Source organism: Amblyomma maculatum, chromosome 2 (assembly GCF_055883805.1).
Source record: "Amblyomma maculatum isolate TAMU_Amacu chromosome 2, ASM5588380v1, whole genome shotgun sequence".
In the NCBI taxonomy this organism is placed as follows: Eukaryota; Metazoa; Arthropoda; class Arachnida; order Ixodida; family Ixodidae; genus Amblyomma; species Amblyomma maculatum.
The window spans coordinates 90,018,419-90,437,890 of record NC_139345.1 but is presented as its reverse complement, the minus strand read 5'-3'; the positions used below and the strand labels follow the sequence as shown (position 1 = coordinate 90,437,890).

The 419,472-nt window shown below is 45.7% G+C and overlaps 10 protein-coding genes and 1 pseudogene across 14 annotated transcripts; 4 read left to right on the top strand and 7 right to left on the bottom strand.

Annotated features, from left to right (window-relative positions):
- Nucleotides 1-20,399: 20,399 nt before the first annotated feature.
- LOC146199233 (protein disulfide-isomerase A4-like) lies at nucleotides 20,400-42,461 on the bottom strand. The gene is made up of 11 exons (XM_084592079.1): nucleotides 42,434-42,461; nucleotides 41,298-41,368; nucleotides 33,655-33,971; nucleotides 33,039-33,244; nucleotides 31,331-31,469; nucleotides 25,697-26,052; nucleotides 23,904-24,052; nucleotides 23,246-23,402; nucleotides 21,471-21,710; nucleotides 20,951-21,219; nucleotides 20,400-20,791 (listed from the first exon to the last, which is right to left on the bottom strand). The coding sequence occupies exons 1-11, from the start codon at nucleotides 42,459-42,461 to the stop codon at nucleotides 20,525-20,527; spliced, it is 2,199 nt and encodes a 732-aa protein (XP_084448205.1). The 3' UTR covers nucleotides 20,400-20,524.
- Nucleotides 42,462-42,621: 160 nt separating this feature from the next.
- Nucleotides 42,622-52,383, bottom strand: LOC146199232 (uncharacterized). Its single transcript, XM_084592078.1, has 4 exons — nucleotides 52,252-52,383; nucleotides 51,806-52,195; nucleotides 43,284-43,338; nucleotides 42,622-42,980 (listed from the first exon to the last, which is right to left on the bottom strand). The coding sequence occupies exons 1-4, from the start codon at nucleotides 52,381-52,383 to the stop codon at nucleotides 42,622-42,624; spliced, it is 936 nt and encodes a 311-aa protein (XP_084448204.1).
- Nucleotides 52,384-60,111: 7,728 nt separating this feature from the next.
- LOC146199231 (uncharacterized) lies at nucleotides 60,112-77,583 on the top strand. The gene is made up of 7 exons (XM_084594709.1): nucleotides 60,112-60,404; nucleotides 64,995-65,029; nucleotides 65,134-65,153; nucleotides 66,544-66,583; nucleotides 66,680-66,721; nucleotides 69,331-69,448; nucleotides 70,168-77,583. Exons 1-7 carry the CDS (start codon nucleotides 60,242-60,244, stop codon nucleotides 70,212-70,214), a joined length of 465 nt encoding a protein of 154 aa, XP_084450835.1. The 5' UTR covers nucleotides 60,112-60,241; the 3' UTR covers nucleotides 70,215-77,583.
- Nucleotides 77,584-81,291: 3,708 nt separating this feature from the next.
- LOC146199230 (cytochrome P450 20A1-like) lies at nucleotides 81,292-93,141 on the bottom strand. The gene is made up of 11 exons (XM_084594707.1): nucleotides 92,973-93,141; nucleotides 92,726-92,775; nucleotides 92,425-92,594; nucleotides 91,979-92,124; nucleotides 91,418-91,585; nucleotides 89,852-89,930; nucleotides 88,932-89,096; nucleotides 88,185-88,308; nucleotides 86,389-86,500; nucleotides 83,042-83,106; nucleotides 81,292-82,366 (listed from the first exon to the last, which is right to left on the bottom strand). The coding sequence occupies exons 1-11, from the start codon at nucleotides 93,042-93,044 to the stop codon at nucleotides 82,117-82,119; spliced, it is 1,401 nt and encodes a 466-aa protein (XP_084450833.1). The 5' UTR covers nucleotides 93,045-93,141; the 3' UTR covers nucleotides 81,292-82,116.
- Nucleotides 93,142-102,112: 8,971 nt separating this feature from the next.
- On the top strand, nucleotides 102,113-220,529 carry LOC146199229 (E3 SUMO-protein ligase RanBP2-like). 2 transcript variants are annotated; one of them, XM_084594706.1, is made up of 38 exons: nucleotides 102,113-102,552; nucleotides 104,421-104,488; nucleotides 106,575-106,688; nucleotides 109,961-110,004; nucleotides 110,073-110,119; nucleotides 110,314-110,373; nucleotides 112,354-112,422; nucleotides 116,595-116,768; nucleotides 118,102-118,301; nucleotides 122,420-122,552; nucleotides 127,605-127,782; nucleotides 128,502-128,584; nucleotides 128,780-128,909; nucleotides 130,441-130,547; nucleotides 130,636-130,889; nucleotides 132,525-132,645; nucleotides 132,858-133,169; nucleotides 137,227-137,413; nucleotides 140,981-141,156; nucleotides 142,045-142,278; nucleotides 152,515-152,943; nucleotides 159,941-160,438; nucleotides 163,289-163,447; nucleotides 164,653-164,781; nucleotides 173,356-175,515; nucleotides 179,490-179,843; nucleotides 182,235-182,414; nucleotides 183,254-183,418; nucleotides 189,295-189,510; nucleotides 192,671-192,878; nucleotides 193,126-193,272; nucleotides 196,412-196,714; nucleotides 202,463-202,669; nucleotides 204,690-204,865; nucleotides 207,720-207,798; nucleotides 209,102-209,298; nucleotides 211,313-211,564; nucleotides 220,212-220,529. In XM_084594706.1, exons 1-38 carry the CDS (start codon nucleotides 102,481-102,483, stop codon nucleotides 220,278-220,280), a joined length of 8,691 nt encoding a protein of 2,896 aa, XP_084450832.1. In that variant the 5' UTR covers nucleotides 102,113-102,480; the 3' UTR covers nucleotides 220,281-220,529. The 2 variants fall into 2 exon arrangements, with proteins under 2 accessions (XP_084450832.1, XP_084450831.1); XM_084594705.1 differs by having other exon boundaries at nucleotides 102,114-102,552; nucleotides 209,099-209,298.
- A 3,273-nt stretch (nucleotides 220,530-223,802) lies between these two features.
- On the bottom strand, nucleotides 223,803-229,242 carry vnc (GNAT family N-acetyltransferase vnc). The gene is made up of 7 exons (XM_084594704.1): nucleotides 229,090-229,242; nucleotides 228,068-228,166; nucleotides 227,934-227,992; nucleotides 225,049-225,094; nucleotides 224,822-224,982; nucleotides 224,487-224,571; nucleotides 223,803-223,973 (listed from the first exon to the last, which is right to left on the bottom strand). The coding sequence occupies exons 1-7, from the start codon at nucleotides 229,108-229,110 to the stop codon at nucleotides 223,881-223,883; spliced, it is 564 nt and encodes a 187-aa protein (XP_084450830.1). The 5' UTR covers nucleotides 229,111-229,242; the 3' UTR covers nucleotides 223,803-223,880.
- A 1,086-nt stretch (nucleotides 229,243-230,328) lies between these two features.
- Nucleotides 230,329-322,617, top strand: LOC146199226 (uncharacterized). Its single transcript, XM_084594703.1, has 22 exons — nucleotides 230,329-230,523; nucleotides 231,111-231,199; nucleotides 243,009-243,098; nucleotides 247,159-247,277; nucleotides 250,732-250,845; nucleotides 257,495-257,579; nucleotides 259,742-259,809; nucleotides 260,648-260,707; nucleotides 262,467-262,603; nucleotides 266,624-266,753; nucleotides 269,616-269,732; nucleotides 276,173-276,298; nucleotides 277,771-277,936; nucleotides 279,097-279,197; nucleotides 290,672-290,700; nucleotides 292,570-292,660; nucleotides 296,486-298,753; nucleotides 299,589-299,674; nucleotides 308,569-308,690; nucleotides 310,523-310,814; nucleotides 319,810-319,904; nucleotides 321,518-322,617. The coding sequence occupies exons 1-22, from the start codon at nucleotides 230,477-230,479 to the stop codon at nucleotides 321,592-321,594; spliced, it is 4,509 nt and encodes a 1,502-aa protein (XP_084450829.1). The 5' UTR covers nucleotides 230,329-230,476; the 3' UTR covers nucleotides 321,595-322,617.
- Nucleotides 270,310-272,696, bottom strand: LOC146199227 (uncharacterized; annotated as a pseudogene).
- Nucleotides 322,618-338,512: 15,895 nt separating the features above from the next.
- LOC146199225 (uncharacterized) lies at nucleotides 338,513-347,947 on the bottom strand. Its single transcript, XM_084592077.1, has 3 exons — nucleotides 347,910-347,947; nucleotides 347,023-347,065; nucleotides 338,513-338,896 (listed from the first exon to the last, which is right to left on the bottom strand). The coding sequence occupies exons 1-3, from the start codon at nucleotides 347,945-347,947 to the stop codon at nucleotides 338,513-338,515; spliced, it is 465 nt and encodes a 154-aa protein (XP_084448203.1).
- A 10,992-nt stretch (nucleotides 347,948-358,939) lies between these two features.
- On the top strand, nucleotides 358,940-378,675 carry Atg4a (Autophagy-related 4a). Of its 4 annotated transcripts, none has more exons than XM_084594698.1 (13): nucleotides 358,940-359,032; nucleotides 360,070-360,168; nucleotides 360,485-360,556; nucleotides 362,578-362,676; nucleotides 363,067-363,165; nucleotides 364,737-364,809; nucleotides 364,930-365,009; nucleotides 368,583-368,752; nucleotides 369,886-369,964; nucleotides 370,655-370,794; nucleotides 374,191-374,247; nucleotides 375,959-376,073; nucleotides 378,456-378,675. In XM_084594698.1, exons 1-13 carry the CDS (start codon nucleotides 359,014-359,016, stop codon nucleotides 378,518-378,520), a joined length of 1,167 nt encoding a protein of 388 aa, XP_084450824.1. In that variant the 5' UTR covers nucleotides 358,940-359,013; the 3' UTR covers nucleotides 378,521-378,675. The 4 variants fall into 4 exon arrangements, with proteins under 4 accessions (XP_084450824.1, XP_084450825.1, XP_084450827.1 ...); XM_084594701.1 differs by having other exon boundaries at nucleotides 358,985-359,108; XM_084594702.1 differs by lacking the exon at nucleotides 358,940-359,032 and adding an exon at nucleotides 359,412-359,630.
- A 10,260-nt stretch (nucleotides 378,676-388,935) lies between these two features.
- LOC146199223 (acid-sensing ion channel 3-like) lies at nucleotides 388,936-398,597 on the bottom strand. The gene is made up of 6 exons (XM_084592736.1): nucleotides 398,486-398,597; nucleotides 397,817-397,895; nucleotides 394,865-394,916; nucleotides 393,217-393,263; nucleotides 390,535-390,607; nucleotides 388,936-389,425 (listed from the first exon to the last, which is right to left on the bottom strand). Exons 1-6 carry the CDS (start codon nucleotides 398,538-398,540, stop codon nucleotides 389,135-389,137), a joined length of 597 nt encoding a protein of 198 aa, XP_084448862.1. The 5' UTR covers nucleotides 398,541-398,597; the 3' UTR covers nucleotides 388,936-389,134.
- Nucleotides 398,598-419,472: the final 20,875 nt, after the last annotated feature.

Here is a 419,472-nt window from a genome sequence, read left to right as displayed (position 1 = left end):
ACGGGAAGAACGCTCGTGCACAGGCGGGGCAAACCAGTGGCTTCCACCACATGTCCGGAAGACTGAAGTGTGACCCGCCATCGCAGAGATGGATTTCGCGTCGTCGACAATGAAGAAGCACCGATTAGATGGCGATGTTTACGCGAGATGTCCAACGAGCGACCCACCGAGAACGCCAGCTCCTCGTCCTCATTTTATCCCCAAAATAATCCAGACTGAAAGCCATTGATTCTGTGATTGGTGCAAAGTTAATCAGCGCTAACAATCAAAACTTCACTTTTACGCGCTTCGCACGTGGGCGCAGAACCATCACCGATGTGACGGCGGCCGTCTGAACGCTAGTAAGCCTTTGTACGATGCTGCACGCACTTTCTACAACTTTTGTGCCCTTCACATTCGTTAAACATCGCAGATTGAGCTAGTGCGCTTACCTGCACAAGACATCTGCACTGATGTTTTTGCCGTTTGATCCTATTCCGACAGCATCTTCGTGCGGTCGCACTCATTTAGTCGTATCTTCGGTATCTTGAAGAAACCAAGGTCATTCCTGTTGCTTTTCAGCTTCTGTTCCTTGATCTGACTCCGGCTATTGCAGCCGACAATAACGCAGTGTACTATAGCTGGCGGCGAAGTGCAGAACGGCAGCAAAACAACAGACAGCTTCGCCCGTTCGGCTCGAACTGAACACAAAGATGGCGCATTGCCCCACAATGCACCGCACTAGACGCGTCAGCGAGCACTCCCTATTCCATTGATGGCTTCCCTCACTGCTGCCTGAACGCTGGCTTGCAGGATTTCTGGCACGTTGACCGCTGGCAGGGGTATCCGACGTTAGTTGCCGCTGTTACCGTGTCGTCTTAGAGTGCGCCTTGACCCGAGTCGTCGTTCCCGCCATCGTTGCCCGGTGTCTGCCATCTTCGTTGGTCGTATCCGTTGAAGATGCTCCGTTGTGGGTGACTGGCATGGTTGGGCTTGACGGTTACTTCGTAAGTTCTGGCGTACGTTACCTATCCCACTTCTGAACTTTTAGCAGTAAACATATTAAACTGGGTTTATTAAACTTATTATAAAATTAGGTTAGCATGGCCACAGCGATCTTGTCTCGTTCGTATCCAACACCCCGTCTGCTCTTTTGTCTGGAGCCGCGCGCGTCCTGCTCACTATATCTCTCTTCATCGTTATCTGCGCCTACAGACGGTTTTATAAATGGAAGCCAACGCAGATACCATCCGCACCAAGCTCCCTGGACGCCATCGCCGCGTGCAGCTATGGCTGCTACCGCATGCTCCGAAAACTGCGAAGCTACTAAGATTATAGAAGCTCAAGTCCAAGCACAGAAGATAGTTGCTGCCTCAGAGAGACCCCCAGCCTCTGAGGGTTTCCATACACCACCACAGCGCTCAGCAAGCCCCGTGAACCTCAACCTTCGGGATTATGAAACGCCAGACCCGACACCTCTTCATAGGCGGTTTGATGCCTCCTGGGTTGCCTCACCCTCCCCTGACGAGCAAGCCAATCGCTAAAGCTTGTCCGGCGTAACGCTGAGCATTGCTCACGAGGACAACAAGCTTGCTCAAGCGAGGCAATCAAATCCTCCCCAAACATCCCAGTCTGGGGATTCCCCACAGCACGGAGCTCTCCATGAAGCCCCAGCTATTGAAGATGCCTTCACTGAGGCAGACTACCAAATCGAGCCAAACTGGGCCGACGTCCAGCAGACATTCTGGTCCGGTGAAGCAAACATTCGCAACCAGCCCCTTTCATCCGAGGCTGCTGATGCCAGGCAGGATGAGTTTCCCCTCACACCCGAGGACACGGTCACTCGCAACTCTCCCCTGACCTCTGGGGCCTCGTCTGCCCTCAAGAACCCCATTCTTGCTGCCCCTCCCCGGCAACAACAACCACTTATAAGCAAGCTCACGCGTAAAGACACAATTAACCGGGCACCTCAAGCCAAGCTCAGCAAACAGAGGAGTCGCCGCGCGGACCGACAGCGCTCCAAGAGAAGCCCTCCGTCGGTATTCCTGGCACTACCTCTAATGCCTCCACCCGGGTAGGACCAGCGGCACGCTTCTCAGCGCCACTCAACGACAACTCGGAAGCCGTTACCCCATCAACAACCCTCTTTTATCCTGCTGGCAAAAAAGATAACTTCCTGTCTCCGAGCAGGAACTCCATTGCGGAGTTTCTGGCCGCCTTGTCTGGAGTTAAGACGGTTAGAGTCAACCAGCGCCGCAACGTCTGTGCTGTGGATACCTACCCTTCGGCTGACCTTGATCCTCTCCTGACCGTCAATGACATTTGCGGTGTCAAATTTCAAGCCAAGCAGGCAGGGGGCAAGACTACTGGACTCATTTTCTCAGTTGGCCCCAGTCTCTCTGAGGATGAGATCCTCAATGGTTTCGAAAGCAACGTCTCTATCCTGGGATGTTGGCGCAGCGGCAGATCTCGTAGTCCGCTTCGCAGGAACCGAGCCACCACAACAAGTAGCCCTCTGCAAGCTCCGGCGCTCCGTATGCACTCGCCGCCCATGCCCTCTTCAATGCCACAAATGTGGAGCTTATGGACATGCCACTGCGGCCTGCACCTCCCCCCCCCCTCGCCGTCTTCGCTGCGGTGCTCAACACCCAACGTGTGTCAACTGCAAGGGGAAAAACATGCTGCTACAGAGCCCAGCATGAGAGGCAGGTCGCCATTACTCTGGCCTCAGCGAAAACTCGCATTACACGACAAGAGGCCATTAAACTAGTGAGGAAGGACCAAGCTGGGTATGCTAGCACAAATACTGGCAAAGCAGAAGAGTCAACTAACACCGTCCAACCCCCACAAGACTACTCAGCAATCAGACCTGATCTACGCAACTCCACATCGTCTCACGATCCTAATTCGTACTGTGGTATTGCGAGTTCACCTCCACGCCCAGCCCCTGCACCACGCCCTGCGCACACTGACCAGCGCGAAGCCGTCACGGCTGCACCAGCCGCGGCCGTGGCAGCACTCATTGGACACCTCCCTGCTGACTCACCTGCGCGACAACTGTGCGCGGCGGCTCTCGCCGCTCACGAGGCTCTCCACCATCATGGCTAACGACAACAGGTACATCGGCCGCGAGTGGTTCAGTGGAACTGTTCATCCCTCCGCCGCCGTCAACCAGAGCTCGCAGCCATCCTGCTGCTTAAGCAATGGGATATCCTGGCTCTCCAGGAGACCCACACTCGCGCAGATGTCCCCCTACATGGCTGCGTGAGATATAGTGGTGTGACATGTGCTTCATCCCTGTGTAAGTGCTAATCCGTGTTGCGATCCCTTCCATCCTCCCGGCATACCTCGTACAGCTATTTATGTGCGCGCCTCACTGCCTCACTCTGTTGTGGCGGTGGATGACCTCACAGCGGGACCCATCGAGTGTGTTGCCATCGGGGTCCGTGGGGAAAAACGGACACCACGGTCGCATCCGTCTACGTTCGCTCTGGCCACCACTGGGACGCTCGTTTCATAGAGCATCTAACTGCTCGCCTTGAGGGTCATACGCTCATATGCGCTGATTTCAACTCACGTACTGAGTGGGGCTCACGGAGCACTACCAAACAAGGCCGCGAAGTCCTCGATGCCACTTAGCAGCGGGACTTAACATTTTGAATACTGGTTCCCCTACCTTCGTACGAGCTCAGACAGCCCCTTCGGCAATTGACCTCACGCTCGCCTTTCCCACCTGCGGCTACAGGCGGAAAACTTCGGGGGATACAGCTGGGTCGGACCATCTTCCCATCGAAATCACTCCGGCCAACGACCCGTCCCCTGAGAAGAACATCTACCATGTCGTGCGATGGAATCTATTCCGGGAATTGTGTAGTGGTCAATGTGCCGACCCAGATTTCTTTCGACACATCGCTGCTTGCGCTACTTCAGCCACAACACGCTGTGCTGTGAGTCCTGGATCCTCCGTCCCGGATGTGAAACTACTTAATTTGCACGCCGCCCGACGCAGAGCACAGCGCAAATTGGGTCCTGTACTGCTGTCAATGTTTTGCTTTTGGTTGAGAGGCGGCGGCGCAACAGGTGTCTTGAACACCATGTCTCATAATCTCAGCGTTCGGCCCATCCCATTCCCACTGAAGAGGCTTGAGAGGCCTTCCTCTTCTGGTGCTCGTCGATCGGGGCCCAAAATGCCCTGGCCCGCCATGCTCGCGAGGCAGCTGGCACTTGGGGCGGCCCGGACTGGGGCTGCTGACCAACTGAGGCCGGCGTTCACTATTTTCGCTGGCTCGCGTCCTCTCATAAAGGAAATAAAACGTTTCACAAGCAAGCGCGCTGTTGCGCGCAGTTTATCCCACTGCATGGTGAGCAGCTGATGAAGCTTCCTGCGGAGTGCAGCGAGCGATGGAGGAAGAGGAGGAGTAGGAAACTTTATTGAGGAGAAATTGGAGTATTCTTTCTTCTTGAGAGGATGCTTCTCTTCAAGCCGCCCAAGGGGTGGTCGTCGCTCGATGGCGCTCGGCGACCTCCTTGGCCCAGGCCGTGATGGCGTGTTGCCAGCCAGCATCAGAGCTGAGCAATACGGCCTTCCACTGTTCCGAATTGGTAATCTGCAGGCCCTCCGGCGGTTGCATGATTTCACATTTAAACGTGAATTGCTTTAGATGAGCCTTGGGAAAGGGGGGGGAGGGGGGGGCGGAAACCTTTGCGCAGTTCGTGGTACCTGAAAAAGAGCGGCAGTGCACATGGGCCGTTACCATGGCAGCCAGCTATGCCGTTCCACAAGTGTTCCGCTGATGCGCTCGCTACAGACAGGACCATGGTTGCAGCATCTCAGTAAATGCTTGAGCCAGCGTGGAAAGGAGAAGTGTAGTTTCCGCATGGCGAATGCGAGCGCCGCCGCGGAGAGCTGACCGAGTGGAGCAGGAGAGCGTCTGTCGGCATCGCATGTGCAGGACATGAAAGTGGATTCTGTCTAGAACGCCGGTGAACTTTTATGCGTTGTGTTCGACGCAACACTCGGTCGCCCGCAGCGAAAGTTCTCGCTCCACATTCGGTTCAGCAGCGTTGAACCCCTATAATTTTTCTGACATCTTCAGTCGCCCCGCCGATCGAAAGCTGCGCGCCGAGCAGCACCTGCGATCCAGAACCTAGCTGCAAGGTCAATCCTTCACACGTTATATAGATTTTGTGAGCCTGTGCACCTAGACGCGTCTAAGCCGGGGGCGGATCGCATCAAACACGTTTTGAAAGGCATTGAGGCAGGCGTATTCCAGATGCTTGTCGCCCGGAACCCCACCACGGTAGCCGAGATCTTTATGCTTTGCCAGCGCTACAATGAGCTCTGCAAACAGCGCATTCTATAGTGCAACCGCCATCCATGCAACTTGATATTTCACTCTCTAGCCTGGCTGTGACGGCGACCAGCAGCTCGCTGCTTGACCAGAGTTAGTGCGCAAGGAGGTCGCACGGTGACTTTCTCTTCTTCACAGCGTTCAGGATACTCCATCTAACCTGGCCCTCAGGCTACGATTCAAAAACAAGTGGCTGAGGTGCTACTAACCGTTCCTCAGCAGGCCTCTGTCGCAGCGCCGCCCACGTACGCCGACGTCCTCGGGGAAATCTAGAGGTCCATGTGGGTTAATTAAGCAAAAAAGTCAAGTAAATCAGACGCCGAAATAGCCGGGAGGGGCAATGTCGAAGTCCAAAAGGGGTCACGAGGTACTCAACTTTCGGTGACGTAGGCCGAACTTCTGGTGGCGGGAAATTCGAAATGTTTGAACGTGAACTAGTAGGAAATGGCGGGATTTGCGTGCACAAATAGTGGGAATGGGTAGAAACTGTGTAAAGAGAGGTAATCGACCAACTGCAGTCTGAAACATTTCGACAGCACTACAGAATCTGCAGTGCAGAAATGCGAAAGCCTTAGCGTTGCTGCAGCACACGGTACATCGCGTGCCCCTTGTAGAACACAACGAACGTTCCGTCGAACGCATCAAACTTTCACCGGCGCATGAGTCGTCGTTAGCGCCTACGCATTTATTGTGATTTGATCATTTGTGACGCTTTGTGCCGACGTCATGCGAGGTTGAGCTGCCCCCATTTATGTAGATAATTTAGAGCATAGCGGCTCCTGATAGGCTATGCACATCACGTCCATCCCATTTTTGACGTAATCGTAAGATTTTACAATCGGATTTCTTCTTTTTTTTTCTATTTTGAAATGTGTTTCATTTTGAGCTAGCATTTGCTTCCAATGCAATTGTCTTGCCATTCTGGCTCAAATTTTCTAGACAACAATATTTTAGGTCGTATAAAGATTGAAATCTGAAGTTATTTATTGGCGCCTTGCGTGTTGAAGGTAACAAATACTTTCCACCGAAGCAACGTTCGTCTCTTATCTGAGAACGTCGCACCGAAGTGGTGTCTTTTTGCGCCTGATATCGCAAGCACATGGAAGAAGAGAAAAACAAATTAATTATTGCCCTTGCTACGCGCATTTGTCTGGCTGCATGCATGTACAAATATTTTTTCTTCAACCTAGATTATTTTTTTCTACCACATTCCCACCTTATAAACCGGTGCGTGCGCCCTCCACAGTCCCCCCCCCCCCCCCCAATTTATTTTAGCACCTTGAACAAACGTTTCTCCACACAAGCCCCCATCTTCGCAGAAAACGAAGCAGAAGTACATGAGCCACACGACATTGCGAAGAAGAGAAAAAAGAACCTCGGCGGGCATTGAGATCGTCCTACGTATATAGCCTCATCTGTTAGCCGTGTCCATCGCTAAAGTATTGGTAGTAAGTTTTCTAACAGTGTGTAAAATGTCCATGAGAAATGAGCGGAACTTTCTGGCTGATGTTCCACGCAGTCCCTCGTGTTCAACGCAAACGGCTTCCAGCATCTCCAGCGGCATGCGTTCTGAGTCGGAAATGTTCAACGAGGGCAGCCTGCTTCGGAATCCTGGTGAGCGAAGGCCATCGACCGGCCCGAGACGTTCAGGCGCTGATACAGCATCATTCTTAGGTCAAGAAGCTATCTCGTCATCAGCCAGAAGAGGGAAGCATCGCTTGAATGACAGGGGAAAACTTGAGAAGATACTTAAGCAAAGGCAACACAGTCTGCCATGTACAACGCCTCAGAGTGAAACAGGGTGGCAGAGGAGTGCCCCACCTATACTCAACCTATCATCCTGCAAAAGTATTGTTCCTTTAGAAAATAGGTCGTTGTGTGCTACAGGACCGTCCGAAATTGTGACGTGTAAAGCTTCTGAGGTCATGGTGCGAGCAGAGGACACACCGGGTGCACCCTGCAAGAAGCCGGAAGAAAACTTGCAAACAGATATGCCGAAATCAGCTTCAGCAGTAGTCCTTGGTAAAACCACTCACAATAAAACCAAGCTGAGGGCATCTTCTGCTGTCGAAATAACGCCCGGTGATCAAATTACAAAGAAACACACCGATGTGTGCTCTTCAGAAGAGGCACCTGCACGTCAAAAGTCCTATAGCTTCGAAACATCTGTCACAAGAGAAGAGCGAATCAAGTCGAGCTCGGAACTTACTAAACAAGAGAATGTATCCTTTACCATGAAGAAATGTGAAGGGTTATCTCGAGAGCCACATCGACGTGGTCTAGGGGTAGAAAGAGATGCTGCTGACATAAGCGACGCCGCTTCGGCCTTGGTTTCTGTGCATAAGCAGTCAGCGGCATCGGCTCGTAGCCCATCTTACGCTAGCCATTATTCGACTTCTCCGCATCAGCTTAGCACAAGAAGGGCGGTATTTACTCCTGGATACGAACGCTCTCTCAGAACCATCAGTGACGTCCAGGCGTGCAGCAAAGATCCCACAAGCCAGGCCGGATCAGACAGCTTGCGCAGAAAAACTCCTCCGAGACCCTTTGAGCGTGAGGATGTTGTTTTTTCTCGCTATGTTACTTCGACAAGCGGAGAGTCAACCGGTGTGGATGACAGTTCATCTCTATGGAGCGTAACGACAGAGAGCCCGGGGTCCTCACATGCCGCGATCAAGACCCCGGCATTGCAGGTGAACCCCCGCCATTTAGAAAAGACGAAAAGAAACGAATTTGTCTCGAGCACGTCAGCAGGGCCTTCAGCCTCTGCGTCCACTATACTGACAGCCCGCTCCGATCAGACAGCGCATCCTGGCAGTCATGAGCTAAAGAGTAATTTGCTTTTTAGCAGCCTTAAAAGTCGATCAAGGCTTGATGATTCATGGGAAAAGGCGGTATTGGACAAGAAGAGAGGCTCTCCGAAGGAACAAGGCCCACCGTACACCGGCAGGAGAAGCACTCCCGAAACAAAAACTGCCACGCCTCCGTCTTTACAAGATCAAGCCCACGTTGTTATTCGCAGTGGACAACAAAACCATGCAGCCGACAGCGATGCGCGAATCAGCAAGGAGCACGGTCTCTATCCTTTTGCCGTATGTCTTTCCTTTGCTCTCGCGCTGGGACTCTGCTATATGTTCTGGCCCTCGCTGTCGCCCCTCGCTCTGCCCATAAACCTTGCTGAGAAGAAGCGATCCGTCGTGCCATGTGCTACAGTGAATTGTCTTCGAAATTCTAGATACCTGAGTGACCTTCTCTCCTGGAGTGACGTCACACCATGCGACGATTTCTACGCCTTTACCTGCAGGCGTTGGTCAAACCGATTCGTCTCTGCTGTCAGTCATTATCCAACGTCAGCGGACGATGATTTCGTCAGCTTTCTCGAGGAAAAAATTCACAGCTTCTTACAGGATGCACATCAAAGTCCTGGAATAATTGAACCGCTGAAGATTCTTCACGACGAGTGCATGAACGTTAGGCGCGTTGACTATGAAGGCTTGCACGCTCTCAGGGATCTTATGGGTCGCTTCTCTCTGGACGGGTTCCCTTTCAGCAGATCTTTGGAAAATATGTCCGTTTGGACGACGGCTGCTCAACTCGTGCGTGCTACTGGCACTGCGGCGTTGCTCAGTGTCAGTGTTGCATCTCATCCACTGAGGGTGAACACAGATGTCATGTCAATCGGGCCTCCCGAGTTCCTCTCCTCTAACGGTCACCTCGATAGCAGCGAAGTTACCCGCCTTTATACGGAAGCGACATTTTTGTGCGTTCGAATAATGAAGAAGGCATCCGTACCACCTGCAGACGTTCTTTCGGCAACCATATTCGCCAGCGACGTAGAGAAGCTTGCGGAAGGGACGCATGAAAAAAGCCCTGCTCAAATAATTCCTCTTGACTCACGCTTGGATGTTAAAAACTTTATCAGCGAGATACTTCGAGGACAAGAAGCGTACATTTCCAACGACGCTATGCAAGACGTCTTAATCTGGCCGGCGAAAACCACGCGCGGCATTTTAGACCTCGTCGCCGAAACAAATTCCCACACAGTGCTGAATTACCTCGTCGTTCGGCTCATGATTCAAGTTTCTCCGTTCATGCCATATTCCAAACTGCTAGACTTACTAACTCTCTTGATTTATGGCAAGACTAGGAAGACGCTGTCTCGATGGCGACTTTGCGTTCGGGTGGCCGAGAAAGCCCTCTCTCCCCTCGCTTACGCCTCCTTATTCTCCCAACCCTCTCTTCATACATCTATGCCGAGCCTCGTCGATTTCGTCAACGAAGTTGTCAAGGAGTTCAGACTAGAAATTCAGCGGTCAAAACTGCTCGATCAGCAGTCGAAGAAACTCATTGGAAACGCGATTGCGGCGAGTGCTATCAGACTGATCGGTCCAAGCTGGACCAATGGCGCCGCGTCAGTAAACAAGTACGCCGACAAGCTTCCAGATGTCACTGCAGCGCGATGGGGTCTCGGAACCTACATGGCGTACCACGAGTACACCTTCTTCTACACACTGTCCCTTGGCTCCCACGCGCGCTGGGGCCGACCCGTGTTCACCACAGACTGCTGGTACGAACCGAACCCAGGGGCTGTGTACGTCCCTTTGCTCGCCTTTAACGCGACACAGGTACTTAGCGAAGACAACGTGGACGCATTGCAGTTGTCGCGACTGGGACCTCGGCTGAGTCGTTGCCTATTCGATATGCTACTAGACGAGGCCAACACAACTAAAGGTACCACGCGCTGGCTTACCGATGCCACTTGGAGCAGGTTTATCGCAGCCGAGGCATGCCTGGGCGGCAGACGAGATTACGTCCGGTTCGGGAGGCTCCGAGACGTTCTCGCTGCGCGCGTCGCCTTAAGAGCCTTCCAGAGGAATGTTGGAGCCGAAGAAGAGATGACACTTCGGCTTGGAAATGGTCGCATCATGACCAGCACGCAAGTTTTCTTCGCGTACTTGATGTTGCAGAGCTGCGAGAGCGGGGACGGCCTTGGCCATTGGATGCGCACGGCGACCGGCAACGACTGGTGGGCAGCTCTGCTCAATAGCGAAGATTTTCGCCTTGCGTACAATTGTTCGGCAGTACCTGGATTGAACTCGCCACAAGAGTGTGCTATGTGAATAACATTTACTTTTTTCTTACTTGCATTTAAAATTTTCTTTGATTTATCGGAAGGAGCTCTGTGAATAAGAGGAACATTAAACCTTGCCTCCTTGAAGCAAGTGAGGTCGCTGAAATTTGTAGTTTTGCAAGAAGGATTTCTTGCTGCCTTATTGGTACAGAAGCATTTCACGCGAAGCTGCTTTAAGTTGCTTAATCTTTTCTGTCATGACGGCTAGGAATTGGGGAAAATAATTCTGCCAGACAAGAGGTCCTTGCACTAGCGAAAGAAACTATATGCGTTCTTTCGTTTTTCTTTCGTTATATGCGTTTTTCGTTATATGCGTTTTTCTTCTATATGCGACTGGCAGGTCGTGTACGGTATCGTTGGTCACGTGATTTCGTTAAATTGAAAGGATTAACACCGTCAACCGTTTCCTGAAGCAGCGAATACATTCCAGCGCTTCTGTGTCGGATATGTTCTGAGTAGCGTCAAAAAAAAAGCAGTACCCTAATATATTTACATTTCCTACTTCACCGCTTGATGCGACAAATTACAATAGGGAGAAACGTTTCCACGCGTGCACTGTTGTGATAGAAAACAAAAGGGCGTATATGTACTGGTATCAGTAAGAAAATATGAACATAACCACAGGAATTCATAACTAGGCTGTGTCACCAGAAACTTAGGTGCTGCCCTTAAGCAATAAAATAAACAATTTGCTATAAAACGTACTCATAATTGATACAGTCGCTGAAGCACACGGTGCGCAGAATATTTTACCCCACATTTGTTTATGGCATCATGAAAACTGAGACAACTTTTCTGACATCGAAAACTGCGGTAAAAAAAGATGTGACTCGCTGGGACTGGGCTATTTGTCTCTCAGGCAGAACGCCGTTTCTTTCCCAAATGCTCGGTATACCGAAAGCACTCCTAGCCTTTATGAAGTTCTTTTTATGTTCTTTCTGGGTAGCACCACCTTTTGCTTATGCGCAATAAGCACGGGTACAGTAAAACGCATGGTTTTTAAGACGAAAGCCTTTTAAGGCTCACGAGTGAGAACAGGATTTATGCATCCGCGGAGGGTGTAACACCGCCACAGTTGGGAAATTAAATAATTGATGAGCAAAATAATGATTTTATAAGGTAGAGGGTAAAACAATGTGTCTAAGCCGTGCACTTTGGTGTGTCAGCTGCACAATATTATTTCAGACGTTCAGTCACATAAATACCTTGAAGTTATTTGCTAAATTTCGTTGACATGGAATATTTCTTAAATTGAATCCAAAAACGTCAATTCGACATCAAAATATCTAAGGACGCCGATACAATGTGTAGACACCAAAACAGCCATGGACGTCGAAATTGTGCAAAATACTTCAAAATTGCGCTAAAGAACGTGCAAAAACTTTGCAAAGCGTTAATGTCAGGCCTCGTCTTTGCGTTACAAAATCAAATACAGTCAACAGTAAAAGAGGAAATAGGACAATAAAAACGAGAAAACAGTAAAAACAGTAAAAGAGAAAAAGAAAGAGAAAAGTTGAAGCAGTAAAAAGGAAAAAGGAAGATAAAAATGATCAAAAAGAGCAAAAATAGAAAATAAGAGAAAAAAGAAGGAAATGAGCGAAAAAGCGCCAACTGAGTGCAAAGACTCGCAGGAAAGGCTATCGCTTTAACGCACTGAAGAGAGATCTAATTGCCTGTTCAATCAATACCTTGGTTTGATCATGTTGGTTAATTTCTCATGAGGTGTGCAAAAAAGACAGAACAAAACGAAGAAACGCATAAGACATGTACAGAGCACGTTTATTTCTTTGTTTTCTTCCATCTCCTTCACGCCAGAACTTCACGCACCTTATCAAAAGGGGTGTTATTTTTATTTATTTATTTTTTTACTGCCCTCTGTGACTATGACTATCGTTCTACGAAGGATGATATCTGGTTCAGATTCCTATCAATCATTTAATAAAGTCTTTATTGTGCAAAAAAGTACACAGAATACGGACAGCAGGCCTGCCAAAGCCTCAGAAGGCTTGACTGGCAGTGCCAGGCAGTTAGGTTGCAGAAAACTGCACGAAGCTATTAACAAAAAAAAAAAAAAAGTAAAACAAGAATTAATTTAAACATCTGAAGCTGTGATTGCTTGCTTGATCTCACGTCTTGCGTTGGCATCTATGACGGATGCTGGTAGTTTGTTAGATATAGCAGGAACATAATATCGGCGCGTTCTTTTCCCATATTTGGTGGATGTTTAAAGATCATATATGGTTGTTTGAGTCTTAAGCAGCGGGCTCTCATCTTAAACTCATTCCAAGAGTGCTTTATTACAATAGTTTCGACCATCAGGAAGTTGAATTTCAGTGAATTCACCAGCTTAAAAACATCTATATCTTTATTTACACGCAAATCATATGCCGCTGTTGACAATGGAAATTCAAAGTTGAATTAATTCTAGAAATGTCCATAAACAGACAACCCGTAGCGCAGCACACTGTAAGCTAAAGCCTGGACAATAAGTTTTCGCACGGAGATTGGCATATGAGATATCGCAAATTCTACAATGCATAGGAAACCACGCGCATCTTTTTACATAAGTGAGACAAATGCGAGTTCCACAGAAGGTCGCTGTTAAAAAGTAGCCGCAGGTACTTCACTTATATATGATGCATATTTAATTTAATGGCAAGTGCATTTATCGCAATCTGATGTGCGAAGGAACAAGGATTGCAATGGGAGAATTTTTTAATCGGGCTATGAAAACATACCAGACTTGTTTTATTAGGACTGATGTGGATTGAGTTAAAAGCGAACCAGTCCATAGCTTTAATTGACTTGTTTTGCAAGCAACAGATTGCATCAGAGTAATTACTTGCACATGGTACAATAGCCGTATCGTCGGCGTATTGATATAAATAACTGTCTACTGCATCGCTTAAATCGTTCACGTAGATGTTAAAAAGCAAGGGGATTAATATTGAGCCTTGCAGAACTCCTATTCAATAGACGAAGTACACTTAATCTGTTACCAACCTTTACACATTGTCACCTAACCTGGAGAAAGTAAGTTAGCAGACTCAGCAAAGGCCCATGAAATCCTAATCGAGACAGTTTCTGTAATAGACTGAGGGTAAACAGCGCAAAAAAAAAAAGACGAGGACGAACGAAGTACACAAACGACCCTCAATGGATTACCAACTTGCCCAAGCGTCTGTTGTAATAGACTGACACTGTCAAACGCCTTAGAGGCATCCAGAAAGAGAGTACATGCTACCCGACTGCGATAATTTAACAGATCAGAAGAATCTTCTAACAGTGTTTGCGTACCTTTCCCTTGTACAAATCCGTACAGGTATGATGATATCACACTATGGCTCAGCCGTAGTGGTAAAGTTGTTAGGGCGCTCGACTATACTGTGCCCAGGGATGCGGGATCGAATCCCGGCCGCGGCGACCGCCTTTCGATGGAGGCGGAACGCAAGGCGCCCGTGTTACGGTGAACTAGAATATATACCTAGTTCACTGTACCCGTGTGCTGTTTTACGGCTTCTGTTGTGCCGGTGGGGTTATCACACAGTAGCCCACCGTCAACAGGGTTGTGCCAAGGAGTTGGTAACGCAGCGCTCGTCACCCGTTTCGTGAACGAGGGCTGTCAGCTCCCTGGGCGGTAGCGATGAATCCGAGTCGGCGTTGGTGAGATGAAGAAAAGGCTTTATACACTATTTACAGGTATTTACACAACAAGATCGGCTCTGGGGCCGAAAGCTAACATAGCCATACGCGACTGTTCTCGCGCAGCGACGGCCGGGGAGATTCCGCCGCGTCCGCACTGTCAGGGGGCGAACTGCTCCCGATGGACGCTCGTGACGAACTCACACTCGGAGTCTCGAACGGAAGCACTTGAGACTCCGTCGCCGAGAACCGTTGACGCTCAAAATGGTCCAATCCGACGGCAGCACTCTCGCGGGGCGAACTGCTCCCGATGGACGCTCGGCTCATGTTGAAACACGTCGCCTCTCTCCCTTTGGTACGGCTCGCCTCCAGTGCATTGGTGCTTTGCAGAGAAGTATCCGGACTTTGTGAAGGAGGCGTTAGCCGAAGAAGTTTGACGTCCGGCTGAATTTCTCGGCGGCTTTGGCCAGGCACAACACTTCCCAAAGCTGCATTGGGAGACGGCACAACGACCGGGTTGGATTCGGCTTGTTCGTGTGTTCGTCGCGAAAAGGAAGCTTCAGCTACGTTCTTCTTTTTTTCTTTTTTACCCACATCATGCTGTAGACGTACGCGCTTGCTGAAGTCTTAAAATGCGCAAGAAAGATATTTCTTGGTATCTGCCGTGCATGCTGCACATACATGACGTTGGATAACGGCGCCGTATCTTCGTTCATTGCATGTGTGTAGCAGTGTATGCTGCTTATTTTATTTTACGTTTACCTCTGCAGCGAAGATGGCACGGATTGGGTGTGGATATGCAGCAGCCATTTTGTGGGAAAACTCAACATCTAGCGAAAGAGTACACCCGTCCTACGACGCAAGTATTTTTCCCGCCTGGAACGCTTGTCTGCGCAACGCACCAGGCTGTTACTTGACCTCATCATATATATTATCTATTTCATGTAGCCATATGGCCTGCTTCAAAAAGCTTCGTACCTTGTTTGATGTTTGCGCCTAGAAAGAATTTTTCAGCCCCATTAACAGTCCAATTCCCGCCTCTACAATCAGCGGCACACAGCTAGCAGAGGCCACCCTAGCGGAGATGCGGAAAGAGCCTTCCAGTCGTGCGGGACGCGTGGCGGCGCCTAGCGGATGCAGGGTGCCTATAGTATGACCGAACGGACTACAGTACAAGCCATTATAGGCTTTCGCCTTAAAAATTCCGAGAACATGCACTGCACAATATGCAGTGGAGAAATGCGAAAGCCTGAGCGTTGCTGTTGCACACCGCGTCGAACACTTCTTGTTGAACACAAGCAGCATTCCATTGAACGCATCAAAGTTCACCGGCGTTCTATAGTTGGTTTACAGGTTGTTGTTGTTGTGGCTGTAGGAAGGAAGGAAAAGAAAATGCACGGGCCTGCTACTGGCTCTGTAGCTGAGCCACCTCCGCTGCCTCGTGCGGACAGAAGAGAAACTGATTTATTTATAGGAAGGGAAAGGCGCTGTAACTGTCTCACTTGTTTTTCTGTGGACACCGCAACCGCGCCGTAAGGGAAGGGAGAAAGGTGGGAGTGAAAGTGGAAAGAGACAAAGAGGAGCCGTAGTGGAGGGCTACGGAGTAATTTCGACCACCTGGGGATCTTTAACGTGCGCTGACATCGCACAGCACGGACAGAAGAGAAAATAGAGGAGTAAGAAAGGGAAGAGGGAGAGAAAGACGCGCGCCGCAACAACAGCCGTCGTCCACCACCGAAGCGGTGGCAATGACGGTCCTACCTGTCCCAGCCCCATCAGGGGAGTACCTGCACTGTCATCCATGTTTCCGAAACTTGGCTTTAAGGCCTAAGGTCACTTCTCCCTTCGTTATGCATTAAATTTCGGATGCATATCTTTAGGAAGCGGGCGGACTACCAAGGCGTTCCTTATCTCCATCTGTATGTCCACTTTCTTTCTCAATCCTTTCTCCAGGTTTATTCCTACTTTCGCAAGAATTACCCTGCCCTATTCGGCGCGCTAAGTCTCTCTATCTGAGATACTTGAACCGCCTCCGCTAACTACCTCCACGTATTATGTACTCCTAAAGCGAGCAGTCGTTCCGTTGGAGTACACATATGCAGCCATATATTGTTCTCTTGCGCTCCGCTGATGTGCGTTTCACTATCCCGGGCGTGGCGCAGTTGTGTTAAAGCGCTCTGCTGGGGATCCGAGGATGGTGGCTCGATTCATAGTGGAGACAGAATTTTTTAAGACGAAAGGCTTAAATGTATCATGCTCTCAACCACGATCGTATCCGTCCATTCGTAACACTTTATTTTAATGACGTCATCAGTGGTGTAGTCTGTCTTACCTTAAATGATGACGTCATCAGTGGTGTAGTATATCGTGTCATGAAATAAATGATGGCGTCACCAGTGGTGTAGTATGGGACACGTGATCCTCCCACAGCCGTCACCAGTGAAGTGGGTAAAGACTGCGTGACGGTCGCGGCTTTCCGAGAACTTCACGGATTCCTCTTGCCTGCCTTGTTCGAAGTTCTTTGAGCGCGGCGACGATGAAGGATCCGTTGGGTAAATACCCTGGTGAAGAAAAGGCTATGGGGGAGCGATTGAGAGACAGCGGAGAAGAACGGACTAAGGCGCCATGCCAACAGACAGCAAGCACCCTGACGGATGTGTTACATCGGGTGGAGAAAAGAAAAAGTTTAGAAGACCGAGGAGAGGAGCAGTTCCGAGAGCACTGCAGAATCTGCACTGGAGAAATGCGAAAGCCTGAGCGTTGCTGCTTCAGAAGGGACTCGTGACGCACAGTGGAAATTTACTTCGTTAGCGCGTGTTCGTTGCAGTGTTCATGCAAGTGTAGTATTGGCGGTATGGCGTCGCTCCTGTCACGTGGCGCTCTCTTAGTCACAGGACATTCTCATACAATTTGACTGTCAAAGTCACGTGATACTCTCATAGCCACGTGACATCACTCTAACCTACTACGTTTACGGGATTCGAACCCACGACCTTTACGGAACTAGAACCCATAAACTTTACGGGAGTCGAAACCACGAACCCCACAGGACTCGAACCCACTTAACACTAATCCCTTATGACTAACACTATTACTACTAATCTTATGACTAATCCCTATCACTAATTCCATTAGCACTATAATCTTATCATTAATCTATTGTCACTAATCTCATTATCACTAACCATCAGTCAGTCACTCCGTCACTAACCACCAACCACTAAAAATCAATTATTAACCCCTTATCACTACACTGCATCAGATTATACGGCTTGGTTTGTGGGGTTTAACGTCCGAAAGCGAATCAGGCTGTGAGAGGCGCCCGTAGTGAAGGACTAAATTTCGACCAGGTCTATTTAACGTGCACTGACGTCGCAGAGCACACAGGTGCCTTGCTTTTCGCCTCCATCGAAAAGAGGCCGCATATATCACATACTGACTTCATTTTTGAATGATTGGTTCACAGGAAAGAAAAGGAAAGTACCAGTCGCATTTCCGTGGATACCTGCACCGCGCCGTAAGGGAAGGGAGGGAGGTGGGAGTGAAAGAGAGAGAGAAAGTGGAGCCGTAGTGAAGGGCTGCGTAGTAATTTCAACCACTTGGGGATTTTTAACATGCACTGACATGACATGAAGGCATGTAAGGTCGATGGCTGCTCCTGACCCTATGCATGGGGCTGGGACTGGTAGGTCCTCGCCGTTTGGTCCGGCGGCTAGCCTGCCACCGGTAGTTTTACCTGTTGTAGCCGTCATTGCACCCGCCACCACTTTGGTGGCGGACGACGGTTGTTGCGACGCGCGTCCTCTCTCCCCCTCTTTCTTTCTCCTCTGTCCGCGCGAGGCAGCGAGGTGGCTCAGCTACAGAGCCAGTAGCAGGCCCGCGCATTTTCTTTTCCGTCTTCCTGCAGTCGCAACAACAACAACACTGACATCGCACAGCACACGGGCGCCTGATTCATTTCGCCTCCATCGAAACGCAACCGCCGGAAGCCGGGTACACCGGCCCAGTAGTGGGGCAACTTAACCACTGCAGCACCGCAACGGGGCGGCTTTAGGTTTTGTATGTCCATTTTGTACGCACGTTTGGGCACATCAACATAGCCTCTTAAAGTTCAGCGAAATCAACGAACGTGTGTGTTCCGTTTTGCAAGGGAGCCTGGTGTTCCTTTCTACACATTCCTTCATGGATAGAATTGCTGAGGACGCGTAAGCTGAATGATGTGGCGCACTACTCTGAAACAGTTTTCTTTTAGATTTCCTTTTACTGACTAGTGAGTGCGATGCGCAGCACCTAGTTGCGCTGTAGAGACGCCAGTGTAAATAAATTACTGCAGCGCCCATAAGTCGCGCATATGACGAATAATTCAAATTCACCAGGACGCGCTTCTTCACGACGCACTGAACATTTGAATTCCGCTCTACATGAAAGCGATGTCAGCGATTTCAGGAATTTTGAATAACAACACAGTGTTAAATTTTCTTTTAGAATACTGCAGCTGCTTTGATCTTCATCAGAAAACTGGCCACGCAGTTTGGCAAAGAGCAACTTTTCTTCAAAGCGAGGCAAAATTTTTAGCAACCCTTTGAAACCTGTGTTACTCCTCTGGTGCAATAAACTAGGAAATGAATGTTCGTGTACAATTTCTAGAAGTTAATTTAAAAGTAATTGCTATCAGTATAATTGGTAGTGTAATTGAATTACATTTGAGTGCGTTTTGGAAAGTAATTATAGTAACATAAATTTTCCAAAGTAATTTTGCCATGTACGCTTGAATTCGGTTGGGTTCCCTTCTGGGGGCCCGAGATAAAAAGCTCGAACCCCTGTTTCTTTTGGAGAGATGTGCTCAGTGTCTTTGCTTAGGACTGCCTAAAGCAGTGGCTAATTAATGCTTTGCTGCCTTTAGGGCGCGGATGCCAATTCCACGGTTGCAGCTCCTCACTGTGCACACAGGTTTAAGGTTTTTGGAGCATGTTCCTGAATTGGCTAACCCCGTACTTAGGCTACATCAAATAAAACTAGTTACTATGGTAATATTTCGCCTACGTATAAGCTACCTCATATTATGTTCGCTAATTCCCTGCTGTCAAAATTCAGTTTTAATTCATTCAGTAGTACAGGTAATACAAGGCAAAACTTATAATTTTAATTAACTTATATTAATAATTTATAGAAAATTGCAATATGTAATTGAAGCGCTTTTCTTTTTCCTAATGAGTAGAATCAACCTTGGCAGAAACCAAGCAAAACGCGAAAGTATTTTATCCGCAGCAACACATAAGAAGCTTTAGCGTGACATGCTTTAAAATGCTAGGTATTTTGGTCCATTTACTTTTGGTACCTTTTTAAAGGAAAGATCTCTGGGCAAACTTACAACTACAGCTGAACTTATTTGCTCATTTCGGCAAAAAACAAAACGTTTCGACTAAAATACATTATTAATTACAACTCCCAGAAAGTAATGGCATTACATAACAGCTCTGGAGAGTTTACTTTCCGGTTTTCATTCATGCAAAAACTAATTAAGCCTAGCAAACAAAAAACTGCACACGCGTGGTCAGCTACATGCAGAAACTGCAACCCGGACGCCCAGTGGTGAAACATGTGGGACTGCATTGGTTACCATGACAGACGAAAATACCTTCCAGGTCATATCACATTGTGTTTGGATTACGTATATTCCATCATATTCCGTCCCATGCAACCCTTCCCTCCTTCCCACAGCACGGGCTATATTATAAGGATAAGCCGACGCAACAGAGAGCACTACTGCACGCTCCTAACTAGTTTCGACCTCCGACCGTCTTGCACAGCTGTCCCTTCGGTGGCGCCCCTGATGCCTTACAGCGTGGAGAATGGTTGCGACTAAGATATCCGCAGTGAAGTGACCCGGTGCCACAGGACACAGCAGGTCTACTGGTTCTGACTGCCGATCCATTACGTACGCTGCTCTAGGCTTGCCGTGCGTTGTTTTCGCGGCCCCGTAAGCAGCGATGGTAATTCCGAAAGAAATTGCAAGGCCAGTAAAGTTCATTACATTACAAATTACCCGGAAAGGCAAATGACACTAGTTCAACTACTGCCATGTCTCCCCAATATTCACTGATGGCTAGGTACCTTAGTGAGAAAGACACGGGACTGTGAGTATAGTCCGATGTGTTCATAGGTGTCTTGTATAAAGACTAAAATATCGCACTGGGGTTTCCTTTTCTGTAACGAAACATTTATTGCACTTGTTTGAGTGAATCTTCAACGGTCATGACTGTGGAACAACATGCTTATGGAGGTGCAGTGCTAACGGTGGGGTGCGCGATTATGGAATGGGTGGAGATGTATGTGGCAAAAAAAAAAAATAGTGCTCCCGATGTCGTATGAAAGTAAGAACAAGAATGAAGGGGTAGGTGGCAAAAAAAAAAACTGTGGGCTACAGTTCCTCCTTGGCCTTCTTGGTATCATCCTTGGCCGTTTTGTCGTCTTTGGCCTTTTTATCTTCCTTGGCTTTGTCATCCTTCGGTGGCTTGGGTCGCTTGAAGGCCGGGAAGACACTGAAGTCCGAGCGGTCAGGGATGTCATAGGAGAAGTTCTCCTTGACAAACTTGATCAGGCCGAAAGCCTTACGGATCCCCTGGAACAGCTTGGGGTGCATCTTGTCCTTCGCCGACACGAAGTAGATAGTCGGGAAGTCGTCCACCTGCGGAGAATTATGCACGCTTAAAGGCTTGCGGTATACGTCATCGCATCTTTTGCGAGAGAACTCCGCGAGTGATAATTTGCTTTGTTTGTTTGTCATCCACCTCGCTGACTGCTTTTCCCCCTTCCACTGGGTTCACTTTTATTTCTATAGCGTTACCTTAAAGATTCCCGGGAAGTCGTTCTGCGTGGCATCAATGATGGCCGACTGGAAGCGGTCGGGTGCCTGGTAGTCGATGCGGTTGTAGCAGAGCTCAAGCTCTTCGACAAGCTCGTCGCACATCTGGCAGTCGGGACCACGGAACATGATGAGCGTGTCCTTGTCAGTTGCCATCACCAGCTCTTCGAACGTGCTGCCGACCACAGTGAGGACGTCCCGTGTCTGCTCGCGCGGCGCCGTCTGGGATCGCACGTACTGCTTCAGTGTACCTGCACCATATGGCCAGCGCGTATACATATGTTTCTTATATTGATTTATATATAAGTCAATGTATCCTAGCTTCACGCCGCTTCAGTGCGATATGGGACAGGCATTAATTTGTCCGTCGCACATCGGAATTTGGTTCCCGCTGTCGTGAAAGGCTTTTGCGTTGAGCTAGCTGACTAAAAAGGCGTACGCGTCACTGTGCAGATAAAAAGCATGCAATCCCGTTCATACACGCCTAAACGCACGCACTTACCTTGCAGCACGGACTCGACGAAGTTTCGCAAGTTAGCGCTCTTGAAGTCGTCAGTGGGAGCCATGCGGTAGCGCTCGCGCTCGGACATCCACAGACCGGCGTTGACCTCCGCGCCGCTGTCCTCGAGGCCGAGGCTCTTCAGGTCGTCCTCGAAGTCCGTCTCGTGCGACACGGCAAACAGCACCCGGCCTTTGTACTGCTGCGCGACCTTCAGGACCTTGTGCCGGATACGCTGCGTCTCTGCGGGCGCACGCGACCATCATTTACGTTCGGATCGGCGCTGTTCCGAATCCGCATTGTCTATTTTCTTTTTTAAGTTGGGTTGTAGCTTCGTGCGCATCTTCGAAACAGGGAGGGATTCTACGACCTTTGAATTTATTTTACAAACCCTTCATTTCGGTATTGTGATTTCCTACCACTGCGACACTATGTACGCAATTTCGCAAAAGCTTTAGAAAAGCTTCAACCGCTTCTTTGCGTCGGAAAAACCAGTTGGTTCGCTAGGACCTTAATGTACTGTTTAAAAAAAAAAAAAACTCGTTTTTACGCTTAAACAGCTTAAGCGCAACAGTTCATCGTGAAACTTTTATTTTATGCTAAAACAGACAGAAAATTTCAAGGTTCTTAATTTCCGCATGCCTTGCAATGTAGTAGGACTCGTATGCATATACTTGGAATCTCCTCTGTCCTTATATGCCCGTAGTTACGCCGCGCCTCGGCGATTTGATGCAATAGCTCCAGGGAAACTATGGAAGATGAGGCGTCGATGTTGGGTCGTGATTAAAAACTGGACGTCGTGGACACTATACCTACTACCGCTGTTTTAATGCGTAAGCATTAGGAGCTATGTTTGAGGAGTGACACCAGAACTCCATCGGCAAGATTGCGTCGGAGGGGCGATAGGAATAGATAATGGTTGTAGTCAACAGAGGAAAAAAAAAGAAAAAAGAAACAGTTTAACTCAGTTATTCACGGAATAGCGTTACGTCACACCAGCTGCGTTGTGTACAAAACTCCACATGCACGAGGGAATGTCTGGAATGAAATTAACTGAAAAGAAGACTTTTAGTGTGAATTAAGGTCGTTGCGCGTCTTAACCGACTTAACGATACAAAATAATTCTGGTTTTATGTATAGAAAATTTTCTATACACTTTAGCGGGAGGTTAACTACGGAGCTTCTGTAGCACCAGACAGGCAAGCTACCGACTAGGTCAAATTGTTTTTGTAACCAAAAAACAAAAAAAAAACTTTATTATTTACAAACATGTACATGACTAGTTTTTGAAAATGTGCTTGAGCATCATACCAATAACACGGTTAAACGGGGTATGAAAATTCGCAGTATAAACTGCGCGTCTTTGTCGATTTCGCAGTGCGGAATTTCTAATTATTTTCTAACTTTCTAATTATTTTCAGTGCTTTGCCGGACGCGTATAGTGGAGCCTGGTGCAACCAGCAGATCTACTAAAATATTGTAGAAATGACTTCTTCGATCTACAAACCAACACATGGATCTGGAGCATAGGTGGTATATCACCTGTCTAAGTTCCAGCCGTCCTGATGTGCAGTCAGTGCCGCCGCGCTGCCGCGCTCCTACTGCCTTTTTTTCTTTGTTATGACTATTATGTTCGGAACGAAGCCAGTACGGCATACTCGTTTACACAAGGCAAATGCACATTCATCCACAAATTGGATGTCCCAGTCATATCTCTTCCCTGGCTGCTTGTTCTAATTCACAACCGCCTCGAGCGGGCGGCTGCACTGGCGGCGTACCTTCTTTGTTGTCATAGCTGAAGTCGACGTCGTAGAAGACGACCACCAGAGGATACTTGTTGTGGTACTTCCAGAGGTTTGCCACGTCTCGGAAGCCGACCAGAGGAAACATGTGGTCTTCCATGAACCGTTCCATGTGCACCTGGGTTGCGTCAGGCTGCGACAAGTAAAGAGACGAAGCCCTGGTGAACTGGTGAGCTCACCATGGTGAGAAGCGGTGAGCTTACTGTGTATGAGCAGAACGTTTCATAACAGCCAGACGACGTCACTATTATTTTGGGAACACTGCGGCGTTTCTAAGTATTTCACTTGAAAAGAAATGCAAGTACCAGCCCGGTGGCTGCTGCCACATGAGAGCTGTTTCAAGAGCCGCAATAAGTCCAGACGCGATGCTCGAGCAAGTGCCTGCCACAAAATCTGTACACAAGTTGCCATCGTCAATAAGGGCAGATACACCATTTTTTATTTCCTTTTAGCAACTTGCGCCAGGCAGTGTTCCTCTAAAACGAATTATAGGTCAATCTCATCACACGCTTGGTAAAGGCAAGTTCGAATTAAAAGTGCCGCATATGTGCTGCATGTCAACCCGTTCATCAAGAGCGAAAATTGAATTAAAAAAAAAAAACAAAATAAGGATAGGCGTGCAGCGTATACACACCCTGCTGAAGGTGAAGTAGGGCTCCTCGTACTGGGAGCGCACGATCTCGGGATGTATGAGCACGAGTGAGTTCTCGGTGACCTTGTAGTTCTTGGCCAGCTCCATGGAGTAGGTGTGGTAGAACGTGTGCCGGCCACGCAGGTTGTTCGCTGCACGTTGCAGGCGTGCGCGTATTACACACTGGCTCTTGTTGTTTTTCAAACTCGATCGTACAATGCGGATATATATATATATATATATATATATATATATATATATATATATATATATATATATATATATATATATATATATGTATGTATGTGTGTGTGTGTGTTAAGGATATGTGAGATATTCTTAAAGTCGCACATCTTGCAAGTGCTGTATCCGCAACTACAAGGAAAGTTCAACTTCTCCTAATGGGTGCTCGATTTCAACCACCGCGTAGGAGGAAATCATGTAGCGGCCCCTTTCTCTGCCCTCCAGATATTATCTCGTTTGAGGTCCTCTCCATCATTCATTCCATCCAACGTTTACATTTTCTCCCACCTGTGCCTCATTATATCATATACACTGACGCCCAGGATGCTATCCGTCCTATTTAATCTAAGTCTAACACATCTGTTCACGAAGCTCGAGGCTGCACTTGTTGCGCTGCAGCCCTGCCCCGACTTCCTCCGATGGATCCCTGGACACTCGGGGATTAACGGCAATCAGCTGGCGAACCAACTCGCCCGTGAAACTCGTACCCGGGCACCGTTCATTCCCTGGCCAAAATCCTTAAAGGGCGGGTCGAGACTGTCTCTTCGCGCCGCCATCAGCGAATATTACAATGCTACTCACTTAGACCGCTAGCTCTACCCCGACCCTCATCCTAATCTCTCCGCTCGGGGAGCCCATGTCCTACGGCAGATACAGCTGAATACACTCATAACCCCTGCACGGCTATATCTCTACAAATTCCGTCGTGGTCCATCATGCCCCAACTGCCCTTCCCGTTATACCAACCTTTCCCACTGCCTATTTTCATGCCCGGTTGCATTGCAATCGGGATTCTTTCCCACCTCCTCCCATACTATCTGGACTGGGTGGACTGGCTTGGTGCTGAGGGTGAAGAACTGCTCGTCCAGCAGGCCATCGATGTATTAGGCCCCTAAGTGTTGCGCCTCAATAAAGTCTTCTACTACTACTACTACTCGAGGAACATTTGATACTCAGCGATACGCAAGGCAATATGAAAAATAGGCTGCGTGTGCGTAGTAAACTGTTGTTGTGGCTGTAGAAAGAAGGAAACGAAAATGCACGGGCCTGCTACTGGCTCTGTAGCTGAGCCACCTCCGCTGCCTCGTGCAGACAGGAGAGAATAGAGAAGAAAGAAAAGGAAGAGGTAGATAAGACGCGCGCCGCAACAACAGTCGTCGTCCACCACCGAAACGGTGGCGGGTGCAATGACGGCCTACAACAGATAAAAATTATGTGGCAGGCTAGCCGCCGCCGCAAGCGGCGGTGATCCACCTGTCCCAGCCGCATCAGGAGTCCGTGCAGGAGGGTTGGTATTAAATATATGCGCTCATCGATCACGTGTGGGCCAGATGTTTATGCTGCATGCGTAGTAGGCGTGCCAAATGCTCACGCTTAGTTCTCTTGGCGCTGCAGGGACACCCTCTGGCGCAGCTCTTTGAAATTATAGCTACGGTTTTGCACGAACTCTCAAGTTAATCCTGGCACATTTCAAGGTGAGCTGCTCGGTTCGGCATTTTCTAGGTGCCTGCCAATGAGTGGCGAAAATAGAGCAGTTATAGGGAGAGACATGCCTGCGGCCTCAAACTCCTTGTAGAATGGGCCCCGGGACTTGCTGAAGACAGCGAGCACGGTGATGGTGATGGGGTGGATGGACTTCTTGAACTGCTTGAGCGAGCTCACTTCCTTGCTGGGGTACTGGGACAGGTTGAGCATGTGGTTCACGATGCCCGACTCCTCGCGGGGCCCGTTGTACTCGAAGCGGCGGCCCCGACGATACAGCAGCAGTGTCGGGTAGCTGCGCACCTCGTTCACCTCGGCCAGGCTCTTCTCCTTGGTGGCGTCCACCTTGCCCAGCGGGATGCCGTACTCCTTGAGGCGCCGCGCCGCCCGCTCGAACTCCGGGGACATGCGGCGGCAGTGGCCGCACCTGCGTTCGCATTTAAAGGCGAGAGATTGGCCTCCTACTACTGAAGCTCTCTTCTTTAGTGCTGCAGAACTCCTATACCCGCATTCTCGCAAAGACCCGATGTCTTAGGCCGATTTGTCATTTGACCTTTGCGAGGGACTTCAGGGTCCGTATTCTGAATTTGCGTCGTTCTCGAAAGTGTCGCTATCTCTCTGACCTCTATTGATCTGATTGGTGGAAATGCCGCAGCCGGATGTAGAAGGTTGCTTGCCACCAATTGCAGTTCCAACGTTTCCACCAATCATATCATTCTAGGTCAGGGAGATAGCGACACTTTCGATAACGATGCAAACTTGGAATAGCCCCGTCGTAGCGGCGCAGTGGTTAGGACGCTCGGCTACTGCGCCCAATTATGCGGTATCTAATTCCGGCCTCGGCGGCCGCTTTTCGATGGAAGCGAAAAGCAAGGCGCCCGTCCCCACAAACCCCACAAACCAACCAGCTAAACTTGGAATACAGACTCAGGTGTCCACAGAAACAGGTGTGACAGATACAGCGCATCTCCTTTTCCGTAAACGAACTACACAACGCCGGTGAACTTATACGAGCTCGACACGGAAGTCAAGGAGAGATTAGGTCTTGCCGAACGGCGCAGATTAGATTGGAAAACATTTATTTCGTCAAAATGCAGATGCAGACGGGCTCTAGATGGCCTCCAGTCCATGGCTGGAGGCGACCTTAGTGGCTCACTCGGTGGTCAAGAGAAGGAATTTGTACTAGATCTTCCGGTGCAGGTTCTTCTTTACATTGCCATAGTACGTGATCATACGTGGCTGTTTCGCCACAGAACCTGCACGCGGAGTTAGTCATCCGGGTACAGTTTTGCTAATAGGTAAGGGCTAAGAAAGGATTTCGTCTGGAGTCTCCTCCAAGCGGTCTCCTGTGCCTTATCCAAAGTTTTGTCATGTGGTGGAAATTTGTGCCGTTACAATCTGTAATGACTTGTGATACAGTGAAAAGATGCCAGCCCCTCCTTGGAGTGACCCATGGATAAGTACCCACCAACTTGGTTGACGAAACCTCGAGCCATGTTGTGGGCCGCCTCATATCCCGGATTCGCCGAGTGAGCCGGCACCCATATCACCTCAATTTCTCTGTATGGTTGCCTGGACAGTTTCGGTATTTTCTGCGCTGCAGTTGAGATTCCGCCCTCCGCAAAGGTACACGGACAGCAAATTTAGAATCGGAGAAGACTGTATCCGCGTCGATGCTAGCTATGGCTAGTGCCACAGCTGCCTCTTCCGCGGTTTCCGAAGATTTTGTCACAACCGACCCTGATGCCTGCAGCCGCCCGTGCACGTCCACCACCGCCAGTGCGAACGCTTCTTTTGTTGCGTATTCTGCCGCGTCAACATAGACGGCTCCGCTCGTTGCGTATTTTTCGTGTAGAGCTATTGCCCTAGCCTTCCTCCTTCCTTCGTGGTAAGAAGGGTGCATATTCTTTGGTAGTGGTTTGATCGTCAGTCGCTTGCGAAGGAGTTTGGATAGCTGTGTTTTCGTGTCCTCGGGTGGAAGTTCTACGCCTATACCTAGGCGCTCCAGTATGGCTCTGCCTTCCTTGGTACGCTAAAGCCGTTCTTTTTGCATTTTGAGGTGAGTCTCCAAGAGCTCCTCTAGTGCATTCCCAGTCCCATGAGTCTCTGTCGATGTGTAGTTCGGCAGACCCAGGGCTGCTTTGTATGCTTGCCTAATTATTGTCTCAGCTTTGCTTTTCTCCGCAGCATCTAGTTTTAGGTATGGTAGCGCATACATCATCCTGTTCAGGACAAATGCCTGCACTATCCTACAGAGGTCTTTTTTTTTTACTCCTCTCCTACGGTTAGCAATTCTTCTGATTAGCCTAATTGACATATTAACTGATGTTTTCAGCTTTTGCAGGGTTTCTTTGTTTTTCCTGTTAGCTTGTAGATACAGCCCTGAGAACCTTATTGACTGCCCCTTCTTGATTGGAAGTCCCCCCACGCACACGTTAAGCGAGGTTGGGGGCGCTTGGCTCCTGAAACCGGGACCCCTGGGTTTGAGTCTGATGACCAGTAGCTCTGATTTTGGGAGTGAGCATGATGGGCCTGAATGACCTGCGAGCTCTGATAGTGTCTACCGCGCGTTGCAACCCTCTATCTGACTGTCATTACCATTGGTGGTCCAGAATGTGATGTCATCTGCGTAGAATGTATGTCTCAGCCCAGGAATGGCTTCTAGTCGGGGTGGAAGCTTTATGAGGGAGAGAGAGATTGAAGAGAAATGGTGACAGTACTGATCCTTGCGGTGTCCCTCTACCCCCTAGCCGAAAAGGTATAATGACTCTATTTCGCCTATTTTAATTATCGCGGACCTATGGCTGAGAAATGAGCGAATGTATCGGAAGGTTTTTTTCTCCTGGGTTAATGTCTGAGAGGTTCTTGGGAATGGCTTCGTGTGCCACGTTATCGAAGGCCTTGGTGAGGTCTAGCCCTAGCACTGCTTTGGTGCCCGTGTATTTCCCAGTGTCTATGACGTCTTCTTGGAGCTGAATCATGACATCCTGTGTAGATAAATTAGCTCTGAAGCCTAGCATAGTTGTTGGCAAGATCTCTTTGTCCTCTGCGTACTCCTGCAGTCTGTTTAGGATCACATGCTCCATGAGTTTGCCTACGCAGGAAGTGAGCGATACTTGGCGCAAATTGGCTATATCTAGTTTCTTGCCTGGTTTGGGAATAAAAGTAATCATTGCATGCCTCCAGGCTTGAGGGATTTCACCATCGTTCCAGTACTTATTCATGAGCCCCGTGATTGCCTCTACTGATTTTGCGTCTAAATTCCTTAATGCTTTGTTTGTGACCCCGTCCGGGCCTGCCGCGGACGTGGTGCGGAGCTATATCCCATGGCTAAGCGAACCTCTTCCTCCGTGATTTCTGAATCTAGCTCTGGATTTGCGAGTCCTCGTTAGTCAGGTAGTGACTACCTCTGATCCCGAGGTAGTCACTGCTTCTCGCTACGTATATCCAGGCATAGCAGAGCTAAGCCATCTTTCTTTTCCTTTTTCCTGACGATGTCATCAGGGTAATTGACAAGTCGCATCAGCGCACAGATCCGATTCACAGATCTCGCGCACAACTCTCGCGCACGAGATTTCATTCCATGAGCCTAGAAAGGCTTTCGCCTTAACGTTTAATAATTAAGGCACAGCAGACAACCGTCCGAATTTTTGTTTCTTTCGAAGTAGTAGTGATAGTAGTATTTGGGGTTTAATGTCGCATCAGCAACTCACGAGCACGAAGTATAGTTAGTGCAGTTGAACTGAAATTCTGAAGACTCAAATTAGCAAGATATGATGAGATTAGAGATATGATAAGATCAAAGAGTAAGATAAAATTGTTAAGAATTTTTAAACTAGAACTGGAAGTGTTTCAAGAACCCAAAATATTTGAAGAATTAACTGCAGTTTTTTTCAGGTCCCGGGTTCTGGCCCCGGGCGATTTTTATTCTGAGAAAGTTGCGTGGGTTTTGTTTGTAGCCTAATGGTACAACTTAGCTGGATACCGAATATTTATTATGTCCTTTACTTAATATTTTTTGTTATATTAATTTGACATATATCAGACGCAGGGTGTATCTGGCGACGAACACTGCTTTTGAAGAGAATACGGCCGTCGCCATTTTACATTTAGCTTTGAAGAGCGGCAAGCATGAATGGTTTTGTTTTCCTCATAACGTTGGGTAGTGAAGTACAGCAACAACTGAATAACTGTATTGTGCAACCGCGAACGACCGCTTTTTCATGCTCCCCTCACCTACACTCATGGACTTCGGCCCTCCTTCTGAATTAGCTCATCATTCATATACCGAAGGTCCCGAAAAAGTCGCTTGACTTTAGAACCATCGAACTGCATCCCAATTTCTGCGCATTTACCCAACATGCACTTAAAAATTACTTTTTTAAAATTTCCTTCTTTTGCTTCGCCGCTTGCCAACTGTAGGTCGGTAATTGAACAGTTTTGAGAGCGATGGAAGAAAAAGAGAAAGAACGACGACGAGATAGGAAATGGCTGTCTTTCTTTGCACTCAGTGGTGAAGCAAAAGAAAGGCGTTATGTCAGAGCAAGCAATTCGCTTCCTGCGCGTCTAATAATAATAATAATAATAATAATAATAATAATAATAATAATAATAATAATAATAATAATAATAATAATAATAATAACAATAATAATAATAATAATGATGATGATGACGACGATGATGATGATAATAATAATAATAATAATAATAATAATAATAATAATAATAATAATAATAATAATAATAATAATAATAATAATAATAATAATAATAATAATAATAATAATAATAATAATAATTGGTCCATAGGAAGGGAAATGCACTGTATCTGTCACACGTTTCTGTGGACACCTGAACCACAGTAAGGGAAGGTAGGAAGTAGAAAGTGAAAGTGGAAAGAAAGAAAGAAAGAGGAGCCGTAGTGGAGGGCTGCGGAGTAATTTCGACCACCTAGGGATATTTAACGTGCGCTGACATCGCACAGCACACGGACGCCTCTTTGTTTCGCCTCCATCGAAACGCAACCGCTGGCGGTTGAGATCGAATGCGCTCAGTTTTTTTTTTTTTTGTGTGGAAAAAGGCGCCGGATTTCCTTTCTTCTTAGCTCCACAAACTGACACGGCATTGTCAGCTTCGAACTCCACGTTGGTACTAACTATCCACCAAATTGTGTTGATTTAGGCTGCAATATAATAATTTTCAAAGTAAGTTGTATACGCCGCGTCTGTGAGTGTGTTCCTGAAAGCTTCCTCTACTTCGAAGAGCCTATATATGAAAAAATCCCGAAAGCGTTCGCTGAAAGACCCGGTGTTGCATGGGCGTTTGAGTGCGCACAGGCAACTGCAGGGACCCTGCGTGTTGACTGCGGCACTGAAGTTGCAACAGACCATAACTGGGCAAGCGTACGTTACAAGTACCATGTATGTTATGGTTTCCGAGAGACGACATCGCATGCACGTTAACCCTAAGAAGATGTGACGAAATGCCAAGTGTTCTTGCCATGGAGCGTAGAAGTAGACCAGCATGATCTTGGCGTTGGTGACGGTGAGCGTGCCCTGCATGTTGACTGCGGCACTGAAGTTGCAACAGACCATAACTGGGCAAGCGTACGTTACAAGTACCATGTATGTTATGGTTTCCGAGAGACGACATCGCATGCACGTTAACCCTAAGAGATGTGACGAAATGCCAAGTGTTCTTGCCATGGAGCGTAGAAGTAGACCAGCATGATCTTGGCGTTGGTGACGGTGAGCGTGAAGTTCACGGCAGTCAGCTCGAGCGATGCTTCCGCGGGTGGCTCAAACATCGGGTCCGTCTTCTCCGCCATCGCATCGATTATTCCTGCGAAGTTATTCGCGGAGCATGAAGAGGTAAAACGTTGCACGAAGATCGATCAACGGAGGGCTGCTGGTGATTCTGCACGTTCGCAGCAGCTCCGAAAAGCCGAATACTCTCTTCTCTATCAATAGATTTTGGAAATCAGTTTTTAGGAATTGCACAATAGCCTGCATTTGTGCCTCCCTTTTTCTGTATATTGTTTCGCACCAAATAACGGCCGTGCTGGCCGTTCGTGCATAACAGCAAACAACCTCGACATGTGATGCTCATGCATCAGATACAAGCGCCAAATGTTTTTTCTGTCCACGTTGTGCGCGATAAACTACAGCCCTCGAAACCTTTGGCCAATCAGCGCGCGACTTCTCTAACTATTACTTGCCGAAACAGTTCCGCTCCAGTTCAGAGCCATTAAAGCACAAAAAATAAAGGAGAAGCACGCAAGGAAGAAAAAAAATCGCGTTAAAAACAAAGAAACACGTTAAAAATACAGAAGTATAGGGAATGCAATTAAAGAAAGGAAAGATTAAAGATAATCAAATACTGGCAGCAGCTGTATAGCGACCAAGATAGATGCTATTAGCTTCATCAGGCTGCTTCACCTCTATAAGTATGAAATCACTCTTCGGCCATGGCAAACCAGAGGACAAACTGAGGGAAAATGACGGACTTCGCTTTGAAATAAATAAAGAGGAAGCCAGCAGCTAATGACACAAAGAAAGGGAAGCTTAAGGGATATCTTTTATTTGCCTCTGTAAAGTCATAATTGCGCGTGGAGATAACCAGAAAGTAGAAGAAAAAACGCCTGCCGCCGGTGGAATCCGAAACCTCCCGAGGCGCACGTAATGGTGATTGTCGCCACCCCAATTTTTCATCATTTCCACAGAGCGAGGTATCGAGACGCTATAAGAATCTCATGTCCCGAGCTCTCTGAATCACGTCCCAGTCGGAGAATCGCACATAAACATATTTTAGCCAAATAATATAGCGTGTCTAGAGCGCGCTCGCCTATTGTACGCCTCACAGTCTAATTAGACCCGCAGGTAACCACTCATACAATCATAGACTGCATCTGTAGTCTCCTTCCATTACTTATCGGGAGAGTTAAAATAGAATACACAGCCACTCGACAAAGCACGCGATAGCGCGCTGGACGTGCTGTATATATGGTACGAAAATAATCGTGCTGTTCGTGTGTTGCACGTTGTATTAATTTGATTCTAGCAGCAGCTTTAAGACTTGCGCAGGCTTCGTAGCTCGTAAACCGTGACAAATAGGCGGTATTTTGTATATAGTGTAATATAAAATTGAAGAAAAGGACGCTTCCTAAGGTGCCTTTAGTAGGGTAGGATAGCTTTCGAAGCGCGGACACGTGGGTCATGCAGAATGGTTACAGCGCATTATAAGGTGCCCGAATTCACTGTGTCGCAGCGCACAGATGCCTGTACACACTGTGGACGAAGGTTGCACGTAGCTGTACGTAACGCGTAACGGCTAGTCACCAAATGGACATGACTTCGGTGACCGGGCCTGGAAATGGTTAATATTGAAGTATTGAAGTGCGAGGGCACCGACCTTCGGCCGAAAAGGTGTTCTCGTATTCGGTCAGGTTGCCCCGGTGCGAGAAGAAGAGCGTGGGGTACTTGTTGACGCCAAAGCGGTTGGCCAGCTTCTGTTCGACCGTGGTGTCCACCTTGGCCAGTAGCACTTGCGGGTCCCGCCTTCGCAACGTGGTGGCCGCACGAGCGTACTCCGGCTCCAGCTTCACGCAGTGCTCACACCTGCACGTTCATGCGTATATCATCTCGTCGTGCAGCAAACAAACAAAGAAAAAGAGCTGCAGAACTATTATGTCAGTCATTCACGTTACGCCTAAGTCAGCACGTGAGAAATGGCACTGCCTTATCGCGCTGCCTCTCAGATCGTTGCGAGCCTCTGCGTACAACGCATATATACTTCGTCCACAATGGTATCACAGTCATTGCACATATAAACTTCTCAGTACTCGAGACCACTGTGCTCAAAACCAAAGGGTGCGACATTCCTTCAATGTCAATCAGAGCGCACGCAGTAATTTTTTTTTTTTTTTTTTTTTGCCCAGAGGAGGCACCACGCTCCATATTGTTACACTCGCCTCAGGAAGACGCGACTACGTAGGGCTCACAATAAAAACAGAGATGAATCTGCTCACCATGGCGCGTAGAAGTTGATGAGCATGTAGCGCGTGTTGTTAACCACTTGGTCGAAGTTGGACTGATTAAGCTTGAAAACGTTCAGCTGGACTAAGACACCCATGGCCTCAATGTCCACCTCTGTTAGCGTGGGCGCCGTGTCCGGCTCGAACTTTGGCTTCTTAGGCTTGTCCTCGTCCTCCTCTTCACCCTCCTTGCTCGATGAGGAGTCCTCATCCTCGGTCTCCACTTTCACGGACTCGTCTCCCTGGTCACCCTCACCACTGCTGCCCTCTGCGGCCTTGGTCTCGTCTTTGGTCTCGTCCTTAGTCTCGTCCTTGGTGTCACCCTGAACGCCTTCAGTTTTCTGTATTGGGCGCAGTACACGTGACCTAATTCAGTCGCTTTCTTTACGCCTCACAAACGATGGATGGGTGAACTAAGGCTACTCTCATGTGCCACGGAACAGATGAGCATCTACATTATCAGCATTTAAATTCATGTACGTACAGTTGCGAAAGAGTCTGACTCTATACGCTTGATTTATTTATTTATTTGATACTGTCAAACCCGTCAGGGATCGTAATAGGGAGGACATTCAAAACTACAAGACACAAAATACATCAATGATAATTAATCCAAGTACATATCAAAATATGACACCAAATTCTACATCAGAAAATACGTATAGCCAGAATGAGGAGCGTGTGACAAGAATTACACGGATAAATAGTTATATCACGAGTGAAGCACAAAAAGAAAAATTCATAATTACATAACACTATAATTATTGATATGTAAGTAGTTGATTTTCCACATGTGTGCTAAAAGCCTTTAACTCACACAATCTCACGCAATTCACATAGCAAATCACATGCAACGCATATAATTGTAAAGGTCTCATAGTTTCTTATACATTATGATAAATTATGTACGATATTTTATGATAACGATGTGCGCCGTATGAGAGCTTATGCGATTAGATGAACTTTTATGAGGTTATTGCCCCGTAGAACTTTTGGTTTTTCAGTAGGGTAACAATGGATGTGTTCAAGATGATAGCCCAGGGAAAGTAAGAATATTTGAAAGAGTCAGTACAGAATGAAAACTCGCTCAGTGTGTGTATGTGATATTAAGTATTTGTTGCGTTTGTGATTTTGATATTGTAATAGGGCGTTTATTGAAGCTCAGATGGAGAGCTGTGAGGACAGGACCTTGCAACGGCGAGCCCAGCGTACTTCGTCTTCGTCGCACAACGCACAGGTGCATGTCGATGGCGATGACTATCACAGTACATTTTCCCCCCGGGTAAAAAAAGGAGCCATCCTGGTGACTTATGGCGCGGAAAGCACAGCGGGGTCATAGAATGGCTTCAATCGGTTCACGTGAACTGTTTCACGACCACGGCGACGCAAGTCCGCAGAGGGCGTGACGGGCTCAACTACGTAGTTGACTGCAGATGTTTGCTGGAGGACCCTATATGGCCCGTGGTAGCGAGCAAGAAACTTCTTTGAAAGGCCAGGGGTTGTGGAGGGCACCCAGAGCCACACCAGAGAGTTCGGGAGATATGACGAAGATTCGCCGGTATCACGGAGGTATTTTTGTTGCCACTGATTTTCTGTTGTGAGAGAGCGGGCGAGCTGACGGCATTCTTCTGCGTACGTGACGGCATCGGATAGCGGTGAAGATTCGGAAACGTCAGGGCGGTAGGGAAAAAGTGTGTCCATAGTACAGGGTGGCTCGCGCCCGTAAAGGAGAAAGAATGGAGAGAATCCAGTAGTGGCCTGTGTCGCGGTGTTATATGCGTAAGTAACAAACGGTAGAACTTGGTCCCAATTGGAATGGTCGGTGTTCACGTACATAGCCAGCATGTCACCGAGAGTGCGGTTAAAACGTTCTGTCAGTCCATTCGTCTGAGGGTGGTACGAGGTAGCGGTGCGGTGTATGATGCGGCATTCTTTCAGGAGAGCCTCAAGAGCGTCTGATAAGAAAACGCGTCCGCGGTCACTGAGCAGTTCGCGAGGGGCACCATGGCGAAGAACCAGGTTTTTCAGAATAAAGGCAGCCACGTCGCGTGCGGAAGCAGAGGGCAATGATGATGTCTCAGTGTAGCGGGTTAGATGATCCACTGCCACGATAATCCAGCGGTTGCCAGCTGAAGTTGTAGGAAGGGGACCGTATAGATCTATGCCGACACGATCAAACGGACGGGCAGGACAGGGCAACGGCTGCAACGAAGCAGAGGACTTGAGAGGAGTTTTTCGGCGTTGGCAAGACTGGCAGGAGCGGACAAAATGGCGGACAAAGCGGTACATTCCACGCCAGAAGAAGCGTAGACGCAAGCGCGTGTAGGTTTTCAACACTCCGCCGTGGGCGCACTGGGGATCAGTATGGAAAGCAGCACAAATTTCGGCGCGGAGATGACGGGGGATGACTAAAAGCCACTTCCTTCCGTCGTGAAGATAATTGCGGCGATAGAGCAGCCCGTCACGAATTGAAAAATGGTGAGCTTGGCGGGCAAGCGCCCGAGACAGACGACCTGGAGAGTGACTTGAAAGAAAGTCCAGAAGTGTAGATATCCACGGGTCGCGCCGCTGTTCCGTGGCCATGTCAATAGTGGCAAGCGAAGACAAATCGTAGGCGCAGATCTCATCAGGCAACGAAGAGGGAGGCAGCGGTGAGCGCGAAAGAGCGTCCGCGTCAGTATGCTTGAGGCCTGAGCGATATATGACACGAATGTCATACTCTTGGAGGCGAAGAGCCCAGCGAGCAAGGCGGCCGGACGGGTCCTTGAGGGACGCCAGCCAGCACAGAGCGTGATGATCAGTGACCACATAAAATGGTCGGCCATAGACATACGGACGGAATTTGCCGATGGCCCAAATAATGGCCAAGCATTCTCTTTCCGTAACAGAATAATTGGACTCTGCCTTGGTCAAGGTGCGGCTTGCGTACGCCACCACATAGTCTCGGATACCAGGTTTGCGTTGGGTGAGAACGGCGCCTATCCCAATACCGCTAGCGTCAGTGTGAATCTCAGTTGGCGCATTCGGGTCGAAGTGGCGGAGGATGGGAGGCGAAACCAAAAGACGGCGTAAAGTGTTGAAGGCGTCATCACAAGCAGGTGTCCATGCGGAGAGGTCGGAGCTACCGGAGAGGAGCTGGATGAGAGGAGCAATAATAGAGGCGAAATTTAAGATGAAGCGGCGAAAGTAGGAGCATAGGCCAATGAAACTTCGTAGCTGCTTCAGTGATTTTGGGCGTGGGAATTCGGCAACTGCACGAAGTTTGGTGGGATCGGGAAGAATGCCATCCTTAGAAACGACATGACCTAGAATTGTTAGTCGGCGAGCAGCAAAGCGGCACTTCTTCAGATTCAGTTGGAGGCCGGCGGTAGCGAGACAAGTGAGAACGTCCTTCAGTCGGAGCAGGTGGGATTGAAAATCGGTAGAAAAGACTACGATATCATCGAGATAGCAAAGACAGGTTCGCCACTTGAATCCACGAAGCACAGTGTCCATGAGGCGTTCAAATGTGGCCGGGGCGTTGCAAAGCCCAAAGGGCATGACGTTGAATTCATATAATCCATCTGGTGTGATGAAGGCAGTTTTAGAGCGGTCAGCGTCAGCCATTGGCACCTGCCAGTAGCCAGATCGTAAATCCAACGAGGAGAAAAACTCGGCGCCCTGCAAGCAGTCTAGTGCGTCATCGATGCGTGGCAGAGGATAGACGTCCTTGCGCGTGATCTTGTTGAGCCGGCGGTAGTCGACACAAAACCGGAAGGAGCCATCTTTCTTAGGTACCAACACAACTGGAGACGCCCAGGGACTGTGGGATGGCCGAATGACACCCCGACGGAGCATGTCGTCCACATGATCAGCAATTACTTGGCGCTCCGAAGCCGACACGCGATAGGGACGCTGGCGCAAAGGTGCAGTTTTACCGGTGTCGATGGTGTGCTCTACGACAGACGTGCGGCCCAAGTCAGTTTGAGGAAAGTCGAATGAAGAAGCGAAGTTCTGCAAGAGGGCGACAAGTTGATCACGTTGCGCAAGTGGAAGATCAGCATCAATAGCATGTTGGAAAACGTCGGAGGGCGTCGAAGCGGTCGCAACATCGCAAGAGCACAGACTAACGTCGAAGGAGGGGGTTGAGTCAGCAAGAGTGGTGATATGACTGGGATCAAGCTCTTCAAGACGTCCAATGCATTCGCCACGGAGCAGGACTGCTGGGCAAGAAAATGGGTTCGAGGCGTAAAGTGCACTCTTGCCGTCTTGAATTTCGAGAACAGCGAACGGAAAAAGGAGGCAGGGATGACGGGAGGTGGCTTCGGAAGGTGTAAAAATCGCAGTCAAAGGTGTTACCCACTCACAAGACAGTGGTACGAGGGCAGCAGAGAACGGAGGAATGTCGGTGTCATGGGCGACGAGAAGTTTTGCAGTGCGGGGAGGGGTATCACAGAAGGGGGCATCACAGAGGGGGGCGAAGGCAATTTCTGCACGAGCACAGTCAATAACGGCTTGATGAGTCGATAGAAAATCGTATCCGAGGATGATATCATGCGAGCAGTTCGGCAGAACAATAAACTCGATGGGGTACAAGACGTCTTGAATGAGCACACGGGCTGTGCAAGATGCGGAGGGGTGAATGTGCTGTGATGAGGCGGTGCGGAGCGAAAAGTCGGAAATCGGAGTGGTCACTTTGCGAATTCGACGGCAGAGCGCTTCACTGATGACGGAGACGGCTGCACCGGTATCGACGAGAGCGAGAACTGTGGCGCCTTCTACAGAAACTTTGATAACATTAGCGGGACGGCATGGAGGACTTGAGGAATTCGAAACAAGCGCAGTTCTTGCCCCCGGAACTGCGACTGTTAGTTTCCCTCAACGGTGCTGGTAGAACGTCGCAGCATTGGAGAAAGCGATCGGCGCCGAGGAGAATGTGATCGACGAGTGGTATAGGTTTGGCGATCTTGTGGGACAAATTGAGAACCGGGCGGAATCATTTGCGAGCGTGAGTCGGTATCGTACGGGTAAAATCGAATGTCAGGCTGTGAAGGTTGGAGGCGCTGGCGACAAAGGCGCGCAACATGGCCCGGCCGACCGCAGGCATAGCAAATCGGAAGGTTGTCCGTAGTACGCCAAGGTTTCATAGGATGTGGGCGGAACCTTGAGGGTGGGGCTTGAAACGAAGGCTCAGCATGCGGCGGTGAACGGTAGGCAGGGACCTGCACATAGGAGCCAGACGTGGGCGAAGGTGGTGGCCTAGCCGTTACTTGGGCATACGTGAGAGGTGCCGTCACAGGCGGCACCACGGGGTTGGACGGCAAGGCATCAGCGACGTGTTCTTGCACGACACGGCGTATAGCAGGGGCCAAAGATGGAGCCAGTTCAGGAACGAGGCGGCCCGAGTCTTGAAAATGGGGAAGGAGTGAGATTTGACGTGCGACCTCTTCACGAATAAAATCTTTGATCTTTTGATTCAGCGGGCTCCCTTCAGAAGTTGGCGAACCACCCAGGGCTAATGCGGATACGCCTTCGTCGCACACACTGGAGCGGCGCCTAGAAGCGCGCCGCTTGCGGAGCTCGTCGTAGCTCTGGCAAAGCTTCACGAGTTCACTAACGGTGGTGGGATCTTTCGCTACCAGCATCTGGAAGGCGTCCTCAGAAATGCCCTCGAGGATGTAGCGGATTTTGTTTGCTTCCGGCATGGCCGGGTCGACTCGTTTGCAGAGATCAACGACGTCTTCTATGTAGCTGGTAAAGGTCTCATCAGCGCGCTGAACACGATCGTGTAAACGTTGTTCGGCACGAAGCTTACGCACTGCCGGGCGGCCGAACACTTCCGCGAAATTCTTTTTAAATGTCGACCAAGATGACAGGTCAGCCTCATGGTTGCGAAACCAGAGGTTCGCCACGTCCGTCAGATAGAATATGACGTTACTGAGCTTGTATGAGTCATCCCACTTGTTGTAGGTGCTTACTCTTTCATAGGATGACAGCCAGTCGTCGACATCTTGATCGGCCGTGCCGCTGAACAGGCAAGGGTCACGCTGGCGCACGACGCCAGCACACATGATCGTGGGTGGAACGGCCGGCAGCGTCGAAGTGTCTTGCATGGCGGTCGTAGAGGGTAGTGTACGGCTTCGCAGTTCCAGTTTGGGTGGGATCGTTTCCGGCACCTCCGCCAATTGTAATAGGGCGTTTATTGAAGCTCAGATGGAGAGCTGTGAGGACAGGACCTTGCAACGGCGAGCCCAGCGTACTTCGTCTTCGTCGCACAACGCACAGGTGCATGTCGATGGCGATGACTATCACAGTACAATATGTATATTGAAGTGTCGACTTTTAATTGGTTGTGTATAAGTTGGTACATTATTTTAAGGCGCGCTAGTTTTGCTCTGTTTTGAAGGGTTAGTAGTCCCGCGTGTTTGGGTAGTTCTGTTGGTGACTGTCAACCCATGTTTGTTAAATACACATCTGACTGCCTTCCTCTGCACAGCTGCTTCTATGTGTTTAATAAGGTTGTTAGTGAAAGAATTCCTTTCACTAACAACCTTATTAAACAAATAGAAGCAGCTGTGCAGAGGAAGGCAGTCAGATGTGTATTTAACAAACATAGGTTACCAAACAACACTGGCATATTCTAAAACTGGCCTGACAAACGTTTTTATACGCAAGCAATTTTGTTCCCGATGGTGCTAGTTTTAGGCGTCTGTTATGAAAAAAAAAACGGTTTTATGGCGGTTTATGTGACATTGTTAAAACATGAGAATCCAGTGTGAGGTCAGAGGTGAGCGTTGTGCCTAAATATTTGTATGCGGAGACCGATGCAAGAGGAATATTTTTTAATGTGCACTGAAAACTTTATCGATGTTTCTTTCTGGTTACGGATAAAATAACCGATTTTTTAACATTAATAGTAATCTGCCGTTCTTCGCACCACTTGGTCACTGCTGTTAAAGCGTTATTTAAAGCTATATTGTCATTGACAGAGTTAATTTCATGGTAAAGTACACAGTCATCGGCAAAAAGTTTAATATTGCGAGAAATACTCGTAGGTGAGTTGTTTTATAAAAAAAATTAAAAATAATACTGGGGCTAGAACACTTCCTTGTGGTACACCGGATGGTACATTGGCCGTTTCGGACTTCTTTTTATTTTCGACAAATTGAGTACGGTCAGTCAGGTAGTCAACAATACAATCTACAATAGAGTCACCTCCAAGTTGCATTGTGTTTCATAATAAGTTTAGAGTGTAATACGCAGTCAAAAATGAGGTCGATTTGTTTCTGTTGGTCAAGAGTGAAAGATATGCTAGTTGTGTTAGTTATGTGACTGTAGAAACTCCTTTGCGAAAGCCGTGCTAAAAAGGTGTTAAAATCTGGTTTTCTTCTAAGTATAGGCTGTTATGAGCTTTAAGATAATGTGCCCGAGTAGCTTGCATACTGTGCTCGTTACTGAAATTGGTCTGGAAGGATCTGATTTGCTTCCTGTTTTGTGTATTGGTATCACTGTAGTTATTTTTCGTTCTTTAGGAAGGGTGTGCGATGACAAGGACTTGTTAAAGAGTATTACTAAAAATTTTGCTACCCATTCGCAAGGCACCAAGGCACACCTACGCAAGAAAATGATGTTATCAGGCCCTGATCCTTCTCACATACCGTGGGCTCCTGCAGCTCAGGCGCCAGCTTGGACTTGTCCACATCTAGGGTTGGCTCTTTCATCCCGGCACCTGTAATGATTGCGAAAAATGGAAACTTGTGGGCACGTCCGTTTTTTACAAGCTTAGTTTTCTGTTTGAACAAAAAAAGATAAAAGGAACAAGATACGTTCGCAGAATTCAATTTTTGAACTCCGGTTTCAACAGGGAAAGACAAGTACCCATGTCACAGATATTGGCAACAAGAGCACGAATTACGGCAGAAGCACGCCGGACGCCTCTGCTATCTCGCGAAAGCGCGTCCACTGTGATACAGCCCTCACACCACAAACTGTTATCGATTTCCCAGGTATATCCCTCGGTGAACGTGACTACTTTTAGCCGCACGGCGGTTTTAAGGAGGGGGGATGTGGGGATTCACAATCCCCTTTATCCATGATAACGCCCGCGCGTAATTAACACGCGTGATTACGCGCGCTGGCAGAGAGGTTGGCGAAGGAGAGGGCATGCTGGCCACCCCCCGCCGCCTCCCGGGCCTGCGGCGACGCTGCCGCGGGCTTCCCTCTTTCCTGCCGGCGTAACCGGGAGACCTCCTCTCCCGTTCCGTGTCGAGGAGCGCGACTGTAGCAACTCGGTCGGGGTTCTTCGGCGAATGAGCGCGCACGCGCGCGGTTCTTGATTTCCGCCGAGGAGACCACCGCCGTCACCGAGAATCGCCCATTGACCGTATAAGCACTTACCGCAAAGGGATGTGAGCGAGAAGCCGTGTCAGGTGAGAAGACTCTTCCTCTCACCTACTTGACGCGCTTCCCTTTCAGGTGGTTTTTATTTCACCCCCGTACGCGGCGTTCGCTCGCTACACGGTGGTTGTTCTTGATTGCTATTCCTTTGCCGTGTACTCGAGCACAATAAACTATGTTCGAGTACGTAACTCGGTGTTTGTCCCCTCTGGCTCGAACCCGCCGCAGTGGCGATTTCTCGCACCGCGGGTTGGGGGTCACAGCTCTGTCTGCTAGGGCTGGCACGTCGGGGCTAGAAGGTGACTGTAGCGTCTAGCCCCCCCCCCGTGGCGCATTCTTGCGAGATTAACCCCCGTATCTTTTTAATCTCGGCCCCTAAGGGCCGGTCCAACCGTACCTCCATAGGCACACTCCTTCCGAGTCATCAAAAGTCACCACCACCATCCTAAAGATTCTACCCTACCCTGTCGGTTCAGCGACCCTCTAAATTGTAACATCATATGGGAGGAGGAGGAGAAAAAAACATTTAAACCCAATAACTAGGCACTGGTGATTAGGTGGTCGTGTTCATTTCAGGCGGCCTCCTCAGTCCAGGATGCCGGCAGCTGCTGCTATCCCGCGCGCCCGCTCGATCAGCCGTTGCTGATCTTGCAGGTGTGAGCTAGACAGAGCAGCTTCCCAAGAGGAGATGGTGGGGTGGGGAATGGGCGGGAAGCCTTGCGACTTTGGACACGCCCATATGGAGCGGTATAGTGTTGGTTTGGTGCTGGCGCATGATTGGCAGATCGAAGGGTACCGCGAGGGAAAGAAAAGGTGTTTGTGGTAGAGGTTCAGGAATGTGTGCGTTTGAAGTTGTCGCCAGGTAGTGGCATCTGCTGTGGAGAGAGATTTGTGCGGTGCGGAAAGTGTTCTTCGTTGTTGGTCTGCAGGCAGTTGCCCTGTACCTGTGGACACCATATTTTGGCAAGTGTTCACCCCTTTTAGGGGTTTTTTCACGGTTTGTACTCGACCACGGTGCAGCAAATCAGGCCTAATCATTAGGCCGAGCCGACGACTGCGGCACCGGGCTCCGGGGCTGTGACTTGTGGTTGTGGACCTTTGCGAGGCTGAAGACAATGGAGTACTCCGTTGAGGGAGAATCTATAACGCCCGAAGTGTTCGAGGCGGGAGAATGGACCTGGGTTTTGAAATGCGCAAGATCGATTCAAGAAGTCTGTGTACGGGGATCACTCCGAGAGTAGGCCTACCGAGAAACAGGCGGGCAGCGACGGGCGGCCGGTGTAGAAGAAACGGGGACCGTTTCTGAAGATGCCAGCCAAGGATTTCAAGGTTATGTGCCGGCCCAAGAATTGGGACTTGAGTATAGTGACGCCGAGGGAGCTCGGATGTGCCTTGAGAGCGGCAGCGGAGCTGACGAACGCGACTGCGGTGGAAGAAGACCTGGTGCGGGTCAATGAGACAAACAACACGATGACGGTGAGCACGCCGTCTATGAATCGTAGTGGGGCATATGCGAATGTAAAGACGCTCAAGCTGGGCGGTCGTGACCTTGAGGTTTCGGGGTACGTGGCGGCGCCGGAGAACTCCGTGCGCGGAGTAATTTACAATGCGTACAAGGGATGCCGATTGGCAGAAGTTCGCGCAGGATTCTTGAAGAAGAACGAAGACATGGACATTTTGGATGCCAGACCTTTGGGCAAGTCAAAGGCGATTCAGATCACTTTCGGCGGGAAGCGCGTTCCCCGGCAAGCTATTTATTGGAACTGTCTGTACGCTGTGATCCCGTATAGAGAGTTAGTCGAGACCTGCTATAACTGCAGACGAGTGGGACATCGGGCGGACGTTTGCTATCGTCCGAAGACTAATCTGTGTCGCCGTTGCGGGAAGGAACATCCTGCACCACCGGACGGAGAGTCGCTGACCTGCACGCCGGACTGCATCGTGTGCCATGGGGCGCACTGCACGGGAAGCCGCAACTGCAAGTTTCGTCTAGCCCGTCAGCAGCCGACGGGTCTGCAGCACAGCAACGAAGACAAGAGCCAAACTGGCAAGGAAGAGCGGCGTTCGAGACCCAGGAAGCGGTCATCTAGCGGTGCGAGAGGCGATAGCAAGAGACGGGACCGGTCAGCTTCCTTCCCGTCACTGCCCGGACCCGAGCCTGGCAGAGGAGGGCAAGGTTCCGGTCATGGAAGAAGTCCAAGTGCCACAAGGATAAAGGTGAGCTGGCCAAACGCGGGCTCCCAAAATGAGACTGCTCGAGAGAAGGAGCTACAAAGGCAGGTGTTGCAGCAAGCCGAAACTATCAAAAAGATGGAAGCTAGGATGGCAGAGATGGAACGCGCGCTTAAAACCGGCAGAGTAGAAAGGGTACAGACGCCGCTGGCCCAGGCCCCACAGAAAGCGGCGCAGGCGAACGCTTCTAGCGTGGACGATAACTGTACAGCTATGGAAGTGGAGAATCGGGGGACGGTCAAAAGGCCGCCGCCGGCAGATGAGGGAGCTCATGCAAAGAGAATAGCAGAAACTTCGGCGGCGGACACGCCGCAGCCAGTAGTTAAAGTCACTATAGTCTTAGGAGGGACATGCTTACCCTTGCGGAGAGAGTGGGAAAACTGGAAGAAAGACAGGGTAGGTTGGAAGTTCGGGTCGACAAGATCGAAGCCAGACTAGGCAAGATTGAGGAGCGTCTTGACGCCTTCACCAATGATTTAAGGGGTTTCCAGACCCAAGTAATGGGTATGTTTAAACACCTAAATGCTATGCTAGAGGCTAGATTGCCTCCCGTAGTCGGCCAGGAGCCAATGTTAGTGAACCTAGTGCCTCACCATGGCCCCTCGCCAGCAAATTGAGGTTTGGCAGTGGAACTGCAGGGGCTTCCGTCGCAAGCGGGGGAACCTGCAGTTGCACATACAAAATCTAGATAGTAAGCCGGACATTATAGCTTTGCAGGAGGCTAGCGGCTCGGGTAAATTACCGGGATTTAAGACATTTACACCACCAGAGATTGATCGAGGGGGCGTATCGAGCGTCTTTACGGCCATGTTAGTCCATCGTAACACCACAGTGATTCAGCATACCATAGATATCAGCAGGGAGGACTACGTCCTGCTGGAGATTTTACCCAAAAGAAAAGGCGATAAGAGTCTATTTGCTCTTAATGTATACTCTTCTCCAAAAGATAAGGGGGTGGGCTTGCCAGACCTCCTGATAAAGACGCAACGGCTAGCGGCTAGGTCTCAACTCATCGTGGTGGGGGATTTCAATGCGCCTCATCCGGAGTGGGGCTACAGCCGAGCCAGCCCGAAGGGAAATAAACTTTGGCAGGTTGCCCAGGACCTGCGATGGACGATCTTGAACAACCCGCTAGATCATACGAGGATAGGCAACAGCGTGAGCATAGACACCTCTACAGACCTCACATCTGTGAATGGTATTAGGGATGCAAAGTGGGTAAACAGGGACAGCCACTGGGAAGTGATCACTATATCCTTTCCACGATATTTAGTGCTGCTAAGCACAAAGACAAGGTGAAAGGAACTCGAGTGACGGACTGGGACCGATTTCGGGAAGTCAGGAATGACACAGTGACCGGGGAAATCGAGGACTCAGGAGCCTGGGTTGAGGCACTCAAGCCGGCCGTGAAGAGTACCACAAAAGAGGTTCCAGCGGAGTCTCCTTCGGAGGTGGAGGAAACAAAGGCATAATGGTGTGCTCCGTAGAAAGATGGCCAGGTTAGAACGAGAGATGGAAACTTACACATTGGAGTTGCAGTGCAAACAGTGGGAGCAGATTTGTGACCGGATGAATGGGCAATTCGGATGCAAAAAAACATGGCAGTTGTTGAGGCACCTTTTAGACCCGACGGCAACCAAATCTGCGCAGAAGGGGCGAATGGCTAGGTTAGTGCATCGGTATCAAGGCACGACTGGGGAGTTTATACATGAACTCCGAAGACGTTACATAAACGCAGAGGCGGGCGGTTGCTTGCCGGATTACTCGGGAGAGGAAAACCTTGAATTAGATGCAGACTTTACGGTGGCGGAGGTGGAGTTTGCAATGGGTCAGCTTCGTACCACGTGTGGGGATTCACAATCCCCTTCCTCCATTATAACGCCCGCGCGTAATTAACACGCGTGATTACGCGCGCTGGCAGAGAGGTTGGCGGAGGAGAGGGCACGCTGGCCACCCCCCGCCGCCTCCCGGGACTGCGGCGACGCTGCCGCGGGCTTCCCTCTTTCCTGCCGGCGTAACCGGGAGACCTCCTCTCCCGTTCCGTGTCGAGGAGCGCGACTGCAGCAACTCGCTCGGGTTCTTCGGCGAATGGGCGCGCACGCGCGCGGTTCATGATTTCTGCCGAGGAGACCACCGCCGTCACCGAGAATCGCACACTGACCGTAGGCACCGCAACGGGATGTGAGCGAGAAGCTGTGTCAGGTGAGCAGACACTTCCTCTCACCTACTTGACGCGCTTCCCTATTAGGTGGTTGTTATTTCACCCCCGTACGCGGCTTTCGCTCGCTACACGGTGGTTGTTCTTAATTGCTGTTCCTTTGCCGTGTACTCGAGCAGTGCAATAAACTCTTGTTCGAGTACGCAACTCGGTGTTTGTCCCCTCTGGCCCGAACCCGCCGCAGTGGCGATTTCTCGCACCGCGGGTTGGGGGTCACAGCTCTGTCTGCTAGGGCTGGCACGTCGGGGCTAGAAGGCGACCGTAGTGTCTAGTCCCCTCGTGGCGCATTCTCTCTCTTACGAGAATTAACACCCCCATATTATGGCGCCCGAACGTGGGGCCAGAGGTGTGACAAATCGAGTGTCTGTGTGTGTGCGACGCCGACACATAGACTAGCCATGGCAGTGAGCAGGACTATCCTTTCAGTCTCTTCTAATACTGCAGTGGTGATTGCACAACGGCAAGCAAGCAAAACCACCTTAACTATTGCGAGAGATCAGGAGCTGACGCTAGCCACTGTGATCTTGTAATTTTCTGCGAGAGCAGGATCTCACACGACTCCACCGCTCTGTAGCAGGGTGACGCGCGGATACTGGTGTGATGGGCATTCTCTCGTAGTGTTTTGACTTACCATGCTCTACGTGAGGACGGTCAGCGTTGTAGCGTATGTACTTTTGCACGCGCACGTTGATGGCATGAAAAGTGTTATTACTATCCTTTCTGCCGCGCCTGTTACCCAGTTCGTCGCGATAGCTCGCAGCCTCAGAGAAGGGGCGGCCTACCCGGCTTCTCTGAGTGGTGACCGTTTTAATTCCATCAGTGCAGTGGGGAGCCTAGTCAGCCTTAAGGGAGCTTTAGGAAAGCGGTAGGATCCTGTTTATTTTATTCTGTCGACCAGTGTTCGACGGGCTCTGGGAGCCGAGCGGCGCGGCCGCGGCGCACATAAGGGCACGCTGGTATTGCTGCCTGTGCGGGCGCTACACAGCTTGTATTGCTGTGAGCGCGTTGGATCCCTGCCGTCAGTACTACAGCACCTTGCGCAATCCTTTCCCCACGCGAAGGATACACTGAGTCCTTCGAGGTTGGTCACACTGAGACGAGCTATATCGCACGATGTGTGCATCGCTGAGCATGCGAACGGCCCTAAGACTTTTCTTCAAGTTGTGTCATTTCGCTGCCTAGTGATGTGCATGGTGACGTTGTCGAATGGGTAGAACTTCCTCTATAAGTTCGCAACAACGCCACGGTTGCCGCGTTGGGCACACGCCGACGCGCGACAGAACTGCAAGCAAAGATGGCGGAGCTAGACTTTCACAAAGCGCACCGCAATCCGAGCCCCGCTGCGTGGCCCGAGGAGGACGCACTCCCCCACCAGTAGGCAGCTGCAGCGAGAGGCAAGGCTTGGGATTTCGAGCATCGCGCCTCGTTACGACTTGTGCCTACGGCAGACGTAACTCTGACCAATGCGCAGGGAGTAATTTCTTGTTCTGAATATAGATGGGACGCTCTGTTAATATTCAGTGGATTTTACTTCCAGAGCAAGCACGCGCTTTCTCTTGGAAAAGATCGAGCGGGGGTAGATTTGAAAAAGAAAAAAATGTAACTAGGGAAAAGACAGCATTGCAGCCAGCAAGGAGGGGAGGCGGCGGAGGCCACGACGACCGTTGCAGCATCGAGGAGCAGGCCGTCCAAGGAGTGGCGTTCCCGCACCCAGAGCCTGCTGTCACCGTCAACCGGGCCAAGACGAACGGTTTCCGGTCGGCTACGGAGCGAGCCAGACGGAGTTCGTGGAACGGGCCCCTGCGTCCAGCACGACGAAAGCTGCAGCAAAGAGCCCGCCTTGGCGCCGTTCGGTGCTCGCGGCCGTGACTTCACCAGCGGGAGCAGCTTGGCGCCCCGCTGCCCTCGCCATCGGCGGCGTCAACGACGGAGGGAAAAGAGGCCGGCCGGGAGCGAGCGGACGACCCGATGAGGGGGGCCTGCAACACGCTACGCAACGCGAAGACGCAGTTCCTGCCCGTCCCCCGGCAGGCTTCCCTGGCTGACCGACGATGAATGCAGCACCACGCCTGCAGCCATCGACACTTCCAAGGCTGGCCCGGTGACGGTGAAGAAGCGGGACCTGCGGCCGCCGCACGTGTGTCCCCAGCTCCAAGGTCGTCTCCTGTGGTCGTCGGCCTTGCCTCCCCCTCCGACACCCGTGGCTGTGAGCTGTCTGCAACTTTTTATATATTGGCACTTTTCTTTGGGTTTAAACGGTTTTCTCTGGGTTTAAAAGTTAAACGGCGTTTAGCCGTCCCCCTCGGTATATCCCTCGGTGAACGTGACTACTTTTAGCCGTACGGCGGTTTTAAGGAGGGGGGGATGTGGGGATTCACAATCCCCTTCCTCCATTATAACGCCCGCGCGTAATTAACACGCGTGATTACGCGCGCTGGCAGAGAGGTTGGCGAAGGAGAGGGCACGCTGGCCACCCCCCGCCGCCTCCCGGGACTGCGGCGACGCTGCCGCGGGCTTCCCTCTTTCCTGCCGGCGTAACCGGGAGACCTCCTCTCCCGTTCCGTGTCGAGGAGCGCGACTGCAGCAACTCGCTCGGGTTCTTCGGCGAATGGGCGCGCACGCGCGCGGTTCATGATTTCTGCCGAGGAGACCACCGCCGTCACCGAGAATCGCACACTGACCGTAGGCACCGCAACGGGATGTGAGCGAGAAGCTGTGTCAGGTGAGCAGACACTTCCTCTCACCTACTTGACGCGCTTCCCTATTAGGTGGTTGTTATTTCACCCCCGTACGCGGCTTTCGCTCGCTACACGGTGGTTGTTCTTAATTGCTGTTCCTTTGCCGTGTACTCGAGCAGTGCAATAAACTCTTGTTCGAGTACGCAACTCGGTGTTTGTCCCCTCTGGCCCGAACCCGCCGCAGTGGCGATTTCTCGCACCGCGGGTTGGGGGTCACAGCTCTGTCTGCTAGGGCTGGCACGTCGGGGCTAGAAGGCGACCGTAGCGTCTAGTCCCCTCGTGGCGCATTCTCTCTCTTACGAGAATTAACACCCCCATACACGTCAGCAGCGGGTCCGGACGGGGTTACTAATAAGATGCTGAGGAACCTGGATTTCAAGTCAGTAGGGGCACTCACGAATTTGATGAATAAATTTTGGGTGGCCGGATTCCGCCAGAGTGGAAGCATGCTAGGATTACATTTATTCCTAAAGCAAGGAAGAAGCTCGTGCATTGAGAATCTGCGTCCCATCTCGCTAACGTCGTGTTTAGCCAAATTGATGGAGCATGTGGTCCTGAACAGGCTTCAGGGTTATGTAGAGGACAAGGAGTTGATACCTGAAACAATGATTGGTTTCAGGGCTAATTTATCAACGCAAGACGTCATGATACAGCTAAAAAAAGACGTGGTTGATCCTGGGTACGGCACGGGCACCAAGGCTATCTTGGGGCTCGACCTAACAAAGGCCTTTGACAATATTACCCATGAGGCAATATTGAGGAACCTATCGGACATAAGACCGGGGGGGGGGGGGGGGGGGGGGGGCAGGACCTTCCGGTACATAAGATCGTTTCTGGATGGTAGGACTGCGGAGATTACAGTCGGAGAAATGAAATCGGATCCCTTCCCATTGGGGGGCAGGGGGACACCGCAAGGGTCGGTATTATCGCCGTTCCTATTTAATCTCGCCTTGATCAAGATACCACCTAGGCTGAAAGGGATATCGGGACTTAAACATACATTTTATGCAGATGACATTACTCTTTGGGTAACAAGAGGCAGTGACGCACATTTGGAAGAAACTCTACAGCACGCGGTGGATATTGTTGAGGAGCTAGCAGGGGAAGCAGGACTCTCGTGCTCTCAGCCCAAGTCCGAGCTTTTTGTGCTGAGGGACAAACCAAGAGGGATACATGCGAGGCACTATGTGCCGCCACCGCCTTTAGAGGTCAAAGTGGGGGGCGTACCGGTCGCTGAGGTCCAAACGATCAGGATCCTGGGTATGTATCTGCAGACTAACTGGAAGAATAGCGAGTCCTTGAAAAGGCTTAAAAATACGGTCAATGCTACCGTGAGGCTAATCAGGAGAATCGCCAGTCGTAAGAGAGGTGTTAAGGAAAAGGACTTGTGTAAGCTGGTGCAGGCGTTTGTGCTCAGTAGAATAGTGTATGCGACGCCTTATTTGAAGTTGGACGCGACGGAAAAAGCAAGGTGGAGGATAATTAGGCAGGCATATAAAGCGGCCCTTGGGTTGCCTCACAATGCGTCTACCGAAAGGATGCTTGGATTAGGGGTGCACAACACCCTAGAAGAACTACGGGAGGCGCAATTGGTGATGCAGCTCGGTAGGCTTTCAAAAACAAAAGCAGGAAGGTACATATTGGAAAGGATCGGCATTGGAGTTGACGCTCCAGCTGATGACACTAAAATTCAGATTAGGCGGGAAATGCACAAGGGCTTGTACATAAAACCTTTGCCCAAGAACATGCATCCAATACATCACGAGGACCGCAGGAAGGCAAGAGCCAAAGCTTTACATGTTAAGTACGGGAAGTACAACGGGGCAGTCTATGTAGATGTCGCCGAGTATAGGGACAAGGACGCATTTGCAATTGCGGTGGTGGACGGGCGGGGACACTTGATCGCCTCCGGATCAGTCAAAACCCGCTCCCCAGAAACTGCAGAGGAAGCGGCGATAGCACTAGCTTTTACTAGTAGTAATGCTGACTTGATCTTCAGCGATTCCAAAACAGCCATCCGAAATTTGGCGAGGGGCAGAATATCTGTCACAGCGGCGCGATTGCTGAATCGGGCCACGGGGCGAGGGACTACGGAGGCGGAAATTGTCTGGGTACCAGCACACTCTGGGAATCCTGGGAACGAGACGGCTCACATGAATGCTCGAGGTTTCGTCAGCCGAGTAGGTGAGCCGGACGTTCCGGGAAGGTCCACGAGAGATGGGCTGGTAGACTAGATGTTTCTTCAGCCCATACGTGTTGAGCAGAATATACCCGGACATTCAGCCGGAGTGCAAATGGTGTCAGGAATTGGCAACCTATGACCACATATTATGGAGCTGTAGCATAGCACCGCCACAGGCGGATATGCGTAATCCTTCCCTCGAGCAGTGGGAGGCCGTGTTGGCCAGCTCAGACCCGGTCGTCCAGACCAGGGCCGTGGAGTGGGCCACCCAGGTCGCCGTCAGCCATGGGTTGATGGCCATCTAACACGGAATCATCCATACATGCTCTCTGACGAAAATAAAGTTTTTCCATCCACCCATTCTTCGTTGTTGTCTAGTATTCGAGGGTAAGTGTGTACGTGAGTGGTTCTGTGGTGGTTGATAGCTGAGCTTGATGATGGCCTCGGAGCATCTTCCTCTACGGTTTCCGTATTAGCTGGTAATCGGCCGTCATCAGTCTTCCCTCCTGGTGCCCGGCAAGTTAGTTCGCGGGCGAGCGCGTGGGCGCGCTCGTTGCCAGAAAGAAATGCGTGATCTGGTGCCCAAAGTATTCGAATAAGCGGCGTGTTTGTCTTTTCTTTGCACTGACGAAGGATTTGGTGGGTTTTTGGAGACAGCAGACCGGTTGGGAAGGCTCGGCATGCTGCCTGTGAGTCTGTGACAATAGTGCAGGTTTTCAAGTGTTTGTCCAGGGGGTTGGATAAGATGTATCGGATGGCGAGGGCTATATGGCTATCTCTTCCGCCGTTCTGATCGACGTCGTGAGGATGGAGTCTGTTACTTGTACATGATCATCATTCATTACGGCCAGGCTCGCGGCAGGTTTGCCGGTGTAGCTTGTTGCGTCGGTGTATAAAACGAATCCATTATTACTTAATGTACGTTGAAGTGCCCGTACTCGGGCCTGCCGTCGGCCCGCGTTAAGGTCTGGATGCATGTTTTTCGGGATTGGGCTCCTGGCCATCAGGGACTCCAGGCCAAAGAGCCGATCAGGCGGCCAGCGTGCTCTCTCCCCGGGCACTCACACTTGCTCTGGAAACCTACTCCGAGCTCACCCAATCTCTAATTGCACTGTTGTTGTTACGACTGCAGGAAGAAGGAAAATAAAATGCATGATCCTGTCAAATGGCTCCAGCTGACGATGAGAGAAAAAGAAAAGCGGCGCGTGTCGCAACTGCCGTCGTTACGTCCAATAATGGTATGCACAACTGATAAACGTACACCGGTGGCAAGGATCCTCCGCCGCAAAGGGCGAATGCCCCGATAGGTTTCCCCAGAGGTCCTAGAGGGCCGGCAGCAGGCACCTCCACATTCCAAAATCACTACATATTATAAGGACAGTCATCGTCGCCTTCTGGAGCCTTGTAAGGGTCTCCAGAGAGCGGAAGAACGGCTCCTTTTTTATATGTGCAGTGTTGTGCGCTACAGTATTGAATTAACTCCGAATTTTGGTGGCTGCAGCCTGCTGGAACGACGTTCTCGGATGCTTTCCACGTGGTCTGGGCCCAATCCGAAACCCTTCTCAACCCTTTATCTCCCACCCTTCTAGAGAGGCGTATGAGGCGGCGCTGCTACAGTGGCTAGCGCTGCTTAGCTGCCAAAGGACCTTGATCACCTTGCTCGTCAGGGCACGAGCGGCGTTAGACGCAACTGAGGCTCCGGGATGGAGCTCCATTTAGATGTGTGGCCCAAACATCTCTTTTTGTACGAAACAAATTGCTTCACAGGAAAGAAAATGCGCAGTATCTGTCACACTTGTTCTGTGGACACCTGAACCGCGCCGTAAGGGAAGGGAGGAAGGTGGGAGTGAAAGCGGAAAGAGAAAGGAGTGCCGTAGTGGAGGCCTCCGGAGTAATTCGACCACCTGAGCACCCGTGCGCTGACCGCATAGCACACGGACGACGCCACTTCTATTCGCCTCCCAAGAGGCAGACCGGAAGGAAACGGGACCGTTACCCATGTTGTGGGCGCATAAAATTCTGAGTAAGCCTCTGCCTCGAAACATGAGGCCGGGTCTTGACGGCCGCAGAACGGCTCGCATAGCGGCCTTGACGGATAAATAATTGGTTCACAGGAAGGGAAAGGCGCAGTATCTGTCACACTTGCTATGTGGACACCTGAACCGAGCCGTAGGGGAAGGGATGAAGGTGGGGCTGAAAGTGGAAGGAGAGAAGGGGAGCCGTAGTGGTGGGCTACGGAGTAATTTTGACCCCCTGGGGATCTTTAACGTGCGCTGACATCTCACAGCAGACGGACGCCACTTCGTTTCGCCTCCATCGAAACGCAGCCGCCGTGGTCGGGTTCGAACCCGGGAACTCCGGACAGTAGTAGGGTGTCTTACCACTGCACCACCCCGGCGGGGCACCTTGACGGATACATTAGAGAAAATAGAAGAGGAACAGGGTGCCACTCTCTTCACAGACGCTTCGTTACCCATGTTTTCATCGAAAGCCACGCTGGCAGTTACGACGCGGAATATGCTCGTAACCTGCGCCTCTGTTGAGACGTCTTTTCCAGAGGTGGCAGAAAAGGCCGCGATAGCGCTTGCACTCGCGCAGCCCAATGTGGGAAGAATTGTCACCGACTCGCAAAAGGCGTATAACAATTACAGAAAGGGATGGGTGTCTCTTGCGGCACTAAGAATTCTCAAAAGTAAACGCGACTTTCCTGAAAGGAAAGTTGAGTTGATATGAACACCGGCTCACTGTGGGCTGGGGGGCAATGCTTGCCCACCAGTTCGCCCGAGAGATATGGAACACCAGGCAGAGGAAGGTGAGCCACAGTCCATTACTAGTTATAAGGAAATTACGAACTATTACAAGACGGAGAGGCGGCGTTACCCCGACCCTCACAAATCGCTTACCAGAGAACAGCAAGCGATCTACAGGCAGATACAGGCAGGTGCCTTCCCGCACCCTTACCTTCAACACAACATGTACCCGGAAAGGTACCAGAAGGAATCTGATTTCTGCAAGACTGAGATAGGCACGCTCCAACATGTCACTGGAGTATGCAACTTTATCAAGGAAATCCCCCCACCTCTTGCCTGCCCCACTACCCCACCACCCCATCCCTCATCCTCCCTTACCGAGCGATGGGAAACCTTGTTAACCAGCCCCGCCGTAAAAGACCCGCTCGTCCTGATCTCCAGGGGCCAGGCGGCCAGGGATGCATATGGGTCCCGTGAAGAGGGAACCACTCCTATCGACGGCGTCTAAGCAGACGTCGTATTTAGCTCAAGCAAATAAAGTTGTCTCTCTCTCTCTCTCTCTCTCTCATCGAAACGCAGCCATTGGCGGTCGAGATCGAGCCCGGGTACTCCGGCACAGTAGTCGGGCATCTCACCACTGCACTACCGCGGCGAGGATAAAAATGTTTATCATCAAAACCTCAACTCTCTCCCTTTCATTTCTACTGCACGGTTTGAGTGCCCACATTGAGTAACTGTTACAGCGCCTTCTCTTCATCGCAACTTATCAGTATTATTGACCAGCAAGAGCCCCGGGGCATGTGTTTAGAGCTAGTCAATGTCCAGGTTTGGTTTATGTGAACTTAGGCTATGAGAGACGCCGTAGTGGAGGGCTCAAGAAAATTTCGACCACCTGGGCGACGACGAGGCAACACCTCGACGTCCCCACGTGGGGAACATAAGGCCCCGTCGGCGAAAGCTCTGCAGGACTATAAATAAAGTTATTACCAACCAACCTGGAGCTCTTTACAACGAACAGCACATTGACGCCTCTTCGTTTCGTCTCCATCGAACGGCTACGTTTCGATTATAGTGAACTAGAATATTCTATGGAGGCGAAACTATAGTTCCTAGGCACTATAGCGAAACGGAGAGGCGTCTGTCTGCCATGCGATGTCAGTGTACAGTCTCGGCCACTGCTCTTTTCATTTCCTCAAAAAAAAAAAATGAAAGATGGCCTAGCTCTGCGAAAAGCAGTGACTACCTCTGGATCAGAAGAAGTTTTCTCCAGTCTTCTGCGCCGTTAGCTAGCAGCTAAACTCTCCTTGGCTTCCATGTCGAGCGCGTCACCGGCGTTCTGTAATTCGTTTACAGGAAAGGAAAGGCGTAGCATCCACGCGGAAGGCAAGAAGCGCCGCCCGGCGGCGTTGGAGCGCACTTGTTCCCACTTGGTCCTCATAGCTGACGGCAGATGGGTGAGGTCACATCCTTGACGTCACCCTAATTGAGTGACAACTATTTTTAGTTGTCACTCAATTAGGGTCACTCAATTTCTATATTTTTTCTATGGTGCGGCGTTCGAGGAAGCGCCGAATGGAAGGCGCCTCACGGACACAGGGATGGAACGCCCGGCGGGGTCAGCTTCGTATATGCATTGGTTGGTTGGTTGCGCAACATTTATTTCCATCAGGAACGCCGGAGTGGTGCAGTGGTAAGACGCCCGACTACTGTGCCGGAGTACCCGGGTTCGAACCCGACCTCGGCGGCTGCGTTTCGATGGAGGCGAAACGAAGAGGCGTCCGTGTGCTGTGCGATGTCAGCGCACGTTAAAAGATCCCCAGGTGGTCGAAATTATTCCGTAGCCCTCCACTACGGCTCCTCTTTCTCTCTTTCCACTTTCACTCCCATCTTTCTCCCTTCCCTTACGGTGTGGTTGCAGTGTCCACAGAAAACAAGAGAGGCAGTTACCACGCCTTTCCCTTCCTATAAATAAATCAGTTTTTATTTTCATCGGAAATGGGCGTCCTCTTCCCCGCCGGGGAAGATGAGGAGTCGTACGCCCGCGGATTAGAGGCTGGCAGGTAGCCCTTGGCTTGTTGCGGCCTCTTCCGCCAGATGGACGGTGCAGTGCTGCGCGATTCTCCCGGTGACGTCACCATCAGTCATAATTAACGTCATGAAGTCATGACTGAATGTGACGTCATTATCACTTCCGGTTATTATTCATGACCAGATCACGGCCGACAGCGTCACCATGAGACGGCTATGGACGTCTCGAAACGTCTAACCATTACTATTGGTTAGTGATAGTTAACCATGACTTGCACTTTCTGAGTACTGGTTAATGTTTGATTAACTGTAAGTGATGGTTAATGATAGTTACGATGACCTCCAAATGCATGGGTTCCTATGGAAATCTGCAACGCCGGCGGAGCTTGGTGAGGGGGCTACGCAGCTGGCCTTGGCTGTAACGTCACTCGGTCGCGGCATACCGCATACGACATACAGCATACGCGAAGCTCAACTCTGACCCCACATGCTCGCCCGCCCCTCGCTACCTCGGGGTGCTGCGGACGCCTCCACAACATCTAAAACCAAAGAATGTATAGGTACCTCTAGGGATGTAACCGACAACTTGAAGAAAGACCGGAGGATATATCCGCCACCGGTTAGATCCCTGAGTAAAAAGGAATCGTACGACTGGAGAAGACTCCAAGCTCGAAATTTCTTTTCGCCCCTGTGGAGGAGTTGGACGGGTGCCAGAGGGCGGAAGAGGGACGGTGCAGAAACCGAAATTTGTAAATTTTGCGGCCACGTGGCAACATTAGATCATATAATATGGAGATGCGTTCGTGCCCCAGGGCGCAACGCGATTAAAACTAGCGATGAATGGGAGACCACGCTAAGAAGCTCCGACGAAAAAACAGCGATTCGCCGTCCGCCTGGCGGCCGAGGCTGAAGACCTCTTCTCCTAGACGAGGCCGGGTGTCCTCTGGCCGCGGTGTGACAGACTGCCTCCCCGGACGCCTGCGTGCGGACACGTAGGTGGCTGCTGCACCATATTCGGCGGAAATAAATGTTCTTCCTCCTCCTCCTCGTAGTGAAGCTTTTCGCTTCAAAAATGGCAGTGGCCACTCCACTATGCCAGGATATAGGAAGCGTTAGGCTACTACGCAACGAAGGCGCACAGCTGGGCACGCGCCGGCACCAGTGCGTCTGACGTCACTGCTCCAAAATGCGCAGACCGGCGAGGCTCGCCAGCTAGCGTGCCATGTGACGTCACTGCTCCTCGCGCTTGTGCATCACGGCTCTCCGAGCCACGCGAAACTGTTGTTGTGGCTGTCGGAAGAAGGAAAAGAAAATGCACTGGCCTGCTACTGGCTCTGTAGCTGAGCCACCTCCGCTGCCTCGTGCAGACAGAAGAGAAAATAGAAAAGAGGGAAAGAAAGACGCGCGCCGCAACAACAGCCGTCGTCCACCACCGAAGAGGTGGCGGGTGCAATGACGGCCTACAACAGGTAAAAATTCGGACAGGCTAGCCGCCGCCGTAAGCGGCAGTGACCTACCAGTCCCAGCCCCGTGTAGCTAACCCTGCAAAAAGCAACACATATGGACCGCGCAGATATCGCACATTAGACGGAATGTTTTGCATTTGACCTTTATAAGAAATTACCCTGGTTTTAACTCCGCTTAAGCCAAATAGGACTTGCGAAAGCAGTTGGCATGCTTTGGCATGGTTTTGCTTTGCGGTTTAGCATTGAGAGGCTGGCACAGTTTGTCAAAGTCTGGTTTGGCGGGAGAAAGAAAGGAGCACTACTTATTTCATTCATCTTTGGACATGTACACTTACAATTAGCGACAAACAATTGAAGGTAAGTACATATGTGATCGGTTCGAATCCTTGCCGCAAATTATCCTCCAACTTGACTAGTAGAGGGATGCTGCATAAAGAATGGTTGCGCAACAATTTTGATACGAAAGCGCGTTATATTTTGCTGCCACTTGTAATAATAATAATAATAATAATATTATTATTATTATTATTATTATTATTATTATTATTATTATTATTATTATTATTATTATTATTATTATTATTATTATTATTATTATATAGGGTTTAACGTCCCAAAGCAGCTAAGGCTGAGAGACACCGTAGTGGAGGACTCCGGAAATTTCGACATCCTGGTGTTCTTTAACATATTTTCACTGACATCGCATAGCACACGATGCCTTGGTTTTCGCCTTCATCGAAAAGCAGCAGCCGCGATCAGGATTCGATCCTGCATCCTTGGGTACAGCAGTCTAGTGCCCTAACCACTGCGCTACCGCGGCGTGTATGAATTGCAAATTGTTTGTAGGAAAGAAATGCACAGTGTCTGTAACACTTCTGGTACACACCTGGCTGCAGTGAGGAAAGAAAGTAGGAGAAAGAGCTAGGAAAGAGGAGCCGCAGTGGAGGGCTCCAGAATAATTTCGACTACCAAGGAATCTAACACGCACTGACATAGCACAGTACGTGGACATCTTTGCGTTTCGCCTCCATGGAAACTCAGCCGCCGCAGTTGGATTCGAACCGAGGTACTACGTCTCAGTAGGGAAGTGTTTTAACCACTGAATCACCGCAGCGGGTGACGCCTGGCCACACTTGTTCAGGCTACTCATGAGCAATAAAGTATTTGTCTTAAAATGCGGCCACCGCGGCCGAAATATATGATGCGAGCTCTAAACATAAAGGTACCACTGTGGGCCCCATCATCGAAACTCTTTCTCTTAAACCTTTACTCGCCTCTCCAGCGCTGGTTTAAGATGTTAATTCCTTTAGCGATTTGTTCGAAGAAGTGAAAGTCCCCACTGTAAGAACTTGCCCTGAGGTCTGAGCTAAAGGGTACGTGGGACGTCGACCGTGCTCAGACCGCAGCGCACATCAGCAAAGTGTCATGCTGCGCTTACGTTTGAGGACAGCACTCACCTCCATCAAGCGCCTGATCCATCTCGCCGCATGAGACCCCTGTAACCACGAGGGCGAAGACCAGAACCGCGATCTCAGCCTTCATCATGGGTCCTCGATTCGTTCGACACTTCGCTCAACAGACACCTCTGCCCACGACCAGACAAAGATTTCGCCGGGTAGATCACAGGTCCACGTAAGCAATCCTTATTGGTCGAACGCTCTCGGCGCGAGAGGATGGTGTTTTAAGCTCATTCACTACACACTCAAGCACGCGTTCAATCACGCGCTGCTTATGTCACAGGCGAGGCGCGGGATGTATGGTTGCGTTTATCGTTTTATGAATCGAATGCATCGCGGAATTTATTTCCTTGAGATACTATTGGAGTCACGCCCAACTTGATTCTTTTGAGCTTTGAAACAGACAATAGAAAAGTAGCTCTCTCTTTTCCTCTTGGTTCTGATAGAGGACTACTCGTTCAGCAAAATTCAATGTCATGACCACGTTGATGCATGTGCAGTATTGAGTTTGATAAGACCATTATCTAATTTAGCTATCACAAAAAAAAAATATCAGTTGATAGCTGGTCAGTTAATCTATAGTTAAGCTTTGTTTAGCTGTGGAACGAGATCTGGGGCGGTATTACCGAACTGCGTTCGGTTGGCGTTCAGTTTCGGAACGCTCTGTGATTGGTTGGAAGCGCTTGTGCTGAACGCTTTTACCAATGTTACTAGACTGTAACATTGGCTTTTACTGCTTTTACGTCACGGCAGGTTCTGAGAGGCTTTGAGCGGAAGTGCTTCCAACCAATCACTGAGCGTTCCCAACCACGGCACGGTGTTCCCAACTGAACGCGAACTGAACGCAGTTTTTATTGTTCGTGTGCGGGCTGTTCTGCAAACGTAAACCATTCATTTTATACATGAAATAAGACATTTATTGTGCTACAGTACTAAATATGCAACAACACAAAACAAGTTATTTAAAATATCTGTTGGGCTAGAACGAAGGCCAGGTGGCGCGCGCCATTTTTCTCCTTCAAGGCGCACAGCGTGCATGCAAAGCACGTATGTCCACGCGTGTAAAAAAGAACTATGAGCCGATGAAAAGTGAAAACATTTTCGCGGAGAGCAATCCCATCTGATTCGGAAGTGATGGCGACAGCCAGTGGCAGTGGAATAAGGCACGGTTCTTCTTGGGTACAGAGGAAGATCAACCTTAGGCCGCAACATCGGGGTGGTCATCTGATAACGGACGAGGTTGTGAAACAAGTGCCAGAGATTTCCCAGTTCGCCGTCGGCCTCTTTCACATACAGAGTAAGTAACCAACCTGGTCGCCTTGTAACTACCTATCTCCCTCATGTTTTAAGTCGTGAGGCTAGGTTGACGGTGGTAATTGTAGCATTTTTCACCAGTCAGACGGTTTTTCTTGACACAAAGTAGCGGTACATAAACGCTGCGCCGAAATTGGTCTCCCCTCTGTACCGATAGTGAAACCACGAGCACCAAGAACACCCACACGTTTGTCCTTGAAGATTGCTTGAATTATTTCTTATTGTACATGGGATCTTACTCTCATTCTTTGCCAGTCCTCTCCCTAAAGCTAACCTGGCTGCCTGCCGATTTAAAAAAGAAACCTCGTGTGGACGACATATTGCGGCAGTCTGCGTGTTGTTTGGCGGCAGTTTAGCTTGTTGCCACAGCACTTTCAGTCAATTTATCTAATTATTTTTTGTAATTTCAGACGCGACTATTGTACAGTTAAAATGCGCGTGTAGTGTGGTCACAACCAATTGATTCTCATTCTACTCGCAGTTTACGTTATCGTCCCTCTCTGTTTATGGTGATTCCGGCTGCACGCTCTCCTCAGCACTTCAGCTGTTCCTTATCTAGGTTGTTTAGTTCAGACCTGCTTTAGCGACGTTACGATCCTGGCCAAACAAACCTCCTTTGCTCTCCTTCAGTGTACTTTTAGTCTTCAAAGTTCAGTGCACCATAGGCGCACATGAACTCTGCATGTCCCTCTAAAAACTATGCGGGAAGGTCACCGTTTAGAAATGCATGCGTATAGGAACCTGGTGCAAAACTAATGAAAAAAAAAAAAAAAAGAAGAAGAAGAAGATAAGCGAAAGTAAACCGAAATACATTAGGAATCCAGCAGCTTCCCAGCCTTTTGAAAGGCGAAAGCAGGTGGTCTATAACCTAGTACTCAAGAAATTACACAAATTAACAATGAAACGAGAACTTGTATGAGTCAGCGTTGTTGCACGATTTACTCAATTGCTACTACTTAGAAAATTGTTATGCGCATTCCAAATATAATGCCCACTGTTGACAGTGCTCATCCAAGAATGTGTTTTTGTGTAAAAACACCCTGGCCATTATGGAACACTCCACTTTCAAACAACTTTTCATTCAAAGGTAGAGGTGTGAGCTAGTTGATTGTTCATACCTGTCTAAAACAGCACAAGGAACGTGGACGGACACAGAAGAGCACTGCATGGGTCCTCCTATGTCTCTGTCCACTTTTCTTGCGCAGTTTTAAACAAGCTTTTATTAGTTGTAATGGTGTATGATATGAAGCTATAGCTGTTTGAGAATCTGTGTATACACATTGGGCAGAAGCGCTTTAAGGGGCAAGTTAACGTTGGTATATTTCAACTGCGTGGATGCCATGTTCATGGGTTTGCTACATAGTTGGACACAGGGCGAATTAACCTGTGTCACCATATGATGCTGTGATGTTATGCATTTCTTTATTGTTTTTGTTGTTGTTGTTTTTTGTTTTTTTTGTATATGTAAGTGCTATATCATGTTTAATGTTTAATGAAGTGAAACGTAGGATCCCGAAATGATCAGCTATGGGTTTTGTGCAGTGCTTAATTGTTGATAATAGAAGACAGAGTGAGCTGGTGACTTCGGGAATGATTACCACTTGCAAACACCCGAACACTCCTTTGGTTTAAATTCCAGGGAGAAAGAACCGTAGATTGAATACAACTCGAGACAAAAGCAGCAGATGCCCCTTGAAGGAGGCCCTTCAGTCAGTGGTGTCAACTTATTCTTATGGTGCCGCAGTTATTCTGTTTGTGGTTCATCCCCTTTTATCAGGCGCACCTTGTGATGTCACGCTAGCATGTCCAAGGAGTTAATTGTGACAATATAAGAATCGCTCAGCACCATTGGCTTTGGAGACTCTTTTGAGGGGCATTTGCCGCTTCGGCCTTGGATGACGTCTGACTATAGTTAGTTCTTTAATGTTGATCACAAGGTTTATTGTAACACTCATTAAGTGCCACATTGAAAGCATGCATATATTCTGCTTGTGTTGTTATAACCTGTTTGTCTTGTCCCATGTTTTCTTTTCCTTGAGGTCCTTTGCTGTATAGCAACCTAGCATGCTCCCTATTGTTCAACAAAATTTGAATAAGACTGCATCAGTAAATCCTAATAACAAAGATACCACTTTCACTGAGTTGTCATAACTAGAAAAGGCCAAGAAATGAAAGAGAGGTATGGCTATCTGTGGCCGATTTTTACATGTAGACTGCACTGCGTAGCACAGCATTTTTGGAGCAGGTTTTTGGAGAAGGCTGAACTAGGTCATCATCTACTTTGTAACTCCAATCACAGTAATTTTCTGTGTAGGCATCATGAGTTAAGACCTAGTGGTTGGAAAATATTTGAATGCAGTTGTCCTCATTCTAGCTACCTCTTTTTCTGTCGGACATACATCAGTATGCCTAGCAAGAGACTTAGGAGAAAATTCCATTGAGATGTTCTCAATGTCCTTTGAACAGTGTGATTTGTGAGCGAAGTGCTGCATTGTCAAGAAATGCATCTTCTTAGAGCATGTGTTAACCACTGAAGCAAATCACATGAGATAAGTAGGAGAGTTCGAATGGGTGGTATGCATTTGGCATGCACTCTTAGGTAATGAATAGTACCAGTATCCGTCCGTAAGGAACCATATTGCTGCAAGATATTACTAGTACTAACCTAAGGGGCATAAAAATGAAGGTTAATGAAAAGGCTTGCAATTAAGTTGAGGATAGGACAGCCAGCTATAGAAAGAAAAATGGTAGGTGAGGTTAGAGTCCCATGCGTGCACGGTCATTGGACATTGTTGGGGTTTATGTGTCCCTCCTGCTTAAGATAGAAAAGAACTTGTTATTGAGAAAAATATACCTACTTTTTAATGGTATGTGTTTTTAACAGAAGTTGTCACTGGCATTAGTGGAGTGAGCAAAAATTTGCCCGCATAAAACAGTTTTTTAGATCAACTTGCCTGTTTGCATTACACTTTTAGTTCGTGGCAGTTTTCACTTCTTTTTTTACTTTTCTTTAACAATGGTTATTCTGTTCCACTGTAAATTCGCATGAGGATAGTAGGCTTTTTATTGCGTAAGCAATACTGCGCCAGGTTTGGTGCCCTCGGGTATCCCTGGTGGGCGCCAAGGCCGCAGCTGCTCGACACTTGATTCCCTCCATAAGGGAAGTGAGGAGTGCTCACGCACGTTCACACACAGTTTTCAAGCCAGTTTTCAAGCGTCTGCTCTCTGTGCTGAGTCTTCGCAATCGTGCGCCGGAGGTTCCCCAGATCGCACTCTGATGCGAGCAAGGTCCGATGTTTCATGCGCGGCGCTTCGAAATCCAGGCCGCAGTGGTCGGAACAGAAGGCACCACTCGGGGTGGGTCCATGGGGGCCGTCAGGCCGCAGTGGTGGAACAGAACGCACCACTTGGGGTCCAAGGGGCAGATGGCCCGGTCCAGGGTAAGGAATTGGGCATTAACAAGGAGAAGCATCTGCGATGGATGCCCAGAAGCCAGAAAATGTCAAACGGGCTCAAGAGACTGCTGAAGAACATGAACAACACAACAGCCAGCGCTTTGTGCACCTCTAGACACTTAAACTTGCCATGTTTAACCAGAGCTAAACTACTGCAACTTTTTTTAAAGAAAAACTGAAAAGTCAAAGGTGGCGTGTACCAATAGACTATGGCATATATAGATAGAGGCCTCTCCCTTGGAAAATGGAGGTTTACCAAGCTAGGAAAGAACAAAAATGTGTGAGTGTTTCCATCGCTGGCAGATTTCGCTAGTAAACTGCCTTCATCAGACCACCAAATTTCCAGTGCAGATCCAAGAGCTGTGCTACACTGCTGTTCACTTCAAAAGGGCAGCAGCCAGTCCCTGGTGTTGGCATCACGAGCTTGAGAGTATTGGCAGGAAAATTTTTCAGTTCAGTTGTCTTGGCAGTTTTTTCCTGCTGGACCAAAATTAACACACTCCGAAAAAGCCAAAGTTGGTTGGTTGGTTGGTTGGTTTGTAGGGTTTAACGTCCCAAAGCAACTAAGGCTATGAGAGACACTGTAGTGGAGGACTCCGGAAATTTCGACCACCAGGGGTTCTTTACCCTAGGGCTGGCACATCGGGGCTAGAAAGCGACTGTAGCGTCTAGCCCCCCCGTGGCGCATTTTCTTACGAGAATGAACCCCCATAACGTGCACTGACATCGCACAGCACACGGGTGCCTTGCTTTTCGCCTCCATCGAAAAGCGGCCGCCGAGGTCGGGATTCGATCCCGCATCCTTGGGAACAGTAGTGGAGCGCGTGGCGGAAGTATCAATTTGTACTAAGGCGATAGAGTTTTCCTCACTCAGTGTCCCTTTAATACTTCAATAATTTGATCTGGTGGGGAATTTTATAGACCAGTAATGATAATGATTCAACCCTACTGGTGCTTTTTGGTGTAATTGTCAGATGGTAAAGGGCATTTTTTGGCTGGCCATTTATGCTGCTCTAAGTCGTTCGCTAATATACTAAACCTTCCCATTGATTTCAGTGCATGTTGTTTTATTTATATATATATATTTTTTTTTTTTTTTTTTTTTTTTTTTTTTGCAGTTATGCACACTTCTGCAAGTTTGGCATTGAACGAGGTGAGCATCTTTGTCATGACCTTGGGATCACTTGGCTGTGGATGGCAACTTTTCTCTTTCTAACGTCTCTTTCTTTCTTTCTTCCTGTATGTTTTCCTTACTAGAACTGGGATCCGGATGTTAGGTGAGCTCACTGTCCATCATTATGCCTTCTTCACTGTACCGTGCATGCACACATAATGACAAGCCATATACAGCTTTTGTCGGAAATACACAGGCTTCTAGGATAGCTTCAGAGCTATGCAATTCATTCTTTTTTAATTGCATTTTTTTAAGTGGGAGGAACACTTGTCCTCTATCACATCTGTGAAGCATAAGAGGGGCAGGGATGCAACAAAAGTCATGTTATGTAACCCACAAGTGAATCTACTGGACAGTGTATTTCTGTAACGCGATGTCTGTAAGAAGATATAGCATAGCGTGATTTGCAAACTGCTACCATGATTTGTTACTACCTGCTGCAAGTGCACACATGTCAATTGGTCCCAGCGCGTCAGTAATGCACATGCGCACAGTGGAGGTTGTGGTAACAGATAAATAAGGGTCACGGATCATGATTGTAATGGATCGCAGATCACGCCATACTATAAATCTCTAATACCACTTTCTTACTAGAAGCAGTTGATTGCCAGTCAGCTAATATCGAACTCTGTGCAGACCTGACCTAGCCACAGGTCTGATTTGAGTTGAATGTGAACACAGTCCTTACTAGCTCAATACCAAGCTGCCTCTCAAAAGTGTGGTTGAGACCTGCAGTCTGGATTAGAAAGCTGCTTCCATTACAATGTGGTCAACGTCAGACAGCAGTAGAATGTTCCTTACATGAATCTCATAGAATTAATAAAAAAAAACTAATTTGTCTGCTGCAGCATATACTAAGATGTGTGCAATGCCATCTCGCAGGCTGACTTATTGACCTGGATTGAGTGGCAATGTGTTGCAAAATGGCATGTCGATTGAATTTGATAAGAAGGGCCCATCAAGTCGCTCTATAAGGGATACTTTGCTGACAGAACTTTAGTTACAGAATACAGGGGCTTGCATTACTAGAAAAAGCTTTTTTCAATAGCCGGTGGTCACCGAAACGTCTGCTCTTAACCCTTGACTGAGACTATTACTAGTAAGTTCTGAAGCTTGTTCAACACAGTTAGCATTGAATAAATGGATGAAAACCAGAATAACGACTTGGCTTGAAAAGAGGAGGAGCCAAGTGGCTATGTTAATTATGGTCTGCTGTACTTGTATGAAATATATGAAGTTCATAAAAGAAGTAGACATTAATAAGCAAGAAGGGCATTAATAAATTTGCTAATCTGACATATTTGATTTCCTTGTCTAATAAGGCAGTCGAAGAAATGCTAATGTGATCTACTTTTTTTTCTTAATTTTTCCAGTGCCCTCGAATTTGTGTTATCATAATATGTTTAGTTGACCAACTTTGCTTGTGCTTTGAGTAGCATGTTGCTGCTGCATGAGTTGTATGTTTTTTTTAATTGACGATTGCCCACTTTCAGAGATGATGTAGAGAACTTCATGAATAAGTTAGTGCCAGAGGTGAGTGCTGTGAAGCTGCGATTACTTTTTAGAATTATATTTATTACAACTCGATGTGCGCGTCTTCAATTGAATTGTCTGCTAAATTATTTTCAGAACTTACCATACCAGCACTCTTGTGAAGGTCCTGATGACATGGTAAGATACCTTTTAGTATTCACACAATTGTCCACTGCTAAAGTGAATACGAATTTGCCACGTGTTGGATACTTGTGAACTGAGAAGTAGGGGCAGGGTTGCTTTCTGGATTCTTACGCTTTTTACTCATACGTAGTAATGTGGACATCACTTTCCTGTGCTACATTCTGTGCAACTGTACTTCAACTCCATCAGGTACCCCCGTGTTCACTTTAGTATTGGATGACAGAGTAGGTTCGAGAGCAGAAGGGGAGTTTGTCACTCGTACTTTGGTTAGACTTCATTGCCATGCCACTTTCTGAAAGTGCCCACAGTCAGTACAGGTGGGAGCTTTACTTTTTGAATCTGAAGGCATGCCAATGCATACATTTGCGAGCCTCGCGAAAGCACTGGGAGCCGCTGTAAGAGCAGTGAGCAATGTAACAAAGAAGAGTTCACACTACTTTTGACTGTGCACTGCCGTTTATAGTGCACCTTGGGCTCCGTCACCTGACCACTTTTGAAGAGCTCCTGGGTTTCCCCCCTTTATCCATTGTTTCTCTTAGTTGACATCTGAGTGAGCTGAAAGATGTTACTGTGCAAAGCTTCAGTTTGTAGTGTGAAGAACGGATTGCAGAATGCCAGATGAGAAACTTGATAAGGTGTAGCCACTGGTCCCATGAGTATATTTCCCTTCTTATACGTCATCTCCTTCGCAGTGTATTTTCTGAGCAGTGTTGAAACAAGCATATCTATCATTGGTGTAGCATTCATAGGGCACAAAGGTTGTTAGTTTAGGCCTGTTTTCACTCCCTTACCAGAGCCACGTTGTTCATTGCTGCAGTTATTTTTTTTTCTCTGTTTCTGATGTACTAACTGTTGCCTTGGCATACAGATGCAGCACTTTAGTGAGCTTGCTATATGCTTGTGCAGTATTCGGATCAGTGGGGCTTCAAGACTGTACCTCGACAGTTGTGCCTCTTGACCGTTTGGCTTCGTCACTCTGAATATGCCCACTGCAGGATAAATGCCTCTTCCATGTCCCTCCAGTTAACCCTGTCCCGTGCCGGCCGCGCCCACCTTATCCCTGCCAACTTCCAAATCTCATCTGACTGCCCACTTGACATTGCCGGCCCCTGCTACATTTTGCTATTGCTCCTAATTAACTGCGGTACCCTGAGGGACTGTTGTTTGTCGTCTTCTTGTATTTCAGGTCTTGCCCACAGCCACTTCTTAATTTTGACTAGGACCTTGAGGGATGTGCAAATATTCAAAATTTCCAAATAGCAAATTGGATGTCTTCTTAGTTGAGTTGCCAAACAAATGAAATAGTGGAGGTTCACGATTATTGGAGACTATTCAAACATTTTCTCATGTTTTTGAATAGTTTTTGTTTCTGTCAACAATTCACCTAACACTACACACTGCATAGTGTGGTGCTACGATGGGTCTGTGTTGAAAGAGGTTCAGCGCATTGACACGGTTCATTCTGGTGGTGACAAACGTAATGCTCGTACACGACCTCTAAGACTGAGCGACACGGAGGGGTTTAATTATGTTGCAAGACCTTGCTGCTATACCCAATCATGGAGGCCATGACTCGCAGCTCGCATTCCTCTCATATAATGAAATGTTGTGCTCTTTTATTTATAAGTAGCAAAAGTTAATTCTTCCATGCAGCTGCCATGGTGGTGTTTCATAGCCCTAAAGGTGATCGGTGTTACCTCCTTGTTTGGTTGTAGCTTTAGCTCCATCAGTTGTAGCACTGTACTACAGTGGAGCTGCTAGTGCTTTGCAGTGTTTGCTTGCTTGCCACTAGTAGCTAATGCCCCCGCGAATACTTGATTCATAATTCATTTGGTTCTTGTTCAGTTCAGGAGCAATTTGGCAGCAGTAGCTGTTCACCAGCTGTTAGCAGTTACAACCGTGGCAGCAGTTTGGCAACAGTAGCGATTTGTAGTGATTTGGTGCCTTATTTGATTCATTAAAACTTGTATCCAGTTTGATTTTGAGCAACTACTATTTCTAAACTCCTTGTTTAATTTTTTGTTTCGAACAGTTTGCAAATGCTTGCCAACTTGTCCATCACACAGTTCTTCTTCTGGACAGTGCAGTAGTTTCAACCCTTTACTACAATCATTGTTGGGCCTCACCTGGCATTAGACAGGGCCCACTGAGCACTTCTATCCTCGCTCAATCTCTAGATATTGAACTATTTCATGCTTTCGTCAATGGACATGTCAAATAAAACAGCTATAGAGTGGTCACCCAGCACATTTCTAGTTTTATCGTTCCTTCTCTTAATGGAAGCTCTGGTACCGTAAATCACAAAATTTGGACTATTTGTGTTTTTCGACGTAAGCGTCTGCGTGCCCAGCAACAATGCAGGTGGCTTATTGTGGGAGCAAGTGTACTACAACGATTTTCTCTCAGACTGGAAAATTGATGTGATGGCAGCAGACATTTTCTTTGATGTTATACGTGTTGGAATAGGTGGTATAAGGCCTGCAGATGCTCGTGCATTTGGACCCTTCTGTATGATGTAATGTTCAGCTGTACTGCAGTGTGACGTTGCTGCTGCTTTTGTTGACTTTTCTTGCCTTTTCCTCCCCACTTGGTGTTTGCTGCAGCCTGCCCATATCAAGGCTATCCTGTTCGGGTCGAGCCTGTCCATTCCGATCACGGATGGCAAGCTCAACCTGGGCACCTGGCAGGGCATTTGGCTCTGCGAGCATAGAAACAGGGCAGGTGAGTGGCTTTCTTCACTTTGTGTGCATTCTTTCAATTTTCTGTCCTTGCTAACTGACGCAGCAGTGCAGCGACTAAGTTTTACACATTCGAGACCAAAGAAGTGCTTTGCTGTTGAGTCACATACCCGTTTGTCTTGAAGCTTGTGTCAATGCAGACTAATTTTCGAGAAAGAAAGTAATAAACCAAAATTCTTATATACAATCTTTTCCTGTTGGATTAGTTGACTTTGCTTGAATTGATATTGGAGAAACTGGGCCCAGTTTCTAGTCTCCAAGTTCTGCACGGCTATCTATAAGTCAGAGCACAGTCTGTGAATGAAGTGCTACTGGCTGTCTTAGCTCTGTAAAGTTTAAGCAAATTTTAATATGAAACACAAAGAGAAACAATACAAGTAACATTGCAGTTGCTACTTAACTGGACTTGACTCCTGTGGCCTTTGCTTCTAAGTGAAGATTTTTGTTTTGGCCGCTATTCAACATCGTGAAAAAGAGCAACTATCTTTAGGTGCATGCATTCTTCTTCTGCTGTTTTTTCTAGAGGTAAGCAGCCTAGATAGACATGAATCAAGCTTTATTATGTGGCTTGTAAATGTTGAGCACTGTTTTGCTGCTTGTATTTCATTGGCAGTTCTCTTAGTGCAATGCATGAGACCACAATGTTTCCGTGTCTTTGTGCATGAAGTTCAGGAATGCAGTTTCTTTTTATTTTTTCTTCAGGGTCCAGGAAAGTGGTGGTGACAATCAACGGCTCTCTGAAAGACTGAAGGGTAGGGTGAAGTGACGACTACGCAGACTATGCCCAGAAGCAGCCGTGAAACATTCTTTGGCATGATTGCAGTGACTGGGGGTGAGGTGGTGCAGCAGCCGTGCTGGTGTAGTGTATGAAGCAAGGGAGCTTTCTGCCCTTGTAGTGTAGCCGTTCACCTCCAGCATCGCGACAAGAGCGACCACTGCCATGACATCGATGACAAAAGGCGGCAGGTGTCGTCGCCTCGAGGTTGCTTTCCCGCAGGCACAGAGGAAAAGACATTTCCCTCTATCTTTTGTCATCCCATTTCCACTGTTGTATTCTACTGGGGCTCCGAGTTGCTGCCTTTTGTGTTGCTTTCTGCGCTGCTACTTTTAGCTGAGCCATTGATGCTCAGTGCTATAGCAATGTATCCCTTTTCTTTTGCTGCTGTAATGACTGCGTTGCATTCGTGTTAGGCAGTGACACTAATATACATTTAGTTATCTTGCTGTTGCTATTTCAGTTGTCAGGTTGCTATTATTTGTGCTATGCCGGTTTTAGCATGATTTCTATATTTGGCACCCAGCTGTGGCTCATTGAAATGGGAAGGGATGATTTCTTTTTCTTTTTGTTCAACAGGTGTTATTGCGACTACAGTCTCTCATTGTAAGGTTTTTGCAGGCTGTATGTGCGCTGCTATGGTAGGATCAGTATTGAATTGTCCACTGTTTTCAATACTCTCGCGCTCCACATTGCTTCGAGTGGCTGGTGCACGAAAGTGCAATGTGGGAATCGACAGATGTTTCTTTCAGTGACCTGCGCACCTTTGTGACAGCAGTACTACACACAATGGTGTTTATCATCATTTCATTTCACAAGGCCCTCATTTTAAACATTCCGCCTTGAAGCTGCGGCTCCTTGTTATCCCACTGCAGCATTCAGGAGCCGCTGAACTTAACATACCTTCCAACACAGACATCATCTTCATGTTTGCTTAATTTAACTGGGCTAACTCTGTACATAACTTCAGGTAGCACGGTCACTAATTTCCTAAGGTCGGTAGAGTGCGCCGTTCGGGTTGTGGAAGTGACATGCCATGGTTGTTACTTGCCGTTACTAGTCTCTCACTCTCTCGCTCTTTCCTTCTTTCATTTTGTACCACTGTAGTTCTGAGAGTTGTGAAACACAGGCAGTAGTGCGTGCCATTGCCGTGAATGGAGTTTTTATGGCGGTGCAGCTAGCAACCTGTGGCCTTCCTTGGCTGAGAAACATAGTGCATTTCTGAAAAGAGAACCTGCTGAGTGTATACAGTGGAATGTTTGGGCATACTGCCCTTCGTTGTGGGACTTGTGCAGCTCTGACGCATTTGGTTGTGCTGGGCAGATGATGAAACAAAAAAAAGAAAGGAGAGAGGACTGCCCAATTGTGTCTTGAGGTGTCTGCAAAGTCCTGCCATTACTTTTCTACTCCGCTTTCTAGCGCCTTTGGGCTAAATAAGTTGCTTGTACATATTACGGTGTAGTCACTCTGCACAAGATCGGCATGTTTCTTTTGGATGAAGTTCATTAGGGGGGCATTGAAGCATCCAAGTTCAGCTTTGGTTGATTTCAGTGCCAAAGCTTGGTCCGTTGAGTTGGTTTAAAAAAAATGATTCTGACAGTCAGTCTTTCTTGAAAGCTGTGTGGGGAGCTAGAATGACTGCAATTCACATCCTTGAATGGTCTGAGGCTCAAGGCAGTGCGCAGTAGTTGTAATTTTATGAACCCAGCTCATTGACTTTCTTCACGAGTTGCATATGAATCGTGTAAAAAGTTAATGTGCCTCTCAAATTTTGTTTGTCTTTCTTTTTTTTAACACTGTTAGTTTGGTAGCAACGCATGAAATCGTATTGATGAGTGGATGGGGCATTACTGCTTGCCACTGTTCCTTAAGACTATGGTTTTGCATTTGTTCCTGTTTGTTTTGCACCAAGTAACATATAGCTAGAACAAAACCTCTGTAACATGAGATTTCAGCCATTTGCTGGTTGAATTTCCATTCACTTGAAGGGGGGCCAAAAAAGGGTCTTAATTAATGAAGGGAAGTTTTCACTAGATGGACACCAGCCAGGACAAGGGCTGATGTGCTGTATTTTGCCGGCACCTGCACTAAAGGTGCATCAGCATATGTTTGGCCTCTCTCCACTTGACCTCCAAGGTGCACTGACACCATTCTGATGCTGCTTAACTACCGAAATAAGCTTGCTCTCTGCTGTCATTGATGCAGTGGAATAAAAAAATAAAAGCAGTGACTTGCCAAGATAAAAGCTTCACACGAGTGAGGCCTCACATAATTTTCATTTTCAAGTACAAAGCATGTCATGGTTAAAACTAATCAGCCATGCATATCTTAAGATTTTTATTTTTTGCACAATTTAACAATGCTTACATAATGGTCACGGGCAGTATTGGCACGCTGTGAGTAGTTCTGATAAGTTGCTGTGGCTAACTTGGCTGTTGGTGTGCCTAAAAGCAAGATTCTGTGCTGTCTTGCTTCACTGACCAAGGTGAATAAGCTGCTCGGCCTGTTTAACAACACTGTCGCTCTTGCCGATAGCGCTGGTGTTGTTCCAGCTGATGCATTGGAACTGCCGACTGTTTTCTTTCCTTGATAGCACTGCAGCCAAAGCATCACTATAAGGAAACTAGGTTCGAACCGACAAGCTCCGCACATTATTATTGTTTGCGACCTGCTGTTCTTCAGAAGTTCACTACAAGGAAACTAGGTTCGAACCGACAAGCTCCGCACATTATTATTGTTTGCGACCTGCTGTTCTTCAGAAGTTGCCAATGATTGAGAAACGTCATGTTGCCATGCTCTGAATCTGTTTGTTTTTATCCAAAATATGCTTGTTTTCTGGAGATGAAAACTTGTGAAGCTAACTTGAAGCAGAAGGGAAAGATGCAGTCAAGTAAATCATGTTTCTACTTAGTGCACTCTTTGAAAATGGTACAAAACTTGTGATTGAAGTGTACATACTAAGTATTGTAGCTTGAAGAGCACTGTCATTAACAGCTGATTTATTTGGGAAAGACTTCCACAATGCATGTGTGTACACCTAAGACAATGCACGTGTGTACACCTAAGATGGTGCACATTATTTTAAACATTATAGAAATGTTTTGACCTGTAGCTATAGTGTCCGCAGCCATTTTAGTGGCTAAACTTGTTGCGTTATTCACATTATGTTGTTACGTTTGTTGCTTTTTGTAAGTTACCCAATTAAACGCAACGTCCTTTAGATGGTGAACAATTAGCTGATGAAAATATTTCTGCCATGCGTAGATGACTTGTTTTGATTTTTGTAAATAGAGTAAACTCCTGCTGAATCAATAAGCACCAGGCTTAAAAACCTGTAAACTTCCACCTGTTTTCATGTGACACTGGCAACAGAGGCTGGATGTTTAGGCAATAAAAACACACACCTAGAACATGTGCATATACCTCTATTGTGTCGCTGCACATAGGCTCATTGGTACAGGTTTTCTCATAAGGAAAATTAGCTCAAAATTTTATCTTCAGTTTATAGGATTTAATTTCCCAAAGGAACTGAAGCTATAAGAAGCTCCGTACTGGAAGGCTCCAGAAATTTCGACCGCCTACGGTTTTTTTACGTGCCGACATCGCACATTACAGGGGTTCCTTGCTTTTCGCTTTCATCAAAAAGCCGCAGTAGAGATCGAACCCGCATCCTTGGATATTTAGTGAACGCTCCTAAAGTGAAAGGATGGGAACTGTATTCTCTTTTATGAATCAATTTTTGTTCATTTCCAGTGCAGAGCAGCCTTGCAGTGTCACCTAATATCCATCAGAGGAACTTTCATGAGAACAGGCACATCGCAGTTAAAAAAGGTGATTGTTTTTTTTGGTTCTGTGGCACAGTTGAGTAACGCTTCATTTTTTAATGCATACGACAGCATTTCAAATTTCCCTCCTAGAAGTGAACTTTTTTTGTCTTTAAGAACCTAGAATTACAGTAAACAAGTCGGTTATAATTTGCCCTGGGTATGTCTCGCCAATTGTGTTTCCCTTTGAGACGCTTTTGAAGTCAAAATGATATCATGTGATTGTACTTCTATGCAACGTCTGTGGCTATGTGCAATGGCTATGGCTCTGAAATTTAGGACCCACAGTTTGGATGTTAAGAACAGGTGCTACAATGGTTGTCAGAAATGTTTTGAAAAATGCTCTTTAGCGTAAAAATCAATTTTGTTGTGATTAGGGTTAGAGACTGTTGGTCCACGAGCAAAGAAGCATTAGCATCAGTTGGCTACAAGCAAAAGTTAAAATAATTTCAAACTAATTACGTCTACCAATACGTAGTCACAGCTGAGGCCTGGGCTTTACCATAGAACATCACCTCACTCGAATGCCGGTTAGAAATTATTTCTTATTTAACTTTACGATATCCTGAGTTTTAAATTTGAAAGCAACATCTTTTCAACTGTGATTTGTAGGCAACCAGTACATGTTATTGACACCGTTAGTTCAATTATTGGTTGTTCTAGTAGTAATCTCAGAATTAATTTATTTTGTTGTGCAGCAGCCCGAAAGCAAACTATCAAATATTAGTGATGGACACTTTCTATTTGACCAAAAAACAAGACTACTTCTAATGGAGCGGCTTGGTTGTCACAGTGGGCATTTTGAGGCAGGAAGCATCTTGCTTGCATTATCAGTCGAAGTGTTTGCATGTATCGCTTCTCGTGCATACAAGGAAAAACGGTTTCCTTGCACACGACCCTCAGCATCCAGCCTCTAGCTACTGCGGTAAAATTCCAAATTGTCTTGGAATTTTTATTTGTGAATGTCATTTGGGGAAAAAAAATGAAGTATTTCTTTTTTTAGTACTATGCCATTGCTGACGTGCAGCAAAGGCCTGCACAGCGTCACATTGTCACGTGACTGCTGAGGCAAATTTTGATGCTCTTCAGTGCATGGGGCACATGCGAACGGATATCGAACGACGCGAAATGTAGGCAACCCTTCAACTCCATAGTTCTTTATTGCAGTAGGTGGCCACCTGCTGCAAGAAACTTGTGACTGCTGCCCAAGAAGCTTCGTTACTGGAAAGTGCAATTCTATGCTGCATCATTCTTTCAGCAAGTTGCTGTTCGTGTAAGGATCTCGCAAGACATTTGCACTAATGCCTAGCTGCAGATGTTCACAGCGTGTGGAAACCAGGAAAAAGAAAGTAAATTTTCTCTTTGCCTCTTGACACAGCCTAGAAATATGCTCTGTGGTGTTTGCATATACAAATGCAGAGTGTATTTTTCGTTTTCATCACAACTTCGAAGTTTTTCGGGACGTTGCAGTTGTTGGCCGATGCGAGTGCTTACAGCTCCTCACACTTGCCACTAATGTATGGCTTACGCAGTTGTGGCCATGTGTCCTGTCGACTGTACTTGTTTAATCCCACCACAAGAAGGCCATTTGTAGGCCTCGTTTATTCACACTACCTTCAAAGAGGAATGGTTGGTCCACTATATTTTTATGAGCCACGCACTGTGTGGCCAGGAGGAACATACTTCAAGGTTGTCGATCCACTTCTCACGTTCGGTGAAATGCACTCCTTGTACAGCCTTCTATCACAAAAGAAAACCCACAACAGAAAGTTTAAAGATTTAAGTGCATTTCTGCGTTTCTGTTATATTATTGAACTGTATCACCAGGCAACTGCCATTATGCAACATGTAGGGTATGTGGAACTTGAAAAGCCTCTTACTCTAGTTGTGCCTATAACAAAGACTTGTATAATTTGCTTAGCTGCTCTGGCCTTTTACTGAGGCTGTTGTAAATCATTACAAAACACCTTCAGAAAAAAACTGGTTAAGGTAGTACCAACTCATTTAGGACAATAATGAAAAGGGGAGAAAAAAAGCTATGTTTAGTTTGTTATGCTCATATTTTACTGTGTTGTGGTGCCTACCCAAGAGGAAACCCTTGCAGCTACAGTGCAATTTAGTGAACCACAGCCGTTTTTTTTTTTTTGTTTGTTTGTTTTTTGTTTTTTTAATCTGCATCTCCTTTGCAAGTTTCGACGTGTGGTGTGTTGCACACCATAATTGCTCTTAGGTTATTGATAAGACCGGCAGTTAGTTTTAGTTCAGGTTTCTGGTGAAAAGGTCAGATATTTCTGGTAAAACTATGCTTTCAGTCTAAGAATGAACTGCCCGGTTATTTAAGAATTGCAGCATATGCGGCTCCCATCTTGATATGGTTTTCAAAAGGTAATGAACTGCTTCCATATTAGTGGGTGATTAAGTTGAAAGACATTGCAACGTCCACAGTGTTGCATTGTTGCTGCCTTGTTATCCTTGAGAACGCACATTTTGTCTGTGTTTAATTTGTGCAGGCTGTTTTTAAGTTGCGAGTGCCTCCAGTTTGCTTGTTGGAATGTAGTATTTTCGAAGCAGCCGCTCAGTCAACAGTGACATTTACGCACTTCCAAGGCTCTGTTACCTGTCGAGAGGTGCATTCACAATTGCAAGCAGTTTTGTAGGGAGAACGTTCTCCTTTTACCAGACGAGAACAAAACAACATATCATTTGAAAGATGTGTTTCTGAAAATTGCTGTTACAGACATGCTTATTTCTGCATAAGAGCACCATTTGGGGGACATGTATAGAGAAGGTCATGTACGATACTTGGGCACATGTTGCTATGTGTGTGTGTGTGTATGCAGGATGTAAACTGTCTCTCCTCCCATTGTCTTCAGTGTAGTGCTTCAAAAGGTGAAAGAGTCTATTGGAAGGTCGTTGTTCGCGAGAGGGGAGACCATGCAAGAATGGGAATCCCAACTGTGCCAATGGTCAATGCTCTGAGGCCACCAGGCAAATGAAGAGATGTTTGTGACACTTGTTCCTACCATTCCCTCCTCTTTTTTGGCTTCTTTTCTGTTTTTCTGCGCTGGTTCCTCTCGCTGCTGATATAATAACACTTTTTGCTCAAGACCTGAAAGACGTGGAGTTGTCTTCATCCATTTAAAACAGGCAAAAAAAAGGTCTACCCAGTCTTCCTTCAAGACCTCTTGCTGTTATTCTTGGGATCTCTTTTTGTTAATAAAGGCTCACAGGCGTGATTCTCGAATGTTGGCCAAGTGTTCTGCGCAAAGATATGTGATTTGCAGCCAAGCAATGCTGGTATGCTAAGGGAATGTGTGTGACAAGTGGAGAATCATTAAAGGGTGCATAAAACAATTTGGAGGTCACTCCAAAAGTACCTTACGCTTCCATTATCCCAGTTTCACTTGATGTTGGCAAATGTTGCGAGCAAAGCAGCTCAAGCTGTCTTACTAAAAAACGCACATCATGAACAAGGAGGATGATTCAGATGCATCTGGATGGATCACAGGCACTACAGAACACACTCCTTTGTTTGCCTTTTATGTTTTTGTTGTGCATACTTGGGTGATATGGCCTTTGCTATACATCTGTGGCCTGTCAAGACTTTTCCAGATTCTGCTTTTTTCTGTTTATATGCTGTGCATTTTTAAATATTTCGCTATACCAAGTAGCCTGGTTGTCTCTGCTGTTGAGGTTTTGCTGTATGATTGCCAGTTCTCCTCATTACCACGGCATTTACTGCTCCATAAGGCTACTTCTTATGCAATAATAAAGTGTGATTTATTGGTCTAAAACATTGACCACACTCTCTGATTGCATCTGTTCAGTGGGAGCTGTGCAGTTAAAAAGAAATGCATCTGTTTTATGCTCAGTATTTCACGGCGGGAATATTTTAGTGCTGTCACGAAATGGGAAGATTTACATTATTTACGGCAACCAAGGCTAGTAGAAAATGCTGTATAATTAAATTTTTTAAAGCGTGGACTGCGCTGTATAAGAATCCTTAGTGATGTAGCCATATTCATTTTTGTAGTGGTATTAACATCTAAAAATTGCCAGCAGGACTCTCGGAATGCTTCAGTTGGAGGAGGGGAGGGGGGGGGGGGGGGGGGGGGGGGGCTTTATAACTATGGTAAAATCAATCAGCCAGACTGTATGCACTGCTGGGCAAAGACCTCTCCTCAATTTTCTCCCATTAACCTGGTCCTGTGCTAGCTGCATCCGCTTCACCCCTGCTAACTTCTTAACCTCATCTGCTCACCTAATTTTCTGCTGCCCTGTGCTATGCTTGCCTTCCCTTTGAATCAAATTCCTTACCCTTAGCGACCATCAGTTATCTTCTCCTCGCATTACATGCCCTGCCCATGCCCATTTCTTGTCCTTGATTTTGACTAGAATGTCATTAACTTGAGTTCCCCGACCTACTCTGCACGCTTCCTTTCTCTTAACATTGCACCTACCATTTCCCATTCCATAGCTCTCTGCGTAGTCAACTTAAGCAGAACGCTTTTCGTTGGTCTCCACATTTCTGCCCCAAGGCGAGTACTAGTAAGTACCACCCTCCACTATTGTGGCAGATGTGGAACATCGTGCGATACCGTGAGTGTCATGTAAGATGTGGTCTAACGGGGAGAATGGGAATCGTGTGATAACCCTCTTATGCTACCTATGACGTAAAGGCCTCCAGATTCGAATCCCTCGTTAAGGTAATCTAATCAGCTTAACGAGGGCCAGGACACTGGTGAACTCTTTCAAGGATAGATTACATGCAACCTAAGAAAGCGGACATTTAAATGCTCGTTGCCAGTGCTCACTGGTAGAGCACCTGACTCAAAAGGGTTCGGACACCGCCATCACCATGTGGTGGTTCTACTTTTTAATCAATTTATCTCTATGATTGATTATTGCGTCACATTCTTAAACACACAAAAAAAGTCCTCTATGGTTTCGTTTGTGTCGGTGGGTGTTTGCCCCTTTCTTATGAGGACTTGGTTGCAAACTTGTGCTCTAAAATTTCATTGGCAAAGTAATTCAGGAAAAGTGTAATCTGTGTTCTGTTTGTATTTTTCCCAACCCACCGTGTAAGTAAGCTTTGCAGTGCTGAAAAAGCATCTGCCAGGTGTAAAAGTTTATATTGTGGGAAGCCTGCTGTTGCTGTAAAAATCGGACCACTAGAACATGGCCAACAGTTTGATTTGATGCACTCCTTGGTCTAAACATAAGACCAATGAGTCCGAGCATCTTTTGTGGGTTCTTTATGACCAAACACATCTTTGATCACTCCTGCGAGCAAGAGCATTTGATGAAATTACTCCCTCTGCATTGAGTCACATTCTGCGCTGCTTCAAGAAAAGTTGAGAGTGTGAGACCAAATGGTGTGGAAAGAACTACTTATGTTAATATTGCACAGTAAAAGGAAAAAAACAAATGCATGATAAGCACTTTTCCTTGTAGCAGCCTTAAACGTGTAGGAGAGATGAGAGAAGAAACAGAATGAAGCGTGTAACCTCTAGTTGCCGATGGAATTGAGCCAGAAATGGAACCAAATCAATGAATACTGCCCTTGTGGTGCAAACAAATGCAGCCTGTTAAAAAACTCGAAGGTTGTTGAATGCAACAAAAGGTACCACGAACAAGTAGCAGCTAAACAATGCAAAGTTATGCTTTAACTATCCGACCTACATACAAGACCACACAGCAAATTGTGAGTACTCTTTGATGTAATCAACCATTCATTAACAACCGCCTTAGCGGTCATACAACTACAAAGGAAAGGAAGCTATGCAGCTTTCTCGGAAACTTGGTAGTTGAAAAAAAATCTTCTGGTGTGGGGCTCCAACCCATGACCACTGCCTGCCCAGTGCAGTCACTCTATTAGGCTACTCAGAATGGCCCGCAAATGGTACAGTAGGGCTACACTGACTAACTCAGAGCGGGGGTGACGATATTCACCACTCTAAAGGAACAAAATATAAAATATGGTGTAATCTTTCAATAACCACTCTATTAGGAAGCACCTAGTAGGTGCATTTGTTTTCCTTTATGCTTTTTGAGGGCGGTGCAACTGTGGAGCTTGAGCGTGCCGACGGCGATTTCTAATGCACGGTTATTCGTGTGCAATTCCATTTCATTTATTTGGTTTTTGTGCAAGTAGATCGTAAAAGTATGTTTTCACGAAATAAAAATTTCAGGGGAGCACTCAAGTCACCTTACGTGCAGCAGGGCGAAAGAATTTTAAGCACTCTGCTGCGGTCCTCGGAAAACCAGATTCCTCGAGAAACAGAAAAAGATAGAGACAGGACGAGTCTCTCTCTCTAAAGAAAGACAGGGAGAGACTCTCTCCCTCTAGAAAGGTAGAGATAGAGGGGAGGGAAATAGGATGAGGAGAGAGGGAGTCTCTGTGAGAGAGAGCCCTCCTTCTCTCTAGAGTAGAGAAAGGGGCTTTCCCTCTCTCTCATCACTGACTATCATTATAACTAACAACTATCACTCGCTATATACCAGAACCCCACCAATATCCCATGGAATCTTGCATACACATTTGTACACAGTTTCTGCGCACACTTTCTGCGGACGCCACTCATGAGCTGTTAAAGGCTTTTCACCTTAACATTTTTAGCTCCGTGTTCAGCGCTATTTATGTGCCGCTCTTTGGCCAACCCTGTTCCATTGCGTTGCACTTAAAAGCAGTGAACCATTCTATGTTTTCCACCGTGACCACGGCACTTACATTCAAATGACAGCAAGCATAACTCTCTCAGTAAAGGTCCGCAAGGAAGGAAACACCAACTTCGTGTATGTGTTTCTTCTGCTTTGCAAAAGCAGTGGTATTCAAGAAGCATTCAGAATGTATGCACACAACTACATACAAGGCTTCTCATTCAAACAACATGGTACGACTTGTATCTGTGAGAATTGTGACAGCATGGTGCTTGCCAATTATTCTGACAACTGCTGTATCTTGCGTTGTTCCAAAAGTTTTTGGCTCATCCTACACCTCTACTGGCTTTTCTTCTTCAAGGCACTACATTTGCAAGCCGAGTTTTATCAAAAATTCTTGTGTCCATCTTGATGCGAGTGTAACAGTGAAACTATTATTTACTGGCCAATCAAAGAATCAAAGCAAGCCAGTGCAAATGGCACGAGTCACATTCAAGGATGCTACTCATGTATTTTCTGCGAAATGTTACTGCTCTAGCAGCAGATCAAGCTAGACATAGTGAAAGCTTTTTTTCAGAATGCATTCTTTATTAATAAAATGATTAAACCAACATCCTGTGTGGCAAATGTTCTTTCATGATGGTCAGCAAAATGTTTTTTTACAGGTTGCACACAAACATACCACTGCAAGACAGGGATATATAGGAAGAATACAAGACTAAGAAGAGTTAGTTTTTTTCCTCCTAGTTGTCAATGACGCCACCTTATGTGTTGAACACTGCTAAGGCTGCAGATACTGGGTGCATCCCACACCCATTGATGTGCGCAACAAGCCCAAGACTGAACAAATACACTAGGGAGCTCATCATCATGAACAAACCACTTTGTAGGACATTCACGCTCTGCTAAGTCTGTTCACAGCACACAAACAGTGAAAAAATTGTGCCATATATCTTGTATACCTCCACTAGCCTTGCCACGACTAACTTCTCACCCTGCAGTTAAAGGAAGCAGTCACACCTCAATGCAAGTCACTGCCGCAGATGATCAAACATAGATGATCAAAAATAGAGCAAAAAATGAGAATGAGCCCTACTAACATAACTCCTGACCTACAGAAGATCATCTACAGCGTGCTCCTTCCCTTCATTTTAGCCCCCGCCTTCAACCACTCTTCTCCAGGCACGTCATGGAAGCAGAAACACAGAGCAGCAGCGAGTATGGGGGTTCTACCCCTATAAGCAGTGAAACAAAGACCCTGCCACCACCATCACCAATTGCACAGCCAACGAGCCAGCTGCTTTCCTGCCTCGCGCATCAGTTCTGACAGTTCACTTTTGCCGTGCCAGGCACCATAGCTCCCCTCCTCGTGGTTTACAAAAATCGGCCACGCTAGCTTGAAGGCCTCTTTTTCAGCGTGACCCAGACTTCGTCTTGCGGCCGAGTTATCACTGCTGACGTTGGAGTGACGACTTGGTCTGCCACCAGCTGCAGCTTCAGCCTGGGGCACAGTGTGGCCAGGAACACGCCCATCACCAGGAGAGCCAGGTCCTGGCCCGGGCACTGCCGCTTGCCAGCAAAGCCAAAGGGGCAAAAGGCCAGCTGGTCCGGTGGTGCATCCTCAAAGCGAGAGGCATCAAACCTGAAAGGTACAAGCACTGGATTAAATGCATGATGACGGACACCGAGATGAAACGAACGGTAGACTGCAACTTTTTTAGATTTGTCCACAAAAAAAAAAAAAAACCTTCACACATATCAACCTGAAATTGCCTGTTTTCCTGTGATAAGCAGAAAGTTAGTCACCGCCACAGTTGTCTTGACATGAAAGCAATAGACAACCAAGTTACATGAAGGGCTGTACAATGTAGAAGCTACCCAGCAGACTGAGTTTCCGCATGAACTTCACTGTCCGACGGATGCTGCGGATGATTACAGAAGCCTTTAAGCACATACCGAAAGGTGAAAGATGTGAATACTTTAATGGCTCATGTTACCATGGTACCTTTGTTTATGGTGATATTTTTTCTTAAGAAACTAGAAGATGACACCGGAATAAGGTAGGTTTGGAGACTTTTTACCTTGCCTAGCCACAGTGAAATAAACAGCATCTGCGATTAATTATGACTTATCTTTAAAATGCCACATCTCCAAACCTTTGAGAGCATGTGCAACAGCAACGATAGTCCACCACCTGTGGATTCTGGTTACACTGGATCGCTCTCTGAACACTGCTGGAGACCTGATTACATCGACACAGCACTGAAAGGCATGCGAGTGATTGGCAGCAAAAGTAAAGAATAATTTCTTGCTGTACCTGTGCGGCACCTTCCACCTTTCTTCTTCATGTAAGACTACTCCCAGAGCTTGTATCACAGGAGTCTGTGAAGTAAACGATGACATCATCAGCATTTTATGCAAAGGCAGAGCCTGCACTGTGCATTTATAAAAAGAAAGAAATAGTGACAAGGGTACTTTGATATAACGAAAATGGATATTATTATTTATTAGCTATATCGAACTTCCCACGCACATTTTTAACACAAACATACAATTTTTCTATACCGAACGCGATTGTCCATAAAACAGACACATCGAGCTCCCCAGCACTAATTACTGCCTGCTCAAAATACAGGTAGCAAGATTAACCACGATACACAAGTGAATCGTGATGCATTCATACCCAGAGTGGCGTGAATGCTCATTATATTTCGTTATATACATCATTTTTCCAACGACACGGTTTTAATGTGGATAAACCACCAAAGTTGGCACGGCCTGCCACCGCTGTATGCTGGCGGTACGGCGCGGAAAAACCAACCTAACTGGCATTCAATTTCTCACAGCATCTGGAATAGTTGCAAGCCGCCTAAAACAACACTTGAACCCGAGAAAACGTCCCCTCATTTCTGTCGCAATGATGGCTCGAGTTGCTATTCCCTTGCTAACTAAACAGCACTGCTCGCATCGTATGTGCATTTTTGATGAAATATTACTAAAGGCTACCAGAAAGGCAGTCAAGAAAGTGGCTATCAAATGTTCGTATGGCTTGGTTAAAGCGGAGCATTTTATCTATGTCGGGTGAGGGCTTACGACCGGTAGCTGGATATCTTGGTATCTGAGGATAGTATGTATACTAATGTCACAAGATTGTGCGATCACTTAGTACAAAGAGCCAGCCGAGCACATCAGATCGTAAAGCTCGCAATGCTGCTAAATGTCTGCGTCACCAACTAATGATGGAATCGGGGCAGCAGGTATAGCTCATAGACGAAATGATTAGGCGAAGGAACGACAGCGAAAGCAAGCCAATAGAGACATAGAAACACCAGAATAACGAGAAACATGGCTCAAAATTAACTAACAAATGTGCGCGAAGCATGCTGTAGATGCCGTCGCTCAAGCCAGCGCCCAAGCATCTGATGTCATCAACACGTAAAAAACCTATAGCATAACCACTGAGAGCTATCATTTAACTTTCGGTTTAACCACTGCTAATATTTTTTTTGTTCTCCTGACTCAGGCCAATGAAGAAGTTGAGAGGAAAAATGCCAAGGCAGTATTTTATTGCCAATATCTCTAGCGCTAATATTTAATTGCTAATATCTCTAGTGCCAATATCTATAGTGCTGGATTGAAAATTTCTGTGGGAAAATAATAGGAAATTCAATATGAAGGTCATTGGCTCTTCTCTTACCCTTGGTGAGCCCCCTTTCGGTGCCCCATAAGAATTCCAGCTATACTTACTATTCTACAATATTTTACCCGCTTGCTACTACAGTGCTCTAATACACACTCAGTCTGATTACACAGAGATATCCTCTATTTTCATTCTTTACTTACATTAGCCTTACACTGTCATAATGCGAGAACTATAACAGTCAGAAATAAAGGGTCCACAGTCAACAGCTGTCACCAAACAAAAGTGTGATGCATATAAAAAAAGGAGTGAGTATGAATGCGATAGTGTATGTACAGCACCCGAACCTTTAACTGGCGCGTGTGATGACCGCATTTTCTATGCTCCTGCGCCTTAAGGCGGAAAACACTTGCAAGGCCTGGTGAGCCTTTGCTTATACTACCTGGGCTTTTAGCAGGTTAACTCCTCTGTAGCGCTCAGGATCACAGAAAATGTGGGTCATGCACGCCAGCTAAAAGGTTTGGGCGGCTGTACATATGATAATGCATATGGAGGTTAATGTCCCTGAGCGACCTCGGCTGTGAGAGACGCCGTAGTTCAGAGCTCCGATAATTTTGATAACCTAGGGTTCTGCAATGTGCGCTGACGATGCACAGCATATGGGCACCTTGCATTCCACCTCTATCAAAACATAGCTACTATGGCTGAGACAGAACCCGCGTGCTCTGGCTCAGAAGTTGAGCACTCTAACCAATGAGCGACCACAGTGGGGCAATCTGGTGACAATAGTCGCATCTGTTCCAATAGTGGCAACTAGTAGAAGTGCTTCCTATATGGTTTCCGACTGCACCTAGTTTAATATACTGTTGAACTTGAGAGCCCTCTCGCACCGAGCACCTCATGGTGCAGCAGAGCAGCTTTAACATGTAAGATAAGGACACGATGCATAAATGCACGTTGAAGCGAGTAAAGGGCAGTATGTATCTTGACAATCCGCACCGCTGCGGTACAATGAACTACTAAACTGCTTAGCATATGACAAAGGCACAAACGCACCCGTAGACATTTGACCTTAATTTGTGACCAGTGCTAAGTGGGCTAAATTTGTGAGACAGTTTTATATGTACGTATAGATCTCAACAGTGGTTTTAACGGTGGGCCACAATCGATGGAAGTTTACATATTTGGTACAACAGCACCAAAGAAAGAGAGAAAAAAAGAATAAGGTCTGGAGCAGATAGCGCTGTCCACTGGGAACATGCTGTCTGACTGGTGGTGTAAGTCAATGAAATGAATTATTAGGTAGTAACCAAACTTTCTGTCAATATCACTCAGCCATTGCACTAAATTCTTCTTGTCACCTAACAACTTCTTATAATGCGACAAGAGCCAGAACAGTGCTTCCGGAAGCGGGACGCCCACAAACCAGAAAAGGAAAAAGCAAAAGCATGTCGTTGAGTGACCCCGTTCAGTTTACAATTTTACAATTAGAGATGACCTGAACAAATTGAAGGGACCAGAAAATTTATTTGCCTTACTAGAAGCTCATCTTGCAAGAAGTAACCCTTAAATGGTATGTGAGGATGCTAGATGTGTCCAAATATATGTTACATAAAAGCAATGTACAAAATAGCCTTCCCGAGAGAAAATAACAGCAAATAGAGCACTTATTGCACTATGCATAATTTGAGCTAAAGACTGACAAAGGAAAAAAGCTAAATAATGTAACATGCGATGGGTTCCTTTTTCACTGTCTCATCTTTCCAACTGTATCCCAACCTGGCTGTTACTTTTGTCTTTTTCTTTCAGATTTTTGCTTTACACCCTGCTCCAAGCGCTTCAGAGGTGCACAGCAGTGTCTCTCTCATCTCGCTACACCTGAAAAATAGATGCAGCCCACTCAACGAACATGCATACCATGCGTCTTTCAGCACAACAGAGTCTATACACACAGCGCCAATATCTGGCCATCTCTGCACCACAATAACACATACACAAGAAATGTGGCTACCTCAGTAGCTTACCTTTTTGGGAATGATGTGCCCAGCTATTTCGATGTCGACGTCCTGACAACGAGCAGCCCACGGCTCAATGGCGGCAGTACGCAGTGTCTCCTTAATGGCATTTCGCAGTGACCTGCAAGTGTGCAATTGAACGTGTCAGTTCTCATGCAAAGATTAGAAGAAAAGCTGAAAATGCTTTCTTTCAACCTGCCACCCATCCAAAGACCATCTCGCTGATTTGGCTGGCAACTTTTGACATAACGAGTACTGGTCAACTAGTCAAGAAAAAAGAAAAGGTAAATGTTAAGCCATACTGGCATGACTTCGACTTTGAATCTTAAATCTCATAAATCTCTGGCCTATTCAACAAGTCACGTGCAACATATACACACGTCTTTCCATAAAACACATACAGATATATGCCCCATGCACCGTCCACAGGGGTGCCACTGAAAGTCACCTAGCAGTCATTTCCAAAAGTCCTTCCGGGATACGAGTTGCTCGGATTTACTCTGAACTCCGCCATCAGCGGCGTGGCCATCGCTTTGCACGGGGCGTATAGGCATTTAGAATTCGTGCACAGGAGAGCTGCCTAAAGCAGCAGAGATATTTTCACATGGACATAAGACAAACATATAAGCCAGTTATATAAATAAAAAGCAATAATGCCGAATTCAACAGCTAGCACCTTGAGCTGTAACACTTTAATGCAACTGCAAGAGCACAGAAGCTAAATATGTGCATTCTGCTATTCGCTTCTGCCTATGCCAGCTTTGTTTGCTTACATACCCTTTCATGGTGTGCGTTCCTTCCTTGTAATTTGCAGTGCGCAGAATAAACTTTCAGTTGCCAATCAGGAATTTTGTTTGTCCCATTCTCATTCATGGTGTTACGGTTCTTTTTATGAGCCTACAAGCTTGCCTTGGTGTTCTTCGAAATATCTACCCTCGGTACAAAGGTATCGGGTGAAAGACGCCTCCCAAAGAGCAGAATGCATTGTTCACAAGTGTGCCTGAATTTACAAACTATTTACTAGACCTGTCCTTCATTCTGCTTTTTGACTCATTATCCTCTCGATAAATAGCGCATCTGTTGAGGACAAACAAGTCACAAAGTAGGTGCAGAAAAAAAAAAAAAGCTTGTGAGGCAATGATGTGCACGGCATATAGGAGCGAAAGGAGTGCTGCTATTGCACAATCATCACAGAAGTGGGTCACTGCATTCATAAAGTTTCTGATGTATGAATACCAAAGCCGTGCAGGAATGAATGCAGCATTTGTGCTCACTTCTTTATTTCAGCTTTCGACAACACAAGGGCCCACTGTGACTATGTTTTGGTTTGGTTTATTAGGTTTAACACCTCAAAGTGACTAAGGCCATGAGAGAGGCTGTAGTAGAGGGCTCCACAAGTTTCGACCACTTTAACACGCACTGACAACACACAACACACGGGCGCGTTGCTTTTCGCCTCCATTGAAAAGCGGCCACCACAGCTGGGATTCAATCCCACAGTGCACGGCAGTCGAGCGCGCTAACCACTGCATTACTGCGGCTGGTACATTGTGACTATGATCACTATAGCAGTTGTCAATGACTTTGACAACTGTACCACGAACAGCTGTTGCCTTAAAAAAAAATTCTAATAGCAATGAAAGCACGAGGTATCAAGGGCAGTCTCACGGCAGCAAAGGAGCGTTAAAAATGTGCGCAGAGCCCCATGGTACATATAGCATTTTTATGAAAATGCAACTAAAAAATACAATCACCACTGCACCAGGTGCTGGAACAGAGACTTCAGGCAGATGCAGGAAACTCACTTCACACTTGAAATGCGCTCACGGGTCAGACCATCTGTTTTGTCCAAGGTCTGTTTTACCTCCTCAGCAATGGTGTCCTGGAGTTCGGGATGCGTTGCAAGGAAATACAGCAACCACGTCATCGCTAGAAGCACAAAGCATTTTCTCAATGTACAAACTTGCATTTAGTCCTAGCTAAAAAAAAAAAAAAGCCTCACAACTGAAAGATTATATGCTAAATGTAAGAATGCACTATCGAAACAGCGCGAAGCAGAACCAAATAAAAGTGGAACTCTTGAGACCTTTTCCTGCCCCATAACGTTTATCTCTACCTTTTAGTAATGAAGCATATTTATCATGCAACCCCTCAAAGAATGTTTTTTAAGTGCCAATATAAGTTTGGTAGAAGTTTTTGTTCTGAGACTTGGGCTTTAGCAGAAAATGAAATGAAGCTGGGCCCCATGAAAGCTGTGGGTTTATGCTGGGATTTCGAAGGGCACTTTGAACAGAATCTGTGTACGACACCCAATTGCCTGCCAACTCGGCCACATCATGTACGAGACGTCACAGAGTCACGTAGCCTCTCTCGACCAATCAAGGAATTTTGTTCCAGAGAATGTAGTCTGTGGTGCGACAAGCGCAAAATAAAATAAGCAATGCCCACACTGAGAATTCAAACCAACAAAAGTAACAGACAATTCGCTTAACTTCTATGAGCGAGCACAGCAATTTGAATACTACCAATAAATTGGTTGTCTACCAACGTACCTGACACAAGAGAGTAGCCCTTGATGGCGAATGTGACGCAGTCATCCACGGCCTGCTCCTTGGACACGGAGCAGTCATTCAGCACACTTGCCAACACTGTCCCCTCCCCTCCTTCCTTGCACTTGGCTAAGGCCTTAGACAGCAGGACCCTCATCTCCTTTATAGCTGCATATAAAATGGCCACAGCTTCCGCAACCTGAGCCAGAAATCTAGATCAACGATTAGAGAGAATATGCAGTTTCATCGGATTAGGACTTGATTTGCAAATACACTATGGTAATGTTAGTCCAGCTGAGCATGAAGTTATCAGCAGTAGAATGTAGACAAGCCAATGATACAAACACTGATCAGACCTCATGTAGGTTGCATACTGCAAACCAAGTTTCAAATTCCTTTCATAAGAATATTCCTGCTACCTGTGTTTTCATTCAAAGAGGACATTAAAATTTGGTTTGGTTTGGGGGGTTTGACGTCTCAAAGCGATTCAGGCTATGAGAGACGTAGTGAAGGACTCCGGAAATTTTGGCCATCTGGGGTTCTTTAATGTGCACTGACATCGCACAGCACACGGACACCTTGCTTTTCGCCTCGACTGAAAAGCGGCCACCGCAGCTGCGATTCGAGGACCTTCAAGCGGAATTGGTTTTAGGAGCACTCGCTGCACTCAACACATTCTTCAGATCCAAACATGCAGCACAAAATTAGGACTACTGTTCCTCAATTTCTTTAGCACACCCTGGCAGCTGTAAACGGAATGTAGAGGCTACAGTAATGTGCAGCACAAGCTTTTACTAAATTGCTTAAACACGCAACCACTTCAGCACATTGTATGGTTCAAAGTTCTTTTACAACTGCATTTCGACACAAGCCGAGCTCATAATCGTTGCTTATATGAACAAACCCATTTAGCACACGCTTACATTCTTCATATTTTTTGGTTCTCGGGCTGTTAGAGTCGGGCACCATGCCGCCAGCCACCTCCTCCAGTTCTTTTATGCACTGCAGAAGGTGAAACAAAGCACAGAAATGCCTGAACAGAAGGAACGACAAATTGGCAAGACGTTGCAGTAAAATATAGACAAGCCAACGAAACAAACACTCATCAGACCTCATATTGTTTTGAAGGCCAAATCACCATGGTCGACTGAGCAAGCATGGTGTTCTTTTTTTGAAAAGCTAATTACAGCCACTGCTAGAAAGACACATATCTAAACAAAACAACCGTCATCACGTAGTGACTGCCTGTGCAGTGGCACACGCAGTGGCTCACTGCCTGAAATACTTTCCATACATTGACACAGATGTCATTCCTTTGATTCTCTACTGCCAAATGGGGCATGTCTCGCAACATTCTTACTAGTCATATATCAATGCACTTGGTTCCACTTTTGAGTAGGCACAGCATGTTTCAAGCATACCATATAAACTCACTACGCAATGAACATCTCAGCCAAATAATTCACTCTATTGAGCGTTCCACAATTTTATACCCCCTGTAGCTCGAATTTGCATAGAATTAGCATTCGGCCGACAATTTTGTTTTAAATCACATTTGTTTGGGATGCTTGCGTCATTCATCAGAAGAATTATCTGAATCGTCTGCAGTGATGGCGAAGCAAAACAAGCCATTTTTTTCCGGAATGAAAGCTACAGATTCAAGCCCTCCATATGAGCAACATACAAAGTGTATGAGCGTCAGCCAGCTGAACCATAAATGCACAAGGCCAAGAGAGATAGACAGCGAGGCTTTTAACACAACCGTGTTAAGGCTCCCATTCACCGGAGGAGCTGGCGCCAGCATGCTGAGAAAATTAGGATTGACTGCAAAGGTTTGAAATCATGCATAGAATGCCGAAATTGAAAAGTAAATGATTCGTGCTGAAAAGAGCATTCCCGAAGGGTGGGATGTGAACTGAAACTGGTACCCTCTGATGTAGACTCAGACATGCTACCATAAGGCCACGCAGGCCCACTTGTTCGGCTTGGTTATAGTGGGGCTTTATATACAGTATGTGTCATGTAGCCTTTCAAATAACGCGGTATGTTAAGATTTTGAGGCTGTATGCTAATGTGTTTTGCGGGGTTTAACGTCCCAAAGAGACTCAGGCTATAAGAGATGCCTGTATGCTAATGTGTATGCGAGTTTACAGAAGCAATAATTAAGGCCTTAAGTGCAATTTTTCAACCATGCACCAAAACATTAAACTGTTGGAGATTTGGTGCGCTTGGAAGCAGGACGCAAAATGCATGCTGGTGAGTTTACGCGAAAGAGGATACGCATGAGGAGCCATTATAGCTATCACATCAAACCCTTAGAGGCGGTGCTTAAATGTCTCTCAAAGTTTTTTTCCACAGTGATTAGAGTATTTAACCGAATAACCACAAGCAAGACTATGAAGTGAAGTGGTTGAAAATTGTGCCATATGCAAATGGTTCCATAAAGTGAATCCGGGTACTGATGCAGGCAGTGAGAATAGACTTCTCACCATTTCGAAGTTCCTGCTAAATTTGAGCACTTCCATGTCATTGAAGAAGTACTCTCCAAACAGCAGGCGGGTGATGATTTTCATGCAGAGGGCATACATGTACTGGTACACTGGCACATGTTCATCCTCTGGCGTGCCGCACAGGTGGGAGACCACTTCACTGCAGAGCTGTGAATTGAAACAAGCGAATTCAGCCACACTGAAACAAACAACAAACAATATATAGAAACAGCATCAAAGCACACAAACACCTCATCATGCATAACATATGGGGTATCCGCATTATTTTAACATGAAGCTCCATTTATGGTTTAACATAGAAAATCATTTTCCTTTAATGTGCACAATTGCACAGTGATTCGTTACATGAAATTTTAAAACAGTAAAAAAACAAAACAATAATAAACTGTAGATAAGCACTGTTCAAACACCTAATTTTAAATGCTAATGCTGGTGGTTCAACCTTTGAATGGAAAGCGTTCAAGTAGTAGTTGCACATTGGGAATGTATAAGTTGGTAGTAATTATCAACCGGTTGATTTCAGTGCAAAAAAAGTCTTGCCTTTTCTACGGGCAGTGTGAATTTTTCGAGACGTTGTCCTGACAGCACCTCATCGATAAGCCTGCGTCTTTTCCGTGCCTCTGCTCCATTCGCAAAGAAGATGCTGCCTGTGCCCATCACTTCACGATACAGCATGAACAAGTCAGCTGCAAAGAAAAAGAGCAAGTCACGATGAAGGCGGCACGCAGCATAAAGTAAGAAGAATGTAAGGGCAAAGAAGTATTCTAAAAACAATAGACATAAGAAAATAAATTACTCGATTTCACAATAATTTCTACCTTGATCTTAGCGCATATGTTTATTCCTAATCAGAAGAGACCTTGATAATAGCATAATGGAGGCGAGCTGGGGCTACAAAGAAATTCTTAAGGTACTGGTCCATTAGTAGAGAAATGACACTGTGAAACAATTCAAGCGCGTACATTATATTGATAAGCGAACCTTACCTGGCTTGTCAAAAACATGCGACTGTGTTTTGAACAACTCTGTTTGGCCGATACTGACAGCCAGTTTTGTGCCGATCCAGAAAGACGCAATAGGACCATGTTCTTTGTGCAAGGAGATGAGAAAATTCTGCAGTCCTCCGGCTTGGACGATGTCGCCAACATTGCCTTCTCTGCAAATAAGACGAGGATAGAAATATGTTCACGTTATAGTTTACGCAGACAGTTGTTAATGCGCCAACATGCAAAATCGGAATAAAGGTTCGAGGTTTGTAGCAGATCGCAATGACAGCGGGTACTTTACTTTGCATCCGACGGACCAAGCCCGGGAATGGTCGTCTGTTTCGTGGAACTCTGAAAACGTAGTTTCGATTAGAGCACATCACTTAATCTCGTGCACACCTTCAGAGCTCTTTCACAGTCATCAATATAAACTGGTGCTAAACCGCTCAATTCGGCACGGTTAATCAAAACAAACATACGGGCATACACTTTTGACATGCAACCACGTAATCGGCGCACTGAAGATAGACGCGAAACATTCCACTCACAGGGTAAAGGTACACCACAAGAGCCAGGAGGAATACGACGAAAAAAACTGCGAATATTGCAAAATCTAGCATTTCGATTGCATGCGCTGATTCGCGCACTAATCGTGTGTACTACTCGCCAGAAAACGGCAAAAGCCGGCTCCGCCGCGCTGTAACGAAAGTAAGCAGTGAGTTTCGTAAAAGCAGGCATACATGCTTATTTTTTGTGAGTAAACACTGAACAGCTCACTATGAATAACATAATTTGCCAGTATTTTTAATACAAGCAAGTCACTTTCATAACTTAGTAGTATCTCCATGGTATAATTAGTATTCCGGTGCCGCCGTTACGTAAACAGTTGCACGGTTGCACCTTGGTTGCTGGTTGCACTTTCTAGGCGTTAACGCGCTATATTCAAATCTCTTGATTGGCGAGACGTTCCTCGTAGCTGTCGTAACTCTTTTCAGTGCTTGTCTTTAGCTTGACCGGCATGTGTCTTAGCGATATCGCATTACTGAAACGACGGGTAATAAAATGTTGTCTATTCTGTTTCAACTATTAGGTGCACCCCACAACGACACAACGGATTTACTGATTGCCATTTACAATCTAGCTACTTTTTGTTCTGGTGGTGTCGAAGACCTTATTTCTACACAGGTTTGAACGGGTAGATTGATGGCATCAGGCAGATGAGCACCCTTGGGCCCCGGTGGTCTTCGCACTGTTCTCAGCCCCAACTGCATGTCACTATATGCTTGTCTGATGAGTTGCTTTAGTTGGTTTAACGGGGCTACATCCCAAAGCGAGGATATGAGAGGCGCCTTAGCGAAGGGCTGCAGAACTTTCGCCCAGCAGGAGGTCATCCGCACTATGCATCCCTTGCTTTTCGCGTTCATCAAAAAACAGCAGCCGCAGTTCAGGATCCAACATGCGTTCACGGGATTGTCACGTCTTAACCAATGAGCCACGTGGCGCGCGGGACGTTCCCGACACATATCCAAGCTGCACATCAGTGCTTCCCGTGCACTGCTCTATATTTTTTAGTGATCTGTCTTATTGGAAGATATTTGAGCGGCCCCACATCATGTATATACATGAGGTTGACTGGCTGGGCTAAATTTACTTGTACCGCGTGCACTTGCATGTCTGGGTAAACGTGCGAGTGAATTGCGATGTACTTGTATGTAATCGATGTCAGGTGTGTTCTTTAGTTAGGGGGTGAGTCTTGCGTTAGTTCCTGGTATGTGGTTAGTACATGTATCCTTCTATAAGTTACTGCATGCCGTCTGTCTTCTTCCTTTACTTGGAACAGGTATCTTGAATTATCAGCTGCATTTGCAGCCCATATTTAGTTCGACACAACTAATTCGCCCTAGCGTACTCCCGCCTCCATTTCCACACGCAAAAAATAATGCAGTTCAGAACAACAGCCAGATAATATCTTCTATATTCTCGTCTCGAGCTTGCCAAACTTCTGGACTTCTGATTGACGTACGCTCTTGACTCACGCGGGTTTATAGGTGTACATTTTTAACATATATCTTCTATAGAACGATGGGTGTTCGCAAAGTCATTTAAATGTTGGATTTGGACAGTATAAATAATGAGACTTAATTGTTCATGGGCACTGTATGTTAGTGTTGACGCAAAATTTTTGACTGGCGTGCGTCATCGTCATCGCGATATACCTATAATAGTAGACGTGTAGCACCAAGTTCAAAAATAATGGCACTGAAGCACTTTAAGCATTTATATCCTTGGGGAAATCACTGACGAAAGCGAATGACAATGAACACAACACCTGTGTTCTTTCTTTTTTTCACGTTAGTGATTTTAATGATGTTTCCCGCCAACGACCTTCGTGCACTACTATCCCGCCAGAATATCCTATCGCAGGTGAGCCACTCCTAGATCTGGTGGATGTTTCCGCGGCATACACGTATACCGAACTTACTTTCAGCCTCTGGGCGAAAAGGGGAATTTATAAAGCAAACATCGATCGTAAAGATATATATATATATGCTAGGCAGTCGAGTTGACACATCGCGTAAACGAGCTTAAGCCTCGCTTACAAAAATACCAATATAGTGGGAAAGCATAGGAGGAATCACTGATGTAGAGTAAATGAAAAAAAAAAAAAAGAAGAAGAAAACGTGTCTTTTCGACTCCGCACTTATATCTGAATAGTTCGTTATATCCATCTTTCGTCATACCCGAGCCTTTACGTATTTTTATTCAAGCCTCGTTACAGTGTCCGAGTATTCAGTTTAGTCACCTGGTCAAGGGTCCCTCCTCCTCACTCGACCGTTCCGCAGCAGTCCTTATGATCGCCATGGAGCATGCACGCAAAGCAGGAAAGTAAAGCGAAAAAAAAAAAAGAAAAAAAAACAGGTGCGCGCAATATACGCGTAGTCGGGACAATGAACTTGCAGCGCTAATATGCGAGAGAATTCGCCCTAGATGAAGACAGCCCACAGTAGTGCGAAAGAAATTAGAATATAATGAAGCTCAGATCTCATTTTCTCACTCATATCGCGTGCGTGCGCCATGCTGGCGCACATTCCTTGACGCTTATTGCTTTTGGATGTAATGATGCGCTGGACTCTCGATCCGGGATTCTGCGACAAGGGACACGGAGCGGCGACTAATTTCTAACTTGTCACTCTGCTTGGCGGGGACTGCTCGAAAAGGCTTTTGTTCCGCGGAGACAGAGATCGCAAGCGTAACCCTTCGTGGTCATCCCGCAGAAAGGCAAGTAGTGCAGGCGCAACACTCCGCAGAGGGGATGGTTTTCACTTCCTCCCACCGAAGTCGAGAAGAGGAATTCGCGGTGTTTTAAGAATTCGTTGCATCACGAGTTCTGCCGAATACAGCTCATCTATAGAACGATAGCATTCCTGAGGCACGGATCAACGAGTGTATGGATTGCCGGAAACACGCCTTGATTTTTTTTTCTTCCTCAGCAGCTGAAGATGAAGTTGAAAGTTTATTTTTGCATCAAAAAACACGGTACAATAATATACAGCGAGAGGTCTCATGGTACAAGACCGCCGGTACAAGATTTTGATAGGCAACATAAAGAATAATATTACTGTAAGAAAATTTATGAAGCAACACTGAAAATAAATAACGAAATATACAGGGTGTTTCATCTAAGATTTTACCTATTTTTTAAAAATAGGAAAATTAAGTTTTATTGTCGATTTTTTTTAGCTGTTGTATACGAGTAGAGAAAAATCAGGAGGCTTTAATGGTACTAATTAGCTTAAAAATTAACTAAGATTAACTAATTAACTTTTTCTTTATACCAGCTAGAAGCTACTTTTAAATTGCAACAGTGAGCCACCGGTGTGAGAATGCCAAATGGTATTTTAAACGACAAGAAACGTGCATTTCTTAAGGACTGCAGCACTGGCAATTCTGGCCACTTTCGACGCACGAAAACGAAACCTAGCAGACGAAGAGCGGAATTGTACGCGCCCACGAGTGACGCAGTCGTGACGTCGCCGGGCGAATCAAGCCGTCTGAAGGCGGCTGCTGCCGCTCGTGAAATACTCGTCTGGCGCCGCGTCATCCTGTCACAGCCGCGATTCATCGGCTATCTGACTGTGCCTAATCGAAGGCTGCCGTCGGGGTATTTTACTTGTTGGCATAGAGTTTTTACTTTCTTTTGGTTTGCGTTGCATGAACTGCTGTTTGTAGCTCGCTGAGAAGTTTGTTCGAGCTCTGGTGCCCAATATTTCGGACAGGATATCAATTCTTTCTGGAAACACATTCGAGAGCAAGACTTTTCCTTCGAGTTCTAGGATACTGTGGTTATTTTTTCTTCGCGATGAAATTAGTTGCTGTTTGTGTTTAACAAGAGTTAGAGTGGAGCCTTTTGATCACTGCGCACAACTTTGCTCTTAATATGCCACCCAGTTTAGATGACAACTGAATATGAGTATCGGAACGGTTTTGAAAGAGAGGCTTTGAAAAGTTTTGAGAGGTTTTGAAAGAACGTTTATTGCTAGGTTATGTATCTTAAGGCCGACCACACAGAAACAGACACTCAGAAACAGTGCATATCATTCCTCAGAGTACATGTTCGAACTCACTTCCTTGCACTGCAATACATGTCATCAAGCGATCTTTCACGGAATTCACCGCTCGCATGATCATTGCTTGAGGAACATTTTCTAGTGACGTTTTGATCCTTTGTTTTAGGTCGTCAAGGCTCGCCGGTTCGGTTTCATACACCCTGCTCTTTAAGTAACCCCACAAAAAAAAAAATCGAGTGGGGTCAAGTCTGGCGAACGCGGTGGCCACGCAATTGGTCCGCCGCGCCCAATCCACTGTTCGGGGAAGGAGCTGTTTAGAAACTGCACAGCCTGTGTCGCCGAATGTGGAGGTGCTCCATCATGCTGAAACCACATTGACCTAAGAGCATTTAGTGGCAACTCGCAAACAAAAGTAGAGACACAGTTATTTAAAATCTCAGCAACATAACCCTTGCCAGTAAGATTCCCATTAATAAAATAAGGCCCAACAATGCGACCTCGGAAAATACCGCACCATACATTTGCCGACCACCGAACCTGATGGTGATGTGGGCGCACCCAATGTGGGTTCGTCTGGGACCAGTAGTGGGCATTATGTACATTGATCACCCCGTTCCGGCTGAATTGGGCCTCGTCAGTCCACAAGATATTCTGCAAGAAGTCAGGGTTCTGATCACATTGGATTAGACACCAGTTGCAAAAGTCTAGCCTTTTTTGGTAGTCATTCGCCATCAATTCCTGATGCAGACACATATGATAAGGATGGTATTTGTGCGCTGACAGCAGCCGCCAAACAGTGGAAATACTGGCACCGGTCGCTTGGGCGATTTCTCGCACGCTGGCTTCTGGCTTCGCGGCGACGTACGACATCACAGCAGTCTCATGTGATTCGGCTGCTGGTGCTTTCCGCTTCCTTCTTTGAGGCTGCACAGATCCAGTCGTACGGAATCGGTTGAAGATGGTCTTGAAAGTTGGTTGCGCAGGCACACGAGAATCTGGATGCTTGGCCTTGTACATCTGTGCTGCCAACTTGCTGTTTTCATTTGCACTGATGTAGGCAATAACAATGTCTACCTTTTCAGCGGTCGAAAAGTTGCACTGCACTGCCGAAGCCATTCTGCAATTAATGTTGTGGCGTCAACAGAAGACGCATCCAAAAGCATGAGCGAAAGAGCACAATTGAAAGGTCAAAAGTGCAACTCGTTACCGAGTAAAAAAAGAAAATTTGAAACAACCAGTGGTGCGATATCTGTGCATGTACTGCTTTTCTTTTTATTTCACCCTCTGGGAGCCAAAGCTAGTAGTCACGAGGGAGGGCTGATTTGCCCATACCATCCGCGCTACGCCCGCACCATGACAAGCTTCGCCCGCAATGCGTTGGTGATATCTCAAGATCCGATCAGATCATGACGCAGCTCCAGGCGCGTATTTCGCGGGCGGCAGCGGCCGCCTCAGACGGCTGGTTTCTCTCGGCGACGTCACGGCTGCGTCACTCATGGGCGTGCATAAGTGCGCGCCTCGCTTGCTAGGTTTCGTTTTCGTGCGTCGAAAGCGGCCAGAATTGCCAGGGCTGCAGTCCTTAAGAAATGCGCGTTTCTTGTCGTTTAAAATACTATTTGGCATTGTCACACCGGTAGCTCACTGTTGCAATTTGAAAGCAGCTTCTAGCTGCTATAAAGAAAAAGTTAATTAGTTAATCTTAATTAATCATTAAGCTAATTAGTACGCTTTAGTGCTCCTGATTTTTCTCTACTCTTAATATAACAGCTAAAAGAAGAATCGATGATAAAACTTAAATTTCCTATTTTTAAAAAATAGGTAAAATCTTAGATGAAACACCCTGTACAGTAAAGAGTGCATTGCCAACAGATTTAGATACAAAAACAGAATACAGAAAAAAGTACAAAAACACTTATTAATTCCGCGACACAAAAGGTAAATAAAGAAATCACAAATTAAGAAGAACATTTTTTAATTTCAACTTGAACAAAGAAAGTGTATTATTAGTTTGCTTAATGTCGAAATTCAAAGAATTCCAGAATGATATGGACGAAAATTGAAGGCCTTGTTTCCCGTAGTTAGTACTGACCTCAGGTAGTAGAAAATTATTATGTAGAGCGAACCGTGTAGAGCTGCCCATGTAGAGCGTGTAAAAATGCTGCTAACGTTGGATGTTCCTTTTTCTTCTTGTGTTTTGGAGTAATACTCAAACTGAAAAAAAAAAATAAATAAATAAATAATAATAATAGTAAGGAAGAGGGGGGGGGGGGATTATTGACTATCATGGAGGAGGGAAAAAATCTGTTTCCTTCCTCCAAGTTGACTATGAATGAACTGCACGCCGTCGCGGTGGGCACAAGGGAATGTCCCCCTCGCGTTTACTAGCGTGGATGCCAGCATGAAGATGCCCCTGTATAGTGCGGAATTCACAATGCGGACTAATCATGCAGCTCTAGCATGCTCGGGCACTGCAGAGAAGAGTGGTTCTTGCCGAGAAAAAAAACGATGAAGATAAGAATGATAGCGTATACAGTCGTCGGAGCTTCGGAGATATGGCGTAGAGAGGAATCTGATCTGGCTATATATGCGTCCTAAGGAAAGTATGCAACAGAGAGAGACTTATTATCGCACCGAACTTGAAACTCTAGGCTTATTTGTGTTGCGGATCCAGTCGGATGTCGAATCGGACTTCAAATCGCCCCGAGAGAATTTGGAAACAAAATATTACCGATAACGTCGTGCGGCGAATCAACTTCTGGGACATAAGCAGCGAAAGCGTGGTGGGCGAGCAACGATGCTTTCTAGCTTTCTATATAGTTTCCTTGTTCTTAAATAACGAATAAAAACGGAAAGGTGCTCGCATTTTGTTATTTTCGAGCCTTTATTTATATAGGCACACACAACCCACAGACAACTTTAAATATTTTGCTTGAGACTCGCGTCCTTTGATATTCCAGTATTTCGTTATAGCCAGTTTTCCGTTATACACGAGTATCTCGAGTCCTCGATCGTCGTATACGAGCACATACACCACGACCCCCAAACTTGAGACGTATTTCGTTATATCCAGATATATCATTACGAAGACACGCACAACCCATAATTTATCAACCCACAGGTTATATAAATCCAGACACATCCTGCCGGGGTGGCGCAGTGGTTAGGGCGCTCGACTGCTGTGCCCAAGGACGCGGGATCGAATCCCGGCCTCGGCGGCCGCTTTTCGATCGAGGCGAAAAGCTAGACGCCCATGTGCTATGCGATGTCATCATCATCATCATCATCAGCCTGATTATACCCACTGCAGGGCGAAGACCTCTCCCATATTTCTCCACTTAACCCGGTTCTGTGCTAGCTGCATCCACTTAAAGAACCCCAGGTGGTCGAAATCTCCGGAGTCCTTCACTACGGCGTCTCTCCCTGAGTCACTTTGGGCCGTTAAACCCCAAAACCAAACCAAAGCATAAACACAGACACACAGTGGACAGTTTTCGCCTTCGTATGACACTCACCATCTCTTTCGCTCTGAAAAATTAGCCGAGGTTTAACTCCGCTTAAACAAGTTATGATGTAAGTATTTTATAAACGTGTGGAAGCACCGTTTGCCATGGTTTACCTGTTTAGCAAGGCTTACCTGCATGGGAATCGAAAACGGCGTGGGCCAGCGTCCACTTTCGCCGCCTATCGTTGGGGAGGTGAGCGAACCCCTCTGCACACGAAAGTCGCAAGTACACATACAAAAGGTGACCACCGCCGTGACTGTAAGCCGACACAGAAAGGATTCACGGCGCAAGACGGTCGACGCAGCTAGGTCGCGGAAGCGAAACTACATATATGATGAAACAGGCGCGGCGTCACGCGAGAGGGGCAGATTTCGAAGGTCACTTGTGAACTCCTGCTTATTCCCTCACACCGCCGTTATCGACACACACAAGCTTATATAATTAATCACGTTATAATGATCAATCCATTCACGACATGTCCCTCAGATTCGAGTACTTGGTCTTTCCATTCAAGCCAACCGATTGAACACTCATACTCTTCAAACCCTCCGTACTGCTATCGATCACACTCTCCGCCTCATGTCTAACAAGCACGGAGCACCCGGGTTCGATCCCCACCGCGGCGGCCGCGCTTCGATCGAGGCAAAACGCAAAGGGGTCCGTGTCTGTGCGATATGTCAGTGCACGTTAAATATTACCAGGTAGTCGAAATTATTAAAGCGAAAGCTTCACTACGCCAGGTAGTTCGAGCCGGGTATGCACGGTTTTCACCTTCAAGTGACATTGGCATATGTTGCGCGTTTCCTTTCTTATAAACCAATTACAATGGAAGCGAAACCTTCACTACGGTAGGTATAGCAGGTCTTCGTGCGACACTAAATTTGCCCCTCAAATGACCTTGCCCTTATTAAGCGAAATCGTTGTTCACCCAAATGCATACGGCGCCTTCCTTTCTCCAAAACCTAACCTAAAAGGAGAGGTAGCCCTGGGTTGATCTGGCTAGAACCTTGAAGGTCAGACAAATACTGTGCCTTTCCCTTCTTATAAACCGATGTACGGTACAAAAAAAAAAAAAGAAAACATGATCTCAACATGGTTAGGTGTAGGTGTCCACAACTAACCCAACGAACCGTTTAGCACCGGTCCGAACCTCCCCTATGGTGGCTACCTCGCCTTGGAAGTAAGAGCTTACGTTCTTAAAGAGAAAAATAAAGGTAGACGTAATGAGTAGTGAATACAAAGCTCGCCTCGAACAGCACAAATGAGTCCCGGGCATCGTTTAGCTGCGAGCAAGATCTAAGAATGTTGGCTGTGAGTGCCTAGTCGAAGCATGTCTGATTTAGCTGCTTATGTTTCTCACCGATGCGAAAAAGGTTACATATGTCCAACCATATTTTCCCAAAAGAAAAGAGTCGAAGTAATCAAGGTTCAAATGAGGCCGCCAACACCCGCGATATCTGCACCACTCCCCTTCTGCCTTCCTTTCTCCATGCCTCCAGCCGCCTACTAAATGCCACCACAAACCAGCCACCAGCTGCGCAATGCATCCTACCTCTATCTCATTGACAGCAAGTGATTCGTAATCCGGTCAGCAAAACGCGCGCCGTGCACTTTGAGCAATAATAAGACACATTTGTGGTGCTAGTATTTGCTCCCAGCTTTAATTAAAGGCTAGGGTGCATTCTGTATACATGAGTTATAGTGCAACACTCTATTTCGTTTTTAAAATGGCACACAATTGATGTACTATTTTTTTGTGAGTTAATGCCCCCGCTGCGTTCTTCGGGCTGCGGCATCGAAAAAGCTAGAAGCACGCAGAAGTCGGCGCACCGCGTGCTCGCATTACCGGCTAGCGCGGGCGGTCTTCGTTGCCCAGCGTGTTTTGTCTGGTGAACGTGCGCGAGCGTTGTTATTGACGTGCTGTGCCTTTATGGTGCTGCATATGCAAATCTTCTGGTGCCGACGGGCTGTAGAAGAGGACAACAATGTTTCGTACCAAAAAGGACGTTGACAAGCATCTCGCCGGCATTTTGGCGAAAATCAAAGACGAGAATGAGGTAAGGTGTTATTGGCGCGTCACGCTGACATCGGTTGCACATTAGCTGCCGAAGTAGCCTTCGTATTGTCTGTGCCGTAGCGTTGCGCTCTGTTAGCTCTTATTGCGTCGTGTGTTTCAGTGGTTACTAGCTGTTCATTTTATGCGCATATACAGCGTTTTGGCGGTTTGCCGACGTTAGGCTTAACAAATACCTTTCGAAACTTTTGGAACCCACTTTATTTTACGCTGGCTTGCAGTTTATTAAACTGCCGTTTCAATGGCATGCGGGCGCAATGCTGTACTTTAGACAATTTTCTGGTACTGCGAATGCTTACTTGTTTCTCGTTTTGCTGCTTGACCTCCATAAATGTCTGAACTCGAGCATGAACGATGTGGGCATTGACCGGTGTATCAGCGCTAATCACCGGTGAATAAACGCCGGCTTCCTGATACAGAATAGCACTACTTGGTACTGAAAGTCAGTGTGTTGTTCTTACTCTAGCTCTGACTTGCCTGTCCGCTGTGCACTCTGAAATGACGCGTTTGCTTTAGGTTTTGCCCATTCATTTGAGATGTCATGTATTTGTTCTTGGTTGGCAGTGCAAGGAGCACGTCGGTTCTGTTCCCGATTTGGCGGTAAATATAGATGGGAATGGCAGCACTGACACTGCAGTCGTAAATATATATATATATATATATATATATATATATATATATATATATATATATATATATATATATATATATATATATATATATATATATATATATATATATTTGTGATCTGACATTCAATGACCATTAAAGCGTGATACCATAAATGGCCTCGCTGTTCGCAGAGCTTTTGGAACATGGTTTAGTCTCTCAGAAGTTTGCGTGCAGAATTGTCGCCCTGATTGAAAGCTGTCGTTAGATTATAATTTGGATCGAAATGGAACAGTCACTTGAGGAGATAACTTTTCAGTTTCCTAAATATATGCAGTTATTTCTGTCTGAATTAAGAAGGGAACGGCTGTATGAACAGCTCCATCAAAGTAGAAAATAAAAGGGAAGACAATGACATTTTTTTTTTCATAATGGATCAATTCAGGTAGCCCAAATGGAATTTTAACATTGTGTTTGGCGCATGACGACCATTGTTCACTTCTGTGCTTTAAAATAACTACTCAGCGAATGAATAAAAGGGGTATGACGGGGCTGAAGTATAATTCTTAATAGAATAATGCTTAATGTTGAATTGGCAACTGGATTTAGGCTAATGTGAATGTAACAGCTGTGGATATGCGCGAGTCCAGGGCGTGTGCTGGAGATTGTCATGGCAGAAAATGGCATGTGAACCTACACTGCTTCGGAACCCAACCGAGTGGCAAGCATATTTGACGAGCAGTTAGGTGTTTTCTGCTTCACCCACTTCAAGTGCTGCAGGAACATAACTTGTGACCAGTTGAAAATGGAGAAATGTGGTAGAAAATGTTTTCTTCTTGAGGTAGACTGCTGGCAGCATTACACATTTCTATGAGCGTTTCAGTAATGGTTTGCAGGGGTTACAAATTATTAGCTTAACTTATGACGTAAAAGCACTGATGCACTGCATTTATTTGCTCTGTTCTGTGAGGCAAATAAAGCAATAATTTGTTGCTTTCTGTCCCTTGCTTATCAGTGCTGTTGTATGTGTGGACATGAGACAATTGATCTAAGCAAAGAGCCCTAGTGTAAAAAGTGTGTTTCAGTACAAGAACAGGGTAAAAATAAATTGTGCATGTTTGCTTATTCTGCATTTCACTGCAATTGGACATGCTGCTGAACAGCAGCTTGCGTGCAGTTGCATTTCGATTTTGTAGTATTTCTCTGCATTCTGTCAGTTTGTGTGCTCTGCCTTGATTTCAGAGAAAGATTAGAGGTTTCAACTTTGCCAAGTTGTACTTTGCGGTGAAGGACTATGAGTCGGCCAGGCGGTACGTATCTGTTTCAGCTGTGTTTCATTAATCTATGCCACAGGCTTTTATGGTAAAGAAAATATTAAAGTAAAATTTTAATGTCTCCACAGTATGTGCGCTTCTTGAGTTACAGGCCTGATCTATTTTGAAAAATACTGTGCAAAACAAAACTTGCCTCTGCTCTTCATTAGCATGGCATACATGGCAGCATGATGTTCATATCCTGGCTTTGTTTTTTTTTTTTGTTATTTTTCTGTTATTGAAAAGAAAAGAAAAATGTAATTTGAGGAAGATAAATTTTGGGCTGTGCGATGTACGTGAACTTACTGGGCTCACTGTCATCAGCGGGCTGGTGGAGAGTTTACAAACGTGGAGGCAGTGTCTTTATTGTCGCAAGTGTAGGGGTAAAAACTATTGAGTCTTTCTGTGGTCTTTGTCTGAAGTAAGCAGCATCAACATGACTAGTTTTATCCCACACGTTGCCAAACTGGGGAAGCACTTGGGGGCACATGCGGTTTCCATATTACCTGAGTCAGTTTGCTTGATGTGATTTCTGAAGTAGTTTAGAATGACACTCAATGTATGTTTGTTGTAGAGCTGTGCATGGGCTCGGGCCACTCGGAAGCAGTCTTCCTCGAGCTCAGGCCTAGCCCGGGCCGAGATATGTTTGTCTCGGGCGGGCCGGGCCCGACACCACGATCACAAACACATGTAGCCCCTGCGAAAGTGCGAATACGGCCATAGTGTGATAAGTGTCTAGAATGTACAGTGTTTACCCACGTTTTCCCCACGCAAGAGTTTCCGAGTTCTTTCTCGGTGTCGACCCGCTTTCCTTCCTGCCTCCTCACAGCGAACGGGCATTTTGTAGCCATCACTGACCGAGCAGAGGGGCCGCCTGTGGGATATTTATTTTAATTTCCTATCTCCGCTTTGGTAATATCGGCGCTGATGTGTTTAGGTATCCATTTCAAGATTCGCGCCTTGACGTCGACTATCAAATGTCTCTGTTGTGGCTTACACCTGCCTCGGCATGGCTTTGTTTGAAGTGGCACACAGCTAAAAGAATCTGCGGTGCAAGAGTTTCCCCTTGTTGCGAAAAGTTCATGTGAAAGGCTCATGTTGAGCCAGGCGAGCTCACTGACTACTTGACCACAAAACCAATCACTTGTTTAAGTTCAGAGCTAGCGCACTTTTGGAGAAGCAAACAAGCTGCTTACCGAAAACTTGCTTTTCTATGAAAGAACGCTTGAGTACCCAGCCACAAGTTGTAGCAGTGAAAGAAACTTCAGCGCTACTGTCGAGCTATCCAGGAGTGCCGCAAATGCTCCAATTAAATGCATAACTTGTTGTTTTTGCACAATAAGTTAATTCTATGTACGTGCTGTACTTCTGCATATTCAGCAAATTTGCCATTTCAAACGTGAGAAATCAACATTCCAAGATCTTGGATAAGCTTATCATCCTGTAATCTTGGATAGACTTATCATCCTGTAATTATTTTTCTTCCTTTATCATAGCTTCAACTACAATTATAGGATGTCGGGTCGGGTTCGGGCTTTAGATTTGAGCGCCGGTCTGGGCCGGGCCGGGCTAAGTCCCATTCAGAGTTGAGCCAAGCCGGGCTTAGGTCTGTAGCGTCGGACCCGGGCTTGGGCTCAAAATTTCGGCCCGTGCACACCTCTAGTTTGTTAGACATTACTTCTATGTATCGCCAGCAGGTGGTAACACTTGAAATTTTTAAAATTTTGCATGTTTCTTTAGTGTTTTTCTTATTTCTTCATTGTTGCCGAAAGCAGGTGGTAATGGAAGACCGTTTCATGCGGGCAACATCAGTTGGGTTCAGGTTTGAGAGAGTTGAAACCTTGCTGACCTGACTGCTGTGTGACAGCACCTGTGTAACGTTACTCTGTGAAATGCCGCTGTAAAGGATGGTAAGAAATGCAGTCGTTAAACAGTGCTTGCAATGGTATGTTCAGGTTTTGAATGTGATATTTTCAAATGCTTACCAATTTTTGGTGAGATGTTATAATGGTGTGGCGTGCTTGATTTGTGTACGGTGGGAATGACTGAGTTTCTGCTTGCAATTCTCCATGTGCTATTGTAGGTACCTGGCTGACTACCTGACAGTAAATGACAAGCAAGCGGCTGCTTACAAGCTTATGGGAGAGATCCATGAAGCCATGGGAAGCCCAAAGCAAGCCCTACAGGCCTACAAACAGTAATAACAAGCTGCTATACTGATCTTGTATATGGTGGTTCTACCTCATGCAAGTGCATATTCAAACTTGTGATTTATATTTATGGTGTCAACTGTGTAAAGAGAAGGCACGCAATACATTAGTTGGAAGTTAGTGGATATGCACACATTTCCTTCCCTTATATCTGAGGAATGAACATGGACACATTTTGTGGATTGACTAGTCTTTTAAAGATTGCCATTAAAAAAATTCCAGGGGTGCATTCAAGTCTGCTTAGGTGCAGTAATGCGAAACCATTTCTCTTACGGCTGCTGATTACGCTGCTAAATGTTCGGTTCTTTATGCCTTCGCCATTTCTGACGGGTTTTTCTCTATAAATCGAGGATAATTGGAGGCTCGAGGCTCATTTACTGCTGAAAGAATAGAACCAACATCCATCTACGCACATGCTTCAACTGCCAATGATATGGACATGGATCACAGAGTTGCCGTCACCATAAAACTTGTGCAAAATGTGCCTCTGAAGAAATGTCACTGACAACTGATGCTCCAGCACCTTATTGTGCCAACTGTGAAGGAGTCCATCCCGCATATGCCAGATCTGGTCCACATTGGAAAAAAGATCATAATGATCAAAACCAAGGAAAACATCTCTATCACAGAAATCAGGAAATGTTTGGCAGAAACAAACATTTGTTTTCAAGACCAGGACAGACTACACAGATGGCGCGCAGGGGTGGAGCACCACACTGCAACTATGTGCCTACCAAGGCTTCATCTTCGAAGCCTGTGGTGAAGTCTTTTAACCTGTTCCAGGCAGGGGCAGCAAAGGTTGTCCTGCCTACTCCAAAAGAGGGCCTGCCGACCACTGATTCGGGAACCCGCAAAATTTTCCCCTAGCAGTGGGGAGACCTAAGCGACGCCTAGTACCTCCAGTGAGGAGATGGACATCAGTCCCGTCTCCCTCTTGGTTTGGGGCTGAGGGGCTGGGCAACTCTCTCGATAAGAAAGATTCGGATAATGGGTTCTGAGGATAAATAATTTGTTCCTAAATTACGAACACAAACATGGCTGTCCTAGTGCAGTGGAACTGTAGTGGACTACTCAACAACCGCAGATATATTACAGACATATTAGCATCAATGAGACTAATAGCTGCACGTATTCAAGAAACAAGCCTTGGCCCTAAAAAAGCAAAGTTCTTAAACACTTAACGGAAAGTGGCGCCCCAGCTCTGGAAAAAAACCTTAATACAAAATTTGAGGCTGTTGTCATTAGTGTCATAACCCGTAAGACTATTACTGTATGCTCTGTTTCACTACCCTTTACTCTAACAGTACAGGACCTAGAAGACATTTTTGACCAGCTGTCCAAATCCTATGTAATAGTAGGCGATTTTAATGCTCACTGTCTTTTTGGGGAAGTGAGTGTACAGACACGAAAGGCCAAATAATTGAGCATTTTATCTTATCTAACACAATAGTGTCTGCCTAATGATTATGGGAAAGGCCAGCTATTGCTGTCCAAGTTTGGGCAAAATGAGCTGCCTAGACTTCGCTTTCACGTCTCCATCAGTATTTAATGATTTTAAATGGAATGTTATCATCATCTACACCTGTCATCCCCACAAGGCCGCATCATTGAAAAATACATCTTATGGATGTCATTATTTAGAAAAAATGCTACGCTAGACAGAGTATTCTGAAGAAACAGCATAGATGAAATTAATGAGCACTTTACTATATGCATAATATCAGCAGCATTCCCTAAACATCAGGATTTATGCAAATAAAACATATTATGGTGGACACAAAAATGCACACTAACAAAATAGAACAATAAACTCCGGGAGCTCTTCGTAGGTATCCCACAGCAGCGCATTTAAGAGTTCTAAGGCCAGGGCACGGTCCATTCAAAGGAATGCAGAAAAAAACTCGTGGCAAGAATATCTCAAACAGTTCCATGTCCTCAAAGAAAATATGGGAACAGGTTCATAAATTTAGTGGCGATTATACTTCCACCACATTGCAGACATGCAGACATGATTAGAACAGGCCAACATGCTGGTTGAACATTTTTCTGAAGTCTAAAGTTCATTTAACTATACACTCACTCCAAAAATACAAAACTAGCAAAAAAATGCAAAACTACCATTTGGAGCAGGTATACATTAGAACTACAACCAGCTACAACCAGATGCATGTGCTGCGCAAGCCCGATTCAGTAAAACAAAACAAATGAGCATGCGGCACAGTGATTGCTTAAAACTAATCGAGAGGTAAAGGCAGGCTACATGGAAGGATAAAGTAAACAACTAACTGCTGTGTAAAACTCTGTAAAGCTCTTTTTAGGAAAATGGAAGTCGAGACGTCGGAAGCGTGTAGGGAAGTAATTTTATGTCACTCATGCTTAGGGCATATTCACCTCACTCACAGTTTCTTGCTGATGAAACAAGACAAACAAAAAGCTGTTTGCAAAAAGTGCGGTGGTGGACTGACAATAACCCATGTCTTGATTTCCTGTAGAGAACTTGAACGAAGAACCATGAAACTCATTATAAATAACTAATCATTTGTATGCAGGAAGCGTTCATCCTTTATTTTTTTTTCTAAAGGGTACACGTAAAACAAGCTTGGTATTTCTAGGTCTGGCCTTTCACATAAGACAGTATGTTAAAAAGTGTGTGTCAGATATTGGAGGCTCAAATCAAGGAATTAATAATTAGGTGAGTAGCAGAGTTCATGAACGTTAACTTCAATCCACAAGGAGAGTTGGGTAATGGGAGCCATTAATGCTGTCGTGTCGTTCTTAAAGGTGGAGCTTAAGCATCCCGCGAAACTTGTTTATCAGGTACTGGAGGTGAAATTGTACAAGTTTCATTTGGGCCCTAAGTAGAGGCTGTGTAATTATTTTTATGCTCAGTACATGGCAGCTTCTACTTATTGATGGTCATAGCTTTCCTGGTTGCTATTGGTTCATTGCATCTGTTGTTCTTAGTCTCATGCATGGTGGGGAACGTGGGTCTTTTTTGTTCGGGGACGGCTCTATAATTTCAATAGACAGTGTGAACCATTTGCAGTTCAAGCAAAAGTTGCAGTTTTTTCCTTCTGCATTAGTTGACAGAGATTGCTTTGAAACGGGTCTCGTGTTGGTTGGTTTGGCTTCCACTGTTCTGGATTTCTGGATTCTGGATTTTAAGATTGGACAAATCATGTGGGCTTCACTGAACTAATTTTCATAGTAAGATATGACTAACCAAGAAATAATTCAAATCTCTCTTGTTCATTTGCAGCTCCTTGGCTCTTGAAGAAAACCAAAAGGACATCATCTTGAAAAGTGAGGCTTTATGCATTATTTGGGTTATGAAAAGTGGCGAATTTCTAACAATTGCCTGTTTCATGCAGTTTGTGAAATATACAGTGACTCGCCTGCTGATCCAGAAACAACCAAGGTAAGAGAATGGATGTTAATTAATGTGGGCTGCATATGGTAGTGCTTAAGAGTCTATAAATTACACCATATTTTTGCTTCTGCAGTATTTGTAATTGTTGTGGGTAGACATTTTTTTCATGATATGAAGGGCTAGCTTTAGAGCTGTTCAAAGAAATTTAAAATATTTGTGGGGATTTTTTTTTTTTTTTTCAGTACTGGCTGGAGCGAGCGGAGAAGATTTTCCCAGGCCATGGGATTGTGTTTAAGCTCAAGGTTTGTGCTCACCCTTTCACTTTGTACCTTTACCTTCTAAGGAGCATATGAATGGAGCGTAAAGTCTTACATATTTCTGGGTGTGTATAAGTTAAACGCATTTCAGTGTGCAAAGCAACAACGGTCATCATTGGTGGACTGTTGCTTGCATAAGGATCACTGCAAAAAGTCTGCGTAGCATTACATACCATAGCGTTGCAGTAAATACTGTTATGTTTGTTCGTTCCTCTCCTGGGCACATTCGACTGGTGATAACTGGTCATTGTTTCAAAGGTGAGATGTCCCGTCATCACTTCAGCAGTGGTGGAACTGCTGTGCCAATTGTATTAAACTGTGCCAAATCAGAAATCCTGCTACATGCTGCTACAACATTGATTTTTTGCCTACTTCTGCACCGCGCCTGCACCAAAAGTCGCTGGATAACTCTGCCGACAGCGAAACCGAACTGTCGCGAAACCAAAGTGACATCTGCTGGCAACACTGTGTAAGGCGGAAGAATATTTTTTGCAGGTCCTGTGCGAACAGTTGCGTGACAAAAAATTGACGTTTGTCTACGTCACTTCTGCGTCTCCTACCAGTGTTTCTTTTTTTTTTTTCTTCGACCTACTGGGAGGGAGTGAGAGGAGTCTGCGAAACATCTTTCAAGTCCAATGCGCGGGAAGGGTGAAAAGAGGGGCTAGCAGCTGGCCGTCGAAGGGTCGAAGCACATTCGAACGCGAGATGGCTTCGAGCTGCCCTGCGCGCTCACTTAATATGTGTGCGAGCGGGCGGGTGGGCATGTTTGTGTGTGTGTGAGCAAAAGATGTGCGAGCAAGCTGGCCAACACGGACGGCGCGGTTTAAAACGAGTGACAGCTGGAGCAGTATGCACGCTTGCTTTTTTTTTTTTTATACCAGAGAGGTATGGGCTGTGATGGCAGCTGAGTAGCAGCGGAGGGAGCGCTAAGGATTTGACTCCTTCGGTGTGCACGCACTGGACTCTGTTGGCTGCTTTTGTACTTTAAGTTCAACCGCTTATGTGAAACACCTTGTAGAATTTCACAGCTTTATTCCAAACGTCAACGTTTACGCGCGCTTTAGAAGATTGTCTCAGTCTTGACAGTTATTTCTTTCCCGCCACTACAAAACTGCATGTGTGTGGGCGCGCGTGTGTGCGAATAACTCATACGCATATACTCAATATATTTGTAGCTCTGCATACGGTCAGAGTATCCTTGGACGTTTTCATTACAATGAGGAAATCATATGCACAATCCTTGCAGTGCGCTGCGAACAAGCAGACTCTCGACTCAGGCAAGGAAAGAAATAGTGCCCTAAAGTTGCAGTTTTAAGAAGCGGCAGTTCTGAAATTCTACAGAGAATTTTTATATTAAGACAGCTAGCTACCGTCGTTCCAAGGCTACAGTGTTTACAATGTAGTTCGATATCTCGTTATGCCTTCCCTCTGAATAAAAACTTCATTGTTTTTAGCAAGACTGTTTGCTTAATTTGGGGCTTTTTTTAAGGAAAGAACAGCACTTTAGACTGCATTTTAGCTTGAAGCTTGAAGCTTGTTTTTGTATGTTTGTGGTCATTATAAACATCTGAGCAATTGGGTTCCAGAAATAAAACAAGCCTTCTTTATTTAAGCACCTCGTGATTTGAAATTTTGCTACAGTACTTAATTTTTTTTGCTACAAAAGCTCAAATATTTGCTACAAAATGCCATTTTTTCTGCTAAAATACGTGAAATTTCTACTACAAACTGCAATCTCTTATGCTGCAAAAGCTTCTACAAGAAGCCAGTTGCCATTTCCACCACTGCTTCAGTTATTAATTTTTCTCTTGCCAAGACAAGTGTACAGCCAGCATATTTTTTTTTTTTAAGAGATGGAAATTGGGGGGGGGGGGGGGGTAGCATCTAGTGCCAACATGCAATGAGTGAGCCATTGATTGATGTTCCATATAATAAGTGACACTTTGTGATTGATTTCTATTGTAGGAAGGGATGGCAAGAGCCAGTGGTGAACCAGATGTGAAAGACATGGAAAATTTGATCACATCTGAGCTGGTGAGGATTTCTCAGTTGATGCTGCTGCCATTTTGGTTTTTGGCTGGACAGAGGTTGCGTAAAATATTTTGGAATTTTTGTGCAACTGCTTTTGTTGGGACGACTCTGGCTGTAGTACTACTGTCGCTCAGAGTAGCTTTGAGGCTTATTCTGCCACCGTGCCCTCTTTAATTTTGGCTTGTTTTTTGAAATGGGCATCAATTTTTAGTTTGGAAGGGCAAAGCTGGACGGTAGGAGGTTCTATTATCTGACTTTAGAGGGCCTACTCGTTTTAATCCACTCCTTCCTATATGGAACTGTGACAGGTTGTATAATATACTGATTGTTACAATGCTGAATGCATGATGTAAGTGCTTCTCGTGGTTAAACCACTTTCTTATTCGCATCGAAATTTCATGCAGATATGGCATACAGAAATGTTACTTTTTTTTTCTTTTTCATTACTACATTTGTGGATGGGATACTTGTCTGATTCGATCATAATAAGATGTCCCCGTCATTTCCATTACTGGCTAGCCAAAACAAGCAGCTTTACATAGCTGATACTAGTGGTGCCATCTAGGGCCTGTCTGAGGAATGGTTAAATAATTTTACAATAAAATTTTGTTAATTTGACTCCCATTATTTTGGAAATTTGAATAGGTAACATGGGCTAGAAATGTTGTTCCAGCTGGCGCCCTTGTAAGTCTATGGGGTCTGACGATCATTATGTCTGACTTAGGCAAACTTGCTGCGGTTAATTCGGACAGGCAATTGCATTGAGTTTTGCAGCCAGTGATCACCAATACAGATCTCCCTGATCCTCGCTTGCATGGAATGGTGGTGCCCACACGCTTCGTGTATTATAATGGCAGGCACGACAGTGACTGGAAATTCCTGCACTTCCAAAATGTAGTGGTCGCATAGGTTGTTTCGCTTTCCTTATAGAGACCATGAAACGGCTGCAAAGGCCACTGATAAATGCGTTCAGTGCTTAGAACAAATGCCTTTGAGTATTCGCCCAAGGTATAACTCTTTGGAGCGAAGGTAGCGATTTATTATTAATGTTTAAAAGCATAGTTCTTTGGAATTTGCGGTCAGATAGGGGGATGCGTGATGGGGAACTTTGGAAGTATTCCCTAAATTCCAACGTCACGGGAATGGTGGCTGCCATTCACTGCAGCTACTATTCCTGATGGCGTGTCACTGACACGCATTTGGTAGCTGCAAGTCATCTGTCTGTGCGCAGCATGAACCCCTCAGGCACGCGCAAGGTAGGCCAGTGCCTTCGCGCACATGGTTCCGATTTACCGCTGTTGTATTTTTCTGTTGGTGGCGCTGAAGCCATTCGCCGTGTCTTGTGCATGCGTCGCTTCATCTCTGGGTCCATGTCGGAGAGAAGCCGCAGTAGTCAGACAAAGCGAGCATAGCGAGCATGCCAACTGCAAGAAAACAGACCAACTACTCGACGAGGCTTTTGTGGGCTGAGCATGGCACCAGCCTGTAATAATTTTTTTTTTTGTATTCGTTTCAGTGCACTTTGGCGCACAGGTTTAGAGGGAAAATTCAGGAGTCAATTTCAGTCTCCACTCTGTCTCTGGTTCTATTCAAGCTAGGTCAAAACTTCTTGCACGAGGATGAGGGATCATTCAATATCTACGAGTATTTCGACTTTCCGTAGCCTTGTTGACCATTCCTCTCTGTGGGCCATCAACTTCAAGCTATCCCGCTGCTTCAGTCGGGCGTGTGCATTTGCCATTTGCAGTTTCTGACAATGCTTGGCATGTTAGTGTCCTTTTATATTTTGGAATGGTGTCACACTGTTTTAATGCTACGCACATATTCCTCGCGTGCATCCACATGTTGTTTTTTCGATGCGCTGAAACTGTGCTATGGAGTCGTGCACTTTCACTGATACTTCACCGTGTGTATTGTGCAATGAAGCATCCTCGAAACGCAACAGCTCAGCTACTGCGTCGCACTGTGGAAAGGGTAGTGGAGGCCTTTACGATTTTGGAGTACTATTTCATCATTTCCGTAGTATGCGCAAAGGAAAGCACTTGATGAAACCGAAAAAAATTGTCGTTCTCATTTGGGTTTCATGTCGGATGCAGACAACGATCATATATATCCTTCATAAGATAAACTTTGATGCAAATGGTCTTGGGCAGTTATTGTTATGCCCATTTGATAGTTCGAACTTTCGTTTAATATGAACATTTTTTTCTGGTCCCTTGAAGGCCAGAATAATGAGTGCTTTATTTCACAGGCACTTTGTGGCAGTTTTTGCCAAAATTTCTGTGCCTAAATATATATATCTAAAGCAGTTGAGAAAGCATTTTCAAATGAGCTGCTCACTTTTTCTTTCCGTCTGATCTTCACTGGAGATCTTTAACATTACCAGTTACAAAAATAGCATTGGGCCCACGTATCAATAACACTAGTCTAGAGAGAGTCTAAATTAAAATACTATAGTGAATCCTCGGTTATTCGAACCTCGATAATTCGAGCTACACTACTTGGTCCGGCCAATCTCCATAAATATCTGTGAACAAAAAAGCCCGTTAATTCGGATGCAAGTCGGTTCCGCTATGGATAATTCGAACTACATGCAGCAATGTCTGGGTGGCTTGGTACACAGCACGTGGCAAAAAAAAAAAATCACCTCCGCAAAAGAGCGGCATAGTTAGAGGCTGCGCACGGCCAAAACAGGGACAGAAGATGGAACCAGGTAAAACCATGGAAGAGTGGGTAAAGATTAAATTGCGCCATGGCTGGTGCAGCGGCCGGCGGCGCTGGAGGGTAGGGGTTGGCGGCCGCAGTAGCGGCTGCCTGCTCTCTTTTACGCAACCTCCGAAACTCGCATCTACATACTCGTTAATTCGAGGCCTGTTAATTCGGAAATATAAATAAGTACTGTAACACCCAGGAAGGCTATGACTTTGGACTGGCGCTACAGGTTATGCTGATTACGCAGGATTTTTTTTTCCGAGTCGTCCATCCTTCCACCCATCAGTTGTCAACGGAAGCACGCAGTCAACCACGATCATGACGCCGTCTTTTAGCATCGTTTTTCAAATTCTTGGGCAAAAATCGGTGGGTGGGTTTATTATGCGAGGGGGTTCGTTACACGAGTAAATACAGTGCATTTTTCGTAATGAAAATGGTTCCTGCAGTTTTTTTTGAGGCCAAACGATAATTCGAACTTTTCCCCGGTTCCATGACGTTCAGATTAACGAGCTTTTACTGTATTGCAAGATTGTGGCGGAACCCACACATTTCTTAATGCACAGCCACCAGGCAACCAGTTGTTGAAAAGATGCAGTAGCAAAAGTTTGTAGACGTGCCCAACAGATAGTTTGAAAATAATAAAAGAAATTCTTTTCAGAAGACTTCTTTATCAATGGGGGTGGTTACCTCTAGATGGTAACCACCCCCATTGATGGTGCTACCGTTTGTGAGCATTTGAAGAGTGCATGGTAAGATTAGTCACTTTTTGAAGTGGAGTTTTATCACATCATTGCCTTCTTGTTTCTTGACTGGTATGATCAAAGTGCCCTGCTCATCGCAACTTGAAAGGCAAAACAGTCATTCTTCATATAAGCATCTTATATGCGTGCCTCTGGTACCAACTATTAAAGTCTGCTTGTTTTGGGTTGCTGATACTGCAGATTACGAGGATTTCTAATGATCTCTGATGGAATCCGGCAAGTACATCATCCGAACATGGTGTTGAAAATGACTGCCATATGCCATCTTTGCATCAGGTTTCGATGCGATAAGCGAGTGGTTCAACTGAGAAAAGTATTTTACGGTGTGCGTATAGGGGTGCAACAGTCCATATTTGTGTGGTAGTGTAAAGAGAGTGGATAATTTTTAACCACCAACCACTTTTGCATACTGCAAAGGATAGTAGAGGGAGGCACGTGCTGATAAATTCTGTTGCCTTAAATCTTCTGTGCGACTAGACTACAAAAAGCACCTGAGGGCTGTCCTACAGCCAGATCGCCGACTGGAAGTGCACAGCCAAATGAAAGCATGATTGTTGATCGGTGGCATTGCTGATAAACAGCCTGCCGAATATTATGAATAGTGGCCGGCATTGATGAGCCAAATTCATTCGTTGCTAGCTCCGAGTCGTGATTGAGGGGTTGCTGCTTTCTTTGCGAGGCTGAGACGTGCATTCTGTGCAGGTGACTCGTCCTTTGGATGTGCCACTTCGAGTGAAGCTTCTGCGTCTGCTGCTGGACTCTGGGCGTGTGCTGGACGCCTACAAGCACGCCCTCCAGGCAGAGGAGGAGCCACAGTTTGGTGCCGAGGCCTTCTACTCAATCCTGTGGCAGCGTTGCCTGGCTGATGTTTTTGAGGCACGTGTCTTCTTTCTTAGAATTTGTCTGTGGGCAGTTGCTCTGCTTAGATTTGTCAGCACACAGATCTGGTAGTTTACTGACTGGAGTGGTTTTATTTGCTGGCCTCTAGTGTGTGCAGTTCAGCGTTACAGTCTATCCCGGATAAATCGAACTCTGAGATTGCAAAGTAGTTCAATGTATTGATAATTCGGTACACAAAACATGAGCTTCCCCGACACCTAGAAGTTTGCATACGCTGCATCCAGGCCAGTTGCGGGCTTCCTGCTGGCGGCGTACTGCTCACCGCCGGTGTGGTGTCCCCGCCGAGACCCCTGAGGGGGAAGCGCAAACACACTCTCATGCAGAGCGTCACATCGTGCCAGGCATTGAGGTGGAGGATGGTTTTCGTGGGCTCCATGGCCGAGCGTTGGAGCTTGCGCTGCTCATGCTTTGCGCCGCACGCATGATCAGACTGCCTGTGGCATATGAGCATGCGCCCTGGAGCGTGGAGAAAGGAGAGGAAGTGTTGGGAAACGGAGTTCGCACTCTCATCAAACGCGCAGCACATGGAGGAAGAAAAAAACTAGGAGGGAGCGCTCGCAGCCTCCGCAAGCCAACCTCCTCTGACGCCGCTCCCTTCTCTCTCTTGGGCGCAATGATTCTTGGGAATTTAGCCGACATAGCTGCCAGGCTCAAAAGCAGCAGGGTACATGGTATTTTTTAGTGACTTTGGATGTTTCTGCGGAAAGCCTACCGGAGTGGTCTGCCGAAAGTTGCGCGTCTCGTCGTAACACATACGTTACTTTGTTTACAATTGTTGCATTGTACTCAGTGTTTGTAGGCACACTAGTGAGAATTGCAGGTGGACTTTTCATCTTTGGTTTCGTCAGGGAGACTACGAATTCTAGAGGGTGGCGTTGGAATGAAAAAAAAGCATTAACGAGATTTTACTGCTCTTGCATAGGGCCGCTTAATAACCAGGCCCATGCTATCTGCTGGTTTGAATATTCCAGGCAATCTCGTAACTACCCACGATTTTTAATTAAGGTTTGTATTATCAAACGTTTGCTCCATTTAAGAATTATTAGTTGCGTCGAAAGGTGACGACAGGAGCAAGTCAATTTTTTTCTCAGCATATGATCAGGGGTGCACTGTGCTCGCAGAGAGCACTATTTTTCAAGACCGTTTGTTTGCTATATTTCCTATTGTGACATCGTTCGAGATGTGCGTTGGAGACTGGTAGAATGTTGGGCTCTCCATGTTTTTGCACTAGAAAAGTGAATTCATGGTTGCTGCACGCTGGGTGGAGTAAAGTACAGCGGGGTAACTTGCCCACGTCGCTTGCTTGCAGGCATACAATGAAAATCAGGTTGGCCCTGTGGATGAATCCTTTTTTGCCAAATACCTGCTGACCCTGGACCAGCTGGCCACTCTGGCACTGACCAACCCCAACAACTTCACACCCTCTGCTGCACCTGGTTCCCGCAATGGAGAGTCAGCCAAGCAAGGGGAGCGAGCTGCCGTAGAAGATGCCATCAATGCTGTTACGTCGTGAGTGTTTTGCTGAAGGGCACATTTTTTTATTGCTCCAGTCAAGGTTAGCTCTTCAGTTCGCAGATGCTTTTGCATTTGATATTAAGTCTTGGGTTGACATTCCACAGAACTTGTGGGGATACACACGAATCCCTTACACCCATTACAACAGCTGCACATAATTATCATGCGAGGCAAGCATATGGGGTTATCCTAGAAGGTAATGCGCCAAAGGGGACTAGACACTGCAGTCGGCTTATTGCCCTGGCATGCCAGCCGTAGCAAAGAGTGCTGTACCCCCAAAAAGGGGTGCGAGAAGTCACTACTGCGGTGGGTTAGGGCCCGAGGGGACAAACACTGAGTTACGTACTCGAACAGGCTTTATTATGCCCGAGTACATGGCAAGACACAACATTCAAATGCAACCGCCGTATCGAGCGAACGTCTCCCCTCGCGTACGGGGGTGAAATAAAACCACCGAATGAGGAAGCACACGCAGGGAGGTAGAGGAGTGTTTTGCTCACCTGGCGTGGCTTCGCGCTCACGGCCAACAGCGGTAAGTGTGTACGATGACCGGACGACAAAGGTGATGGCGACGGTTTCCCTGTCGGAAAATACAACTGCGCGTGTGCGTGATCAACTGCCGAAAAAGCCCAAGAGAATTGCGAGAGGCACGCTCGTTTTGGACTATGGCGAGGTCTCCGGGTTACGCCGGGAAGGAAGAGGGAACAACCCGCACAACCTGCGGTGGCATCGCTGCTGGAGACGGAGGCGAGGGGGGTTGGCCGGTGTGCCCTTCTCGCCTATCCTTCTTAGCAGTGCACGTATAAACTCATGATAATTATGCACGCTCGTTACAATGGGCGCGCATAATTATCAATTCTAAGCAACTCTGAAAAAGGAGCTGCACTAGCAGAATGGTTTCTTGGGTTGAGGTGTCTAATCTTACTAGAAGCTCGTATTATAGGAGTGTTATTGTGGTGGCCCTGCACCTTTTCTTTATTTCAGGTTGCTTCATTCATAATGTGTCGCCTCTGTAATTGCAGCATAAAGGCTTCAATTGACAATGGAATTAACTTAGTTGCGACACACATCCGCAAGTCCTGCTTGGCCGCCCAAGCTGGCATGCTTCTGGTTCTTGGCGATGTAAACGCGCCACACATTGAATGGGGTTACCCCAGTAAGGCGTGTGGTTGTAGAGGTGACAGAGTTTGGGAGATGCATTTGAAGTTTTCGTGCTTTGATGGAAAAGTCCATTTCTGCTGCAGGGGGGCGCATGCGGGCTATGCTTGTTTCCTTCCTGTGAGTTCTGTCTCGCAGTCTTTGAGTCCGTCGTTACTCATGGAAACTGAATGTATTGTTTCATGCGGCACATGCTTTTGCCCGTGGCATGACCTGCAACTGCGTTGCACTGCATGTCATGAAGTGACATGGTGTGGTCATGTGAATGACTCTGGCTTGTATGATTTAACTGGAGAGAGAGCATAGTGTGTGCCGCTTTCATGGAGCAGCACTGTGCGTGCACGTAAGTGGCATGCAGAAGCTGAGCACGGTAGCGGACTATTGTGCTAAGCTACAACTGTCTGCTATTGACATATAAACGAAGCATGGGGAGCGAAGAAGTATGTCATTTCCAAAGTCTATTTTTCGCAGAAAAGTGGCTTTTCTTTTCTAAATTCAGGGATTTTTCTGACTCTTCATTGTTTGGATCATTTCCTGGGTCCTGCTGACTCTGAAAAATTTGTCGCCGACTGAATTCAAATTGGATTAAGTCGTATTTTTATTTTTCAACATGCTTACTAGAGAATAATGGCATCAGGCGGCATTGGGTCAACCCATTATGGCATAAAACAATGTATGTGTCAGTCAATGAATTATTCAAAGCACTCTGGGAAGACGTGGAAAGATCTGGAAATTCGGAAACACCAGCTTTTTAGACACCTTGATGTGCTAAGAGTATAAAAGACCTTTTGTATGCTGACCAGGCTGACTGGCTTAAAATCAGGCAGGCATTAATCAGACGGAGCGTGTGTAGAGTGATCTTTTATGATGCCAAGCTCAGGTCGGTTAAGGTTATACATTGAATATCGCCACAATAATTACCGCGACAACGAAGAATTTTTAATTCCCTGTCAGTGTCCCATATAAATTAATGCTCTAAATTTTTCTGAACAATGAACTATTTTTACGGTGCATTTCCGCTTCAACGAAACTTTCGCGAGCAAAATTGAAACCAAAAAACGTTTTACTTTCATACTCAAAACCACATTCGGAATGTAATCACGTAATTGTATTTCCACCGGTTCCACCATTTTACCCTTGTTTCGTGGTCGCCTGCCTGTGTCTATGACGACAACCGGCTTTCATCTGCGGGACACAATGTCAACGCAAACGAAAAAGTGTAAAATCTTTTCGCTCGAGCAGAAAGTGCAAATCATCGTCCAAGCAGAAATCTGAAGGAAGAAAGCGGCTATCGCTGAAGCCTTTGAAATTTCTGCAAGTTTGCTATCCACAATACTCTGAAACAAAGAAAACATAAAGAAGGCACCTGCTTCAGGCACATCCTTGAAGCACAAAAAGGTTACGCAGCCACTCCATGAAGAGCTGGGGTTCGTTAAAGCACGAGCCTTGAAGCACAAAAAGGTTACGCAGCCACTCCATGAAGAGCTGGGGTTCGTTAAAGCACGAGCGAAGAGCCTCCCCCTAAGCGGAAATATTGTCCAGCAGAAAGCCGTGAACTATGCGCGCCTACTCGGCATTGACGATTTTAAAAGAAGCATTGGCTGGCTGAATCGTTTCAAGGTCCACCGTAACATTGTCGGAAAATTGCTTTGCGGCAAATCAGTGTCGGCAGACGTTGACGGAGCGACTGCTTGGAAGGCGAGCAATGTGGCTGGCATTTTAAGCGTCTATGCGCCGGCAGATGTCTACACCGCTGATGAGACTGGGCTGTTTTACAATATGTTGCCGGCCAGACGCTCGACTTCAAGGGTCAGCGCTGTCATGGCGGCAAACACAGTAAAAAGTGTGTCAAAGTGCTGCTTTGCACAGACAGGAATGGCTTAGATAAGCGTCCGTTATTAGTTATCGGAAAAAGTGCCAAGCCGCGCTGTTTCAAGGGAAGCCGTAGCCTACCTTTGCAATACGTCGCGAACAAGTCATGCATCACCCACGCTATTTTCTCCGAATAAGTGATGGCATTCGACCGTGACATAGAGCGGCAGGGCTGGAAAGTTTGTTTGCTTCTGGACAATTGTTCAGCGCATCACTCCAACGAAGTCAAGCTGACTAACACGGAGCTCAGGTTTTTTCCTCCAAATTGTACTTCTGTTCGATATGAAATCGAACGAGAAACGAAGGTCGATATATACATGGTGCCGCAAATGATGTCTGCTGCCTGAAGCACACTGGGGCGTTCAATAATAGCAAATTGCTTCAGGCACGCTGAATTTGCCGAAGCTCGACCAGTAAGCCTTGCTGGGGAAGCACCGGGTGTTTCAGATGACGCCGAAGAAGGCGTCACTGGCTTCGGTCATCATAGCCGCCTGGACAACGCTGGAAAGAAAAGGGAAATGTGCCACCTTACCTCGAGCTCTACGAGTACATCGGCGCTGACGCTTGTGTGCAAGTTCACGAAGATTTGAGTGATGAGCAGATCATCAAAGCCGCCCGGAATTAGGAGGACTCTTCAGATGATGAAGATGACCTGCAGGATGCACCCACTGCTGCAACCGCTTCACAGATGAACGCTTTTGATTTATCAGGATTTTTTGTTGCTACTCGTGATGGGGGGGGGGGGGAATGATGTCGCAATGGGTTCGCTGACTGAATGTGAACATCGCATGACGGCGTTGCTTGCCGTGAAGCGCGAACAACCAAGATTACAAATTTTTGGCATTTAAAAGGATTTGCTGCTGCTTGGGCAATTCGTTTTGCGTTTCACATCAGATTTTTGCGACAACAAAGTTCCGTTATAAAGAATTTTTTTTTTCCATGCACGGTGAATTTCGTAGCGGGGTTCAACTGTGATAGGCTCATGCAGGGCGTAAAGTTCCACTGTACATGCTTGCTCATACCCGATTACGTGTTGCCAATGGCCGCATGGTTGAAGGGGAATGAACATGTTCTCTGCCCAGGCTGGACTGTTTGCTGGAGAAGGCGCACAAAAAGAAGTGGTCTCGGGGCGGGGCCTGGGCCTTTGTGCTGCAGCACATCACTGCCCAGCTCTATCTCCACATGGCCACCTTGCTGCTGAAAAGAGCCTGGAAGGTATGCACACTTGTCAGCTCTCCAGTTATCGCAAGCAAGCCTATGTAATGCTGTTCTCTCCATCAGCCTGTTGCTGCTTGAATATGGCTTTTGTAGAATGACAGTTAGAAAGCAGTGTTTTGCCTGTTCTCGCTTTCTTTAGGGCACTCGGTCTCTTGTTCATCTTGTTAAAACATTGGTCACATGGACTGAGGCAAGGCCTTTTTTTAAGTTTGAGCAGTTGAGCAGTAAAGGATTGCACCTCTTTGTCTTTATATTAGAACGTTAGGTTCTGCTTTCTTTATGAGTAATGTAACAGTATTACATCGGGGAGTTCCCTGGTTTTCTGTAATGAAAATCGTGTGTCGCCTGCCTGTCAGTGCAGCTATTTCAAAGGCTGGCTGAGCAGCTGAAACACTGGCTCTGCTCGCTGCCGATTTCAAAAGCAAGTTACTGCTTGCTCAATTGGGTGGGAAAGTTGTGCAGTTCCGGGAGGACGCCATTTCTTTTTCTCGTTAGTCAAAAGGAACAGTAATTGTTTCTATGTAGAAATATTGCAAAAATGCGAGAGCAACCTTCAAATTGCAATTGTCCATCGATTAAGCGGGTCGTTGGTTGCTCCTTTGTCTGGCAGATGGAGCAGCTTGTTGAATCAACTGCTTGGCTCACAATATGTGGAAACTGTACTCGTGGTCTTAATTCCAAGAAATACAGGCATGTAAATATCTATTTGCACCAAAACAAAATGTGTACAACGTTTCCTCTCAATTAAGCTGGTAATTTAGTTTGTGCACCGGAATTAAAACGTTGCAGATAAATACTGATGTCTCTATAGACAATCTTGGTTTCGATGCCTGGGCGCAGCCATCTTGGTTTGATGGTGGCACCCCGTATGAGCTAAGCTGGGAAAGTCTGCTCCGGCTCGTCTTGACGCCATCTTGGGCTGTGTTGTGCGTGTTGATGCTGCGATACGCCGGTGTAAAAGTGCTGTTTCGCGGTGCTCGTTAAGGGGGGACACTGGTCTTAAAACTGTTTTCCTTATTTACCAATCAAAATTGATGAAACTTGGTGGGTTTGTGTAGTTTTCTGTGCAGATTCCAAAACTGCAATTATTTCTCTTGTGATCCAATTATTTCATGAGATAATTACACCAATTAGTCTAATTCTTACAAGAACAATTACAAAATGACCACTGAAGAAAAACTTCAGATGAACACATTGCTGGATACTAGAAAGAATGAGGAACACAATGTTGCAAGCAGTTTTTTGATTGAGCAATTATTTCTTGTTTTATTGCATAACAAAGTTCAAAGTTCAAAATATAGCATATAATGATCACAAAACAAGGCCATTTTAAAAATTCTGAACAAGAAATTAAAAAATCTACTTGCAACATTGTGTGCTCCACATATTTGGCTCCATGCTGAAAAAGAAATTATTACTCTATCTGCAATAGGTACCGAGATATTAAGGCCGCAAAACTGCAAGTGGTCGACAATGCATGTTTTGAGAAAAGAGCAAAAAAGAAACGGGATTATTTAACAGACATTCACTGGTGCAATGCAAACATTTACGTTTTAAAATGGCTAGAAACCTCCAGGAATGTAGTCTCTTTGCTTTCCAACGTCCAAGTGTCGCCTCTTTCATTTTAATTTGCAGTTGCAGCACATTCAGTTGTCACTTTTTCGACTGCGCGAGTCACATGCAGGCAGCGATTTTTTTTTTTTTTTTAACGTACGTCGTTTTGCTACGTCCTCGCATCAAGGCCGCGGTGAAGAACGTTTATTGCGGAAAAGAAATGTAATTTAGAGCTGTTTGCTGCTTCCCAGTGCTCTGCATTGCACTGGAAGCAAGTGCATTCACTAAGGACTATGAACGAGGTCCGATCGGCGCAAACGCGCGGCGAGCTCTACGAAGACGACGTGTCCCGAAGTTTACGCCTTGGAGAATAAGTTTGACGGCGATTTCTTATCCCCGTTCACATTTTTAAATGCCAATATCGCCGCCGTATGTTTTACGCTTCGCCAATCTCGCAAACTGTTATCTGACGATCGTGAACTCCGCCTCGCCAAGCGGACTGTCTGCCACGCTGCCGTCATCGTCACGAAAAAAATCCGTCTACCGCTTCGTTGCTGGAGTTGGCGCGAGTTCAAGTTTTTTCTGTTTGGAGCTTATCTTCCTGCTCATCTGCGGCCTGCGATATCACCGTCGCGGCGGGTGCGACCGCTAGCAGTAGCAGTCTCCCGTGCTGGGGAACGCGCTAGCCCTACTTCAGGCTCGTACACACGATTGTTCGGCGCATGACTTTCGTTGGCCTGAGCGCGCACAGCCGGGGCAGGGCATCACTTGAGATGATTAATCAACTATTTTTTCACTTTTTTCACGAATTCTTGCCGTGAACGCACCTCGCTGTTTGGAACCAAGCGCGGCCGGCGTCACGTCTCCGCAGTCTCCCCGCGGCTCGGGCGCGCCGAGCAGACGCCGTCAGCCAGCTCCACCAATGCGGTGACGCCTTATCGTCACGTGCACCCCGAAAGCCAATGGGATTGAAAATGCCACGTTTTCTTTTTTGCTATTTTTTATGCGACCAATGGGCGAATGTAGACAGCAGAGACGGCAATTTGAAGACGAAAGGCGGCTCTTTCGAATGAGACCAAGATGGCTGTGGTGCCGCGCACAAAATGGGAGTTACGCCTCGCGGAAAATGGTTGTTTCGGGGGTCGTTCTCGGCCCAAATTTGGGCGACGTCGATTATATAAATTGGCATTGTGACTAAAATACCGACCCTAGAGATGAAAAACTTAACAGATAGGTAGATAAAGAGCTACTGATTTTGAAAATCACATTTTCTAAAAAGTGATTTTTTCGCGATTTTTTGGACCGAAAGACCCTTAAAGCTATCCGACAGCTTGGTGCTATGTATTTTGTGTTTTGTTTGAGCACGCTAGCGAACCGTATACCATCCGTTTGGCATGGCGGCAGCTATTGGAAACAGCACTAGTGGCCGAGGTGACTGCGAAAGACTGCACTCCGTTTTTGCGGGTCGAGCTCGTCAGTGTTAACTGTCAGGATGTATGTGTTGTTTCTTTCACGATACATGTATTTTCAATTATATCTTATAATCGCAATGGTAACTGTATACACCAACACACAGCGAATGAACCGCATGGGAAGCTACCGAATGCGGAATACAGGTACAAAAGATGCTTTCCAGTCATCGTCGTATTAATTTAACGTGAAGTGCGACCCATTTCATGTCGTGTATTTCCTCTTGAAAGTGCATATTTATATTTGATGTTGCGCAGCTTTCCCTTCGCATTAAAAGCAGGGGCAGCATTCACCGTGGTTACGACGCTAATCGCTGCTATTGTGTACCGAGCTTGACTAGTGCATGCGTGTGCCGCCGACCTACTGCAATAAGCATACGATCGAGCTGTCTTGTTTCAACGATGTATACATTCAAAGTTGAACCACGGTTCAAGAACAGCACATAAAAGAAGTAATGTCTAAAGTACCATCTGTTGATGTTTTTATGCAGCCTTGGTGAACACCCGGCGGCGCAACAGCATCGCATCCCCGTCCCGTCATAGCAGCATAGTTTGCACGACGTATTGTTTAGCAAAACGTCGAAAAATGTGCGCTCTCAGCTGCAGCATGAACGAAGACAAATTCGCAGCACATACAGCAGTGCTTACGAAAACAGTGCTACCCGCTGGCGTGGCGGATGACAGCACTCTCGCCGAGCGCTACTCCTTAGTCGTCGCTAGGCCTATATTGTTTCGCATCGAATGAACATCCGACGCCGCTTTGCTGGAGTAAATGGTCTCCCGTGAAACTGCCTTACTGCCGATCCCATTGTATCAGTAAAGGAAAGATGTAAGTTTCGGTGACGTCTTAGCAGGCAGCTGAGCCAGCGTGCAGACGAGTCGCGCGCCGCTAAAAGGGACGCTAATAAAGGCATTTAAGTCTCTCAAACGACAATATGCCAAGGTGCAAGGCTGTTCTGCTATGCATGAACCATGCAAATGAACAGCCCACTCGGTTCTGGCAACAATGGGCCTGCGCAATGAATCTGGTTAAAGAGTATTTTTCTCCTCTCCTGCTTGCTCTCAGTAGGCCAGTTGTAATAACACAGTACCATTTAAGACCCCATTCTTCAGAAATTTGGACGTTGGCATGGCGAGCGCAAAAAAAATACTTTGGCATTGTTCAGGGAGTTGGTACATGGTTGGCAGGTGACGCAGCCAGGCTCTGATTGGTCATCGGGTTGTGTGATGTCGCGAGACCACATGACGCCTCCTGCCAAAGACATGCTAATCCTAGACCACGCAGGCACATCTTACGCCTTATCTAAAGCTGGGCTTCGTAATTATGTCAGGTGTTCTTTCACATAACATGGTACCTCACCGGGTGTAACTGTGTGCGAATAAATATGCATGGGGTAATGGTGGCTGAAATTAAAGCGGTTGGTGATTAAGTTAGTAGCAGAGTGCGTGTATGCGAATGGGGATTGGCGAGAGGAACTGCAAACTGCGGTCATTAGCACCACTGCGTCATACCTTCAAAGGCAGAGTTTGAGGGTCCCTCCAATTTTCGCTTTGGTTATGCTAGTTATGCAGGTGAACTGCCCTGTGGATTTAAAGTGCCTGAAGCATGTTGGTGCTATTAATTGGACATGGCTAAAGTGGATGTTGGCAGTTGCCCCTGAGAATGGTGTCCCATTAGCCTAGTAACACTTTTGGAGTGCTAGTTGCATTGAAGCATTGATGTGGCCTTTCGTTTCTTGCCTAGTATTTGTTACCAAGCTCACCTGCATGGGTACACTTGATGAGTAGAAGTATATTAGTTTTTCAGCTTTTTCTAGAGTGTAACGAGCCCTAAACCAGCAACGTTTTGTGGGAAGGAGCAAAAAGTTGACAGCGTTAGACCTGAATATTTTTTACTTGATGTATTGAGCATGGCCTGTATGGTTGTTTTGTCTAGCGTGCCTACAAATAATAGTGGCATTGTTCTGGTGCGGAATGCAGTGGTGTGTGTCTGATGAGTGCCCATTCTCACTGTGGCCTTCTCCAGGAAAGCTACAGCTGGCAGGAGGCACGCAGCTGGGCAGCAGCCCTGCTTCTGTGTGCCTGTTCGGCGCGCCCTCCAAGCGGCCTCTCCCAAGAGGGCTGGTTCCTTGCACTGGATTCGGCCAGGCAGAGGGTTTACCGCAGCGTTTTCTTCCGTGCTAACTACCGCCTGTCCGTGTCTGGTGAGTCAGTGTGCTGCTGCTGCTGCCATGGAGAACTGGCGCATCATGTTGTGGTGGGCTCTTCTTCTTTTCTTTAATTTAGGTAGAGCTTTGCGTTGATGCCAGAGAAAATGGTGAATGAATCTTCTAGCTGTTAGTTTGGGCTTTGAGGGTACACAGAGGTAAAGAATAGGGTGGTAACATGTAGAAGCAAAAACGTACCATATTTACACGAATAAAAAAGAAAATGAGTTTTTGCCTCTGGTCACTGGTTTCAGAACCTGGTTTCAGGTTTATAGTCAGAACCAACTTACTAAGTGCAATGCAGTTTTTCTGCCACTTTTGAAAATAGTTGCAGCAATTTTTCACACCAGACTGCTGTAGTTGGATAAAACTCGAGAATGCAGCAAGGAAGCTGTTTATCTCCCCGTTTTGCCACTGCCGTGTCAGTCACTGGTTTAGGTTTACTAGATATTCTTAATTTGTGAACCTTTAGAAGATGTGCATACCACACTTTCCCTATTTGAACTATATTTGTGAATTGAGCAGCAAAAGTATGGCGTGAATAGAATAGAATAGCAAATGCTTTTTCAAAACCATTTGAAATGTCAAATATTTGCGCATCCATATTTTATTTTGTTAATGTGAAAACTTGGCAGAAAAACAAAGTAAAACTGTACCTTGCTTTCCAGTGCTATAGCTTAATTTCGATGTCTAACTTTGTTGTTTCTCTTTTGCAGGTCACATATTGCGTGTTCTTTGTGAAGCCGAAAATAAATCTCGTTGGCTGTCGGACCTCAAGCAAGAAGTTTGCACCTCTGAGGTAAGCTGTCTCAGGCATGTTACATGTTCCCCGCTTCACCAGATACAAGAGCATTTGCAGTGTTCTGTCGGCGACTTTATGGCGATCTTTCAAAAAATTGCTGTGTCAAGGTTCACATAGCGTGCAAGCAGAGGCCTTGCTTTCGTCTGCTTTAGGTACTCTACAGCCAATAATAAATTCTCTCTCCGTTTGTAGGTTCGAGACAGGATTTATAGGAGCCTTTTTGATGGCGAAGGTGCTGCGTCCTGGTTTCTTCGTGACCCAACCCTCGTCCAGTGTGCCTTTGAGTTCCCCACTCTTGCAGCTCTCCAGCAGCACGATCAAGGCAAGTATGAAATGCTGTGTTTGGCATTGGAACAATTTTTCGGTGGGGCCTTCGATTGGGGTATGTTCCCTTAATGTGTGCTTCATAAGAGATGCACAGCTGATGTCTCATCAAGACCATTGGTAAAAAAAAGTTTTGCCGCAACCTTCAACGTCCTCTGGTTTCTTCTAGTTTTTCTACATTTCTGTAAACCAACATCGAAAAAGTTGGGCCAGTTGATAGATCTTATTGGTACTTCTCAGTTTAACCAAAAAAGAAAAAGGTAAACTATGGTGAATCCTATTCTTAATTTGGATTCACGCAAAGAAGGTCAGCTATAGCTATACAAGACTTGCACAACCCCTGGTGTAACAGCAACATGTGCCAAGAGCCTGTAAACACTCTTGGGTGGGGACACGTGCCTTAAAATGCAGGAAAAAAGGAATTTCTGAAGTCTGTTTTCTAAAAATTATATGCTTTTATGCATTTGACTTTTTCTGTTAAAATAATATGAATGTATGAAGCACATTTTTGTTTTTCTTTTTTGCGATGTTTATTGCCTCTGAAGGCACATAGGCCTGGCCTTTGCAGGTTGCATCTGCAGTCTCATCAGTAGGCAGAGGAAAAAACTGCCACATGCTACAGTCTTCCTGAATTGGTGCGGATAATTTAAGGCTGTTGGCTCAGATCTCCCGCCGTTTCATGTTGTTTTTTGCGCATGTTTGTGAGATGGTGATTCCAAGTGCACTCTTTAAGGCAACATCTGTAAAGTAGGGCTGTGCGAATATTGGAATTTTCAGTTACGAATCAAATACGAGTGTGGGGAAATAAATGCGTTAGAATATCTGCTGAGTGAAATAAGAATGGAAAACTAAAGAAATAGCAGAGGTTGTTCATCTTCAGAATTTGCGTAGTATTTGCAAAACGAAATTGACTAAAATTGCACAGAAGTGTATATACCCTACTGAAAAACCCAGTATAAGTTTTATACACGATTCTGTATAGCAGTTTTTTTGTACGGGAAGGACCTGCATGAAATTGGGAGGACCGGTAGTATTGCTGCTTAATGCAGTGAATTCTCGTTAATTTAGCCTTCAAGGAATCAGAAAAAAATGTCCGAATTAGTTTAAAGCTCGGAATTATCAAAAGGCCCCCCCCCCCCTTCCCCCCTCTTAAAACCATCTCAGGTGCCAGTTATTGTTTTTATTCAAAACGCATATTTCTGCACTCAAGTACCATATTCATGCCTTAAGAAAGTGACCTAATTTTCCAGTGTGAAATGCCAATGGTTAACTTTTTGAACTGTAATAATTAATCGCCAGGATTTATTACCCACCATCGCAGCAATGGGATGGAAGACATTGTTAGTGGTAGCCCTGCCACTTTACGCACACTCAGTGTAGGTTTTTGCTTTTCTGTGTCAGATGGTGCTTCCTAGAATGAACCTAGCTTGGCTGATGTGTTCGTGCATCTTTCCAACCTCTGGATACGTGTTGCTTAAGTGCATCTTTTGGTCTGGCTCCTGAATCTAATTTTTGGGGCAATCTCGCAGGTGCACAATGGCTCCACCCTGCCTCTCTCAACCACATGCTGTGGCTGGCGCTTCACTGGAGCATGGTGCAAGACAAGAAGTCCAAGGGCACCGAGCACTGCTTTGAGGTAGGACTCTAATGGAAATGCTCAAATGTTTTTTTGACATGTGCTTGGGATCACGAAGAACTTCTTTTGTGCATTCATGCGGTAACAGGTGCGAGTGTTTGAGAAGCTGCAGCGGGAGCCGCACGCCTTCATCTCGGGGGTGGCAGAGACTCTGAGCCAGATGGACACCCTGGCGTTCTTGGAGGCGGCACGCTTCTGCTCGGCTCATTCACTGGGGCGGAAAGCGGGCCGACTCTCCCAGAGTCCCCTGGCACTTCCTCCGCAGGTGGGCCTGCAGCTCTGCACGGCACAGCAGGCCGACTGGTGGAGTGCCGCCTACCACCTGCATACCAACACTGGCAGGTAGGACTGCCACATCCTGTTAGAACAGTAGTTGCATAAAAGTAGCTTTTGGTTTGGTTTATGAGGTTTAGTGTCCCGATGTGACTAGGGCTATATGAGAGACGCCATAGTGGAGGGCTCCGGTAATTTAGACCACCTGGGGTTCTCTAACGTGCGCCGACATTGCACGGCACACAGGCACCTTGCTTTTCACCTCTATCGAAAAGCGGCCGCCGCGGCCCCGTATGCATAATAGCTCTTTCTAGCCAGCTGTACTGCTGCACATTCTAGTTGCGTTGTAGCACTGTGTGTTGATTTATCATACTGCATGGTGTTGTACTTTGTGCTTAATGTCGGCGGATCATTCTCTACACAGCCTGGTAGTTCATCTTGAGGAAATATACAGCATGAATAGAGATGACTGACAAAGGAGTGCACAACACAAGCGCACAAGCGTGTTATGTACTTCTTCATCCGTTGTCTCTGTTCGCGCTGTATACTTCCTCAAGATGAAATAGTACTTATTTGATTTAATTGCAAATGATTCAGAGTATTAGTGTAAAATCTCGTTACAAGAGACATGGTTACAAGAGACACTCGGTTATAAGAGACAGTTGAAAATGGCTTGATTGGTTTTCCTATGTTTGCCATGTTAACAACATTGCATACAAGAGACACTCTCATAAAGGACAACTTTTGCAAGTCCCTAAAGTAACTTCGCCGTTTATAAGAGACACATTTAACCCCAGTACGCTCATGCAATACAGCTTACTTGTACCAACGCATATGTGTGGCAGTTTAGATTTCCTTATCTAAATTCTGTTCCATATCAGTGCCTTTTTTTGTTGCAATATGTCGGGAACTGAGGGGTGCCTCCATCTTGACTGGGAACAGGAATTTGATCACTGTGGCTGAAATAATAAGGAAATCTTGACTTCCCAGTCAGTAGGAGGCACTTTTTCTTGGTTCCTGACATACTGCAACAAAAAAAAAACACTGATATGGAACAGAATTTAGTAAAGGGAATCTAAACTGGTGCACATACGAGTTGGTAAAAATTTTAGGTTACAAGAGACATCTTTTTCGGGTCCCTTGTGTCTTTCTTGTAACGAGGTTTTACTGTAGTATGTACTGCATGTGAGTTTTTGTCACATGTTAGCTAACATCTGGCCCCATTCAGAAGGGCAGTGAAGAGAAGTTTGGTTACGCATACTAGCTTAGTTAAGCTGAAAAATTCACAATTTGTGATCTCTACTGTGAGCAGGAAAAAATGCTGTGGACACGTTTTTTTTCGATTACCTGTATTCAGGGAGACATCAGCTTGTAACTAATGAAAACATCAAAATAAATTTGGAAATTTTTTTTTTTTACCTTTACCATACGCTGTGCCACTTTCGATTCAAATTTGGAAATTTTAATTAAAGTGGCACAGCATGTAGTGAAGGTCAAACTAGTTCGTAAAAGGAGCACAAGGTGCGAATCTCACTTATTGGATGCCTGTGTTGGGCATTTCTTTCTCGTAAGGAGCATTTTTCAAAATTCTTGTTGGCTTGTACCCTGCTTTTACCGTAAGACGTGCAGGCTGTGCATGTCTCCTGAGATTCCTTATTTATTGCTTTTGCTGGTTAAATATGCATGTTCCTACTTTTGCTGCAGGGACAGGGTGGCCGACCTCAGGCGCATATTACAGAGAGGCCTTGAAGTGATCCGTGGAATTGGAAACCATGGCATGGACCTTGCCCTAGTTGTTCACTTGGCTCGGACGTTTGCCAGCAGGGTGGGTCGATTTGCTACTTTAAACAAATAAATCGCTTGTCAGTACATTGATGCAAAGTCTCGCAACATTTCCTGCACTTTTTTTTTAGTTTGGACCGTTAAACCCATTGGATGGAGCCCTTTGCTCTTAGCCTTAGGAGCACTCAGGATTCATTGTAAAGTTGGGAGATCAGCCTAGCGTAATGCCTATTCCCCATTGTCTGTGGTGTGCAGTCAGCGGCCAGACGTGACGAAGGCCTGGAGGAGGAATCGAAGGCACTGGAGGACCATGCGGCACACTACTGGGAGGTTGTTCTCTCCATGCTAGAGAAGTCTGGCAGCCCCAGCAGCCCATTGGCATCGTCACGCCGGCTGTTCTGCTTACCTGGCGGCAGTGTCATGACCAGCCCCCAAGAGATGAGGGCCCTCAAACAAGAGGCAAAGATGTTTCTGGCTGTACGGGCCATGAACGCGGGCTGCCTGGATGAGGCCGCTGAGATGCTTTCGGAGCTGACCACTGCACAGGCTGCCTTCTACACAGCCCTTGTGAGATGCCACATATTTTCAAATGCATCCCCTGTAGACAGTGCAAGAGTGTAGGATTGACGCCAATGCAATTACAGTCGACCCCGGGCGTATCAACTTATTGCCCATATCGAGCTCTCGTATCGAAGCATAGCTGTGTTCTCGTTTATCGAACTTTTGTTCAGCAGGATATTTTACGTGTTGAACTGCGCTACTTGCCCCAATAGGGTGCTTGCAGCAGGGGAGCTGGGCCAGCTGTGCAACTTACGGCATCAGCTGGCAGCGCTACTAATGCTGCAAAACCACGTCACAAGGTGGGCGTCAAGTCCACTTCAAGTGGGTTTGGTCTGGCATTATTGTTTTCAAGGCTACACTGCTGTCTTGTGGGAAAGCTGCTTCGCTCTGGGAGGTGACACGGAATTTTTCAATTGAGATATTGTATTATAATGTATCAGTTTTATAGCGTATCAGCGAGGGAGTTCGGGCATAGGAAGTGCCGTACACATTCGGGTAATGAACCCACTTTTATTCTTCAAAAAAAAAGAAAAAAAGAAAAACAAAAAAGGAGCTGATTTCTTTTGCAAGGGAGTCGAAATTTCAAATATCTAGATCGCGTTCTGTCCAACAATCCATCTCTCCATCCGTCGAGCCGTCATTAATGAAAGTGCAGAGTTAGCCAGATCATGACGGCAATTTTTAGCATTGTTCCCTTCAAAAAATATTTGCTCACTATCTTGCGTTCAAATAATTTTGTCGTGGTGGACTGTGCCCGTCCCAATTGCAGCGTAATGAACCGAACATGTTGAATACCAGACTTGCGCAATCAGGCACTCAGCAGCTCAAGCAGTGCAGAGCAAGCCACCGCTGGCACTCCTGTCAAAGGCGTGCTGTGTCTTGGCACTCTACCAAGTTCACCCTGAAAGTCACCGTCCCTCGCTCGGGACGTCCTCCCCCCCACTGCAGGAGCTAATGTCGAATGTTAAACACGCCGTGATGTTATCTCTGCATGGCATCTTTACACGCTGCCAGGGAATGCGCTATGGACTGAGACTATGAGGACGTGAAACTGCGGGATGCACTAAACGCCACATCCCTTCTATCTCGAAAGCCTTTAACAGCTCATGAGTGGCAGCCACATAAAGTGTCTGTGAGATTCTTTGGGGTTTTATATAGTGACCGATACATAATGATAGTGATAAGAAAGAGAGAGTCTCTCTTTCTAGAGAGGAGAGCTCTCCCTTACAGAGAAAGAGAGTCCTTCTAGGGAGAGAAGAGTGGAGAGTTGGGCTTGTTGGTTTACGATCACGGGGGAAATAGCGCTAACCCAGGGCAGGATGTTGTGTTCTTGCTCCGTCCTGTGTTAGCGCTGTTTCTACCATGAGCGTGAGGGAGAGAGAGACTGGAATGAGAGAGGGGTAGTCTTTCTCTCTAGAGACACTTCCTCTCTCTTTCTCTCTCCAGGAATCACGGCTATTCTAAGGATTGCAGCAGGGCAGCCAAAAGGCTCTGGCTGTCACTTCCTGTCCTATAATTTTTAATCCTGCTAACATTGCACTAAAGACAGAATAACTGCTCGTTCAAGTTAAAACATGGCTGGTTTCGGCAGTGTCTTTAGCAGCAAAACGAGCGAAGCACACCATGTGGGAGGGTCATGGCTAGGCTTTAGATTTGTTGGCTTCACCGTATGACAGGGATGTGACTTGGAAATCGAGCACAAGAGACAAAAGGCTACTCAGAAGCGCCCCCCTCTCCCTATGATCACCAGTGTCTTTAGCATCAAAACGAGCGAAGCACACCATATGGGAGGGTCATGGCTAGGCTTTGAATTTGTTGGTTTCACCGCATGACAGGGATGTGACTTGGAAATTGAGCACAAGAGACAAAAGGCCACTCAGAAGCGCCCCCCTCTCCCCACGATCACCGCCTTGTTGCGCAGTTTCTGAGCTATGCTGCCACCAGAAGCCCAGGGCAATGACATTGAGCGCTGCTGTTACCCTAACAGCGGTCAAAGAGCGTCAGTAGCAAAAACACCATTTGATAGGCTGCAGCATGTTATCGATATATAGAATGGCCAGTGGAATTTGAATTTGTAGTATACTGCAAAATTATCCTGTACGCTTGCTGAGGATTTTTGAGGGGATAATCGGAGTGTTTGTTTACAGCCAAATTTGAACTACTTGATTTCATATATATTGGTGCTTGGCTGTACCTGTGTACCGTTTTGGGATAGCGAGGTCGGGCTCTGCTGGCAAAAGAACTTTTTCAGTTTCCGATAACGCCTTCCATGCATTCTGCAAGCTTCCTTCTGTCGCTCCAGGAACTGAAGTGAGCGGCAGGCAGGCAGCAAACATTTAAGGTTGTTTACAGCACAGAACTGACATCGCAAACACGCATACTAGAGAGTCACAGCACTGCTGCTCATGAAGGTTGGTCACAGTATGGAAATGACAGGACGAACACGAGAGCTGGACAAGAGCTTGTGTGCAGCTGTCATGTACCTATAAACAATTTCCACGTAAGCAACTCTCATGTAAACATGACAGCTATTTGAACATGTAAACATAAGAGCTCTCGGGTAAGGAACATCACAGTGCACAGTGCGCACACAGTTATGGTGCTGTCATAACCCAAGAAGAGATATTTGCAGAACGTTTTTGCGAACGTTTAAATTCTGAACCTTCATGTTTTGTGGCATTGGCAACAGGTGAGTATTTTTCATCTTGGGCAACACATTGGTACGACGTGTGGGTGAGGAATTCCGCTTATCGGTATACAGTGAAAGCTCGTTAATTCACAACTCTTTAATTCGAAATTTTGGATAATTCGAAATAGTCATCGTGGTCCGGTCCGCAGTGCATAGAAGTCTATGCGCGTAACAGCTCGTTAATTCACTCAAAAATTGGCGCCGCCACCCATAATTCGAACTGCGCGCCGCCAAGCGGCGCTGTTAAAAACCATCGTTGGAAGCTTTCACGGCAGAACGATAGATGGCACAACCATCGGGGCGCCGCTAGGGTGCTGGAACAAGTACTAAACAGTCTTTCCTGCCGCGACTCCTTCGAGGAACGACGTTTTAGTGTTATCGACCACGGTTTCGTGTTGCATTTCGTGAGCCCTCGTTTTGCACGCCGCTTGTTGTGAGCTTGTGTCCGCGAGATGTGTTCGCGTGGGAAATACTGTGCCAAGACGGTGAAGGAGAAAGTGGCTATTTTACGCGAGGTGGATGAACGGAAGGCCAGCAAAGTGGAAATCGCGAAAAAGCACGGGATTCCACCAAGCACGTTGTCGACGTACGTCCGAAATAGGAAGGCCATCGAGGATGCCTATGAAGCCGAAGATTTCGCCAGCAACAGAAAAAGGCTTCGGTTAGCCAAGTATCCGGAAATTGAGACCGCTGTGATCACGTGGGTGAAAGAAATGAGAAGCGCTGACATTCCACTGAGCGGCCCAATTATCATGGCGAAGGCGGCCGATTTCGCCCTGCGCTTGAATGTGGAAGATTTTGTCGCCTCCGAAGGATGGTTTCACCGCTTTAGAGACAGACATAATCTTGTCTTGACATTGTCGCTGAAATTGTTGGGGAGCAGTCTGTCCCAGAAGAGGCAGAAGACGAGGACGACGACGAGGAGCAAGAGCCCGTGCGTCCATCCGCGGCAGAAGTTATGGGAGCGCTGAATGTCGCGCGCCTTTTCTTCAGCTTTGAGGAGGGGGAAGAAGACTCCCTGCGTCGCATTCGCATGCTAGAAGACCGAGTGAGTACGGTAGCCCTCAGAGAGAAGAAGCAGAAGATGATAAGACTTTTTTGCTAAATAAATGTTTTTCGTGCCCTCCGGGCATCAAACGTCTTCATTTTTGCTCACTTTCATTAGTTCGAATTTTGGTTAATTCGAACTGGCCTGGCGGCCCCGTGGAATTTGAATTAACGAGCTTTTACTGTATCAGGCAATCGCGAACCTATCCGAAGCATTTTTTAATCGAGCAAAGTCTGCTTGTGCAAGGTTCTTGCAAAAGGACTTGATGGAGAATACCTGAAGGTTTGGGTGACTCTACTTGCTTTACCGCATCTGGTCACCTGCAGGTGATGAAGAAGATGGCGCAGCGGGAGTCTCCTCAGCGGAGTGTGCAACAGGCTCTGTTGCACAGGGAGCGGGCAGCCCTGCAGCTTGCCCTGGAGAGGGGTCGCAGGGACCCCGACACCAGCCTGGTCTCGGCTGTGCGTTCACAGCTGGATGACCTCGAGGGACGCATGAACCTCAATGTCTCCAGTGAGCACGCCCATGGGGGCACTACTTGTTAATGGGATGATAGAAGAAGTGTCAGGGCTGCAAAGTTAAGACAGTTGCTCAATGTTTTGAAATATGGGGTTTCCGTAGCGACATGATTGAGTGTATTGGAGCACACTTCTCTCTGCCCACCTAGGGGATGTTGGGGTGTCGTTGAAGATCTGGAGCTTTCTGGGCCCTAGACATCTCTTTGAAGAGTATTCTGATGCTGTAGTTGAGAATCAGTGTCGTAGGGGACAGTTATATGGCATATGGCAGCTTTTATTGTGCTTGGATACGAGGGCAGTAAAACTCGCCGCCACAGTTTCTGCGTATTTTGTACAGAGTTCACCTTTCGCAACTGTATATTGCCCTGAAGGTTGGAAGTTAACTTTTCCTGTCTTGACAGCTGATGCACTTTTTTTTTCTTGGTAAAGTTGTTTTGGTTCTTTAGCTTGGGCTTTGCCTTCCTTGGGACATCCTTCAAGACGAGGCAAAGAGAAACTCGAAACACATGGAAGACGATTGCAAGTCCATTTTTTGCTCACCAGTCCGCGCCCTTGATAGCTTGGTGAGCAAAAAGAGACAGAAAGAAACATTTGAGAACAGAAAGTGGGCAAAGTGATTCCCGCAGTTATTAGTCCTTGAGGCCTATCCTGAGATTAAATACTTGCAGAAATGGGCATACAAAATCGCTGAATATGCTTTGCTTCCTCTTGCAGATCCTGAGCATGCTTTTTGTGGGCTGTGGTACAAGGGTTTTTTTTTTTTGCTAAATTCCTATTTATTGTTCAGTTGAACGTCATAGTAACTAAAAATGCACATGCGGATTTTTCGATGGAAAGAAATATTTCAGATGCACCAGCAAGCACTCGTAAGGTTCAGTGCATTCAATTTCTCTCAACAATGAATCACTGCCAGACTTCAGTCCCATAACTGCGAAGGCCTCTGAAGAAGCCACCCACATGTTGTCTTTCGTGCGCAAGCTGTAAAGAAAGAAGCATTTTCACGCATTTCTTACCTTTAACCTGTATTACGCTTCCACGCAGCCAGCAAGCACATTTATGGGTGTGGCCATCTTTGTGCACAAGTTGCTGATAGAGAAGAGTTTGAAGGACATGTCTTAAAAAATACCAGATTTGCTCGTTAATGAACCTTGTCTTTTTAATGCAAAATTGACATAAGTTTGTCAGGGGAATTCATTATGCAGTAAAAAAATTTTTTGACAGTTTTTTGGGGAGTTGAAATTGGATGTCGTATATCTGTCCATCTATCCAGCACCATCCAAATTACGCGGTCAGCTATGACCATATCGCAGGTTTCTAGTACTGTTCGCCTTAAAAGGTGTTCGCGGTGCCAGCCGATCATAGAGAGATGAAGCAAACATGCTAAACATCAGACTTTCTAGCATATGCTGGTGCAGTCGGGGTGCAGCCGGTGTGTGTACCGAGCAAGATGTTGCTGCTGGCGCTCCTGTCACGAGCTCGGCATCTTGGTGCTCTGCCAAGTTAGCTGAGTGTGTTGCATCACCCTCCCCTCAAACTAAAGGAGCTTCGGGGTGGAAGTGCTGCTCTAATTTCTCCTTTCTGCTCCAAACTGCCTTCCCAGCTCCATCCTGCTCCAAAATGCAATATTGCTCTAAAACTGCTCCAAACTGCTCCAAACTGGCTCCCTTGATGTTCTGCCATCAAATTGAGCAGAACATGGTAACAACGTCACAGCACCAGTGGCAATGATATAATGCATCTTGCACTGGGCTTGTTATAAAGGAAATTTTTTTAAGGGAAGGAAGCATGGAGCATAATAAATATTGGTTCGCAAGTAAATTTAGTATGTGCCACCAGCGATTGGAGGTAATTGCGGAAAAAGAATGCTCTGCGAATGTGATAGCACCTCCTCTCAGCCTTTTGAATCGCCGGTGGAGGGAAGCGAGAGCAGCAAGCAAAGCAGAAAGCGAAAAACTGCACGCAAGATATTCTAATGGTTATACTGTGAAAACAAGCAGGTACTTCATCACAGAGCCTCTTTGTTAATGACAAGCATGCCAGGCCTACAGCAAGCATAATCATACTAGAAGCGTTATGGGTTGGTACACCAAAGCTGTCAATCAGTAGGAAGCTTGCCAAGAGTGTTGGAAAGGCATACAGAGCAATATCGCCAAGATATTAAAAATGAGCCCCAGCATTGCTCAAGGAAAGAATGATGAACTATTGGAAAGGCTACCCTTCAATGCCATCTATCTATATCCCAAAGCTGCTCCAGAATGCTTGAGCCTGCTTCCACCCCTGTCTAAGACCTCTGCCATATTTACAGACAGACAAGGCGATCGAGGTCATGCTGCAGTCACTGCAATCCCATGGTTGGCAGAAAGCACGGAAGCGGCACTGGCGCCAAGCGTGTCAAGGCGCATTATGTGGTCTGAAGGCGCCTTTTTGGCAGACAAAATAACCAGTGCTCAGGAGTTCAGCCCAGGCATAGGATCAAAAAAGGATCATGTAATACCCCATATCTGAGGGCTTTGAGGTGTATTCTAAATAAATAAATGTAGATATGCACAAGGTAGGGAGCAGAAATGTCGTGCCCATTAATCTGAACTCCAAATTAGTATAGCTGCTAGAGCACATTGAAGTGGTAGACTAAACATTTGAATCTATCAGGTAAGTGCTTTAGGTCACACTAGGTGCTCAGTTATGAAGTGCGCCAGCAAATGTTTCATCTGCTGCTAGTTAGTCTGTTCCAAGTTGTTGCTAAAGTAGGCCTGTGTTATATTTATAAATCTTTACATACTTTGGCCGTTTGTCTTGTCAGATATGAATGCGAAGTTGGAAAGGCGAATTTGCATTGAAGGAAATCAGATTGGAGATCTTGTATTTCAGAAAAAGAAAACGTGCTCCAAAATATAATTCAAATGCTCCAAAAATCTTGTTTCGTTTGCTCCAAAGCTGCTCCAAAATGGCTTTATTACTGCTCCTAGAGCTGCTCCAAAATGCTCGAGCCTGCTTTCACCCCTGGAGCTGTTTTCAAAAAATGTTATCAGCATGCAGCATCTTGGCATGCTGACAAGGTCCATGCTGCAAACAGCTACAATGGGGCCACAAAACTGAGCGACCTGCTAAGAAAGGCAAATGGTTTTCTAAGAAAAAAGTAAATTCTCAGCTACAAAACTTGGCGGTCGACACATTACGCCAGTGGGTTTATTACGAGAGTGAATAGTATGTTACTATTGCAGGCTTTTTATTTGTTAGAAATTAGTGAAGGCACGCAGCAGGGAGTCATTCTTCCAATAAAGTTTCGTTCGTGCTTATTCATCTGTGCAGTTTCGCTTTTGCAATGGATGAAAAATTTCGTCAATCCCGGCGATTTCGTTATTGCAGGGTGCAGTAAGCATGTTGCTGGGCTACTTGGTGCATTTCTTTGGACATTATCTCTGCTCATACCATCGTGCCTTGTGTCCTGGTTTTTTTCCCCCGCAAACTTTTTATGTCCTGGTGGAATTGTTTCTGATGTTCTTTTTTGTTGTTTTTTTTCTTTGTTGAAGCTGTCAATATTGTCGTTTTTCGTATTCTCCAGACGGTTCCTACAGCGAACAAGCGGTGGGTGATGCTTCGTGGGTGCATGACGCCACTCCTCCGGCGCGACCTTCTCGCACCAGTTCTGTGCGCCGGCCTCAGCAGAGTAGCACCCCTAAGGTTGACCCAAGCTTCTATGCAACACATGCGGAGCCAGACCAGTCTGTTGCGTCGGAGGTATGCTGCTTGCTGTATTCTGTGTTCACAGAGGTGGATCTCCACAACGCTTATACGGTCACATGGTATTGCGCAGCCATGTAGTTTGACCTGGCAATTTCAGTGATGTTTGCTGCCTTCCATGTCCATCAGTCATCACACATGCAATTGTAGCATCAGAGTTTAGAGAAATTGGTTGTGGTGCCATGGGGAGGGCGACTAAGAATTCAATCCAAAGCACTCTGTGTAAGGTGTTAAAGCATCTTACAGTGGTGTCAAGTTCACTGGCTTTAGTGGCTCTGTTTTCAAATAGACGTGCTAGGTAGTTTTAGCGTAGCAGAATCTGCGCATGTGGCGACATTTAGTGCGTTGGTACAATCGCTGCAGTGCACGCAAGCCTAACCTTCGCCCCTTCCACTATCTTCCTTAAGCTGGGCGCTGCCTCATGTCCGCAAATAGGGATCTAAAATGAGAGGATCACAGCCAGTCGTTGGCTGCATCGTGGCTGGACGTTTTGATAAGCCGTATGGTTTTGCACTTCATTTCTATGGAGAAAGAGCAAGTTAGATATTCATTTGAGTTAAAAGTACAAGGTACTGCTTTTTGCAGGTGTGATGTTGCGCTGGCAGCCTAGATGAACTAGGAATTTCTAATTTGTGAACATTTAGGAAGTTTGAATACATAGTGAGTGTTGTGTGAATTGAATACTAGGGTCAATGGAAGGTTAATCAAAATTAAATGCTATTTAAAAACTATTAGAAATTTTGGATATTTTCCCTAGTATTAAGTCAGCCTCAAACACTGTTTCCCAGGCCCTGTATAACTTGTTTAATGGTGAGGCTTAAAAGAGGAAGGTGCAGTTCAAAAACTCTTGTGCTCGGTGCATTCATGGTTTCCTGCCACTTGCAGGTCACGGTGGAGTCTCCCACACGGCAGCCGAGGATCTCTGCGGGAATCGTGGCTGCTCCGAGTGAATTTGTGGAGCTGCAGCTGCGTTCCCTATCCCTGCACCAGGAGTTGGTGATGAGCCAGCTGCGGCAGGTGCAGGAGGCCAACCAGAGCGTTCTGAGGGAGCTTCGCGACAGCCACCGTGCCGTCCTGGCTGAAGTCAGACAGCAGCAGACTGCCCTGGAACAGTTGTCGGTTGGTGTACTTTCGCATTCTCGGGGTGGAATTTCTTTTTTGCACAGAGAACTGTGTGTTACTTTTACGGTGTCTTTTCATTGTGCAGCTGTGAATGTGTCGGTCTGTTTGCCAGACGGGCCGGCACAGCATGCCTGGTTGTGCTGGCACTTGATGGCACTGTGGCGTATGTCATGCATGGGAAGGTAGTATTTTGCCATTATAGGATCACAAATGCAGCAGTTTGACAAGAGGGAGTGAAAAAAGCACACCTGCCAACCCTCTTAAAAAATCTTCAGAGACTTTAGAGTTGACAGTGCTTTCCAGTTGTACCACCACTGCTCTACAGCTCCCAAAAAGTTGCTTCCAGGGTTCGTAGTGTCCTTAAAACCATTGAAAAACCTTGATTCCCAGAATCCCATATTCAGCGCTTTGAAAACCCTTGAAAATATAGAGACACAGTCAAACCCACTTAGAACAGTATATTGGATATAACAATGGACTAACGTGACACGCACCGTCAGCTTCTTGACGTTTTTTATGGTAAAATAAACTGGTTATAACAGTGCTGTCTAGCAAATACCGGTTATAACATTTACATCTGGTCACCACTAGGAACCAACCGTAAGAGAGAGAAAAACACGAAAACGCTGGAACGTCAGTCAAACCACACACATAATGTGAATGCTTTCCCTTCCACCGTCAATATTTCCTCAGTCCTGCAAGCTCATTGGATTTCGCTTCAAGAATTTCTTTTGGAAAGTGGGCTTCATTTGGAATGCCAGTCACATAAAGGCTAGTGAAGCTCCCAACTTTGTAATGATATCGGTCGCTTGTAGAGACTTGAAGAATCCTTGCATGTTGACGATAAATAGGGATGATGATCAGCAGGCTGTGCGAAAGACGCTTTACAATTGATAGTCTGTCTGGGACTTCAGTTTTGCTAGCTATTCCCCACTTGGGCATGTGCAGAATTAGGTACCTAACAAGGAAATGTGGGAAACAGTCAAAGCTGAACAATAGATTTTTCCTGCAAAGAAATCAATGTTGTAAGCTACTGTCCTATTATTAAATTTTGTGAAGTTTGTCGTTTCTTTTTTTGGCATAACTCTGTTACAACAATTATTGGTTATAACAATGATATTTCGTTACCACTACAATATTGTTATTAACTGGGTTTGACTGTACTTGAAAGCTTATTGCGCTTGGCTAAGCATAGCGGCTTCTTCTGGGCGTATGGCCATGTTGCACTTTGACTGGTTATGGTGCTTTAGAGCACTATATCCAAGTACCATAAGTTTTAAGGGGGGATGAGGGTCTTAAAATCTTTTTTTTTATTTCTTAACCTATCTTGCTGAAAATTTCCATGGTGATATATCTTTGAATGGTGATTCCAAATATGTATTTAGATTTGAAATACCTCATCTAGACATGAAAATATGGCAAGATAATGTACTGCACATAGTGTCTTTTCTTACGGGCCATTACGGCAATTTCTTAATTAAAAAAACTGGTTTTAAAAATATGCTGTCATTTCCAAGAGCCTACTGCACATCCTAAAGCTAAGGAAATTTTTAAGAAGTCATTATATAGGTAATGAATGAATAACAAAGTTGGGAGAAAAAAAGACAATGTGGGAGTAATTAGTTAACGTCTGATCTAATTGCTAGTCTATCAGACTTTATCGAAAACGGAAAGCTTTAGGATGTAGCTGAGATTTTAGTGAAAAAAATGATACCAAGTTCAATAAAATCCGTGCATGCAAACATTATGAAAAGTTCCGTAAGGCAAGGCTTTTTACCAAATAAACAAAGCTGAGAAAACTGCATTCAAAGTTTTACTCACTGTGCCACTTTTGTTTTCCAATCACATGGAAAGATTTAATGCTTTAGCATGCAGCCCAGTTATTGGTGAACAAAATGACACCAAATTTACATAAATCTGTTCATGTAATGGCTGTGAAAATCTATGTATGGCATTGGCACTTGACAAAAAAAAGATGCTCAGAAAGTCACTTGCTACAGTCTCTGAATCTTAAATCATTCACATAAGTCCTAGGCAGTAGTCTTGGGTTTTGTCAGGCCTGTGCCTCTTGGCCATCTTCTTCTTCACCTTTTCACTATCGGTGTGACCCTTATCAGACCTGCACAGCCTCTGTTTATCTTTTTCAAGGCTCCTACGAATGAGGCACCTGCCAGGGCTATAACCAAGCTGCTCTGCAACAGCTCTGCTGGTTGCTGCCATCCCTTGATTGAAGCGAGAAACTGCTTCTGCAACAGCCCTTTGAACAGCCAGCAAAGAGTCATGCGTGTTTTTAAGAGCATTGGCTCCAGATAACAGAGTGCAGGCACTCGATAGCATTCTGTGTCATGCCATCTTTGCAGCGCTTCAAAAGGGCCTCGTCGCCCAGCCTGGCAAAAACTGGCTCAAGCACAGTGCGAACATGGCCTGACAGAGGGTTTTTGTGTGGTGGAGGCTCCACCTGGTTTGCCAAAGCACGATTGAAGGCACACCATGAATCAACTCCTTGAGGACAGCAACTGTGATCTGGGGCTTCATCTGTTGAGGTCAGGTGCAACAGCGTAGCTTGCACTGCCTTTTTCATGCCTGCGACGTCGTGGCTATGGCTCCGCAAGGCATACCCATAGTAATTGGTGATCTTTTTTATCTTTTCTTGGGTAAGGTTGCCCTTTCCACCAAGAGATTGCCCTTGTGCCTTCTTTTTCTCAACCAAGTTGCGAAGAGCCGTCCCCATCTGCTTGTGGACATGATTGAGGCAGTCCTTTTCGATGGATATATATCCATACACGCCTTCCTGGGTCAATGCATGAAATGTGCGGCTATCACCATCCGAAAGTATGGTTGTGTACCGCAACCCATTTTTTTTCCAAGGACCTATTGAATAAAATCATAGCTGCTTCGGTCTCCATTCGTCCGGCATTGCAGTCAGTGTTCTTCATACACTTGTGGTTCACAGCCCAGCCACCGTAACCATCATCACTGGGATCAGGTGCCCCTTGGCACCCACGACAGTACCTCGAAAGCGCAACATGGTCCAGTACAAGGCCAGTGTACAGTTCTATAATGCAGCCAACTGCAATATTTGAATTGTGGCCACGCGTTTTCCATGTGCCATCAAATATCACGTCTACATTTCCTGTTGGGTTCAGGAAGTCTTTGTATAAGTCCTTCACCACTTTGACACTTGCTGCTTTTGTAGCAGTAGCAACTGCCTGGCAAGCTTTCACCATGGTGTTCATGTGCCCCCTGAAAGTTTTGTGGTGAAGTCCTCGGTGGGAGAGGTTCATTGTTGCACAAAAATCCGCTAGAGCAGTCACTCCCTTCCCTATACTTTGTATGCCTTTCATCGCCCGCAGATTTACTTCAAAGGGTGTGATGCTAGATTTCCCTGGCACTCGTGGCGACGAAAAGTGCCGCTCGGCGAAATCGCAATTCGAACATGTGAGCACTAACTTCACAGCTAAGCCATACTCTCTTCCGCTGCATTTCACGAGTTGAACACTGGCCATCCCACACTTGCTGCAGCTTGTGGATGCAAACAGCTTCTTCAGTATGCTCATATCAACAATTATATACTCAGTGCCGCGATCGTCGTCTACACTTACTGTGCTGACGTTCATCAGCTCGAACTTGCGGGAAGTCGCGGACTTCTTCGCCAATGACGTCTTGGCGTTATCTGCACATTTTTCGCGTCCCGCGCACTCCGCCTCCGTAAAAAACACTGTGTCCAAACGTTGAACACGCGAGCTCGGTTTAGCCGCGTCCGTCGGCGCTGAAGCGACGTGCGGAAACGCCGAAGTCGTCGTTAGGCTTAGCTCAGCCGGCTGGGCCGCTTCCGACGACACAGAATTTGAAGCGACTCGCAGAGCATCAAAAGTCGATATTTTCGACGGGCTAAGTCCAGGCGCATCCACTGGAACCGCGGACACTTGCGGTAACACCGAAGTTGACGCCGATCGGCACGGTCCAGCCGCGGCGTCCACCAACGAAGCTGACATCGACGATGTCGGTCCAGCCGCGTCCATCGGCAAAACTGTGGTCGACGAGTTCAATCCAGCCGCATCCGCCGACGGCCCTGCAGCTTGCGGCAACACCGAAGCTGTAGTTCTCGATGTGGCACTCTTCTTATTACACGCGCGTCTCCTTTTGCCGACTGCTTTTCGCGTGCTTGCTTTCAAGCGCGCGTCCCGTGCCATCGAGACACACGGAACAGACACCAGGCAGGCAAATACACACGAAAACAATAACTTCGAAGCTAAGAGGAGCGAGTTAATAGTCAAAATATTTACAGGAACGATGAGAAAAAATGCAGAACGAGAAATGCTAGGAAACAAAGAGGAGCGCAAAAAATCACGTGCCAGCGGGCAAAAGCAGACGACGAAGAGTCGGCAGCGCGGTCGTGGGAGGCGAGGCATGCGTCAGGGCCAATCAGAGGGCTGCGCCTCGGAGAGCGCGCGCTTTACCCAATCAGCGGCTGTCTCGCGACGATTCACCCCTTGCGGACGGATGCCGAAAGCTCCGCTGTGCGAACACCTACAGCGTGTTGAGAGACGCCAGGAAAGAGAGCGGGAAACGAGCTTTCAAACGAGACCAAGATGGCGCCTATCGGTTCGCGCCGCGCGGAGCTACGGCGGCTTGAAAATGGTGCAAATTTTCGCGTTTGGCGTTCAATTTCGGCTCACCGACGTTTCTAAATTGCCGTTTTTTAAATACTTTCAGTAGGAATTGAGCTATAATATTTTGTAGAGGCATAGTCGGGACATTGAAGACTTCAAAACAGCAATTTTTAAAAATTGCCATTTTTGACCATTTTTCGCGATTTCAAGACCCGCGTCCCCCCTTAAGGGGGGACACTGGTCTTAGAGCTATTTTCCTTATTTTAAAGCCAATCCTGATAAAATCATACCCTCTTGTTCACATTTTTATGCTGATTTCAAAAATGTAACTTGTTTTTCTCTATGTCAGTTAGTTCCCGAGATAGATATTAATTATTCATTTAATTAGTACTTCCACGCAAAAAAAACGCCTCTATAAAACATCATTTTTAATGCATGGCGGTATAGTACAATGACCAAAGAGTGCAATGATCGAAGCAGTTTTTCCATTTTACCCTTATTAGCAATTTTGCTGCACTTTGAAAGTTGTCCTTCAAGACGTGCCTATCATGCTTCAATTAACTTGGCAAAATAAAAAATTTTTGAAGCTTGAATAAAGAATTCTGCTTCGATCATTGCATTCACTGCATCTTCAGCTTTATTTAGAAAAAGGAATTACATCTCTATCTGTCCTAGATGCAGAGATATCGACGAACTAAACCAGCCAAGTGTCCAAAATTTGAGTTTTGAGAAAATGGGAAAAAACAAACTAGGCACAATTTATTCAAAATTTCAAAAAGATATATACATATTTACACTTGCAGACAGCTAATATGCACCAGGCATGTAATCTGACTGCTTGGGCTGACTAGAATGCCGCTTTTTCAGTGCCCGATGCACGTTGTCCGCAGAGGCACGCTTGCGTACTGATTCGGCTGTTCGGCGCCTGTCCTTCTCAGCCATCCTCCTGATATTCTGGACGCCAGGGTTCATATTTAGCTCACTCAGTATTTTTGAGCATGCTTGTAGGTTTCCTGCATTGAAGCTGACAACAGCCTCCGCAACAGCTGCTTGAACAGAGAACAGTGACACATGGCGCTCCTTTGGTGCGAGTGACCATATTAGGGAGTGCAAGCTTTCATTATTGTTCTGGGTTTTTCCCTGCTGGCACCGCTCCAGCAGCTTTGGGTCTGCCAAACGCTCATAAATAGGCAAAAGTGCTTTGCACACATGTGGTGGCAAACTGTATCTGTGCTTGGGAGCAGGCTCTCCCTTGGCTCAAGCAACATTCTGGCGGCACCACGAGTTTGCGCCTGTCGGGCAGAGGGTGTGGTTTGACACGGTATCATTGGAGGTTACGTGATGATAGGTAGCCATCACTGCCTTATGCATTGCCCCAACATCTCCAGCATGGGACTTCACGGCCCAGCTGTAATACGATGTCAACTTGGTGACAAGGTCGCCTGTCAGCTTTCCTTTGCCACTCAAGCTCTCTTTTGCATCACCTTTATGCTTGGCAATTGCATTGCGTAGGGCCGTTCCCATCCGCTTGTGCACATGGTTTGTGCAATCTTCTTTGCTGATTTCGATGTAGCCGTACACAGCTGATTCTTGCAATGCAAGAAATGTGCGGCTATCACCGTCTGAGAGCATGGTCGTGTACCTAAGGCCATGTTTCTCCAGTGACCTTTCAAACAAAACAAGTCCGGCCTGAACTTCCATTTCACCGGACTTTTTGTCCGTGTTCTTTTGGCACAAGTGGCTCTCTTTCCACACCTCATAGGACGGGTCACCTTCTTTAGGCCCTGCTCACACCCAGCACAAAAGTTACTGAAAACTACATAGTCAAGTACCAGTTCAGTAAAAAGTTCTACTACGGCGCCGACACCGATGTGGGATGAATGACCCCGGGTCATCCATGAATCATCGAAAGAGACAGAAATGTTCCCGGGGTTGTCAAGGTTCAACTCGGTATAGAGTTGCCGAACTGAACGGGCGCTGTCTTTCAATACTCCTTCGGCTGCGCGTGTTGCTGCGGGCGTCAGCTCACTCTTTACGTAGTCCTGCCACGTTTTCGTGTGCAGGCCACGATGAGATATGCTCATCGCCGCAAACACATCATTCAGCGCCGTTTGCCTATGTCCGGTACTTTGCATCGCGCGTGCAGCAAGGATATTCACGGCAAACGGATTTATCTTCTGGCTGCCTTGCACGCACGGCGAACTCCATGCCGATGAAATGTCCCCGCAAATCACGCACACGAGAGAGAGTTTAACGGCTAGACCATATTCACGATTTCCTTTTGAAATATGGACATCCCCGCCACACACTTTGCATTTCACAGCAGACAACAGTTCGTTCAGCGACTCCAAACTCACAACAGTGAACGTCGTATCGTCCGCACGGCAACCGCCGGTCGCGTCAAGAAGACTGGCGTCAGAGGTGGCGATGAAATCCGCTTTCCTCTTCGTCGCTGCGGTTGAACCCAGCTCCTGCAGCATTCCTTCGGCTTTTCTTTTATTTTCAATCAAGTCCGAAGGCTGCAGCATCGTCGTGTCGTGGCGGACGCGTCCGCTGGGCGTAGGCGCCTCCGAGCTCGCTAGGCCTATTTCGTCCGCGGGGACTTCTTGACTTGCCGCTGGCTCCTGCACATCCTCGGAGCTTTCGGGTGACGCAGGACGGTTCCGAAAGTTGTCGCCGCGTGCACTCTTCTTTTTGCCGAATTTTTGGCGCGAGCAGAATTTACTGAGGGGCATCCTTTTGCCTCGGTCTCGACTCAAAGCAAAATGGCGTCTCGGACGCTTTCAACGGCTGCTGGCCCGCCGCATGCAGATGACGTGCGATAGAATCAGCCAATCGGATGGCTCAGTTGCAGTCACGTGCGCTCAGCAGCGAATCAGACGCCGCGTTTTCGTTTTTCTTTGTGGTTATTTTTCTCAGTGGCCATTGAGGGCAGACAAGCGCTAGCGGCGGGAAATTGAAACCCAAAAAGCGCTCTTTCAAACGAGCCCAACACGGCCGAGATCGGTCCGGCGGAACGGCAGTTGCGCGCAACGAAAAATGTGCCGTTTTATCGTCTGCTGCTGCGCAAATTGAGCCCGCACAATGATTTCAGTTCGTTATTATGCTGAAAATACTGACTTCTGGAAGAAGAAAATTGGTGAACTTGTAGATTAATAGCCACAGATTCCAAAAATGTCATTTTCAGAAAATCGGTTGTTTGGTCATTTTTTGGTCCCAAAGACCCGTGTCCCCCCTTAACTCAAGAAAGTAGAAAATTGAATTGCTGTCGCAGTAGCTCAGTTGTTAAGAATATAAGAGTACCAGAAGGGAAATTTTAAGGACGTGGGTTTAAATCTCGCCCGCAGTGTGCCATTTTTGTCCTACTTTCTGTCCATGTATTTACTTTTCACTTGTAAAATTATTACAGCAGCAATTCATGTCACCAGCAGATAATCCCTTGTGCTTTCCTTGGCGTTGCAGACTATTGGCCTCTTCCAGTTGTGTTTCAAGGCGATGTGTCCCTTCCTTTTTTTCTTTTCAATAAAAATTGTGGATCAGGTTGTCAAAGGCATTATTTTCTGTTCTAGGTACTAAGCACAATGCAACTTGAGGTTGTTTGAAATGACTATGTCACGGCCTTGCAAGTCCTTAAAGACACTTGAAAATTTTCCCTTTAAAACTGTTACGAGCCCTGTGCCTCTCTGCTCGAGCAAAAACAATTTTCGAGAAACCAGATTGCAATTTTTGAGAAACCGGAAAATCACCAGCATCGCCATCAAAGCCACACTTGCATCATTGGCTAACAGCCAGTCAAGGTCAAATCAAGCCGTATGCAAAGTAGCTGTGGCTGGTTGCATTTAATGTGGGCTGTTGCAGCTTCTAATGTGTGGGTTTGCGGTTAGCTCTGTATGTTTAGGGTCGGCTGCTTTGCGTGCTACCTTCAAAATCTGCACAAGCATGCAGTATTGGGAGACTGTGACTTGAGGCGGCTGGTCACAAAAGCAGTAGATGAGGAAGAAATTTGTTGATGATTATAGTACCTGGTAAGGCAAAATGTGGTTGCAGCGGTTTGTGTACAATGAAAGCTCGTTAATTTGAACCTCAATAATTTGAATTTTCAGGTTATTGGTCTGGCCAAGCTTCATAGAGGTCTGTGTATAAATAAGCCCGCTCATTATGCGAGTGATCCGCTACAGGTAATTCGAACTGCGCGGCGCCGCGTCTGGGCGGCCTGGCGTCCAGCACATGAATGGCCAAAGAAACACCCCCACGGTAGGGCAACAAGTTATGAGGCTGCGTGCGTTCAAAACTGGGATTTTAAAGAAAACCAGGTAAAACTATGGCAGAGTAGGTAAAGCCTAACCCATGACAGGTGGGGCGGTCAGCGGCTGCTTGCCATCTGTTCCGCATGACCTCCAAGACTTGCTTCTAAATGCTCGTTAATTCGACCCCCATTAATTCGGAAGTATGGTCAAGTATTTCTTTCTGCGTAGTCCCAGCTAACGCCCATGTACGGTTGGGGCGTAAGACGGGCGCTATGGGTCCTGCACCAGTTGGGCCGCGTCTGGTTATGATTGCATGGTACTGTAAGTGATCGTCGAAAAAGCACACCTCAAACCTTGACTATATGTTGCGCGGTTGACTGCTCACCCCCTGATGTAAATGCAGCGGCAAGTGCGAGGAAACAAACAGCCTCATCCAACACCACCTTACTCTCGGCGTGGCTTCATTAGGCGAGTAAACGCAGTAAATTTACTGCAGTTCAAATGATTTTCATCAGTTTTTTTAAGGTCATTGGATAATTCGAACATCGGATAATTCAAACTTATTTTCTCGTCCAGGAAGTGCAATTAATGAGCTTTTACTGTATTTGAACTATAGGTGGCTGCAGACGGAACACGCAGTGCGCAGTGGTAGGAATCTTCAGTAGAATCGCGGTGATATGAGCCTGGTTGATAGAGTTTTGGGATAGGACGAGTTCATAAAGAATCTCCGATGGGAGTGCATTGTGCACCATGTGCTGAATTTCAGATGTTTCAAACACTCCCTTGTGCTACTGCAAGTGATATGAATGCATGAGCCATGACTGCAATGACGACCACTACCCGGAACTGGTACACCGTCTGCACATCGCCGACATCACACTTCACCTACCATGACTATTAAGCTGTGGCTGTGCAGCTGTAAATGAATCCTCTCAATTTTGTTAGCTCTTGGCATTATTTCTTGGCAGATCTTACAATTTCACAGCTGGAACGGCTATGGAAAGGTCTCGGCAGGCATTGATTTGGTGAGCATAACCACGGCTGCTCTAAAGGATTTATTGTGCTTCTATAGAGCGGCCGTGATATAACCGATTCATGGGAGATGATACGTCGCTGTTCCATATGAACATGTATAGTTTGATCAATCTATTAGAACTCATCGTTATGTGTGATATCTTTATAAGTAGACTGTGCTGTCTTGTGTGCACATTGTATGTTTTGCTGACTCATCCTTCCACCTTAGTTTTGATAATTGTTGTACATAGCTGCACAGATTTATTGTAGCTGTTAATTTTGCTTATCTAGTGCATTGTGATGACGTGGTTACAGCTGGTACAATCTGGATACATGCCAGCTGCTTTTTTTTCTTGCAGAAAAAAGTTGATGAGATGGCTACAAAGGCTGCCACTGCCTCAAGTACTTCCCGCTCACAGCGCCAGCGGGATGAGTCCGAGTATGTGGACGAGTATTCAGGTGGCTACGAAGGTGACTATGATCCGTACGGCGACTACTCGCACTTGGAGGCTGCGGCAGCTGCTGGCAGCACGGCTCCCGCACTGGTGGCAGCAGGACCAACACATTCTGTACCGCCACCGCCTGCCCCGCTGGGGTACCCTCCATTCCGTGGACCCCCGGCCTATCCTGGCTATCCTCCACCGCACCTCAGCTACCCATTGCCCCCGCCTCCGCCCCTGGGTCGGCCGTTGCCCCCACCTCTGCCACCCCAGCCTTTCTACTCGCCACAGGTGGCTGCAGCCGCAGCGGCTGTACCAGCACCTGGTCTTTGCTTGGCCGAGGGACAGGTAAGAGCACCTCTTTGAAAAGAAGACTCGGGTCTTAGAACGGTCGAAAATGGTGAAAAAAATCAATTTTGAGAAAAACTCATTTTCGGAACGTTCATCCTTTCGAGCACCTGCACTCAAAGCTGTCACCCGCTTTACCGTTACAACGGACCTTTTCAGGGCCACACAAATGTTTGTCATGGTGGGGCTCGGGCCTCCTTGGCTCTGGACTGTTAGTTCCCTCAAGAAACCGTTTTCAGGACTCAAACTACCGTTCTTGCAGCTGGGCACCCTAGCCCTGCACTTTCGTCGTCTAAATAAGTCAACCCATAACTTCATGAAAATGACTTATACAATTTCATCATGTACACATCTTCAACATTTAAAAAAATATGTTTGCTTGGATGGAATAAGATACTTATTGTTTTGTTTTGCACGGCAACAGATAGGGAATATTCAAATAAAATTTGTAGTTGAAAATTCCTCCCAAAATTTTCTGCAGTCAGTGTCAAAACTCCAAACGTCAAAACTCCAAATCTAATGTCAGCTAATTATATTTTAAAATTATGGGGTATCGGCATAATTGCACATTTTTATATGATAATGCACCTCAATGACAATATAAATAGCATAGCTCCACATGACAGGTCTTTGGCTACAGCTGCATTTTAATGGAACCCAATAATATTGATGGAAAGGGTCTTAACGACTTGGAAGAAATTGCCTAATTAGGCAGTAATGTTTTCAAAGTATGAGAACTAATTGAGATATAGTGAAACAATTTTTGGAAACAGCAGGAAGAAATACACATGCATGCCGAACCTTGATACAATATCTCTAATAATAAAAAAGTTTGTTTTAGGACTAGTGTCTCCCTTTAAGTGCACCCAGTTCATGCCGATAAAAATTTGTGCAGAAATGTTCTGAAGAAAGAGATGGTGGCAACACTAGCGTGCCAGGAACTCTGAAATACAGTGGAGACCGCTTACAACGTAACTGCTTATATTGTGAGACAGGTGATAGTCAAATCTTGATATAACGAATCCCGCGGGACCGGAAAAATCATTCGTTATTTTGAAATATCGTTGTAATGAAAAATTTGTGGTTATAAGCCAATGGTCAAACCTAGGTATGAAAATGACATACAGTGAAAGCTCGTTAATTCACAACTCGTTAATTCGAAATTTTGGATCATTCGAAATAGTCATCGTGGTCCGGTCCACAGTGCATAGAAGTCTATGCGCGTAACAGCTCGTTAATTCACTCAAAAATTGGCGCCGCCACCCATAATTCGAACTGCGCGCCGCCAAGCGGCGCTGTTAAAAACCATCGTTGGAAGCTTTCACGGCAGAACGATAGATGGCACAACCATCGGGGCGCCGCTCATCATCATCATCATCGCTAGGGTGCTGGAACAAGTACTAAACAGTCTTTCCTGCCGCGACTCCTTCGAGGAACGACGTTTTAGTGTTATCGACCACGGTTTCGTGTTGCATTTCGTGAGCCCTCGTTTTGCACGCCGCTTGTTGTGAGCTTGTGTCCGCGAGATGTGTTCGCGTGGGAAATACTGTGCCAAGACGGTGAAGGAGAAAGTGGCTATTTTACGCGAGGTGGATGAACGGAAGGCCAGCAAAGTGGAAATCGCGAAAAAGCACGGGATTCCACCAAGCACGTTGTCGACGTACGTCCGAAATAGGAAGGCCATCGAGGATGCCTATGAAGCCGAAGATTTCGCCAGCAACAGAAAAAGGCTTCGGTTAGCCAAGTATCCGGAAATTGAGACCGCTGTGATCACGTGGGTGAAAGAAATGAGAAGCGCTGACATTCCACTGAGCGGCCCAATTATCATGGCGAAGGCGGCCGATTTCGCCCTGCGCTTGAATGTGGAAGATTTTGTCGCCTCCAAAGGATGGTTTCACCGCTTTAGAGACAGACATAATCTTGTCTTCCGGGTGTTGTCTGGAGAAGCCAAAGAAGTGGATGCAGAAACTTGTGCCACGTGGCGAAGCGGTGCTCTGCAGCAGTACTTAGAAAGCTACTCGGCACATGATATATTCAATGCTGATGAGACGGCTTTGTTTTATAAGCTCCAGCCCGACAGAACAGTAACATTTAAAGGGGACAGCTGCGCTGGCGGCAAGCGAAGCAAAGAGCGGATTACTGTTCTGGTCGCCGCTAATATGACCGGGACGGAGAAGGTCCCTCTTTTTGTTGTCGGCAAGGCACATAAGCCTAGATGTTTCAAGAACATTAGGACGCTGCCGACGGAATACTCCGCCAACAGCAAGGCGTGGATGACGGGCGAATTGTTTAAAAAATGGCTCTTGAAATTCGATCTGAGGATGGAGCTAGGGAAGCGTCAAGTTCTCCTCATTGTGGATAACTGCTCGGCACACAAAGTCGACGCCGAGCTGAAAGCCACAAGGCTCGTCTTTTTGCCCGCCAACACGACTGCGGCCTTGCAGCCGATGGATCAGAGGGTGATCAGAAACATCAAATGTTTCTATAGGCGCCACATGATCAAGCGCATGACTTTGTGCACTGGAAACCAGAAGACCAGCACCATCACATTGCTCACAGCAATGCACATGTTGGTGCGTGCATGGGAGCAGGTCACGCCGTCCACAATTGCAAACTGCTTCCACCACTGTGGCTTTGCTGCCGGAAGTATGAAAGAAAGTGGCGACGATGGGAGTCCGGAGCCTCTGCCTGCGGCTGTGCGTGCTGTGCTGCAGGACGTCAGTTTTGATGATTATGTTGGAGTAGACAGCGATGCAGCAGTGTGCGGTGCCCTAAGTGATGAGGACATTGTCGCTGAAATTGTTGGGGAGCAGTCTGTCCCAGAAGAGGCAGAAGACGAGGACGACGACGAGGAGCAAGAGCCCGTGCGTCCATCCGCGGCAGAAGTTATGGGAGCGCTGAATGTCGCGCGCCTTTTCTTCAGCTTTGAAGAGGGGGAAGAAGACTCCCTGCGTCGCATTCGCATGCTAGAAGACCGAGTGAGTACGGTAGCCCTCAGAGAAAAGCAGAAGATAACAGACTTTTTTGCTAAATAAATGTTTTTCGTGCCCTCCGGGCATCAAACGCCTTCATTTTTGCTCACTTTCATTAGTTCGAATTTTGGTTAATTCGAACTGGCCTGGCGGCCCCGTGGAATTTGAATTAACGAGCTTTTACTGTACCTTGGCAGTAGGCACGTGTGTAGACAAGCAAAACCTCAAGTGAAAAGGTTGCACTAACTCCAAAGCTCATTTATTTAAAGAAATAAATTATTTTCTTCTGCCGCATGCAGCAAACACGACCGCGCACTACATTACACCATTACAGCACATACGCCTTCCACTTTCTGGAACACCTCATTACATGCGTCATTGCACCGAGCGACCATTGGAGTTTCCTATGACCCATCTTCAGTGCTCCCTGAGCTTTGAAAATCTTGTCTCGGTCGTTCATAATGATCGCGACAGTCGATGGGGCAATTCTGGCTGTCTGTAGAGGCCGAATAGGTTTTTCCCTGCATCGATTTCTTACAGTGAAAGCAGCTGCGTTCATATCTTCTTGGCACTTCGCTGGCTAATATCATCGCCAATCTCGCACAAACTTTGCAATAAGATAATCTGTCGCAAAAAAAAAAATACCGTCCCGCACGCGCAAACACACGAACGACCGAGTTGCGTACGGTACACAACACAGGAAGAAAAAAACGCAGGCAGCTAGGCCTGCTGGCTACTGCGCAATAAACCATAGTTTCATGGTGGCGCTAGGAGCTGGTCCTGGATGTCCTGATGATAGCTACAGCCCACACACCATACACACAGAAACGGCGGTTTCTGTTTTGTTTCATGGAAGAGTTGTAAGCTGCAGCGCTGTTAAATTTAACCAAATTCGTAATACTGATGTTCTAAAATTATTAAGGAAATAAAATACTACGTTCGTTATTCTGAAATATATGCTATTTTGAAATTCGTAATTCTGAAATACCGTATATACACGCGTGTATTGGCCGCACTTTTTTCTCCGAGATTGGGGTGAAAATCAGGGGGTGTGGCGATTATATGAGAAAAAAGAGCGAAAAAAAATGATTTGCGGTAGTATCTGCTTTATTATTGTAAAAAAACTCCTCGTCCTCCTCCGCTAAACTCGTTGGGATTTCAGGCTCGTCCAGTGTCCAAAACATCACTCCTCAACGTCGTCGTCCTCCTCCTCCGAACTCATCGGGACATCAGGCTCGTCCTTGTCCCAGATGAGGTCATCCTCCACCGTCCAGCCTGTTTGATATCCCTGTCACCTTGAAACTTTCAACTTAAAGTGAGCGGTATAACTAACTCATTTTCCCATCGACGAAAAAAGAAAATCTTCAGCTCACGAGCGCAGAACAAATCAGGGCAGCGATGCGTTCCGATTGCGAGATCGCACGTGATATGCTTTGGGCGATCGAGGAAATGGCTGTAAAATGGAGGAGCGAACAAACTTGGAGTGGATTGGATTGGATTTGCTGGCCTCACCCTTTGTAACGGGCGGGCATCGCTGCGGCTATGAGCGCCTCCTTTGTAACGGAGGTGGTGGCCGCTGCCCCCATGCTCGACTTTTTTTACCTCAAATATTTTGTTCTTAATTCTTATTGGCAATTCTACTTCTAACCTTACGCTTAATTTTGGCTTTCACTTGATTTTTGGGCTCCACCTGGCGGCAGTAACCACAAAACGTTCCGTATTTCTTGCACCGCACAGTAGATGGCACTGCCCAACTTCCTGAAACTCATGGTGCGGCTTTTACTCGCGAAATTTTTTCCTAATTTTCTTTCTAAAGTTCGGGGTGCGGCCATTACACGCGTGTATACGGTAGTTTTACGTTGAAAGCATAGCAAATCTGCCGGGGATTCTTAAATTCGTTAATTTGAAAATTTGTTAATGTGGTGTTCGTGGTAACGAGATTTCACTGTAAAGAGGCGTCTCTCATAGCCTGAGCCGCTTTGGTACGTTAAACCCCACAAACCAAACCAAACCAATCACTGTAACGAGGTTTTTACCGGCCACCAGTCTGCCTCCCATAGGACTGCTTATTGTGCGGTTGTGTGAAGCAGAATATCGACTTTAGTTTAGTTTCGAAGTCCACACGGTGGAAGTTATTTCCTGCTGAAAGCTCTTCTCTGCTTGACACAGCACATAGCACCATGTGCTTACGGCGTAACACAAGTGCACACTCCGCGCGGGCGCCGCTTGTTGCCTCTCCTTCATTTTCTATGCCTTGCTCCTGTCGCATCACCCTTGGCCGTTTGCCGCGTGAAGTTTTCAAGCCACGTGCTAAAGGAATGAGAGGGGACAGTTCAGCGACGGCTGGTCTGGGCAGCGCCGCGCCCATTCCCAAAATGCGCGCGCATCTGCAGTGATCGTTTTCTGCGTGCCAACACATGACATTTGCAAGCCATATGCGGGGGTGTGCCCATCCTTTTGCCAAGCTACCTATCTCTCTCCTTCAGCACGTGCTGCGCATGCGCCAAGCCAGCTCAGCCCGTTTTCAGACAGGCGTCGACGAGAGCTTTCCCCAGCGTGTGTTGCGAACCCTCTGCGCGCGCGGCGGCTGAGGTGGCTATGGTGCCTGCGGACGTTGAAAAAAGGCAGCTCTGTTTTTTTTTTTTTTTTTTTTTTTTTTGCGAGTCATCCTTTCTTATCGTTGTGCTTTTCGGACGTTAAGAAGCGGCAGGTTTTGTTTTTTCTTTTTGCGGGAGTCGTTTATCCTTGCAGGTATTAATCAATGAAAGCACGCGGTCAGCTGCTGCGATTATGATGCCCGCGCCAAGCGCGGCGTGGTAAATCGAACCAGGCTTGTACGTGCAATCAAGCCATCACGGACACTCTGCCAAGTTGGCTCCCCACCACTGCAGGAGCTATCAAAAGATAAACGCGCCCCGACGTTATCGCTGCGCAGCATCTTGGCACGCTGCCAAGAAATGAGCTGTGGATAAGACTACCAAAACGGAGTGGTGCGCGCCATCGACATGCAAGCGAAAACGCTCGCGATTTCTGCCGTGGCAACACAGAAACCTAGTTTAGAGCTGCCGCGGTGGCTCGAGTAGCGAGAGGGAGTTTGAAATTTTTCGCTCTGTCGCTGCCGCTCGTCCCTGAGATCGCTCAATCGCTTGCATGTGAGCGAGCTGGCCTTAACGCTTTTTTTTTTTTTTTTTCAAATTCTCCGTGTAAACGTGCAGGGTGGGGTCATTATGCGAGTGGGTTGCTTACGCGACAAATACGGTATCGTTTTTTGGCATCGTAAGTGCCATCACAAGCCACTTTTTGTATATCGAATTATCGATATATCGAACTATTTCGCGATCCCCTTTGAGTTCGATATATCCGGGTTCGACTGTATGACCTTCAGAATACTGATCTTATCCAATCAGCGTGCAGCAAAAGCGGAACGTTTCGGGGGCGAGAGCAAAACTTATCAGGGCATTGTTGTTGATGTTCCGGGTTGGTCTGACGTAGTTTCGCTTTTAGTGCTAAAGTCTGAAGAGCTGAAATCTTCTTTCGGGTCATCCAAAAACGAGCTCGCCGATGCGTCAACTTGGTTTCCGCGCAGCAGGAGTGCACAGTGTTGACGCTGTGATATAAACAAGAAGCCCTGAACACCATCTGGATGGGCACGGCACAGCGGTAAATATTAAAACCAAAAGTGAAGCTGAAAGAAAGTTCCTCTATATCTCACTGGATGACGTCACTTATCGAGGAGTGCTTCGAAAGAGGGAAAATTCGAATTGTAAAACCATTGATAGCGGGCTATCGATGGGCATTGGCGCGGGCAGGAAAGTATTAGTGGCTGATAAGCTTTTGCAACTAGCTACAGACCCTCTAGTGAAAGCCACTGGGTGATAACATATATTAGCAAAATATTAACAGTTAATTTAAAGCATGACCCCTTTCTTATTAGAGACCTCTTATAGAGCAGACAAACACTGTCTTCGGTCTAAGCTGTGTACGCACCCTCAGCCGCTTTTTTTTCTCCCCCTCTCCTTTATCAGCCTTTGCCGCAGTTTACCTTTGACATCAGCCAGCCACCTCCATCCACTCATGTTGCCAGCAGTACTACATCCTCACATGTGGCCAGTGGCGATGTTGGTCGAGTGTCGGCCTTCAGCCGCCTTGGGAAGCCGCCAACCATGGAGCCCCCATCTTCTGTGCATACAGCGCCGCCACCACCACCTGCGGCCACCTCCATCCCTCCTGCAGCTACATCGACGCCACCAAAGCCGCCCAATGCTCCACATGCCTTCCAGATCCCCCTGCCTACCACCACCACTCCTGGACATCTGACCACAGGGTCTCAGGTGACACCCTCATCATTTCCCACTCCTGCGGCAGTGACCTCAGTGGTGACCCCCAAGTCTGCAGCTAGTGCGCCCCATCTGCATGGACTGCTCACGGGGACAACACTAATGCCAGCCTCAGCTGCTCCAGAGAAGCAGGCACCATTCACTGCTGTTGGAACTAGAACGGCCGAAGCAAGCCCAGGAGTGCCGGTGAGATTCAGATATTCTGTGCTCAGTCTGGGGGGCATGAACTTAAGGGGGAAAGAGGGGATTGGAGATGACCTTTCTTATTAATGCGAAAGCATTACTTCTATGTTCACAGATTTCTGTCTGCAGACCGTTTCGGCAAAATTGTGTCCGCAGCAGTTGCGAGTAATTGAGAAGTGGTAGAGGTTAATGAGTGGTGTCAATCGATAGAGGGTGACGTAATGCTGTTCCCGACAAAATAATTAGGCCATTTAGTTAATTAGGTAATTAATTAGAGGCAGAACAGGCAAAATCGTGTCTGCAGCAGCTGTGAGCTAAATGCCACATTAAATTGTATCAAATACTAAAATAGTTAATTAAACAGTTAATTCAGGTGACGTCACGGATGTGACGTCACACAACTTGTAGTAGCGCAGAAAAAGGGCATAGAAAGGGATTGACACGCAATTTGGAAGTACCAAAGACTAAAGTACGTAATCAAGGCATCCAATTAGGGTGACGTCAAGGATGGGACGTCACGCAACCGGAAGTAGAGCCAAAAAAGGGCATAGGAAGGGATTGGCATGCAATTCGAAAGTACCAAAGACTAGCATCCGTGCTTTCGCGTTACTCCAGTGCAGATTCTGCAGTGCTCGTTAATTTTTGCTTCAATGTAGAGTGATGAAATTTAGTAAAAAGACTTGAAATAGCATCAAATGGTCAGATAAAGTTTCACAATGATAACATCAGTATTTTTTAATCGTTGTTCATATGTTCACTTGTTGCCTGCTTGTGGAAAGCTTAGCATGGCAACAAAATTGGCTATGGGTCTGTAATTGGTTTTAATATTTGCTAGCAAGTGTGGTTATTTTACTTTTTGAAAGGACAATGCCTGATGCATTTTGCTTCAGGGGAGTATAATAGGTAGGGGTGTGTAAGTATTCGAAAGTTTTGAATGGCGAAGCGAACATCTTCATATTTAGTTATGTGAAGGAACCAAATAGTGTATGTTGAAAATTATTTGAATGGAATGAAATATGTTGTGAATTTCTCAAATCCGCTTTGATTAGTTGGCATCAGTTTTGAATAAGTCTCAGTGTAGCACTACTTTGACAGCTTTAAGAAGAACTGGGCCGAAACCAACTCCATGTACACTGTCCTGTGGCAGTCAAATGTACAGGATGAAGGGTCATGTGCTGCTATGCGGTCCATTCGTATGACATTCATAATGCTCATATTCTGCCACTAAGATTTGATGATGTTGCAGTGCGTAGGTAAGATTATCAAGCCTTGCCTCAATGTTATGGCTCATTTTTTGTTGTCACTGGTCTCTTGCTCGGAGATGTGGCTCTACTTGTTTTTTTCTTTTTCCCTTCCTACTCATCAATGTGAAATTTGGCGACCATACAGTTAAAGGGACAGAACACTGGCCAAAATATGTCATAGGATTATGGTGGAGATGAAAAGGTCTTGCCCCCTGTAGTACAGATCGAGCACTAAAATATCAAAGAAAAGAGGCTTTAGAATTTTACTATGCCATTGAAAATCACATAAGAACAACCGAGGCGCTATCTAGCGGAGAAACCCTATTACTTTCAGTGTAGTTCCCCACGTGACTACAGGTCAGCAAAATATAGCTGATTTTCGTAAGTGCTCACTGTTCTTGTTACTTCTAGGAGTGCTTGTGATAATTTGTTATATTTTGCGCTCTCTGCACTGCGCCCTTAAATAAAACCACCCCTCATTTCGCACCGCGAGAGGCATGCCTTCAGGTTTTGCACTAGATGGTGCCACAGTGTTTGAAATTATGTGAATGATGCAATGACTGTGCCCACTAAAACTTTCGTCGATGAGGCTTGCGTTGTTGCGCCGTAACAGCCTTGAGTGTGAAACCGAAAAAGAACGTTAATCAAAGCAAAAAATGTCTACTTACTGTCTGGCAAGTGAAATATATATTTGCTTTTGGTAAGTCTTTCTTTGCCGACCACCAGCCGTCATCGCGGTCGCTGCTCATGGTTTCCATCATCGGACTACATAAAAACGGGCGCATGCACTGTTCGAAAAATTCTCGGCAAAAATTTTCAAACAGCGTTTCTACCAAAACCGCTATGGAATCGAACATATTACACATCAATCTTTCCATTGCGCGGAAAAAAAATTTGAGACCTCAATTCCAGTGTTCTGTCCCTTTAACATACGAAATTTGGGAAACTTTTGTTGCAACCTACTACCGCAGATTACTGAAATTTATTTCATTAGCTACTGCTTTCACTGGTTTGCGCTATTGCTTGTTTAGTGGGATTATTAGCAAATGTTCTGGTTATTAGTACAAATATTCTGTTCGCATTCGATTCAGTAGTGAAGTTAGACTATGTTCAATTCGGTTGCGAATGTACACTATTCATACTGGATTTGGTTCGGGAAAGCTACCATTCGCACTCTGCTTTTAATAAAACGTCTAATGTACCCACTGCATGGTTCGCTGACTTTGACGTAGGTTACTCTAAAGCAGTTCCAAGGTTATTGGGTAATACCCGGCTGTAGCAGCCACATTTTGATGAGTATGAAATTGAATAACGCCCGTGTGTTGTGCGATGTCAGGGCAGGTTAAATAGCTGAAACGATTTAAGCAGCTTTGGATTCCTCTACTGCTGCATTATATGCAATAACACCTGTGTGTTGTGCAATGTCAGGGTAGGTTAAATAACCAAAACGGTTTAAACAACTTTGGATTCTTCTGCTACTGCATTATATCTTCTTCATGGCCCATGTGTCATTTTGATTAATGCCGATAAACATTGAGGGCACAAATTATACCTGTTAGGTGTTCACTTTGCCGCAGTGCTCTAATAGGCAGATTTGGGACTTTCACAGGTGCAGACCCCATCGCCTGCAGCAGCACCACGCCGCATGCAGCGAGTGAGCTCTGGCTCAGACGACTACGTGGAGGAAGTGGAAGTAGAAGGGAACTTCACACCCTTGATTCCCCTGCCTGAGGAGGTGTCTGTCTGCACGGGCGAGGAGAATGAGAAGGTGAGGAGGTGTACCTTACCGCTTTTTTACATGCATGATGTATGGCCGTTCAATATAGTGCACATTTTCAACCAGCAGAGGTCGCCTGTACACGTTTGCAAAAAGCAGGTCGTAGGCATACCGTATACACAATGTAAGGGCTAGACTTTTTTTTTCCTTTGGTTTTGGCAGGGTGCAGCTCCTACATGAAACCTGCTTTTCTTTTTTGTAATATTTTGGCGACTACAGTGTGAATGCAATAACATGTCTCCCGTTCATATTTTTGTATGTTTTAACACAGCCCCGATGAATCTTTCAGATACATAGTGCATTAAAAATGTGGCTGATGTATGCGCGCTTGATGATTGGCGTGAGTCTACCGCCAATTTTAAAACAGCATGCTAGCAGTTGCTTGGACAATAGGTTACCTTACTAGCAAATGTCATGTGATCCAGCATGATGATGCTTATATCTGGCCCTTGCGACCGCTTAGAGCAGTGCTCCACATGTATGATCCGTTGCCGTCGGTGTGAGGCGGCTTCTACCTGGGCAGTTTTTCTGCATTCACTGCGGTAGAAACCTTGAAAAATCAGTTATATGTTTGCTTGTTTATTTGAATATGAGTTCGTGGTCTGATGGTAGACTGGTAACAAGGCTATATATTTTCTGTGAAACGCATTAGGTCAAGTGGCACTGTGTGAACAGCATGCTACTATGGCTCGTAGTCTGGCGGGTGGGATGTTGCCTCAAGGAAACACGCTGCTCTTAAGGGGGCACTCTGTTCTGGCTTTTGTGCAGCATCTTTGTCCTTTCTGGTGTGAACACCAAGTGCACAAGATGCATTAGCAGCGTTAAGGTACCGTGCGTTTAGTGGTTCCAGGCGGAGTCCAGTATGCGGAGCAACGCATCCATGGTCGTACAGAGTGTCGAAGGCGGTTATCATCTGTTAGCCCCCAGCAGAACAAACCATGTTGCGCAAATTTCACTTATACGTTGGCTGCTCTATAGATTATGTTCTGTTGTGATGAAGTGTGAAGTAACCAAGCAATATTTTAAGGTTTAGGGCTTCGATTTTCGACTGGGGGCTGTGGGTTGAAATGAATTCAATTGAAATTAAAGTAGCTCATACCAAATGCAAAATGTTGATGTCAGATGTTTACGCAGTGCCGAATTTAACTTGATGCTGCTAACCATTTCTTCCTTAACATTTTTACACATTTGTGCAGGTTTGTTTTGAGGAGAGAGCAAAGCTCTTCCGTTACGTCGACAAAGAGTGGAAGGAGCGTGGCATCGGGGTGGTCAAGTTGCTTGAGAACAAGGAAGGCAAAGTGCGCCTGCTAATGCGGCGGGAACAGGTGAGCACTACCAGAGACCTTCATTGAATACTACTCTTGATGGCCATGGAACTCCCGCCAAAGTGTTCAGTCAGTGGACAAAAGTGGCTGTTAGGACTGCGGGTCAAGCGGTCGTCCTGGTGGCTTGGGGTACATTAGCACCCAAAGTTCTTGCTTTCACGCTCGTGGTATTATTTCTCGTTTTTATTAACTTTATTGCGAAATTGAAGCAGACTTTCTGTATCCGTTGCATCTCTGCAGTGTTGTAATTCACTTGGCACTTGAATGAAGAAAGCGCCGCCGGCAGAGCCATAGCTGGCTCCTTACCTGTGGTCATCTGGATGGTATACATTTGTTATGCTTATAATTGGCCGTTGAAACATGGGTAAAAGGTGTGGTGCTCATTAATCCATAGCATTTAAGTGACCGCAGAGCAGTGCACAGTAAAGTAACAGCTGTGTTAGTGATAGATTTGTACTGCACGTCAGTTGCTGGCTTGGCTTGCTAGTACCCGACCTGAACACAGGTGTGACTGTACCTCGGGTTATTTTGCAGTGTAGTGAATGCAGCCAGAGTGGGATTTTGTTGGAGGGTTTAACACATGGCTATGCGTCTGAGACTGTAGCCAGTGAATGCTCAAAAATGTCCTACAATGATTGATACTATGTACGACATACAGGCTCTGGCCTTTTAGATGCACAGTACATTGAATTTCGCTTGCAACATTTGCCCAGCAGAGAGCGCCGTCACTTATCCGTCTTGAGTTTATTGCGCATTTTTGGCAGGCATAGTCCTACCATTTTGCCAGTTGGTATGCAATACAGCTACGCATCATGGTGTTTGCCACTATTCTTCTACTATTTTTCTTCGACTTTGCCGCCGCTGTCATTGGCGGTGTGCATGCGCAAAATAAAAAAGCGAGTGCCTTTTACAGAATAATTATTTGCATATTGCAATGAAATGGGGGACAGCAGTCCAAGAGAAGGGAAGACTGCAAAAGGCTTCCAAAAGAAACTCACGGTATGGCTAATTTGCGCCCGAAAAGAAACGTTCTGATGCCGGCAGTAACAACAAATTGCTTGGCAGTAATTAAAGAACAGGATGAGTTAGCTACGATGACTCTTGGGCCTTTCAATGAAGCATTTCCTTTTGTGATAGCACAAGTACACATCGCATGCCTTAGCATAACATAGTTTGATACTGAGTGTTGTGCTCATAGTAGTGGCGCTTGCAATTCTTTCGCTTTCATATTTTCTGCAGCTTGTGACACAAGCTTGTGGAAGATGGAAAGAGCCATGGCTTCGTTCGGCAGGTTCAGAATCGGAAATCTTCTCTAGGAGCTTGTAGTCTAAGTCGTTCTGGCAAACTGGCGTCAAATTGTAGCAGTCTTTTCTTTTCGTTCCACATTCTAGCATTTTGCAGTCCAGCGAATGACTGAAAAGGTGTGTGGAGGTGTGAAAGTTTTTCTTAAATACAGTACAACCTCGTTAATTCGAAGTCATCGGGACCGCGAGAAATCTTCGAATTAAGCGGGTTTTCGAATTAACCGAACACACCAAGAAATAAGACTTGGGCAAAAAAATTCGTTGCAGGAACGTGTTACCTTTATTCGGCATATTTTGAATTACTACTGAAAGTAATCAGAGATGCTGGTTTGCCGCGTCCGGTAGTACGGGACCGCAGAAAACCTTCGAATTATCCGGGATTTCGAATTAACCGAGTTCGAATTATCGAGGTTGTACTGTACGTCATCCCTGGTCTGAGTAATCAGAACAGTTTAAGACATAAAAAAAGCTAAACCATTCTGTTCTGGTTTCTTCGAGACCAGCAGCTGTACAGTGACAAAGTGGGCTTTTACCATGCGTTCTTCCACAGAAAGGTTACTGCTTGGTCGAAAATCCTTATGTGCTGGAGCTGCCAGTGACTTTTCCAAGCCTTCCTCCCGATGCTGCATTAACATCGCCTAGGTCCAAGACGAAGAGAAGTTCAAGTGATGCAGAAAAATAAGTCACGGCATTATCTGTAGATGGAGAAGACCCCTACAGGTGCCCTACATTTTATAGGAGAGTCCTTTATGAAAAAAAAAGAAAGTCCAACGTTCTTAATACTGTTGAACATAGGTTGATGTGTTCCTGGTTGATGCACTCAAAACAGTGGACATTAAGAATCTCTCATAGAGTTGCAATATCTTTTTTTCCATTTAATACGTTCCTGAATTGCACAGTTTCCCAGACTATGTTCAAAATTTTGACCAATTGTGGTTGTACCTCTATGTAATGAACCTCCAGGCAGCGAATTCCTCAATATTACGAAGTTTTTCAATTCCCCAACACCGCCCCCATTGAAGTGCATGTATTTGAAAACTCCATCTAACGAACATGTCGTGGCGGTTGACCTTGATACAACGAGCTCACGGCGCCGGCTGTCTCTTGGCTAGTGCCGAGTTGCTGGAAATTTAGCACAACCCAGCAAGTTTCAGGACGATAAAATGTGAACTGAAGTGAGAGGAACGCCTACTGATTTACTGTAAACACTTTCAAGGTGGTTTTACATCAATTCTTAATCTGGCTTTCGTTCTACATTGTCCTTTTGGCTCGTTCTACATTGTCCTTTTGGCTCTTCACACGAAAACTGCATGTAACGAAAAATCGCGGTCATTTTACAATTTCGTTATAACCAGGTTTAACTGTATAACATGTTTAGTGACCGATTACTCGTATGCTAATATGCAATCTGACCTATCCTGGGTTTGTGGGACATAAGAGCTGGGGTACAGTGACACTTATCCTCTATGGTGGCTTATGTGCGATGCCTAGGTGCAGAGAAGCAAAGCATCAGATAGTTGATGAAGGCTACGTGAGGGGGGCTACATCTACATCTAAATTTGGCCGCTACCTTGGAGACATGACGTGAACAAGAAAAAAAACACAGTGCCTTCATCTCGGTGATTTAGACGCATAGTAACGAAGCATCGGAAAACAACCGTGCACTTACATACAAGCGGCTCGGCTCTGCAGAATGTGACGACGTGGAGTAGCGTGCAGTCCACAATGGACTCCTCCCGCGCAAAGAATGTGACGACAGTCAGCCATCGTAACAGCCTATCCACAGTGCTGTAGTGTAAGGGGGAATCATTCAGAAATAACCAGGAAGTAATCTTGGCTCGCCATTATGTGCTGCAAAATCTCTTCTGGGCTAAGGGCAGTGCGAGTGCAAACTGAATTCTGCGAGAACTAAATAGGGCGTTGTTTGCCTTATGACAAGAATTGCTAATCTAAATTTTTTATGAAGTGGAAGTGTTGCTAAATGTCTTTGAACTTCCTAGGCAGCTTGTATTGTACATTTCTCCGGATACCTTTTTTCTTTTTTTTTTTTTCCTTCGTATCTTAAAAACATGTCAGCGAGGTTTTACTGTACCTCCGCAGGGTACAGTTAGAGCCATGCCCATGCCATCCCTTCCAAGTGGTGCTTGGACTTTCATTTTGAAACTTCGAAGAACATAGAGCGTTGTGAACGCATATAAAATGATCATAGCATTAAGAAACTACATTCAAAATAGGGACTAGGCTCACCTGCGAGCTCCTGTTGAAAGTCCTGGTCAATTTAGTAGACTCGCTGTCCAAATCAAAGTAGGAGCTCCCGCTGTTGTTGCTAGACTCCGCTGCCACCTACTTCCAGAAATTTCGCTGAGGCAGCAGCATACTCATTAACACTGCGTGACATTCTTTTCGTGCCCACGCTCCATGGTTTGTCACCACCACCACCACGAGCAAGGCGCCAAATTTGTTTACTTAAACCACAGTAAGAGCTTGCCTCTGATAAATTGCCTCATAACAAAAATGCAAAAAAAAGAAAAATAAGAAGAAAACCTTGGAAATAAATATTACAGTAAAACCTCGTTAATTCGAACTTGCGGTTAATTCGAACTGACGCTCGAGTCCCGGCATTGCCCTATGTATTTCAATAGGAGAAAACGCCCGATAATTCGAACATGCCAGTATCCACAACGGTTAATTCGAACTAGGAGCCCATGGCTCACACAGCTCCTCGCAGACAGAAGTCGGCCCATACCGTGTACAATGCGCAGAAAGATTACTAAAGACGCAAAAAAAACAAAATCTTTCAAATCTGCCCGCGCGCACGAGACGAGGTGCGCACTCGACAGTCACAGCGAGCATTCCGGTGCATGCCGTAGCAGGTTTTCGCTGCCGGGTGCCGCCAGGCTCCATCTCACCAACGGTCCGGCGCAAGCCGTTGCAGGTTTTGGCTGCAGCGCGGTTGCTGGGTGCGCTTTTGACAAGCCTTTTTTCTTTTTGTCCTGCAGTCACGTTGTGTGCACAATGCAGTTGTCGGTGTCGTGCATTTGTTCGTGCCGCGGCGGTCCAAGTTTTACCGTTTTCGTTGCCTCACCGCTTTGCCAGCGACGACTCATCGATTGTGACAGCCATGGCAAACTGCGGTAAATACACGGCAAAGGACCTCAAGACGAAAATGGAGATTTTGAGTAAGGTGGAACGTGGTGTCCTATCCAAGACGGATATAGCCAAAAAGTATGACATCAAGAAGAGCACGAACAAGGAATCGATCAGTGCTGCCTTTCGTAAAGACGTTATGGAGCCCTCTCGCAAAAGGCTACGGACGTCGGCCCATCCCGAGGTGGAGAGTGCCGTAATGGCATGGATAAAAGAAGTTCGTAGCCGGAACATTCCGTTAAGCGGGGCCATAATTGCTGCGTAGGCTGCAGTCTTTGCCAGCCAAATGGGCACCAGTGAGTTCGGCGCGTCGGAAGGCTGGCTGTCGCGTTTCAAGGCGCGTCACGGGTTGACATTTAGAAACGTTTGTGGGGAGTCAGCTGAAGTCGACAAGGAAACGTGTGAACAGTGGGTCTCCAGTGAACTGAAGGAACTGCTTGCTGATTATGCGCTTAGCGATGTATTTAATGCTGACGAGATGGCGCTGCATTTCAAATTGCTCCCCAACAAGACCGTCACTTACAAAGGCGACACTTGTGCTGGCGGAAAGAGAAGTAAAGAAAGAATCACCGTCATGATGTGCGCAAATGCGACGGACATGGAACGGTGCCGCTTGCTGGTGATCGGCAAGGCAGAGAAGCCTCACTGTTTTAAAGGCATCAAGACTCTTCCTGGTGATTACACCGCAAACAAAAAGTCGTGGATGACACGGGAAATTTTCACCGACTGGCTGCGCAAGCTAGACAGGAAATTGCTGCACAGAACAGGAATGTTCTCATGTTCGTGGACAACTGTACAGCTCATTGTGACGTGAGTGGACTGACAGCAATCCGCTTGGCATTTTTGCCTAAAAACACTACTTCTGTGCTCCTGCCTATGGATCTTGGAGTTATTTAGAACTTAAAAACGATTTACAAGCGCCACCTCCTGGAGAGACTTCTTTGTTTGGACATTGGCAAGTCGTACGACATCGATTTGCTTGGAGCTGTCCACATGCTGGCATCATCGTGGAATACCGTCAAGCCGGAAACTATCAAAAATTGTTTCTGCAAGTGTGGCTTCGGTGACGCCCCAGAAGCATGCAGCGTGGAGGTAGCGGAGGCTTCGTCTTATGGTGACTCCGTCGTGCTCGACTGTGGCTTCGCGGCTTTGCCGGAGGGTGTCGGCTTTGAAGCCTACGTTGACGTTGACAACGGTGTGGAGACGTCTGGGCCCTTGAGTGATGAGGATATAATCGCGGCTGCATGTGCTCCACAGGGCTCACGGGTGGCGAACACGGCTGAAAGCGATGAAGAGTCCGACGAAGGCGACGATCCGGTGCCACCCCCTAGTGCATGTGAAGTAGCGTCAGCGCTCGATCTCGCTGCACGATACTTCTCCGCCGATGAGAATTCGGATCCTGCGCTGGAACTCTTGGGCAAGCTGCAGTCGATGCTTGTGGAGTTGCGGCACAAGAAACGCAAGCAAACGCAGATTACAGATTATTTTTCCGTGTAAATAAACATGTTTTGAAGCTCGCTACTCGCACGAATGCATTCCGGTTCTTGTTTGCGGCTCATGACTGACCGATTAGTCCCGTTCATTCGCCGTTGCAGTTCGATTGTTAAAATGATCGCAATCGCCCTCCGTAAACGTGCAGTAGCGCCTAGCCCTCTTTACTCATGGTAATGAGTCAACATGTGGGCTCTGCCAGCACGGTGGGCCACGATGGCGCTCATTCCAGTGTCCGACTGTTAATTCGAACTCCGCTTAATTCGAACAGTTTTCTCGGCCCCTTCGAGTTTGAATTAACGAGCTTTTACTGTAGTTGTGCAGCTACCCATTAGGTGGTTAAAATATGCAAAACATGTAAGAAAGGGAGAAAGCAGTAAGGCTGCTTCAGTGTGCATCCATTTTCACTGCTGAATGTTATTTATTTAGTCTCTGGGGCAGTAGAAAAAGTAAAAACTTGCCAACGCTTACGTTACCTCCTAATGCGAAATTTGAGCGCAGCTCATCAGCTGTTTCACCTTTTCGATAGATTGAGGCAAAGATTTCGAGCAAGACACGTATGTGCAATTACAGACAACTTTTTAAAATTTTTCACACGTATTTCTGCAAGGAACACTCCACTAACAGTTCTTGGCTGTCATGAAAGAAGCTTTGTGGTCGGAGAAATGAAGAGAGCAATTTTATCGGGAGGCAGCGCGTGGGCCCATAGGAGCGTTGTGCGACGAACAGATAGCAGCGACTGACTGATGCCGCTGACGCCTCAAGCGAGGGAAGAGAACATGACTGCATTTCTGCTTCGGATGCACACACTGTGATCCGCTGATAGTGAGCCGGCGTTTCGGCAACCGAAGAGCACCCTTGCCGCCACGCAGGAAGAGGGGGGCTGAGCTGGGGAAGCTGAAAGGGGTGTGGAGCTGGTTACGAGGCCAACACCGACGCGAAACCCAGGAACGGGCGCCAAAAAGCTGAGCTCTGAAAATGAGAATGAGTATCATTCATACCTTTATTGTAAGCATACTCACAGCACTCACTCCACTTCTGAAATGCAGTTAGAGGTATAATCGGCAACATCGTACACAACATAACAAAAGCCACAGCACAAGTACGCAACATAAAATTTTGCTAGGTGCTCAGCCATGTCGGAATTACTGAAAATGGGAAAGCAGATGTGCATGCTGCACTGACATGACACGGAGAAAACAAGAAAGCATCCCCTACAAAGATGGCTTGAAGTTAGCACACTGTAAGCAGAAAGAAAAATAGTTTCAATACAGTACTGAACAAGATAATAATCTAAACCTAGTGATGCCCATTTTAGGAGAATGGAGGTTATGTTCACACCATGAATGTCCCATTGAAGTCGTTTTACGTTGCCTACATATTTGACACACATACACAAATCTTATATACACAGTTTTATTCTTGCAAAACAGGAGAGGTCAACATGCGAGCTGTGTGGAGCAGAGATGAAAATAATTCACATTTTATGTCTATGCACGAAACTTTGGAAACTGACGATAAAAATGCTTCCCACAATTCTTTGGTGCACACATCCCGTTTCAACCCAGCTTAGTCTGCAGACAAGATTCACTCGACAATTTCTGTGTTGTTTCAATGGAATGAGGGCTTCTTAATCTGTTATAATTTATAGTAGCCTTTTAGCTCCCTCTGATGTATATGACATGAAACCGTTTGTTTGGCGCATGATGGCCTTAGTTGCCTATGTACCAATATAATTGACCCAACACATAATTATTCAAGCAGGTGGGGCAAAAAAAAATTCTAGCCGGTGCTTTAGATAAATCCTAACAACTTTCACTTGATTCCAGTTTTGAGAAAACTGTCAGCTTTTGTTTTTCTTTTTTTTTTTAATCTTGGTCTATCTTGGCTTGCACATTTTCTATGTACACAGAGAGTAGCTGACGAGTTTTTGGATTGCAGTAATTCAGGCTTGCACAATGTTTGGAGCTTTATTGAACAACAGTCGGGCACCTCATAGTACTGACATTTCGGATCCTGTGGGGTCCAAAAGTCTGATTTTTCAGATATAAGTACCACGAATGCTGTGGAGACTTTTTCTTTTTTCGATCAAGTCAGTTTTTCGACTCAACGCTGATTGAGTCGACAAAAAATGACATCTTAGATTTAAACTGACAAATTGAGACTGACTGGCTTGGCTGATTGTTTCTCATTGTTGCTGCTCGAGTTAATGGCTCGCTCTTCATTGCCTTATTGTTTGTTGGCTACCAATAATAGGGTGGAGGGAGTTGACATATGCGCGGTATTCAATATACATTCCAGCCCACTTATAATGACTACGGTTGTAACAAACGCTCGCTTATTACGAATGATGATGATGGTGCTACCATTACAATATGCATAAGGATAATGAGACTGTATCTTAGATACAGTGAACGCCCAATTAGTATGTTGGTGATGTGAACTGGCCAAACAGCCTACCAGATGCTATTGTGTTTGGGATAAAAAGGAAGCTTTTTTCTCATTTTCTTTTTTTTTTGTGAAACTCTCAATTGATTGGTTTCATGCAGTTTCGTGGTCTTTTGTAGTAATTTTTCTTGCTTCATTGTTGCTGTACCCTTTTTTGTCTTTTCATTCATCTCATTCATCGCAGGTGCTGAAAGTGTGTGCGAACCACTACATTCATTCGGGAATGTCACTGAAGCCCATGCCAAAGAAGGATACTGCGTGGATATGGGATGCCCAAGACTATGCAGATGGGGAAGCACATCCAGAAAAGTTTTGCATACGTTTCAAGACGCCCGAAATTGCTGCACAGTTCAAGGACGCTTTTGAACAAGCCGTTGAAAAGTCCAAAATGGCTGCCGTGGCTTCGTCCCCTGCCACGTCAACTGCGGCTTCTTCTGGTGGTGGTACGTTTTCGGCACCAAGCTTTGCCAGCCCCAAGACAACGCTGGCATCGTCTGTGTTTGGGTCATTGGCGATTAGCCCCGTGTCACCTGCTTTCTCGCTTGGTACACCTATACCTGCCTCTATCGTGGCATCGGGATCACCGCCCACGAGCCTTCCCCACCTGCCAGCAACCGGTTTCGGCAAGATGTTTCACCCGAAACCTGGAGCATGGGCGTGTCACACATGCTATGTGAGCAATGATGCCAACAAACTCACGTGTGCAGCGTGCGACTCGCCAAAGCCAGGCACAGAGAAGCCAAAGACGGTTGGAGCATCTGTTCCCGCATCCAGCTCATTTGGCGATGCTGTAGGCAAGCTGTCTAGCACACAGTCTGCACCATCAGTCCCAGAATTTAAATTTGGTGTGGCATTCCCAGACCAGAAAATAACTGCTCCTGGGAGCGCCGCATTTGGTGGCGCTATTACTGCAGACCAGAAAGGAAGCTCTGCAGGTGGTTCTGCCGGTTCAGTGTTTGGAGCAACGGGCGCAAACCAAAAGGGAACTGTTCCATTCACTCCTGTTTTCGGCGCTACTGCTTCAGACCAGAAAGGAATGGCTCCATTCACTCCTGGGTTTGGTGGTACTGCTTCAGACCAGAAAGGAACTGCTGCATTCACTCCTGGGTTTGGCAGTGCTGTTTCAGACCAGAAAGGAACTGCTACATTTGCTCCTGGATTTGGCAGCACTACTTCAGACCAGAAGGGAACTGCTGTGATAGGTAGTGGGCTTAGTGCTGCTGGCTCAGAGCAGAAAGGAGCTTCAGCAGTTACCTCTGCATTTGGGGGCTCTACAGCAAATGCAAAGAATGTGCTTGGTGGATTCACATTTTCCTCTCCACCAAAAGTGAAAGAGATCCCCAAGGCAGAGACCAAGCCTGTTGCTGCCATGACTACAGTGAAGGAGCCACCAAAGCCAAGCCCTTTTGCAGGGTTCTCTTTCAAGAGTCCCACTGCAGGCAAGAAAGACGAGCCGTCAGAGCCAGCTAACGCTACGCATTCATTTCTAGCAGGCGCTCGTTCAGAGATCAGCAAGCTCAGTCTGGCACCAAGCAAGCCTCAGTCACCTTTGTCTTCCCAGCCTCAAGTTGCATCTCCTTTGCCATCTCAGGCTAATGTCGCCCTCCCTGTGGCAAAGCCCTCTCCTCCAACTCCCACTGCGACCAGGCAGCGGGCCAATTCGCTGCGGAGCCCAGGAGAGATACCGGAGGACTTTGTTCCCAGTGCTGAGTTTGAGCCAGTGGTTGCCCTCCCCGAACTTGTGGAGGTCAAGACGGGCGAAGAGGACGAGGAGGTCCTGTTCTGCGAGCGGGCAAAGCTGTACCGGTTTGACCCCGAGACGAAGCAGTGGAAGGAGCGTGGAATTGGCCAGCTGAAGATCCTGCGCCACCCAGAGACCCACGTATGTCGTGTGTTGATGCGCCGGGACCAGGTGCTCAAACTGTGTGCCAACCACCGCATCCTGCCCGAAATGAAGTTGGGTCCACTCTCGACGAGCGACCGTGCGTGGTCATGGTATGCCAATGATTACAGCGAGGGGAAGCTTTGTGAGGAGAACCTTGCGGTTCGCTTCAAGACACGCGAGCTGGCTGACCACTTCAAGCAGACTTTTGAGAAGTGCAGAGATGAGGCCCAGCCAACAGCGCAGGTGAAAGAGGAAGACAGCAATAATGGGATTAAAGTGGCTGAAGGTGAAGTGCAGAAACCGGTGGAGCCAGCAGCCCCTGTTCCCTTGTCCCATTTGAATGAGTTCAAGCCAAAACCAGGGTCCTGGAGCTGTGACATTTGCTATGTGTCCAACGCTGCTGATAGGACATCCTGTGCAGCCTGCGAGACCCCCAGACCTGGTGCAGCCAGCAGTGAGGTCAGTATTAATATTGTCGTGTTATTTTAATGCTAAAGCCAAAGTGCGTATGCCTTGTGAACAACATGATAGGAAGAGTAAATTCAGCCTTTGGGACTTTGCATTGACATTGACAGTGGTTCAGTAACTATTGCTGATGTTGGGCTTGCATTAACGCTTGGAAACTGTTAAATGATGCCTTATGGGCTACTTTTTGATAGGCAGATGAAAAGGTCTCATGTCTTTTTGCTCCGCAGCAAAAAAAAACCCAAAATGAAGGCGTTCAGGATTGTCTGTGTTGCTTGTCGAATATATGATGCATTTAGACATGGCAACAGAGTTTTGTGGCATTTATTCCTTGTTCGTCTTGGCACCTCTTCTCTCACGGGTTCCATGCTTATATGCATCAATATGTAGCACCTGTTTTGCTGCAGTACGTCCTTTCTCTCTGCCTCTGATAGCCTCTCCTACATTTTGACAAAATTCAGTAATCTGTGCCAAGCCTGTGTCAAAAGTTAGCTGGTATAGAAATTCTCGGCTGCTGCGTGTATTCCTGCGTCTACATTTGGTGACATTAGCAGAAAAGCCCATTTCTTTCAATATTCTTTCAATCAGTTCCTAGTGTATTTTACGGGCCAACATCATACTGGCTCGTTGTTGGCCCGCATAATGAAAGGGAAGCGAAAGAGAGGCCTGCATGCAGGGATTTACTCTGGTCATCCTCTGGTGCGAAGGGCATGCCAGAAGTGCACCTGGCACAGCATTCGCAAACGGCGACAGTGTTAACATTACTCTCTTTGCTTGGCCAAAGTAGGAAAACAGCTGTCACAGTGTTTACAGTGTCCGTCGCTTTTGGGGTTAGCTCTGTCGTCCTATAAGAAGAGGCGGTCAAGCCCTTGGTGCGCGACATGCATAGTCAAATGTGGGAAATTCAGCTTACACTGTTGACGACTTAATTAACATATGTTTGACCCTTTCTGACTGCAGTGGTTCTCGTTACTCATCAAAAAGGATTTGTTGGCACTGTTTTGAAGTGAATTTCGGTGAAGGGTAGCCTCCTCTGTTGTCCTCAACTGAAAACCAGTGTTGGTTCATCAGCTTTACTTCCAAAGGTGGCTGCTGGTGGTGACACCTGCATTTTGTTCTTCGGTTAAAGTGGTTCCTTTCTTGTTAAAACATGGCATAGTAATCAGTACAGGCCAACTTCTGTTTGTCCTTAATGTCCCTAGAGAGATGGGATCTCTCCATGCTCGAGGACGTGCTCGAGTTCTGACAGGCATGCCCTCTTCCCACTGCTTGGCTTCTTTATTGGCTTTATCGACCGAAGATGTCTGGCACGTTTGCGCCAATTCCGGCTAATTTTTTGCTCACATTCAGCTTTCTTCCTGCTGTCCAGTTGCCATTTTGCAGCACAGATTTAATGGCACATCTTTTTGCATTTGCATTATAGCTTACTCGCTTCGCATGTGGCTGGATCTTGAGCAGCAACACACATGCGTAAAGCCGTATGGATGCGATGCTGAAATGGAAACTTTCGAGGATATTACTATACTGGATTGCAGATTTAGTTAAGTAGTTGGGAGATATGCGATTTATTCTGCCTGTAGGGGAACAGTCTTAAAATCTGATTTTTTGGATTCGCTAGAGGCTGCAAAAATGTCTGAAAAATTGGGCAGTTCAAAAAATCAAACTATATAGTAGCAAAAAGCCATCTCACATAAATTTCTGATTGCCACCATGGTGGAGGAAGGGGTCAGCAATATTGTGCCCATTTTGATGCTTTACTGTCTTGCCGCGCAGTGTTTTGAACTGGGGACGGGCGGCAGCGGTGTTCGATGGCTGTGCGAAAGCGAAGTCCAGATGCGAAAGCGAACCTACCATTGCTAGTTTGCTGATCCGCCACATTTTGAGGATGCTTCACAGCATTGTCCTCAAAAGCCTGGACAGCGAAGCATCCTCAAAAGGGTGACCAGTGGGGGTCGTCTGTGAAGAGGCAGCATATGATGCCACCAAGTCCTGGGTGTCCAGCAACCGGGAAAACGGGGAATTGTCAGGGAAATTTTATGACTCCAGCGCATGGCTGAGCTGCCACATTAGAAGAACCAATACGTGCGTAAGATGGGTACTCAATAAAATATGTGGAAGCACTGCGTGAGAGAAGTAACCGACAAAAAGCAGGAATAACACGTCAGCAGCGGCCAGCGCGAAAGCAATCGGCGAGCTGTACTGCCAAGCGCGCGTGCACAGCCATATTGGATTGGATTGGCACGGCTTTTTTGCGGGGTGGGCGGTTCACATGCTGTGAGGCTGCCATCAGTGCGCTTTTAATTTTCAATACACATTTGACGTTCTTAACGGCCATTGGTTTGGTTTGGTTTTGGGGTTTAACTTTCCAAAGCAACTTGGCTATCAGAGACGCCAACGGCCATTAACACTAAAGACAGCATTTTCACTATTGCAAATTTAAGAATATGATTAATAAATAGCTTTTTGTTTTGAATTATTTGTCTATGCTCATTATCATCAGCAGCTACATTTTTGAGCCTCTTTACTCGACAGGGAAATTGAGCTGGAATCATCGGGGAAAACCTGGAAAAGACGGGGATTTTGATTGCCAGACACCCTGCATGTTGCACTGTGAAAAGGGCCTCAGAGTCGGTCGCTCACGATTTTTGGATCTTTTCTTTGACATTCCGGACAATGTGCATAGAACAAAGCAGGTGAGGAAACTGAGAACTAGTCGTCGCACAGTGTTAATTTCGGATATGGTGACAGCAATATTTCAAATGTTCATTAGATAAGAATACTGCGATGCAAAGGGTTTTTGGCAGTTTTTCAGGGTCATTCGATAGTTCCTGGTTCTGTGAAGGCTGAATTAATAAAATTGTTTGGTATTCGGGAAGATAGAACTCTGCACAGGTGTATTCCTCGAACTTTGGCTTCAGCAAGTTTTGTCGGCGAGCAGAGATAACTTTGTTTGCGCTTCCAACAAAATGACGTCGGTATCAGTCACGCTAGAAATGGGTCTCACTTATGAGAACAAGTTAGGCACTCCTTGCAAGGGATTTAAAGTATATTTCAAACTTTTGTCTCCAGCACTTGACTGTGAGTGTCCTCGCCAGGGGCATAGCCAAGGGGTGTGTTTCAGTGTCAGTATACACTCCCAGAAATTTTCGGAGTTCTTCATTCCTTCCTCCTTTTTGCCATATGTATATGTGTGTGTGTGTGTGTGGGGGGGGGGGCTTATAACACTCCACAAATTATTTCTGGCTATGCCACTGTCCCTCACGTTCAGAGGAAGTGCATACCAAGCTTTTAATAGCCTCAAATTTTGGTGTCTCAGTTCCTTTAAAAGCACCTTGTACACACACTGGTAAAAGCTGCAGAATGGGTCCACCAGGCCGTCACTATAGCCATACGCTGGTGTTTTGCTAGAGTGCACTTGGGAGCATTTGTCTGTCATTCCTGTACTCCATTTTATTTCGAGGCAACTGTACGCAAGATGCAGCTGGTAAAAGTTCCCGAAATCTTTCTGTACCCTAATTTCATGCAAATTCGTGCAGAACAATTAAAATTACTTGCTTATCTAGTCTATGGCTTGGTTAATGTATCTGTGAAGAGGGACTGCTGTGGCTGCTTTTCCATTGTGTGATCAAGACTGTGTTCATTTCATTTTATGGAGTTGAAATGATTAAACGGCAACATTCGTTAGTGTGAATGCTTGCGCTGATTCTTCAACTAGTTCATTGCCTAGTTTAGCAGACTTTTCTCTTTTTTTTTTCTCTGTGGATTTTCTATAAACACTTCTTTTAAGGATGTTAAAATTTTTATTTGCAACTCTAAAAGCAATGTCCATGAGTTTGCTGTATTTCGCTGTTGTATGTGCATTGCACGTAGAGGTATGGTTTTTGATGGATGTGCCTCTTTACTTGTTTTTTTTTTGGTGGGCTGATTTCTTTTTTTTTTTTTTCTGAACTTGAACTTTTTTTGTGCAGCCCACCCCGTCCCCTCTTAAGGCATTGGAAAAGTTTGCTGCCCCAATCTCCAGTGGTGGAGGCTTTCCTCTTAGCACCACCCCTGCGGGGATCGCACCACCCAAGTTCACCTTCGGTTTTCCGAATGCTGCTGGCAGTGGTGCCCTATCTACAGCTGGTAGCCTGACCACACCGTCGTCAACTGCCCAGTCGTCCTCGTCAACAAGCAAGCCCCCTGGGGGATTTGTATTTGGCTCGATACGCACCAGTTCTGCTGCGCCATCGTCTACTTTCACATTTGGGATGGGTTCTCCCAAGAGTGAAGCAACTCCAACCACTAGTGCACTAGCTCCCACAACATCAACACCAACGGCTGTAAGAGCATCCAGTATAGTATGATTATTTCATGGGCTGCTGCCTTTTCTGTTGTGAAGCTGAGGGCAATTCTAATTTTCCTTGAGCCGAAAGTTCATATTAGCTTCCTACATTATTTGGGACGTCCAAAACTTATACTGAACTTTCCAGTGAGTTCTATATATCTTGCAAAAATGGTTACCAATTTTATTTGAAGGTATTTTCTGAAAACCTTGCTGCACGTAGTCTGCTTGAAGCCAGTCTGACCAAGCTACTGCAGCTGCAGGAAATATTGCAGACTTTACTCATGCGCGTTTATTCGTAATGCATGTGTCTGACAAATTTTCAGAAAGAATGAAGAAATAAACAGTGAGGTTATGCGGGGTTGTGATAAGGCAGGCAAAACAAGTCCAACTGATATAGCATGGTGGCCACCTGAATCCGTCGGCGTTCATGTCCAATAGGCAAATAGTGTTCACATTAGATAACATAAACACAGCAGTACGCAGATATCAGCAACTTCAAATGTGGTGAGGTTATGTGAATGAACCCTATATACACCATGTCCCTTTTTTGAGCCCCATTTGTTGTAGAAATAATCAGGGGTTGGGGAGTGGGGCATTATGTGTATCATCTGTGATATGAACGAAAACTCATAAAGAGGAAGTTGATTGTGTTATTTGTTTTCTTGTACCACACGGAGCTGTTCTTACCTTGCGCAACATGATACTTAGTGGGGGGAAGAATATGGCCTTTAGAGTCCACTGGTGCCCAGTTTGACACTCCAAAGCCTCTGGTGGGGAAAGGAAATTCCCCTGGAAATTTATGCTATTGAACTGAGCAACACTTTTGCATAGCAAGGTAACATCTAAAGTAGCCAGCTGCAATTCTGGCGCACATGCGCTTTATTGGAGCCATTTCTATGCATGGCTAAGGCTTGCTTGTTCAAATATTATTGTTTCCATGTGGTAAGATACGTTGTTGTAAGACAGTGAGGAGTACTAAGGCACCACCTAAATGCATGCACTGGGACCGGCTAGCCATCGTTTGCACATGAACATGTCTACTCCTGAGTACAAATTTTGAGCAGCTTGTCCCGTGACATTAGTTTATGCTATTTTCAGTTTCATACATAGCAGTCAACGCAGCCAAGGCTGCGGTACCTGTTTACACTCTTCATCCGCATCATATTGTAGTTCGTCGAAAATAAAAATAGTAATAAATTGAAACTCAAGTGATATTTGGTCGATATTTTAGTAGAATGATGCAAGTGTTTTATTCTGCAAATAAATTGTTTTTTCCTTTATGCTCTGACTTAGTATTCTGACTTCACGTGACTTAGTTTTCTGATTTTCGAAGCTGGGCTGGTTTGCTTCATGAACCTCTTCGTTTGTTCTCTTCACGAACCATGGTAGCTCGTCGTCGTATTCTCACGATGACAGTATCAACGACAGCGGCAAATGCACTAACGTACTACAGCACTTGTGTCCGATGGCCCATAGGCCAAACATATCACCAATCAACATCGCTAGTCTTCAGACGAGGCTGCTCTGAATAATTGACGCTGTACTGTATTTTATCATCCCACAATTAATGGTTCATTGTTTTCAGCATGCAAAAAAGTCACTAAATGCCGAAAAACAGCACCTCTCATCACATCTGTTGCCAACACACTGTATCGATTGTTCCGTTCTTAAAAAGTACATGGATTTTGCTGGATGCTAAGCGCGGGAAGACAGGACTACAGGAGCACTGGAAGCAAGACAGGACACAACGCAGTTTTTTAAAAGTAGTAATTTCAGTTTGATGAAAAATGGGCAGTTATATATAGCTTGCGTTCCGATTTCGTGTCTAGTGATTCATTAAAAGGAAGGCGGGGGGGGGGGGGGGGGGGACAAATGTTAAAAGAAAAACCACCTACGCTGAAGGTCGAATCTCGACCCCTTACAAAATCGTAAAACAAGCAAAGAAGTCTGCACTTCGTACCACTAAGCTACAATGGGAGGTGGAGGGGCACATTTATTTTTTTCCAGTGGAATACTTCCTTACCTTTGGCTGCATTGAATACTATGTATGAAATGGAGTATAGGTTCTTTCAAGTTTGTACAATTAATTTTTCTTTTATCCAATATAGGCTTTCATGCCTGTACTGTACTGTACTGTCATAGTGCATTGTATGAAAAGGAAGCATGCAAAAAATATTTGAAGTTAGTGGTAATGGGGATATTTCATATTGTTCTCGGTGAGTTGAGACTTGTGTGGTCTTTGTGCCATGTGCAGAATTGAAGTCCAACCATAGCTTTCACTGTAGTGATGATGTGGTGCAGGGAAGTACTATGTGCACATAGTTGGGGGCGAGTTGCAACTTGTTGCTCGCCTTATCAGCTCTTTCTATGTGTCTCCTTTCTGCAGTTCAAGTTTGGCAGCCCTCAGAAGTACGAGTTCAGCTTCAGTGGGGTGCGGCCACGCAGCCCGGGGAAGACACCAAAGTCTCCTGGCACACCCACTGATGCGGAGGAAGAAGAGTCGGGTACCGTTGAATCTCCCGAGGCGGACATCTACTTTCAGCCGGTGGTGCCATTGCCTCCAAAGGTGAATATTCGATGAAGCAAGGTTGCCAATACAGTGAAGCCTCTTCAAGGCGAACCTTACGGAAGGAGGACGACTATGTGCAAAGCGGCAGTACTCTCTAGCCAAAAAGAGCCAAAGTACGGATGGTAAAGGATAGTACTTGGGTTCTGCAAAAGAAGGCATCTGTGATGGCTTTTGTTCATGTACGACTATGTGCAAAGTGGCAGTATACTCCGTAGCCAAAAAGGGCCTAGGTATATCCGCTGACCTGGTAAAGTATGGTATTTGAGCTATTCTGCAAAAGAAGCCACACATGGAGGCTTTTATTCATGTAGGAGCACGAAAGTTCATTATTTGTGTCAGCCATCGAGGCTGCCTCACAGCTAGTAGTGCTACATCAAAGGGACCTAAACCTGGCTCCAACTGCTCTATTAGGCCCTGTATTTGGGCAACCAGGCGAAACACACCTAGCATGCGTGCAGTTTTTCCGTTGGCGGGGCTCGGGCTGTCTTCATCTTCCTCATCGGGGTTGCTTGCATTGAATAGTGTTTTGCGAACCAGCAGTCAATAAAGGACCACGCAGCTGAAGAGTCATCTTCACTGCCTGTGTTTAATCATGCTAAGGTGATAGTTTCTGCAGCATCTTCCATCGGCAAAGCTATGTTTGGCACAAAAAAAGGGGACTTCACCCCATCCTGTTTATCTTTATGCTGATTGAAGAAATGGGGTCCACAGTTTCCTTATGCTGCCCGTCACATGTCCTCTGAATTGTGGATACTGACGGGACTTCGTTCCCAATTGAAGGCCATTGCTGAGACTGTTTTGCCTAATGAAGAGCTGTGCTGTCTTGTTTTGCATAGGTTGAGGTGCGGACTGGAGAAGAGGAGGAAGATGTTCTCTACAGCCACCGGGCCAAGTTGTTCCGCTGGATTGACGGTGAATGGAAGGAACGCGGCCTGGGTGACATCAAGCTCCTCCATCACCCGGCTACTCAGCGCACCAGGCTGCTTATGCGCCGGGAGCCCGTCAGTTGAACACAACTTTTGCTGTCTCTTAAATTTTTAGTTACTCGATCGGGAGGCCATCAGTTGAGTGCAACCTTTGCTCTTTATCTCTTGTTTATGTTTAAAATGGCCAGCTGGTTTTTAGGACTCGCGCAAGATTATGGACTTTGTTCAAGGACCATCACGCACTCCGTAGGAATGTGTGTGTGTGTATTCATGATTGATATTTCTTTCTCTGTGGATGCCAGAAGTTCGATTTTTCAGACTAGAATAGGCACCAGTAATTTTGTAGAGGTTATGTTTCGACCAAAAGCTAATTTTTTTTGTGTAATATTGGTACGTCTAGGCATCGCTGTCACAACCATCTGGTTCTCCACTGTCTTGGTTAAAGGTGCTATCGTGAATTTAAACGAAGTTCATTTAGACCAGAATGACTTGGATAGATGTGGCTTTTTTTTTTTTTTTTTTGTTACCACACGTGATTGCGGCAGTAACAATAAGTTTTTCATTGTCTTTGAAGCAGCGCACCAAGTGCACAATTGTGTTGAAAACTGAACAGATGCACCGTCTGTTGCAGCTCTGACTACGCCACCAGCAATGTAGGGGGAGAGTTTGCTTTTTTCCTGTAGGTCCCATCTCTTGGTCTTCACAACCATCCATTTTACTGAAAAGTAATATTAAAAGTGGAAGCGATCCACGATGCGGTTTTATTGGACGCTGTTGCAAATGTGCGGATGGCTTTGAGGACATCATACAGTGGCATGCGTAACTAGCTCATTGTAGTGTATCATACTTTGATCTGACTCATAAATTAGTCGAACCCGGATACAGTAGAACCCCTTTATAGTAAAGTCACTGGGACCGACAAAAATCTTCACTATACCAGGTCTTTACTATATCAGTGGTTGGTTGAACATGGTCTTGAAGATGCCATTTGGTAACAAATGGCTACTTACTGAACACGTCTTGTTGCTTAATGAAAAGAAAACTCTCTCAAATACCTTCCATCTCTCTCTTATCGTCTCTTTGTCCCATTTTTTTAATTATAAGATTTTTTGTTTACATCTTGTGGAAGTACTTAAAATGAGGTGAATGTGGCTATGAATCCAACTGAGTTTGACTTTATATATGAAAACCAAAGTGTTGCATGAACATGTCGTCATCTTCTGCTGTTTCTGTCAGTAAGAAGGCAGTAGGTGAGAAATGTGCGTGGCAGTCAAGTGCTGCAAAACCGCACATGCCGCGCCTCCAGTTCTTGCCAATGCTGCCTCTTGTAGCACAGTGCTGTGAATGTTCAGTCGTTTCTTCCCTTCCCTATTTCTCGCTGCACATTTGCTCTCCTTTACTTTCTGAACAGATTGCGCCGCCTTCTTAGCATGCTTGTAGACAGCTTTACTTTTTTTTTTTTTTTTTATGTGCTGCATGCTTTCCCTCACGGCTTCAAGGCCTACGTAAAGTTGGCTTCTCCTGATTGCTACTAAGCCTAGTGGTAAAGCCACTTAAAAGAACAATGCGTTTTTGTTTTTTCAGTAAAAAAAAATTGCTTTGCGATTCTAGGTAGCGCGCGTGCAGCGATGTCATTTCGTGGGAAGGCGTCGCCGCGGCCAAACGCACTTTACTATAACAGATTTTTAACACAAATGTCTTTACTATAAAGGGGGGAAAATGTACAGTCGTCTATTGAAGATGAACTAGGACTTCAGTTTCACTTTACTATATCCGGGTTTTTACTACACCTGAGTTTGATATATTGAGATTCTGCTGCATATCGAACTCGAAGGGGATCGTGAAATAATTCGATACATTGATAATTCGATATACAGAAATCGGCTTGAGACGCCGCTTGCGATTGTGAAAAGTGATACTGGATTTGTCACTTAATCAACCCACTCGCATAATGAACCCACCTTTCACTTTTGCTGCCATGAATTTGAAAAATAAAAAAGAAAAAAGAAGAAGAAACGTTAGTCGGTGGCGCATCCCTCTGTTTCGGTCGCTGCATTTACAGCTCATTTATTGGCAGCGCGCCAAGATGCTGTGCAGCGATAACATCACGCAGTGTTTATTTTTTTAGTATACTTCTCATGTTAGCTCCTGCGGTGGCAGGGAGTGAACTTGGCAGAGGGTCCATGATGTCTTGATTGCACAAGCCTAGTTCAATTTATCACACCGCGCTTGGGGCGGGCGGAGTCCATTGCCACAAAATCATTGGAAAGCGTGATAGTTGGAAATGCCATTTGAAACGAATAAAGGCTAAAAGCTGGTGTCGTGATTGCAGCTGACCGCTTGCTTTCGCTGATTCACAGATGTAAGGATGGACAACTTTCTAAAAAAAATGCCGGTTCTTAACCCTTTAACTGGCAAGACCAGATAGAGCGATGCTATAATTTTTGCCTTAGTTTGTATTCGTTTTTATTAGTCTAAATGTACATAAAAAAAAAATGGGAATGCATTTGAACAAGGATTTCAAAAAATACAGAACGTCAACAATTTTGTTGATCTGCCACGATAGGGAGCACAAAGCTGGCAAACTGACATGCGTCGGTCATGTCCAACTTGAGGTGGAATCAAAAAAAAAAAAAAAAAACAGTTGTTGCCGCTTTTCATGCCAAAAAATACGTCACATTTGGTGCACTTGAAGTCTGACACACCTTTATGGCAGAGAGCACAGCGCCCCCTGGCCTGCTGTGTTGACTGCGAATTCCATAAAACAGCGTTATTTCCATGGCTACAAAAAGATAAGTACATTACTTGTCGGCAAAAAAACAACAAAAACATGAAGTGCTGAAAAGCTAACGTTCCGCAGTGCTCATTTCACCTTTATAAGAACACGAGTAATTCAGATTCCCACCATAAACCCTCCCCAACAAAAAAAAAGAAAGAAAAAAAAAGTGACCTTGAGCAGCTCACAAGCGGCAACGCAGAGCTAGTTCTAAACAGTTTTCTGTGTACCTTTATGTGTCCTGTATCACGTTCAAACCAGTTGTGGATATAAAAACAAACAGCCGACTGCACATCATTGACGGTAAATTTTTACCTTAATCTGGCAGCTCAACAATTTTGTAGACTATGTACTTTGCACTGCACTACCGCTTCTTTTGCAAAATAGGTTATACTATTCTTCAAGGGCTACGTTTAGAGATGCCTCTACAAAGAAATAAAATTGTCGCCACTTTTACCTTCTAATATCGGCTGCTGCTGAGGCCAGAACTCTGCCAACGTGTCGCGCGCGCAAAGAAGACGACGACTGCACTTTTAGGCTGAACACGGTCATTACGGGCCATCTATTGACAAATCATACAACTTTATTTCAGAGCCTACTTCATAAAAAGGCTAAATTTAGATGAACACATTCTACATTTTAGGGAGAAGCGTTTTGTGGCTGCCTATAGTGGGTCAACAATATTGTTGATCTGCTGGTTAAAGGGCGTCTGCAGCCGCCATAGCTTACGCTGCGCCGCAAATTCAGCACAACGAAAAGGATGGACGACACTCACAAAAACAAAAAAAAAAGAAAATCTGCCGCCTCTTAACGTCCGCAGCCGCCATAGCTTCCGCTACGCCGCACGTTCAGCGCGACGACAAGGATGATCGACTTTCGCAAAAAAAGAAGAAAATAATAATCTGCTGCTTCTTAACGTCCGCAGACGCCACAGCATACGCTGTGCCGCACGTTCAGCACGACAGCACGACGCGCATCGCACGTCACCTGCCGCGCACAGAGGGTTCACAACGCACACTGGAGAAAGCGTCCGACATTCTGTCTGCCAAGGGCTGAGCTGGCTTGTCGGTGCATGCGTAGTACATGCTCTGTGAAGAAGTGAAGAAGGCGCACCTTGCAGTGCGTGGTGCGGAGTTCGATATATCGAGCGACCGGTGAAATCGCAGTTCGATATACGACGCAGCATTTCTATACTTTTATATGGGATTTTCAAGGGGATATTCCATGAGTTCGATATAACCAAAATTCGAATTATTTGGGTTCAGTATTGGGCGCGAGCACATACCGTGGCGCCACCTCTTGAGAGCGCCCGCATGACGAAGTGGGATAACTCACGTTGAACGGCTTCTGTAAGAAGCTTTCCCAGGCAGTTCAGTTGCGCGTTAGCATTACATTCATTTATTTATTTAATATACTCCTCGGTCTGGGCCCGTATAAGCTAATTTTGAGGTACGAGACCCACTTATTCGGCAAAAACGCACTTCAGCGAATCAGTTATCGAAGTTGGCAAGCTTTACTGCTACGACGACGCGCAGCGGCTGCAGCATTTCTGCTATCATGAAAAAACAAAATAAAATAAAAACAAAAAGAAAGCTGCCACACAACCTGTCAGATGTAAGCAGTCGGTGCACAGGTAATGGGATTCCTGTGCTAGAGCAGAGGACTGTCAGGAGCCTGGCAGATGTTGAGCATCTTCGCATAGCGCGGGCGGAAGCGCCACCGCTCGCCTGCTCCCTTGAACGTAGTAGAGCAAGCAAGTTTGACTGCAGGAATGAAATGAAATATTTTTTTTAGCAAGTGTGAAGACGTGTGCTCCCCGCAGCGAATTCTTGCGCACTGACTACCGTCATTGGCACTCTTGGTTAGAGCGGATATTTGTTGCTCCCGCGCACAGTAGGTTTTTTTTTTTTTTTCTTACGCATATCTCGATCAGCATGACAACATGCTTGCAATGCTCTATTTTTCGTTTTCACGGACTCTGTCATTTGAAATTCTTACAGTACTGGAGACGCTACCTGAGACAACTCATCATGCATATCGCTGCCCGAGGCGACAGAATCTTCTAGTTCACTTCAGGGAAACTTCCGTGTCAACGCGTTCATTTAGAACAATTTGAGGCCCTCTGGCCTTCGCACGATCCCTCCTTTCTTTGGGAGGTTACTGCTCCATGAAGAAGCCAGCATCTTTTCCATCCTTCCAGCAGTAGCATCGTGAGCTTCACAAGTGATAAGCGGATATTAAAATGAGCGCACGCCGCTCACCAAACTTATAGCGCCAACTCTATGGACAAAATCTTGCTCACTGAAATGTCTGCTGCGCACACCATGAGAGTGATCATTCGCTGATTTTCCCATTCAAATTTCGATTAAGAAAGGAGAATTTTGTTAGCGTATGTTTCGGGTAGCAATGGGAGCTTGCGCCGGGTTCCCTCTCTTACGTCCGGGTACAGAGCAGTAACGGACCGTAGCAAGAGCTTAAGTAAACTTCAGCAGCCTCAAAATGGCTGACACTCTATATCAACCCAAATTACAGAAATAAACGCGACTATTAACTTCTAAAACGCACAAATTCAATCGAGTGTCTGCTTTAGCAGCAGTAAGAGGAGTCACGTGATCCCACTTTCTCCCCAAGGTCAACACTAGCGCCGTTCGCTCCAGTGGTGGCGCTCGCGCCCAATATCCGGGTTCGACTGTATAACTTGCACACAGAATCTGGGGAGAACAGCTTCCCGCTTTGGGACGTTAAACTCCACAAACCAAACCAAACCTTTTTCTTTTTTTGAACGTGTCAGACTTTTTCATTTCAAGTGCAAAAAATTCGTGACTGTATCGAATTGCTCTATTTATCTTTATTATTTAGCTGTGTGTTTTTTAGTTTTTCTTGTTTTTAGTTTAGATTTCTTTAATTACTTGCGTCATCTTTGTAGCAAAATAACTGTTCATGCATTTGCATTCTTTTGTGCCTCTGATTAGTAATTTTCCTGAGCTAATTGTTTGGAGGTGTTTGAAATTGTGCAACCTGTTGGGAGAGTGCATTATATAAATCTTAATGTAAATTGTGTAAATTATGTATTAATATGTATTGTATAAATTTTTGGCGTTTATCTGCTGGACGGCATTTGCTGCAGTTCGCACTTATCCCAACTGCATCTGTTCCGGTATGTCTTTTTGGGCAGGTTTTGAAGGTGTGCCTCAACCATCTCCTGACACCCGAAGTGCAATTCAGCAAAAAAGATGACCGTGTTGTTACCTGGTCAGCAACAGACTTCTCAGATGATGTTGCAAGTCCATACCAGTTTGCCCTACGCTTCAGGAGTGCGCAGGTAGCGGACGAATTTCTTGCTGCCGTGGAGCAGGCAAGGATTACGGCCCCCGACACATCACTGCCCTCCGTAAGGATTTTTTCTATGCATACTAGTTGTCTTGTGATAGGGTATCTAACACATCCACTGTGCTCTGTATGGAACACACATTACATTACAGAAAACCTATGCTTGATTCAGCTTCAACTTCACATTCTAGCCAATGACGATATTATAGTGGCCAGTGAGCCGGTTTAGTCATTTCCCATTGATACTTCAGTGGTGGGGCTGCGTCACCATACAACAGCGACTGACGGAGTGGACTATTCAGATCAAAAATAGAAGGTGGGTAATGGATCCAAATCGGATGTGATGCCTTGACAGATTACCTAGTCAATAGTTTCTGAAGTTGTTCATGGCAACGAATGTGCATTTGCTTAACGCTCTCGGGACTCTCCTTGCAAAACAACTTAGAGTAGAACACTTTCAATATATCGGGTGTCATCTTGATCTGAAAAAGGGCCGAATGCACGGGCTATTGTCTAGTCACCAATTTTACTTTGGTTTCAAGGGCACAAGTTCAAAAGCATTTTGTTTTGCTAGTTTAACTGCCTACCTAAGGGCGTCTGTTTGTGCATCGTGCGGCATCAGATTGGGATATGCAATTTTGCTCCCGATAATTCGAGGCTACTTAATCAGAATTTTCGGTTAATTAGAAGTGAAATGCTGGTCCCGTCAGTTTTGCATGTAATCCTATGGAAGAAATAGCTCGATAATTTGAAGTCCTCAGCCAATAATATTGTTTAATTGGAAGTTAATTTTCAGTCTGCATTCTCGAGGCGATCGTCGTTTTTTGATAGAATGTGCAATTTTTCAAGTGCCAAAACAGCATCCGTGCTCCGCGTTGGTGTCATGGCCACCGCAGCCGTCCTCCGTAGTGGCGAAGAGCGCCGCGGAGGCTACACGGGTGCCATAGGTACACACAGCTTCCTCTGCAGAAAGCTGGGACAAACTCTTCACCAAGTCAGACAAGAACACACAACTTGCACTTATTCCGTGGGCCCAGGATGCCGCCCCCACCTGGGGGCCACACAGGACCCACCTGCCCTAATTCACGACATCTGGGGCAAATAAAGTTGTTTCTCTCTCTCGTGCCATTGATAGCCATGGCGAAATGTGGCTCTTCAAGATGTTCAAGATGTCTCGGAAGCGGATGTGCACGGGTGTTTACCCAGAGATGAAGAATGCTCTGCTGGTTTGGATTAGGGAGGCCCAGAGCAGCAAACTTCCTCCCAGCGGAGATAGCGTTGCGACTTGCAGGAATGTTGGGGATTAATGACTTTGTTTCGTCTGATGGATGGCTGACGCGCTTTAAAGATCGCCATGACTTTGTTTTTAAGTGTGTGTGTGGTGAAAAAGCGTCCGTTAAACAGGAAACATGCGCAGTGTGGAAGGACGAAAAGCTGCGTGAATATCTCGGCGAATACAAGCCAGAAGACATATTCGACGCAGATGATACTGCAATTTTTTATCGGCTTCTACCAAAGAAAACCCTCCCATTCAAAGACGGTGACTGTACTGGGGCAAATGCAGCATAGAGAGGGTGTCGGTGCTGATCGCGGCGAAAATGACTGGCACGGAACAATGTCGCCTACTTGTGATCGGGAAAACGCCCTAGCCTAGGTGTTCCAAAGGCACAAAGATTCTGCCTGTGGACTGTGAGTCAAACAAGAAAGCATGGATGACGGCCGGAATTTACCAGACCTGGACAACCAAATTGGACTGCAAGTTTGCTTCTTCGAAACGCAGGGTGTTGCTTCTCGTGGACCACGGCAGTGCTCACGTGAATGTGCCAGCCTTGAGAGCGATACACCTCGCACTTTTGCCAGCAAAACACATCTGTTTTGCAGCCAATGGATTAAGGCATCGTAAAGAATGTCAAGGTCCTGTACAGGCGGCACCTCTTTGAACGCATGATTTTGTGTGTGAGTAACTTCACAAAATAAAGTGTCATCCACATGTTAGCATCGCAAACTGCATCAGGGCTTTCAGTTTTGTGGCAGCTTCTTTAGGGGATGCCTCTGCAACTTCATCGGAGTAAGTGTCAACAAGCGAGCTTGATGGCACTGATTTTTGTGATGCTCTTGGGGACGTTAATTTTGAAGATTACATCACTGTAGACAAGGTGGTCGAAACATGCGGTGCGCTGATGGCTAGCGAGATTATGAAGATTATTCGGCCCCAGGAATCTACCCAGGAAAGCGACGACGTTGTTGAAGACGAGCCGCAACCAAAGACTGCGCAACCACGAGCCTTGCTCTCGTGGAGCGCTTTTTTGCCGCTGAAGGTAATGTGGAAGAAGCGTCCCGCCATATCTACAGCCTGCAGAACTTGCTTTCAGCAGCGCGATTCGGCAAGAAGAAGTAGAGCAAGATGACCGACTATTTTTCGTAGAGAAAAAAAACTATTTCGCTGCCAATAAAATGCTGTTTTTGTGTTTTGTGCTTAATTAGTTTGTACACTCGTTACACAGACTCAATGTGCCGCCATTTCAAAAGGCAACAATGTGCATAGCACGTGTACAAGAACAGACTCTCTCTTATTGCATCTAACCTGTCATTTGTTAACCTGCTGTTGTGGCCCACTGGAAGCATAATAAGTAGTCCGGCTGCTGCGGTCACCATTGCAGAATCAAAATGGTGGTTGTATTTCAATGAGGGTGAAATGTAAAATTGCTGATATGCTATGTGATATCAATACGTGTTATAAGGAATATCCTGATGGTCAAAAATACTCAGAAGCCCTCCACTACGGCACTCCTCGTAGCCAAAGTCGCTTAAGGACGAGTAACCCCACATGCCATGCCCTAGCCAGTCGCTTACTCCGTGTAATTTGGTGGTCTTGAGCACTGTCAGTGGGAAACAACATTTGTTATGCATTCAACAATCCAGTATAATTCTACATGCATGTTATTGTGTCCCGCCGTGGTGGTGCGGTTGTTACGGCACTCGACTACTGTGCCCAAGGATGCCGGCACGAATCCCGGCTGCGGTAGCCGCTTTTTGATGGAGGTGAAAAGCTAAGCACCCATGTGCTGCGTGATGTCATTGCACGTTAGGGAACCTCAGGTGGTCGAAATTTCCGGACCCCTCCACCACGGCGTCTCTCATAGTGTGAGTCGCTTTGGGACGTTAAACCCCATAAACTAGTCTAAACCATGTTGTTAATTGATGCCCGGCTCTTTCCACAGGCTCATCAAGTGTCAAAAGCACCGGCAACTACACCAGTTGATGCCTCGACCTTCTCCTTCCGGGTGGATGGAGGAAGCACTCCCAGTAGTACTCCCAGTAGCACTCCTGGGGGTTTTTCCCTGGGAAATCGTTTCGGATCAACTAAGCAGACGGTGGTGCGGTCACTGTTTGGCAACACCACGCCATTGAAGGACAGTGTGGACAATGGTGAGTTGGGCTGCTGAGTGTGTCAGGAGTCATATATTGATGCGCTAGATGCTGCGGGTTACACACTTTCAGCATTGCCGCCCGGGCTGTGTGTGCAGCAGTGGTGCTTCATTGCGCTTATTAACTGGTGTGTGCCATCAAGGTGGCTTGTCCAGACGCCTGCTTGCATATGCAGTATGCTTTAGGAATGAACGCTGTACTCGTGTGAAGTTAATATTGTCTGCCTTCCTTTTTTTTTTAATCCCAGATGTGGTAGTAGTATTCGAGAGCAAGGCGAGCCCTGCTGATGTTGCACATGCAAGAGCGCTCATGCTCCCTGACAACTTCTACCTCTATAAGAATAAGGAGCCTTGCCCGGGATGCCCAGGCTGCGAAGATTGGGAAGACAGAAAAAGTGAGTAGTCTGTTTGCTCGCTAGACTTTACTCCCATGGAAGAGCTCTGCATTGTGGCCAGACCTTGCTCATTTTCACAAAGGTTAAGGTTTGTACAAGTTGTTTAGAAGGGAATTTTAAAAACGTGTACAGTGAAAGCTCGTTAATTCGAGTTTGGGTGATTTGAGCTGCTCTACTTTTTCCGGCCAAGCTCCATAGATTTTATGTATAAAAAGAAGCATGTTAATTCGAACGCAAGTCAGTTGTGTAGCTTATACTGCATATAGCCGGTTATAGGTTGACCCCCAACTCGCAAAACCTTGTTAGCAAAAGTAAGCTTGACCCCGAATATAGGTTTAAGCTACATCGTGATTAGGCCATAGCTCGCCGATAAGTTTTTCAGCGATGCCCAGGCTGCGAAGATTGGGAATACAGAAAAAGTGAGTAGTGTGTTTGCTCGCTAGACATTAGTTTCATGGAAGAACTCTGCATTGTGGCCAGACATTACTCATTCTCACAAAGGGTTAAGGTTTAGAAGAGAATTTTAAAAACATACACAGTCGAACCTCGTTATAACGAAGTAGTACGGGGTTCGACAATTTGTTTCTTATATCCGATATTCGTTATAAAAGTGCCCTCAAATTCCTGTAAATAAGTTTGCTAATAAAATGAAACAAAATGCGCACTTATATGGACAACACAAAGGTACGAAAACGCAATTTTTGTTTTTAATTAAAAGCAATGAATACTAAGAAAGGACGTTAACTCCGCACACAATTTGCGCGACGAAACCAACGGACTCTGGGAGTGTAGTGCGCGAGCACAGGTCATTCATAGTTCTAATTACTTTCTATATTCTGGTTTTTACAGTTCTAATTACTGTAAAAACCGGAATATAGGTTGAACTGTTTCCCAAAAAAACAATGTCAAAGGTTCGACCCCAGTCTTATATAACGATCAGTCGTGGAAAACTGCCTTGGTGGCTGAAGCCATTAGCTTTCATCATTGCCATGACCAGCAATGCGATGTGGGCAACTGCCCGACCACCTCGGCTGGCTGCCTGCGACATCCAGCGCTGCTGGTTATTTACGGCTAGGTGTCGTGGGCATGGGAGTCTCTGCCCAGAAGAGGCGGTACTTCGCTTGCGTACTTCAAAGCTTTTTGATATGTCCTGTGCCTGATGTCTTATGAAGAAAGCTAAATGATGTCTTAAATCATTGTAAATCATGTCCACAGTACAAACATTTTTACTTGGTGGTCAAATATTTAGGGGAAACCCTCAAGGAGGAGTAGATTTCTAATAAGGAAGTAATTATTCAATGTCATCCACCCAAGCGCAGTCAAATGGCTACAAAGGAAAGCTAACAGCTTTCTCAGAAAAATTTTCCAGATCAGGCCGAATTAACTATGAGGTTTCTGAGAAAGCTGTTAGCTTTCCTTTGTAGCCGTTTGGCTGCGCTAGGGTGGATGACATTGAGTAATTACTTCTTTATATCACTTGGTGGCAACGAAGTATCGGGGAGTGTTCTTGCAAATACTGATGGTAGTGCTTCGTCTGGTATTAGCAAAAATTCGTGCCAGATAGAAATCTGTTCTCTCTTCCTTCACCCCCTATGGAGCTATGAGGTGATATCAGTTTTCCAATCATCAAAAAGTAGCTCAAGTTGCGATGTATGTGCTCGATATCGTTTTGCCATATGTTACCTACAATTTTAATGTGTGCGTGTCAAGTGCATTCTTTCCTAAACGGGTGCAAATAGCCACAGTTATATATCGTGCAAGAAAAGTAATGTTGATGATGTAAAAATTTTAATGGTCACTAAAAACAATGTCTGCCTCTAAGTCCGAGCACTGGAAGCTTGTGTGTGTTGCTTTATAAAGTACTAGGGTCACACATTTGTGATCCGAGCACATTGTAAAGGGTGATCTCGGGTGTGTGAAATTTGGCTCTTTCTCATTAAATTCTGAAGATATATCATGATGAAGCATCACTTGTGGATGGGGAGGCTTTTCCATGCATGGTTCTCGTTTTGTAGTTTTGTATACTTGTTGATTAGTGAAGGGAAATCATTGCCTCTGCACTGCCACTGTAATGCCAAAGATTTTAAATGTGCTGCAGGGAGACAAGCTCACAAGTTGATTGATTAGTAGAGTTTGATCACCAAAATAAGCATTGCCAACCGGCTACATTCAGAGAGCAGCTGATCAGTATCGCAGTGCCATGCCTCATTATCAGATTAGTGGGGAAGTGGTAGTTCAATGCCAGGAAATGAGGTGCTCGACAAGAGAACCTGCTTTCAGGGGAAAAAGTGCAAATGTGAGTCTACCTAAACAGGAAAAATGACTGTGGAACCGTCTTCATGGGAAAAAAAAAAGAAAAAAGGAAAAAAAAGCACATCCAGTTAAAAAGAAGACAAAATCATTCTGCTGTTCAAACCTCCTGGCTAACAGCCTGCTTTCTTACCTTTACACTACATGTAAAACTTTGGCAGCGACAAAGTGAGATGATACTTGACATGCTTTGTGTATTGAAGCCCTTCTACATCACCTTCAACTCCAGCTTTCAGAAATTCAAAACTTTTATTTTCATCATTAACAAGAATCTCGCGTGGTGTGACGCAACTTTACAGTGTGTACATGGGTTGAGTACTGCAATCTGAGAATAGCAGTTGCAGGAAAAACAACATGTACAACAGCAGAATCTCTAAAGGACATTTTGCTAAGCATAGCGGTGTGTTCAGGACTTGGTAACTGTTTTAGGGAGGCTGAGATTTCTTGAGGCACCAGTACTACTTCTGTCCATTTGAATAAAGTCAGCATCCCATTTGGTCATCTGAAAAGATTTTCATAAGTAGTAGGCTTAATGGTACTGGTTATGGCGTGCTGCTTATTCTGATTGTTGGTAAGACCACTATGACCGTACTTAGCGTGAAGGAAAATCTTTTGCTTGTCTCGAACAACTGAAGCAAGAAGAAACATTGTTTCATTAGGTCGTTTGAAAAACACAGGGAACATTCTGAAATATGAATATGCCTGAAATTTACACCTCAGTGCTTTTGCAGCCATATTTGGTGTGCTTAAGCTACTTTTATTACTGCTCTAACACATGTTACCCTTATTGTAAAGAAAACAGACGAGTGGCCACTTACTATTCTTGCAGAAGCACTAGCAGCAGCAGCATCTGCAAGCCATGCGCAGCGCTCGTCGGCAAAGGAAGCACTACACGTGGCCGCGGCTGACAGCACTACGGGTAACCAGGAAGACGAAGGCGGTGAAAGTGGTGGCCTTTTCAGCTCTGCTGTGCAGCAGGTGTCCTTTGCTGATCTGGCCAAACAACAGTCCGGTGCTGGATTCGGGCTCCAAGGACCATCCCCAAAGGGCGGGCAGTCTCTGTTCTCAGGTGCAGGCACCAAACTTTTCCAGGCTTCCACTGCGAGGCGAAAATCGGAAACAGAGGACGAGGGTAAGTTCGTGCAGGCCCAGGCATTTAGTTTTATGTCTTTCATGGAGTAACAGTTTGATTTCAATTGCGTAACTTTTGGGGCAGGGCTGTGGCTGAACAAAAAGCAATTGAGGTAACCTCTCTATACCTGTGGTAATGTTAGTAGTCAAATGCTCAGCTAATGTGTCTACAGTGAGCTGAAGATATAGCAAGCCTGGATATATTTCAAATGACAATATTTGTGGTTGATCCTGAATATATTAAATGATTGCTTATATCGAACGCTCGGAACGTGCCCTCTTGAAAATCCCACGAAAAATGTTGTGCACATTTATCGAACTGCACATCATAAACTTAAGTGGTGCTTCTCTTTTTGGTGCGTGCACATTTCTCATGCATGAAGCGGATAACTGCACAGCATTGGGTCACCTGTTGGCAACGCTAACCCTGTAAAACTGTGTGACCATATGGACAAGAGTCCACTTGAAAGTGACATTTTGTCTGCCGTGCCTGTTTCAAACGTGACACTGCTGTCACGTAGAGAAGCCGGCATTCACTGCTTTAGTTGTCAAGTGGTGAAGTCAGCCTAGCGTACTAAAGGTTCGTGGCGGTTCTTGCATAGCGCTTCGCTGCTCAAGGTGACACAGAAATAGACTCTACCTTACCTTTAATCGAGGTATTGTTGCATTTACAATGCACTAATTACAGAATGAGACCTCCTGTGGTCAGCGGTGGCTTTTCTCAAAGCACCGTCTGCTCCAGCTGTGCTGCTAGGCCCAAATCCAAACGGCAGTTGCGCCGCTCATATGTCGTAGCGTATATCTGCACGCACATGGCGCAAGATACGAGCAGTGCGAGTTTTGACGCTGTGATCTGTCGCTGCCAGATATTTGGCGGACATTTGGTTGTTTGGCAGATATTTGGCTCGCACTCTCACAGCGAAGTGCGAGAGTACAGTGCAATTCACTTATAACGATATTGAGAAAACGGGAAAATCCGATCGTTATAACCGATTATCGTTATATCTGGACCGGCAAAAAAAAAAAAGTAAAGAAAAAAAAAAAGCAAGAGAGCGCACACGCATTTGCCCGTGCATGCAGACTTACCTACTTGCCAGCGACGATTCAGTCGGATAAAACAAAGCTAGTCACTAAAGAACACTCAACACTTTATTGCTGTACTATATATAAAGGGAATAAATAACTTAATCTCGCTTAAAGAAGTCGGAAATCCGCGCTTGCTTGAGCGGCAGCTGACGCTTGATAATTTCAGTCTGCATAGTCTCCAGTTGTTGCGCGTACGTGTGCGGCAGTCCTGTAGCATGGATGAAGCCTATCAGCGACTGGATGGACTGTACGGCACTTTGTGACGACAATGAAGCTGGCGTGGTGGTGTCACTGCCATCGTTGTCCATGGTGCCGTCATCGTCGTCACTATTTTCACCATCGCTCGATCCCGCTTTTTGTCGCTGCTCCTCGGCAATGGCCTCATCGGTAAATTCCTCACACGAAGCAGCAGCGCTGTCAGCGTTTAAAAAGTCGTCCAAGAGCGCTCCGCAGGCATTGTCGGAAGATGCAACATGATCCCATAGTGCACACACATCGGCAGTTTCGGGGAGCAAGTCATCTGTACCTGTCCCTTCTGAGACTGCACAGTCGTGGCGCACGAAGCCTGCTTTTCTAAAGCAGTTCTGGATTGTGGACTGCTTCACTTCGTACCACGCACCATACACAAACCGCACCGCTTCGATCAAGCTCACCTTCTGGTGAGCAGGCCCGGAAGCATCCTCTGGCGATCCCAAACGGTCTATTTTTAAGATCAGCCATTCGAGCATACGACGTCTATAGAGGGCCTTGAAATTGGCAATTACGCCTGCGTCCATGGGCTGCAGACCTGCCGTGGTGTTCGGGGGCAGGAAGAGCAACTCGACAGACGTCAGCTTCACGCTGACGCTGTGTGCTGTGCAATTGTCGAGGACTAGAACCACTTTCCTCTTCTTTTGCTCCATTAGGCCGTCAAATTCAAGCAGCCATTCCTGAAGCAGGTCGCGAGTCATCCACGCTTTCTTGTTATTCCGATAGCGGACCGGAATGTGTTGGTTCCTGAAGCAGTGGGGCCTCTTCGATTTCCCAATCACAAAAGGCTTCAGACGCTCGCTACCGTCCATGCTGGCGCACAAAAACACAGTCACTCGGACCTTGCTGTGCTTCCCACCGCTGCACGGATCTCCTTTGAGAGCGTGCGTCCTTGAAGGCAGCATTTCGTAGAAAAGCGCTGTCTCGTCCCCATTGAAAATGTCCTTCTGTTCATAGCGCTCCAACAGCTCGGGCAGTTTCGTCGCCAGCCACTCGTCTTTCGCCGACACGTCCAGCGAGGCAGCCTCCCCGACCACGTTTCTATAAACAATGCCGTGGCGATCTTTGAATCTTTGGATCCATCCTCCGCCGGGCTCGAAGTTTTCTCGTCCCAGAAGAAAAGCGAATTTCTTCGCCTTTGCACAAAGAATCGGTCCTGTGATGGGAACATTCTGGTTGCGAGCGTTCAGAAACCACTGGTAGAGACTCTTCCACATCACTGTACAAAGGGTCTCTAACCCTCTTTCGCTGGTCGTCGTGGCCGCTGGAGCCGGCTTTCTCGAGGACATCTGCAGCCTTGATTATGGTTGAAATCGTCGACTGCGAAAGCCCATACTTTTTAGTGAGGCTTCCCACCTTGAAGCCCTGCCGAAAATCCTGGTGAATTTGGTGCTTCACCTCGAGAGAGATCGCCTTCCGCTTAGTCGGCGCCATCTTCCACGTACAACGGCCAAGGACGCGCTCCCCTTCTCCCCACCTTCTCTCTTCAGCGATTGCGATGATGATGGCGCTCGCTTCCAAAGGCCGTACGCATCGCCTCCTTGCGGATTTCTCCACAACGGTCTATTTGAGGCACTTTTCGCGTCATTCTAATCAAATAATTTTATTTTTCGCAAATATTTATACGAAATTTGCTAGTAAATATTTTCCAGGCGGTCAAAATTCTATCGTATCCGATATATCGGCGATAATCGTATCGTTATATGTGGTTTATTTTTACATAGGGGCAATGGGAAAATTGATAAATCTAAATTATTTGATCGTTATAACCGATATATCATTATATCTGGTATCGTTATAAGTGGATTACACTGTAGATACGCGTGCGTAGGCTTCTTTGGGGTCACAGCGATGTGGCGCTAGTATGTCGGCGGGAAGCACTCTGCTATCAGGGGTGCACCGTATCACACTACACTTCTATGTTACAGAGCACATTTGGTGCCGTGTTTTATGTATCAGTTGTTGATATATTGAAATATTTTGCGATCTCCTTTGAGTTTGATATATATGCAGTTGACTATGCAATGGCGCAACCATGAAAAGGAAGAGGGGAAAAAATATTGTTATGACGCGCTCGCAGTTTGTTTCCAGCCAAAGGATAGGAAATGGTAATATACTGTTAAAAATTGTAAACGCAACAATTAAATTGGCAATGTTTGAAAGGCAGCACACCGGAAATGCGCACCACTTTGTCAGCGTCAGCAAAGCCTCTGATGTGTTACCCATGCACTCTCCCATGCAGCAGTGGCAGCCATAATTTCCATCTCATCACTAATTCACATTTTGGGCTGCCCAGCCCTGTGCTGGTTCATTCTTTCTTCTTTTTTTTACTTTCCCCCTACTTTACTCAATTCTTTGACTGCCTTCTCATTATAAGTGGTCTGTAACACCTTCGTTCCACATCCATATCTATTCTTATCCTCTTCTTTGTCCTAGCGCAACTACTATTGCACCATGTGGCTCCAAGGTCACCAATAACTTAAATGCTCGTAAGCCTGGTGATGAAGGATGCTGTAACTATCATGAGCACCAAGATAAAAAGTATTGGTTATATCCCTACATTGATTCTGAATTGTATAATGTGAGTTACTTTCAGAAATGGATGAAGTGAAAAAAAAGACTCATTATGTTTGTGTAAAATGGTAATAGCAATATCGAATACACAGAAATTCTTGTGTAAAATTATAGGAAAGCCATTTAGTATACATCAAACTTCAGTTTGCTAGTCATTGTTTGGAGTATCGAGCTGTGCGCCATGCCCCTGCAAGTGGCATTTCTCTTAGCGGCATCAATTCTCTTGCGTGGAGACTTGTTGCCTGCACGGCCTCGTTGCACCTGCTAGCATTGTGAAACTGCCTGATGGCATGACGATTTGACCACGGCCTTTTGGCTCTTGTAGTCATATCCCAAATGCACACCGCTTTTCAGGGGGATCCAGCCTACTAATTAATTAAGGTATAGTGTCGGTCTTTGGCTAGCATGCTCGTCTTGCTTTGCTACTAGGGATGTTGCAGAAACCAGTTATACCTTAGTTTTAATTACAGTATTCTTTCTATAGTGCCCTGGTAACAGGGTGGGACAGCTTCTAGTTCCGAAGCACCTTCTGTTGCGGCTTCGATGCGATGTGGGTTAAGCCTAGCAAAATCTAGTGAGCGGTGCGCAGCCAACACCCTGGTTAGTGCCATGTCTTTTAAAATGTGTTTTATTAGCATGGGTGCCTGCTTTTAGTTTAAAGATAAGCCTACCTATTGCCATTCTTTTGTATATGAGACTATACACAACCTTTATTAGATACAAGTTTGACTGTGTCAAGATATACCTTGAAATGAAAAAGAGTACATGCCAGGTGTTCCAGCTAGCTTATGATGTTTTACATAGGCTAGGGAAACCAGTTGCATACAGCTGCCAGCAGCCTTGCGTACCACAGGCAATTTTTGGTTCTGGAAATAATGAATTAGTTATTTAGGTTAGTTTTTTTTTTTAATTTGCTTAATATTGGCTTTAGACAATAATGTGGCTTAACGGGCTGCAGCCATCGCCAACATATCAGCCTAATGCTGGAACTGGGCCACAAAGATATGACCGTAGGGAATTTTGGCTCTCTCAATCCACGATTGAGAGCACCACAATCGTGGCGCGCAATTGCGCTTGCCACGTGATTGTTTTAATTTTTCGCGGGCTTTCTTGGGAGCCCGGAAAAAAGATATACATGCGACTTTCTATATCGCAAGTAAATGGAATGGAGTTCCAGAAGGTGGTCTCCAGCTTTGCAAATCACATATATTGTCTAAAGTTAACATATAGCAAAATTAGTTATTTCCAAAACATAAATTGATTGCGATGCGCAAGACTGCGGCCAGCTGTATGCAACTAGTTTTTCTGTTCAACCTCAAATATGTACTTTTTTAACCCTTGGCACAAGTTAGCTGGGGCACTGGGTATATCTATAAAAACTGCTGCTCTGAATTTTCATTACACATTAAATGGTATAGAGGGATCGCAACAGCTACGTGCATTGCATTTTCGCATGCTGGGCAAAAATTTACAGTAAAATCTTGTTAATTTGGCCTTCAAGGGACTGGAAAAAATGTTTGAATCGTCCAAAATGAATTAACGGTAGCCTTAACGAAATTCCCAAGAACCATTTTCATCACAGTAATTTCATTTAACGAACACCAGGAGTAGGAACTGAATAAACGTGAACAACGGTACGATAATTTTACATGGGATTTTCGAGGGCATATTCTAGGAGTTCAACATAAGCAACAGTTCGACATATCCAGTGTCAAAGTAAAATTCAGTTCTGAAATCGGCTCAGGAATTGACACACCTGTGGTAAATTTGGTTACCTTTCTTGCATAAACGATCAGAAAACGACTCAAATTGTTGTGCATCTCTTCGTAACTTGCTGCAGGTGGAGACGAGGTGGCTCCAAGTGTTGACATCCACTTTGAGCCTGTGGTGCCGTTGCCCGATTTGGTGGAGCTGCGCACGGGTGAAGAGGATGAGGAGGTGCTGTTTTGCCACCGTGCCAAGCTGTACCTGTACGACAGCCACAACAAGCAGTGGAAGGAGCGTGCCGTCGGCGACATCAAGATCCTCAAGCACAAGACACGCCCCTGTGAGAGAGAGTGTTCCTGCACTCGGGTTTTTTGCACTTCGTTCTGACCCATCATTGTTTGCTGACGGCACAGGCATGATTCACATGTCAAAAGAGATGTGGGAGTTAATGTGTTCAGGGATAGAGCACCCAAGAGCTACTCAAAGTAGTTTGGCTAACCACTGCCTGCACTGCATTTTGAGCGGTTGTTTTACGAAGTTTAGTCGGAATGTTAATCAAGAAAATGGCAGCTAATGCTCGCACCCTATTGGTTGACTTGGCTGTAATAATGGCCTTAAGGGGTGACATGGGTCTTAGAAACCAAAAAAAAATCTTAAAAAAAAATTGATTTTCTTTTACCCCGCACCTCCACCACAACTGTTACGTACTCAGTACATAACGGAGGTGTTTATTGGTAGTCTAAAGCGCTGCGAGTCACGCAAGGAACACCAGCACACATCACTGTGTCTTCCGTTTCTTCTTCTTCTCTCCAGCCTCTTCTTCCTTTCCTGACGCCCCGAAGCATGTGACAATATTATTTTTGAAGTCTGCAGCTAGTTCTGCACCTGTCTGCAAAAATTCATTGTTCTAATTTCAGTATTTTGCCCCCAAGAACTATTTCTATTGTTGACCGAATTTGAACCGAAAATGATGCCAAAATGGCAATTTTTCTGCTCCGCGCATGTCCTGTCCCACGCATGCTATTGAAAAATTGAAAGTGCAGCTTCCTTTTTCAAATACCTGCCACTGCCATTCTTGCCTGTTTATTTGCCAAAGAAAAAGAAACTTGCCGAGAAAACGTCCCAATTTGAGTCCTGTTCGTTACTCGGGGGCACGTGATGCAAGGGTGCTATCCGATTGGTTGAATTATATATTTTTAGAAATGGAATGTTGTCCACCACGAACGAAGCCGACACTTGCTGCCAGTTTACATGCTGCATGCCGAACTGAATGTGAGCAATTCAGGAAACATTGCAGTTTCCTATGGGAGCGAGACCTTACCTGGGGCTTGTTGGGCTCTTTCAGATGCAACTGTGTAAATATTTCTCGCTTTCAACATTAAAAAATTACTTTGGTGTTTTCTGGCTTTTTCTCAAAACAGTTTTTTATGTTGAAATACAAGTTTGCCCGAAGGATATCTCAGCAACTAGAGTAGCTGGAGCTGTCATATTTTTTGTATTGTGAAGCTGAAAGTATAATGCATACGATGTTGGAAGCACATTTTTTTTTATTTTCAGCTTTAAATTTTCTTTATTTTATCTTGATTTTCTTGCATAGTTGCCATAGCTGTTCAACAAGCTGCTAAATCTCTAATATTAGCTCAATTGAAAACTGCTTCCAGCGTTGCATTCCTTACACTTTATAGTATCCCACCTGTATATTACAAATTAATTTCTGAGGGGTATTTTATTTCCCTGTTGTTTGGGCAGACAATAACAGTAATTTTCTCATACATGTCTAATAGCTCTCAAACTAATTGTTCCGGAAGGAAAACTTTTGGCTGGTAAATAACAAAATTTGATTTGAGTTCTTTCTGCTGATTTCAAATATTAAGGGGAGGCATGGGCCTTAAAACTAATTTGGCTGGTAAATGACAAAATTAGTTTTAAGGTCCATGTCTCCCCTTAATTTGTTCTATACTTGGCCACAAGTTTGCCTGCTGGTTAGGGCAGGCACCAATGTACAGTCTTTGAAAAATAATAGCACTTCAGGGGTGTTGAAGTTACGAAGTTAAAATAAATGGTTAAGAAATGAGCAGAGAGTAAAGAATTGTTTGGAAAGGAAGAATTGGCTGCCGGTATTATTCATGGAGGTGGCATTTCAGCATGCAGGTATGCGGCAGAGCTGTGTATGAACTTTGAATGTAAGAATGAATTCTCGCTAGTTGTCTATTTTGCTGCCAAATTGCTCAAAAGGAAGTAAGGAAGAGTCAGTATAAACAGTTGCAAATTTCTTCTGTGCCTTTTTCTTTCACAGTGTTGTTACCGTTGGAATTATTTCAACATCTGTGTTTATATCTGTGTGTTCTTTCCCAATTTAGGCTGCTTCCGGGTGCTCATGAGGAGAGACCAGGTGCACAAAATAGCCTGCAATCACTCCATCACTGAGTTTACCAAGCTGTCTCCACTGTCTACTTCTTCAAACTCCCTAACATGGAAAGCACTAGATTTTTCGGAGGGAAAGTCATCTCCAGAGGGCTTTGCAGTCCGTTTTAAGGTAAGGGAAAGTTACGCTTGTTCAATAGGTCACTTTACTCATCAACATAGGACACGCCATTTTGCGGTTACACACTGTAATTTTCATCTATTTTGGTTCTACTTGTGAAATAACTCTTGGCGTATTTTCTTCTCACATGATGATTGTAATTATCTTCAGTGCATTGACATGGAAATACAAAGTACTGTAACGAGGTTTTCATTGTGACAATTTTTTTTCGGTTGAAAGATTAAACCGAAACATTTGACCGTGATTTAACGACATAGTGGAGGGTATTATAAAGGACTTAAGTTTGGATAACTCAAACTAGGAGCGTGTTCTCGGACCGCGGCGGGCTTGCACCGGTGAATTTGGGCGCAGGGTGGGGGGGGGGGGGGGGGGGGGGGGGTCATGTTGAGGAGTGACCCATGAAACCAGTGATCGTTGAAATAGACCTTCCGGAACTGAATTGCTTAGAAAGTGGTGCTTGTGAGCATCTCCGTGGCTGAGTTCTTTATACTCTGCAATAACGAATTAGTATTTAGTCGCTAGCCGAAAGTTCAGACCCCTGATTTTTTGAACGTGCTTGATTATTCCGACTTTTTCGCAGCACCTGATGCATAGAGCACCTGAAATTTTGGCCGCATCAAGACTTTTTCGGACGCCTTATTTCTAATATCCGGTGATATATAGTGGAACATCATTGATTTAGACTTTAGGGTGGCTGAAAATATGATCACATAATGTAAAATTCAAGTGGGAAAAGAACTATCAAAAGCTGCGCTAATATTCTCTGCTGGTTCGTTCAGTGCCCTTGTGTGATTGCGAGCTCGTACCATTCTCGGACACCAACTGCTATTTATAGTCCACGGAACTCGTGTGTGCAGAGTCCTTTCTTCCCGAATATAGAAAAGTCTCGTAATTCAGCCTTTGAAGGATCAGAAAAAATGTTCGAATTACCCAGTAGCCATAAAAACTGCCAGAAAACATTTGGATCACAGTAATTTTATCTAATGAATGCTCTGAACATTGTTGTCTTTACATTTATAACGAAAACTTTGTTCTTTCGCGGTTTTGACAAGCACTTTGCTTTGTGTAACTTTTCCGGGAACGTTTAAAAACTCGTTCAAATTCATGGCCCTTATTGCGGTGCAATGAGCTAGAAGTGGTGCCTCTTCAAAGATGTCCCCGCTGTGTTTTGAGGATGCTTCACTACTTGGAGGTCTATGGAACTACTTGAAGCATGAGGTATATAACACTATTTCCCGGTTGCTACGTTTGAAATTTCGGCAAATTGTAGTCTTATAATACATTTCGCGATAAACCGGAGATGTTCTAACGATGGTTTGTGACTTGAAAAACTGATGAGCGGCGCTCAGTCCTCCACACAGGTACATGAGTTCTTTTTGCAATGCCTTAAGGGCATTGGGATGGAGCATTTCATAACTACAGCTATTTGCTTGCATACTAGCGGGCTCGGTCTGGGGAAAGCAGCATGAGCAAAAACGAGAAGACTGCAAGCCATCGCGATGGCTTCCCCACATGTCACTGGTGTAAGGGGGCAAAGCACCTGGAAACTGCCCAAGGAAGCGATCTCTGCTTTGCTTACCACGGCCTTCTACGAACCAGATTTGCTGCTGAATATTCCGCGCTTGGGACAGTGCAAATGCAGACTGAATTTTGTGAGGACTAAAAAGGGAGCTGTTCATGCTCGATGTCTGTACGCTAATTTACATTTTTGTGTAGTAAAGTCTCAATTCTAAATGCCTTTGTACCTCATTCAACAGTTAAATTTTTCAAAATGAGGCAGTTCGGATCATGCATTTACGCGAATAATGTGTTTTCTGCATATATTTGAATACATATCTATGATGTTTTGCTGTGTTCGAAAATTATCAAATACAGCGAAAATTTTCGATTTCACTGCACAGTTTTGTGAATAGAAACCTTCTCGGTAGTGTGCTCAAAGCGAAGCACGTCACGAAGCTGGGAAGATACTGTTCTTATTTCATCTCAAATGCTGGCAAGGATCATGCATGTATTCATCAGATACTATTACTGGGGTGTAAATGGTTTTCAGCAGTTTTATTGGGGATAATTCAGACTTTTGGTTAATTCAGACATTTTTTCTGGCCTCTTGAAAAAAGCGATATGACTGCTTCACTAAGTTTCGTGCTGGTCCTTCCTGTACAAAACACCAGTATACAGAATCCTGTATAAAATTTATACTGCATTCTTCAGTAGGGTATACTCTTCTGTCCAATTCTAGTTTAATGTTTTTTGCAAATACCATGTGAATTCCGAAATAAACAAGACGAACAGTTCTTGCTATTTTTAAATTTTTCTTTTTTTTTTAATTGATCAGGTATTCGAATTAGATTTGATATTCATTCGAAAGCATTTTTTTCCCGATATTCGTATTTGAAAATGTCAATATTTGCGCACCCCCAAGTGCATAGCTTTTTGTTAGAGTTACCCTGGTCTAGGTGCCTCCTGTATCACTGCATTCATGTCGATGCTAATTGTAATCATGCTATAACGAATTCAGCTGAAATGTGTGGTTCTTTCTTGCATTCAGTAAGGATAATAGACATTACTTCTTCCTTTTCTGTTGCTGGAGGTGCTGTGTTTATCAGCTCATCCCCATTCTTTTTCATAGTATTGGTCACAAGAAAAAAAAAAAAGAAAAATTGGCAGGAAATGCTAAAATCTTCTTGATTTTAAATAACAGACAATGCACCCAAGGTGAAAAGGGTGTCTTCACATATTGGTCTTTTATTTTTATTTTTTTTAACGTTGACATTGTTGCACAGCCATGCATCAGTAGGGATAACTACTTTTTTTCCTTTGCTTGTTTTATGTTGCCCTCACAAAGAATGTGGAAACTATGGACAAATTTGCGAAGATATTCGAGGAATGCAGACTGGCGGTTGTGGCCAGTGGAAGCCAACCAGGTAAGGTTTGAAAACTGCTTGTGTTGTTTCAGCAGATTAATCGCCAAGGTTACCTACTCATGTTTGGCCAGATGTGACCGGACAGCCTTGCTCTGGCTTGTGTTGCTTGGAAAGAGAGCTAAATAACCCACACACTGCTGCTTTTATTTTCTGCGGCCCGCCAATATCTGTGTATGTGTGTGTGTGTGTGCGTGCATGTAATATAAGGCCTCTCTCTCTTTCCTTTTTTATCTTGTTCTATCTTTGTAGCACCAAGTAAGTGCGTTACGGCTCCCAGTCTACTGAAAACCTACCGTAGGCCAGGCTAGGTTGACGCATCTAGAAACCATGTCACTCATAACATCACATGCTGGAATAAAGTTAATTGAAGAGGGCATTTATAATGTGAATAAAAGGTTGGTGTCTGGTCTCAAAAGACTTAGTGATTGACTTTATGTAAAGAAAAGTCCCTGTGTCTTGGCTGATATTCAAACCCATGACCTTTGTCTTGCCAGCCATGCACGCTACCGACTAGGCTACATAGGCACGTCGACTTGGCTGAAGTACAAGGAGACTTATATATGGTGTTCGCTTAGCTTAGTGTTACTGTTGACAAAGAGCAGTAAGTGTTGAGCGTGTGAAGAGAAACTGATGAAGGAAGTCGCCAATGCTATTGCATTGCACCATGGAGGCAGAGCCTAAGTGTCTCTCATGAGTTTTTCTTATGTGAAAGTGTAATTTTTGAGGCACTTATTTTGTTCTTCAGCATGGCCTACAGGCATGGGTTAGGTGCACAGCCTTTACCAGTCAGCTCCCTGATATTGGTAGTTTACTACAGTTGAACCTTTGTTCATATTATTAATTTCCTGTATCAAACTCTTCCTAAACATTTTTAACAGACATGCAATTTCTCGTTTCATTTTAAAAACCAATGTGGCATTGACTTCTCCATGGCTTCAATCTCGCTATAGGCATTAGCCACTTGAATGTGCTAAATAAAAATATAATGAGTGGTGATTAGTGAGTGGTTATCAACGTAAATATAATAATTTTACAGTGGATTGTGTCTGCCATAGCTAAAAGTTCGTTCCTGTTTTTTTATATATACATATTTTGGAGTCCTTATCTTTAGGAATGCTTGACAGCATTTGCTGAAGCACCTGGTATAAATAGTTTGTGTTCTCAAAGCATGAAGTCTTCTGGATTTTTTGTGTGTTATTACTCGTCAGTTGATGTAATCAGTTTTATTCAGCTGTTGCCTCAAAGTTTCTTGCTTCTCGTCTGCTATGCATCTCAGTTGGCATCAATATTATTCATGCAGCAGGCTCGGAGAGGAATGGTGAACTGGAAGGAAAGCAGTCTGAAGAAAACGCCAAGAAGGAAGATGAAGAGGAGGAGGAGGAAGATGTAGATGACGAAGAGGAGGAGTACGATGATGAAGATGATGAGCATGGGGAAGATATTATGTTTGAAAAGAGGGTCACCCTGGCTGTGCAGAAACCTGGCGGAGGCACTTATGAGGTGAGCTCCCGTGTCTTTAAGCGTTAAGAACTGGACGCGCATTCTTGTCAAAGCTCGTGAACAGGGCCGGAAAAAAAATTCGAATTAGTATTCAAAGTTCAATTTAATAAACCTGTTTTGTGCCGCAGTTTCGATACAAATTTCTTGAAGGCATAAAAGGTAAATTTTGGCAAACTAAAAAAAAAAGTTCTTTTTTTACTTGTTGCAGAAACGTGAAAGGTATTTGGTGAAGGGGTTGGGGGGGAATGTTTCTCTCTGCAAAGACCCGGGTGTACGGACATTCATTCAGCACATACGATGTTTCAGCATCTGGAGTGCCATTCTGACCTCCAGACTGATGCTTCTGGAGTGTATATTTTATTCACTGGCTTGCACAGACACGTTGAGACAGTCATTTCGTTCTCTTTTAATTGTGATATTCATGATTATTTGCTTGGGATAACTCAAATGCATCTCGCCCCTCTGTGGTGGCCAGCGGTTAGGGCACTCAGTTGCTGATTCCAAGGATGCTGGTTTGATCTTGGCCATTGGTGGCTGCTTTTGTTCGAAGGGGAAATCCAGGGCGCCTGTAAGCTGTGCAATGTCATTGCGTGTTAAGAACCCCATGAGTCGAAATTTCTGGCAGCATCCCTCACTGCTGATGTCAGTTTGGGATACTAAACCCCATAAAGAAAACTAAGCCATTGCGTCAAGATCGGTCCCGTGAAGTGCGGACACATAGATGGCCGTTATATCACGTCAGATGCCCACGCCCACGCTGCTGATGGTCCACAAAGCAAGCCAAACCAGCTGCGCTACTTTGTGCCGACCTGCTGCTTGCACGTCTCATGCCTGTCAGCCCACAAGAGGATGTGACAGTACGGAGGGTTGCTTGACTTCCGCAGCATTGCTGGGTTTCGTATTAGGCAAAGGTTCCCGCTCAGTGTCAGTCACTGCACCAACATGTGAAGCTTGCGATAATTTTGCTGTGATGACATTTATACCTCCAGGCATCAATCAAGATTTCAAGATAATCTGTTTGGTCAGAAAATACTTTGAGGATTATATAAACTGCAGACCACCAGTGGGAAGCTGCTTGGCTCCTCAGAAAATCTGGAGTGATGCGATGCTTCGAGATACGAGATTTTGAGTTAATGAAGCATTATAGCACTACTCTTGCCGCTAGTTTTGCTGGTGCTATTTCTAAAATCACCTGTATTAACTCCACTAAAATAAAATGTTACGGGAAGGTTTCAGGGATGCGTGTATCGATGCCACTACTTCCTCTATACGCTGCCTTGGCTACAGCCGGGCCAAAGAAGAGCGACGAGTGTGCTTACGGCTGCCTCCAGTCCAGTCAGGCATTGACGAAGCGTCAAAAGCATGTTGCTCTGAAACTACATGTCAAGCATCGATATCGCTTTTTATCCCTACTTCACTGTGCAGAGGGACCCCTGCTTTGATTTGTGGTGAAATTGGTATTGGGCATTCCCACATGGCTTCCCGAATCTTCTAATTACCCGGGCTGGTGCAGGCCACTGTATCAAAATATTTGGTCAAAATTACATTAGAAATTACGGGATCGGGGAAATTATCCAGTGTTTGGAATCGACCAGTTTCAAATTATCGAGGTTTTGCTGTACTGTTTGCACTTGAAGGGCTGTGGCCCCCCATTTTCCTTCTGAATTTTTTATGCAAAGCAACTTTTCTACTCAGTTCTCTGACCACTCAAGTGGAAGTGGATACTTGTTCCGCATTGGATGATGCAATGCCTGGTGTACTGTTGTAGGTAGTTTTGTTTTCTACATGATTTTGTTGGTGCAGCCATCTCGGTATGAACAAAGAATTATTGTGCCATCGAATTCCCAGTACTGCTGTGTTCAGCTTCACTTTTCTTTTTCTTCCGTTTTATTTCATATGCGAAGTGGGCGCAGTTGACGGCAGTTGAAATGAGAAGCTTAGCAAAATCGGGTGCAGTGGGTGCCTTGCAAGTATTTGACTTCTTTCTTTTTTCTTTCCTCTGCTCTTTCTATAGCACCTGGGCATGGGCAACCTACGCATGGTGTATGATGACTCGTGCTATGGGGCGCGCATCCGGGTCATAGCAGACGACGGGTCCCTGCTTTGCGATACCATTGTTGCCGTGCAGACGTGCCTGCGCACGGAACGCCTGCAGGCCTTCTGGACAGCGGTGGACATGTCTGTTGAGCCCAATACCCGGCGACACTTCCAAGCAACTTTCAGCTCGTCTGCAGCTATTGCAGAGTTTAGCCGGATGTTTTCAGAGGTAAGGCCCGCACAGGGTTTCGTTGTTCCGAAGCTGCTGTAAGCCAGGAGCTTTTGAACTGGGCCCCGTGGGGGTGCTCTTTCTATTATTAGCAGAAATTAGGTGTCTTTTCTGGGAGGTGCGAGCCTGCTTTTTTTTTTTTTTTTTTTGCGGCCATTTTAGACAGCAAGAGATGCAAGCCAAGACAGAGTTCCTCTGCATTACTTTGAAGCCATTGTGGTTTGCTTTCTGGGGCAAAAAAAAATTTTAAAAAGTCTAGTCACTGGTGTGGGCTATGAGCGATTCTGTGAACTTTAGACTTCTGCTCAGATTTTACCTTGTAGGGTTGGTTCTTGGACATGCGTCAAGATATTTGTGTTCTCTGTCCATGAAAAGGAACCCACTGAACTGCCATCACATGGGGACACGTGCTCGAATCAGTGCGGCCCTTTCATCGCCATTAAATTTGGGCAGGGGACTTTAACCAAAACTTCTTTTTCAGAACTATGTCGCAACATGCGAAATGGAAGAATCTGCATTTGTCTTTTTTGCTTAATTTTGATGTTTTTACTTCTATTTGTACATCTTAAAATTTACTGTCTATGTTGTGTATGGTTTGGTGAACTGTGAGTAATGAGGTCCTACCCACCGTGGAGCTGGTGTGGTGTTTGTTTACTGAAACAAAAGTTGCGGGATCACATTTAGTGCAGGTGAAACGCACTAATGCCCATGTGCTCTTTGAGCGTGGGTGCACAGAAAAGGGTCACCGAGGACAAATCAATAGGTTACTGCAGTCTACTGTTAAAGGGCTTACCCTTGTTTGAAAATGACTTGTTAGCTTGAGACGAAGTGCAGCTATTGGCCTACTTTGTCTCACAAGCACACTACAGTAGCGAAAACAACTTTTTTATTATTATAATTATTTTATTTTTTCACTCGAGTCTTTGAGGCTAGACACTTATCTCATAACCATACTCATGGAGTCCTTTTCTGCCTTTATTGACTGGTGAGGGAAGAAAGAGTTGTTTCTAAAATCAATTTTCTCAGCAGTAAATGAGTATTTTGCTGCCAGATTAAGGGGGGACCCAAGTCTTTGCAGCCGAAAATCATTCAGAAAATCGGATTTTCAATCTTATCGTTTTCGCGATTCTGAGATCTTTCCGCAGCTATCTCCGAAGTTTTGTTGAAAAAATATTGCCTAATTTGCGTGTTACAGCGTTCCAAAGATGAGAATCTGCGCGTGTGGCCCTTTAAACTGAGGTTAAATCGCGCTGAATTTCGATCTCCCGCAGTTCGAGAAACATGCGATCCGCGGGCATAATCTTGGTGTCGTTCGAAAGATCGCGATTCAGGCCATTCCTGTATCTCGGTTGGTGTCCATAGGCGAGCCCACCGAAGCGGAAAACAAAGGGCGTGAAACACGCCCTGCTATTGGACTCCCACCGCACGTGAGCAAAAGGCGAGCTTTGGTTGGCTGGCGGCGTCGACTGCTTGCGGTCCGGCGCCATTTTGAAAAGGTCTCTCCTTTAGGCCTAGTCGGCCTAGCGCGCAATATTGAGATTCACGCTTCGTTATTAGCCTAAAAAAAAGTAGTGAGAGGAGATAAAAGCGCCGGGGACGCTGCATCGCCGCATCTGGTTATCTGCAATCAATGACGAAGTGCCGACGCTCCGCGTCGAGTCCGCGATGGCCTGATAACGGCGTAGCATAGCCGGTCGTGCTCAGTGCGATAGCGAGGAGCGGCACGATCTGCCGCGTACGGAACCGTGGGGGTGCAGATGAGCAAGTGCAGCTTTCAACGTCGGGATAGATCGCCCTGTGAGGCAGTGCCGCGACCAGCCGCAGCGGCAGTCGCGAAGCGGCGTCCCGCGACACGCGGAACATAGAGAAGATTGTGCGGAATCCCAAATCTTGTCGAAATAAACTTTGTTCTGAATGCTACGCGGTGCAAGACGAGCAACGGTCGCTTATCACTAGTTGCAGGCCGACTGCGTTTACTGCATGAACGTGAAAATGGCGATCGCGCGCCAGAACTTGGCACCAACTTTTACGGAGGTCACGATGCAAATGCACTCGTCTTGGTGGCGGCCTCCGCACCATGCGTTCCGTTCGCCGGAAATTATTCTTTGAGGGCGAATTATATCGATGGTAAATGATGCATTGGCATCAAAAGCTGGTCAGAACCCACTTTAATATTAAAGTTAATGTTAGCTTTAGTGCTTCAGAAATTTATCAACACGTTTTTCCTCAATTTCTCGAAATCAAAATATTGAGGACGGTACATGTTTGGAGGTGCGATATCTCTGGTTCTACTTATGATATTGCTGTAATTCCTTTTGCACCAGAAAGGTAGACTGGAAATGGAAATGGAGAAATGGAAACAGGACATTCAATCTTGATTTTTGCATTCTCTATGTGTTCTAAATTGATTTGATATGCCAGTTTTTATTATAACTCTTGTAGTTTTATTGATAGCTCACCTCCAAACAAAGAACATAAAGTGCTCAGTATCTTCAGAACTAAATGGCTTACGTAAAATTAATGTGCATATTTGAAATCAGCACAAAAAGCTGCATAAATGGTACAACTTTCATCGAAATCTACCTGTAAATAAAAAATATTGTCTTAAGACCAGGGTCCCCCCTTAATGTCACATAGCCACAGAAAGCGAGGTTGCTACTTCTCACTGATAACAGTAATTGTACAAAGTTGACCGCAGCGTCTGTTTAGAGAACCTGAGCTGGTTGAAATTTGGAGTCCTCCACCACGCCTGAAAGTCTCGTGAAGAGTCATACTTGCCGTATCTTTTTCTGCTTTATTTATGACTATTGTGCCCAGTATTCATTGCATGTCAACATTTTATTTATGAATGTTGTGCCTAGTATTCATTGCGTGTCGACAGTGCTCCAAAGATTGGGGCAGTATTCAGAGTTTCGTAGTCTTCAGTCTCGCCTAATCGGTTTTAACACCAGAGGTAGATACGGCGGCCCAGTTTCAACAATTTGGCCTATTTTTATTGTGTTAGACAATTTGGCAGCTCCTAAACCTAACAAGGGATTCTGATTTGTTGTGCAAATGGCTCAGTGAATTTACTGCCGAAGAAAGAAGTGCCAAACAATGGCATTCCGCAGTTCTTGCAGTGCCTGCATAGAGGTCCAATCACAACAGCAACTCGTGTTTAATAGTTTTCTTACCATTACCCAGAGGGAAAACTGCAGCGCTGCACTTCATCTACCATAGATGTTCCGACATGCCACGTGATCTGGGACGGTCGGAAGTCTTCCATGATTAATCTATTTACTCGCATAATGCTCGCACTTTTTTCGCTAAAAATTAATGTTAAGTTGGGAGGTGCAATAATTATGCGGGGAAAATTTTCGAGCAATTGTTTTTGAGCGCTAAAGGCAAATTTAAATGGGTGCAAATTGGGATTCATAGTTCAGCCACTGTGAATATAACCAAAACATTACTTTCAAGCAGAACTTACCCTAGTTATAAAAGTACAGGGTTGCCAAAAGCACAAATTGCTAAAGCACTTTATTTACCGCACGCAGCCTCATCATCACTCCCCGCGTTTCGTGGTATAATGCTCACAGCAGACCATACAGTTCTATTCTTGATCAGAGACTTGATCCGAGTCCATGTTGACACTGCAATCACTGTCTCCGTACTACGCAGGACTCGTTGACGCCGAAGTGCTGGCAGCGCGGTTGCCATGCTGTAGCCCGTACTCGAAAGCTTTTCAGCTTAAAAGTAGCTGTATAACTTGCATACCACCCCACCGTGATGCGGCACCAAGAACACTGTAGATGGTGGAACAAAGCAAGCAACACGGACGGAACGAAGAGACAATGACAATGAGACGCAGAGACAACTCGCAAAATGGCGACGACTACGAGCATCATGGAGGTAAACGAAAAAAAAAAAAAAAAGACTAGCATTACTGATGATGATCTACCCGAGCACGCTATCGCCGCCTGGTAGCGCATGCACACAAGGCCAGCTAAGTTCAGTAGCGCTCCAAAGATGGTGCTTGTTACTACTAGCAGGCGACTCTTGCGGTGGTAAAATTGTTGGTACGATGATTATGCCCAAGTTGGGGGTGCGAGCATTATGCGAGTAAACACTGTATAGAGTGGCTTTTATGAGCCGCCTCATTCAAAAAACTCTTTCTGCGTATGTGCACCAACATACCATTTCTTTGAAAAGGACACTTGGGCTGTTCTTGGGGATGTGTGTAGGAAAGTTCCTTGGTTATGGATAAGGTGGGAAAGTGGATGGTGAGAGGAACTCTGCAGTCGACTTCTGAACTGTTATTGCCATGTTTCATTACAGCCTAGGCTAGAAGAGGTTGCCTGTGTCAGTGGCCTAAAAGCCATTATATTGTTAGCTGTATTCGCTGTTCGTGATGAGAATGAAGAATGCAACAGACTCTGAGAAGACGACGACGCTGAGTGTTGTGAAATCGGTGCCCTCTTCAACGTTAGTTGTGCGGACAGCTTTGGGACTGTAAATCATGCTTAACAGCATGATTGCAGCTGATCTGCAACCTGAATTCGCCGCTGTGTTACACAAGCTTTTGTTTACCTACAGTGACCTTTTCGACTTCGGTACCCGCCCATTGGGTCAAACGACAGTTGTCACCCACCGCATTGACACCGGTGACGCCAGTCCTATTCACAGGCGGCCCTATCGCGTTTCGCTTGCCGAGCGACGCGTCATTCAAACAGAGGTCGAAAATATGTTAGCGAACTACATAATCGAGCCTTCCAGTAGCCCCTGGGCATCCCCTGTCGTGTTGGTCAAGAAAAAGGATAACAGTTGGAAATTCTGCGTTGACTACCGTCATTTGAATAAGATAACCAAAAAAGATGTATATCCTCTTCCGCGCATCGACGACGCGCTTGATAGTTTGCATGGAGCCAGCTACCTTTCATCCATCGACCTTCGTTCCGGCTACTGGCAGATTTCTGTCGACAAGAGAGACCGAGAAAAAACAGTGTTCATCACCCCTGACGGCCTTTACCAATTCAAAGTCATGCCTTTTGGCCTATGTAACGCCCCTGCAACTTTCGAACGGATGATGGACTCATTGCTGCGCGGCTTCAAGTGGACGATTTGTCTTTGTTACTTAGACGACGTCATTGTTTTCTCATCCACTTTTGACAGCCACCTCTCTCGCCTTTCTACCATTCTCGAGCTATTCCGCTGCGCCGGCCTTCAACTCAACTCAAAGAAATGCAGTTTCGGCCATCGGGAAATTAAAGTGCTTGGTCACTTGGTTAATGCTTCCGGTGTTCAGCCTGACCCTGACAAGATACGTGCCGTCAGAGATTTTCCCACTCCGTGTTCATCCAGCGATGTTCGAAGCTTTATTGGCCTATGTTCTTATTTCCGATGATTCGTCCCGAACTTCGCAGTCCTTGCTCGTCCGCTCACCCAACTCCTCAAGAAAGACGTTTCATTCTATTGGGGGCCTGAACAAGTTGCAGCTTTCTCAGAGCTTATTGCTGCTCTAACTACGCCACCAGTCTTGGCCCACTTCAACCCTTCCGCCAATACTGAACTCCGTACCGACGTAAGTGGCCATGGAATATGAGCTATACTCGCTCAGCGACAGCACGGCCGTACAAGGGTGATTGCGTATGCTAGCCGCCTCCTCTCAACACCCAAACAAAATTATTCTATTACAGAGCGGGAGTGCCTGGCGCTTGTCTGGGCTATTACGAAATTCCGCCCTTATTTGTTTGGCCGCCATTTTACTGTGATAACAGACCATCATGCCTTGTGCTGGCTTTCCTCTCTCAAAGATCCTACTGGCCGTTTGGGGCGCTGGGCGCTACGATTACAAGAATACACCTTTTCCGTAGTCTACAAGTCTGGCCAGCTTCACCAAGATGCAGACTGTTTGTCACGTCATCCCGTCGACTCCCCTAGTCCTACAGACTCTGACGATGATGCATATGTTTTGTCTGTCTCCGCCTTTGCCAACATTGCCAAGGAACAGCACTTAGATCCTTCTCTGCATTCCATTATCCTCCGTCTTACCTCCGACCGCCCTGACCCATCTCTCGCCTTATTTGTGCTCCACGAGAACACCCTATACCGACGTAATATGCGACCAGATGGCACAGACCTTTTGCTAGTCGTTCCCCAACACCTGTGTTCCACCATCCTTGAACAGTTCCATGATGCTCCCACGGCTGGCCACTTGGGTGTCTCTTACACATACGATGGCCTGCGCCGACGTTTCTACTGGCCGGGGCTCTACCGCTCTGTCCAGCATTACATTGCCGCATGTGAACTGTGTCAGCGTCTGAAGAAGCCCACAATTTCGCCTTCAGGTCATATGCAGCCGATACCCATACCAACTGACTCGTTTTCCCGTATAGGCGTTGACCTCCTTGGCTCCTTTCCAGTTCCCACCTCGGGGAACAAATGGATCGCCGTCGCCACCGATTACGCTACTCGGTACGCTATTACCCGAGCCATCCCGACCAGCTGCGCCACAGACGTCACTGACTTCCTTCTAGAAAACGTAATTCTCCTTCATGGTGCTCCTCGCGAACTGCTAACTGAGCGTGGCCGCTGTTTCCTGTCGCGAGTGGTTGACGAAATTCTCCGTTCGTGCTCCGTCCGCCACAGCTTTACCACCGCATATCACCCCCAGACCAACGGCCTCACGGAACATCTAAACCGTACCCTCACAGACATGCTGGCCATGTATGTGTCTGACGACCATTGAGATTGGGACATTCATCTCCCCTTTGTCACATTCGCCTGCAATTCATCTGTCCATTCTACCGCTGGGTACTCCCCATTTTATTTATTATTTGGCCGACACCCGTTACTACCCTTCGACACCTCTCTACCCGCGGCAGACGCCACCAGTACTTACACCAGTGATGCCGTCACCCGTGCTCATGATGCCCGCCGGATAGCTCATGCCAGGCTCTCTGTATCCCAAGACTCTCAAAAGATCCGGTACGACAGCTGCCACCGTGATGTCCACTACACTCCTGGGTCTCTCGTTTTGCTGTGGCTCCCTCCCGTGCCATCGAGTGGGCTTGTGTGAAAAACTTTTGCCCCGTTATACTGGCCCTTACAGTGTTTTGCGCCCCATGACCGACGTCACCTACGAAGTTGAATCTGTGGTTCCGAAGTCCCCGTCCGCAGCTCCAACCTCCGAAATAGTGCACGTGTTCCGTCTAAAGCCCTATCATCAACGTTCTATTTCGCTAACATAGACCGCACCGGGACTGTGCTTTTCCCGTGGGGGGGTAGTGTTAGCTGTATTCGCTGTTCGTGATGAGAATGAAGAATGCAACAGACTCGGAGAAGACGACGCTGAGTGTTGTGAAATCGGTGCCCTCTTCAACGTTAGTTGTGCGGACAGCTTTGGGACTGTAAATCTTCCACGTAACAATATGCAGAATCGTCATCATGAGTTCATTCATGGCAATATCCATATGCTGCGTTTGTTAGCGTGAACACAGCCTTCACTTAGTTGTGGTAGGACAGGTCTATTTATTGTTGTTTTTCTTCTTGCGAAAATTGGGAAACTGTGTGTTTAGCGATGTTTCAGATGGCAGGTCGTCATGGCGATTTGCTGGTTTGGCACTGCAGCGAGCGTGCTTTGTGTGGCAAGTGAATGTTGGTTGCAGATAATATTTGCTCGAGCTAAATATCAGATGCGGAGCTGTGTTACTAGTGCAATAGCACTAATCCAGAGGTTCAGAGCCTAGCAAAATCCCCTAATGCCTGTCCATGTGTAGTGCTTTCAGGCAAAAAAGAAAAAGTCTGAAGAGAGCAGGTTCAAAATTGGGTATTTTTCGTGGGAAGCGAGTGCGGAAGGTCATAGTTATCGCCACAGATATTCGGCCCACGTGGAAACAGCACCATCTGTGCTTTCTCACATCACAATCGATTTGACTACATTACAACTTTACCATTTTATTGCCGTCGCCTGCTGTTGCAGCCATCATGTATCATTGCAAAGCCGTGGGTATGTGCTGTATTAACAAGATAGCATTAATGGTCCCGTTACTCCAGAAAATCCAGCAGCGTTCTGAGCGAATACTCACTGGCATGGTTTGTGTCTTAGGCTTGTGTGATGGCCAATTAGGCAGGAGCTTCCAAGATGGGCTTCTCAATTTTGATGGGAGGATGAGTGGAACCAAACCCTCCAGGACCTTTGCATTCAGAGTCGGGCAAGGTACCACCCCTAAGCCGTGCACGCGCGTTCATATGACTTGGTTAAAAGAGGGGCTTTATATCTATTCCGGGTGGTCGTACATTATAATGTGGCAGCTTCCAACAGTATGCTGAAGAGTATTTTTGATATAATGGAGGAAAAAATTTGAGGATTGGGGATTAAGTCTCAGCATGCTGTACCAAAATGTAGCTATTATATGCTCTTTCATACACTAATATTTGCTTAATCTGTATACATAAAAAAAAAAAATCAGTGCCAACTTTTGAGGGAAAACTTTGAAAAAGCATTCATGTAAAAATGAGAAACAGTGAAAAGTTTTCAGGATGTAATGCCTCTTTTTCTCACTTATGAAAATATGGAATTTAATGCTTGTTGACACGCTGTGAATATGAACTTGTCCAAATTCCAGCTGTGCACAGTACTAACATGGTGTCCCTTCTCACCTTCTTGCAGGCAAAGGATTTGGCCGTGAACAGTTCCATAGTGGAGACCATTGATGAGCCTCCAAGTCGTCCAAAATGAGCTATGATATAAGGCCTTGCTGCTGTTTTTCATTAATTTATGTGACTGATAGTGCTGTTTATTGTGCATTTTAATGGTGATCTACTGCAGGAGCCGCAACTACATTGTGTACTGCGCCAACAATCAGCAGATAATTCTTTTAGGCAATTTTCAAGTCAAATTGTTAAAGTTTAATTGTACATAAAGGCTATTATGAGCCAGCCCCTTGTAGTGTGGATGCCAAATGCCAAAATAAAAGCCACTTGTGATTCACAGTTTTTCTTTTTTTGCTTGTATCCTTGCTATGTTGGTGGTGCACCTGGTTATTTAATTTAGGAAAGCTTAAGTAAAAGCATTGGATATTTTGACCACCAATCCATTTCCACCCCCTTCCCTCTTTCATCCTCCCATGCTGCTTTCATCTCTCCTACGTCTCTAACATGGCGGCACTGCCTTCGCTATGCCAAAGTTTTACTGTTAGGTTGATCGAAAAAATTATATAAAAATTTGAATTAATGAGATTTTATTGTATTTGAAGCAAGCCATATGCACGAGGCATGCGCATTTAACATTCTCAGTTCAGTAATGACATTGGAAATCGTATCTTTTGGATGGAAAATGCTCAGCTTGTCGCTTAAAGAAAGTTGAAGATGTAATTAAACAGCATGAATATAAGCATTATAAACCACCATGCACAATTTCTCCATGACAGAAAGTTGTCCACTGTAAAGCTCTCCTTTTTACCGAAATTATAAGCTAATTATCGCACCAAATTATAAATACCTACGAGGTCTCTTCCTCCCTTGCCTCACAGAAGGGATGAGGAGACGACGAAGTGGGACTGTTTCTGTGGTGCTGCTCGCTGCTATGCCTGTTGCGGTTGTGCTGTGTAGCCTGCACCACAGGTGGGAGGTAGGCTATGAGAACCTGCACCTGGAGCAGCTAGTTCATCATATTAATTTAGTACAAGTGCGCCATGAACAATGAAGCATATCGCACTTGCTGCATAGTTTCTCCCTTTTTCAGGACTGCTTTCCAAATGCTTTGCAAGCTCCCAGTGAAATAAGTTAGATCTGTTATCTCGTCTGCACCTAGACTCTTCGAGATGCGCGTCAAAATTTGTGGGCAACGTGTCCCTGACTCGGGGAGGGGACGACTAACTTGAACCAACAAAACAAAACTTTTAAAACAGCAACGAGAAAGAGATGCATATAGAGGAGAGAGGCGACTACACTACTACAGCAAATACTGGCTTGTACTATATTACGTACATTTGCACGAGATGGTGCGCTACTTGACACTCGCGCTCGTAGCTCTCCTATCATGACTTTCTTTTAAAGCTGAGGCCTTCCTGCACCCCCCGTCGGAGCCTCACCTAGTAAAAAAAAAAAAAAAAAAAAAAAAAAAAAAAAAAAAAAAAAAAAAAAAATCAATGGGTCCAATTAGAAATTTTTTAATTGAAATGAATTGGTAAATCAATCTTGTTTTCACCATCCTTTGGTGAAACCATTTGATATGAATTGGTGCTTCCAGTTTGAAGTAATTGGTCACCCACGAAGATCAGATGGTTCACCAATTAAACTCCAATGGCAGGTTTTTGTTGAAATGAGAGACAAGCATGCATCACATACACGGAACTAACACAGGTTCAAGGGATACCCATAGGACATGTTGAGACTGTAGGAAGAAGAAAATGCACGGGCCTGCTACTGGTTCTGTAGCTGAGCCACTTCCGGTGTCTCGTGCGGACAGAGAAAAAGAAGAGGGAGAGAGAAAGACTCGCCAACCCACAGGACACTTTGCAAACTTGTATACTCCATTAGTTAGACAATCCTGCTGGGGCTAGTGGCACTTCTCCATTATTCAAAGTTAACTTATTTAGTTATGCTCGCACTGGTGGTGGACACGATAAGATTGAGAAGATTAAGCTGCAAATATTTTTTCCAAGAAAAATAGTACCTTGTTACTGCAGTAGTGGTATCTGCGGTCAATTATCGAAGGGGCAAGGCAATGCCAGTAAAACCAAACGGCACAGGTCGCAAAATGATGCAAAGGCGGCAACTTGAGCTATAACGCGAGCGGGACAACCCTTCTATACACTTTCATATGCCTGAATGCAAAGCACTGGCTTAACAATGCCACTTCAAATGGATATGTCTACAAGAGCATATAACCCGCTTAGCCATCGCACGTCGGTTTCACTGGATTTCAAACCCCGTAATGGGCCCAAACACTGCTGCAAACCAAAGGTATGCAAACGAAACCACACCACCACGCCTCATGATTGGCATGGTTTCATTTCTCCCTGCGCATGCACTGCATTGTACCCTGTGCGTTTCTGCAGACTGGCTACAAGGTTTGTTGCTCTCATGAGCCTCCTTGTCCGCTGTGGCCGACAGTATTCAGTTTCCAAATGAGAGTGGTCGCCGGGAGACAACCACAGCAATGTAAGAGCTTCACCCATTTCATTATGCTCCACTAACCCCGCTTCTAAAACACCTCACAGTCATGATAGTAAACTAGAGGTTCGCTGGCACCTGCTCGCATGTCTTAAGTTCACAGACAGTTGGCGACTGCATCATGGCACGGCATACCACTTGGTTTTGTTACCTGCGAATGTGCAGCAGCTGTCTTGGTGCTTGTGGGTGGCCATCAGCTCATTTGTTTCGTGCAAAACTTTTCATTACCGAGTGCTGGCTGTGGATTTATGACAAACCAGCAAGTGAACTGGTGAAACAAGTGAGAGTTACTCTAATTCACCAGTACCGTATGAATATGCAGCGGCATTTGGCCAGAAGTTGAGATAAAAGGAATTTCATAATCCTTGAGTATTCAAAATGCGTATGAATCAAATTGAAATATCATTTGCAAAGTATTTAATATTTCTGTCAAATGAGTGGTTGCATTGAGTAGTACTACAAGTGATTGCTTATGCTTATTTCAGAGTACTCCATGCAGTTTAAATAGATGAGGTCCAGTTTATAAGTATCATTATGTGCACTACTATACAGCAGTGTTTGAGTACTGAACAGTGAGTACTTAAATCCCCTTAACATTCTACAGAGTGACTGACTGATCGAATATTTAGGGGAATCCCCCAAGGTGGAGTAAATTTGTAATAAGGGAGTAATTACTCATTGGCATCCACCCAAGCGCAGTCATACAGCTACAAAGGAAAGCTCTACAGCTTCCTCAAAAACTTCGTAGTTAAAAAATATTCGTCCTGATCCGGGAATCGAACCCGGGACCACCACCTTTCCTGGGCAGTCGCTCTACCGACTGAGCTAGCCAGGACGGCCAGCAGATCAGATGGTAGGGCGAGAGCGAATTGATCTATAACTCGAAGTGGGAAAGGTGTTGATCGGATATTTAGGGAAGTCCTCCAAGGTGGAGTAAATTTGTATTAAGGGAGTAATCACTCATTAGCATCCACCCACGTGCAGCCATACGGCTAGCCGTATGGCTGCGCTTGGGTGGATACCAATGAGTAATTACTCCCTTATTACAAGAGTGACTGACTGTAAGCTAATAATGCACTGACCGTAGTGCTCCTCAGCTTGATTTATTTCACAGAGGAATACAAAGAAGAACGCTTCCAAGAACGATGCCCCTGATGGCTGGCTAGTGCTTCTCGCCATCGAGCTCTTTATCACGCTCCTTCTTGCTGCTTTTGGAGTCAAAAAAGCTGGATGGGTCGGTGGGGCTTAGCTTGTTCTGGAATGGTAGACACATTTTAGAAATAAATGATGGAAACCGCCTTGGACGGGGTAAGCTTGAGGTGAGCTGCTGCTGAAAGATCTGCAATAATCTAAACACCAGACAATTTGGTGACTTGACAGATTTGACTACAATCAGCCTGCAAGAACAGTATAATGAACACTTACTTCTAGCAGCAAAAGAGTTAGCTGTGATCAAAATTTGCAGTCAACTCTAGGCTCACAGGCAGCTAACACAGGTATTTTAACAGGTACCTAGGACAAAATTTTAAAGCACGAGGGACTGTTTCTTGCCTGAATAAACTGGTTCGTAGCACGAGAGGTATAAACCTATGAGCTTTTGCAAGGGTTGAACTTGGCAAGTGTAATGATGAAGCAGAGTCGCTAGTCACAAATGGCCATACAATGTGATGTTGAAATCTTTAGGAAAAATTAAACCTTTACAGCTGTTTGAAAACAAAAGAAAACGTCAGCAATCAGTGACTGATTTCTCTTGTGCCTAGATCTGTACCTGTGTAGCAAAGCTGACAAGGTCTCTCTTCATAGCGTATGCATCTTCTCCATCTGCATAATATTTTGGCTCTATTTCATTGATCCTGGAGGAAAAAAGGTGATGTCTCGCATGAAATCATAAACACTTCAATGAGCAATTATTCAGCAGTCAACAGTGCATGCAGAAAATGTAATCAAAGAACAAGCAGACATGGCATTATATCAAAGCAATTATCTGCCACTCAGCTTTTAGACTTAGTGCTTCGTGGAGCGTTCATGTGTACAGCAAAACTGATGAATGCAAGTCCTGTTATCTTTAATCTGGCACTCTTGTTTACACAGGCGAACACTCACATGAATCCAAGCGTGTTGGTATAGAGGTGGAGGGCTGCTCGATTGCTCTTCCGTACATGTAAGGATACATATTTGGCATTGAAGCATTCAACCATTGCACGAGAGGACTGGTCCATTAGCTTCTGGGCCAACCCAAGACGCCTGTGCGACCGTTTTACAGCCTAGAAGAAAGGTAGGTATGAGTCTGTTCTGTACAGTAGCCGAGAGTAGAACACTTGTTTACATACAAGGGAAGTGATGTGGCCATGTGGATCATCATCAGAGTCTTCCTCCCTAGAAATACAAAATGAGCACAAACAAGAAGATTAAGCATGAACGATGTCGTTTGTTTCAAACGTACCACATGCAAGAAGTCCAATGAGAGGAAATTAGCTTACAATGTCGATTACTTTGCAGGAGATAATCCGTATCAGCCAGTTTTACCTGTTCACGGCGTATTTTGTCCACATCTCTCTGAGGGCAATTACAACTAGCACATATTTGATTTGCTGACCTTTAGCAAATATGAAGTCCCGGAGGGACTCTATGGTTTGTAAGGCCACTTTTACACTAGTTCCTGTTCGTCACTGTCGGCACAGGCGACAGCTGAGATCACCTCATCTTCATTTTTCACGACTGCATCGCCGACATGCGAAAATTCTGCTAGTCTCAACACACTGCCATCATCATTACATCAGTATTCAGGAAGACTGTTTCAAGAAGTTCTCTATCTGATTAGCTTGCTGGACAGAGAGAATGGTGACTGGAAAATAAAATAAAACCACGCTTACAAGACATGTGCACATCAGCAACTGATGAGTTTGAGGCACTTCGCCTATGAGCAATGCATCAGTATCTTACCACATTTCATACAAGAACACACCCTCAGAAATGTTAGACTGCTCCACCGAAGGAGACTAGAAAGTTTCGGTCTTTTCTCTTCTGCTACACTGAAGTGGCATGTAAGCATCCCTGGTGCACAAGACGTCAGTGTGTGTGGTCACGCGGGGATTTCACTTTTACATTGCAGGGTCAATGCATTGGTCAACTCCACGAGCTCCTCATGCGCGCACTTTCGTATTGTGTGTGTGGTTCGGCTTTAACAATTGCAGTGCTTCTATATTTTTCTCTTTTAAAGTTGGCCCTCAGTTACTGGCATTAGTTGTTACAACCAATAATTCACTATGACAGCACTGTTATAAGCTGTTTACACTATCGTAGAAAACATGGTAATGATGACGGTGCCGCGGTTGTTTATCATTATATTCAATAAATTATTCTAACTGGTATTACAGAGGTGGAAGTGCTGCTCCATTTGTTCCATTCTGCTCCAAACTGCTTTCTCTGCTCCATCCTGCTCCAAAATGCAATTTGCTTTAAAACTGTTTCATACCATTTGTTTTGATGTTTTGCCATCAAATTTAGCAGGACACAGCTTTGCCGCACATTGGTTGGTTGGTTGGTTGGTTCTTGGGGTTTAACGTCCCAAAGCGACTCAGGCTATGAGAGACGCCGTAGTGGAGGACTCCGGAAATTTCGACCACCTGGGGTTCTTTAACGTGCACTGACATAGCACAGCACACGAGCGCCTTGCTTTTCGCCTCCATCGAAAAGTGGCCGCCGAGGCCGGGATTCGATCCCGCATCCTTGGGAACAGTAGTCGAGCGCCGTAACCACTGCGCCACCCCGGCGGGGCGCCGCACACTGGGTCATAACGGTATTGCCTACAAAGAATTTGACCTACCGCAATTTAATTCGGAAACTGTGAGAAACACAGTAGAATGATAACATGCTGTGGGCTCCATGCACATGCTAAAGGGGCCACCATAGTCAAAACTATGGCAAAGCACCAGTGGCAAACGTATAATGCATTTAGCATGGGGCCTAATACATATTACATTTTCATAAGCTAAAAAAGCATGCAGCACAATAAATATTTGTTAGCAAATTTCGTCAGCCCACAAGCGAGTGAAGGGAATTGTGAAAATGTGTCTGTGCACAACATAGCACCTTCCCCAAGCATTTTGAATCACTGGTGGTGAGAGAAGCGAGTTCAGAATGAAGCAGACATTGCTAACTACCATGAGCTGTTGGGAAACTTGCGTGGTTACAAAGAACTACACGAGTTGCTCTAATGGTTCTGCTCTGAAAGTGAGAACATACTTCACCATCGAGCTTCGTTATTTTAACAAGCATGTCAACCCTACATCAGAAAAAAACATACTTGAAGTATTGAGGGAGTGTCACAAGGTGCCAGTCGCAAGAAATGTCTCAGGAGTACTGGAAAGCCATACTAGGCCTGTTGCTGATGCATCAAAATTAAGGTAGAGCACTGATCAAGCAAAAACATGAGGAGCCAGACAGAAGGCTGTGAAATAAAGAATCTGAAGAAGGAAAAGGCTACCCTTAATTGCCACCATCTGTTCTCCCTGAAAGCACTACTGACGACATTTATCAGCACAGGTGTGGGATCAAAAAGGATATCCACAAGATATAGAGAAGAAATATGCTGCTTATAAAAGTAAACTCCAAGCTAGCGGCGGTGCTTGAGCCCATCAAAGTGGTTGACTTCACATTTCAACCTATCAAATCAAAATGGCCAAAGACATTTAGTGTAACTTTATGTTCATCTATGAAGTGTAGAATCAAGCACTCTGTTTGCTGCTAGTCTGTTCCAAATTGTTGCTCAGGTCAGTTGTGTTATTTTAAGCATCTATACATGTTTAGTTGTTTGTCCTGCCTCGTCAGAGATCTGTGCATAGTTGGCAAAGCATTGAACCAACAGAAAGGAATAAGATTGGATTTTGTATGCCAGGAAAAGAAAGTTGCAATTATTAAAAGCGTTTGATCTTAAAAACATGCTTCACAACATAATTCTAATGCTCCAAAGCTCTAGATTTATTGCTCCAAAGCTGTTCAAATATGGCTTTATTACTGCTCCCAGAGCTACTTCAAAATGCTCAAACTTGCTTCCACCCCTGGTATCGTTATAAGTGGGTTTGTCTGTATCTTAATTGTGTAGGAAACAGCGCAGCTACCTTGCAACACAGCACAATAGACAGAGCCGGAGGCCATTTACTGTCCCTTCCTGCAGCAATGTAACAGATACCACTGCAAGAAGGAAGATACTTACATTTTTGCAAGTACATAGCCAACAATCTTTCCTTTCTCATCCTCAGCCACATAGGAGAGCTGCAAAACGAACGCAACATTTCATTAAATGTATTTGCTCACACAAACGATGATTATTGTTTGCCTCTTGCATACCTGTGGCCATGACAACCCGTGGTAGAAGTAATACTTCATCTGGTAGTTTTCTGGCAGGCACAGCAAATTGCAGTGCTGCATGTTCATCAGGTCCTCTGTCTGCAAATGCATTGGCAAAACATCCATCACCAACCACAGTTGGAACAACCTGAAAATGAATCCTTCATATGCTGAAAATAGAAACTAGAATTGATAGTAGCTGCTGCGCTTAGATGAAGGTGGAACACCAGGCGCCCGTGTACTGTGCGATGTCAGTGCACATTAAAGAACCCCAGGTGGTCGAAATTATCTGGAGCCCTCAACTAAGGCATCTCCATAGCATTAGTTGCTTCGGAATATTAAACTCCATGAATCAATTCAAGTTAAACTGAATTCCAGGCCCCAAGTGGGCAAACAAAGCGCTATAAGGGGGGGCTGAAAATGCAGACGATTCCATGATAAATGTGCACAACCCGCACCTCCTGCAAGAAAAGTACCAGAGGATGTAGCTGCATGCAAGGAAACTTCATTGGGTCTCTTATCAGACGATTAAGAGCACAAAACGTATGCAAGACACGGGCAACCTACATATTTTGACGCCTCGCAAGCCACGGACCAATCAGTACGCAGCTCTGTCACCTGCCAACTAAACCTGTCAAAGCCATGCTTGTGATTTCCCGCTCACAACGCTGAAAACGCCGGATTTTACGCGGCCCTTAAATTGGATGATTGGTGGTCAAGTCAATTACTTCTACATTGCCTAACTTTCCGCTAGCGAGTCATCGCTCAAGAAATACTAAACCGCCAGTGGTGTATTGCCAAGTAGCTCATATGAAAATTCTGCCGCTATTTAAGCACTTCACCGGGCAATCAAATTTATTTTAATAGAGAAAAGACAACAAGGCGCGCCGTCAGAACTTAACAAAACTGACCATCGGTAGCATGAACCGACGAAAAGTTACAGTGAGTCGCCACATAAGAGGGGCACCTAACTTTACAGTACCAGTGAAACGCACGTGCACATTCCATGTTTACATTCTTACCTTTGCGCAACGGATGTTCATTTTCGAGCGAGAACAGCGCTTCGGCTAATAAAGAAGCGTGGAGCTCCTGGCACCGGCTCGCACAGCTTCAGCCGGCACAGCACAACGGCACAACTGGCTTGGCTCGACTTGGTCCAAATAACGGAAGACCGGCCAACTGATGGCGGCAGTTCAAAAGCGTGCTCAGTTCAAAGTGGTTCAATCTTCAATCCAAGAAAGTCAAGAACGAACAAAATACTCCCGTTGCACTGTGCAAGATCATAGCAAAATCCAATTTTTCCGCAGCGCCTGTTGTCCTGCATCCTTGGCAACCTGTGATTTTTATCAGCGCCAGAAGGGAGTTCTGCAGACCAATGTACACCATAGAGTTAATACTCTTACTCTAATACTCTTAATACTTACTAAACAATACCTAATAATAATACTTCATAATAATACTTAATAATAATACCTAATAATAATACATACATAATAATACTCTATGATGTACACCACCTAGATTTTGGTTGGACACGGGTGACGTGGACGCGATTGGTACGATTGAGCTGTGACGTTTTTTACTATTGCCACTGAACCATGGTATGTTTCTCTATGACTGAACGACTCAACGTTTATATAAACGATGGAATGACTGAACCTCCTGAGTCTCGTGGGTTCGCTCAAAGGACGCATGCAGCTCTGACGAATGGGATGTGTGTCCAACATGACCACCTCTCGCACTTGTGCGACCTCGGCTCTCACGTACTCTTTAGCCCTTTAACTGCTTTAACCATGCGAATTCTCAGTTCAAAATAAACGCACGACAATACGAGCGATTTTAATTATTAATTACCTAACATCGAAACTGCACCCTGACACGCCTTTCGTCTGCACTTGATCGATGTATTCAACCCATGTGAAAAGGAGGAGGCTGGTGGACCAGCCCGCACCTGCTCGCTTGATGCGAAGGCAGATAGGCAGTGGCGGGGACAAGAGGCGCATTTCAGCTACGAGTGCACGTAATTATTGTGCAGCAGCTCATTGCTTATTATCTCGTAAGTACTAACGAAACGACACACCATAGAATGACGAAACAACCGAAACCAAAAACAAAAAAACGAAACATTATATTTATTTTTATAAAAACTTTTTAAATTTCAATTTTTGTTTTAAATTTTTTATAATATAATTATTAAGTTACACAATTTTGCACTTTTGTTTGAAACGTTTTTGTTTTCCTCAGAACTACTGTGACGTCACCGACGTCACTAACAGCGTCGTTTTGAACGTTGGTGAGCAGCTCGTGACAGCTGAATCAGGCGTTTGTTGAATACGTGTTTCTTAATGCTTTGAAAAGGGGAATAGTGTAGGGGACTGCAAAGCCTTCTGCTCCACAAACGAAGGAACGATGTCGAACATAAAGGTGGCCGTTAGAGTGAGACCGCCCATAGAAAGGTGAGCTTGCGAGCCATTCTGTCTGCACCGTCGTTAACAATTTGCATTTGACTGATTCCGAGCCGCTATTTTGAGCACTCTGCTTAGACTTTGCGAAAAATACATCTATGATTGCAGTATTTGCACAGTAAGTGGTACGTTCTTAGCTTGAGTTACAAAAAAAAAAAAGCATTGCGGTTGACTCGCAAACTTTTATTTTGCCTTATCAGTTAGCGCTTAATATAGTCTATGCTATACTCAGTGTACTGCATGCTGAAAAAAACAGCGACTTTGCCTCTTACAGTCATGCTTACAGTCACTGCTGGTAGTTGCGATTTTCCACAGCTTGGCCAAGCGTGCAGTTGTGAAAGGCGCTCATGCGTTCAAGCGAGGAATTGAAATTGTAAAAAGAAATAAGTTTTGCGTTTCCGCCTTTTAGTAAAAGTACAGGGGATAATGGGGCATGGTCTGCGTATGTTTCCAAAAACTTGTTAGATGAGGCTAATTTGGCCGTGGATCGTGCGCGGCGAATGTGTATTTACCTGGCGCAAAATGTACCTAGTGCGCTTGCAAGCCATTTTCCTCACCAATACATTTTCTTCTTTCAGTGAACTTCGGAATGGCGATCAGCTTTCCTGGATCACTCGCGGTAACAACGTGTACATGGGTTCCGGAAAAAATGCGTTCTACACGTTCGGTTTGTATACTTTTCATTCTAACATCAGTGTTTCCTGCCGTAGTTTTAGATAAGCATGAATAGCGTATTCACACTGCAATTAACGCGACAACAAATATAACGCGAAGGAATCTCCTTTGAAACGGGGCTGTGACCATCGTCACTATGCCCAGCCTGTCATTCTGCATTTTAAATTCTTAAATTTTAACAACTTTCGTTAATGTCTCGCTAATTTTCATTAAACTCCATTTTTAATTCTGATTATCTCTATGTGCCTGCCCTTTTACTTAACCACCAGACCTCCAAACGTTTCTTGCTAACCTCTACTGCAAATTCAGCCATGTTTCCTGTGGTATCTCGAGGTAAATGGCTGTGCCCACATCAACATCCAGATGTATACTGCCATATTCCAGTATAAGATGTTCAATTGTTTTTGGTCATCTGCCACACATAGAACTTGGTTCAACTCCTTTGTATAGCTTTGCGTTTTAAGACAGCCTGATCTAGCTTCAAAGAGAAGGCTGCCTTTTGAGTTGTCATGGAATGATTTCTTCTTAATTTTGTTTTTCCACTGTACATAGGGTTGCGACTTCTTTTTCATCGCCTTATTCCAGTTTTTACCCATCGTTTAATGTTCTTTACCTCTCCGTCCTGTTTTCCTATGTACCGTCTTTGCCAAAAGTAACCAGGCTGCTCCGACGGCTGCCGGAGCAAGCGCGCGGCCGTGTGACGACGTTGCGCTTGCTGTGGCTTATCGGTGCTCGTCAGCTCCGAAGCTCCGAGGGTACAACAGCTGACGTAACTTCGCACCCTCACTCTCGCCCGTTGGATGATAAAAACTAGGCGTGTATGATGTGTGGGCTGCGGTTTTCACGCGTGCGAAGCCTGGTTGTGCCCAGCGAGGGCGCTCGTTATAGTGACGGGGCTATTCGCTCTTCTCGGCAACAGCCTTGAAGCCGATTAAGTCGCGTTTCTTGCTATATAATTATACGTGTTTGTGTTCTGTATTCCGCTGCTGAAACGTACCAGCACAATTGCGCTTTCCGGCGTGTTTGATGCACCTGTAAAATTGAGAATAACACACCTCGAAATTTCAATATGCCATCTCCACGGTGCCTTGCGTACTGCCAGTTTAAGGGCCATGACTCCGGTACAAAGATATAGGAGAGCTTGTTAACCCTTTCAAGCCACCTTATCTCTCTTTTAGGCCTGCAAAATTGTGTTAACTCCTTGGGAAGCTGTGTATAAATAAATGCAATGATTGATTCTAACAAATTCTTGCCTTTGCTTGTAGGTAAGTTTTGTTTTAAGTAATGAACTATAATGAAACCTTTCTCACGCCTAGCCATTAGATGCATATGATTACTTTCTCGTTTGCGGAACCCTTATTCCAAGGCAACACTGTCAGGCAAACCTAGCATATATTCGTCCTAAAAACGAACAACCAGAGCTCACCGTATCTACTATCACCTGCCTTTCTGTTTTCTGCAGTTGCCGAGAAGAGCGAATAGGCCCGTCGCATACTGAGCGCCCTCGCTGGTCACAACCAGGCTTCGCATGCCTGAAACCGCATCCCGCACATCATACGCGCCTAGTTTTTATCATCCAACGGGCGAGAGTGAGGGTACGAAGTTTCGTCAGCTGTTGTACCCTCGGAGCTGACGAGCCCCGATAAGCCACAGCGAGCGCAACGCCGCCACACGGCCGTGCGCTTGCTCCGGCAGCCTTCGGATCAGCCTGGTTACTTTTGGCAAAGACGGTACTTGCTGCATAGCTTTCTTGTTCTTTTTCATTGCCATGATTCCACGCCCTTTCGGTACAAGTATAGTACCTTAGCTGCCCACCTATTATCGTCCAAGTTCCTGAGGCGTTCTTTGTATAGCATTTTGCTCTGCGCCTCTCTTGCTGAGAAAAATGCCCAGCTCATATTGCCTTGTACTTCCTCATTTTTAGTTTTGCCATGGGTACCAAATGCTAATATTCCCACAGCTCTCCGATTTACCTCTAGACGCAACTGGACTTCTGCCCTTAACTCTTTCGTTACCGCAAGAAAATGGCTGGTTTTCGTAGGTCTCTGAAGATGTTTTTTTTTGCATGTACAAATAAAACTGCAGCACAAGTTGCAGCATACAAAATTGCATATTATGGAATGCTCTATCCTAAAACAAGTTACAAAGCAAAAAAATGTATTAGGGAGCACACAAAAAAGCAGAAAATTGCCATTTTTGTGACGAGTTAATAAAAGTAAAGTAGAAAAGACATAACTACAGACTCATTATTAAAAAAGAAAATTTAGAATATACATTTTGAAGATTCATTGACCCAGGAATACTGTGTAAAGGAATAAACTATCTGTGCAGCGCCGTTCTTCAGCTACATAAAAAAATATACTGATGGAAACAGCCTCATCTCTCATGCCATGCGGTGATGCAGTTTCTGGTTTTCCGGAGGCGCCAAACCAAAACTGCTGCAAACTGGCTGTAAAGGTCGGGTATACATGTTGGACATGTGACGGACCGTCAGGCATGCATTTTTGTAGAATAAAATCACTCGGACTAAGAGTCAAAGCTCGGTAGTGAAAAGCTGGCACCATTTTCTGGTAACTATCACCACTCAACACCATCAGATAACAAAGCCAACAATATGATTCGATATTTGACTTGCTGTAAGTCTTTTTATCACAGAAATTTGATGTTAGTGCTGAATTACCATTAGTGGCAGGTTTTTTTTTTCAAGCGCAGCTGCCACGCCCTCTTTCGCAACAACACATGCACATTAGTTCTCAAAAAGGTCCATCAAAAATCAGAACGTCGTCAGAATGGAAAAGTTTAAAACTGGTTCTACAAATGCAGTGCCTAGACTAACCACTTGGCGTGCTAGGTGCACGAGAAATGTTTCCAACATGTTGAAATCGGCGATCTAAAGAGCATCGATCACCGGTGATCGATTCGAATAGCATGCAACGAAGGAGTTAACCATAAAATACCATTTCCAAAGGTAAGCCTCGGAACCATTATTGCTTTCCAAGTAGGGCTCACTACTTCATACCTGTTGTACCTTCATAATCTTCTGTGCTTCATTATCATGACATCTCTGTTCGTCCTTTTGCCCTGGTAGTCCGACAGTCTTGGTATCTCACTCCCTTGTATTGCAAGCACTTGATCAATGGAATTGCTGGATACCATCAGACCTGACTTAACTATGCTGGAAAGCAAAGCCTACATTGTCTCTTTAGTCTTCATAGGTATCAGCCAGTGCCTGTAAACCTTTCTGGCCGTCGGCTAGTAGTACATTACTGTCTGCGTACATTAAACCTGGTAGCTGCTGCTTTATGTCTCTTCTTCCTAATTTGTACAAGAGATCAAAACTGAGCTTGTTTTCTTGCATCATCCTGCCCATATTTCTTCAGTAATTCTACTTTCACCTTTGTGTATGTTCCATAGAAGCTCTCTATCCACGCTGTCTTAAGCACCACTTATGTCCAGGAAGGCTAAATGCAGCAGACTGTTTTCTGCCCTGGCTATCTCTATGCATTGGGTTGGCATGAAAATACTATCATTCAGGCACCTCCTGCTTCTGAATCCAACATGCAGTTCTCGCAGTTTATTATTCTCTTCTATGTATGCCTGCATTTTTAATTTCATTGTCTGCATTTCCAGCCTGTAGGTGATGGATGTTATTGGGATTTATTTAATATTTTATGTTCACCCTATCTGTTTCCTTTATATTTTAAATTCATCTTACGCTGTTGCCAGCTGTCCAGACTTTATTGTATGACTGTTTTTAATGCGCTTAACATGTCTTTGCTGCTTGGCCTAAGTGTATTAGCCTGACTAATATTTCGTCTATCCCTACGGCTATACATCTAAAAATATTCGTCTCCGCATTCTTCCAGCGAAGATTAGTCATTTCTAAGGGCCTTTCTACTGTTTTTTGGAGCTGCATCTCTATTCAGGAAAATTATGCTATCATTGCCCCTGAATGATGCGGCTATAACTGATGTAATTCATTTTATATTGCCCGTCCCCTCTATACAATTTTCCGGATGTCTTGAATCTGTACCTACTCTTTCGTTCTTTTTACCTGGACAGCTAATGGCTCCTGACTTTTCTTGGCCCTCCTTTAGTTGCTTTGTGCACCTCAGTCATTCATCCATCGGTGTATTGCTTTATTTTACTCCACAAAAATACCTGTACTTCCATTTTCTTCTGCTCATAAGATTTCCACTTTTTATCTGTTTCCTGTTTAGAAAACTGTCTTCTTTGCTTCTTTGTTCTCTGTAAGCCACCCACCTTTGTTTGATGGTGTGCTCAAGGCTTATACTTTCCTTTTCAACCAGCAATTTGCCACTTTTGCTTGTCGAATGTTTGTATGGATGAGTCACAGTAACTTATTATGACCCCATTTCTTTGTAGGGTGCTTATCGTTTCTCAGTGCAGTGCCTGCTCCTATTAGTGGTGGTTGCTTGTCATTTAAATTCTCATTTGCATTTAGTGCTTCCCAATTTTCACCTTTGATCAAGTGCCCCACCTGGAGGCTACCATTTGTGGTCACTTCCAAGACAGTACTCCCCCACTTTGCCCATTTCTACTTTTGCTAGATTGCTGTAGAATCATTGTGATGTCAGGCAGCAAGTAATCAATTGTCGTCTGCTTGTTCCTGAATTCTCTTGTGATCTATCACTCACATTTCGTTTCCCTATGCACTAAAAGTAGGTTAAGCTGCCCACAAAGTTTTAGCATTAATTTCCTGTTACCGTCGGTGTATTCATCCTGTTCCTGAATGCGGCCGTTCACATCGACCAATAAAATTATCTCTGGACTATCTCCTGTCTGTTCTGTGCCTTCTCTGAAACATTTGACTAGATCCATGTTTTTTTGTTGTTTTCTTTTGCCTGCATTTATCCCCTGTCCAAAATAGGCTACTGCTAGCCATGTCCTTTTACCTGCAACTATTTCTGACTCCCAAACATGTTCTTTCCAGGCTGTTTTTATCCTGTGCCAATTTGTCAGTTGATATAATCAGCATGCCAACCCCACCCTCCTTCTCTGTTGCTGATCTGTTGCACATTCGTCACATGTATCAATCAGTAACTGATGGGTCTTCTAGACCCTTTAGGTGTTTCTTGCACAGAGCATGTACACCCCTTGCAGGGGGCATCTGTTAAAGCAGATGTTTGTGTGCACTGTATGGCACCACGGATCTCGAGCAAGCACGTTTAGCCATGCGAGGCATCACCGTGTCTGGGCAAAAGAGGATCCTGGTGGTTGAGCCAACGCCGTCGAATGTTTGGACCTTTAAGGCTCCTCGGCGGAGGCTTCCCATAGATGGCATCTCCGAGCTGATCCACCCAGGGGGAATCAGCAATCGCCTTCTCCTATCCTTCCCTTTATCTCACACTTTCCCTTTATCTATCCTGCAGCTGTCCTATTTCCTTCTCTCTCCATGGATCCTTCTTTCCTTTCATGCAGCAAGGGTTAACCTTGTGTGGCAGACCACACTGAGTTAAGCCATATTAGGTTATAGTTCAGGTGTATAGCTGGCGTGGGCAGGGCATTTTTTTCAGCCCTGTCCCATCCTCTTGTTGACTCCATGGTGGGTGGCTGGCTTTGTAACCAAACAATAAATCAAATTTCATGGCTTCTTTTTTTTCTGCAACTGATCGCCCTCATGCCAAGAGGGGGCGCACTGATATGACAAGCAAATTGTTTACCAAGAAAGTCAACAGTTTTCCCCGCTTTCATGTTGTTCATTCCGAAAAAACTGCCCGACAAGTCTCACCCTTCTTAGTGACAGACTCTGGCAGATGCAATAGGTCTGGGTTACCAAGTAAAAAACTACCAAATGGTGACCTCCCCTTAGAAGTGCTTAATGACCACCAGTGGGAAAAGCTAACGGCCGTTACATCATTCAGAGGCATCCCTGTCGCAATTAGTCCATACCGGTCACTAAATACAGTCCAAGGGGTCATCTCAGGCAATGAACTCAAGTATCTGATTGAAGAATTGCTCGGACTCAAGGATCAAAATGTCACTAATGTCTATCTAATCAAGATCAGGAGTGACATCAAAGAGATTCAAACTAAACACATTGTCTTGACATTCCCGACTTAGTTGAAATAGGGCACAGAAAACTCCAACTCGGACTGTACATCCCCAACCCACACCGCTGCTACAGTTGTCGAAGATATGGCCACAGTTCCCACAGCTGCTCAGGCCTACTCACTTGTGTAAAATGTGCCTTCTAAGACATGCCACTGACAAGTGTGAAAGCGAACCAAACCTTTGCGTAAACTGGGAGGGCAAGCACCCAGCCTATTCCGATCCTGCCGAACATGGAAGACAACAAAGGAGGTGGTAGCCTTAAAATTCACCGAGAACATTACGTTTGGAGAGGTGCAAAAGCAGCTTTAATTGGTCTGAAGCCCAGCTTACTCCATTGTGATGCAACAGAGCGCGACGTCACAGCAGACGTCGGCAACCGCCCAGGTTACGTCAAGTGACACTGGTGTGGGGGCATTCGCTCCATCACTCTCAAAGCAGGCTTCACGAACCTCTGTATCCATGGGGCCCAAGGCCTCTTCTCACATCGCGAGGCCTACTGAGGATACAATGGACACGACAACCCAAGGTAGTCCTGTACCATCGATATCTGAAAGATAAGACTCCTTAGAACGTACAAAAAAGAACAAGCCCCGAATCACAGGGCCAAAAGCAACATAGTCTCTACTTCACTCATGTGTACTAAGGTGGCTTTTGTAATAAACTCGAATTGCAGGGGACTGCTTAGTAACTTGGGCAATATAAGATATTTTAGGGACATACTCACCTTTGGCTTTATGTCTACAGGAAATGAACGAGTCCCTTACTCAAGAATATCCTTAATAGTCTTCCGCTGCGACTGAGAGCATGCACGCAGGCTCTCAGGTGGTGTTGCCATCCTAGTTATAGAGCTGCACTTGAAAATAATGCTCCATGATATTGAAGATTTTTTCAACCAACTGCCATATTCATGCTTAGTAGTTGGAGATTTTAATGCCCACTCTTCTTTCAGTGGAAGCGAAAAGACTGACACAAGGGGCCAGATTTTAGAGGATTTTATTCTGTGCAATATCATTTACTTGCTTAACACTGGAAAACCCTCATATTGTTCCCCAAGCTACGGGGAAATGAGCTCTTTGATTTATCTTTTAGTTCTCAATATGTGTTTAGCAATTTTAAATGGGAGATCTTAGATAACCCACTTCGGAGCGACCACCTGCTTATAACAATCAGCTTAACATCACCATCTATCACTCAGACAAAACTACGACGCTAGAAGCTGCATTTATCTGACTGGAAGTTTTTTTAGAACAAAAGTGAACTTAGAAAATGATCGTAACATTGGTGAACTGAATGAAAGATTTACCACTTATTTTAACTGCTGCACGCCAAGCCATCCCTCAATCATCGTGAGTAGTGTGAGAGAATCGCAAAGTGTGGTGGACGCAAGAATGCAGGGAGGCGAAGAAGCAACAAAATAAGATATGCATAATTTTTTGGAGGTATCCCACACAAAAGAATTTTTTCTTTTCAGAAAGGCTAGAGCTAAAGCACGCTATGTGCGTAATGCTGAAAAACCATCATGGCAAATTACATCTCATCTATAAACAGCCAGATAACATCCAAAAATATGTGGAGCAAGTAAACAAACTAGTTGGTAGATACTCTCCATTACAGTTTGTCTTCTTACAGACCCAAATATCCACACAAGTACTGAAGAGCAAGCAGAAATTTATGTTAACAATTTTTTATGGTATCTAGCTCATCACATTATTCAGAATAATATTTAATGTATAAAATCAAAGCCGAAAGACAAAAATGACCTATAACGGGCAATGTTCATGAGCCATACAACAGTCCTTTTACGCTATAGGAAATAAATAGGTAATTATAGGCTCACGTTCGCATTTGAATCTCGTGAACTTCTTGATACTCGTCAATGCAGCTTCAGAAAAGCATGTTCAATGATTGACCATCTAGTGTGCTTGGAAAATACCGTTTGAGAAACGTTTATACGTGCCGCCCGGTCAATAAACTTCACTGAAGAGAATGATGTGCCTCAGGGGTGCATCTACAAGTACTGCACTGTTTATAGTAAAAATGAACTTGATAGCAAAAATAATTCCAATCTATCATGTACTCAGTGTATGCCGATGATCTACAAATAGTATGTACCTCTTCTGGTGTTATAACATGTCATAGACAAATCCAGTTAAGAGTAAATAAACTAGAGATATGGGCAGATAGAACTGGTTTCAGGTTCTTTGCACAGAACTAAGTAGCTCTTTTGTTCTCGCTTAGACGAGGTTTGCACAGAGATCCCACAGTCTATCTCAATGACGTTTCTTTACCATTAAAAGATGAACACAAATTTCTAGGTATTGCTTTTGACAGAAAGCTGAATTTCTTCTCCCACATAAACACATGCAAAAAGAAAGCCTCCTGGTCTTTGAACATATAGTGCTGCCACATAAACTCAGAGGATTCAACAGGACATGCCTTTTACATATTTATCGTTCTGTCGTGCGCTCAAGCCTAGATTACAGTTGCATAGCGTATGGGTCTGCAAGATCCTCTTACCTGAAACGATTGGACTCAGTCCACAACTTAGGTTTACACCTGTCAACTGGTGCCAGAGAACTTTGCCCGTACAGAGCCTTTGTGTGGAAACGAGTTGTTGCTTGCCAACAGAACAAAAATGCTCACACTTACTTATATCCTGAGAATCTGTTACTCGCGAAATCCCGCTATCATCCTCATGGTAGACAAGGAGAATTATGGTGTTTTTCACGATCCTGGGCATGGCACAGTTGTTTAAAGCGCTCGGTTGATGATCCGAGGGTTGGAGGTTCGATTCTTGGTAGAGACAGGCTTCTTGATTTTCTGGTGGCATCATCATCAGGATGATTGACAAGTGGAATCCCGTGATATCACGCAGAATCTCGCGAAGAAGTGGGATGCTTCTCGCAGACGCAAGGACGGACATGCTGGCGAGTCATGAGCCATAGAAGGCTTTCATCTTAACAAAATTGCGAACAGTATTATTTACACAGATTACCTGTGTCTACTTACTGCCCTTCATCCTAGAAGTGCAGCTGCACCATTAATCAGCAATATCATACACAACATAACAAAAGCCATAACACCAGGACAAGGCATAAAATTCTGCTGTGTTCAGAGCCATGTCGGAATTAATGGAAAAGAGAAAGCAGATGTGTGCGCTCCACGAGCACTACACCAAGAAATAAAGAAAGTAGGCATTCCCTTCAAGGACATTCTGAAGTTATTACACTGCAAGCTGCAAGAAAAATGGTGGTCAGAATGGAAGAATGGAGTAGAAAATAAGCTGCACTTAATAAAAGCCATCATAGGAGAATGGAAGTCGTGCTCTCATCAAGAATGTTACATTGAAATCATTTTATGTCTCCTAGGCATTGGACACACGCACCTTACACACAGCTTTATTCTGCAAAACAGGAGAGACCGGCATGTGGACAGTGTGGCAAAGAGATGACAATTGTCCACATTTTATGCTCATGCAAAAGACTGGAAAAGCAAAGAAGACACTTCCAAAAATTCTTTTATAGAGACATTGCTGCTCTTCGGACAAGTTTCACTTGTCAATGCTTCATGTATCATTTCATTCCCGAAAGAAGTAAATCTTTTAAATCAGTTATAGCATCTTAAAACAACTCTTTAGATGCCTTTTATACATATAGCACACTAATCCTGATGTTTGGTGCTCGGCCTCAGTAGCCTATTTGCTATTAAACTCAACTCAAAAGAGCTTAACTTTCTAATCTCCTGAATAACCTTTACTGCATCCCTCTTGACCTCTCTGTTCCTTCTCAGCACCTCTGCCACTGTACACACCACTGTGCACCCTTGGTGCTACATAATGCATATCCTCAACTCCCTCCTTTAAATGGTCCACTACTTTTGCTTTGTCACCCTTAAGAACACTTTGCCTTGTTGTTATCTTAACCATACTACACACTACAGCCATCATTCATGGCTTCATCCCTGGCTCCCGGCTATCTTTGTAGTTGGTTTCATCTCTCAACTTCCGAGCCTGGTGGTAAAGCTATCTTGATGAGCAGCGGGAAAAAAAATTGCATTGTGTTCGGCAACACAAAGTGCATTATCAGCAATGTGATTTTGAAGAAAAAGAAAGGTGTGCATTACAGGGCTGTAAATAAGATATATAAGGTGTGTGCGAACCTTTAACTGCTTAACATTTTGGAAATAGTCTAACTCCCAGCGTCGTTAAGTTCATGACATATTGATTGCATACCCTGTGCTCATTTGTGTATGGAGCTTGATACAAATATTGATACCGGTATGCTTCCAGTAAGTGGTACTTTCTGGCCATATCTGGCACTATTGTGAGGAATCTATATGAAAGAAAATCTCATGCTAATGTGTAGTTTCCAGCCACTATTCAACTCCTGGTTGCATTTTTGTAAGAACTGTGTGATGCCTGTTTTTTCTTCTGCTACTCCCCACACCCCTCCTCGCTACCATCTTTGACTCGTATCCGCCCATTTCCATCCTCTAGAAAAATTCTGTCGAGTGTGGAGTCTCGAAAAAGCATGCATAGAATAAAAGCGTTAGTAATCACCAGTGGTAAATCTTTCTGCGTTCACAGAACGTTTTCTTCAGCTGTGTGACCACCATTTTTATTTGTTCATAATTTAAGTTAAGAAAGAAGTGTTAGTGAAGCTGCATTAGTCCTTTAAGCATTGCTCACTAAAAGCGGCAAAAGATTTTTCTTGTGGCACACTATGCTTGTTCTGATCTTCCTGTTGCTGCTTTTTGGTAAGGCTAAGGTACCTTGAACTTCAAAACATTTAAGAAAAAAAATGCATGGCTAATTTCATGCCTTATTTAAAAGTAGCACTGAATATGGGCAGCTGGTGAGCCATTGCACGCTGATGACAAAAGGTAGTGACGGGTTAGTACTAACATGATGGTGGTACATTGTACACCTGCTTATTGCATCTGCACAGCCTAACTCTAGTTGCCAAATTGTCGACAGAGCAGAAAAAGCGGCGCTGCTATTGAATGATGCCTCACAGTTCAGTAGCAAATAAAAAATTTTTTCTGACATCGTATTTTCTTTATTATGTACCGTAAATTATTGCTAATGTTTTCAGCTTGAACAAGGTATAAAGTTTTGGGCATTGAAGGGTGTGTTGCTTTCGAGATGTGGAATTAGTTTCAATGGACAGAGGATGGAGAGGATTGTGTCGTCCATTCCTGCTGTTTTCATGTAGATTTCTTTTTTTTCATTGTGGTATAGTACAGAACGTTATCTAGTGGTAGTTAGCGGCATCCGCCTTTTTCACAAAATGTGGCACCCTCTGGGAGTGGTTGAAAAATTTGTCTGCTACTGGTTGAAAACGTCCTTGTGAGAAGCAGCCGCCAGCGAAATGACGGTGTGTTTTCTTGGCAGCTACTGCCATCTATCACATGTGTGTGTCACGAATATCAGCTACACATGGCCTCAGAGATCGACACCGGCTGCACCGATCGCGGAGGCCAAGGACTGCGCATGTGCAGCTGGGGTTGGTGGTTTGTTTTCAACCAGGGGAGAGGAGCGCATGTGCAGAGGGGCCTTGTGAAAAAGGCGGATTCTTAATACTTATAGCACTGAAATAAAATGTTTAATGTTAATGCTCTTGATTTGTACCACAAGCACTTATCAATGTTTAGGAATCCGCTCAGCACAAAAAAAGAAGTGCAGTGTTGCATTGTTTGCATCTGCTGCCATTGCTTCCAATCTGCAGATTATGTTTTCGACTGTACCAGCACCAACCGGGACGTCTATGAGAAGTACTGCCATCCCATTGTGGAGTCAGTTATGCAGGGCTTCAATGGTAAGCTTCTACATTTGTGTGTATCTGCTCTCACGTGTATGAAATGAAAAGCTACTGCCCCCATATATTTCACTTGTTATTAATAAATATGCACTCTAAAAATGGTCAAAGATAGGTACTTACTAATTGGGAGGTTTTGTGAACACATGTTTATTTTCTGCACAGAACTTCTGTTTACACATGTCATGTGATTATAATAAATGCACGTAGATATGGAAAGAGGTGTATCTTCAGTAATCACATGTGTGTGATGTTTGTCTTTTGATCTTTCCTTCGGCCTTTTTGAATGCTGCTTTCAAAATTCATGCAGTGCAATAGATGACAAGCAGGGCACAAGACAGTGAATTGATGTGTGATGTCTGTTGTGCTCGCTCTTACTGAAGGTTTATTGGTGACAGTGCTGCTGTCAGAAAATGCTTTTGTGTTGGAAGGTTATGTCCATTAAAAGTATATGAACCCATTTGGAAGCTTACAGGTTCAAGAGGGCTGCAGCTGAAAAGAAAATGGGAAGTTTTATTTGAGGTTCTGGATACAGTTTTTCTTGCAAATGGTGTCGACAACATTTTTGAAACTGCATAGAACTTTAGGTTTTCTGTGCATGTAGGCTCCTATCAAAGAGCCCTACAGTTTTGGGTCGCAATTTTCTTTGGTGCAAACATGTTAACACTAAAGGTATTAATAGAAACAAAGCATTTAACGAGGTGGGTAGCTTTCTTTTCGGCAAGAGCATTGCTTACTCAGTGGTTAATTTTCTGATTTCCTTTCCTATTTGCACACACATGCGTCTTGGGCAATGGCACATTGCCCAAGTCGTGAGCTCTGCTGTCTAGGGCCACCCAAGATAGACAGGTCACGGCAGAGAGTTCTGACAAAATGTGATTCACTGGAGAAGGTAATGGCAACCCACTCCAGTATTTCCTGCCAAGAAAACCCTAAAAAATCGAAAGTTAGAGTGAAGTTGAATGGGCCTTAGCCAGCCTTGCTAAGAACAAAGCTAGCGGAATTGATGGCATTCCAGCTGAGTTGCTTCAAAACCTCAACCATGATGCTGTTACCATTCTGCATACATTATGTCAGAAGATTTGGACAACCCTGCAGTGGCCACAGGATTGGAGAAGGTCAGTTTACATCCCCATTCCAAAGAAAGGCAGTGCCAAAGATTGTTCCAACTACCGCACGATCGCGCTTATTTTGCATGCTAGCAAGGTGATGTTGAAAATCCTCCAAGGTAGGCTGCAGCAGTATGTGGATTGGGAGCTTCCGGACGTGCAAGCTGGGTTTCGCAAGGGCAGAGGAACTAGAGACCAAATTGCCATTCTTCGCTGGATCATGGAAAAAGCAAGAGTTCCAGAGACCCATCTACTTCTGCTTTATTGATTATGCAAAAGCGTTTGACTGCGTAGATCACAGCAGATTGTGGCAAGCTCTCCAAGAGATGGGAGTTCCAATTCACCTCATCTGTCTCCTCAGGAATGTGTATGAAGGACAAGAGGCCACAGTCAGAACTGGGCATGGTCTTACTGATTTGTTTCCGATTGAGAAAGGAGTGAGGCAAGGCTGCATACTGTCGCCCTGTCTATTTAACCTATATGCAGAGTGCATCATCAGGAAGGCCGGTCTGGACGAGTCTTCAGCTGGAGGGAAGATTGCTGGAAAACGTATCAACAACCTTAGATATGCGGATGATACCACTTTAATGGCAGAAAGTGAAGTGGAACTCATGAGACTTCTGATGTGCGTACAAGAAGAGAGTGAGAAGTTTGGGCTTAAACTGAACATTAAAAAGACAAAGATCATGGCGTCTTGCCTTATCAAGTTCTGGAGCATCAATGGACAAGAAGTGGGAGCTGTGACAGATTTTCTCTTCTTGGGCTCCAAGATTACCTCGGAAGGAGACTGCAGCCATGAAATTAGGGGACGCCTGCTTCTGGGAAAGAGAGCAATGGTTAGCCTTGACCGCCTAGTAAAGAGCAGAGACATTAGTCTGCCAACCAAGATCCGTATAACTTGTGCTATGGTCTTTCCAGTTGTGATGTATGGATGCGAGAGTTGGACTGTGAAAAAGGCTGACCGCCGAAGAATTGACGCGTTTGAATTGTGGTGCTGGCGAAGACTCTTGAGAGTTCCTTGGACTGCCAGAAGATCAAATCAGTCGATATTGTCGACCATAAATCCAGACTGCTCATTGGAGGGTCAAATTCTAAAGTTAAAGCTCAGCTACTTTGGTCATCTGATGAGAAGAAAGGAGTCGTTGGAGAAAGATTTGATGTTGGGAAAGGTTGAGGGTCGCCGGAGAAGGGGTAGGCAGCGAACGCGATGGATAGATGGCATCCTCGATGCACTGCAGATGAAGTTATGTGATGTTAGGAAGATAGTGAGAGACCGGAAAGCGTGGCGTGACATGGTCCATAGGGTCACGAAGAGTCAGACACGACTGAACGACTAAACTGAACTGAAACCTTCAAGCCTTCAGCAAACTGAAAATGAACAAACAAAACAACATGGCCTGCCAATCGGATAGCTGTTTAAAATGCTTACCGATGGTGTTGCCAAGCTGTTTGCTATGCCTCAATGACCAGTGCCACTTTCAGGGTGGAGACGCTGCTCACTCACACTCCAGTGGCATGCAGGCTTGTTGAGGAGTATGCGAAGCAAGCACTCTTACTTTAGCGACATCATTCCCATTCTTCTTCTTTTTTTCACAGCAGTTGCCTAATAAAATGTTGCTCATAAATAATCACAGAAAAATTCCTTTGAGTAGTAGCAGTTATGAAACCTGCGGACATTGGTAGTCTCTTGCTAATTTTATGGTTTATTTGTTGCTTCCATTTATGGTAAGAATTGCATATTTACAATCATGGCATGCTAATCTCAATTTTGTTGAACTTGGTGCTCCTTTTACAGTTCCTTTAAAGCACTCTTTTTCATTTTACCATCTTTTTTTGTGCCAACACTTATGCCAACTGCCCTGCAAATATGAGTAGTTTTGCTATGCACAGAACTGCACAGAAACTTTCAGCAGTTTCTCAAATTCACCCGGAGGGTTTCTGCTCTAATTCTTTGCCATGTGTGAGTCTGTCTGGGCATCCGCTGTTCGTTTTGTTCGTCGCTGGTGCTGACAGCAACGTGAATGGTTGGCGCTGGCGTAAAATCAGTCTAGCTTGTGATGTCATGTGGCTGGAATAGCATCAGATTGGAAAAATCTGCACGCTTTAGTAGACTGTTTATCCAGAATTTTGGTGTGCTTTACTTTTTGTTAACGTGTTGTTAGTCTTGCCTGTAAAAGAGCTGTTGCAGTTAGATCTCTGGTGCTGCTGGGTAGCCCCCGATTTTCCAATGAGTAGAAGATATCCCCTGGCCTGGAGTTCGGCTTTTCTGGGGTGAAATTCTTGCAAAAAGGGTCATCAACCAAAATGTTTTTTTTAGAACTGCTGCTGACGCGGCTCCTGATGCCAAAGTACAGTGTGTGAACTGAGACAATGATGATAAACGAACTTTGTTGGCTGCAAAGTTGTTGTAAACTAGGCTTGGCTCCTCCCAAGTGAACACCCCTAGGAGAGCCAGGCCAGGTCGAGGGCACTTGTACCCATTTTTATAACTAACCACCTTCCGCAGCACAAAGTTGGTGCTTCCTTCATGGTGTTTCAGTGGTTACGGCACACCACTGCCGAGTCCGATGATGTGGAATCATATCCCTGCCTCCACGGCTGCTTTTTCAGGGCAGGCACCCGTGTACTGTGTGATATGTTGTTGAAAAGCCATGGGTGGTTTAAATTTCTGGAGCCCTCCACTGTGGCATTCCTTGTAGCTGGAGTAGCTTTGTGACATTAAACCCTCTAAACCAACATCTCAGCCATACGACAGCATCAGTGAATATGATCTAACTGCTGGTCCTCATTGCTTGTGCCGAAGCTGTTTTTATTTTTGGTGCAGATATTTGTAGCGTTCCTACTGAAACTGTGCCATGGCTACATTTCCTCGCTTATTACATTGTTTTAATGATTTCTGCAGCACTATAAGCGAGATGAGGATTTCAAGCGTAACATGGCGTTCGTTGCAGGCACTATATTTGCCTTTGGACAGACGTCATCAGGTAAGACTCACACCATGTTGGGGACTGACAAGCAGCCCGGGCTCATTCCTTCGTCCATTGAGGCCATATTCAACATCATTGAAAGTGTGAGTTGCGCTCAATCCTGTTTTTTGCTGTGCTGAAATGTCTAATATTAAACTCTTTCAGGACCACTCAGTAGGAATTCACTCATATATGACCGATGGTTTTTGATGCTGTGTTAGACCCAAATTTTCATGCGATGAAATGTGGTGTAACCGCATTTGTGCAGATAAAGCGACAACGCTAGTTTTCAGTTCCGGCTTAGTTCACTTTTTTTTTTGGCAGGCGGCGACATAGAAATAAGTATTCAGAGCGGAGTAATTTCAGACGTCAACAAAAGCGGCATTGAGTTCGCGCTAGGATGCGTTACGAATTCGGCAGCCTTCACGCAATTCCGCTGCTTCTACCACGGATCTTTTTGACAAGAGCAGTAGAAAATCAGAAAACGACTTTGCAAGATCAGATTTCAGTTTGGATGATATGTCAGGCAAATATCAGCCTTTAACTAGGGGCCCAATGAAAGCGTATGTTCAACTTTATCACACTCGTGAGCAATTGACCGTGTGCCCACTGTTTTAGTTCTATTCAGTAGCTGTGAGGAAAATTCAGGCACATGAGATGGCTCCTCCAGAACTTCGTGTGAAGCTCTTTTAGCAACATTGAGTGAGGTTTGAGCGCCTAGCTCAGAGAACAGCTCATAGAGCAGATTTGCAATTCTGACGCAAACCAGTTGCGCTGTGCTACCCTGTACAAAATGTGCCGCAATACGTTTCAGCCATAAACCACAAAAGGTTTGAGAACCCAAATACTGAAAAGCTGTGCTATGAACTGAGGAAAACAGAGATGAAAACGAATGTTATTATCTATTTTAGCAATATAGCTATGAGATAGGCACACCTTCAAAATGGACATCATTATATAATGTTTTTGTTTCTTGACAATTCGGCCTCACTGCCTATTAGTGCAGTTGGGAGAACAGACATGCGAGACTCTCAGCCTGCTGCATGAGCTAGATGGTGACTGCTGCTTCTGAGCAGCACTAAAGAAATCTGCAAATAGATGGGCCAATTTTTTTACAACAAATAAACAAGAACATGTAGTTTTTTGTTTTTTATACTATGTCCTAAATGTTCTTATTGTGGTGTTTTATATTGATATTTAAGGTTTTTATGCTCCTTGAGGTTTTTTGCAGCTTGTTCTCAGCGAGATTTTTTTCTGCGTTATTTATAAAGTTAAACAAAAATTTTTTGTGTATTTGAGAGACCATTTAATTACCTACAGGTCATGTAAGAAATGCAGCTAATAATACATGAGATATAATTGCAGCAGCTCAGTGATTATAAGTGTGACAGCCTAACAGGGGCTGCTGTGAACTGTTCTCAACCTGCTAAGACAACTCATGTATTTATGGTGTAGTCTCTCAGACCTTTCAAGGATGCTGTGCACATCCTTCCAATGCAAAAAATAACAGCAGAGCAACTGCATGAGACTGCAAAAGCAGTAGTCTTCAGACTTAAAAAAGTGAACCTTCATGTCCTTGCAATCATCACAGACAATAACTGCGCTACTTTTCACTGCACTGGTTTTTTGTTGCTCTTCAATTCAACTCCCCCCCGGCTATTGCATGAAAACATCGGGGAAACGGTTGGTAAAAATTTCTAGCATATGATATTGTACATGCAAGGGAAACGTTAGTATGCACTGCATATGCTATAAGTGTCCCAAAATTTGAAACTGAAAATTATGTTTTCATGTTTTTGTATAGTGCTTAAGTAAATATTATTCATGTCTATGGAAGAACATTTAATGTAAATTTTGATATGTTACTCTAGGTTTGATTGAAATTTAGTTTTAGAATTTAGTTGCATTTGCAGTAAAAAGGTGTCTTTCGCAACCAAAACAATTACGAAACACTTTGGCAACTAAAGTGGTGAAAGGCGAAAGCCTGAGTACTGCATTCTGCTACGCGACTGTTGCGCATGTGGCAGTAAATGATGCTTCGAGTAAAGAGAGTGACTACTGTTTCACATTCCTTCCTTCATGGCCTGGTACATGTGTATGCGGAGAATTGTGACAAACACTGCGCCTTTTCTATCCTGTAAACTAGTTTCAAACGCCGCTGATGCTTGCTGTACTAACGCCTTCTAGACATCTTGATCTGCTTCTGCTTGCTGTGTGGTGCGGCGTTCGAGGAAGCAGCAAATGAAAGGGCGCACGGACACCTGGATCAGATGCTCGGTGGGGTCAGCTTCATATGCATTAATCGCCTTGTGACGTCATGACCTGTCGTGACGGTATATCGCGCTCCCCTTGTCGAACGCAACCAGCATTTCATTGAACACATCAAAGTTCACCGGCGTTCTATAATCCGTTTACAGGAAAGGAAAGGCACAGTATCTGTCACTCGCGGAGTCTCGCTATCATTCTCACTGCAGACAAGGGGAATTATGAAGAGCGTTTCACAATCCAGGGCGTGGCGCAGTGGTAAAGCGCTGGAGCTCCATCCAAGGGATGGAGGTTCGATTCCCCAGTGGGAGAAGTATCAGTCTATCTAAAGTAGGACTCTGTTTAAATCTCTATTGTCTTGGCAACATAGTCAAAGCTTGCTATAGAAAAGGCTGTTCTCATTGCATCTTTGCAGGTCGAGCTGTCCACACTCACCTCAGTAAGTCAGTGTGCGCAATGCACTTTGCTGCGCAGTAGATCCAAAGTGCAATTTGACACCGGCTGTGTTGTCAATTCTCAGTCTGTCAGTGAATGAACTGTTTCATTGTGGCTATTATTCACATGCTACTGACATTGAAGCCAATTGGCTGCAAAGGTGCTGCACACATGGCTGCAGTGAAAATTAAATCTGTATTGTTGACCACTGGTTGCTAGAAAACAAGACTCAGCGGGTTTGTGAAAATCATTCCATCCATCACGCAAGCATTCAGATTCATGAATTTTAATTCATGGAATGAAAGCACACATAAAAAAAAAAATATCAAGCTTATTAAAATTGTCATCTGCAGTATAGTTTTAGTGGAAAATCTTCTCTGCGGGATTTTTGCCTAGCAGCGGAAGAAATTTCTGCAGGTCAAAACTGAGTTTTTAGTGTAGGGTGACTCTCTCTGTTGTAAGGGAATAATGGCGTGCCAATGCACTTACTCAAAATGCTACACTGAAAGGCGGAAGGATGTGGTTAGCATCCTCCTATCCGCTACAACACTATTCTAAGATGCCCAATGACAAGCTGAAGTCTTGAAGGAGGAGCATAGATGCCAAATGGCAACTGCTAGATACTTTAATTTGTCCTTATTACTGTTTTGGTTTCATGAACCAAATGATGGGTGTGAAGTGTAGTTGACGCTTAAGTGATGCGAGAAAAGAAAAAGTAGCTATGTAACTACTGATATGCTTAATACTGATACCTACTGATACACTTACACTTACTGCCAGTATTGGGCGGCAATACTTGGCAGTAAGTGTAAGTCTACAGAAATGCTCATTAATGACTCGGTTTATTTCCTCACACAGGAGCCTCTGCGGGAGTACTTGATAAGAGTCTCTTATATTGAGATATACAACGAGAACATCATGGATCTCCTGGATGCAGGCTATGGAAAAAGTCTCCAGATAAGGGATAATGCAGTCAGTTGTTTGTTTGTACTCTCTGCCTTTTGTGTAGACTTGGCGACTGTGTTTTGCTCTGAGCTCTAGCGTGTGGCATGCAGCTGTTAGTTGGCTTGTTTCATTTTCGTGCGACGCAAACTGAAGTGAAAGCCCGGTTTAGGTTTTCTTGTTTATGCGATGATCAAAATCTTGCAATGATTTGGTGAGGGCATTATGAAAACCTCGATTGTACGCCGAAAAATTGCGCACGCTGCATTTCGCATGATAGTCAGCGGAAGCTGCCCAAAATGAGAGACAGTCGCTGAGCATTTCATTGATAGCCGTTGCGTCCACAAAGGGTGTTTAAAATCGTAATCCAGACCGGGGATGCGATCCAGCGTGCGACAGCTTCTAGGAACAGTTCTGCCTTTGGCTGTGGCTCTGTGCTTGACCCAGAGCAGACAATGTGTGCCTGTTATTGCATAGTTCGCTTTTCTGCGTGATTGGCTGGCAAACCTCTTAAGGAAATCGTTGTTAGTTTCGCATTTCGCCGAATGTGATGTTGGCATATGCAGGCCTCGTCAGAAGCTGCCTCTTCAGTGGAGAATGGACTGGTGGCATTGTCTGTTATATTTGCATAAGTGTACGAAAGGGACTATTTGTGCACTCCAGTGTTGCCAAGTTAGCAGTCTGAATTTAGGAGGTTTTTACACTGTTTAGCGGGCAGAAATGTTGTATTGCCGGAGGCATGGCTTTTAACGGTCTTTAGGTTTTGTTGGCTTTGTTTTTGGCAATTTTGAGTTGCCCTGCAAGTTTTGTCAGCATATCGTTAGGTCTTTAGTAATATTGTTACGAGGCACGTCGAGATGTTAGGAGGCGATGGTACGTCATAGCCGCAACAGTTCACCGTCAGGGACACACTCACAGGAGAACCAGACGTAGCTGCAGCGTCGTCTTTCTCCACTAGCCCAGCACTTCGTCATCGTCTCTTTCACTGCGTACCGTAACAATACCCCCCCCCCCCGTGGAAGAAGCACAGTCCCGGTGCGTAGACTACACAGGTGAGCGCGAGATATAAGGTTTGAGACGGGCGACATGCACGACTTCTGGATGATGGTTTGCAGGAGAGTGGCGGTTCACAGGGATAATCTTGTACGTCACGTCGGTAAGTTGCCGCAAGACCTGGTAAGGGCCCACGTAGCGGGGCAGAAGTTTCTCGCACATGCCTACACGTCGAGCAGGGAGCCAGAGGAGTACGAGGGAACCAGGAGGGTAGTAGGCGTCACGGTGCTGGAGATCGTAACGGTGCTTTTGAGAACGCTGGGACGCACGAAGCCGGTCTCGAGCAATATGACGGGCGGCATCATCGCGGGCGATGGCATCAGAAGAGTAACTGCAGGAGGAATCGTCAAGAGGCAGTAAGGTGTCGAAGGGAAGTAGAGGGTCGCGGCCGAAGAGTAGATAAAAGGGAGAGTATCCGGCGGTGTCATGCCGTGAGGAGTTATAAGCGAATGTTATGAAAGGTAAAGAGATGTCCCAGTCACGGTGATGGTCAGAAACATACATTGACATCATATCGGTCAGGGTACGATTAAGGCGCTCAGTAAGACCGTTCGTTTGTGGATGGTAGGCCGTTGTGAAGTTGTGGCGCGTAGCGCATGATTGCAGAAGGTCATTAACAACTTTAGAAAGGAAACAGCGACCGCGATCGGTGAGCAGTTGACGAGGAGCACCATGAAGCAAGATGACGTCATGCAAAAGAAAGTCTGCAACGTCGGAGGCACAGCTGGTGGGGATAGCTCTGATTATGGCATACCGGGTGGCTTAATCGGTCGCTACGGCAATCCATTTGTTCCCTGAAATGGATGTGGGAAATGGCCTAAGCAGGTCAAGACCAACTCGAGAAGAGGGCTCAGTTGGAACTGCGAGTGGTTGCAGGGGCCCACTAGGGTGAAGAGACGGGGTCTTCCTGCGCTGGCACAGCTCACAGGCGGCGACATAGCGACGAACAGAGCGGTAGAGGCCAGGCCAGTAGAATCGCCGTCGAACATTGTCGTATGTGCGGGACACTCCTAGGTGCCCTGCTGTAGGAGCATCATGAAGGTGCGCAAGGACAGCAGAGCGTAGATGTGTCGGGACAACAAGCAAAAGGTCTACACCATCTGGGCGCATATTGCGTCGGTATAATGTGTTATTAAGCAGCACAAACATACTGATGGGCGGATCGGTGCTGTCATTGCGCAGGTGATCAATAATGCGGCGCAGGGAAGGATCACGACTCTGTTCGACGCCGATGTGGAGAAAGTTCGAAATGGACAAAACGCAGTCGTCAGCAGTATTGTCAGGAAGTTCAGGAGGGTCAACAGGGTGGCGGGACAAGCAGTCGGCGTCTTGATGTAGGCGGCCTGACTTGTACACAACAGTAAACGTGTATTCTTGTAATCGCAAGGCCCAGCGACCTAAGCGGCCAGTAGGGTCCTTAAGTGATGACAACCAACACAAGGCATGATGGTCCGTCACTACGCTGAAGGGCCGCCCAAACAAATAAGGGCGGAGTTTGGTCAACGCCCAAACAAGTGCAAGGCATTCGCGCTCCGTAATGGAATAATTGCGCTCGGACTGAGATAGAAGGCGGCTGGTATAGGCAATCACACGAGAGTGGCCGTGCTGGTACTGGGCAAGGATGACGCCAATACCATGTCCGCTAGCGTCGGCGCGCAGTTCTGTAGACGCAGACGGGTCGAATTGCGCCACTACAGGAGGAGCGGTGAGCGCGGAAATGAACGTTGTGAAGGCCTGAGCTTGTTCACGGCTCCACGAGAAATTCATGTTTTTCTGCAAAAGGGAGGTAAGGGGACGTGCTAGGTCAGCGAAGTTCCGAATGAAGCGACGGAAGTAGGAGCAGAGCCCGAGAAAACTTCGCACATCACTTGTATTACGTGGTGTAGGGAACTCGCAGACTGCACGAACTTTATCAGGGTCGAGCTGCACACCATTTTCGTCAACCAAATGTCCCAGGATTTTGATCTGGCGGTGGCCGAAGCTGCATTTTTTTGCGTTGAGTTGAAGACCGGCGCGGCGAAAGACTGCCAGTATCGTAGAAAGCCGTTCAAGGTGACTTGTGAACGTGGGAGAGAAAACGACAATGTCATCTAAGTAGCATAAGCACGTTGTCCACTTGAAGCCACGGAGACGCGAGTCCATCATGCTCTCGAAGGTCGCAGGAGCGTTACAGAGGCCAAATGGCATGACCTTGAATTGGTATAGTCCGTCAGGGGTGACAAATGCGGTTTTTTCTCGATCCCGTTCGTCGACAGCTATTTGCCAGTAGCCGGAACGCATGTCGATCGAGGAAAAATAGCTGGCACCATGCAAGCAGTCGAGGGCGTCGTCAATTCTCGGGAGCGGATAAACGTCTTTTTTAGTGATCTGATTGAGGTGGCGGCAATCTACACAGAACCTCCAAGTTTGATCTTTCTTTTTGACTAAAACGACAGGAGACGCCCAGGGACTGCAGGAAGGCTCAATAATATTATTTGTCAACATCTTGTCGACCTCCTTCTGTATCACGTGGCGCTCAGCAAGAGAGAGTCGATAAGGCCTTCTGCGAATAGGGCTGGCATCACCAGTATTGATGCGATGGGTAATGACAGATGTCTGGGCCAAAGGTCGGTCGCCAAAATCAAAAATGTCGCTGTACGACAACAAAAGGTCGGAGAGAGCACTGGCTTGCTGAGGTGTCAAATCCGGTGCTATCATGGGAGTAAAAAGGGTTGAACGAGAAGCTGATATGGAGGGTTCAGACAGAGGCACAGGCTTGAGGGCAGAAACTTCACAGTCAGCCAACGGAAGCAAGTCAGCGAGTGCAATGCCATGGGGCAAAACTTGGACAGAGCGGCTAAAGTTAAGGACGGGAAGATAGGTTCTGTTATCCGCGACGGTCAGGACAGTGTGAGGGAGTATGACGTTACGGTGGAGAACAACATCGGTGATTGAACAAGTGACGTATGTACCATCAGGAATAGCAGGAAACGGGGCCAAAGAAACATACATGGCAGCTTTGGGCGGTAGGCGAACAAACTCAACGGAGCAGAGGCGTGGCTTGATATCTGTGCAGTCGGAGCAGAAAGGCAGGTCTAAGCGAAGGAGGCCACTTGAACAATCAATCAGGGTAGAGTGCGCCGTTAAAAAGTCGATGCCGAGGATCACATCGTGAGGGCAGCGGTCGATTACAGTGAAGAGCACAGGGGTAGTTCAACCACAAATGCTCACGCACGCAGTACAAAGTCCCACGACGGCAGCGACGCCTCCATCGGCGACACGAACGGCTGATGAAGAGGCGGGTGTGACAACTTTTTTGAGTCGGCAGCGAAACGAAGAGCTGAGGACGGAAATTTGGGCACCAGTGTCAATGAGGGCGGTCACAGGCACACCATCTGCACAGATATCTAGAAGATTGCGGCGATGAGCGAGGGTCAGCAGAGGATTTTCGGGCCGGGTCGTCAATGCAGCTTCACCTCCGGGAGCTGCATTGATCAGTTTTCCGGGAGCGGGCCAGTGAAGTGAGGATGAGGGGACGAGGAACGGTGAGGTAGGGGCGAGCGGGAACGGCGGGTCTGGGGAGACGGCGATCGGCTGGACATGTGCGGGGATGGCGGGTTAAAGTCCCGAGAGGGCGTATCACGGAGAAAGGTTGGGTGTGATCCGTAGGCGGTGCTGATATCATGATAGTAGTGAGGTCAAGGTGGCGGAACCGAACGGCTGCGGCAATGGCGAGAAATGTGGCCGGCACGTGAGCAGTTGAAGCAGATGGGTCGGTTGTCCAAGGTCCGCCATTCTTCTGGGTTGCGGTAGCGTCGGGAAGGGCGCAGTCGGAGCCGCAGCAGCTACCACCAGAACGGTGGGCTGGACAGATGGCTGTGCGGGCGGCTGACCAGAGCTGAGGCTTACGCTCGCATTAAGGCCCACGTTCGCGAATTCTTGGCGAACGACAGCTTGGATCAGTGCTATAGTAGCATCCGCCGGCTGAGGTGTGAATGCGACGGGGGCCATTGCCTCCAGCTCTCTGCGAACTATCCTGGTCAAGTTTGGCTCATGGGACGGCTGCTGCAGTGTTGGCAGATCTTCGCACGAAGACGTAGCAACTGTATTTGGCAAGCGGTCGAAGCGGGGAGCAATACGACGATGTTTAGCTTGCTCAAACCGCCGGCATACCTCGAGGACGGAGTCGACCGTCGTACAATCTTTGCAAAATAGAAGGTTGAAAGCGTCATCAGCAATGCCCTTTAAGATGTGGCCCACCTTGTCACACTCGGGCATGGCGCTGTTCACTTTGCGGCAAAGAGCTAGTACGTCTTGTATGTATGACAGATATGATTCGGTCGGCGACTGTGCTCGCGATGCCAGGTCCTTTTTAGCGCCGAGCTTGCGTCCGATCGGCTTGCCAAAGAGATCCCGAAGCTTCTCTTTGCACATGTCCTAGGATGTTAGATCTTCTTCATGCGTCTCGAACCAGACGCGCGCCGTACCAGCCAGGTAGAAAATGACATTTGCAAGCATCAACGTTGCGTCCCATCGGTTGTGCTTACTGACTCGCTCGTACATAGCGAGCCAGTCTTCGACGTCGATGTCATTGGTGCCGCAAAAGGTTCCCGGATCACGAGGCTGCGCAACGACGACAGTGGGCGCTGGTTGTGCCACTGTAGAGGTAGCTGCGTCGGACTGCATAGTGCTAGCACCAAGTTGGCGGCCACTACGGAGATCCAGCTTGTGGTATTGGTGTCTTACCCAGCAGCTCCACCAAGATGTTACGAGGCACGTCGAGATGTTAGGAGGCGATGGTACGTCGTAGCCGCAACAGTTCACCGTCAGGGACACTCACAGGAGAACCAGATGTAGCTGCAGCGTCGTCTTTCTCCACTAGCCCAGCACTTCGTCATCGTCTCTTTCACTGCGTACCGTAACAATATAGTCGTTTTTGCAAGAGAACAAACACTGCTGTGAGCGCATGCCATCACTGAGATGTTGCAAAACACCCAGTGCGCTTTGAGTTGATTTATGCAAGATCCCTTCTTTGAGTTGGCTGAGTCCGCCCTGTCCATGCTGATGCAGCTCTAGTAGAATGCAGAGGTTGGACGCATGTTCGTCAACTAAGCATTATATAACAATGGGACCTCATGCGAACAGAAATGACGAATACCATTTTATTTATTAGAGCTGGCCTGCGACGGCAGAGAAAATACTGCTGAGGCTACTAACTTTTCAGAAACGTATTCCACAAGATTTGCAGTATATGATTTATGTTGGCAGCTGTGCTGGAATCTCGTCTAGAAGTAAAGGAATGAGCCTCATAGCTATGCTGCCCTATCACACTCATTTCTTTTTGGCCATGTGCCGGGCTCCAAGCCACTCAGGCGCGACGGCGCGAAGTTCGAATGATCTATGGCGAAACAGACTCGCGTTCAAATTAATGGGTTTTTTTATACATACACTTCTATGGTGCTGGGTCGGACCAAATAGCGCAGTTCGAATTATCAATAAAAAAATTTGAATGATCGAGTTTTGAATTAAAGAGCCTTCATTGTATTGACATGAAGGTCAGGCTCTTCCATGCATCGTCCTTGCAATTTTCATTGTATGGTGTACTTACCTGACACACTTTTAATCCTTCATGATTTAATCCCTTCAGGATGGCCAGCCAACAATAGTCGACCTAACTGAACTTACAGTTCGGTCCAAGGAACAAGTTCAAGCTGCGCTGAGGACTGGTGAATGTGAGTAGCGTGTTTCTGTGTACTTTAGAACATAACTGATACACTCTTATGCTCTCAAAATTGTGGGCAGTAAAAATATCCCATAGAGTTGTAACAGTTTTGTTTCGGTTAATACGTTCCCAGATATAGCATCCCAAACATTGGCAAGTTATATAGTTGCATCATGCGTTTACCAATCGCAGCATGTGTGTCAGCGTACGAGCGGGCCGAACTTGGGTGCGTGCTACAGGAAGGAGCTGGCATACAGTGGCACTCCTCACCTACCATGGTGGCTTTTCTGCTGTGCCTAGATGCAAAAGCGCAAAGCATGAAAGGAAAAAAATGCGATAACATGTGAGAAGGCCGTTCCCGTGCACACAAAACGCTAAAAGGGGAGACACCGGAAACTGCTTCACTGTGCCTAGGGGCATAGTAGCGAACATCTGAGAACTAAGACTACGCGTTTGCATAAAGAGCAAAAACGGGATAAGAGTTCGCCATCACAGCGGCTTTTCCCAAATGTAGTGATATATAGACAGGGCATGTTTTTTCTTCTGCTTTTTTATAAACCTATCAACGAGTTTTTACATCCAGTTTGTAAAGAACTTGTTGGTCGCTTTTGTTACAGTGTTAATGAGTGTTTATCAGCAAACTGCAAAGATGTAACCCACCCACCAGCAAGGATGAGGGAGAGCAGGTATTCATACTGATGGCCTTTGCAAGTTGCGATTTTGTAGGCTAGTAGACAGTGTAGGCTTGACCATTTTATTAGCAGTGGTTAATTCATAACTAAATACTAGACTGCCTTTCCTGTAATAAAGAGTAGATTTAAGCATGAAGTACATTTTTTTCTTGTGCAGTGCAGTGTTTTCTTGAAAATTTTAGATCTGTAGTTGTAATGAACTTTCCGAAGCTGGCCACATGACCTCCACTACTTGGTAGTAATAAGCATGTCTTGTCTTATTATTTAGGTTAAACTCCAGTTAAACTGTCTTTAACCATTAGGATTGCTTTCAACCACTAGTCAGAGTTTTTTTATCTCCATGACACCACTAGTTTAGCTTCTAGCCCTTTCGCTGTAGGGCATTTCTGGCTGTGACGCACACCCAGTGTTGGCTTGGTTTCAGGGAACAAGCATAGCGAGTGTTCTGCAGGTATTGTTAATGAAGTCATCATCATTATCAGCCTCATTATAAATGAGCTAAATAGGGATAATATAAGAAAACAACTGCTCAATACTTCTTGAAAGTCTGAATACGAGCTCTGCTCGTATTCATAATCAAAAGAGCAATCGCTCCAGTCCGGAGTCGAAGGTCCTGCCCGGTCAGCCATCCAAAAGTAACCGCACACACGGAGGCGCACTTTCGATGGCCTGCACAACCGAGATAAATGGCACGTTGTGAAATCAAGATGGCAGAGGGAGATGGAAAGAGGCTAAAACAACCATGAAAACAACCTACTTTGCTGCTGCTAGCCGCAAGCAAGGGCGCAGCAAGATAGAGCGAAAGCAGCGATCGAGTCATGTGCCAATGGCGCGAGTCCCTGAATGTGACGTGGCGTCGTAGCAGAGACGAAAAAAGAATAAAAATAAAAACCTGCAAACCTGCGGTAGATGGCAGAACAACCCTTTAACTACAGTGTTCTAGAATTCGTGAACCCATAATCGCATGCACACGCCGCATGATCACTTAGCGTGATAGAGTAGCGCATGCGGAGCGACCGTGCCCCCCAGCAAAGAAGGTGATGGCGGGGGTGGGCGCGGTTGCTCCACATTCTTTAGTATATGCATATCAACACAACGCGGGGCGAAAATGCGAACTTGTAGAAAGATATTACAGATGGCGCAGCCTGTCCAAGCACGCCAGCTTTGCGCTCAGGCGCGAAGTTTTGAACTCACGATAGAGAATGTACCGGTACGTTGGTGACACTGTGGAGGGGAAGAGCGAAAACGTACCGGTACGTTCGTGACAGCAAAACGGCTAGGGTGGAAGTAGTCACGCGCTATTCATGAGTGCAAGGGTGCATGTGCTGACGTTGGGAATGAAAAGAAAGTGCATATTATTGCCCTTTTATGCTTATATCCTGCTTCCCTCATCTGCTGCATTGCAAGGTCTATTACACATTGAGTACAAACATTCAAGACTCATCCTTTGACCCATGCTCAAGAAATGCCCATCTTGCAGGTCGCCGCCATGTCTCAAGCACAGAGGCCAACCAGAGAAGCTCTCGATCCCACACTATATTCAGATTGGTAAGCTTGTAGGGACAGATTATATGTCCGCTGTTATGGAGCGGAATGCAGCGGATTCTAACTTGTGCTGTGAACAGGCAGCCCTCGGCTGATTCTTAGTTTGTTTATGAGAGGGGGGGGGGCATTTGATTATAAAAGCCACATACGTTGTATGACATGTATGCATGTCATCATCACCATCAGCCGGACTATACCCACTGCAGGGCGAAGGCGTTTTTATATTCCTACAATTAACCTGGTCCTGTGTTAGCTGCATCCACTTGACCCTTGAGAACTTCTTGACCTCATCCGCCCACCTAACTTTCTGCCACCCCCTGCTACGCTTTCCTTCCCTTGGAATACAATTTGTTACCCTAAGCGGCCAACGGTAGTCCTCTCTTTGCACTGCACGTCCTCCTCATGCCCATTTCTTCTTGATTTCCACTAGAAGTGTGAATGTGAGGCAGACTAATCTTAGGCAGCAATAAGTCTGGTCAGGCCTGCCGGGGTAGTACAGTGGTGTTAGGGCGCTTGAATGCTGTGCCCAAAGATGTGGGATTGAATCCTGGCCGTGATGGTTGCTTTTCAATGAGGGCTAAAGGCACTGCAACCATGTGCTGTGCGATGTCAGTGCACGTTAAAAAACCCCAGGTAGTTGAAACTTCCAGAGCCCTCCGCTACAGCATTTTTCATAGCCTGAGTCACTTTGGGATGTCAAATCCTACAAACCAAATCGAGACTTGTAATGGCTGCCTGTGGAGCCTTAAGTGCTATGTAATGCTGTGCAGTTAAGCTTCAGATGGCCAAGACTTGTTATTGTATGAGACAGTGAGACAGTGCTATTTTTTGTTGTGTGCAGAATATAGAAAGTACTCTGAGAGAGGAAGGTGCAGATGAAGCAGTCAGCGTTGGCCAATTGGTGAGTATTTCACTTGTCATTTGCTTTTTCTTGCAGTGCCCTGGGTCAGTGCAGCTTTGTAGTTTTTCCAAGCAGTTTTCCTTTCCCCTTTCCTACATCCATGGTTTAGTCAGTGGCCTGGCAGCTGGCTAAACTAGGGTTTACGGGGGGGCAAGCTGCAACTCATCTGCTGTTGCACCCCATGGGTTCTGAAATGCTGCATATTTTCAGTTTTGGCTGGCATTCTTTTCTAACTAAATATTTGGAAATGAAATATTGTTGAGGTGTGTGTCCCATTCCTATGGCAGCTTTGTCTGTGGAAAGTCGTTGATGCCACACATATTAAAACTAGCCAGGACAGCAGTTAAAAACAGTTGTAAATCAGCGCTTGTGTCTCGTCCCTTTGCTACGTGCTGTTTTTGTCACAAATCTGCTACGTGCTGTTTTTGTCACAGCTGTCTGGTGGCTGGGACTTGGCTGCGACTTTGTCAGTTCTAGTTCGTCACTTCAGTGAGCATGTAGTAGACCTCTCCCTGTTTGTAAACATGACAGTCAAGTGGCTGCGCCGAAAGAAAACTAGCTTGGTTGGCAAGTGTCCTTTCCTTGCAGGTCTCCCTGCTGTGTGGAGAAGTTGTTTCATGCCTCAACATTGTTCCTTTTTTTCCGAAATTGTCCAAAGTTTATCCAAAGTTGTCATTTAGTTACAAATGCAAGATATCGCTGTTAGAGGTGACATAGCAATCAATAGTTTATAGACAGATACTGTGGAGGAAAAAAGCATTATTTTTATCTAGTTGTACTTCTGTCACCTAAAATACGAAGCAGGGCTACAATAAATGTATGCGGCTTAATGCATGCACCATACAGGGAAAGGGCTGTGCAGAACAAAGAATGTAACACACAATGGTAGAACCTGTGAGATGCAAAGTAACAATGTAATAGAATGCGTTTTGTACCGTGCTGAATAATTAAGAGTGCAAGTAATCACAAAACCATGTTTTGATTGGGATACGGCACCGCTTGAATGTGGTCCATTCTGTTTTGGAATGCTGCTGTACTTGAGTTGGCTGGCAGTGTGGTCACTCTTGACAAAAGCTAGCTTCTTGAACATGAGCTACTGCACCGAAGTTAACTAAATGCCAAACAAGCAGGTCTTAAGCAGCTTTCTTGTATGGCTCCAAAACTCATTTTGTGCCACTTCTGAAGTACAAAAAACAGGTGCCAATGGCGTTCTTCTACCTTTTCTCATTTTGTTGCACAACAACTTATAATCCATTGCATCACACCGCCAGCAGTGGTACATTTTGTTAGACAAGCAAAGCAATACCCTTTGCCTATCCTCTGACACGCCACTTGCGACAAATGCTGGGAGAAATCTCTTGCTGTGATGCTTGCTAGCTATCAGAAATATTTTCTGTAAATATTTTCTATAAAGCTTATGACAAGATCACTGCAGAACCAAGCACCTTTAAAGGCGAGTAAAATGGGGTCTTTAATCATCCGTCGCCTGTTATTTTTCCCTTGCGATGAAAGCTTAGTTGCCCATGGATGTTTGTGGTGTGACGCCCAGTATGGTGACAGTTCAGGCCCATGAAGAACCTTTTTTTTTTCTTTTTTTTGAACTGACAAGTGCTTTATTGGTTAGCATAGCTACCAAAGTTTTTCCTTTTTTCATCTTGAAGTGAAAGGCAAGCTAATGTGCTGTAACTGTAAAGAGTTCACATTCATAAATGCAGTCACGTTGACATGGTTTCTGATTTGTGGTTAATTTTTCTTTCAGAACCTGGTGGATCTTGCAGGCTCTGAACGGTCTGAGCAGTGTGGAGACGTTGTGGAACGTTTTCGTGAGAGTACCCGCATCAACCTTTCACTCACCTTCCTCACACAAGTCATTTCCAAGCTCAGTCGTGGAGAAAGGTAATATACCAGACCTGTTGCACATTCACCTTTGTGAAGGAACTTTTTAAAGTTTGTTTTTAAAGCACCGTTTAGCATCCGTTCCACCATTCTAGCCTAAATAGCTGTTTCAAGATTTTTTAATAGCTTCTGGTAGCATCAAAACGAAAGGTAGGGCTGGGAAGGCTTATTTCTGGAGTTGAACTGTGTTATGGATACCAATACAATATCTCACTATATCGCAATTTTTTTTGATGACTTTATGGAAAGTTATTGATATAATTGAAGCATGATGTACAATGGAACCTCAACTACGCACCCCCTGTTTATACAGTGACCTGCATTTTATGACGACTCGGTGCAGGCCCGGCAAATTCTCCACTGGTATAATGTATTAAAACCTCAATTACGCGACATAAAATTATGTATACCCTGCTATGACAGCCTGGAGCCAGCGGACACTTTTCGACAGCCTGGGTTTACGCGACAAGGGCTTGTGATGGTGAGATCCAGCATGGTCTGTAGTGTGAGTTTTGCCCATGGCTCAACTCCGCACGGGTGACTCATGGTCATCGGTGCCTGGCATATCTCTCCCATCCCACCTTCCACATGCTTCACTGGCTAAGGCATCGTGACTATAAATTTTGCATTGTTGACAGCATGAGGTTAGACATTTGGATGGCGGTGGCTAGTTTGTTTGCCCTGTTTGGTTTGGAATTGATTAGCTCTGCTGAACCATAATATTACGATCCGTTGACTCCTACTGTCGCCACCTGGTTGTCCACCTATATTTTCATCGTAGAGTGCGGCGATAATGTGCGTGAGAGGATCTGAATGAGCCTGGGTTGGCTTCTGTGCCAACCTGAGAAAGCAGGCACAACATGTTCAGATGTATGGAAGCTGGGCTGTGACACCAATGTCAGACTGCTGGGGCAGGAAAACCGACCATGTGAGACATAGTTGTCTTCTTCATGCTCCGTCCGGAGGCTAGCTGTGGCTCATACTGTCGTCTGTTCGTGAGAAGTTTCAAACTTCTTCACGAGATTCCGCGGGATATTGCGAGGTTGGTACGTTATGACCTGGTGCGCCATCAACCATGACGCACATCATAATTTTTCTTGTCTACAATGAAGGTGATAGACAAAAATAAATAAATACATCTTATCTCCACCGGGAATTGAACCTCCATCCCTTGGATCCCCAGCCAAGCGCTTTAACCAACTGCACCACGCCTCGGATCGTGAAACGCTCATCATAATTCACCTTGTCTACCGTGAGGATGATAGCGGGATTCCGCAAGTGACAGATACTGCGCCTTTACCTTCCTGTAAACGAACTATAGAACACCGGTGAACTTTGATGCATTCAATGAAATGCTGGTTGTGTTCGACAAGTGGTGTGCGATGTACTGTCGCAACAGGTCATGACGTCACCAGGAGATTCACGCATATAGTATGAAGCTGACCCCGCTGGGCGTCCGATCCAGGCATCCGTGCGGCACCTTTCATTTGGCACTTCCTCGAATGCTGCACCACACAGCAAACAGAGGCAGACCCAGATGTCTAGGAGGCGTTAGTACAGCAGGCATCAGCTGCGTTTCAAATTGATTTACAGGAAAGAAAAGGCGCAGTATCTGTCACAATTAATTGCAGACACATGTACCACACCAAAGAAAGGAAGGAAGATGGGAGTGAAAGAAGAGATGGAGATAGAGGTGCTGTTGTGGAGGGCTACCACCCACTGCGCTATGGTTTTCGCCTCATCACTCTTTAGTCGGCCAAAATGCCCTCTAGAATTTTTTTAAACTGCTCTGTGATGTTGGCACTTCTTAAGTAATGGTCTAAATTATTCTGGTGCCTTCCACTATGGTGTTTTCTGCATCCTGTTGTGTCATGGTTTAAGACAGGGGTTCTCAAAGTGGGTTCCGCGGAACACAGGGGTTCCGTGGAACACAGGGGTTCCGTGGGCTGTCTTGTGTTCCGCGAGAATCCTCAGAGCTCAGGGCAAGCACTGCTCTCAAAGAGAAATTTAATGGTGAAGGCTTGGTGACATTTTGGATGGGGACTGCTTCACTGTTTCCATGCCTCTTTGAAAGGGCAGTGGACATTTCGCTCCCCTTTGCAACTACATATGCATGTGAACAGGCATTTTCAGCCCTCGCCTATCTGAAGAACTAGCACAGGAGCCGTCTTGACCCGGCAGCTGATATGAGACTGGCTCTGAGTGCTACTGAGCCACGCTTTGACTTGCTCTTAAAAGGGAAGCAGTACCACCCATCACATTAGTATTTGTATTAATCTGTGCAATAAACATTTAACCTTTGCAACTCTCTCTTTGCAAAAATGCACTCGACAACATTGCTCGTAAGTGAAGGCAGGGGGGGGGGGGGGGGGTTCCCTGCAACTTATTGAAGGCTTTTGGGGTTCTTCCAAGCAAAAACGTTTGAGAACCCCTGGTTTAAGACAGTATTCCTTGTACAAAAATGGCAGTGGTGGTGCCAATGTTTGACAGTTTGGAAGAGGGATTAGTTTGGTTGAGGTCCTTTGTATGCTGGCTATTGCTGCCGACCACACTCTCTAAGAGTCGCCCTAATCTCTAACGTTTGAGTTGGATAGAGCCACCTCCCAACCCTCAGTCTTTGGAGGATGATTTGTTCAATTTCTGAACTTCCTTGGCAAGCCCAAGACCAATATAATTAGCTTGGTGAAATTTTCTTCTTGAGTGTTTCCACGAGCTTTTGGGTTTCTAAATTTATATGCAGTTAGTTTGACTATTCTTTTCTATAACATGTTCAACAAAGTTTTTGAGGGGCTGTAGTTGACGCAACTTGTGCAGATCGTGTGAATCTGTCGTTTTCTCTGAATGTATTCTGACTATAATAAGTAATACCCCTGTCACATGGTAATTTTCAAAGGCGATTGAGCCGATAGCCTTAAAGATTTTCAATCGTGATTGAACTCGAAGGAGTTGTGTTGCTGCTACACGGCAAAGCTCGAAGGCTGTTGAAATAGTTACGGTGCTTGGCGCCAAAGTTTTGTGGCACCATTATCTTTCTATAAATGCAAAATGGAATATAACTTACCTTTTTTTTATTAACTGCAGGTTTTTAGTTGTTAATAAAATTTTTTTTTTAAAGCGTGTTGACGTTCATACGGCTGTGCTTTTCATTGTGTTTGCTTTTCTCGGCAGCGCAGGTTACAGTGATAGAGAGTACAAAAATAATGTGCCTTAAAAAGAGCGATGTTATATGTAAGTTATTATACGCACTAATATTTTACCACGTAAATTAGATATAAAGTATAATAACGCTTGTTTATGTTTTTGTATCATAAACACGGTGTGTGCGCGTGGCGCTCCTCGGGTCAACGCTAGCAACCAAGCACGACATTCGAAGGCCTTCGAGATCTCGATAGAGTTCTGAGCTGTTCCGTTGACTCAATAGATTATCAACTCAATAGCCATTGAAAATATCCATGTGGCAGCGTTCGAAGGCCTTCCAGTCAATAGACAATCGGTTCGAGGGCCTTCGAAATGCCCATGTGACAGTGTTATAATATATGATTTGAATGCGCAAAAGTAATCTGCATGGAAATGCTGCCTCCTAATGCAAAATGAAAAAGGCACATGACATGGGAAGGGTCTCCGCATGCCTCGTAGTATTTAGTCTCATAAAGTAATGTCGAGTGATTGATTTCGCTTGAAGAAAAACTGCCTGAATTTAAGTGGGCTCGACTTCGCCTGAATAAAATCTTCCTAAATTCTGGATTTAGGTGGATTCGAACCCACAACCCTTGCGTTGCAAGCCAAACATGCTACTAAGCCACACATAGCGTGTTTGTATGGCTTGAAAACAAGTGGGGATGTTTGTGTGTGGTCTTTCACATAAAGTGATGTGTTATGACTAGTATTTGTGTAATTAGGACCACAGCAGGTGCAGGGATTATGCTGCTGCAAGTGTGCATGCATATGCAAGGGCTGTGCTGCAGTGCTTGACAGCTGTTTTATGTCTAACGTGTTGTGTGCTGCACTTTTTTTCCTCAGGGGCCATATCAACTTCAGGGATTCCAAGCTGACCCGCATTCTAAGGAATTCTCTCGGTGGCAATGCACACACTGCCATAGTCTGCACAATCAACCCTTTCTGTGTGGAACAGACCCATCGCACACTCCAGGTGACTTGGATGAACCACATAAGTGCACGGGGGAATTTGTGAAGGCTGAGTTTCTGAATGTTTGATGAGGCACGAACACAGGCGAGAAAAATACAGCACTTAACACTTGACGGTGTATATTCATCTTCTACTTCACGGCTGTTCAGTATCGGCAGCCCTCTCCCATTGTCTCTTCTCGCAACGGCCCGGACGGGAGCGGCCAGCTGGCAAACACATTGCGGGCGCGCCGCTGAGTGATGCTTGCTCGTTGGTGTGGCTAGGGCTGCTTCTGATCTCTCGGTTTCGCTTTCGTCCAAGTGACAAAAATGGTATTTTCAAAATTTTTACGAAATACAAGGAGCCTAAAAGTAGCGGGGAAAAAGGTATGCTATGCCAAAGCAGTTTTGTACCTCAGAAATCCTCTTCTTAAAAATTGCAGAAAGCCTTCGGTAAAACACCCCTGTGTATACACAGTATGCTTCCATTAAGACAAACTTGAAAGCACTAAAAAATTTATTCGTCTTATGAGCAACCCATTTTAACACAAGTGCCCATGAAAAAGGTATGTCAGCATATTAGTTGTATCAAAATAGTTATACGAAAGCAGTCAGTAAAATAGCCTCCCAAAGAGAGGATAATCGGTAATACAGTCAAACCCGGTTATATCGAACCCGGATATATCGAATTTTGGTTATATCGAACTCACGAAATATCCCATTGAAAATCCTATGTAAAAGTATAGGAAAGCCGTGTCATATATCGAACTCAATTTCACCGGTCGTTCGATATATTGAACTCCGCATCACGCACTGGAAAGTTTGCCTTGATCGCATCACCTTTGGCCGTTTTCCGCCTGACGTTTTCAAGCTACGCGCGAAAGGAATGAGAGGGGACAGTTCGGCGACGGCTGGTCTGGGCAGCGCCGCGTCCATTCCCCAAAGGCGCGCGCATCTGCAGTTGTCGTTTCCCGCGCGATAACACATGACGTTTGCAAGCCATGTGTGTGGGTGGGCCCATTCTTTTGGTGAGCTATCTCTGTCCTTCAGCTAGCACAACGCATGCGCCAAGCCAGCTCAGCCCGTTTTCAGACAGATGTCCGATGCTTTCTCCAGCGTGTGTTGCGAACCCTCTGCGTGCGGCGGCGCGGCGGCGGACGGTCGTGGCTATGGTGCCTGCGGATGTTAAGAAGCGGCAGCTCTCTGCTGTTTTTTTTTTTTTTTTTTTTTTTTTTTGCGAGTAATTTTTTTTATCGTGCTGTACGCGCGGCGTAGCGTAAGATATGGCGGCTGCGGACGTTAAGAAGCGGCAGGGATTTTTTTATTTTTTTTTTTTTTTGCGGGGATGTTTATTTTATTTTTATTTTTTTATCGTTTATCCTTGCATGTATGAATCGGCGAAAGCACGCGGTCAGCTGCTGCAATCATGACGCCCGCTCCAAGCGCGGCGTGATAAATCGAACCAGGCTTGTGCAATCAAGCCATCACGGGCACTCTGCCAGGTTCGCTCCCTGCCACCGCAGGAGCTATCAAAAGATAAACGCGCCCTGACGTTAGCGCTGCGCAGCATCTTGGCACGCTGCCAATGAGCTGTGGATGAGACGACCGAAACGGACTGACACGCGCCGTCGACATGCAAGCGAAAATGCTTGCGATTTCTGCCGCCGCGACGACACAGAAACCTTGTTTTGAGCTGCCACGGTGGCTCGAGCGGCGAGAGGGATGCAATTCCAACAAGTTTGAAAATTTTCGCTCTTTGGCTGCCGCTCGTCGCTGAGATCGCTCAGTCGCTTGCATGTGAGCGAGCTGGCCTTAACGCATTTTTTTTTTTTCAAATTCTCGGGTGCAAAAGTGTAGGGTGGGTTCATTATGTGAGTGGGTTGATTACGCGACAAATACGGTATCGTTTTTTCGCATCGTAAGTGCCGTCACAAGCCGATTTCTGTATATCGAATTATCGATATATCGAACTATTTCGCGATCCCCTTCGAGTTCGATATATCTGGGTTCGAGTGTATAGCATTTATTGAGCTTTCCCAACATTTTATCCGGGCATTCATCTTAAGTTTACCCTAACTGTAGCCTTCTGTGCCCGTTAAGCTTTCACTAAACCATAAATGAGGAGCACATTGATTGAGGCACGTAAATAATCTGCATAGTACTTGGGGCATAGAACAAGTAATTTTGTGGCTACTGGTAGGCTGCATTTATGGAGAAGTTTTAATAACGAAAGCCTGCCATCAAGTAGACATGGCCAGTTGGCAGGGCGGATTTGGTTGCTGTAGCCTTGCTTATGAAAATGGAAGTTATTTGTGCATTTTGTGTATTTTCACCTAGTCCTTTCACGGGGTTTATTATGGAGTGATACGTGCAGGGCTTATTTGCACGGAGCACTGTTTCTGATGACGCGTTGCCATCAGATCCCAAATAGGCTTCCAAGGTACTGCAAGTAATGAATGACGTTGCTCAGTTGCAGGAAACAAAGCCTAGCTTTTCTATGGAGCTGAGCTGCAGTGGGAGCAGTTTGACCGTACAGTGCACGTGAATGGCCAAGCTGCTAGTGAAGAATGAAATAAAGCTCCTAATGAGGCGTTGCGAGCATCTATGAATGGCAGTGTAGCTTCCACTGGGGGCAGTACCAATTGCAAAAAGGAATCTCAAACTCGCAGAGTTGTCTGGGAGCAGGTTTTAGCTAAGTCTGCCGATATGAATTTATATCGTAATTATTTCGATCCGCAAGCAATAGTGCTTCATACTGGACAGATCTTGAACTTTTACTAGAAGGGCATTTTGGGCTTGTGCTTTCTGTTGTGTGTATCAGCATTAAAAATGAAGCACGTACCAATGCTACGAGGCCTTTAATGCTTGTGCATACCACTTTTTGTAGTTTGCAAGCTCGGCGAAGAAGATTCAGAACACTCCGGTGGTGAATGAGATCATGAGTAATGACACTCAGCTACGTCGCTACCATCGTCAGCTTGAGGAACTGAGGGGTCAAATTAAGGTATGTTTTTTTCCCTGCTCTTGTTATGCCCGTGCACCCAATTTTTGTGTGGATATTAAGGCTGTGCTGTATTATGTGTATTTATCTGCATAATGAACCCACCCTCCACTTAGGCAACTGGAAATTTAAAGAAAAAAGAAACAGCAGTAGTCAGTGGTGCGTCTGTCCATTTCGTGCCGTCGAAGTTCACAGCTCATTTATTGGCAGCACGCCAAGGTGCTGCGCAGAGACAATGTCACGGCGTGCGGCGTGATCGATCTCGTCGATTGGTCAGTTTTTAGAACAAATGCTGCATTGGAAAAGAGTACTCTGAAGATTTGACTATCAAAGAAATAAATGAAAAATTTACCACGTGCATAATATTGACATCTCTGGCAGCCATCCCGCAAACATCACAACACGCAAGGAAAAAACGCAAGGTATGGTGGACGGAGGGATGTAAACTTAGCAAAAAAAGATCAAAACAAAGCGTGGGGCATCCTCTGTAGTTATTCGACTGCAGAGAATCTGGTTAACTTCAGTAAGGCTACAGCCAGAGTGCGGTACGTGTAAAAAATTCGTCAAAGCGTTCTGCTGCTCACGTCAAAGCCAACGCGTCCTTCTCAATCTGCGAGTATCTCTGCTCGGTTTTCGTAAGTGATCGGGAGACACATGCTACAGGCCTTTTTTCGCCTGACGGCTGATCCTGGAGTAGAACTGCTCCAAGCCCTTGCAAAGACGCGTCTGCTGACACGATTGTCGGGTACCCGGGGTTGTACCTTGCCAGGCACCTGCTCGAGTTCAGAGCTGCCTTAATTTTCTCAAAGGCTTCCTCCTGTTGTGTTCCCCAAGACAAGTCGCTGTCTTTGTTGAGGAGGCTGCGCAGAGGCGCCGATAGCGACGCAGCGTCTCGAAGGAACCTTGTGAGGTGGTTCATCATGCCCAATAATGAGCGAACTTCCGCAACATTTTCAGGTTGGGGCAACTCTTTGATGGCCCTAACTTTCTCGGGGTCTGGGCGCACACCACTGGCGTCAAAAATAATGCCCAGGAATTTCACCTGCTCAACAGAGAAACAACATTTTTCTTTTCACGCCCGTCTTTTGCAGTCGGTCAAGCACGTTACGTAGGCGGTTGTCGTGCTCCACCTTGTTCTTGCCGTACACCAGAATGTCATCCATATAGTTCAGCACGCCGTCTAGGCCTTCTAGGACTTGCGAGAACTTCCTTTGAAAAATTTCTGGTGCTACCGCCCAAACGGCGAAATAAAAGTGCTTGGCTTTTGACCCTCCTTGGAAAGCTGTACTTGGTAGAAACCGGAATTGGCGTCCAGTTTAGAGAAGACCTTGGCTTCCTGAAAGCTACCCTTAACTTGCTTTACTGTCTACTGTTGGCAGCTGAAGATGCTCCCTTCTTACAAACTGGTTCAGTTGAGTGAAGTCGACACATATTCTAACCGCTCCAGACGGCTTCACAACGGGAACAATAGGCGCGCACCATTCTGTCGGCTCTTCGACCTTCTCTATCATTCCTTTTCGCTCTTGCCTGTCGAGCTCTTCCTTCACCTTTTCTTTCATGGGTATAGGAATTCGTCGTGGTGTAGACACAGCATATGGGACTGCATTTTGCACGAGGCGTATTGTATGTTCCCCAGCTATGGAACATTTCCCCAGGAACACCTTGGAATATTTGCGTACTATGTCATCGGCAGTCGACAACTCATCCAGAAAATGCACAATTCCTAGAGCTTTGATAGCTGGCAGTCCCAACCGGGGCGTGCGCAAGTTGTGCACGACGTAAATAGTTTGGTGTGAATGGCTGTCTTTCCAATCAATTTCAGCGACAAACGTTTCGATTATACGGATGCTTGCATTGCTCGGGCGGATAAGATTGCCCGCTTGGTCCAAGGAACACGGAAGGAAAGGAAAATTTTCACCTACGAATGTCACTTCCGCTCCATAATCTAACTACGCTCTGTGGTGTCTCTCCTTCATCTCTGTCCTGTCGTTTGCGCTGTAGTTATGGATCATCAAAAACACCAACTCTCCCAACAAATGCTTTTGTCGAACTTCCGCTCCAGTATCCACTTTCATGGAAACCTCGTGGTCATTTATCAGCACATTGACAAAGTGCGCAGAAGTGCTTTTCTGTGACTGCTCGACCGTGCCGAGAAATTTCTTATCGGGATCGGAAACACCGTCGAGATTCCCGTCTGCTTGCTTCTTTTTTCGGCATGCTTTTTCAAAGTGTCCTAACTTTTGACAGAACCTACACCTTTCTTGTTGTGCTGGGCAACTGCTTCTCGGATGAAATGGTCCGGCGCAGAAACTGCAGCTGTTTTGGCGGTTAGCAGTCTTCTGTCTGCGTGTAGACGTGTTTCTACACGCCATTTTCTTAGACTTTACCGCGGCGACGCAAGCATCTGGGATCGCACTGTCGTCCCCTTTTAGCTCAGCTTGCTGTTTCTTCACCGTTTCACTCGTACGCGCTTTTGCCAAAGCAATGTTCAGCGTGAGATTCGGATCCATCTGCAGTTCTTCCGATAACGCATGGTCCCGTAGACCTACTATGAACCGGTCTCTAATTAGGCGTTCCTTTGTGTCCTTAAACTCGCATCTGTCTGCTAGCCTGTTAAGCTCGGTTGCGAACTCGTCTACTGTTTCGCCCAGCTGCTGGCTGCGTTGATTAAAGTGAGCACTCTCGTAGACTGTATTCTTGGTGTGGACGAAGTAGCTATGAAGCTTCGACTTTATGAAGCTTAGGTCTGTCTTCATTTCTTTATTTATTAATTTCTTTGTCTGAGACACTTAACGATCGAAGAATCTGCCGCGATTTTCTGCCCATTGTATAGAGAAGAGTCCCTACTTGAACTTGTCTGGCTTCTCGTGTAGTCCGGACGCGAACCAGTAGAAACTCATCCATCCAGGCAGGCCAGTTCGCGGTGTTATGGAAGTCGAAAGGCCTTGGAGGCTTGATTCCCACCATTCTGAAGCGTTGCCTGTCGCTTGCCTTCGGAACACTTTGATGCCGCTGCTGGATCGCTTTGATGCAGTTGCTGGTCGTTCGCCGGTTGACGGGGCTGCAGCGGTGCTACGTCAGGGTCGGTTTCGATCCCACCGCTGCCACCATGTCAAATAAGCAGACAGACGCTCGTGGTATCCTGACCAAGAATGACCTCCTTTAATGATTAGCCATCAAATACATATATACAGCCAGAACGGTCACATGACTTCCGTGAGAGCTGGGAGAGGAAAAGGAAAGGCAAAGGACGGGCGCGCACAGTGCGTCTCAGGATGACGCCACACCTTCAACCTTTGTTTTTTTGAAGCCATGAATATGGCGGATCTTTGGGTGGTCATTACGACTGAACTGTTTGCCATGTAGGGTTTCGGATGGTGTCAAATGATTTGTTGTGTTGTGATGCACATGTTTATAAAATTTAATAACTGATGTAACGAAAAAATATGCCAGATATAGCGAAGGTGGCTGTAATTCGCAATGGTGCAAAATACATCAGTAGATTGCATTACTTTTTAGCTCTTGTAATTAACGCTCTTAAGTTGAACTCTGAGGCAGTGTTAATAGAATTTTATTACGAAAGCAATACTACTCAAGGTTTCGAGCTTTCAGCGTAGCGCGGCCGGTAGCCACGTCTTACCCACTTGACGCTGTGAAGTCACACCCCACGTGACACTAGGGCGAGAGCTGGGCTACCAACTCAAGTGGTCGGCAGTAGCTGCCAACTTGGGTCTCTCGTTTCACATAGGACGGTTATGTCAGAATCAGCCTGCTAGGGCCCTGGCATTCACGTTACTTCTATAGGCCACTAAGGGACGTTCATGCGGCTTGGTTAAAGCAGGGCTTTATATGTGGGCTGAGGAAGAAGGAAAAGAGAAGAAGTAGAACGCTCGGTCACCCGCAGCTAATGCTTTCGCTCTGTATTTGGTTCAGCAGCGTTGAACCCTTGTATAACTTATTTTCCTTGTTTTCTCATAACTCCAATTTAGGAAGAGGAAAATTTTTCCATCTAGAGCCGATAAAGGAATAATTTTTATTGCAGCATGCTGCTTTGCAATTAAAGTATACAGTGTTAGGAATGGATTTCTATCTATATATACTTGCACATTTTTTTTTTTTGTGCTAATTTTAACTGCTCGTCAACGTATCTTCCCTACGTTGTATTCCTTGTACTGTATGCTATCTGGCCACCACACCTTAATAATAGTTTTCCGATTTTCTCTATTATTTTTGCAAACAAAAGAGTGAAAATTTCAAATATCTTGAAACTAATTGGCGTATCGGAAAAGTGATTGCATATTTGAAATCTGCACAAACAACTAACGGAAACTGCATTTCCATTGCATTTAGTTTCAAATTCCAAGAGCCCTGTCCTTTCTTAGCCCTTTAACCAGCAGATCAACAATATTGTTGACCCACTATAGTCAGCCACAAAAGGCCTCTCCCTAAAATTTAGAAGCTGATCATCTAAATTTAGCCTTTTTGTGAAGTAGGCTCTAAAATAAAGATGTATGAGTCGTAAATAGATAGCCCGTAATGACCGTGTTCAACCTCAAAGTGCAGTCTTCTTCTTTGCGCGCGCGCCACGTTGGCAGCGTTCTGGCCTCAACAGCAGCCGGTATATGAAGGTAAGGGTGGCGACAATTTTATTTCTTTGTAGAGGCGTCTCTAAACGTGGCTCTTGCAGAATCGTATAACCTAGTTTGCAACAGAAGCGGCAGTGCAGGACAAAATATATAGTCTACAAAATTGTTGAGCTGCCAGAACAAGGTAAAAATTTACCATCAATGATGTGCAGTCGGCTGTTTGTTTTTATATCCACAATTGGTTTGAACGTGATACAGGACACGTAAATGTACACAGAAACTTTGTTTAGAACTAGCTCTGCATTGCCGCTTGTATATGAGCTGCTCAAGGTCACTTGTTTTTATAGGGAAGGGTTTATGGTGGGAATCTGAGTACTCGTGTTCATATAAAGGTGAAATGAGCACTGCGGAACGTTAGCTTTTCATCACTTATCTTTTGGTTTTCTTTTGCCGGCAAGTAACATACTTATCTTCTTATAGCCATGGAAACAACGCTGTTTTATGGAAGTCGCATTGAACACAGCAGGTCAGAGGGCGCTGTGCTCTCTGCCATAACGGTGTGTCAGGCTTTAGGTGCCCCAAATGTGACGTCTTTTTGTGCCTGAAAAGCGGAAACAACTGTTTTCTTCAATTCCACCTCAAGTAGGACATGACTGATGCATGTCAGTTTGCCAGCTTTGTGCTCCCTATCTTGGGAGATCAACAAAATTGTTGGCATACTGTATTTTTTGAAATCCTTGTTCAAACTCATTCCCATTTTTCAAACGCATTCCCATTTTTTTTTTATGTACATTTAGACGAATAAGAACTAATACAAACCAAGGAAAAAATTACAGCATCGCTCTATCTGGTCTTGCCAGTTAAAGGGTTGAAGGGACCAAACACTCGCTAAAGCCTTCTGCGAGGCTATGGGGGAATCGAAGACATTGTATTACAGAGTGCTCGACCGACACAATGAGGCAGATTGAGAACTGCGGATCTCCAAGAAAAGAGGATTTATCATTTTAATTTGGCATTAAAAATGCAGATCGGACTGCACAGCTGGGAGACACTGCCATTATTTCGGTGTAGCCCATTAAATAACCTCATACTGAGAAAATATCGCCGATTTTCTTAGTGTAGAGTTTGTTTCTGGAGTTTGCATTAATGTGTTAGTTTTTGCTCTCTCCAGAGCATGCTACTTTCGCATTGCCGATGATTTACTTATAGCTTTTGTTTCTAGATGGCGTAGAGTCTTTTAAATTTCTGTGAATAAGCAGTACCGTGGTCCACTGAAGCTTTCATCGACGAGGTATATTGCCCTTTGGTTCGGAAACTGAAATGGCCACTTCTCTGTAGGACTACAAGTGTCTTATCGCTCTCTGGTGGGTGAGGTTTTTTATTAGTGTTGGGTGCATGACTTTTGCTGACATGCAATCACCATCACACTCGCTGATCATGGTTTCCAGCATTTACTGCATAAAAACGGGCGCACGCTCTGGTCAAGAAAACTCCACGTGAAAATTATATCTACAGTATTTCTAAAAAAGCCGTCATTAACTCGACCACTTTACACAGCAAGCTTTCTGTTAAGCAGAAAACATTGAGCACTTAAAATGGCATTCAGTCTCTTAAACCAGGCTTGCACTCAGTCCCATGAATTTCAATGGCCTTGGGTCACTCGATGCTTTCACATTTAATTTTTATAGCTGAAAAATTGGTTTTTGTACGGGACTTTATGACAGAGGCTGCAGTTTCAGCAGTTGTGAGGCAAACGTTCAGTTTGACCTTTCTAATATTTATGTCTGAGCGTGCGTGCATGCGTGCATGTAATGTGTTTTCTGCACTATCCTCAATGAACTTTGCGCAATGATGCAGGCCATGATGGAAGACAGAGCCATGTGCAAGACTCTGCAGGAAAAGAATTCTGAGATAGACGAGCTGAAAGATAAGGTGCGGTCACTGGAAGAGAAGCTGGTTGTGTCCACCCTACCAGCACCTCCTGTGGCAGAGGCAAGCCGTTGTGCTTTTCTTTATGTTTTGAATGGGCATCAAAGGCAACCTTAAAAATTGCCTCTTTGCCCACAGCAACTGGGTTTCAGGCCATGTTCACTTTGCTATCCTCGGCGTCGAGCGTTTTTCATGGTTCTTGTATTCTTGTCAAAGTTGTTTAAAAACCAGGTTGCTTAGTGCTTCGATTTCCTATTTTTTGAGCATGGTTGTTTGAGTGCCATAAAAATGTAGTCTCATGCGTGGTGAAATAAAAGGAGTAAGAAAGTTTTGTCTTCTGCTTTAGCTAAATGATGAGCATTATCTTGTCCACATTGTAACTGCCAAATAGTATAATTGAGTTAGTTGCAAGGCTATCCAAAGGCTTTTCAAATGCCTTGCATTCCTTTATGTACGTTTTTGGCGCTGAGAAATGCAGTTAAACCTCTATGTAACAAACTTCCATGTAGCGAATTCCTCAATATTACTAAGTTTTCCGATTCCTCTACGCCGCCTCGATTGAAGTGTGTGCATTTGAAAACTGCACGTAAAGAACATGCCACGGCGGTTGACCTTGATACAACGAACTCGCGCCGCCGGCTATCTCTTAGCTAGTTCTGAATTTACTGGAAATTTGGTAGAACCCTGCAAGTTTCATGATGATAATAAATGAACTGACATGACAGGAACATCTGTGATAGCAACTAGTTACCACAGTTGATACAATGTGCAGAGTTTTTTAGCGCCGACGGCATATATACATGGAAAACGCAGCAGTCTCGCTACTTTCGCTTTTGGATCGTTGCATTCCAATAGTTCATGCTTAAACAGCAAAAAATAGCAGAGCAAAAAGAAAAGAGACATGAGGTAAGCACTGTGTATCCATCGCCACCACGCAGTTGCTCGCAAACTCCCGCGCCGTGTCGGAAGAGGGAACATCAGTGAGTGCTGGCGATACGGGGCAGAATCGGCTTCCTAGAGAAACGGTGGTAAAGCGAGACCATGCCCGAAGACGCAGGCGCCTCCTCGCGCGGAGGCGGCGCGAAAGTGCGCGCTCTTCCCCAAGCTGACTCCTCTTCCAGCCACTCCCTCATTTTCCTTCTTCCTTATAGACTTGTGCGAGCTGCACTCTCGGCACGATCACGAAACATTTCACTGTTTCAGATAATTCTGATTTACTGTAAATGTTTTCAGAGTGGTTTCCCTTACAATAATTTCTTAATTTGATTTGCATTATGCAGTATCTTCTTGAGTCTCATGCAAAAACTACATAAAACGAAAACCGGGATGTAACGAAAAATCACGAACATTTTACATTTTCGTATAACCGGGTTTAACTACATGCATTCTTTTGTTTTGGCTGTTTTGCCCTTCATTGTTGCTTTACTGGTTTTGAGGCAGTTTATCTGTGCACGGATAACCAGAAATGTAGTCTTCCTTATTGTTTTCTGCATGCATGGATTTGAAATTGTTTCTGCGCCTTGCAGTTTCGAAAGCAGCGTCGGGAGACTTGGGCGGCACCCTCCTGCATCCTTCATACTCTGAACAAGGCCAGGACTGCACCAGAGGGCACGAAGCCTCATGAAGCCCTGGACGTTTTTCAGGATTTCGGCAGGCTATCGACAGTCATCGAGGAGAGCGAGTCATTTCAGGGTAAATCTCATGGTGTTCACGGATGTCTTTATATATGCTTGCAAAGTGTTCTGTGTGGGTTCAGTAATGTGGGCATTAAAGTTATAGGCAAGGAGTATTAATATGCGTACATGCTAATATTGTGCACATGCTGATCTCCTCTCCTTTTGGCTAATCAGCTTATGTGCTTTCTTGTACAGCAGAAAAGAAAATATATTTTTTTAATAACAGTAGCCTCCCATCCTTTTAAATGCTTAAACATCAAAATGGGATAGCATTTCACTGCTTTTCAATTAACAGTTTAAAACGCCCCCTTTATGGTCCCTTCAATCTTGTCTTAAGGGAAATTTGAATTTATTTTTTTTCAATTTATCTAACTCGATATAGTTACTGCGCTGTTAGGCACTGGGTATGCATTCACAATATTTGGATTAGTGGATTATAAATGCACATCTCTGCCTGCACGAGAGGATTGCACCTTCCACATCCCCATTCACCTTGCTACTCAAAATACCAGTGCATTGGCACACTTCAATTTAACATCTCTGTAGCTGTAGCCAGAGTGACAGCGCTGGATACGAATCCTGGAATGTTTGCAAAATACATCGTACTTTGCAAACAGTCTGAAGTACACCCGAGGCATAATCTTTGAAAAAGGCCAGCAGAAATGCATAAGCAGTATGGGCACTCCAATGCTCTTTCTCTTTCTTCATTCTCTTGACCTTTTTAATGTCAGATCAAGCAAGCTTTTTTTTTATTTTTTATTATTTATTATTTTCTTTTTTTGCATGCACATCTGCATACATAATCTGCATAATGGCTCACCTTCTGTAAGAGCCCTGCCATGGTGACTTTGTGGTTAGCACCTTTGACCACAGAGCCTGTGGAACCGGGTCCTATTTTGGTTATGCTAGCTGCTTTTCAATAGGCATGAAATGCAGGGTGGCCAGGTACTGTAAAGTTTTAACATGCATTAACGAACCCCAGTTTGTCGAAATTATCTGAAGACTTCCAACACAACGTCCATCATAGTGCGAGTCGTATTGGATGTGGTTTTGAAACACTCAAACTAAATCAAACCTTCTGTATGAGGTGCACACGGTTTCAATTAGTGCACACAAATAACTTAATCTTTTTTATTGTTCTTTTTTGCATTAATTGCATTTTGTTTCTTCTTGCAGCCGTCTCTAATGAAAGCTTTGAAAAACACCTTCAAAGGGAAGAACGATCTCGGAGGTCGGCTGCTTTGCATTTAGGAGACGCTGAATCATCTATTCGCCAAGTATGCACTTGTCTTGTTCTTTTAGCACCCAAAAAGCTTTCACCGTACAGCCAAACCTTGCTATAACGAATGCGAATACAGCTAATTATTGGATAAAACGAAATAATATCTAAGTTTGGTTGGCCTATGGTTTATTTCTATGGAAGTTCTGTATAACGAAACAAAAATTTGAAAACTTTACTCAAGATCGTTTATAACAAAGCAGTTCTTTTGCATTAAAATGGCAAAAGATGCGTAAAGAGCCGGAAAAAACATGAAGAAACGAAAATTTTCAGTTAATCAAAATGGCCGCCGCAGAAGTGTATTTAAATCGCCCATGTGTTCGCGTGTCGCATCATTTAGTGGCGGCAACAAAAACTAACGCCGACGGTTATGACCTCCGAGGTCACATCCCTGCGCGTGGTGATCTCTGAGGTCATGAACGGCCATGGCCAGACTCGAGCGGCACTGCCGAAGTGTGTTTAAATCGCCCGCGCATTTGCGTGCCGCGTCATCTAACGGCAGCAAGAAAAACTAGCCTATGGCCTTCGAGATCACACCTCCGTGCGTGATGATCTCGGAGGCCATGAATGGCCATGGCCAGACTCTAGCATCGCTGCCACCACCACCGCTGCTGCTCGAGTTCGACCATGCAACGACTGACAGGCATGTGACTGGCATGTCATCACCATTGCCTCGTCACGGCGTGAGCCCCTGCCATGCCCCTGCCACTGCGACTGACTCGTGCACGCATGCTACACTCCCTGAATCCGTTGGCTCCGTTACGCTAATTGCGTGTGAAGTAACATCCTTTCTTAGTATTCATTTTTGCTCTCCAACACTGAACGAAAGGCGAGATTTCATGTTTACACCAAGCTTCTAATTTTAAAAATGCGAGTTTTTGCACCTTTTTGTTATCCATATTAGCGCGCATTTTGTTTCATTTTATTGGCAAACTTATTTACAGGAATTTGTGCGCACTTCTTTAACATATCAGATATAACGAAAAACTTTTCGTGCCCCATACTACTTCGTTATAACCAGGTTCTACTGTAGTCTACATGCATCTAGTTTTTCCTTTTAGTGAAATTCAATACTTCACCTTTCAACTCGACAGCCTTAGCTCCTTCATTATTGGGGCAAAAATTTTTGTTTTTCATAGGTCTTAGACAAACATTTTTGCTGCAAGATATATGACACGTAGAAGTGTATAAAATGCACAGAATTGATGGTTATTGATTATTCATTCTTAAGAACATATATTAAGATATAGAATATCTTAATAGAATTGATGATAATAGAATATTCTTTCTTAATACATTTATTTCAAGGCAAATGCTTTGTGAAAGTGCATATGGGCAAAAAAAAAATCTGCAAACACAAAAAAAGGTTACACAGGAATAAATATTTTGGATTTACAAGACCGCAACGCTTGCGAAAAAATCACTGAAATTTCTGAGACATTCAAAATGATTAAAACGTTTTCTTAAACGGCCGCTGAGTTTTGAAAGTTACAGCTGAAACGCCGCTTGAGCTAGAAATTTTCTTGTGCTGTCTAGGAATGCCAGATGCTTTTTACCTTATGTTGTGGGCGATTCCTCTGCCCGAGGCATGCGCACGACAAAACACACAGTGGGCCGTGTAACAAACATTCTTTATCTCACGTTACGCGCGGGGGTCGTCGAGGCCGTCCGGGGTCGTCGTCCGGGTGGCTGCGGGTCGTTCTCGTGGAGAGAGCCAGGGGAGAAGCGGGAGCGACGAGCCAGGAACCAAGAAGAGCCAGACGGCGGCACGAGCCTTCCTTTATAGACCCCTCGCGCGGGACCGGTTATCCCCGAACGAGCGGGGAGAGGGAAACCGGCAGCGCGCAAGGAGCCTTGGGAAGGTGGCGCGGCCGTTGAAAGCGCGGCGCGCCACGGGCGCTAGAGATATGTGGCGTGGGCCCCCACATCTTCCCCCCCCTCAGCGTCCGACCCGGAGTCCGCCAGCAGGCGATCCAATTCGTCCGGGTCCGGGCTGACGTCCGTGGAGACCGAAGGGGGCGCTGGGGACCCTGCCCGCGCCTGGGCGATGATGGCCTCCGCCGCCGGGGACAGCAGCTCAGGCCGGCTCGATTGAAGGAGGCGTAAGGCTGCCTCCTCCGGGCTGCCCCTCTGGACGGGCCGTCCGGCTGCCAAAGCGGTCGCTGCGACCACTGCCCGGTGCAGCCGCTCCGCCGCCTCTGCACGGCTCCTATGCAGCGCCCCGGCCTCGTGGACGGCGCGGCACACAAGCAGGGTGCCGCAGAGACCGCAGAGACCTGCTCGCTCATCTTCTGTATAGTGGGCCGGGGGCTCGTTGTCCCGGTCCTCTAAGGTAAGGCCCCGGAACGGCAGGGGCACCGACTGCGCGGCCTCTCCGCGGAGAGGCCGGGCCTGGTCTCGCCACCTGGACCCCGCGCAGTAGGAGACCGCCGCCCCGTCGGCGACCGTGGTCCAGGTGGCGGTGTGCCGCACAGTCCTGTGCCGCTTGGACTGCGGCTCCAGGCCTGGGGGTGGGTCCCCCGAACGCTTTCCGTGTCCCACATCACTGGGGGGGCTTCTCCAGTGCCTCTCCGGGCCGGTAGGCCGGTGGCGATGGGCACCGCGCCCACTCGTTCCAGGCCGCTGGCGCAGCCTCTGTTGCTTGTGCACCTGGTGGGTGCCCTCGATCCGGGCGCCGGGATACCGCCTGGGTGGCATGCTGTGAGGGGCAGAGAGGGGTTAGACGAGAAGCACGGGTTTTACCTGGTCCTCAGGTTGTAACGTCGGTTGCAAACCGTGCCACTACGTGCTCGCCTTCCCGGGGGAGAGATCGCTGAATCGCCTTGAGCTTCCACCGTTTCGCAGTTATCGTCCTTGCGAAGGTGGTAAGCTTTCAAGTCTGCGACGTGCACCGGACCAGCGGTTTCACCGCTCGCCAACAACCGCAGCTGGTAGGTGAGTGGCGTAGTCCGTGCCGTAACTTCGAACGGTCCAACCCACTTGTGCGCTAGCGACGCGGCGAAACCACGCGCTGCGTTACTAAGCGGGTGCGTTCTTTTCAGTACCAAGTCGCCCGTGTTGAAAACGACGTGACGACGACCTTTGTTGTACTGATCCGCTTGCTCCATGCGCGCGACATCGAGGTTTTCACGAGCCGCGCGCTGCGCTGCCTCAAGGCGCTCGCGGAGCTTTGCCGCGTACTGCGTAAGCGGAGGGGGCGCGGGCCCCGCCACGTCAAGTAGGGCGTTCTCTAGCGGAAAAGCGATCTCTTTCCCAAAATTCAAGTAAGCAGGTGTCATACCCACCGACCTGTTCACGGTTGTTCTAGTGGCGAAAGCCAGTTCGGACAGCCGTGCGTCCCAATCTCTGTGCTGCTCGGTCGTCGCGACCAGCATACTCTTAACATTCCGATTCACTCTCTCGGTTATGTTGCTCTGAGCGTGGTAGGGACTCGTTTTCCTGTGGCGGATTTGAAGCGCCCGACAGGAATCAACAAAGACTTTGCTTGTGAAATACGAAGCATTGTCTGTAATCAAGTCGGAAGGGAAACCGAAACGAGTGAATGTCTCCAACAGTTTCTCCCAAATCCGTTCTGACACCAGCTTCCTAAGGGGGAAAAACTCAACCCACTTGGAATAGTGGTCCGTTATTACCAGGATATATTGGTGTCCGCGCGCGGAGCGAGGGAGGGGTCCCATGATATCGCACGCGACCACTTGCCACGGATAGTTGCTAACTACCGGCTTCATCATGCCAGCGGGTTTCCCCGCCCGAGGCTTGGCTACCTGGCAAACAGGACATGTACGGGCGTAACCCAGCACATCCTTTCTCATACCTGGCCAGGTCGCGACACGGCATAACTTGTCGTAAGTCTTACTGCCGCTGCCATGACCTGCCAGCGCTGAGTCATGGAAGTACTGGAGGAATCGTTTCCGCAACTTCCTCGGGACCACGACTCGGAAGGGGGATGCAATCGCCTCTTCCTCGTCAAGTTGGGGGATGTAGCGGAGCAGTAAGCCATCATCGCCCAGCAGATACGCGTCGTACTTGCCCTCAGCGTTCCCGGTGCAAGCTGCACTACTCGCAAGCTCTGTCAGCACCCGCTGGCATAGACCGTCTGCTTTCTGGGCCTCAATTAGCTCTTCCCTACTGACCGCTACTCCCCAAGACAGATTTCTCTCTGCCTCGCTTCTTGGCAGGCGAGTAGTCGCCGCCACCAGCTGCTGCGCCTTCTCTCTCTCGCAGCACAGCGCGGCAACTCTGTCCGCCTCCTTTCTCTCTTTAACTACGCAGGGCGCGACACTCGTGTCCGCCCTCTCCTCCTCTCCACTAGCGGCGACGCCGCTTTCAGCAATGCTGGTTTGCGCCTCTTCTGCGCTTCTGCCAGCCTTCAACGGTGCGCGCGATAACGCATCGGCCACCTTATTCATGCTGCCCCGGCGGTACTCAATGGCGTACGCGTAACGTTGCAACGTCAGCGCCCATCTCGCGAGTCTGCCTGCGGGGTTTTTCAGCCTCTTTAACCACGAAAGTGCCTGGTGATCTGTCTGCACGGTGAAAACCGCTCCGTCTAGGTACATGTCGAACTTTGACAATGCGAACATTATCGCCAGGCATTCCTTTTCGGTCACGGAGTAATTCCGCTCCGCCGATGTGAGCGTGCGGCTAGCGAACGCGACAGGGCGCAGCTTGCCCTCGTGTTCCTTCAACAAAACAGCTCCTACACCGGCATCACTAGCATCTGTCTGCAAGACAAACGGCTTGTTCAGGTCGGGTAGGCGCAAACTAGCGGTGTTCGCTATCGCGCGAGCCAAGGCAACAAAAGCGTCGTTCTGTTCCTTGCCCCAGACCCACTTCGAGCCTTTCCGCAACAGCTGGTTCAACGGCCTAGCGAGCTCTGAACAACTAGGGATGAATTGTCTGTAGAAGGCAACCATTCCCAAAAACCTCTGCAAGCTTTTCACGTCCGTCGGGCAGGGGTAGTTCAGAATTGCCTGCAGTTTGTCATCGTTCGGTCTCAAAGTGCCATCATCAACCACAAATCCCAAGAGGTTAACTCTCTTCGATGCCAACTGCACTTTCTTTGGGTTGATCGTTATACCCGCACGTCTCATTCTTTCAAGAACGGAATTCAAGTGAATGAGATGCTCTTCGAACGACTGTGAGAATATCACGACGTCGTCGAGGTACGCCATCGCGTAGTTGAACCTTGCATCGCCCAGCACGATGTCCACCAATCGCATGAACGTGCTCGGTGCATTAGACAAACCAAACGGGAGTCGAGTAAATTCGAAGAGCCCGCGGTGACAGGTGAATGCGGTTTTCTGAATGTCACCTTCCGCCACCTCAATCTGCAGGTACCCTCTGCTTGCATCCAGGACTGTGAAGAACCTTGCGTTCCCTAACGCGTACATCACAGCCTCGATCGACTGGAAAGGGTACGCAACCGTAGGCGTCAGTGAGTTGAGCTTTCGATAATCAACACACAGCCTGACCGAACCATCTTTCTTTGGCGCTAGAACCACTGGGGACGCCCAGGGACTTTGTGAGGGTCTCACCGCGCCGGTATCTATCATCTCGTCAAGGGCGCTGTCGAGAAGTTGTCTCTTATGCGCGCTTAACGGCCGCGGGTTACATCTGAAAGGGCGCGCATCACCCGTTTCGATCTCGTGCTGAAGCAAGTCGGTCCTGCCTGGTTTCTCTGTGAAACAATCCGAAAACGGGAGTAAAGTTTCTACGAGCCTTCGGCGCTGACTACCGGTTCCCGAGAAGGACGCGATAATTGCTTCTAATGGGCTACCATTCAGTGTCGCGGGGGAGCCCTCTGCGACAAAAGCGTGAACGCTCGCTCGCTCAGCGACGCATTCCTGCTTGGGTGCGCTAACAAAGGGAATGAGGGGGGTGAAGGGGCTGTAGCGATAGCCATTCTCCCCCATGTCAAGCACAATGCCTTCGCTCGAAAGAAAATCTCTTCCCAGAATAACTGGTATGGTTAAGCCGGGCAGATAGACGAAGCGATGCCTCCGCTTCCTGCCGTCAAAACGCAGGACCAGACGCACCGCTCCTTCCGCTTTTGTCGTCCCTGCTGCTAAGCTCAAAGGGGTTTCTGCTGGCCTGACACGGATGTTACATCTACGGCAGGCCTCGAACACATCATCACCGACCAGTGACAGAGTTGAGCCCGTATCAATGAGTGCCAAGTAGCTTTGACCAGCTAACCGCACTAGCATAAAAGGGCTCGAGCGCGACAACATTCCTTGCGCTCTACAGGCGAGGGGGACAAAAGCCTCAGCGCCCGGTGACGCGGCGTGGGAGTACATTTTCCATTTTCCGCCGTGGCTACCACGAAATTCTCCCGCCGACGGCGACAGGCTGGTGTTACCAATTATGGCCGCCGGCGGTCCGCGTTTCCCTGCATACGCCTTGCTTGACACTCTCGTGCCACGTGGCCCGGCTGGTTGCAATTCCAGCAAAGCCGGTCGTTCACCTGCCGCGCGGACGGGGGATGCCGCGTTCCACGAAGCGGTTGGGGACGTCTTTCCCCTCTCTCCGCGCCTGTGCGTACGTCGCTGGCGAGCCCAGCTCGACGCCGCTGCTCGAACGCGTACGGGTCAAGAGCGCGAGGAATATCGGAGCCTTCCGCTGGCCTTTCCTGCCCTACCGTCATTACGTCTGCGCCTCTGGCGCGCGGCGCGGAGTCTTGGCCTCCGGCCCAGGCGCATCGCGGCTCTAGCGATTCGGCTGGCCTGGGGGGTGGCTGGTAGCGCAATTCAGCGAGTAAATCCGCCTGTACTACCTTCGCTTCCTGTGCTAGGGCCTCGAGGTTTGCAAAACCACGTCCCCGCAAATACGGCTTGAAGCGCGGATGGCATTGCCTCATCACGCGCGTGACCTGTTCTAGATCGGTTGCCGTGGGATCTGCCCTCTTGTAGAGCTCCTGCATTGCGCGTACATATTCGAGGAGGCTCTCCTCTGGGTGCTGTGTGCGCAACGCTAGCTCCTCAAGCATCCGGCGTTCGTAATCGGGCGGCAAGAACTCGGCGCGGAAGCGATCTGTGAAGTCTGCCATCGACTGGAAGGCCGGCTGGCAGCGTCTCCACCGCGCCGCGCTCTCAACAAGTGCCACGGGTATTACCTGCGCTAGCACCACGTCGTCTGGGGAACCCAGTGCCGTCTGATAATCCTCGAGTTCTTGCAAGAACTCGTGGACTGACTTCACGTCCGTGTAGCCGGAAAAGGAGGGAACCTCTACATTTATCCGCGGACGCGAGACTGCCGCCGCAGCTGTGGCTTGGTTGGCGCTAGCCACCGAACCGAGCTGAAGGGCGAACACCGACAAAACCTCGTTCATCTGCCTCATCAAGGCGGCCGCATCGGTAACCTGCACAGACTCTACCGCGTCCTTTACCTCACTTCCGGACGCACTGGCGTCCGAAGCGGCGGCCCTATCTGGCACGTCTTTTCTCGGAGGCATTGCACTCAACAACTAAGGCCGGCCGGGAGTCTACACGCGCACGACTACCACCTAGCCCGCATCAAGAGGCTAGTCACAAGGCTAAACACTTCATAAAACTAACATATGCACAAAAAAAAATTAAAACACAAACCGCCCGATACTAACAAACACACACATAACCCAAAACAAAATTAAAACACTGTACAAACACTACTATACTACACTCCGTGTCATCTGTACACACGATAGCCCTAACTCAAAATGGCGTCGCGCCTAACATACAAAGGACCGGCCCGTCGTGTTGCCGAGCGCTGCCACGTTGGCAGAAAAATCGTCCACATGGGTGCTAATTCAGCCCCAGTTGGGTGCCAGTTGTGGGCGATTCCTCTGCCCGAGGCATGCGCACTACAAAACACACAGTGGGCCGTGTAACAAACATTCTTTATTTCACGTTACGCGCGGGGGTCGTCGAGGCCGTCCGGGGTCGTCGTCCGGGTGGCTGCGGGTCGTTCTCGTGGAGAGAGCCAGGGGAGAAGCGGGAGCGACGAGCCAGGAACCAAGAAGAGCCAGACGGCGGCACGAGCCTTCCTTTATAGACCCCTCGCGCGGGACCGGTTATCCCCGAACGAGCGGGGAGAGGGAAACCGGCAGCGCGCAAGGAGCCTTGGGAAGGTGGCGCGGCCGTTGAAAGCGCGGCGCGCCACGGGCGCTAGAGATATGTGGCGTGGGCCCCCACAATGTGTGGGATCTTCATTGCAGCACAGTGAAGAAAATACTCAGTGATATTGTACGTGACATTCTTTTGTGCCCATTCTGCAGAAAAACCTTCACCTCTTTCCAGAATTGGACTTCTAGTCGTCCATAGCGTGACATTGTCCGCGTAGAGGGAGTGCGAGAGGTTCAAAACTCGCTCTAGGAGTCGAGTCATTGGTATGAGCGTGATATTAAAGAGCAAGGGTGTGAGAGCACCGATGCTTGCGGGGTACCTTTTGCTGCCCACTTTGAAGTTGTCCGATTTGAGCGGCCCGAAACGCATCTCCGCCGTCCTTTTGTATAGGAAGGCTTTGATGTGGTTGTGGGTATACGCTCGCCTACTTCCAAGTCTGAAAGTGCTGCCGTTATGGCTTCATGTTCGACATTGTCGAAAGCCTTTTTCTTTAAATTACACACCGAAGCTCTACCTGTAAACGCATGGCTCCATAGGAAAAATACTTCCGTATCTTCTGTAAACTGCCGTCTGTGTGATGTGCCTGCATCATTTGAACAGTCATTCAAGAAGAAGCATTATGCTAGTAACTTATGTTAACTAACAAAATAGGATCACTCAGCACTATTACAGGTTGAAAAAGGCATTTATAATGCGCAGAACTGAAATCAAGTTTAAAAATGCAAAAATGGTTTGTGTTCATTTCAGAGTTGCAAATTGTATTTGCAAACAAAATTCAACTCGAATTGCACGAAAGTGTACACCCTGCTGAAATATCTAGTATGGGTTTTATAACAGAGACATTCTGGCTTATTATACTGGAACGGCTTGCATGAATCTGGTTGGAGCTGTCATATCACTGCTGAATGCAGTAAACGCTTATTAATTCGGCTTTCAAGAAATCAGAAAAACAAATTATGGGGGACACTTAAGCTCTCCCTTTAAGAGTATGACGCGATAGCATAGGCTGCCAGCCCACATATAAAGCCCCGTTTTAAGCAAGCCATGTGAACATGCCTGCGTGACCTAGGAGTAATGTGAATGCAAGGGTCCTGGCAGGCTGAGTCTGATATCACCCTCCTATATGAAAGGAGAGACCCGAGTTGGCAGCTCTTGCCAGACGTAATTTCAGGGAACCCTACGTCCAGTCAGCGTGCGGCCATGTCAGCTGCCAGCTGCCACCTGCGAGCGCCATGCTCGTGATTTCTCGCTCCCAACGGCGACTCCGGATTTCTGGGGAACAGGTCCTTTAGCGCTATCGTGCTAGAAATGTTTGTATTCACCGAAAGCTCCAATTATTGAATGGGGCTGAAAAAAGTTACCGAGAACAGCTTGCATCACGGTAATCAACTAAAATGATCGAAATTTTTAATGTTCGTGCATCCCTTACTTGTGATGATCTCCTGATATTTGAAAGAGTCGCATCAATAAAAACTTGTCTGGTAGTATTCTAGGCCACAGCTTCTGTCTCAGAGATGTTTAAAGGATGATGTGTGGCGGAAAAACAAATGCTAACTCCACATAAGAAAGCAGTATGTCTGAACAACATACTTAATGGAAGAGCAAGTCCGTAGCAGCACCGGTGGGGCTAAATTTGAAATTCAAATCCGTTGATCACCTGTGACCAAAGCCTAAAGGCGTGGTAAGGAAAGAGTTTAAATCCCCGTTCTGCAGAAAATTCGGGGTCAATGTTGTCTCAGTTGTGAGCAAGATATCACTGGCATGTCTTTGGCAGGTGACATGGCTGGATACTGTCTGTTTCATGGATGGTGAGGTCCCAAGACCACATGACAGGGCAGAGTTGGCAGGAGCTGGCAATTTAGGTGGCTCCATTGAGATGGGAGGATAAGATGAGAATCGTACCTGCTGGGACCCAGGGGTGCTTAGCTGGGCGTACTACCCTAAGCAGCATAGGCACGTTCCTGAGAAATAGATTGCAATTCCTCTCGTTTAAGGCAAGGATGATATCGATGACAATGATGCTGTAGTTAATGATAATGATGATAGTAGTGATGACAGCACGCCCTCTGGTCACGTGACGGATATGTCAAGACAAGCCTGCCATCTTAATAGCAGCTTAGGGGTCGCCACTGTACCTCTACTGTACTTGTGCACCGAGGTACAGTTTGAAGCCAGTAACCAAGATGATGACATATGCGGAGCATGCGATAAACCCATAGGAAAAACTGAACACTTTATACTCGAATGTGATGGTATCCATCCAGATGTCAATGCAGGCGCAGTCACCTTCCCTGAGGCCCTAGGGTTTAGAGACACCAGTGCTCAGGGAATGAGTTTGCGGTTTTGCAAGTTAGCAAAAAGCAATTGGAAAATTGACGGATGAAAAGCAGAAGGGTAGAAATAGAACAGGTTAGAAGGGTAGAAAAAAATTTTAAAACTAGTAACTGAAATGGTAAAGTAGTTTACGAATTAATAACAACATTGAAGTTGTAAAGAAAAAAGAAAAAGACATCAGCATGATGGCGACTGCTACCAACTTGTTTCAAAATGTGCTCAAATATTCCAACCGTCGATTCATCCATCGGGAGGGTATGAGAGGGGGCATGCTGGCGTCTCTTCATTCAGTGTCTCTGTGGACACTGGTAGCTAGCAGATGTGCAATGTGTGCAAAGAACTACACTTTAGTGTGTTAAAAAAAAATTCTGTCAAATAAACTCTACAATAGAATTGGCCTAAATGCTTTCACCTTATCACCGTTAACTCCTTTGTTTATGGAAATAGCAGAGAGTAATTCATTAATCAGAAAACTATTATTAACATGTAGCTAGATAGTAATATATTATGTAAAGAATGCAACATAGGAACTGCACTGTGATCAAGGCAATATTAGTCATTTTCTAACATGTTGAAGTTCGATGTATGAAAAAACTGTTGACGAGCCATGCAAGAAAATTACCAAGCATAAAATGAGAACTTTGTTCCCTAGATTGCATAATTTAATCACCTAGGAGCATGCTGCAATAAAAATTATGCCTTTATTTGCTCTAGAAACTACAACAATTTGTGTTTTGAGAAAATGGGAAAATATGAGCTGAGATGGGATTTATTCGGCTGGTTTGCACATTATAAAGTGGAATGAATGATCCAGGGAATAAATAAATTAGTAGGTATGTAGAAGATGGGTGGTCAGTTTCCAAAATGTCATTTTCAAAAAGTCACTTTTTTTTTTCTTCATGATTTTCAGCCTTTCAAGAACCCTGTTTCCCATTAAGGGGTCTTGGGTGCCTATCAGAATTATAGCGCTGCTTTTTTTTTTTCTTTTTTCGCCGCTGTTGAGCTTTTTGTGACCTTAACTGCTCTTGCTTTGCAGACTTGCAATGACGTCGCCTGTGCTGAGAGGTGAGTACCGTATGCTGGAACTAAAGGGCCACCATAGCAAACTTTTCTGGCTCTGAAAAGCCTGGTCTTCCTGTTCTTGAGCATTGCATATGTGTCTGTATTCCTCGTGTTGAGCGGTGCCTCTTTCTTCCTCGTGGTTTTTGCGCTGTTGTGGCTTACAGCTCCAAAATGGCACAGTGGTAGCATTCTGCTGAGACTAACGCGCATTGTAGGAGTGACAAAGAGGCACCGACTGTCTATTTTAAAAGAAGTGGTTTATTTCAGTGTTTTTAATCGGCAATCTCCTTTCAGGCTTAGCTACACCACTGCTGGCATGGAATATGCCCGTTTCTATGGCAGGTATTGAATAACAGCCGCGATCCAAGGCAAAAACATCAACGGGCAAATTCTTTCAATTGAAAATGATACATTGCTTAGGAAATTTGAGTGAGAATTGTGTGAAAGCATAATTTATCATTAATTTTATTTACTGAAGTGACAGATTTTTTTTTTTAGCTGATGCTTCCGGAAAACGACACTGAAAGTGTATCCTTTTGAGCACGCAATAAAAATGTCAGTAAGTGAAATTCTTCGGCAAAAAGCAGTTGTATGGCTGAATGTGCGCTTAACTCAGTTTTGCTGTAAAGTAGAGCATATCAATAGGGCAGTAAGAAAAAACGAGTATCTCAACCTGCATAGAGAGTAGCTGTGAAAGAAGGCAATGAAGTCCTCTTTAGTAAAGGCATGTTGAGAGCAATTCCAGCCCTTTTTATTTGAAGGCAGAAATAGTAGTAGCATTTTCAGTGCACAAAACAGTGCACTTGTGCGCTCAGCATGGTGAAATTAGTATTGGGTCATAATTTGTTTGGAACAGGTTGTTTAGAGCAGAATTACTTGCTAAAAAATGGTGCTTCTCTTAAAATAGCCAGTCACTCACTTAAATTCTTTGCTTCTTCTGGCTTGTGTGCTTTGTGTGCCTCACCATGTTTCATTTCATTGCACTTCTTCTGCCTCGTGTAATGGAATGGTCCAGGATACTGACTTGTCGTCATGCGATTCTCACTGAGCCTAATAGAATCTTGACCTATCATTAATCGCCATTCAGGGGGACCTCGCACCAATCGTATCAATACCAAAGGGTCCAGCATGTTTGTGCATGCATGACAGGTGGTGTGTGTGCTATGCTGAATGAACAAAACTTGGACCTCCTTGAATGCTTCATATATATCTTTTTTGTCTCCTGGTGGCCTTTGAAATTACAGTGCCACTTAAACATGAAAATTGGAAATATTTTACTGCACTTTTTATTGGTTCTTTAAAAAAATTTAGGCAGAGGTGCAGCACCTTAAATAAATTAAAAAAAAAAAAAAAACTTCATGTGCAGCGCAGGGTTTTCGTATGGCCTCGGAAGTGTGTATGCTTGAATATAACTTCCTAGATTGGACTTGTGGTGGGTGGACGGCATTTTCCACAGCTTGAATACCTGAGTAAAGCAAGAATCCGTCAGGTGTCATATTGTCATTTCAAGTAGCACCACGAATTGACCTAAGAACTCTGCTACCCAAACTCAGTCAGCGAATGACTGCCTCAGACTGGTCACCGGCGACTTGCTCTGGGCCTCTCAGTCGTGTGACGAATCAGCTTGATCATATCATGTGTCCTGCGTATTTCATAATATAAAAGCATCCTTAGGCTAATGCATGCTCTTAGGCTTGGCTGTAAAAAGCCTTCAGTGTTCACTCTTGAAGTGAACCTAAAATATGGTTTCTAGTAGGGACATAAAGCCAGACAACTGTGTTGCTTCACCTTTGTACTCAGAAAAGCCTTTGTGTGCTTACTATCTAATTTCTATTGTTGCAAATACTGAAACAACCCTTTTCCTTTCGACAGGATCAAATTTTTAGAGAATGAGCTCGTAATTCTCAGGAAAGAGCATGAAGAGCTGAAAGAGCTGACCACACTGGAGCATCTTCTATGCAGCGTAAGCTATTTCTAATTTTTAAGTGCCTTTTAATATGTTGCCTCCAAAACATGTGCATGAGTATGTGTGTTCATGCGACCTTTTTTTAACCAAATTGGGTAGATGGCCGCAATTTCACAGTGCCACATTTATTTCAGATTTAAATGATTTAATATTTTATGCTTCTTCTTTTTCCACTAAATTGGTGTTGGCAGAATTCTCCCCACAGTTGACGGCAGGGGTTTTGCCGTCCACCTCTTAGGTGGACCGCCCACCTTTCTAAATACCTGCCCACCTCCACCCACCTCTCAGGCTTCAAGCTTACGATACCGGGATAACTTTCTGACTGTAATGTGACTAGTCACGCTGTTTCAGATGCTGCAGTGCACGTCACTGGTCAGTTAGTCTTATTTCGGGATAGCGCCACACCGTTCTAATGTTTGCTCATATTTTCTCTTTTGCATCCACGTGCTACCTCTGCTCCTCAAAAACGCTGAACCATTGCACTTTGAGGATGCTTCACCGCACTGGTCACTGTCTATGCAGTGAAACATCTCCATAACTCAAAAGGGTCCGTTTATAACGAAGTAGCACTGTTACGGCATTGCACTGCGAGAAGGGCCATGGTGGCACTCGTGACTTTGGAGCAGTTTTTTGACATTCCGGACAGTGTGTGCAAAACAGACTTGGCGAATCCATGAAAAATTGTCGCGTAGCTTTCATCTGAAATGTATACACAACCATTTTCCAGATGTTCATTATATAAAATTTCTGTCATGCTAACAGTTCGGCAGTTTTTCAGGGCTCTTCGATACTCGAACATTTTTGCTGAAGGCCGAATTATACCTAGATCTTGTTCTATTTTAAAAGAACTGTGGAGCTATCTGTGCTCTCGTTTTATTCTCTGAAGAGGCATCTGCTGTATTGTCATTGTTCGGTTTACACTGCGAATTACTGCCGCCGTCGAACGGTCATCATTAATAATATAAAGCGTAACTGAAAAAACATTGCCAAACATGCAAAAAACCCATTGCTAACGCTCTTAAATACTGGTAGACTTGCCCGCTTCACTTATGATGGCTGACGTAAGGTACAAGGATACCAACTTCAAGAAGCCATCAACTGACACACCACATTCATTTTGAAAAAAGACCGCACCAATTTCATGAATGCCATCACTGTATGCACTATATGGGCTCTTCATATCTATGGACATAAATTCAACACTCTCTCAGGAAGTCCATACCTTGTTCTGACTGTCTGATCGAAAATGGGTTATTAGGCTTGAAAAGATTCAATTCATCTTGCAAAAATAGGCCTACTTCATTCTGTTACAAGTCATGTTCCAAAATGATGACTCAGGAAAAGGTGCCCCGGACTTTTGGGTCTTATCTCAGAAAAACATCTCTAGGGCACTTTTTTCCAAATTTGGGATTTCAAGCAAGAGTCTGGATAGAGATATTAGTATAACCTCGATTCAACAGCTTTCAGGGGACTGCGTGAAACAATCGCATAATCGAAAATCTCGCAAAATCGATGCACTCGCGTTGTAAATGCACCCACTACTCATGTGTCCAAAGGTATGATTCCATCTCTGCAAGTACATTATGAAAGCGCTCCAATTTTTGTTCTGCGAGAGTTAATGCATTTACTGGTGCATTTTGCACACATATACTTCCTTCAAATTAACGCTACCAAATGAGGGTGCGCAAATTATGTGTTTTCACGAGCTTGCCCTAACAGCTCTATAAAAACGTCAAAACACGCAGTATATACCACGTACAGGTGCTGACATAAGTAAACGGAGCACGCTTTTCCGTTCAAATTAAAATCATGCCTTCTGCCTTGGAGACACGAAAACAATATTTGTACACATGTGAAAGGGCATTTGCATCCACCACCGGTTCGCATATATCATTACTGCCAGTTTTCATTATCCAAAGCGTGAAAAATTTAAGAAGGAAATAGTGTGCTTCGTTTACTTTTGTCAGCACCGGTACATTTCCGCTTAAACGTCGATCTCCGAAACTGTACCGGTCATTGACAAAAAAGAAAAAAGTTTACTCCAAACTTATAAGTTGGCGCTGGTGCATACCTCCCACTCCGCCGCTCACTCTTTTTTTTTTTTTTTGTTTATAATGAGGGCATATGCGTAGCTCAGAGCAATATACATGCAACGATACAATCGCAAAGCTACCAGTCGGAAGTAACTTGAGATAAGAGGCGGTAATGGGCCCTCACGGGAGGCCTGAGTGGCAAACCGAGCTCAGATTGGTAGTTTTGGACTCAAGTTCACCGACGTTACTTACCGCGAGTTTGCTGCCCCATCTGTCGGTAAAGCAACCGCCAATCAGCGCGAGCGAGCTGAGTGAATGGAACGCACTTTGAACTTTTTTTTTCCTACCTGCTCAGCATTCAAATTAACGAGTGTCGTAGCCAACGTGACGGCATCCGCTCGCAGCTGGCACCTTTCACAGACTGCTATATAATGCGCTTTAATGACCACTCTATAACTTATAATCTAGTTTCTGTCCTCGCCTGTTTCGGTTTCCACAACCGAGCCATGGCCATGACCTCAGAGTTAAGTCTTGACCACGCGGGGGGTTGAAAAAAACTGCAGTTCAGTTAGGCCTGTGTGTGTAATGAACTTCCATGTAGCGAATTTTTCAATATTCTGAAGTTTATTAGTTCGCTACCCCTATTGAAGTGTGCATACATGAAAACGTCACAATGCGTGTGTTACGACGGTGTAGTACTTTAATATAACAATGTCTCTGCTAAGACTGTCTGTTAGCTAGTGCCTAGTTACTGGAAATTTGGCTGAACTGCATAAAAATTTCATGAAGATAACATCCGAACTGACACGAGAGGAGCATTTATGTGATCACATTGAGCAACCACTGTTGATGAAACATGTCTTGCTCAAGTGCTGATGGCACCATTTCATCAGAAACGCAGCTGTCCCCTCCGATTCACTCTTGGTATGAGGCACTACAATAGTTCTTGCTCAAATGCAGCGAAATAAGTCTGTACAGAAAGCAAAAGACATAGGGCGAGGAGATGTGCACCCATCACCGCCGCATGGTGCTGCTGCTGCTGCAGTCACGCAGTCAGTGTGGGGGATTGTGGAATGCTCCCCATTTTTAACTTCCGGAAAGGAGGATTTACTGTTAACATTTTCAGTAATTTACTATGTTTTTCTGTACTTTTGTTGCCGTTCTGCATGTCCTTCACGTCTTTACGTGAAAACTGCATTTCTACCTGCATACAACAAAGGAATTGCAAACTTTTTTTTCAATCCCATTATAACCATGTTTAAACTGTACAATAGCAGCTTCTTCACTCATTGTGAATCCTGTTTTGAAAAAGGCTGGTTTTAGCCCTGTGTAGTGATTTAAAACGACAAAGAAGCAATGACATATATTGCACTTTTTTTTTTTTCTTTTTTTTTTCATCCTTCATGTGACTTAACTTCGATACCTAGCTATTTACCAGCTGTTGAAACCGATACAGGTGAGGAAAAAGTTTTATTATAAATTGTTTAGTACTCATAGGCAAATAGCACATGGTGGTCATATGGTGATCTGAGTGTAGCGATGCCTTGCACATTTTATTCTTTGTAACAATGTGCAACTAAATATTGTGTGCATAGACACTTTTGAAAGCCGGTATTTTGCAAATATGTTGTAAATGTTCTTGTTGGGGAATCTTTTTCATCCTTTCTTCGGGCTTTTTAACAAGGTTCATTTTATTAGTAGTAGTACTGCTCTGAGGCACTTGCATTCAAAGCTCTCAGAAATATGGCCATGGTTTGTGATTGTGACGCACTTGTTCTAATATGTGCAGACGTCGCGACGACCGGTTCCATCTGGAAAGCTGGATGAAGCAGCGAGTACGACACCTCCGCCAGTGCAGCTCAAAGACTGCTGTGCCAAAGCAGTGCTGGCATGCAAGCGAAGTCAGGAACGCGCAAGCTGCAGACTTGGTGGTTTCCAGTTCTTCAGCCCACTGTACACCAGCCCTCGACTGACTGCAGCCAATGGGAACAGTTCCACATCGAGCAGTAGTTCACACAGCGACCAGGAGGGAGAAGAACGTGCGCAGGCTTCTAAACCACACGCAAGGCTGACACCAAGGACAACACTGTGGACACCCAGCAATTCCCCTGTCGTAGGCACTCCTGGTACCCCCGGCCTGAACCCACTGATGACTAGGACTCCACAAGCTTGCATTGAGCTAGTGCCAAAGCCTTTGTTTGTTGATGGTGCCACGCAGACCGACGACACACAGTGTACGCAGATGCTTCAGCAGAATGTGACATCGTCATGTAATCTGACACAAGAAGACAGCATGTCGCAGAACATACTGCCTGTGGTGTCTTGTCAGACTGATAGTGAGAATGGGTGTAAAAAGCCAGTGCCTTCTACAGGCGAGTGGCCTGGGGCAAGTGGCGCAGAGCCTGTACATCACTCGTCGTCTTGTGCCAGTCAAGACAAACGGGACAGCGAGTCACAAGTGAACCGATCTTTGGTTGATGGTTTAGTGGCAGATTCTGCAGTGCAAGCTACAACAGGAATGCAGAGCTGTGCTTCGCAAACGGATGTTGACAGAAAAGAGGCTGTTGACTGTGCTACGCAGTGCAGTTCATCAGTGCAGAACTGCGAAGTTGTAGATAGTGAAGCACAGACTGCACCGTCCATGCTAGAATGTGCAATGCAGACAGAGCTGAGCCTTTTGCAGCACAGTATTTCAGACGATGGCGTGAAGAATGTTGACTGTGCTGTTCAGTGCAGTTCACCAGTGCAGAACTGCGAAGTTGTAGATAGTGAAGCACAAACTGCACTGTCCGTGCTAGAATGTGCAGTGCAGACAGAGCCGAGCCTCATGCAGCACAGTGTTGCAGACGATGACGTGAAGACTGTCGAATGTGGTGTGCAGTGTTCAGCACTGCAGTACTGCGAAGTTGTAGATAGTGAAGCACAGACTGCTCTGTCCATGCTAGAATGTGCAGTGCAGACAGAGCTAAGCCTTTTGCTACACAGCGTTGCAGATAATGGCGTGCAGGCCATGCCGTCCTTGCTGGATGCTGCCACAGAAACTGAGCAGGCTTCAAAAGTTCCAGTGCTAGGTGCTGGTGTGCAGGCTGAATCACCCTGCTCTCACAATAGTTCCATGCAGACAGAGTGCTGTGTTCATGACGTTGCAGTTGCCGACTGTGAAACTCAGGCTGTCGCATTCACAATGGACAATTCATCGCAAGTAAATTCATCCCTGGAGTCGCAAGAAAACAGCTTGTTGGAGTCTACGCCGCTTTCATTTGTCAAGAACAACAGTAGCTGCTTGGACAAGTCCTCAGTGAGCCAAGTCTGGACCCCTTCGTTTAGTGGCAAAACAAACCATTGGCAGAAACCTAGTCATGTAGGAAAGGCCTTGGCTGCTCTGAGAGCAAGTCTGCTGCAATCCTCAGAAGAATCAGCAAGCGACACAACTTTGACAAGTGATGGCCAGAGCACACCCTCACAGTGTTTCGGAAATGATGTGGCCAACTCTCCAGTCAGTGCGTCTGCCTTGGGAACTCAAACTGAGATGGTAGTTGAGAAGCAGGTTCCTAAGATCAGCATGGCAGACACGTGTGCGCAGACAAAGCTTTCTTCCCATGACAAGTTAACCCAGTCAGTGCCCTGCATTTTTCAACATTCTGTTACTGATGGCAATGCTCAAGCTGTTCCATCTAGCAGCGAGAGTGCATCACAGGTGAATAAGTCTCTTGCGTCATGGGGAACCAGATTACAGTTTGCACAGTGCTCTGCTAATAACAGCAATAGTACGATTCAAAAGTCCTCGGTGAGCAAACCTGTAGATGCTGCATCCAAGCCACCTGCGTATTCAGCCCGGATGTCTGCCTCAGGAAATGGCACACTTCAGCAAAACTGTCCTCCTAGAAGGAGGCTCTTGGATGTCCTCAGGGAAAATGCGGTCAAGCCTACCGAAGATCCTTTAGCCGACAGCGGTAGTCGGAAAGCGCCCTTGTCTTGCTTCAACAGTGCCTCATCCACCTTTCGGAGTGGAACATCCGCTCCTGAAAATCGAACCTGGCTCCATCCTAACCAAAAGGTGCAAAATCTTGTTTAACTTGAAACTCTCTAAAATGCCCTTGCAAGAATTCTTGGCTCATCTGACTTCTAATACCAAAAAACTGTGGGATGCCTTTAAGCTTACTTTTCTGAATAGGTGAAACCAAACTTGGTTTTGAAGCTTTCTTCAGATTTTTCTCCACTGTACTGTAATCTGCTACAGCTCTTGACAAGTCAGAATTATAAAGCACCAATGAGATATATAATGAGTGTTTTCGTCAACTTTTTGTGGCCGTTATGGACACAAACGTATACACTGGCAGTTGCTGTTCCCTGGAATGCTTGCACTGGCTGTAGCTAGGAGTGTTGAAATAGTACTTTTTCCTATCTGAATGTAACTAGTGCAGCCTTGTTACCAAATCAAATTTAAATCTGGTTAGCATCGGCCTCCCTTTTCAGTTACTACCCCACAAGGCATTTGTAAGTAATTATCATGAAAAGGATGGGGCCGTGCTTGGGTAGAATTTTCTTTATAAGGGAATTTCAACAAAGTGTGTTAAGATCAACAGGGCTCCCAACAGCAGGATGTTGTGTAGTTAACTTTCACTAGGTGTACTGGAGACAGAAGGATGTGATGTGACTATACAAGATTGGATTTGCATGGGTAGGGTAGTCATGGCTGGACGAGGGCAAGGATAACTGAAGATCCCTCGGGAATTTGTCGGGAATTGGTTAGTAGTTTACATGGATTTCATTTTGAGAAAACACTGCGCTTTTGCTTTCAGTTTTTGTTTGTATTTTGATTCCTGCCTCTCCTTTAGCACAGGCTTGAACGACTTCTCGATGAGCAATGCTGCTTCACCTTTCACTTCCAGGCAAAGGAATCTGTTGCTGTTCAGACGGACACTTGCACTCAAGAACTGGAACAACTTCGCTGTCAAGTTAGCAGCTTGAAACTAAGGTGCGTGTTTTGTGATATTTATTTTCTGGATGGACAAAAGGCACTCTACATTCTTTTATGTCATGTGGTTAAAGCTGCCTGGTTTAAGTCTACAATAAGCTTTAACTGAGCACTTACTGCAGCTACTAATCTCTGGCTTGCTTGGTTACTGTATTAACCACGGTGTAAGAATAAGTTAGGTGCTGACACTCGCTGCTGCCTGTAGAGAGAGCGCGCCGCGGACAGATTGTGTTCGCAGATGACCCTGTGTCAGCGGTCATTTTTGCCGCAAGAGTACAGATGGCGCTGTAGTATGGGAACCAGTGGAAAGCATGAGCAATCACTTAAGGCCAAAGGGCGAAGGAATGCCGGGATAATGAAGCATAAGGCATTGTGGGGATACAATAGGTATGAGGTATTGAGGGGTATTTGGAAAGGAATTATGGTGCCCGGACTTACTTTCGGAAATGCGGTTTTGTGCCTAATATCAGAGGTACAGTCGACATTAGAAACAAATCAGAGATCCGTTGGACGATTAGCACTAGGTGCCCACGGCAAAACTACAAATGAGGCGGTACAGGGAGATATGGGCTGGGCATCTTTCGAAGTATGGGAAGCTCAGAGTAAAATATTATATGAGGAATGCCTGAGGAAATTGGACAGTAACAGATGGACAGCTAAGGTATTTAAATACCTGTACCTAAAAAGCGTTGACTCACAATGGAGGAAAAGAACTGGGAAACTAACTAGTAAGTATGCTAGTAACAAGGACGGAGAAATAAAGAGCATTAAGCAACAGGTGAAAAACACAGAAGGTAAAAATTGGATAAATTCGATGAAAAAAAAAACAGTGTGGAATTATACCGAAAGTGGAAAATGCAGATCAGGAAGGAAGATTTCTTTGATAACTCAAGAGGCAGTGCCCTACTTTTTGAAGCTAGATCAGGGTGCCTTAGAACACGCAGCTACAAAAAGAAGTTTAACAATTTAGATGACGCATGTGCTGTATGTGGAAACTCCAGTGAAAAAATTGACCATATTATACTCGAATGCAATGGTATCCATCTGGAAGTTGATGCAGGCGCAATCACTGTTTCTGAAGCTCTGGGGTTTAGAGATAACAGTGGCCGGGTGAATAAACCGGCGGTGGAAACTAGCAAAAAACGGCTGGAAGATTGGTGGCTTAAAAGCAGAGAAGTGACATAATGTTAGTAATGTAGGAGCAAAATTTAATAAATAGAATGATGGTTTAGTTAACCATTCTAAATCAATAATTAAGATATATGGAGAAAAATGAGCATGATAGCTACTGCTACCACCCCGTTTCAAAGGGGACGCTCCTATATTCCATCCATCCATCCAGTATTAGGAGCCATGGCCTAGGGGCCCACGCTGCCTGCCCTGCGTGCGTTCAGAAATTTGCACGCCACGCGTGGGGTGAATGCACGCTGTATAGGTGCTGAAGTGTACTTGCTGAAACTCGTATGTGTGTGTGTGGGGGGGTGGGCTTGCCCATGTTCTAGAAAAGTGTTGGGTTGCACCTGTGAGTTCTGTGAGTGCATCGCTCGGCTGCCAAGTTTACAGAATGTACTAATTATTGTTATATTTCTTGTGAATTATATTTTAAACAGTTTGTGTCATATAATGTGTAGTTTTGTGACAGAATGAACCCCTCCTTTCAGCATACCATTCTTAACATTTTATACAAGTGTAAGAGCACTGTACACACCACCTTCAGGTTGGACATTTTGGTTTCAATATAAGGGCGCCTATTGTTCTCTAAAGTAACAGAGTAGGATAGAAATTTTATGCCCATTCATCGGCAACTAGCCCAAATTTTACTTCTTTAGGAGCTGCGCTGGATTTAACCATGTGACATGCCCTTCATCAAGCTGTACTGCACACGGCTTGCTGTAGTGGCGCGAAGTATAGCCGCCAACGCCTTAACACTAAGCAGAAGACTGGGCAGGTGTCACGTGTCGAGCAAAGTTTGTAACCAAGTACATGTGTAAGCTCGAGGTTCAATGGTTCAAGATGCTTCGAGGACGTTTTTTTTTTTGCTTTCATTTGCTAACATTGGAGGCCACAACAGAAAATATGATCGATATACTGGCTTCAACGCATGCTAGGTATCGGAGCTATTAAAAAACTCAGGCGAGAAATCAGCTGCACATCCATTTATATAATTAGTTTGGTCAATGCAGAATCCCGGTGTATTCATGCATGTGTTTACTTTTATTTATATCCCGATATTGAGCGCCACAAACGATCAACGCATAGCATCGATAACCTACGCAGCGTGAATCTGTGAGCCTCTGTCTATTTGCGCCGTGGCGGTGAACACAATCTGGACGCTGCGCCGGCCGCAGTGCCATCACCTAAACTATTCTTACACCAAGGTATTAACTGAATAATTTGCTCTGTTACAAGCTCGATGCTCTCCGTTTATTAGGCCTTGAACTCAGCCAGTCGCTGATGTTGTGAAGTGTTAGCGTCAAATTATGCTGTTTCTTCAGATTAATGATTAGAGCACTGCACGGGCAGCATTTTCAGGCCCAGGCTCGGCCCGGCCCGCTAACTTGTTCTTCCGAGCCCAACCCAACCTTCAAATCTCAGAGTGCAGCCTAGATCCATGTTCACTGTAACGCATGAATTAGCGAATAAACTCATACTACACACACACAAAAAAAAGACCAACAAAGAAGCTGAAATCAAGAAATGTTTTTTTTTTTTTTTAACACAAAACGTGATAATGATGTGTTCATCCGGTCGGCTTTTTGATCGGAGATCTCATAGATGCTAACACTAATGTTCCAGAGATTTTCAACCAATTATATTTCGTGGTTCACGATGTCTAAAAAAATTGCTCGTAAAATTTATAAAAGCTCATTAATTTGACCTTCACATGACTAGGGGGGTTCAATCTATTTGATGTTCGAATTATCGAATGGCCTCGAAAAAACTGTCGAGGTATTTGCATTGCGGTAAATGTATCATATTTAGTCGCATAAAGACCCACTCGCATAATGAGCCCACCCAGCCCCGAGTTGTGCCTAAGAATTTGAAAAAAAAAAAAAAAAAGTTGATTGTTGACGCGAAACGTTCCACAACGCATTTCTTGGCAGTGCGCCAAGATGCTGTGCAGCTATAATGGTGTGTTTACCTTTTGACATTAGCTCCAGCAGGGGGGAGCGAACTGGGCAAAGTGGCAGTGCTTGTCCGGTTATGCAAGCCTCGTTTTCAGTACATTCTCTTTATCATGACATGAGCGATTGGGGCGGGCGTCATCTACTGCCACTCAAATCACTGGAACGCGCAATAGCAGCAAACACCTTTTGAAGTGAGCAATGCTAAAAGCCGGCGTCGTGATCGCGGCTGACCGCTTGCTTCCGTTGACGGCTGATGGGTAAAAGGATGGATGGCTGTCGCAAAAAAAAAGTTTAACCTAGTGCACGTCCGTTGTGAGTTTCGGAGGTTGCACGGAAGAGAGAGCAGGCAGCTGCCACCACGGCCGCCGTCCCCTCTCTCTAACGCCACCGGCCACTGCACCGGTCACCGCCATGTAGGTTTTACCCACTCTTCCATGGTTTTACCTGGTTCCATCTTCTGTCCCTGTTTTGGATGTGCGCAGCCTCTAACTAGTCCGCTCTTTCGCGGAGGTGTTTTTTTTTTGCCACGTGATGTGCGCCAAGCCGCGCAGATGCAGCGGCACATAGTTCGAATTACTCGTAGCAGAGCTGACTCTCGTTCGAATTAACTAGCTTTTTTGTACACAGATCTCTATGAAGCTTGGTCGGACCAAGTAGTGTAGTTCGAATTATCCAAAAATTTGAATTATAAAGGTTCTAATTAACGAGTCTTCACTTTTTAAAGTTTCTTCACAGCCAATCGGAGGACATTATTTGTATTAAACACAATTTCAAGGGTTACATACAAGGCCGAATTGGCTGCTTTTCAATAAAGATGGAAAGCGAACGATCTTGTGTACGTCCCAAGTCGACTAAAGCTATGCAGGGTGCTGTAGTGGAGGGCTTCAGATAATTTTGACCACCTGGAGTTCTTTAATGTTCAATGACATCGCACAGTACATGGGTACCATTTGCTCTTCACCTTTTTTGAAACTCTGCCGCTGCTATCAGGATCATACTCTGGTACCACGGCTGTCTAGTCGAGTGCCTTAATCACTGAGCCGCAGCAGTGAGGTAATAGTGATGTAGATAAATAAGGCAGTAAATTTTAACTATTTGTTACAGCATAAAATGGCTTTATTTATTTGTGTTGGAGTGTGCTTCACTCTGCAATAGTGAATCAAAAGCTGGTCCTCGGCCCTCTATGTGCGGGACCAAGCCCGATCCGGGTCCTTAGATTTAAGCACTAGCTGGGCTGGGTCTACAATATCCGGCCAATGCCCGGCCTAGGCCCGGCCTAAGTCCTGCGGAACAACTGCTGGCCTGAGCTTTCGGGCCGGCCTGAGCCCATGCAGTGTACTAGTACTGATGCTGAGAGAAGATATCGGCTCAAAACGGTTGTCTAAACTAGAATACTTGCGAAAACTTTTGAGAATAGCCTTATCATATGAGACATCTGCCTCGTTACTCAGGGTTTTGGAAACTTTTATTTATTTACTTATTTATTTATTGAGTTATTTATTTCATAATACTGCAGGCCAATGCTTGGCCCAAGCAGGAGTGATTTTACATTGTTACATTAAAAAAAACAATAAATATAAGATTAGCAGCAAACGGACGCAAAAAAATACATCGGTTAATAGACGTAACGAATCAGAAAAATTCTTTGAGGATAAAACAGATGCTGGTAACAAGTTCCAGTCTTCCACTGTTCTAGGGAAAAAACTGCATTTGAAAGTGAGTTATGGCGAAGATGGGAGCAAGTGAATATTCATGAACGTTTCGAGTCCTTCTCAATAGAGGACTCATAATGTACTCTGGAGGCTTGATTTTATTTTTTCCTGATAAGGTATTAAGGAGGAATGCCAATCAAGCAATCTTCCTACAAGTTTTTAGTGTATGAATATTATTTGAGATCATTAACTGTGAAGGGGAATCTTCCCTTCTGTATTTTCTAAATATAAACCTAACAGCTTTCCTATTGACTTTTTCAAGGAGCATTGTGTCCTTTTTCATGTACGAGTCCCACACTGCTGAAGCATATTCAAGTAAAATCCGAACGCAAGTTTCATAAGCCAATTTTTTTATGTGTACCGGGGCAGCATTCTTCTCAAAACCTATAGCTTTTGTAATGCAGCTGTAGAAATATTGTAAGGTAACACGAAGGTCGGACTTGGGGGATGATCAGGTTTTATTGCAGACCTGAAGCCTTGGTCGCACACTGCAGCCAACTACACTCCGCGATGACGATGGGTGTCTACAAGAGGGAGCAGGATGAAGATGAAGCAGCACGTTCAGCCGTGTGGAAGATGAAGCACCATGCAGTGCTCACAATATTAGTAATGTGTGCTGACTAATTCAACTTATTGCCAAGTGTTACACCTAAATATTTATATATTTCAACTTACAAAATTGCATTGCCGTAAGAAAGTAAGGAAGCAAATTAGAATAATTTTTTTCCAGTTGTTCGTAAGAGAATAGTTTTTGCAGTATTAAGTTCCATAGCCCATTTTAGACACCACTCACCAATGGCAAAAATTGCTTTCTGTACTGAGCTGTGGTCATATGTTCAGATGAAATCTGTTTAAATATGCTGCAGTAGTCTGCGAATAACTTAACAGATACATCGTTAGAAACAACCGTAACTAAATCATTCGCGCATATTAAAACAACGGCCCAAGCGCACATCCCTGCAGAAATCCTGAATAAAGACCGAGAACACTACAAGGGGTCTCATTAATTTTTCTGTATTGTCGTCTGTCGCTAAGGTAGGCCTGGATCCATCAGATAATACAAAAAGGCACACACTTGCATTCCATCTTATAAAGAAGTTTGCCATGTGGCACCTTATTGAAGGGCTTGCTGAAGTCAAAGAAAACCATGTTCGTTTACCCGGACATATCAAGCACACGCGCAAATTCGAGCATAGAGAAAACAGCCTGAGTAACTGTGGACGACTATGACTAAACCCATGTTGATTATCGGACGGAAGATTATGATCATTCAGGAACATTCGCAGGTAATCGGCAACAACATGCTCCAAAATTTTACAGCAACTGCATGGTATAGAAAAAGGCCAATAATTTGAAAGTGACAAACGATCACCTACAGGAACCACATGTACTATTTTCCAATCCGAAGGAATTTCACCACTTGCTATTGACAGACTAAAGATGTTTGTGAGAAAGCCTGTTGTTTGTTCAGCATATAGCCTCAAATATACGTTCGGAAGACCATTGGGTGCAAAAGATTTTTAGGGTCGAGTTTCAAGAGCAACGCCAGGACACACTCATGGGTTATTTCAATGCAATCCTCTGGTGCAGTGGTTTCTTTTGTTTCAAGCACATCTAATCCAGAGAACACCTCATAAAAAACAATTAAAATTCTCCCCAATTTCAGTAGCATCCGTGATTACCGTGTTACTAACTTTTATTTTGTTAAATGCAAGTGCCTCCGAAATTCCTGTGGATCGGTCTTTAGAAACTCTGCTAAAGTGTGCGAAAAATACATATTTAGTCCTTGTGCAGCTCACTTTTGATAGTAGGTCTTGTTTGATTTCATTAAACACTGGTGTTGATGTCCCATGCTTCTTATGATATCTTTTAAGTTTACACTTAGTGTGTATAATGTCACGAGTAATCCATGGATGTTTGCGGCTTTTAAATATTTTCCTGTCCAGAACGAAATCTTTAATGCAATGCCTAAGCACAGTAGTGAACCGTTACCAGGAGCTTTCAGCACCATCACAGTAGTGAACCGTTGCCAGAAGCTTTCAGCACCATCACATATAATCCCAAGATTGTCGTCAATATAGTCAATAATAGCAACATCGTCAGCTCTGCTATATTCCTTAAGTAGTGACATTCAACGCATGTGTCTTTCTGTTTTCAGCCGTCCGGGAAAAAGAAAATAACTTGTGGTCAGATATGCCGGGTTCAGTCGTAACAGTTCCTTCTCTAACCACTTCACTAATGAACAGAAGATTAGGAATTGGTGTTTCGTGGATACATTCAGGGGTCATTTTGATCAAGACCTAGAGCAAGCATAACGTCAAGGATAATATCATTTGTATGCGATAATCCAAATGGCAAATTGCTCCAATTTAATAAAGGCAAATTAAGGTCGCCAGTTGCAATCACATTTTTGTTTTGTAACAACAGCAATCGATCGTACAGTTTACTCAAGAAGCTTTCATCAGCATCCGGAGCATGATAAACTGCACACAAATTAAACGCAGTTTCTTTGTTTAATTTTCAAAAAAATGCTCTCATGTTCAGCAATCGGGCTTCATCGACACCGGATTTAACAACTGCAACACCACCACCTCTAGATCCTCTGTCCCGCTAATATAATTGATAGCCTGGTGGAATGATGTCATTGTCACTGATTTGTTCGTGTAGCCAGGTGTAGCCAGGTGCAGCATTCTTCTGGTTTATCTGTTTTGTTCACAATGCTTCTTGCATTGAGAGAAATTAACCTTACTTCAGACGTACCTGGTCATTAACTTTCTGATGAAGGTGTGGTGTTCCGTTCTATCAATTTTCGAGAGGACATCCCGGCCACAGCAGTTGCTTTTCGATGAAGATAAAAAGAAAGGCGCCCGTGTGCTGTGCGATGTCAGTCCACTTTAAAGAAGCCCAGGCGTTCAAAATATCTGGAGTTCTCCACTAAAGCCTCAAAGTGACTTTCACAGCCTGAGTCACCTTGGGGCTTTAAATCCCATAAACCTAAACCAAACCTTTTATTGAAGACTAACACTGAGAAGAGGACACACCTCATGCGGGAGGCTCAACTTGCTGCCTTGCTAAAAAGTGGAAGCGTGGACAAAGTTTTCTCGAAACCAAACCACCGAAAATTTGTGGCCTGGCTATAAACTGTTTCTGAGGCAATGTTCGTGCTTTCAGCAGTGTTCCAACATTCTTATTTCTTCGTAAAGCGCTTGGAACACCTGGAGATTTTATTAACTGTTGCTCATGCTGTGCAATATGACTTATGCTTCAACAGCAGCTGTGATCAGCAGCTGGCCTGTTTCTTTCCCATTTTACTTAGAAGTGATGCCATCAGTTGTCTGCCTCATGTTAACATGATAGAGTTAACTGTCCCGCTCTCCCGAAAATTTGGTGTCGGTGTTGTGAGCGAAATATCACAGGTGTGGCTTTGGGAGCTGAAATGGCCGCGCATTGACTTGTCAGGTTTAACATCACAAGAGCATACGGCATGGCGGAGTTGGCAGGCGCTGCCAACTTTGGCTTCACTGTTGCAACGGGAGGTTGAAACCAGAATCCAGCCTTCCAGGACCTTCGCATTCCTAGTTAGGCAATCTGTCCACGAGCCACGCAGGCGCCTTCGTATAGCTTGCACCCCGCCGCAGTGGAGCAGTGGTTACGGCGCTCAACTGCTACACCCAAGAATGCAGGATCGAATTCCAGCCGCAGCAGCTGTTTTTCGATGGAGGCAAAAAAAAAGCAAGGCACCCTTGTGCTGTGCGATGTCAGTTCACTTTAAGCAATCCCAGGTGGACGGTGTCTCTCATAGCCTGAGTTGCATTGGGACGTTAAACCCCATAAACCACTAAACCATATGGCTCGCTTAAAGCGAGGCTTTATATGTTTGTTGGGTTGCCTTTCGTGTAATCTCGTCTAATCTTGTGGTCCTTTAATTTCACTGTTTGGAGGCATGCCATTTACCTTACAGCTAGTGGCTTATCTAATATGGGTATGTTGCCTCTTGCACTTCATATTAATAAGTAAACAAGTGTAACAGAATGGCTGTCCTGGTCTTGTGCAGCTTGGAGCAGGCAAGGCGGGACATGGAATCCCAGCTGAGGGCGCAGGAGAAGGCTGCCAAGAAGAAGGAGCTGCAGCTGAAAGCGATGATTCGACAGCTGCAGAACAAGGAGAGACACTTAGGTACGGCCCCTTTTCTTGCTCTACTGGTGCCACATTTTGAGCATTGCACGGAAGTTCAAGTCTGTGTTTGTGTTGGGGAAACAAAAGCTAATGCATTTTGTTGGAGGAAACTGGCAAGGAATATGTTTCTGCAGCTGGCACAGGATGGGGATGAATAGGAGGGATAAGGGAGAATAGGGATTATGTTGCTGCATTGGAACAGGACGGGGGGAATTGGAGGAATATAGGAGAACAGTGAGTATGTTGTTGCAGCTGGTACAGGACGGGGTGAATTGGAGAGATATGGGGGAACAGGGATTATGTTGCTACAGCTGACACAGGACCGGGTGAATGGGAGGGATATTGGAGAGGCCTTTGCCCCGCAGTGCCATGTAGTCAGGCTCCTGCTGCTGCTGTTGATGGCGATAATTTTGTTTAGAAGGTTTACTTCCTTTAAGGGTAAATGTGTGAAAGTTCAGCAAAGCACATTTTTAAGGCTGAATTCTGTGATAACATACCTCACCTGATAGGTTTTTCTTTTCCTTGCCTCGGTCCTTCCATTTGCATTACATTTCTCTGTGGCCTCCCCTTTTTTCTTTCTTCTTTTGTATTATGAGCATTTAGCTGGCATTTTTACATGCCAAAGCAGTTATGGAGCCGGCCTTGGCACTCTTTTAATATTTGAAGGTGCAGTTCATATCTTCCGAAATTTGTATTATCAAAACCAAACAAAATTTTGTTTGTTTAATTTATTGAAGCCCTAAAGGCTCGAAGCATTACATAAATTCATGTACAGTAGTGCAGGAAATGTGTTTATGCAAATCTGTTTGCAGCTCTGCCAGGATTTAGTAATTGCGACTACACGCCATTGCTTTACTCTCGGCTCACTGATGCATGAGCTGCGTGATACTACTTACTGCTCGCGGTGTGCATGCCAAGCACCACATGACTGGTAATCACAGAATACGTATGTGAATATGTATGTGAATATGTACGTGACAAGCAGGCAGCACTTAGGGCTCTAGTCTGGTGTGTTCTGAAACTCCCGTGCCACTATGGATGATAAGAACACCCAAAATTTTGCTACATGCAGCTGATGCTATGTCCACAGGTTATAATTTTGTATAGTTTATAACTCGCTGCAAGGTATATTGCTAAAACTGTGCCTCATTGCGCATTGGCAGGTCCTCGCATCTGATTAATATCAAAGGATTTTGAAACAGGTTATTATTATTTTTTTTTTGCCTCATGAGAGGTAATGCTTGGCTGAAGTAAAGCAGCACTACTGTGCGATTTCAGTGCACGTTAAAGAACCCCAGGTGGTCGAAATTTCCGGAGTCCTCCATTACGGCGTCTCTCATAGCCTGAGTCGCTTTGGGACGTTAAACCCCACAAACTAACCAACCAATCATATGACCTTACTGGCAGTTGCTGTAGGTATAAAGAGATCTTTCTTTTTTTGATTCTGTCCCACTGTAGTTTGAGTTGTAATTGGCTGGTACATATTTTTTATTCTTTTATGGTTGTTTCGCCATGGTACTATTGGTCAGTTAGAACAGCTGATTTCACGAGTTCTAGGTTCATTACCTTTCTCAGCATCAGGCTAGCTATTGCTGCCCACTTAGTGTGACAAAGTGTACAGAGAGGCTTTTAAATGCCTAACATTTAAAGGGCCGACCCTTGACGCTTTCTTGATCTATATGCGCTGCCTGCTATAGCCTAGTTGCTGGCCGTTTAGATATTTTACAGGCACCAGAGAGGTTTTTTATTATTATTTTTTTAACCCGAGGTAACAGTAGTCACAATGCTGACTCTGCCGTTTGTCATTGCCACACCCCCTCCACTTACTGCAGCACACGGCACTCCTTCAAGTCCTAAAGTAGCAACCCTAGCTGAAGGCAAGGCCCAGCCGCCACGGCCAGCGAAGGACCTGGTCCATGAGTCCCCAGCCTCTCTTGTAAGGCTGTTGAAGACCATGACTCCCCGTGCGCGAGAAGGGGCGCGGCTCATCTATTTTGGCCAGAGCCTGGAGGAACAGACTGTTGCCGAGCAGGTGCAGGTGGCCCAACTCAAAGCATCCCTTTCCGCGCATGCCAGGAAACTCGAGTCCGCACGCAAGAGACAACAAGCCTGGGCTGACCACAGGTTAGTGCACTGTTTATTACTAAACCCGTGCAAAATTTTTAAGGCTAGAGCTGGCATTGGCGATCGAATACCAAAGCACTGCACAACACAGTTGATAGTTGCACATAGTACAGCCCGAAAAGTGAACTTGGCAGAGTGCCAGCGCTTGTCTGGCTGTGCAAGCCTAATTTTCAGTATGTTCGTTTATCATGCCATGGGTGATTGGGGCGAGCGTTGTCTACTGCCATGTGCGATAGCAGCAAACGCCTTTTGAAGCGAACGATGCTAAAAGCTGGCGTCATGATCGCGGCTGACCCGCGTGCTCGCAAAAAAAAAAAAAAAAAAAAAATCCCGCGTTCCCCGAACCCATAGCGTCCGTCCGAAGTCATAGCCTTTCATGGGAATTGGCTGGGACCGCGCCGACAGTACTTACGCGTATTTCCGAATTAACAGGGCTCGGAATTAACAAGTATTTAGTTGAGAATTTCGGAGGTTACGCGGAAGAGAGCGCAGGTAGCTGCTGCCAACCCCGCCCGCACACCCTGCCGTCGGTCATGGTGCCATTTAGGCTTTACGCACTCTTGCATGGTTTTACCTGGTTACATCTATCCCTGTTTTGGACGTGTGCAGCCTCTAACTCTGCTGAGTTTTTTTTTTTTGCCACATGCTGCGCGCCAAGCCGCCCAGACGCAGCGGTGCATAGTCCAAATTTTTCGTAACGGAACCAACTCACGTCCGAATTAAAGGGCTTTTTTGCATACAGATTTCTATGGAGCTTGGCCAGACCAATTAGTGTAGTTTGAATTATCCAAATATTCGAATTATCGAGGTTCGAATTAATGTGCTTTCACTGTAAGGGACACTGTTACGACAGACACTCAGTTATAAGAGACACTTGAAAAGCGTTTGGTTGGTTTTTCTATGTTCGCCATGAAACCCTGCCTTTTGTATGCAATGGTGTTAACAAAAGAGACTCTGTTACTGAGTACAACTTTTTTAGGTCCCTAGAGTAAGAGAGAAGGACGCAATAGTAGTTACGTATGTCAGATTTTAAAATCAATCACTAATATGTGTGTCACAACCACCAGGTGCCATGTTCACTCATCACCATCATTGCCAAAACACCACACGAGCAAAAGCTAACACTGCCGGCATCCCTTCTCTTTACCCCGTGTTGTTGGTACAACATAGGATAGGCGACTATTTGTCGAATGTGGCAGGCAGCACAAGTGGCGAGCGATGTCAACAAAATGAAAGCAGAACTCTCTTCTGGATAAGCTTCAAATCATCGTTGATGTGGACTCTGGACAGAAACAACGCCACGTGACAGGAACGATGGTGTACTGTCCAAACTCACACTTGCCGGAAAAAGTGATAGATACTGCGCCTTCCTTTCCTGTAAACCAATTAAGTTATATGTAGCACTGCAACAAATGCCGACAAGAGGCTGCACTGGAGGAGTATACAATATGCACTTCGCGTGCAGAAGATGATGAGCTTGAATTGTGACAATTCCAGCAAGTTTGATTATGCCAGCAAGACCCGATCTGATGATCTACTTCACTTGGAGTGAACTAGAGGGAAACAGTTCCAAATTCGCGATATTTGGTGTCCGTGTGCTGTGCGAGACAGCTGGTGAGAGCAATGGGCCTATAACTGCTTGGGGATGTCGGTGGTTTTCCTGGTTTTAGAAATGGTACAATTATTGCCTTCTTCCAAGCCTCTGGGAGTATTTCGCCAAGACGACAGTTGCAAAGAAGTTCGGCTTTCCTGAGCACCATCGTGAAAAACCGTGATGCAATTATAAGACAACAATTGGATGATGGGCTTACGGCGCAGTGAATTAGACTTCGTGAAGCCAGCTATTTAAAGGTAGAGGAAGCCATAGCTTTTTTTTGTTGCAAGACGCACTTGCGAAGAATGTTCCAGTGAAAGGTGTATAGCTCCTGATTCTTTCTGATTCTCGAATATGCTGACTTCAAGGGCAGTAAAGGTTGGCTAGATTGCTTCAAAGTGCGGAGCGGTATCTCGTTCAAGTGTATCTTGGGAGAAAGTGGTGCAGTTGACACAGACTGCTTGTCATCATGGAGGGATCGTCAACTTCATTCAGTTACTTCACAGCTACTGCCCTGACAATGTGTGCAGTGCAGACGAGAGTGGTTTGTTCTACAAAATGAGGCCAGGAAAGACTTGCTTATGTCCTTTGCATGCCACGGCAGGAAGCGGTCGAAGGAGCGCTTTAGTGTCATTTTTTGTTTCAGTATGTCAGGAAATGAGCATTGTCACCTTATGATTGGGAAGCCGAAACAACCCCCTTTGTTTCAGCCACTGGCGTTACAGACCCATCATGTATGAAGCAAACCAGAATGCATGGATAACCTCATGCATTTTCAACTCCTTGCGTCTGAAATTTGCTCAGAGGATGAAAGCACAGAATCGTGAAGCACTTCTCTTTGTGGACAATGCTTTTTGCCACACCAAAGTCATGTTTAAAGCCAACAGTTATTTTCCCTCCAAACTCCACGTCCCACCTTCAACCAGTAAACCAAGTGTTTGTGCACTCTGTCAAGTTGCAGCACAGAACAAGGTTGATATAATGTCTGTTGTTCGACACTCGGCAAAACCACTACCACAGTAATTGACATAAAATTGGCCGTTCAGGCGATTTCAGCCTTCTGGAATAGCCTGAGAAGTGAAGTTGCAAAAAACATTAAGAAAGCAGGCTTTAAATATGGTGACGGGATGGAAGAGGGGCCCTGTATGGATTCTGAGGAAAACTTCCTTGAAGATGAAGCTTGAGCGAGTATCTAAAGCCGCGGTCAGACTACATGCACTACATGTATGGATTGTTGGTAAGGATCGCAAGTGTAAATGCAAAATACACAATGAGTCTATTCAGTCTGCTGTCACATTGAGCGTAAGGTGCGCAATGTCTGCTGCCAGCATTGGAACAAATGTCGGCGGACCCGTGACATTTACGACTAGCACAGATGCGGCTGTTGCTGCACGACCAATGTGCACAGCCATTACAATTTTCTTTTTCTGGTCACGGGGCTTCCGGTCCTCCCAGATTTTGTGCGCAACCAGTTAGTAGGCTTCCAGTGCTTCTACACTTATATGTTGTCTCAGCTCGCTGCTGTTATTTGTGTTGTGTCGATGATTGTGTCTGCATGCAGCTTGATCATGTGCATTGAGGAGTCTTCTTCGCTGTGTAATGGTCAGCCTCTCATAAAAGAAGTGCGGAAGAGGCCGGTTCTCTGCGACCAGCAGCTGAGTGGTTTTCGGGTGGTCACGGAGGGTTAGATTCTCATCTTACGAGCTACCTGACTTGGCAGTTTTTGCTAGCTCGAGGATGTTGTATGCTGTCTTGATGTCACACAACCCTCCAACCAGTATCCTGCCTGGCCATGTTGCTGGCCAACTACCGCCTGCAAAAGGCATACTCGTGATATCTTGCCCACAAAACCGACTCTGTGTCTTCTGGAGAATAAGCCCATTAACGCTATGTTGATATTTGTTAGATACTAAAGAAATGTTCCACAGCACATCTGATTTTAGGCAAGGAATTTTATGTGGTGAATTTTGATCCTCTTGTAATCCTTGGTATTCCTTCTGCAAAGGTTGCACAAAGCAGTGTATTCTTTTGCAAGGGCTCTGCAAGGTCAGTTGTATGTCTCTAAACTGATTGTAAACTAGACTTGCATTTCCACTTCTGTTCCCTCTTTGTTCAGTATTGAATCGGGACTTAGGGCCAGGCTGGTTGGTTCATTGCAATCAACAGGAAAGGCAGTGCTTTGTAAAACCACAAAGGTGTTATACCTCGATTGGGTTTATTTCCTTTAAGCAGTAGGAGAGCACTCTCTATCAGTAGATTGTTACAGCAGTGTGGTTAAGCAGGTTTATAGCAGATTCGTGCTTAGTTAATCAAGGTCAAGGAACCTGATGTAGGATAAATGTGTTTAATCAGCACCTCGGTGTGGGCTGTTGGTTTGTTGCTATTAATAGGAATGTTCTTTCGTGTTAATTGCTATTAGCAGAAATGTTCTTCAATTCTATGGTTTTCGTTAATAGCAGTGAACCGACTTACCCAGATCAAAGTCATGATGTAGCATAATTCTCCTGCATTGGGCAATTTCCTAACGTCAATGAACTGAGTGTGATAATCCTGGTTATCTTCGCTGCTGTAATGTTCTGCCTGTCGAGAGTGACCTATAGTCCCAGTTGAGGTTCGGGCTGCGTTTGGAGAGCCGAAGTCATCCTGTGGTCATGCTTGATGTCTTAGCAATATCCTGAAATCTGAGCCAATACCTGTCCTGCGTTATGTTCTTGTCACCAATCTTTCGCGTAAATTTTTTTTTATGGAAGAGAGCAGCAGATTGAAAAGTTTTGTTCAAGCAAAATCTGAATGGAATTAATACACTGAAAGCTTTTATTATTGTATTTGTGGATGAAATTTTGGGAGCATGTCCTAGCATAACAAAACACACTGTTTTTAACCATATGATATGTGGCAAGTAATCCACCTGTTACGCGAGCAATCTCAGTGCCGATTGAGTTAATGGCCATCGAAATTTTCTAGGGTCATCGGGATTCATCACTGCCACACGGCAAAACTGAATGACCATTGAGTAGTGAGCTTGCGATCCGACATATGGTGCCACGGGGTAACATCGAATAAAATTATCAATTGGGGCAGGATAAAATGAGGTGGATGTTGGGCGGAGTCTATTTTTAATTGAAAGTTTGTTCAGATAAGGGTATTCAGTTATCTCAAAGGTTGGTATAATACACAGGCAGGAACAGTAGAATGACAATGGTCTATAAAGATGCGTGTGAACTTGGATTCAGACGATTCATAAAGATTCATTTTGCGTTGGCGAAACTGCCACAACTCGGTGGTAGTCTGCCGCATTTGTAGTTGCTATCGTTGCAGTAACTGTGGGGTTCTTCTTGGTCCTGGTTGTCGCAAAGTGCACTGAAACGTGAACATGGGCTAAATGCTGTGGCACGTCACAGAAGAACAGAGTCTATTTTTGCAGAGCAATCTTTTGGAGTGCTGAAAAACTAGTTGATGCAATGATAATGTGAAGTGTGACCGAAAAGTACTGTAACGTGAAAAAGCAACAATAACTTTTCAACAAAGAAAGAAATTGACATGCACTTTTTTTAAATTAAAAAGTGCAGGGAATTCTGCAAAGCATTTTATATTTCATTTTCAAAATGTGAACCTTCTGCTTTTATGCAGGCTTCCAGATGCTTTCGAAAGTTCTTCAAAATTGCCGCGATATCTTCAGGAGTTACCTATTTCATTCCAAGCCTTTTTCAAAGCCCGTTTTAAAATTTTGATGGATTTGCGCTTTGAAGATTCACTTTTTGCTCCATGATCCCCCAAACAGCAGAGTCAATCGGATTGAGATCGGGGGCATTGGACGACTAAATATCCTTTTCCCAGAAGCCGGGAATGTTCGCTTCACACCATTCGAGGGTCTTCTGCGCTCTGTGGGCAATCTTGATGCAGCTGCCGTTCAATGTTTCTTGCATTGTCCTGAGCCCAGAAATTAGCGGCACCCTCTGGGATTAGCTCGCGGTAGGTCTCGGTGTTGCTTGCCCCTTTTGGAACAAAAACATGCTTGGTCTTCCCAAAGCCGGAAATTCCACCCTAGACCATGATGCTCTTTAGGAAATGTTTTTTTTTTTTTTTTTTTTTTTTTTCCTTTTTCACAGTTTGAAGAAACCTGACTGACAGCAATTCTCGATAGTTTTGCGAATTCCAGGCTGGTTCAACTGTGAAAATCTTCTCATCTGTGAACGGAATCAAATTCAGGGTTTCACTGCAGCACAGCTGTTTCATCCTGTGGCACTTTTCCAGCCTAGAGACCTTCATCTTGACTGTGAGAAGCTGTCCTTTTGCTGGTTTGCACTCCTGGAGCCCAAGATCCCCTTTTTACTGGTAGCTGCATGATAGAGCTGCTAACTCCGTGCTCCTTGGCGAGTTAACTCTGTGCTCCATGGCAAGTTGTTACTCCATGCTCCGTGGCGAGTTGTTACTCCGTGCTTGTGGCGAGTTGTTAACTCCATGCTCTCTGGCCAGTTGTTAATTTCCGTGCTCCCTGGTGAGTTATTGTATGCTTCTCAGAGGATTTCGATTCATTGTTTTTAGCTGGTGGTGAATTTGAGCTCCTGTTTTCTTACTCTTCGAGGCCGTCTGCTTTGCTGCTGGTCCTTGATGCCTCCTGTCCCCTGAAATCGTTTGATGACGCGATGCACTTGTACTCACTGCAATTTCAGCATCTTTGCAATTTTGGGAATAGGCATTCCCTATTTGTGGTGAGTGACGATACAGCACCGCACATCTTCAAATACCATTTTCTGAAAAAAAAAAATATATATATACCGGGTGTCCCAGCTAACTTGAACCAAGGGTTACAAAATATTGAATTGGAAAGTTGTAGAGCACCTTCAGAAACCCACATTCCATTAATTGCGATAGAGAAAGTGTCACGTGTATCTTTTTTTCCGGGCTCAAAAGAAAGCCCGCGAAATACAAATAATACCATGTGACTAGCGCATTTGAGCGCAGTAATTGTGGTGCTCTCAGTCATGGTTTGAGCGAACAAAATCAGCTGCGGCCATGACCTGATGGTCCCGTTGCAGTGGCAGGCAGAAATGTTGGCGATGGTTGGAGCGAGCTCGAGCTCACCCGTCGCCACCGCGATCTTGGCCAGGCCTGTGCACCGCAGTAGACTGCATCACGACATACAGATGACGATAAAGAACCGGCAAATGAAGGTGCAGCGCTAATTTTAGTCGAGTCACATGATGTCATCTCGCCCCTTTACCCAAGCCTGTATGCGCAGATTCAGTGGCTGATACCTTATCGCTCATCCGTTTGCCGTAAAGTTCGCTGATGGGAGAGAAGGAGGGTTTTTTAGAATCCCGGTGGTGTCGGCTCGCCGTTCTCGCTGCTACTTGCATCGTCACGTGGGCCGGCTGTCTAACGCGGGCGAAGAAGCCATCGCAGGCATATTGGCCTGCCGCTTTAAAGGGGCCAAGGCGACACGGCCGCAGCTAATTTCGTTCGCTCAAACCATGACTGAGAGCACCACAATCGCGGCGCACAAATGCACTAGTCATGTGATATTATTTGTATTTCGCGGGCTTTCTTTTGAGCCCAGAAAAAAAGATACACGTGACACTTTCTTTATCGCAATTAATGGAATGGGGGTTTCTGAAGGTGCTCTACAAGTTTCCAATTCACATGTTTGGTCTAAAGTCGATATTTATTAAATTAGAAAAATTAACATAATTAGCTAATTAAGTAACTGCAAAACAAAAATTGCGTGTAGTGCGCAAGGAGGCTGGCCATCGTATGCAATTAGTTTCACTGACCTACCTCAAATATATTATTTTGTATCCCTTGGTTCAAGTTAGCTGGGACACCCGGTATCATCATCATCATCAGCCTGATTATACCCACTGCAGGGCGAAGGCCTTTCCCATATTTCTCCACTTAACCCGGTTCTGTGCTAGCTGCATCCACTTGACCCCTGCGAACTTCTTAATCTCATCCGCCCACCTAACTTTCTGCCGCCCCCTGCTACGCTTTCCTTCCCTTGGAATCCAGTTTGTTACCCTCAGCGACCATCGGTTATCCTCTATTCGCACTACATGTCCTGCCCATGTCCATTTCTTCTTCTTAATTTTCACTAGAATGTCAGTAACTTGAGTTATTTCTCTGACCCACTCTGCACGCTTTCTATCTCTTAATGTTACCCCTACCATTTTTCGTTCCATAGCCCTCTGGGTTGTCCTCAACTTAAGTAGAACTCTCTTGGTTAGCCTCCACGTTTCAGCCCCATAGGTGAGTACAGGCAAGATGCAGCTGTTGTATACTTTCCTCTTGAGCGATACCGGTAAGCTGCTAGTCATAATCTGCGAGTGCTTGCCAAATGCGCTCCATCCCAATCTTATTCTTCTTATTTCCTTTTCATGGTCCGGATCTGCGGTTACTACCTGTCCTAAGTAGACATATTCGCCTACTAATTCCAGTATTTCGCTACCTAATGTAAACTGCTGTTCCTTCCCGAGGCTGTTGAACATTACCTTAGTCTTCTGCATATTGATTTTCAAGCCTACCTTTCTACTTTTTCTGTCTAGGTCATCAATCATTATTTGCAGTTCATCCCCCGAGTTGCTTAGCAAGGCAATGTCATCAGCAAATCGCAGATTACAGAGGTATTCTCCATCTACCCTTATCCCTAACTGCTCCCATTCCAAGTCTCTGAATACTTCCTCTAAACAAGCTGTGAATAGTACTGGGGAGATTGTGTCTCCTTGCCTAACACCTTTCTTTACGGGAATTTTGTTACTTTCTTTATGCAGAACTATGGTTGCTGTGCAGCCACTATATATATCTTCCAGCACTTTCACGTACAGCTCCTTTACCCCCTGATTTCGCAATGCCTGCATCACCGCCGAGGTTTCAACTGAGTCGTATGCTTTTTCGTAATATGTGTGTATATATATATACCAGTAGCAGTTTCATTTAAGATAGCACATCGAACTCAAAAAAAAAGTACTTCTGCTGCTCAAATAAAACAAAGAAATTAAATAATGGAACAAAAATTAAAACTGCATTACAACATATTTCAGTTACTTTGTAATCCAAACGATCTCCAGCCTAATGGGCATCGAAACTGCCCGTGTGCAGGAGCATGAGAATGGTGAATGTACCCGGCTTCAAAATCTGGCTCATTGGCTTTGAGATTGTGCAGGTGTTGACTAATTCTATATCATGGCGAAGCAGTATTATCATTGTTCTGCCATATATTTTTCTCAGCCATGCCAGTAGCAGCATAACAAAAGAAATAATAAAAAACAGTAATCATGGCTACACCAGTGGCTCCAGTGTGGTGGTCAAAGGAACCGAAGTCGTTTAGATTTGTCTCCGCACAATGTTGTCATTTGTTTTCATGCTTTCGACACTGGACGTTGCGTAAAAGTCAACCTTTTTCAGGTCCAGTTCCAAAGATGATGCGCCCAAAAGCCCTTTAAAGGAACTTAACACTGAACCCATTGAGGAAATCAAGGAACCTGCTTCATGTTTGGATGGTATGTATGTGACAGCATGTGGATGCCTCAGTTTCTATTTTTTTTATTTGGGACGATGCCTTTCACTGTGTGTAAACTCGTAAAAGATTACATCATTTTCATGTCCTTTGTCCTAGTTAAGTGCTCGAGGTAAGCTGAAATGGAAAACAAATTTTAATTTTTGTTTTTCTACCAAACGGTGAAACCTGGATGTAACAGACCTCTGTGTAGCAAATTTTTATATTGTGAAGCTACTGGAAATTTGGCTGAACCATGCGAATCTGCAGTGAGGGGGAACATCTAAAATCTCTGCGAGGGGCCACAGTTGACACTTTGCGTCGTGCTCAGCTGTTGGTACATCTGGGTGAAAAATGCAGCACTGTCCACTGCTTTTGTCACTCAAAATATTGCATCACACACAATTACAGCTCGTGCTGCAAAGCAGCAAAAAATATGATGCAGACAAATATGGAGACACTTAAGCTTCGCGTTACGCGTCTCCATTAATGGCTCCCATTTGCCGGCTGCCTGTGTGGATGTTGGTTTGCATACCTACCGTTTGCTACTAGTATCCTATGCATACCCATTAGCATGCAGCCGCACACTACCACATTATATGAAAGACCACATGACACAGATATAAAGCCCCACTTTACAGTGTCGTATGGACATGCCTACATGACCCTTGGATTACGATCTCGCTTTCTCATCTCAGAAGCATGCGGGGTAATGACATCACACAACAACAACCAGTGAGAGCATGATGCCTACGCTGGGTTTTCTGAAGAACAGTGCCTTTAATATTGTGTGCACCCATCACCACTGCTCGTCTACAGGTCCATTTCTTGGAGCTGGTTTGGCTGGATGATGGAGCAAGAATGTGCGCGAAGAATCGTGTGCTTCTGGGGCTGGTATAGCTTGGTTGGCAGTGGCGCAACCGCTTGCGCTGTCGTCTCTAGTAGGATACAACTAAAGGAAAAGCAACAGATGCCCCTTAAGGGAGGCCTTTCAGCCAATGGTGTCGACACTTTCATGGGGTGAAACGATGCTTGTTTCACTCCTGGGTGGTCATTAATTTGTTAGCATTATAATGGTGATCTGAGTGTAAAACATGTCTGAAGTATGGCTTTTTCTCTCTTGCTGCAGCACACACTGTTGTACATTTGTAAGGCCTTGTACTGAATCGGAATCCATGAACAAATCAGCTTTGCTTGCTGCTGCTTTGGTCTGTTGAGCGATTGCTGCAGCCTCGCTCCCCCCGTTTTAAATTGCGAGCCTGTCGCGCTGCCAAAAACCACAAAATCTTAACATCTTAAATATTAGCTACAGAACAAAAATTCTAGAATTCCTAGTACACTGATAAGAAGAGAAGATAGGGAATAAAACAAATCCAAATAGGCTGGGTGATCTTCACATCTCCAGTGGTTCACTGCGTAATTCCGTCTGAATAATCATTTTGGTAGCAGTATTCTTGTTGTCTCTAGACGCCACTATTTCAATGTTCACAGGATTTAGTTCTCAGACTTCTGACTTTAATTGGGACACTTTACTCAGAGAAGATATTTAGTGCAAGTTTTTTTTTTCTGTGGCAGTGGCTTCACTTGGACCTGTTTCCTTTTTCTCTCTACCAACAGACTCTGCAGACGACATGCGGAATTGGCGTGGAATACGACACTTCATGGAATTTGACAAGGAGAACGACTCTCCCTAGCATGCAAAATTTGACTGGCATTGTATAGCAGCTTTTTAGTATTTTATTTTTAAATATCAACAGAATGTGCCTTTTTATCATCTCTGTACAAAGAGCAATGCCTCGCAACACGTCTATTGAATCTACCTGCTTGTATCTTTCCTGAACACACTTGTCACACTGGGCCAGTGGTGCATGTCGTGTAAAGTATTCGAAATTGCACGGGTATGCCTAAGGGAAGTAGAGCTGATTTCAGATGTGGGCATGTTGGCCTATTAAGGCTTTTATCTTAAAAAGTACACAATGTTGGGGAGGCCAAAACGAGGACTTGAAAAAGTGCAGCAACGAGGCTTAGCGCTATATAGTAGTATGACTTTTCCTTACAACGGCGTTCAGATTTTCACAGAGAAAGCGTGACAGATACTGCGCCTTCCCTTTCTTGTAAAGCATTTACTAATGCATTAGTAGGCTCCGTGAAAAAGTTATTAGTTGAGATAACAAATAATATTAAATAGTGATGAGAAGTTAGTGGTAGATAAAAAGTGAAAAACAAATTCCAATGATAAATAAATAATATATAAAGAAATAAAAAGTAAAATAATATAAAATAGAATGACTACATTTTGAACTAAGAAGTAAAAATTACAAAAACAGTGGCAGTGCCAATGCTTTCACATTGTCTATTGCAGTTTCTGCAGCGACCTCTAATTTTTGGCCATTTAACAGTTCGGCACCTCTGGATCAGTAGATGGATGGGAGCTGGACACCTGAAACTTGTTGAAATAATGTTGTGTTGTGCTAGTCAGTACCAACAAACTAGTTTAGCCATAGCCTCAAGAAGGCATGGCTTTCACAGCTTCAACTGACAGGCATGGCACGTGGCCTGTGGTAGGGATGGTCAGTGACATTTTACACCAAAGTGGTATTGCTTTGCTAGATTTTGGTACTATCTGCCGATTTTACGATCATAGAACACAGCAAAGTAAATGGCTATTGGAAATTTTTTTTTTTTTTTCTGGGTGATAATAAAAAAATGAAAGATGGCTAGCTATGCTATGCTTGGATATACGTAGCAAAAAGCAGTGACTGCCTCAGGATCAGAAGTTAATTTCACCAGTCTTCTGCGCCGTTCACCAGCAGCTAAACTCTCCTTGGCTTCCATGTCGAGCGCGTCTAAGTTCACCAGCGCTCTATAATTCGTTTACAGGAAAGGAAAAGCGCAGCAGCTGTCACTAGCAGAAGGCAAGAAGCGCCGCCCGGCAGCGTTGGAGCGCACTCGTTCCCGCTTGGTCCTCAAAGCTGACTGCAGATGGGTGACGTCACATCCTTAACGTCACCCTAATTGAGTGACTTTCTTTGGTCTTTGTTACTTTCAAATTGCGCGCCAATCGCGGTATCTGTCACTTGCGGAATCCTGCTATCATCCTCACGGTAAACAAGTGAAATTATTAGGAGCATTTCACGACCCGGGGCGTGGCACAGCGGTAAAGTGCTCGGCTGGGGATGTAAGGGATGGAGGTTCAATTCCCAGATGAAGACTAATTTTTTTTAATGAGGAGGAGTTGCACACCTCTTTGCTAGGCAACGCCAGCAGAGCTTGGCAAGGGGGCTGCGCAGCTGGCCTTGGCAGTGACGTCACTCGGTCGCGGCATACGGCATACGCGTAGCTAGGCTCCGACTCTTGTAGTGAAGCTTTTCACTTCAAAAGTCTTCTCCTCACCGAGAGATGGCTTTGTAGCGAGGTCAGGCCATCTCATCGTGATGGCCTGGTCTTCTGATTGGCATTGGGCTCGAAGGATGACGACGAAGGCTCGGACAATGAAAGAATGAAAAACTTTGTGTATCAGAATAGCACGGTTAGATAGAGTGAAGACGGACAAAATTTTAAAGTAAAGATTATGTGGTGCCGCTCCAGCTCTCCAATTCAAAAGCTCGCGGCGAATACCCCTACGTCCTTGATAACATTCCTTCTTAATTGCTCGGCTCGTCGCAGTTTGTGCCCTCTCCTGACGCAGCAGTAGCCCATAGCTGCGTATATATGTGGGCCCACCATTCATCCAACAGGTCCCACATGACCCAGTAATACACGAAGCATGAAAAGCAGAAGACTAAATAGCATGCCAATGCCAGTATGTATAATGCAACTAGACAAATGCAAAACAAAGGAAGCGAAACTATACGGGCACAAGAGTGTCCCAATTATGAAAGCGCTTTATAAAATTTTATAAAAGTTATACTGTTCTGTGAAGCAAGCGGTAGAGCGGTCAGCTGGGGAAAATGCTTGGGATTTTGGCATGATGAACGGCCTGGGACTCCAAAGTGTCTTCGGCAATGTATCGTGGACAACTGCATCTAAGTACTTAGGTGGGATCTCTTGAATTTTACATTGATAGTGAACCTTGTTGGCAAAATAGGGCTGCGGAATTACTAAACACACCAGGATTTAGTGGATTAAACATCTCTGTTTGGATTTGCCACAGTTTGCAATCATTTTGCTGTCAGCAAGCTGTGGTATGTGGTGCAAGTGCTACACTGCTGCAAAAGTTGCATAGGGTATTTGTAGTGTTAGTGCATGGTTTTTCCTCAGAGAGAACAAGTCGAACTAATCTGTTTCGAAGCGTATGCAATGGAGTCTTGGTTTATGCCACTTATTTTTGCAGCAGTTAGTCAGCTGCCTTTTTTGTTTTTTCTTTAGGGATGCTAAGCCCCCTTTTAGGTACTGTTATTCAGTTGAGATGGCAGAGTTTTGCCTGAATTTTTTGTTACGTTCTCATTGTATTCAAGCAGCTATTTATGGGTATTTGAAAGAAGTTTTACAGTCTAGTTTTTTTCATACATGATTTTCATTGGACTACCTTAGTCATATGACATGGAAGAAATTTAGAATCAATATATATGACTCTGTTCCCTCCGCCATTGTATAGGACCATGTTAAAGTGCGGTTGCAAGAGAAAGGAATTTTTGTGCCTTGGGGAGTCCATTGTTTAATATGCAAAAAGGCTAAAACCACTGAGCATGTTTTCTTGGACTGCTTCGACACAGTTTTCTTCCGGGACGCTCTCAAAGGACTCTAAAAATGTTCCGCTTAACCCTCTGGGTATCAGGGCTCCCACGCATTGAAGCATTAAAGACACTGAAATAATTTTAGTCATGCTATCTCAGTAGAATACAGCTCAGGGTCCTTGTGTAAATATCGTATATTTTGAGTTTAATATATAAAAAATAAACAGCGGTGGCTCAAGACACAGGTCTACTAAACCAGAGTTCAAATCCGACCGGTTCGAATCTGCTGCGATGTTTTTTAAAGTGTGAAGGCGCTAGAAGAGATCAGAGTCGGTCGCAGTCAGGCTGCAAGACTCGTTTTGTTGGCTGAAGAATTTGAAAAACTCGTTGGGGTGATGCGCGTTTGAGCTGCTGTTTGAATTCGGTTTGAATTACCCGCGCGAGGTTGCATGGATGACATCACAAAACAGCTCAGCCAATCGGGGAGGGCGCAAACAATATCGTACACGATTTTTGGTGGTGAGGGTATTGCTTTCGCGTTAAAAAAGGTAGACGCACGCAGCACGCTCGCAGTTTCTAAACTAACGGAGCATGATAAGTTTGAACTCCTGTTTGAAGCTTCCTCAAGCTGCATTCGTTCCGCAATACGAGTCTAGGTCTGTTCCGAGTGCGCGAAGTCCTTTGGCAACAGACACCAAATTTTGCTAGCATATTTTTCTGGTTATAGTTCAGAGTATTGTACATGGATCATCACATCGTTTCCACCGTGTTTACCGGTTCAAAAGGCCTTCGTCGTCTTCCTTCGGTGGTGCAACAGGGGGCCGTGACAAGTATAGTCTGCGTCTGCTCGCGACCACTTTTAGACCACCGTGACGTCAAGTTCTTCGAGAGGTAAGCTCCATCGCGCAAGGTGATCGGAGGGGCCTTTTAGGCAGCAGAGCGCGTAGTGATCGCTTACCACCTTGAATGAAGTGGCCCAGATGACCGCGAGGCACTCCTCGATCGTTGGCTTCGGCTTTTGACAGAGACCTGCTATACACAATAACTGTCTCCTGTCCGGCACACTTCTGAATGAGAACAGCTCCTAAACCCACACTGCGTGCGTCGGTGTGAATCATCAAAGTCGACTAGGACAGGAGGGGATCCAGTCCTAGGCCACTGTCCTAGGTCGACTTTAGATGGCGCTTAAAGTTTGTAGAAGGCTTTGCGGCGCTTCCCATGTAAAAGGCTAGGTCGACTGTAGATGGCGCTTAAGTTTGTAGAAGGCTTTGCGGCGCTTCCCATGTAAAAGGAACGTCAGCCAACGTATGTCAAAGGTTCGGCGGTGCGCAAGAAGTTCTCGACAAATCGACGATAGTACGCGCACAGTCCAAGGAATCTGCGCACGGCTTGTCATGCTGTGGAAACTAGGCTATCGCAGCTGTTTTTTTCAGGTCGGGGCGAACCCCTTCCTTGTTTCCAATATGACCCACAAACAACTGGCCCCACGTCGGTGAACTGATACTCCTTTGTTTTCAACGTTAGCCCTGACAACTTGATTGCGTCGAGCACTGCCCGAAGCCTTCTCAGATGGTCTTCAAAGTTCGAAGAGAAGACAACGACGTCTATACTAGACAAATCTGCCATGGTTGAAAAAATTCACTACGCTAAAAAAGACGACTAAGCACTTACAGAACTGGACAGGCGCAGTCTATATACTAACTCGCCGAACTTTCTACCTTTCTGCACAAATCTGCCACTTAAAAGCCAGCCATCACGGCATCCATTACTCGCTGGAATATCGCGACAAAGAAGAGCTGCATCTCGCGACGACGAGCATGATCACAATACGGAATCGATCCGTGGGCTAAAATCAGTGATGCGGCCGCATGCCGGCTGCTTTCGAAAAAGAACAAACAAATAATTAGCTTTGAACAGTTTTGCAGCAATATGACTTGCTGGTCTCTGGCTGGTCTCTGGTCAGTGTTTTTGGGGTGATGGAAGTGTTTTTATTGCTTTGTAATGTGCAGTGAGTTTGTGGTATGATAGCGGCTCACCGAAAGGTTCCGGTTCCTGACTTTGTGCGACCTCTCGGCCAGCTGGGCAGCCTCATTTCCTGGATTCCACACACATGAGCTGGGGTCCAGTTCAATATTTTTCAAGAGGCGAGATTATCTTATTTTTAAAGGCGAATCCTTATGAGTATGTTGTTGAATCCAAACGGGGACAAAAAGTGGGCGCAAAATGCGAGTCCATGAGGATTAGCACGGTGCGGGTGTCCACAAAGAAAATGCGGCAGATACTGCACCAAACCAATTACTAAAGCGAAAGCATTAGTAGGCTATGTAAAGAAAACGTCATTTGATGCCGCTCTTTGTACCCGCAGCCCACTCTTCGGCATTCTTGCCTGAGCTGCAACTGCCTTCGGCTGCGTGGACACTTGTCCCCACCGCCTCCCTAAAGCATGCCCACCTTCTCTACGCAGGCTGACATGATTCTGGTACTATGTAAAATATAGAATGAATATTAGTGATGATTAGAATAAATAATACATAACGATTACAAATATGATGGTGGTAAATGAACAATTAAACGTAAAATAATGCTAAGATAACCAAATTAAAAAAAAATTGACAAAGTAAAAATTAGACTCCACCGAAAAACAGCTGCCGGCAGTTGGGATCGAACCTGGGTACTCCGGCACAGTATATAGTCAGGCATCTTCACTGCACCACCGCGGCGGGGTTTATGATTTTTATTCAAACTTTGTTTTGGGGAAAGGAAGGAGCCTTAGTGGACGCCACCTGCACCTAGCCTGGTCAAGATCATGTTTTCATACATTGTTTTTTTTTTTTTTTCATGGATTTAGATGGACAACCTGCCTGTGCTATCTCGACGACGTCGTCGTTTTCTCGCCGACCTTTTCTTCGCACCTTGAACGCCTCACCAGTATTCTCAATGTATTCCGTACAGCCGGCCTCCAGCTCAATTAATCGAAATGCCAATTTGGTCGCAGCTAACTCACCATTCTTGGACACATGGTTGAAGCTTCCGGAGTACGACCTGATCTGGCTAAAATTCTAGCCTTCAAAGACTTTACGCGACCCCAGTCTTCGAAGGATGTGCGCAGCTTTGTTGGCTTTTGCTCTTTCGCCGCTTTATCAAATATTTCGCCCGTATATCGCTCGTCCTCTCACTGACCTACTTAAGACCGACGCCGCTTTCACGTTGGGTCCTGACCAGCAAGGTGCGTTTTCAACGCTAATGAGCTTACTGATGTCGCCCCCCGTCTTGGCTCAGGGAGGAAAGTGGGAGAGAAAGTGGAAAGAGAAATAGGAGCCGTAGTGGAGGGTTACGGGTAATTTCGACCACCTGGGGATCTTTAACTTGGGTACTCCGGCACAGTAGCCTTGATATAATTTTATTTGATTTATTTATAGGAAGGGAAAGGCGCGGTAACTGTCTCACTTGTTTTCTGTGGACACCGCAACCGCGCCGTAAGGGAAGGGAGGAAGATGGGAGTGAAAGTAGAGAAAGAAGAGCCGTAGTGGAGGCCTACGGAGCAATTTCGACCACCTGGGGATCCTTAACGTGCGCTGACAACGCACAGCACACGGACGCCTCTTCGTTTCGCCTCCATCGAAACTCAGCCGCCGAGGTCGGGTTCGAACCCGGGTACTCCGGTACAGTAGTCGGGCGTCTTACTACTGCACCACCCCGGCTGGGCGACGGCACAGTAGCCTCCGCTGATTGATTTATAGGAAGGGAAAGACGCTGTAACTGTCTCACTTGATTTCTGTGGACACCTCAACCGCGCCGTAAGGGAAGGGAAGAAGGTGGGAGTGAAAGTGGAAAGAGGAGCCGTAGTGGAGGGCTACGGAGTAATTTCGACCACCTGGGGATCTTTGGTGGTGGTGAAAAACTTTATTTGTTGGAGCCGTGAAATACTCGTTACAAGGGCTGGGCCGGCTCCTGATCACGGGTGGTGGCCAGCAGGCAGTGCCTGACGGCGACCGCTTCAGCCCAGTCGACCAGTCTCCTTTGTGGAGCCGGTTCTGAGCTGGAGACCGCGATCTCCCAAACCTCGTTGTCCGTAAGGCGCCATTCGGCCGGTGGTTGACACTCCGGGCATCTGAACATATGTTCGAATGTAGCTCTCGGGGCCTCGCAGAGGGAACATTCTGACTGATGAGTAGAGGGGGAGAAGAGTGCCAGCAGTGCTCGGGAGGGAAAGGTGCGGGCTTGAAGGTGTCTCCATGTTATTTGTTGTGGTTTAGTTAAGGAGGGGTGTGGGGGAAGGCAGTGAAGTCTTTCAGACCGGTAGTGTAGTGTAATGTGGTTGTAGGTGATCAGCTGGCACTGCCTAGGTCCTCGGTATCTGTTGCTCGGTCGACGTATGCTCGAGCAGCAGAATTGGCCGCTTCGTTACCGGGGTTGCACAAATGGGCTGGTACCCAGACAAGGTCTATGGGTCGGGGTGTTTGAACGTTGGTAGTTAAGATTTTGTGAGAGGCAGCATGTAGCTGGCCTCGGGCGAAATTTTGTATGGCAGTTTTAGAATCGCTGAGGATAAGTGTGGCAGTAGAAGAGACTATCGCGATGGCTATAGCGGATTCTTCCGCTTCTACGGACGTTCGGGTAATGATGGAGGCTGATGTGATGTGTTCGAAGCGGCTGGATACCGCGCATATCGCAGAAGCTGAGCGGTGTGGATATTCTGCGGCGTCCACGTAGACCGTGTCGGGTTCGTTCGCATGTGCTCTGTGTAGGGCACGTGCTCTCGCTTTCCGTCTGGCCTGGTTATGAAGGGGATGCATGTTTTTCGGAAGTGGGTGGACAGTGAGATGATCGCGGACTGTCTTTGGAACTGCATAAGTTTCTACTGAAGGGGCACCTAACGGTCTAAGTTGGAGAAAGGAATGTGGCGACCAGTTGGGGTAGTGGAGAGCCGTCCTAGTTGGGCGATGCGGTGGGCTTCCACCAGTTCGCTGAGGGTGTTATGAACTCCCATGCCTAAGAGTCGATAGGTTGGGGTGCGCTTAGCTATTAAGCCGAGAGCTGCCTTATAAGCCTGTCAGATGAGAGCATCCACCTTGTCTGTCTCTGTTTTTGTTAGATATAAATACGGAATCGAGTAAAGAATGCGGCTTATAATAAATGCCTGTACTAAGCGTCTGAAGTCATGCTCACGCATTCCACAGTGCTTGTTGGCTATACGTTTGATTAGGCGGGTGATCTGATGTGTTGTGTTAGTCAGTCTGGAGAGTGTATCCGTGTTAAGGCCGTTGTCTTGTATGAACATACCTAGTATTCGAAGTTTGTGAACTTGTGGTACTGGCTGACCATCTACGGTGATGAGCATAGGGGGTTGGTGGTGTTTCCGCGGGCTTGGGTGGAGTATCAGGAGCTCGGATTTGGTGGGGGAGCATGCAAGGCCTATTGAAGCTGCGCATCTTGACACCATGGGGATCTTTAACGTGCGCTGACATCGCACAGCACACGGACGCCTCTTCGTTTCGCCTCCATCGAAACGCAGCCGCCGAGGTCGGGTTCGAGCCCGGGTACTCCGGCACTGTAGTCGGGCGTCTTACCACTGCTCCACCCCGGCGGCGTATTTGGGTTTGCTCGGTACTGTGGCTCCGCAAGGGACAAAACGACAGAAGAGCCGAAGAAAGCGTGCTGTTCCGACTAGCATCTACCGCCTCCAGGAGCCGAGCAGCCTAGCGATTAGCGGCGCATGCTTTTTCAATGGGCGTCATGCTGGACGCGGCACTAGCTTGAGAAAGCCTCTACTACTACTACTATTGCTACTACTACTATTATTATTATTATTATTATTAATATTATTATTATTATTATTATTATTATTAGTAGTAGTAGTAGTAGTAGTAAGAGGAAGACTCGTTTCACGAGGTTGGCACTGAATTGTCTGTAACGGGCGAATTAACTGGCTAAATATCATCACAGTTTTAATTAATAATAATAGTAATTGATTCACAGGAAAGGAAAGGCGCAGTATCTGTCACACATGTGTCTGTGGACACCTGAACCGCGCCGTAAGAGAAGGGATGAAAGTGGGAGTTAACATGGAAAGAGAGAAAGAGGAGCCGTAGCGGAGGGCTGCGGAGTAGTTCAGGTGTCCACAGACACAAGTGTGACATACTGCGCCTTTCCCTTCCTGTGAACCAATTATTATTATTATTACTAATAATTAAAACTGTGAAGATATTTAGCCAGTTAATTCGGCCGTCTACTACTACTACTACTACTACTAATAATAATAATAATTATTAGCAGAGAAATATTACTTTGTGTATTATTATTATTATTTAGTAGTAGTAGTAGTAGTAGTATTATAGGCTCTCTCAAGCTAGTGCCGCGTCTAACATGACGCCCATTGAAAAAACATGCGCCCGCTAATCGCTAGGCTGCTCGGCTCCTGGGGGCGGTAGATGCTAGTCGGAACAGCCCGCTTTCTTCGTCTCTTCTGTCGTTTTGTCCCTTGCGGAGCCACCGTACCGAGCAAACCCAAATACGCACCCCGGCGGGGCAGTAGCCTGATTTATTTATAGGAAGGGAAAGACGCGGTAACTGTCTCACTTGTTTTCTGTGGACACCGCAACCGCGCCGTAAGGGAAGGGGGAAGGTAGGAGTGAAAGTGGAGAGAGAAAGAGGAGCCGTAGTGGAGGGCTACGGATAATTTAGACCACCTGGGGATCTTTAACGTGCGCTGACATCGAATAGCACACGGACGCCTCTTCGTTTTGCCTCCATCGAAACGCAGCCGCCGAGGTCGGGTTCGAACCTGGGTACTCCGGCACAGTAGTCGGGCGTCTTACCACTGCACCACCCCGGCGCGGGGGGGGGGGGGGGGGGGGCAGTAGCCTCCGCTGCCTCGTGCGGACAGAAGAGAGAGAGAGAGAAAGACGCGTGTCGCAACAGCCGTCGTCCATCACCAAAGCGGGGCGGGTACATCACAAAAATTCGGTGGCAGGCTGGCCCCGCCGCAAGCGGCGTTGACCTACCAGTCCCAGCCCCGCAGGGCCGGGAACAGCCACCCTCCGGTGTGCGGGCGCCGAATTAGTCCCAGATGAAAACACGGGCGAAAAACACAGGTGAAACACACAGAAGGTAAAAATTGGATAAATTCTATAGAAAGGAAACAGAATGTGGAACTATACCGAAAGTGAAAAAGGCAGATCAGGAAGAAAGCAAATTTCTTTGATCACTCAAGATCACGGTGGTAAAAGTACTTCTAACACGTGGTCAAGATGCAGTGCCCTACGTTTTGAAGTTAGGTCAGGGTGCCTTAGAACACGCAGCTACAAAAAGAAATTTAACCATGAAGATCACATGTGCAGTATGTGATAAATCCACACCAATTAACCATATTATACTCAAATGTAATGACATTCATCCGGAAGTCGATGCAGGCGCATTCACTCTTCCTGAAGCTATGGGGTTTAGAGAGACCAGTGGCCAAATGAATGAACCTGCGGTGGAAGCTAGCAAAAAAGACGATTGGAAGATTGGTGGCTTGAAAGCAGAGGTGTGACATAATGTTAATAATGTAGAAACAAAAATTCAATAAATAGAATGATGGTATAGTTAACCAATCTAAAACAATAAATGAGATATAGGGGGGAAATGAGTATGATAGCAACTGCCACCACCCTGTTTCAAAGGGGACGCTCCTATATTCCACCCATCCATCCAGCCCCGTAGGGCCAGGATCTACTACCAACCATCCACCCGGGTCGTGCTTAATCCCTGAGCATTACGTGATCGATTTGTCATATCATTTCCGGGAGATTGGTGTCCAGGTGGTCGAGGAGCGGACGTGCCTTTCATGGGCTCCGCCAATTTCGGTTATTTTGGGCAATTGATCGGCTCGGCGTTTTTGAATTTTGTGTCGAATCGACGGAACGCATCAAGAGGACCACAGGAATACCAGTTTTTCCGAGGTGGGACTTTGTTTCCGATTTTTTAGGACTTTGTTCGGTGGACTACGTGCTGAAGCTAGGCCTAACGTGGCCTAGCGTCTCGCGGCGCCCTGGGACCGCGGCGGCCCCGTCGGGGACCCACCCCTAGCCTCGTGAAGCTGACTAAAGCTTAAAAAAATGGAAATTGTCGAAGGAACGCCGGTAGATCCGGAGGAATTTCAAGTGCCTGGCCAATGGTATACCACCAAGAAGAAGAAATATGTGCCGCTCGAGAAGACCGTGCAACAAGTTGAGAAGCAGCGAGCTGCTGAGAAGAATGCTGGAAGAAAAATGGCTGCGAAATCGGTGGAAAAGCAGCATGCTCGCCTACCCGATGGCGCCGAGAAAATCATTTTGAGGCCACGTGGCGGCCTCGTGCGTCTGCTCAAGTTTGGTAACGCAATCTTGGCTGACGCAATAATCGTGGCAGCTGGTATCCACCCAGGCGAGGCCGGGGAGGACGTCATCTCGACGAATATTAAGCAGCACTCGATCCTCGTGGCAACTACAAGCGCCGAAAGGAAGAGACGCTACGCGAGCCTAACCCACCTCGTGTTCGAGGGGGAGAAGATTGAATTGACTGCCTACGTGGCGACGCCGGAAGATTGCGGCAAGGGCGTGGTACATGACGTGCCACTTACTTATACTGACGAGATCATCATGGAGAGGCTGAGAATCCACGGCAACCCGCCAGTTTTGGGTGTGCGGAGACTCGGCAAAAATTCCAGAACTGTACTAATTCTCTTTGAAGAGAGAGAAGTACCACGATGGGTTCGCCTGACTCCGATGGCGCAGCGGTGTCAACTTTACCGCAAAAAATATGAGGTTTGCAATGCCTGCGGAAGACTCGGTCACAGGGAGGACGTCTGTCCGGACCCGAGCAACCTCAAGTGCAGAAGCTGCGGAATGGAGAGGCCACCGCAAGGTCACCAGTGCGAGACAAAATGCCAGCTATGCGGCAAGGGCCACCTGCTTGGTGACCGAAAATGTAAGGAAACGTTCAGGACTCCGTACGAGGTGAAGAAGAAGCAATGGGAGCGAAAAGTCAAGGATAAGCCAGCGCACGACAACAGAGGGCGACCGAAAGTCAAGCAAGAAGGAGGAGGAGACTTCCGCGTTAGAGAAGACTCCTTCCCAAGTTTGGAATCCACCGCTAACGAGACGCCACCGCAGCAGCGAGGGCGTTCCAGTTCTCGCTCCATGGGACGCTCCAGCTCTGGGTCCAGGAGACGGTCGAGTTCGAGGGACGCGGCCAACCCATGGACCAAGCGGAACGCCAGCGGAGACCAGAAAAATGTAAGCTTCAACAGCGGGGCCTCCCAGGCTAAACCTAGGAAAGATAAGAAAGGCGACGAAGTCGAAATTCTTAAAAAAGAAATTGAGGAGCTTAAGGGGGTGATTAAAAAGCTAACGCAAAATCAAAATTTGAAACAGCATGCGGAAAAGCAAGGGCCTCCCACTCCCGCGAAGCAGCTGCCACCTGCTCAGCCAGTCGCTCCGCCACAAGCGGCGCCACCGGCGAAAGGGGATGAGCAAATGGCGACTGAGGCGTCTCGCCCGCCCCCGGTGAAGCGCAAAATTAATGAAACCGACCCGTTCCAAGCCCTCGAAAATAGGCTTGACGAAAAATTGAATTCATTCATGAGCCAAATGACCCAATTCATGAACCAAATTCAGAGCCAGGTACAGGCACTTGCAGGGGAAGTGCAAAGAGTTCGAACTGAACTCGTAGCCGTCAACATGTGGCAGCAGAATGTCGAGCAAACGCTAACCCAGCTGCAAAATGGCCAGGCGCGTAAATGAAAACCAAATTTGGCAGTGGAACTGTCGCGGCTTCCAGCGCAAGAGAGCGCTACTGCAGCAATACCTTCCACTCATAACTGAGACCCCCCTCGCAATCGCCCTTCAGGAAACAGGGAAGGGAGCCAAACTAATGGGATACCAGGTGTTCAACAGCGATAGAGGCGTGAAATCGACGGTGGCGACCTTTGTCAAGCGCAATGTAGCGGTGATAGAACACGATTTGAATTCGAGAGATATCGAGAACGTATTTCTCGAGATATTAACGGGACGAAAGAAGGATCCCAGTCTATTCCTTCTTAACCTTTATAGCTCACCCAAGCAAAAGAAAATTAGATTTAGGGCCCTTATGCGCAAAGCCATCAAGGCGGCCGGGAATAATCCCTTGCTGATTGTTGGTGACTTTAACGCCAGCCATCAAGAATGGGGCTATGCTTTACAGGACACCAAAGGTAGGCAGCTATGGGAGGACACGCACGAGCTAGGTCTCACCCTCCATACGGATCCCGATCATCCAACGAGGACGGGTAACAGCGTATGTGCGGACACATCCCCAGACCTGACATTTTCGAAAAACTTACAGGGTTTAGACTGGCAAAATTCTGAGCAAAATTTTGGCAGTGACCATTTCATTATCGTTTCGGTCCTCAAAGAGGGTGTCAAGACGCACAGGGCGTGCCAACCGGCCGTTACAGAATGGGATCAATTTAGAGAAATCAGGGCAACCGCGCAATTAGAACGAATTGAGAACATTGAGGAATGGACGGAGGCACTCAAACGCCACGTTGGTGAGGCGACAAAGACGCTGGTAGGAGACGACGCTCCTGGTATAGCAGATAGCCGACTGCTCCACATGTGGGACGCTAAACAAAGCATGGAACGCAGGCTGAAGAAACAAAAGTGGAACAAGAATCTTAGAAGACGAATCGCGAGGCATAACAAGGAAATTGAAAGCTACGCGATCAAATTGTGCGAACAAAACTGGCTCAACAGATGCGACGAAATGGAGGGAGGCATGAATCTCTCCAAAACGTGGGGCATGCTCCGGCATCTGCTGGACCCAACAAATTCAAAAACTCAATCGGGAATAAGATTGGCAAAAGTCAGGCACACCTTTGAAGGTGACGATGCGGCGTTTATGAATAAGTTAGTAAAAACGTACGTTGCAGACAACCAGCGTTCCCCACTCCCGAGCTACGGTGGCACGCCCAATGAGGCTCTTGACGCCCCCATCACGGAGGCAGAGGTAAGGGCGGAAATTGTAAGACTAAAAACTAAATCAGCCCCGGGCCCCGATGGGATCACCAATAAAATGCTAAGGAATCTAGACGATGACTCTATTAGTCTACTAACGGAATTCATTGGAAAAGTTTGGGAAACGAGCCAGTTGCCAGATCAGTGGAAAACGGCAAACATAATACTAATACCCAAACCGGGAAAACCCCCGCAATTGGAAAATTTGAGACCAATTTCCCTAACCTCATGCGTAGGGAAGTTGCTGGAGCACGTAATACAGACGAGATTAACGTGCTTCATGGAGCAAAACAACCTGTGGCCGCATGAAATGGTCGGTTTCCGACCACACTTGTGCACGCAGGACGTAATGCTCCGACTAAAGCATGATATCATAGACTCGCGATCGAGAGACGCTAAAGTGATCCTGGGCCTAGACCTCACTAAGGCCTTCGACAATGTCACGCACGAGGCTATTCTCGAAGGGCTCGAAGTGCTCGGAGTAGGGGAGAGAACGTACAACTACATAAAAGACTTCTTATCGGGCAGAAAAGCCTGCATGATATTTCAAAATTTAGAATCTCCTACGATAGAGTTAGGAAGCAAAGGCACACCGCAGGGCTCAGTGCTATCGCCTTTTCTATTCAACGTGGCAATGAGAGGCCTCCCGGGTAAACTTAACCAAATCAAGGGGCTAAATTTTAGCATGTATGCGGACGATATTAACCTCTGGATTAACCAGGGGAGCGATGCGAGTACGGAGGAACGCCTGCAAGCAGCGACCGACATCATTGTCGATTACGCGGCTAAAAGGGGACTTTCGTGCTCCCCGCATAAATCTGAGTTGTTCGTTTATAATCCAAAGTACCTCCGCTGCAAGAATAGCGGGGAGTTTCATATTCAGGTGGAGGGCAAACCGGTGCCAAAAGTAGATCAGATCAGGATTTTGGGGATGGTCATTCAATCCCACGGTCACAACGGAGAGGTCCTGATAAAATTAGAAAGTTACGCGATGCAAACCCTCGGGCTCTTGAGGAGGGTCGCCACTAAAGGAAGAGGCCTCAAGGAGAGAAATTTACTAAAACTAATCCAGGCATACGTAATAAGCAGAATCAGTTACGCCACGCCCTACCTGGACATCAAGGCCGGCGAAAAAGAGAAGTTAGACTGCCTGATTCGAAGATGCGTTAAGAAGGCGCTAGGACTGCCCATGGGTACCTCGAGCGAACGACTGCTCGAACTCGGGGTGCATAACACGTGTGCAGAATTGGCGGAGGCAGTGCGAGTCTCCCAATTAGAGAGACTAAGCACGACCGAGACGGGCAGGGTAATCCTTGCAAAAGTAAGCCTTAACCCAGACAGGGGAGTTCAAAAAAAAGTCACAATTAATATTGAAATCAGGAATGCCTTGGTAGTCCCCCCCTTCCCTAGGAATATGCATCCAGAATTTAATGTCGAAAGAAGGGCCAAACGAGCTGAAGCTCTAGAGCGACGGTTCAAGAACATGGGAACAAAGGAAGTAGTCTATGTTGATGCGGCAAGTGGCAGAACAGGTGCGGCGGTAGCTTCGGTAGTCGATGGCCGAGGGGCACCGGTATCCGCGGCAGCCATCAGAGGCCGCAACATAGAGACTGCGGAGGAAGTTGCGATAGCGCTAGCTTGCGTAGGAACAGAAGCCAAGTTCATAATTAGCGACAGCAAAACTGCCATTCAAAATTTTGGGAAGGGGAGGATATCGCCGGAGGCGGCCAAAATCCTCACCCAAAGAACAATAAATAGGAAAATTCAGTTAATTTGGACACCCGCTCACGCTGCCGTCCCTGGTAACGAGGCGGCTCACGAGCTAGCCCGAGCTCTCTACTTCCGGGTAGCCGTCGAGCCCCCCGAACACTGGGCATACGACGAGCGTCTGCAAAATTATGGGGAAATCATCGACCATTATAAATTGGGACGTAGACTGGTACCCCCGCCAGATGTTAGGCTAAATAATAGAGAAGCTGTCGCGTGGAGGCGGCTACAAACTAATACGTTCATGAACCCGGTCTGGGCGTTTCACGCGCTACCAGACTTTAGGGACAATGATCTCTGCAAACACTGTGGGGCGAGAGGGACCCTCGACCACATAATTTGGGAGTGCCCACAATCTCCAGGGATAGGGCAAAATATTACAAGTAGAGAAGCCTGGGATACCCTGCTGCGAAGCGCGGACCCTGCGATCCAGCACCGCACCGTCCATCTGGCGGAAGAGGCCGCAAGAAGCCAAGGGCTACCTGCCAGCCTCTAATCCGCGGGCGCACGACTCCCCGTTTCCGATGGAAATAAAAGTTGTACAACCATATCATTTCCGGTGAAATCCACTGTAACTGCAGCGTCTAGCTACACACACGAGAGCCGCTGCGAGCAACAAAGAGTGAATAGCTGCGTTGATCTTTCGAAAACACTCGCTACTTGTATGCAGTATAGTTGTGTGCATGACAAAGAAGCGAATATGTAGCACGCGTTTGTATTCCAGCCAAAGAAACACGCCCAAATCAGGCCGGGGTATAGCCGGGGAGCACAAAAAAAGACGCGAGAGAGTTTTTTTTTTTTTTTTTTTTTTGCAGCAAGCGCCTCACTCGTAAAAAAGCCATTTCCACACAACCTCAAATCAGGAATAACTTTAATTATGGACCAACTGAAGTGTTGCTAGAGCACAAAGCAGTACGTTGAAAGGTCGATTTAGATTTGAAATTTAGAGTGAGGTCAACCAGAGGGCATATTGCGGGAAAAGATTATCGTTGTTTTCAGAGTTGCACATTCTGCAAAGATCGCAGTTCTTTAATGGGACGTCCTACTTTTGCGCGTATGCACTTCAGAATACATAGCAGCATCTGCAAGGCAGCTCAGTGTTCATTTCAAGCAAGTACACATTTATGAGACGCGAGCCCCGATTGACATAACAGTCACTTCTTGTGCACATTGTCCACGTCCTCGTAGATATGTTCTTCGGGTTTGGATGGACTGTCGTGAGTGGGCAGCTTGTTCGGCTTGCCGTCGGCTCCGGGTGGCATCCTATGGGAGGGAGCAGGGCGCTCTTTGTCTCGCGACGTGATGGTCTCGACCTGCTCATCGCCCGGGATGGACTCGTAGGAGACCTCTGCCACGCCCTCCTTGTCCCACACATGCAGGGTCGACCGCTTGGGACTGGGAACCTCGACGTCGTCGTACACGTTCTCGTCCCAAGTGCTGCTGGACGCCGAAGGGTGAATTTGGGACGACAGCGATGGTGGCGCCTCTGGAGGCAGCCGCTCGCAAAAGGGCTTGCGCTTGGGAGGACCCCAGCATGGCTGCGCGAGTTCGTTCATGTACGCGTTTGCGCGTGCATTAGATTATGCTGTTGTAACTGCGCTCTTTCAAATGCGCTTTCACAGTGCATACCCGTTTTTTTTTTCTTCTAGAGGAAAAACCGTATTTAATACAAAAAATCGCCCCGCCGGGGTGGTGCAGTGGTAAGACGCCCGACTACTGTGCCGGAGTACCCGGGTTCGATCCCGACCTCGGCGGCTGCGTTTCGATGGAGGCGAAACGGAGAGGCGTCCGTGTGCTGTGCGATGTCAGCGCACGCTAAAGATCACCAGGTGGTCCAAATTACTCCGCAGCCCTCCACTACAGCTCCTATTTCTCTCTATCCACTTTCTCTCCCACCTTTCTCCCTTCCCTTACGGCGCGGTTCAGGTGTCCACAGCTACAAGTGTGACAGATACTGCGCCTTTCCCTTCCTGTGAACCAATCAACAACAACAACAATAATACAAAAAATCAAACAACGCGCTACGCTGACACGCCCTCTATCTTTCACTTTCAACGTAACGAGCCTGTTACTAACCACCATTCTCGATTTTGTTCTATTATCAGGTACATATGCCTGTAGTAAGTGACGATTAAGTGCGGCAGGTTATATTGAGGTCATATTGAGCTTACAAACAGATCTGCATAGCATGGGAGACAGCAGATAAGTATTTTAAAGTTGACCTCCCTGCTATTAATCATGCTTTAGTTTTTCTCGGCCGTGTATTGACGAATTTGGAGGTCTATCAGTACTACGCAATCTGAGGGATGTCTCAAAGTAAGGTGCATGACCTAATAGACATATCTATTCAAAAGAAAACCGGTATGCCTTCATGGTACAACCATACGCTAAAACGCCTTGCGAACAAGAAGAGACGATGGTAGCTCTAGCACCCTGGAAGGCTGGGCCTCTAGATAGCCTTGTGCAGCTGTCAGAATACGGTGCAGTGTCAGTAAGAAAGCAATTAAGGAAGTGAAAACAGTTTCTCGAACGTGACACTCCCATCTTTCAGATAATCTGGAACAATTTGCAGCATTATCAAGGAATCAGGCCACTCTCACTCCCTGACCAGTCCAAGTTATAGTCCCTCGAAACACAAAAATGATGAACAGAAATCTAAATGTATTATTACGCTAAGCCGTTCTGCTGTTTAGTTGTCTAACTCGAAACTTAATCTAGCCGTCTGACGTCTTGACGACTTCCTACAAACTAACGCTATATGAAAGAGGTTGACCTTGGCGTCTTGTGGACTTCAAGTAATACACTCCTTAGCTAAATACAAATCTTTTACCTGTTTTGCATTCTAATCGATTGGAGATCTTACCTGACTGTACAAATATTTCAGCCGTTTTGCATCCTAAACATGCTTGATGTCTTACGAGTGATAATGGAATGGTAGTCGATTAGTGGTGGTCTTATCCAATTACTTATTTTAGTGGTTTTGCATTCAGACCATGCTCAACACCTTACAAACAATAAGAACTCAGTTTGCAGAAAGTACAAATATCTTGAACGCTTGGGGGATAAAATGTGTGCTTGTCAGATGCTTCGAAAACCTCCCAAGGTGGAACATATTTGTTATAAGGGAGTAATTTACTAATAGGCATCCATCCAAGTGCAGCCGTAAGGCTACATAGGGAAGATACACAGATTTTTTGAAAAACTTCACACTCGAATGGATTCGTTGCTGGCATGGGCTTTAAACCCTGGACTACTTTCTGAGGCAGTCGCTCTAGCAACGGAGCTAACCATGAGGGCCACCACATCAGATATAAAGGCGAGAGTGAATTCATCAACAACTCGGAGTGGGAACGGTGTTAGTCCAATGGTCCAATCTATATTCCACTATTTTTCTTGCAATGTTTAAGGGAGCACTCAAGGTGGAGTATATTTGTAATGAGGGAATAATTACTTTGAAGGAGCACTGAAAACATTATGGCCATATACTAATACGAATGGTCTATAGATGAGGATTGTGATTATTCGTCAAATTTAAAAGCTCTGTTTGTACCCTGTAATTTACAAATAATCTTATTAATTTCCCCTCGCAACCACTGGCAAATAATTAGGACGACACTTGGCCACGCGTCTTAATTGCCGGTCTCTCGTCGCTGGCGTGAACTGAAACATTAGGGTGTTTCCTCCCATCGGCCGCTACCAAGTAACAGGGAGGGACAGGACTCAGTGGGCGTGTACTCGTGACATCTTTATTTTTAGAATAGCTTTACCCCTGTCATCAACCACCTCCCTCCTCCTCCTTCGGCAAATTCTAGCGTATGGCCTCTGGCTCCGCAATTTGTTTTTAAAGAGTCACAGATGCTTCTGGTAACGTACGCAGTGCGCTTCTGCTGCTCTGGAAAGGAGCGGAAAGAGCAGCCTAATGGCGCATTCGGTTGGGGGGACGAGAGCAGAGGTGCCGAGCAGTACAGAGCAGTACAGGAGCACGCCGAGCGTGGGTGTAACTGTCCTCCCACGGGAATGCTCTCTGCGTGCCGAGAGCAGCGCGCCACGACCATGTGACCGCACTTCTATCCCCAGCATTCTCCGCCTGCCCGCAGTGGCGGCAGTTGCAACCCGAGGAGAGGCCAACGCCCCGTGTATAACCGCTTGTTTTGTATGCCTTTGTTCTCAAAGCGCGGCGATACCTGCCTCCTTTGGCCCTTTCGACGCCAGCAGTGACTCTCAAACATAAATACAGCTCATGAGCGATGCCTTCCGCTCGCCAAGTGCCGACGCTTTACAGCCACTATTTTGAGCGCCGACGCAATAAAAAAAAAAAAATGGCGCGGATATGACGCTTTATGCCAAGCGACTTCCTCTACACTCTTTAGACGAGGGAGCAGCCGGGAGGGCACTCGGGTGCTCTCAGATGAGGAAAAGCCCTCCTCCCCTACCATTGGAAGCCAGTGATTCTACTCCTGCTCTCCCACTGGAGGGCGCCCGCTTGTCTGAGAGCACTTTCGAAATGCTCTCGAGTGTGCCTGCTCTCCCACTCGAATTCGCCATAAGGAGCCTCCATACGAACGCCGTACTAGAGATCTCTCCACGGACCATATCCCTCTCACCATGACTCCAAGCAGTGCTTAAATATTCATGGACAGCTGGAATCGAGCCGTTTCCCTACGCAAGCAACAGAGTGACCAATTCAAATAGAAGGGGTGCAAGCAGGCGCCAGATAAGGTACGCCACCCACAGCATAATCACACTGCGCGAACAGCGACAGCTGTGGTGGTGGTGGTGAAAACATTTATTTCATATTGGGAGGTTTGACGCGGAGCCTTAAGGGCTTCGGCCTTATAATACTGAGTGGAGACCCTAGTCAGGGACCCCATTGGCGGTTGCCGCCACCCGCGCACGCCGCGTTAAGGCCCTTTGAGCCTGTAGGTCGCAGCAGCCGAGCAGGGTCGCCTCCCAGTCCTCCCGGGAAGGGTTAGGGATGGATTTTGTTGGCAGGCCCATACCATGTGGTAGGTGTCAGCCACCTACCCACAGTACTGGCACTGTCCAGTGAATTCACAGTCAAAATGTTTAAGTACTGCCGGGCACAGCATTGTGTTAGTGAAGAGGCGCAGGAGCAGCCTCTCGTTCGCTTTTCCTAACCCTTTGCAGGGGTTAGGGTATTTGCGATGCGAGTTTTGATAAAAAATTACAATATCTTTGAATGTGTAGGCCGGATTGGAATCGATGTCCTCAGCCGATTCGAGTCCCGAGGAAACTGCCCGGAGAGAAAGCGCGCGGGCGGCTGCGTCAGCTGCCTCGTTCCCTGCAAGACCCTGATGGCTAGGAGCCCAGATGAGATATCGGCACGCGGGGTCCGTGTCCCGACAGCAATTTTGAAATATTCTATAGGCTAAGGGGGTGGTCCACCCTTGGGCGACGTTCCGGCAAGCCCCTCGTGAGTCGGTGATGATATATTTAGAAGTGTGGTCTGAGGCGGCGAGTGCAATGGCTACCTCTTCAGCGTGTGTTATAGATTTGGCCTTGAATGTAAGGCCATCGACTGTGTTCCCGTTGTGAACGACAGCGGCCGTGTACCAGCCCCCCGGATGGGGGCCCGAGGCATCCACGTAGAACACACCTGATTTGTTGCCATAATGGCGGGCTAAGGCTTCCACCCGCGCCAGGCGCCGCCCATTATGGTCTTCTCTTGACATGTTGGCAGGGAGAGGCCGCACTCTGAGGGCGCGTCTCCAGAGTTCTGGGATGCGGAGCCTCTCCTCTGTGAACTGTTTATGTTGAATGTTCAGCCGGGCAAGAAGGCGGCGACCCGACACTGTCTGTGTGAGGCGGGTATATTGGTTCATCAAATGTGCTTCCCGAAGCTCCCTGAAAGTGTTCACCACCCCTAGGGCCATGAGCCGACTGTTGGAGGTGGAGATTGGGAGGTCGAGGGCACGTTTCATGATTTTTCGGAGGATCACCTCTAGGGTATCCTCCTCGTGCTTCCGCAAGTGGAGGTAAGGAGTCGAATACAGCATTCGACTGGTTACGAAGGCGTTTGCCAGCCGCAAGGCATCCTTACTTCGCAACCCCCCGCGTTTGTTAGACACCCGGCGGACCATACGGCCCACCTGGTCCCCCACCTGGCGGAGCTTGGCTAGTGTTTTGTCAGGGCGTCTTTGGTGATGGATGAAGAGACCGAGTACTCTGATCTCTTTTGATTCATGAATTGGACCGCTCGCAAGCGACAGCGAGATTTGTGTACTGCATCTCCGAGAGGGGCGGAGATGCACATACTGTGATTTCTGGGGGGACATTGAAGACCACAGCGCCGGGCATAGCGGTCCACTATGCTCGCCGCTGTTTGCAGGCAGGTTTCAATGTCGCCCACACTGCCCTGCGTTGCCCATAGGGTGATGTCGTCGGCGTAGAGCGCGTGCTGCACGCCTTCGACCTCAGCCAGCTGGGCCGGCAGACGCATCATGGCAATGTTAAAAAGCAGCGGGGAGAGAACTGCGCCCTGAGGTGTGCCCCGCGTGCCGAGCATGAATGGTCCGTGCTCCTTGTCTTGTATTTTGATGTATGATTGTCGGTCTGTAAGGAATTGTCTTATATAATTGAACGTATTGCTGCCACAGTGTGTTTCACTTAGATGAGTCAGTATGACTTCGTGTGTGACGTTGTCAAAAGCGCCTTTTAAGTCTAAGGCGAGTACAACCCGGTCATTGTGGGGGCGTTCGAATGGGTTGAGAATTTCTCTGTTAAGTTGGAGAAGGACATCCTGTGCGGATCTGTGTGGGCGAAATCCGAACATGGTGTCCGCGAAAGTGTGCCTGTGTTCAAGATACTCGGATAGCCGATCGCGCACCATAGTCTCCATTAGTTTGCCCACACAGGAGGTGAGAGAGATGGGGCGGAGGTTATCCGTGTCTATTGGTTTGCCAGCTTTCGGGATGAAGTCACAAGTGCTCTTTTCCAATCGATGGGTAAGGGGGTTTCCCCTGTCCAGATTGCGTTAATGTATTCGAGTAGGCACTGGTACGTCGAGTCAGGCAGGTTCGCCAAAAGCTTGACGGTGGCCTTGTCCCGACCAGGCGCGGTGCCTCTCTTCATTTTGACTAGACTGGCCCGAAGATCGTGAAGCTGGAAAGGTTTGTCCAGCTCCGAGTTCTCCTTGCCTGCGTAGGAGTAGACCGATCCTCGGGGGTCTTGAGCTGTGCACAAGTAGCGGTCCCGGAGCGATTGTGCCAGCTGCATACTGTTGCCTTTAAAGGAGTGGATTGCTCGGTGTAAATGTTTTTGGGTTTCGGTGCGGGTCTGCGTAGGATTGATGACAGCTCGAAAGAGCCTCCATGTATTACGGCTAGACATTTGTCGGGCCGCTGTATTGCAACGCTCCACCCAGTTCGAGTCAGCGAGCTGGGCCGCGTACTCGGCGGCTCGATGGGTGATATCGGCAATACGGTCTTTAAGTTTGCGGTTGTGTTTCTGGCGACGCCAGCGTCGTGTAAGGCTGCGGCGAGTTTGCCAGAGGTGAATGAGGTGATTATCCACGTACGTTATTGCCTCTGTGAGCTGGATGTGCGTTTCATGTGTGCGAAGGTGTGACATCAGTGACCGGGACCAGTTGGTGTACCCTTGCTCTGCTATGGCAATGTTGGTAGTGGCGGGAAAATTTTGTCGGAGGGTAGTCCAATTAGGGATGTGGGCTTGTGTGGTAGGACGCTTGAGGGGGCGTGTGTAGATCGTGGTATTAAGAAGGCAGTGGTCGCTGCCGAGGGTTTCGAGCCGCCGCCATTTTGTTTCTCAAAATTGTAGATTGATTTGTATGAAAGAAGACGCGTCGCATTATGTCACATTGCTGGGGAACACCTGAACCGCGCCATAAGGGAACGGAGGAAGGCGGGAATGTAAGAAAGAGATTCTGTAGTGGAGGGCTGTATAAGATTTTCAACCACTTCCTTGGGATCTTTAACGTGTACTGCGCGGATACGTTTCGTGTCTAGCGCTTTTGTTGTTCCCTCAACAGTTGCTTGTGCTTTGTCTGAGCGCCCCGCAAGTGGCCGGCCGGCTCACACGACAACGCTGTGGACAAGGATGTTTTTCATTAGTGTTGTAAGGTATTCTTGGACGGCTCAGTCCATCTAGTCGGAGATAGAGCAAATGACACTTGCAGACGGCCTCGGACGCCATAGAGTAAAAACTCGAACCGACAGCGGGAGGACTCGGGAGGGCAACCACCACGATCTGTTTGCTACTCGGGAACTGTGCTCCGAACGGGTCGTCCGTACCCCTTGATATATAGGACAGTTTTGATATTTTTCATTGGATCTATTTCTCTGTTTATATTTCGGCCCTATCTCTGTACAGAGCTAGCATAGGGCCTCTACCAGAACCAGGTAAAGGATGGCTCAACTTTGTTTTTGTATTGCAGTAGTACATACAAAGATAACACACGAAAGAAACAAAATTTCCATTCTTTGCCATCGTATATAGTTAGGCCACTGGAGCCCCAGGCGGCCTTCAATTTGGGGGGGGGGGGGGGGGGGGGGCACGTCGGGAATCCTGCTTGCGATTAACTTGCACTTCTTTGTTGTCACTTATCTTTTCCCAGCTGTCAGTTGAGGGTTTATGAGAGGAGCTCTCTGGGGAAAGCGTTTCCTTCGCATCCCCATATAAAATATCGTAACCATCTGCGATAAGGAATTTCTAACACATATGGTAAATAGGACTGAGCTTTAAGAGTTTTTATCTGAGCTCTTCTAAGAGCCGTGCATGGCGTGTCTCGGTAAGAATTGGCCATATTATACTCGAATAATAACAATTCGTATAATAACAACTCGAATAATAACAATAACAATAATAACAATAACAAATAACAATTGACCATATTATACTCGAATGCAATGGTATCCATCCGGAAGTTGATGCAGGCGCAATCACTGTTCCTGAAGCTCTGGGGTTTAGAGATAACAGTGGCCGGGTGAATAAACCGGCGGTGGAAACTAGCAAAAAACGGCTGGAAGATTGGTGGCTTAAAAGCAGAGAAGTGACATAATGTTAGTAATGTAGGAGCAAAATTTAATAAATAGAATAATGGTTTAGTTAACCATTCTAAATCAATAATTAAGATATATGGAGAAAAATGAGCATGATAGCTACTGCTACCACCCCGTTTCAAACGGGACGCTCCCATATTCCATCCATTCCATCCATCCATCCATGGGTGTGGGAGTGGGTATACTCTCCTTGTATATACCTGTGACCTCGTTGTATGTGGTGGGGGCAGATATAAAATTGTCTCGCATGCCTGAAGCGTCTCTGACTTTGGGTCGGCACGACGAGCATTTCAAACTCTTCTCCCTCACCATGGAGAGACGGTTCCCCGTATGACTCGCTTGCCGGTATTCTCCTAATCTATAGCTTTGGAGTGACATCGGTGCACCATACCTTCAGAGCACCATTCACTCTTGCCTTACTAGGTTGTCCCGTGGGACCTCCTTAAAACTTTTAAAGACGTACGTAGCTAACGCGGAAAAACAAAAGCTGAAGGGAAGCTGCCCTGGATGTCTAATTAAATAGTATAAACCCTTTTCCCGCGGTGTCTGACGTCGAACCTTTCGAAAAAACAAAAAACAAAAAACGCGCATTTTCTAGTGCGTTCAGTGCAGATTTGAGTACTTACCCAAAAGCAGCAAAATCCGGATTTTGGGCAAGTGCACCAGTCCCTGAAACATATGATCAGTAAACGATACAACCGTTTTGAGTACTGCCCGTGAGCATCAGGCTGGGTGCGCTTTTAGGGAAGCGCTAAAACTGCGATGACATTTGGGAAAGACGTCATGAGCATAGATATATGATTCCATATTTGATCGCTTCTCTGACATTGCTGGGTCTCGCGTATCAAAACAAAAAATGCGCAAGCCTAAAGACAAGTTGTCTTAGCCTGGGAATCACAATACGCGAAAGAAGCGGCTCCTACCAAACAAAGAAACATGTTATTATGAAATGTGTAGCATTAACTGAAAAATAGCAATTCTGTAGTTGGAAAAGATGCAACTGCAATCTCGAAACAACCGTGTTCGAGCTGTAATGAAATCTGTTTCAACTGTGCAAAACGTCCTTTCGTAAGGTACTCATATTAGTAAGGTAGCCTATTAGTACTCGCTGGGGGTAGGAGGGTGTTAGCGTTTTCGTAGAAGGGCGTCTTTCATATTTTCGTCTTATAGGTGTCTACGGTTGTCTTCTCAAAAGAGCGGGCCGAAACTCGAAACTCATGCATGATAGCACATATTGGCATCATTAAGCAATACGGATCGAAACTTCTATCTCCCGCTCTGGTGAATATTATTAAAGATGACCTCTTCGTCCCTTTCCCATCATATGCGCACACCTCCGCTTCCATTTGACCTTACCTTTTAAAGAGCATTAGGCCGCCCAAACCAACGTTACTAGATTACTTACCAGATAACTTACCAGGTAATCTAGTAACGTTGGTCCAACCGTCCATACATGTATTCGCCAGCGTATATTTTCGCCACAGGAGGCGGATAATTAAGGCTGTGCACTTACCACAGACCAAGATGAGTCACCAGAAGGTTGACCCACATTGTCTGCGGGCGGCACTGGTTCAGCTCTTCTGCTTCGTCGCTTTCACACGCCAATTATAGGGCAGGGTAAATGAACTGTAATGATAATAATTGCACATGAAAAATTTGCTGCCGGCGCTTTGCGCACATGAATCTTTTTATTAATACGTTTTTTTCCTGCATTAATAGATCTAACCTAGGGGCAGAAATGAGGTGTTCTAGGAGGCGGGGAGTGGGAACCATGTCTATTTCTTCCTCGAAGCTAGGGCTAGGGGGTTCGGAGGTGGGTATTGCAAAGAAGCGACCGTGTCCTTTTCCCCTGAACTGTTCTCAAAAAGCATGCCAAAGCTGGAGTGAATCCGTCGACCCGGTGTGCAATGGCAGATCGATGTACTAGTGCTAGGTCGTTGCCCGCGAAAGGATGGCGATAAGGAATGGTGACCTCAAATACCTCGCGCGCGCGCGCGCGCGCACGCGCGCGCGCACGCACGCACGCACGCACGCACGCACGCACGCACGCACGCACGCACGCACGCACGCACGCACGCACGCACGCACGCACGCACGCACGCACGCACGCACACACACACACACACACACACACACACACACACACACACACACACACACACACACACACACACACACACACACACACACACACACACACACACACACACACACACACACACGCACACACACACACACACACACACACGCACGCGCACACACACACACACTAAATAGAACGCGTAATTACAACAAACGCGACTGTTGTTTCCAATGTTTATTTCGCCGACAGTTTCGGAAACAGTATTTACTTCGTAAGGGCGGTTTACATTAATTCAGTTTCGTGATACCGTCCCGGCAGCTCAATCGAGAGTGAGAGCGAGACCGCATAGCATGCCACATTCTAAAGGCGCCACAACGGCCACTGGCGATAGCGTCACATGCGTACTTTCGTTACGTTCCTTATCTTGGGCTTACGTAAACTGGCTTTCATACCGTGCGGCGCCTTTCCTCCCATTCAAAGTGGCGTTTAAAACTGTAGCAGCTCCGCTTTTTTTCGCAGAAAAACGGCGGGCCCCGAGGAAAAAAAAGAAGTGTAACATGGTGATGTAAGTACGTGCTGCGGAAGCAAGACAGATGAAAATGAAAGAGGGTAAAGAAGCGCGTAACAATGGGACTAAAGAAAACGTGGCTCAAACGAATTTAAGGTTACAGTATTTGGAAAAGCTTGGCGTCTCTCATAACCTGAGTCGCTTTGGGACGTTAAACCACACAAGCCATTTGGAAAAGCTTGGCTCAGGAACAATGCCTTCGGACAGCCATGGTGTCGTTATTTTCGTTTTTGGCACATGTTGTTAAAGGTAAAGAAAACAAGAGAGAAGTTCAAAAGCTGATAAGTAAGAAAAAATTATAGGTAAACAGCAGGAAGAAAAATGTAAAAATAAATCAAGGTGCTGAATCTGAAATGTAAATAAAAAAGACGAAAGTTTGACATGGACAAGGTTAGGATGAGCCGTTGCGTGGTTTCTGTGTTCTGAAATGATCGAAAGATGAATATAGTGTTTTGCTGAGAATAACGTGGATGTTGACAGGATGATGACCGGAAGAACCGACAGAAAAAAAAACAAGAAAAAAAAAAACAAACAAACCGCTGGTCGGCTTCAGTGCATAAACGCGAGGCTGAATCTTTTAAGAACAATAATAATAGTAATGTTCGGTGACCTTGTGGAAGAGCATCTGCCACGCATTCGAGAGGTGCCAGGTTCGACCCACGGTGCCGACAGGTACCCACCGGTTTCCCATAAGTACAAGATTTCCCCCGGCGTGGTGCTCGGCCGCTTCGGCAGCGAGATACTTGGGTAAGGTGCATGGACCAAAAATGTTTGTTCAAAAGAAAAGAAAAAGGTCAATGCTTAGCGTTCACGCGTTCTGATGGATAGCTGATAGGACTCCCCAAGAAGTATCCCAGGAGTAGCGTTGATGCCACGGGTGAACGTGTCAGACTTATGAATGAAGTATGATTCTTTTTGTTCCATGTAATAGGGGTATAGGGCAGCCGGACTGTAGAAGAATGACTCGAATATATTTTGGAAACTGTGCAGGGTAAAACGCACGTGTTTGGAAAGGGGCAAATGGGGTAAGGATGACGTTTGGGTGGCAGAGAAATGATGTCTGTCTGACCGATGTACTCTTGCCCACAAACCTCACAGTGCAGTTTATAAGCCACATTGCTTGAGTCGCAGTCGAGGTCCTCATTTATGTTAAACATGAACCTCCCGGACTTTGACTTCCTACTTTGATGTCCGATATGTGCGGACAGAAATTGCAGCGAGGTTTCCCGCATGCATGATATCCAATCCGGCCACAGTCTTTTTGGTTTTGGCATTAACAAGCAAGTTCCCGTCCCGGCGGTACACAACCCGTGTTGGCTCCTTGAATACTGATGACAGCCGAGCACTCTGTCTCACTATGTTAAAACGACAGCTTACTACGTTGTTCACTCTGGGAGCTGTCGAGGAATAGGTAAGGATTAGGTTTGTGTTTGTACTATATCGTCGTCTTTCACTGATTTCTCTTCTAGGATAGAGACCCGGCCAAGGTTGCGGGCGCGTTCAATCGCATCATCACTATTTCTTCTGGGTATTTTTGTAGTGACGGTGCGGCTGTGAGGGCCCGATTATTTTGATCAAATTCCTTTGCGTTGGAGCATATCCTTCGGTATCTGTGTACCTGGGAGTATGGGATAACTGTTTTGCAGGGTTTCAGGTGGCTGCTGTGAAAATGAAGATACTGCTGTCTATTCGTGTGCTTTTTGTATAGTCGAGAGGGAGTTACCGGCTACTGATATCTCGTCAAGAAAATAATCCTCCAATCAAAAATACTGCGGGTAAATTTGATTGATGGTGCAGGAAATTAAAGTCTGCAACAAAATCCAAGAGGCCTAATTTGTCATGTTGCCACACAGGAAAGATGTCTTCAAGGAAACGCTTGTAGGAAAGTCTGTTCGTCCACCTTTCCAGGAAGGGGATTTCAAGTGACGCCAATAAAATGCCCGCATAATTTGGAGCCATTTTTGTTCCCATTGCAATGCTGCTTATCTGTAAATAGTGTTGTTTGTTAAATTCAAAGTTGTTGGAGCTCAGAACCTTTTCGAGGAGGATGGAAAGCATGGAGTCACCTATATCTATGGAATATTTTTACTACTTATCGAGGGCGGCTAAAGTTGCCATATTTGTGTACAGAGAGCAAACATCAATGGTCACCAAAAGACTTCCTGCGAGTACAGTCAAGATGGAATTTTCCCCGCGGCTTGTGTCCTTTATTTATGAGGGAAAGCTCGGCGGATGTTCTTGATGAGAAAATATATAAAATTAGATGTTTTCCGTCATTGTCCCATTGCTCGAGACAATTGGACGGCCGGAATTATTAGCGTTATGTATTTTAGGAAGATAAAAACGGCCTGGTACTGGATTGCTCGGCAACATGAATTTTAGCACTGCCTCGCTTATTCTGTTCTCCTTAGCCATGTTGTTTATCGAGAGTTTTCAATTTCTGTAGCCAGTTGGCGGGAGGGCTCTGCCTGGAGCTTCTTGTAGAAATGTGCGTCATTAAGCTGCTGATTGCCCTCTTTCAAATATTCTAATTTCAGAATGACAATAACACCACATTTGTCGGCTGGTTTTATTACATTGTCTTCATCTTTCAGCAATGTATTCAAAGGCTGTGTTCTTCACTGGAAGTTTATTGCGTACCGGCCTTCGTTTCCCGTATGCTTGGATTATATCATTCTGCACAGCCGATAGTACGTGTGAAGATGTTTGTCGCGTTGTTCATTTGGTGTACACCACTTATCTGACACAGTTGGCGTAGTCTGTTGTCTGTCTCTGGTGGGCCCTTGGAAATTATTCTCTAAGGACAAGGTTTCGCGCAAAATTGTGAAGATCCTGAATAAGCTGAAACTCGTTGAATTTGCCAGATGCTGGACAGAAGGATAGACCTTAAGAAAGAAGGCTGAACTCACCCCCTGACAATGACTTTTGGGATAAATTTACGACATGTGTGTATCCGCTGGTTATGTCACTTTTCTAAGCCGCGGAACTGTACCGGCATGGCCAGGAGAACTTTGAACAGTTCCGCCTATCTCCATATTTACAATGGTCCCGCGGCAGGGTGTCTCCGCTAGATAGCCTCAGCGTTTAAGATGCACGATAGGGTTTTCGCCGATCCATTAACGACCAGTGAAACGTTGTCTCTTTTCAGTTTCTTGTCTTCTCTTTGGACACTTTATCTCTCCTTCTTGTCTCGTACTTATCAAGTTCCCTGAGTTCGGTAGCTGGCATCGCTGCGCCTTCTCCACCTTTCTCGATTCGGCCACTTTGCATTTACTGTGATTGATGACAGTTTCTGGTAACTTCACAGATGTGTCTAATAGATTTTTGTCCCACTCGTCTTTTTCTTTTCGATGAAACGACGACATTGAAAACGCACAACTGACACTAAAGACCATTTGGAACAACACCTCGCGACAAGTAAGATGCTAGGTGGGACGAATGAAGTTCAAATCTGACGCGTTTATCTGCTGTTTTTCTCAATGACAGAAACGACTGGGACCACGTCAGCTCTCTGCGGGCCGTACCTTTTACAGGGGGTAGTCAAATGGTCTTCCCAGGTTCCGCCTGCTCCATGCACCGGCGGCGGCGGTGGAGGGATATGCTAGGAAGCGACGTTGACGAGGCCGCGTCACAAGAGCTACGTCGAGGGCCTCTGCCGCGTGGCAAGGATGGAGCGGTTAATTCAACTCCGCCTTGAAATGCTGGGCGAGCAGTCCGACGCCTTCAAAGCTCGTGTGGATACCGTTCGCGGCCAGGAAACGCCAAAGCGGCAGGGTTGAAAATCCATGTTCGATATACCGGACATGGGGACCAAGTTCTTCGAGCCCGCAGAGATTGCGATCTACGGTCGTGAACTTGGCCACTTGATTATTGGACCATATCTCACGGAACTTCGTTACTTCGCTATGCTCACAGATTTCTGTCCGCAGACCGTGTCCGCAGACCGCGTTCACAAAATTGTGTCCGCAGCAATTGCGAGTAATTGAGAAGTGGCAGAGGTTAATGGATGGTGTCAATCGATAGAAGCTGATGTAATGTTGCCGCCAAAAAATAATTAGACCAATAAGTTAATTAGCTAACTAATTACAGGAAAAATGTAAAAGTTGTCCGCAGCAGTTGTGAGTAATTGAGAAGTGGTAGAGGTTAATGAGGGGTGTCAATCGATAGAGGGTGACGCAATGTGCGCGAAAAAATAATTACGCCAATAAATTAATTAGGTAATTCGTTAGAGGCAAAAAGGAAACAGTAAAGGCGAAAATGGTCTCATTAGCGAATGGCTTGGTGCCATAGTTGAACGTATCAAATATTAAAATAGTCAATTAAATCCGTCAATTAAGGTGACGTCAAGGATGTGACGTCACGCAACCTGAAGTCGAGCCAAAAAAGGGCATAGGAAGGGATTGGCACGCAATTTCAAAGTACTAAAGACTAATTAGTTAATTGAGGCAGTCAATTAGGGTGACGTCAAGGATGTGACGTCACGCAACCGGAAGTAGAGCCGAAAAAGGGCATAGGAAAAGATTGGCGCGCAATTTGAAAGTACTGAAGACTAAAATGGGTAAATAAGAATGAATTCGTGTGACGTCAAGGATGGGACGTCACGAAACCGGAATTAGAGCCGAAAAAGGGCATAGGAAGGGATTGGCGCCCAATTTGAAGGTATCAAAGGCTAAAATGAATTAGCAAGAAGAAGAAGATGATGATGATAACTTTATTCTTCCACCAGATAAGGAGGCCCCCAATCCCCGCCCCTGGCACGCAGGCCTAAGGGACGGGAGTGAATTAATGTGGCGTTGAGGATGTGACGTCACGCAACCGGAAGTAGAGCCGAAAAAAGGCATAGGAAGGAACTGGCGCGCAACTTGAAAGTACCAAAGACTAAAATGGGTAAAGAAGTGAATTAAGCAACTACTAGAACCAACTAGAAGCAACCAGAAGCAACCAACAGCAGCATCCGTGCTTTCGCATTACTCCAATACAGATTTTGCAGCGCTCTTTAATTTTTTGTGATCGGTTCTGTTAAATGACTTCAATGAGTTGGTGTAGGTGTTCAAGCGACGAGGGCTACGCATTTCTGGCAATCTCAGTTGTCCCAATGTGTAAGATAAGCATATTCACACAGGCACGTACTCCTGCATCTTGGGGATATCGGTGAACGTGGCATCGCAGTAGGAGATGAAGCATGCAGGGGGCCTCTGTATCACTGGGCGTGAAATGGTTGTGGACGTACTTTGGTGAGGGAATCACCGATGATCGTGTATTTTATTGGATGCCTTGGGTAGACGAATCAGGCGGTCTGTAGTTGGATTGCTGGCAGCCATACATATGACGCTGTTGCCAGCGGCTCTTGCAGCTTCTAACAAGTGGCAATCGGTTGTCGCTTTTGCACCTGAGCGTGCGTCCGGACACCTGATACGGGCCACACGTTGATGCCCGGCTTCGTGGTGACTGCGAGAGCTGCGCTCAACGTTTCTCTCTCCTTTTTTTCCCCACCTTCCCGGTTCTCTTCCCTTCTCCTTCCTTTTTTTGTCACCCGTTCTCCGTCTCGTTCTCCTTGCCCCATTGCAAGATCCTCTGTTGATGTTCTCCTTTATTTATCTCTTGAGTGAGCTGCGGGGGCGGGGTAAACCTCCTTGTGGTTTTCTTAAACCGATGATCACGAAACAGGATTATTATAAAGCTGCCCTGGCAAAGAAAATACTATTCTCGAAACTGTTGGCGAAATAAACATTGATACCGAGCAGTCGCGTTTGTTGTAACGTTATATTTTCTTCAGTACACTGGCCAATTGAAATTTCTCTCTCTTTGTCCCTATATATATATATATATATATATATATATATATATATATATATATATATATATATATATATATATATATATATATATATATATATATATATATATGAAGAAAGAAGCCCTATATATATATATATATATATATATATATATATATATATATATATATATATATATATATTGAGTAGCTTCTCATCGCAATTTCCCTTCTAAAGGAGTTACCGGGTTCAGCAGACCTGCGGGGTCATGCCATGTGGTCTCGTGACATACACAACCGGCCGACCAACCAGTGCCTGGTCATGCCACCTGCCAACGAAACGCCCATAATTTTTCGGTCACATGCCACTGCCGATATCAAGCAATGCCAACGCCGGGTTTTCTGGAATGCGGGACCTTTAGCGCTGCCGCTCTAACAATCACTTCATTATAGGTCATGCTTTTCGAAGGTATGAATAGAACGAGTAATTCCAGTAATATGCGTTGTGCAGCTACTTGGTTTACGCTCGTAAACTTATATAAGCGTAACAAAAACACGTATACAGCCCAGTACTGTACTTCTTGTCTGTTGTGTCGTCTTTGCTGCGCTTATGTAAGTTTACGAGCGAGTCATTTATTGGAACGCGTATATGAAGGAGTTGGCAGATTCGACTCATGACAGGGAAAGTGTACACTATAATATACACCTGTCTACAGTATGTTTATAGATGTGTGCTTATGGAAGGAAATTTTTTGAGTATATGGCGGCATGCATAGGCCTTCTATCTTTTCGGAATTTAACGGAAAACTATATGTATACATCCGCCTAAAAAAGAAAGGGGGAATCATTTAAAACCGAAATTTAGCGGTTGTTATGGCATGGCCATGTTAGGAGGTGGCCGTTTTCAACTGAAAACTCCCTTCTCCTTTTCATTTCGAGCATTCAGAAGGCATTCATAACAATGCAGGCAGGATACTTTAAACCTAAGTCGATGACAATATTGCCGCATGGCTTCGCTCTCTCTTTCAAATAGCGATATGGGCATTTCTGATCACCTAGACTCGATCCTAGGAACGTTTGTGTCATTAATAGCGAGTTTTACTGGTTGATATGCGTGGAATCATTGTTCTTTTTTTACGGCGCAAAAAGCTCCGTTTCGGCCAAGCTCACGGACAAAAGGATTGGCCGTTTTGGCGGAAATTAATGCGCTATTGTCACGAGGAGCTGTAAAAAATTGCGGCGCAAGTTCAGCGGTATCACTTATTAGGTTCTGTAAACAAACAAGCCTGTTCACTGTGAGCCCTTCATGATGTTTTTTGTTTTGTTTTGTTTTCCAGGCTTTTAGTTATATCGGAAAGCATTTCCGCCGAAATATGCCTTTTCTCAAAAGCACTGAAGCCGTAAGAGAGAGTAGGCAGAAATTGAAATTTCGCAAAAAGCTCCTGAAAACGACTTTTCAGGAATTCTGTTTGGTTGGTTTTGTTGTTTTGTATACTTCTGTCATTACATTACCTGAGGTTCCAGGCAGCTTGCAAAAGGAAATAAAAGTGAATACATTGGCGTACGCCTCTTCATTTTTTTTTTTCTATCTGAAAATAATTTTTTTACATTTTATCAAACTGTGCAGATGACCGCTTCTCGCTAGCAAGTCCGTTTATAAAAAAAAATAAAAATAAAATAAAATAGCAGTAAGCCAGAGCAGCCATAATTTTACATTGCGTTTCACGCAGACATATTTATAAACCAGCATATTGTCTAGCTTATATTTTTGTAAATGATTTAGTTGCGTAAGCTTCAAATAATCTGAACTGCATAGGCGTTTAAAGAACTAAAAAAAAAAATCTGCTTTGGCCCTTTTGAGCTCTTTCATTATGCGCATTAATGTTCAAAATCACAAATGTGTTGCATAATGTCAACATTATTGTAGTTACAGTCCCTGCAGTGAATCCGTGGCGCATAGAAATAGTTTGTAGCCATTGAAATGTGCATGTGTACATCGGCAGCCGCCTCGTACGTCGTTTGTCTTTTTGCTGGCAGATCTGTGTCTTCGGACACTTATGGTTACCATGCATTGATCCCAAAAGAACGAAAGGTCACTTAGAGCGCACAAGAACGGCCTCCTGCAGTTGGACGCATGCGCCCGCCAAGGCCACAATATAAAATTATTGTAGCTCTAAAACACTCCCTAAAACTTGAAAAGTAGAAAAGCTTTCAATGGGCCATCGAAAAATTGAAAACAAAATTTTGCAACAGACAAAAGTTAAGAGATGTGGAGCGAAAAGTGTATAGTCTTGCGCTAAAATAATTAGGTGTATATTGCTACTACGCATGATGTTAATTTCGAAGGGAGTGATTACACTACTTTATTCTGATGATCAGGCAACATCATATAAAATATATATGAAGTAAATTTAAAGCCTGGCCAGCTACCCTCTGGATAATCATATATGGGACTAGTTTTATTTACTATTATTTACCATTCACAACCTAATTGCGAGACGTAAATGAAAGGAAAATACTTTCTTTTATCCCGGACACTATTACTTGTCAATGCTGTTCAAATGCGGCTCACTTCCGTTGAGGGATGCTTTCGGCACTTAAAAAACCCTCTAGCTTTCGACGCATGCGTTTACTGTGCTCCAAAATACTAGCAATGAACACTTGTCGTCTCTTAAAACGATGCCATGCGCCGTTCCAACATAATCTTGCACTAAAACCATGGAGCGGCACCCACCTGTACATAAATAAGCCTGCGCAAAAGCAATGCTCGGCATCCCAGCTTACAGCGGACACTCGTGATATTAGCCACCAATATTTGAACACACGTAATATGGGTTCGATAAAGATTACTGCATTCTCATGCCATGTCTCGCAGAAAGAATAAGGAAGGAAGGAAGGTCATTTCCCGCCCTTTTCGCTGAGCCCAGTCGCCTCGGTTCAGTCCAGCCCCCATCCCCTACTCCTCGCTCCCTCAAGCGCCCTCCACCTCCAGAAGAGAGAAAAAAAAAAAAAAAAAAAAAAAATCACGAGTTCTAGGTCATCGCCAAGACGCCCGCCAAAAACGTGTTTTTTTCTTTTTTTTTTTTTTTTTTTTTTTTTTTTTTTTTTTTTTTTTTTTTTTTAGTGAACGCTGACAAGAATCCTGGTGGAGTGAGAGGGGATTGTGGAAAGCCGATACACAGGAAAACACGTGCATGGGTCTGCGGGATGTCGGCACGTGCTGGGAGATGGCACATTGACCCCGGAGGGCAGGTAGCCACACCTGCCGGGCGATAACGTCATTGGTCAGCTCGGACGGCGCAATAACGCTCTGTCTCAGTGCGCTCGATGCAGCGCCGCACTGAGTGGCCACACGTGCACCCTTTTCGTTTTGCTTTTGAACGAGTTTGGCACATATTGAACAGATTCCCAGTGTTCCGGCGAGGGAGATGGTGTCCAGTCCCGGGCCTCGGCAAGAGCGCAAGAGGTCGCTGACAGACTTAAACTGTCAGGACAGCCACCTGGAGCAGCTGAATGCAACCCAAGGCAAAAACCATCTAAATCGCTCACAAATAAAGTTTTTTTTTTTTTCACTCTCCCTCTGCTACATTTTAAGCTTCACCCGCCGCCGCCTTTTCTTCTCCCGATTAGAGACGGCTCGGGAGACGGCTCGAAGTCTTTCCTCTGCCTCTACGTGACCATATCTGCATGCACTAAAGCCCCTCTACTGTTCGCTTGCAGAAAACGTCATATATGGAGGAGCTTCAACCACTTCAACCAACACCTGCACCAAACAGTATTTCCACGGCCTCTTTCTTCCTTCTTTTTCTTCTCGCCAGACCAGAAACACGTGTTCGATGTAGGTACAGCGGCTATAGGCAGGTGTCCACGCGCGCAAAAGTCATAGGGTCAACGGCCAAAGCTGCTTTAAACATCTCCTTTTTTTTTTTTTTTTTTAATCCGGGTAGCAGTGCTGTAGCACTAAAGCATGCAGGCCAGCCAGCGGATTAGCAGCATAAGTCTGAAAGCTAACGTGCAAAAAATCTTGCGCTTTTCAGGAAACAACAACAACAACAAAAAAAAGCTTGCAAGAAAATATCAGTTTCGGTTTCGTTTCAGTGGCGCTTCTGTTGCCGTGGGCAAACTGACAGTGAGCCTGGGGAGCCCTATCGCGATCAACACGCAGCACAAGACGGTCTTGTCTTTCAAGGATGGCCGATGTTTTTAATGGTACGTTTCCTCATCTGATCATGTGCTCTGTGCCTTGATTCCTTCGCATAATCTTAACTTGGCGTTACGGACAAACGTAGGTATCCCATAAAAGTCAGTTAATATAGCGGCAATCATTTCGAGGCACTATCGTGCCGTTTATCGCGGATATAAATAGCAGTGCTGTGGGCCCAGTTTTCTGCTGTCATCCGCGGACTTTTCCAGGAAAGCAGTTATCCTTGTGCAGCTGTCGGTTAAAGATAGCCAGACCTGTATATTTTTTCTGACGAAACGTCGTCGTATAGGTTTAAACTGATGGTTACGTCTTGCCTGGAAAGGAAACAGCCTTTGTTCGTTCACACAGGATGACGCCTTTGTTTACATTCGTCATGCCCTCAAGTTTTTACGTTTATCACTTGGTTCTCTGCTATGACATGCATCAGTGTTGAACGCCCCTGGTCGGCATGTATAAGCACAAAACAAAACGACACTTCGACCAGTTTGTTTAAGTTGGTCTCTGCAGCTGGTTGGGCCCCTTGCACGTGAACAAGACAGCTTGACAGAAACTGTCCGTCGTGCATCACATCACACCCCGTCGTGCATACTGCGGCCGTGTTGCGTATGTTTGGTTTTCGCCTGATGCGTTCGAGCTGTAATTGTTTGTGACCCGTCTTTAACTCATGGCTTTTACAATCTTCTTTGCACTCCCAAAAGCGCACATTCGTGTGGCAGCATCTGATTAGGCGTGTGTTTTATGTGTATGTTTTCAATTTCTGCAGAACAGCCTTGAAGATGAGCTCGACTTGTAAGGAGCAGGCGATGTGCATTTGTGTTTTTGTGCCCAATTCCTTGGGTGTTTTCTCAGGTTTTGTTGAACTGATATGTTGCGAAAACAGCTTTCCTGTGTCCGAAGCGCATTGGAGACGTATTTGCGACGTGAGTGCCTCAATGAAAGCGAGCTTTCCTTTACGGCCGTGCTTTTAGAGACAGGAACGAGAATCTCTAGCGGGTGGGTGTGACAATACCTTGAAGAAGTGCGGTTTCTTTCTTTATTTCAGCATCTCTAACTTACGAGGTCGGAGCAGTAGAATACGACGACTTCAAGCCATCTGAGGAACCTGTCTATATATTGGGAACAAAATACAGCACATTTCATGGTCAGCCACTGTTTGGTTATTCATCAGAAAGTAAAGATTCGTAACATTCAAGAAAAGTGTAGTATTTGAACAGTGATAACATTGCGGGTTCATGCAACGACGGACATCCTTGAGCTGCTGTTTTGCTTGCCATTAATTCATATTGTTACCTTCATTTACACAGTAGTAAAAAATACATCTGATAACAGTTGTGTGTTCTTGATTGCTACATTTTGTGGAACGCACTGTAGCATATTCCATTGACTTGCATGTATTTGTGGCATTGGCACCTCGTAAGTTGTTCATATATTTTCTTTCTTTTTTTTTTTTTTTTCAGAACTTGATGACCTGAGGAACGATGTGACATCAAAGATCTGGCTCACATATCGCAAGAACTTCCCAGCAATTAGTGAGAAAGATGACTTTACTTACTTTTCCTTTTGGAATAACATTAGAAATCTGTTTTTTCCTTCACTCACTCGAGCATTTTAAGAAGGTTGATATCTTGGAAAAGTAATAAATTGGGGGGTAGTAACGCAATAGCCCAAGCTACAGTAATGAAGCTTGGAAAAAATATGCTTATAAGGTTTAACTGCAGAAAAAAAGGCTAAAATCTACAACACATTTTGCTCATACTTATGTCTATCTTTAATTATTTTATTAACCACAGATGAAAGCGGCACATCGTGACTTTTTTCCCCCTTCTGTGCGTGTACTCTGTTTATGTTTCCAACCTTTCCTCGGGTTGTAGGTTTGCGTGTTATGATTAGAATTGGACCTTGCTAGAGCAGAGATCCTTGGTTTAATTTGTTCTTTTCCGTGAAGATGTTTTAAGGTAGCATGAATCATAATTAGCCCTGATGCATTTGCTGGCGGGTAGATATACTTTCCTCACCCTCATGGTGTCATCTCACCTTTATCCCTGTGTCAACAATGCCTGATAACCTGTTCTCTCGCAATAGTCTGTGCGAGCAGGGGCCACGTGGGAAGCTGTGTGCATGCTGCGAAGATGCATGCGCTGCATCTAATTATTGTCCCCGAGGCAGTGCAAATGGCATGTCAATGGCATCGCTATTGTCTGAAGGCGAATATACAGTGATAAAAAATTGAGTTCTCTATGGACTAATATGTAATGAAGACGATGTGGCATCAACAAGATTTATCTGTAATCTAGCATATCATGCTATCATATCGGGAGCATTGCAGGCTTCATTGAATTTATCAGGTAGCCTTGGCAACTGCACCAATATGTGCAGGTTGTGCAAGTCGTTCAGCATTTCATCTTCTGATTTCCAACTGAACGCAACTGCTTCTGTGTTAGCACCTAGTCCTTGAAATATGAAATCGGCAAGGGAGTTTTGTGGTGCTATATAAAATTAAGCCCTTAAATGCAACTGTGGCGGTACTTTTTTTTTTCTGTGCGATTCACATATTCGAAATTCAGTTTAGATTTACCTGATCATTGCCACGAAGTTTAAAAACTGTTTGGCGGCTCTTGTTTGTGCAGATTGGTTTTAAAAACTTTGCCATTCCCATGGCCTGAGTTAGATTACCTTTGTAGACAACACTGTGGTTGCGACATCACTAAAATTAATCGCACGTCATTGGCCACTCCCCACGTGAAGAACAGATTGTGTTATTTGTGTTAAGTTGCTTCAGGCATTCTACACACACTCATTTCAGCCTTTCAGTGTGCATACGAGTGGTCTTCTATAATATCTTTAATTCTGATTTGTCGGTGTACAAACTGTAAAATCATCCCTGGCCATGAACAAATTTTTAGTTTCACGTTGCTGTTTTTGCTTGATATATATATTAAAAAAAAAAAAAAGAAAGATTTCTGGTGGAGACATAGTGCTACTGGGAATATGATGCATTTGTTGACTCAATCTCGAAAAATTCCTCGGCATTACCCTTTCAGTATTACCCACCAAGTCGACGAGTCAGTACCTGAAAGGGCAATTGGATCTTCAGAGTTTTTTTTTTTTTTTCAGTTATTATGCATTGGTTTGCCTAGCATGTGGAAATGTTTTTCTCTGTGCAGAAGATATTTCTGTGATCTTTTCACCCTGATGCATTACACTGCAGAATGTAGCAGCCCTACATTATGCATGGTTCAGAGTTCTGAAGACAAGATCTTGCATGAAAACACTAATTATGCACCTCTGTCACAATAGTTAAGCTTTAGCATAATGGCCTATTTTCCTGTTGATGCTGCTTGCACTTTTACTACAGTAGTATTACATGGCATGCCTTTTTTGCATTCTGTCAGCTGCAAGCATTTACTAGATGGAGTGAAAAGTGTTGAATGTTAGCCCTGGCCTGGGAGTAGGAGGTGCAATTTACTTTTTTGGTTTTGAACAGTAGTGCGTTGGGCAAAATTTGTCCATGCATTATTTATTGAATGTTGTTCCCTCTTGCCTTTCGCAGGTGGCACCGACCACACTTCTGATACAGGCTGGGGATGTATGCTTCGGTGTGGCCAGATGGTGATTGCCGAAGCTCTTATGCGAAGGCACCTTGGCAAAGGTCTCTCATCACATTCCTTTCGGTGCTTGCAAAGCAAAATATTTGAGAAACAAACAAAAAACATTGTGACAAACAAGTTGTATGTTTGTTTTATGCTGCAATACTACAATAATATGCTGTAGTATGCTATACTTTCCAAGTCATTAGATTGCCAGCAGAGAGGATAGTAAAACAGTCTTCCTGCAACTATTTAAAAGTGTATTTAAACATTTTGCCATGTAAGCAAGGAGTGCACACGAGTAGGTGCATTTTATATGCTTAACTTTTTCTGCTTGCTTTCACCGTGGCGCTGCATAATAATGCATTAGTGTAATTGTCATAGGTCTGCCTGCGTTGAACTTTGGATCAGTTTCTTTGCTAACGAAAAGGGATTGTTGTGATTACTCGCAGGTTGGCAGTGGGCACCAGGAATCCGAGATGAAAATTACCTGCGTGTCCTGCGCATGTTTCAGGACAAGAAGAACTGCACATACTCCATACATCAGATTGGTGGGTAGACCAGTTTTTATGAAGGTGAAAGCTCTAGCAATCTTTCTTCTATAAGAAATTTTGTTCTGCAACAAATGCTTTCTCTATCCTTCTGCCTCCCCTCCTGAACTCAGATAATAGAGCTTCTTATCGTCTTGCACTCCTGCCATAATAAGGCCTTAAAATACAAAAAAAACTCTTACACAAAACTTTGCGCTTGAAATGCACCTTTTAGCTACATGTACTCAGTGATGTTACTTAAACCACTACTAAGATAAACTGTGATGCTCGAATGTACTGGTGAACTACTTTGGCGATGGAACAGCCACATCATTTCGTGTGTGGCCATCTTTCCTGGGCTGGGTTGTGGCAGCACTGTAGCATGGTGTCGATTAACGAAACATGAACTAAACCAGGGGTGACCAGATGGATGTATGCAAAGAGCCATAAAGTAAAGTGTTATTTTCAGCCTCAAGGTTTATTTTCGTATGAAGCTGGTGGCCACTTTGAATGGCACCCAAGCAGCGATTGATTACCCATTGTGCCTCCACACTGGGCGAAGTTAGCACCTCGAAGTGTGGCTTCAGGGATGGAATTGCAGTCCTGAGCAGCTTGGCTTTTTTTTTTTTTTTTTGTCCATGAGGGTCGGGCTTTGTATTGACTTCTCCACTTTTATTGTTGAGAAGAGGCGCTGACAGCAGTGAGTAGATCCAAACGTGCTTGCAGTGGCTGCCTTTGTGCGTGTCTCTTCTAGAATATAAAGAAGCTCAACTGCCTTTAGAAGCAGAAATACAAAAGAGGGGAGGGGGGGGGGGGGAAATGTCCGAGATTTGCAAGGCGTACTTGGGCCTGAGTAAGTGTATTTTGGCTGCCTCAGAACTACGGTGTTGGAGCACAAGCATGAGGTGCATCAGTAATAAATGCAAAAAAAAAAAAAAAAAGAAAAACGCTACCTAGGTTTGTTATTGCGTTTGAAGATGAATGTAATTTTTTTGAAGGGGTATTTAGGCACACAGGTATTTCAACTTTCTGAGCCAAGACTTTGCCAGTCTGTTGTTTGCTTTTTTTTTTTTTTTTTGCATTGCATTTGTTGCTGACATTACCTTAGTTAGCAGGGAGAGATGTAATCATGTCCTTGAATTTGTCTAGTATGAATGTCTCATGTGCCATGGTTGGTGTGTTTCTCACCTGTTATATTTATTTTATAACAGGAGCACTTACCATGGACTACTCCTACTGAGCACAGGTGTTTGTCCCCTACATAGTTAAGAAAGAAAGTCTGATAACACTAGAAAGTGAGAAAGCCAATATTGATAACATTGCTCGCAGAACCAGCTTTGAATTTTGGTCAATAATGTTAGTGTGCGGGCTTGCTGGGGAAAAAAAGTCAGCTTTATGGTTAAATGAAGAAGTTTGACGTTTATCTGGCGCCACCTTGTAAATAATTGAATGTAACGGTGGGAAAACTTTGTTAGCATATTTCAGCCGCCTTGGTATCTTAGAATTTTTCAATTTGGCAGAGGTTGTTAAGGCTTGGACTGTGTCAAGAGCAGATTTCTGATTATTGTCCATCTCCTGTGCCAACATTTCAGCACAGATGGGTGTATCGGAAGGAAAAGCCGTGGGGCAATGGTTCGGGCCCAATACCATTGCACATGTTCTGAGGCAAGTTTCTTTCTTCAGTCTGTGCTTCCATAGGCATTTGGACTGCAAGCTGTGGAATGGAGATATTGGTGTAGTGAAACATACATATATCTTAAATTCTTACTGTACTATATCTTTCAGGAAGCTGTCTGCGTTTGACAAGTGGAGCTCCCTTGCAGTTCATGTTGCCATGGACAACGTAGTAGTCATGGATGATATAAGTAAGGGTCATTCTACTCCAATGTTTTGTGGTCTGTTCTGTGCTCTCTTGTTGTGTTCTTTTCTCCTCATATTAAATAAGTGCTGTATTGGGTAATCTCTGTAAAAGTGTTTGAAATGTGCCTCATCACAAATAATTGCTTGAAATGGCTTTCTACTTTGGAAGTTTGCTGTGTTTTGGGAGGATGTAGCCTTCAAACCTAAACCTTTTTTGTTAACTAGCTGGTGATAAAATTAATGGATCATCTTGTTTTGAAGTAGTGGGTGAACTCTGGTGGATTATAATGCCAAAGCACAGCTCCTTATAAGGTCGTCATTGCATTTGTATGTACTAGTCTGAAATAGATGTATGAAGAAGAAACTGAGATTGGAAAGTGCTGCTGGAGCGCTGACTTCCCTCATTTCTTTTCCACGGTTTTTTGTATTGCATTGCAGAAATGAACACCTGCAAACCAACATAGTGTTTCTCTCGGGGGCACAGAACTAGTGGTGACTCAAGTTAACTTTTGTCTCTTTTATATTGGTTTTAGAGGTAATACCGATTCAGGAGTGATCTTCAAAAATAGTTGTTTTCTTAATACATTGCCTTTTTTGTTCTTGCCTTTTATTTTTAGGTTCATGACTCTTGGTCGATCATTCCTGGTTTGCACTAGCATCCCAACAGTGAAAAGAAACAAACCTAAAAAGAGTCAAAGTCCAACCTTACAGATTTTTCATCTTTGTGAACAATTTTACTTTCTAAGAATGCAGCCTAACGAGCTAAATTTCTTTGAAAATTTAGTGATGTGGTATAGAGGTGAATAGTGTCCCCAGTCAGTTTGCTATATTCCTGCGAGGGTAGGGGGAAAGCACTAAGTAGCCTTGTAACATAAACAAGATATATAAAATGCCATTCTTGGGTTGCAATGTTGAATAATGTCTTTTGCAATGAGAAAACAGATTGTCAATCTTCCTAAACGTCATCAGGTTTTTCGGTTTTAAAATGTTACGGAGGTTCTTGCCACTTGTGCCTTTTTAAAATCGAATTTCAGCTAAGTGGGGAACCTGTACTGGAAGTAACAAGTATCCGTAATAACTCGTGGTCATAATTTTGCTTCATAATCACCTAATCACTGATGGAAATTTGCAGAAAAAGCAATGCTGCACTGCTAGGAATGCCATTGGTAGGGAATGGGGCGTACCCCAAAATTGGAAGGGTTGTTGTGTTTCGAACGTGCGCCCCTTTGTGGTTAGTCCCATTAGAAAGTTATGTTTCTCAGTGAGTAGCTAATCTTTCTAAGAGCACATGACATCTTTGTTATGTTTAGTTTTCCATAATTTCTCAACCATTTCTTTGGGGATGCATTGTGGGGGCATAATTGTTTAATTACTGAAAATAACTGTTATTTGCTTTAACCGTGACCATAGCAGAGATTCTCGTGTAATCTAAGTTTATTATTTTAATTTACGTCAAAATATGCTTGTGCTGAGGTGAGTTTTTGCCTTATAATTTCAGTGCTCGTTGCTTATGCTGGTAGAGAGGAACTGTTAATAACCAGATCTGGAAATGTGATTACAAGCGAATCCTGGCCGAATAGCCCGCATTGCGAACCTTGTGGCATATAGTACCTGTGCTTTATGTGACAGAATAGGCATAGAGAGAGAGCTTAAATTTAAAAATTGGCGATAAGCATTTGCCTTAGCACATTGATGCAACCGATAAGAAAAAGTTCAGCTGATTTATAAACTTGTTGAAGCAAGGTCTGAAAGGTTCAAGGCTTGAATGTGGGACTTTCTCCCTATTATGACAGTCACTTAGCTTTTTCAAGAAGATGTATGCTTATAAGGTGGCATGGTAGGCTGTGAATGGCTTATCTTTGGTAGAGGTTCATGTCTTGACAGCTACTGCATGTTCTTTTGTGCAGTTTTGTGCGTTGATAAACGTGACATTGATGCTGCACAACTTTTTATTTAGCACAACCTTTTTCTTATTTATTATTTGAGTATTGAATTTTGGGCAGGTTATAAAACGAACTGTGCCTTTTCTTAGTAACAAAATATAGTGTGCCCATTAAACTTAGCATCACTGAAATCCCTCCATTGTGGCATCTCACCTAGCCTGAGTCGTTTTGGATGTTAAACCCCATCAACCAAATGAAAATACATTACACATAACAGTGGTTTTCTGCTTGCATTGTGTAAAAAGAAAATATTAGTCTCGCTTGTCACTAACAGATAGCTTTCGACAAATTTTTTTTTTTTTTTTCCCAAAGTAGCACATATACTTTCAACAAATTTATATTCAGATTATTTGAAAGATACTGAAAGATACTCCTGACAATATTTGCGCCAATTGGATGCATAGATTCTGAGAAAAGGTAGACTAAAGTTTCAAAAGTGCCATTTTGAGAAAGTCACTCATGGCAGCAGTTCTAAGGGCACCGGGAGAATGCGCACACTTGCTTATTTTCTTTTGGCATCCTCTTCAAAGCCCTAAGACATCTCTTCTTTTTGCATCATTTCATACTTTCCGAGGAGCTACAGAACTTTGTCTCCTTGTTGAGCTGGTTAGGAGCCATTTGGCGGGATGCGGCCAGTGGGATGTTAAGTATTTTCAGAACAGCATTTTGTGCATTTGTTTCATCAGTGTAGTAATCAAAAGTATCGTAAGTGGCCATTTCCATGGTGCAGGTAGAACGAAAGGAAGAAGATGGTTTGCACGGTATAAAAAAAGAACTGAACAAGGGTAAATAGGGTATGCCTCAGGTCGCAGATGAGCCAACGTTTCGACAAGTGGACTTGTCTTCGTCTGGGCATAGCGATCATCACTGGCAGGGGTTTAAATACGCTTTCTCCTCACTCTTTCACACCCATTTTCCCCTCCCCAGCTTTTCTTCTTCGGAAGCAAAAGCATATTTAAACCCCTGCCCCTGCGACCTGAGGCGTACCCTATTTACCCTTGTTCAGTTCTTTTTTATATTTCCATGGTGTCAACTCCAACTCATGTTATGGGCTACTGCCACCAGACCATTGGATCACCCTGACAAGCACACATGCTCAGAATGCAGGATGGCAGCAAAGCCTGGAATGCTGGCTCAAATACTTCTGTAACAGCAGACTAGGAGGCTGTTCTTGTAGTGTTATGTTGCAGCATTCCCTTTACAGAGGCATTGAATGTACGCACACAATGATGATGATGCTCCCATAGGGCACATTATTTATATGGCTCCTTTCTCGCATTTTTTATTAAGAATTGTTTAATGAGGTGCTTTGTCTTCTTCACTCTCTTGCCAAGGTTTTCAGCGCAATGACAGGAAGGACACTCTCTCAAAAAAGAACTCGCCTGCAAAACTTGCTTTTCCCCTCTGTCCCACTGCATGATTTCATTAACACTTCACTGTGTGTATTATTTTTGGTAATAAAGGTTTAAAATAATTGTTACTACTATAGCCCCTTAAGGTTGTTGTCAGTACACGGTGTGTCTCGTGCATTGATGCAGTTCCCGCATTCTTATATATGCATGCAATCGTTGTTGCCAAATAAGAGCAGATAGCATGTGGTTATTGCAGGGTGTTCTTGCCTGTTTCGTCTTGCAGGGAAGATATGTAGAGTTCAAACGCCAGCAGTGGACGATGGTGTCCGACACCGGACACAGTCGCACGGACTTGCCTGTGCCTCTGCAGTTTCTTGGAAGCCTCTTCTGCTGTTCATCCCTCTGAGGCTGGGCCTGAATGAGATCAACCCTGTCTACTACTGTGGCCTCAAGGTTGGAATGGCATGCAGGAGCTCCTGTTATTTGAGTACAAACTTACGGGAAAGGTTGGAGTAAGTGATAGTTTAGTTTAATCAGCTGCATACGTACAAAACCACACCACACTAGCAAGACCTTTTTTATGGTTGGGGGCTGCTCGCAGTCAGTTTTTTTTGGGTTTCAAAAAGTGCCATGGCATCTCTGCATTTTTGTCCTCGTCCTTTCATGCTGGACACACTTGCATGGAGAGTGCACTGGCGTACTGCTGTAAATAGTCCCTACAGCATGGTCACTTTTGACGTTAAAGTGGATGAAGAAAAGATGAGGGAAGGGCATGCTTAGGCTTGAGCGTATAGCAAGGAACTCTTTAATCCAGTTTAGAATGTTGGGATGCAAATTTAGAGCGGCGAGTTTCAGTGGTAAGCGTTTCTGAGGCACTTTGACAGAGGCCTTTGCAAAGTCTAAGAATATTGAATCTTTTTGCTGTTTATGACCAAGGTTAGTGTGCAAGTCGAAAGTAAAGATTGCTAATTATGTTTTGCACAGGAAACCCTTTCGGAAAGCATGTTGTGCAGGATGAAAGAAGTTGTTTGAATCTAAGAAGTTTATGATATGGGAGTAGATGACGTGTTCCATGAGTTTGCATGGCACGCTAGTTAGGGAAATGGGGCGGTAGTTTAGTGGCAATTCTCTTGTACCTGATTTGTGGACCGGGATGACCTTCCCCATCATGGCATCCAAGAGTCCTGGAAGTGTCAATTTTTATCTCGGCTAATGGGAATCTTGATGGTTAAACCAGAGTTGGTAGCGTCTGCCGGTTTGGCATTTCAAAGAATGGCGATGCGGTGAGACCTCGTGAAGGTGCTTTCACTTCAAAACAAATGGGAGAAGGGAGGGGGGGGGGGGGGGGGGGGGCTTTCTGGTTAACAATCTCTTTCTTGTACAGTGAAATTATTTTACTCGCAGTCGCTGTAGCAGCAAATTATGTTGTGCATTGAGAAAAGTGGAAAAATGTTTACATTAGTTTAGATGCCTTTCTCTGCATTCTGTTTGTACATTGCTAATGTTTTTTTTTGTTTTTTTTTTGTTTTAAAGCTATAACTTTCACTTTCGTCTCTGATTCTTTCTTTACTGTTCTGAATTTGCAGAGGACATTTGCTCTGAAGCAGTCAGTGGGCATCATTGGTGGCAAGCCAAACCATGCACTGTTCATAATTGGTGTAGTAGGTAAGCAGAGGATGCACATGTTCGATGTGCCTACAGCGTTGCCTTACTTCATGTCCACTACATAATTGCTTTCTGTTGTTACAATGCAGCAGCGGCAGAGCTGTTGGATTGATTTGCCGACTGCAGGCAAAGTTCTGTGGTGCAGCATTTAAAAGAGCCATTTACTATTGTTCGAAGTTTATGAAACAAGGACAGGTTAGGAGGCTGCTTTTCCATCTGTGAAAAGAGCAATGTGAACCAGACAAAAACACCACACGGAACAAGTGTTGACCAACACTAACTTGTGGCCCTTCAGTACATTTCTTTCCTTCCTTCCAGAAATACAGTTCAACAAAAATGTGAATGCTTGCTTCCTGCTAGGAGTCTTGTGTAATGTCCTCTGCCACTGCTTTCAGCAGGAATTTTTCTGTTGGGACCTGTGAACTGTTCGACTGCCATATACAGCTGCCGACCGATATTTAGGACTCTGTCCGGTATGAAAAATGGTCCTAACATTTGAACAGTTAGAAAAATTCATGAAATTAAAAAAAAAAAGGTCCGAAAAGTCTGCTTTAATCGAAATCACTTCGAAACTTCGAAATCACGAGTTGCATCCTTTCTCACTTGATGCATTGCCATGATATTTCATTATGTTGTAATTACGTTCTTGTTTGCTGAAAGACTGATTTTTTTTTCTCTTTTCTTGATCAGGCGATGACCTTGTGTTCTTGGACCCACACACCACTCAGCTTGCGGTGGACTTGGATGTGGAATTTCCTGAAGACGAGAGCTACCACTGTGCCCATGCTAGCAGGATGGACATTGGCCAGTTGGATCCTTCCATTGCTCTGGTAAGAAGCGAGCCTTAATGCACTATGAGGGCCTTTTTTATTGGTCCTTTGGATCACTGCCTTGTCGTGGCGAAGGGGCTTGCGAAACTCGATGAAGTCGTGAGCTCTGCTGTGTAAGGCCACCCATGATAGACAGGAGAGAGTTTTGACAAAATGTGATTCACTGGAGAAGGTAATGGCAACCCACTCCAGTATTTCCTGCCAAGAAAACCCTATGGCCAGTCACAATAGCATTAATGATATGACGCCGGAAGATGAGCCCCCCAGGTTGGAAGGCGTCCCATATGTTACTGGGGATGAACAAAGGGCGATTCCTAGTAGCTCCAGGACGAATGAAGCGGCTGGGCTAAAGCCAAAAGGACTCTCAGTTGTGGATGTGTCGGGAAGCGACCGGAAAGTCCGATGTTGCAAGGAGATACCGGAAAGCGTGGCGTGACATGGTCTATAGGGTCACGAAGAGTCGGACACGACTGAACTGAACCTAACTGTTTGGCATAGGGCTCCAGCTAGTCCATTCTAAGATAGCTGTGCCACAGTGCTTGCAGAACGGCAACCTACGGCAGAACGGCAATAACTACATTTCCGCCACAATAAACTATTTTCAGTCCCTCATCAAGGGACCATAAAAGGCAATGCAGTTAATTTAGCAGAATTCCACTCTTCCACGTCAGCAAAATTCTTGCGTGGAAGTTGGCAGTGTTTTAGGTGTGCGTCGAAATACACTTGCATGTTGTTCACCATACCACTAATTCCAGCTGACTACTATGTTCTTTACACCTTCCTGATGCCCCAAAGCCCTATCATAACGGCGAAATCGTAGCACCTAATATTTTAATCCGCTTCAATGATCGGTGTTTCGGCGCCAATGTGAACGACACACGACGGCGAAGTTCGTTAACGGATATGACGTTTCCTTCTTGCTTGGACGCTGCTTTGCTGATTGTTTGAGCATGCACTTTAGATTTTACAATCGAATATTCAGGTTACTATGCAGAAAGCAAATAAAAGGTGTTTTAATTCTGTGTGCATTATTGAAGTGCTTGTAAAGATAGGGACTGTAAACTAATGTGAATGCATTGTTGTCGATCTTAGAGGTCGGTAAAATCGTTGGACAGTCCAAAATCGCGTGGTTGATCGTTTCTGCCGACGCTACACAGATGGCGCAAGTTGTGTCCAGATCGCTTGTGAAGTGCGCTCGCTACACCCGAGTCCGCAGCACTGCGAAGCGGGCTTCCGCCAACAGGCCACCGCTGCCCAGGGAGTTAGTTGTAATATAGTCATTCCCGGCAGATGACCTCGTTGCTGGCCCTTTTCAGGTACAGGGAAGGCTTCGCCTTAGCTCCTGCATACCATTCCTCCATCTCTGCCTTTCGCACTCATTCTCGAACTTTCGCATAAGTAGCGCTCGAGTGATCCACGGCAGCAGCAGCGATGGAGGCCGGCGGAACACCAAAATGGCGATGCAGATTTGTTGCCAATGTGAACGACACACGACGGCGAAGTTCGTTAACGGATATGACGTTTCCTTCTTGCTTGGACGCTGCTTTGCTGATTGTTTGAGCATGCACTTTAGATTTTACAATCGAATATTCAGGTTACTATGCAGAAAGCAAATAAAAGGTGTTTTAATTCTGTGTGCATTATTGAAGTGCTTGTAAAGATAGGGACTGTAAATTAAGGTGAATGCATTGTTGTCTACATACCCTCAAATCGCAAAGCAGCTGCCAACCTTTGGATCTTAGAGGTCGGTAAAATCGTTGGACAGTCCAAAATCGTGTGGTTGATCGTTTCTGCCGACGCTACACAGATGGCGCAAGTTGTGTCGAGATCGCTTGTGAAGTGCGCTCGCTACACCCGAGTCCGCAGCACTGCGAAGCGGGCTTCCGCCAACAGGCCACCGCTGCCCAGGGAGTTAGTTGTAATATAGTCATTCCCGGCAGATGACCTCGTTGCTGGCCCTCTTCAGGTACAGGGAAGGCTTCACCTTAGCTCCTGCATACCATTCCTCCATCTCTGCCTTTCGCACTCATTCTCGAACTTTCGCACAAGTAGCGCTCGAGTGATCCACGGCAGCAGCAGCGATGGAGGCTGGCGGAACACCAAAATGGCGATGCAGATTTGTTGACCGTCAGGTCCACCTCGTCGATACTCCCGCAGAGATGGTGTGGAGCAGCGTCTGGTGGACTGGGCTAGCTTTGGGCAGACGGAGAAGCCGGTCCTCGTAGCACAGCTTCGCAGCGACGCTGCCAAAAAGCTCAGCTACAGGCTGAGGTGGACAGGCAACAATGGTGGATAGCTTCTGATACGTCGGCAGAAAGCTGTGTTTCTCATATGTTCCGCCAAAGAGCGACCTCGACGTGGACTCTCGCAGGGCTGAAGCAGAAGTGCTTCTTTAATGCGTGTGCAAGAAAAAATTATGCTAGTCATAACAGTTGTGTTTTCTGCACAAATACATGTACATACTGTCAAATTTCTTGGAGCTCTCCAAAAATCTCACTGTGGCACTGATGTCGAAACCGTGAAAGGTGGAGCGCTGACACATTTTTGGCAATAAAAGTTAATGAACTGTCCAGTATTACAGTATTCTGGACCTGTTTGTGCAAACCTCTATAGTAAATTTTTCACGAGGCCTGTGATTATCATTTACCAGCTCTGCCTTCTGCTTTCGCCAGTACCGCATGTGGCTTTCATGAAGCTTGTACTGCCTTGCAGCGGCACGATTTCCATTTTCTTCGGCAAATTCAATCACCTGGAGTTTACATTTCGCCGGATAGTTGTGGTATCCCATTGCAACCGAACAACCACACGTCAAACGACTACGCACAAAGTCAAGCCACCAACAAAAAAGCGATGGACTGGCCGAACGCACAACGAGCACTACTGCGCCATGGTTTCGCTTCGGCTGGGATTGCTTTGGCTTGGCCTTGGCAGTGCGCCGCACCGATGCGGTCTGCTTGTGCGTTCCCGCATGCATGCTGGCGTTTTCGTGCAATGAGGTGTGCAAAGTATGCGGTTAAAAATTTTTTTTATAAATCCGGGTAATAAGTTACAGGTGTGCAAATTACGCTAGGGTGCAAATTATGCGAGTAAATACGGTACGTAAGACCTGCTAGTCCACCTCCTCATGATTGGAAAAATACAAGCACCATTTCTTCTTTAACGCAGGCCAATGTAGGCTTATTGTTGGCAGCAAAAGAGTGTATGTAGTATTTTTATACCCGCCCCCTAACCTTTTCTCTTTGTAAGGGGGCTTACAGCATGTGTGGTCGGTGCTTGAAAGAGGTTGGTAAGAATTTGGATGGCCACAAAGTCTTTTGACAGGCATCTTGGAATTGTGGCTGCACTTGGAATGCTGCCATCGAAATTCACTCCTTGTCCACTTCTTGTCTTTTGCAGTGCTTCTACCTGCCTACAGAGTGCGAGTTTGACAGCTGGTGCAACTTGGCACACAAGGTAAGCATTCTTTGTTTCTTATATTTAATACATTTAGCAGAGGTGGGCAAACATTCACAACTTGAGATACGAAGGAGATATCTTTGTTATTTGGTTCGTATTCAATGTCGGGAAATTGATGTTCGAGAATTTCTGAATGTTTAGAAACTGTAAAATATTCTTCAGCGATCGAATACGGTGCCAAATTTGAGAAAATCGAGCATTGCGAAATCTCTGCATATGGGCAAATGGTCCGAAGATTGTGTTCTCTTTGCTTTCTTTTCTGTCATCACATGGATCGATCACATTCTGACGCTGCAAAGCTTTGACCTCATGTGAAGATCGACAAGTTGGCTTTCTTACACGTCGTACGTGATGAGAAGAGCTTGGCTGAACACTCACTCTGAACAGTCAGAAAAAGAAAGCATGCATGTTTTTGTTTCACCCTTCCATAGGTTATACGGTTAATGCCCACACCCTCGCTCTTCCGCTTTGTGCGCTATATCGTTCTTGGCCAGTGGTGATATGCAGGAAAGCCCACTTGTGAAATTCTGCATGGCATTCCTGACCGGGATGGGAAGGCAAGGAATTATGTAAAATTCTGGCTCATAACATTGCGTGATGCGACTTGCGCACCTCTGATGTGTGCATAATGGTAGTTGTGATGATGATGTAAAGGCCGCTATCAATAAGCTAAAATGCAGTATAGCCATCTATTTTTGGTTCGTGAGCTTTGCAACCAGCCATCTGAATCCATGTCCACATTGCTTAATCAACTGATTACATCAATGATTCTGATGAAGCAAGAAGTGAACTCTACAAGGTCAACAGAATATGGAACAATTTGTCGCGTTTTTTAGATGGCATGCCTGAATTAATGACTGTTACACGGGTAGGGTTAACTGCGATCACACGAGACCATGGTTAGCCTACGTTACATGACAGGAGGATTTTGTGGGTGGTGACGGCACCGCAGGAGCTACGGCTGAGCTGACGAATGCATTCGTTGCTGCGAAAGTTTGTTGTGAACACCCAGAAGACGATGCTCGGGCTGAACCTGCAGGTACTGAGGGCATTCTGACAACACCAGAAGCGTTTGTTGCTTTAGGCTTGCTGTGGCCCCACTGCAGTGCTGTCGAGGGCAGTGGGTGTTCTGAGTGTTGGAAACTGTACAGCAAGGCGTGATACGCAATGGGTGAACTCGCACGCACAAAAGAAAAAAACAGTTTGCTATGACACAGTTTTTTACGCATAAATAATTGGACATGATGCAAAGGCCCTCTGATTTGCCGCATTTTCCTTGACTGAATTTTGCTTCTCTTGCGTGCATGTTTCAAGAAGCGTGCTTTTTTTGCCTGTTTGTTATGAGGTTTTAGAGAATGTGCGGTAACAGTAAGGAGCGTGATGGTGCGGCAGTACATAAGCATAAGCACAGAGGCAGTCGGTTTTTAGAGCATTGCATAGGTGCTGTGGAACGAACCTCCCTAGACTGTGGTGGTGCACCAACATGCTAGTACGCCTAGCAGGCTTAGCCTCGGTAAGCTGCGAAACAGCTTCTCTGCAATGCACAAACGTGATGGGGTGAACCATACAAAAATAATAACGATGCACTTGTCGTTTGGGTAAATATCACGTTAGGATTTTTTAACTGATCTGTATAATAATCTTAGCTGCGGTGAGAGATTTGGTGTCTAATTGTGTCCTTCATTTATCCTTTCATCTTCTGCTTTAGCACTTGATTACTCAGATGAAGCAGCCACTCTTTGAGATCACAGAGGAGAGACCTCTTGGATGGCCGGACTTCACTGAGGAGCAGCATAGACTTGAGCATGAGCCAATGACGTCGGGTCAGTAGGAGCCTTTTCTTTGTCTTTCTTTTCCTTTGCTTTTCTTTTCTGCTGCCTTGAATGAACTTCTTATTTGATTTAATTGATGGTTGCAGTCTGGCAGTGCAACGTGCTGAGTAGTGAGAGGTTTATTGCTGTTTACCATGAGGTGGCCTCACGAAAAGATGTGTCCTTGCTGGTACTTTTGTTGTGGTAATGCTGCAGCTGTTGCGGACACACTTTTCCAGGTAATATGATGGCTGCCCGTTAGTTTTTTTGCACCTCATTATTTTAGAGTTTTGTGCAGAAGATGCTGTGCATTTAAGGCTGCTGTTAGTCTGCTGCTGAACTTAACAGGCAGCATAGGTGGCATTTTTTTTGTTGCTTAAATGTAGGAGTGGGCTTGCTTTAGCCTTTGGCTAAAGAGACACTGAGAAGAAATTGAAGTTGGGCTGTCCTGGTTGATTACTGCATTCTAATCTCGAGGAGACTGTGCTGATTAAAAAAAGTGAGTATTTGAGGTAGAAAAGGGCAAAAGTGAAGTACAAGTATCATAGTGAACCGGCCTAGTTTCGCAAAAATGGTGATGCATTGAAAAATTTTTGGGCACATATCCTAAAGGCAGTTGACTTAAATATGATGATTGCAGAGTTGTTCTTGGCGTAGATTTCACAGGTTTGTACTTTGAGATTTCACAGGTTTGTACTTTGAGATTTGGGAAGTGCTACTTTCTCGGGAGTAAATACAATGAAATCTCGTTGATCCCCTGATCTCGTTGAACCTGCACCTTTGATCCCCTTGTGGATCCCTGTTTGCATATTGTTACGGGTAACAATATATGCACTTTGCTACTCGCTTATTCACTGATCTCTTAATTTGTCTAAGCTGTACAAATGTGCCGGTGTGACATGAGAGGCAAAAGTGTCGGTGGGTTTGGTTTTTATGTCACCCTCCCATCTGAGAGGGGAAGCCAGAGTTGGCAGATCCTGCCATGCCGAGTGGTCTCATGACATTGTACAACCTGCCAACCAGTCAGTGTCTGGCCATTTCACTTGCCAACTACCAGAGCAGTGTCTAATATTTTTTGCTCACAATGTCGACAGGGCTGTATTTTATGCAAAATAGAGCCTTTAATGCTATTGCTTGGTCACGCTGGAATCCCAGGCAATGAGGTAGTGCATCACCTCGCCAGCGAACACCGGGCGCCTGGGTTTCCCTGGCCTTATCCACCCACGTGGGACACTACTTTTCACTACAAAAAAGAAATCAACATTCACTATGACAACATTAGAGAAACTCTTCGTACACTTCCTCTTCCTGATAAATCTCTCACTACCACACAAATATGCATTCTTAGACGCATACAACTAAATACTCTGCTTACTCCTGCCAGATCATTTTTATTCAGAGTCAGACATTCCCCTGCATGCCCAAATTGTTCCGAACACTATGCAAACTCGGAACAATGCATGTTTTCATGCCGTGTCTCATTTCATTGCTCCACTTTTCACACCTTCCTCCCCCAACGTGGCGGGCTTGGTTAGCATCTGACCAGCTGAAAAATCAGTTGGCCTTGGTGATCCTGGCCCAGGACATCCTTGACGCATAGTAATGCGTTAAATAAAGCTGTTTCTTCCTCCTCCTTCTTACTATTAGCTGCACTATGAAAGAACCACTTTTCTCATGGGCAGGGAAGTGTTAAGACACACCAGTGCAGGATATGTCTGACAGTTTTGCAACCTTACTGCACTCGTGAAGTCTATTGTGTAGGTTGCTATGCTTATACTGCTGCAAAATTAGATTACTGAAATGTCTAGGTAAATACAGTAAAACCTCTGTAATTCTCACTTGATTAATTTCAAATTCTAAACAATCTGAAGAATTTTCAGTCCTGTATAATTTCAAATGCAAATTTGACTGGATAATTCAAAGGGGGTGTGTCAGCCTATCTATTCTGAAGACCTAGGGTGTTATGCCGGTATGCCCGATCCCTAGTTTCGTTGCAAACCATTGAAGTGATGGCCCCTTGAAGCCACGCACTCGTTGCTCCCCTCCAGTACGGCCGTGGTGGAGGCAGCATTTGCAGTTTCTAGCAGAGCCGCTAGCATCGAAGCACTTCCCATTCCTAGTAGGGGAGATGCGCGTCCTGCGTCATGACCATCCATCCCTGTTCATCTGTGGTTTTTAGCATAGGCTTTTTGGCTGAGATGCCCTTTGTTCCTGGACAGTGACAGAATTTTGCTTTAGTGTAGTTATTTTGACTGCACTTGGTGTGAGCTTTTAGAGCCCCCTTGCTGATGTGTCAGGTTGTTTATGCTTGTTATAATATTTTCTCTGTCTCATATTAAAGATATCATTGATATAACATCTGTTTCATGTCACATATTTTTTATTTGTTTCTAGAATTCACTGTTGTGGAGCAAGAGCGCAAGTATGATACTTCAGATGATGAATTCGAAATTCTCTGAGTATTGCTTAGCTTTGAAGAAGACACCGGACACCGTGGACGCTGCAAGTTTCTGGACTGTTAGCCTTTCTGTGAGGAGGTGCAGCGGTCTCCTCAAGCGTTTCTTTTATACAATATAACTTTATAATAAATTTACGCATGTGTATTTATGATAAACTGTTCTTCTCCTTGTACTTTGTTCTTTAAATTCGTTTTATATACTGAAAAGAATTTTGCAGGCTGTTGCTTTGTTTGTTCTTGTACGACTTAAGAGGTAGTCGCTTTCGAATTTGCTGCCGGTTCCTGGGTGGTGACGTTACAGTCCTGTTTGACCAGTCTGGTGTTTTGCACCACTTTTCTCGATAACGGACACCTGTTCATTGCTGATAAGCCATGTGTTTTGCTTTAAATAGTGACCCTGATGCATTGACTTCCAACCAGCTTCCAACAATGCCTTGCCTCTAGTTTCGTGACAAATCTTGCAGGGAAAATAGGAAAGTATTTGGTAGAATAAAAAATCTTGTCTTCAGGTATTGGAGTTGATTCGATATCATTGGTTTAGACTTTAGGGTCAGACTAGGGGCTCAAAAAATAGAAAAATACCTATTGTGCTACCCAGCGATATACTGGTTTCCCAAATTTTAGGGGCACGAATGAAATTTTGATATTGGCTTTTGAATGTGGATGCAGTAGCTAGCATTATGGAGGTAGCGATGTTTTTTTCTGCATGATTAGAGCTATAATGAGTGAAGTGGGATAGGATAAGTTGCATTTCTGCATTCTACTCGGTCTTCTGGTACAAGCCCCCCTAGAGGTCTATATAGTGTATCGCCCACATTAGGTCTACTGTATCTACACTTCGTGCGTGCACATATACAAGATATGTAGCACTAATCTTGTTAATTGTACTAAGGTTGTTATTCATGACATGCCGTCATCTGTGGCCACCCTCTCTGATAAAACTTTTTAAGGCAAAAGCCTCTGTGAAAATCTTGGTTCGAGAGATTCTGCGAGATGTCTGTGAGACGTCTCTGTAGGTTCTGACGTCGACATAATTTTCCCTTTCGGGTAGTTTGGCCTTCATTCTCGCATGTCGAGAAGAATCTTGAGATGACGATGTTGTCGATGATGAAGCCAAAGAAAGAAAACTTCAATTATAAGTATAGACCTTTGCATCGGGCGAGGAGGTTGTCGAAACGCCTCCTCTCTGGACTGTTGCAAACCAGTTCCGCTGCCGCTTCCACCGTGTTGACATCGGACGCACACAGCAGCCCAGCGAGTAATATGGTGATGCCCAGGAGGCCCTCATTGCAAACGTATATATAAATGCAGGATAGAGGTAGAAGAGGAGGAGGACAGGCTATACAGCTCTTAAGGAAAGTTAAGTGCAAACCTGTAATTTTTTTACTGTATCAGTCCACATGAACCTCTGCTGCCTTTGACTGCATTCTCCCTGGTAACTATCTTGGCACAGTAAAGTATTGCACATCATCTGCTCTGTGAATTGTGTATATAACTCGGATCGAATTCGTCGGCCAGATTTCAATGGGACTGTCCCCGCCGCACATTCTTTTCTGATCCACAGCGCTCTTTCATTTTTGCATTTGTATCAGGTACTGTGCATCCTTAGCCCCTGTTTAAGCCCTATCACTGGCCTCCAGATTTCGTTCTTCAGGTAAAGTACAGATGACTACCGTTAGGGTATGGCGGCCGTGCAGATTCATTTCTATTGATGTTGCACATATTTGGAGAGGGACCGTGCAGCTGGAGAGGTGGCACCATCTCTCAGCACTTCCCTTGTTACCAGAATGCACCAGTGCCAGCCAGCGCATTGTAGTGTGCAGTCTGTCATTTGCCTGTGTGTAGTTTCCTTTGGTGCTCTTAATGTTTAGGTGGTGTGTGTATGTCCAATGAAGTGAAGTCTGCACAGGCATGCTGCACTGTTGCCACACTAGCAGCTACAAAAACTCGTTGGATGCTTCTAAGCCAATTGATTTCTACTGGTTTCGATCACAGTGGTCTCCGTGCAAGCATCAACAGCAGGTGACCTGGGTAGGATTTGTGAGAAGACTGGTACGTATCCAAGGGCTTGTGTACTGTGTGGTGGGGAAACATTGCGGCATTTAAAAAAATAATTTGCCGTCGCCAGAAGCTTTGTGCCTTCTGTTCCCCAGGAGTGATGGCATGGGAGCCTGCACGGGAGTTGAAGCCGCACTCACACATCTGTAGCTGTCATTTTATTTAGGAATCCAACTGCCCAAGCTACTATTCCAGCATTTTCCTGCCTGTGTTCAAAGGCCACCATGGAAACGGAAAAGGACGCCACCATCGTTTTTCAAGCCTTGCGCTCTTCAATCATGGGTGTTAATAGTGTTTGCACACTTATCTCTCATATTATAGCGTTGGAGACACTCTTTGCTATTTTAATGAACTTGTCCTTTTTCCTATATAAGCTTCATCTGCCAATGCCAACATATTGAGACTGTGTTGAGACTCTCTGCATTCATTCAGTTTTGTCTGTGGCATGCTCTTCTCAGTAGGTTAGGTTAGGTTAGGTTAGGTTGAGATCATTGCAGATCTCATTCGATATTATATGGTCGCAAAATATGCTATCATCGCCATATAAAACGTGAACAGAAAAAAAAAAAAACGAAATTTTATTTAATGGAAACGAGCATTAACGCAGTATATGTTCATTTAGGAGGCATGCAGATCGCTCGAGGACGCCTCGGCGAACGCAGTCGGCAACGCCCCTCTGCCACAATGGCATTCCGCTGACGAGCGTTTTGTTAAAGTGCCTAGAATATGTTGGCCAGTATATTCTAGGCACTTCATCACTAATATGGACAAGATAGTCAAAGTAGCCGAGGAGTTCTATACAGATCTCTACAATAGCCAAAGTAGTCAGGACAGTAATGAGATTGGCGGTAGGGAAAAACAGTCAGACGTTCCACCAGTGACGAAGGACGAGGTCAAGAAAGCACTAGAAACTTTGAAAAAGGGGAAATCAGCTGGAGAGGATCAGATAACTACAGATTTGCTGAAGGACGGGGGGGATATCGTGTTAGAAAAACTGGCCACCCTGTATACGCAGTGCCTGGTGTCATCGACGGTACCGGAACCATGAAAGAATGCAAACATTATCCTCATTCACAAGAAAGGGGACTCTAAGGACCTCGAAAATTACAGACCAATCAGCTTACTGTCTGTTACGTATAAGGTATTTACTAAGGTAATCACTAATAGAATCAGGACAACCTTAGACTGCAATCAAGCAAAGGATCAAGCAGGGTTTCGGAAATGGTACTCTACTATCGATCATATCCATACCATCAATCAGGTGATAGAAAAATGCTCGGAATATAACCAGCCCTTATACATAGCATTCATTGATTACGAAAATGCATTTGACTCAGTTGAAACCTCGGCGGTGATGGAGGCATTGCGAAATCAGGGGGTAGACGAGCCGTACGTGAAAGTGCTGGAAGATATACATAGTGGCTGCACAGCAACCATAGTTCTGCATAAAGAAAGTAACAAAATTCCCATAAAGAAACGTGTTAGGCAAGGAGACACAATCTCCCCAGTACTATTCACAGCTTGTTTAGAGGAAGTATTCAGAGACTTGGAATGGGAGCAGTTAGGGATAAGGGCAGATGGAGAATACCTCAGTAATCTGCGATTTGCTGATGACATTGCCTTGCTAAGCAACTCGGGGGATGAACTGCAAAAAATGATTGATGACCTAGACAGAAAAAGTAGAAAGGTAGGCTTGAAAATCAATACGCAGAAGACTAAGGTAATGTTCAACAGCCTCGGGAAGGAACAGCAGTTTACATTAGGTAGCGAAATATTGGAAGTAGTAGGCGAATGTGTCTACTTAGGACAGGTAGTAACCGCAGATCCGGACCATGAAAAGGAAATAACAAGAAGAATAAGATTGGGATGGAGCGCATTTGGCAAGCACTCGCAGATTATGACTAGCAGCTTACCGGTATCGCTCAAGAGGAAAGTATACAACAGTTGCATCTTGCCTGTACTCACCTATGGGGCTGAAACGTGGAGGCTAACCAAGAGAGTTCTACTTAAGTTGAGGACAACCCAGAGGGCTATGGAACGAAAAATGGTAGGGGTAACATTAAGAGATAGAAAGCGTGCAGAGTGGGTCAGAGAAATAACTCAAGTTACCGGACATTCTAGTGGAAATTAAGAAGAAGAAGTGGACATGGGCAGGACATGTAGTGCGAAGAGAGGATAACCGATGGTCGCTGAGGGTAACAAACTGGATTCCAAGGGAAGGAAAGCGTAGCAGGGGGCGGCAGAAAGTTAGGTGGGCGGATGAGATTAAGAAGTTCGCAGGGGTCAAGTGGATGCAGCTAGCACAGAACCGGGTTAAGTGGAGAAATATGGGAGAGGCCTTCGCCCTGCAGTGGGTATAATCAGGCTGATGATGATGATGATATTCTAGGCACTATAGTTTTGCCGCGGGCAGCGCTGCTCCGTCGAGGCGACGGTGGCACTATAGCGTCATACAGCGGGTACCCAGTCCCTTAATACGGGTAAGTACGGGGTGCGCGATCGGAGTCACCTATGAACAAACGCGTGAAAGCACCCTGCCTCATAAAGCGAAATAATGGCTAGTGATCAAGGCAAAACATACAAAATGTGAGCGCAACGTAGCATACGTGGCGTAATTTTTTGCCTTCAGTCTCAGCTGTGCGATACAGCGGTTACAAGAAAACGTTCCCAATGGGGCCAGACCTCTTACGCGGGAAATAGTCAAGGTTGAGCTGAACAGTACGTGTGTGTGCCATACGTGGCAAGTCGACCCAGTTTTCTGCCGTTTGGCCTGCGATCAATAGCAGGAGCGGAAAACTGTACTGCAGACAAATGAAACACCGCTTTAACGTACTGCTTATTGTTTAATTGAAAGCTGCGTCGCTGCATAACGAGAGCAGAGGAGGACGAGAGGTTTCATTTTCTTGCAGTTGGCGTTCGTAGAATGGTGTGTGAATACCTATTAAGCCCCGCCGCTGTGGTACTGTGGCTGTGATGCCCGACCACTGTGTTGAGAACCAGGGTTGGCTTCTGACCGCCTGCGGCTGCGTGTCGGTGGAGGTGAAACAGAGAGGCGTTCGTGTTCTGTGCGATGTTAGTGCATGTTAAAGGTCCATAGGTGGTCGAAATTATGCCCCGCCGGGGTGGTGCTGTGGCAAGACGCCCGACTACTGTCCGGAATACCCGGGTTCGAACCCGACCTCGGCGGCTGCGTTTCGATGGAGGCGAAACGAAGAGGCGTCCGTGTGCTGTGCGATGTCAGCGCACGTTAAAGATCCCCAGGTGGTCGAAATTACTCCGTAGCCCTCCACTACGGCTCCTCCTTCTCTCTTTCCACTTTAACTCCCGCCTCCCTCCCTTCCCTTACGGCGCGGTTCAGGTGTCCACAGATACAAGTGTGACAGATAACTGCGCCTTTCCCTTCCTGTGAACCAACTATTATTGGTGGAAATTATTCCGGACTGCGCCTATCCTTTCCTGTAAAGCACTTAATAATATATTATAAATGTGGTAAAGGATGAATTCATGTTGCCTTACTGTTCCTCGTTATCTTTTGCAACCAAACCACGCCGGTGGCATTGTGATTTGAGCACCGCCCTGTATGCGGAGGTGCCGATTTCAATTCCAAAGGTACAAGCTTTATCCTCATTTTTTTTAAAGGCGAAAGCCTTTAATGGCTCATGCTGTCGTGGACAAAGTGCGTCCAGCTTTTGCGGCGTTCTGATTGGCCGAGGCAGGATGCGTCCCTGCCATCTGCAATGCCACACTTGAACGCGCACCAAGGAACGCCACGCGACAGGAGCGATGGTGTACTGTCCAAACTCACTGGAGAAAGTGTGATACTGCGCCCTCTTTTTCCTGTAAACCAATTATAATTATATTAGCACTGCATCAAATGTTGACAAGAGGCTAACGATGGGAGGCAAATTATAGAATAGAAAGGGTACGCTTTCAGTAAGGCGAAAGCCTTTAATGGCTCATACTGTCGTAGACAAAGTGTGTCCCGCTTTTGCGGCGGCTGTCGCGTGGCGTTCCTCGACGCGCGTTCAAGTGTGGGATTGCAGATGGCAGGAACGTTAAAGATGAGGCTTCTCAGGCTTTCGTCTTTCAATACTTTAGTCGCCAAAGTCCCTCGTAGTTTTTTTTTTATTTTGGAGTCCCAGTAATAGTTAAAAGACATAAGTGATCAAATAAAAGACCAATGAATGCCAGCCCCAGCGTAGCTTCCGCGGACCTATTACGGAAGCAAACCAGGAGTTTTCTACGTGGACGTCTTCGACCCGAACCCTAAGGGGTGGTAGACAGCCGCGGTCATCCACAAGGGCAAAACAGTAGACGGCCTTACGTTAAGGCCCAGACACCAACCCATGCAGAAGAGGTTGCCATATTGCTGAATCGCGGCCAAGGAAACTTTCGCTTCAAAATTGATAGTGGCTTAGCTCAGCTATTCCAGGATATACGTAGCGAGAGGTACGTTTTCCTGGCTGAGCTTGTGTCATTCATGTATAGCAATGAGACAACTTTATGGCATAGGGGGCAGTTTGGACCACCAAAGTGCGATAAGGCCAAAGCGTCTGTTGCGCGGTGGTCTGAAGCCGCTCCCACGTTTCTCCTTTTCCTTACGACTAAGGTGTCCGCTTAGAATTGCATGGTGGGGGACGAGGGGAGGTGGTGAGGGGTAGTTGATTCTAAAGCCCCTCAATACGTTTATTGAGGGGCTTTAGCTGATCCTGGCCCTATGGGGCTGGGATAGCAACGCCGCTTACGGCAGTGGCTAGCCTGCCACCGAAATTTGTTTTAGGCCGTCATTGCACCCGACACCGCTTAGGTGGTGGACGACGGCTGTTGTGGCGCGCGTCTTGCTCTCCCTCTTCCTTTTCTTTCTTCTGTCCGCACGAGGCAGCGGAGATGGCTCGGAGGTGGCACGTTAAAGATCCCCAGGTGGACGAAATTACGCCGTAGCCCTCCACTACGGCTCCTCTTTCGCTCTTTCCACTTTCACTCCCACATTTACCCTACCTTTGAGGCGCAATGCTCAGCTACAGAGCCAGTAGCAGGCCAGTGCATTTTCTTTTCCTCTTTTCCTTCTTCCTACATCCACAACAGCACAACAACAGATGGTGATGGAGAGGGGTGGCTTCTCCTGGCCTTACGGTTGTTGTTGTTGTGGCTGTAGGAAGAAGGAAAAGAAAATGCACGGGCCTGCTACTGGCTCTGTAGCTGAGCCACCTCCGCTGCCTCGTGCAGATAGAAGAGAATATAGAGAAGAAAGAAAAGCAAGAGGGAAAGAAAGACGCGCGCCGCAATGGGGCTCGTACCGGCAGATCCCTGTCGTTCGAGGCGGGGGTTAGCCTGCCACCGGTGGTTCTATCTGTTGTAGGCCATTATTGCACCCGCAACCGCTTCGGTGGTGGACGACGGCCGTTGCGACGTGCGTCTTTCTCTTTCTCCTTCGTTTAAGGAAAGCCTTTAATGCCCCACAGTTGTCGACAGAAGGTTTTCGACAGAACGCTATCAGCAGAAGGTTGTCAGCAGAGGTGGTCACGCTTTCAAGAGAGAGAGTTAAAAATAAATTAAACTTTGTCTCCACCTGGAATTGAACCTCCATCCCTTGGATCCCGGCCCAGCCCAGCGTTTTACCAACTGCGTCACGCCCTGGATCGTGGAACGCTCTTCATAGTGCTTTTCTGCACACTGATTGCATAGTGCTTTATAGTGCTTTCGCACTAAAGGAAAGTCAAGACAAAATACATATCGCCGCAAGACTTTGTAACGTTTATTTGTTCATGCTGAAAGTGCCTTTTTTTCTGGCAAAAGATGCTAGCAGACGTGCCTGCAGTCGCGCGAAAGTGACCCTGCGTTGTTCGAGATTGCCGTACACGACTGTCGTGACTTATATCGAAAGTTCTTCGGCCGCTTTCAATTGAGCGCTGCCGAGATCTATGGTGTTCCTGCTCGGCGATGGCTGCCGAACAAGTTGGTTGCTTTCATTACCGCAGAGTTATTCTTTCCTTTGTGGGTGCAAGTCAGCCTAATAAATAACTTGTTTCAGTAGCACCTCAGTCTGCCTTTCCGTGGTCTCCGGCGTTGTTACAGCGACGTGGCAACATGAGACTTCGGCTCGTTTTGAAAAACTGAGGATACGCCAATGAGAGAGCTGACATTAGTTCTGCACAAGCTTGCTATGGTGCAAGAATGCAAGTCAACATGCTCTGTGAATGCTGCACGAAGTTAGTATACGGTGCACTGAAGGATAAATGGTACAAGGCATGATATAATGCGGCAATCAACAAATTAGACTTCGTAAAGTTCAACGTAGCAGAATAAAAGTAAAGCAGGCATCAAGGACGCTGCAGCGAACCCCCCCTCGACGCTAGACACCAGCTGTGTGAACGTGTCTGTATTCTTTCCGGGTCAGCTTCTCTGCCCGTTCCTTCACGATGTTGTAGTAAAGGTTGTTTCGTTAGAAGACGCCTCGTCTTTGCTGGGACCGTTCATGCCGTCCGCCGTCCACGGAGCCGCCAGGCCAACGCTACCGAGGGGCGCGCAAAACCAAACCTAACAATTGGTGGCAGCGGTGGGCTGAGCACGCGAGCCACGAATGTAATAACTGGTGGCAGTGGTACGCTACCCAGGCGCACGCGACCCCACACCTAATACTGGACATAAACGGGGCGTACGACAACGTAAAAGGGAACTCCTGTGGAACATATTAAAAGAAGAAGGTATCGGTTATGAGATATTAGATAACGTAGAAAGACGGGCTAGTTGGTCTTGATAAGTAGAGTACATATTTTGTCTGCGTTCCCAAGAAAGCAACCTAGGTTTTAACCTGTCATATAGATTAGCGCCTCCCCGGTTTGATGTATGCAGACGATATTGTGCTGCTAGCTGAGAGACTGGAAGAATTGCAAACTCTAGTTAAGTATTGCGGAGACGAAGGGGACGCTCTAGGCTTCAGTTTTAGCGCAGTTAAGTCGGGTCTGATGATTTTCAACGACTCAACTGATCAGGGTCTTAAAATACAAAGCCATGAAATACCCAGAGAGGCAGAATATAAATATCTAGGGGTATTGGTAAACGAAGGATTGGCATACATTGGAAAGCATGACCAATCACTTAAGGCGAAAGGGCGAAGAAATGCCGGGATAATGAAGCATAGGCTATTGTGGGGATAACAAGTATGAGGTTTTAAGGGGTATTTGGCAAGGAATTATGTTGCCCGGACTTACTTTTGGAAATGCGGTTTTGTGCCTAAAATCAGAGGTACAGTCGACATTAGAAATAAATCAGAGAGCCGTTGGACGATTATCACTAGGTGTCCACGGCAAAACCACAAATGAGGCGGTACGGGGAGATATGGGCTGGGCATCTTTCGAAGTACGGGAAGCTCAGAGTAAAATAATATATGAGGGACGCCTGAGGAAATTGTACAATAACAGATGGGCAGCTAAAGTATTTAAATACCTATACTTAAAAAGCGTTGACTCGCGATAGAGGAAAAGAACTAGGAAGCTAACCAGTAAGTATGCTGGTCACAAGGACGAAGAAATAAAGAGCGTTAAGCTACAGGTGATAAACACAGAAGGTAAAATTTGGATAAATTCGATGGAAAAGAAACAGTGTGGAATTATACCGAAAGTGGAAAAGGCAGCCTCAGGAAGGAAGCGTTCTTTGATAAATCAAGAGGCAGTGCCCTACTTTTTGAAGCTAGATCAGGGTGCCTTAGAACACGCAGCTACAAAAAGAAATTTAACAATGAAGATGACGCATGTGCTGTATGTGGTAACTCCAGTGAAACAATTGACCATATTATACTCGAATGTAATGGTATCCATCCGGAAGTTGATGCAGGCGCAGTCACTGTTCCTGAAGCTCTAGGGTTTAGATATGCCAGTGGCCGGGTGAATAAACCGGCGGTGGAAGCTAGCAAAAAAAAAAAAAAACGACTGGAAGATTGGTGGCTTAAAAGCAGAGGTGACATAATGTTAGTAATGGTAGAAATAAAAATTTAATAAATAGAATGATGGTATAGTTAACCAATCTAAAACAATAATTAAGATATAGGGAGAAAAATGAGCATGATAGCTACTGCTACCACCCCGTTTCAAAGGGGACGCTCCTATATTCCATCCATCCATCGAACACGCGCGGTCGTCGCCACGGAGGAAGAAGGAGGGGGGGGGGGGAGGGTACACGCAGCGGCGAACGGTGGCGGCAGGGGTACGTTTGCTCCGGCTGCCGAGCTGGTTACGAGGGACAACGGCGACGGTGACGCGAAACGCAGGAAAAGGCGGCAAAGAGCTGCAGCACTCTAAAAAATAGGTAAAAAAGACAGGGCAGTACACACTTGCCGGTACAGAATCTAATTCAGTACAGGTGAGCTTTATTATCAAGAAATTCAACGTTGAATGATCCATGACAGAAAGCTGAATAAAGACAACTTGCAGAATCCAAGAAGACGGTGAGAGGCGCACTGACAGCAGTGTATGTGTCTGTGTTCTTTACAGACCCTCCCGGGAGCGATGGGTCCAGAAGAGGTTTAGGCAGAGCTCCCAGTTTACGCTGTCCGTCGCCGTCACCGGTTGTTGCTGCCTTGGTAGAGTGATAGCGACTCTCTTTGGAACAGCGGTATGGGGCGGCTCATATACAGGGCGTCTGGCGCGGCGGCGGCGGTGGTGGTGACGGCGGCCGGCCTCTCCACCTTCCACCAGGCGCCGGGGGCCTGCTGCCGTGATCGCGAGCGCCAGGCGCGCAGCGCCGAGACCACAGAGCGGGCGACCACCTCGAATATTTCGAAGATCACAAGGAACGAGAAGCTCACGTACATGCCGAGGATGCCGCCCATGTTGCTCACCAGGTTAGAAGGCTGCAGCAAGATTGTGGGCAACGCTATGAACGAGGGTTGGTCATCGGGAAGGTATTTATTACGTTTCACCGCTACAACTAATTAAGCTACACGAAGATTCTACTTAATGCTGCATATGAAATCAACATCTAAATATCTCCCTTTTATTTTCTGTTTGCCGTTCAGGCATATTCACTGTTTTGTTAAAAAAAAAAAAAAAAAAAAGAAAAGCTTTATGGACATCGGAATGTTGGTTTGTGCTCATAAGGGGGAGACAAAGATGGAAAATGTCTGTGATGCTACAGCGTGTTTGGTGTTAAAGGTGTCTGCATACAGGCTTTGTAGAAGAGAGCTGAATCAGTCTGGTTAGTTCATGTTAAACGGAACGGCGAAACAGCGCCGACAGACGCTACGGAAGAGAAGAACAAATAGACACAGTGCATGTCTCTACCTGTTATTCTCTCCCATCCTGTATGCTAGCGCTCTCTTGCCGTTCCGTTCAGCCTTGTTGGTTATCTTTATCGTAGCGTATACAGGAAGTGCAAGGATTCAACGAGTACCTAACATTTTATTTATGTGTACTTTTTCCTGGCATACAGCTCAATTTCTTTGGGGACAGACGCTGGGAAAAATTGGCGTTTACCGTATGTAGAAAAACAAACACAAACAAACAAGCAAGCAAACAAATAAAAAAACACGTCCATCATGGTAATTTTTGTCCGCCGTGCTGTTGCGTGCATCGCTACAAAATAGAGTAGTCGTTATCGCCATAAGAGCTGCTTATGATTGACTGACGATTCATGACCGAAAATTCTCAATATGGTTAAGCCAGTAAATGCATACTTAAAGGCATATGGGGTGGGGAGGGAGATGAGGATTGAAATTGACGTACAACCAGTCCTGTGCTCATGCGTTCGCGGATCAATGCCTTTGCATTGCATTATATGTGGCTAATTTTTAACATCGGTGTAATTAACATTCGTCACTCCCCATAAAGAGCCAACGTGTGAAGGGTGGTTTGTTGAGCACCATTATTTTATAAGTACCGTACCAAAGTTACGGGCATATCATGTTACGAAAGTAGACTGTGTTTACCGCATACAGATAAAAAGAGTACGGAATCTACTTACGCTGTACTGTGCCACTTGCCGAACGTTCTGCGCTGTGAGGCTTTGAAAGTAGATGACGACCTTGGCGAAAACCCTGCGCCAAGAAAAAAACAAAAACAAAACAACGCATGCTTAATTTGACAACTAAACGCAATTTACCGTAATTTTTTAATAATGCATAATCCCTGTGTGTAGGAAATGTAAAACCATGCAAAACTTGCAACTGTTACCACATGATGTGCTGAGGGTGGACGAACAGGTAGATTGCACACGTTCAAGCAATACCAAGTGGGCAGTTGTTAACTATTGAAATGCCAGCGAGAGACGTGTTTTGATACTTGCAGTTTATGTTAATTCCTCCGCCTTCTTATGTACCGGATGAAAGTGTCACTTTATTGTTTTGCTTGAAGTGGAGTAAAAAAAAATTAATGTTTTTTTTTTCTTTAGCAGGTTTCATTAGATACTGTTCGGCATTACTTTGTGCTAGCCCCGATGATATTTTGTAAGCTGATGCCAAAAGGAGGCACAGTGCACGGGAATATTTTGGAATAATTTTGTCTACATTGATCTTTTTTAAACATGCATCAGATGACCTCAGCATACGTGAGATTGGTCTCCATCAAAATGCTTCGGGAATTCTTGATAAAGTGAATTAATATTATTATTTCGTGGCTGCTCTACTGCTGACGATAACGACAAGGGAGCGCACTTCACGATAAAAGTATATATATATATATATATATATATATATATATATATATATATATATATATATATATATATATATATATATATATATATATTTGTCCCTGCTGTCACACTGCAGCAGAAAGCGGAGGGCCACATGACATCGAATCATTGGGGTGTGGAAGTTCGAAACACTCTTCCGTTTTTTCTTCTCGGCTTTCGGGTTTCGTCGAGCCGAAAATTAAATAAATGCATGCTATTTGCTTTTAACTTGAACTTTCAGATTCGCGCTGGTTATCCCGTGGGATGATAGCAGTTCCTCACTTCTGAGCGTGCACAGAGTTTCGTATTTGCATCGACGTCTATGTAGCGGCCACGCGTGCATCTAGATCCACCCCGGTACACATTTGGTCAGATGACCTGGGCATGTTAAAAGGTGTTATTTTATTTTTGAAAATCCTCTTGAAGTTTGCTGCTTTCGTGTTGTTACCATCCCTCTTCTCAGCGTTGTATAAGCATGAAACCCTTGACATCTAAGCCCGGCTGACCGTCGGCGGTATGTGAATGAATGGTTTGATTACTATTTTTAATATTGCGTGTACAAAGAAAAAAAAAAAAACCAGCCTTCGAAACCTCAATCTATTTATGCCTTTCAGGTAACATACAATATCAAACGCTTGACTTCAGATATTGTGAATGAATAAAAAGCGCTGCGCAACGGCCTTTGGCACATTATATACGATTCTGCGTGCCCTATATTATACAGAGTTCAAGTGCGTGGTTCGTTAGGCTGAGTACGAGGCACGGCAAACTAGGTTGGCATATTTTTCTTCCGCATGCACAAAATGAGGTAAAGCTCAGGTACTCTGCATACAAGCTAACTTGTTGGTTACATTTTACCGGTCAACATATATGTTACTCAAGGCATCGTGAAGACAAGGTAAACACAAACTGCGCTTACTCTTCTGTTTCGACGAAAATAGCAGTTAGAGTTGAAAGAAAAATGGAGTGTTACTTTACATCCTATAGCTCTTTGGCGCCGCTGACCCTCTCTTGCTGCTAGTGAGCGAGCAAGAGCGCCATGTCCCGAAACGTCTGCGGCTTAAAGCGCATTATTTCATCGCGTCCTTCAGCAGCAGAGTCAATCAGCGCCGTCGCCTTTACCGAGGGCCAACAATACGCAGAATTTTCATCGTTGTTCAATATTTGAGCGCGTGAAAATGTTTGGCATGTTGAGCACGGGAGCGCTTTACTCCCAGTCTGTTTTTAGCTTATTATGTTTATCAGTGAGGTAGTACTCATGCGTTGTTTTTAATATTTATAGATTTTTATTTTTAAAACCATGAGAAATATACGTCTTAGCGGCCTGTGCAGGTGAACTGTTCAAGTAGCGGTTTCTATGTACGTGAATGAGCTGAGTCATTTTACGATATATAATTAAAAGTAACTAATAAACTTCTTAATTTATGCTTCTAGGTGGAAAATTATATTACGCATCTAAAAAATGTAACAACCGAACCCAGTTTTTTTTAATGTCGTGTTCCTCCACTGTGGTTCGAAATATCGGAGGTGAAAAATGGGAATTCGAAAGCTAGCTAACCTGGCTTTCCGCATGGCGTTATTGACGTTTTTAACTATATATATATATATATATATATATATATATATATATATATATATATATATATATATATATATATATATATATATATATATATATATATATATATATATATGGATTCAGGTGAGAATGAATATCCGGAATGTTATTCTCAACGTAGTGTCTAAAATAGAAATCTGTCTCGGTGGGTTTCATGCAGACAAGCCTTCCAGACTTCCGCAGGACTTCCGCAAGACATTATTTGCGTAGCCCACGTGAGCTGATTTTAGACTTAGCAACACAATTTTTTTTTTGCCTATCTCATGGAATCGAGGTTCTGGCAAATAGGCAGCCTTACTAGAAGCACCGTAAAGAAGGGGTTTTGCGCAGAAAAAACGGCACCGAGTCGTACTTACGAACCCCTTGACCTTGTTCGTTGTCTGTAGCTACTTGTGGCTCCACCCTGAAATAAATGCATAGATTAGCTGTGATAGATCAAGAACACTTCGCGTGTCGTCAACTTCAGTCTCAGTGACTTTGGTTAGGATTTGGCGAATACGAGTGTTTCAGACGCTTTCTGGTCTTGCTCAAGCAGTTATCTGCACTTCGAAACTCGACGCGCGTAACCCTGGCGCCATATTTTCGCCACTCATATGAAAGAGTAGACGCAGCGATCCGTCTGTGACAATGAAGTTCGTGCGAAACACAACCCGCCTACCAGATTTTCAGTAATTACAGCTGCACGCTTTCCGCTGTCCAATCATACTGTAGTTCGCTTTATATAGGGATGACGTTGGATGACAATTTATTACGTTTCTAGATAATCCTTTTACATATGAGCCCTAGAAAGTCGTGAAAGAGCGGAGTGGGATTGTAGCCAGTCTTAAATGGGCATTATTGACAAACTATATATTCTCGCCCCATTTTGGCTGTATTGTGCTCACTCTATTTTGGGCTGGAAGATAAATTTCGCTTTCTACCAGTCCCACGCCATTATACTTCTAACGTTCTTCCAGTAATGTAGCGGAATGCGCCGCCTATATTTGCTTTTCAAAATTTTCACCTTCATTTACGCTTTTCGTCGCATGTAACATACAAAATAGTAAAACAAAACCAGCAAAAGAGTAAACGCATCATCTTCGGAATGCATTCTTTAAGGCTTAATAATTGCTATTTAGAGACGAAACTCAGAGTCCTAAACATCTTTTGGCATCGTTGCAAGTGGTTACCGCGGAAAGCGAAATCATATTTTTACGCCAACAAAAGCACGGCTCGTCTAATTTGACTGCAGCAATGAAATAAATTTAACTAGGCGTCATAGTTTCGGAAACACGAGAGATTGTATATGTTTAGGTGCTCTTCGCAGCTTAAATAAAAGTGCGCAGTGCAAGAAGGCGGTTTGAAATGGTAACAGGACAAGGCATTTTTTTATTTTCTTTTATACTGCAATGCCTAATAATAATAATAATAATAATAATAATAATAATTGGTTCACAGGAAAGGAAAGGCGCAGTATCTATAACACTTGTTCTGTGGACACCTGACTGCGCCGTAAGGCAAGGAAGGAAGGAAGGTTGGAGTGAAAGGGGAAAGAGAGAAAGAGGAGCCATGGTGGAGGGCTCCGGAGTAATTTCGACCACCTGGGGATCTTTAACGTGCACTGACATCGCACAGTACGCGGACGCCAATTCATCGGGAAGGGAATTCGTTGTTAGCCTACTTTGCATCACGTCTCTACCCGTACGACCACAGGCTTCGGCTGTTAGGTGTAATATTTGCCGCGTAGCGTCGCGTGACATGGTCCATAGGGTCACGAAGAGTCGGACACGACTGAGCGACTGAACTGAACTGAATATGTACTAACGCGGAACGCAAAGTATATAAAGTAGACCGCTTTCGCTATGTTACCTAAACCACCTAGACTCCGTTAGTTTCTGTATGCATGGTAAAGGCGTAGAATTACAACAGCTGGGGCCGGCCATTCCCTTCACCGAAATTAGCCAACTGTTCGTAATATTTCTCGGTCGGCGTTTGCGAAATGTGCACTACAAGACGTGAACTTACCACATCTTTCGCCCAAGCAGCAATTGATGCTGATTTCAAGAACAGTGTTTCTCTGAAATAAAAGCAAAAGAAATTCTCCTGAAGTTAGTTACACGTGGCCACTCACTAGAAGTAAGTACTTAATGCCGCTTCTGAGCATACATCCCAGGCACTCAGCCGGACAGCTTAAACGGACATTTTCTCGGTATTATATTCAACACATAATCTTGTTTAGGGTAACCCTTTTCGGGCGAGCGAATTTTTAGGTGCTCGCTTTTTTGAGTGCCTTGCCAATATTTAGCACCTTCTCAAAACTTTTGAGGGAACTACGAGATAAATTTTTCAAAAAAGATTCTAATGGAACACTGCAGCGCAACAATAGCACGTGTTACTTGGGAGAAAAGCCGGATCAATTATTTGGCTTCAGATTTTCAGATCAACATGTACCGCCACCAAACCAGAAAAACTAACGCCTCTAAGGCGATCGCGAATTCGGGCAACGTTTTTGTCTCAGTCCTCATATTTTACACGAACAAAGTAAGCATTGATCCAAGCAAAGCTGCTACCAATGAACACAATAGCTGTCTGTGATGAGGCAAAAAAACATAAAACATTGTTTGTTTATAACGATGATAATATGACAAGCCAAATATGCATACGTGGGCCCGGGAGGAGGCCTGAACTGTTGATATACAGGTGTAAAATTGAACGAGCCGTTGGAATCGAACCGTCTACTTTGAAGACGAAATATTCGTTTTCGATTAAAAAACAACAACTAAAGTGTTTGTTAGCGCTCAGCGCACGCAGAATATTTGCCGTTTGAAGTTATGTTATAAGTCGATACTTTTTGGAAGCTAATAGATGCCTTTTATTTATTCACTAGGCATGACAAAAAGAAAAAAAAAAAAAAGAAGCAGTAAATAACTTTTGAGAAAGTGCGAATGTATACGTAAAACTTTTATACAATTTTTGTTTTGTAATTAAGTTGCATAAAGGTGGTGCACATAATGTACCGCCTGTTGCAAAAGTTTTCTCTTTTCACAGCAATTGTTCCATCGGACCGCAAGTTGGAAATGCCTTCTAAAATATTTTCCGCTGACCGTGAAGCCGCTTTTGCGCCGCTTCCCGCACGTCTAGGACTGCGGAAAATCGACGACGTCGTAATGCATTCTTTAGCGCAGCGGAGCGGGCAGATTTGTGCAGAACTAATTTTAAATAATTTTTTCACTCACTCACTCACTCACTCACTCACTCACTCACTCACTCACTCACTCACTCACTCACTCACTCACTCACTCACTCACTCACTCACTCACTCACTCACTCACTCACTCACTCACTCACTCACTCACTCACTCACTCACTCACTCACTCACTCACTCACTCACTCACTATTACTCGCTCACACACTCAATCACTATCACTCACTCACTATCACTCTCACTCACTCACTCACTCTCACTCACTCACTCACTCACTCACTATGACTCACTCACTCACCCACTATTACTCGCTCACACACTCAATCACTATGACTCACTCACTCACCCACTATTACTCGCTCACACACTCAATCACTATCACTCACTCACTATCACTATCACTCACTCACTCACTCACTCACTCACTCACTCACTCACTCACTCACTCACTCACTCACTCACTCACTCACTCACTCACTCACTCACTCACTATTACTCGCTCACACACTCAATCACTATCACTCACTCACTCACTCACTCACTCACTCACTATCACTACTCACTCACTATCACTCACTCACTCACTGGACGAAGACAAGCGAAATGCTGAAAAGCCTACTCATACCAATACAGTTATTTTTACTATGCGTCCTGTGTACATTATATTTATCCCAGATTTTTAAACTCTTAGAATAATAAAAAAAAAAAAGAGATCCCCACGGCCTCATCAGCGTCTACTAAGCGTCCGCGGCTTGCCGACCTTAAATTAAATTTTTCCGGCGAAATTCTGTTCGGAAGTAATTGTATATCTTTTTTTTTTTATTGCTGTTAAGCTTCTTTTAAGTGGAATTCTGATATTTCGTCTGGGTATGGTAACAGTGCCTTTTTTTTCTCACTAATTGATTACGAGTGCTTACCTAACGGCGACATATTAGTGCAAAAATACAATCACCTTTTTAGACTCGGCAGATAATTATTTTTCTCGCTAAGGGGCTACGTGAGTAATGTCACATTGAAATGGCTTCCTGCGTCCGACTGGTCTATTTCCTGAGGTTTTGCCGCCTCTTTCGATCTTTCCCCAGACTAAGCGTTGTATGGCATTGGGCACGCGGAATAAGGGGCGAGCACTGATCGAGTTAAAATGTTTTGGCGAAATTTTTTTTTTTTAATTAGAGTGTTGACCCAGAATTAACATTAGTGTTGTTCAACCGAGTCAGTTCGTATACCACCGACATGCTGCCATGTGGCTCAAAAACGATACATGTTCTGAGCTACTTTTATAGCATACCGGAGATGTCGAGAAAAGAGTTTGGTATCGCCGTTCTTAGGCTTGCCAAAGCCTAGTGTGCGCTCATAAATGTGTCGTGTTTGCCCCGCATCGTAGGCGTTTCATGCGAAAACAACTTTTCCAGAGACTAAAGTTGTTCTGTCTGGCAGCTACATATGAAGAGATTAAAATAATTAGGAGGAACATTAGCGACTAAAGTAGTGAAAGGCGAAAACCTGAGTGCCGCATTCTGTTAGGCAACTGCTACTAATTACTCAATAAGTGGTTAAATAATTAGTAATTAATTTTAATTGAATATTAATTGATATATGACCATATAGGGCACGCATTCGCGCATACTGTGGTGGTGATCTGTGATTGGTCGAAACCGCTATGATGTCATCCCGCCTCGGCCAGTCAGAGCCGCCGCAATAGCGAGACACGTTTTGAGCATGAGCATGAAAATGAGCATGAGCCATTAAAGGCTTGCGTCTTAATACTCACAGACATGCTTGAGGGCAGTTACATTCGAGATGGCCAAGTTCATAGTTGCGCCTTACGCGGTCAACGCAGTTCAGTGTTTCTGGAATAAAAGTTATTTTTGTCAGGAAACAGCTAACACTATACTTCTGGGTGAACTTTGTTCACACACTGTCATTAACGATCGCGGGAACAAGTACACACTCCTTGTACAGCGCATATTCCCTTTTTTTTTGTTCACCTATGTTATTCGAACCCGTGCGGTATGAAATATGCGGCGTATTTAGTTGTAATAATATCTTCGCTTGCATTTCCGGTCAGAAATGCAGCTTAGCAGGGCATATTCAAAATAATTAAAAACAACCTGCTTGAGAGCCAACACTTCGAACTCAGGAATCAAATGACCTTATTGCGAAAAACGTATGCGTGAAGGCTACAAAAGCTAAATTTCTTACCCATACAGTAAGGGATGCTGTAATACAATAATAAGTTTTGATCCTGAGTTAAGCTGCTTGGTCTTACCACGTGTTTTTGTTTTGTAGATGACGTTCCGTTTACAGGCGCGTTTGCAAATCTACGATTGTAGCTGTAGTATTGCGACAACTTCAGTGTAATGCGTTTGCGCCATTCGGGCGTTAATATGAAGCGCGAATTTAATTTTCCCTGCTCCCGTGTGTTGAGGGAAACGCTCACCATTATTGTTGAGCACGTCGCAAATATTGTACGAAGCGTACGATGGTGCGGGCATGAAGCTTGACTCGCAGCTGCAGTTCTTCAGCACGGCTCCCTGTTGACATAGCTTGAGGCAGAGCTGCGCACCCCCATCTTTTTAAATTAGCTCAGCGAATCAGGCATTTTCCCTTGAATACATTCAATGCAGACGAAGGGATGTCTGAAAGTTCGTTTGCGCTACTTTAAATATTGGTGAGTGAAACTTAGGGGAAGGAAAAACAAGAAGAAGAAAAAGCTTCAAGAAAAAATTCGCAGCACGGTCTCACAAAAGCTCGAGCATGCAGCCTAGCCAATGGTACTGCGAGTTTTACGTGCTTAGGGATCAGCGCTGCTGTGCATGCCAATGAATATGACAGTCGCCATCGCTTTTATAAAACATGCGTAATTCAGCACGGTGTTTTCTTATGAAGACAGTTTTATGTTACAGCGGCATTTTAGCGAACAGCAGATCTTTATTAGATGCTAGCAAAATAATCTCTGACTAGGGAATTCTTAGATTCACTAGTAAGAGATAGACTAGTGAATTCTTAGATTCACTTGTCAGTGGTTAAAATAAATGCGTAAATAAGGACTGTGACGAGAAACATTTCCATGAGGCGATTTTGTTTGTTCTAACTCTCTATTCATTCGACTGCAAAAATGACTAGGGACAAAATATGTAAAATTTTTTTTTACAAATACTATTCGATCGAATATTGCCTAGAATTTTACTTATTTTCAATTACTTAATATAAAGCGTGGATTTACCCGCGTTATTCCAAATTAGGCGCCCGGGAGACAGAGTATTTAACGGGAGCATAATTCTGAAGACTCACTGAAAAAATCCTTAGCATCTCAAATAGTTCTGCTCATTTATGTATGATCTGGGCGGGCCATCGAAACGTCAGATAAACCACGTCTGGTTCGCAAATTTCAGGTGCGGTCGAAGTATGGCGGTTCACAGTGGCTTGTGAGAACATGCTGACCTTGAAGGACCAAAGACGGAGGCCTAAGACGCGTCATCAAAAGTTATAGCCACTCTAAGCGAGAACTTACCGCTCGACTGTAGACTTTTCCCAGTGATGCATTGGGCTGCAGACTATTCGGAGGCCATGTTGGTACACAGTTAGATGGATAAGGGGCCTTTAGACGGTAGATGCTATTCTGGAAAAGGAACGGATGGCATTAGCGGAAGTAAAAGCCTCATGGTCGAATTGTAAACTGTGCTTAGAATTGAACGGAAGAGGTATTTGCTTATGGAAGTGAAAGTTGCAAGCCGATGTTGCTGCTGCAAGACTAAAACTATGGTCAGTTGGTTAATTATCCCGAATATGCACCTCACTGAATACTAAACGCTAGGTGAAGAAAGAGGAAAATTTGTGTTGCATTGTTGTGCTCTAGTCTGCGGGTGATGACTGCCCAATGACGAAGGGACTGATTTCCAATAAATGCAGCGGATAGAAACCGATAACGCTGGTTTAGAGGGATTAAACGTTGTGGCATACCACGGTGACGCCGACATAGGTGGTCTGGCCGGGAGCGACGAAAATGCCGTCGGTTGCTTCCTCGGGATCGTGTCCCTGCTTGTGAATCATCACCATGTAGCCAGCTTCGGGCGTGATGGGAAGGTACTCGTGCTGCTCGACAGCGATCAACACCTCCAGTCCTGCGAAGGAACGGCCGTCAATATACATAGAGGATGCACACTGCTGTCTAGACGCGATGCCTATAGGGAAGGGGAAAAAAAAGATGTCTTATGTTGGCACATCAGCAGTGCGCAATCTTATTATGCACATATATGTCCGATAGCAGTGATAATAAAAAATGCACTCACTAAGAAATTGTGAGCCCGACGTTAGTAAAATATAAGAAAAGGATTTCTCAGAAGATTACTGAAGATAACGACAAGAGTGATAGGAGCAAGAACGGTGAATGCAGTGCTTGCCTTGTTCTGGCCTTACAAGTCTTCGATATCGAAATACCGGCTCGTTGTTGCTCTGACAGTGAAAGCAGAAGCAGTTTCCGTATCTGGAGCTGAACACGAGAGTGAACATCCTGCGCAGAAAAAACAAAATAATATTTGATAAATTCAGGCATATCACATAGCTCGTGCGAGATCTGAGAAAATTCGCACTTGAGGTTCGTTGTTCGACTTGAGATGTTGAATTGCACGTACTCGTTTGTAATGCTTTCGAACACTCTTTTGAGCCCAAAGTACGAACCTGTCCAAATCGCATTTGATTCCTTGAATGCTGCAGGTCTTGAGTAAGTCCGTTAGCTGGTGTCCCAGAGTACTTGCGAGTTCAGGTTCGGTACGCTGCTTCGTGGCTAGCCACATGACGAACTGGTCGAGCTGGCCTTCGTCCTCGCCGCGTGTCTGTCAACAACACAGTGCAGCACCATGAAGTTCGCTCAGACCAGCTGACCAGACGCATGAGCTGTGCTTATGACGAAATTAAAATTGTTCTCGCAATTATGTCGTGCGCGCATAAACAAAAGTTTGCTCTTCGGCTTCCAGCTACACTGTTCTTAAGGAAGACCGAGACGTGTTGATACCTTTTCAGATAAAATGTAAGGCGTGAAATAAATAAATAAAAAAGGCATGCCATTTTCATAGGAATTAAAGTAAACAAGCCAATTCATTCTGTGTGCAAGCTATATGCAAAGTTTGCAGTGCTTGACAGGAATGAACCTGTACTTGCGCCATATAAAACTTCTCCAATGTCTGTATGTTAGTGACCAGTTGTGGAAGAAGTGAACAAGCACACTGATGGGTATTGGTCGAATTCATAGTTTTAATAATGCCCTTGATAATCATATAATGCGGACTTTTACTAATTTGAATTTATATTGAAGGTTTAGTCCCCTCCACGTCAAGTATACCAGAAATGATTTTCTTACTTAGATGTTCTTGTAACGTGAACCGGATTTGACTGCCTTCGAGTTCAAGGTATTGACCAGTCGACAGTGTTGCACGTCATGTTCTATACACAAGGTTTAAGACTACATGTTTAGTATCCCAGCTTCTCTCTTTTAACTTTACACCCAAAAAGCGCTACCATGTATGCTTCCAAAATTATAGTAAGCAATGTATTAAAATTTCCGGCGCAGGATAATTGTGCCAATTTCGCTTTTACGTCATAATTTTGGTCATGTAGGGATAGTTTGTACTCTCAGCATTGAACACTGAAGGGGCCTTACAAACATTTACTGACAAAGGAATTATGTTAGCTGCCGAGAGGCGCTCACCACTGTCATCTCAGCCGATTTGTTGCAGAGGAACTCCTGGAGAGCATAGTCTAGATCAGTCTCCTGGCCGCATAAGAGGCTCTTTCGCACCGGATTTAGATTGCAGATAGTTACGGCGGGAAACTCCACGTTGTTGACATCTTCCAAGCGGATGTTCACCGTCAGTGGGTACTGGAAATATTCGTCCATGAGTTCGTACAGGTTGCTAAGCGCCACTGAACCAAGGCCCACAAAGACGACGACCCAGATGATGATTCTAAACGGGTGCCGAGATTGCGCCAGCTGAAAGAATCCAGGCACCGTCGACTGCGAATACAGGTCTCGAGCCATAAGGCAGCAGTTGGCCGTCGCTTCGTGCATGCCTGATCGCGCCGACGTGGCCTTGTCCTTGAAGAAGGACCCGCGCTTCTTGATCAGCTGTTGTCGCTGCTGGCTTCGAGGCTGCTGCGCTGGTCGTAGTCGGCTCAAGTCGATTATGGAAGGAGGAGTGGGCTTGAACTGTCCCTGGCTATTGCCGAAGAAGTTGGTCGCACCACGCCGCCACTCACCCAGTCGCCGTAGGTAAGAGTCCATCTGGGCAGAATGCACTTGAATCCTTTGAGACAGAGGCGTAATCTTAGTAGAGGATGATGCGACCTTCGTTCTCGAGATAACCGTTCAGGTAAATGCAGACAACGTCGAACAAGCGCTGTAGGTAGGAGGGTTCACAGAAACTAATTACCCAATAATTCACGGGAATTACCCACGTTTGAACACGCGTCAGTTTTCTCACCACACACCTTGGAGCCCGCGGTCAGCGAGTAGCTAAAAAAATCCGTCGCGCTTCCCTTATGAACACGTGTGGAAACAAGATTTGCAGCATGCGTTCTGCCGTAGGGTAAATTTGCTCAGTTGTACACGCCTGTTTCTGACGACGAACTCTATTGGGTCGTAGGAACCGGTCTGAGTATGCCTTGAGGTAGTTCCTTGAGTCTTGACGAGTTACTAAGTGGCAGAGACACGAGGAAATAATACGTGCGCAGCAAGAAAGGCGAAATATCTATTATCTGGCGTACGGTGAACGCACTGACTGCCACATGCCGTCTTGCAACCAACATCGCGCCATGGTCCGAAGGTCGCATGAAAGGGTGAGCACATCGATCTCCGAACCTCAGTAGGTCATTCGAACGGAGCTCTTAGTGCACCAAAGAAGGGCGAGGTTCAAAAGGTAATGGATTCAGCAAAAGCGCGTAGCATTGGCAACGCTGGCTAACGGATCGCTCTCATGATTCGGAGACCGGAAAGTGCTTGAAAGCCTGGTGTAACAGGGTTCCGTGAGCTGTGTCATTAGGCGTGACAGGCGTCTGGGCATGCCGTCTTCCAGAAGTCTCTGAATTTGGTTTGTTATTTGTTCTACGCGGATAGCACGCGGTATGGATAACAAAGCAAATTTGCTATTTTTGTTGCCTTTATAACGTTTAGTGCACGAAACGACATTTTAATGTCACCGAGCACTATGGCATGATTCATCGCATGCCATAGGCACTGGTGCTTGCAGGTCACGACTGCAAGTTGACTGCGATATTTTCTGTCAAAATTCGCGGGTTACCTGTGGGCAGAATTGTATTTCTTTTCCGATCGCTGGCCACCGCGTGTTCTCGAAGTCTACGTATGCACAGTTAGAACTTTGCTAACCATTTGTCGGAGACCGAATTGCCACGATCCGGCGCCAGATAACTTCGTAGAAGCTTTAGTCGAGAGTCTTGCTGCCAACTGGGAGTAAAAACTAGCAAAACACTTTATATAAGCGCAAGAAAAACAGCACAGCAGACAAGAAGGACAGGACGGGGCGCTGACCAACGATAGAAGCTCATGTAACTTGTGGCCCGACACTGTACTTCTGCCCTTTTCAGAGGACACCCGCAATATTTTCTGGAATATGAATGTCACCGAGTAGGCCGGAGCTGAGTACTGCTGTCTGTGACTTCTTTTTTTCCCTTCTTTAACGCTGGGAGAGTTCCTCAGGGACTGAAGTTTCACAAAGACGATACGTTCAGGGTCTCGGGAAAAACACTGTAGACGGAGCCAGTCTCTGAACAGCCAAACCTGCATCCATTGTTCTGACCTCGAAATCCGCCACACTTTCTTCACATGGCCGAAGGAGGATTTTACAAGCCCAAAAATACCGACGAGATCAGGAAGCCCCAGTCCCTTTCTTAAGCACAACTCGATTACTCGGATGTGAAGAAAGTGTGCCGGATTTCGAGGTCAGAACAATGGATGCAGGTTTGGCTGTTAAGAGACTGGCTCCGCCTACGGTGTTTTTCCCGAGACCCTGAGCGTATCGTCTTTGTGAAACTTCAGTCCCTGAGGAACTCTCCCAGCGTTAAAGAAGGGAAAAAAAGAAGTCACAGACAGCAGTACTCAGCTCTGGCCTACTCGGTGACATTCATATTCCAGAAAATATTACAATCCGTGTAATCGGTCCCGCCGGGGTGGCGCAGTGGTTACGGCGCTCGACTACTGTTCCCAAGGATGCGGGATCGAATCCCGGCCTCGGCGGCCGCCTTTCGGTGGAGGCGAAAAGCAAGGCACCCGTGTTCTGTGCGATGTCAGTGCACGTTAAAGAACCCCAGGTGGTCGAAATTTCCGGAGTTCTCCACTACGGCGTCTCTCATAGCCTGAGTTGCTATGAGACGTTAAACCCTACAAACCAAACCAAACCAAACCAAACCAAACCAAACCAATCCGAGTAATCGAGCACGGCTCGTCGTTCCTTGACCACGTGTCAGGCTGAATTACACGGTGATATCTTGTGAAATTGAGTCAAATCGAAGGTTACACTCAAGAATACCCCGGGTGTACTAATAGCTCAGGCCATGCAGACTACCAACATTGCTTAAGAGGCCGTTCAGTAAGCCCATTATCCCGCATAAGAGAAGACCAAATGGCCATTCACTGCGTTGTGATGCATGTAGCATTACTTCGCTCATGCGTGGAGTGTACGCAGTGCGTGTGTTTGCAGTGATTGGCAGCTTATGTCGATTATAATTGCACTGGTTTAATGTACGTCCTTTAATTATCGTTAGTCACTCAAAATGTGATTAAAATTTATTATTAACGCTGCAACATCAAGTCATATATTGTCGGATGGCACACGTCGAGCATAATTGCATGAAACTAATTCTATGTTTCAGTTACTGTCATTAATTAGTTTATTTAATATACAATTGATCTTTGCGTTATTGCATCAAGTCATATATCGTTTAAAAGCTTATATCGAGTATCATCGCACTACAGCCATTGCATGTTCTAGTTAATACACGTTAATTAGTTAGCCGTGATTAACAATGAAGTTTAGGCTACAAGGTAAAATCACCATTGAGAAGGTCTCCGACGAGTAAAATCTAAAATAAAACAATAAATCGCGCAAAAACTGTGTAACACCGAGCTAACATTTATCTAACTAATCTCAATCTCACGCTCAATCTTGGGCAAGAGTAGACACAATAGAGCCTTTAGCATTGTCTTTTCATTAAATCTTTTTTTTTTCTGGTCGAGTTGGTGCATATTGTACACAAAAAAGTTACAGCGCAGAAAAAAAAAAAAAAGGAAACAACCAAAGACAGACAAGGTGACGACAGCGCTTGTGTTGTGTGTCGCGTCCAGGCCTTGTAAGCTCAGTTCAATACGCCACTCTACATATGTAGAGAAACACCATACATTGTGGTCGTTGCTGATGGGAGGGCCGTCAATTTACAAAGCGGCTGTTTGTGACATCGATCATTCCGAATCTCTTGCAGAGGCATTTACTCTCGCAACAAAGGAATGCGCGCTTGGGGTTTTTGCGTTGCCTTTGCTCTAGGCCAAATAATGAGTTTGCTTTGAATGTTCCGCCACAAACAACGTTTGTCACCCCTTCTTTGTGATGCTTGATTTGTTTCCTGTCATAACAGCTGTTTGAACCTCGGTGTTTTCGGGTCTGTTTAAAAAGAGGTGGCGCTTCTAGCTGGATTATTTCAGGAAAGGATATAGAATCGCTATCACCTCCGCATCTCTTGCAAAAAATTTTTCTTTTTAGAATGTTGCATAAAATGTTGTAGATGTTAATGCGGAAGCGTTAGGTACTCCGTTCTCCACAAAGCGACGGCGTTGTCGGCGTTGGTGTTGGAAGCGTGAAATCGCGGGCCTACGTAGGTATGGCAGATGGCCGTTGGCAGGTTGCGTAGCCGTGCACTGACTGTTCGTGTGACGTCACGGAACCACGTTACATAGCCGAAGTCGCGGGCGCTGCCATCTTGGGATTCGCCTTTCATAGGGGAGGGTGAGATCGGAATCCAGCCATCCAGGACCCTTGGATCCCAAATTAGGCAAGCCACGCACGCATTTTAGACGCGAATTCTGATCTATATCGTGTGGTATCTCACGACTGAACGCTAATGAGCATGTGTCGGATAACAGTGGCACAAATGAAAGACTATTGACAAAGCTTGTACTAAAGTGGATGGACTTGAACGAGGATATGCAAAGCGAGCAGAAAACGGAATTCATTACCATGGGTTCTTAAAACGCCATCCCCGCGTTCTTCAGAGCTTCAAAATAATTTAAGTATGTAGCCCACTTCGTTTTAATATTAGTCTCTTCTTTGCTGTTAGTGTTGTCACTAAGGGCATGCAGACTAAAACATTTCTGCTCTCCCTTCTGTAATTAGGTGGAAACCGGTACATCGAAATATATCGAATCGCATAACTACTGCGCACCCAGGTAGTGTCGCACAGACAGCTTATTCCGTGTCTCATGTAATACTAACACATACGAAAACTTTCTATACGTACGACTGCTTGGTAAAGCGAGTTAATACAAGTTGATTCTTCTGAACTCTGTAATGCGCTCAACCTTATCGAAAGATTAATGGATGCCTGGTATATCCGTTGTAATTATCTCTGTGGAAAAGGACACGAAGCCTTGCTATTTCATTGTATTTCATTATAGACGTGAGATATATGTTATTGAACTGAATGCTTCAAGCAGATTTTTGTTTATTATACATTTATATACGACACAGCAGAGTAATGAGTTCGTCCTTTGTAGCTTTTTTTTTTTTTTTTTTTTTTTTTGCACTTCACTGGTTGGTTTTTCGGTAGAGCATTTACCCGACTGAAAGGATGGAAGGGCTCCTGAGCAGTTTCTTTTCAGAGCCGTCATGCGAGGCTTACAATATTGAAACTAGTCGACTGCACAGGTTTTCACACCTTTTGCCCTCGGAGTTCTTGCCATGTGCTTTGTCTCTTAGATGCTTCAAAATAAAACTAAAAGCCATGCCGAAAGTAGACTTCTAAAATTACTGAGCTCTTGGCGTAAAAAACGAAGCATATAGTCATGAAGACTAAATAAAGGATGTGCAAAAACATAAACTGACAGAAAAATTTAGAAGTGAAAATTACTAGTTTGCCCTCACCTTCAGCTGTTGACCACAACCTATTAAGGTTTTATTTCCTTTAAGCAACTTCCATGACTTGTTTTCCAGAAACCTCGAAGTCTATAAAGCCTCATTCTTTCATTTTATTGGAGACGCACTGGGCGTAGTCCATTTTTCGATTTAATATCAAATGACTCGTCCCCCCTGTCTTGTGAAACAACGTTCAATTTTAAGGCTCGACACCCAATACCGAAGTTCGAAGGAATTGCAGCGCTGAAAAAGAAAAAACAAAAAGAAAACAAACAGAAGTGGAAGGCTCGATGCAAGCAGTGAAAGGCAGAAAAGAAAAGAGCTTTATTGCAAGTATGAAGCCGATGCGGACATCTTAGACCTTTATGGCTCAACATATTAAGAACTTGTTAGCTGGGTTCCTCGTTTCTCGAACGGAGAAGCGGCACTAAAAAGGACAGGGTTGTATCCTCATATCGCTTATTTTGTTAGGGTTTCGAGTTATAAGAACCCGATCTGCTGGCCATGAGTAGTTCTCCAGCAACATTTTTTTTTTGTTTTTTACTCTACTAAGTAACCGAGACGAACGGGTTTCCTGCCTTGACGAAGAAAAATAAATTTTTCATTCTGGAAGTAGTCGGGTAAAGAAGAAACAACGAACAAATTTCGGAACTGAGATGGCTCTCGGTCCATCTTGGCAGGTGATGGGAGCATCCGTTTTTTCCCCCGACTTTCGCTTATCGAAAACGCCGCATCCTCTCTGTCTCTCACTCTTTTCTTTTTGGCGTTTCATGGTTCCTTCCTTGAACAAACATCATTTTATCTCATCTAACTTGAATCTTGGGGCAGATATCGCAAAAAGTTTTCCTTTTTTCGGCGTCTTTAGTTTCGTTTCCTGATTTAAAGAGAGAGAGAGAGAGAGAGAGAGAGAGAGAGAGAGAGAGAGAGAGAGAGAGAGAGAGAGAGAGAGAGAGATTTATAAGTAAACTTAACCAGTGGACAACAACAAAAAAAAAAACGTCGTTAGGTTTAAAAACTAGGAGTTGTCAGCCCTGCCGGGAACGTCACTACAAATAAGCCGCCTCAGACAAGTGCCGGGAACGGCATTCTTTGGTGCGCGAGGACAGGGTGTGCTACGGAAGAATAAACGACGTCGAATATATACTGGCTATCCCTCACTGCATCCAAGACAAACAAACTACATAACGTTTGCAATAAGGCGACGTCCACGGCACACAGCAACGCATCTCGCTTACCGTTGTGTCCACTACAGCCCGGGGCGCTGCTTTTCCAGCATGTGGTACTAGTGGATTTTTGAAGACACGCGTACACAAGTATATGAACTTTTTATAGAAAAAAAAAAAAAACGTTGTACATGAATCGTCTATGTAGCTATACGTATTAATAAAGAACCGAACGCGCAGACTTCTAAAAGCTATGGTATGAAATTTATTAGGTTGCTTTTTACGACTTAAGCTGCTATAAAAATAGCACATGAAGTCGTAAAACCTGTGCAACTTTCCTAGCGTTCAAATCTCGGTCATACCAGTCGCTGTGTATATTTACTTTTGCACATAGCATGTCTTCAATGCAAATAATATGACCACATTTAACCGGTGTCCGACCTTTTCATTTGTAATTCTGATCATGCTGTCTTAGGAAGCGTTGAAAAAATTTTGAAAAATTTTAGATATTTTATTCTTGTTTTAAATGCCAATTTGTTTTACGTGTATTATCTGCGTACTGTTACGATGTTGTACGAACACAAAGAGCAGGCTTGCCGTCGGCTCTCACCAGCGCGACCTTTCCAAGCTGAAGCTGAATAGCAGCATGGAAGGAGCGAGGGAGAATTGAATGAGCGCACAAAAGAGCGCAGGAACGCTTTTTCCTTAGAAATGTTTTAGCAGTGCCACATCCCAACAATGTTTGAAAAATATATGCTCGTGACGATGGGCCACGCTTATTAAGAGGCGATGAAAAGGGTCAAAGGCTGCTGAGGATTAAGAACACATCTGATAATTCTGAAACCCGTGAACTTTCTCCAAGATACAGATTTTTTTCTTCGCAATCGTCCACAAGAGCGCGGCACACGTTGCGGGCGGATATCGGTGCTGTGGGATTTTGCATAGCAGCCTCTTGTACAGCGAACTTCTCAATAATTCGCACTCACAAATTAGGATTTTTTTTTTAACATTACAACTCATCAAAGCGTACTGCCAACAGGTACACAACTTTACAACGGCATTGTCACAGAATAGGCGGCATTCATTAATTTGCCCATGTTGCATTTATACACACGCGGAATTGTTGTTCTGTAAACCCCATATGTTCACGGGACCTGTATATGTGACCATCGGTCGGGCGCGCAAGAACGCGTACGTGCACGTCGCCTCGGAACGGTTTAGCTTTCCCTATGTTAGCTACAACTCTCTCCATGCTCGAGCAGAGTGCCTCAGTCGTACGATCCCCACTCAAAGTCACCCCTACTACTTCCTTTGCATATCCGTATATTCTTTTTCCCCTGGCAATGTGACCCCCAGAAGAACCGAAGTTAGGGGCGTACGCGACTGTTGTTTTTGTCGTGCGTTATATGTATTTTGGCAAGCACTCGCAGATTATGTCTAGCAGCTTACCGGTATCGCTAAAGAGGAAAGTATATAACAGTTGCATCTTGCCTGTACTCACCTATGGGGCTGAAACGTGGAGGCTAACCAAGAGAGTTCTACTTATGTTGAGGACAACCCAGAGGGCTAAGGAACGAAAAATGGTAGGGGTAACATTAACAGATAGGAAGCGTAGAGAGTGGGTCAGAGAAAATAACTCATGTTAGTGACATTCTAGTGGAAAATAAGAAGACGAAATGGACATGGGCAGGACATGTAGTGCGAAGAGAGGATAACCGATGGTCGCTTAGGGTAACAAACTGGATTCCAAGGGAAGGAAAGCGTAGCAGGCGGCGGCAGAAAGTTAGGTGGGCGGATGAGATTAAGAAGTTCGCAGGGGTCAAGTGGATGCAGCTAGCACAGAACCGGGTTAAGTGGAGAAATATGGGAGAGGCCTTCGCCCTGCAGTGGGTATAGTCAGGCTGTTGATGATGATTATGATGATGATATGTTTTTCAAACCTAAGATGGCGGCCATGCAGTGCTGAAGTGTGGTGTGTCTACGTGCGCCTTCCCCTGTGAGTGAACTACTTTGTGCGCTTTATGTGTGTGTTTTGTTTCGGACCCCGACCCGGCGCACAAGGCATCGTCGACAAAAGGAGTCGCCGAGGCCCCAAAGTCAGTCCGCCCAGTTCGCCCCCGAAGAAGGAAACCCGAGCTGCCGCGTGCTCCCGGGGGGTACCCGACCGCCGCCGCCGGCACCGCATTCTCAGGCCGCAAGCTGCACCGGAAGGACCGTCGCCTTCGAGTGCCGCCAGTCTGCGTCGTCTCAGTGATGGATTGCCGCCGCGCTCCCCGGTCAATTGTATGTTCGAAACGGCTCTGAACGTTACTTGAATTGTTACTTCCATCCCGGAAAAGCATGACCCTGCATACGTATTTCGAAGTATTTAATTAGATTGTTTCTTTACTCATGTCGTTGCCTTTTAAATGTTAATTGCTGCCCTCTAAATGTTTGTGTATTCCTCGTTCTGAGCCTATAAACGTATTCTTATTGTTGTTTCAAGTCAACGCGTCTTCGTCTCATTCTCCACGTTTGCATCGAACGACCATCCCCCTTTTTGTCATGTCTCGGTGATGACCTCCGGTGATTACCGAGCGCGTGACAGGCATCATAATTTGCGGTTTCGTTTTTCTGTCTTGAGTGCCCTTGTGTCCTGGGAAAGGTAGAAAAGCAGGACCCTGTTTATACCCAGCAAGTCTTAGTTTCATAACTTTGTGTGGTGACACCGGATGAGCTCTTTGGTGCGTGCATCTGTGACATGGCGCGTGTTAAGGGTACACGCAGCACTTCAATTACTACATCACGAAACAAGACGAAGATGATAACCTTGCATAGAAGACTTCGACAAATGACAATGCCAAATGGATTTCACACAGTCACCGTTTATGGTCTCCACTTCAAGAAAATGTGTGCAGTGCCTTCAGTTAGGTTAGGTTGAAACTGACTGCGTTTTGTTAGGCTGCCTTTTGTTTGCAGGGTTCTCGTATATCTGCTTTTTTATTTAGGCATTAACGTCACAAGACAGTTCAGGCTATGAGGACGCCGTAGTGGAGGGCGCCGGATAATTGCTGTCATCCGAGAACTTTAACACTCAATACGCGCTTAGCCACAGCGGCGGAGGTTCCAGGGTCTCAAATGTGTGAGAGGTCGCAATGAAGCAAATATTTTCGCCGGAGAAAGCTCCCACGTGTGTGAAGTGGCAATAAATATCGACTAAAAAAAAAAAAAAAAGAGATCGTAGCGGGTCAAAATTGGTGTCGCTTATGGCGCCTTTTTTTATGCTTCCCTTGCTCACATTACAGAAATTGAGAAGACTACACGCGAAACCAGCGGTAAAAGGACTAATACCCGGTTATTCATCAGTATTAAGTGTGATGCTGACGGTTTTCGTCAGGTACAGCGCGCGTTATTCTTGTCTGTTGAAGAGCAGCCGTTGTTCTAGCTCTCACCAATATGGCTTCGTCGACATGCGTCTATTCTTTCTTCATTTGTCTCCGGAGTAAACGGATCGTCGTATTTATGCTCCAAGAAGAAGGTTGCGCCTTAATCACAAATAAGGAAACTTGAGTGCAGTTTGTAGGGCATCTTTCGCGTTTTAATCGTCCAGGTGAAGAAAAGTTTGCCAACACCACGTTTTCAGCGGCAAGTTTATGAATTCAGTTATTGGGGGTATCGCAAGATTGCACTTTAGCACTCAATGTGCAATTTCTCGTTATTCTTCTAGTTGTCTGCTATTTCCTTCCAAAAGTACACACCATCATTAGGCTTGTATGGCAGTATGCCGTCGTGTCACACACACACACACGCGAAAGAACACCAGGCAGGTTGTTGTCCAAATTACATATGGCACATACCCACAGATGGGGATCGGCCAAGAATTGGGTAGCAAAGAAAGTTTTTGAAGTATACTTTCATGTAAAAAAAAGAAAAAGAATATGATTGGAGGGGTAGAGGAAAGGAAAGAAAAGGTGAAATAAATGAAATATATAATGAAAAGTCGTAACACACACGGGAGAATGACACTGGAATTGTAAACAAGTGATGTTGAAATATTTAGCAAGACAAACGATTTGATTCCAGTGAAAAAATTTCATGGCGGTAAAAACAGACCTGTGACCCAAAGTAAGATGTTTCTCACTTCTTTTTTTAACCCCAGGGATTAAGGTGTCACCGTGAATTGAGGCAGTTACTGTGCGTTTCAATCCCTTAAGACAAAACCTTCATTTGTGGTGGTGTTACCTTCACATTTCAGCGCAGGACGAACTGCAAAAGTAATATGTTTCTGCGCATCGGCGGGCTGGACCTTTTCCAACTATCAGTCTCCAATAGTATATTTAGGATTCCCCAGGTGTTCCCAAAGCACACCTTTTTGGTTTTCTACGGAAGTTTTAACTACTTGGTTCAAGTGCAAGGCGCGTTTTAAAAGTAAGACTGTGCCGCGCGTCGGGTGAGGAAACCAGAACTATCAATATATTCCTAGTAGTACGTATTTGCAACATTTTAAAGAAGCCTCACATTTAAAGGCCATGTTCAAAGAAGTCGCAATCGCAGTCTGCCGCAAAAGCACGCGTCACCTACGAAGAGAAAATATTTATTGCCGGTCAATTTCATTGACGCAAATTTTATTGAATTTTTCTAATTTTGAGTTTAAGTTATAACCATTGCAAGCGCTTTATGTATTGTCAAGGGACAGCGACGAGGACAAAGTGCTGTGCTCATGCGTGGAAAGCGAAGAAAATGAAGTATGTTCTTCGGGCTGGGCGACACTGACCTGGAGTTGTTCGCCTGCGCTGCAACCAGTTCTCTCTCTGTAAATACATCTATTCTTTATATGCGTACATTTACGTTACAATATGCACCTATACGCTATCCACTCGGGTGTGTTATTTATAGGCTCTAGGTAAATAATTAATTATTACAAAATGCGAAATAATAGTTTCTAAAACCATACACTTACTGCTGTACTACTAGCCTTATAATGGCGCAACTATCCCCTATAATCTTTTGCACACCTTGTAACGAAATTAGGCTTACACAGACGCACCGACCCCGAATAGTTTTCGCTTTAATGATGGTCCTAATTTATCAAATAAAATAAACATGAATAAGAAGAAAAGGCACGCATTTTAATTACATCGACACTGTTATCAGCACGTTTCCAAAGCCTGCTATCACTGCTAACAAAATGAGAAGGCAGAGTTTGCTCAAAGCCGCACTCGCTTAAGAACAGCGGAGAAAAGCTTCGCTCCTATTTATGCCGCAAGTCGCGAGCAATCTCGGCAGCCGTGTCACAAGGGAAGCCGGTGCCGGCAAAGCGACGAATATCGGGGCCTGCTCATCCAGCGAGACCGCAACACAAACAAGATATGATGAGCTGCCCGCGTTCGCAGCGCCTGTCTTTATCGCGGCGCCTTTCCTTTATTTATGGCTTCCGTGGATCGGACCTTTTCATCCGGCGGTCCCCTCTGCTGTGGCCTGAATATTTAGGCGGGCTTAGATATTGATGGGGATTAATTAAGTAACACTGGCGCAGCGTTCCTTTCACAGCGCACCGTTCTAGAGCTCGAAGAAGCAGGCTACATGACGCGAGAGAACTTGTGCGGAGAATGCTTTTCTTTGAAGATTTTTCGTTCAAAGAAGGAAAATCAGCTGCATTAAGGTTAAAGAAGCATTTTCTTTTTCACCTTTTCTTCACCGTCTCTTCATGTCCGCTTCGGCACCTGTTGTGAGTCGGCAGGCAGCTGTAGCAACGGAGCTAAGTAGCTCCTAATCGGATTAGCTGCAAAATGCTAATTAGGGAGTCGATAAGAACCTGCATGACGTGCGTGTTTTCAGTGGCTTTTATCGGCGCATTTATGCTAACGGTACCTAGCCCGAGGATTAAATTTCGGTCCGTGTCAAGAGTATAGAGACTTTCGTGATTCACCAAGAACGTATGCGATAAAATTTATCCTGACAAGAAATTACATCTAAGCGTGCGCGCGCCTTTCAGACACACTGATTCGTAACGTCATGTATGATACTTTCAGTGAACGACTACTTGCTGTAAAGGTGTGCGTGTGGAGTATGGTGGTGTCGAAAGAGGTGAATTGCAGTTTTGTCTATGCGCAAGTTAGCGTGACGGAAAGTAATTTCAAGGAACTGATTTTCTATTGCCGCAGAAACGAAAAGAAAAAAAAAAATACGCGATAGTGTCTATCAGGTATTGAATGTCAGCATCAAAGTGCGGCTCAATAAGTTTTTTGCTTAAAAAATTACCCCTTCCCCCCCCCCCCCCCTCGCTTCCACAAAAAAAAACAACACCTAAAATGCAAAAGCAGGAAAAAAAAAAAGGAATAATAGCAAGGGGGGGGGGGGGGGGAGGATTATAATGTGTATGTCTTAACCGTTTAGATGGCACATCGAGCCACTGAACGACCAATGCGAATACGCCTTTTTTCTTTAAGCGGAAGTCAGTAAGATACGTAAATTACGTAATGTATTAACCGACATGCGTTGACAACTATTCCTGCAATAAACTATCGCAACTCACCTAGTGACCGCCTAAACATTTCATAGAGGCACAGTAAGTTATGCGTAATTAAAACAACTCCCCGACTATAATAATCTCTCACTGTTTGCTTCGACTAAAAAGTACGTCGCTTCAGGAGCACTAGAAGCGTTTTCTGTTTTAGGCTACGTAGATGTTTAGTTGCGTGGTTGCGCACGCATCGCTGAAAATGTTGTTCGTGCAGTGTCTGTTTCAGCATGTTGTACAATTGACGATAAGGTGGATTTTTTTTTTTTCAATTCAGAACATATCTTTTTTTCTTTAAATGTCGGACTGCAGGCTGTCTGCTTAACCATGAATGAATGTTTTAAAGCACGCTGCTAATTGAGGCATTGCCGTGTCTGTTACTTGTTTTTGGCTGCGAAATCCTCTACGGCGATGTTTGGTTGCAGTAGACGCATGGGATGATAGGGAGTACGTCGACTTATATTCACACACGCATCACACTGTTAAAATGATACCTGCCGGAAATTTCGTTCCTTTAAGGGAACAATGCATAAAAACTCTGTTTTCTTTAAGTCGGCGCTGATTCTTTTTTCCATTCATCGGTACCCACCAGAACATGGTCCATCAATGCAATTCGTTATCTGCTCTTAAAGAGGGAGAGCGAGATCGGAGGCTAAGGAAATTACAAGGTGTGGTAACTCTCCTCCATGCTGTCTTGTAGGTCGTCGAGAAGCTCTGCTCCTAACCTATCAAAATTATGATTGCGGCTACTTAATTTTTTAAATTGTGCCATAGCAGCAAACGTGTAAGGTCAATAATTCACGGAGGATCTTCGTGCTATCCGCTTCGAAGAATAAACGAGAGACAGTTAATCCCACCGAATCCCAGTCGTGCTCGGTCGAAAACAAGCAAGTGTCGAAACGCGACGACAGGCCGTTGTTTCTCTGTATGATGTCTTCCATTGCCCCGCCTTCACCGTGAATTAAACTATATACAAAGCACAAAGGCCAATTATAGTGCACAAATGTTTTCCTGATAAAGCTACTTCAGTCATAACACTCGTCCAGTAGGGCAGCAGATAAGTATTACACATGTTCATTGCGCTTATAGCTCGTGCAATACACGGAAATCCATCTGAATGTTGATGTCGCAGCAAGATCGTTTCTTTGGTGCGAATAACTCCTTCAGCAGCGGTGATTCATCGAAGCTAAATCAAAACTTTGTAGAAAATGTATGCGTAATTTGGTGTACGGAGACACCGCACTTCGGAAGCTTTCAAAAAAAAAAAAAATGCCCACAATTACGTTACTTCCTAATGCGATATTTGAGCGCAGCTTATCAGCTGTTTCACCTTTTGATAGATTGAGGCAAAGATTTCGAGCAAGACACGTATGTACAATTACAGACAACTTGTTTTAATTTTTCACACATGCATTCCATCAAGAAACACTCCACTAACAGTTATTGGCTGTCATGAAAGAAGCTTTGTGGTCGGAGAAAAGAAGAGAGCAATTGAGTTATCGGAAGGTTGCGGGAAGCAGCACGTGGGCCCATAGGAACGTTGCGCGACGAACAGATAGCAGCGACTAATTGATGCCGCTGACGCCGCTAGCGAGTGAAGCGAGTGAGAACGGGATGCACGCACCGTGATCCGCTGACAGCTAGCCGGCGTTTCGGCAACCGGAGAGCACCCTCGCCGCCACGCAGGAAGAGGGGCGACACCCTCCTCCTATTTCCGCATGGGACTCGCTAGCGGCGTCAGTCAGTTGCTGCTAACGCTTCCTCCGGCGCTCTAAAATTACAACTTAACAGTTTCAGTTTCAAACCTGCACGTAGTGACGTTATGGTTTCTTTAATGCAGTGATAGTAGCGATAGCGCGGCTTGTAGCCAATTTGGCAGGCAGCTGATGTGGCGGGGCAGGCTGCGCTTTTAAGCTGTTCTTCAGAAACTACAGTTATCCAGGACATTAAAGCTGATATTAAAACACTCTGCACGAAAGAGAAAGCTTACAATCCGCCGACCGGTGCTGCCACGTCCCGCCGCCTCCTCTGCTCCGCACTGACCTTCGATTACTCGTTTTAAAACCAGGCGGCGTTGCGTGTCTGATTCTGGATATGTAGGCTCACTAGATTTTAGGCGTATGCAGCGCAGGTACAGTGAACTCCGCAGGTTATCCTGGTAGACGTATGGCTGCGCTTAGGCTGGCGCTAGTGAGTAATTACTCCCTTATTTCATCTCTCCTGTTAACCGCATCAGGTGTCAAATTGGCTAGCAAGGATTTCAAAGTAGCTTGTGCGTGTTGTACACACTGAAGCATTTTATTTGACAAGCGCTCGTGCGGACACCCTTTCAATTATAGCTTTCATGCTGTCCCCCATTTGCCTATCTAGACTTGCACTCTCTAAGTAACGGTATGTGAGACTAAAATGTACCCGCGTGTGAAAAGCGGCAGCAAGCCACTTGAGTGGAAAAATCCCTACCTTAATTTTAAGTGCGCAGCGCGCGACCCCATGATAAATGATGACCCCATGATGACCCCATGATATCTCCCCCATGTTTAATTTTGTGTCCCAAATTACGTGATAAAGCATGCGGCGTATCAAATCACACCCAGAGCACGAGCCAAACGTGTGCCCCACATAAATATCGAGAAGGAGAATCACTCATAGATCCCGAAACACACGTCGCATTTTTGGACCACAACGGTACAGTATCAGGAGCCCGTTTATTGTATGCAAGCTCTTCCGCAGGGCTTAACCCGTTCGGCTTACTTAATGATTGCCATTTCGGTGTTTATTTTTTTCTCCTCTGCTTACCATATGAGCACTTAGTGGGAGAATAAAGTGCGTTGCTTGCTGGGTGCGTTGCCCAAGGTGATTAACTTTTCAAAGTATTAATGATCTAGCTCTTTTTGGCGTAATTAAATTTTTTCGCTACTAAAGCTCTCATATTCGCTTCTCTCATTATTCATCCACACCCATAAAAAGAGAGAGAGAGAGAAAAAAAAAGAGGAATGCTATGGATTTCATAGTGGCTCAAACTTTCAGCCGATCCTTTTACAACGCAGAAACGGCTCCCGGCTCTCCTAAGCCTTCTTTTGGGGTGCGTCGCTAATACCACCGCGTTTAGTTGCAAAATGGAGCGATCTCAATTATTCATGTACGCTGTAACGCACTCGGCTCCCTGCCGGCTGCCTTTGCTCTTTTGTGCGGGTATAAAAAGATCGTTTTAACATGCGTGCAAGGATAATGCGTAGCGCCCACTCCTCTCCAAGGAGTGGGCGCTTTGGCTTTTCCACTTTGACTTTTCTTCCTTTACCCGGGACCTCCGACGTTCACGGGATTAGGGAGGCAGCCTCTGCGGACACTGATCGCGTAGACGGCACCGCAGAGCCATCGCAAGCTCATCAGAGCTCGGAACGAGGACGTAATGACGTTAGAAATAGAAAGGACACCTCGAGTCGCCGTGAGCGCATCACCACCGCAGGCCTGAGGTTGATTGTTTATTCATTGCTATTTCGGTATGAACCTCCAAGGTTTGGTAATAACAGATTTCGCACCGGGTATGTAGCCCCAGAGAGTTTTTCAGAGTCGCGAAGAGGGCTCGCAGAGAAAGTAGTTTCTGTGTTCTTTGGAGGAAAGTGGACCAAAAATAGTAAATGCCACAAAATAAAAAGCAGAAATCAGTAGGCAAAGTCATGTCACAACAGAGTAAAATCGAGTACTTTATGTTATTACCAATCTTCTTTTGCTAAATGCCTCTTGCAAGCCACTGTTTCCACCAGTGTCGTGCTAAGTATCTTTTGTGACAAGCTACACTGAGAGCGAGCATTTATACCGAATGAAAAACAGAGGCCGTGAGACATACCAGACTCGCGACTACGCAGAGTGCATAGACAGCATATGTCGTGCACTTTGAAATGAAGCCTTTCACAGAAGTCCTAATGCTTTATATAGGAGATCACATTAGTCCTCTTCTTGGACTGATGAGGCCGTGTCATGAAGCCAGAAAAAAAAAAAAAGAAAGAAAGACAAGGTGGGGAAGAAACCCCTGGTGCTAAGAGTATACGCAGGAGAAATAAGCACGTGACGAGTGAAAAAGAAGCGCTCCATGACCCTTCAGCTTCACTTCAGCTTTCTTTGATCTTCCTTTCCAGCGACAACAAAACACGTCCACACGAAACTATGTAAGAGGATAGGTTCCACGGCTTTTGGAAAACTGTAGAGCGTTTTGGTGGCCTTCTCCTTCGAAGTAAGTTAAGGCCGCGATTATTTTACTTTGACGTTCAGCAAGGGCGGGAGTTCAATTGTTCAGTTATTTTCGCGCAACTGTTGCAGCCGCAGGCTGGGCACTCCGCCGTCGCCAGTGTAACAAATATAGTTTTTTTCTTTTTTTTTTCAAAACTTTGTTTATTGCCTCAAGGTAGGATGGAATATGTAAAGAAATTAAAGGGGGGTATTAAATGAAAGAAAAAAGGTTGGCTTTTCTAATAAAGTTCAAGAGAGAGCGATGATAAGGCCTTTGCGTCCATGCAATGTATGAAGATGAGTTTTACAAATATAGTTGTATATTGTCATGCGAGACGTCTGGATGTTCACCTGTGCACCTAAAGACAATCTAGCGTCTCCGCTAATAAAGACACGGAGTGCT

What these genes read in the sequence shown, in the direction of transcription:
- LOC146199233 (XM_084592079.1), bottom strand. Translation starts at nt 42,461, where the DNA reads ATGACTCGGAAGGAGTGTGCCTATGGAG. An exon ending in CTGAGCTGCAGGAGCCCACG is followed by an intron (nt 33,972 to 41,297) that starts GTATGTGAGAAG and finishes GGTGACACCAAG; the next exon opens with GACGAGACTAAGGACGAGAC. An exon ending in ACTTCCCGGGAATCTTTAAG is followed by an intron (nt 20,792 to 20,950) that starts GTAACGCTATAG and finishes AATTCTCCGCAG; the next exon opens with GTGGACGACTTCCCGACTAT.
- LOC146199232 (XM_084592078.1), bottom strand. Translation starts at nt 52,383, where the DNA reads ATGCATCCAGACCTTAACGCGGGCCGACGGCAGGCCCGAGTACGGGCA. An exon ending in AACCTGCCGCGAGCCTGGCC is followed by an intron (nt 52,196 to 52,251) that starts GTAATGAATGAT and finishes GACGTCGATCAG; the next exon opens with AACGGCGGAAGAGATAGCCA. An exon ending in CGCTGCCCGCCTGTTTCTCG is followed by an intron (nt 42,981 to 43,283) that starts GTAGGCCTACTC and finishes TGGTGTCCACAG; the next exon opens with GTACAGGGCAACTGCCTGCA.
- LOC146199231 (XM_084594709.1), top strand. Translation starts at nt 60,242, where the DNA reads ATGGCGACAGCCAGTGGCAGTGGAATAAGGCACGGTTCTTCTTGGGTA. An exon ending in GTGAAGGTCCTGATGACATG is followed by an intron (nt 66,722 to 69,330) that starts GTAAGATACCTT and finishes TGTTTGCTGCAG; the next exon opens with CCTGCCCATATCAAGGCTAT. An exon ending in CGAGCATAGAAACAGGGCAG is followed by an intron (nt 69,449 to 70,167) that starts GTGAGTGGCTTT and finishes TTTTTTCTTCAG; the next exon opens with GGTCCAGGAAAGTGGTGGTG.
- LOC146199230 (XM_084594707.1), bottom strand. Translation starts at nt 93,044, where the DNA reads ATGCTAGATTTTGCAATATTCGCAGTTTTTTTCGTCGTATTCCTCCTG. An exon ending in TCACACTGCCCGTAGAAAAG is followed by an intron (nt 91,586 to 91,978) that starts GCAAGACTTTTT and finishes TTCAATTCACAG; the next exon opens with CTCTGCAGTGAAGTGGTCTC. An exon ending in TTAGCAGGAACTTCGAAATG is followed by an intron (nt 89,931 to 91,417) that starts GTGAGAAGTCTA and finishes CACCTTCTGCAG; the next exon opens with TGCATAAAAGAACTGGAGGA.
- LOC146199229 (XM_084594705.1), top strand. Translation starts at nt 102,481, where the DNA reads ATGTTTCGTACCAAAAAGGACGTTGACAAGCATCTCGCCGGCATTTTG. An exon ending in AAGAAGTTTGCACCTCTGAG is followed by an intron (nt 128,585 to 128,779) that starts GTAAGCTGTCTC and finishes CTCCGTTTGTAG; the next exon opens with GTTCGAGACAGGATTTATAG. An exon ending in CTGGCGGAGGCACTTATGAG is followed by an intron (nt 209,299 to 211,312) that starts GTGAGCTCCCGT and finishes CTCTTTCTATAG; the next exon opens with CACCTGGGCATGGGCAACCT.
- vnc (XM_084594704.1), bottom strand. Translation starts at nt 229,110, where the DNA reads ATGAACATCCGTTGCGCAAAG. An exon ending in GGCTATGTACTTGCAAAAAT is followed by an intron (nt 225,095 to 227,933) that starts GTAAGTATCTTC and finishes TTGTATTTCTAG; the next exon opens with GGAGGAAGACTCTGATGATG. An exon ending in ACCAACACGCTTGGATTCAT is followed by an intron (nt 224,572 to 224,821) that starts GTGAGTGTTCGC and finishes TTTTTCCTCCAG; the next exon opens with GATCAATGAAATAGAGCCAA.
- LOC146199226 (XM_084594703.1), top strand. Translation starts at nt 230,477, where the DNA reads ATGTCGAACATAAAGGTGGCCGTTAGAGTGAGACCGCCCATAGAAAG. An exon ending in CCACCCTACCAGCACCTCCT is followed by an intron (nt 276,299 to 277,770) that starts GTGGCAGAGGCA and finishes TGCGCCTTGCAG; the next exon opens with TTTCGAAAGCAGCGTCGGGA. An exon ending in TGGAGCATCTTCTATGCAGC is followed by an intron (nt 292,661 to 296,485) that starts GTAAGCTATTTC and finishes TAATATGTGCAG; the next exon opens with ACGTCGCGACGACCGGTTCC.
- LOC146199225 (XM_084592077.1), bottom strand. Translation starts at nt 347,947, where the DNA reads ATGTGGGTCAACCTTCTGGTGACTCATCTTGGTCTGTG. An exon ending in GTGACTCATCTTGGTCTGTG is followed by an intron (nt 347,066 to 347,909) that starts GTAAGTGCACAG and finishes CATATGTTTCAG; the next exon opens with GGACTGGTGCACTTGCCCAA. An exon ending in CCGGATTTTGCTGCTTTTGG is followed by an intron (nt 338,897 to 347,022) that starts GTAAGTACTCAA and finishes GAACTCGCGCAG; the next exon opens with CCATGCTGGGGTCCTCCCAA.
- Atg4a (XM_084594698.1), top strand. An exon ending in GCGAAGGCACCTTGGCAAAG is followed by an intron (nt 362,677 to 363,066) that starts GTCTCTCATCAC and finishes GATTACTCGCAG; the next exon opens with GTTGGCAGTGGGCACCAGGA. An exon ending in TGGATCCTTCCATTGCTCTG is followed by an intron (nt 370,795 to 374,190) that starts GTAAGAAGCGAG and finishes TGTCTTTTGCAG; the next exon opens with TGCTTCTACCTGCCTACAGA.
- LOC146199223 (XM_084592736.1), bottom strand. Translation starts at nt 398,540, where the DNA reads ATGCCCGCACCATCGTACGCTTCGTACAATATTTGCGACGTGCTCAAC. An exon ending in CGAACAAGGTCAAGGGGTTC is followed by an intron (nt 390,608 to 393,216) that starts GTAAGTACGACT and finishes TTCTTGGCGCAG; the next exon opens with GGTTTTCGCCAAGGTCGTCA. An exon ending in GGCAAGTGGCACAGTACAGC is followed by an intron (nt 389,426 to 390,534) that starts GTAAGTAGATTC and finishes ATCTTGCTGCAG; the next exon opens with CCTTCTAACCTGGTGAGCAA.